Source organism: Bombus vosnesenskii, unplaced genomic scaffold (assembly GCF_011952255.1).
Source record: "Bombus vosnesenskii isolate JDL3184/JDL3185 unplaced genomic scaffold, Bvos_JDL3184-5_v1.1 scf7180000013263, whole genome shotgun sequence".
In the NCBI taxonomy this organism is placed as follows: Eukaryota; Metazoa; Arthropoda; class Insecta; order Hymenoptera; family Apidae; genus Bombus; species Bombus vosnesenskii.
The window spans coordinates 3,427,544-3,966,089 of record NW_022882923.1 but is presented as its reverse complement, the minus strand read 5'-3'; the positions used below and the strand labels follow the sequence as shown (position 1 = coordinate 3,966,089).

General features: G+C 34.5%; 8 protein-coding genes, 1 long non-coding RNA gene and 1 other non-coding gene across 23 annotated transcripts; 3 read left to right on the top strand and 7 right to left on the bottom strand.

Annotated features, from left to right (window-relative positions):
• Positions 1-105,489: 105,489 nt before the first annotated feature.
• LOC117232415 lies at positions 105,490-106,543 on the bottom strand. Its single transcript, XM_033491765.1, has 2 exons — positions 106,004-106,543; positions 105,490-105,886 (listed from the first exon to the last, which is right to left on the bottom strand). The coding sequence occupies exons 1-2, from the start codon at positions 106,017-106,019 to the stop codon at positions 105,543-105,545; spliced, it is 360 nt and encodes a 119-aa protein (XP_033347656.1). The 5' UTR covers positions 106,020-106,543; the 3' UTR covers positions 105,490-105,542.
• A 4,162-nt stretch (positions 106,544-110,705) lies between these two features.
• On the top strand, positions 110,706-491,686 carry LOC117234373 (fasciclin-1). 7 transcript variants are annotated; one of them, XM_033495504.1, is made up of 16 exons: positions 110,706-111,301; positions 364,668-364,803; positions 399,005-399,195; positions 415,819-415,949; positions 417,775-417,871; positions 427,189-427,354; positions 428,734-428,894; positions 450,448-450,456; positions 463,558-463,563; positions 469,603-469,845; positions 471,356-471,385; positions 479,513-479,727; positions 482,895-483,057; positions 483,471-483,615; positions 483,904-483,945; positions 489,626-491,686. In XM_033495504.1, the coding sequence occupies exons 1-16, from the start codon at positions 111,182-111,184 to the stop codon at positions 489,814-489,816; spliced, it is 2,046 nt and encodes a 681-aa protein (XP_033351395.1). In that variant the 5' UTR covers positions 110,706-111,181; the 3' UTR covers positions 489,817-491,686. The 7 variants fall into 7 exon arrangements, with proteins under 7 accessions (XP_033351395.1, XP_033351415.1, XP_033351407.1 ...); XM_033495524.1 differs by lacking the exon at positions 450,448-450,456; XM_033495516.1 differs by lacking the exon at positions 463,558-463,563.
• On the top strand, positions 386,946-387,160 carry LOC117234418. The gene is made up of 2 exons (XR_004493524.1): positions 386,946-387,088; positions 387,131-387,160. It is a non-coding gene; the product is annotated as an uncharacterized LOC117234418 (long non-coding RNA).
• On the bottom strand, positions 387,133-394,385 carry LOC117234406 (origin recognition complex subunit 3). 2 transcript variants are annotated; one of them, XM_033495568.1, is made up of 14 exons: positions 394,215-394,385; positions 393,719-393,850; positions 393,512-393,632; positions 393,283-393,437; positions 393,042-393,202; positions 392,853-392,961; positions 392,583-392,747; positions 392,300-392,497; positions 391,989-392,105; positions 391,564-391,851; positions 391,240-391,473; positions 390,500-390,619; positions 387,527-387,594; positions 387,133-387,294 (listed from the first exon to the last, which is right to left on the bottom strand). In XM_033495568.1, the coding sequence occupies exons 1-14, from the start codon at positions 394,236-394,238 to the stop codon at positions 387,201-387,203; spliced, it is 1,986 nt and encodes a 661-aa protein (XP_033351459.1). In that variant the 5' UTR covers positions 394,239-394,385; the 3' UTR covers positions 387,133-387,200. The 2 variants fall into 2 exon arrangements, with proteins under 2 accessions (XP_033351459.1, XP_033351466.1); XM_033495575.1 differs by lacking the exon at positions 392,583-392,747.
• Positions 491,687-499,737: 8,051 nt separating the features above from the next.
• Trnad-guc lies at positions 499,738-499,809 on the bottom strand. Its single transcript has one exon. It is a non-coding gene; the product is annotated as a tRNA-Asp (tRNA).
• A 3,107-nt stretch (positions 499,810-502,916) lies between these two features.
• LOC117231390 (trans-Golgi network integral membrane protein 1-like) lies at positions 502,917-505,634 on the top strand. Of its 4 annotated transcripts, none has more exons than XM_033489800.1 (4): positions 502,917-504,311; positions 504,407-504,442; positions 504,525-504,673; positions 504,782-505,634. In XM_033489800.1, exons 1-4 carry the CDS (start codon positions 503,222-503,224, stop codon positions 504,926-504,928), a joined length of 1,422 nt encoding a protein of 473 aa, XP_033345691.1. In that variant the 5' UTR covers positions 502,917-503,221; the 3' UTR covers positions 504,929-505,634. The 4 variants fall into 4 exon arrangements, with proteins under 4 accessions (XP_033345691.1, XP_033345684.1, XP_033345711.1 ...); XM_033489793.1 differs by having other exon boundaries at positions 504,522-504,673; XM_033489820.1 differs by having other exon boundaries at positions 502,918-504,293.
• A 722-nt stretch (positions 505,635-506,356) lies between these two features.
• LOC117231419 (vitamin K-dependent protein C-like) lies at positions 506,357-508,922 on the bottom strand. Of its 3 annotated transcripts, XR_004492962.1 has the most exons (8): positions 508,323-508,922; positions 507,948-508,029; positions 507,700-507,868; positions 507,426-507,631; positions 507,066-507,277; positions 506,977-506,985; positions 506,769-506,826; positions 506,535-506,600 (listed from the first exon to the last, which is right to left on the bottom strand). XR_004492962.1 is itself a non-coding variant. In XM_033489857.1 (7 exons), the coding sequence occupies exons 1-7, from the start codon at positions 508,413-508,415 to the stop codon at positions 506,479-506,481; spliced, it is 942 nt and encodes a 313-aa protein (XP_033345748.1). In that variant the 5' UTR covers positions 508,416-508,914; the 3' UTR covers positions 506,357-506,478. The 3 variants fall into 3 exon arrangements, 1 of the variants encoding a protein (XP_033345748.1); XM_033489857.1 differs by lacking the exon at positions 506,977-506,985 and having other exon boundaries at positions 506,357-506,600; positions 508,323-508,914; XR_004492961.1 differs by having other exon boundaries at positions 506,523-506,600; positions 506,977-507,277; positions 508,323-508,920.
• Positions 508,923-509,201: 279 nt separating this feature from the next.
• Positions 509,202-514,314, bottom strand: LOC117231433 (trypsin-1). 2 transcript variants are annotated; one of them, XM_033489875.1, is made up of 6 exons: positions 514,083-514,314; positions 513,470-513,563; positions 512,811-512,973; positions 512,304-512,518; positions 510,395-510,597; positions 509,202-509,989 (listed from the first exon to the last, which is right to left on the bottom strand). In XM_033489875.1, the coding sequence occupies exons 1-6, from the start codon at positions 514,143-514,145 to the stop codon at positions 509,807-509,809; spliced, it is 921 nt and encodes a 306-aa protein (XP_033345766.1). In that variant the 5' UTR covers positions 514,146-514,314; the 3' UTR covers positions 509,202-509,806. The 2 variants fall into 2 exon arrangements, with proteins under 2 accessions (XP_033345766.1, XP_033345775.1); XM_033489884.1 differs by having other exon boundaries at positions 512,304-512,506.
• Positions 514,315-517,065: 2,751 nt separating this feature from the next.
• LOC117231445 (trypsin-1-like) lies at positions 517,066-520,085 on the bottom strand. The gene is made up of 4 exons (XM_033489894.1): positions 519,804-520,085; positions 518,529-518,737; positions 517,522-517,773; positions 517,066-517,431 (listed from the first exon to the last, which is right to left on the bottom strand). Exons 1-4 carry the CDS (start codon positions 519,980-519,982, stop codon positions 517,310-517,312), a joined length of 762 nt encoding a protein of 253 aa, XP_033345785.1. The 5' UTR covers positions 519,983-520,085; the 3' UTR covers positions 517,066-517,309.
• Positions 520,086-526,257: 6,172 nt separating this feature from the next.
• Positions 526,258-531,154, bottom strand: LOC117231404 (trypsin 3A1-like). Its single transcript, XM_033489833.1, has 7 exons — positions 530,619-531,154; positions 529,816-529,984; positions 528,876-529,035; positions 527,881-528,086; positions 527,210-527,415; positions 526,934-526,991; positions 526,258-526,784 (listed from the first exon to the last, which is right to left on the bottom strand). The coding sequence occupies exons 1-7, from the start codon at positions 530,721-530,723 to the stop codon at positions 526,651-526,653; spliced, it is 1,038 nt and encodes a 345-aa protein (XP_033345724.1). The 5' UTR covers positions 530,724-531,154; the 3' UTR covers positions 526,258-526,650.
• Between the last annotated feature and the right edge of the window lie 7,392 nt (positions 531,155-538,546).

Below are 538,546 nucleotides of genomic sequence, written 5' to 3'. Positions count from 1 at the left end.
TCGATTTTCTCGAAAACAAAGCCTCAAACGAAAAATTTTTATTCTATATTTTCGACTTCTTTTTTCGCGTAGAATCACCCCCTTTCCGCTTGTACCACCAGTTACCAACCACCCTGTATTTGAAAATGCCAATCGCATTTCTCAAGAAGCGGTTCCAACGAATTTTGTTATCATTATACTTGAGTTCGTTACTGATTACGTGTTCTTACAATAATTAATTATACTTACAAGCAACAAATGAGACAAAAACAGGAACGTTTATCATTTATATCGATTCGAAATAAAGGTGTGATATCAAAACCGAACGTTAAAACTACATGAAAAAATGAGAGAGAAAAAAAAAAGAAAAGATTAAGAAACACAATTCGATGCTTCCTATCGCTATCGATCGAATTCGATCTCGTCGATTACTTCTCCGGTGGTTCTCGCGATAAAGGGATTCCGCGGTTTTGGTTTCGAAAGCAGCCTAGCCGTTCCGGCTACGCTTCCGGTTTCCCTTCCCAGCGCATTCACAGCTCCCGGAAGTGTCTCGTTTTCCCAACCGGATGCCACGGAACCCGCTGAATCGCACCTGACCACTTCCTGCGTCCAATACCCTTTATCGTCCCTCTTCGCAGGTCAACGAATTTCAACGTCGTCCCCAGACTCTACGATCGTCTCCCTCTCCCCCCCCCTCTCTCTCTCTCTCTCTTCCTTCTATTTTATTTTTATTTCGCATCGTTTCGACGGAAGTTTTGTCAAATTTACTCCGTAAATTCCAATACCATCGACGGTCAACATAAATCGAGCGCACAGTCGTTTCGTTCCCGTTTTCGAATTTTATTTCACCGATTTCATCCGAACGCTCGAAAGTTGCGCGGATAGAATCGATGAAATTTTTTTCGCGTCACATGCCAGTTTTCACGAACTTTAACGGCGGAAATTTCACACGAGTTTCGTCGTTGGAAAAATTCCACTTTTACTCTCTCGGCGACGAGACTACGTAACACGTTGCTCTTACCGTTCACGTTTAACCCGGCTTATTTCTGTTTTGCTAGCGTGCAACTTCATTTTTGATCATTTGCTTAAAACAAATCAAGAAGATTTCGCACGACGCTACCTACGTTCCCTATAAAATTGATTTTTCAAGTAAGTGCTTCCGCGCGAAACGATCGCGCTCGATGTCGCGCCGTTCGAATGAAATTGAATCGTGTTCGTCCGTGAAATTCAATTGCTTTTCGTTCTATTAGATTGGTGTATATGAAATGTCGTTTCTTCGAACGCGAAACTTTAACCAGCCGAAGGTTTTTTCGAAACATCGAATATAAAGTAACGTCCCGTTGATCTTTTTCGAAAGCTTTTCTTAACCATAGATTTATAAAAATGATCACCTATTAACGAATTCTCTCGTGTAGAAAAATGTCTCTTCTTCAAACGCTAAATTTACGTTCTCAGCGACGTTCCTGACAATTCTTCAAATTTAATCTCATGAAATTATACGAATATTCCAATTATTAAGCTGATCTCGGTCCATCAAAATCGAATTGAAATCTCGTGCAGACGTTTCGTACGCGTCAACCTAGTAATTGTTCTGTTAAAAATTTTGTTAAAAATCTTCTATTCTCCCGGTTTTACAGAAACGATATTTTACATGCGTCGAGCTAATAATTTCCTTTTATTTCGCTATTTTGTAAAAAATCGTCTAACAAATGACTCTAGCGAATCTCGATTTTCTTTTACATTTTTCCTCTTAAGTGATCAACGAGAGAGACTTGTGTGCGTATAACTTGTTTTTTTTTAACGTTCCTGTTGAAACACTTGAAACGGAGCGATGTTATGTCACTTGGGCCGCGTGATCGGAAGAGCGTCGAGTGTTGCACCCTCAAACGTTCGGTGAAACGAGTCGCCTTTGACGTAACGTTCATTCGTCGACACTCGAAATCATCCTGAAAATCGTCCTCGCTCGTAAGTAGCTGTCAGAGTATCAAGAACGATCGTTTCTACGAGAAGCGAACGAAACTAATATCTCAAGAAGTTAAATGGCGTCTCCGACGTGGAAGATTAGTTCTTGGCTAGTTTCGACGGCTGCCCCGCGTTGTGATACAATTTTGAAGCGATAACATTCGGTAGAAATTTAGGCGGATTTTGCTGAAATATATGCGGTGAACTATATTTATCAAACGAAACACCTTGTTTCTTTGAGATTTTAATTTTTGAGACGATAATATGAATTGAAAAAGTTAGAATAATATATTAGTATATAAATATCGTATAGTAGATATTTTATATTGTTACATGAACTTGTCTTATTTCAATTAATACCGTGTAACAACCGAGATAAACATTCATATGCTTTCTATTTAATTTCTATTAATAAGAAACTTTACAAGTCACAAGGTATTGATAAATATTCTTGCATAACATCAACAAGTTTGATAAGGAAAAGTATGAAACTTGACAACCAAATTTTCCACATATATTCGTGAATCGATCTACTTAACGAAAAATTATAAAAATTTGTAACTTGTAAGTTTAGCGATAATATTAGTCCATAAATGATCGTGCAAGAGGATGTTGGACTAGCAAATTATTTGTTCCACATTCTTCTCTTATCCTTGCAGCGATAAAGCTTATTCTGTGTACACCAAAATTTCTACTCTGTATTTCGCGGTTCGTTATCGTCGAACCAACTCGATGGACGATTAAATTCCAAGTAAAATCGATTCTAAACCCCTGCAAAATTACACGAGAGTTAACTGAGGATCATATTAGAAGAAATTTCAAGCTGCGACTTGGACTATCCTTCTGATGCTACAGCGGTAACAGGCTGTGCCACGTAACAACCGCTTTAAACGAATCTTTCCGCCATATTAACCGGTCGGAGGTCGCCTGGATTTCCCGTGAAATATCATTTTTAGCCGGTGACCGCCGTGGGCGGGCATTCGAGGAACGGCTGACCAGGACTCTTTTCGTGCGGTCGTGTCGAATATTGTCTGTAATCGAGAGAACGTTCCTGAGAGAATGAGATCGACCGAATGGGTGGGAGTGAATGTAATATACGAGTCGTTTCTGTCGCCTCTCGTCGTTTCGAACGCGTGTAGTCCTTGCGCTCGAGACACACCGTGGTAAACCCCAGAGCGGTTTTGTCGCACCGCGAGATGTAAGAAATTTGCCAGTAATATTAATATATTACCACATTTCTCCTAATGGTAGGTCGTATGCTTCGTGGAAAGTTTCGTCGAACTTGGAAAAGGAACGGCTGGCAGAAATTCTTGGTTAGCAAAAACGGTAGTCGTGGAATAAACAGATTTTTCGATGACGACTTTGCTAAATAACTCTTGCATATCGTTGTATTTATTAGTTTGAAATTATACAAAAATTGAGAAACTGTTTGTTATAGTAGATGGAGGAATTGGTTTTTAGAAACATCAGCATTCATTGAAGATTTTTCTTTTACTTTGACCAGACGTCCTTCTTTTTCAAAAGTCTTGTAATCGATCAATCATACTGTAAACTAACAATAAGTAAATTATCTTCAGAAAATTCGACCAAGCTTTCCTCTATATGCGAGTCGAAGAACGATCGGAGATGATCGTTTCTTGGAAAAATAAAAAGAGAGAAAAAAGGTGGAGGAAAAGGGAAACTTCGCTGTCCCTTTCGTGATTTGTTATGTTTCTATTATATTCAGGTTTCCGGTCAGCGAAATAGCTTCTCATCTCCGGTCGTTGCATACGCGATTAAGGTACTAATGAAACTATTATTCTAATTAATGATTAGCATCGATACGATATCAGTCTGTACATATTGTCTTCGCTGTCATTTCTTATACTTCGTCGTGACTTGTAAATGCAATAGAGAACGAATGGTCGCGTGTATGATCGACTTTTGCAAGAAATTCGCTCGCACGAGCGAAGAATGAACGACGTATAGAAAAAAAGTTAGAATTCGACGCGTTTAACCTCTTGAGGGAAATGATGTTATTTAACATTATCTGTCTCGTTGGATATCTGAATGCAGTTGAGAAGTAAGAAATATTCATTTGTCTCTTGTCTTTTTCTTTTATTGGAATCATCCCTGAAGAGGTTAACGGATATAGAAAAATAAAAGTAAAGATGAGACATTTTAACGAGCGTAACGTATGTTTATCGCGTGTCTCGATGTTAGAAATAGAAATAATTGATTAAGAAAAATGACGGTATAGTCATTTGTCTCGCTCGCGGCCTTTCGAATACGCCTCCTTCTTTGTAATTCACGTATTTGCATACACACTGCGGCACACGATACGCATATTGCATCCATGTATGAAACTAAAATGCACGCGCACGATCGAAAAGCCTTGCTGCTAGCCTTATCTTGTAACACGAAGTATGAATAAATCATTGAAAACGTAAAAATAGTCTTTGTTTGTTCATTTTCTTGAACTGGAGGCCAACAAGGTTTGTATTCTACAACTTTTGTTACGTAAAATATAAAACACAAAGACGTGTACAGATCGAAACGAAGTATTTGAAAATCGAGTAACGTAGTCCAAGCTATTGTAGAAATTTTCCTATGCGTAGGTGTATTATACAATGCAATTAAGAAACTATGACGAGAAAGAAGGGCAGAATCTTCGTATTTCTCGGTATTAGAATTCTAATATTCAACGCAAATATCCACTTTGTACATTTACAGATGAAGATAAATGGAAATGTTTATATTTTACGTTCATCGTAGATATGCCAGCATGAAGGAAATGCGTTGAACGGGGAACACGTGAAACGCTTGCCGATTTGATGCAAATGAGGGTAATGTTTAATGCAAATTCCAAGCGATTATATTATGGAAACTTAAAAGTCATTAAAGCACAAATGTTCTAGAAAAATAGGGTAACACTGTTAATTCCTTCGTGTATGCTATTTATCGTTTAATTGCTTAACTTACTAAATGTTCATACGCAACGTGGTAAAAAGCGTGGAATAATATAGTCTCGAAAAACGTAGAAGATTAAAATATTCCATGCGAACGTTCCAGGCTAAGTATATCAAGGATAAAGAAGAACAAATTAAACTAAAACTAACTGGATCTGTGAAACACATTAAAAAGCTGACGAAAACGACGATTAAATCGATCAAACCCTATCTCTTACTTTCCATTGCACATTCTTCGACTAACACCGAAACATTATACATACGTATCCAAAACAACTGACCTTACTTTCCTATAAATACGTTCCCCTATAAATTGTTTCTTTATCCTATCGCAGCCTGAACATATCCAATTCCAACTTCTTATTCGATTCGACTATTGTAACAAGATTGTGCCGGCGAAGAAACGCGAAGGGTTCACGGACACGTGGTCCGCGACGGCACTTGTTCGTGGCAAGTTCTAGACGGCGACAAGTTCGTCTGAATCTGGCTGAATGGACGCATAGATGGCCGTTGAATGCAGTCGTTTACAGGCACGCATTGAATCGGTCCCGGAACGTGGTCCATTCATAAGCAAACCAGGGAACGGGGCCAGCTCGCAGAGGAGGAGAATACGGAGGAGGAGGATGTCTTATCGGGCGACAAAGCGTCTAATCCGCGTGCCGATTTCCGGGCCGCCGGTTCCGGACCCCGGAATGCACGCTCCGTCGAATATATCCGACTTAACGATCGCCGATTATTGAATGCAAATTGATTCCCGAGTTGCTGCCGGGATCAGGCGTCTCTCCAGTTTCGAATCCGTGCTTCAATTGCACGACCGATGCTCCTATCGCGCTACGTCGCGTCGTGTCTTTTCGAAGGTACGAAGCAGCTTCTGCGAATTACTGGCATTCGTAGAAAATGAAGACGTTATAGGAAATTTTTGGCACGAGCTTGTTAGACCTGAAAGAGAACTGTGCGCTTTAGATTATTAGTATTTTCTAGCATTTGTAACCCGGTTATTTTATTATTAATAACGCGGTTATGTGGCTCGCTGTCGGTGAGAATTTTGTTTTTGAAGAATTATTATTATCTGCTTTCAAAGTATATGGTACAGCGCGTATATCATCTTTCTTGATATTTGGTGTAGCTTATGAATTTCAAATTGTGCACATTTTTAAATAAAATTACAATACCATTCGTTCATAATCTCTTTTCTATTTTGGATACAATGTAATAACTATCCCAAGATTACTGACCTAGGATGGTATATTTTCTATATATCTAACGTTATAGTTTATTTATTTAAAATAAATATTGTAATTGATAGAAGTATATATCTTTAAATAAGAGATAATAAAAATACACAATACATTACAGTACAATACTAGCATAATGCACGTATTATATTGTAATACAAATTACTGTACGTTATACTATTAAACATTTATCTCTATTTTCCCCTTAAACTAACGCATCACCGAATAACCGTTCCTCTTCTAAAAGTGATTAAACCAAGGAAGACCGAGAGTCGTCAAACGTTTCAAGAGACTAAGAACAAGCCGAGTCCGCAAAATCACGTCGTTAATCGTATATCCCGATGTAATTAAAAATATATCTCGCCCAAGGGTGTTATTTAGCCCGCCAATTTCATCGATTATCGTTGCGCGTGTATCACCATGGAGAGCGATTGCCGCGAATTAGGTAATTTCCTTAACGATCCTCTACACCGTAACTTTCGCTGCTGCTAGTTAGCGATCCTCTTAATTATCGCTGCAACTCGTCGGATACTTTCTTTGAAAACTTCGTTCTTGAGATGTTTATTAATCAAATGCTGTGTCGTCGCAATCAATGATTGAATTCCCCTGGATGCGTTCTCCTTCAGGTATTTCTCCCCTCTGTCAGTAGCTTTCGTTTCACAAGTTATCGTTTGTTTCTTGAAAATTCGACGTCGATACAAACTTCTTAACGAGACGAACGGCGAAATAAGTAATTGTACGACCGGTCCACTGGGAAATTCTTCGACGAAACGCGCGAATTCAAAGTCTAGAGACTGGCTAGGGAGTTGGAGCTATAGCGTGTCGCTATTGTGGTCAGAGTTTAACGTTATCGAGCTAATTACCTTATCGAACGATTGCTTTGTTCAGTGAATTGGAAATGTTGTTGATCGGGTTTTCGTTGATCAAGCCTTTCAATTACCCTTGCTTCCATCATTTTCACTTCAAGTATCATATTATTCTATGTCGTTCACACGCGTGATCTACTAACAAGTTAAATAGATCAGCTGTGTGTCATTCTTAATAAATCATTCTGTGTCTATATTCTGAAACGCTCGCGTCACTTATAACGTGACTTAATACATTAAACGTGAACTGGTTATCGTTGTTTTGACATTTCACGTTTCTCTTGCAACCTTTTGATGAAACATGCGTATAGACACCGCTACGTATGTACCTGCATATACCACATGTTCATCTTATTTTCAGGCAGAGTAAAAACCTGGCGAAGTTTGCTGTATAGATACAAGTGGAGCGAATTGAGATCTCGTATGTTCACGTTAGAGATATAAAGTTTATAAATGTGTCTCACGTAAGTAGAACGTGATCCCTGAAAACAAAAATAAACTCTGGCCGCCATATTTTCCGCGCTGTTGGACATGTTTTATATTTTCCTTGATATTCTTATAGTTATGGAAATCTGCTGTGTGAAATGCAAATTAAGGAACGCGCCACGGACCCTGAATAATCGCCTAATTCGATTTTTTAGCGCGTTAAGCTTGCACGAAACTTCCACTTGCTTTACGAAATTAGATTAACATCTCGTGCAGACGTTACGAATCGTGAAGAACGCTATCAACGTATGCGAATTTTTCGTATATACATACATATGTATATCGTGTGTGTGCGTGTTTGTGTGAGCTTTCAAACAAGAGCAAACTTAGGAAAACTGTGTTAGACTTGAATGAGGTACCTATAATAATAAGAGCTGTGCATCGTTATAACTCTAGCGAAATTTAAAGAAATATAATACTCTCGTGTAACATAAACATTTTAACGAATCACACATGTATACACAAATGGGTGATTTTTCATGAAGATATTTTTATCTCGTATATGAAGATTAGAATAAAATTGTTTCTCGTAATATTTTCTTCAGACGTGGAATTTTATTTCCTTCTAGTTGATTGTGAAAATATTTCAGTAGTTTGTAGACGCTTCCCATTGTTTAGTTTAGTCTAATCGCCAATTGGTAACATGAAAAATAATAGCAAAGACAGTGGAATATAAATTTGCTGAGAAATTGATTCTGACAGTTTTTAGTTTTCGATTATCTTGGATATTTTATAGCTATGCAAAATAATTTTATTGTATATCATATAATATAGTCATTTATTTATCATAGAAAGTAACAGTCTATGAATTATCAATAAAAATGTGTAAGAAATTATAATTTACATCAGTCTTTTACATTTGCACGAACGAATTACCGTTTAATGAAATTAATTGATCGCGAGCAACGCTTCGTTTAAAGTATAAAGCATAGCGTTTGCCAGTTACCATACCAGAAAGCATATGTAATACAATGGCGCGTTAAATCATCGACGGCGTTTGCCAAAAATGATAAATGGCCAACGATTTGTTTTCCTTTTTATCGTGTGTGTTTCGAATAATTGATTCGACGTGTCAACATCAACTTCAATTTCACCGTAAAATGAATTTATTACAAACAATTCACTGACCGAGTGTGTGCGTGCGCTTTACAACAAAATTGAATATAAACGAAATTTCACCCCAAACTGGCCTATGTTACTAGCCGTGATTTATCTCGTTAAATCTTGCAAAACTATTTATCATATGAATTCGACTTATCGATCATACAAATAATATCGCCGGAGAAAACAAAAAAATTACAAACATTTAAAACATACAGTGACATCGTGCAAGTGTTTCAATTTCCCATGATAATCTTCCATGAACGTATTATGCGTGTAAAAACGGAACGTTTTCAAATTTCGTTGATACTATAGCGACGTGTAATAATCATAATTTAGTGTTAGTAAAATTTGAAACCAATCTGAAAACGTGGATCTATAGAATGTCAAAATATATGGAAAATATTTGTATGCTTTGGTCTACGGATTAAAACTATGAAACAACGTTCAGCAAAAATATGGTTAGAGGCACATTTTTCGAGTTATAAACAATTTCGTTTTACGCTAGAAACGTATCAACATCGATAAATCTGCTGACGAATTTGCGTAAATATATGCCAGTCTAATTCCCACAAACATTTTCAATATATCACGTTTCAACGGAAATTTCCAAAATTCCTAATTTCCATTCTAAAACGAACTGATCGTAGGAGAAAAGGAGTTACTCGTTTGATCGCAAGGAATATTTTCTTGCAAACTCTATACAGGATGTCCCGGAGTTTAATAGTCAATCTTTGTCAGTACGTTCTACGAGTATAATCGAATAAAAAATATAGATAAACGCAAAACATAGGTCACTTAAAGCCTTACTGAAAGTTATGATATAAAAGAATTATCTGCTACGTCGCGAGGAATATACTCTTGCAAGCTCTATACCGTATATTCGCCATGTCTCACTGTTTGTATGTCCATAAACAACACAGACATTTACGTGGTCGTATTAAACCGTATACTCGTATCTGCTCGGCGTGGCCTGATCGTATTGGGAAATGAACGACTTTCGACCCTCGCCGCGGATATCTGAAAGTATTCGAGCTACGATAACCCCCAGGCCGATCGACATTTTGCAACGTGCAACGCTGACGTAACTTCCCGTAACACGAAGGACTTCTTCCGCAACGCCTCTAATGGAGTCTTAATGGAGCTCTTTGAACCACGACAGCGAACGCAGCCTCCTTCTATAACACGAAAATAAATACTTTACGCATTGTCTCGAGAGAAATAACGTTCCTTTTTTTCAACACCCATTTCGTCGATCAACCATTGCTTTAAAGCTTTAATTTCGTCCTCGATGAGAGGTTTCTCTCGCTAGCTAATAAAATAGCTAAGAGCTTTGTGATTTAATGTCTGGGTGTTCGTTTGACGAGATATTAGAAGATAGATACATATTGGTATAAGTGGTAATTTAAAGAGAATAGAAAATCTTAGAAAACGTTTATATGTTTTAACCTATAAGTTTACATAAAAGAAGATTAATATTTGTCAGAAGAAATTAATTTTTAATATACACATTTATAATATACAATTATATAATATATAATTATATATGTCGGAGATGTAAGGACAGCGGGATTTTCCGTCGGGTGTAACGAACGTCGTATACTCCGTCGAATTAGGATGAATGGAAATTTAATGAAACCCGCTGGCCATGTCTAGGCTAATGAAGTATCTCGCCTTTTGCAATCTCGCGATTTGATCCGCGATGAGGGGTAGGGGATAGCGATCAGCGACCGTGTTTTTATTTAACGCCCGGAAGTCTACACACAGTCTATCTGTGCCGTCCTTTTTCTTCACGAGTAACATAGGGCTCGCGAATGGTGAATTACCAGGCCTTATGATCTTCGCATTAATTAGCTCGCGGATTCTTTCTCGCAATATTGTCCGCTCTTCCTCACTGAGTCTATAAGGACTTCTTCCGCTGACCGGAACTTGCGTAAACCACTGTGCTGCCGTACCCTCTAGAGCGCGACTTATAGTGAGATACAGCTCGTCGTCTTGTAGGGGCCTTTTCTTCAGAAACACGCTGGCAATTGCGCACCACGCAGCTGAGTCGGCGCCCGCGATTTCGGGGTTAAAGCGTGGTAGCTGTAGATTTATAGGTTCCGCACTCGGTCTTTGCTCCTTCGGCTGAGTTAACCGGTCCACGACTTTCATGAGTTGTTCCATGGTTATACATGGGCCTGATCCCACTTCTGATGTCGGATTGACAGTAGGAATAAGGTTGAGGGCGTCGGATGTGTCTTCACGGGCATTAGCCATTGCGATGGTACAGCATAGATGTATTTTATTCCAACAGAAGGGGTACTTACAATCTTGACAGTTGATCACGGCAAGTAGGCAGTGACGATGACTCCAGGTTAGTTGACGAATCCACAACCCACGGGATGACCAGTATCAGCATAATTTCTCGATAACTCACTAGGCAATTCGTTCAACGACTAACTAACAAAAAACTCTCTCAATCCAAATGAAACTGCCCTTATATACTCCTGTCCCCACTTCTCGGGTCAATCCTTGTTTTTAAGGAGTCATAAAATCATTCCGTACCTCTGTCAGATACGCGTCCCTCCCATGACCGTGGCTACGTCTAGTGACCCGTTATGTCACCTTAAACCTGAACCCATCGTCGTAAAGCCAGGTTGGAACATTAAAAGTTATTTTCTTTATTTTTATTGCTTAAACATAAAAATCTTGACTATGGTAATGGGGGGTTTTCCCAGCATTCCTGACAGAAAATTCCGCTGTCCTTCCATCTCCGACATATAATTATAATTATATATTATAATTTTTAATTATATTTTAATTATACTAATTATAATTATAATTATACAGGGTGATTGGTAACTGGTGGTACAAGTGGAAAGGGGGTGATTCTACGCGAAAAAAGAAGTCGAAAATGTAGAATAAAAAATTTTTTTTTTAATTTTTCCATCGAGACAACGATCTACAGTGAGATCCGTTATAACGAGACGTGATAAAGTGCACGCGTACCGAGCGAAAATTCAAAGTCGATTTTCTCGAAAACAAAGCCTCAAACGAAAAATTTTTATTCTATATTTTAGACTTCTTTTTTCGCGTAGAATCACCCGCTTTCTGTTTGTACCGCCAGTTATCAACCACCCTGTATAATATACATACATTTATAATATACAAACGAATTCCTCCTAAATATGTTGTATAATTAGATTTCTAACGGTGTTAAGAACTTAAAAAGGATTTGATCTTATGATATCTTAGACGCTGGAATATTTCAGAAATTATTCGTTCGACATTCGAATGTAAGAAAATGATTTCTCTCCTTTAAAATATTTTCTTCCATATAAGTTTCGTTTTTGAAAAAGTTTATTTCCCATATAAATCTCATGAGAAAGATCAAAGTTTCGAAATTTCTCTTTCGCTATCACTGCCACAAATATACATCTAACGATAAATAATTATTTCGTAATTTTCCAACAATCAACGTATCTGTTTTTAAACCGGCGACTTACCCTGTCCCTTACTTGAGTATCAATTTGAATTTCGGAACAGTCGAGGTTCGAGGAAACGGTGAAAATAAGAGGTGGAATAAGTAATGAATGGAAAGTGGACGGCGGAGTGCGAACGTCGGAAAATTGACGAGTCGGGCAACGAACTTGCGCGAAAAATACGGAAAACGAAGGAAAATAGAATACGTAAGTGAGATGCATAAAGAATGTGCACTAATTATTCACACTACTCGAATTACTGTGTCAAAGGCAAGGGGCTCGTTGCATCGGATTTATCGTCACCCCTTCCCCTAAAAATGCAAACTAGTCAAGATTCAGCGATGTAATTAATATTTTGCAGTAACGTGATATTGCCGGTCGAAAGACAGATGCCTGGAACTATTTACGATGCTGCGACTAAAAGCATATTGGATTTTTTATAGCAACTCAAATTATTTATTACATGTAACTTAAAAATCGAAAAACCGGTAAAAAGTTTTATTAATTTGCAACAGTTTAAAAAATTCAGTACATCAGATTTAATAAATTGTCGATATAAGTGGCAGACTGAGTAGAATATTTGAGAATACGAGGGTTGAATAAAAGATTTTCAATTTTGTGATTGTTCAATTATGTACGTGCCGCGTATTCTGTTTTGACAATTTGGGTACTTTGTCCGCTTGAGTAAAATCGATATTTTTTAGAAAATTATCGTTAAATTGAAAACACGAGAATTATATTTGAAGTACAACATCTTGCAAACGTCTTCCTGGCTTTTCTTGCAAATATCCACTCTGCCGATGATATTGGCATTTGCGATTCAATTTTGTCGATAATTTAATAGAATGCCATTTTCTACTGACTCGAGGCAAATTAAAGAAACACCTTTGAAATTAAAGAAGTAATCGCCAAACTGATTTCATAGAAGCTGCGTGTTTAAGATTTTTCTATCAAACGCTTCATTGGAAAGTTAAATTTTCCATTAAACGATCCAACTCAAACAACGAAGAAATCAACTCTGAAAACTTTGAGAACTAATCTCCGCCTCGCACGCTCTACAGAATTTTATAATACTTGCACACATCTTAAATGTTTAACGCTAAATGAGTCTAAAGCTTTAAACAAATATATCTAACACCTTTGCGTTGGAATATTCTTCATCTTTGTCAATAACCCGTAAATTGTCTGTGTTGAAAAGCAATGCTGTTTCACGATCGCGTTGTAAACTCGGCTAGACAGCGAAGCATCGCATTGGTTGGATGGTTTCTTCTTTCCTGAAAGATAAAATCACGGAACGGAAGGGGTCAGCTGAAAAACGGATATCGATCGAAAGTCGTTCGGCTGTGTTCCGTATTGCCGCGGAAACGAACAAAAAGCACGATGTCAGGAACTCGTAAAACCGATTATCACCTTTAAGTAATTATCCAAGCAGCATACTCGCGGCAAGTATCCGGTCGCCTCTTGCACCCACGTAATTACTCTAAGTTGAACAGTGCGAGAGGTAAAAAGCAGAAAATGACAAGGAAACTCGGGCAATCGGATTAAAGGTGATGCGAACGTGAAAGTTATTATCGATCGATGGACAATAAGTTGCACGAAGATTCATGAGGAAACGAAATTGAGTCGTCATAGAAGTAATCATAATTCTGATGTGAATTCTAAGACAATGTTGAGTTTCCTTCAAAAAATATTCTGAAATATTGAATGTCAGGGATAATTAAATTAGACATTTGTCTACAAATTCTACGATGGAAGTTAGGAAGTGTACTATTGAATATTGTAGAAGTTTAAAGCATTAGCTTTACAATTTGTTCGGGGTTTCCGATTATTTTTTTCAAACTTCAAATAATTATCGCAAATAATTCTAAGTACTTTTAGCTGTATATTAAAACTAAAAAAAGTTAAAAACAGTTAAGAAAGAAGTTTAATGTAATGTTTACGAATAATAAATTGAAATAACGAAAAGTAAAAAATAAAGGATGAATAAGAAAGATGGAACTTTGTAGTCATCTGGGTTGCTATCAGTATATCTAGTTCGTTGCTTGTACTCGATAATTTTTCAATTTCCGTTTCACAGTTTCATATATTTTAATATTTTTATATATTTTAATCCTTTTCAATACATGGAAGTTTTGTAGAAAATCGGAGACGTTCCGAAGCATTACCGAGTTTAATATAATTCTAGTGGATATTTTATGATATTAAAGAAATTCAGTTTGTTAACTAGAAATAATCAAAGACTATAATATAAGTGATTGAAAATGTGTACAATTTTCTACAGATATTTAGTAACATTAAATCTGTAATAGTAAAAGTAATTAAATCTCATGAAAACGTGATAGGAAATCGCTGAGTTTTGCAGGAAAAAGAATTCTAGAAGTTTGAGAATCTTCTATTGCATGCAATAGTACTTTAGAGGTAGAAATTTAAGATTCTGTAGAAATCCGAAGATGCATATTTGAATTCAACGCAACTCGAGAATGTCTCCTTCTATAATACGAGAGTATGAAAATAGGCTAAATTTTTTTAAAATGGCAAAGAATAAAATATTTTACGCTGACTATAATATGATTTTATATAATAATTTGTTTGATTTCGAGATTACTTAATAATCTTCCATCTGCTGTAATACCACGGTGAAATTATCAAACCTTGACTATTACTTGGCAACCTGTTTATCTTCAGACTCGTCTATTTCTAAATTATAAATGAGATTAAGTAGGTTTTCCTAAATGAACAGATTCGCTTGCAACGTTAGTGCAAGCAGTAACATTTAAATAGTTAATGCACACTGTATCATACATATGTGATAAATACTAGAATAAATTATCGCTATGCTTTCAAATACGTAATTTAATTTTCACAAAATAATAACGAGAGTTTCTCATTATTAATTTGCAATTGGTTCGTACATTTTCATAAAATTCGCCAATGTTGCCACAAATTGACCGAAGTGTCCGAATCTTTATAAACAGTGATATATAACTAAAAACACAAAATGATGCTGCTTCCTTATTGCTTCAGTGCGCAATTTCAAACAAATTTGCTTTCCGAAGGTTCCTCCAGAATAAACCTGATCTATAATATTACCCAAAGCTCTCATACACGAAATTCTATTCTAAAGCCTTTATACACGGACAAATTCATAGTAGCTGTAATAGACGATTATATACACGTGTGCATGTACATATGTACGTACATAATTTCTATTAGTCTGTAACTGAGAGAAACTGTAACCTGGAACGTGCAATGAATTCAATTTCACGCAGGAAAAATAAAGGCAAAGGGACGGGAGGAGGGCGGGCAGACGTTACGTTTTACATCGAAAAGAAAGCACAAGAACAGCTTGCAACTTGTTAAGAAAGGTACGCGATCGGAGCAATAACAGTAAATGACAAAGCAACGAACGCAGTGGCTCTCGTTTCAAATGCAGATCAGTAGGGGAAACGGTAGCGCGGCTTCATTTCCGGTTCCTACGAGCGATTCCGCGTGAACGCTAAAACCAACATCGTTGGTGGCGTTCGTCGCGTTTGCGTTTATCGGCGCCATTTTAAAGGGAAATGCGACCGAACCGCGCGACGACCGATGCCTTTACTGAAAAAGCTTGCACCAGTGAAAAGTCCCGCTAGCTTCAGCCACGAAGTGAATCGCAAATTGCGTGGAAATAACGCTCGCCTTTTTCATCGTCATTCATTGTTAACCAGCTATATAACTAGAACTGCGTTTGCTTATGCGAGAAAGAATAATGATCGACTAGAGTTTCCCGCTTTAATCTGGGAATTACGAATGATTGATATAAATAGACTGGTTGGACCGTGATATTCTGATCGGGTGTAAGAGTACGATAGGTTGGAATATCGATCGGAACTCTTCATTTTCAATCTGAAACGTGGAAAGATATTGTTACGAAGAGCGAAATAAATTTAAAGAATAACGATACGTTGATATATGTGATTAGAGTTAGTTAATCTTTTAAAGAGAGGCAAATATTATTAATATAATATATTTTATGATGTTGTGTCGATTATCATTTGTGTCATTTAATGGTATGTTTTGTATTGATTTATAATTTGTTCGATGAAGCATCAATGTCAGATTGTCATGCTGAAAGATTTCGATTCTGAATCTGTCGAGTAATTAAGTGACTGGATTTTTTAATCTAAGATCAGGAATATTTTATAAATATCGAAGAAGGCGGTAAACATAAGTTGATATATCGGAAATGGAAAGTTTAGTATCAGCGGAAGTTTAATTTCTATTTGTAATATCAACTGTTGTAAGGATAATTAAAAAGCGCTAGAAAGCTATTATTATTTGGACCAAGAGGAAACAAAGCTACCTTATTTTTCCGAGTTGTGAATTTTAGAGATTTAAAGAGATTTTTCTTTGTCAGAAGTATTTTAAAAGCCACGACACAACTTTCATCATAGTTTACCTTAGCCTCTGGCATTGCTTTATGTCAAGAAAAATTCTTTGAAGCAAGATAAACTGTTACAGCTGAATCTGGAGAAAATCAGAGTTTCGAGACAGTCCTCGATCTTCACCTTTTGTCTCAGATTTTCTTAAAAATCCTACTCTCGTCCCTGAAATGATAATCTAATTATAAATATATAACAAAATATGTAGGTTTATCTATCGCTATATATCATAATAAATTCCATAATTAAATGATTTAATCCCAATACTTAATGCTTTGTGATCTTCAGGATTCTGAAAAAAATCAGGATTACTCACTCAAGTAAACTTATTCTGTAATAATTTCCTAAGCCAATTGTTAAACAATCGAACCCCATACAGAATCGCGGAACAGAATTACGAGGCTGTGAATGTTTTTGCGACTGCCACACACCAGAGAAATAAAAAATGACAATCATCTGTAATTAGAGGATGAATCTGCAATTAGAAGAAGAATTCATCGACAAAGATCAAGTAATTAATCGAAATAGATATAAAACACCAGCATTTTAAAAAATCGTTTAACTGGGTTTTCGTTTGGAACAAAGATAGAATTTCCAACAATTTCTAAAATGGCTCCAAACATACCTTTTATACTACGTATCTACTGTAAAATGACGTTTTCGTCATTTACATTGTGTATATATTACGCTGTGTATAATATTGACGTGATTGTAAAATCAACATATCGTTGAAGATACTCTGTTATAAGATATCAAATATTCGTTCAAGATTTAACACATGGTACAAAAATAAACTCACCAGTAACTCATCGATATGCAAATTTAGATCCTAATAAAAGTGACAATAAGAGATAAAATTAGAAACATAACAGAGAATCATTTAAAATTAAACTTCCTTGATTTACTATCATTTAATGTTTTATTTATGTAAAATTTTCCCGAGCGAAATTGGATCACGGCTGGATAAAGTTTAAGAAGCGTTGCATTATACCCATACAAGTCAACCAGCTTTAATATCCAACAATTAAACACAATTTAAAAAATTACAACGGCACGGTATTATGATACAAATAGCCATTAAATATATGGCAAGAAAATACAATCGTTCCTCTGTTATCATATAAAATCGCGGACTAAATGAAATGCAGATACATCGCAATTGCATTACAAACAATATATTCGTCATTTTACACGCAAGCTCGCCCAAAGCGATTCGCTTTTCGAAGGAAAACGCGATCTGCCCTGATTTGTCTCCATTCGAGAAACATCCTCATTGGTAGTACACCACTACCGGACTAGGATCGTTACATTTATTCAATTATGCGCTCGTTTTATTTGGTTCCGGCCGGTGCACGTACCTTTCAAAGGGTACAACAGCGAACATTTCCATTTTCCGTGTCGTTCTATCTCGTAGCAAGCGTTCCCCGGACCACGGCATAGAACTTTGTTTCAACTTTAAACGTCGTGTTTCCAGCCCGCCCGCATCCATTCTTGTTACAAAGTGTCGCGCGACGAGGAAGTACGCTTCGCCATGCTTTAATCGCTCCTTTTTCTTCCGAAACCGTCTACCATTATCGTCACAGCACCGCCGCCCCTAATCTGTTCAGCTTTTCGTACCTCGGCTTAGATCTTCTTGCTTTTTCGTGGTTTTACTTATGGACATTTTCTTCCCACTACATTCTCCCTTGTCAATTCGTATTAGATAAGCTGTTCTTTCGCCTTTCGAATACTAGAAACGTTGACACTTTACCGTTGTGTTGTTGAATAAGTCTGGAGACGATTGCGGAGTTGAAATGGTGAATGGTACGCAGCGACTACGAAAGGTATTTGCACATACCTTTAGTTCCGAATGAAGTGGTTCTCTTTTTATTACGTTTAGTATATTACTGGTTTCCACAGTATCAAATTTTCGTAGTCGTATGAAAGTACACACTGTGGTAGAAATGGTATCAAATTTGAGATATATGAAATACTTGTACAAATAGAAGCGAATATAACGGTGCGTAAATACTTTCGCAGCCACCGTATGTGTCACAAATTATAATTCGTCACGTTTTTCTTACGGAGCAAGATTTAAATTTCATTTCAGAATTCAGTGAAAGAATGATGGATGTTAGAATAATGTATTTTAACTTTTAGGATTACGGTAAGATGTAATTGCCAAAAATTATGTTACAAAAAGGTGAAAGTATAGTACGAAAATAAATAAATTTGTCAAACTGTTTACGTGTTTTTCACGCGAAATGTGATTTTTCTTTCAAAGCTGATGTCGTTTGATAAGGTAGAGAGTTGTTTCACTCGAACAAAAGCAAGGACGAAAATTTCGTTCAAAATCAGACATTCGCCACAGCACGAAGAAGAAACTGTCGAACCAATCGATAGCTTCTGGCTAAGACGTAGTTCGGCTCGACCAAGTTGAAGATTCGATTAAGAGACTAGGTATGCAGATTCTCTAAGAATGTTCTAGAATTTGAAACTGTTCGACGCAAGACGAAAAGTTTCTGGCTAGTTTTCTACGTCTCGCTAAGAAGATTGTCCATCCGAAATTATAGTTCGCTTTAGCGGAAGTAACCAAAGTTCGTGTTCATAATATGCAAAAGTCCGGTAGATATAACGGTCGAGCGGTTTTTAACCAATGGAATTGAAAATAGAGAGATCAACTTCTTCGGAATACTGACGCAATAATAATTATATAGACAGAATAGTAGTTACTCTTAATTTTTCGATTTTAGACTTTTCCTACTCGTTATAGGATTAGGTTAAAGAAACTATTAAAATTGTTCAGAAAAACTTAATCTTGAAATTACTTGAGATAGGTTATCGACCAATCCTATTCTTCGTATTATAGAAAATAATCTTTGTGAATCATCGTTCAGAGATACCTGTAGAATTAATATACGTTTACTAAAAAGAAAGAACATGAAGGTAAGTAGATTGTTGTCGGAAGTAGCATGGTTGTTACACTCGAAAACAAGCGGGGATACAACCTCAAAAGGATATAATCTCCATTGTCCAAGATTGGCGACAAAGCACGCGTTTCCGGCTTGTGGGAAACTTGTAATCCCGACACGAGAAAGTTGTCAACACTATGCGCTAATTATAAGTTCGTTAATTGGCAAGTGGACCCACTCGTGATGTGCTCTCCATCAGTTCGAGGCGCCAGGAAAATGACGATGACGGATAGACTGAGATCACCTGTTCTACACGATCGATATCGTTAAATCGGATACCGTTTGATCGAGAAAATTGGCGTTATACATTTTCTCAGATATTCTACCTTATTAAACAATTTTACAAAATTCCATAAAATCAACCCCTGCAGTGCTCGAAAATGACAAAGTTTCGAATAATCAAAAATATGCAGTACACTATAAAAATTTACAGAATCCTCTAATTTCGAATCACTGTGCAAAATCACGAAGATTCGAACTACTTTTAACAAGCATCTAGTGCAAAAACATCTCCAAACACGTTTTAACAAATTTTGTCAAACACGCTGCTTCATATTAGGCAATGCAAAAGATCCTGCCATTTCGTTTAGCAACAAAATCATCCCGAGTAATCACGAGGACGAAGCAGAATACTGAACAATTTATCCGCCAAGATGTGAAGCAAGCAGATCGTTAAAAAATGTAGACACGACGTAGCCGGTGTGCCAAGAAAATGCACCGTTGGCCTTACAGCATTTTTTCTCGTTGCAGTCGTTTCAACCTTATAATAATCAGATATAAGGGCGTAAGACACAAGACATCCTAAACAAAGTGCACCACACGGGGGGTGGGTCGTTATTTCAGGGGCAGTTAAGTTCTAACGACTCGGCGGCGCTTCCGTTGCCGCCTCAAAGAATCGCTGGCTCTCGCAGCGGGAAACTCAGCATCCCGCGAAACATCGCGAGAGCGTAACTCGCAGGGAATTCCTGCGGCGCGCGTGCCAACTGTTTCCGCCAGTGAATTTCGCGAATTCCAAGACGCTGGCTGGCGTCGAATTCGTAAAATGCGCGCACTCTTCGCGAGCATGTGGCGAAAGCAAATTGCGTGTATTCCGTGGCGAACGTGAATGGAATTTGCCACGCACTCATTTCGTGATAAGATTTTACAAACCTTCTTTCTTAATTGTTTTTAACGTTGCTGCCACGTATAGCATCGTTACCAATACCGTATAGTTTAGTTGGTTTAGCTTGTTAATTATATTAATTATATTAATAATATGGCGATCTACAATCTTTGTTTCGCTAATCAAAAAAGTTTTGCGATTTACAATATTTGATACAGTGCTGGCGTGAGTAGAATAGGAATTGTATGAGATTTATCAAGTTTTCTTATATTTATATATATTTTCTTAATTAAGGTCTTGAGTATTCGAATTAATTCTTTCCAATCGTTGAGGTGAAAGATTTAGGAGATTGAGTGTACGATTGATTCGTACTATTTTTGTTCGTAAGCACTGAAACATCCGGTATCGCAAAATACATTAAATAAGATATTTTATTATCTACTTTCTGTATATTTAATGTACCTACGGAAACATCTGCAGGATATTAATAACTAATGACGTATCGGTTCAAAGATTAAACTCGAGACTGACAATAAATCTGTACGACTTCTGAAAATTTTCATTGCCGTGAATTTTTCATTCAATCTCTACTATCAATTATTTAAACTATTTGATATCTTCGATAATACGATAGACACTAATTGTAACTCTACGTGAATTTGAAAATCCACAAATCTACTGCATCGTGAAATGCATTTACAAGCAGGTCAAATTATGTTTGGTAGTTAAAAATACGAGGCAACATTCGAAGACGACGATTCTAAAGGGCAGAGACTGCTAAGGGCATCGTCTTTGTTATTCGAGCGCGCATTAATACACGGCCATTTTGCACTGTACTGACAAAAGACAATATAATGACACGCGCAGCCGCGATGAGCCGTGCTGCTTGTCCGTAGCAGCTGCCGGATGCTAATTGCTGCCTGTCCCCGGAAATTATAATTAGACCGCGCAATCAACGCCAACACGAAATTCCTTGTTCGGTCGTCTTAACGAACGCCACCCACTACCGAACGAGAAAGAACGAACAAGCCTGATGCATTTTTCACTTCCCAATCCTTTTATTTCGCCGTTTGCCGCGATGTTTCAGGCGTCCACGGGAATGAAAGCGTAGGCGGAAGATATATTCGCGCACGGCTTCTGCCGTGTATACGTTTCGCTTTGTATTTTTAGCAAACATAGAGGAAAGTGAGAAAAACATCCTTTTTGGAGCTTGCTACGTGTATTTTTATCAGTTTCGTTATTCGTGATTTAACTCGTTAAAGGAGCGTTCTTAACAGCGAAATATGTTGCTCGCAAATTGTTTTATAGCGACCGTGGAATTTTCTGATTTACTTATGAAGATAACGTGAAAAATATTGCGGATGTTAATATTAAGAGAAGTTTTGCTTAGAAGTTGATGGAGAGTGTTGGATGATAAACGTGATTTTTTTTTTCTGTGAAAGAGACTGGATATTAGACATCGTAGTATTATTAGATTTTTCGATTTAGCAAAAGTATACATACCAATGTGAATATTATTGTTTGTTTGATAATCCTTCTAGCTATGATTTCAATCATTTTGATTGATACTTTGATTGATCTCGATAAAAGAAATGGACAAGTGCCAGGTTTTTTAGATTATTGAAAATGGTAGAAATGTTATTGTACCTTGTTTATTAAAGAGAAAAAGAAGATATTTCCTTCGTCAGAAAGAAATGCAACAGGAAAATGATTGAAAGGTCGATAAATCTATCCAATCTAAAATTGCTAACGAAGCATATTTTGTTTCTAGAAATAGTTACAAGCTAAATTAAAACGAACTTGGTATACGTTTATACGCTCGTCACTCTACAGACTGGTCAGTTTTTTTATACTATCATATAATAATTGTAAGATGCAAAAGTTACAAAAATTATACCGCCACACTAAAAAGGGTTAACCACTTCAACTACCAATGAAATGGTTATAATATTATTCGTTACAAGCTCGCTTGTCGAGGTAATTTCTTGTAGCTCGCACGAAGAACTTACGCAAAATTCCTTTATCTTTACATGAAACAAGTTTACGAGTTGGAACGGACGGTAGATATTCAGCGAACTTACCAAAAGTTAATCTACTTATCTGCTCCAGTTGCTGGGTGCTTTCAGCGTTTTCCTCAGACCCGGCGATTTTGCGTAATTGAATGCATAATTCCTTCAAAGAAAACGATCCGGCGCGGCTTACCACTCGAATTGGAATACTTATGACGTTTCACGGGAGACGCCACTTGACAATTTGCTTCCTCGATTTCACTTCCACCCGTTCGTTGCCATTTTCAGCTCCATTTCTCTGCTCGTTGCGAGCGAACCGCGAAAGAAACGGTGAAAATAAGAGAAAGAGAAAGAGAGAAAGAAAGGAGAGAACAGAAGAAGAAAGTAGAAGGAAATGAAAGAAAGGCCGCGAACTCCCCGGAGCAGTCGCTTTCTTAAGCCTCGTGAAATTTTAAAAACACAAACCCTGTGGTTGCTCTCAGGACGAACTTTCGGCTGAGATTTTTCGATAAGAATTCTTCGAGACAGGTTAAACGTATTTGGCGTTTGAATAAGTAAGTGGACTGAAAAATCCAACGAAAGCCAGTTTCCGCTATGTTTGCTCTAATGAAAGTACAGTATGTGGAAAGTGATTCGTTTAAACAATCACGGTTCGAAATGTATGTTCGTTAAAAAAATATCAACGTGTATTTTGATGTACGCACTGTTCAAACCGTTTAACATTATTATTGATTGCGTTTTACGACCCGTTAAAAATTTTTTAAATAACTTAGTTTTCTGCCTGTATATTTGGTTTTTTCACGAGGATCAGCTAAAACGTTTTGTACCATTTGACCATTGATCGACGATGCAGGATATTTTGTTCCTATTACTCATACACAAATTATTGGTTTTCTATAATTTGTTCTCTGTGAAAATTGGATGATAGTAGCTATTTGGAAATAAAAGAAAACTTTTGTATTAACAAATTTCCATTTAATTACTAATTTCACCAAAAAAATTAACACAAAAATTATTCTTCAATCATTGTTTTAATATTGCAAACAGCAATTTGCGATAAATATCTGCTCGTATAGCTTGATTTTATTACAATAATTCCTTAAGTGATCATCATTAACCTCTTCTATTTGCAGCATCTAATATCCAGAATATCACATATAACTAAAATTCCACAGTTTGTGTGGAATGGATGTAGCATCAAAGTTTTACTTCGTTTTCACATCGTAGAAAATTTTTCTCTAAGATAGATAAAAATAGGTTGAAAGAAGGAAGAAAAAGTTCGTGGATTAAAAGCTCTCCGCACACTTAGCAATATTATACTTTTCGTATCGGTTATCGTATATCAAGATCAAGTTTGCGCGTATCGCGCAAAGCGCGCTCGGTTTCCGGCGGAGGGGAAATCGAAGTCGTAGCTAGAATTTTTCGCTGTGGCGAACGGGAACTAAAAGCGGAGAAAAGTTTCCTCTAACCGTGTCAAACTTTCTTCGCGACCTTTCCGCGCTGTCGCCGCGCGAACCCGCTGTTTCCGATATTCCACGCACCAATGAGCTTTCTTCGGACGATTTTTCCCGACTCAACGAATTCGACGCCCCGTGAAATACGCGTCTCTAACTTCCGGACGAACTGCTGCCCCAACCAAATACACGCCTGTCGGAATACGCCGATTCAAAACTATAAACTTCTTGTTAGCGAATTCATTATTATTGCCTTTTATAGGATTATTGTCGCGTACGGTACTGTAAAATGAGTTTGCTGTGAATTTTAAATAATTTTTGTGATATCAGAAAATTGAAATCTTATCAAATTGCAAATTGCAGTATTATCAAACTGTGGATGTTTCTTCAATTTCCTATTTTTCTGAACGTGATTGAAAGATAGAATCTAAATAAAAATTTGTCCCGTGCTAAGTAATTACAGTAGAGTTTTGATTAACCGAGTCTCGTTTAACCGAAGTTCCGTATTATCCGAAGTGCTTTCAACTTTACCATAATTTCGTATTTTTCGAAAGTTTAACACGAAGAGTAGCAAAGTGTAAATAGTCAGATATCGTTAAAGCAACTAATCTTTCCATCAATTAAATATTTGGATAAACTTAGATACATGTGCTATATTATATTATCAAAATGTTTTTTACGATTATATTGCACGATTTATTATCAATTATGGACTCTTCTGTCCTATAGGAGTTTTTGATTATCAGTTCGATCTATATTACATAGAAGTGTGACATTTAAGAGCTCATGGTTACTTTGATATTTCAGAGAGTATAAGATATAAGAAGATAAAATTGTATTTATCTTATGCATTTGTCCTAATTCATTTAAAACTTTTTCAATGAAACCAATATGTAAGGAGCTATTTTAGATATCACTTCTCACTGACTCACCCTGTATATATTAAATTTACAAAATTTGCTAACGCAACGTGCTTTATTAATTTGCCTGTAATTACGAAACCCTATCACAAAGGATTATCTATATTCCAATTCCTCGTTTTTCGATTCGCTCTGCTCTTAGGAAATTAAAGATAATTTCGTTCAGGATCAATGATTCATCGATTCTGCGGATGTTTTAAATCAGTGAGAATCTACAAGCTAGTCAACCGATTTAATCTACTTTTCACTACCTAGAATCTCTAAGATATTACAGAATTTGCGCTCTACTAGTTTGCTTTAGAGTTTTATGCATGCATAATTCATCTAGGCATACGTATCCGCTTCATGCGCAAAATTTTCTACCGACCAACGATTACCTTCGTCGAGTCGGTTGATATCTGAGAAATTTTCGATTTATTTATTCATAAGCTAAAATAAATATTTCGGATACTATTAAATAAGAAATTTGTATCCCTGTTGATCTTATTCACTCCCTTGAGAAAATTTCTCCTTTTACTTTCTCAGGACTCTTTCAGCTGCTGCAGAGCAAACACGTGAGCCACTGTGCACACATGTCAACAGAAATGCATCTATATTGAGATGAGACAGAATATATATCCCAGTTCACAAATGATGGAACGCTTATAGGTTTCATATACATGAAACGTGATAATTAACTCAATTGATTAGAATTTTATGTTCACGTAAAATAATAATCCAAAACGTGCAACGAAAGTTTGTAGGAACTTTCCAGAGTTACACAGAGAAATAGTGATCCACTGATTTGATAATATCCTTGAAACAACAATATTCTACTTCTTTCTGCGAGGAAATAGTGAATTAATAATTATACACGTTTTATATCTGTCTCTTATTTTGTGGTATAATTATCATTATTGTATAACTATTAATATAACCAATGTTTTAATACTGTGACGGATAACATTTTGAAACTTTGCAAGCGTATGAAAATCCACATATTTAGCTCCAAAACCAAATGAAAAGACAATTTTGATAATACGAGATCGATCGACAACCTATCGAATCCTAAACCTGTTTGCCAATACGAGCGAAAAATAGGAAATTTATCTTATGATGATCCTTTTCCTTGTTTCTTATGCAACGAGCTAATAAAAAATCCACACCATCCTTTTAAAACTCCATAAATATACTTCGAACAATCGTATTCTTTTCCCCGTCTATTCATTCGAGAAAGTCGATCTGTCCCCCCAAAAATGTGTCTTGGCCACCAAGAAAATGGTTCACAAGTGAAAGGGAAAACCGATCGGGAAAGTGGAACGATTATCAGCGACTTTTACAGGGCCCTTTGCGAGCATGAATGTTGCCGATCGTGTTGATCGGATCGCCCTATAAATAAAGCCGAAATCAGATTGAATCCCATTTCGGGGTCGTACAATATTGGCGACCTTCCAATATCAGCGACGCGGGGTTTGTGAGTACAATTCGCCTTGCCGGCTGAAATCCAATCCATTTCGCCTGACCTAGAATCTTGGAATGTTCGCTGCAGCGCCCCAAGTTCATCGTCTTTCGGAAGACTTCAAATATTTATGTAAAACAATGGCGTTATCGTTTCGTCTCTGACTCGATAATGGCGCGACCCTCTTCCGCTTCGCGTTTTAATGAAAAAGGGTTATTTATTCATAAAGCTTCCGGCATCTAATTTCGTATTGATGAGCCGATTTATTCAATCACTTTGTCGATTATATACGGTATTTAACTTTGGAATCGTCGTTGGCATTTGATGAAAATTAGACATAAGGATTTAATGTGATCGACGACAAGGAGCAAATCACTAATTGCTGATATTTACAGATACTTTTACATAACCGAAACAAATTTCATAATAGGTCGAGTGGAATTTTACAGGGAAATAAATTTTACAAATTACGAATCATCTCGCTCATGATACAAAATTGTAAAATTATTCAAGAGAATTCTATGATTTACAATTTGCCACTTGTCGGTTTATTAACGCTATTAATTGGTAAATTATTGTTAATCTTTGACGTATTAATGAATAAATAGACATTTTGTAATGACACACGCTCTACCTACCTACCTAAGAACGAATCTTTATCTTGAAAGATTCTCGTAAACGTCTAAAGAGCCGAACCTTGCTGTAAAAATGTTTGATTCCAGGGGGGGAAGAAACGTGAAACTAGCGAGGAAAACGAATATTTTTTACCGCAATGATACAAATATATTCGTTATATGATACGGAAACATTAAAAGAAAATACGAAAACATTTCTCTAATTTATTAAATCTCGGATAATTTAGAAAAGAGAACGTTCATCTAATCTATTCATCGAAGAGAATTGGTAGGACATTATCTGAAAAAACGCGCAATAAAATTATGAAGCGCGGAAGATTCTGTGGGATAAGAGTTTTACCGTGATTAAAAGATATCAAGGAATGATTGCCTGGACTGGGAAGAAAGTTTGCCCTAAAAAGATACTTCCAGTTATAACGGTTGATACCAGTTTGATTGAGGAAATAAAAAGCCTGCGTCTAGTTAAGACAGATCAGCAGAAAAATCTCGGCAATCGTAAGAATACCAGGGCAAATTTATAGAACCGTTGTTTTTATCTAATAACGAACGTGCTGGTATTTTCTGTACAAGATATCGAAAAAGGAAGGACATGAGACTTTAAGCGCGTATTCTTTTTGCCAAGAGGAATAAAATATGTTTAATCGATACACAATCACCTACAAAAGTTATCTGTATAAAATAACAATAAAGTAGTTCTTAATAGGATAGAAATTAATTTTTAATGGCATTTTACTTTAATACAAATATCTTTATTTAAGGGATATAGTTTGACGAGTGGGAAGAAGCTTCCATTCAGGAATTAGTTACTGAATATCTGAAGCATTACGTTCGTGATCCTCGTTCGCCACTTGAAAACGTAGATTTGTTTGAAGTTTCATTTACAGGATAACCAAGGATTGAGGTTATCCTAGCCAAATACCCTAATATGTAATATAAAGTGCCCTAATTGGGTCAGGCTATATATTTGAAATGGTTGAGAGATAGAGGGAAAAGCAAGATTAATCGGCATTTGATGCTCCATATTCTTGTGCCATTATTATACGCTCATATACGAACATGTAAAATGCAAATGTGCTTCATCGCTGGAAATTTACATTGGTTGATACAGTTTTACGATCTCTGCAAAAAGATTATGGCATATTTATTCAAATAGATTGTTATTCTTGCTCTTAGTATTAAACCCATAAATTAAATATAAAATGCTGAAAAACATGCTTAAAATTACCGAACTATTCGTTATTACGATTCTTTCCCCCAATAAAAATGATTTTCGTCTTTAAACATTTGCTTCCACTAAACTGTATTACATCTTCTACTTCAAGAGTATTGTTAAAGAGTGTTAAAATAATCTAAATGTTAAACGACGTGAATGTTAAAACCGACGATTTTTATCACCTATAACCGAGCCGGCTGTGCGAATTTTTAGCTTCACAACCATTTAACAAATTTATAGACAAGATGTACATCATGTAATAGCCTTAAAAAGGGGAAATAAATGAATAGAACATCTACAGCGTTTGCCACCGCGTTTATCACGAAAAATATACCATTTTCTTTCCCATTTAACAAATATTTTCTGATTTATCATTTACGTCGTTTATCGTCTAAAAGCTTACAAGCTTTCAAGCTTCACTGCCACAAACATAGCACATTACTATTGTAATATAATTTACAGCACTTACCATAACACTACAATTAAATGCACTGATACTCGTATGTTAATACCCGCTTACAAATTGTTTTCCGTAATTTTTTCCACAAACATTTTACAAGAGGATTTCTTTTATAAAATACCAAAGCAACCCTCGTCGCAAATTTTCATGGTTCTATTTTGAGAATAAATCCAGAGGAAATGAAACACAGGCGCTTCGAGTGCTTTCGTACAACCACCAGTACATTTACTACGAAGCCACGCTCCTGGATGTGAATGGAATCAATTATCCCGAAAGGGAATAGGTAATGACATCATTGTAATGCACTTCTAGAGATGAAACACCTGGTTCATTAACGTCTAACGCTCAAACGATGAGCGCCACGATTCGAATATTCTGCTGGTTTTATGGCGGACCGTATCTAGTCGTAAAATAATTAAGCGTCATAAAACTTTCAATGGGTAGATAAACGTATTCCTGAAATTTGATCGTTAAATCGTAAAGGCGTGGAATTACGCGAAGGGGAAATAATCCTGAAAGGAGGAGGAAAATATCGGATGAAATATTATATTTTCATTCCTGACTTATAGATTCAGCATGGTATTAACAGCGCTTCACGCGATTTTGTATGCAGATTGAGAAATATTTGCTTTAATAATATTGCAATTTCGGTTCTTTGTTAAATCGTTGTTTGGCGTTTTATGTAATTTCATTTAATTGGTGACAATAATAATTCTCGGTGTAAATTTTTCACAATTATAAATAACTTTATAACACGAGAGAGAATCACGCTCGCAAAAGAAATATTGGATGAAATATTAGGTGAAATATGGTTTCTAATTTTCACAAATCCTTGTTTAAATTTTATACCATTTACAATTCCAATTAGAAAATCTTTTTCGTAGTCTTGTTACTCAAATGCGTATATTTTTGATATAACGCCTTTTACTTTCAATGCCGTGGAAGAAAATTCGCAAAATATTTAATAATTCACAAAAATGGTAAAAGTAACAGAAACAAGTATATTTCTTTATCATTCTACAAGTATTATACATTTGTAATTTCTGAAACTCATTATACGCTCTACCACTTTGGAATTTAATAAAATATTTATTAAAAAACAGTTTGCAGTATTTTCTCGCTTTCTTTGATAACAGACTTAAAATACTTTCAGTTGCGATAGTAGAATAGCAAAAGAGTTCAAATGTTTGATGCTTACGCTATCGATCAGGAAAAAAGACTGAGAAACATTTAAGCAAAAAATTGTTAAAATTAAAAATCTTCGTACACTTTTTAGTCAGAAGTACAGAAGGAGGCAATTCTCGATGAAACCACAAAAGCTTTACCGCAAACGAAATGCAAGAAGGATGCTGTTGATTTTTCATTATCTTAAAATAATGCACGTTTAAATATTTTCATTGCACTTGAACATGCGAAAAAGCGAAAAGCGAAAACGAAAGTTGCTTAATCTAAAGGAGAAAATACAAGGGTCTTTCTCAAAGCTTCTGAGGTTTCAGAACTATTGTTTTCCTTCCTACTGTAATAAAACCAACATACTTTCTACATATTCAAATTAGAATGTACTCTACCTCGCCTACATCTTAAATATCATTTTTGAAACAATAGAAGCCTATTTAACAGCGTGTGATAATTTAATAATTTAATATTTTTAAATAGCGTTATTAGATTTATTCTAAAAGCTCTGATCGTGTAAAGGATATTACTATTAGTTATGGAATATAGTTTATGATCATGGTCGAAGTATGAAGTTCCACGTGTCTCTGCTGCGTTAATTAATCACAAAACATTCGATAATTCAATGTACAGAATTTTGATATAATCGAATTTTGATAGAACAAACCAACGGTGGACGTATATTATGAGAGATTAATTGAATAGATTAGAACTTGGAATTCGCGCAATTATACAGTGTGTCAACTAATTTTCCCTGCTGATATAATGAATTAGAAACAATTACGTTTCTGTCTATCACGAATTGTCATCTTTTTCAATACTCAGGCTTAGGATTAAATTAAAAGAAATTTTCCACCTAACTATTATTCGACTTCGTCTTCAAATTTGCATACGAAATTCGACTATTTTATAAAATGAATACATTTGTAATCTATTAATGTCAGATGATGTTTCGCATATCTATTACTTATCAGTTTCACATATAACTTTAGATTTTTGAATGAGAAATGTATGGCAAATTACGTTAGACCATCGAAGGAAATTGTCAAAGCACACAGTTCTCATTAAAATTCGATTGTATTTCTTGATTAAAACGCGGATGAAATTATGTTGTTTCATTAGTAGTTTAAAATAAGGAAACGTTTATATTTCCTTATTTTCATGCCTTATATTGTTAGTTGAAAGCTACGCATCGTACTACTGAGAATTCGCGGCCAGTTAGCAAAACAAAGATTAGTGGCAAACGAGCCAAGGGTTATGGAAGGGATGATAACGGTCGTCAGTTGAGGAAACAGCTCGAGAATATTTATACAGATTCATTAAAATATCTATGAAACTAATCTGCGAATACAAAGTACAAAAGCTTGTTTTTGTACTGAAGATCAAAGTAGCACTTGGTGTAACAGAACAATTAGATTATTCAGAGAAGATAGTACATCTTGAAAGAACGATAATAAAAAGCAAAATAAATTGCTTGGAACAAATTCCTACTTTCATTGCTTTCCTGCTTTCTCCTGCTTTAATATCGAATTCGCGCCTGAAATTATTCTCACATTTTATAGAACGCCGTGTTCAATCTTTAGTGATTAAGAATACTTTGGAAACTTCAGCGCGAAACGTTTGAAATATGTCCTTGGACTTTTTAGAAATTCGAAGATGGGTTATTGAATTTCGTAGAAATCTAAAGCGCCTCATGCAAATTGGACAGATGTGTCCGAACTTGGTTGAAACTGAAAAACAGGCTTATAATAAAATCGCAAATGAAAAATATTACACTAAAATCCTTAGGAAGCCTAGCGAAACTTTATTTTGCGATAGTAACTCTGAATTATAAGAAATTATAAGAAGTTGGACAGGTGTCGTGATTACGTCAATTTTTCGTCTACTCCAATATACGCCTTTTAAGTAGCATTAAAAATAGCTAAAACTTGGGAATTTTTTCATAAATAATTCATAAAATGAAAGATTCAGGAGGTTCCGTGTGATATTAACGTAGCTTTCTACGTTGATTCAATCCTTTTCAAAGAAAAATGTTACGAAATGGAGAGTTTATTCGATTGCCACGTTCGAAATAAGAAATTAGTTTTGATTCAAAAACCAGAATCCATTATACAGGGTGTTTCACCGAACTAGACTATCTTAAATACCTTGCTTATTTTTTATGATAGGAAAAAATATCAGATGAAGAGAATATTCGGTTTGAAGGGGCAAATGTGGTGATAGACAAACCAATTTTCTCAAAGCAAATAGACGTTTTAAAAATTAAATGTTTGTAATACTGTCAATAGTTTACCCTCCATGATCTACGAAAAGATTCTTACGTTTCTCTCGCTTTTTATAATTTTTCTTTATTTATTTCATTTAGTTGTTCTACGTGGAATCAACTTTTAAATCTATTAAAATTTTCTGCGATAAGAATTAAACTATATATGTATGAAAGCTAATAAAATGTCGCTTTATTGGAAAATAAAAGTATATCGTAGTGTATACCGATACTTTTATCGTTATTAATTAAATTCTATTTACGTATGAAAGTTCCCCGTAAATTCACTATCGTCGCTTTAATTATGAGGATGTTATTCGTCAAGAATGAATTTTTCGAACGACGTGTTTCAGGCGTCAGCGACGTTTCACGTGGCGCCAAAGACGTCACAGCTAGGGCATTATCCGTGAATAAGGGCTGGTGAATGTGCTCGTACCACAGATCCTCGCTGCGATTATCGGAAAAACGATCTCCGTCTGACGTGTGATGGCTTTATGAGCTCTGCTTTCATCTCTCTCTTTCTCTCTTTCTTTGGCTCTACCCTACCTCTTTCCCTTCGTATACCGCCAGCCTCATCTTCTTGCTTTCTTTGATAAGATGGAACAAGGATCCTCCGACGCTCGAGGAAAATTGCGGAGATTACAAATAACGTCCGAACGTAAATACCATCCCGACGAAGAGGATGATCGAAAGTTTCAGCGCTGGCGGATTAATAGATCGGTTTTGCGGGGGAATTCCTTTGAATCAGCCAGGCGATCTATTGCTCGCGAGACTCTCGAAAAATTTCAGTTTACTTGGCGAAGAGAAGTAAGTAGTTTAAGCTGTTCCGTACGCGGCGTAAGTTTCAGGCAAGTTATGCAGATCGATCGGTTATTATCATTTTCGTGGTTGGTAGAATGTAAAATATCAAAGGAATTATTTAATCCATTAAGAGCCAACATTTCGTCAACCTAACATTCTATTAACAATCGAATTTCATTACAAGTTTAAGCTATTCGAACAGCTATGTATCGACGTTTCCTTTTCTAACTTGCATACACTCGCATTCATCACACAAAAATACATCGTGAAAAATCACTGTTTAATCGTGATTTTTCCCAGTTTTAATGTTATTATGTCTATCATAGACATCTTAATATGGAAAGCTACAAAATCTCTATTATATCTGGTCCTATTACATCTCCAATATCTGCCTGCATTATGAACGAGCGTGGATCGTGTTTCTTTGGTGGTCAGAATATTTTAAATATCATTATATGCTCATCCGATTTTCCGTTTTTCTCGAAACTTTGGTAAAACGTTTACGTAGCTAATTACTCGAGGACAAATTCACAGGCAACGAAGTAAGAAGTTCTAATTTCATGTATTTAGGCTACACAACCACGGGACACTTTCTCGGAGTTGTTTAAAACGGAATTAACCATTCCCAAATATTCATGCATATTCACGCCATTGGGGAGTTCGTTAACGCAGCAGTTTAATCATGTCGGTATTATACCGCAAAATTTGATATTGCAAATTCGTGTGGCGTAACGAATGTACTTTCGTAATGTGCGGATCATGAGTTTCATAGTTGAAACTATACTTTGAACGGAAGAAAGCTTAAGAACGCTTACAGTCCAAAAGCTTCTTTAATCGTGTTACAAGTAACTGATGTAACGCCAGCATTAACATCTCCTTAAGTGTTCGCTAAAGATACAAAAAAGAAAAAAGAGAAAAAAGCCAAGGATGCCAGACCAATAATTAAATTTAACTAGAACTCAGTAACTTTTTTCTTAACTTTTAAGTAAGTCGAGTTTCTTAACTTTTAATTTCGTCGTGTAATTTTGTTGATCGCGAAGAAATTATCGTTTCTATCGCTTTCTATTGATTAATTCTCGATTCTTGATTTAAGAGGTGCGTCATTATAGAAGTTTCAAAGGGTTGAATTTCTCTTGCTTTTTAATTTTCTCAAACCTTTAGATACGTAAAATATCGCGTCGAAGGAATTTGAGGAAATTTAAATCCCTGACGAAATTGCGGGAATGAATGCGTGGATAATTCATCTGGAAAACGCGTTATCCTGAAATTTCTTGTAGGTTTTTCTCGAAACTGTGTTTTCTGGTCTGGCCCAAGTGAAAAATGCACAAGTACAAGTCTGTTTTCTTCGAACTTCGAAAAATATACTCCACGATATGTTCTACAATGCACCTTACGATCTTTTCATTGAGAAAGTTTCAAAAAATCTGTTTTTCCTCCGCTGCAAATTTTTTTCCTCCAAATTATGGCCATTTCTACGTTCGTTGAAAATTTTTTACAAATTCCACGCTACACTTTGCGGTAATCTGAATGATTTAAGAAACTATTAACGGGGTGTATGCACGTTTACCGTGTTCCGTCTAAACTTCTTTTACGGCGTCCTGTAATATACTTAGCCCCACGTGAAACATTCGCAACGAGAATTTCGTGCTTGTATACGAACACGCGGCTGAATTCTACTATCTTTATTTCTGCGAATACTTCTGGTCGATGTGAAAGATCCTTTATAGCTCAGCTTGATATTTTCATCGCGAAACTTCATCCCTTTTCATCCTCCGATACTCGATGGTCCGCGTTTTCAGCTCGCTAATAATAGCCCGGGTATCGCGATATAATTATTATCGACGAAGAAATGGGATCTTTCTCGCGACTGAATATACAAAACACTGCCGGAGGAACGGTCCGTTTGGCATAATAATTAAGTCATAGGAAAGTGGCGATGCGACGCCGAGGGTCGAATTAATTCGTCCACAATGGAGCGGCACCGTTAGACAAAGAGAGAATACTGTTAGCACAGGACCTGAAATAATAATTCCTGTCGACTGTTTGCTAACGAGGTTACGGAGGCCAAGATTATTCCTCGGGAGCAGAGGATGAAGTCTCGATGCGATGCTAAGACGGCTAAAGTTGAAGCTTTAGTTCAGCGAAGAAAGAACAGGATGGGCTCGAAACTACGTTTGAAAAGAGAAGGTGAACAAGAGGAAGGGATCGTTTACTTGTCTTGAAAACGCACTGCGTACGCTTCTGCCGCGGATTCGTTAAAACAAAAATGTTTGCGTTGGGTAGGAAAATAACCGGCACGATTTTCCGCTTACAGTTAAGCTAGTCGAGTATCCATATTTTAAAAAAGTGGCGATTGGGTTATCCTGGTTGGATGAGGAGTTTGTTAGACGTTTACTCGTCGCTGTTTTCGAGTTGGCTGTAACTTGATTAACTCTTTAGATACGACTTTTAGATACGAGCAACGTAATACGTCGATAATTGCGTAGTATTTAGCCTTGTTATTTTTTTGCGTTTCAAAGAACATTCTATGGAAATGTACGAGTACTTAAAGGGTTAATTAATTGAATGCGTGGGCAAGGGTATTAAGCGTCATCTTTGAGAGAAAGATATTTTTGTTACTGTAAGAACGAACGTGTCCGAATCAATATTAATTAGAAAATATAGCAGCGTCACTGGAATTCTCTCGATTATTCTATCAAAAATATTTCCATTGAACTAAAATATGAATATATTAAGATTGACATAAGGATGAAGAGGTGAATATATTGTATTAAGACAATTACCATCTTACATGTTTTTTATAAAACGGATATTAACCCGTTGACCTACAACTACGGGTATAGCCCGTAGTAGATGATCGAGCCAAACGTAAATCGGCCCAAAATTCTCGAACGTAAATCGTAGGTTAAGGGGTTAAGTCGATACTCTCTGAATAAATATTATTCCAGACCGATTCGATTAATAATTATTATCCTGCTCGTGGTTCTTGAATTTCCGTATCCCCGTTTCGCCGCTATTTCAACAAACAAACAGGCCTTTGCTCTTTTAAGAAAATTGCAACGGAACATTGCGGTAGAAAAACGTGCGTGCCTACAACGATTTTTCCACATTTCTCTCTGAAACCAAGAAACATTTTCGACGAATAGAAAAACAAACGATGAACTCGAAAGACGATTCACAAAAGCAGTGTTTATATCAAGCGCAGAAATATTTCGCATCATTTTCCTTCAACGAGGCAATACCTACTCACAATATCAGCATCGTTAATCCACTGAAAAGAAAAACTCGTTTTGGGCGAAAGAGGGAAGCGGCGGTACACCATTTGGGATCCCTCGCCCTAACGTTCTCATTGTTTCGAGTCACGTAAAACGAAGAACGTCTGGTCTGAGCGGTAACGCGAGCGACCAAAAGCAGAAGAGTAACCCGTTGAAATTGACGTGGTGAATGAGTCGTAAAAACGCGAGGAATCTTGGATCGCGGATTATAACCGAGGCATAGCCAGCCCGAAACTTTGTAAGCAGAAACGACGCGATTTACGAGGGTCCAGGTTGTGAGCTGCTCGTCTGGCGCCTTTTTCCTCGTGACGTTTAAAATCCTGCCGCTGTGTATCTTCACGTAACGGATGGAACTAACGCCACGGTGCGCGTATCGAAGGAGCTTCTTTGTTTTATTAGTCACCAAGGAGTTCGCGAAAGCTTCGAGACGGAAAGAACTTTGGCCCTTAAACTGACGACTTATGAAGGATCGATGGGAATCGATCGCCTTGCACTTTTCTAAGCGAGAACAAACGGGTTGAACGAAAATTGATGGGCTCAACAATTCTACGATTCAGTAATAGCAGGATCAGAAATTCTCCTTAGGAAATCTTGGATAATTTAAGAATTTCGAGATCACGGTTTCTTTTCAAAACATTGTTTGTGCGTTGGGTCGTAAGTTCGTTTGAATTTTTTTAAGAAAAAAGGGGTTAGGGATTGTTATATATGAGACCTGCACAATCAACGATTTTATTTTGTTTTAAGATATTTCGTAATATAAGTTCACCATATTTCACTAATTCATCCTATAATTTATTCATCCTATCGTTCGAAAGTATTCGTCCTTTTATCAAAAAGGTTTCATCCGTGTATTTTTATATTCTTTAAATTATTTAATGATATATATACGAAGAAAATTTTCAAACTATTGAAACGCTTAATATAATATATTACTATTGATAATGTAGCGAATATTCCGATGCGAAAATGTACGGGGTGTATGCAAAAATAAGATCAGAATAAAAAGAAATCTGTGTTGCGATTTTATTTCTTTGGTCGTGCTTGTTAACGCACGATAAACAGCAGCGATCTAATTATAAGTTGAAAATAAAGTTTAAAGAATTCCGAATTTATCATCAAATACATCTTATTTTAAGTTCCCATTTTCCAATGCAAAGCTACATCCGAAGCGTAATTGAAAGCGGCGGAAAATATGAAGATTAAACCCTGTTCCATTTTATTCCAAGTGATTTCGACGCATAAACGCATTTAAATTGAACAACAGGCGCACAGGAGTGTTCAATCGAATTTGAAAACGTGTATATACGGAAATATCTGCATCTAATACCGACGCGTTCAATTTCACCAGCGAATAACTCGTGAAATCGGTAACGCAGAGGAATTGAAGTAGATCGAGAGATAATTCGATCATTAATTTACAAACGCGTGATTTTATTTATTTATTGCTCATGACGCGTGCCACAAGGCGGCTACGCCCCTTCAATTAACCTCATTAATTTCACGTTCGGCAACGATGCAATTTTCATTTATCCTTTTGTTTTAATTCCGCTCACGCAAACTTGCCTCGTTTGCAATTCGCATTATATAAAACATCGTTTCGTCCTGTATGTGTATACAGAGCATTCCGATGACCAATGATAACACCAGACAGACACTGATTTTGCATTTTAAAAAAAGAAAATGCAACATGGGGGAGAATTATTTTCAACGAGGCTTTATCTCCGGGAAAATTGATTTTAAATATTTGTTTGGTCAATGTCCACGGATTTTGATGTAGATTAATATATCTACGCGTGTTTGCGTAAGTTCTATTAAGTCATAAGAACATACGATGAAACAGAGTGTTCATGAACGATAAATTTGATTACTTTAGAAATTGTACAAAATGTTTGTCATTTTGTTTCGTATGCACAATATTGCTTTTCCTGTTAAATCTCGATATTTCTCTTAGTATGTGTGAATTTGTGTTTTTCATTACTTTAACGTAGATATTTTACAGTCCTATTATGTCTTCTCAAAATAATGTCATTCCTTATCTGAGATTCGAATTATTACATTAATATGAGGCTGTATTATGTATACTTTTCTTACAATCGCTTTAATTATCCAAATAGAGATCAAGGTCTGGATATTAAAATCTATCAAGTAAATATTTGAAATCAATTTTATCGAATTTTATCGAAAATAAAGCTGTATGTGATAAAATTATATTGCACGCTTTCAGCATATTCTTTCTATATTTAACTAGGCAGGGTATCTAACATACATATAAGCATATGGTAATATCGATAAATGTTTAATGATACTAATTCTTCCGGGAAAAGGGAAATAGCAAAAGAAGGCCAGATCGGTTCAAGCGTTTGGGCAGAACTGTGAACTAACTTCAATTTGCATAGACATCAAAGAGAATTTTAGAACACAGTTGATCCTTTCGAACCTTAAAACTGCACTGTCAGCCAAAAGTTTCTAAAGGTCGCAAGGGAATCCAGAAAAGGGAAGTCTACTGTTTTAACTCGATATAAAATATCTTTTGATATTGCTAAATAGAAAAGAGCATTTTTAAATCGAATGGATAAATATTAAATTAGATTATACTAGTTAATCCTTCTAGTTCTTCCCAGGTAGCCCATACTCTGTGTTTTATTGTATTGTGTACATTTTATTCTTGACAAAATAACTTCGCTATAGAGAAAGTATCAAAAACTCGGAGGAAAACGTTCGTACGGTATTTGGAGGCACAAAATTGGATAGGAAAATTAACAGAAAAATTGGAACCTTCTGGACTACATTATCGGAGAATTTCTGCTTTAGTTACAGGGATAAGGATTTGTTGAAAGATAGCTTAACCGTGTCACGAACGAGAAGAGAAACAGGCGCGTTGGTAAAAGCGACAAAAGTCTCCTACATGTATCCGAGAATTCTTATTTTGTGAAACTCTGACAGTAGTTTTGAGCGAGAAAGATACCGAAACACGGAGAACAAAGTTCAGAATCGCGAGCTACAAGATTGGCCAACTTTTATTTGAAACCAGAAGCCTATACATGTGGCTTCTGTTGCCGTTACCTTAAGGAGATTCGGTGAAACACGTACTTTTACGATGTCTCAAACAATACACGATTCATCGCGAAATGCTAGCGAAATTCACGAATGTTTCAAATTTGCGTAGGAATTTATTAATTTACTTCTAAGGAATTTATTATCGCCACAAATTATGTAACAATTATACAATTAGTTTGTTAGTAATTCGATCCGACTTTATAATATTTCTTAATGTATTCGTTAGACTAAGCGACTTTAATTTTAGTCGTCTGGATCTCTCGATGAATAACGTTTGAATAAAATTTTTTTTTTTTTTAATTTTTCCATCGAGACAACGATCTACAGTGAGATCCGTTATAACGAGACGTGATAAATTTCCTTCCCGCTTGTACCACCAGTTACCAACCACCCTGTATATTTCGCCGATCATATAAGACAACCTGTCTGCGACATTGTAGTACCAGGAGCGACGGTCTATGGTAAGCCTCGTAGCGTAACAATATGTAATATTTGAATATTACTTTCATGTCTTTCGAAGTCGATAAATAAATTCCTTGAAATTGACACTACTTTGAAATTAACGAAATTTACATGGCAAATTATACATTGGCTATAAAAATAGGTTTCGCAACTTTAACATTTTCAAATACTTCATTAGTGAACAGTATAAAATACACAAAAAGCACACGATAGAAATATACTAGAAGCAAATATTTAAACACTATCTATATCATCAATAATATTTATTCGATTACAATTTTCATTTTGGGTTAGATCCAAAAGCAGCGTATTTAACCAATATCCTACCTTTCCTCCTCACTGAGATTTCCAATAAATGAACAAATGGAATTAAATTAACAAAATGAGTAAACCACTAAACATACAGCCATGGCGTCATCGTACATACAATAACTGCGATCATACTAGGAGGAGAACTATTTTCTATTCTCAGCGACATTGTCGGGACTGGCCGACACTTTTATCGTCAAGGTGCTTCAACCGCGGTTTAAGGCCCGTCTGTCTCCTGAGTTACGTTTACACAGTCAGCGTGGCGGGTTTTATCGTCGACCTAACCACCGGCTCCACTAAACGATGACACCCTTTATTACCTTGCCACGTTACGAGGTCGAGCCGACAGACTGGCAAGCAGGTTGGCCAGTGAGGAGAAGAAGGTCCGACCAGAGCGTGACCTACACTACTGCGAGCATCCACTGGGATGGGCCAGTGACAAAAGTCGGACAGGAATAAATCAGTCGGGTCGTTTTGATGCCGCGAAACGGCCACTCGTTCGGCCAAGGAAGCTTCCCGCGATATTTTCTCAATTGATTTATACTGAACCGGCTTGCGTCCAAGTTTTTATCTAGCGCGTTTTCCGCTCAAACCGGCGCGATGAAAAATTGATCACGGAAATGTGAGCAGCCTGGAATACTGCTTCTTTCGGTGACATGTTGCTCGACGTGATGGATATTGAATAATAATAGCATGGCGTAAAATTTTTTTTTAATACAAGTAGGATATATTTCGTGGGAAGAATAGATGAAACGTTGAAAATACTAATTTCTCTAAGGGGAGCAATGAAAGTTTCGTAATCCAAGAAGAAATAGGAATTTTTAAGAAATTGTTTCTTTTATAGTAGTTGAAGACATTTTACCATTTAAGAGAATTTTCAATGGTTAGAAAATTCTTTGACAGGGAAACGATTCAGGTGCGAGAGTAAAACATAAATTCCATAACGATAAGAGCAGGAATTTCAGTTAAAATAATTAATTATTATTATTAGATTAATTATATTGTATTAATTGTTAATTAATTTTTAAATAAATAAAAAAGTAATTAATTGGTTTCTCTCGAAGAAAAAAGGAATTTTTCTAGTCTTAGATTAAGCTAATGAAGTCCTTTTATGCCTCGTGACTTTCGTACGCTGCCGTTGATTCTTTTAAATAGATTACCTGTTCTGGCGCGCTTAAACGGCAAGTCTGTTAAATAGACTTCTTGGAAAATTTACTGGTTGGCTCAGAAACAAACGCGATTCTCCATTTCCTTTGCGTACGCTGCCATATCATCCTTAGATCCTGTCGTCTATTCTTTCGGACTTCCTCCACACTCTTCTCTTTTTCTCTAGACAATTCTCCTTCTCTTCTCCAGATCCATTAGAATAATACCATGTTTAATTGTCCTTTTGACATATTTATGAGTGTCTTTTTCCAAACATAAAAGAGGAAATTTATTTAATTGTCTTCGTTTCGTTATCTGTAACTTTTGCTTCGCTTCTTAACGCATTCATCGCTACAATAGACACTGTTAAATGGTACAAAATTTTTCATCTATGTCTCATTATTCACTAGTGCGCGTGATGAAATGAGTAACTTAAGATTGTGCAACGCATCATTACCGATAGGATTTGTTAAGTACGCTCAATAGTGCGAAAGTTGAAGATAAAGATAATCGAACGACTAAAATTATTTCGTACGTAAGAATACTTCGTTTTCTACTCTGTTACTGTAATCCGTCTGCGCTTCCAAATTACAATCATTTTCAAAATTAATATGAATATTTTTCAAATAAATTGATACATAAAATATTAATGTTGTTATTTCTTTTAATTTATCCACGTGGCTGAAAAAATGATCTAAGTGATCGGACATATTTTCACTACCGGACATTTTCGCGAATAATAATTGCTTTAGGAGCGTAGCTTTTCTTGCGGGTCCTTTGGATTCGTAAACCTCCTTTAATTTATTCCATACTTCATGTGAAGTTTTGCAATGCTTCACATGACACAGCTCGCTCGAACTTATGGTAAGAATAATATCGGCTCTGGCTTTACTATCCCTTTTATTCCATAAAGAGGCTTCATCCGCTGCTTCAGGTTTAATTATTGAACTATTTGCATATTCCCACAAGTCATCTTTAATGATTTGCAATTTCCATGTGTCGTAATTTTCTTTCTTTAGCTTTTCAATACTTAAACTCGCTCCGTTCGACATTTTTTTCTCTTTTTCTTCTTTTGATAACTGTATTATCACGTAAACAATTATTGTATACTCGATAAAGCGCCCTTATGATATTCAACACTGAATCATCGATCACACACCCCCTTTTTTTTTGTTTTTAGGTTATCTTCTGCGCTCCTCAATATTATTACTATTAATAACATTTTCAATAAAAATAATAACTAATTATTGCACCTGGGCCCATAACCTGTGAGTATAGAAATAACAACAATTAACAATATACTTGTTATTCGATATTGTTCAAATAATTTATTACACATATATATTCTCATATGTTATACACATAAATGTATACATATTTCATATCATTATCTGCATTTTTATATATCTTGGCCCTTTTTTAAGCTTCCCATAAATAAATTATATACCCTATTCTGTGCAGTTCGATACTGTACCCATATACACTTAGTTATGTATTTCATCATTTAATTTCATTCAGAAACTAATTGGTGTAAATGGAGAGACAGTTTATACACGACTGGTTCTGAAGCTGCTAATGAATTAACAATTTACTAACGATATAAAATGTTTTTAATTGACAGAAACGTTGAGAATTGTGTACGAAAATTGTATTACTTTTCATTAATATATATATGTATAATATAATAGCTGCAAAGTTATGGATCCGAAAGCAGTTTTATCTGGAAATATTGAAGTAATAAAATTCCACATCCCGTTCCATGTCGATTAAAGTACTTCAAGATTCATTGATTTGAAACTAAAACGATATTGGCAAGGATTTGATGGAATCGTCAAAGGACTAAAGTTGCAGATCGAAATTACAAAAACCTTCTAACGAGATATAGACTTAATATCGTTTTCATATCATATTAAAAATCAAACGATTTGAAACGAAAGAATCTTTACCATCGGAAAGAGCGAAAATTTTCATACGTGAAACATATACATTTTTTAAATGTTATTTTCATTTCATTCTCTTTTAAAATGTAGACTCGATACACATTGGCTCTGTGATTCAGTCGATAACAAGAGAAAATTATACTTATTTTTTGATACTACCAAAAAATCTAATTGTATACGATTTTTCCATCGATAAGAAGAAAAAAACCCTTGGTTCCCATAAACGGTGGCTGAAGCACGTCTGCGCGTTTGGTGTAAACGTTCGCCGACAAATTGAACAAGCGCCGGCGCTGAAGATCGTAGGAAAGCGGCTTCCCTCCCGACGACAGACAAAGCGATCTCTGTTAATTGAAATGCAGTTTGTGCGCAATCAACACTTCATCTCTTGAATTCCATTTCCCATTGTGATTCCCCTGTTTGAGCTACAACGCCACCGTGACACTGTCTGCGTGAAACGTGGAACGGTTAGTATAGATCGTCGGGCTCGCGTTAAGATTAATTAAAATCTTGCTTCGGGATTTAGTTTGGTACGTGACTATAATTTCCCGTAGCTGCTCGAGCTTATTTTCCAACGAATTCGTCCCTCGATTTTACGATTTCGGAATGTACCCATTGTTTCAGTTCCGAATTTTGGGATCGGCCAATGTTTCGCGCACAGGAATGCCGTATTCTCTCCGGTTAGGGTGAGGAACGAGGATTGAGAATAGTCTTTTGCTACGTTTCAGGAGATATAAATTTCTCGTAGATATAATTAGAAGTGGAATGATCTTATTGGGAAAATTATACCAAAATTACGAAATAAATAGTTCTTACTATCGTGGATTTGTTAGAGGAATGGCGCGATTAAGAAAAGCAAATTTTTCGGAAAATTGAGATAGAAAGTTTGCGGTTGAACGTTGTTAAAGTAATAATGTATAACGTTTTTTTAAATACAAAATTTATATATAACAGAATAAATTGAAGTATTTACGTACACCGTTCTATTCTCTGATACATCTCAAACAGTAATGAATTTGTTTTATTACACATTCATTCATTCAATACATACTCGATGCGCTCGTCTCATGGGTTTTTCCTTTTGTCTTCCTCTCTCGCATTTCTCGCTCGTACAACACAGATGTACACACATCTATTTTCTAACAAGAATTATTAATTACATTCGACTATTTAGCAATGGAGGAAATTGTTGTCTTTTATAATTCAGGTGATAGATAAACAATAAACACAATAAAAACTTCGCAAATCCATTAATTGTTCAAATATTTACCAATGGGATCTATCAACAAACGTCGTAAATCATGTCAGAATTTAGAGTTAAGGACAGAGAGGCGAACAAGAGAAAATCTCTCTCTAGGAAATGGAGAAAAGGATGAACAGTAGAGATTCGTATTTAAATTTGTCATTGTAGAAAACGATAAATTGAACTGTCGGGGAATTTAAAAATGAATAACCGTCCGAATAACAGAATTTAGAATTGTGGTCAGTGGGATGAATAAAAGAGAATCATGCCTGGATTGGTAAAAAGGAACGGATAGTAGAAATCATTTAAATTTATCATTTCAGAAAGTGAAAAATTGAATTCCTCTAAGTCAACCGGTCATTTGTTTAAAGTAAAAAGTTCATGTATTTGTTACGCAGATTTTAAGGGAACCAATTTCTAAGATTTAATATTTGACAGAACATTAAAACTTTAATGAGAGGACTTTGGTCTATTTGAAGATTCGAGCAAAACTATGAGCCAAATTCAATTTGCGTGTACATCTAAGAGAATTTTAAAACGCATGCGATCTTCTTCAACTTCCGAACTGTCGATTAGAAGTTCCTAAGGAACTAAACTGTTTCCAGGCAGGAGATTAATTATTTCAACTTAATTAGAAGCAAGTAAATTGGGAGACACGCGGTGTTCTATTGCAAATCGATAAGAGAATTAACATTCGATGCTGATGCAACAATTAAACTATTCTAAAGGATACCGTTCGGGGACTGCATGAAACTGTCTCGAATTGATTTTTCCAAACTTTACATATTTATGATTTCATATGTAGGTTATCGATTCCCTGCGTTAGTTCTTTTGCCAGATTTCAGTTATGTTAGTTCTTTTGCCAGCTGTGTCAAGGGAAGGGACCCGGTAGTAGCTTTTGATTAAAACAAGGAATCCTTTCATTTAAATGAAACTTCAATCGCACGTATTATATTTTTTCAAGATATCGTATATTTGATTAAATTAATTTCCGCGTGATTCAATGTAACTTCCTTAGAATTATTAGTTTTTAAATCATTAAACGTTTTAGACTGCAGTTACATATTTGTAATAAAATCGATTGACAATACAATTGAATATTACAATTATTACTCTGTAAGAAATTTATCAGAATTTCTAACAAAAAAATTCTATAATACACGTATCATATTTATAAAAATTATCGGTTTAAAGATTCAGAACGTTTTAGAATGGAACTATATATTCTTGATAGAACTGATCGACGATGTATTGGATTGAAAAATTACTCTTCTGCCAGAAACGTGGTGGTCTTTGTATTTAAAAGAATTCCTTTATTTGCCATATACAGAGCAGTAGCAGAAACGGGTCAACAACGGAGAAACGCGATCAATATAATACACTGTATAATCCAAAACATGGGGTTAATCGTAATATAGCGATTGATCGTCGCGGACTGGCTCCCTTAGACGACCAGATTAACGGTATATAAACTTTTTACAATGGAAAGTTACGGCATAAAGCATCAACGACCGCAGGCACCGGCTTCTCTAACCTACGCCCGCGTTTATTTATGCTCGCAACTAAATCACTCGGGTCATTATATTGTACGAGGTTAGACCACGAAGCGAAGCGACGCCCATCGTTCGAAAATTTCAAATTTTTGAAATTTTATTCCGCGCTACCAGTGCCCAGCGATTGATCATATCGGAATTTCGTTTGTTCATGTTTTTAATAGCCGGCCCTTTGTCTTCGTAAACGTACACTTTTCGCGGGCACGCGATTCCTATGAGCTGCTTCGAATATTTCCTGCAGTTTTCCAGTCTAATTTTTCGTTTTAGATTTGAGAGAATTTTCATTGTCGCCACAGTTGTAATTTATAAGGAACAATTGAAATATGTGTACTATGAAAATTATTTCATTTTAATGACTGTAGTTCTTTGTATAAGATACCGGTATAAGTACAAATTAAGTCAAATACTTCTTTCTTTGAGTATTCTTAGCTATAAATACAGTTTACGTAGTCTCGTTATATTTGATTTTTGTCTCTAGATTTTTTCAAATTTTTCAATATTTTGCATTCTGATTTTCGCTTTCCTGACTTTTCTAATTTTATTCGCGTCTCACTTCTACAATGTATTATTCGATAGGTAAATTAACATATCTTGACGTATCTATATAACATATCTATTTAATTATAAATTAATTTGTTTTGTGATAAACAATAATTCAAGGAAGAAGATAAATATTTAATCTTGCACAGATCTACCGAAACTACTGAAATTTTATATTACAACTTCATTTTTATCAATTCTGACTACAATTAAATCATCGTAAATCTTTCGAAGTCGTCGAATTTCCATAAATCTTTCGCAAACCTACTTCGTACAGTCCTATCTTTTATCGTTACACGAACAATAAATTCGTTTGACAAGGATTATGAAAAGTTAATAAATTCCCAATGGTTTCAGCGCTTCTGAGACTATTAATAAATCCTTGAAGTATTTTGAATTTCGTTGCCCTCGAGTATCTTTACAGCAAACGAGACCCTTGAGGAAAGCTTCATAAATAAAAATCTAAAGGATTCAAGAACGTCTTCTCGTAGAAGAAGTGTGTGCCTATGCACTCATGTTTACATAACTTTTCATCATTATTTCCTAATATTATCTGAAACGTACGCTTTTCGAGACGAATTTATTAGTGGAAAAATTAATATAAATACACAGTATAATTAATTATTTATGCAAGTATTTCGCTTCAGACAAATGAATAAAGATCAATATAGATGGACATTTATTCACATCGTTTATTAGACGTGTTTATTAGACACGTCTTTTGAAATCCTGAATTAGAAAAGTTCGTATGAAACGCTAAAACGAAGCTAACTGCACGGAAAAGTAATCAAAAAATCGGGACAAATATTTCCAGGGCGATGAATAAAGAATACTAGAAAGAACGTGATAAATTCGTTTCGGTTAATTTTTGTAATTTCAATTACAGTTAGTTGCTAGATAGAATTTTAACGTGACACAGTTAACCAACCTTTTACGTTCGCGTCCACACATAAAGCACTTAAAAATAGGTGATGAATCTTTCGTATCTTAAAAAAAAAAAAAAAAAAACAACCAAATACAGAGCTGATGTTACGACGATCGATATTTTTTAAATATATATGAAAGTGGTAGAAATGCATATTCAATCTCAAAATAGAATAAAAGACAATTTTGGCCAAATATATGACTGCTTGAAAATATATCGAAGTTTAAACTGCTATTTTGCAAAAGAGAGAAAATAGGTTATCACATTCCTTTTTTGTATTTTTGAGTGTTAGAAAAAGATTTGAAAATAGAATTTATTGTTATATCGGTTTGGCTTTTACAGTTATTTAGTAAACTATTAATATAGCCGAAGATTGTCCTTCACTGTGTCTATAATCCTGACAATAAATATTCCACTATTTTAAAATCAACAATTTTTCCAAAGTGCAACGTTTCGTTAATGCATAGAATATTAATGACCCATGCGAGGTGCACGAAAGGCTATTGTATAAATTAAACCGAAGCAAGACGCTGACGAGATAATCTATTCGCTTTAATTCCATTATTAAGCAGATTTTAAGTGAAGAAGCTCGATCGATTCTGAGGGTTCACCGCAGCCGAATACTAATCGATTAATAAACATATTTAACATGGAACTGCGCGAACGTATAGATTGACTTTCTACTGTCATCCGAACATTTTGCATTTAAATGTAAGACACTGCACCATATTCTCAATGTATAATTAAGTCCATATGTTTTGTATAATATTTCAGTCATTCCAGTCTCATGAATTATTAATAAGCGTAGGCTTTTATTATTAATAGGTAATTGATTATTAATAGGTTTTAAATTTTTATCGACTTTTTCCGAGTTACAGGTTTCAGCAAATTTTCTGCAACTATGCGTTTAAGTATGGATTTTAATTCATAGAATATCACTCAAAAATATCAAAGTATGTTTATTCTTGATAGAATATATTAGGTTTATACATCACGTAATTTCATTAAACATATTTATTAATATGTATTTGATAACTCATATGCTTGACATTGATAGATGTATCTTAAAATATAAATAAAGAGAACTGTGCGTAATAATTTTATTCTGTGTTCTTATTACAACCGCCCACATATTGTGAAATATTATACGATACAATTAATATATATATATATATATATATATATATATATATATTTAAAATAGGGAAAAATACTTTTTTATATTAACTGGATCGTATAGGGTCAAACCTAATCCCTTTCTCCGTTTCAGACTTTCTAAAAATCTGATAAAGTTTTAGGATACTTATTAATATCTCTATTGCATCATATAATCACATAGAATCATTGATTAAATCAAATATTCGAAATTTTCGTCAATGAAAGTAAACATTTGTAAACAAGAAATAAGAAAGTCGATGGAGTGGTAAAAATTGATATATAATAATAAAATCGGCGTTTATCGAATCAAATCCACATAATATCATGTACTTATTTTCAAACTGTTCAATCTCTAAGCTACAAAAACGATATAACGAAGCAATATTATTAATTAGTGCAAAGCCAGTGGTTCATCAAACACAAATCACGTATATATAGCTTCAATGCACTATTAGTGCGTTTTTAAATATATAATTTGAATTTATAATTTATTGATCCCATTAAAATGTCATTAATTTACTAGCGCATTAATATATTAATAATATCCATTTATCTATAATGAATCAACCAAAACGTTCGACTACTTATAAATGTTAATGTGCATATATCTATGTACCCTATAGCAGTGTTACATTGTTAAATATTTGTTGTGATTTTGAATATAATATTGTTTAATCTTCGAACGTTATCGCACGTACTGAAATTGAGAAACATATGTTTAACTGCAATTTCTGTCGCAGAAAATATTTAAGGTTGATACATAGAATCAGCGTTTAAATAGATTGAAATTATTTTTGCTTCTAATAGGCAATGCTAGATCGCGAATTTACGAGAATACTGAATTTAGCTGTTATGGGGGAATTATGAGGGAATTTATAACAGAGGCTTTTTGTTTTAAATATTTTAAGAATATCATGGAGAATGGTGTTCGTAACAAAACTACACCCGCAAAGTCCTTTAATTAACTTCAGAATAATTACAGCGTACCAAAAGGTAATTGCTATATTTTAAGCTGAAAATTAAAGGTCTAGAAATAATAGGGTGAAAATTAGCAACTTTCATTAACACGAATCTCATTAACCACTAAATTTTCAGAATGTGTGTTTATGTGACATTTTACATTCAGAATTATGCTTCAAATAGATTGATGAATCTGCAAACAAATTATTTTAGACTCTCTTCATGTGCATTATATTTTTTCGGATCTCGATGCCTTCTAGCCATTAAATTGCTGAATGTAATAATAATTAACATCATAATTAATACTCTTAAACAGAAAATATTGTTTAATCCAAACAATATGTGTTATGCAATCCGACTTCGTACAATTTACGTGTGCAATGAAATTTTCGTATATTTCTTTCAGTATTATACAACCTGCAAATTTTTAATCACCTGTCTGTAGTAATAAATCCTTTTCTCCCTTGATTACTGTCACGAGCCACAAAAGAGTGAATTTATAATTTCAACAGTACAAGATTACACCAACAGTTCTGTACACCACTGGCAGAAACTTTTCGATGTACTAAACTTTTGGGTATCTAGTCCCTCAAGATCTCCCACGTTTCTTTTTTGTAATATAAATTACGTGACCATAAAAATTTAAATAATTAAAAGTTTACGAATTATTAATTAATTTGACTTTACTAGACTTTTATTGATATCAAAAATTATTTCATTTTTCTTAACACGATAATTGATATTTGAGCAAACCATCGAAAAAATAGTAGTCTTGAAACTAACAATATCGTAAAAGCGAAAACTACATTTTGTTAACAGCAGCATAGAATTCTTTTCCACGCCTCACAGCAATAACGATGATAAATAAATATGTCTTTGAATAAAATCTTTAAGCATCTACCTATCCAATTTCAACGATATAAAAATATGTCAAGCAATAAAATTCCAATGTATGAATAGAAAACAACGTGATTATCGTTATCTGTGGTCCATGTTAGCGAAAGGTGAACAACCTTACAACCTCCAAAATTTCTGTCAATACCGTACGTTCCCTTCTTCCTCGTCTGATGAAAATTGAACTTGAAACTTCGCTGTAGTTGGATTAGTGTTATCGACAGTGTACGTCGAGAAAGAGAAATTCGCCGTGGAAATTCGTCAGTTTTTCTTGCGATGACGCGCCTTTGATGTCGCGGGTCAAGAGACACGATGCCCGCGACAGGAAATGCTCGGTAGCTCTCCTCTCAACGGGATAATACATGTAAATATAATCTGGCGGGCTTTCACGGTGCATTTAATGTTTCACGAGCGTGCGGAATGGATGCTGCACGTTCGCGCAATAGCTATGTGCGCTTGAACAAAATTTTCGGGGTCGAATGCTGACACGAAAAAGCAAGGCCGACTGCCTGTGACCCTAATCGATCTGAATTATTGCGTAACCGCTTCATCCGCGAATGTTGTCTTTGGCTTTATGGGATTACCATCAAACAATTGATTTCGGGGCGAGCTTTCCTTTACACATCCGCGCGCGTCTGCTGTGTCAATCCACGTGAAAATACGGGTTTGGTAGAGTAGACTGCTCTCGTGAACTGTTGCGTAACAATGAAAATATTTGTATGTGTCTTTATGGGGTATTTATAGTTCGGTGGAAAACATTGAATTTATAGCGTTGAGTTTATTTGGTGGTTTTTAAAAGCAAGTTCAAATTTGTTAAATTAGAAATTTTTAATCCTTCGACTGTACGTATTTCGATGGGATCAGGTTGTTTCGACCGGGTTGAATTTCTCGCAAGATAAATAGAAAACCTCTTTTTCCTTCTGCTTAAAAAGAATTATTTGGCGACAGTTTTATGATAAACTGAATTCAGAACGTTTGGAAATGTTATATGAATTTTTTTAATTTTTTTGACAATTATTATCTACTGATAAATGCATCGAATATGAGAGACTCTTATTTGCACTTCAAGGGTTAGTTATTAACCCTGTAACATGCAGATATTTCACGTTTATTATTTTATAAGTTACATGTACGTATTATTATTTCGTTGAATTATATAAGTAATTACATCTTTTAAGTGAATTTTCTGACTTTCTGCGATATAAAATACTCGTAATCATAGAGATACAGAGTTAGAGTGTGTGGGTGAGCTGAGAAAGCGTTATAGGAATAGAAACTGTTGTATACTTGTCTAATAACTAATAAGTAAATATGTAAATATTTATATATTTTAATATTTCATATATTTATAATATATGAAAATATGCGATCCTATCCTTATATTTCTATACTCGTAACGGCAATAATCTACTAAATAGTGGTAAATTGGTAAAATTGAAAAATTGATAAGAGCATCGAGCAAAATCATATAGATATCTGAAAGTAGATTGAAATGAATTGATCAATCTATTTATTACTTGCTCCAAACCAGATATGGTTCATAGAGCAAATAGAGTATGAATTGATTAATTCGTTTAAAACTAACGATAGAGCACGATAATAATGAACGTAATATTTTGTGAGATATTTATGGAGTCATGTTTGAAAGTTATGTAGCGATAAAAATGAAGCAAATGATTGTTTCATACTGTTAAATATAAAAATAATACCTGCCTTTTAATTTATGATTTAATCTATCATCCTGTTTCGAAAAACTTCAATTTTGTTTAATTTTCAAACTGATAAAGACGTGATATGATTCTTTGTATTTTGGTCCATTGCATATCGTCAAGGCAACTGATATAAAACAATGCAACGTAGCCGCAATACGCGGCATAATTCATAGAAATTACACTATTTACTCGAATAAGCATCGAACTAACAAACTTCATTTAAATTTTTATCTTTGTTGGCTCTTTTCCAGTAAGTCTCGAACGATTTGAAACGAGAAAATTCGTGGGACATAAACGAAATGAGATACGAGATTCACTTCTGAAACAATATTTGTGCATTTTATGAGACAACTTTCGTGCCTACCTATCTCTGTTGACCCTGATACGTAAAATTTCAATCTCGCGTGTTATTCCGTAAAAGGATGATTTCGTGATAAACAATTTATAACCAATTTATAACCAAACAATGACAAAATTCGTCACTTAATGACTACTGCACTCGTTATCTTCATAATGCTATTATAAACCAACATTGATCCATCAAACTCTTTTAATGAAAAACGAAATTATGGGAAAATAACATTTCTGTTTCTTCATATATTTTTGTAGCTTCTGAAATAACACAGTATTTCACGAAATTGTATGCATTTTATAAAAACTGTATGATATTTATATTTTCTATAAAAAAATAAGCTAATATAAATATCACTACTAAATTTCTGTGTTTTATGAGAACCACAATCTTTTTCTCAAATTGTCGATATGAGAGAAATTATTATCATTACCCTTGTTGTCATTTTTCATGCATAAATTATGATTTTTATCTATATCTATTGTACTAATTGAACGGTATTACTATTGTTCAATACGTAATTGCTTTAAAATGAATTACACACAGGCGCTCTTCATCAATTTTCAGTGCTCTATGTAACATACATAACATACACAATAATACTCATTCACATCACACAACAATTCATAGATAATGTGCTCCTGATTCTATTTATCATTCTTTATTAATCAATGAATCACATGTTTGTAGCAATTAGCAACTACATCTACTTAATTATTACACGACTAAACTGTGGCTCACGGGCAGTTAGTCGTTCATCGTATTAATTTCTTCGCTTATTAACCTTTTTCTTTTCGATAACAACGTCATAATAATTGAAACTAATCTTAACGTTATATCAGAGGACAACGGTTTTAATATCGTATTTTCGCTAAAAGAATAATACCTCATAGCGTGAATTTTTCAATCGCTACGTTTCATTTACAGTCAGAAATAAAAGGAACAACTCAGAACACCATAACTTCCTATCAGAGAGCCATAGCCAGCTTCCGAACGGTTCATAAACTCACGGAATAGTTCTGATACGATGAACGACAAATTCAACGCGAGACCTCGGATTCGAACCGTAAACAGGAGACCATAAAAACGCCCCGCAAGTGAATTCCAAGTCATCGCCATGTGTACGCTGTCGGCCATTTGCGAGACGTTGCCACGGGAAAATGTTTTACCGTGTTTTCCTTGACTGGATGGTTCGTGGGGGAGAAATTGTCAAGGCAACTTCGTGCACCCGTAGAAAAATAATTTCGCGAGAAGAAAAAGTTTGAGAACTCAGGGACGTTGTCTGTCAGGTGCATCCACGAGCGCCATTTTCGACATATCAGTGAGTACAGAAGAGGATACAAATGTCTTTTGTACCTTTGTAATAATTAATGCGAGTATTCTACTATCGGATACATTTCGTATAATTATTCTTCTTTTGAAACGCGTATACTGTATAATGTAATTCTTTACATTTGTTACATTACATAATAATATAATTCTACGACTGATTTCTTGTGATTGTTGTTCGTTTGAAGAGTACATCGTATAATGTACATTGAAAATTGTATGACGATGATAGATACCATACCCATCAGAAAGAAAAATACAGTTTTGTTTCAATCGCAACATTGTTCTTGTGAGAAAGAAAATTTCTTTTGTAGAATACTTTTTACTTGGTAGAATTAAATTGTTTATGTAGAAATAAATAAAACGTATGCAGAATAAAATTTCGTTTAATTTCGCTGAAAAGGTTTCGTTGTAAATAAGAAGTTGGATTTGGAAATTCGTCGAGCATAATGACATTGTTTAAAATGGATCGAAATCATGCTCTTAATTGTTGAATAAGGCAAAGTTTTAAGTTTGAGAACTAATAAATTTATTTTTAAAGACAGGTCTTATTGTATCGATAAAAGTATCGAAGAACTTTTTGAAATACTAATACGAGGATGCTCCAAAGTAAAACAAAAAAGGGCATACCGATGTTAAGAACAGGTTCTTTTCTTAAGCAAGTATAAAACTTTAAGCTCTACTTCTAAGGAAAGCAATTTGCTATAGCTCACCGGCAGAACCGACAGCCCATCGCTAAACAAAGTCCTCTATTTCGTACGTGAGTGGCCACGTTACTTCCGGTTATAAAACTATCGTCAATTTTATGACTGACGATTATCTATTTATGATTTTTATCAATAATATTGTTATTGGGTAAATTCTGAAGCTTACAACTACTGAATTGTACATTGAACACCAGAACAATTATTCAATTTATATTTCAGATTTTAGAGCATTGCTTGAATAAAATAATTCATTTTTTTAAATTGCAGAGTTAATTCATATAATATGGTAATTATCAGAAGTTAATCAATTGAATAAACCTTAGATTATCCACATAAATAATATCAGCTTCGTGGAATAAGTTTCTTCTAAATAACTTCGTTAGGATTAGGATTATTTAGGTTAGGCAAAGGAATAAAATTAATATAAAGTTGCTATAATTTAGTAAAAGTGAATTGAAATGTCAAAGCTCAGAAAACTCTCCTTTTTCTTGATGCAAGACTGAAACCAAAATTCATGATAAACGTATAAACAATTAAATTCCAAATTCCATCTTCAACATTCCACGTAACAAATTAATAATATGAAAAGATAAATTTACAAATTCCCGCTAATTTGTCGTGTTTTACTTCTGTCACGAGATCTTACGTTTCTCTCGCGATCCTCAGATGTAAAAAGAAAATGTAACAGGAAAATTCAAAAGCGTGTGATACAGTAACTCGATGGTCGCGTATTTTGCTTTGGCGAATATATTCGTTGGTGTCGAACGCATCGGACGCACTTAATATCCAGGCTACGTATGCGAGGAAAATTCGAATTGTCTTTGCATACTTAAATCAACCGGGTTATAATGTATCGTTGCGCATTGAACCCTTGGCCATGTATAATTCGCTGGACTACGGAAATCCCGGTTATCCGGTGTGTGCGTGCCGCTGTTGGATATCGGTTATTAATTATCCAAGTAATAGCCGCGTAATTGGAGGTCCCGGGAGGACCCGATGCCAGCCACAGGGGCGAGAAACGCTGGACATTTGCCTAGGCCACCGATCAGAACCTCTGTTGCACCCATATTTGCATTTTTATACCTTGTATGCATGCATAAAACGTGTCATGTTTTATTATTTGCTATATCGCTGGCTCAGGATACCATAGGGTCCTTTGAGATGTGAAAGAGCTCGTTTTTTTTTTTTCGTTCTTATATCCAAAGATAAAAAGTCGTATTTGGTACGACGAAAGTATGACAATTTGAAAGTAGAAAATGTTTGATGATTACTATCGAAGAAATTTGTAATATTGACACTGGTAAAACCGTAGTTTGAGGTTTGCGATGAAAAGCAAATGGAACACTATTCTCTCTGAATCTTTTCATTTATTTCTCCGGAAATGGCTATAATTTTTATTTAAAATATTTTTCAAAATGTGACTCGCGTAAAAAAAGTAGCTTTTCTCTTGGGACAAAGAAGTAGTACACAAATAAAATATGACAAAGATCTTGGATTAATACAATGAGTAACTGTATAAAGCTTCATACAAATGGGCATAGCAATCGTTGATATAATATCATTTTATTGGAACATAAGAAACGTATTTAACACAGAAATCCAATATATATTTACAATAGAGATACGAAAACGACATGTGTGATTTATATATAAAATGCTTTATCGTAGACTCGGTGGACAAGGAAAAGGAAAGATATAAATTTGTGTTAAGTTAAATCGTAAAATTTAAGGCATAAATAAAAAATAATTCTGTTCATGAAGCTTCAGTGCTATTAAATGAACATTCATCATTTGGTGATATTCATAGATATGGTGTTATATAAATTTACTATGCATCGATTGAATAAGTATTGATTCTGTCGAAAACGGAATAAACCGCAATGTATTCGATGTATATATTATACGTACATATATCCCTGAAATCCCTGACCAATCGTTACCAATACATATTAATGACGAACTTAATACATTCGCGTTATATAAAACACCATATAAATTTATACATTCCTTTAGAAATTGGGATTAGATAAAATCGATACATTTGTGTGATGTGTGTATATAAATAGAATCTAATAAAATTAGAATATTTGCATAAATTAATAAATTCTACTTTGTTGTTGGAAATAGTTGACTGGTTATTAGGTTGCGGTAATATTACCTACAGGGAGTGGATGTTGAAGTTAAATGGAGTTAAATGGATTTCAAATAATTAAGGATGAATAATTAATCATTCGTAATGATAATTTCCAATACATCATCGTTGGGCAAATGGAAATGGTTACTAGCGCCGGAGCTAATATTATTTTGTTCATAAATTGTTCATGTGGCCCATTCCCAATGAAAAAAGTTGCGAGAACTGGATACAATATACGATCCTGGGAAATAAATTGGAAATTTGATGTTTAAACAATTTTAATATCTACAAGTATTAAAAATATTTCGTTTTAATTTTAACTTGAAATTATAAGAGTGGGATAAGTACGAAAACGAATATAACACTATCAATAAGGATACAAGCGATTGATTAAATTTTAATGAATTTTACTTATAATTACTATACGTAACATCTGAATTTCTACGCGAGATATCAACTATGAGGAACAAAACAAGAGAGGAGTTTAATAACAAACTCGAGGGAAGTTTCCAAGAAATTTCTATAAAATCCAAAATTATATATCAAATCATAACGAATGTCTCAAAACTCGGAAAATTCCCGAAAATAACGAGACGCTTCTAATACCTTTTTACGTTCGAGGTATTTCAACGTGCCTTAAAATTCGTGTTACGTTTCATTAACTCAACCACTTTTCGTGTAAAAATTCACCGCTATAAATCAGCCGGTAATCAGAGGTCGAGAAAGTTCGTCCACAAATCAAACCAAATGCACGGGAGTAAATTCAATTTCATAAACATCCCTTCTTCGAGCAACACGGGCTAAGGGTTGGAAGAATAAAAACTGGAATAACCCGTTTCTTCTGGTAAAGGGGTAGCAGCTCTATATTCGCGCAATTTCGTGTCCCAAGATCGGGAGTGGCTGGCGAAAAACACAATCGAGTGGTTGAGCCATTTCCACGCCATTACGCGGTCGAACAGAAGGGTCGGTGGTTGGTTTTTCCGTGGCAATAAGGGCACGGCGACAATGAAGATGAGTGAAAAGCGCAAGAAACATCGCTAGGAAAACACCGGATGGAACAGCATGGATAGGAAAGCTGCAGAGAGAGAGAGAGTCGTGGAAACGTAATAAAGCCAATATCGGCGAGCAGATTGGAAAATAACCGCTTAACGCGGTAAGAGGACAACGGCTTCCTCCTCTTTATATCGAACGGTCATGGAAGAAACGTTGGTGCACGGTGATCCGGAAAAACAGCACGGAAAAATGGCCCAGGGAACCAAGAGAGGACCACAACTACGCCCGTTCTTTCTCTCTATATATGATGAAAGCATTTTTTCTCCCTCATCTCGTTATATCCTCTCTCTCTCTCTCTCTCTCCCTCAAACATACGCACGCACATGCACATACACTCTGTATGAAGATGCTTATCGCGTCGAAGTCCATCAGAATTCCGCGATATGAAGGAATATTCATGGAATATGACGGTGCTTACGTTTTTTGCAACCGACCATGCTTGGTACGAAACGAATAAACAAGAACATGGTGACGATCCTTCGTCATAGCACGCTGGGATGACACGTGTTAGCTGTAATCTCGACGAAATTTTGTCTTCCTTCCTTTCTTTTTCAGGAACTTTTTCCATTTTATTATTAAATCTACGTTAGGATGCTGGTCTTCTGCTTTATTCTAACCCATTAACGCACGAATTTTTGTTTGATTTACTAATAAACGAACTGTGGAATTTTAAGCATTTATGACAAATAGAAATGTACATGATAATATATAAAATTTTTTAAGTCGAAATAGATGAACTAATATCTATGACATATGCGTTAAATTTTAATGCTTGGATATTTCCAATGGAAATTCCGAGGAGTTGGACGGAATTTTTCAATTTTTGATGCGGTTATGCTTTTTGCTTGTTATGCAAATGCTTTCCGATGGTTCCTTCCTTCCTTTGAAACAGATATTAGTTCTGCACTGTACTTTTTCCTATGTGTTCTTCTAAATGAACTGGTTGGTACTTCTAGCTTGTATAACAAGACAATATCTTTATGCAATCTTCGCGTTTTCTTCCTTCAGATACCAACTTCGTTCTTATCACACGAATACACACGTACAGGGTATCCCGCTTGAACGCAGGAACGCAATTATACTCCATACTACTGATTATTTCAAAAGAGTACTTCAAGTAAAATTTACTCTATTTATAGGATGAATTTGATTTCGATACGAGATAATATCTACGAATAGGATGTGACGGACACAAACCTCATCTAGATAGACACCTCTCCGAGATTTTGATGTGAAACTTGTTTCAGTGATAGAATTAAACGTTTTCATTGAACTAGACGTGTAGTTTATCCGATGACAAATTCACTGACAATATATTTTGGTTTTTCACAGCCACTCAAAGTCGGCTATTCTTGTTTGAAAAGCGTGTCAAACAAAATAGAAGGAAGCGAGGGCTGAAGTTCTCTATATAAAAAATCAGAAATTCTTCGTTACGTCGTAATCAAAGAAATGTCTTCAATATCTTTGAACGAACTCCAAACAAAAGCGAGTTTAAACGAACTCGCGAGGAACTGTGTTGTAAAACGATGGAACTAATAAACTTTCTTTTGATTTCGTACCGGGTCGTTTCCCTACGCACGAGGTCTCCGCTTTTAAACATGGGAACGCGGCGCAATTCCGCTCACGCGATACAGAACATTCAAACAGAAAACCCACTTCACCGGATAGAAGCTTTTTACGGGGCCGATTCCATACGTATCCGTAAATATTGATTTATTTCTTCGGAAATGTCGCTACATCCACGGTTACTGCTTACAAACGTTTCGGTATAAAGCTGAATTTATAAATAACCAGATATGTATGTATGAGTATATACGGCGTGTTCCATACGATTGAAACGAACCATAGCGTTAGAGCGGTAGAAAATAGAAAAAAAATACCACTAGGCAAGTTATATGTAAATGGTTTCGAGTGATAATGTGTCTTCTCCGCAAGTGAAGACGTTTCGAAGATTTCAAACTCACCTCTATTTCTTCAAATAGAGCTATACATTATTTTATACATCATTCAATGTATTTTTCGATTCTCTATAGAAAAGTATCGAGGCACTTGAGTCGAAAAGTGATTAGTTAAAAAAGATACTTTAACTTTAACGTTGCAAAACTTGTGTGAAAAACATGGAAAGATGATACAGTACTTTTTTGTTTATGATGATGTTTTATTCCATGAATTTACATATTTCCAATGTTTGGGTACATTTTCACGGAGATAAACATTTATTTCAGTGTTTAAATTCTATATCTTTTTTTCGATTGTAGTTATTGTATATTCTTTGTATATTTGGAATCGTAAGGCTCCATTAGCTTAATGCTGATATTAATTAAAATTATTTATTATTTTATTATCAATCGTTAAATGGAAAGTAAATATCCTCTTCTGGAAAAACGAAATTGTTTCGGTCGGTTAAATTGGGATTTGATTGGGATTTAACGTTTAAATGTATCCATTCGTTTTATTTTGTAACCGAAGGGACATCTTTTAAAATATCCATTGATTATTCCACGTCTCCATTAGCTTGTGTTCGAAAGGAAAATGCATAATACGAATTGAGTTTAGTCGATAATTCATCAACAACATCCAGAGTGTTAAACACAATGCCACTTTAGAAGTTTACGTAATTATACACTCTGTACTACTATTAATAATTTCAGCATTAAACATAAACACGCAAATTAACACATAAACATTTTAGACTTATAATTGCCACACGTACAAAACATTGGGAAAATAATCCATAAATCTTGCAGTTTTCCCTTACGTGTACTATATTTGTTATAAAAATATTTACGATTTCTATGCTATTTATTGTTTAGAGAATATTAAAGATTCTTTTAATCGAAGGAGAACACATCTTTAAACAATCATCGTGTAATACTGCTTTGATTAATAATTTTCGAAATAACCTTATATTTCTGTCTCTCATAATTATATTAATCAAAGGTATTATATATATAACAATTCTTCTATAAATAAATATTTTCCAAAAAGGTTTGAGCAAGGTGAAATGAGATTACGAATTTTTTAAAATATCTGTTCTCGTTGCCAGCGCATTCTCCACAGCGCAATCATTGAGCCAATTTCCTATAGACTTGATACGTGACCTTCCATAAACCGTTCATGGGATTCCTTGAAAATTTTATCAAAGATCGAAAAACGTTAAAGGTGGCACAAGCGTGGCAGTCAAGCGAACCTCTGTGAAAGCTTAATAAACGATACATAGATTCCGACCGCAGTCAAAGGACAGCATTGACGAAATAAATGGGAAAGAAGATTATTTCAAAAGATAAAAGCACTTGAAAGCATAAACGTAGTAGGATTAATTGAGTGGTTTACAATTTTACCTCTGTGTCAATGCGTGAAGAATGGAACCAAACCGGTTATCGGCATTCCTAACAGAATATTTTGCTCGACATGGTTTAAATTAAAAATTAATAATCGATTGGGAGATTAAACTCCTTTAACAATCCCTTCCACTTGAACTGCGCAGCGTTAAATTGCAGGGGAAATTAAATTGCGGACGGATTAAATCGATATGATTCGAAATTGTCGTAAAGAGTTAAACTCGATGGAGATGTGTTGCCAACTGTTCTATCGGAAACTCCACATGAAGCGATGAAAAATGTACGTTCTGTTAACATTTTGTAAGTTGTAAATAGAGAGACATGGAAACAAAATGCACATATACGCATTTAGATATGGTAAAACGATACTAAAACACAACTTTTCTTCGTATGATGTATTATTTTTTAAATTTCATCGTACAAATTTTCAGTAATAAATGTTCCAGTACTGTCGTGAACTATTGCGGATACGGCTGAAAAATGATTGCAAATTTTTAACCAACGGTTTATAGTCATAGAGTCATAAAATGAAGTTGTTTTTTATTGTTCCTTTCATTTACTTCGATTAAAATAAAATTTTTATTGTGCAGGCGTTTGAATACTTCCGTCGTCCATTGTAGATAAAATTGTCAAAGTGAATCCAAATTTTTTGCTAGTAAATTGTGCAATCATAACAGTATTATAAACTAACTTTACTTTATTATATTATATTAAGATTAATTAATGAATTCCAGAGGCAACGCTATCACGAGATTTTTTACATTTATCGATTAAGAAGCAGATTGAATTGACGGAAGAGCTTTAAGTAGCTTGTCTGGACGTTCAACGCGGCAAGATCGGAACTGCGTTTTGCCAGGTTTGCACGCGAAATCCAAAAGGCGAGACGCACTTCCCCGTCTGCTTTTCAGCAACTATCCTCGTCACTCGGGTTTCAAAAGAGTCGGATACGTATTACCGGAAGCGTACTTTGTAGCTGCAGCTGCTGGATCAAAAGGGGATGATGGTCAAAGTAAAAAGGGGGTGAATTCGTAATCACGATCGGGAAAAGACGCGACACGGACGTGCACAATGACTGAATGTAAACTGAGATTGGAAAAAGAGTGACCCTCTCCGAATACGATGTAATTAACAGGTTGCATCGGAGGACACCCAAGCCTATAGCTGAATCTTTCTGATTTTTGCAGCTTCTCCCTTTGTTTAATTCTTCAAATGTTCTTTCCATTTCTTAATGTTAAAGAAAAGAAACAAGTAGAAATATTTTTTAAGTTTTTAAAAACAAAGGAGATTACGAATAAATAAATATAGATATTTAGTCATTCTCTTGTTTTGATAAAATTGAAAATTAATTTTGTTGAAAATTCTTATGTCTATATATTTTAATCGCTGAGAATAAATCTATATTATTTAAAATATAAAGCCGGTTATTTTGACTTACAGTGTGCCGACTGACAGTTTGATTGATAATCGTGCAGTAGAATAAATCGATCAAAGGACACGATAACGTTTCTTCCCGAAGGGGCAATCCGATGTATTTACGCATTAACGTTCAAGATATAGGCACATATCTGCACGTGATATTGGTTCTCGTTCTCCAACCAGTTCGTAATTGCTTCGCTCTGGACAATTCCAGGCAATTCTCCCTTTTATCTTGTGTACGCATGCCACCTCTTATACGTTTCGCAGCATTGAAAGCAAAACCAACTCGATTTGCGTTTTCGATTGCGGTGAAAAGGTTCTACGACCCTTGCCTCAAACTGCGATCAAGGTTATCACGACTAAGAATGTTATTACTGCACTAGTTTCGTGTAAAAGGGATGTTATTTAACGAGCGCATTATTGAATGGCTAACTCTGTCCTTCTTAGTAAAAATGTCCTATGTAATATCACGAAACATTCGAGAGAAGCAAATTTTTATTATTTAAAATATCTATTATTTATTTATCAATAGAAAACACTGGCCCATTGTTCTGTAACAGTCTGTATAATATTTAAGAACTTAAAAAAATATCATTTAACTTGATGCATTATAATAACTGTTGAAAAATGAAGAAGGTTCTACATGGATTATTTTAACTAACTGCAAGAAGGACAGAACTAAAAGCTTTCGTATTTCTGATTTAGTTTATTCTTTGCACGTTGATATCACAGAGTCAGCTACTCGGTATTTTTTTAAATATTCATGGTTAAAATTTCGCTACCGCTAAAATTTTCAAATTTCATACGTACGTGTATCAGTGATTGTTACTACAACCAGAGAGGTGAATGTATCACGAGGAAAAATTATTTACATGTTTCATTACTCCGTTTCGCTATGTCACGTTCGCGATTTTATTGCTCTAGAACTACTGCCTTTTCAGATATGCATTTACATATGTCGTATAAATGTAGACTTTATATAGATGAAGATAATTAATATTCGTGTAATGGGTAGAATACATTATTGGCATATGTAATTATTTTTCATTTAAAAAATTTAACCACTGGTATTTTATATCTATTATTAATACACTTTTTCCTCGTTTTTAAACGTGACATGATACAGTAAATCTCAGTAATTTGATACATCCCAGTAATATGATATATCGAAACCAAATGTATTACTTTTTTTATTTAAATTTTCCTGTTACGTCAACTCATTCTGATAATTTCTGTAATAATTGTATTAATGTCCTGTTACCATACAAATGCAATATAATATGTAACGAGAAATAATTTCTTTATTGTGTATGTAGGTACTAGCAACGTTTACTTTTGCTTTGTTGTTAACGTTAAATAATGTAACAATAAACGATATTGTTTGTAAAATCCTACGCTCCAAATTCCATCATTTCACCATGGATAATAATCCTATTTATTTTCCAGGGAATATCAAAAGTGTATAGAGACTACCATCTTGATCAAGGACAATGGCGTTTCTTTGAATATTCAAGAACAGGCTTTCTTTTACCTCTCGTAATTAGCTGTTACGAAAAAAACTTGCAAAAGAAAAAGAAATGCCGTCCAACAAATTTTTCTTAATTAATCCGTGTAAGAGACAGAGTAAATGCCACTTATTTATATCTTTAGTACCATTTACTTATATACTTCTTATCTAAATAATCTTATTTAAAGAAGTATCTTATTTAAATAATGCTTTTTTAAATAATGTTAATTCGTTTAAATATACAAATTGAAACTGAACTCTGACGAGGTCCTGTTCAGCTATTTCAGACAAAGAAGATTTTATAATATGCTTCAAGTTGTTCACATCAATCACAGATGAAAAGAAAATAGTTCATTCGAATACAATATCTTTAAATGTCTATCAAAGTAACTATCACGTCTAATAAATCACACCCTACGACAATACTTGTCCCTTATATAACGTCTTATTTATTTATGAATTTGTTTTAAGACGATCTTATTAACAATAAACTCATTAGCGACCACCAAAAATACATAATTAGCAATTACACCAATAACATCTTGCTAGCAGACTTAGGGTGCATTGTTTTAACGAATTAGTACTTAGACCTCAAATAATGAAGAAGAACAAAGAAAGAAACGGAAGCTAATTATACCTTTCTAGTCTAGTCAAAGATCAAACATGTACAATAAAAATCTTTTCAAATCCGAAACGCTACGTCTAATAACCGAGACACGTAGTATGCAAAACGGGTAGGTGAGGTTCTCGGCTGGCATCGATAAAAATTCCCGCGTGTAGAATCAGGGTGGCTTCCAGGGGAAGTTGTCGAGTGACTGTACGGAGAGATAGGACGAAGGGATGGCGAAGAGGGCGAAAAGCGTCGCTTAGCAAGGAAAAGGACATGGTGTGCCGGGCAAACACGGGAAATTATGCGCCGGCCGAGAATTCCAGCGAACAATGCTTGGTGACGTAAGCGGTATTTCGGCGGTGAAGAACGAGCCACAAGGCCAGAAACTAGCGGCGGTGACGTTAACCTGCGCGGGTTGCGGACGAAAGCTACTCATTCTACGGGAACGTGCAAGTACTCTTACGAACTTGCTCCCGATTAATTGCGGGGAACGTCGCCGAAGTCCTGGAACGGACTCGATCTATCTGTGCGTTTTATACTTCCATCAGAGCGATTAATATCGGTAATAGCTAGCGATGGGATCAAGTTCGATATCGAGTTCCGTATCCCCTTGCGTTGATCAATCGACTTCCTGAATATCTCGTGGATCGAACAGATGATCAATGGAATAAGTATTTGGTTGACGAATTAATTATTGCTCATTTGTGATAATAATGCATTTTCAGAGTTATGTTTCTGCATATACATAGTCGTTACGAAGATACGTCAATTAATTCTATTATAACTGGAACGTATAGAGAAACAACAACGACAAAGTCTATTTTTTTAAGTTCATATTGAAATTTGCTATTATTTATGCTGTTTCTTTGTGATAAATAAATTCATGAAAACATGACTTTTCATATGTTGAATATTAATTATACGTATATGGATAACGTGAAATTGATAACTGGATAAAAAGTGGAGTTGATCAGTCTGGCATTTCAGAGAGCTATATTGCAATTTATCTGTAACGTAAAAGATATTAAGTAATTTTAACCGTAAATTAAAATGTGAAATTTTTATTCTACAAGCATTTTTTGAACACTTTTCTAATACTTCGTTCATATTTCCCTATAAAAATCCTATAGGTATAATTATGTTCATCTTTGGTGCTTGCAATGTGTTTTGTCCCATCACTAGTAATGAGTTTGTCGAAATCCTTGGCTCTAAGGCACCGCTTCCTGCGTTGTACGACCTTACAGACACGCGTTCCAGGCATTTTTCCAATGAAACACGACTGCTACGTGCCGACCGTCTTACTCGATACTTTGGTCGACTTCTCGATTGATAACGAATGGAGAAATTATACGAATAATGCGCAAACTTACAAAATTCTTCAATGGAATTCCCAACGGAAATACTGTATCTTCTCTTCTCTTCTTTACTTCAATTTCTTAACCACCTGCCAATATTTTTTATACAGAAGGATGAAATTTTAAAGGTGAATAACTTCCAAAGAAGAGGTAAAAAATTTGGCAGAAGAACCAAATTAATAGCAGAAATCTATCGCGAATAAATAGAGAAACTGTTCATGGAATTAGTAAAAATACGATGTAGGTTAATCGACAAACTAGGAAAGCTAATCTTCATGCGTGATAGTTCAGAACGTCGCGTGTCGAAAATGATTGTGACCTACCTTTTTAAAAAATATAACACCTTTTTTAAACACATAAATAATATTTTGACACGATAACATAATTGAAATTTCATTGCAGAAAACGAAAGAGATAATGCACGAACTTGAAGAAACACTAATTAAAATTCGGAGCTTAAACTTTAACAGAAACTTAATCCATTCCTAACAGTTTCCTTGAATTCCAAATTGGCAAATCCACTTTGCGTTTAAAAAATACATTCGAAGCGTCTCGTTTGAAATTCCGTACGCGACGATCGTCTTTAAAGCGGCGAGATCGATGCGGCGGCTCCAGCGCGAGGGTAAACTAGAATCGCGAAATGAGTGGCATACACCTTGAAAAGGTGTCTGGAGGGCGAAGAATCTCGAGACACCACGTGAATCCTATCTCGTGCAGCTCAAATGGATGAAATCCGCGCCCATAGTCGCACATTTACGCGTGTGTGCTTTTTATATCGAGTGCGATCTCAGGTTTTAGACGGACTTTCAACTTGTTTCCAGACTCGTTCGCGCTGACGGAAGACGATTAAGCGTGTAGTAACGTTTCATTTATTAGCAGCCTCGAATCATTCCTTGTTCCTTGTGGAATTGTCACGATATTCTTTTTCTTTAACACTAGAACTACCGATACCTTACACGAAGTTATTTCTACTAAAACCAGTGAAAATGACTGGTCTTTAAAAAATACATAATAATAGAATATTTGTATATTTAGTGATTTATTACTTTCTTACAGAAGGAATTCCATGTTATGTAGTATATTTTTGGTATTATTGATCCATCTGGGACCATGATCCTCAAACGAGAGTCGACATATTTATAAAATTGTAGAACCAGTCATTTTGATTGCTGTGGTATTTCTAGTGTTAAAGTGAAATGGTTTATGGTGAATGGCGAACCGTGTATATTATTGGTCAAGACGATCTATAGATGAAATTTTTTGTCAACCAATTTATTAATTTTGTTATTATTACTATTAGCTTTGTTTATTTTATTTTTTACCGTATAATTAAGATGTATATCAGCGAATGAATATGAGAATACATTGTACAAAATTGACTTTTCCCAGAATCAGCAGTAAGATCGAAAAGCTTAATATGTGGGTTTAAAGATGGTTCAAAGTTAGTATCAGGAAAAATATATATAAAAATATATATAAAAATGTATAGAATTTGAATATACTATATTGTAGTAAAAATAAATTATAGAGTCAATCTTTTATAATAATTTAGACATAAATATATGTGTATATATATATATATATATATATATATATATATAAAAGATATACATATATATACATATGTATATAAGTACGAATACATATGCACGCATTTTGATTGGTCGTGCAATAAAATGCGCAATAGCAATTTAAACGTGACCAGTAAATTTCGTTTGCAATTAGGTTAATCCAATTCAATGATGCTAAATTAAACGTTAACGACGGATCATGGTGTTCCATTTGCAGCTCGATCAGTTAAGTGTCCTGTACACGCGTTTTGAGCAAATGTAAGCGGTAGCACGGTTGCGATATCATTAAATGAATGAAAAGACAAATTAGTTTTGAAATATATTGGTATCGCCGCAAGCGAAAATTCAATTTCTTCGGTATTATGGTCGCGTATTCACATTCATGAATATTTTCGAGAATTTTCAAACCTTCCTTTTAATTTTGTGGACATACAATTTTTAATGGCTTTAGTATAAATTGATACATCGTAGAAAGGATAGTTCGAATATAACAATACCGTGATTTGAATAATTGCTAAAGAGAATGTTGGAAGACATTTAGAGATGGAATTTACAAAAGTTGGTTTTGACGACTTTTAGTCGATCGAAAGAAACGAAATATCTTAGACCAATGAGGTAATAATAATAATGACGATACAAATGATAATGGAGTAAGATTCAAAACTACAACGGGATTGTTCAGATTGATGTAATATTCAATTGTATTTTTCATATTTTGCAGTGCGGTTTATTATTATTCTGTATGTAACGTACGTATATCTAATAACCGTTCGTGATTAAAATACACGTACAATACTCGATGACAATAAAATTCCACGATATACCAAAATAGATTCTAAATTCTGTATTCTAGAAGCTCGAAAACATACAAAGGAAGAGTATCCAATAAGAATATTTATGTTCTATCAGTGTATTATATTTGGAGTACAACATTAAAAGCAGCAAAGTGTCTACATCACATTCGCGCAAATTGTTTGGCGTGGAACTTACCAAAAGTACCCTCTGGAGGACCAATGAGCAAACTTTCGGTTTGTCTTCGCATAACTGTTGCGATTCGGCGAACATTATGTGTATTCTGTAGAATCGAATTTGGGAAATTCGATCCTTGCCGTGCATCCCAGTTACGCATATTTGGATAACAGTGTAATATTCTTGAAACTACGAAAGTTCGGAAAATTCATGGAAATTCCTCGACGGAATTCTACTGAGATTTCGACGATTCAAAAGTGTGATCATGTTGATTTTTATTATAAAAATACTCTCTACACATGATCACTGGTATTAATTTAATCTCCTCATGTTAAATGACACCGATCACATTTCGTTCATTTATAATGAAAGCTGATAACCTAAAAAAAACTAGGTATGATACGTATATATGCTATAATAAATTTATGAAAAAATCCAACGATCGTGATTTATATGTTACTATGAAAATGTCAAATACTTGTATTACATCATTTTTGGTTTTTGTTCTATATTTCGTTGGGAAACGAAAAAGTTAAATAAATTAATATGGTATTGTCCTGTATTATTTATATATTATCTGTGTTAATACCAGTATACTGAATTTACTTCATATTGTGGACTTAGAATGGATTACACCTAATATATATACAAATTTCAATGTATATTTGAACGAATATATCTATTATGACAAACGAGGTTCTAGAACCAATTATGTCCGTTCTAGTATATTATCCATTAAATATAGTGAATATCATAAATGTTTGCGAATGAATCACGAAATGAAGCGCGTAGATCTTATGTGCACTGCCTGACAATTTCACTTCGCTAGCCTGGATCCTTCCATTTTCCATGAAACACGAAGGTTTCATATATCATAAAGCAACAAATTGGATTGTATTCTACATATCATAGTATTTCTTATGTTTATTGTGTCACATATCTTTTATCGTAAACTATATAGTGACGAGCCACAAATATAATAAATACAAAATATAATAATAAAACAGAAGCGTTGGTAAAAATATGATAGATCAATCGAATTTATATATTTTACAGCCATCGTGGTATAGTGATAACCATGATATACGCGAAGATTAAACGCTGCAAATATACAGAATTATTTTCTTCTTGAATGATATGTCAAGATATTAATTTCGTTTCGCAATTTCACAGATTTCAACATCAAACAGCCACATTAACAACTCCTCTATGTAACTCATACTCACTACTACAATTTTCGAAAGTTGAGTCTCCAAAAAAAAAAAAAAAAAAAAAAAACCGTATCTTGTTATCTTCTGGGAAATTCCATCGTTTTATATAATAGATGCATCGACGAGATGAAAGAGATGTGATAACGTCAAGCGCGTTGTCAAATATTCGATGCATTTTCACAGCTTTTAGCGCAAATAAATGCGTCCGTCCATCCCACGAGTCATGAAATCTCCGTACAGTTCGGGAAAATTTACGAAATATCCGTTAGTTTGGAAGCGTTGCACGGTCGCAGCATTTATTTTATACCGACGAAACCGAGACATATATCGAAAAGCATTTGGAAAAGATATCAAACGCATCTCGCAGCTACCCTTTATCCGTGTCACAGGCAACAGTCAGCTTTTGTCCTGAACAGGCCTGGCACAATCGTTGGGACGAAGCGCAAGTTCGTGTCTCTCTGTTTCAACAGCCGGCACCCGAAAACTATCTGTCGCGTTGTACACGTAACAGCCGTGGAAAGCTTGGCCAGGGAGAAACAGCAATTCAAACGGATGGGAGACGGAAGTGCACCAGTGCAATCGTCTCTCCTTATTAAACCTAGCCACAAATGGATCAAGCTAGGCGTCAATTGACCGTGAAGCTTTCCATGACCGAGAAAATGAGGAAATTTGCTTTGATAAGAGCGTACTTGAAATTAAAATCTGTGAAGCAGGTTAAAGATTTCTACGAAGCTTCGTGAGATGGACAAAACATGGTACGATAAAGCGTAATGATTTTAGTAATGTAATAATATTATCTTCCTAATAAAAATTAGTGATAAGTAGTAGTAGCTCATGAAAGTGCTTAAACACTTGTAGAATTCCATAAATTATTATGCGTGTTGTATAAAACATTTTGAAACTTTATTAAAATTGTTAGGAGACAAGACTAATATGATCACATTGGTAACATTTGAAACTAATTCGAAGATGTAATTGGAAGTTTTCTTTTTCGTGGAGGAAACCTTCATAGGCGCCCCGCACCCTCCCCGGAGAGGGCGCCGGATAGTGCCGGATTCATAGTGGCTAAAACCTTCACGATTGGTAGGAGAGCCCCGAGGCCATTTTTTCGTATTGCTGCTAGGGTACTCCTTCGGCTTCTCTCTGATGGAAGATGTAATAGAAGTTACAAGAAATTTATTTCAAACATAACGCGATTAAGAAATGAATATCCAACATGAATAGCGCTTTTCATTAACTGTTTCATTACTAATTTTGATATCGATATTAATAACATTATTTGCGATGTTGTTATTAATTTACAATAGACGAAATACAATCGGAAAATGAATGTTGTCCAAATTAAATCTTTAAAAAAGATCTAAAAATCCGTTGCAATTTAATTAAGTTCCATTAGATTCATAAATTCTATTGAATTGACAAAGGGAAACCGACCCCATCAAATTACACAACCGAGTGCACTTTACAATCCGTGAAGTTCCTACCATTCAAGCGAAGCGACGACAACGTACACACGTGAACGTGAAACTTGGCGGTTGATTTTGTCGATTTGTAGTCAAGGTCGCAAACTTTTACGAATCCTTTTCTAAATCCTGTAAGCTGAGACTAGTTGTTCGTCGAGGATGTGCTCGATCGCATCTTAAAGGAAGTTGAGACACACGGTGCATCGGAGAATCCTCCTTCTCATGCAACTGGAGTCTGAACTTGTGTTTAGGTCGGCTCCTGGCTCTCTTACTTCCGGTCGATCGCCTTTAAATCCCACAAAGAGAAGCCTGCACGCTTTGGTATCGTACATGCGAGGCTCTAAATTGGATGTAACGTCATCACTTCAGGGGATTCGACGCTTGTTATTAGCTGCATTATTGATTTTAGACCCATTTCGTGACAGAACCTTTTCTCGTCTTGCGTATCGAGCCGAGTAAAGGTTATCGTCGTCCTTCCATAACGTTAACTTGCAACCAGCCGGCCTGCACTTTTATTTTCACGTTTAATGCTGGCACACCGCGATCTATCCTTTATTATGGATACAATATCCCGTCTAGAAGCCGATTTGATATAATTTCCAGCTGCCCCATTTAACATTATACAGGTTTCATACTATGGTAAGTGGGAACTTTATATTTATTGACAAGAGAGGTTTCCATTTTATGTCGAAAGCTAGAAGTGAAGGAATATTGCTCGTTTACGCGTGCAGCGGTATATTTTACAGGCTAACAAGCGCAGTCGCGGAATCGATTACGGGTCTACGGATCCGAATAAAAAATTGTTATGAGCTGTAAAGCTTGATTAATACAGGCGAGTCGCGGTTTAAACTCGACAAACGAGATTTTCGCCGCGAAGAAGTTTCGCTTTAATTTTAACTTGGAATTAAGGATAGGATATTACGCTTTAATTTATGAACATTTATTGGAACAAATATCACGTTATGAAGTATATTCGATTTTTTGATATCCTCTATTATGGTACAGGCTATATAAACTAGCTCTCTCTTCAGCATAATATTATAATATCGTATTATCATGGATCCAAATATTGAACAGCGAGGGATGGTCAAATTTCAATTTAATATGTGTCTAGTAAATTTAATTAAATTCTTAAAACACCCAATTATTCGCTGAATTTAGTGACCATTTCCTATTTCGAAAGCTGAAATTCTACTTAAAGAGATATCGCTTTAAATTCATTGAAAACATTCAGATTAGTATATCATGTGCACGAGATAAATCGTATTTTAACAAGAAGTAATTTCAGCACAGAAATTCGCAAACTTCATGACCCTGTCGCTGAATATATGGAATTAGCGCACTGTGTTCGAACCCAAGCACAAATAAAACTCTTGAGAGACTGCATTTCTATTAACCTAATCCCTGTGGAACTTAAGAAACACACCATATAGATCGGGTATCAGAGAATCAGGAAAACCAAACAATGTATAACATTCGTGGAAGATGCTCGCTATTCGTCAAATTAAATTAAAGATTCCCGAACTTGCTCGCATTGTAATTTCACCCTGGAAGCTGTTAAAACACGAACCCTCGATCAAGAACTCTGACAAACTTCAATTACGGGACCACTAAAAATTACAGTCGGCCCTAGAAAGTCGTGCACTCATCCAGTCAACTCGTTCAATTAAAAAACTTCCGTAAATAGCAAGTTGTCGCGGTGGCGGAAAACCAGAACCAGCAGAAATTGCAAGCTGCAGAGGCCCTGCAGCCGGTTGGAAGCTACAATTTCAATTAAGAAGCCGCGAGAGAAGGTTGTGGCGCAAACCGGAAGGGGAAAGAGAGACGCGCGTGAGAGGCGTCCCTTTAACGACGCCTGATACGAGGAATGACGCGGCCGGTTACAATCAAAGCAAATCGACGCCATCTAATTGCCTTCATTAATCTGATTTGGTTTTACTTTAATTGCGTTAGCACAAACCCTGCACCGAATAACGAATTTGCATCGAGCGAAGTCGACTTGCCGAAGAAAAATTACTTGAGGATTTTCGCGCTAACGAGGTAGATAAGCTTGTCGGAGGTTAGTGTCGGATTTTCCGATACTATGCTGGATTATCGTTGAGCCACCCCTTCCACCCACCACCGTTTTACGTTTCTCTTTCCACAGTTCATAGACTTCGCTGCGTAGTTTATTATGTATTGCTCGTCTATTTTCGAACTTGGTCGTTTCACGTCAAGTAGCCAAGTTTCGTTTTATCCTGGCGATAAGCGAAATTGAGTACCCGTGATTCATGATAACTTTTTCTTCCATAATTTAAATAATAAAACGCTCTGAGATGTAAAAGGAAGTACAAAGTGTAGAAAGAAATTAAAGATAATGCGTGATGAAGCGAGGATGGATGTTTTATGTATTTTATGAGGACGATCCTACGTACAGGGTGATTTATACATTCTATAATACAATGGAGATTATTAGGTGTGATTTTCTTTGTAAAAGAAATTGGGTTAACGAGAACACAGTGATACGTTTAAGAAGATAGATCATCGTTGATATCTATTTCTGTTGAATGAGATCTAAATATTTAAACTTATATAGTTAACTGTGCAAAAGATAATAAAAATTTAAACATACCATTATCGTGTAAAATCTCGGTAATAATAATATTAATTCTATTATGCAGAGAACTCCTTTTATAAAATTTCTTTATATAAGAAAAGTGTACAAGTATATAATTTAAATTAGTAGAAATATAATGCCTATGAATAAATGTAAAACGTAATATGTATTTCTGTTTCTACATGACAGTTCCTACTCTTGTAGGTACATTTAAAAAATATTTCGTTTCGATACATGTCGAAAAATTTTTACGGGAAATCTCGCAAATACGAAGTAACATATTCCGTGGATGCAATAACTCGGAAAACGAGGGGATAACAACTTTCGGAATATGTTACGAACCACATATATACGTGTCTCTTGTAAAGCTATAAAATAAAATTGTATCAGTGACCCCCTTCGATGAATATTCAGTGTATTTGAAATACCTTAATTACCTAGACCCAAGTAGGAAAACAACGGTAAAAGTTTGTTTTACGTAGAAAAAATTCTGGAAAAGCCAAACAATGTTCAAAAAAACATTTTTATCCTGTTGCTGCAGCACAGTTTTCATTGTATAACATTTCAACTGTTGGATTCCCACTAAATGTTGGCTAATAACTTCGTGAAACAAAAATGTTTCAAAAGAATTACCAATTGAAAATAACATAATACTCAATTAACGGAATATTCGAATAATGGAACCTTGGACAATATTATTATTGAAGCCTTTGAATTCTATCGCCATCAATTTATAGGACAAAGAATGCTTGAAAATGTCAGATCATTTTATTAGCTTTTATGTCTCATCTGTCTTGAATTCGTTGAAAATTTAACATAATATAACTAAAACTAATTAAATAGGCGTAGAGTGAGGACAAATGTAATTTTCACAAAATCCTCTTCAAATATATAATTTAATAGTAATACTAATTAAGAACTCGTATATACAAATTCAAACATATATACCATAATACCAATGAGGGAATAAGAAATTAGAAAAAAATGTAGCATAAAATGACGTAGAAACTGCTAGGAAATATATTATTGATTAACGAGCACATAGTTGTTTATTTTTAGTCGACTGATTTTTATGCATTTATTTAAATTTGAAGGCGAAGAATTCTGTGAAATTCACATAATATGAAAAAACGTGCAAAATATTCACAGTACAGTTAATTAACTTTCTATAATACTTGATAGGTAGAAAAATTTACTGCCGGGGTTCCACTTTTTTTAATTATATTCTGAAAAATATGAATTTGCATAAAAATCAACAATCTAGTGACGTGAATAATTTGAATCTGCTTCGATAATGTTAGTTTTGAGATATAAAATACCGAAATATTTTCACCAAATATACATATATTGCATTCATGAAGATATACGACAGTTTCATCAAAGATATTTAAAAAAGTGTTCGAATATCTCCATGAGCTCCAAATATCTACAGAAATATTATCTCTAAATATGCTACAACATATTTTTGTCTCTCGAATAATCAGTCTCAATCATTAGATGTTTGCAACATCGTTTGATATTTCACAGTCGAACAATTTTTTCATACCAGCTTTCAAATATATAGTTCGAAACGAGGCACATCGAGAATTTTACAGATGACGAACAAAAGTAACTCGAACAAGGATTGAAAATCAAAGCGAAACAGCAACGTTTAATCGCGGACGAACAGTAACGTTGAGGATGGCGGCGAAAGTCGTCACGACGCGACACGCGTCCATTCTCTAAATCCATTCGCGACCGTCCCGCTCGTTCTATTTGTTCAATTGTGAACATCCAAACAAATTTCGAATTGCTCGACGCAACGGAGTCGAGTTTCGAGCCGGATATAATCGCGGCTACGAGTCGGGGAGTTAATACAAACATATGCACGCGTCGAAATTGCACACGAGTTAAAGTACCTACAGCTGCTAGCTGCATGTATTTCCCTGTTGACGCAATCTCTGATTCATTCAACCTTTCCAAACTTCTCCTACGCGAAACAACCAGAAATTCTGATAAGAAAATACCGATCTCCTACTGTTCTACCTGAAGTACTCAAATTAAACCTAATAATTATCGACTTCCAATATATCTTGATAAATTTTTCAAAATTTATAATATGGATAGCTGGTGTGGTGTAAAATGAAACAAAACAAACAGTGGTGACCAAAAATATGTAAAGAAGTCCTTATAATTCTTTGTTGTTTTATTATTTTTACCAAGACAAATAAAAATAAAAAAGAAACAAATAAAAATTGGAAAGTGAAAGATCACGTCCTGAAGAAGAGAGGGCGTTCTCCTGTCCATCAGTTTGATGGATGAGAAGAAGAAGTCTTTTTAAAATGAATTGCTTGAGAGATTTTTCCAAATTTCGATGAACGTAACATAGTTACGGGAATTCTAAAATATCTCCCAAGAGGAGACAGTTTATGACAATATTACTGTGCGAGTCGGTAGTCGTTAATGGTAGGTACGATTGGTGTAATAGCAGTTAACTACGAAACAATCCGAAATTTCTCTTAATTATAGAATACTATATAGAGATTATATTATTTAGTATGTCGAAACAACGCATACACAACAGGTGTTGCTATTTGAATATCATATCATATAGAGTAGCATTAAATTCTTTAATACGATCCACATAAAAAGCCCGTAAAACTGTGTCAAGCTCCCCTTTTCTTAAGTAATGTTACGATCTAATATATGGTAGCTCCAAGCTACCCGCCCGATCCAGAATTCATAAATTTAGTAGGTTGCGATAGGGTGACCATTCCATTAAAAATGAAGCCTCTTAAAAGCCTGTGTTAACATTTCGCCTCTTTACAGGATTTCCTTATCGATCAATGATCGTAAACGTTTTAAACAAACGAAAACGTAAAACGTTGCACAAATCTCGCAATTACTTTCTATATCGTTTGGAAAATCTACTTGACCATCCTATACGTAATTAAGTACGGCGCTATACGAATTGCAAGACTGAAATTTATTTCTATCAAATCAATTATTTGCTATATAGATTCTACTCTAAGAAACTTAAATTTCGAACTTATCATACGAGATCTTATGACAAACTTGTTTTACGAGACTTTCTGTAAACCCCGAGCAACAGGAACCAATTTCAACAAAAATTTCTGTTGCATTAAAGAGTAACGGAGGCGATGAGTCAATAGGAAGAATTTACAACTTACAACGCGTTATCATGACACGCAACATGTTACACCATCGTTGGTACGTTTCCAGAAACTCTAATCGATTTGTAGCAATAACGAATTTTACCACAGCGTAGAAATAAATGACAAATAGAATATTAGATAAACGAGAAAGATATCTAAAAACACGTCAATAAAACATTTCACCTGTTTCAAGAATGATTTATTTCATTAATATCAGTGGTGAGATTATCCAGAAATATAACGAATGGTCTTAAGAGATCTGTGAGGGCGATCCTAGATGGATTGAGGAAGAATTAAATGAATTCGTATGCACACCACGTCTGAGGAATATCACCTAGCTTTATTCCTAGCAATATCACTGGCCCAATTCTCTCATCCGAATAGTGAATCGTTTTATAAACCTTTAAAACTACTTCCACTGCTTCTATGCACGATGGTCTGAAAGGTTTAGGAAAAATTGTCCATTTCTTATTCAGGATATCCTTCTGCTAGATTTTAAAGAGACAAATCTCATTGCTGTACCTCTCTACCTATTCTTTTTCAAGACAAGACGGACGCATCAAGTTTCAAAGTTAAAACAACGCAAGAAAGTAACAGGGGAACGTCCTCTAAACGTACAAAGAGGAAATAACTTTTAGAAGACGCGTAAAGGCAATTTTTCTGGCACAAATTTCTTTTGTCCTTACTTAACGATTAAACTACAAGGCACTTTAGGCGGGGACACTTTCATCCACGCAAATAAGATTGAACGAAGAAGCGAAGTGTCGTTCGAAGCCGAGGATCGTTCAAGTGTTTGATATTATCTTAAACAAATTCTCTTTGTCTAAATTATCGTCGATGAGATTTTGAACCCTGATTATTCTCTCGACACGAGAATTGATACTTTCATTTTCACGGTATTTAATTTTTTTGGTCGTATAAAATCTGATAATAAAAATCCATTGAATGCTGTAAATCAGTCTGTCAAAAGGTAAAAAAATATAGGGTTCTACTATATTTAAGCCGCTAAGAGATCAAATTTATTAGCTCAGTTTTCTGAAAATTTGTTAATTTTAATTTCACAATACATGACTATTTTTTGCAGTCTAAGCAATATTCATTCTCAATAAACTTCTTTAAACATTTATTCTCAAGCCAAATGTGTTTTTATATTTTAGAAGACACTATATCTCAGTTGATATCTTTTTACTAAATTAAGTAGTAAAACAAAATATACTTTAGAACATGTTTCGTATATTAGAACTGGGAAGAATTACTACAATTACAAGTTCCAATTAGTAGTATTCAAATTAAAGCGATAGAAATTCTAACTGGTTTCAGTTTTCATCCTTCCAATCGTAGCAAATAAAATTCCACTTATAACGAGTTATTTTATTGATGACACATTCAATGACATGTCTTTACGAATAATACGAATTTGCAAGTGACTAAACTACCCTAACAATTGTTTTATTTTCAATATCATGAAACATCTTGTGCATTATTTAATTTCAGCTATGACTAAATGAAATTAATTTTCCTTGATTTCTGACAGACGTTATAGTTTTTCATTATTCTCTCCAGGCTCATGTTAAATTTAACTCGACAGTAGATATCGGTAAATGAACAGAAATATCAACGCAACGAAAAAGTTTGCGATTGGCTTAATTATCGAAATTGGAAAATAGAGAACTGTCTAACGAGAATTATCAAACAACACGTGCAACTGCTCTGATCCCGTTGTCAGATTCGTCCAATTAAGGAATCCCATATGAGTAAATTTCGAATTACTTCGCCCAGCATTCCAGAGTTTCGCCCCGAAACATACTAGTCGACCCTCCATCGAAATTAATACAAACAAACGCACCTGTACGCGATAAATGATATTTAACGAGCAACCATATGATTTTACAGGTTGTATAAAAAATTGATAATGGAAATTGAGGAATATTATCCGTTTACGGTGAAGATGATATTTTTCAAATCATTATGGAAATATCTTGCACGCGTTTATTATGTTATTTTAGAAAAAAAATTATCTTCTTTTGAAATAAAAGACTTTCCCAAAAAAAGTTTGATCTAGCTGTTTAGCTAAAAATGATCGCTTTCAAAAAAAAGCTTATCTTCTCTACCTTTTAGATTCACCATTTTTGTCAGTTTCCTTTTGAAAAAGTTACCATTTTTAATAAAGGTATTTTCTTAAAATAATATTTAACTCTCTACTAATATGTGCTTCCATATAAATAAAACGCATGTTAAATATATCGCTAATGTCTTTCTTGTTATATATCGATACATAAATATAAAAAATTTCATTTAATTTTATGCATTTCTGCAATTAATTAAAATATTAATTTTCATTAATATTCTCCTGTAAGTAACTTTGATTTATTTTCTACAAATAAATACGATTTATTAAATAAAACGAGTTTGCAGATTTTACGCAGTTTCATTTACCGTTACAGATAATTAACGATATATTCTTCAATATTAATTAAAAATATTGAATATATTTCAATTACTATAAATATTCAAATTAAATAACATTCGACTGCGAAATTTGTTAAACTTTTAGATAATGAATAATTCTTAATAGATGGAAGTATAGAACCATTATTCTTTAATTTAATATTCTAACTATTATGTAATTTAATCTTTAAAAAGCTAATTTATATCCTAAACAATTTCTCATTTCACGTTCGTTTCTCTCGCGCAAACATCTGATTTAATCTTTCGGCTTGTTTTCAAAAGAAATAGGCAAATAACTGGCATTTATGCTGGCACGTGTACTATTCAGATTGAATTCGAAGGTAGTCGTTCGTGGTTTCATTTTAGGTTGTTTATCACTAGCCGAAGCCTTTACGAGCAATTTTGCGAGCATTTCATTATCCACTTTTCATCGCCGGTAATAAGCTGACGAAGAAAATGAGACTGTATGAAAAAAATCGTTTTACCATTAATTGAAATTTGGTTTCATTATCCTGATTTAAAAAGTTGCCCTCGTTTCACATAAAATCGTGAACAATAAATTTTCTGCCAGGATTGAATGTTCCTGCACAGTTATAACATTTGTTATTGTATACTTGACGATTTTCTTAAATTTTAGCGATCTGATTGCATAACTTGCATAATCGTTAAATCGGAGTGATATATGTATAAATCGAAATTTATCGTGTTTTTGAATTTTACTTTCTTATGCAAGAATAATTTTCTTTATCATTAGAATTACCAGACACAACATTGTTCTAAATATAACATTACTAAAGTAAAAAATTTAAGAAGAATCTCGTGTCAATATTCACAAAATATAAATTAATTACACGACAGCATTAAACGAATAAGCACATAAATGTATTTTTTGAGTTTACATTGAGCAAGGAATATATTAATGTTTTATAGCGGTTATGAATATTATCAGACCACAAAATATGTCGGATGTAGCATAATTATATAATGGTATTTAATTCAACGAATTTAGCAACAATTCAACTGTGCATTTTCGTTAAATATACAACAACAAATTATCAATTGTATAACTAAATATATTTCATACTTAAACGACAAACCACATCAATTGGCGACCTATGTATAAATCTATGTATAAATATATATATATATATATATATACACAGTATGTATTTATATTGTAATGCGTTAATATGAAATACAAGCATGTCAAATAATATATGATTTGAACATTAAATAAATGACATAAAAAGAAGTAATTCAAAGACACTTTCTGCTAATACCTTGATAAATTTAAAAGATACGATATGAATTATCAACAATCATTGTTCACATTTGTCAAATAATTGTCAGCAATCGTTCTAACCTGATTATCTGCCATGACATACTCCAGGTTTGCGAAGAAATGCTGTAACGTGTTGAGACGGGAAGAAAACTTCATTTTTCTGCGTCTATTGCAAATATAATACTTAATATGTTAGAACACGCCGAGATCTGCGTATCGAATGCTCAATTCATATTTCGTCTTTCTTACCTTGCTTCGAAACATTCTCCGCAACTGAACGTTGAGAAGTAAACACCGCTGCTACGTAGATACAATACACGCGCATACACACACACATTGATTCATTCTCTATTAATTCTTATACAATATTTAATTATACAATGAATATAATGTTCTCCTATTGAATAAATACTACGTAACTAATTAAAATAATAATGAAATTAAACTAATACAATGAGCAATTACACACACCACGCATCCTCACATACGCTCTTTACTTGCTACATGTGCGCTCTCTGGCGGCTGATACGTGTAAATACTGGCGCCAATATTTATTTTAAATTTCGATAATCGATTCTTTAATTTTTCAATAATCAACTAAAATGCTTACTTTTATTGCAAAGAAGAAGTCGCAAATGTTTCTTAGGAAGCCAAAGCGATCTTTTGTTATAGCAAAATTACGCCATAAATATTTTCAACATATATTTATTGCAATATGATCACATTGTAAATTCTGTTAGAAACTTTAATTCTTAATAAATTAAAGGAAGCAATTTAAGGTATCTAATATTGCAGATATTAATCTACATGTTTCAGAATCAACTTTTTTACCATACAAAAATTTGTTTATTAATTATTAATAATAGAATCATATCTTATCAGATGGTTTTGTACAGAAGACATAATGTACCCAGCAATATTGGAGGCCAATTTTACCAAAAATAGATAGCATTTACCATTTAATTAATTAATAACTCGTAAAACTCTAATATTACATACGTATACACGCCATTCTATGCTTTTTATAGACCGATATTATCCCAACAACATACTCGTAACCTCCCATAACGTTCCGTAAACTCGCCCATCAAATTAATCGGACAATCGACAACCCTCTGGCCCTCTAAATTAATTCTTCCACTGACACGCGACATCAAACGTCGAAACGCCGAAGAAGGGAGCCATCAATTTCGGAATCAACCTGTACAGGGGTTTCCGTGCACGCACGTAATTCGAGACACACGTGCGTTGCATAGAAACAAAGCCGGAAACGACAGAGACAGCGAGAGGGTTCCGAGAGTGCGGAAACTCGATGGAAGGATTTGTTATAATGGTTACCGTTACCAAAAGTCAGATCTAGGATTAGTACGTAGGTGGTTGAGGGTAATGGATTATCAGACGACGAGATTAGTAAGTGGCTTTGTCGTAATTGCAGAAGAGAAACGGTCGCGTTCGTTTGTCAGCAAGAGATGTCTTTAATATCGGCTGCAACCCTTTCCACCCTCCGATCCCTTTCTCTCTTTTTCGTTCCTCTCTATCTCAAGCAGACTTGGTCGCACGTAATACTGCACATACCGCGACGTCGCCAGTAGCAATGAAAAATTACCTGCCCTTTGTCGAAAAGGAGCGACACCAAAGCCTTCGGATGATGAAAAGGAACGAGGATCATCGTCCCTCCGTCCTCTGCTTCCTCGTGTCGCGTCAGCATTCCCGCCGAGACATTCGAATTTTCTTCCTTGTTCTCACCACTTTCCTCAGCCAGATTCAAACTCTCCAAGTGGTTGGTTCACAATTTGCTAAAACGAATCGTACACTCGATTGTTTCCCTGACGTTGAATATCGTTCGATGTTTGAATAATTGTTTAATCGTGAAATCGTTGTTGACGACAATCTGTATAATACGAATGTAAAATTTAAATACTCTCAAATTTTCAAACTTTCGTTTAATTGATTTAAATTTAAGTTTAATTATAAATCATTTAATATCGGCGAATGTGTTTTCTGGTTCGCTAAGTAGAGTAACTGTTTAGACACTGGCATTTGTGTCAGGTAAGTCAGTGTCAGTCAAAGTATTTGAAACTAGAAGTTTATTGCTTAAATTCAATTGAAAATCAAAAATATTCTTTAAACAAATAAATAAAATTGAGGATTAGAATATTCAGTAAAAATAGAGGGTTATGAAAAACCTAGTAATACGCGATAAAGAAGTTGACATTGTAAACTATGTTATTAAATTATATCATTATAATTTCTATAATATTTCAATTAAAATATACAATGTTTCTAATTCCAAACATATATAAGATATAATGTACGTTTCCGTTAATCTTCTTTTTCGTGCACGTTGCTCAAATCTCCATATTGTACTATACCAACAGATCGTCCAACGATCCCAAAATTTTTGTATATTTTTTTTCGAACGATGCAGTCACGATCCACACAATGTCGCGAAAGATTCATCGTAAAGCCTTTCACCTAATAAATATTAATAATGCATAACGACATTTATCGTATCGGATCAGTGCATGATGCGCCACTGCAATGGCGTTTACTTTGTATCACCTCGTCGATATCGACGTTACGACGACGGTTAATTTTCGTTTCGTACTCCCGTTCGGTGAAGTTTTAACGAGAAAATGGAGGCAGCAGGATTCGAAGGCGAACTGATTTCGAATTAACTTTCAAATTACCTGTTAATGAATGGACAAACTTCAAATTAAAAATAAGCAACTCCGCCGCCCATTGAATTAGTACATCATTGTACATCCGTAAATTAAACATTATCCTAGTGAAAAATGAACTTTATGATTGAATTGAAATCTAAATAAATGTACTCCTTTAATCGTACTTCTTTAACAAGCCGACATTAATTTGTTTTATTTTAGAAAAATCGTGAAATTAGAATTTATATAATTGTTAAGTAACTAAAGTTTCTAGTGTGTTTAACGTTATTTGACTAAAGTAGATTATTAGAAAAATAAATAAATAAAACAGAAATTATTAGATACGTTTAAATTATTTCTACATTTTAGTATGATGAATGATTTGTAAATATTCCTTGTTTTTTGCTCATCTTTTTATTCTTTCCATGCCAATGAAAATTATAGAGATTTGAAATAGTTTTTCATACTGAAATTCTCGAAATTCTCGAATTCTATCATCCGTGCCATGAATTATTATTTATTATTATTACTTCGCATTATTGCTGCTTTAGTTCTATTTATGTGAAGAAAATACGCGTAGAAATTCTATTAATATTTGATTACGCGCACGGCTTTTCACAAACGCAGCAACTTTCACAAGGCGAGGAACGATAAAAGTAGAAAAAGATTAATCCCAAAGGGAAGAATTGAACGATCTCAGAGAGCGCCTTTCAAACTTCTTACTCACAATCAGTCGAGTAATTCATCGATTTGATCGTTTCCCGATATTTCTCCCTAATAAGCGCAATTTCCTTAATAAGATCCTACATAACAAGTGAGTGAGTGACATAATAAGGGTCTAAGAGTCATTGAACCTCCTTTTTAGGACAGATATCACGGATCTTTTTCTAAATTAATAGACCATCGAAACTGACAAATAAGACATTATTTATTAAGGGAAAAAGATGACTATCATTTTCCTACATTATTTTTATTAGAAATATCCCTATCTCAATAATATTTATTTCAATACATTGAGCATAAATCTTTACTTAAATTACTTAAATTCTTCTATCGGAACGCAAAAATTTAAATATAACCAAGGATATAAAACATTATAGCAACACTTTGGATATTTTGTGTATTGTAAAATATTATGTGCATTCTGTGTAATTTAAAAATTTCTGTGTAAAATAATCTATTATAATGATTGATGCGAGTATAAACAAGCAATTAAATAAAATACTGTGCACTTGTTTACATTGAAATAACGAGAACGAAATCCAAAGTGTGTAATTAAATGTTCCAACAGCGTGGTACCGGAATGAGCTGTGTGTGGTTAAGAATCTTTTGCATTAAACGACCACCGAAATCGCCAAATCAAACATCATTCACGGGACTCCTACTTCGAGTTGACCAGTTAATAACCGACCTATATTTCGATTAATGAATTTGTAAGTCGTTGCCGGCGAACGCGATGAACATTCAGTTTGATGAAGAAGGAACGCGCTATGAATTTCACGCGAACGAGGCTCGTGTGAAAAATTAAATTTCGCTTGAAAATTGCGTTAAAATTCAGCCCTGAATTCGGCCAGGCGACATTTCGTTATTAACGGATCAGGAAGCACGTTCATGAAATGTGAAATCGAAATTGTTGTTTATCGAAGCTAAAATTGAAAGCTCAATTGCGACGAGGACGTGCCACTGATGAAAGCACTGCCGGACGGTTTAAATTAGCTGGGGCTTCGTTAACGTTGAAAAGTACATGATCGTAGTTAATCGAACACTAAACGATATTACAAAATACATAATCAAATACCAATTGTCGTCTCTATTTGTAATTACTTTCGGTAAAAGTTCAACGTATATTATAAGATCGGCCTTCCCATACACAAAATCGATTTTTATTGATTTGTTGGAAAAGTTCGTGGCGAAACTTAAACAAAATTTCAAATATCAATTTATACAACGAATTCTGCGCGTGATTTATTATCGCGTAGCTTGTGCTTTACCGGAAAATGTTCTTTTACCAATAAGTTTCTTCAAGCAGTTAATGGGACGAGGTACTTAAAGAATCAACAAGGAGAATCTTCCGTGATATGGAAGAAATAAAATGAAAAAAGGGAAGGAATCTACGTTTACTTGAAATTCTAGTCACGGTAAAAAATGAACCTGTGTAGCTGCATCTCGATTAGAAGAGGAAATTAGAGCCGAGTGTGTCTGTTTGTTGGCACTTCTCTTCATCACCGAGTCATTTGCGATTTCAAACCTTTCCTGGGCCTGACAAGAAACGCCGGCGCCGAGGAGCAGGGTACAAATGAAACAGCGCGTGTTTAAATGCAGTTTGAATAAAGTAGGGAAAAGCATGATAAATCGTTTATACACTGACTATCGCATGGTGCATCTACTGTCCGCCATGACGCGGCCCTACCAGCAACAGCGGTAGGAGGATCGTGTGCGCTGTTTTTTTTTTTCTCCCTTCGTTTTCGCTTCTTTTCCCTCCCCTAACACGTTCCTTTTTCCACCGACCACTTTATCTCTATTTATTTCGCTCGTCTCTCGTAATCGCAACATTTTCTTATCGCTGAAAATTACACACGACGCGAATGCACCTGGGATAATTGGTCGCATTTGTTCGCGCAGATAACGCGCGCTTCGCGGCTATTTCTCGCTATGGCGTAGACCACTCACGATCCAACCCACGGTCCCCAACTGTGGTTCCCCGTCGATAGATATCGTGGATATTCCATTTCTGGCAGGAGTTTCGTGCTAATAATTGTTTCATGCAGATCGATTCCGCTTGGATAGATTGTCGGCTCTGAATTCGAGTGTCCACGCGATCCGCGAAATACGATCGAGGTGGCTGATGAAGAGACACTTTCGATAGGTTTTATTGACTTTGAGAAATATTATTACACCACGGGTGTTTCTATATTTATGGGAAGTTTAATCGTGCCAAAATGCATGTTGCGTCTCATAAAACATGTTTATTATCATTACATGTTCATGTACATCGTATGCATTACAGGTTTTGCAGAGTTTAGTACAAGAACATAAGTAGAGGTACTTGACTATAGCGAAATTTATTAAGCTGAAACATATTTAAATACGCACAGAGCCTCGTATATAAGAATACAAATTTTATTCCGCGTATTTTATTTATATTTCTACGTAGAATCAGTCCCTTTCCGGTTGCGTCACTACTTACACGACGTTATGATTCAAAAGACGAACTGATCGATTCCACTTCTTGCCAATTTCTTAATCCAACTACATAAGCAGACGAGTAATGTCCAATTGTGGAGAAAGGAAGGACTGTCCTGTAACATAGCCAAGTCCTAGTACCCTGGTTTCTTATTCTTAGAAAGTAACAATTCAAGATCTTTACGAGCTAGAAGATTCTATCGACTTATGCAAGTATTGCATGCATGAGAAACTTAAATCATTGCAATATTATTAAATACGACAGACTAATGGTTAAGATAAGGTAACTAACAATTTCTTTGTGCAAAAACATGGGTGAAAAAGTTAGTTTTATTCTGTTTAATAAGTGCCCTACTTTTTCAAGCGATTTATCAAGAACTCCTTTTAGTTGGCTTTTTCTTGAAATATTGTGTCGTGCTGCACAATGGTCCTTCGAAAATCCGAATGCAAGAATTTTAATGAGTATTTCGGAAGGTCTTCCGAATGTTGCGTGTAACTCGTGCAAACTCGCTTGTGTAGGAAATGCAAATATGCAATGCAAGGACTTGGCAAACCAACTTGCAATCCTATAATCTCTGTTTAAAGTCTTGAATTCTCGTGGCTTTACAACATTAAACTATTTGAGTCTTAGCTGTTTCGTGGCTTGCTTGGTACATACCGATTAGTGTTCAATCTCATCTACCGAAAGACAAAATATGACTGTTTCGTATTTTTGCAAAAAGTCCAATCGTTTGAACAATACATTGTTAATCATTGTGATACTTAGCATCATTGAAATATATTAAATATCGTTTGCTTATTTCCGTGAAAATTTCAACACTCAAATTGCGAATAAAAAAAGGATACATTAGAATTAGTACGTTAAGACTAAACGATATCAATTGTAGGACAATTTTCATTATTAGACGTGCTGAAAATCCAACAAACCCCTAATGGATTCGGCAATACAAGCTTCAATGAAATTCAAACAGAGCAATGAGTTTAATATCATGAGAGAATCGAGTTCATATTTTTGATCTAACTGCCCCCGATTTCCCTTGACGTTTTCCGTCGACGCAACGATCCGAGGATATGCTGCCAAGCGTTGTTGAACTCGCGTCGCGTGCGCGATTATACGAGCAAATACATCACGAAAATGATTTTTCTCGACCATTCTACGCTCCATAATACCATGTCATATCGTTAGAATTGCGTTATCGAACGAGTTAACGCCACCTTTTAATCATTCCAAATATCTCAAGTGTCCCAGAAAAACAAAGCATTTACATTCGTGTCGACATTATAGTGGCGATAAAAATTAATTCTAAGATAATCATTTAAACCCTATATGTATAGACACAAGTCGGAATACCGTAGGAAATAAACTTTTAATTGCTTTATTTAAAAAAGACCATGTAATATCTTATCAAAAAGCTTCTATGAAAAACTTCTAATTTTTTATCAAAATTCCGTTACCAAAACACGAGCTGTAGCAAAGGATGTAGAATTTGTTAAATTCATCGAATAGAACATGCTTCTTTCTTTACCAAACTAACTATGATAAGCCTTTAACCAACACTCTCCTTGAATTGCAAATTTCAACATCATATTTTGAAATCTTATACTCTCGATCTTACACTGTCAATCAAATTTGATTCGATTTCTAACATGCCTTTTTAACCTGTCAATAACGATACAACCTGTCGATAACTTCGATCTTTATAAGCCATTTTCATTTTTTATTAGGAAGTATCTTACGAGAGGTTCTAAAATTGAACTCGCTTGTACTCTTTATTCCCGATAACAGTTACACCCGCGCGGAAAGATCTTTGAACGCTTTCTATGTTTAATATAGAAACATCAATATTCGATGCGAATTACAAACTTTTATTTCAAATTTTTCGTATAAACTTTGCATAAACTCACACTTACATTCTGTACATCGGTTACTTTCTCTGTCATATATAAAGTATCAAATTAAATGATAATCTATCATATAATTTTACAATCCTTTACATTTGTCCATCTTTGAAACGTATATAATAATATAATATAATAATAATAATATAATGTCATGAGATTTTCGAACGTCATTATATATATATATCTAATATAAAATAAAAATACTTGTAGTTGAATCTCGCGAATGTTGCCTCTCTGTAAAGAGAAGTAGCGATTCATTCGCCTTTTACACGTAAACATCGCGAAAGTTCTCTGAGAATCGGAAGAGGAACTCGAACAATCGTTTTGCTCATTTTCCTCGCCGTTATTTTTAGAATCCTTTTACTCAGGAAAAGGTCAAGGAATTCGCTGAGCGTTGGGCGTTGGGCGTTTCTAGCTTCGCCATTCTTGAATAACGTTCTCTCTTGGGGAGGAAGAGCAAAGGAATTGGTTTTCTTGTCCATTTCCTCCATCGACACCCAACGGTATCCTTGCACACTTGGGAAAAAAAGACTAAGGACTATTCAATTACGGGGCCACGGGTCAATTGACGCCGTCTCGCGAAACGGATGCGATTCCTGAGTTGCTAATGGAACAACATTGAACCTTCCCTTGAGATAAGTTCCAGCTTAAGATCACGGTACTATAATTTTTCGTACGATTACTTTCGTACCCACCTATCCTACTAAGCTATATACTCAAAAGTTTGAAGAAAAAAGAAAGAAATTAAAAATTCACGTAGTTCACTATCTTTTATTTTTAATAACTTTATTAGGGAATTGTTTCCATAGTCTAATTAAGTCCGCTTCGTAAAAGAGATAATATTTGATTGCTTTTTTCTCCATCTGTTTCACAACTTCATCTTTCCATTACTTTCATTAGATAATTAATTTCCATTAATTTTCCAAATTTTATGTTGGTCGTAATGTTAATTAATGTACAAATATATTAATATAGCAATAAATCGTTGATCTATTGTATATTAATCTTCGATATTTTTCTTCCTGAGATATTTTTCTTCAACGATTCTTGAATTTTCTACTGTGAGATCTGATGAATAACAATATAAAAAAAAAATGTTTTATTTCACTTAAGAGAGACAATTCAGCTCAGGAGTGATTAAACGACACGATTAATAAGGATGTCTAACAAATCTACAGTGGAACATTAAAAGCGCAAAGATAAATCATCAACGACCAGGCAAAGGGCTCGTTGCCACGTTCCACCAGCCTAAATAAACTACGGTAGCACGAAACAAAATTGAAAAACTCTGCACATAATCCTGCGGCTTTTTACTGTCACAGCGGCGAAACAAGCTGTCCCGATTGCCTTAAAATTCCTAGCCTGTCCGTACGGCTTGACACCGACTAGAATATCCTTTTAACCTGGAACGAGGCAAATAATTGACCGTGAGAAGAAATCTCGAAGGAAAGATGCTTGTTTCGAGAAACCCTCTTTTGTTTAACGTATCACCGGGCCAGAATATAAATCGCCCTCGTCGATTCTGCGACAGCCTCTCGACGGGAAGCCCTTAAGAGAGAAAAATCTACAGCGAAAGTGGAGAACACCGGTATCGATCAACGACGATCACTTAGCGTCAATTTCATCTTGCACCGTGATTTATCGTATCGCGGGATATTACGAAAACCGTGTCCAGCTCTGTACAACATAATACCCTATAAATTCTCGCGAGAGTTTGTGTTGCGTGATCACCAGCCGCCGTGATGTCGAGTAATCGATCCTTCGCCAGAAAATTCAACCGAGGAACGGAAAATGAAAACGAATCGTGCCATTATTGTCTTGGTCCTTTTATTTCGTTTCTTCGCGTTGATTCGACGAGCAAAATATTGGTGTAGGTTTAACTGGTTAAGTGCATTGGTAACTTGTTGGTGATGGATTGACGAGCACCTACTTGTGCTTCTTTGAAAGTGTTGTAAAATATAAACCGCTCAGACGTCATATGGGTTGGATTAGTCTCATAAATCAAAAAGTAAAGAAAATGTTACAGTCGAATGTTACAGTTTCTTTTTTCTTCAGAATTTCCTTGGAATTTCCTTGGAACTTGTGAATTTTTTTGCGATAAATAAACTTATGGAAATAAATTATTTGTTTCTTTGACAGCTCGATATTAATCAGATACTTGAAGAACCTATAAAAACTAATGGTTTCTTTAATCAGATGAAATGAAGTTAAAATGAAGTTTGTATTAACAGGAAGGTTAAATATTTTTAAAGAATCCGAAAAGAAAAAATGGGTAAATAAACTTTTGTTGGATTCAGGAGAAAAGATTAAATTGTTAGATTTTTGAAAATCAGAAAACTATGCATTTGTATGTTACGCGGACGACGTTATAAGAGAAAATTTTCTTCCGTTCTTCGGGATATATTAAAGATACGAAACGATTTTTGTGCGGAATATCCATAAATCTTTATTCTTATGAATGTTTTACCACAAGTTTAGTCGCGTCTTCTGTTATGAAGTTGAACGATGGAACGAGTGTCTGGATAAAGCAATACGCTCTCTCGCCCCTTATTTCAAAATTCCAGGAATTCCATTGAAATTCTTCGTCGAATTCCCGAATTTTAGCGTTAACAACTTGCGCGAGTTAAAGACCACAAGTTTTCCCCACCTTTCCGTTTTTCGCCTTGCGGAGATTAATAAAATGGCACAAGAATTTCCGCAAGATCCTTTAAAGTATGCCTCCGTGGATTTTTTACCTTCATAGAAGAATTTACGATAAAATAAATTTGCGCATCCAACCATAAGAATTGTTCGAGATATCTGGAAGGAATGCAATACGTACATTTTACGAGAATGATTAACGATTAAAAATAGTTTTCTATGCATTTATTTTTATTTTAAAAAATATAATACTTTAATTTCATCAAAACAATTCAATTGCCGCTCATTGTCAATCATCGAAAACTGTAAACTCTAATTGGATATTAAGTATTTATTGAACAGTAATTGCCAATGACAAACGGAACGAACTATTGCACTAATTATTTTTCAATTATTAATGAGAATGAACAATAATCATAAACTATTGCATTTGTGGTTGCTCTTCTAATCCTTCTATATCGATTACTCATAAAATTTCTCAACTCGTCTATTTAAATACCACTTTATTTAATTATACCTTAACAGGTTTTTAATTTTTGATTCTGATAGGGTGAGGTTTTTAACTTGTGAGTTAAATCGAAGTTTCGTCGTTCGATATCTTTTTCATGAACATAATCGTTAAGCACATGATATAAACATAACGATTATTTGAGCTCAAATTTTCGGAAAAAAAAACGCACATAGCAATCGAATACGGAAGAATAATAAATCATAATTTCGTTGACAGCAAAAAGAAAGAAAAAAGAAAAAGAAATTCAAACGCGAATCTCCATTTCGAGTTAAAACAACAGGAGGAAAAGGTTCTGACATGCTACGAAGTTGGTTAAAAGTCTCTCTTCTTTCTGCAGTCTTTGCAGATTGTAAAAGACATTTGTCAAATTCATCCAGTTGATGGAGCGAACAAATATAGAAAGAGGAGAAGAAGGAGGAGGATTTTCTGCCGCTGCATTTGAAGTCCGATTCAATTCTTTAGGATCAAAGACAGTTGAAATGAATTTACGGGACACGGGGAATATTTTCCCAAGAATCCTCCAGCTAGTGCACATTTTTGCAAATATTGTAGCATCGCATAAGACGAAATTTCTTTGTATTACATCATTCTTGAACGTAGTTCGCGCGCGAAAGATTAAATAATGAAAATGCTCCTGCAATGATAAAGAGTTGTATTCCATGCGATGGTTTCTTTGTCTAAATTAATGTATCGCTTAGGAAACATTATTATATAGCAACTTTTTTGTTTCCATTCTAATTGCTTTTTAATATGTATAAAAATACAGTCGAAGCTATGTTTTGGCAGCCTGTCTCAACAAAAGTTAAAAAAGGTAAATTTCCATATTTTTATGCATGTATATATATAATCATATTTCGTTAAATTGAACTTCCATTCTGGTTTCAAATGCTTACTAAATGAGAAATATTACAGAGAATAATTTTCGATAGATAAAAATATTTTAATGGGAAAAATATTTCACACTGCACGAAAATACGTGTAGAATTTTATTATTTAAAAATTACATCGATACAGTTTCGAGGCATAAAAGCTCACGGTGAACTAATTAACAAAACTCGAAGGACAGTTTCTTCTGTTGTCTATGAATTCGTGACGTCGCAATTGTATAAAATGATATCAGCATTCACAGTATCGATTCTCTTGAGATAACAATTACGACGTGTCCCATAGTGAACGTTAAAAGTTCCTAATTAAATGATGGCGTAGCTATCGTTCGTTATTCCCGTTTCAATAGAGTGCAGCGAGCACGTTGAATATTTATATCTCGATCGCTAATTAACATTTTAAGTTTGTAACCTGCGAACAACGGCGAAGTTCAATTATCTCGATGGTGTTTCCACGGTGATTTCTCGTTTACAATAAATTTCCGAACAAAAACACTCTCTCGCTTGCAAATTCCCCGATTGATTATTTTTCATCGCGCATTTTCAAACTATAGCTTGAAAGATGTCTATAAAATATATTATAAAACATCGTGACACATAAACATTTCGGAATAAATTGGGAAACTGGAAATTTTGCTTGCGAGAGAGAATAGATTAATACAGTGTGCATTTTTCATTTTAATTTGAAATGCTTAATATAAGCGTCAATAAGACTCGTTCAAAATATTAATCGTCAACCAACAATTGTACATTTTTAATCAAAATTCAATTAGAGTTCTGTTTCACGTATGCAAATATGTATTGACGTATATGTATCAAGTGCCGATTAGACAACCGAATAATCGTTAATCCAATTAATGACTAAATACCTGTTCTAGTCGTCAATTACGATTACACAACGGTGCAATAAAAATTTCATTGCTAATCGCAACTAATAATCAAATAATCAATTGCAATCGTCAATTGCATTGCATACTGTCCAATATTCATATAGAAAGTTACATGTAGATAATTAAAGAGGGTTAAATATTTCTACTTTAAGAAATCTGAAGATCTCTTTATCATTAAAAATAGAGTGAAACATTCAAAAAATATATATCTACTCGGTGTAATTGATATAACAATAAGCATGATATGATTAGTAATAGACTCCATAAACTGTAGACTGTGAAAAATCCTGCACAGCGATCTAATAAAGAAGATTTACCAATGTTGTTACTTTCAGTAATATTAAATTCAGAAGCTTGTCACAAGTTTCATCTCGTTTGGAATCGTTGGATGTAACGACGGCAACTTCTGGAATGCACGATATTCTCCAACGCGCGCGTCACGATACCCGAAACGAAGATGAACTACGTAAAATACGATAATCCACTTGTCCGTGCACTCTATCTTTCCCTTTATGCATTCGTATTTACGCATATTACGTTGTTGCTTTCGAACAATGGCATCAAACGACGAGTGGAAACTTGAAGATGATACACCTGGCATATATACCCTGGCCTTGTGGAAGTGTCTCTTTGTGACCTCCTATGCGTCTTCTTCACTTCACATCCTTGTTATTACCATGAAGCGATAACTATCGCACAATGTAATTTATGTTTGTTAGTTGAACTTTGCTGGAATGTTTATTAGTTTTAACATACGTTCCGTAGAGTATAACGGGAGATTGAGAGAAGTTTGAGAAAGTAAGATGGACAAATGTACATATATTTGCACATACTTCTATATCTCATTTTATTACCAAAGTACTTCACAGTACTATCAAATGACCTGAAACTTAATAGACTTGGACTTAATTAGTATTGAGATATGTATAATTTTATGTGCTAGACTAGGTTAGCTGCGTAGTAGTGATACTTGTATGTGAATATCAGTATGTGGAAGTATGTGTGTGCGCAGCGTCTCGAAAACAAAGGAATGTAAACTGTTCAGTCGGTTAACAGTCTGGTACGGAAGAAAGTGAGACGCGTGCAAGTGTGTATCGATGAATATCTTTGAAATCGCTTATCAAATAAATATATAACTATTCTAATATAAATTCTAAGTGTATATTTAGTGTTCCTATACCATTATTTCGGCTATTAAGATCCAAAATTCTCAACAATTAGTACATAAATTCTATGATAAATACAAGTGCTCTCCAATAAATACTCTTTGTAGCATGTATATTAACAATTAGTTGTGTGTTTGCTTAATATATATAGCGAATAAGCTTTGCGTGAACATTCTCTCACGAACAGACAACAATTTTAAGAAGTAAAAAGGATAGCTGAAGGAGAAAATTTCGAGATCTACCGAAGCATTTCTTACAATGCCCGCCGGGCCTGAACGAATTTAAGCCGAACTTACGGTTGGTATTTGAACTGCAGGAGTAAAATGCGACACCTGCGGTTCTCGTAAGTCAGCAATCAGGACAGAAGGAAGAACCGAGGGAGCAACTGCGAAAGAGAAACCGACCGGACGTGAAAGCCAGAGAGGAGGAAGCTGGAATGAATGCCACCTCTTTGAGTACTAACCTGTAGTACTAACTAACGAACTTTCACGGTCCAACGCCCACTAGCAGAGTAATTAGCCTGGCTAACGAGCGATCGTTATGCGAAACCGCGGTGCCGCAGAAAAGTCAACGATCTACACTTTACAATGATCGACGAAGATCCATTGTTCTTGATACAATAAAGTCTTTACGAATCGAGATCTGGCTATCCCAATCGGTAAAATATTGAACTTCCAACGAGCAAAGTAACTAACGAATTCTCCAGAGGATTTGATGGAAATCCTTCCGACGATGTCGATGATGGAAATACTTCTGTCATTCTTACAAAGCACTTGTTCGTACAAATAACCGATTTTAGATATGATTGCAAGCAATTTCTTTCACGTTTTACCAGTCCTGGAGATTGTCATTGATTTTAGTCATTTATTTGATTGTTGGTTACACTTTTTCCTCTGCAATGAAGTTAATAGGACAGCGTGAAAGAATCTAACCCTTACCGCACTACGGGACCATTGACATTTTTCATATTAATACAATATACGGTACCGTTGTATTCTTGTTACGACAAAGCTTTCATTGAATTTTATGAGCAGACTATTTTATGAGTAGATATTTGTCCACTTATGAGACATTTGAATGCAAAAGTACGGAAAATGCATAACACGTGAGAATACAAAATGTTTTAAATTGAAGCGTGCACTATAATTTGGAAAATTTACTTTGCAGAACTGTAACTACTTTTGTTGTCAAACCCGGTATTCTTACACAACAAAACCTTTTATTACGGATAACTTACAGCTTGTACAGTTTTAGTAATAATGTCAATTTAGTTGTACAAGAAGTTTGCGTTAGAGACATCTTAAAATTTCATTTGACTTTTAATCTCAGGCAACTACAGGAGATGCTCGTGAAACATTTCAACTCCGTCGATGCAATTGGAGTGATTTCTTGATGATAAAGTAGGTATATCAGTTCAAACAAGAGCGAAGTATACGATTAGTTGGCAATTCAGCTAACAAGTACGCGTAACAGGTGTATGATACGACACAATGGCACGTTTCAATAATTACACCGCCATAATCAAACCTAGTGTTCTGAATAATTCATTTATTTACGTTTCCTCGCCGCTAGACGGGGGAGCGCTCAGTCTTCTTGCTATGAAACTGAGCAAAACTTTCAAATTGAAACCGTAGACCGGCATTCAAGAATACAATAACTATTTCCGCTTACGTATTCTTACGCGCATAAACTCAGCCGCTGGCAAAAGGAGACATCCCGCGACAAAATTCTCTCCTTTGAAATATGCGCCTAATCCAACTAAGGAACCAATAAATGCTTGAAGTTTGAAGAGATGGCAAATATTTGTACGTGCCAAGAAGATATAAGTGCAATAAAGAAGGACAAAGAGATAGAATCTCACACATTCCATTATAATTCTATTTCTTTCAAAAATATACGTTGTAATCTTTAACAATTGTAAATCAGTTTTTACCAATGTGGTAATAATTGAACCTTTCAAATGCCAGATCGATCAACCGCATTTTTTATTATTCTCTTAATTTCATTACATAAGTACACGATTAATATTCAATTAAGAAACTTATTATAAGATTAGTGTTCAATATTGGAACACACTTTCTTAAAACGTTTCTTTGTCTCAGCATATTTTCGATTATGCATTTTCAAGTACACATTCCAGAAGTCGTGGCCTCGGAAAGAACTTGCGTGAACAGCGTAATGCGAAAAGAATATCAATGTCAACGAATCTGATAATCTGTTCAATTTTCACATGCCGCATACGATAAAATTGCGGACGAAAGCTTCCAATAAACTGGTTTAAGGCTCGAATCCTGATTAACTTTTCTCGTCGCACATTCGCCTTCGTCGAAATTTATTGGATTTTTATAGATTCTTTTCAAAAACTTCCAAATTGTTATTTTGTACATATTAGAGCTTAATGCAAACTACGATAGATAACGATATATAATCCTCAACAAATTTTTGAATTTCCAATTAATTAACTATAAATGGGATAAGGAAATGCAATTACTAATTGCGATTTAATGTACGTTGTAAGTTTAGCGTAAGCGTAAGTTTTCTATTGATGTTTCTGTATTTATATAATCGTTATTAATATAATTTTAACTTCCTACAACTCTATATTATCGTAGAACGTAAGTACCGCTTTCAATATTAAAGTACGATATAATCGTTAATAATCGTGCTACGAACACCGCTGTAAAATTCAAAATCGCAAATAACTTAAACGATGATATTCTAAAACTAAAGCCAGGCGTGTAATAAAGATGAAGCAAAATTTGCTGCAGTTTCATCGCGATATCCATGAAAATACTTTCCTTGCGATTTAGATAGGTTGAAGGATCTCGTTTGCTTTTTGTCCGCTTAACAGCCAGATACATTACGCCGGAGCGTACAAAAGAAAAATTCCGTGATGTCGCGGAGTAGGTAGGGAACTGGCCGACAAAAAGAAGCGGACGACTTAATCGCATGGTAAGAATCGGGGGGGAAAATGAGAATGGAGCGGCCACGGATCGAGGTTGTCGGGTACACCAGAAGAGCGTTTGCCCGTGATACGCGATTTCCGCGCCACTTGTGCCTTTCTTGCACCAAGACTTCGATTTACGCGGGCGCCGCACGCGATTTCCACATTTGTCAAATGCTAACCCCCATTTCTGACGACTAACCCTGTTTCCAATCCCCGTGTCATCTTAATAAGAGAAACAATATATCGGCGTGGGCGAAGGGTCGGCGAAAGGAGACGCGGTTCTTGTCCTTACTTTTTCAGATAATTGAGTCAAGAAAGGGACACGTATATGCTTTCAAAGGGGCACTCGTTTCTTAACAATCATATTAATTTCCTTTATCCAGATTGTTTGTATAAAAAAATGTTCGTATCAGGGGATTGGAAAGTGTTTTGCATAGTTTTGCCGTGTTAAAGGGTTACTATACTCTGACGGTCGTGAAAGAGAAAGAAGCATCGAGGTCACTTTAGCTTTTTCAACTCATTGTCAACGGGTCACGGAATTCATCTTATTTTATGGCCTACTTGCGGTACAAAGAAATTGTACTTTAGCTTAGTTCTTTTTTATGGATACAATGTTTGGGGGATAAGGCTTCATCAAAAGTGAATATACTGGAAACTATGAATTTCAGAGGGGAGCATATACTTGAAATTTTTAAGTGCAATTGTAAAAGAATATTCTTCTAACTTTGCGTATAATAAAATTCAACGATATTATGGTTAAGTAAAATGTTGCTGTATATCGAAAAACAAATTTAAAGATATATGAAACGATACATAGAATGAAACGAGGTATTTTGAATATTCGTTTAAATAAATAATTACACTCTAATAAATAATTTATTATACATTCATTAACTTGCGCATATATTATATTGTACAAATGTGTACTAACAAAGATTTCATGAAATTATTCATTTAAGTATTATAACGTTATATCTCCTTCAAATCTGTAAATTTAATTCCACTTTAAAAGATTATCTCTCAACTTTTAAAGATTAGCAAGGAAATCATTTAGTGGAACATTATAACTTGAAAGGTTCTTTTAAATTTGTAAATTTAGTTTCATCTCCAACTCCAATTTCATTCAACTTTTGAAGATTAGATGAACCAACAGCTGGATAAACTCGAGAAATTCATACTTTATACGACAGAGTTTATTGAATTATCCTCGCTGTCTAAGTTATTGTTAAATTATTAACAATGTGATCGGAGCACAGTATTAGCTTGTGTTCTTTAACGAAACACCAAGTTTCTGCGACGGATATTGATTTACGACGGGACTATAATTCGCAGGCTGCCACGTCAAAATATCGATCTGCTGCTTGTGAAAGTTTGCTCGCGGTTTGCACCGCTCCCTTTCTGGGTTATGACACATCGAGTACAATTGGCTATCACAGCGATCGGCTAATTAATAACCGACTGAAAACCAATTAATTTCATTGTTCGTATAGCCTGTTATAACCGACCGATAATAGTAGAAAACCTCGTATGAAAATTTCATAGTTTTACGCTTTTTCTTTCTCTGTTTTTCTTATAATTTGGCAATTTAGAATTAGCGCTAAAATCACTACAGAAGTCAAAATGATCAGATCATAATTTTTCATAGAAACTCTACGATAGCGTATTTTAAATTGTTGTAAAATATATACAGGGTGGTTGGTAACTGATGGTACAAGCGGAAAGGGGGTGATTCTACGAGAAAAAAGAGGTCGAAAATATAGAATGAAATTTTTTCGTTTGAGGCTTTGTTTTCGAGAAAATCGACGTTGAATTTTCACTCGGTACGCGTGCACTTTATCACGTCTCGTTATAACGGATCTCACTGTAGATTGTTGTCTCGATGGAAAAATTAAAAAAAAAATTAAAAAAAAATTTTTATTCTATATTTTCGACTTCTTTTTTCGCGTAGAATCACCCCCTTTCCGCTTGTACCACCAGTTACCAACCACCCTGTATATATATGAAATATTGTAAATATGTCGCATATCTTTTTACATATCCTTCATTTTGATTCCTTTGGTATAGTAGTATCATATCTTAGTTGCCCATAGTTCTGATAGTAAGTATGTATCATACTGAAATTTTAATGTGTTTTATACTTTATAATGTATCCATTCTAATAAATGTTATATTATAAGTTCATAGTCTATGTGTTTGAATTGTAACGAATATAGATAAATAACTTTCAACAGCTAATGGTTTCGACATTCTATTGGTAATGATTTATGATATAACATTATTTAAGCAAAATTTGAAAATCATTTCATCTTAAGTTTCTTGATAAAGCTCTTACACATCAACAGTTCTGACACCGATAAAAGTTTCATAAGCAAATATGGACCATTTCAAATGCACAAACGATTTTATCGTTATTCGATTATCAATTCAATGTTGAAGTACATTAAATGGCAACTGATTCAAAGCAACGATTCGAAACTATGAGGTGATTTGGGAAACTACTTTTAGTGTACCGACTTCTGGAGAACGCATACGCTCGATGATATATGACTTTCGCATTTCGCGAAAAAGTTTCAAGCTACCTCGATAAAACAAGCGTGCGCTCGGCGCGATGTAACGCGCGGTTTATTAGACGCAAAGTCCGTAAATCATCTTACGGGTTATTAATTACGATACTGGCGTCCGTTATTTTACAAGCGGAAAATTAGCTTGCAGTATTACGCGGTTGCAGCATCACTCTGCGCCAAGATTTCTAATACGATTACCTTGCTCGGGACTGTTCGGATGAAGTCACGCGTAAATGATTGGTTATGGGACAAATAATATTGAACTTTCATTATTTTCTTTATTCTATGATCGAGTTTCTTTAATTCATCGCAACAATATAGCAGTTGCACCAATATAATCTAAGCGAAGAAAAAAGGTTATAGTGTAGGATGAGATGGCCTATAAGCATCTTTGTTACATTGTATCGCGTTTCAAAATTGAAATAAACTGAAATTCTTTGAACTTGAGAAATCATAGGAGAATACGTGATTTTATTCGCTAGATTTATTTTATTGTCGGAGGTGTCCGAATGTTTGTCGTGAAAAGAGATTTTTATCCTTCCGTGTTCTAACAATGCCTGTTAATCAACGCTCTTCTGTGAGAGTACCTTAATTACATTAACAACCAAGCAGTAAAATTACATATACAAGTTGTTTAAACGTAAATAATAATATATATAAGGCAAGAAATGCCCGGTATAAAATATTTATTATAGTAATAGATAATTTATACGAACTCACTGTAGAAATGTCCACGATTCAAAAGATTCTCTTCAGTTTCTCTTAATCTTCTCTTAATCTTTTCTCTTTAATGCTGTAAATACTTCAATTTTTTTAAACATCATAAAATTATGTATAGAATCTACACTACTGTAAAATTGATAATAATACAAATATTTCTAATGAATAACTTTATACTTGATAAACAGAATTCAATAAATTGTCTGAAAAAAGTATTGCAAGCGTTAAAGTTGTATTTCGTATGCACACATTCTTTTATGTGAGATATTACGTAAAAAAAGACAGGCGAATTATTAAAAATAATTGAAAAATTGTCCACAAATGATTCTCGTTTATTTCATATCTTCGCGCAGAGAATAATAACGAGGATCGATTTATCCAATAAAATATTTCATTCTATTTAAAAAGGAGCTATTTTGTTGCTCCAGAGGAGATTTATATTTCAGTTAGATAATCCTCGACGAGCCATTCAATATCCTCTTCCACTATCTTTTCGTATTTCATGGCTTGTTCCCGTTTTCCAAAGTATCCTATGTTGATTTTATATTATATTAATTGAATTACTATCAAAGCATGTTCGTTACATCTATATCTATTTTATACTCCAGCATATATCTTTATTATCCTGGTCAAAAATTTATACGAAAGTAAATATCAAAACATTGCTTTAACTTTCAATTATTCTACATTTACAAGATATAATGTGTGCTTAATAAATCATTTCAAATATTAAAAGTGAATATTTAATAGAGTAGCAAAAAATTTCTGAGCTCTAATAAGAAATAATTAAATAAAAGATTCTCTTGTGATAACAGTAATGTATATTAGCTTAATGGAACTTTTTCACGTTATTAGTATTTAATTATAATATACTGCATAAAATTAATTAATCTCACGAGATAACAAGTTTTTTTAAACTGATTATACATTTCAGCGCGTTAAACAATCGAAGATTGTATTTTCTGACAGAATCTCGCTTGGATGTCCTAGTTATAAATGACATCATAATCGCGGTTATTTAATATGAAGCAATAGCATGCTCAACAGCTTTAAATTTACTTGCGTACAATTATTGCGATAATATTTCGAGCTCTCTCTCATCATAACAAGTCATAATAAGTTACTCTTGAAATTAAAATTTCTTAGAAGTGAAGGAGGTGATTTTAAATTGTTCATTATAAAATTCATCATTGTTATACACATTCTTGTATTGATGAAGAAAATTAGAATGTTATTTTCAAATTAACTTAATATCAAATAATTTCACAATCGCATAAGCAAATACAAAGTTTTTCAGGAGACTCAATATCGCGCAAGACTTAAATTTAACTGATACCGTAAGACCACAACGATTCGAAATAGATTTGACTTTTAGCTTACTTAACTATTGTTGAAGTGGTCACCACTTCTAAGAAAATTCTACATCTGGTTTTTTTAGTTTTCTCAAGCATTGAAACCATCGACAGCGTATAGACAAAAAACTACGACGAAAGCAGGACATAAACAGTAGACAGGCAACGTTGGCTTTGGAGTTTTCAGTTATTGGGTAACACAGCTAGCGTGTGGATCTGGACCAGCTCAAATTGTATTCTTACTTATAATTACACTTCTATTTAAATATATTTTCTATCTTACAATTTATCCACGAGTTTCTCTGTTTATACATCAAATAACCTCAACAATTACATTAAAAAATTCAATTATAATTTTTATTCTATTACACAATAAATCCAACAAATACCATTAATGGTCTTTATTATACAAAATACAAAGTAAGATTTAATCTTATTAAACATTTTTACATAACACATGAAAAGAATGCGCAAACTAATAAAAATTCTTCTAATTTAACTCTCAATTCACTTCAATTTTATCTATTACCCCTGAAATTTACATTTCTTCTAGACTAATGTCAAAGACGATTCACGTTTTATGAAGAAGTACAAGTATCAAACTTGCGCGAGGTAACTTTCCATTGCATCGATCGTCGTCGAAGAAACATTATTTCGCCATCATCGTTGATACAACGTCATTTTGATGAGCATGTAATGGGTATACCCCTCGCTTTGTACCTTCAGAAATTTCTCAATGTCTAATAGTCACAGGGGCTTATGAAACGCCTCGTGTATACGATACGTCTTGCTGTCAACGGTGCGCACGAATATTCGCTTGGCAGTGCGCTTTACGATAGGCAATCTTTACGTGTACGATGAATGCGCGTTAAACGCGGTCTCCAGCCATCGTAGAACCTACCAAACGTTAATTTGATGAGACGTTACGTCCAATATATTAATTCTCGACATGGCAATATATCGTATACCAGGATGTCGAGACGTTCTTAACACTAGGACAAGGAACGGAGTGGCAGTTCAGAAAACGGGAGGCTTAACCAGAGAGTCTAAACTAATCCAAACATTCCTTACGTGGCTTACGGCATTCGGCCTGCGGATGGTAGTTCTGCTAGCAATAATTGTGATAACATCTTGTTGCTACAGTCTCGCCGTCCCTCCCTGATACTGAAATTCTGTTTCTACGTGGCAGTTTGCCTGGCATAACGAGCCATCCTGAAGGAACCTCAGTCCTAACGTCGAACATCGTGTCGTTACCCACATATGCCCATACATACACCTACTAGCGAATGTGGCTCGCACATGTAATCACGCTCTGCGAACTGGATATGGTTAGACCTCTTAATAACGTGCTACCTACGTAGAAGCGTACGTGTTAGAACGATGTATCTACCTCTTTCGCACTGGCACACGGTACAACACGGTGAATGCTGGATCTTGATACGATATTGATCGGCTCTGTGTATCATGGGAATCTCTACACGAAACCTAGCAACACGCTGGACTTTTAACATGGTCGATTATTACGCCACATTGAGTGTTCCAGCACCTATGTGATAGCCACTCTACGCTGTTGATTTATCCGTTTTAATGTCTCCGAAGATGGATTAGTTGAATGTTAGAGCACCTTCATAGATGGACATATGTGGACGTGTAGCTATCTATGCGTATGATAGACAATTGGATATCGATGATATCTGTATTATACAGGAATGTGCATATTGTGATTCTTAAGAGATACAGTATCGCGATGGATTTGTATGAAGATTTTTGTCGAATACAGGCCACAAACGTAATGTAGTATCGAATTTTTCCATTCACGTGAGAGATACATCCTGTGAAAGATGAACTAGATTTGGAAAAACCATTAAGAAATTATCGAAACGTTTTAGGAATTATCCCATTTGAAATCGTGAGCTAATATCAATATTACAATAATAGTCCCATCAATTTGGAATCGGATCGTGGTCTTACACAAATATAACATTCTGTTCGATTAATCATTTTCTTTTTTCTTTTTTTTTTTCAAGCAACTTATAGTCAATTTAACAAATTATAAATCAGATGATTTGCCTATTTGGCATAAGATTGTAAAATTACAGAAAAGAAGTTCATATCTTATAATTTGTAAAATTATATATTCACCAATATGATTTTGTAAAAGATCTGTGGACTCGTATCTTATAGGTGTATCTCAGTATGAAAGAAGGCTAACAGCTCAAGACGTTAGAGGAAAGTACACATTGGTACAAGTATTGGTAAACTTATGTCTATATAAATTTGGAATAATATTTGACTTGATAAAACGAGATTACCGTGACGATGTATACTGAAAGGATTGTTCCAAAATGGAGTTTCCAAGACAGGAATACTAGACGTAAGATGTTGAGATGTGGTACTGGTTCACACGCCATTGGGCGTGATCATTATTTTCCCGAGTCAAGGGGAAACGTGTCGTGGAACGGCATCACGATGGTCCATGTTCCATCGAGAAACGTACGAAGAAACATTGAGAAATATTGGAATTTTATGTGTCGAAAAATGTGAGCATTCTATGTTGGAAAATTGCTAGTTGTTGATAAAAAGGGATAAATGAATGTTCGCGCATGAAAATGCTTCTTAATGCTCGGAAAATATTGGGAAATAAAATGAAGTAATTTAATGAAATACCACATTTGTACAAAGCATTTAAATTCATTTCCAAGAAGATTGAGATGAAATATTTGGGTATTGATAATTGGGAATTTTATGAGAAATGTTCACAAATGTTCAAATAAAGTAGATTCTTTTTATTTCCAATAATTCTGCTACTACAATTTCTTTTCACTCAGTCATCCAACCTGTATAATTGTTCTGCTTTCCTAACTGACGCAAATGCGGTATTTTTACTATTCCACAGGATTCTATTATCGCACGTCACCTTTCACTCTTCCTTGATTCAACAATGGCCCCGGCCTTTTCATCAAACTCTCTTGTAATGTGCCAACATAAAGGCAGAAAGGGAACATTTGTCATTAATGACCAATGTTGATCGTTTCTTTTCGTATGTATTTTTATTACACATTTCTGCGTTGATCGTATATTTTCAGACATATTTCTAACCAGTTAAATTTTTAAAAAGCTAAGCTTGGCTCTCCGAAGCATGATTTTGATAGTTTTTAAAACTGCTGAAAAGATGAAGTATATTCATAAAACATGAATGCTGCAAATATTCCTTTGAAAAAGTTTTTTCAAGTGTGTAATTTCAACAGGTTGAAATGGATCCAAAGTACAGAAATAAAATATAGCGAAATAGAGCACGTTTCATCTATGTTACAAACAAAAGGGATTAAAAGATTCATCAAAGACTTCAAAACTACCACGAATCTAAAGAACTAATTACACGTGCATATCATTTCTTTTATTACTCGCTTCAAAGACACAAAAATTCCAAAACACTTTTGAACGAGACCGCGAAGAATCAGCGTGACAAACGTGAATAAAAAACTAAGCTGATTTTCCCGGAGTGAGAGGCGTAACACCCGAGACTGCGAGATGAAAGCGAGACAGACGGAACGCAGATATTGTGAGGAGGTTCAGGTTCCGTACACGGTTGGTGCTGTAAACTCTGTTGAACTCTCATGCTTTCTGCGATGTGGAGAACCAGCTGAGTAGAAGGCACGAGTGTGTTGTACATGCCGAAGACGCATTAATATTAATGTACCGGGATTTACTGCGACACGGGCTGCTCGAGCCTCATGGGTAGGATGTATGTTTACAAATACGTTTCTCAATGTAGCCCCGCCCGACGGTTTGCCTTCAAGCCCGCAGTTCCATAGTCCAGGCGCGTTCTTCCTTACCGGAAGTAGCAAGTAACGTTGGCAAACTTGGACTCCCTGCATCTTGCAAGGGAGTTCCCTAAGGGGGCTTCCGGTACGGTCTGTTCTCGCCACAGAAATGGTTACGTTAAAGTGTGTCAAGGCATATCTTACCTTTTCTTCTCAAAGTACGTTCAGTCTGAAAATCGAGGGAATACTGTTCCCGTTGAGAAACGTACCAGCATGTCCTTGCATTCCCTAGATTCCTTGTCACATACGAAACTGGTGAACTGTTTCTCGTCTCTCCTTCTACTTTAGCTACAATGGCGACAGCTTCTTCAAATAATGTGCCCCGGGATGTTTCAATTCCTTATGAACGTTTTTGGTAGATCTCTTCTCACAGAAATTACTGCATAAGGTTCAGTTAAACTGCGAGTTGGAGATTTTTGGTCTCCTACGTGAAAAAAAAAAAAAAAATGAATAAATTCTTCTCGTGGGAAATTCAGAGGTTTCAATATTGTTATGATAGAGATATAAGAATCGTTATCTATAAAACGATATTCTTTGTTCATATCTCATATTGAAAGTTGCCTGTGATTTAATTTGCTGGAAATATGGTATCTGCGCCTTTCATTTTAAACAAGTTTCAATCCTCTTTTTAATGGCTTTACGCATTCGCATTTTCAAAGTTCTGTATGATTCCACGTAGAAGGTAACTTGATTATATTAAACGTATTATGCAATATTGATCCTTTTAAAACAGAATTTTTAAAAAGGGAACTCCTGAAAGAAGATTAATATTAATAGCTTGTATTGACTTATAAATATTAAATTATCTATATATGTACATTTAAAAATTATTCCGAACGATATTTGAATAAAGCTTTTAAAAAAAAGAGATAGATAATTCATGAATTATCTATCCATTTCAAAGAATATTCAATTCGTTATTTTTTATCTATTTATTTGAAAGAATATTAATAGGATAAATCATATTGACGTGTAGACAATGAATTTTTAATATATATTTAAAGATGAATATACATGCTGTATTCAGCTTGCAAAAAAAAAAAGAGAAAATGAATGAAAAATTTAATTTATACCAAAGACGATAAAATCATGTTTAGCTGTACAGATTACCCTTTGACATTTAGAGATAACGCTGAATGCACGTTAAAATGAAAGTTCTATAAAAAAAAATTAGATTTCACAAGGCGACGAAAAGACTAATCTCCAACTGGCGAGTTAAGAGCAAGTTAAAGTTACAAGGCTCGATAGAACGTTTCATTAAACCGTCCACGTGGTCCGATTATTCTCACGCGATATAAAGTTTCTACCGTAATTCTCGCGGAATCGTGCGGTTCGATAATTTCAACGCGACGCCACACGGAGTACCTTTTTCCGTTTTTACAACATTTTAATGTGTCGCATCAGGAGATTCATTGGGATGAAACGTGTCGATCATTTTTGCATCCGTTGAATCCGCGGCTCCGTCCAAAAATCCCAACGGAATTCAAAGTATTAACTTAAATTAACGTCACACGCGAATGCTTTATGGCCAATATAGACTATCGTGTTCGAAGAAGGCTACACAGTGTTGCCACGCTGTTCAATCGAGTGTGGAATATCGCATGATCGATGGTTCCCGTTCGATCACGACCGCGGATTATCTATTTTTGTTTTAGAATGTCTGTGGTGAGATATCAAACTGGCTCATAGAAATCGTTGGTACGGAACATCAAATTCATAGAATGCCAAACATCAGTCTAGGAGATTATGATGCTTCGATACACGTTTAATAGAATTTTCTAATCTGTTATCGTCTAATATACGAAACATCAAGATTGTTGTCCCGTAGATTCATGGCACACTAAGCATTACTCTAGCGATTTATGATCTTCTCTCGTTCGATATATATCTGATTAATAGAATTTTTGAATCTGTTATCGTCGAATAGGTATATGAAGGGCCGAGATTTTCGTACCATGGTAGATCGCTATGAAAGCTCGTGAGAGTACTTGCTTAAGTAAGCCGAAATTGGTTCGTCGGTGAGGTCAAACAGGCGTATCTAGACTACTAATTACCTAAGGGATTGGGACAAACTTAGCAGGACTCTCGGTGGAACAGGCGAACGATAGGGAAGTTCCACAAGCCCATTGCGTTTATATTCGCGATCGGGATCTTTCCTTAATCCTCATTGCCCTGGGAGGTTTCGAGAATCGTCCTAAGTCCACCAAGGCTGCTGGGAAATGGTCGGTGAACTTGCCATCGAATTTACAATTATATCGGCTGCGAGCCCTATCCTCCAAACCTGATACAACCGATAACGAGAATTTTGCCACTCGCATGACCCACGCACAGCAATGTTTTAAATTTGACCAGGAAATTACTTACTCCCTTGGGTTACTCTTTGGCTGACTTTCCGCGAGCATTTTATATTAAAGAGCAATTTTCCAGACTGCTACGGTTCCGCTTGTTCGCCAGATTATTAATGACGGAAGTCACGACTATGAGTGCACGTATTAAGGGCGTGCTAAGACGGAAGAAGGTCGGAGGCTGTAAAGCCGGAATTAATTAATGGCAATCAGTAAGGGTATTTAACCGTACATCCACGAACTACGTGTGGTTAATCGTCTCGATGTTCTTTGCCCGATAATTCATGGTTTCTCGTTGTAAGTATCAGACGGACGTGTCTGTTGGCAGAGGACCTAGGTAAATTGGCCACTGTGAATGATATTATTGTTCTTGGCCGACGAGAAACAGATTTCCAAGCTGATATAAACCCCTGGTAAAAACGCAGGATGGAATAACAGCGTTAAGAGTGCACGACCTTTTCATGTAGCATGACTTTGTGCTTTTTGGTTAACAGCTTCAAGTGGCATAGATTCGCCGACCAAGCAGAAGGAGGAAGGCAGAAGCGACGCGCGCGGCTTCTTGAAAGAGCTCTCGTAGTCTCGTACAGAACGAGAAAAGCCTGTAGACGTGACGTCACTCTTTGTGCAGACGCAGTTGGGGATTTCGTCGTTCGTAGTGGTTGGTCAAGGAGAGGGTGAATGACGTCACGTGCGCGACGCGACGATCGTCGTTCTGAATACCGCTGGCTTCCAGAAGATCTCTGTTCTTTCCAACATCCTTAACATTTTACGTGTGGAATATAAATTATAACAATTGATACCAAAATTCGTACTAATATCGTTTCCAATTATACTTACAACAAATATAAGCTGATCTTGTAAGATTAACAGATTAAGGACCAACGTTGCAATATTTCATCAACAATTTTTTTAGTTAGTTTACGTTATTAAATTTTATCTTTTATCTGTGCTTATGGAAAGGGGTTCCAAGGATTTACTTAATAATCTTTCTCATTATTATCTTTTTCATCTAGTTTATATAGTCTGAAGAAGTTGATGTATAACGCTATGATAACATCTTCTTATATCTAATCCTTGTAATGGCTTGCGTATAGTAATTCAAAACGATGAGAAATCACGATACCAGATTTGATGCCGTTTTTTAAAATAATGAAACATTTTTTTTTTTGTATGATTTCTGTAATGAATTTTTTTTTAAAATGTGAAAATCATGTGTACGTTACTTTATTTTCGTTTTTCAATAAATTTGCTTTGTCCCCAATGGATTGATAGTTCCATAATTTCATTTGATTTATATTCTATAAATTGAGATATAGTCAACGAACAAAAATGTGAATTATGATAGGTCATGATAACCACAGAAAAATTGTGAGTGTCTCGAAGCTGTTTTATTAACAGGAATTCAACAAAAGCAGAAAAATGTTAATAAAATCGCAATGTTGAAATGAAATTGAGCATACAGTTGCAATTTCCAAGTTAAATTGAATTCTTACATTTCTTTTTAATCTTACAGTTTTCTGTTACCATCTCACTGTTAGTACAACGATGTTTCTGGTACAATTATTAAATACGTTTTAATATTATCTACTTGTTGTGAAAGAGTAACATTGTTTAATAAATTCTGAGAGAGATATATAATTTAATGAGTATATTTACAATATCAGTCAAGTTCAATTATTTTCGTAGGAAAATGTTGCGAATAAAGAAAAAAATAATATTTCGTCAATGTCCTCAACGATTTATAACTTATATTCTCATGAATGTATTTTATTTTACATGTTTCATTATTTCCTTTCAATTAATAGTAACAATTAAATCATCGGAATTTTGTAGTATTCATTACAAATATAATTACGAACATTCATTACAATTTGGTACGAAATAGTAGTACGTACTGGCTCGAGAAATTCCAGCTTAACTTCTACAACCATAACAAGGGATATATAACATATATACACATAACAATTAAAACAACTATAACGCGGGACAAGTTTTTATTTAAAAAAAAAGTGTCACTACATTTTACAATTTACCTGATACAATTATCTAGTCAAATTCACAAAATTGTAGCAAACGTAAAATGTTTTTCACAAAGTCTCAATAAAACTTACAACAGAAACGAAATTTTTATAAACCCTTGTAATTGCTCATTGACCGTTCGAATCTCATTCCGCGGAAACATACATTCAATATCTGAGCATCGAATCGTTCTTTCGAATAAATCACTTTGTCCCGCTGTTCGCTCGTTCGTTTCAATCAATCTCATCGGAACACGTTATTTATCAAACGTCGAATCCATATTATTTCCAATATTTATACGGAAAATATGACTTGGAATAAATCGTGGCCAGAAACTACTTGCGAAAGAGAGAATTGAATGACCGTTGCCTACTCACGAGTTCGGATCGCGATGCGGGTGTGTTTTAATGTGTGTCGCGGCGAACTGTACGGGCAACGCGAATGGCGCTGGGGAGGGGGAAAGTCGGCCGCGACGGAGGGGAGACGACAGTACGGTATACCGAAGACTCGTTTCGGTGGTGTGGTGGGGGTTACGGGGGTCCAGGCATGGAGAGGGCGCAGTTCCGCGCCATCCTCCGTATCGTTGACACGTCCTACGAAAAGAGTGTAGAGAGTCAGTCGGTACGTTCGCTTCTCTCGTGACTCATCTTGTGCGTTGATCCTTGATTTCTCGTGACACCGAGCGATCTCGTCGTTCGGTTTCCACGAGCCTGTCGTTTCGTGGTCGACGGAGCACGTAAGCATCTTCTTTATTTCAAATAACGCGCGTGCATCGGACAGTGCGCGTGCCGTGCGACCGTTGGGTCGCTGACTTTCAAAACAGTCTCGATCGCGCTCTCGACCTATCGACGACGTCGTTGTGCCGGAGGAGCGCGTATATCGACCCGTGATCCTCTTCAATCGTTCTTGCGTTCGTTTATTTTCACTGTGTCGTCAGTACGAAATTACCGTCTCGTATAGTGGATTGGTGAATTTCGGGTGTGACATTCTTTGTTCGGTTCAGTGAACATTTCACGGGGAACTATGTCGTCAACTGGCAACTATCTGTTCACCGCGGTGATTATCCTGATCGTCTCTGCGACTGGAATCATCGCCACTGTAACCATGGATGCCAAGATTCGCGACGACTCCGACTTGTCCCAGGTAAGAATTTTTTACGTTTTGTCCGTCTCTCTCACGCGTACTACGCATTCGTTTGGAATTAAATGTGTTTCGTTGCGCGTTGTTTCTCTATTCGAACGTGTTATGTGTCCTTCGACATTCGTGTTTTGGCGAAACATATATTTACTTCAACACATAGAGTCGTTTCACGCGTAAACGAAGTAAATAAATATACCACAGATGGGTACTTTTTGTTCATTAGTTCGTAACGATTGAAAGACTTGCGACCTTGCGTAGTGTCAAGTATTGTCTACTGTAACAAGATAACACAGTATATTCTGTATTCGTGAGAATCCCGAATGAAATTAAATACGACGAAATAAAATATGTTGCACGTTTCTGACGCATTCAATCGGTCCATGAAGGTTACTTTTAATTTGCATGGTTAACCTTGTTAGCAGAGGTTATGATCGAGTCTTTCATGATATCGTGTTTTCTTCCGTGAAGTAGTTTTAAAATGTATAATGATGGACGAAAAACTTCGAATGGTGAAACAGTTTAATTTTGAACTCTAAATATATTTGAATTAGCGAAGAATTTTCATAAAAGCTATATTAATATAACTGTTATTAATTTATATAATAACTAACATATTAATATATATTAATATATTATTTGGATTAATTTATCTGCTTAGTATTATGTAAAATTGAGTTACGTTTCATAACAAAATCGTATGAGACTCTACGTGGATTTTAGTGTTAAGTGGTATTATCACGTTCGGAACTTATTTTTATGTCACCGTCAAATTACCAATAGAAACTCTAATAGGTTTTTTGTCGACACGAGTGAATCATTTAATTTTAGGGCCTTCTCCGTGTGCTAACCTTTATGGCGAGGTTTACGCACCATCTCACATCATTCTGTTAATTAATGACGCAATAAAAGAGGCTGGCTGACATAAAATCGAGAGTCACTCGACTCTTTTCTTTGCGTCCATCGACTCGATTCTTTTTTTCTTGCAGCGTTCCCACACCTTAGATTACACAAGGGAAGTATAATTAACCGATAAAAGAGAAAATTTGCTATTACAAAAGTTTTTTTGTGTGAATAAATTGTCAATCTTTTCTCGTTTAAGATAGCGAGAGATTAATTCCGCGAGATTATTCACTTTTTAGTGGAGCAATTGTTCGCGTACTTTATTAGATGAATATTTCCGTAGAAGGGTTTCGGTGTTTCCGGATGTTTTTTTTAGATATTAAATAAATTTGTTAAATTGCCCAATTTTTTGCGTTAGATACTTCTGTACTAGTTCATATATTTGTTTAACATTTTTATTATCTTTATTTCATTGTTCTTCATGTTCCGTGTAGATTGACAACATAAATTCGTTCTGTTCTTATTTATATCGATATACTATGCAGTATGCAGATATAAAAACAAGATAAGTCTATGTTACAACCATATGTTTTATTATTTTCAATGCAAATAGTAGGAGCATTATTTTAAGGATTGAAAATTAGTGAAACATGAGGTTCTTCAAACTATATAAAGAATTTGAAAAATTTTTATGAATTTAGGGGAAATGTAACGACTACGTAAAACAATTATTGCATCAGTGGACAAACCTTTTCTGCAAATCTTCATCAAAAGCGAATATTTTACTAAAATATTTAATTTTCCGCGAATAATGTAGATTTTGAGAGATACAGGCAAAGTTTTATATATTATTTCTAAATTATATTAAAAAATCATCATACGTACCTCCTTCTATTACTGCATAATATTTTTCTTGCTTTTCTGCAAAAACCCTCTGAATTTCTTTAAAATATTCAATCTTCAGTCGACTGTGGAAGTTTGACAATACCCTTATACTGTTGTTAAATTTTATCAAAAAATCACACAAATTGAAAATCACACTATACACACAAAGTTGTCCCATTTCCAATTAAATTTATTAATAAATTTTACAAAAAACAATGCATCATATTTTTCTCGCTTTTCGTCTAAAATATCTTTAAAAATCGGAAGAAATTTTCTCGAAATTTTATTTCACGAATCGTTCGATATTATTCGCTCGACGATCGAGTCAATTTTTCACGCGATCTCGTTTAAAAAGGTGAGTTCTATAACCGGAGGCGCCCAGTCTTCCACGGATCGCGTTTCACGTTTAGTTAAATGGACTGATCTACATTAAATCCCCCGGAGATTCCTTTGGCGGCTTTGAATTCATCTCGCTGAATATTACAATAATGCGTATCCAGCTTCGAAGGCAGGCCGAATGGATCCCACCCACCAACTTGTTGCTGCGACAAAAATCGTCAGGACGTTTTCGCTTGGGGCTAGTTTTCACTTCGATCGATTCAACAAACTACTTGCTGCCGCTGGTCCCCGAACTCGATTTTCACAGCTTTTATTTCATTCCATGCTCGGCACCGAACTTCCACGATTCTTTTTATCACCGAGAAATATGATTCGGTCCGGCTTTTAACCTTTTCGCGGTCGTGGAACGTACAGCTTTTAATTTTGTCCCACGACGCTTGTTTGCTCGAATCTAGAGGTTTCTGACATTGATTTGCGGCTCTAAAATCGAGTTTATTCGTGTAAAGTACAATAAATACACTTTATTCGATCTTTTCATAAAAATTTGTAGAAAAATTATAAATTGGAATTATAAATTTAGATTTCGTAAAATGAATTTATACGTGAACTGAGGGAATTGAATGATATTTTGGAAAACATTTAGTGTAAAAATATATTTCATTACTGAAATATATTAAATTATGAGTATAAATGTGAGTTCATCGTTTTCTGTGATCCCGAGGTATAATAAATTTTCGAGGTAATATTACACGATATGCTTTAAGCTATATCAGCAAATATAGTTTAAAGTCAATGAAGAAACTTTCAAGAGAAAATGGATCAATTTTGAATAATTTATGCAGACACTAAAGATATTAATAAGAATGTTAACTAGAGGACTAATATTATGTTATTAGTTTGTATAATTGCTGTCCAATACATTATTTATATAACACATATATAACATAGTAACACGATATACATTACTTTTGGTGATATATTTCCTAATATTCATTCACAGATTACGTTATACCTATTAATAGAAGATGCAATTAATTCGATTCTACGTCTTTTAAACATGAAGGATAATGGCCTTCTTTACACGTACAAACCTTTCATTCACTACTTTCCACAAGAATATTTTATTCGACTATCTCGATCACGTCTGCAACGAAAGCTAACTCGGGATCAATTTCTATTTCCCTTCAACTTCTCGTATTTTCAGAAAGATCTTATACGTATGTGCCGTATTTGCCCAGTAGACTGTAACTCCTATGAGCGAGAAAACAAGCTTTGGATAAAATACAAGGGATATTTTTATTAAAGTTATTATACTCTTTCGTATATGTTGAAAATTACATTTTATAAAATTTCACATATTCTCAATTTTTCGTACGAGATTGTCCTATAAATTACAAATTATCGTATAAATTGCAAATTATCCTATTACATCGCGGTTCATTGTTTAAAGCAATACGAAATCGTAAGCCGTACAAAATCACATTTAGCTATGATACATACGTACATATATATTGTATATATTTACATTTGCGTTCGTAGCTGCAAAATAGAGTGCCATGTAATAGAGAATATAGCATGTGAAATTAGATTACACATGTCGATATAATGTACAATGGTTTTGATGTGACACGGATTAACAATAGTCTCCATCGCTGTCATAAGCGTCTAATTCGTCTATTGTTTCGTTCGTTTGGAGTATCGGGAACGCATGAATTCCTCGCGCTGCGCTGTTCCATTTCACCTGTTCTTCCCTGGAAAGTCGTGGTGCTACACGGTCAACCGCGTAACTGAAACGGTCATTGCCAATGTCAAAGCCGTTCTCAGTTTCCGTCCTCCACTCTCTCATTCTCTTTTCATCACCAAGGCTCAGCTTCTGCCAGCAAGTGGCCTTGCCTTTCACTTTTTTTCGTACAATGCCTACGTTAAGTCCCGCTAAGTTCCATTCATGTCGATGGCAGCCAGGTGCAAACAGGTAGATTGGTTACGCTTGTGTGTACAATACACGTTCGTTCATGATAACGACCATGTTGGCCTTCGAAGATTCTGTTTGATATTAACGCCATTACGCTCCAATGACTTCCTCGTTTCTCTATAGGTATACCGGTGTTGCACAAATATGCATACGTAATAGGGTATTTGAATACTTGTAGAAACTTTTTATCAACATATTACAACATATAACAAACATATTACGCAAACATATATGTTTAACATGTAACAAAACATTTTGAAATTTCATTAGCGCCGTAACGAGACACAATTACCGCACTTATCTCGCTCGTATTATTAAAATTTGAAACGCATTTGAAAATGTGTATAAAAGTTATAAAATATTTATTGAAAGTATATACATCGCAGTATTTGAACAGTTTATTATTCGCTGTATTAATAAATCTCAATATTCAGTGAGATTATCTCTTTAACGCTTGGGTATTATTATACTTGAGCAAACTATTCTAGCTGTATGCTGATTTTTTAGTGTAAATACATGTTTGTGGTAAATATCTTGTAACTCCTATATACATTTTCCGAGTTGTTTCAAATTTTACCAACGTCACGAGAATCGAGTCTTGTAATGCAGACAAACACAAACAGGGATCATTTTTCTTATGAGAGTTTTCATTGTAACTGTTGTGTTTCAACGAAATTACATTTTTGCCAAATTCCATTCTTATTAGGTCGTCCGAAAAGTTTCTTTCGTTTTATAAGAAAATAATGGATGCACAACATTTTCCGTTTTATATTATTTTATCGAATTACGTATGATCCATTTTGTTCTATCAAAATAAAGATCACAACGTGTGACAGATTAGGTTTCATGTTTGTATAAAGATGCGTTGTTGTAAAGATGTGTCTGTAAAAGAAAGACACTTTTCGGACAACCTAATATAAGTAAGAAGAAGATACTGTTTTCTTTGAAACTTGTTTAACGTGAAACTAATTCAAATAATTAATTCAGAATGATAAAGTAATTTCTGTTGCTGTTGGCCTTTGAAGATTCTGTTTAACATTAACGCCATTACGCGCCAATGATTCCCCTGTTTTTCCTGTTGGGAAGCAGTTGAGCCCTCTTCTTGTCGGTTATGAGTGTATGTGCATATGATAAATTCCGGAGGAACGAACAGGAAATGTGAATAAATATTATCTTTCGGAATTAAAAAAGAAAAACGCGTGGGAAGTAATTATTCCGGATATGAGATTTCGGACGAGGGAATTTGAATCTGTAACCTGTATCGAAAATTTTCTGCCGATTTTTTTTTTCTTCATGTCGGTTATTTATGGGGTAAACGTGATAAGTATATGTACAATCAAAATATTTTATGAAATATTATTTTATTTATATGCGTGTGTAATATTTGGTGAACAGGTTTTCTTTTTTCATGAGCAATTTCATTTTGCGTATAGACAGTTATTATTGTTATTTATAGCAAGTACAATATTGATAATATTACAAGTCGAGGAATGAATTGAATTGAATTTTAATTTGAATGAAATGTTTCAAACAAATCCAGGTTCAAAATTTTCAATCCTTGATAACGTTAAACAAACATTCGGATTCGTTTTTTGAATTTAAATGGTACTTTGAAACATCAGGAAGTTAGATAATTTAATATTTGTTTTTGGTTTGATATTAATCATACTGATATTTGCTTCGTATCATCAATGATACACTCGGTATATGGTGTCATTACTGTAATATGATCGTTTCAGCAACCACGAACAATAAATTTTTTCCAATGACACGCGTGTCTCAATGAAATGAAAGCTGCAAAATTAGCATAAAACATAATTTTTGACTGCAAGGTGACTCCAAATAACAGATACAAACCAATTCACAAAATTTGTTCTGCAATCAATTAAATGACTTAATTAGTCACAGTTGTCAGATTATCTTCTGTAGCAATATTTTAAAGTTCATTGAAAACTGTATATTTGTGTTATAAAAATCTGAAAATTACATTTCTATTTCCAATATTTCTCAATGTATTACTTTTTCAAATTATTGTAATGACACATAGAATACAAAATCATCGCAGTTCATTTCCGTTAATATTCATTTTTCTGTTATTGCAATTCTTTCTCTTGTTTGATCAATGCGATATCAAAAACAATTTTAAACATTTAATATTTATCACAAACAGATTTTCCTGTCTTTGGTATCATATAGTCAATGACCTAAATAATTCGATGGCGAAGTGTTATTACAATTGGTAGAATGAGGGAATAGCTGGGGAAGGAATCATGGCACCGGATGTCATTTTTAAGTTGAGCAACAGATGGTCCTCAGAGTTCTGAAACGTAAGAAACTTATCCATAGCTAGAAGTCGTTTCGTCCCGGAGGCGGACCGTATGTTCGTCTATGGGATTCCTGGAATTTTATTTTTTTTCTCTTCTACCAATGGAACACGTTGTATGCTTCTAACTAGAGATTAGATTTTCAGTGTCTCTAAAAAATACAGATACGTTTACCGGATTAGGTATTGAAAATTCATTGATCAGTATTGAGAGAAATATTAATCCGTTCGTTAAACAATATCATTTTTCTTTTGATATACTTTAAAACATTTTATGGTTAAAAATAGAGATTTGTTCTACTCAACTCCATTAAATATCTAAATGCTTTGAATATTCCGTACATTTTTCCATGTTATGTGCATCCTGTACGTTTTTTAAAATCCCCATAAATATCTATATGAATATCCACGATCTACCTATAATAAATAATATGCAAAAATACTTTTTGCAGCCACGGCACATACGTTTTACCGTTCATTTAAATCTCCTTTGAACACATTAAAATCCGCAGCCTGATCGTGTCATAAGAATCACAATATAGGACTAAAAGTTTCCAAAATTACTTAATAAACTCGAAAGACAAGAATAACTTAATTAGCCAGATCTTCACCCATTTGCTCGAGAACGCGTCAGACCATAAACTCGCAGCAGCTCATAAGGTTCTCGATTTGTAGTATCTCCGTGAGAAGCGTACCGCGCATCAGGTGTTCCTTCATCTGTTTGCACGTCGACTTGGCGCAGCATTTGCGTGCACCCAAGACCTGTAACTGGGTTCGATTCGTTTCTCCAGAGCGCCGCCGACGCTCGAAATTAAGGCAAATATTTTACCAAGGGAAGTAGCGGAATTCGCATGAACGGCCTTCGGCTGGAGCGAATCGAGAGTGGTCGAACGATGACTTGAGGTGAACGAACACTGCCAGTCGGTATGGTCTCTCATTCTCTCCTCCGGACGATCCTCTCTTCGGTTCTCTTCTCGTTGCGCGCCTCCGCCGGATATTTTTAACTTTAACAAGCGGTTCGTGCTGAGACGAAACAATGCGCTACGTCCCGCTGTGTACTAGGCGTGCTTTTATGCGCACGATACAAGCATTACGCCGCGATATATCGTTTGAGAAAGAAGTCTTTCTCATGAGGTCGCTTCGTAACGAGAAAACGTGTTTCCACTTTGACTATATTCACGCCAAATACCTCGTACGTGTGCTATTGCGTCGTCAGTGTTGGTAGACCGATAGATACAATAAGCTCCGCAGCTTGCAAACATTGAACCCCCTCCTGCCCTCTGTTTAAATGGAATTTGCAGCCGTTCCCTTATTGCGAACGCAGTGCATTCGCGCGTGTTCATCGCCACGAATACTTTGTGCTCTCCCACGCTAAAAGGTTGCAACCCTTTTGCAGCTAAACATTTGTCCACGATACGTCGTGTCGAATGAGGCAAGATATCACGGACAATATCACTGACAATGAGATGTATGAAAGATTATAAACGCAGGTTGGTAAATTGATGGTACAGGATTTTTCTACTTGTACCTTTGTACTGTGTGCACTTTATGATTGGAATTTTTTTAATTTAAATATTTGTTGTTCGTTCCTTCGTAATATAGGGTAAATGTGTCGGAAATGAAATGAGTAAAAAAACAATTTTTCGATTAAGTATCGCTATCTTTGCTTGCTAAATGAGATGCTTACTGGAATTTTTCTTTTTTTACGGTTGTACACATATTCGAAGTTATAATCTTTATTGGTAGATTTTAACGAAATCTTCCATTCATTTGTCTTTAATTAACCATTCGCATTCTGAAAGGATTCTACAAAATTTGTTTGGATATCTTCGCTACTCTTACAGTTACTAGAATTATAATCCTATTTACATTATTCTGTGTATTCCTTCACACGATTCTATTAACATTTCTACAAATCTTTGTCCTGTGTTCCATATAATTATTTTGCACGAATACAACATTTTCACCTAATAAATCAGGCTAATTATCGCATTTCATGCGAGACCAGCAAGTATCTTAACACTTCTTGACGAAAGTGTGCTTTACGTACGTTCGAGGATCTGTATACCAATTATTCAGTGACAAAGACTCCATCGTCTCGATTATCTGTTACAAACGGAAACTTCTCCCTTCGATCATCCTGTCGAGAAGTTTGACTTTCACGTTTGTGTAAAACAAACTCCGTATATCGCCTTATATACCGTAGCAAGAATCGTCCATTACAAACGGATAGTCAAAGAAGTGGATCCTATCGATCCGTCGAGCATCCGGATTGAGTGGTTCGAAGTATCATAAACGCGTCTCTTCCACGATCCATCCCTTGTATGTTCGGAATCGAGCCGATAGCGTAGCGACGTTTCATAGAAACCGGAACAATACGTCGCGTAGGCGCCTCGGGCCACCCGAAGAAACTACGCTTGTATTTCTCGTAAAATATGGAAACCCATAAAGATCAGTGCCTTGTGCCGCGTTAGCGAAAAGGCGTCGGAGAATTTTCCGAGTCTGTTCTCCCTTTTCTTCCTTTTCTCCCTTTCTTTCTTCTTACCATTTCTTCTCCACCTTCGTCTTTCAATTTTTTCTATTTTATTCACCCCTTTCTGTGCGCCATATCGAGTACAGTAACTCGCGAAAGTATACCAACACCTGTGTAGAAACGTTTTATGAATACATTGCGAAACATTTCGAAATCCCATTAGCATTCTAATGAGATTCGACTATCACGATTGGTTAAGCACGAGGCAAATCTGTAAATATATACGTAGAGGCTAGGAAATATTTAGCATAAACGATTTTTGGAAAAGTACCATGCAAAGATACAACGTATATGGCATTTAACAGAATGTTAAATTTATTTGTAATTTCCTTACGAACTTTTCGAATAAGCTAATGCAACATTTGTGCAAATATGCAAATATGTTTGAAATAGTCAAACCTAGGTAGACGATTATTTTATTTGTTAAATACTATAACAAGCACTATATTTTAGATATTTTACGCATCTTCGAAAATTATATGCATTCTGCGTATTTTTTTCACAATTAAATTTCTCATAAATAAAAAATCCACAATCTAGTGATGTGTTGCTGTTAGTTTTTCATTAATTGATATATTTTACTGACTTTCCTGTATTGGTGCTACGAATCGACCGAAATATTCGGATATTTACGAACGATAGTGTACACACAGGTCGAATTCGTTTCTTTATTTCGTTCCATCGAGAAATTTTCCTGGTGACAACTTCTGCTGCGTCCTTCCCTCGTTTTCACCACTTCGTGTCCCCAAGGCCTCGGGGGATTTCCCTTTTAGCTGAGAGAAAAGTCGCCGTGTGTACGAAAGCGTTGCTTTTACGGCGCGAACAGGGAATTAACAATGAGAGAAGAAGACCAGACAATTTCCAGTTGCGGGAGTAGTATCGCTTGCCGGAACTTAGCATGGCGCGGTCAGGTTGGGTACAAGTGGAAGCCGCCTTTGTCGATTTCCTTCTTGCTATTCTTTGTAAAACACGTCCTTTGACGCGATTTCAATCAGGTGTTTCGTTGAATTTTATATTGCTTCTTCTTTTTTTTTTTTTTTTTAGACGCTTGAGGTTTGTATGTCGCATACGGTTCGTTTGTTTCTTAGAAGAAGGTATTTGCAGTTCGTGGATTTAGCAAGGACTAATAAAATGAGTCAAGAAATACGCTAGGTGATATAAGTGAAAAGTTTCTGAGACAAACTTAAGTTTGGAAATTTTAACTTAAAATTAGTTTAATGAGAACAAACATTCGCTATTTCTATGCCTTAATATTAATAAACTTGTATTTTAGAATAGAATTATATCATACGTAATCTATCTTACTGCAGAGAACTTACTACAATAATTGTCGGAAAGTATTTGTGTCTTCAAATATTATAGTAACGGATTTACGCCTTGATTTAATGTAAAATGTAATGCTGTAGTAAGGTGCTGTAAGCCGTAGAAGTCACTTGCTACGAATTGATTGCTTGTTTCTTAGGTTATTTGTGTAATGTTGTTGATACAGATTCGTTTCGTTATTCTAAATTTCGAAACCGATATACAATTTAATATAAAATATATAATAATGTTAAACGGGTTGAAGAAGCTGTAATAAAAGAAGTAATGAATGCCACAAGTTAACAAGATACAAATTTTCTCTTAGATTATACTTATTATTATTTGATTTTATATATGTGCTATGATATTAGAAGAAAATCCGATAGAAAATTATACGAAATCCATTTCTGTAAGGTATTTGAGTAATCTTTCTGATTTTTGCAATTTCCACAGTATGCTGATGTTGCGCAAGTGTACGTAATAGGGTATATGTTAAGAACTATACTTTTGAGACTCGAGTTTATTGAATACTCGCAATAGTGTAGGATTGTACAATACAGGAGCTGACTAGAAGGAGTTTTCTAGTATATAGGTACATTTATTTTATTTATACCTCAAAATTTTATGTTACTTTTTTTATATCTATATAATCTAGATCTTGAAACGTGTATGGTTTTAGAAATTAGATTTGTAGACGAATGAGTATTACCAGTGCGTAAATAACATTCCGTATGTAATAAGAATAATAAGAATAGAGTCAGAAAGTAATTGTAACTGTTACGTTTAAACGAAATTACACTTTTGTCAAATTCAATTCCACGAATAAGAGGACGGTCTTCTAGCGTTTGATAACAAAAGTTATATATAATATTTTTGAATGATGTAATATTCATTTTTTCTTCTACTATAGTAACATCCAATTTTTTTCATTCCTATCAATTATCTCAGATTTCATTCCTAATTTATTTCAGTAATAAAGGCTATGTTCCATACAGATCAGGTCGACTAAGAAAAAAAAATGATTATCATTAATATAAACAGATTAAATTACGCGAAAAGAATTTTTCTAAATTTTCGGTGCAAAGGTTCGTAAATAATTAAGTTAACTTTCGTAGGAATTTCATGTTACATCGTACATAATAACTTTAAGAAATTATCATTGCCCTATGAATCTGTTAATATGATCGATGGATAAAGGTAGAAATCGTTCCATGAAATTGCAATGAGAATAACGTTCCACAGGGAGTAATAACGTTCCACAAGTCAATTCTTAAATATTGTTCAGGTTCTGCGGTTCATCATCTCAGGAATATGTTTCCCTCGTCCAATCACGATGCGTAGAATATGTGTAGCGATACATACTAGTGATAGCTAGTAATGTGTATCGATCTTAGACGCATCAAAGGTCGTGGTAATAGGTTGGTTATGTTGTGTATGCCAACATTAATAGTATTGGTACGTTTCAGTAGATCGTGGTGTTCAATTATGCTCAGTGCATCGATATCAATATTCCATCGAACATATATTTCACTTGCATTAATTTTTAAATAACCAAAGTGATTTATCGTAATTCCTTTGCTTCAAATATCTGGCAAGTTTCTGACAATTATTGATTGCAATCTCAAACATACTTTCATCGTTGTTATTATACCGTTCGAATCAATGTTAAATTGAAATAATGGAAAATGACATTACAGCGAGGAAAAGATATAAGGAAAAAATGCTAGATAGAATATTTGAGCTAAAGAGGACAGAACAAATGTTCGGATATTTTTGAGCAACGGTTTTTCTCCGGAATTGGTCGATAGGTCCCTCACGGACCAGACTAGGACGTTGATAAAGGTCGGCACAGATTCACCGACCATGAATATTCCAGCGCCAAAAAGCGAGCCACAAACTTTGGTGTTCCAGAAATCGCACGGTATGCCCATTATATCACGGCAACGCATTGTGACGGTGTTCCAGGAGACGGTAAACCCGGCCGTATCGCGCGTTTCACTTATATAATTTACATCGACGCGTATTATAACCTGGTTGGTGCTGGGCACGTAACGGAGTGTACCGAGCGCATACCGGATGAGCGGCATACACAGACTATGCCACTAGTTCTGAATGGAATTCATGTAACTTCGTCACACGAACCCAATTTCTTCCTTTCTCATGAATAATTAGCGATTACGTTCTGTTTCTATCCTTTGTCTGTAATCGAAAGCGGAATTTTCTACTAGGTTGTGTCATAAGTACATTCATATTTTCTTAAAATGGCAGGTTATTATTTCTGCATAAAATCTATCTAAGGAGCAATTCTCATAACATCTTTGAAACGTAGGTACACATAAATGAAAAACGAGCAAATTTATTGCTCGATCAAATATGAATATCAGACGCGAGCCTATGGATGCAGTAGGTACTTACATACTTACATAGGTTCACGAAACTATTCAAACTACATAAGTAGGTAGACATAGCTACTTTTTATGAATGTATTGTGCGTGTTGTACGAAACATCTTGAAATACCATAAACACCGTTTTGAGACTCGACTATCGTGATTAACCCATCGGGAACGACGTCTGTACACCGTACGAATTCTCGTTTCGTTCTCATCGGTGTTGTACGGATTCTTGATACGTCGCGTCACTTACGTATCTCTGTTATGGTCTTATCTCTATGTACGAGATTTCACATCTTTCAAGGATGACTGACCGTAGTAATAATATTTGCACTATGCAGAGACTAAATCTTTTGAATCCTTTTCTAGAGTCGTAGTCCAGTTCTGGCAGTCGTTTTACGATAAGGTATGGCTTCAACAAGTCAGGGAATCGTAGTAGGAACTTCGTAGAAAGTGAGAAAGCAGTAATTGCAGTGTAAATGAGAATCGAGTAGTCGCAGAGACCACCACTGAAGCAGTGGATCCCAGTTTCGGTTGACGAAATATACGTATAATTGTCGAGTAAATCCACTACCAAGTTATATCTTCCCACTGAAGAAATTTTCCATGCTCCAGAATATTTCCCGAAAGTTATCAGCAGTGATCGGTTTCAACTTATATTTAAATTTCTATACTTCACAGACGTGAAGAAAATCACTATCAATGGTCGTTAAGTAGCTTCGCAAGCTATGTATATTTGAATGATATACAAAAATATGATACATTCTTAATTCGATAAAAATATCGTAGGCTTCACAGAAAGAACTCGCGAATTGTATATCGTCTTTTGACATGGGTTAATTAGCAAGTGTTTAATTAGTTTCGTGAGCTAGTATACATATTTATCCCTTTTTACTTGCTTGATATTATTTATTTATTACCTATTAGAAGGTTTCCATTTTTATCGATTCCATCCAAAAATCGATGAAGTAATTCCCTTTGGCGTTGACAAAATAAAAATGATAGACGAACCTATCAAGAGATACTGAGCGCTTCGTATTTCTTTTTTTTTCTCTACCATGAAACATGAATCTCTACCATGTCTGTATAAATGCGTCTGACGCATATAGGGAATCCCACTTTAAGGCGTGTTTATAAACGTGCGACCCTGAAGCGACGTCTTTTGAAGCGACACCCATCCTTCGAGGTTCGAGAATCGTTAGAAGTTCACGAGTGTGAATAAATCGTGGAATATCGAGGATAGGTACTTTATCCGAGATTTCTGTAAAAAGCGAGATTAATTATGACTTGGTTTTGTCCTTGAAGATACGCCGGTGGCTGGAATATACTCTCGAGAATACCAATGAGAGTGATTCAATGCTTAAATGCGTGTAGCATAAAGATTCAATCCTTTGATCCTTTTTCCTCTCGACTTGGCTTTAATCGCGCCATTCGTGATTTCATAGAACGAGGTTGCAACTTAAAGTCTTTGCATTTTTATTGAAATTCTCGATGCTGGTTTAATTTTACGCAGTTTAAACCTGGTTTTAAATTATCCAAATCGTAATTAACGAATAGTAAAGAAAAAAGGAGGTTTAAAGGAGATGAAAGATCGGGGGAAATAAGTTTGATCTGCTAGCTGACACGATTCTTGATAAGAAACTCTTTCAATTATAGAGCTATAAAAAAAAAAGGTAACGAGGACGAATTAATTTTAGTTATGTGTGCAATCACGACTTTGAACATTGTGAAAACTCTTTCTCTCGCCGTATTTCCAAAATCATCGTAATCATTTGGTTTATTTAGGATTGTAGTTACAGTTCGATAAAGGGAAGATGTACGAAGTTTAATTTACATTTTAACTTTAATTTCAATTCTTCAGACGGTGGATTATTAAATAACAGTAGCTACTAACATAATAGTATGGTAAACGGTTAAACATGATGTTTTAAACATATTCAGTTGCAACGTAATTTGTATTCTCGTCGTTTATTTTAAAGTTTAAACTCGTAATCTTTTCTTTTTTCTTTCGAAAGAAATTAATTCGAAACTTATGTCCATTTCTCTGAGACAGATGTAATTGGTAAAATTTGTGGGCTCGCGTACACGAGCCTCGCCAGCTTAGAGCTCGGAATTAAGGAGCGACTTACTCCTTGAATGTTCGTACGGTCGTAAAGTTTCGCGACACAGAAGCAGAATTCGTAAATTCGCGTGACAGAGGCGCGGCTAGCCGCGCACCGTTCCACTCTGGCGAATTGAGTTTTCTTACGAATACTTGCGAACCCCAGCCTCTCCCTTTTGTATTCTGTAGACACATTTCAATTTAAACCCGCTTTCGGGGAGTGAAGACAGTGCACCGCTCGTATAATTAACCGCTTCAATTCCATGATTTTATTTCGAAGGACGTAAGACTGCAGCCGAAGCGTGCTTTCAACGACGTCAGCACTCCTTGCGTTTCGATTGTACCCGGGTATAACGAGCACGTTCGAACGAAGACAATTTCGCCGTAGAGCGATGTCAAGGAAATTCGGAATGTCAAAAGTAGGAGTTAAAGACTCGGGTCGTAAAACATCCTGAATGCACAATGTGAAATTGGCAGCGAGAGATACGCTGCAAGAATGTCGTTACTATGGTAACAGAAACCCGTACAAAATCGTACAGCAGAATAAAGATGTTTGCTATGCTTATTTTCATAATTAGTCTAAAAAGAAAAAGCGCCGGCAATTATTTTTTCGCCCTATCGAAGTATCTGTTAATGGAAGTTTATCACGAAACAGTATTTTCAATTGTTCCGATTTGACTTTCGTTGATTCTCAGAAGCGTATTGCGTTTTGATAATCAGTAGATAAATTATACGAAGAGATAGATTAAAGGCATATCTCTTTACATTATATTACAAAAATTAATGCCGATCATTTGTGTCTTCGTGTTTAATTGTAAATAGAAGATTATATTCCAAACTCCGCTATTCATAAATTGCTCTTTATTCTTTCGGCAGTAACAGTTGGAAAACATAAATGAAACAATTAAAGACAATTTGCTAGGTGGTAACTACCCGCATGTGATGCTAATTTACCATCAATCTGTATAAATCAACCGAAATACCTGAATACTTACGAGTGGTAGTATAACAAGGACGACTTTTTGTCTTCTATTTTTCCAATTCTACTTTTCCCACTTTTTTTTTGTACCCTCTGTTGAGTGATAAACGTTGCGAACCGAAGATGTAAATGCAATAGAGCAAACCGTTGCGTCGAGAACGATTTGGAAGCATCAATTTTTCAGTCGTTTGACTGTAGAGATCCTCGTGTATGAATCGAATTCAAAAACGCGACCAGTTTATTTAAATATCCGGCTTCATCTCATGACAATGAAAAAACAAATTGACACATCGGTCAGTTAACCTTGCGTTGCTCTGAAGTCGGGGGTGGACAAACTTGAAACCATTGTCCGCGGTTTGAAATTCTGTTCTCACCTCGCGATATCCAATCGTCGTTTTGTATATACCGTTGTTATGGATAGTCGTTACAAAGTGAGATTACATGGTGTAGCTGGATTACGATCTGTGTTCGTATTATATCCAGCCACTTCGAGACGTTGAGTACTGTTCTTAGGTTCGTCTTAGGAATAACGTTCAATTAGAGGATTCTGCGGAGTACAAGAGATCAAATAAAATCGCGTTTCAGCGTTTTATTATCGTTCTCTTGCTAATCAAACATTTTTCTTATTTCAAACACGTGTGATTTTATTGCACTTGGTCAGCTATATCAAGTATTATGCTAAGCTGTGAAAAATTCTGAGTCGCGGAAGCAGTGGCTTGAACGTAAAATATTTCACGCAGAGTATGCCATATTTTCGAACGTAAACTTTACTATTTATGCGTATGCGTAAAAAGTGAAATTAAATGTCGGCAGTAAAAAAGTTGTTTGGTAAGAAAATTGTTTGCTTTTGCAAGCAGAACATTCACGAGATATGTACTGTTCTGTGTGAATATATAGAATAAGACGAGGAATCAACGTTAACGAGTCTGAATCTTCCAAAATTGACATCATTTCAACGTAAATATTTTTATCACTACCGAATCTTCCTTTTGTAATACTTTTTAGCCAACAACGAAGGACCTCAGCGCGCTGGAATTAAGATTTAATTTCCGAGATTAGCTCCTGTACGTTATTACACAGAGATAAGTTTTAGACGCATTATTATGTTATTACGGGTGCTTAAATCGTAACATGCAAAAGCTCATAATAATATACCGGTAAAAAATAAATTTTCCTCCTTGTTCCTTCCTTTTTTGTCTAACGTGTTTGATCGATAGAAAATTGCTGTTGATTCGTATCATCATGGTGTGTTACAGAGATCGTATCGATATTAGATGAAATTAATAAATAATGTACTCCCTCGTTCATATCGTCACCAGACTGGTGGATGTTTATAAAAATTCATATTTTTACGGATAATGACAAGAAAGTGATACTTGAGTAAAAATACGTTTTATTACGTTTATAGTTTTGATATTTTGCACTTGTACTCATTTTTCTCAATTTTCTGATGTAAGTATATAAATATTCATAATCTGATTATCACGAATAACGATCAAAATTCGAAGAAGTTCGAATTGCTTCCTTTCGTTAACAAAATTCTAACAAATAAAAATCACAGAAATTTGCAAATTGTCTCGATGAAACTGGTAAGAAATTTCGATAACAAATGAAAAATTAACACACTTCGTTCCAGTCTTCGCAATTTTTTTCTTTAAAAACATCCTTGTTCCCCTTTTTTATCGGCGATTTAATTTCCAAGTTCCACAATATTTCTCGTTAACGATGCCATAGGTATGCGAATCCGAAAAATAAATTCCACGAAATTCAAAGTGTTTTTGACTCCCTGGCTGACGTAACTTTTATCAAAGAACTTTTCTGTTGTCATCTCTTCCGACACTTTCAACTGCATTCACGGTCGCCAGTCTAGCTAGTCTACTCGGTCGACAGTTTAAGATAGTTAGAGTAGCGTGCAGAAAGTAGCGGTAGTTTGGAATAGTTAGTGACCACGATGAATTTCCACGTCAAGCCAAGCCAATGGATATATAGATGCCGGAGAATGTCCTGGGAGAAGGAAAGTTAACCACATCGGAGACAGACTGTGGTTTATTAAATGTTCAGCTCCGCGGTTGTCCCTTTCTCGAGGATCTGCTTGATCCTTCTTCACGCTTCTTTTCCAATCCCAATAATCCACCTGCTTGCATGCTAAAAATTTCAAATTATCCTGTTTAATTCAATTTTTTTATTCTGTTCCTTGTCTTGTCCTTTTTGTTTCTTTGATCAGATTTAACAATCGAACGTTCTTTTAGCACAGTTTTCGTACTGCTTTGTATATATTTACCAGACTATATTTTAGAAGATTAACTTTAGAAGAAATTAGTGAAGTTCGGATAGAAATTCAATAGAAATTTCGAGAAAAGTCGAGAATGTTTTATTTTTTGACGATTTTACCGAAATTTTGTACCTTTTCTTTTGTTTTTTGCAAGCGGTGAAATTTTATGCAAATTTTTTTTTATGATTTGTATTCTGGTGTCTCGTGTGTATAAATTTCCTTATGAAGCATGCAAGGTCCGTAATTCATGGATCTTTGTACGGACATTTTACGTATATCGCGGAAATTACCCATCTGTGCTGCTTTAAAATTTCCCAAAGGTTTTCCCAAGGCTATGAATTAAGGTTATGAAAGGTTATGAATTGTCAATAGGAATTACGCGCAACTACGATGTTACCAAAAAGTAAAAAATTCGAAGACACGATATTAATTCTTTAAAGGCTCTTTTTATTTAAACCAAATAATTCTAACAATAACGAGAACTAGAATTACAATATATAAAGTGAATAACAAATTACAATTTATCTTCGACTTTTACTCACTCTTCACACGAATCACCTCGAGTTATTAACTACATAACATGAGAGCTACCTCGTTATCGAGATTATCCATACTTAGGACGTAATAATTTCTCAAACAGACCTTCAAGGACCTTTCAGCCTTTGATACATCATTACATTTGCATGAAAAACTTCACACCATCTTATTAAATATATATATTTACAGAACCTATAATAAATGATATTTTTCAGCTATTTAAAAATATGATAATTGTTGGATTAAAACAGCCATTTGCGCCAATTCCTTATAAAATGTAATTCTTTTTCGTTTTTTTCCGCCCACGTATGTACATAATTTTCAATTCATGATACATCACGATGACTCGATCGAGACGAGAAAACGAAATTACTTCGAGGAATTACTCTTTGTTTCACGATTGTGAACTCGCCTTGACTAGTTCGTTCACAGTGGCAGACTTCACGTGGCTGTACGATGACTCAATCTCGCGGTATTCGCTGCAGCAGGATAGTTTAAGTGCTATAATTACTTGATACACAGAACGCTGCCTGCGAGGAGCAAGTATATATGTCTTGTCTGGTCGTTTCGCGAATGATCGATTTCAGGAACGATAACGTTGCCGGCAATTTGTGATTAATTTGAACTGTTCTGAAGGGATTTGCTACGTTTCTTGCTATACGGTCTCCCCTCTGTTTTGATTTATGATTGTTTTCGCGTTATTCAGTGAAACTAACGTATTCTAGGGTTTTGAGGAGCATTGTGAAGAAAATAATCGGACAGTTGTTTTCGTACGAAACGAGAATCCTAACGAGTTATAATTAATTGCTACATATTTGAAATATTTTGATTTCAATAGTATCATTATTATAATTATACAGATGAATTGATCGTCGATTAAGGTGTATAAAGTGAAACTGTCTCCGTTATAGTTGGGAAGAAAATTGGCAAGGCGAGTCTATTTCTTCGCACATCTTGGATTCCGGCGGCAAGAACAAACTCGAGCGAACAATTTAGATAATTAACTCTGTTTTACTTTAATGAGCACCGGTCTTCCTGATTCTCTAAACTCTGCTACACCTCTTTAAAAACAGTCGCGTTCGCTTCATTACATTACATTACGAACTATAACTGTTCCACACTGTTCTACGTTCTGGTATAAATATTTAGAAAACTACCGTTCTACATTTGAGAAATTCAGCATTTCAGAATATGTATTCTCCTGTAATATATATTTATTCCGTTTTTTTTTCGTTTGTATGAAAAATATCAGAAACAAAAGATTTCTATTATTATAAGATCAATGTAAATCAACTTTAGAATACAGAAACAAAAATGAATCTAGATAATTAATTTAAGAAACTTTAGTTTGTTGTAGCAGTTATTCAGAGTACAGATTTCACATAATCGTTTTAGGAACTGGAATCGATCCGATACAATTACTCTCAATCCTTGAAACTTCGGGGAATCGTGTGTTTTAGAAATTTGGAAAGAAATTTACAAAAGGAAACTGATCTCCACCAATATCTTTCTTCGTCATTGCAGGAAGTTAGAGACGAACAGTATCCATTTAAGACAATCCCAAGGGCGCGAAAATTTAAATTGACTAATTCAGAATTGCATACAGTATTGACGCAATTTCTAGTATAAAGTTTGTCTTATCAAACAGAACAAACATACCTTCACAAAATTCACTCAATTCGGGTATAATATCATGCCACGTATATCGAGCTCGCATAACATCAAGACTTTTATTAAAATTCATTACTGTTTTAATATCACCGTACACACACATTTCCGCCCGGGTTGTGTACCGAATTCATTCAACTTTTTCACAGCGATGCGACGCGACGGACGTTATCGCGAAATTTCTACGAGAGTCACAGAATATGTTTGGGAATCGTTAGCCGCGGCCAGTTTCCTGACCTGACTGCCTTAACGTTGGTCAAAATATCTTCCGCGAACGTTAATTGGCAGGAACGAAGTGTGAACTATGCATAGGGTTATCGTTGTACGGTGTCAGAGTACTGGCGAGGTGTGGGTGAGGATGAGACATGATTACCTCCTCAATTACCGCTCAATGCTATCCTCTTCGCATAATTCATAACGTCATATATACCCTGAACGAGATTTATTCGCCTCTTTGCAGCCCGCAAAAGTGAAACTTCGCGGATATTTTTTGGCAATTTCGGAAATAACCACTAACTCGGCTTTTACTTTTGCGCGAAAAATCTAGTTTGACAGTGCTGTTAACGTCATTGCCTGCTCCCGAATGACATTAATATTCTGTATGTGGGAATTATGGGAAGCCTGATGCAATAGTATGACTGGTTTGTTCCGGTGAAAGGCTCCCAGCCACTGGTAGCATAACCTACGTATACTAAGGTTTTCTTTGACTTTTCTTTCATTGAATTTTTCGCTTCTTTGGTTGCTGCAGTCAAATCGAAGAGTTCAAGTAGTACAAATTTGTTAAGTTCATACAAAATTGGCTAATTTTCAGATACAAATTATAACGTTACAAATACGAATCACAGATAATGATTCGGTGGAAATTTTTATATTTTCGTTGATTTTTATATATTAATTTCATTTTTTTTGTCGTATTATACCACTTTTAATAGATTTTGCCTAACATTCGAAATAAAAAGCAAACATTTTGACAAGATAATTTTTTTATGAATGAAACGATGAAACATTATATGCAATCTTTCAAAAGACACAAAACTGTACCATACTCTGCTTACTCCTCTGACACACTAGAAGCTCCATAATATACGAATGCTTTTACATTCCATTTTTCCGGAATTATGAGCTAACGAGAATTACACTGATTATCGTAGACAAGACTGTGACGTGGATTAATGATATTGAGTTGTTTAGCTGAGGAAAGTATGATAGTTCGAGACACCCGTTATATGGTTATCGTAAAACAGAGCAAAGCGAAGCGACGACGAGGGTGGGATGTTCACGCAATAGGAAGTGGTGGTGATTTCTAAATTATTTAGTCTAGACTAAAGTGTGTCATGATACGGGTGTAATCTACTGCATAACTTGTCTTCAATTTACATAGCGAATATTATGTACACCGCGTTGACGAACGCGGCGACGTCAGAAAAAATCTTACGTTTAGCAAGGAATTTTCTAAGATTATTTAATGGACACACTTGATTAATGATTTTGGTCGTAATTATATCAACCCTCAAGAGTTATCGTTGTTACAAATCACGTTAATTTCTTCGTGCGCGAAACTTCACCTCGGTATATTGTTCTTCTTATTTTAAAACACTAATGGAATTAACAATATCTGTTATTATCCAGCATAAAATGAAAATCGCACGACCAGCAAAGATTGCTAGTTACGAATAACGTTTTGGTGATTATTATATTTTATATTTTGCATCTTGATATAGTAACGTTTAACGATTCAATTATTAATAATAATTATTAGATATGAAATATATAAGTAAAAATTAATACCAGAGGTTTCAGCATCAGTGATTTCAAAATATGATAATAATTCAATATGAATTAAAAAATTTAAAACGCAATTTCCGACTCGTATCAGTAGTCGTTCTCCTTCATTGCAAATACAAAGATCATTTTAGAACGATATAAGAATGTAGTATTTAAAATGTACGTATATATATAATTTTGCTGTAATTCATCGAGTAGATTTGGATTAAGAATTTTACGTTACAACGACGAAGTTTTACCTACAAATTACGCTATCTTTTCACGAAATTTTTAACCTTCTCACGATTATGAATTCGTGATTCGGACCAGAAGAAACGTATCATATTTACGGAGGAGAGGCTTCATCGAATGATTTCCAAATGCACTTTCCACAGAAATAAAATTTCTCCAACTCAATCTTGTTATCGATTTCCTTACTTCGAGCAACTTACTCATAAAACATTTCTCATCCGGCTTGTATCCTGAATAAACTGCGGGTAAAAGTTATTATATTATACTATTTTATGTTTTACATATCTTTTCAATTATCAATTCTTGCGTCTTCCAGTCCAATCGTGAATTATATAAATTCTGTATATAAACGTACCGATAGCAACTGAACAAATTCAATTGCCGCAGCATTCAGTTGTTAAAAACGAATGAACCAAACGAATCTTCCGCCTCGATGACGTGTCGGATTCGCGAGTCAATTCCTGAAATAATTTTATAATAGCGTCGATCGCGCTCGAGGTTGACTGCCGGTGGAAGCACGCACTCGTTCCTTCTCGACGAGCGAGACAATTGACCCGAACAAAGTAAAGTTAATTAAAGAGCCCGTCTGGGATGGCCAAGAGAGAAGACAAAGGCGAGCGTGACGCGCGCGAGAGTAGAAGAGAGAAGGGAAAAGACAGGGCGCGCGTATTTCTCGCCCGGATCGCAGGGAAACGGAACCCGTGGGATGAGGGAAATAACTACGATCAAACGAAACGTTCAGAACGCGCGTATTATCGTTTTTTCCTTTCGAGTTAACCCTTGATTATTGTCACGCGACACGTCATGCGAGATAGAGGCGCGCGAGGGCGGAGCGAAGTGATCGATATGCAACGAACCTCACGAGGAAAAACCAACGTGAAATCGCGTGCGTACATTGTACACAGGGCGCCACGTCGCTGTTGTCTGGAGTCGAAAAAGGAGGGGAAAAAGAAAGAAGAAGAATGGAGAATGAACATATACGAAGAATGTATCGTGATGCATGAAGGTGCGTTTGGACCAAACGGCGGAGTGATAATAATCAAACAAGTTGCTGGACCTATCTGGTTCCTGTTTGGTTCAATGACAGCGAGTGGGTTAAATCTGCTTGCCAAATAGAATTTCTTTCCAATTCTATGGTTAATAAGGCATCGTATTGATTTTATCGTCTCCCCTTAGTGATATCGTACAAACGATGTCAACTGTGCTTACCTACTTTATGTCGAGTACTTACGAAGAGAGGGGTCACAGCTATTCGGGCCACTGATTCCAATCAACTTTCTTTCAACAAATGTAGGGAGAGAATGAACGTACACGTGGCAAATAATTCTACTTGTTTTATAGCATTTTTAAAGGTACATTTGTAAGGTTGGGATTGCAATCTGGTAAAGAAAGGCAACGTGAGCGAAAGTGTTGCGTCAATAGAATTTTTTCCACATTAATCATCTCTGTTTGAGTTTCTCTGTATATTTGTACTTCCTCCATCTTTTTTTTAAATATATATATATATATATATATATATATATATAAAAATATCACAAAGTGGTCAAACTGAAGTAGTTAGTTACAATTAAGTTCGAATAGTGTATATCATGGAATTATAATTTCTCGTATATCACAGATTTGTATATATCTGTTATTTGTTATGTTGTATATTTATGAGTTAATGACCCTATCGATAACAATACGTAGTTGAAGGAATATTAAGAGATTAATGAGACAAAAGTACGTGAAAGGCTTATTATAATATAAAATAGATAGGTTAGACTTATTTGCGATTTAATCTCACTTCTTATCATTGTAGATTATCGTCAATTTATAATTTTAGTACCGTGTTAATCACACAAAACAAACTTCATTTATCCAGACACAGAACAGTTCATATTTCTTTTAAGTACATTAATGTGGTTTCACATTTCGTCTCTAAATGAACGCAAAATTAATATTACATGGATCCTTTCCATTGAAGTCAAAACGCGAACGAACCGTACATGCTCGTTTAACTGGCCACTGCTATCGCGATTAAACTTGTTAGCCGAGGTTTATGGAGAATATCAAAACTAAAAAAAAAAAAGATAAAAAAATAGAAACAAACAATATGCATGTTTCGTCGATATAAACTATACTGCACGGGATCGACATTGAATTTTCTATACGCTTTCTGACGTTTTGGATAAAATATACCAGCCGATCGATATCGGGATGCCAAATGGTTTTTCCTCGACAGCTGTTTTTCACGTTATCGAAATACCGCGGAATCCGTTCACGTTAATCCCCGATTGAAAAATTTTTTCAACTTGTCCGCGCTACGTTCTGTTTTGCGCTCTGATCCCTATTTCTCTCCATTCGAAACTCCACGCGATAGTTATCAAAGCTAGTCGTAACGTATGACATCGGTATTCAAACTTCCCCTTTGTAATCTCTGTGTAAAATTGAAATGTCAGTATTATGAGTTTCAAAGACGCCATATCGATGGAAAGTGATTTATCCGGCAGGTCGCGTTTTGATTGTTTTCCGGTTAGATACAGTTTGCAAGATTAATGAGTATTATATCGTGCTAGGTATAAACTTACACAGCTTTCATTACAACGTAGATTAGATTGGATGTCCATGTAGAGTTCTTATTTTATTCGTTAATTTTGCATGTTTCAAAAAGCGTAATTTAGAAGGTAGAAAAGTAGAAAATATTTTGAATGATTAACGATAATTATACTCTGCGTTACCTTATCAATTTGCATAAAAATCTTTAAATACTTTCTACATGTTTGGTTCTATGCTCTTTAGCGTAGTCCAACGGGTTCTTACATCGGTATAAATTAAATTTATCTTAATATAAGGAGGAGAATATTTTGACAGATTAATGACAATTATGTTCTGCATTACCTTTTTTATTTCAATTAAGGACCTTAAATACTGTACACTGACAAACATATAAATAGGTATACGTTTCGTGTATTTTGCAGTACTATAAGTAAGTACTTGGTTAGTTTTAGTTAGTTAGTTTTCGTATAGTAATCTCGAACTAAGTCGTGTTAAATTTAGTATAAGAACTTTTTCTATTTATACGTTTGCCATTGTATATGTTCGATTCTATTAATTTTCGTATTATAAATTTTTATAATATTACCATAACTTAAATTTAACTTAAAGCAGAAAAGACTAATAAAGACGTGTTATCTGTTTAATTTTAATTATAATTATTACACAGTGGTTTTATTTCACCAATTTGTATGTAATGCCAGGAAATCTTCGAAGTTCCTAATCCAAGAATACTTTAAAATAGATTTTTATATTTATATTATACTATTATATTTAAAATTAATTTATACGTAATATTATTTTGTATAATTATAATATTCTCAAGTATATAACTAATTCTTATCAATTTTAATATTTTATGTCATGTACTGTGTTAGCAAAATACTGTGTTACTATGTTCGTAGTGTTAAAGAGGTACAAGCGGATGCATAATTTGCATATTTAATCGATCAAATTAAGGAGAAGTGTTTGTTAGGACAGAAATTTCATCGTGGAGCAAGGCGAAGAGGCCCGCATAATTGTAGCTACAATTATCCATTCTAATCGTATTTGTCAACGGGATACGACGATTAATAGATTATTAAATAAAGAGCTGCTATTCTGCAACATAAGTCATGCTAAGTCCCTAATCAAGTTGCCGTGTAGTCCGATTACAGGTTACTTCGGGCCATGCTAAATTTCTAAGCTTTGTACACTAAATACCTTACGCTATTATGATACTATATTATTTAAACCATGTTGCTAGCTCTTTCCCACGACAAAGTACGCAGACATTTTTTTTTACCAATATTCGAAATCTTCAAAATTTTATGAATATTATTGATACAAGCTTGTCGTTAAAAGCGATTCCCATCAACTTATATTTAAAAAGAAAATAAAATATAGATACACATGTTAATGCAATTGATGTAGGTGTACATTACACAGTGGTTCAACTAAGTGAAATTCTAAGTAAAAATTTGCAAAAGAAAATTATCAACTCTATCATTTGATGATAGAAAAATTATTTTTCTCTTACAATTTCGATAATAGTCTTTAGATTTTCAGGGTTTCTAATAAAATACTGTTGATATCTATTTGTTTCTATTAAAAAAGGGTTGAAACAGTTCTTGGATTTTGTACCTATAATAAAAGAACGAGATATCCAAACCAAATTTATGCCGATTTTTATGTTACATGCCAAATTATTACTACTAGGCACGACTACTAGCGAAAATATCAAATGCACGATGCATGAAATAAAATTCTCTTCCAACAATCGAAATAGAAAAATAGAATAGCAAATTACTCGAATGAAATTCGAACAGAACATCATTAACTCCACTCGTATCGCGACAGACAAATTACCGGTGTAAGGAACTGAACATCCTTGACGGGAAATTAAACGACACGTGCGCTGTACCGGAACCAAACAAATTTTCCGGCACTTACGATCTTTTCAGTGGGACACAAGCAATTCATCTTGCTCGTCTGACGCGAGATTATAAGCGGCGTAAATGGAATGGCACCTTTACATTGTTACGAAAACCGTGGTGCACGTAGTTGGTAGTATCGTAGTAGCGCGAGAGTAATTCATTAGCATTAGTTGAAGTTCACGGATATTGTGCATAAATTAAGGGAGAAATGCGCCTGACCGCCAACCAAGAGATACATATTCGGCGTCATATTTCATCAGTGGATTCGAAGGAACAAGGGAAACATGTCCAGGAGAACGTGCAAGAAATAACAGAGAAGTTACCTCTGCTGTCGCGGCTTCACCGGTTGAAAACCAGCGTTTTATGCAGTTTCTCGACCATTCAGCTGCATTACATCGCACAGGTATTCATGTAACGGCCTGGTAAATACGTACTCGTTACACGAGCGAGTATGTGCTTTGTAGATGCTTCCTGAATGCACTCGTGCAGTCGATGATACCTCGGCTATACGCGAAACACGAACGTTGTGTCCGAGTGCAGCTTCAACGCATCGATCAGCGGTTTCAACGCTTTTGCTATCCTCGCGCAGTTACGCTTACGAGAGAAATAATTCTTTATCAATCGAAATAACTCTTACGCTTTGAAGCGTCTTCTATCGTGAAAACTGGCGTTTGCAATTTTGTTGGATGGATCATTTACACGTTATTTTCCTAAAGATTGGACGCAGGAAATATTTCGGCAGGATGCTTCATTCTTGTTAAAATTGTGTTATACTAAAATACTCCAAAATATTAGAGTTTGATTTATTTTATACTATGAAGTATAAAGAAGATATAGGAGGATATGATAGTTAATAAAATAAAGTGAAAGAGATTTATAGATTTCATCGATCATTTGGTTGTTATTGGCATTTCCAGTTTTCTGACACTAATGACTCTTGTATGTTATGGGTAACAGTGTATTCTGGGTAGGTGCTGTTGCTATGCTTTTCTTTTAAGAAACATGATAGTACTTAATGTTATTTAGTTTATAAACGTAGAATTTGCGTGAAGTATATAACGTGTAACCAGAGAGAAATATAAAGAGAAATATAAGTTTCTAAGAGTTGAAAGGTTCAAGGTACATCTCAAAATCAAGCGGTAGTGCGATGAGTTGTTCTACGATATACAAGTAAAAAATCATGAAACTTTCGAAAGACTTTTATTACTAGCGGAGAACTTATGCGTAAGATCACTATCTATAGATAGATTTTACAGGAAAATTATTCATCAGCACGTAATTAAATATTGAAATTCAGTCAGCAATAAACGTATTAAATTTAATTGTAACTTTCAATTTAATTTAAATCAATAATACACGTGCTTGTATATATGTGTAACACGATAGAATATTAAAGCTGCAAATACGTGTTGTATTCTATTTACTACTATACTTAATTATCATTTAGTTATCCCAATTTAGTTTGAATTCATATAATTCACAACTGGAATTGTTACTCATGGCTGACTGAAATAATTCATGCCACATTTGAAGTTGTGTATTTAATTTTAATTTGTATTTTATACTTTACAAAACATATGCTACCACTCATGATGTATAGACGTAAAATATGAATCAAAACCAAATGTATTACAATTAAGTAATTTATTCGCACTTGAGGAATCAGGAAACTTTGTAAGCTCTTGGAAAAGAGTCAGATTTTTTTTAACACTCTGCATAACATAAAACAATAATAACAGTTAGTAATAAACAAGATATTGTAACAACGTGAAACGTTATAATTTAACATTACATATAATTTACTTTATTCTTGTCATTGCAAAATTCACCATATCCATGGCGAGTTTTCTTCTGTCTCGTAACAGCTGTAGCACTTTACTTTTTACTAAGTGCTCCAATTTTTCCAGTCTTGTACCTGACGGTCCGCTCTATTCTGTGAGGTAATTCCGCGAGATTTTGGCGCAAACTGGCGTACAAATGAAATAACATTGTGTTTCCACTAGGTAGCTAAGAGGGTGATTGTAGTTTCGAGATTGCTAGTTATTTCAGTGAGATTAAACCGGCGAATTCTGTTGTTCTCAATTGATGAAACGTGCCGTTGTTTTCACCTGGATTTAATAATTCAATAGCCATTGTAATCGAATATTTTCTTATTCGAGTCGTATTTGCGTAACGAGATAAAACACGGGAAATTTATAGCAATCAAATTCCCAACAGCCTTTTGATAATTTGACTTTAATTCACACGATGAAATTACCTTTGTTTTTAATTGTACAATGTACCAGCACACGCGTGTACTGTTTCGAAAAATAATCGTGTCTAATAACGTAACTGAAGTAATCATTTTACGTAATATACGTACGTTTGCAAAGAGCAGAAAATCTTGAACTAGAAATTTCAACGTAAAAGATTAATTTTGTTGGAAATATTACAATTTACTACAACGTTAGATGATCTACTCCCCTTAAGCTCGAAATGGTACATCTGAAATGTAGAAAGACATTTTAAACAGAATTTTCGGTATAATCGATATGTAACAGTATCGTCTCTCATTTTAAAATATCTTATCGGTTAGCTGCATATCGAAAAGAATCTTACATCGGTCTTCTTAATTTTTCTGAGACGCGGGTGTGCATTAATGCGAAGGAACAGCCAGGAAACAGGAAAAAAGAACATTTGGTTCTTGAGAAATCCGTTAATTTATGACCGACGAGGTCCTTAGGATCTTAATCTGAAGAACCACTCGAGATAATCTGGTAGTCTTCTGTCTATCACGCGTCTGATAGGTCCCAGACGTTTCAGAACTCGTAAAAACCGTTTAAGATCGGTTTTTTTTTCAACAGATGGTAAAGACACGCCTTTTGTACCATTCACCACATTTCACGATTGAATCAAGCTTATTCCCATGGTTTTGTTATCTTAATTGACGATTAATCTTCATCAAGTTTCTGATGTAACAAAACTGGCTATTTGAGAGTTTGCTATAACGGTTACTGCTCTGAGAACAATTGAAGCCGAAACTGTTTACGCGATATGGATGAGCACATAAATTACTGTCCTTTATTATTAATTAATCCTCCGCCATGCAAATTAAGTCATTGACGATTAATAGAAATTTTACCCTCAAAACTCTTTTCCCTTCGAACATTCACTTTTATTGGGAAAATCTTCGAATTATGGATTTTTAACGAATGGTTATACGATGCAGTAGAGATATTGATAAGTGTACTTCGGATTTTTATGCAAACTTCTGACACAAGTAGAGAAATATTACGGGAACTTTATTGGAATATTTTACAAGTTTTTCAATAACATTTTGCATATTATTTCAGTTTAGCGTATTGCTATTTTTGGCTAGATTTCATTATACGCAAAGTGATGAATAGGTAAAAAGAAATTTCGGTAAACTTATGAAAGTTCCACTTTCTGTCCGATTTCAATGATGTCGAAGTATCTTGTAAAAGCTCAACGCATTTCGAACAACTTTTCCCTGTACATACAACTTACGGTCGACCTTAGTTGTTCAGTATCTGCTTAATTACTTTAAAGAATAATTGAGTAAATTCGTTAAATCGCAATTATTTGATAAAAGATAAAGACACGTAGGAAAGAAGAAATTCTAATGTTTGGACGGAGCTCGAGAAATAAAGAAACAGCAGCTTTGGAACCTTAGGGACCACATGGCACGGGAAATGTTCATGATAAACACTTTAAAGTATCGTAAAAAATTCCTTCTCAACAGGCAACGAACTTGGCTGTATTGCGACTGCGACAATGCAATGCTGGCTGGCCATCTCACAGAGATTTGTGCCTGTAAAAAACTAAGGCCGACCACCGGTTATGCGTATAAGAGGAAGTTGTTCAAAATGTTGAGCTTCACAGCATATTCCAAGATCATCGAAGTCAGAGAGAAAGTAAAGTAGTCTTTCGACAAGCTGATTAAAATTTGTTTTCAAAATTCTTGCGGTTTCCGCACAGAATCACTAATGTCGTTACATTTCTCGATCGATACTCTAATGAATGACACCTTTCTCATGGTGATCCATCATTTTTGCATACAATAAAACCTAGTCTTATTTTTGTACATTTAAATTACCCAAACATGTATAAAAACCTACACGATCCCACGCGATTTGTAGATTATAGATTTTTTTAATATCTCGAACAGTAAAAAAATTAGATTACAATTAGGAGGCAATATCCAGTTTGTCTACATATTGTTAACGAATACATATATTGACCAACGAAAGGTTCAATAAATAACAATGAAATTAAGATTGTTTCATTTGCAATTTTCCTTTTCTCGAGTTGTTGGAAGTTATTGGTCGATTAAGACAGACGTTACTGTATGATAAAGAAATTGGGAACTTACTAAATTATTTTGCATTCAGGCGTCCAAAATGTCTACTACCGATTCTTCGTGAAACTTTTAAAATTTATAAGCCAGCCAGAAGCGAGAGAGACACGTATTTTTTTTTTACTCGCACTAACTCAAGTTTAAAGGATAAAACTATCCTCGGAAGTTTCGTGTCTCTGATGCTACTTTGAGAACCCAGCCGGACGCAAAAGTTTTTTTAGACGAATGTTTTATAGTTTTTCGGAAAGAAGAATATTTGATGCATCAATGGAAATGAGAAATCGAAGAAGAACCATTCTTGTAATTATTTTCGAAGCTATCGATATTTTTACGTTCGTGAGGAAGCTACGTGTACTCTCAATTATTTACAATCAATTGCTGTTATTCTTATTTTAATACCGATACTGCATACGAATCGATAATTAATAATACGCTCATACGTTACGCATATAAAATCGACGATTTCCCATGTGAAAAAGGATAATACGCAGCAGTCGATATTGTAAATTAACGATTCTTTACTATTAATCAACTATAGATGCGTGCATATATATATGCTATAAATATAAAAACAAACTGGTGTAACTATAATAAATTGGAATGTAAAAAAAATGATGAAAGTTATTTGTTAAAATTCTTGTTTATTTTATATCATTTTGATGTTTAGCATTTAATTCTTCCAGAACAGACGCAACTCTTTCATTCCTAATTTACAGTCGTACAGTATTTTCGTGAAAAGGTAGTAAATTTAATTGTTAGACACAACGAAGAGACATTCAGTTTGAATATTTTATAGTACCAGTACTGTAAAAATGTTCTTCGCTCTTTATACATCAAAGACTTTTAGTAAGATTATTATATGGCCGAAGAATTTACCTTTTTGTGTTCTTTTTTATGTTATTTAATTGTAATATTCTCTTTGTCGAGCAACTAAAGTGATAATATGAGGTACAGTACTATTTTTATTTTTATTTCTTTTTTCGTTTATTCGAATGAGTGGCTATTTAAACCAGAATAATATTTGGTAAGCTAGCGAATTTTCTGAAATTCTGCAATTCAATTTTAACATTAATTTTTCAATAATAGATGTTCCAAATCCTATTGAGAACTTTAAAGAGATCTTAGCTGAAAGCAAAGCAGAAGTAGAATTTAAAAAATTGTAATAATCTTAACCCGAAGAAGTTTGGAGTTTCTCACGTAATTATAAGATATTGTACAATTTTTCGAAATTTTCTATGATTAATATCTCGAGAAGAAAAGACACGAAAGGGTCGAAAGATGGAATTGTTTCACTTCTAACACCTTCGTATCCCATTAAAACCTTCCCGAGTGTAGCTAACAGTTTCCAAGATCGCATCAAAGGGATCAAACTCGAGAGGGTAGTTTTATCCCTCAAACTCGGAAGGAGAAGAAACAGCCCACCCCTCTACTTTTGATTGCTCGACAAATCTCCGCAAACTTTCCTCGAAATTGATACCAGACATTTGGCAAGCGCCAAAACCTCGTTCCACTGGCACAAACGTGTTTCTCTTGGTGGAATCGCCAAGATCTTATCGCAGCTACCGCATTCATTACGTGTTCACGACAAAAGCACTCTTTCGCGACTGCATACTCCATTACGGTCGACTATGTAACCTGTGAAGGCAGATTTTTCTTTTCGTGCGTATCATTTTTAGTCGTATGATATTCCAAGTTTCCTCTTCTCTTCCACGTTCTTGCGCGCTCTTGTGCAGCTTTTTTACGTCGCCGCTTATTTTAGCTCTTGCCAGCTTTTCCTAAGGTGCCATGTCAGTTCAACGCGAAGCTTCCATTCGATCGTCCAGAGACTAAGAGCTTTCTCTCAATCTCTCAATCAGCGTGCGCAAGCTCTTCCTTTTCGATTCTCCTTTTGTATAGCCTGGCTTTTCAGGATTTTAATTTTTGTCACGTTGGTGATTTTTCTCGTGATGGAAAATCACACAGGATGATGGTAAGCTTCGATAATAGGTCGATGATAATTTAACATTTGTTCGTGTGAATCAGGTATTCTTTGTGTTTATGGATTGTCAATAACTCGTTAAATTATCTTAAACATTGATAACTCGTTGGGATATCGTTAAAATTCGATAGATAATTGACTTGATAATTTGACTGTGTTTTCTTTATTTGATCGGGATGATGATGTATTTGTACTAGATTACGAACAGGGAATATTTATCTGTAATATATTTTTTCATTCTTCTTCCTCTCGTTTTGTAAGCATTATTCTATCCATAGAAAGGTAAATAGCAGAGCAAAACTTGAACTAAAAAGCCCACTGCAGTCGAACATACAGTTTAATATATATATATAATATATATTATATAATATTAAACAGAACACTTGAGTTATTATTAAATTCGAGATTAATAAAATATATATATATTTCTTTCTCGATCTGGATAATAATAATATAATAATAATAATAAATATATATTTTTAAATCTCAAATTTAATAATATCTCATATGTGCTGTTTAATATTTCGCGTGTATATTTACCATGTTAGAATGCAGATCATCTTAATGAAATATGACATAATTTTTTACGTGACCCTATAATTTCTCTCGTTAATATATGCAAAGCACAACAAATTGCGAGTCTTTTAATGTTTCACTTCAGTAAAATTCATTTTCTTTTACCGAGAGAATAAAACCAGTGTACAATGGTCGGAGATTCGCATTGCAACGATCCGTGTAATTTATTTGCCAATTAATACTTCATGGTACGCGTCAAAAGTTCAGCCAACGTGTTCTTTCATTGTAATAAAATATTATTTCCTGTGCAGCAAGCACGCTGGCGTCGCATCGCTCGTTTCCAATTATTGTAAACGTAATACGATTATTTTCAGCCCCTTATCAAAAGCTTTATGAGGATTATTAACGTACCTTTCGTCATTTTATTTAACAATGGTCGATTACGTAACGTTATCAATAAAATTAACGGAACGTTAAGCACACCTTCAATTCCGCTTCCAATCGTGGTCATACCCTTTTATCCTCTTAAATGCTTTCGAGTAAATTGTGAATCGACCCTATTTACCATCTGTTTACGGGCCACGGCTTTTCGTTTCGAATAAACGTTTTTATCGTTTCTACTCTTGAAATAGGTCGGCTTTAATCACTCGAAGGAAATGAGATTGTTAGGATGAACGCGATGCATCTTCGTCAGTAATTCAACCGGCACGATTTTTCGCTTATTTTAATCGCCAACTATCTCTCGCTTTTATTTCCAATTTGGTATCCCGGAATTTTAGCATTGATGCAATGCTTGTAAGTGATTGATTATGTTACGAGTGACAAAAGCTTGAATACCGAAAGCTGCGATTTTTAAGAGAAACATAGCTCTGAATAAAGCGAACTATATCAATATTTATTGTTAGAATAAATTTTCTTTGGTCATGTTATAATATTCTATGTAATAATTTGTGTTTCAAGAGATCTTAATTTCCATTCTTCTTTTTATATGTGTTTTACGTCTATTTTCTTTTGATGTGATATCTTCTTTGTATGTTTATGGTCTAATTTTGCACTCATTTTATCCAACAGGGGGTATTTTAGTGTTTTAAGGAAAATTTAATATGTAATTGAAGTGAAAGATCACGTATATTAAGAACGATTAGAATGATCGATGATTTTCTTTGTTACGTGTTTTTGGAAGCGTATTCAAGAAGTCAACGGCGCTTTTAAGGGTTTGAATATATACCTTTACTTAGGGACAACTTGTCGAGATTCTATGCTTTGCGAGTAAATCTCACAAATCGATCGTCGGGTAGAGAAACCAAACAACGAAGCCAAAGTTTCACGCCCTGACCTGTGTTATCTGGTTAAATTATTATTACCACTGTTTCTATAGCGGTTAATTTACTTAAATATTTAACTTCGTTTATGGAAAGCTTACAATTATTGACTCTCAACACAAATGGATTAATTTATTTGTTAATTCCATAGTAATGCAAGAGAAGAGGGACAATAGAGAAATAAAAGAGAAAGAAAGCTATTAGATACACAAATACATATTATAGCTGCGATATGTGTACTGTGTATATCTGTTGAGTTGAGATTTTCTTGATTCGATCAATTTTATGTGATTTGCATTTATTATCTTAATTATTATTAATTATCTTAACTTGTAAAAAATGAGCGGATTATTAGAAAATTAAAAATATATAGAAATTATATAGAAAAATAAATAAAAAAATAAATTATAAATATATAGAATTATTTTAAGAATCATTCGAATGTCCCTTGAACACGAAAATGTTTCCACTAGCTTAACTCTAAAAAAGATATCGATTATCTCTATACGACGTCACAATTATTTCTAGTTAATTGTTTGCGTTTAATTCTAATAAATAACAAGCTTTATACATTTCAGACTTTAATTCCTCCTTAGTTTCGCCTTTCTGTGCTCTGACGCCCAACTTCAAAGCGTTATAGTTTATGTAAACTACTCCTCTTCCACTGGTAACACTTCATTAAAACGCCGTTAATAAGTTTGATAGGTTTGCCAACCGAACCTGTGTAATATAACCGGAGCGCGATAATTTGCCCTGTTTCCGAATCATCATCGAGAATGGGTTTTGGCTTTGTTCTCGTTCAAAAGTACAAGATATTGCGCTAATCAAGAATGCACAGCGGAAATTGGCGAGATTATATGAAACACGGTACTCCGATTGGACCAGACCAGACTAAAGCCATTTATATCTATTGCCCCGTCCTTAAGAAACATAATTGAACTAATAACCAGAAATTTTACGTTAATCGTTATTTATTGCCATGAAAAATAAGAAATGCGAGAAACAGATAGACCCCGGCATGCACTTGCACGTATACGCAATGAATAGAAGCAAGTCTCGGGTGAAAAAGATTTATTCTACGCTTTTGATCCGATTTTAGAACATTTATCTTTGAAACAGTCACGAGTGCTCGAATAATTTATCTCGGCCTTAGTTTTAGTTTTCACCGTACACTTTGCCTGCAGGTTTTAAAAACCTGGTAAACGTTGAAAGTTGATAGCATTTAACAAATAACGGAACAGGTATTGCTTTCCCATTTCTATCGGAAACTCATCTTTAATTCTATTCATTTTTGAAAATGCTAAACCCTATTTCTATGAATCTGAAATTTAAGATAATTTATTTCTGGAATCTAAGTAATTGGAAATTTACATTTCTTGAATTTAAATCAACGGAAATCTTAATTTCGCGGTTTTACGTTAATCGTGTTATTTAATTCCTACTTCCTTTAACGCGTTCTCCAAAGTGTCCTCTCAATGGTTTAAATGAAGAAATTTAGGAATAATCATAAAAGCGTCAAGAATTGTTGAATCAAACCGGCCAAAGACTAAAATGAGAGGAAACAGAACAAGCAAATTTGTTTAATCCTATTTTATACCACGTTGCTTCGTATAATTTCCTTACCATAAATTATTTCCTTACGTAACCAAACTATGTATGAGTTACAAAGTCGGTCGCATGTACCATGCGCATAGCTCGTTCCATAATCGATGGATTCGAAGCCCGCTTTATCCCTGACGGTCAAGAAACATAACTCTGGCCATCGAATACAAAGCGCCTATAAAGCCTTCGTGTGATGCTCGTACGAAGGTGAGGTAACCGCGAAAAATTCCCGTCAGTTGGATGTGGGTCGTGTGCAGCGAATCGATGAGCATTATACCACGGCTAGTCCGAACTAGTTTGACTAGTCTAACGTTCGTTGGTCCCTGTTTTACGTATAACCCACTTTTACGAGACCATTGAGACACGACGTGTCGATCGTCCGAAAAGTCTAACGTTCGATATTCGAGTCTGAACCAGTCGAAAGCTGGAGAGTTACCCAGTAGCCGTAGTTTTGTTTACGGCTGTCGGCTCTTTTTTACTCGTTGAAAAAGGATTGCCGAAAGGGGCCAGGAGTCGAATAACGATCGAAAAACCCGAACCAGAAACGAATAAAAGGAAATTCGAGAAGGATCGTGACCGCAGAAATCAGGTGTGGTTTGGAGTCAGGTAGAGACACACACGTGAAGAGAAGGTTTGCTATGTTGGGAGAGTATCCCTGTCGAAAATCATCCAGAAGACGCCCTCATCCGTGTTCCCGGGTTGGATGTTCCTTCCTGCTAAGCTAGACGGTTGCCAAGTGATTCTGGACAAAAGTAGGTCGATCGTTATAGGGTTATACTCTTTCGAAAAACGACATTGGCAAGATGTATTAGCTGAGTGGGTTCCGGGTAAACGATGCTTTCAATGGTCCAGCTTAATGTTTTTCGTAACGGAATGTAGGCTTTTACTGGTAATTTCATATATATTTTATTATTACGTCGTTTATTTGGCTTATTGATTTTGTCTTTTCTTTTGGTTCTAAGGGTGTCGTTGAATTTATTGTGGGAAAATGGTACATTTGCGGCACGTGGAGTGTGCGAGTTCCTTTCCTTCTCGTTAACCAGAACATATAGAAATTGGAAGAAACATTGTACTTTCCTTTTTCTACGCCTGACAATTTACATGCCATCGTGCTGTCTATTTGTGTAACAAGTTTGAAAATCATATATTCTGTAATTATCTTATAGAAGGGTTGTTAACGCTCGGTTGACAGCAAAAGAATATGTGTCTATCGCTCGATTTATGTAGTGTCTGAAATATTGAAACACGTAGTATCTGAAATATCGTAGAGTCTACGTGTTATTAAGCTATCAAAGCTATCGAGTGTACTTTCTGCATTTTGTACGTAACTGGTATTTAAAGTACCCTCGATTGCCCCGTAACAGATTGGATAGTTAAAAGAATCACCGTCTCTGCAAGTACGTATAATCATTTTATAATTTTGCAGAAGTGTGGAATTTGATGATTTTTGAGAAAATTGGAATTTTATAACTTTGGGGTACATTGGAATCCTATAATTTTCAAGAACTTCAGAATTGTATAATTTCGCAGAACTCTGACATTTTGTAATTTTATAATTTTTGGATATTTCAGATAATTCTGTCACTTAGTCTGATCGTATTAAACCTATGGTTTTATAAATCTCTCCAAATTTCTCTGTTAGATGAATATATTTTAAGTGAGATGAGAATTGTTTAAGTTCTGTATATTGTACAATTCCGAATGTTATATTATTATTATGTTGATATTATTACAAGAATATATAGAATCACGAATTTTCATGCTTCAGGTGTGGCAACAATTGTATCTGAATAATGGAACAGGCATAATATTAGAAATTTATCGGACCAAGTCATATGCGTGTACGCTTGTCCCTTTCTCTAGTTTGAACATTCGTTGTTCTACTGTACCATAGGAATTTTAGTTTATAGTGAGATTCATGAAGCTGGGGATTTATAGGCAGACGACATAATATCCGAGCCATTGATTTATCTCGGATTTTGTGCATTGTGTAAACTTTGTTATATCCGTATACAACTGTGTAAAGCGGCTTACTTATAAGAAAATTATTTGTTACCAGCTATTGCTAATTGTAAGTATTATCGAAGCTTGGTTATAATTCATATTTTTTTTTTTTTTTTGGAAAATTATTTTCCGTCAAAATTTATTATTCTATCTAATATCATATTAGCGTCACGTTTAGGTGTACATATATATTTAAAAGTTATATTTAATTCCAATATATAAAATTGAAGTATAAATAATTGACATAGCTAATAATGACTAAAAATTAATTAAGTCCGGAGCGATAAAGTTAAACGCAGTTAAGTTAATAAACGGCTTATTTGTATAACATCATTAAATAAAACGATACACAGAGAATGTATGTGAGAGTAAATTTTGGGTACGATTTTCTAGCATAATTTCAGATCGTATACTCTATTGCAGTGCTATATATTATTGTACAGAGTATACAGGTAATTTGAGCGATATCGATAACACGATTGTACCGCTTCTTTGTTTGCCACGTGCATACATAGCCGCTGAATTATTAAATCGATTTTCTCGAATATGAAATTCTGCATCAGAAAATTCTGTTCAATATTCTACGCTTGTTTTGTTATGCAAAATCATGTTCTTCTTGATTGAACTGTCTGTTATGATTCATAGGCATAATCTCCTAATTTTGTAATTCTTTAATAAAAAGAAAAAAAGGGAAAAAGGAATGACCCGTACATTTTCTAAAGGGATAATTTTGTTGAGTAAAAAACCATTGAATGAAATAAGATGTATTAAAGATAAAAAGAAGATTAAATTCCCTAGATTCTTTGGCCGAATAAAATAGACATTCATCCATTCTATGTTTCATTTGAAAGCATTACAAACATTCGTAATATACATGGTACACAAAAGTGCATTGGATTTATTTAATTCCCTCGATGGTTAATGCTGAGTGCATCATTTAAAGCATTACAAGTTGGGTTCTTGTAAACAACAAACAATTTGTGCAAGACAGAAGTATAAAATGGGAATTATAATGATTAAGAAAACGGCAACGCCAATGTTAATGTATTTATAAAACATCCGTAAAACAAATTCCTATTATTTGAGCATTTATTTAAATTACTTATTACAGATTAGATTAATAGCATTATTTTTTCATTCGCAAATGTTTCATATATTCTTATGGTAAATATAAATCACGTAATTCTACGCGATTTATTGCGTCTAGAAACATAGTTTTGAAAGTCTGTCAAATCTTTAAAAAATATATGTACATATATCATCCATAAAATAAATCATGAAAAAATGTGTATATCTTCCAAGGCTATATTTCATACATTCTTGTGATAAACGTACACCATATACATAACTAGCAAGTTATTATACATACATCCATGAGATGAATCATTCAAAAATTTCTAAATTCCTTGAAGTTATCCTTCATTATCTTTCTTCTATCTTCTTATCTCCTGTGATAAACGTGCGTCATATACTGAGTGGTCCGTAACTGGCAGAACAATTGTGTACTTGAATAATATTTTCTCATAGGAAGAGTCACGAAGAAGAGTAAATAATGGACAGAAGTTACGCTACACATGAAAAGAAATAAAAAATGTAGAATGAAACTTTTTCACAAGATACTTTGTTCTCGAGAAATATAAATTTGAAAATGTATCACGCGCCTGTATCAGTCCAATTCTTACCTAAACATATTCGAACTTGATTTGCTTGAAAACGAGGGATTAAACGGAAACATCTTATTTCACATTTTTTTACCTACTTTCGTGTGTATAATAATCCCCTGCTAGTTGTTTACTCGTACTTAGTCGATATTTGACCAAGTTTAAGTATACTCGATAAATTTTCAAACTTGATTTCCTCAGAAACAAAGCGTCGTATGAGAACATTTTGTTCCATATCTTCGACTTATTTTCTCAGCCTGTACTCAGTGAATTCACCCTGTATCCAATTATACTACCAGTTACCATTAGACCACCGTGTAAGTTTCCAAATTACAGTTTTGAAACTTTATCAATTCCCTTGCAAAGCATTGGAAGTGGCAACGATAGTTTATTATGTTATATCAGATAACGTTTACGCAGCTCGTGAACATATGTACACCACTCTTCTCCCAGGTTCTTCCGCAAGTTCGTTTTAATAATATTTACCATGGATCTGTCGTCGATGGAAATCAGTGTAAACACCATAAAGCGGCGGCAGCGTATCTATATCGTGGAAACACGTGTTTCCTTACGTTTATCAAAGTATAGTCAATAAGGAACATCAAAAATATCGTAAAGAAACGTTATTCTAGCTATATGGTACGTGGATTTTATATAGAGCCGACATGTCGGTGGTGCAAGTGCCTCGAATCTTACATTTTACGGGACGCACTTTTGAGCGTTGAGGGAGAGGATGTTGAGAGTACGTCTATGATTCATGAATATAGTTGGTTACTCTTGACGTAGGAAGCCGGATATTCAACAGAGCACGAGGCAAATATTTACTACGTTTTTCGGTGTTGATCAGTGTTCAGTTGTGCAAATTAATCTCCAACTCAAACGTTTGAAACTTTGAAACGCCATTCAAGGTACTAGCAAGTACTGGCGAATCGTCCACGTATGAGTCTCGATTGCTTCAAACTTTAAACATTGTTAATAAATTCAACGTTTCACAGAATTTATGTCTAGTGATTGATAATATCAAGCAACGCTCCAATGTAATTAATCGTGTTAGCTTGATACATATAAAATATTGTTTTTTCTTAAATACAATTTTAATCAAAGTGATTTCCACGTAATTCAATGGCTCTTTGCCAATCCATTAAGGGAATGCTGACATTGTGTTGACACAACGTTTCATCTGTAATTTTTCTCCGTCAATTTATATCATGGAAATCCTATTTTTAATATTGCGACTACGAGAGAGCATCCCAAGGATTTGCTTAATATTTTTGTAGTATTTCCTTTACCTCGATTCTACAATTTTTAGAAATTTAATGAAATCAAAATATCTGTAACATCGTGACAGATCATTGTTTGATTCTTAATGGGTTTATGAATAACTAGTTTCGTTATCCCAGATTTATGCAAATTATCAGTTGCAGAATTTAAAAATTCTTAGAATGGCCCTGTTACAGTTTCTTCTCAAATAGTTTATGCACTAAAAGATTGTTTAAATAAAATGTATGTCTTGAAACTACATTTAAAATGCACTAATACTCTAGTGTATTTATGTTATCAATGATTTCCTTCAACATTTTAGTTGTACAAGAAAATCGTACAATATTGAAGTTTTGATGCTTTTACTATAATTTTTCTCAATATTTAGCTCGTTTTAGAATCAACGTTCTATATCTTTGGGCGTATCTCTTTGCTTTTTATAACATCAAAACAACACAAGTAACGTGTAATGTTGCAGAGAATTTATTTATTTTATTTAAAAAATGGGTGAATATATTCACCATGTTTCACCATGTTTTGTAAATGAACATTTTTTACGGCAGGGGAAACATGCATTTTACGACTACAATTCTTTAAAAAACGCAGATGGCAGATACACAGTGTACGCACGATATGAGGCGCGTATCTTGAAACCTATAAAAAAGAACCGATAAGTACGTTGAAATTTAAAACAACTGAACTTCAACTCCATCATCTTGACAAAGATTGTTAATTCATAAATAGCAAACTGCTGATCCTTATATTTATATATTATGTGTACGCAAAGATTCATAATATAAATATTAGAATTTTTAGCAAATAGCAGCGAATAACGAAAACGTTCGAACATGGAATCAGTTTTATCCAAGGCTAGAACTCACCGAGTAACAAATTCTTGAAATTATTTAAAGGGTCAATTCTACAATTCTGTTGTCTCTTGCAAGACAAATAATTTCGTTGAGAATTTGAATATAATAGTTTCAAAAAACCAGCTAAACAACGCGAAGGAAAAAGAACAAAGCAACCAGACGTTTCAGAAAACTAATTTCCAGAAACATTTTTCATGAAATACTTTTCCTGTTTGTGGGAACATCGCCTACCAGCAGAAAACGAAACACGAGTTGCGTTGTTAGACGGACAGATAACAAGCGACTGGCAAAATATATCACGGATAATTACAAGCGCACAATATTCAGAGGCGTTTCGTTTCCTTGCTTCAGGCTCGATACAATGTTCATTTGCAAATGAAACATGCAACACGCTAAGAGTGTGTGCGATGAATTGTGTCAGATCTTCGCAGGCGCCTATTGCGATACAGAATTTATGTCCGCGTGCTTGTTAAAATATATATCAGCGTAGCTGCAATGCTTTTTATCTCGTTTTTATTCAAATGAACACGGCCAAGCATTTTCCTTACGTTACATCGACTTTAACGTATTTTAATACGATATTTTATTAAAGAGGAGATTTCAAGTTCTCGTGTTTATCCTTTGTGTATTCTAATACTTGTCATTTGCTATTTTATTTTATTATTTTAATCCTTTCATCCCAAATTTACTTGCCTGTTTATTACATGACACGGCCACTCACAAATATTTTATGTGTAAATATAAATATACATATTTTAGCATACGATTGTTTACAAGTGGAACGAGATTTATTTGCCAGTGTATTGTTAGCTTCTGACGAGGGTAATACTTCACTTGGTAATTCCAAACACATATGTAGATAGGCGATTAACTTAAATCGAGTTTAATGTATATATAAAACTTTTATCGTAAAATAAAATTATTATACGTTACTGCATCATCCTATAATACCTCAAATACTAAATTCATTATTCATTTTTCCCACTTTTAAACTTGTGTTGTATAAGAAAATCACATAAATATTCTGACTATTCAGCCAATAATCAATTTCTCATATTTTATAATATTATTTCAAACATTTAGTACCCAAAATTTATAGGAAATTTCTTCTACTTTAGTTCGTCTAATTGATAACCAATGGCAGGGAAAAATTTAATTGTTAACATCGAATTGAAACTTCGAAGAAACAATATTTCTTTCCAATGCAAGTGCATTATCAAGCTTCGTCTAACAAATTTCGTTCAAATCCAGAGTGTTCAGATTTTTTCAAAACCGTGAATTGATTTGTAATTCAACGATATCATCTATGAAATATGCTCTGGCAATTTCCCGCAATTCTACCAAAGCTCCTAACGTAACTTCAGGAAAAAAAGGTGTTTTCAGTGAGCTTCACCTCCGCGATGCATAATGAATAAATTTTATCCACCGTGTAAATCTCCGGAACGTTTGGGAATATTATGTATATAGTCGGTGCGGGCGAAATCCCGTTTCATTCTTCCTTCTTCGATTTATGTTGACATTTTCGAAATAGCTGCCGCAAACCACCAACCACGCTGTTGCTACCGTTGGCCTCTTAAACAACATAAAGATGGCGAGTTTTGGCGAAACGATCTACTTCTCTTTATCCCATAGAAGGTTCAGAAAATTTATGTGTTATGAGAGTTTTCATACTGATATTTACCTTACAAGTTAAGTTATAAGGGTCATGGATGATCGGTGGAAGTATTTTAACATATGTCCATATGTAGTCCTCCATTGGTATCGTTAAATCGTAGATGGTTTAAAGGATTTAGATTAAGTTACTCAAATTTAGAACGCTTATTATACTTCACCGGAAATTTATAATTTATATATCTTCCGGCTGCTGCTTCTATAGAGTACAGTATTAATATTTCAGAATAGAATGTTTCAATTGTTATATTGCTTATTATTATTAGAATGATTCGAATTCTATGAAATGTAATTAACGTTACTGTTCAGGCTGTTTGAAGACGTTAGAATTACGAAAGTACTCGTTCAATTCGCTACTTCATTATCAATAGAAAAATTCTCTCTATACAAGACATGGTATCGTTAGATTGACCTGGCACGATCACGTGCCTCTCAAGAACACCGAGAACAATTAACGATCACGCGCTTCTCGATAGTCAATTAATTATGAACTTTTTAATGACCCCTCAATAGTAAGAATAACGACGTTAAAATACCAAACTCAATATGCTCCGCATAGTCGTTCTAGGAAAAAATACCTTGAAAAGTATCAATGAATCTCGCGTGACCTTCCATAATTTCTTTTTTTCTTGATCTGCGTACTGTTACGAATTTATACAACAACCATAAATTCACCATAGTACATGATTATTTCTCTTCTGCATCTTCTATATCTTCACCGAAACATCACTTCGATCGTAACATCGAGAGCAATTTTCAGTTGCACGCGGTGTTGAAACTAATTGCAAGGACAATACGCGAGACTGGAAAAGCGTGAATAATTCAGCAGTGAAGCTTTCGCCAGCAGCGTCATGGAATGCTCAAGCAAGTCCATTCTTTAACGAACGATACGTTATACACATCCGTATCTAATAACGCGAAACACTACAGTGAAACAAGGAAAACCACTTCGCTGGCTCCGCAGATAAGACGAACGAAATTCTCGTTGTGGCGAACACGTTAAGAATGAAAGAAAGAAGATCGCCAATGATCGCCGCGAAGAAGGCCAGAAATCCTATTAAGCGATCCTAGTTTCTGTCTTCATTGTGCACGTATCGCGGCTGACGTTTCGAAACGGAGAGCGGCCGGAAATGGAACGAAGGTAGAGAGAAAGTAGAGGGTAGCGAAACAGCGAAGGTTGTGAAAAGGCGGAAAGGGAAGAGGAGAGGAGCGACGAATGAGAGAAGCGTTTGAAAACGGGCGGCACGTCGGGGGTTGGCAATGGCGGTGGCGAGTAACGGGGTCTTGCGAAGCTCGCCGGGAATAGCAGGATCATCGTTACTGGAACCCTTCGACCGGAAATCTTGCCGACAACATGGCAGAGCAATGTCCCTCCGCCTCCGTTTCCACCGTGCTTTTTGCCATGGCGCCATTCAATTTGCACTTTTTTGCGTTTACGTGCTCACCGATGTCATGCTATTCGCCAGTTAACTAGCGACGAGACGTTTGGCCTGTAGCTTCTCTCGTGGGTCCTTTGGATCGAATATGAAACGTCCGGCCAAGGAGAAGGCTACATGGCAACATTGCACCGTGTACTTCATGGGGTTTAAATAGATAGGTTTGTCGAACGGCCCTTTTCGAGACTCGACAAGTCTCGATTTTACGAGATGGATGTTTGATTGCGTTATTTTGTTGGGCAAACGGAATTGGGCGTTCGTAGAATTCTATTCGGCTGGGCATTAGGGTAATTGGAAGAATTTGTGTAGGAGAGGTTTATTCGTCGTCTCGTTCATTGTCTTTGGTTATGTTTATATTATAGGTACATACGAATTTTTGTTCAAACAATCGAAGTTATTATTTGGACGAAAAGTCGTATCGATCAAGTCAGTGAATTAAAGAATATCGAAAAGTTGTTGCAAAAACATTTTTTAAATTCCTTGTAGAGTTTACCATTACCTGTGTTATCTTGTGACGAATAAACTTATGGAAGTAGGTTATTTGTTCCTTGAAAATTTAGTATCGTCTATGTACTCTTGTAATGAAATTGAGATACGAATAAAAATCCGTTTGGCTTACGAGAGGGGAATACGTAACAAAATCATGTTTGCAGCTTGATCATAGCAAAGTGTCCAATGATTTTCGTTACTATGATTCATCGAAACAAATAACTCAGCCAATATCTTCTCTCTTCCTGCTTCTGAACGTGCTTGCTCAATGCTCGACCGATCTTAAGAAATATTCCGCATAGTTCCGGCGCGAAGCAGCGACCGGAATTAAAATTTATTGCCATGGGTACATCAGACCACCGTTTTCTTCGTGTTCCTGTAAATAAATGTAGCCCAGAATTAAGTTCAGCCGTGGTCATGTTCGCGATGCAATAAAGTACAACGAGTACAGCGTCGAACACGGAGGGTAAGGGCAGCGGGTTAACAAGCTTTACAATTTTACAAGTGCATTCGAGGAAGTCCTTGTGCCAAGCGAAACGAGAAAAGAGAGTCGGAAGAAATTTCATTACGGTAGATCACGCACTTAACCATCATCCACTTTTTCTCTCCTCTTCTCTTTCTCTTTCTCTTTTTCTCTCGTACGTAGCCGTCAGTGTGTGTTCGTTGGTCATACAGATTCAACACTTTCAACTCTGTCGGGGCGTCTAACGCTATTCGTCGTTGGCACAATCTTAATTACGTTTATTCGCGACCTAGCAACATGTTCCTAGTGTGAAAGTCGCGTGTTGCAACCCGAAATCCTGTCAGAAGTTGAGAAACGGTTTTGATGCTCTTTGTAAGCCCCCGTCTTACGCGAGAATATAATATTTTCTCCTTTTGCCAGAAGGAACATGATTTTCTTGGTTGGTCGTTATAAAGGAGATTTTTAATCTCGTGCAACGAAACCTCATTTCTGGGCTTGCTCATAGAATTAACTCTCGTGTCTTCGTTTATATCCAGTTTGCGGAAACATGTAGTGAAGTGTGATTCGTGTGAGTGGCAGTTTGTTAAGATGTATCATGCCAAAAGGAAATATAAATTACTGTAATAAATTCGGTTTTTATTTCCTACAATTATCATCTTCCAGTTATTCTTTTTCTTCCTTGCGTTTCTGTAACTTCAATTACTTATTGTATCAGAATCTTCGTACAGAGTAATAGCTAATATTCGGAATTTTCTAACGAAGTAATAATAGGTGTCCTAATAGCATGCTTTCTTGAATTTCACTTTCTACTATCTATCTGAAACTTTTGTTTCTTTAAGGAATTATGTATATCCAGCCGGTAATAAAAAGTGGATTGTCCAAAAATGAAATAATATGTTCCATTAAAATTCCTCAAGGTGATAAAATACCAACGTTTTAGATCCAGCCAGTTATAAAAGTGTAAACCGCGGTTGAAGTCTCTAAAGCACGAGGATTTTCTTGCGATAGGAACTTCTAAAAAGCTAGATTAATTTGACTCTAATTTCGCACCAATTTTCTCGTACTGATCGTAAGTTTAATATTTCTATATATAAAAACACGATATAACTTTGGTGAAAGATCAATTACGTTACAAAGTAGATAGATTCGTCTTCTTAGAAATGATCAACCTTTTCTGTTAAAATTACGCATGAATTAACACAATGTCATATGATTCTGTATCCAATAATTGTTTTTCGCTTTCATGCAATTCATGCGATAGTTAAATTCAAATACACAAATATTAATGGTATATATAATTGTTTAATACCACTCTTCGTTTTTAACTCGACCATCAAAACGTAATCGTTCCCAGACGCGGAAATTTTATTTCGAATATTCCACGTTGAATCTGTTGGTAAAATGAATTTGATCAATAAGCAACTGATCTACATGTTAGACGAAATATGTATATAATTGTTCATTTTCTAACGTAAATCTCGTTAGAATAACAATCAAAGTTCCGAGAGGCTAAATATTTTGCCTCGGCTGCATCTCCTCTTCTCCAATTAACTTTGAAGCTATTCCCTCGTAATTAATCTGGGCATCAATTCTCGTTACAAATCCTTTTCATCCTGTCTAATTTTGAAGAGAGGCTGGTAAAAAAAAAAAGAAAGGAAGAAAGAACGAGGAAGGAAGGAAAAAAGAGGGAAAAACAGGGCGAAAATGAGCCTGCACGCGTATAAGCCCCTTTGTATTTAACTACATAATCTGTTCCTTTAAGCTCTCAGAGAAACGTAAACCGCTCGAAAAAAGCTTTCGTTCAGAGAACAGAGCGAAAGCAAGAATCTCCAATCTTCCGTGCAAAGGAATGAAATTCTCAGCGGCGCAGAGATAGCATCCTCCAAGGTAAAGTGGATGATTTTCTATTTCGAAATTCATCGTCCAACCTTTTACGACTACAGCTCATTTAAATTGTGTACGTCAGACCTAATCCAGATCTTTGTTTCCGAGAGAGAGAGAAAGAGAGTGAGAGAGAGAGAGGGAATTCTCTTGAAGTAATTAATTTTACCAACTTGGAAACTGAACGAACGAAAGTGCTTCAACTTATTCCATTTGATATTATCTGCGAAATACACGTATATTGGATTGGATAGCATATTTCTGGCATAAAGATGAATTGTTTGCAGTTTGGAAAACTTCATTTTCATCTATAAATATGTTCCATATATTTTGTGACACTCTGTACAACGTGCACTTTGTACATTTCGTGCACCTAAATTTTTCCATGAACTTGTATTAAATAGAAAGAATGGTTTAATTCAACTACAAACATTATTCTCGGGTGAATCAATTATGAGTGGAAATTAAAAAGAAACATCTGGAGTTGATTAATTTTTTACAACATTACAGCTGTGTGAGACCTTGATATATCAATGAAAATTCAGCTACACTTATGTTAGATCGTATAGAATATGATACGATTCCATATAATATCAATCACGTTTCTATCTCAAAAAAAAAAAAAAAAAAAAAAGAAAAAAGAAAAGAAAGAGAAAAGGAAGAAACTTCTCTAACGACAAGAAGTGGAATAAATTCGAACTGCGGAAAAATTATTCGCAGAAATTCATTTGGCAAAGAAAGATGAAAAGTTTCGCAATAAAGAGATCACGACGATACTCGATGGATGGCAAAAAGGTGACCGAAACGAACGGCGCATACATTACCCAGTAAAATGCTAATTCTGTGCAAACACGTTGGCTTTGAATTTCCCTGGAATTTCGCTAAAAACTTTTTAAATAATTCAATACGTAACGATCGATTTTCGCGCAGCGAGTAAAAAAGAAAGTGCGACTGAAGGAAAGAGCCGAAGGCGAGACGAATTTAACAGCGAAAAAGATAGAAATGGGACACAAGGACGAAAGGATACGCGGGAGCTTCTTACTGGATTCTCTCGTCTATCTTCGCGGTTTGGTTGCGGTAAGAACCCTCGAGTCACGTCTCTCGTCCAAGAACGCGAACCTCCGCGGGCATTAGGCACGTACAACATGTGTAACCTACATTTGGGAAGCTCAGCTCGGATCTTTGAAAGCTACGAATCCTGAAGGAGGATCTTCGTGTAACCAAACGTCGATCGTTCTCCTTTTGCCGTTCTCGAATGCATGAAGCTCGTCGCTGTCGTGTTCCAGACAGGATCCGTCTTTTCAAAGTTCCAACTGCTTCCGAACTTCTTTCTGCGAAGTATTCACTGTCAGAGGAATTTTGTATATTAGATTTGTTAGCATCGCTCGATGCAAGTAATTTATTCCATCTGCTGTAAATTTGACAATTTCGTTATTTGGATAGATTTCAGTGAGACACTCACCGTCAAATATAGTCTCTGTACAATTAGACTTATTAATATCGTAAAGTCAGATAATTCTACTTTTCATAAATTTCATAATTTTATTACTAGAATGAATGATTAGTAGATGAAATTTTAAGTATGAAATACGACCTAACTTCATAAGACTATTTGCCTTAAAAATGTAATACAAATAATCCAAGGTAAAATTCATAAAACTGCAACACACAATATTTTGACATCATCGCTTTTCCATAGTTTTAACGATACCACTTGCATCTCCTTGTTCCTTGAAACATTTGTATTCTTTCCGTATCTCTTTCAATTTTTCTTTAAGTACGATAAGAAACGATGTAACAGTTGAACAAGATATAATTCTTTCGGTTAGAAAATAAACTGTCAGTACCTTGTTCCACACGCTTTCTCATTTCGCGGGCTGCTCTGGTCGGCAGCTACGGAATTCTGCACCCCCTTGAGAATTTCGGAGCGATACGTTATCTGTTCAGGCAGGAGTATTTAATATCCTGGATATTAGAGACGTGAACTTAGCACGAACCACAGCAGACCGAGGTGAAATCAGGATCATAAACGATCATTCTGCTTTCCGTGGCAGCGATTTCGGGTCGAAATTACAACCTCTGATAATATTTCTTTCCTTGATATATAACACTCGAATTCTCCGATTTCCAAGGAATGTGTACGGTTGTTCCTTGTAATATAAATCAGGAAAATTATTTCAATTTTTCTCGCTCATATCCTTCGGATTTATGCAGGATTTTTTTATTCAAGTATGTTTATTTATTTTCGTATGTTTAAAGTGTGTAATGTATTACGAATAGTGTAGATCAATTTTAATTCAATAATGTCGATAAAAGAAATAAAAAAAAAATTGTTTCGGGTCTCTCGTAAAATTTTTCATTTATTTTTTCCTTCTGTCAATGTCGGATTTTTTATTTGATTAAATATTTGTAATTAACTGTATTTAACGTGTTTAGTGTATGACTAATTTTAATTCAACAATCTTCTCCATGAAATAAATAAACGAATTCCAACATCAAAGCTAGCTCGATCGTTTACTCTCAGCATACGAAAATGTAGAATTTTAATCGGTAGTACGATGGAAAAGCAAAACAAACATCAGTTGGAACAAAATTAATTTAACCAAACAAGCTTCGTTTTCAATTCACCTTTCGGCAATCGAAACTTCGTCCGTCGAAATTATTCCGGCGAATTCAATTTCGCTACACATCTGAGAAACCGTTCGCATAAATAAAAATATAGTAAAACCTCTAAATTCTCTTACAAAATACCTCCATGCAAAGAATAGTCTCGTCAGTTATTTTACAAACAACAGGAATCTTCATATTTTATTTAACAAATATATTTTGTAAGATTATAGGAACAAGACATATCCTTCTTTTTGATTTTAGATAAATAAATTTCCACATATGAAAACTAGTTATTAATCGATAAAATGGCACCATACCGTGTCCATGCCTTTTTAATGTCCCGTTTAATTTTACTTATTTATTACTTATTAGGTTTCCGGTTTGACTGATTCTATCAGAAAACTGATGAAGCAACCCTCTCTGGCGTTGACAAAATAAATATAGCGACGAAAAGACCAATGAGAAATATCTAGGACTTGTTGACTTCGTACTTCTTCTGTTTGGCTAACTGAATACGTGGCTGTATCGGTACTGACACTCACGAGTTCAGTTCGATATATTTAATGTTGCCGGCAACAACAACGATCCGGTAGATATATCGACGATACACAATGCATGGCCGTCTCATACGGGTAGTACCTGAGTTTCGGATGGCCCTTTCAGCTTTTATGTGGTCCGGTTCATCCTGTCGTTCAACCCCTATATCGTTAAAACTCTTCCGTTGTTCCTCTGTCTGGCTAAATAAAGCTACAGCCAGCTGCACTAATTGTGAGCATCCAAGCCAGAAACTCAGATTGAAATGTTTGTCGAATCATTTCGAATATCGTTTTCTGCTTTCGATGTTATCAGTCGCTCTTTTAACGATTTAAAGCGATGGCTTTCGACTGGTTTGGCTACGAGCACGATTTCTCGTAGGTCTTCGACTTTTAATTCGGCTTTGCTCTTTACAAATCGTGGTTTTATATCTGCTTTATGTCGTAAATTTTTATATTTTATATTTTTATATTAGAAAATTTTGTAACTCGAAGGAAAATACGTAGGCATCGTTATTGGTACGTGTGATTTTTCATTTGAATTTTATACTAAACGTTCGCAAAATATCAAAAACTTACGGTTCTTCAAAATGAAGTTGAGATCGTGATATAACAATTCGAAATTCTTAATGGGATCAAGTATTAACGCTGAATATAAGAATATGTGGTTTATATGATACGTTCATGTAGTTGAAGAAACGCGTGATCTTATTTTTATAGTTTCTTAAATACCTTTTAATTGTGAAATATCTTTCAACAAAAATTCATAATACATATTGTGTCTCATATTGTAAATGTTTCGATCATTCGCGGAGAGACGCGATCGCGAGATATCACGTCAACGAGAGTTGTAAGTTCTCGTTACGATTGAACAATCGACGCCACGAACTGATCGATTCCCTTATTTCGATTATGATAATAAGGGTAGTTCAATGAAATCTCACAGAATCAACACAACTAAATTAATGTTTATTGCACAACTTATTAACTAGAAAATCTAAATGGAATAACAAAAAGAAATGTGACTATGGAATGCGCGATACAAAAGATGTGTAGACTGTTTGGCTTCTCGAAACGTTCTGATTCTTTCTGGAAGGCGACCCCCACTACCTTCGGATCACGCCACCGTCTTTTACGCCAGATCAAATAACGGCCACGAATCGACGTTTCTGGAGGTCGCTCTGCTTAATGAACCATGCGCTTGCCACTACAATGTTTATTTTGCCGGGCAGCCGCGACGATCCGTCTGTGACATTATAGTGCCGCGACCGACAGTGAAGAATATGATCTATGGCAAGCCGCATGGCGTAACATCCTCCCCCCGTTGAGAGGGTACCGATCAAATTAGCGAGATGTGGTTGAAGTTCCCATCTTAGTTCGTCTCGGTGGCTAGTTGTTCGGGTTTCTCGAGATCGGGTTGAATTGGCAGTGGGACAAGCCTTTTGACGGCCCGATCCAAAACGCTCTTTGCCGTCTGAACTGTAGCTGTCCGGATGACACCATCGGCGCCTGGATGAACCTTGATAACTCGGCCCAGAGGCCAATGCATGGAGGGAACGTTGTCCTCTCTGAGGATGACGATTGTGCCTTTTTGGATGCCGTGTCCACCCTTGCTCCACTTATTGCGGTTGGTTAGCTCGTTCAAATACTCCTTATGCCAGCGGTTCCAAAAATGCTGTTTAAGCTGTTGGATATGCTGCCATCTGGAGAGTCGGTTCGATGGAATGTCTCTGAAATCTCGATCACGTAAGCACATTAGTGAATCGCCAATGAGAAAATGTCCGGGAGTGAGGACTAGGAGATCGTTTGGATCGGTGGAGATAGGAGTTAGCGGGCGGGAATTGAGGACTGCTTCTATTTCTATGATAAGAGTATTCAATTGTTCAGAGGTGAGTAACTCGTTGCCGGCTACACGCCTGAGGTGGCGTTTAAATGACTTCACCGCTGCTTCCCATAGCCCACCGAAATGCGGCGAATGAGGGGGAATGAAGCGCCATTCGATTTGTTTGTCGGCTAAAAATGCGGTTACTTTTTCCTTGTGATCGTCCGATTGTAATAAATCGTGAAGCTCTCGTAATTCGTTGCTTGCTCCTCTGAAGTTGGTGCCGTTATCAGAATGGATGGTGGAGCAATAGCCTCGTCGAGCGATAAATCTGCGAAGAGCGGCGATGAAGGCTTCGCTAGTGAGATCGTCAACGAGCTCGATGTGTACCGCTTTAATTGCTAGGCATACGAAAATGGCTACGTATACTTTTATCTGACGACGGTTACGATCTCGTTTTTCCTTGATGTGGAACGGCCCGCAGTAATCGACGCCGACGTTTGTAAATGGGCGAGATTCCGTTACTCGCGCCTCCGGCAGATTACCCATCACGTATTCTACCGGCGGTGGTTGAGCGCGGCAGCAGCGGACGCAGCCTTTGATCGCCCGCCATACTTGACTTCGACCGTCAACGGGCCAGTATCTTTGTCTTACTGCGTATAACGTAGCCTGCGTTCCGGAATGCATGTGGATCTTGTGCTCGTGGTCTATGATGCGTGTTGTAACGGATGACTTAGGTAATACTATGGGATGTTTCTGGGCGAAGGTCATCGACGAATGACTGAGTCGACCCCCGACTCGCAATATTCCTTCCTGGTCTATGAACGGATTGAGTCGCGTGAGCTTACCCTTTATCGCCGCGTTCCGGTCTTTTTGGAGTGTGCGAATTTCCTCGGAGAAATGGATGTTTTGCAACAATTTTATCAGTTTATTGTGCGTTATGCGTAATTCAGTAACGGTTAGGGGTGCCGCTCGGTTCCTTTTCTGTTTCCAACGGAGGCAACGAGCTATGATTCGTATCAACTTGGGCCAGGATGAATACCTTTGCAACAAACAGTAATCGGGGGGGTTTGTGGACAGACAAATCGCCCCCTTCTGCTCCGGTACTTCAATTTGCGGTGTTAGCGCCCATGTCGGCCAATAGCCTTCCGACTGGTAGAGCCATGCAGGACCGTGCTGCCAGATGGTTGGGCGCAGAAACTCTTCGGGTGTTTGGCCGCGTGATATTAAGTCCGCGGGATTGTCGTCGGTAGGAACGTGGCGCCAATCGCGGATGCTGGTTTTTGTTTGAATTTCGGAGACTCTGTTAGCGACGAATGTTTTAAGGGTGTGAGGTGATGTATTGAGCCAATGGAGGACGATAGTGGAATCGGTCCAATAGATAGTTCGAGTAATTTTGTGGGATAGGGCTTGTTGTATTGTCGACATCAGGGACGTAAGAAGGAGTGCTCCGCTCAGCTCGAGCCGAGGAATGGTCTGGCACTTGAGTGGGGCGACTTTCGATTTTGCGGTTAAAAGTTGGGTCCAAACACGGCCGTTGGTGTTAAGGGTTCGAAGATAAATACAGGCTCCGTAAGCCTTTTCGCTGGCATCGCAGAAACCATGCAGTTCAATTTCCATTGCGGACTCGATTATTGCCTTGCGTGGGAACCTGACGTTGTTTAATAAGGGTAATTGGGCATAGTACCTTTCCCACTCTGTATGTAACTCGATCGGAAGTGATTCATCCCAATCGATTTTCGACGACCATATTCGTTGAAGTAGCATCTTGGCCCGAACAATCACCGGTGCGAGCAGACCGAGCGGATCGTAAATTTTTGCAATCTCCGAGCTGATGATTCGTTTCGTGACTCGAGACGGCGTGGGTTTGACTTCGACCGAGTAAAGAATAGAGTCGTCGGATGAATTCCATAACACTCCCAGCGTCTTCAAGGTTTGCGAGTCGCCCAAAAAATGTTGGTGATTTGTTTCTTCTAAGGAGAGTCCGTGTAATAAGTCATTATCGTTTGACGCCCATTTTCGTATGTTTAAGCCGGCCAGTTGAAGTAAATTGGTGAGTTCTGTTCTGAGCGTGAGGGCTTCGTCCTTCGTTTCAGCTCCGGTGAGAGCGTCGTCGACGTAGAAATCCCGCTGCAGTACCTGTGCTGCACGTGGAAATCGATGTCCTTCGTCCTCTGCCAGTTGCTTGAGGCACCGAATAGCTAGATACGGGGCTGCGGATAAACCGAACGTTACAGTGTTAAGCTCATATGTTTCTGTTTCTCCACTCGCGCTGCGCCATAATATCCTTTGATATTTCCGATCCTCTGGTCGTACGAGGAATTGCCGATACATTTTCTCGATGTCGCCGGTGAGTACGTATTGATGAGCGCGGAATCTAATTAATATATAAAATAAATCTTCCTGTAACTTGGGTCCTGTGTGAAGTGTATCGTTTAAGGAGGTTCCGGTAGTGCTTGGTGCCGATCCGTCGAAAACTACACGGAGTTTGGTGGTTTGACTCGATGCTTTGGTCACGCCATGATGGGGTAAATAGTATCCGTTGTCGTCGGAGTGGTTGTCATTGACCTTCGTCATGTGTCCCAACGCCAGGTATTCCTGTATTACCGTTCGATATTCTGATTCGAAGCGTTTGTCGCGCTGGAATCGGCGATTGAGTGAGGCGAGTCGTTTACTCGCCAGCGTTTTAGAGGATCCGAGTGACTGAAGCTGATCGTTGAAAGGTAGAGCGACGATGTATCGTCCTTCGCTGGTGCGTCGGGTGTGGGCTTGGAAGTGTTCTTCGCATCGTCGATCTGCGTCTGAGATATGTTTAATTGAGGGTCCTTCATCGATTTCCCAAAACCGCGCGAGGTCTGCTTGTAAAGTCGTCGTGGATGTGTGAAATATGTTTGTAGCGGTTTGGGAAGTTGGACTCCCCCCGATTACCCATCCGAATCGCGTCTTTTGCAAACGCAGTCCAGGCTCGTCTGGCTGCGTGAGGTTGACTTGTCCCACACACATCGACGCGAGTGTTGAACCTGAGCTTAATAGTACATCTATCGGAGCTGGTAAATGAAATCGTGGATCGGCCAATTTGAGATTTTTTGGTATCTCAAGTGTCGAACGATCGATGGGTTCGCTGGGAATTAAGGTTGATATGATTGGAATGATAAGGAACGTTAATGTCCGCGTGTATGTACCGTCAGTGGAAGTGATCGTGGCCGTGATGTGTCGCTTAGAGGTCGTTGTCAAGGTATCTAGAGCTCCGATCGGGACCGAACATTTGTTTTGCCTTATCCTTAACGATTTTGCTAATTCCTCGGTAATGAAGTTCATACTGGATCCGGTGTCGAGCAACGCTCGACAACGGATTGGTTGCTGTTTATCATTCAAAATATTAATCTGCGCTGTGATGACTAGATCATTGGACAGTAATTCGGATGCTATTGGTTTGATATGTTCGGTCATGAACGGAGTCGTCGATCGTCGGCGTCATTGGTTGTGTGTTCGTTTGTCACTGGGCGGTGGACTTGCAGACGCGGCTGTTCGTGGTGTTTCCGATCTGTGGTCTGTTGTGTGCCTTTTGCGACGAGTGGGTGATACGTAGGGTGGCGAAGAAGGTGTTGTGGATCGGCTATTTGATGGGGAAGATTTCGGGCTGGACGTGCTGGAACGAGACCCTGAATGGCGTTTTGTCCTATGCAGCATTGTATGATGTCGTTCTCCGCATACGCGACATGATCCTGCGAAACAATGCTTCGTTGTGTGCCCTTTCCCGAGGCAGTTGAGGCATAGTGATGCCCTTTTGACCTCCCGAATGCGTTCGCGAAGGGATTTGGTTTTGAAGGTGTCACATCTCCAAATGGGGTGTGGTCCTTGACAGGTGGGGCATGCTGGAGTAACCTGTGTCGCCGTAAGTGCATGCCCTCGTGATGCGCGTTGACGGACAGGAGTAGTTTGTTCCGGTGATTCTCTTGTTTGTCTGACTGTGGTGATCGGTTTGGAGCTTCGTGCTAATCTCTCTAGGAAGTTTAGTAAATGAATGTACGGAGGCACCTCGTTATTGGGCAGCGTCATTTCCCATTGCTTTTGGATACTTAGTGGTATTTTCGAGAGGATGAGGCTGTTGAGCATAGCACTGGTATCGGGGTAGGATTCTCCTAATTTGTTCAATGCATATATGTGTTGTTTAAATGTGTGGACTAAGCGCCTTAATTCCGTTGGAGATTCCTTGGTTATCCTTGGATAATCAATTATTGCCATGCAGTGACTGAACGCTGTGTATCGTGGACATTCGAAACTTTCCTTGAGAACGGCAATAGCCTGACTGTAGTTTACATTACTAAGGGGTAACGCGTTTAAACAATCGGCTGCTTCTCCTTGCAGGGCGGACTGCAGGTAATGGAATTTCTGTATGTCAGTGAGACTAGGATTTTTATCGATTATGGAGGAAAAGGTATCATAAAACGTGTTCCATTTTTCTAAGCTTCCGTCAAAGGTAGGGAGCCGAAGATCTGGTAATTTAATGGATATCGGATTTAAACTTGCGGATGATGCACAGGTTGGAGGGTTTATGGATGTCGACGGCGAAGCTGTTTGCGCGTTCCTCAGAAGATTTTGTAGCCTTGTGTCTACCGCGACGTACTGATCCCTTATTTCGAAGCCGCGCGCTTGTTCCTCCTCGTCCAATACTTCTAATTCGAGTTGAATCGCTTCGAATTGACTCGCAACTTCGGTCAGTTGTTTCTCGTAATTCTTTAATAAGGAATTTTGCTGACTCTCAGATTGCTCGTACTCGTCCAGTCGATTCGATAAATATGTGAATCGGCCGCTACAATAGCCTCGTCTCCGACGCAGAGAGATGAGTTGGTCTTCGCTCGTCATCGTTGCCGAGGATAGGAGATGGTTGAAATAAGGAACGAGCTTACCTTACTGTCGTGCGGCGTGAGGTCGCGTGTATGTTAAGTTGTGAAATTCGTTGCGTTGATGATTGTCCAGCTGCGACGGAAGGCTGCGTGGTTGCGTTCCCTTGCCAATGGGATGTGCTTCTTCGAAGATGACGCGCCTGACGTCACTGGTTTTGATAAAGTCACGTGGCACTGTGTGGTCACTGGTAAGTGCACTCTTCACTGGCACGTGATCCGGCTCGAAGGACCAAAATGTTTCGATCATTCGCGGAGAGACGCGATCGCGAGATATCACGTCAACGAGAGTTGTAAGTTCTCGTTACGATTGAACAATCGACGCCACGAACTGATCGATTCCCTTATTTCGATTATGATAATAAGGGTAGTTCAATGAAATCTCACAGAATCAACACAACTAAATTAATGTTTATTGCACAACTTATTAACTATAAAATATAAATGGAATAACAAAAGAAATGTGACTATGGAATGCGCGATACAAAAGAGGTGTAGACTGTTTGGCTTCTCGAAACGTTCTGATTCTTTCTGGAAGGCGACCCCCACTACCTTCGGATCACGCCACCGTCTTTTACGCCAGATCAAATAACGGCCACGAATCGACGTTTCTGGAGGTCGCTCTGCTTAATGAACCATGCGCTTGCCACTACAATGTTTATTTTGCCGGGCAGCCGCGACGATCCGTCTGTGACATTATAGTGCCGCGACCGACAGTGAAGAATATGATCTATAGCAAGCCGCATGGCGTAACAGTAATATGTAGTAAAAATACATCTCTGGTCAGGATTTGTATTTTTATTAATGTCTTAAAATTCAATATCGCTAATTAAAATCTAATATTGTCATGTGCTTTCACATATACAGAACAAAATTTCCCTATTTCAACGGATGAATTTATTATTTGAGTAAGGAGGTAAAATATGAGGAAACAGAGGTGCGGAAGAACTATTAATGAATAGTTTTAATTATAACAGTTTTTCATGCAAGTAAAATATTTATTTTTTGTTTATTTTCTCGTTATATAATTTTCATATTATCTGCTATTATTATATTATATTATTATACATTATCGTTAATGATTACTTGGTTCCTCGAAATCACGAAAACGAATGTCGTTGGCTTCCCTTGGTAAAGTTTTTCTATGGTTTCTAATAGATATAGTTCAGGAGTTGTGAATTTTAAGGACAATGTCAACCCTTTTACTAAAAAAGAGCTGTTATTCATTTTCCATTGAAGTATGGTATTCTCTTTTTTCCTAAACTATGTCTACAAATAAATTTCACTAATAAAAACGTGAGATAGATCGAATCATAAAATTTCTAGTGATACGACTTTCTTTATATCATTTTGATTACTCCGATAGTTCTAGTGACAAGAGAATGAGTAACCTAAAGCACAAATACTCATCGTATTGAAATATTTTACTATGTACAAAATTAAAACATAAAGAGCTCGTTTCATTGAACCAGTACATCGTAACACCGGCGTTACGCTCGTAATATCCTGGTTAATGTTTCAAACCCAAAATTTAGCTTTTTCATCTCTGATAACGTTTTCATTTTTTTTAATAATAGAAATACGTTGTCTCCCAGGCTGGATGTCAATTTCTACGCTTTAACTCTAGCTTGCATGCAACGCGAAATTTAAATTACTAAAACGAGAACGTTCTTTCAATTTTTTACGGCACGCTTAATATGACATTATACGTTGGTACTGGTTCGTTTGAATTTTTTATATCGTCGCTGAAATTGAAACAGAATTTGTTCCAACAGTTTCTCGTTTCGCTATGACCAACTATCTCTTTCCCTTTCGTCCAACCAATAGCTCGATTCTATTGAAAATTGTCTCCCTCTTATTACATTGTTACAGTTTCTCTTCGTCTTTCGCGTAATCAGCAAATCACGCAAGAATATCCTGAAACAAACCGCAGGATTTTTATCCAACTGTTTGGTAGTCATCGAACTGTTGAATAAAATTTAAGTACATTTTTATGTTTTTCCAATAATTATTAACACAGTAACGTTTCTAAATGGAAACGTTTTTGTAAGTATCTCGTATGTTAAGTATTAACACATCTATATTGGAATTATGTGACGTTTTGAATGTTTAACATGAAGCATAAATTTCCAATCTATGTGCAAATTTTTCCGTTTTCTCTGCTCTTGTTAGAAAGAGCTTCCCGTGAAAGATGATATTTCGTTATATCTTCTCGATTATGCAGAATATGGAAAAATCGTCGAGATGGAAGATATTTATTTTCAATAAGTCTTTGCAAACGTACGATAATTTTTATATCGACCAATTTAATAAAAATTGGGAGAACAGAATATAATCACAGTTTGCGAGAAACCAGCTTATAACTCTTTTAATGGAAAACCTTGCAGTTATGTTCATGAGAAGATTATTCTTTAGCTGCATAATGTAGTTAGATGTCATGCAAGGCAAGAAGTGATACATATCAAATTTTCAAGGTAATTTCACCTTTTTTACCGAGATAACTTTAAATAGTACATTTAAACGTAATATATAATAAATTATATAAAATTAATTCGATGATAACAGAAACTTTAGACATTAAGTTACAAAGTATACATTATATAAGAAAAGGGTAGTTGACGAGGGTGAAGAGTACATTCGAAATATAAGTCAAAACAGCATTAGTCTTTGAAAGAGTTTCTGAGTCGTTGGTATTTAAATTTTGTTCTCGCGCCGCAACGAGATAAATTATGGGGCAATTATCGCGCTTTTGTTCGTTTTCCTACGGAGAAAGCTTCACGTTGTAAAAGTGCTTCTGAATTTCTAGCTGCAAGCATACCGTGGTGAATTTATTGTTTAACGAATCCAATGCTAAATGCCTCCAAAAAAGAAATATGTAAACACTCGTAACAAATAAACCGAGATATATTGTTGGCCTAACGAATGATACTGAATAAAGTTAGAAAGTTAATGGAAAGACGGCAAAAATATAATATCGCCAGTGTAAGTGTCAGGTAATTGTCTACTGATATATACATTCAAGGATAGCGAAAACTATTAATTCTGCTAACACAATTGTACTTTCCGTGTGTTAAAAAATATTAAGAGTTCGAGTAAAATGTAATTATAAATTCCGTATATATTGAACATTTCCCCGAAGTATTGAAAATCTGACGAGATTGAATTGTAAAATTTCTAGAATCACAGCAAAGTTAATTTATACAGCTTGCTCAATTCCCGATGTTATTACTAGAAATCGAGCAAAATGTCCAGATATTTATGAACGATAGTGTACTTTTCCGATTAACCATCCCAAACTAATACTCTTGGGCTTGAAGACGCTGGAAAATAAGAGTAAACTGCAGGTTCCTTAATAACGCATCCCCTTTAATCCAGCAGTGGAGCCAGTGGAAACGCAATACCCCTGGGCGTCACACCATATGACACCAGAACGACGAAATATTGCGGTCGACTTGGCCTTCGCCGGGCATCAAACACTTTCGTATATCGCATTAATGCAATATCGAGTTACAGGGTGGAGGAAAGTTGAAGTGCTTCCACGAGCTATGAACGAAGACCACACACGCGTCGCGACGTAGCGTCGACTTTTCTCCTCTTAATCTCGACTCTTGGTGCGCGTAAAGTCAGCTTCGTACGTTCCTCTAAATCTGCACAGACACGCCTGCGCTGTACGTGTCTTAATAGTTTTATCGGCTGACGACATTTCGATCATAACAGGTTTCCTATTGATCCTTACTTTGACGATCATTTTTACTTTTCCTTTATCAATTTTTTACATTCTTCTCGACACATCGCGGAACTGTTGCAAGTTTTCTGGATATCTTTACGTCGATTTGTGTTCTCAAAATAAACAAAGTTTTTGGTATTGAAGCATTAAACTTGGTTGGCAACCGAGTATCCATGTGAGACATGTAATAATTAGATACTTTATGTCCATGGTCTTTAATAACAGTCATTTGTTTATTAACTGAATTACAATAACTATTGTATATACTTACAATACCACTATAGCAATAGCTAATATACAGAGTATAATCTTTACAGAGTAGAGAATCGAAAACTTAAAGGCTTCGTAGACGAGCACTTACACATATATACAGGGTGGTTGGTAACTGGTGGTACAAGCGGAAAGGGGGTGATTCTACGCGAAAAAAGAAGTCGAAAATATAGAATACAAATTTTTCGTTTGAGGCTTTGTTTTCGAGAAAATCGACTTTGAATTTTCGCTCGGTACGCGTGCACTTTATCACGTCTCGTTATAACGGATCTCACTGTAGATCGTTGTCTCGATGGAAAAATTAAAAAAAAATTAAAAAAATTTTTTATTCCATATTTTCGACTTCTTTCTTCGCATAGAATCACCCCCTTTCTGCTTGTACCACCAGTTACCAACCACCCTGTATATACGACGTATAGTGAGAATTGACTGTAGTATTGGACTATCGTAGCCTTGCATAATTTTTTAATAAATACTGTTTATAACTACATTTGGCGGAAGTGATAACTATATCACAGAGATGAGAAACCAACAGTACGAAAGTGATTTCTATATTTCTATGTATATTCTATGTACAGAAGAATATCATGAATGTATTACAAATATTATAAGTGTATAGTATATAGATGTCACATATATGCTGCAAACGTTTGGCTATACAGCTTGTACATTCTATTTCAAGCGTATCGAATAATTCTTCGTATATTTTTCAACCGAAATCGCGCAAACCGAAACAACTGCACAATTTTATCACATACACAATCCAGTAGATCTGAGGATGCACTATGCACTGTGCAGCTATATTTCACAGGTCAACAGGTCACAGTTCTAACGTGTGTGTATAGCTAGCTTAAGTTGCGACGAGGCGCCAACCATGGTCGCAATTTCCAGAGAAATAATGTTGAGCTTAATTTGCCGACGGTTCTGCGGATAACGTGCTTTCCTATTAATGTCCCCCCTTTTATCTCGCACTTGATAACACCACGCCAACCAGTTGAAAATATTCCACCCTTTTATTGAGTTTGAACGTTCGTTCTGTATGTGGCACACCTTTGTTGTTCGCGCAGAGATAAAGCTTGATTTTAGGTCTCTGCTGTTTCAAGTTGCTGTTAAGATTGATGTTGGAATAATAGTGGTAAGGCGCGTTTTTATTACACGATAATAAAATGTATAGAGGCAGAGATATAATGTATAGTGCTGTTGTAAAATGTAGGACTGGTATTAGGTTAGCCCTTTGAGGACCAACGATGTTGATAGTAGGTGTATGGCACGCAAATCGATAGCTTTTTGCATGTTTTCATCAGAGTTAGTTTCTTCTTCATAAATATTGCAACTGGTTATTTGGCTTTGTGATAGATTAAGTATAAAATAATGGGAACGTGAAAGAAACGAAAAATTATACTTTTAGTGGAATAAAATGTAAATTGTCCGTTGGATAATATGTTAATTATTGGAAGAGGTGTTTCAATGATTTATCTTAGTCTTTCTATTATTTTCAGAATTTAGATAGTTTTGCTTCGATAGGAGGTAATTTACTTTATTCCACCTCGAAATAAAAATCATGGTATATCTAAATTAATAAACACATGCTTTTTACTTATAATGAAAATCTTCGCCTCTACCACTTGAATCCTATTTAAGATTTCAATTTCTCGATTAATTTTGCAGTTATTAAATAAAGTTGACACTTATTAGGTAGGTAGGTAGGTAGGTAGGTTTGCATTATACTAAAAACTACCTTATATCGTATTATAAATTCTCATTAAAACTTTAATAGGAAGCTACTTTATCCTGTTAATATAACACGTGGATATATATATTTCCATATGGGTTTTCCTGCATAAGATCTCGATGTATTTTTCGATTTTTCCGGGATCTATGCAATAACACATCCCCTGTAAAGCAGATTCAATCTCGAAACTTGGCATTCGCCGAAGCTATCTCGAATTTAATCTTTCTTAAGAAAAGTTATTTCATATTTATATAACGGTATAATTATTTAAGAAGACAAGATTGTATCTACTAAGACAGTTTTAAGAAAAACTACTTTAGCTACATCCTCTTACCCAGCACAAATTTTTTTAAAATTTCATCTTACTTCACTGAATGAACTTCATTAAATTTAATTTTCACTTCATTGGTTTTCGTTCAGGTTATTTAATGATTCGTTAGATGAATGAAACTAAAAAACTAAACTTGCTTCGGCTTATCGGAATATATCACTTTTTTAAAAAGTCGATAACTCAACCACGTAGTTAGTAAAAAGTAAACTCTGCTGGCTTTAAATAAACATCAGATTGACTGGAAATCGATCGAGCTGAGTCTAGTGAATGAAAATACTTGCATTCATTCATGGAGCGTTCATAAATATTCATTTGAAGGTTCGTTACCTTAGTCTCTTAGGATTATCTAATCGGAATTCTTTTTTAATTCAGGCTTAGGCAAACGGAGGAAAAAAAGAAAGGTTTCACAAAATTGCAAAGGAAACTTTCCAATCTCTTAAAGAAGGTTTCGCAAAATTCCAAATAATATCTCATAAAATTTTCCAACAAGGCTTCTCGACATTACCAGGATCTAACCCTACCCCTGTCCCATTTTACGTAATATTCAGTGCACACACGAACAACATATCGAATATCCTCGTTGCACGCCTGGTTCTGTAATTCGGCCGAACTTGCGTCCAGCAGGCGAATGGTGCAGTGGGTATCCCCATTTTCTCTGCAGAGGTTCGTCTATATAACGGGTGAGCTTAAAATAGTTCAAGGCCGTTCAGTATCGATTCACGAAGACGAAGTTCACGGGGTCGGGTACCGGCTTGCGTCACTCGTGTCCTATAGCGTGTTTCAGCCTCGACACGGATACGTTCCAAGTCCTCAAAGGATCGTGTCCTCCGGAATGCAGGTTAATTTCCTGTTTCCTACATAATCACTCGTGTTCGATGGCTTAGTGCAGATGGAACTAGGACGAGATCCAATTTTAAACTAGACTTTCACGATAGAAAGGGGCGAACCAGACGTTCTGGCGTCGTACAGGTCACGTTTTCTAGCACGAAGACTTACTATAAAAAAATCTTTTATGTGCATACTACATATAGTATGCTGACCACATGGTCAGGGCCGCATTTACCATAAGGTGCATTAAGCGTGCATTAAGGTGCAGCCTCGCTTCCTATGGCGCCACGCTGTAAAACTCAACTTTGAAAATTAATTAAACTCTGAAACGATGGTGCGCCTAGGACCTCCAAAAGTATAAACGCAGTCGTTCTTGTGGTATATGAGACATTTTAAGGTGAAAATGTAGGTAAAAATTAGTTATACAGAACGAATAGTATTAGTATTAGTTATACATAGAATAGTACTAGTATGGGATAGTGTTACGCAATTAATAGCATTACAGTAATAAATAAAATGCAATAGTACTAGTTATACAGCAAGGACAAATATCTCATGCCAAATATCTCATAGTTTCTATATGTATTTTCAGATTGGTTAGGGTTAGGTTTTTTCAATTTCAAACTCTATCAACATCATCGTGTAGTCGAATCTCATAACGATGTCAATGAGATTTAAAAATCTTTCGTGTAATACACATAATGTATTCATAAAAGGTGACTGCAAGTGTTCGGAAGCTTTTGTGAATCTGTGTACAAAGTATTCTTGAAGAGCGACCCGGGAATTGGCGCAAAATTTGCGAATCAAACAGCGCCTGGTTCGACCGAGTTTGAGGCTTAGTCGACCTTGCGAGGCTTCCTCGAGCACGTAACAGCCTCTGCAGGATTCCATGTTGCAATTTAAAGCTACGTCGTTACAAATTCGGAACACGTTCCTGCTCGATGCCGATGATTACGTTCGCTGGTCCCGTGTTCCGCGAAAGCATTCGGAAACGGGTCACTGCGACGCGGTGCAACGCGACGCTTGATTTACAGTAACGCTCCGGTGACACGACTATTTGAACGATGATCCTGTTTTAGAAGGATAATTCGTTTAGTGATTTGAAATGAGAGTGAAGTTTAGGAATCGCTTCAGTTATGATAAGTAGAATTTTAAGAAATTCTCAATGGTCCTCGATCTTTGTCGAGCACATTTGCTCAGAAAAATAGTGAAGTATTACCTCTTGTTTTATTTGAACGTTCACTTTACTCAATCCAGGCAAACTATGCAGATATCGTAACATTTGTCTATGTCCACGTAAAACCTTGGATGACCATATATTCTTCTTCCACCCTAACGTCACTCGGTTCTTCCGACCTCCTTCCATCTCGAAATTGAAAATTCAAATTCCTAATCCTACATATTTATTTATAAATCCATCAACTAAATCGATGACCCGCACAGAATACGTCATGCAATTTCCTTATTTCTCGCGTAGCATTATTTCACATACATAGGATTTCACTTCCTAGAATTTATCAGAGTGGTTGAAACGACCAATTCGTATTTTTCATAGAAATTTTGGTGGATTTTTACGTGCGAATTGGTCTTTATAAAAGATACGAAGAACATGTTTGTTGGTTTTTCCTTTTTGAGTTATATATTTTTTCCACATATTTTTCATTTTGATTTTCTTCGTATGACATTAGGATTAACACTAAAACTATTGATCTTCGACATATACCTAAGGGAATATAACAAAAGTAGATAAGTTTAGAACATGGAAATATCTGATACAGCAAAGCCAAAGTAAATAGTACCGATCTTATCGATATTGTACATTCTATGAACATAGTTTCGGTTAAAATGTCACATTGCTAGAGATAGTAGCAGAAACCAAGATTTATGCATCGTGGTATGTGTTACACGAGGAAAGATAGTGGAACACGTAACCGAGAAGCCCGATGATGCTGAAATAACGAACACCATGCTGTTTGAACGCTGGGCGTCGGTTAGTTAATTATCAACGCGTTTAAGCGGATGCCCTCTGTAAATATGATTTCACATCCTGTTTGCGGAGATTGTACGATGACGCCTGGCCGCTTGAACCGCGCCAATAAATTGTCGGTGAATGAAGCGGTTGCTTGTGTTAATTGCAAGCGATTTGCCTAACATAACCGAGATGCAACCGGGTAAAAACATCGAATCATAGATGTAATACAGGGTGGATCAAATGATTTGTCCATTCCGAATACCATGTACAACCTGTATCTTATATAATTCTATCCTAAATAGTACTTTTAATTTATGGGAACGTTAAAAGTTAATAAAAATAAATCCAGTACGAATAGATTGATTTTAATATTCGGAAATATAAATTTGTAAACGGCGGATCAAACAATACATTTGATCTTTCAGATATCTCAGTAATTGTTAGGTTTTAGAGAAATAAAGTTCTATATATTTTTACAGAAAATTCACTGGCTTGTTAAGTTTCGATAGGACATGGTACGCATTCTGTTTACAACATTTAAAGTTATCTCGATAGCTTACAGAAGATAAATAAATAAATATGTTTATTTTAGAATGAAAATTCTTAATCAAAAAGTAAAAGCCACAAGAATCGATATACTTTACGGCTATATAAAAACAAATAATCGTTTTAACATGATGTTTTTTTAAGTCGCGAAATTTTTATACAAAACACTTTTTTTTTAGATATTATATTCTCTATTTTATATTCAGATGATATATTCTCTAAATTACCCAGAATGGATAATCTGTACGATCCACCCTGTATATTGTACATGCACATTAGCTACTAGTTCAGTTCCATTAAAGGGCAGTGCACTTCATCGACGAAGTATCAAAATATATGAATTTCTCATTGATGAGACAGATGATATTGGAACATTAACGACATGATTTCACACTGAAACATTTCCTTGTTATGCACACGTTTTAATACAAATATCCCAGATATCGAAGTTTGAACGAATTGAGATTCGACTTGGTATTTAATGATATCTCGTATTCTGTTTCGTGTTTTAACAACGCCCGCGATATTCCGCGTATCGATGTGTTAAACTTGAATATTGAAACGGTAATCGCGAAGATCGTATATACTTCTTCGTGTGTTTGTACTCCACTTCGTTGCTCTTCGTGAAACCTATCCATGATTTAATTAACGTCGCACGCGATACCAATTCAATTAGTAGAACGAGCTTTATAATTATCAAGTAATTCATTCTAATAAAGTTGCGACACGGAGCTTCCAAATATGGACTATTTACACTTAGACTTACGAAACATGCAAAACCTTCTTTCAGGTATTATTAAACTGTTGGAGAAGGCAAATAAAATGTTGAAAGGAACATATTTTACGGTTTAGGACCTTTCCGACATTTCAAAATATTAGATGATGCTTTTAGAAATACTTTAATTACATGGCACATTTCTGTACAATGTATTCAATAATTCCATCGTTTCTCTCTTAAAACAAGTACGTCGATTTAATATTCATTCGCCTCGCGGCTTAAAATTAGATCTAAATTAATCTCAAAGTGTCACGAACACGTGACAAACAGTAACAAACGCGACAAGTGAAACGACGCGACTTAATGTATGGGTCAGTAACACTAAATGAATGGCTTGAAACTTATAGTGATATAGCTAAATCAGATTACGCTATTTTTTATAAGATAGCGTTCTATAATATGTGTCGTTAAAGATTACATTCACTGTATTTCTTCATGCCACGGAAGTTTATCATATCATAAATTAAAGTAAAGTTGTAGATTAATAAACCACGAGGCTAAAGGGATGATACTTGTAAGAACTGAAGTACGTGACTAAATTCCTCAAAATTTTGACTTACGTCGCTATGAACTGCAGTTTATAGTGGTGCTCTGGTAATCCTTCGTTTATAGGGTCGATTCGAGGCATCGAAAAATGTTCATGCAGAAAAATATCGTTCGAGGCTTGTTTTTCAAATTATAAACTACTTCGTTTCAGTCGAGGAATATACTACTACCGATCGATCTACTGAGCAAGCTATCTCGCCATCTTACTCACACTCGATATATACATTTCTCACTCTAATGTCCGCCAAAGTATGTTAATAGTTCCAACCCGTATATCCGGAAAACGTAGCTTATTCTTGCCGCTTCAGTTCATCCGTCCATTTGTCGGGTCACTTTAGATTCACATTCAACGAACAGAGCAACGCGAATATACGTTTTACGATGATTTAGAGAGGGTCAAAAAAAAAAAAAGAAGACAAATGAACCTTCAAAAATTCCTCCCTCGCACGAATTCGCGCCATAAACGGCGGATCGTGCGACGTTCCGAGTCTCGATGTCACGAAATTATACGCTTTACCGGGTCTACGGAAGTTCGGGAAATAATGGCGCCGTTTCGCATTCAGCCGGGGGTTCCATCCACCGCTGCGACGCCGCTGGGATTCTGCAGGATGGCCAGAGCCCGAAAACGTCTTCTTGGCCCTTCGGCCATTTGTTTTCGCTCTCTTTTGGGATCATACGCAATATGTCGCGCAGGCTGGCACGTTTTGTCGGTGCTCTCAAGGGGTGGAGTCGCCCGCAGGGGGCGAGAAAGGGGTAAGCCACGGATGAAGGACTGCAGCATTGGCATAACCGATGAACTGTCTCTCCGCCCAATGAATCATGGAGCCCCACAACGACCGAGTCCGCCATACTGCGTCATTCTACGATCTATCGACGTATCCACTACCCCTTTACGCGATACACTTATCTCGTTTCGCCCTTTCTTCGAGATTCTAGATCGAACGATCATCGTCTTGAGTTTGGTCGGAAAATTCTCAAGCTATATTGAACACATTTGTCTACGTATGGAAAGCAGAATTCGTATTTGTCACGGGTTTCTTGGGATTTGATAGTTACCATGTGATTGGAAGTTTGCACTGGATTGCAGTGTAAGGGATGGTTGATCGATGAGTTGTACGATGAATATGTATGACTGTTTCTAGATAGTAGGTGTTATTACTCGCGTTTTGATAGTTTGTATAATGGAACGTTGGTTACGCAAATTGGTTATAGCGTGTGGATATGTGCGAATGCATTAGTGTAACGAGTGTTTAAATATCTCGGATGATCGGTGGTAACAATGTGCGAATTTTATCAGATCGTCTTATCTTTTAAAAGTTCGTTTTATCTTTCAAAAATCAATTACTAAACTTCAAAAATCGAGTACTAAACTTTCGATAAAACGTAGATTACACGGAAATTTTTGAAGCGGAAGTTTCAAACTTTCATTGAAAGTCTACTTAGAATTTAAAGTCTTGTCGAATATTTCTATTTCCTCTTTCAGTTGTCCAGTAATTAATATTCGCATTTCTAAGAAAAAAATATAACATCACGTGCTATTTACTGTTTCATTCTCTTTTCGAAAACCTCTGTAGCTAATGGAAGTGGATGTGGATGTATTGATCAAATGATTCCCAGGTCCGAAAGGATCCTGCGCCTTTCGCCAATTTCAGGACTAAGTATTGACGCAAAACCACGTCTTACAGCGTTGGTTACCTTGAACTAGTTTTTCATCCCTACACGAGCAACTAGCGGAATCGATGGCCCAGTGCATTCAAACGCTAGACAATACGAGGCCAATACTGCGACGAAATCGAAGGCCTTTCAGTCAGAACTGAATGGTGTAAACTGTTACGTAATATCGAACTAGTTTTCCGTATGCAGCCAATTTTTCTTTCTTTTTCTTTTTTTTTTTTTTTTGTTACTTTTCCGATAATCGTTAATCCTACACTCTAAAAATGTTTCGTGAAATATTTATCGAACGTACTTGATACTTAGAACGATAATTAAAATGTACTTTCATTCCACTTTGCTATTTTTGTTTATACGATCCGATATTCTTTGAAATGAAGGGTGAATTTGTAAAAATTAGCTGCGAATTATTAATACACTTAGGCGTCGAATAAAAAGATAATAATATAAATAGTAATAAATATAAAATGATATAATATAAAAGATAAAAAATGTAAAACAGAAGGAATTTCTTCTTTAATGTTTACGTTTATATTCGCAACATTTATTCAATGCCGAGTAAATTGACAAAATTGATGGTACGAATATGTGAAGAATTAAACGGAAAATTTTACGAGTTGTCTATTTTTATTTCTAATATGATATCGATGTTCATTTTGGTCAAATCATTTGATAGCTCCCGGTAATTTTATTTCGGAAGTACATCGAATGTACATTTGCTGGGATTTAATTGAAATCGTAAACAAAAGTTATTTGCATTTAAATAGTACTTTGTAAATATGCGTTCAATTTCGTTGTTTCATTTAGCAGGGATGATTTTTATATTGCGTATAAGTAAACGAAAACTGTTTTAGGCCAAATAAAATCGGGGTAAAATGGCAGGGCGAAAGTAACCCGCCCATACGATAGGAATCTAAATGTACAGAATACGTTAGGATGGCTAGTTTAATTAAGTGTAAATTTCCTTCGTGTTGGCGTGTTGGCGTGTTGGAAAATTTACGAAATCCCTGCGCACCGATTCACCAGAAATAAATTGAAAAAGCATGTTATAAAATGTTCGAAAGCAATATTACGATCCTGCACATTTGGAAGATGGATTTTCATTATATATTTGTTTAGGTTTTTCTCCTGACATAACTTTATTCGAAATAAAAAATAAACACAGGAAAAATTAACGACTAACTTGATGCATTTTATCAATATTTTATTCCCTATTGTTTGCATTCTCCAACCAAGTGAATAGAAACTGAAATGGAAAAGCTTTTTTAACGTTATTTGCAGAAGTAACGGGGAATGATGGAATTGTGGTAAATTGTCGCTTTGTTTGACAAACTTTACGTCTCTCAGTGATTTTATTGACTACGTTACGTCACGCTACGCTGTTTCGCGAATTCATCTTAGAAAAGAGAGGGTTGGGAAAAGAGAAGGGACATTTTTAAGCGAATTCAGAGTGAATGAAATATTTGTACGCGTTGCAATAATGCGACCGCGCCGGGAAATTTAATTAACGGGGAACCCCTGACATTGCCTTCCTTCTTCCAACCCCTTACCATAAAAAATTTTTGGAATTTATCACTAATGCAACTTCGTTCGTTTTTCTTCCTTTCTCTTGGGACAATGATTCTTTCACGATTAACTTGTAGTTCTTGCGAAAACATTAAAATAATAAACAACCAAAGAAAATTAATCCGGTCCATAATAATATAAATTCATCGATGTAACATAATTTACTTGTCGTCATATAAAATTCACACGTAAAATTAATATCAACATAAATTATTATTAGTTTTACAAATAGCAATTTTTACAAATTTACAACTAAACGTATAAAACGAGCAATATCGCCTGATAGCTTAATCAATTTCCTTTCGCTAATTCCTGAAAAGGTTGAAACAGCCGAATTACAGAAAATTAACCTGACAGCACAAATTCTCACGACCGGTGCAACATAATTTGGTCGCAGATCAAACGTTCACCGAATAAACTACAGCGGGTACCGAATGTCGAGTAGGATCTCCAGAACGCGAAATTGAGGTTTTTGGTTCGCCGAGGGCGAAACTCGGCCTCACACGAACAAATTAGCGGATTTGCAAGTTGTCAATGCGTTTTAAAGCCCCGGCTTATTCAGTCGGCGACCAGTCGAATGCACTATTTCGATGATACCAGGCCACGTTATATGTAACCATTCGGCGTATCGGTCTCAATGATCCCAGAAAATTGACATCAGGTATTATGCCAATGAATGCGTTTACTCTAGCGTGCGCCGAGGTTTGAACAGGTAACCTCCGAGGCCTTTCCAACTCGTCCACGTGTTCCAATGATTTCGTCCCCCTCGACTTGTCTTTTTTTTTTTTCGTTTCCGCATTTAAGTCCGACATCATTTTTGCGATAGCATACTATTCACGTTCCGATCTCACGTGTTATTCACTTTTAATCGGGTTTCAATGGTGCACGAGGTTGGATTACGTCGAGTACCGACGACATTGTAACGTGCATGTACATTTTCTATGGTTTGGAATCGTGCACGGAAGGTCTGTGCTCTTTGAAATTGAAATTTATGTTTCTTTGTGTATAGAGGCGAGATTAAGAGTTGGTCTGTTGGTATTTAATGGGGAGGATTAGGAGTTAGCGTTTCATACAGGGGGTTAACTAATTTGATGTTCGAGTTGTTAATATTGTGGATTGAGCAATCAGTTTGTATAGAGATTTTCAAGTTTGCGAGGACGTAATTGTTTGTGTTTGAAATATATTCTTTCTTTTACATTTAGGAAGATTAACTCGATTTCAATTATCTTCTTCTTCTTCTTTGTAGATTTGTATTCCTTCGTTACCAGTTTTGGCTGAAAGTCCTCCTATTCTTTCTTATCTTATCTTCTTGTATAGTTTAAACGGCACTTTATCTTATCGTCGTGTATAACTGCTTCATTATTTTTTGATTGGGTAAGTTACAAAGTTTGTTAACGAAAATATTTATGTTCGGAAAACAAGCATTGAATTATGTAAATGTTGCAACGAGCTGTTTAAAGTATCTAAGTCATTTAACTAGCTCTATTAGTTAATTTATTAAAATGTCGCACAATTAATCCCTTGATCCTCGTAAACATCTCTCATACGAGTGAGTCTAACGTACAGATTTATGCGTCTAGTGTGGACGCACGATGCGCTCCTTCAATTACCGCGTAAAACAGCGATTTATTTCATGACCCTGTTGTGCAGAGGAATCACTATACTTACATTGCGTGATAAATAGTCATTATATTTTATCACTACCCCTTCAAGATACAATATGCTAGTTCAATTTTATTCAACTATTCAAGTAGTAGAAACGATGAAATAATCTTTAGACTTATAAAAATTAGCATAAATTTGTATCTATTTGATTATTGAAGAAAATATTTATTATGACTTCAATAATGATTCGTTTCGTTTAATTCTACACGACTTGCATTTCAGATGGAAAATCTCGATTTTTTAACAGTTATTCAAGAAATTAGTAGACATCCTAATACACCCTAACCTATGAGAGACAATGAAATATCTGTGGAGCTAGGTAACTGTAAATTCACTTCTTGAATTTTCAGAACATTCACTAATGATATGCATGATTTATGACTCAGTCGAGTTTGTCATTCTCCTAAACAATGGATCGTCTCTAGAAAAATTGCATTATACGGAAAGGAATCAGTTTACAAAAATTAGAAACTCGATATAGGGCTAAATAGAAAAGCAATACATTTACTAAAATTACTCCCTTCTACTTCACTCGACAGTTTTCCCTTAAAATTATGTTTATAATATTTCTATATCCTGCTATTTGGCACGGTACTAATACCAGTGAGAATTTGCCAAAGAAATCGTAGAAGAGAATTTTTTAAGATTACAAAATTATAGTCCGAAATAACTTTCCTCGATTTAATTCCTAAATGGACCACTTCTATTCCGTATGATTTGGCTCAATTGTTCCATCGTATCACAAAGACGCGACACGTAGAGAGGAGAATTTCATCCGTGACGCAGATGACCTAACTACAGCCGCGTGACGTAGCCGCAATTCGTCGAGACGCAATGCAGTTTTCGATACCGCCTGGTTGGCATGGCGGTTCGGCGTCAACTTGAAAATCGATACGTTACTCCCCCCTATCCCGTCGACCGGTTGAGATGTTACGTGAAAATTCGTAATTGCGGCCATTGATTCGATTAGCTGCGACGCTATTAAATTCGTCGAATCGTTTCACTGTTTCACTCCGACCGGGTGCGAGTTTAAACGTTCGGCGGCGTAACATCGCCGCAGTGATTAATGACGGGCCAGGGATTTGTGAGTTACTTAATAGCGATGAAATCGAAGAAATATCATGCAATCGCGGAAATATTGCGTGGCATCGATGCGACTGAAATTTAAACCGAGTCCGTCTTTTATTTCCAATGACCATTCGGTTTTTGCTTTCCCTATAACAAATTTCCGGATTTTTCATCAATGCGATTTTTCGATTGTTCTCGCGATAAATGGCTCGTGACACGATTTCAGTGTCCCCGTAACGGAGAACAACGACGGAAGGTTTCGTATTATTCTTTATATGGATTTTATAAACCGGATTTCATTTACTACGCTCAAGTGTGTCGGGCCTCTCTATTTTTTCCATCTCTTATTTTCTTTGTTTTCGCTGTCGGTCCTTTCAGTTTTGAAACGGACGTCAAATTTTTATAGAATTCGTTCCTCCATGGTTCTCTATTTTTGAAAGTTTTGACCTTTTGTAGTTTATAAATCCATTATACGGTTTGCAATATTCCTGCTTATTCGGTGTCCTTTCGTCTTTTGTATTTTCATCGGTCGATGCCTGCTGAATGATGATGCTTGAAAATCGGACGCCCTTGGATAGAAAATCTGTTCCCGTTGCGATTATGAATTATTTAACCTAACTATCGCACATAACTCTTTCATTGGCAGAGAAACTTGTAGGATGGATATTTCTTTCGGAATGGAGATCCACGGCGCGTAGTGAAACTTTGGTTTTATGGATCAGTCGTGAAAGTTTACTGCCTCTTAGGTTTTTTACATGGTTTAAAATCTCGTGCTTTCCTCTTAGTCAACCATAAAATCTAGGGACTTAATTCCCTTAAATAGCAGTTCCGTTGAATGTACACGAGCTGAGATTAATCTATATTTTTATGGTCAATTGTTAGATCGTTATGTAATTAATTAACTGCCAATCGTTGTGCTAGTTGTATAAAGAATTACTTTGTAAAGTTCTGACCGTATAATAAGATCTTTTACGAAGTATAAAAATAATCTACGTTATTAGAAATAAGTATAGAATTTTATATTGTTCTAAAAATGATACTTGAGAAGATATCACTCAACGTTACTGATAGAAATAAAACTTGTAAATAGATAAACTGTAGAAAATGGAAAGATATTTCTGTCATGGAAATAAATCGATTTGATGAAGGAAACTTGATATAATATCCGAATTTATCCTCGAGTTTCTATTGAAAACTTCTCAATTAGTATCGTTATTGAATGGAATTGTTTAAGTTTCTATTATTGCGAAACATTCGTTCCAAGTTAGAACTTTTAAGCTAGAAGTCCACGTGTTCGATAACGTTTAATTAAACTCGAAACCTTTCACGGAAGCCACGATTCTCGCTAGTTTCATACCCTCGCGACACGTCAGTGTTAATGAACACCTCTCTGTCGAGCCTTGAGCGATAAATCCCTACATCAGAATGCGATGGACCAGGAATTGTACCTAGAAACTGTATTGTACGTGGTCCGGTAACATGATAATAAGATCGTTCCCCTTGAGAAATGTCGAAACTTGTCTTTCTGCGAATACAAGATAGATCTTGTTATTCGACGAACAATGCCGACATTTACAGTGACGAATAAAAATATCAGCATACATTAGATTCTCTAGAATCAGATAAAATTTAACTCGATCTTTTTGTAAAATATAATTAGATTAAATTATGACTGTAAACGATTTCGTATCTTTATGCAGAAAACTAATGAAAGAAAGAATTTGACATACTCATTAAAAATTATCATAATAATTTGCTGTACTTGGGATACTTTGTAAATTTTTGTATATTCCGCGCATTCTGTGCATTTTTGCATCTTTAAATTTTATAAATATCCGTGGTCTAAATATGACTGTCAGGACTAAAGTTTATTGTTCGTCATAATTCATTATTATGGAGCAAATATACAATAGAAATACTTAATAAAGAATATATAGATAATAAACTATTATCACTGGTAAAATTGTAAAATTATAAAATTGATACAAGATTTCGATGCACAGGACGATCGTTGAACCGATGTTTCCTTCATCACAGAGACGATCCTTAATTTCCTAGGACAAATCGAGGAGAGATAGGAGGCAAGACAAATATACAATGGAATATAAGCCGGGACAACTGTGTAGTGCCTTGGTCTTGTTCTGTTAATACCAAAACGTGCTTCTTCGTGTATTAATATTGGTAGTTTGCACACGAGAAGACAGCTTTCTTTTATACAAATTTCTTTATTATACCACGCGTAAGTAATGTGTTTGTGTAACGTTTAAGCAGGACGCGATTTCCATCTTTACTCGACAGCTGTTAACGCTAAGTGGGGCCACGATGAGATACTCAAAAGTAAAGTAAAGTAAAAGAAAGGGATTCTCACGATTCCCTTTTTTTCTACAAGATTTATATAAAAAGGCACAAATATCTTACATTTTTTTAAGTTTCTATTTCTCCATATTTAAATATTTTATTCTAAACTATTGACTTTCTGTCAAAGTTCTGTGGTTATTCGTTAATTTGTCATATTTTATTTATTAATAGAATACTCGTATATTAACCGTGAAGAGATTATTACGATGCAAATTAGAGTGTACTGCTAGGGAGTACATAGTGTGAGAACAGAATGGTTAGAGTATAATAGTTGGTTGCTTCATCTGTAAACACAGATAATTGGTAACTATAGGAATTTGAGGAATCGTGGAGAAATGCCAGTAGAGAATTAGAGGACCGTGAGAGTGGAATGATAATTGGAAATCGTGTTACTCTGTCTGAATGACAAACAGCCAAGTAGACGGGTATTACAATGTAAAATCGATCAGATATCCAGGTTTTCTTGATTTATATAAACATTTAAAGTGCTCGAATCTGTAATAAGAATCTTTGAAACCTATCAAAATTTTAAAGAACTATCGTAACTTGAAATACTGAAGACTTATGAAAATTCCAGATTCGAGATTAATCAAAATCTACAAGAGTTTTACGTACTGAATCATGTTTAAGATAATATGAATTTCTACAATTCGTATACTAATATTGCTTCATTTAGTTGAATCAATAGAGGAAGAAAGAGTTCACGAATTCATTGATTCTTCCTACAGATCTATGATTTTATTATATTCATACGTATAATAGAAGTTTATGTTGAAATGATTTATTTTATTTCATTATAACTGGATTTAATTGCTTGTTGACGAACAGCTCTGTTTAAAATTCTACCGTAATCAACATAATACAAAAAGCCAAATTACAAGACATTGGAAATGAAAGTAACTCTATATAAAAATGAAGATACAGCACAAAAGAACTGAAATGAAAGGTTCAATTGACATTTTCCAACTATGATCCTCCTCTTCTTGCTCTCCTTACAAACTCTTATTGGATCCTCAGATCAGAAAGCCTGTAATTTCTATATAACTCCAACATACCCTATTGGAAATCTTCGAACTGCTGCAAAATTGTCATTCAAACGTAAATTATTACATGAAAGCTAGATTACAGCTATATATAAAGTGTTCCTTATGGTTCCTTTGGTTCAGTTTACACCAAAGATAGAGTCGTGATGTTCCAACGTAGATATCACACATCAATCAATGTCGTTTATGGACGTCTTAATTTACGACCGCCCTATACGTAATACAAAGTCGATTTTAATTCATCAAAGCGTCGATCATCCAAGAAATCAGTCTATTAACGAGCACAGGCTAATATCTATACCGATATAGCACATCCAGGAATAACCGACGGCGAAGCATCTGTGGCCACAATTTGCGAAATTATTACGCTAATTGCGTTATCTTACATCGGTTGTCTATCGTGGTTGCTGCCTCGATTGGCGTGACTCTCTATCAAGAATTTCGGTGGATGTGTAGGGTAACCGCGCGATACAGGGCCGCTTTGAGACCTGGAAAATTATCTGGGGAAAGTTCACTGCCGTCTGATGAACTTGCTATAACCGAGCCTGATTAATTCGCCTTCGATTATGGAGACAATTTCGCCGAAAATGCGAAAAATACAAAAGTCTCGTGGATCGTTTCTGCGGAGAGTGACGTCGCAATTGTAATCAAGTTCTCGGTGGTTACGTTGATTTTTCGAAGTAAACGTGTTCATTTGACAGTGAATTGTTGATTTGTAACTGGTTGCCGAAGGTTTCGAAATTTTAAAGCAGGAACATTGGATTTTAGTGAAAATAGTTAGTTGCGCATCGTACAAAGAAGGATTTAAGTATTTAGAACTTAGAGCCAAAAGATAATTAGGGGTATGGATGAAACTGTCGTTTTCTGCGATTTAGCGATGCAACTTATGAATTTTCTAAAACTAATATGAATATGAGATAGTAATAATAATAGTAATATTAATAATAAAAATAGTAATAATAAATATGGAATATTTTAAACGTTAGTTCGTGTAATTCTGACAGATGATATTAAAAATTATCTGCTGCTTGCAGGTTACATAACAGTTAACTCTGTAACTTCACGTCTTTTGAAACGGGATATTCACATTATTCTCGCGATTAACTCTGTTGTATAAGTAGCGTTATCGTTAGAAGATGAATCTACGCTGTGAGTTGAACCTAAAAATGAAAATTCTCAAAAAATAGACATAAAATGATAAAATTGTAAACAGATCTGAACCAGTCAGTTACAGGACTCTACATAAATGCTACAGAAGAAAGTTGATAAAGTAACATTTAAAGTATCAACTTAAATGTTAGATGAGTTTACCAAACGTTCTTTCGAATAAATGATAAAATGCACAATGAATTATACAAACGAAATACCAATATACTAATTCTCGTGGAAGATCGGAGGTTTTCTCTGACTAAAAAGGTAACTGTTAAGCAGTGGATTAAGGAGGAACGTTTTCCAATGAGACGGAAGATCTGTGACGTTGGTTGGAGGTGTGTAACGGTCCACGGGAATCTCTTGGTGGAAAAATACGGAAGAAATTGACGGTGAAACCTCGTAACGCACGTAGAGATGCGAATTGCCTGAATTTTTCAACCGCGAGTCCACAAATTGAATTACTAAGTTTCGAAAAGCCGTACGCTTGTTTTAAATTCACAGTGCTCAGGAAGTTTCCCAAACTCTCTCTCTGTCCCTCCTTCTCTCTCCCTTCCCCCTTTTTCCCCTTTGACTTCCACTTTTCCTTTGAATGTCGGCGATTAACATTCACTGCAGTCCTTTCATCCCCTGATCGTCTACGTAACAGTGTGCCAGTTTCTGCGTTCACATGCCATACTTTATTTGTCGAGTAAACGTCGATGGTTCGTGACATTCTGATATTGGACAAATAAGCTGTAGAATTTATACAGAGGGCTGAATAATTGGTCGACCGAATAACTGATAATAATTTGAATAAATATTACTTCTTGTTTTTTTATTTGATACTTTTACCGTATTTCTCGTTTCTCGCAGATTATTTGTTGTTTAATTCATTATGCGTTATTCTGAAGAATGATTGGAATACTTGAATATTAAAGCAAGCGATCGTTGTATCATTAATTCGTTCATCTCGTACAAACGTGTTATTATCTCATTTTGAAGACCATTTAAGAAACGGGGAGATATTGATGTTTTATTTTATACAAAATTTCAAAGTTCAGAAGTGACTTCGTTCTTAATCAGTAGCGTTTCTTCCGACGCACAGGATATTGCCGTGTGTCTTTAAAAATTACGAAACAATAATCAACAAAACAGAACCGACATTATTCGAAGAACGAGATGGAAACTTATCAATTTCTCGCATATCACACATACAATGTCTTCGACTATCGTATTAAAAACTGATGAACAGCTGCAATTACCACTTCATCCGAGTATCATATCGATCGATTTCACGCCAGTATAACATGATGAGATCAGTGCAGCCTCGAATCCGTCAGTGTTCCTCGTTTTTCACATCCCGGGGCGTTCTCATAAATTTCGGAAGGTCTCGATTTCGACGAACAAGGATTGATTTACAACAGGACAATGCGCCGGCAGTGAGAACTAGGGCCGGAAACTTAACCGTTTCCGTCGACGAGCTGCACATTTCTCTTCCCGGTTTTCGTGTTGACGAACGACCAACCGACCGAATGAACGATCGTTTCGTCAACGAGTGAGAAACAAACAAAAAAAAAGCCGAAAAAAAAGAGAAAAGGTAGGAAAAGGAAAGAATTCGGTAATTTTCACGGAAGACATCCAACGGTGTGTCGTTTGTAATTTTATTGTCAACGTCTGCTAGCCGGCTTCTCGTCGCTGTTCTCTCTTTGTCCACGCTTCCGGCGCCTCCTCTTCACAACCGGGATTTGTTGCGGGGCACATTATTATTGCAGCCTTTCCCGCCACCATCCAGACACCTTTTACATCGGCGCCATCCCGTCACGTAGCAGCCAGAAGATGTTTTATTGTTTCTCGCGACTTCCTTTCTCTCCTTGGGGCTCGCTAGTTTGTTCAATTTTCCATAAAATTTCCTCCTCCGCAGTAGGAAAACCGGCCAGCCGCGTGAAAAATGCTCGCATTTTGCATCCCTGAATTACCGACGACAGCCACCGGTATTACGTAATCAACTATTTTCTCGATGGTTATCCGTTCTGACTACGACGTTACGTGACGTTGGTAATTGTTCGCGCTGACGATAAAAGGATTTCTTTTCGTTGTGTTCGTTTTGTTCATATTTATGGGACGTTGGTTTATTTCTCCTTTTTCTTTGTCTCCCCCACCGCCACTTCTTTTCTTTATGAAGCGGCGGAACGATGAGAAATATTGTATATTAAAATAAAGTGGCAGTTGTTTTTATCATTTCCTTATTATTTTTATTATTTTCTCATTCACACATCGTTTCATTAGTTTATTTTCATTTTACGCTCTTCATTTGCATCTTATCCTTTTATGTAAATTTCATATTATCGTAGGACAATATAATCATATTTTGTGGAGTCTGTCTGTATCCTTCATACGTATCTTCTATTTTCCTTCCTCTTTCTCTTGTATTTTTTACACATTGGATTAGTTGTTATCGTCAAATTAATTGTAACATGCAAGTTATTTGTAGAAATCGTCATACATTATTCTTCGTTATTCATTTATTTATTTGAGACAGATAGAAACCAAGCTGGTTGATTCTATTTACATTTGATCTGGCCCCTACGAAATTAGATACATTGACCATACGCTCGTCTCTATTATTCTAGTCTATTATTATAGTTCGGAAATTTGCAAAAGGCCGAGATGTGATTAGTCTGACTTCTGATTAATTGTTCAAAGCAATTTGATTTTGTATTGAAGCTATGATCAACATAGAAATGATAGACTAATATTTGAATCATGAATCAAAATATTTAGAAAAATCGTATCAACTATTAAGTATGGAGACAATCAGGATTAAAATGTATAAATCATGTACAAAGAATACAACGTGTAATAATTTGTAGAAATATCAGAGTCAGTTCCTTCATAGATCAAAGGACTAAATCCGTTTTTCCTTTTCAAAGATCACGAATCTAGCTACTTCACAAATCTCCACCTAGAAACAGTGTAAAAGATCTTCTCTCTGTATATCAGACGCAACAATCGCTGCCTGAAATTCCACCTTTCGCACGAAGAGACAATCCTTTTGCCTATTAATGTCTGCAAGCAATCCACGTGATCTCAACTCTAAAAGTTTCAAGTTATAAAGCGACACCTACTCCTATACACCAACTGCGACTCATCTATGATTTCATTAAATATCATTACAGAGAAGCAGAGAAGATAATTGAGAATTCCAGAGGCTTGCAAAGAGCCTGGCTTGAAGAAATTGGGTCGCTTGATGCGAACGAAGGCGGATACACAAGGGCTTCGACGTGCGCCATGTTCGCTCGCGAGGATGTTTACACCTGTGTCTGTTCAAAAGGCACGTTTTCACGATGGAAATGAGTATTTTAATGGGATATGCTTCACGGAGCTCTTTTCGTCGGCCCTTTTCGATACTCCTGGACAAAGTAATTTTAATTATCACATTAACCTCGACGCCTGGCCCCATAGGCATCTGAGAAGCGAGACACCAGTGGCATCGAGGGATTTTTATCCTTAACTAACGGCTCTCGGTGAAAAATTTAATTAAACGACCCGAGCACAAGGAAATGCGTCATCTCCTCCTCGATTCGCAGTCTTCCTTCGGGTACTCTTCTTCTTCTTCTTCTTCGTCTTCTTTTTTTTCTTCATCTCCCTGAGCGTACTTACAGAGACGACGAGACTTTCGATCAAAGTTGACTGTTCTGTGGACAAAAGAGGCGACGATAATTGGAGTTACAGCCGCCAAAGAGCGCTTACAATTACCTGGACACACGCTATAGAGAATCTTTGTACCCGCCTGGGGTCGTTCTCGACTTTTTTTTCTTTCGTCTTTCTTCGATGTCGCGACGTCCGCGAACCAGCCAACTTCCTCCAAGATTAAGACCTCTCTGACTGCTTTATCGCAATAATCGCACGAAACTTTTTTCAATTTCACTTGGTATCCCGGTCCCTGCAGTGGAACTGCACCGCTTTGATGAACTCTTTCTAACTCTCATTCTTTCTCTCTCGCTGCAGCTCGTTAGCCAGACACGGAGATATTCTTTCCACGGCATTTCGTACTTTCGCGTTGAGATCAACTCCTGCCGTAATACTTTAATCAGTCCACTTTTCCGTGAAGCATCGCGTAGAATTTTTAATACCATTGTTATGTAGCTTCCACCGTGGAAAAATGTAGCCTTCTAACCGGCTTAAATTGAAGATTAAGCAGTACTTTTAGGAGACTGGACAATTGGTGTTCCGAGGAAGAAACAAGCGAGAAAATGGGAAATACAATCCGTCTTGCTTTAAGTATGTTATCTTTGTTTGGGTAATGGATTCGCGGCAAAGCTATCTAACAAGTATATTCTAGGTTCGGAAGGTTGATCTGTTTGAATAGATCGACGGTTAGTTTCGAACTTGCGGTAGACCGGGATTTTGCGATAGAAGTTTGATGAAGGTGCCGCCATGCTCTGTCTGAGCTATAATACCAATCCTTTGCGGTCCAAAGCAAGTTCTGCCACGTGCATCTCGTTTGTATCGCAATCTCAAGTTATTTTTATTATACAAATAGTAAATAGTTATCTGTCAGATATACAAATTAGAAAGGAACAAAGGATAACAAAGAAAATGTGAATTAAACGACCGCTATTTGTGCTTTCCTCTTTTTACTTCATAATAATTCCTCCCAGTTCGTGAAAACTGTTCGATCGCATATGCCGAATTTTTACCGAAATTTCGAGTTATTTTTGTATAATTTTGCATAAAATGAACGTCGCAGATATTTGGTAAATATTGGGCAAAAGTAAAAATAGTCAACTTACCACAATATAGATACACGATTCTATTATGCTCTTCAGTTTGTTTTGCATAATCTGTACGCGATAAACAGAGAAATAAAAACTGAGCAAAAATATAACTAAGTAAAGGTAACAGTGTGAAGCTTGTTAGATTAAACTGTCCATTCAACTTCTTTTTTTACATTTCATTAAGTGGTCAAAGAAAAAAGGAAGAAAGAAGGAAATTAAACGGCGTATTCTTGCGAGAATCTGAAATTACTTTTATTTAATTGCCAGATAAAAGATACTCAATGGATACAAAAATAGAAAAAGGGACAGAAAGATAGCCAAGTAAAAATAAGAGGCGAAAGATTCTTTTTTTATACTATTGATTATTTTGCGAGGAATAGCGTAGGAGGTGTCACAGGGGGCAGCGTACCTGACGCATGACGTTTTAAATAATTTCAAGCCCTTCGCGAAGTCCTGCACGACTCTTCCCCTGATACAACTGGACAACCAACCTGGTTGGTAGCAAGCGTCGCGTCTCCTCGCCCGATATTTTTAGATTGTATCATCGTCTCTCTGTGTTCATTGCATTACTGCTGCATGCAGCGGTGTGCCAGTGTATTTTATACCAACGAAATATGCGTCAGAGTCGATGAAACAAACATGAGAACTTTCGTGAATTTTCTTTTTCTTATTGAGACTTGCTTCAGTTATAATTCTTCGACTATAACTTTTTGGCTATTTTGGTTTGTCTACTTTTTCTATAGTTCGTACAGGGTTCACAGAAATTCACCTATTTGAGATTGAACCCTTCGTAAATCTTTCAAACTACGTTTGAATAAAGTTCGACAAATTTAAAAACATTTTAAGATTCTTCTCAACGTTTTTGCTAAGTTATTTCATACAATCGTTCGTTAAGTTAAATTTTTGAAACTTTGTCCAATAAAAATAGTAATAATTTTTTAAATACTTCATGGATGAAGATAAATGGAAATAGATATATCTCATGTTTAAAATAATGACAATTTCTGAGTTAATTCAAATGTTACTTAATATCAGATATTAAAGAAAATATTTATTATACATAGTATGTATGTATGTACGTCGATAATGTATCTAAAAAAGAAAAAATGGATGTACTTAGGTATATAATTCTCACTTGTACTGAAAAATGCAAAAAGTAAGATAATGAATATTTGACTGAGAATTTCTGAATATATGAGCGTGAAACGAGAAGGCTATAACTTGAGGAAGTTATTTTTAAAAACCAACGCGTAGCATGGCATTCTACCAATTTAAAATGAGAAAAGGCGGAAAAACAATTTCTCGGTGCATTTGAAATCGTTTCCTTTCTGCACAGTGAAAAGTTCCTTCCGTTTTTAACAGCCCAGAGCTAATGGAGATGTAATATCCTGTAATATTGACGTTCTAAATAGCTAGCAGAATTTTCTGACCCACAAAGTTTCCTTAGTTATTTCAACGATATTCTACGAGCAATTAGCTCAAACTAATTGAAAGAAACTGAACATTCAATTAATTAAATATGCACGATAAGATTATATGGCAGATATTTTTTAATCTATTTTCGTCGAAGGTACGCACATGATATTATTCACTGTACCACGACACGAGGTTATTGCATGAGTATTGCTGTCTTCTATTTTACATTTTATATTTTCAAGATAAAATTAAACGGCAGCTACTACATTTAGTAATTAAAGAGATTACGCACACGTACAAATGAAGTTAATTTATAAACAATCTATAAAACGATATATATATATATTAGTAAATCGAAAAGAAATTTTCTTGCATCCAAAACAAATTCTTCGTCAAAAACAATATTAGATGAAATTGAAAGAGAATAATTAGAAATTATTACGTAGACTATATGTATCTTGTAAACTTTTCAGTCACCATAACGGAAATTAATTTTCCAAGTTGTGAAACGAGTACTTCCCATCAACATCTGAATAACCTGTCGATATAAATAACTACAATAATCTATCACATTCAAAAATTACTAAAAAATTGGCACGAACATAGTTATAAAGATAGCAGCAGACAATAAATTATTCGTTAATGAGCACGATAAGATTTTTAGACTGCAGAATTCTTCCTTAAAAATTGCGACTAGACATGGACGTTGTCAATGGAACTATTGAATATTTAGTGTGAAATGAGTGTGTGCACGGAATTTTTCTCAGTGGAATCCGAACGATTTTGCTCATTCTCGATTCAAATAAAGTTTCAATTCCGGCAACATCTGCAACAATGCATCTTTTGGCGTTCGCTTGATCGATCAAATGCAAGGAAGGGAATTTCGAGCTCTCGGACGAATTGTTTCTATTGGGAGTTGGTCGATGTTCTGCTAAGGCTTGCAACATAATTCATTGGTTCGAAGATCAGCGACTCTCCGAATGCATCATTCAGAGGCGCATTCATCGAGTTCATTGTCCACCACGCTCTGCGTCACTCATTCATGTCGTTCGATGTATACTACGTGACTGGCGAAATTTCTAGAACTCGATTCAAAAATTTCTTCGATTCTATGTCCCTTTCGTGACTGCTCTTACATAAACCAAGATTATTTACTTGACGAATCAGGATGTGTTTCCCTGAATTTTCGAAGAATTTGTGATACGTATTGCACTAGCATATTATTCTACTCGTTGAGATAGATTCATCATTTTCCTGTTATTCATATTAAATGACATTTTAACTTCGCGTAGATATGTATATTTATGAGATGATAGTGACATGAAGATTTTGTTTGGTAAAAATTTATATGCGTCACTCTATAAAAATGATTAGATAGCAACTGTATCACTTTTTACAATTTCTTACAGGGCTATTTATATTACTCGATATTTTTCAGCGCGGATTTGGAAATTAATTGACAGTGTTGTCAATTGATAAAAATTGAATGGATACAATTTTGAGAAGCAGATTCGGGTATATTTGGATTAATAACAAAATATTTATAAAATTGTTACAACAATTCGAGGCTCGTGGAATTACTTTTATTGCTACTTTTATATAGAAATCCTAGAAACGTTTGTGGAGGTGTGATTCAGATTACTTGGTTTCTTTTATACTTATATTTATGAGAAACAAAAAATTAAATTTAGAAGCAAATTATGAGCTTTCCTGGTAAAAACAATGATTACAATTTTAAATGATCTTTATTTCGTGGTAATATATTTTTAGAATCGGCCGCGTCAGAGGCTGAGACTGCCACAAAGATTCTTTTCATCTACTTTAAAAATGCCTACGTCCCTTTGCATCAAAGGAAGAAAAAAAAAACGAATCATTAAAACAATTAAAATAATGGAAGTACTTGTACTATTGTACAAATCACAAACAAATTTTCCTTCAAAATCTACATCCATCCATCAAAAATATATTTCTACGAGAAATTCTTCACTGAGGAACAATTTCCTATTATCCCTGACAAAACGCTTATCCCTCCCTTGAAACTTGCCAATAATTATACTCACCGAAAATACTTATTTTTCTTAATTCTTTGACGTATCGAAGATATATCCGCGTACTTATAAATTTAAGGAATCTTTGTAGAATTTCTAAGAATAAATTTAAAAACCTGGTTAACTAGTAACCTGTCGAATGTTTCATTTGACGTAGAAGAAATCAGTGCAAGTAGAATCGGTATTTATTTCAGCGGGAGATATCACAGCTTCCTCCGGAAGTTTAATTCCGTCCTGGTGACAGCAAGATCGTCGAATGTCTTTCATTTTTCATTTTGCAGAAGTTTTAGAGGTTAAAAAAGTCCGTCTGTGCGCTGATCTCAGTCGACTTCCCGCTTCACTGTCACTTATCGTTTCTGCTCTTTCGCGCGGCAAGGAGGTCGGCCGTGTCACGCCATCGTCAACGCTCTAGAAAACGTTCGACCTCCGCAGAATGATATCGATGTAAACTCCACTCTTTATCATGATAAAGCGTCGTGTCCATCATCGATAAGCATCCACGCCAACAAGATCAAACCCTTCCGATTAACGTGCACGTGCACTATCATCGTTTTCCAATTGATGAAACTTGCGCTGTTTCCGTTCTCTAGCTTGGTAACTAGATTTTGCTTATGCATTTCTTCCAAGACTCTACGAAAGGCGACCAATCAAAGTTTTGAAATTGCGAGCGCCGAGGGTTCGACCGTTTGAAGTTTGGGAATTTTTCCTCGAATAATTTTCAAAGTTTTGATTTAAGAGGGTAGAGGGATTTGAAGAATCGCGTGATGTTTGAAGTATGTTTGAAAAGATTGCGAGCGGGGATTGGTAAGGATTTCTCATGCTTTTCCCGATCTCTGTTATACCAACACCAATACTTTCAGTTGTACGATTGTTGTAATAGTTACGTGTAAGTAGTGAAATTGCAAGGAGTCACGAAATGTGATTATTGTAATATTTAAAAATAAATAATCATTATATGTTTTCGTAAGTATACGTAGATTATGATACATACGTAGAAATCTATTTGAAAGTACTATAATTTCTGAGTATTAGCGATTCCAGACTTTGTTTGTCTTTGCTCAAAAGATTGAAATCTTTATTCCAGAAAGCTGTGGTTATTCTAAACAATTTGAGAAAGCTACGAAGTAACGATGATAGTTAATCATTCATGAAAACGAAAAGTTTCGTTAAAAGAGACGTTAATCTTTGTTTCACAGCATTTCGCATACCAGAAACATTTATTTTCAATTTCAGTTCAAACTATATATACAATTCAAAAACTGGCATCTTTTGGTTTAGAAATTATCTTGCTATATGGAAATAGTACGCTAAATGGAGCAAACATTAACAGTCGCATTCAGTTTAAACATTGGTACACTATTTCGATGCATGTAGACGTGGCACCCAAATTTCGCGTAATTTGTAATTGGCAAATTACGGTAATAATGGAGCAACTCATGAAGAACGGAGTGATTTCATCGTGAATATTCATGACTTACGAGGCCAGGTACAAATTTGCTGGATTTCTGTGTGTCCCGACTAATTGCACACAGCGATAACTAATAATAGCTGCGACAGGGAGCAGCCCAACATCTGGCGGCCAACCGTTTCGACCAACCAAGGCCGCTGTTTCACTATTTGAAAGAATTCCATTCTGTTTCCTGGAATAGACATGTAAAACCTTGATTTATTCGAAACAACGATCTCTCATTTGCGTTTTTGGTTTTTTCTTTTGGTAGAGACGGGAAAACAAACATTCCTCTCGCTTTGTATATACACTGTATAAAGCAATTAAACAATTTATCTCAAGATCTATAAATTCAATTGATGTCAAATATTTTAGTTAGAATTGTTCATTAGGTTTAAATTATTCTTTAACTAATTGGTAGAGGTTAATACTTTCTGTTACGAGTATAATTATTTGCAATCTTTTAGTTTAATGAAATAGAATGTTTTATTATCAGCAGATTAATTCTTCTCTATTTCATAAATGATAAGAAGATAGTACATACAATACTAAGTTTCAATTTTAGAAACTACATTAAATTATTCGAAGTGTAATAATATTTGGACGAAATAAATAAATCCAAAACTAATATTTTTTCTAGGAAAATACATCAAGGTCCAAAGTTAGAGAATATATTTTTCATCTTTTCGTTTCTTAAAAAAAAAAAAAAAAAATAAAAAGAAAAAAGTTACAGAGTATTAATTTGTTGAAAAAGCTCATATTAATTCAACATATATCATATTCAGGTAATTGCTTGTAATCCTTTTTCTAAATGACGGTCTCTTTGTTCGAACATCGAATTATGACACTTTATAAAATGAGATCTATAACAGTCGACGGTAATAGAGCGAACAGACGACAAATCGAGTGACGGCAATCGATCGACAAGATTAAGATCGATGCTCGAGAAGAGAGAACACTGGGGACGTGGCTGCAGTTTCCAATAAAATCTCGAAACATCGACGAGCTTACTCGTTTCGTTCAGCCTCGACTATATATCGTTCTTAAGCGAATGAAACGCGACACCTTCGGAAATCGTGATAAATGATAAGAAACGGAAACGAAACTGTGATCGAACCAAAGACAACTAAAGGAGGAAAGCGAAGCATCGTTAATGGATCCGATATCTAAAGCCCTTGGAGAACAGGTTTCAACGATTGGAAATTAGTAGTAGCAGTACATTCAGATCAGATACGATGGTAATCCTCTCGCTATTTTTTTAATTAAAATCTTGATACGAGTCTTTTACTTTACCTTCTTTATTTCTCGAACAACTTAACATCTTTTTACTATTTTTTAAATTAAAATTTCGACACGCGTGTCTTACAATATTTCATTTAGTTTCATTTGTTGGTAGAGGGGTTCTACGTTTCTTTGCTGTTTCGTAAATTAAAAGTAATACAATTTCGCTACGTATCTCGAACTCTATTTTATTCAGTTCTATTTATTAGAAGAATAATTTTAGATTTCTTTCCTATTGTTAGAATTAAAAGTTTAATACAGAGTATTTTATTTTAGTTTTCGTTGGAAGCAAATTTTATTTATTTCTAAAAGGACGAATTCTTGTGTTGTTTTCTGAATAAAAATTTGAATACTCGTGCTTTGCGTTACTTCTAAAATTAAATCAGAGGAAAAATGTGTCTATACAAAGTGGCAGTAAACCGAAGAATATCCTCTTGTCGTTAAAATTTTCACTACTTCAGACGATGAAAGGAGAACTAGAAAGGAGAGATTAAAGGAGAATTGAAATGCTTTTAGTACAGAAAATAAAACGACATCTACTTTGTATCTATGTAAAATTTAGAAAAGACCAGTTTATCCATTATTATCGAAAAATCATATTAGCCATTTCATCAACAAGCCAGAAGCAATTGCCAGATTAGTTCAACTCCTCGTCATACTGAAATTAACAACGATCAAGCTTCACTTTTTCTGGTCGTAAAGATACGATGCAGGTATTACCAGTCGTAATTTCAACCGTGGACCAAGTAGAATTTGGTCACACTGGCTGCAGAATGTGAATCACCGTGCAAACTTATATTAACGATATTTTACGATGCGGGCCTTAGGGTTTCAAGCTCCGCTCTTCCTATTTGCGGACGGGAAAAGCGGGCTGAGACAAGGCCAGAGAACCATCCCAAACCATACGCGATACGCTATGCAAGAGATGGGGTTGCAGCGGAGATTGCTATGGCAATATCGCCTTACGACTTTGTCTTCCTTTTACCTGCATGACTACATTCTCAGAGACGCAACATCTTTATGTCACATTTTTCGAAGATTGAAACGAATTGTTCTTCCATTGAATATTATTTTTTATATTTAACACTTCAACATTCCCCTTTTTTCTTATTTTCGTTCAATGAAATTGCGATATTTAGAAATAGATTTGCCAATATTTATGCATTCAGAAGTTTGGAAAAACGATCGAGCTTTTGGTCTTTTTCTACTTTTAGAGTGTAAAGGAGTGACATTGAAGAATTTGGAAAATTAACGACATTGTGGAATTTTGAATAAAGTAACAGAGAAGCGAAAACGTTCCAAATATAGTGAAATTTAAAGCACATTGAATTATTCATTTACTTCTGTGTTGTTCCCATTTATGAAAAACGGGGTTTCTATTTTTTGCATTTTTTGAGTATAAATAAGCAATGCTTGAGAATTTAGGTTGTAAAAATTTCAGCTTAATACTCTGTATTGAGCTTTTAATTCGAAAAATAGGAAAGAAATCCAAAATTATTCTTCTAATAAATAGAACTGAATGAAATGGAGTTCGAGATACGATATACTTGAATCCTCGCTTCATTTTTATATTTTTATACCGAATCCAACAGACGTAACGTTTCACTCGCTATTTCCAAATTCCAAATACTGCAATCAATTATAAAATATCACATACAATTCTTAATTATCGAGAGATCATATACTTTTACTCAACGCAATTCCAATATTATATCACGCCTCGGAATAGCGATACGAATAAAAAAGTTACTTTAATTGAATTAAATTTATATTTAACAAATACGAAACTAGAAAATACAAAATATTCCGATTAGAAAGCGTTACGGAAGCTGAGCAATTTTTCACGAAGGTTCCTTCGCCATTTCTTGGTTTCGTCTTGTCCACATTTTATCAGTCCAACGCCTCGCGTCGTGTTCCGGAGATATTTTCTTCGTTCGCAGGATTGCGGAATGGTTTACCGTCCCCGATTCCGTGTGTAATTTAGCTTCTTGCATTCCGCGATGAACGAAGCCAGACGAAGGACAGCGACGACGAAGGATGCGCAAGTGACGCCTGCATTCAGCTCGAGAAAAATAAGAAACAGGAGACGAGCTGTGGCTGTTACACGGGCGGATGACAAATTACCACGGATTACGTTACTCCTTTACTGTGTTTCTCCCTTCGAGCCCGAAGTTCAGAGCCAGTAGCCACCCTTTCTCGCGACGTTTTACCCTAGGCACGTCGCGGCTACTGAAAATATTACCAAGCGTATCCCGTTTCGTGGTCGACGGTGCCTAAGGGGCGCAGTCCTCTGCGAAGAACCCAGAAAGTGGATCTTTGCCAGCAGCGGTCACCTCTTACACTCCGGTTCATAAGTAGACCAGGGATTTACATGCATTTTTGTGCAATTTAAATTCTTCGAAAATCTACAAAATACATAAACGTGTAAGAACATATAAAATATCCAAAGTAGAGCAACAAGGGTATCGTAATATTTAGCAGACGAAGGAAATTTTTATTTAGAATATATTTCTTCAGTCATATTTATAAAGATATGAAATTCCATAAACGTTTCTAGTCTATTTGTGAGTTTAGCCTAATCTCGGTAACTAGAATTCTTCTTTAAAGAAGGACTGAGATCTTCGTATTATGAAGGTTTTCTCTTATCGAGTTTTTCGGGACAAGAAACGACGTAAAGAGTAATAGATAACAGTTTATGTTGTATGAGGGTTAGGAGCGTGCTGGATATAAGTTGAAATATGAATCTGGACGAGAAAAAGGAGATTAATTCGGTAGATTCATTTGAGAAAGGAATTTAATAATTGTAAGAATTTTTATTAATATCATGAGTATTGAATATATAAATTTCTTCTGATGTAGGGTTTCAAATTAGATAGGAATTCCTGATGATTTTAACGGTTTCTTCATGGTCATTTTACATTAGAATTTTAAATTAAGCAGGCATGTGTTTTGACTTTATCGCGTTACTTATGAACAAGAGAGTGTATGTGCTTATGCTATAGTAAGTACGCTGAATTAGTACCGCCGTAAGCTCCCCCTTTTTTTCTTTATTTCTCTTATTATTTCTTTCTGCTGTTATCTTTCTTTTTTTACTTTGCTTCAACGCCGTTTTTAAATTAATTTTGTTTTAATACTCAGAGAGACTCGCATTACAAGAGATGACGAGGCCTCACATTTTTCACGTTCGCCTTGCATCGTCGACTGAATTAAGAGGAATTTTTCAAATTACACGCGTTGCTTTTCTTTTCTCCCCTTTCTTTGCGAGATTCTTCCGCGAAAGAAGAAATTCGCGAGACAAATTTTTGCATGTCTCGCGTTTAACAGCGGCTCTTTGTTGTTGTAAGACAGATCTTGCGAAAAACTTCGAAGAGAGTTGCAGCACACGCGGTTATTTAAATTGACAATAGTCTGGTCTAGGAATGTTTGAATTTTATTTATATGGAATTCTTTGATTCGCTTTCACTTTTCGATGAATTCCGTTCGCGTTTATTAATTGGAAAACACTATACATATATATACGTTTTATGGCCGAACAGTTTTGTTCATAAATACGATTAAAATTTATTGTCAATTTTTATTCACATATAAAAATATTTAAAATTTACTCGTGATATTTACCGTCATTAAAAGCATTAATAACATTACATCCACATTTTTATTACGCAGTATTTTAAATATTAACTAGTATTAAAACGCTCGCAATAGCGTTCAGAATACGTTTATTACCAAAATGTGGGATCCAACATATTATTAGTATAATTTGCTGTATCATTGTAATTCTTGCAAGTAATTTGAACGAACTCTTGTCACGTAATACGAAATTTCGATCGATTAATTTCTTTCTTCAACCTCAGATTAATTGCCACGCTTCGTACGAAATTAGTTCTGTCAAAATCTACGAATAAAAGTGTTTAAGAAAAGTGAAGTCCTATGAAAATATACACCACGGAACAATTCGATCTTTACTCCGCCATTCTCTAACGTTACGATCCATTTAAGAGATTATCTATAGCCAGTATCAACCGTATATGAGTCAGTCTCTATTTCTACGAGCTGCAGTAAACCCATAGCGATCATTTGAAATCGATAGTTGCATCGTAACGCATCATGTCCCAGGAATCTAGTCCCTTTTTACGACGTTCCCGCCACATGCGTTCGATCGTGACAAGAGGTTGGCGAAATGGATGCAGGGATTTGTTAGCAGTCGCGGGATTACCTCGTTCCCCAACTTCGTTCCCTGTCGCACGTGTTTTATAGAGGAAGCAGCTATTTCCAGGCCGCCGACGCGGCACACGGAAAACGTGTAGAAATGCACCGAGCGTCTCGAGAGGTTCCTTCTGCTTGATTTCCTAGCGGTACCACGTCTGTGTCTATGTATTTGTTGATGCTTTATGGGAGAAGTTTCTATCACGGGCTAGCTACCACCTACATAGTCGTATCAATTGCATAACGTGTTGCCAGGTCTCGTGGTTCTAGAAATGTTTTAGCTGGCACAAACTCTTCGAGTTTGTTTTGCTTTTGTTTCATCAATGTTCAAGTCTCTAGCCACTGATGTTACGATGGCTGGCTGATGCTACACTAGCGCCACGAGACTGTTAACTCCGTCGCGTCGTGGTGTTCATTGTCAGCGTGTACATATCTATTTATCTGTTCACGCATTCCCTTAATTTATTACTTTTAGCTCTCTGCTTTTCAAACATTTGAAGTCACTGAATGTTCTTGTGAGCGTAAGGAATATATTTTATTAAATTTTGACGTGAAAATCGTCATTGTGATTCGAGGCAACATTCGTTTGGATAATTTCCATTGTAGAGCCATTGCGGTCTCGGATTTCGACGATAAATACGAGACGTTCGCATTAAGAAGGCTTATGAAATGTTGTTAATAGAAAATGTATTTGGATAGTCGACTCGTATTTGTGGTGAATAAAATTTCAAATAAAGTCTGTCTTTAGATTCGAGGAGATATTTGAATGACAAAGAACAACAATACGATGGCGGTAAAGCTCGTAATACTTTGTTGTAATTTAATAAAAGAAATTCGGGCGAAGCAACGACAAAACTTATGAAACGGGTTAATATTTAGCAGGATTGTGGAATAACCAGTGGCTGTAAAGGGGATTGAAATTTTAATTTGGACAAATCTCGAGAGTGAAGAAAGTTGGGAAATCGTCTTCGAGATGCTCCTGAATTCTACATCAGTTCTAACGGGATATTCCATGCAGATATTAAATAAATTTTCTATTATTCTGGTTTCTTGGGATTAGGAAAATGTTGGAATTGGTCAGCGGTTTTTCCGCATTCTCATCAACTTTATACACCTGAAAAGTAGAAAATCTGGAACGCTCCACCATAAAATTGCATTACGTAAGAATGTTTAAAGGCTCGACAATTTTCAGCGAATACAACTTCCTGACACAACAAACTGAGAAACAATCGAATCGACGCCTAATTAAGTTTTATCTAAACATCAAAATTCATCCATATCGGCATATGTGTTCAAGCTAATATCGTCAAATACCAATATGAACGTCTCGAGACTCTTCTCCCAACCGGAGGAAATAATATCCTCGTACGATCTTACGAAACAAGAAAATTGTCATCGAACGCTAGACGAACAGCGCGAGCAATTTTCAAAATGAAATTTCATGGGATCTCGACGGCGACAATCATCCATTTCCTTTCTGTTACTCGATGAACGCGATGGAATTCGCATTTCCCCTTTGGAACTTCGTTTCGCAGTAACATGGCTGCGTTTCCACATAGATTCGTCCATTGAGTACAGGAGCCTCATTCTCGATGGAATTCATCAGCTTCGAAACATGTTCCGCGAGTCACATATTCGTCGGTTCTCAGATCGCGAATTCTACAGCTTACGCCGATTATACCGCGCTCCTTCCAAATGGTTGATTCGATCCTTTTGACGGCAGTTCACCAGGCATCCTACGCTTGGTCCGACGCGACGTCGCGCCGCAACGCTCCCATTCTATCGAAATTGTACGGAGCTAAGATGTCTGAGAAGTAAAGAGAGTACTCTCGCACGGACGATTAGATTGAAATCCATTTGCGATAGATAAGAAAGAAGATGTTGAACTTATAACTGATATAGTGTAAGTGAATGGCATAACTGAGAGATAATTGTTAGACGTTGAAATTAATTTGGTGTCTTTATATATGGAATCACGTTTCGAAGAAGACCTATGAACAATTTCCGAACTTGGAATTGTATTTTTAATAAATTAAAAGTGAGGTGTTTTTTTTAACGCAATTCTATTTTTTTCTTTTGTTATTAATTGACCAGGCGAAGGAAATTCTCGTCTCACTGAACAATTTGGTACCGTCGAAACTGATTACGATATTTCGATAATCGAAAAATCACAGAACATAAAAATCGCAATGCTAATTTAGTTACGTGTAATTAAATATCTGACGAATAAAATAGCTAGTGTTATATAGCGAAGTTCGGATTGTCTTTCGAAGAAATAAATTGCAATTTCTTTGTGAAAGGCTTCTGTATCGTACGTATTTCGTGAATATATCTTTATCAGGTTGTAAAATTGACAAGAACTTGAATACTGATTCAATGCATATATGAATATTTTATATGGGATAAGTTTTATAATGAAAATTCAGGCTGAAAAATTAGCATAGTTGGAATTTTAATACGTGACTCTCCCTTATCTTTATGACTACAGTGTACTGTGTATTGTACAATGGTGCACGAATATATGGAAAATATGAAACTTCAAAATTTTGTCATGAAACTTTTAATAATGTACTTCGCGTGCAGTATAGACCGCGTGAAAAATTTCGATTAAATTATTGTTTCGAATAGAGTTCGAGCTTTATCAGTCTCTATTGGTTTTCGCATAACATCGCGATGTCCATACACGAATTTTAGTAGCACGATTTACGTGTATCAGTACTTTTTAAATTATTGACCTCTATATGACCAGGATGATTGCCTATTTTAATGTATGAACGCATAAAAATTCTTTAAAGAGAATGTTTTATCTTTGCCTGGTTCGACGAAGACGTATATTTTAAAAGGTTTGCGCAATTTATATACCGGGTGTCTCAGGTTTTTTTCGTATAATAGTGCTAGAAAATTCTATGAATAAATATAAGATAGTACAAGAAAGTAAGAAAGAGTAAATGGAAGGATAACGGAGGAGTAGAGAAATTATGAAAACTGAGAAAAATTGTCACATAAATCATTTTTATACACGATAAAACACAATTTCGTTATCAGTTCTTAACAACATAATATATAACACTCGTTTATTCTAACAGGTCTTCGACCTGCTTATCATTCATGTTAATGTTTTAACTTTGCAATTTCTGACTATTACATCGAACACGAATCATATCTATACTGTTATTTGTTATTTTTATTGCGGCTTTCTAATAAATCATATATCAACTCGTATTTGTGTTTCACTTTTATATTTACTCATCAAATATACTGGAACACATTTTGCGGAAGAAATCTGTGATACATAGTTCGTACAATATTTGCAATTTATAACAGAAATACGCGTTTTAATAAAAGTTACGTAACTATATTTGAATAACAACGTAGAGTATAAATGTGTCTCAATAACAAAAAGTCTATTAACAACATTTTGTTTAAATTCGTTCGGAATTTACAGGTGGAATATGTATTGGACTTGCGTTGATAAAATTAAATAATGTTGTTAAAATTTCTTTTCCCATTAGATTCGTGAATAACGTCGATATTATACCTTGACAAATGAAAATAGAAACGTTCCAGCACGTAATCAGAAATTGAAGAAGTGTAAATTGCACTAACCTCTAGGGTTTGCCTCTTCATTCGTTGAATCGCGATTGAAATCGATTTCCCGGCAATATCTACCGAAACGACCCCGTAGTACTTCAGAAAAATTGCGGTCCTCGAGGTAATGGCCACGCTTGACGAAAATTTATAAACTCTTCTCGTTTTTGTTCCAGGTAAGCCGCATGGGTTTCCCGTGTTTTCATAAATCATGTCGTGAACGTGCTATATCGCCAGGACACGAGTGCTTTTCCTCTCTTCTTTCACGTAAGCAACGCATCCTGAATATTATTGATATCGTCTTTATACTTTCAACTCGAGTTTCCAGCGTTTCACTTCGAATGTGCGTCGGGTGTTTATTAAAGTGACTCCTATTTTTCTTTTAATTTTTTCTTTTTTTTTAATTGAACCGCAAGAAGAACCGTTCAGAATGATACGTAATTTTTCATAGAAATTTCTTTTTGCAAAACTGAGGAACGATAGAGTGAAATATTTTTAAAATGGTTATATTGACCGAGAAACCGAGAAGTCGACGAATTTAGAAAAGAAAGATTGATAATCGTATATTTATAGAATATTTCTACATAGATCGTAGAAGTGTCGCGAAAGCATTGAAAATTTATGTACAAGTTTAGCAATAATTCTACGTTGCGTTAATGTTACGATATATTGAGATACGTTGATCGGAGACTGAAATTACTTGAGCATCCCCGCACAATTACTATCAAATTATATACGTTACTATCATGTAACGAATTCAATCGAAAAGATGTCTTCTTAGAAACGAAAATCACCCTATATTTAATGAAACATGTACCAAAACGTAGAAAAGAACAAGAAAGAAACGTTCATACCTCATTTCGCAATAAGACATAAAAGAAGACTAATGACGCTTCTAAAAGTTGCCACGAAGTTTCTCAGACACCTAACCCGTGAAAAACAACAATTACAGGCTGATATACCATAAACAACTAGAATCACTATTGTCTTTGTAATAGCTCCGAACTAAATATGTATAATTACGTTCTACGTGGAAATGTATCTGCGTTAAAAAATTTGCCGCTATCGGATAACGACAAGTAGGCGCAGTTTCCCGACAAGGAACGAAACAATAGCTGCTCATTAACCGAACCTCGTTATAAACAGCGCCTGGTTATCTTTAATTACACGGTGCCCGTTTCTTTTGTGCTCGCGCGATGCGGAAGGCGATTTTCCTTTCTTAGCTGGCATGTCAATCGAAAAACTGTTTACGGTCGATTGGTTGGTATAATGGAGGTGCGAAGGGTCGAACGTGAAACCAGAAATTATAGGAAGTTGGTCAATCGGTTCCATCGATGGACGCGTCACCTGCTCTTCGTTCCTCCGATGAATCCGCATTATTCATTCGCGGTCCAGTGAATGAGGTAATACGAGTATACACTGCGTACCCTTGTGTTTTACCTTTCCAAGGTCGTCTTTTTTAGAGTTACTTGATGCCATTTAATTGTCACTACGCCGTCCAAGCATTTTAGTTTTCATTCGTATCGAAAGAATCCGACGAAAAGATGAATGAAAAGATGGTGAATATGTTGGAAAATGTATTCTGTTTTGAGTAATTAGTAGCTATTGGAATACTAACTGTTAACTAAATTGGTAATTTGGAGAAGTCTCATGGGGATGTGATAAACCTTTGTGGTCGTTGATCTCCAAACGACGTAACTAGAGAAGTTAGTATTAATTTAATTGAAATATTACATTAGAACGGTTCTTTAGTTGTGACATTCGTTAAATGGCATAATTTAATTAGCTAAACTGATCATACTTCCATCCTGAAAATATAGTTCATTTTTAGAGTTCAATCTTGCATATACTTAAAAATTAACGACTTTATTTTCGCTGATTAGTTATCAATTGTGGAAAATATGGATATATCAGTTTATGAACAGATTTAGAGAGAATCTAATCAACGATAAATATAAATGAATGGAGATAGAATATCTTGAAAACACTTTTATTATTACTGATGTATTCGTCGTTTTAATTGTTTCAGTAATGTACAGTTGATGCAATTATTGTGTCATTGTCTTTTGAATTAATCAAAATTATACATTTTGATATGCAATCACGGTAGCAACAAAATTGTGAGATAAACTTTATTATTTTTGCTTCCTCATTTGTACACGAACATTTAAAATATTCACAATTATAAGGAAAAGGTAAATTTTTCTCAGTAATTCTCATAAAAGCTATTCTCATGGTATTAATACGAAATATAGAATCAGAGAGCTGTTTGATTAAATGATATGAATGCAGAACAGAATGGTTTGAAAGGTATGGAACGGAGCAAAATGACGTGAGATGAAGTAACATGGAAACGAATGCTAATTACGCTTATGAATAAATGGGAAATTAACGCGACGCGTGTCAAAGAATATATCTGAAATATTGAAAGCTCGTTTCTTTCCAGCAACGTTTCCTGTATGTTCTGTAACCAACTTTACTGATAAATAAACTCTAAAAATGTCTATACATGAACACGAATGAAACGATGAGAAACTGAATGATTTAAAAATAAGTTTACAAATATCAGCATACACTGAACATTCAAAACTAGGTGACTGAATAAAATAAAATACATAAATATATAAGTATACTTTCTACTTTCCATAAATATTAAAGTATGAAATGAAGAGATTTTATGTTACGAGATATGAAATTACATCCTGTAACACGGTTCTACATTAAATTTATTTTTAACGTACCTGTAATATCATAACATTTAAAAACATTTTTAAACATCCCCCTTTTATTGTTCGCGACAGTTTATAGATGACTGTGTTTATGAAATGCTCTTTTTTGTTTCAAACGTGTTGCACGTTCTTTGTCGTAGAAGTGTGATTACAGAAAGAAGAAAGAAGACATGATTATAGTAGAGTTTTATTTGTTTGAATTCATTGAAGATTAAACTGTTCGTACAATTCATACAATTGAAGTTCATACATTGGGTTATTCAGTATTTTATAGTGAATTTAGCGGAGATAGAAGAGAATTATTTATTATGAACTACCAGATAATGGAACATTGGCTTCGAATAAATATTGAAAAGAATCAATGAGAAACGTACAAAATTGGAACTAACGACAAGAATTTCGTTTTTTAATAATATATCACTGGTCCTGATTTATCGATAAAAAACATATAGGGAATTTTAGAATATCCATTACGATATTCACTCTATTAATCGTATTCACAAAATACGCCATAATCTAATGATAAGTAATAATTTATTACAATTCTTATGAGACTTGTTCGCTATAGAGATCTATAAAAGTTAAAAGAATTTATTTTAGCGAAAAGAAAAAATAATTTTTCAAAAAGGGGGCTACTTTTGAAAAGCTCTTATCAAAAGAAATAGTTGTATTCGGTAAAATACTAATTGTATAAAAATACTATGCTATCATTATTATTAGGACACCTAAAATTTATTAGGAAGCTTTATCAAATAACACTTCATCTAGTTATCTATAGAAATATTAGGAAAATTCTACTTTATAAAATTACAATTAATAATTTATATTAAATATCAATAGGTGGCATAATAATTATGCACATTAATACCGTTTGAAATTACGCTATGAAACATTGAAGCAGTCGAATTTTCTAGTTTCCTCGTTGTAAATAGTGCTTCGTTTGTATAATAGGAATTTACGTTCAAATAAATTGATTCAATCAACAGTTCATTTAAGCCATTAATTAATGCACCAACTAGAAATTCGTTGATAACACGATAATAAACACGAGAAATCCAGCGCTGGAAGGAAGTTAGTTTTACGCGATGCAAAGTGAAATAAAAGAGGATATCTGCTGGGAAAAAATTAGATACACGCGTTGAGATGCACCGACGAAAAATTGTTTCCTCTTCGTCAGGAAAACAAGACAATAGTTTGTTCCGTTTGCAAACGTATACAATGGTAGAAATTCTTAAATTACGCGGGCCGCCGGCGAACAAAGCGAAACGAGATCCGTGAGTAAATTTAAATAACGACAGGTGGCTGAGCAATTAGCGGCAGGCTGCGCCCAGGAAAACGCCCTTCCGACGCAAAGAACCGGAACACGCTACGTTTACCTTCAATTCGTTCGGTATTATTCGTTCGTGCCATCGGAACTTCGATCTTCCAACGACTGTCATCGTCCAATTAAAAAGTGTCTTCAAAATTCAGGCCACTTTTAATTAACAGGAAATCCTATGAGTAGCAGAGTCAGGTTTGTTTTGAGATGAGAAAAATGGCCACCGTGTGAAATGTTCAGCTGTGATGAAGAGGTTTTTAAGTAGATGGGAAGATCTATTTATCTGATATAATTGGTGAAACTGATGTAGCGAAGTTGTAAATTAAAGGATTAGATTAAATGGTTAAATCAATAGATTTCAACAAACGTAAAAAGTGTTCGAATTGTAACTTTTAACTTTTACCAGACTAATAGGGTAATGGCAATGTAACTTGCAGGAAATTCATTGGATTGCTATAATTTTTCTGTGACTTATCTTTTTACGTGACCCACTAGGATTCCATTATGAAGTTAAATTAATAAATGAATCTTTTCTCAAAATTCTTTTAGATATTGGTTTACCATATTGTCGCATTCGTTGTCGAAAGAAAAATTCAATAATTTCCATGATGTGAAAAGTATAAATATAGGTATTGTACTACACACATACATACGCATGAAAAAGTGAGTTAATGAATTAATTTCTTGGAAAAATTCAAATCTAATATATATTGTTTCATGCGCGAGAATTTGGTTGCAAATTTTTGTGTATCATTTTTCTCGCAAAAGATGGTTTCCAGTATTCATCAATATGTTAAAGCATCCGTTGCGAACATCGTTATTTCCGCATGTTTGATTCGTGAAATCGAATTTGAAAAAAGATGTATTGAGATATCCAGGGAAATTTGTATGACACTTGGAAACGGTTGCCTACGTAAACGTATACATTCTCTATGTAAGCGTTTTAGAAGGTTCAAGCTAGGAAATACGACACTTGAAAACGAACGATGCTCGAGAACGATACTTTGATTTTATCGATGACGATAATTTATGAAACGTCTTTGGAGTATTTGCATTATACACAATGTATTTGTCCAGATTGCATCTTTCAATTTAACCAAGATATTCATATGAAAATTTAAGGATATGTTAAAGCAACTTTCATTGTTATTTGTATCTATTATTCATTCGGCCACAAACCAATTGTTCAAAGCTCTAGTAAAGTAGTTCATTTTTTTCTGATTAGAAATTTTATTTCAATCAGAAGTTATATATCAAAACGCTGTGGTATCAACCGCTTATCAAACAATTGTACGGAAGATAGTCGTTTAGGGAGCAAGATAAATCATCTTTACGAGAGATTTTGTTGGAAGCGTGTGTTTGGTAGATAACGAAGCTACACTGTACCTTTTTCGAGGTTTCCAGTCCAACTCGTTACTCGTTGCCCGGAAGTTATCAGCGTAACTTCTGGTTGTGGACGACGAAGTCGAGTCAGTATAGCTGCCGCGGTTGGTAGCCAGCGACATGGCTCGTAGGTGAATATATGCTAATGCTATGGCACGTTGTCCTGATGAACTCGAACCATGGAGAACACTGTAGCGATGCATATTTCTCGCGGTGGTCTGAATTTGCTGTCTATCTGCCTTTGATAAAAACTCTACACCGCCATGAAACCAAGTTTCCAACTAATTTAACCTTTCTGCGTAGTTGCTTGACCGATGACTGATAAATTGCGTGAAAGTTGCTTCTTCCCCACATTGGTCAGAACAAATTGGAAGCCAAATAGCAAGACCATTAATACAAACGATTCTGTGTTATTAAAACAGCCGAATGAATGTGGCTGAGCAACTTTTCATCAATTTCTCAATTTTATTACATAATTGATATTTTCAAAAAACAAACTACTTACTTCCATAATTTCATTTATTACAAGACAACGTCACATAAATAATGAGAAATTCCAAGATAAATTCAAACAGTATTTGTAATATCACTTTCCCTTGCTTTTCAATTTATGGACTTGATCGATGCCGGCTTCTGAGCTCGATTCGTATTAGTCGAACGATACTACGATCAAGATTAATTAAAAAGAAAGAGAAAAGAACGAATGGACACAAATTCGTGTCTCTGCTCTTTATCTTCTCTTCATTTACTCAGCTTTTCTTGTTCCCAGCCTTCGAATACACCGTACAATTTACTACACCTTGTTACCTTTTAAAACACAGGAAGAGCATGTTTGTGTTTAACCGGAACACTTAATTAGCGCCAGTTGCGACACTTCAGAGCCGTGTCGTCACCTATCGATCCATATTATTGTCCTCAATTCCCCAAACAACATCAGAGTTTCCCCGGAAGTGTACGATAGCAGAGCCACTGTACAATGGAGAACGGTGTTTACCGAACACAGACAGCCATATCAGAGCTGATTAAGAGGCATTCTCGTGGGCAACCTTCACGAGCTGGAAGGGATGAACGTCTGTAAGGGATAGCTACGTCTCCAGAAGACGCGGGTCACACTGGGAACGGTGATAAATTAAGGCAGCATCCTTGTTGCCCCGCACGCGATTGCTCCTTTGCTTTTGAACGAGACACACCCTCCTACTGCCTGTGGCTGTCTCGACACTCTGCTTCAAGCAATTCCCTTCTGGATATGGCGCCACGTGTTACGGAGGATGATATACGAGAAATCGAGCGGCAAGTGAAATATCTATGGTCCAACCAAATGCCGGAGTTCCTGACAAAACCAGCGAAATCTTCACTCCAGTGCCAAGCTATCGTTCACTGCGAGCTTTCGGCTTCTCGCAGTTTATTACCGCTTCGTTTGCGTAGCTTTATTGCACGATCCAAACGAACATGTTTTCAAATTGAAAAGCACCGGGACATCGAAGGATATTTTGAATGGTACAACGAGATAGGGTGACTTGTCTGCATAGGTCAATTTTCGTGATCTTTTTAACCTTTGGAATAAATCTTGATCCATTGGAGATCGAAGTTTCGTTGTGTGTTCGTTTATAATTTCTTTTTTTGGTCGATTTGGATTATTAGATTCTATTCACATGGCAATTGCGAGTAGGAGTTTCAAGAATTAGCTTTCTTTTTCTTCACTGTTCCTCCTTCTATTTGGATGCTAGGAGTTTGTGAAATTTAAAGAAATTGAAGTATTTTATGATACTATGTTAAGGTATCTGTTCCAAAGTATAGAAATTGATTTTGTATCTCCAGTTTATATAATAGGCTCCCACGATGTGTCTATTATTTTATACAATTCATTGCATGCAATTTGATAAAACGAAACCTTTCTTGATTTACATATTATGATAAAGTTGCGTTTGTGCAACTTTTACGTATTATTTCACTGCCTGGACCGTAATGAGTTAACGAGGAAATTAAATTGAGATATGTTTTCAAATTTCATAAACACTGTAACGAGATACGCCAATTATTCAATGTATTTATTCATTTTTTTTTTTTTTTACATGAATACCATACATTTTACATATCAAATATCACGTACGATGGTATTGAAAATTTTGTAGCAAATGAATAAAGATGTAGGATTTGCAAATGAATGTTAATCAGAGCATTGTTTGGCTGATGTCCACGAATTTGTGATGATATGAGAATTAGCAGCGAAAATCTGAGCGACAAATATGAATATGTCATGTTGAGCAAAGTTTGAACTTTCCGGCACAGCTGCGACTGACGACTTATTTGTACTTGCTAGACGATCATGGTTTCCGCCGCTTTTGCGCCGTGAGTAGTTTTACAAAATGATACCGGGTTCGTTATCAAAGCACTTCATTCGAGAAGTAGAACAAATTAGCTTTGTCATGCGAATTGGACAAGTTGAAGTTACTTAAAAGACATTTTTGTTATCATTACTGTCTTGCAAAGTATGTCCTTTCGGATAGAACAGAAAGTTAATTAAGAGGAACAAATCTTTACACGTCGAATACTTTTCATACTATTAATGATATAGAAATATCTTTGTGAATAAAGTAAACAATTAAGCGAAATGAATAATGTTTTTCTATTAAGACAAAGGAAGAAGCAAAATTCGTATGTTTAATATTTGCGAACATGATAAATAGTTACTTTGTGAAAAATTCCTATCATAAAAATCAGTACAAAGCTAGCAATTGCGTATCTTTTTTTGTGAGAATGATTCTTTATTTATTTTGGAAACCTGTAAAATAAAGTCTTAAACCTATTCTCCTTATTTCTAGAAATAACATGCTGTATAGTTACTGTCAATTAATTCCGCCAATTTATCGTACTTCATCTCGCTTTCGAGTTAGCATGTTCGATATCAATTTCAACTATTTTGTTTGAGATGTCAGGTTTATATCAAATCAAATTAGATCCATTTTATTATAAATGCGAAGATAAATGCGGAGGTATATTTTCGCGTTTCCTTGACAAACATCTCGATATTTACGGAGTCAATAATGTATGTATTCGTGTGTTTTCGGGTTGTGAATACACATTACGTAATGAAGGAAATAGCAGGGAAATATTTAATCGATAACTGCATAAATATACACGTAATAATGTATATATTAGAGCAAGCTCGATATTTCATTCTAAATTTCAAATTATCTGAGAACAAGATCGTCCAGAGCTGTGCTAGTTTTTCACCGATCATCTGAAACGAATAGTCGTGGCTAATCAGTGAATGAATTTTTCCAAAATCGATCCTGACGACTTCCTGACTTGGAATGTTTTTGCGGATTTCTTTCCGGTTCACAACTACTTCCGTGTTCATCTTGAATCAGAGGTAGGATCTAATTTATCATTTCTACGAGCTTTCTTTCGGCGATTTCCTTGTGTATGCTCCATCGTGATGAAATTGAGACTCGAACAATTTTTACATTCGAAGAAGCAGTTCCACTATGCTGAAGTTCTAGAAGGAATTCTAAGGAAAAGAAAACCCAACTCTTTCAAAGAAACTGTAGTAGTGAACGCAATGGTGCTGAGGAAAGAGTTTGTAGACATAAAGAAAGCAATGCACGCTTGCAAAAAAAGGGAATTACTATAGTAGAAAAATAGCGCCAAACGAAAGAGTTGTGGTAATAAAAAAGACGATGTACGGAAGACTGTGCACATGCTGGCAATCGAAATAACAAGCAGTGCTGTGGAGGGAAAAATAGAAAAACGAAAAAGGAAACAACGAGGAAAAGTATAAAAAATAAGTTTAGAATAGAAGACATAAGGAAAAAATGAAGTTCCTAGGACAAACATAATATAACTTTTCGAAGAAAATTTTCCACAGGCAAATCACAGGGAAGCCTTTTTCTTATGGAGTGTAAGGAAATTTCGACTATCCAATACCTTCAAAGATGATTTAATTTAAATTTCAAAAGCTGGTGAATTATATTTTTTGAAATATTCGAATTCTCACAGAAAGAACAAATTAACTAAACAGCCAGTTCCGCCAGGCCATTAAGTCATTTATGTCTCATTAAGTTTGAACGAGTAAAACATCGACGACTGCGTGTGTTGTTCGCCTCGCTGCTTATGGCAACAACAGAAACGCGTGTAACTTAGGTTTACGATTCAGTATGAACTATGGATTTTGAAACGTATGTAATTTTGCTTCAGCAACCATGATCAACTATGAGAAACTAGGAATCTCTGCCCTGTTGTTTCCGAAGGGAGAAAGCAAGTACAATGCAGATTAAATATGTTCAGTATTAGACAAATACAAAGTCTGGAAATCTTGCAAATTTAATTCTATTGTGTTGATGAGAAATAAATGATCATTTTTATTGTTTATTTATATTTCAGTTAAGAAGCATCCATTAGAATCTAATTGCTTAAATGATCCCAGTACATTTGAGTTATTAAATTCGTTTTCACTTCCATCGTCATTACTTTCATGTCAAAGCTTGTCCTATTTCAAAAAATGTGCGATTACAGAAACGTTGAAAATATAATAACGCGTAGGAATATAATATGTACGCGGAAGACTAAAGAATAAATGGGAATAAATGATAGCACTTCTTAAAAATATGGAATTACTTAATCGTTATTGCTTACATCGAAGAATTTGTCTTACACAAAGATAACAATAATTATTCGAGAAAAATTATTATGCAAAATTACTGTGGACAACACACAATTCACATCGACATATATTTCACTCGATCGTTTATTTTGTATCAACTTAATGATGTAACACGTATGAAAAAAATGTAAAGATATACCAAATTCAATCGCTCTTGAAAAAGAATTAATTATCTAAATTCACTGACTGTATTATCTTTTAAAGTAATGTGAGAAAAGACGACGACGAACGAAGCTAAAATACAATTGACACAAATTGGCGAGTTTCCTTCGTCACACTCGGGCGGACTTCCTTCAGAATGACTAGTGCTCAAGTATTTTTTAATTAAGCTCTTGCGTCTCAGGTTGGTATTCTGCAAAAATTATCGGTATCTAGAATGGAAAGGAGAGAAAAGTCCTTTCGATATTTCCGATATCTCGCTGGTATGGCCATTGGTAGACGACATTCCATGGTCCACTTTTGCCTCGTTCTTGTCTTTCCGTTTTGACACGCAACGTTATTAAAAGTTCGTCGATAACGAGAGATATCAAGAAGTCTTGAAGAAGCGGTCGCTTCGATTAAATTGTCATTTCTAGAGCTTCTTTGAATTCTTTCGTTGCCGTAGAAATTACAAATTGTAGCTGCTAGTCTTTTAGTTAATTTTTTAACTAACTCATTAAAATTGAAGCAAAATAATAACGTGCGAAAAGTGTTCAAGTGTAGAATTATTAGGGAACGCGAATAAAGTAACTTATTTCGCATGGTCATTAATTTCATTACTGAGTTTTGATTATTGTTGACAATAGAATTGTAATAATTATCGAGCTAGAATATAACAGAATACTCACTTGATCGTTTAAGTGTTGAGATTAGTGCAAATTAGAAAGCAAATGACAAATGTGAGGAAACAAAATGGTCAGAAATTGCAACATAGAATTAAATACTGATAAAGTTCCCGCGTATAATGTGAATTTATTCTCTGAAGTAGTGTTACAACACGGGGGCAATTGTCTGGAAAATTATGTACATATTTTTAAAAGAAATGCGTTTTTTTGTCTACCTTAATTAACTTTTACGATAGTTTTGAAGTTCCATACTTTTAATGGTATTCTCTATGCAAAAACGTTCAACAACTGTTGCAAGTTGGCCGTGCTGTAACAAAATTTGCGTTTAAAACTCCAATGAAGCTATCGCGATTATAAAAACATTTTTTCCAAATGTAAGAAGAAAATATTCGATTTGAATGTTAGGTTTATTCATTTTCATAAAATCATATTGCTATTTGTTATTGATTTTACTGACAGTGCAAGTTAGAAAATTAATAACGATAATGTTATCTTCAACGTATATGATAAAATAGACAGAACGAAGAAAGCATGTAGGAAGACGATAAAATAACAACATGAAGAAAAATCTTGGAATCATTGATTATTAAGAGATCATGCAATTAATTTTAAGTTTCTTCAAATATAATTCACTTTTTGACAGGTATAGATCAAAATCTTCGAAGCAATAACTTTAAAAACAACAAAGAACATAATTTTTAGATATTTATAAAAAAAGGAAAAATATTAATAATGTATTAAAAAAAAAAGATTGAAACAAAGAAATTTAAGAAATGTATAGCTACTAAAGAACATTCTAAATATTAACCAATTAAATCGATTATAACTGACAACTGCAGAGAACGCATTGATTGATCTCCCTAAATATTTTAAATAAACATGCTCACAGTACGATTTTCCAATAAAGAATGATTATTACATAATAAATGGTCAAATTAAAATTTCAACTGTTTTCAACTACTGATAGTACCTACATATTTATATTCTGTAATTGCAGAATAACTAAGATCGAATCAATTCTGCATACCCGGTAGAATTTTCATTGAAACCCTCTATTGCAGAACGTTGTCAGGAAAATCTGTACCACTGATCCACGTAGCTCGAAGGTGAAACATAGTAAATTGCTAGTGACAAGCGAACGTTCCGGATTAACGTTCTATTGGCAACGTTTCAATGGTCTTTGCAGGTTCATGTTCAGGCATCCAGGTTCGAGGGAGCGCTCCTCATTCGCTCGTAAAACGCGGGAGCACCAGGGTCTGGAACAAGCTCGACTAGTGCGTGTCCCGTGCTTCGTTTTGCGGGTCACATGTGTCGCGAAACGGTGATTTCCCAAGCGCCATCGTGATACACGCTTCCCTACGTTGACGATTATCCAATTATGACATTCCCAACTACTTCTCTTTTTTGTCTATCCACGATTTTTTTTCTCTCTGTTTCTCGTTTTCCCTCTTCCACTTCTTTTTTATCGTTACATCGTTCTTTATCCAGCCTGTCGACTGAAAGCGTAGCTAGCCGACCGGTTATGCGTGGAATTTTTGATCGTAGTTTTTTGTATGGATTTTGCAGCGGCAGTCGATTTTACAACGGACTGAATAACAGAAACGAGCGATGTATGCATTTTTCATAACGTCGTTTTCATGTTCGTCAGAAAAATGATGGACGCGAGTAGTGTCACGGCCAATAGAATAATCTTATAACGAATAATCAGTCACGCAATTAAATGTAGTTATAAAGATGAAATGTCATCGTCGATTATTTCATGGAAGTATATTTGATAAAAAGTGATTGGCTTTTTTTTCTTGGAGATGGAAGAGACGATAGAAAAGCGTAGGTAGAAATGGGAAATTTGGAGAAATGGTCTCCAAATGGATTTGTTTCATGAATACACGTAAGCGTGACTGTCTGTAAAGAATTCGAAACAATGTTATAATCAAGGGTTTTTGTACAATCAGTCAATACTCTTATCTATCTCGACATTCTAACAAGAACCATTCACCCAACGAAGAACCATTTCGATAATTATTATTTGTCTTAATCGTAGAATATAATACTCAACGAAAAATCCACTTATATCTCATTATTCTCGAACATCGATACTCGCTGTAACTATCCGACATCCCAACAGCAGAAACATGATCACCCTCGAAATCGATAATCCGTGCAAATCCTATCAAATTTTATCCGTAAATGCCAACTCGTTTCCAATTACAATGCATTATAATTAATCGCGATTGGCGTTGAGCAATCGTTGGACGCAGACGGGAGCAAGTGTGCCAATTTATAATTAATAGTTTGACCGTGTCATCGAAAAGAGCGCGCACGGTAGGAGTCGCAATTGGACCAGTGGCAGCTGGCTGCCAACGAAAAGTTTCCAATTTAGTCAAATTTTACGCCGTACTGTCTATCTATTTACTTTTCCATACGCCAGCTGGTGCACCAGGTATAACGGGTTTACGTACCGTTTCCTCCTCTCGCTGCCGTAATACCGGCGAGTGTACCAAATTAGAACGGGCACGATCGTCCACGCCGAAACGTTCGAAACTAACCCCTCATTTCCGTAAGCGGATTTTCTGTTGCTCGTGTGCCCCTCGACCGTTTTCCCTTGTGTGCGCACGTCGCCTGATACACATTCGGGGGCGTATTCGGAGAACACGCGTGTACACGCTAGAGGACCGAAGCTGGAAGGACGATAGACTCTGGCAGAGATATTCGTTAGCGTGGCAAGGGTTGTAAAGAGAGGTATTAAACGCCTGGGGATCAGGTGATCCTAACGAGCCGAGCGATTTATTCGTCGATCGAACAGTCAGGTGAATTGCTATATCGTAAAGCGGCCAAGCACGTTAACCACCCTTAATTATTATCTAAAATCTGATTTTGCGATAAGGGTGTAATAAGATAGACTGAAGGGTGGAGAATGCTCGTGAATCATGTAAGAATCTTGTTGGATAGGATATGATCTTTTTTGCCAGCTATCGATTTGGGGGAAAATTGTACAGTTTCGTGAAAGGGAATAAGAAAAATCGGAAGATGCATCGATAAATTTTAAAAATTGAGAACTGGAGGAACGCGATGATGTTGGAAACGTTTGCTTGAATTTATTTTAGGATCGAGAATCTTTTTATGGATATAGTACCCTTGCTATGGGAGTGACTCAATTCGACAAGCTTTTTTTACAGTGTAAAAGTAAGTTGTTAAGTTTTGTAAGTAAGTTAAGTACGTAAGTTTTGTAAGTACAGTAAGTATGTTATTCATATGATTTATTGTAGTAATATTTTCATACGAGGATAAAAATTTGATATGAAAATAAGACGAAGCACCTGACACAACAAATTTAAAGTGTATCGTTTGATAGAAAAGTTTATTGGAAAATAAGGGTGTGTACAAATAATTTTGGTAGCCACTGTGTGAAAATGACAAGAACGTACTTGATTCTGTTTCATGAATACTTGCTAGCTTTCTTGCTGGTTAATCTGATTGATAAAACATTGCGTTACGTGTTACGTTCGAAGTTTTGAATTGAGTTTGTTCGCGTCTTTCGCTATAAATCAGCTTTTCCTATTTCATTACTAATTCGCTTTACGCGTAAAATTATCATTTATTGCTGCATATGAGGTACATTGGAAACAGTAGCATTCACACGTAGATTCGAAAGGTATAGTAGAACATATGTGAGATACATTTCATTTACTATGTAACCAGAGCAAGCAGGTGTACGCTATGAGGTAATTTATGTGCTAAACATCGGCGTACCTGCGTGTCGGCTCGTTACCTGTATGGTCCAGAATTAACTGAGAAATCAGTTGATTGGCTAATTTACCAAAGCCGCAAAATCAATTGAACAACCATATTGGTGTACCTAACGAAACACACTCATCCCAAACCTTTACATTTCGCTTCACGATAAATGCTACCTTTGATGCATGTATTTGACTAAAACACGTTAATTCAAACGAAATCATGAATCTTTTCAAATTATTGAGAAATTTTTTGAAATTAACACAGATTTGTAATCTTCCGTAAAAGATATTTTTTAAATATTTTGTATCATTGGTCGAAGTATTTGAATTTTTTGTGATGATATTAGTTTCTGAATCAATGGGAAAGATTATAATTTGTAATATGTTGCTGTGTTCAAAAACTTTATTTGATAGATACGTCTTAATGTTTTTAAATATTCATTTTTTTATTTAATATCTAACGATACGGTTTCCAATATTTCCAATGTATTTCATAGGTATTTTTTCGTTTTACTTTTGCAAATTAGAGCATGTACAATTTCGATACTATAAATTTCGTTCCATTTTATATAATCGATATGAAGGAAAAGTTAATTATACTATAACAATAAATCAGAACTCACAGCAAGAGACATGCTGATTATTAGGAATTTTTCCAATTTTACTTATTTTACCTACAATCGAAAAAAACTATTTTTAGCTAAAAGTTGCTTATCCACAGGAACATTGAAATAACAGTAACAAAACATCGACTGAAGCGAGGCAAAAAGAAAAGAATCTTTCAGTAGAAAAGACAAAATTCCGGATGGTCTTTTATTCTGGCACGAGGAAAACCGACGTCTCGACAATTGTTTTCTATCGTCCGTGTTCACACGGTCGTTCGTGACAAATGCACGTTCGAGAGCTTTTGGTGGTGGCGCCACACACAAAGAGGCAGCGAACACGGTCTCGTGCACCTGCCACGGCAAAGTTGATTTCCATGGAGGAAATTTCGCGTCACCTTGCTCCTTGGTTCGCACAGCTTGTCCGAAGTGTCAAAGATATCTCAGCAGAAGGATCGTACGGAATCGTCAACGCGACGAATCGATGGAAATTTCTGCACGCTACGGAATATTTCTCACGATCTTCAATCAGCTCATACATTTATGTAAGCTCAGGTATCTCACGCTCATACACTAGATATTCGTCACTATCTACTTTTTCCGCCATGATTTCTGCTCCATAACGAGATGTAAATGGCAAAAGGATTTTTCATGAGATAGAAGAAACTATCAGGTTATATAGTTTCTTCTTAGTTAAGATCCTTGCTGACTGTTGGTCTATTATAGGTCTATGATAATATCTATTATAGATTTTCGTTAATTATTTTACATAAATTGTTGGCAAGTCTATTTTCAAAATTATTGTTATTTATAGCTACGCGATATGTATGAAATCGATTGTTTGAAAATTTCTATAAATAGGTATTGTCTATATTTTATGAAAGTTTTTGCCCATATATTTGTTGTATCAAAGGCTCCATAAATATTCTCAGTGATATAACGTCATACGAATATTAGACGTAGAAAGCTGATATAATGATCTGAGTGTTTTGCAAAATATTGTACATAGCATAATATTCGATGTTTTTGCATTTATAGTCCCATTCATAAATATTTTTATATACCCACTTCTCCCGCGATTTCGTTTTCACTTGATATCGTTTTATATTCTCTTTGAGCTACTATCGACGACTCGGATTTCCTTGCTTCGCCCGTTATTCGTTTCGTTTTTCTCAAACAGCTCGCAAAAGCGTACTTATCGTAGTTGATGCTGTTGCAATAAGCCAGGTTTAGAAGGGTCTTTCTGGTGAAAATAATTCGTGTTTCTGTTTTCGTCGTTTCGCATAAACAGCTCGACATCGCGACCAAAGCCACCCTCGAGATATAACACGATACCTGTTCAGTCGGACCGATTTTACGCGACCGGATATCGAGACGGGGAATTGTCGAGAACTCGTTATGAAAACGCGTTGAAGAGGGTATTTGATTAACGACACTCAACATTTACCATGCTGCTCTGCCGTGCTATTCGATCGGATTTTAATTTACTCGTGAAATCCTAAATCACGTCGGCAAACGTCGACTTTTAATGATATTTAAGATTAATTAGCGATGTAGTCGATGCGATAGTTATTACGCTTCTACTTCTGTTTCTTGCTCGTTAAAAGTATTATTTACTCTATTTGAAAGTGCTTGAAGGGGTTCTAGTATTTTTACCTCGTTAATTTCTTTATTGTAATATATCTACATCTACCATGGACGTAAAAAGCGTCGAACTTCTTGAACTCTTCATATCATTTCTTCGTTAGTCGATGTCTCTGCTACGTTATACGAGTATTCGTTTTTCATTTCAAATGCTTGAAATCTTCATCGATAAGGATAAAAACCGGGAAAGAATTATCTGCGAAATTGAAACGTCGCTTGTTTTACAATTCACTTACGATTTGGTTACTTAAACAAAATGCAGTAAGAATCGAGGCCTCGCTAAATTCGCAATCCCAAAAAACTGTCGGCGAACAAAAAGCATTGATAAATTACAATCGATCAAACGTTCACGTTACCTTTCGTTACTTTTAGAAATAACCATCGTTCAAAGTACGTAACTTTCTTTGCGCCTCTTCTTTTACACGAACGAAGAAAAGAGAAAGAAGCCTGCGATGGATGAAACGCAGCGATATTTCACGTTTCACTGACGCGACCTAACTTTCCTGCCTGAGCATATTTCCCGTGCAAGCATACGTTAAACGACGCCATGTCGGAGCTTGTAAAGTCTTGAGCCGAGAATTCATCGATTCGTCAAACGAGAAAAAGAGGTGGTCAGGGGTTGCTAGCTCGAAAAAATTGTCGACGCCTGTCCCCAAAGGGGCAAACCGTCTAGCTCGTGATAGGACACGAGCAGCAGATCGGAAGGGAGCTCAGCTCCACTGATTCGTGGGAGGGGAGGGGAGGGGGAGGGTGGATGCGGTCGTAAGGGTGGCGACCATTTACGAACAGAGAGTCGAATGCAAAGCATACACGACGTTGCATGAAAAGAGTATACCGATTGCCGTTCAAAAGCATTCGTCGTCGCATTCTGCCGATAGAAACTACGCGTGCACTCGGTCGGCTGGCTTTCACCCCCCAAAGAGCCTTCGAGTACCACGGAAGAAAGTGTCGAGGGCTGCCACTTCTAATCGGGCCCTGAATTTCACCGCCACGATACACCCTCCCTGTGCGTTTGCCTGTTATGGGTGCACAGAATATATTCGTAACGTTATTCACCCTCGAGTGGCATTTTTGAACTTTGTTCGTTTCAAGTGCGTTGTATTCGTCTCCCTGTGAATCTGTCGTTCGAACAGTTATCGCCTTTGCCAAGTCGTTTCTGTTTGATTTCGTTTGACGGTTCAACTGCTGGTCACGAGCTCTTGTCTGGTATTGTTTGCTTTCACGTGTCGAATTTCTGAAACGATCTTAAATTCATCCCGAGTCTCTCGCCGGTTGAGTTATTTCGTTTTGAAGGAACGTTTTATCCATTGATTTGCCGGCGTGTTTCTTTCGTTGTTTAACTTCTCGCGAACAAACTGGTTTCTTTATGATGTCGCAGATCTTCGAAATAATGGAAAAGCTTAGAATCGAGAAAGATTATCGACGTCTTTGCTAGATGTTATGTTATTTTTCAGTAAAGATTATATAACAGTTACATAAAACTATAAAAATTACATAAAAGTGAATCGTCGACAGCTTACATAATTTAGATAACGGGCTTCGTAATCATTAATTACTTATGTAATACTATTGAGAATTTAATTAAATGTTGAGTCGATCAATTTGGCTTCTGAGAGGCTCGTATCACCGAACACTTTATTATCGTAGAATTGCAATGAAAAATTGAATGATATTGAAAGTATAAAAGACTATGAAATATAAAAATTACTCAAACATAAAGCAATCACGTTATCCACTATTAAATGAAAACTTCATGTCGGTATATCATATCGAATCGATATTTGTCTTCGTCTCGATTGTTTCGGAAACCACTTGAGAGGAATTCAGTGGAGTGTGCTGAATATCGCCCTCCGTGGTGCAATTGTACATCTCGAATGTTTTTGTCGAGGATAGAACACCCGCTATAACTGGGTAGCCTCTTCTGTATCGAGGAAAAGCATAATGGCGAATGCTCGCAAAAGTCACCCCTGTGACAGGCACTCGTTAGCCTTCTTTCCTACGCTTATCGGTTGTGTACGGTGCAGAAAATGTGTTGCACGGTGAGCATCATTTTCGTTACAAAAATGGACGACTGTTTAAAGAGGAGCGTAGGGTTAACTTAAAAATGTAGTTAGTAAAGCTTCATTATCTTGATAACATTATCCATATAGTGTGCAACAAAGGACAGCTGATATTTTGTGTCAAAGATAATGTTATTTTTTTCTCGATTTGGCACTCGATTTTTATATCAAAGTAATTGTTGGATATAGAGAGGCTACAAAAAGTAGTAGCACATATCCTTGTTTGCTAATGCAATATTCTCTCGTTATCTTATTATTAGATTTTTATAGTATGAAATTTTCGTAATTATATAAAATTTCTACTAAATGATACAAAATTTAATATTATCATTAATTGGCGTATAAATGATACAGTAAATACATTGGTGTGCGAATATTGTACATCTTGTAACCGCTGTGTATAAAGAAAAGAGGAAAATATTCGATTGAAATCTTAAGTTAGATGTAGTCGTACATTTTCTTAATGTATAATAGATACGTAAATACTAAATCAATATACATATTGTAGAGAATATCATATATAATAAAAAATTAAAGCAAACAGTTTCTTGTTTTCAAGGAGAGAATTATACTTATCTCACACTATGGAATTCAGTAGACAAATATTCTACAGGGCAATCAAAACCATAACGATTTCTCATGTAACTGACTGTTCACTAGTAGAATGTTTTACTAGCAGATATTCAGGAATTCTCAAAATGCACGTTAGTGCATATGCTTCACATACAATCCTTCAACATCAATTTATCTTATGAGGAGGATTCCGTGTGAAAGGTACCTGACCGTATGATAAATTATGCAGTCCAGAAATGTCGGTGAATACGTTGATACCATAACGTTTGCGAACCCTTTAGAATGCATTTTCGTCTCCCAGATGCAGATTTTTGGATTAATTCGCACAGATTAGGAATCAAGGCCTCCGTTGTTAGGTGTCATATTTATATTTTGAGGAACCATGCTGCTTATTATTATTATGTATCTATATTTAAACAGATGAAATTTATATAAGGATTATCAAGAAAGAAGAAGCAATTTTAAACTCCAATAATCAGTTCCATGGCACCAAAACGGCTTTTTTATTTGATTGCGAATATTTTGTAATATCTTTGTTGGAACAAAACCATCTTATCGGTTCACATCTTCCCAAGATTTACCCCTAAATATAAAACGAGTATGGAATTATGGCACAAGCTTATATTGCTGTAAAATTTGACAGTCAGAGAAAATGACCAGATTTTTGTAATAAAACCATCCTTTTATTGTTTCATATCTTGACAAAATATTTTTATTAAATACGAAGCGATAACATGGAAATTTATATTGGTGCAAAATGTGACAATCTAAGGGAAGACTAGTTTCTTGCAACAAGAAGGGTTGGACATCCAACAGTTCCATTCATCTTCTAGCGTTCACGTATTCCGAACCGTAGTTTCGTTCCGTGAAAGGACCAACGACGCGACTGTAAAGCTTTTCCGGTTACGTGGTGGTTGGCTTTGTCGTTGACGTGGCCGACCCCTCTGCTTTCCTCGCGCACGGCTCGTCGACGTCCTCGTTGTCGTCGATTCTCTCAGTCTCTCCGTATTTCTGTCCCTGGAGTGCACTCACGCCTACTTAGTGAAACAAAGTTACCCGTCACGCGAAATCCCAAAGTCCCCGTCCCGTTGCGTCGCAAGCGAAACACTGATCTGCACCATTCTACATCTTGATTGATCGTGGTTTCATCGAACGTGTACCGACGTATTCAGAGTCGGCGATCATGCGAGTCGCCCGGCACATTGCTCGAGATGTTTACTCAGTTCACGTTTTCCAGTGTGTTGGTCCATTGTACTGCGAAATTGAATATACTACTGTGTACGCTCGTAAATACGTTCCTAATGGTTCAATTTCGTGGCTTGCTTGTCTAAAAGAAGACAAACATTTCTCGTTTCTAATGTAAATGATTTGTTGTTTAACAAACTGTTAACTGTCACATGAGTTTCATATATCTTTCTCTGGCAGCCGCCATAAATCGAGACGTATTACACCACGACATTTAACTTTTGCAAAATCTTACTCCGCATTTGTGCATTCTTTCTTTCGAGAATGTTATTTAAGTGGCTTATATTGCTGAAAATCTTTTGGTCCATGAACTTTGTGTTATTTCAATCACTTTAATAATTGTAGTAAAACGTGAATCACTGATGACCATTCAACGCTTTAATTAATGTGCACTGCTTTTATTATAATTATATCTGCTTAAAATCCTTTGTTTATAATTTTTAGTTTCGAAGATAACTCGAGATCTCGAGAAATTTGACCTACAATGTATAACATTCGTTCATGTCCATTTTTACTTATTTAGTTATCGAATTATTGAAATCATTACCATAAATGTGTTACTGATCGAAAAGACTAATTTGAAAAAGTCGGATGGATATATTGCAGCAACAAAAAACATAATTTCTTTCAAGAGGTTAATTCGGCTATATAAGATAAAAATACGTGGTAACTGGACATGACTGGTTTCATTAATCAACAACGATGCTTCGCGAACGATAAGGAAGAGAAAGTGGTTTCGTGAATTTCGTAGACTTATCGGAACGAGATAATGGTAGTTCGTGACACAGAACTGTCTAGGAGGAAGGCAATTTCGCAGTTCCTTCCGTAGTACATACCTGAAAAGCGTTTTACCGTTGAATTGACCATGTCGTTACAAGAGTAATGCAATGATTGTTTGCGTGTGTCTTCTTACAACCTCTTTCTCTTCTTCTTTTTCTTCTTCCTCTTTATCCAAATGATCAAGTATCATGTAATCGACGATAGGATTAAGTTCAATGTGTGCTTGTACATGCAAACCAATCAGGCCATTTACGATAAACAGTGATTTCTTTTTTGCAATTTTATAAGAATTTCGATATTATTGACGAAACTCCCGAGAAGCAATGATCGAAGTATACTAAGACCCAAAAAGGCACTATTATTTTACTGGGTTTCAATATTTAGGAAGATTATAGAAGGCAAATAATGAATTAATTTATATTTCTATCTTGATTCTTGCATTTCTAGTTATTTAAAGGGAACACTTAATTTTCGATATTTCTTCTGTTGTTTATAGCACATCCCGATTTTGATCGTACATTTTTAAGCAAATAAGGATATAGATACAATGTTTGTGAGAGAATTGAGAAAAGGATAATAACGATATCCAATAGATAAAACAAATCACCATCTATATTCCATTTGATATGTCCATAATAACATGATTTTGTATTATGAATAATGATATTGATGGAAAGTCAATAAATTTCTCTCGGATTTATTCAACTACCACATCTTCCATTATCCAATATTACTAACATGTATATTTCTCGCGTTTTATCGAGGAACGAGACTGGCGCTCGAAATATACGTAATTGGCACAGTAATGCAAACATAATGTACGAATACGATGATATCTCGCGCCATCAATCATCCGGAATTCCCATCCACTTACATCCTCTTCATACTTTTTTCACGATATATCGAGAATATACATGAAAGCATCGAACACTTAGCATAGAAAACTTTCATCTCCGTATTGCATGTATTACATAAAACATTGTGAAATTTCATTAGCCCTGTAACAATGCACGACTGTCATAATTGCACTGGAAACCAATTTGAAAATGTATGTAGAAGTTGCAATATATTTATCGTAACCATATATTTACTTAATAATTAATATACGGCATAGATAGCCATCTTCAGCGTAAATAAGCGTTAAATATGGTTTCACTGAATATCGGATTTATTAATATAATACGTTATTGATTGTTTAAAATACATTTGTGGTCGCTGCGAGATATCATACGCATACGTATATTTGCAGTACATATCTTGTACCTTCTATACTTTAAACTTTATTGATAGAATCATCATAGTCAGGTTTTATAAAAGTGTTAACGAAATCTCGAAATATTTCGTATAACACACGTCATATATTCATAAGAGATATTTACAAGTATTCGAATACTTTCGCGAGCCTTTATAGTTTCACTCTTATACTATAGGCAAGGGATTCGGCTTTCTGCGCGTTTATACCGATTTCCATACCGATACCTCCGTGTAATCCGAGGAATACTATTTTCGGTCTCTGGCGTGGCTCCTTTACTTCGGGCATAAACACAGAAGCCGATCGCAAAGGAGAAGTCTGCGCCTTTGTCGATTCTACCGTGATTCGTTTTCTGCCAAACAGCCAGTCGTTTTGGAAGCTTTATCGAAAAATCCATCGAGCAACGGAAGGCTTTCTTTGCGATTCGCGTCCTTTGGGACGTTTCCTGGACCGAAAACATTCCTCGAAAGAAGCGTCCGACAAAACGGCGTTGACGAAGGAGGATCGTTCGTGTGGCGATTCCGTCCACTATAGAATACGTACTTCACGTTTATTCTATTCCCAAGAGTTCGGGTAACCGATGCTCCAGATTCTAGAACATCGTTGCAACGGTGAAACCGTTCGTTCGTCGTTTTTATCGTCATTACGTACAGCGTCTCACGAAAGTATTCCAGCACTTAACGTAGACCATTTTTACGAATACGTATTATACGAAACTCTCTGAAATTTCATTAACAGTATAATCAGATAACATTTAAAACCATTTCGAAGATATCAATCCCCGTTCATAAGCGTAAGGACGCTTATGAAAAGTTAGACAAACATGAACGATCATTAGGAAATTATTAAAACCTTTAAGAATTGTCTGAATTGAAATCCTATACGATAAAGAACTCATATATTCAATGTTACAACAACATCGTCGATAACGTGTAATCAAATGAAATTTCCGCTTTCTATATATTTCAATATATCACTTTCAGTTTTTTTCTTTATCACATTTATCACTGTTTGGTTTCAATGATTTTATAAACCAGATTCGAGGGTTCAAATTATTACTATTCTATCAACTACAGTTTTTCTCATCTAATATTTAGATATTAATATTTCGAATATTTTGAAGAGAATTTAGGGTCCAGGATATTACGAATTATCAGCTCAACTTTCGTGAGCTACTGTAGTTTTCAAGGTTAGCGATCATTCACGATTTTAGATAGCCTCGTCACGCTATCCAATTTATGAATTGTTATCGTCGATAACGAATTCGACGCTGTATGGCTGTATCACGTTTTATAGGGAGGAAAGCGAGGCAAGTCTGAATTGGATTTCGTGCCGGATTCGATATCTCGTGACACCTTGTCAGGACTCGGTATGACGAGCCAGATAAACGCACCTCCTCCCTGTTGATCACCGAACGTTCGCTTTATGTAAAATTTTATGACGTAACGGGCGTCGCGTCACTGGGTCTTGTACCAGTGACCATAAATTTCCCCCAATGCAATACCGATATCGAAACGAATGGTTAACGGAAGGGTTCGATTTATTTTTCTTCGTAACGCGACTCATATGTTGGCTATCGTCGGGAATACGAGACGAGACCGTATTTCCGAGAGAAATGTACATTTTTTAGATACCTTCGATTGGATGGATGATCCAAATTATAATTGGTAATTTCTTATCAGAATATGAGGTATACATTCTAAGTGTGAAGTAATTAAATTGTGAAGTCTAGGAGAAATATTTATTGTCGATTGAATACGATTTGAAGTTCAAATTTCGGACATTATAATGAAGTGAAATATTTTGTCGAGAGAGATGGAAGAGTTCGTAAATATAATATTGGCAAACGAAGAATCGTATAAGAATGGACAAATTAATAAATGATTACAATGATACTTGATATAATAATGCTAGATATAAGATATAAAATACAACATATAATAAGTACTAATATTTATTGTTATCGTAGAAATCGTATTTACATGGTATATGGTAGGAATTATAGATATCAGATAGATCACGTAGATTCGTATTATAGTTTCATCCATAAATTAAAATATATTGGATATTCTTTTACAAAGAAACTTACGGTAAATATGTACAACTATCACAACGCGAGGCTTCATCAGCGTCGTATTTAATTTTTTCAAATCAGTCAAACGATAAGCTGAAATTGTCGTATTCAAACGATCAGATGTTCGTGTACCGATAAGGATCACTTTTCAATCTCTAAGCAATAAAAAAAAGGAAAAAAAAGCGAAAGAGGAATCTTTTAAATAACTCATACTTATATACATTCTATCCGTGAAAGTCTTAAAATTTTATTAATACCTATAGATACACAATCCATCCCATAAATTATAGGTTCAACCTCCTCATGTAAATGTATACTTTTACTCGCCTATATTCAAATTCATTGATATGCACTGGTTTAATATACACGTCCCCTTTTGGGGTTAAATTATGCCTTGTGGGAAGGAGAACAGTGACGTGCGGCCATCGGTATCGAGGGGAAGACGGTGTTCTGTAAAAGAAGGCGTTACCAGTGTTTTGCCATCGGAGGTATTGACAACCCTTAGTCGGGTTTAGGGGCGGTGCCTCTGGAATTTCGTGCGGTTGATATGTGGGGTAAAGCAGTCACATCAAAAGAACCGAATACTCCAGCTGGTTGACGCGAGCCTTCTATTGACGAAATACGCGACAGCTGCATCTCTAATTTACTGAATGAAAACCAAGAACCCTGTACACATTGTACGGATAACAAGGAATTCGAAATTTGCACAGTGACTGCATTTTTCTTTCTTTGCTGCTCCTCTTTGATCCCTGCGACAGGGTAACTTTTTTTCTAAACGTAGCTTAGCTAACGAACAGATTCGGTTGATTAGAGTATTGCGAAAACCGTCACAATACATAAGACGATGCATACGTTTCTCTCCATTAAAATGTACAGATCGTTTTGTATGAGAATCTTACGGAGATCGTTGTAATTCGATGGGCAATTCGGATCGTGGTTCAATTTTTCAGAGCACGAATAGCAATAATGAATACGAGTTAACAAACACATACAATTTACCGAGTACAATAGTCGATCCTCAAGATAGAAATCGGAGCAACGGTTATGTGTTTCCAATTACGTCCCACGCTTTGGTTCGATTCCTCGGTGCGCCTATACGTGCTTGACCGTTTCAACCGAAATAACATTGAATCCGTGTACCGTGCTCTGGCACAGGTGCCAGAAAGATACGATTTCTATGAGAATGAGAAAGATGGATAATAATTTTCCCTTCTGTGGTATCCTACTTAAGAAACAATTGAAATTATCTACTTATTACATCTCTTTGTGCAAGGAAGATGGTTTCACGTCGAGACACGACAATACCTACGGCAAACGCGAAACGATTTTTGCTTGAGAAAATTAAGCGATACTCTCAACTACTACGTCATTGTGAGTAAGGAAGATCGGTGGACAGATTTGAAAATGGCCGCCTCCCTAACCCGTTACATGATCGATCACCTTAATAGAATAATCTAGAAACCGTTGAAGCTCCCGTGGCCAGTATTGAACTCGCCAGTGTGTCGCAAGCTTTTGTAAACAGTGGGCTTCCTTCGTCGATGACACACGACACGACCAAGAGCAACGGTATCCTGCTTTACACGCAACCGTTATCTACACCCTATAACAGTGCACGGTGACCACGCAGAATACGTCCAATGTACACAGCCTGGCCAATCTAAAGTCTCCGCTCGTTTCCTTGTATACAAACGACCTGGTACATTGTACTTTACCGGCATGATCTTCGGGATCGACCACGCTACGTTTCATTACTACGCGCTTTTTATGCTTCGACGTCATTGTGCCCCGATAATGTTCCGAACTGACCACACCCCTTCTTGATGCAGCGAAAGCTGACAAACGTGACGTACTATATCGGGTGTATGGAACTATAGCTACGCTCGTAGCAGTATTCAACGTTAAACTGGAAAATCATAGCGAAATTGAACACTAGGGCTGTTATATTGGCAAAAGCGATCGACTTATTGTCAGTTGGTTATTTCTCAGAGCTATTCTAGTAGTTCGTGAGAATTTGGATGGCTTGAAAATTATTTTATCGATTTAGAACTATGTATTTTTGGAAATTCGAATCACAGTTTAAAGTTATTTGTTCACAATCATGGATTGGTCACAAATTATTAACTCGTGATTATTCATAGTACTTTTATCGGTTTCTAAAGATATACTTTCGAAAATTTCTATGATTGGCCAAAATTGTTAATATTTAATTATTCATAGTGATTTTATCAATTCACGACGACATCGTTTTTTAACAATCGAGTGTTTCTATTGTTAGAAAGTTTCCTATGTCTGAAGACAGCATAAAAGAATATGTGTGGTTCTTCGTTTTAATGTTGCGTGAATAATCCTTCTGAGATATTAAAAGTTTTCAATTGAAAGGGAAGCGAGATTAAAACGTAAAGAATTCAAGGATCGCGATAGAACTGTTTCTTTTGGTGACATTTCGCTATTTGTTGGATAATTTCAAGATTGCTTTTGCAATGAAATTTTTACCCTTTTCAACAATGAGTAGTACTCACTCATAAATAATTTGTAAAGAACACTATTCTTGTCGTGTTCATGAATAAGACGGTGCAATTTCGTGAATATAATTTTACATAGTTGTTTTCTAAAAAAGAAACTTTCTTACGTAATATGGCAGACCTATTTCCCCGACATGAAGAACAACCGCGGTAAGGCTTTCTAAGTTCAGACGCATGTAGCGCAGCACGTTCAACATTTTGTTTTCCCGGCTTAAGCTAGGAGGATTTCTTTTCTGATTATCCAGGACACACACTATTCTATTTTGTTACCCAGGAAGATTTAAGGCGATAAATAAATTTAAGTCTCTGGAAATAAAAATAATGGTTGAGGTTTCTTTGAACTTAAAATGAAACTTTAATAATAATCACTTTATTATAGCTAAGAATTAATCACCTGCGATCTATTACAAGCTCGCCAGTTAATAAAAATACCTGAATTAATGAAAGATATATACTTATTTAGAGAATCTATATCATTGTATAATTTCCAATTCGCAAGAATCATATTCGTCGAAAATTTAAGTAAAAGACCAATCAACTGTTCACCTGGCGACCTATTGGACGTCAATAATGTTTATTACTATCGTATTTGTAACAAAATATAACACAGTTTAAGAGGATGTATACTATCCAATTATGCAACATACAAAAAATTGTAAATCGAGTCTCTTTATGTTTATAAATAATCATGAATATTTCGTCTCTTGATTTCTGTAAAATAATAAAATATAATGTTCCATTAAAAACGTGAGCGCTATATTCGTCGCCTTTACGTAAAACGTGAAAAACAAACAAAGAAAACAGTAGCTATATCGCAAAATATTATCGTTTGAGATATCAATGACTAAACACGATATTATGGACGAAATATTAATAACGAAGATATAGAAGTTTACAACAATTCACTTGTTTCTTTAACAAACGCAAATGCATCCTTTCTTCATAATCATTGGTCAATCAAAATTCTCTACAATTTCGCAAATCTCTATAAACTTTTTTATGCCTGCAATATCTGTAAACATCAATGCAATCCACATTAGCCAGAAAACGTTGAAATTTCATTTTTCATCTTTAGTTAGGTGGAATAGAAAGGACAAGTAGCAGTTTCAAACAACGAAGAAGCAGCCTGCCCATAGAGCGGAAATTAATCGATGCCACGGTGGTTTCACGCAGGTAACCGAGCCGTGACTGAATTTCATTAATGCATCGACCGATTTCTATCCTGACAAGCCAGAAAGTTGTGTTCAGGTCCCTGAAAACGATCGTCGGCCTTGTTCGTTCGCTTCTTCATCCTACGCTTCGAAACGCTTCTTCGTAGAGCTCTTCTCGCTTCTAAGCAGCCAGCGTGGACAAACTTTCGCGAAATTAACTTCACTCAATTAAGCCTTCGTTTCTTAAATCGAAGTTCCAAGCGCGCGCTCGGCTCTCGTGAGACGCGTTCGCCCTGGGAACAGCTCGAAGGACAGAAAAGAACGAAAATGAATCTCCTCTTTTGCCTTCTTACGTTCGCTTCTTTTACTCGGTTTCTCGTCTCTTAGACGCTTGATCCTTTTTTATGGGAAACGCGATCAACGAACGCGCACGTTTAATCTACTCGGCTGCAGCGATCGAGAAACTTTCCAAAATAATTGATCGTTCACTGTTTTTCTTTTAAGCTGAAAAATGTTGATCTCGTTGCTAGGGGTAGACGAAGGGGAAATAATGAAGAGCGACGTTGTCTGAAGAAACATTGATTTGTTTCACGTTGCAATTTGCCCGGTGTCGACACGAACATTGTATATTTCAAGTCATTAAGTAAAGTCTGAATTGTTGTTATCGGCTCGTTATTTTTGTGTTCGAGATTGCACCCGATTTTAAAGAAGATCGAATTCTTAATCATAAGATGAACAATAATCTTTGGTAATAAAACGAATGAAATTTTAGATGAGAAATTGTAAAATGGGAAAAGACAAACGTAATTTACGTACGTATAACGCGTAGCTTGTCAATTTTCTGATATTGTTAAATGAATTATTACGCAAGAAAGTGTAAGAGTAGCGAGCATCTTAATAAACGTGTTTGTACATAAATATTCCTCAGAAACTACTGTATTATATAAACATTGATAATTTGCATCTCTAACGAGTATATAGATCATAGACGATTGATTAATTTCAACCACGTACGCGGCCACTAACACTTCTCTCTTGGATCGCTGAATTCTGATGCTCGCTTAACCGAGTAATTATACGGTTAATCGCTATTGTCATCGAACTGTTTATCGGTTGGCGCGATATGGTCAAACCACTAGGACGAAACGTCGAAGATTATTATTTGATAGGAATGTTGTTTACGACGTACATAGTGTTGTGGGAGGCTTTTAGTCATTGCTATTTAAGCACATTCGTCCATCGATAAATAATATAGATAGCCAGCAAATGGCCGGATGTAATGGACATTCAAAACATTATCAGCTATATAGTGTACGCAACTTTATACAAAATATTATTTCGCTTCAATTTAAGTTGAATATCATATGGTAAAGCTCATTTATGCTCATTTTCATTTTACTTTTATGCTATCTGCTGGTTGAAAGATTAGAAAGAGGAAATAGAAGAGGGAATAAGCTTCTCAGAAGTGTCGTAAATTCACGAAGTTTTGTAAAGTACCACGGACATGCCTAATGTTGGAACAGTAAATATTCGATACCAATGATAATATAGCCTGTCAAAGCCAAATAAAATTGCAGAAGACAGTTTTAATTATATCAAGTTGCTTAATACATTTAAGACTATTTTAAAACTGTTGAAACTGCTGTGCTGTGAAAGGCAGATAATGTTACAAATCCGGTAATTACCTTGCGTTCTTCGTTTTATATAAATGTTCATCGGTCACAATAATAAATAAGTATATTAGTCAAAAATATGTACTGTGATCGTACTTTATATTTGAAATCAGGAAATGTCTCGTGACTTACGGACAGAATTTTGTTACAGACACATTATACGAAAATCTGCGTTTAAAATTAGAAGATGTCCCTTGACTCATAGATCGAAACGTACATTAAGAAATGAAAAATCTTACTACGCGATAATCAAGTTTCTGTTAATAATAACACAGGAGTAAAAAATATATTCCCATAAATACGCGTATCAATCCAGCAAATATAAAAGCGTAGTAACGATCGTGTAATAAAGAAGAGCAAAAACGCAACGCGGCGTTGATTCTGACCGACCTGTTACCTGGCAAACGACGTGGCGTACAGCGTAGTAAATCACGGTGATTCGAATAAATCACGTATTATTTCGAGTAACCGTGGGTTATGGGTACGCGAATGGTGGAGATATACAGCTGTGCGCTAACTCGCCGCAAAACCTAGCCTGTGTGTTACATGGTCAGCCACTGACGCGTGTTTCAACGACGAGAGAGATGATCGCGCAAAGCACCCGATCAGATATGGGCTCGCACATGCGTGCACACGGCGGTTTACCATAGCGGTTGCAGCACCAAGGGAGAAAGAGGCAGAAGCCACGATGTACCCCTTGATGCGTCTGCTTCTCTACTACCCCCGAATTCCATGAATTGATCCACGATCCATAGGGATTTCCCTATTAGCTATGGTAACGCTAACCTGACCGCAACGATGTTGACCTTTGTACAGCATTGATACCAGTGATCTTGCTTTTGGATATTTGATTTACAACCATTTGACGTTGTTCCACCGTAAGAGGATCTTATACTGATTCTAATGACTTTTTTTGAAATCTGTATTATATTGGCGTCGATTTGACGACGTGAATGTGAAAATTGAGATACTTGCTAAATTGTATTTATTAGAAAAAATAATGACATTTATACTTAAAAATAAAAATAAAATTAAAAATAAAAAGTTTATTATTATTAACATTAATTTATTATTTCAAAAAGCCAGTCGTTTTAATGACTAAGGGAAAATGGCTATCGTGGCGAGTATTAGTATTGCCAGTGCAAGGAATTATTCTATATTTAACATATGAATGAATGAAATGTGTTAAATCGTGTGTTTTACATACACACAATTGGTTGTGATCTCGTAGAAAAAGTTTTAGATACGAAATCGTTAAAAGTGCCAAGAACGTGGCAGTCCTTCTAGTTGGTGCAACGCTTAGTACTATATCTATAAAAACAAAGTGTGTAAGTAATTTGAAAAAAGTTCTCTCGACGAAAACCGTGGATCGGATTCGAGTCACGCGAAGAATCGATGCAGAACCTCGAGTCAAGCCCTGTCACGGAACACGTTCTGCCGTGGACAGAAGAGAGAATCCCTTTAGGAGCGACCTAATTTGTCAAGATCATTCGTATTCGGTGTAGACTTTGGGTTGGCGGCTGTCCCAGCTCGTGATAGCCAGCCAGGGAAGAGAGAAAAGAGAGGAAGCTCATGGAAGCCGAGGTCTTACCGCATCTTGTGAAAAGCGAGAGCTCGAAAGGAAGGAAGCATGTTGGTTACGAGGTCTTCTATGTAACTCTCTGGCATCGTTCGCTGGCATGGTCTTGGCTACTTTGTATGCCAGGAAGAAAATCCCTTCTTGCGACACTGACGTGTTCATTTCTCGACAGTCTGTTTGGACAATTGCACTCGACGCAGGCTCTTCCATTTTTCGAGGTTTTCTTGGACGCGAGACATCCACAAAGGTGCTAAGATTCGGAATTATAATGGATTTTTCCGTGACTTTTTGGACATTCTGATTCCACACACCTCTATTCGATTCATGTTGTATTCATCTGTGTAAGAATCGAAAGAATTGTCAGATATCTTGATAGTATTCTGTTAATGTGATATTGTCCTGTTGCTTTCGTTGAGTTGAAATTTAATTTTGTTTGTAATCTACATTTAATCTATAATCTTAATCTATATATTAATAGAAATATACAATAGAAAAACATAACTAGATTAGAGTACTAAAATTCAGGAACAATTTTGAAGAAAATAAGTACATTTGAGTTGTTGGGATGCTATACCACACTAATCAACTACTTAAATTAGAAAGTAAAAGAATCGGGATAACGTTAATTGTAAAAAATTTGAAAAAATTCTATTGTATCTACTGATCCGCATCTATATCATATTATATAATTATGCGTTGAGTCCAATATCTAAATCTTTTTCAATAAAAGTAAAAGTCCGAAGGAAAGAAATGAATTTTGCTCACCTATAAAGAGTTCAGTAGCATCATTTATGTCATTTTTTATTATTATTATTAAAATATGTAGATCAAACGAGTCACTTATTTTCTGGAAAATGTTATATCGGTCACTAGGTGCACGTGCAACGAAACTGAGAAATTTAATACGGCTTAATAGCGAATCTGTTTGGTTTCTGAGAACCTTATTTGTCATATACCTAATGATTACCGTGTTAAAGAAATTAATTATCCTGAATTAACTGTCTTATAATTTATTACACTCCTGAAATTCTTCTTTAACATTTCTGGTCGTTGCCACTTGTTTAGTTTCCTAATTGGTTCTGCAGAGGTGTTGCGGAACAAGAATTTCAATCTTATCGCGGCTACTTTTCAACGATGTTCCAGTTAATTGGTACCTGTTCCTCTCGTACCAAATATAATTTATCCGTAACGTCACGATAACATTATCGAATTCTAGGGCAAGAAAGCCACGTTCGCGTGCTCGTCCTGCGCGTGAGAAATGGATAAAGGCGAATATTTATAGTTTGAGTTCTCGGTACGGTACGAGGAACGTACATATATCAGGTGCGTGGATGTACCTTATGCCGAGTTCTCACGTTATCGCGTGGCGGACAATCGAATCGTCTTCTCCAGCTTAATATAGTTTTCACTAAAATGCTTTCACAAGGCATACATTGAATAATTTATCATTTGCCTACGTGTGGTTGGAATATCTCCAGCTTTATGAGAGACATATTACAGATTTATTTTTCGAGATAGCCCGTTATTCTTTCAGATATTCTTAATCTCTTTTTAGGCAAATAAAAACGCGAGATTTTACCCCTGAGTTGCTGCGCGAAAGGAATTTTTATTTTTATTGGACAGACTTTCAAACATTTGTCTCGATACTTCGAAGTTCGAATATTTGATATTCTATTTTAGTTGTTTTATATTCAACAAGATATTTATCTGTTCATAATTTGAATAAACTCTTTCTCTTTTTTCGTAATTCTCACGAATTTCCATATTTTCCTTCCTTTTTTTTTTCTTTTTTACTCTTTTAGTTTCTCGACCGCGTTTGTGATTTTGTAAAGTAAATCCCATAAACTTAAAAAATATTAAAAACATTTCTGTGCTTATTTGGGAAATGTGTAACCATGAAAATATATTTAAATCAAATAAAAGAAAAATTACATTTATTATAATAGAAATAAAACTGTTAAACATTAACGGGAATTGTATTGTATTTTCTTATCATTTAGTTTATTTCAATTCATTTTAATTTTAATTCGTTTTAAAATAATCTCTATGGGGAAAAGTTTGGCCGATATGCACGCGTTCCTACATAGGTACACGCATGATTGCGTTTCATAGCAGTGCACAGTTGTGAACCGGAAAAGACATACGCTGTGCCACATGACACCCAACAGTGCGTTGTAAAACGGGCGTGAATTTCGTTGGTTCAATATATTCCACGAGCACTGTTGGTTGTATGTAGTCATTCATCGAACCAATATGTGAGCCTCAAATTCTTTCTGCAGAAATATAAGAATTAAAGATCGATTGTAATATCTAAAATCTAAACGTCTTCGTTCGAAGCAATGTAGATATTGATTTTCTGTTGGTAATTATTTTCAAATTAGTTTCGAACTTTACCAACATAATCATAACAATCTAGTTGGAGGGAAGAATTTAAGAAGTTGAAATTTTGCTCACCTATAGAGAGTTAAATAGCATCGTGTATTATATATTTTTATTATTATTAAAATGTATCCTAAAATTTATAATTATTTTCAAAAATCTAAATTGCAATCGAGGAGAGCAAGTCATTATCTACTTTTTGAGAATTTTAAAATTTCGAAATATTGTAAAATGTGTCTAGAGAAGTGTTTAAATTTTAACAATAGTTAACTATTACGTCATTAATAATTTTCTGTTACATTCTTCAGTTTGCTACTAACAAAAATCTCTTGCTCGTTTCTCTCGACAATTGGAAAACAGTTTGACAATCCTGTATCTAATCTCACACCTCTCGATACAATACGATATCTTGTTACGTGAAATGAAAACAGTACGTGAAACACGTGTAAATCAAAGCAATTGTAGAGAACATAATTATAATTAAGTAAACGTGCACAACTGTAAACTAACGAACGAGTAGTAAGGACAAACCGCGTACAATGCGGACCCCTACTTGTTTGCAAGTTCAAGTGGACGTGCTTTCTGCACAGTTAGTTAGAAAAGTATGGAGGCAATTAGAATTATGCATATGTCTGTGTGCTCGTTTGTCTTCGCTCCTTTCTTCCAACGAGTTTTCGTTGCTGTACTAACGCTGCGAATTTTTATATACCTCAGCGATTCTCCTAAGAATTCCTTCTTATCTTTCTATTTTACGTAACTTTATCCATTTCTTTTTCTTCATTTTTAAATGCACCAATGTGGATTATTTGTAATTGTATATTTGTCACCACTTTATTCTTCTATACATACAATATTTATGCTCCTACTGAGAAACCAAAGTTGGTTTCTTTATATTTAGTCTTTTAGTTTAATTTATACTTATATTTATCGTTTGATTATACTATAAACAGTAGTAAACGTTGCTTGTAATTATCAATTCATCATTAATCTGTGCATTTCGATAAGATTCACTTATTATTCGTATAAATCGACCAAGGTTTCCGGATGCTTATGAACGATAATGTCGCAACTGATAGAAATATTTTATTACAGTTTCTTTACATTCGCACTCTGTAATTTTAGAATTGCAAAGTCTTCTAAACTCATAGAAATACTTTTGACGTTAATATAATCAATGATATTTAAATATCAAATGTATGTAATTCGTCACTAATTTGTACATTTTGATAAAATTCACATATCGTTGAAATTAACGGGATACTCACCAGCAATAGCGTGTATGTAAAGTCTTTTCATTACATATCACAATTGGCAAGAGAAGGCAATTTCATAGACTCGCCACCGTAAATCAGAATTTCGTTGAGCGAATTCACGATAGATCAGTCACGTCCAAAGGAAGGGAAAACTTTTCAGTAATTCAATTTGCCACCAGGGAATTTCTGTCCTGTCTGGCCCCCGGTTGGTACCCATGTTCTTTCAGCACCTTTTTTCGCTCCTTAGTCTTTTCGTCTGTGTCGGTGCTACGTGATTGCGCCATAAAGCTCGCCTAGGAAGGCTAAAAGAATTTACGAAGAAGTTTTCACGGGCGTGACATCACGTTCACGAGGTGCACGCCACTCAACAGGAGCCATAAAAACATTGCAAGCCAATGCTCACCGGTTTCTTTGGAAGGCTCACGTAGGAGACCGAGCTCTCGTCGTTTTCGAGGCTTCGTTGTTAACTTACTTGTGTCCCTTTATGGCTCTTGTACTTGTTTCTATGGTCTCCTCCGAGGCGAATTATAATGCTGCGTGAATGTTAGCAGCGATTAGTGGTCGAATGCAAGCAGATGATTTGTATCAAAATGTAGTGGGATTAGATTCGAAGTACAAATGGTTTTGCGGTAGCGGTAATGGGAGAAACGTGAAAACCACGGGGGAAAATATAAGTCACGCTTCTTGGTATGTGATAGGAAAATAATTTTGGACTTGAACGTGGCTAAATTGCCGTTTTATTTAGATTTTGGATTAAATATATAATAAGTTACATGATAGATTTATTAATAATTTAGATTTGAAATATTAGCAAAATTGTTTTTTAATTTAATTTGGACATTAGGTAAATATTTGATATTTTTAACACTTTCTTAAAATTTAAAACACTCTTGGATTTATTGTTTATTTAGTTTTGTTTCTTTACTCAACCACGTTAGTAGAGTATCTCGAATATTTATTTTTGGCCATCGAAAAATGAAATTTCGACAAGAAATCGAAATTGAAAATTGAACAAACGTAGACTCATCCTGTTTCTACGAAATTGTCGTTATACAGCTTGTTCCATTTTACGAAATCTCAATCGTATCGGAGGATGATAGAGTTTATGAAACTCAACGAGCAATGAAGGAACTCAATGTTCCTTTACTACTTTTTCTAACTTTCTTCTGACTCGTTTTAAAATAGAAATACATATAGCTCGATCGAGTAACATAAATATATACTCAAATAGACTGTAGCGCCTGACAAAATGTACGTATCGTAAAAAGAGCATTGGAGGATCAAATTCAAACATCAAATTAATCTCTACATACAACATCATTCTCCAAGCTACATTTCCGCCCAAAAGCCGTCGAAACTGGGTAAAATTACTTCACATTTTATACGATCGAAGAAGTACCTAATATATAAGCTGCTGCTGTATATAATTTAAAGTTGATAATCTACGTTACATATTGAAACGTAAAAAAGACAAAAGATATTTTAAAATTTTTGAAGGAGAATATACAACGTTCCAAAATGCTTTGTGCAATACATCAAAAATTCATCCCAACACCAATACATTAGCGAAACATGTTACAATCACAGCGTAATAGAACGAAAATCCGTAGTAAGACCAAAGCAGAGCAGCATGAAAAATTGAAGCGATTTAAAGAGCCCTGGGCGCGCAGCTTGTTGCAAGCGCGTAACGTCTGCGTTGCAGAGGAAGTCGCAATTGTCTCCGCAATCCATATACCATGCGGAACTCCGTCCTACAGATCTGTTTGTCTCTGTTGGCCTCTGCGTCTGTTTTTCTCCTCTTTCGCTGCTCTCTTTTGCACACCCTTTGCGACCATTCGATCTAGCGATTTCCCTTCTTTCTCTTCTTAACTAGCACCCTCGCCAGAGCACGCTTTGCAACGAGCTCGTGAGCCTTGTCGCCCGTTGCCAGAGGCTGTGCCAGCTAATTTCGGCAATCAGCACCATTGTGCGGTGCTCGATGTCATTTAAATCTAAGCGATTCGTGCCTCCAGCCTCGCTCTAGTCTTTGCTTTCTCTTTCTCTAGCCTCTCTGCTTCATCTCTTCGCATTGTTATCCGTCGACCCACCTACTTTGCCCATGCTCTTCCTACTCGGTCTATTCGTTCGTTCGTTCCGCTATGGATTGCGTCCTTTCTCACCGATTTCGAATTACCAGAAATTCGTCGTAGCTATGCCTGAATTAGGCCACACGTGAATTGTAAAATACGAGGCGAGAGCCCATTCGTGGGCTTAAGCTTTTCTGCAAATCACTGTAAGGTTTATGCGAATTTACATTTTTGTATATGGAACTAAAAAAATAACACTTAAGCAGATATTCATTTCACCTGATAAATATTGTAAAGGAATATTATACTTTGAATATTTTATATATTTTTTGTTATGTTCTCATAAATACATATACATCCTCGGTCTACTAATTAGTATCACTGTAGCCTCGTTATATTAGAGTTTTATATTATGGCGTTTTTCCGTTTTATATCATTTCTTTCTCCAGACGTGTTTAGATATTTTTTTGCAATAAATAATAATTTTTGGTTGCGACTGTAACCATTTTAGTTGAGAACTTTAGCGGTTAAAATAAAATATTGCAAACTACCATGGAACGAAAAAACGTAACAGTCTGCATAAACCAGTCAAAGTAGTAAAAATTAGCAGTATTCTGTGACACGGTTCGTTTAGGGATTCCAATTAACCGTTTCCTAAAAATGTACACGTTGCAAGAGCCAACTATCTGTACAAAAATTCGGCTGTGTAATTGTTACGGTAGGTTAACCTTTTGCAGTTGCGTTTCAGTCGATGCGACGCGGCAATCCGAATGCACAAACTACTGTTACTTTATAATACGTTTAATCGGCTGCAATTTTAATCGTACAATGTGGTTAACCAGTAAACGCGTTGGTTATCGCCCTGGGCAGACGCAACACGTCAAAATATGCGGAATAACCATTGTGTCTATAGCCTAAACATTTTATCTGGTTTAACGAGTATATACCCACCAGCTGGAGTTTAATGATAAGATAAACAGCGGAAAATTAGCATTCCGAATATTGCACTGAATATTATGCATTTACGAATGTACTGGAGAATGTTTAACGTACTATTGTTGTATGTACTTGTAAATCGAGCATCTTCGTGCTCTTTTAAAATAAATTTAGGAAATTAAAGGATCTATGAATCTGATAAATCGACTTATATGTAAAAGATTGTCCAAATTTTTTTTTTTTTTTAATTGAATCGAAAAGTTTGAAAAGTTTACTTTCTGATCAACTAGAATAATTTAGTTGTTTTATTAATTTCTGCCTGTCGGCTACAAAATAAGATTAATTTACATCGATTTCTCATTCACATTCTCGTGTGAGATTCTTTGTATGTATATTCAACATCTGGAAGCTGTTTGTAGGAAAGCGCGTGTGCTTTTGGAAAGCTAGAACAAAGACGAAATTATTTGTGAAAATTATTTGTTAAATTATTCGTTAAAACACGATCTTCTATCGGGTTTTGTATTCAATTATTTTCTTAAATATCTTCCAGTATCGTCAAAGAAGAGAGAAAGTATTTAGGCATCCGAATTCTAGTGCGGCAGTAAATCCTGTAAACAACGAAATAAACAGGATATTCGTACATAAAATAATAACTCGCGTATTCATAAAACGTACAACAGCTTCATTTGAATAATTACTACAATAAATACTAGCGCCTAGACTTTAGTGCCTAAAGTTTTCGCATAAGAACTGAACTCAACTAGAGTTGGCAGGTACCAAAAACGTTAAACCGTTAGTCCAAGTATATCAAGGTCTCTTTTTATTCTGATTGAACTTTATTTGATGTCACTAGCCGTGGAAGAAAGTACGATGTGTTTCTCATATGTATATATCGAGACGATTGTCGTCTACAAAGTCTGTCGTCGGCCAGTGAAACAGTTTCGCGTCATTACTAGCACGTGTGCCCCGATTCGCAGCTGTCGGCTGTGTAAAAATAAAAAGAAAAAAAGAGAAGAAGAAGAAAAAAGGAACTATATGCCATGTAAAGATATTCTCGAGCCCTGGCCCAACATTGGCTGGTTTATTCGCAGACTTTTGTCTCGACGTAGACGCACACGAAGCCAAGGAGACCCGTTGAATGCATTACTATCCCAAGATGTCACGCAAGGACACAAGTCAGACGTCTTCTGGATCGCTTGCTCAGAGATGCTTCGAGGTACAAAGAGGGCAACATGTTATCGATTGGTTTCGTGATGAAGCCAGATCAAAAATTTGGCTTTTAACGCGTTAAAAAGCTTACACACAGATGGAATAGAAAATTATATATACAATATCTGCTGTTTAACCGTGAAAGCTGAAATATCTGGAAAAATACGAATGATACGTGAAAAAGTTTCAGACGACAATTGTGTGGCTTCGAGGTTACGTATGCTGCTTTTATCTATGTGATACTGCGATGACCTTGAAACGTTCTGTGCATTTTTTATCACATATTCTTGTAGCTGACATTTAGAAGTTTGGAGATAGGAGATATAAACTACCAAATTCAACAGGGCAATACAAGGAGCTTCGCGATAAACCGATTGTTTGGAATTGACTCATCGTTTTGGAAACATCGAAAAACTTGGATTTCGTGTTCAAGGAATACCATATCAGTACGTAATAAGATTATCAGAAATTTCTTTATGTGTCTTTGGAGTGTGCATCGAGTAATGCTGATGCCGGCAGCATGTCGAATTTATGGTAAATGTTCAGATCTTGATAGCGGATGGTGCGAAAGATACGAGTTATTAGTGTTTTGAAAACGTCTGAACGCCAGCTACAAGAATATGTAATAAGAAATGCAGGTTTCTACTTGAAAAATTTAATCTAACTTTCAGAAGATGTTTCGAGGACATCGCAGTATCAAATAGGCAAGTACAGTATATCTCTTCCTCGATATCGTGCAAATTTGCCTGAAACATATTTCCCTATCATTTTTCCAGATATTTCAGCGTTTCCAGTTAAACAGGATATACTGTATAATCGATTAAATAAAATAATAACACAATATATAATGTATAAATTATTCTTGTATCTATAAAATCCACATATTTTTTTCCATTAATTACTACAACATTACTAATTCAGAGTGTTTACATTATTTCGTTTAATTTTGTTAATTTTGTAGACATCATGTGTATTCGATAGAAAATTGATGTTTCCTTTCGAAGGGTGAGTACGAAATGAAATGTTTATCGTCAGCTTATTTGAGATAAATGTTGTTTGTGTCGTTTAAATTAATGATACGCAATCTGCAACCCGTTTGCTGATATAATTATTTATTTATAGATATTTCCATTCGTTCGTCTTACGTATACATTTCATTTGCATGTTAAATTTATGCGTGTCCTAAACGAGAAAGAAAATTTGCGAAGTTATTTGAAATTATTCGAAGATCTGGAGCTCTAACGTTTTCAAGAAAGATACGATTGACAGAGTTGAATCTCACCTCATAGGGTAGCCGCTTTGACTAGGAGGAAGTAGAAACTAGTTAAACTTTCAAACAACCCCCATGGAAACCTCAATGGAGCGCTATTAACAAGCTGGACCGTAGAGACGAAGTTTGTTGTTTCAGCGTCTGCGAAACCTATGCCACGTTCTCGTGACATTTTCGTACCTACTAGACACCCCTATCTAAACCCTTATCACTTTGATTTTCTCATATTTCACTAGTTTCTCCTTGGTAATTTCAAATTTTCTTCATATCAGCTAACTCTTGATAAATATAGAAGAAAGATGAATAGAAAAAATGAGTAGTTCAGGATACACCTGAAAAAAAATTAAGTGATTCATCCAAAATTGTTATGTGTATGGAACATTGTAATAGATACACACAATAAAAATATCCTATAGAGTTTCATCAGTGAGAAACGCGAAGGAAAGATTTTTGGAAATACTGCATATGCAATCTGATTGCAACGAACTTAAAGTAGCTTCTTTTAGAATGATTTATAAAATGGTTATTAAGTTTTTACGTAACTTTAAATAATTCATTGATGTCGTAATTTGAAAAGTTGAAGCCCTCTGCTGATCGTAAGCAAAGATGATATTGTTAGAGAACAAGATGGGTTTTATGCTTGGTAAAGAAGAACTACGGGTTAACTCGATAAGAAATAGCTATCGTTTTTCGTATGAAACACTTCGTCGAATGCAAGCTTCCAAGTTGCAGCCTTGCGCCGCCTCGTTGGTAACTTTTTTACTTGATCGATCCATCTTCTTGATCGAGTGTCTGGGACTACTAATCTTTTCGTATCACCTGTTTCCGTTCGAAAAACGTATACAAGCTCCAAAGGAATGAACTGCTAGGTAAATGGAGAAGAAGTTGACTCTGGAGGCACTGAATTTCAAAGAGATGAAATATCGATTAGTAGATTAACAGTTGCCTTAGTTAATATGATAAGCGAGAATTTTTTCTACATACATATTATAATTATAGCATAGAATTTCTTTCAAATTAATTATAAAAATACGAGAAATAATTTTGTAACCATTAGTAATAAATAAATGTTCCACTAAATATCTATTTGCTTTCAATCTAAAAATCAATCAACTTGCGAAAGAAATTTTAACGTACCCTGCTTCGTGAAAACCAGGCACATAATACTATCGCCAAGTCGGTTTTTCCCTCATCGCTGTTTTTTATCGACAATATCAGTATATGATATGCTCTCGAATAATTTTATAGAGAAGAGACAATATACTACAATTCGAAACCGGTATACTCAAAACGAATACGTTTATGTTTAGCTTGTAAAAGTACAATATTTTGCGTATTACGCTATATCGAGCGAAAAACGATTAATCTTTGCTGCGATATATCTTGATTTTAACGTTTTTCACTGCTATCAAATGTATGACATTTGCGACGATTACTACGTGTGAGGGATGAAAAGAACATTAAATTGTATTCCAATAGATATCAGAACGAATTAATAGCAGAAATAATAAACGATACCTGATATCTAATCATCGGATAACGCTATTATTTTTATTCACGGAGGTTCGTTGGAAGTTAGCCATATAGAAAGTTTATCCAACCTAAGATAAACTGCGTGAAAGCCACATAAGCACTCGTGTTGCTTATACGTATGCAGAATGCAGATGCACGCTGCTAAGTATCAGGGGAGCATTTGTGCGTAAATCTGTCAAGACGAACCAGTGGCGCGCATCACGCGCATACACGCACTCCATCGTAGCCTTAAACTTGCCCTCTATTCATAGTCATGTCAGCCAAGACCCCACCCACGCGGCAATAATGCACGAGATGAATGCACATCCGCAGCCGGGTGCAACGTATGCCCCCGACGTGGAAGGCGCACGCCACGCGCTTCTCAACGCGTGCATCGTTGCGGATGAAGTTACACGATCACTCTTGATTGACCCATTGACTCGTGTGTCGCTTGAAGCGAACGGAAGAATATGACGTCGATAGTTAGTTTCGTTGTGTCCGAGTTCACGTAAAATCGCTGCTTTTTTCTGAAAAACTTTTATTCGACGAATCTACTATGATCATCGTTGCTAGGTTTCTACCCCTGCGTGTGATACAATATGCTGAAAACGGTAAATCGTACGACACGATAGTACAAATAGAAACATAATTTTGAAAATTATTTTGTTTCTCTTTGTATCTTTTTACTTGGAAAAAGGATTAATTGTCAGATGGTTAGGAATACGTGTATTGTAGTCCTTTTTATTCGGTGAGTTCATTGCAATGGTCTGTGTTAGATGTGTATAGTTAACCCTTAAATCTGTCAGAGGTAATAAAATAATTTGGAAATGCTAAATTATTTGACACGATAGTGTGGATATATAATTTCGATATTTTTTTACTTAGGAACAGGTTTAGTTGTCGGAGGATTAGATGTGAAGTGTATAATAAATTGCAAAGTATGATTCGTTTGTTATTCGTTTATTAATCCGCTCTACGTTGCTTACTGTACAATATAATATCAAAAGGCTTCCGGTAAATAAAACATTTTAGAAGTCTGTAAAAGCTACTTTTATTTAAAGTTTAACGAAGGAATTTGTTAATAAAAAGGACGAAAAATTTATCAAGGAAAGACTCGTGAAGTTACAGATGGCAGAAAATCATTGAAATCGACGATTTACACATCATTGAATAGAATGTAAATTCTCTAAATATATATTTGCCTTAAATTACTCGTAACTTTTGTCACGTATCTTTTAAATAATTTAATAATTGAACATTGATTACCTCCGTATGTTTTGAACTATCTTTCATTAGCCAATGCTTTTCAGTCATTTCCATTAAAATTTTCACTAATAAGAAAGTTATAAAAATTGGTGACTACAAATGTGCGAAAATAGAATATAACGGGATAAATTTTAGATTTAGTCCTCAGAAGTTCTCGCTGGTCGAAAGCTGGTGCAAAAATATTAATTGTAAAACACTTTAACCGCAGATGTGCATATTCATACTGGGCGAGTTGCCCCGTCGAAATACCTCTTGCAGTATATTCAAATTTTCTCGGAGGTTGTCGGTTTTTGTTGGTACGCGTCCACTGTTAGTAACCTCGCGTCCACTGTTAGTAACCTCGCGTCCACTGTTAGTGACCTCTTTGCATAAATTCTTGCAGTTTTTCCTAATAATTCCGGCAAAGGGCGTCATCTAATGAATAATAAAATTTTCTTTCGTACTCGTAAATGATAATAGAGTAATGTTGAAAACTTCAATGCTTTAATAACGAGGTACGCGAATTAATGTTCTATATGAAACAATCACATTATAACGTTTAAGTAAATGTAAATGAGATGTAAATATTTAAAATAATATGGAATTGGAATAATGTTTCACGTGCAATGCGGAAATTCGTCGAAAATAATAAAAAGCAAATCGGTGTATGTTAACAAAACGTTAACAATTAATCATATTAATTGCGATGCAACAAAAATTGTTAGATTGAAAGAAATAATTTTTGTCGAAATATCGTATTTCATTGTTTCAAAGGATTTTACGTGTGAGAAAATTAAATTGATCATTAAAAGAAATATTTTCAATAAACAGTAAAAAATCGTTTACAGTCTACATGAATATGTTATTCCTGTGTTGGTGTTAAATTTTGTTATCAATTTCTCAACCAACTGAATAAATGCTCCTTTATCCTGAAACAGTGATAACATTTAGCGTTGAACTTCCTGCCAAGATATTTGTCACAATACAAAAAAAAAAAAAAAGAAATAAATAAACAATGTATATTGGAACTTCAGACCTACGTTTCAATCCGCGTTCGATATTTGTTTTTAGCTCTGAGATAATGTATTTAATTATAAAATTACAGAATAAAGGAAAAATCGTACTAGGCCAAAGTCTGGAAAAATTCAAAGATGCAAAGTTGTACAAAACGCTCATAAGGTGTACAAATACATAAAATATCCGTAATAAGGAAATGCTCATAATACTCAATACTCAAACAAGTTTGCAATCAATATCTCTGGTTATATCTGTAAAAATGTAAAATTGCACCAAACACGTCCAAGTAATAACTAATAACGCTAATTAATACAATGAATAATTCCTACCATTACTACTGCTATTATTTCAACTTCTAAAATATAAGTTATACGATTATGCGCAATAATAGCTGGTGACGAGTAAGATCCTAGAAACAGGCCGAAGAATCGCGTCATTAGTAATGATAATTTGCTCGTTAATAGCATCGCATTTAACAGTCGCGCCACGTTACGTTTCCTGGAGGATTGCACGTCAGAAGAGGGTCTAAAGTGTGCTCAATTACCATATCGTTCTGCTCGATTTGCTGTGCAATTACAACTCGCTTACAAAATCCTGACAGCGATCGTTGAAGAAGGGGGAACAGAAAATCCCGGCGGGATTTCAGAATGCTCGCAGGATGCGTTCGAGGAGGCGTCTCTCTCCTCGCCGGCTTCGCATTCAATTTCCTTCTTTGGCAGGAGTTTACAGAGCCGTTCGCGTTATGTCGAGCATATTAATAGGCTATCCTGTGCACATGCTAACCACGTAGAAGCACGAGGACGTACCTTCGCTGCTAAATACTCTCGTGTACATGAATGGTCGACGCCGGCGCCCGACGACGCTCTACCGCTAACACTTTGCTACGCCATTTAATTACGCAGCCCAGGAACTCAGTATAATTGAAGCAATAACAACTTTTTCTCTGCGATGATTATTCGGTCAGGTTGGAACGAAGAAACGGAATTATTAGATTGCATTTTGATGAATACTGTGGCTCACGAAACTTTTTATGTACGTAGTATACGTGTTAATACGAAACATTTTGAAATTTTTATGATCGCTGCAACGAAATACGGCCGCTACGATTATGGTAGTCAGGTTTGAAACCGATCCGAAAATGTATATAGAGATTACAAGACATTTATTGCGTGTATTTGGTAAAAGATTCGTATATGTATATGTAGACGGTATAAAAATTAGTGAAATGTCTGTTGAATTGAGTCTTATTTTTTTTTTTAACAAATCCTATTTTATTATTGCGAAGTAAACGCCTGAAGAGCTTCCCGTGATCTATTTGTTCCTGTATTTCGTAGAATATAGTGGATCGATACAATTATGTTGAAAATACATTACTATCATACATTATATTTAGAAATTTTTTTTAGAAAATACTACAGCATGTGAAATGTGTAAATTTTTTCTGTTTCAGGTAAAATTCTACTTATCCATAGTAACATACACTCGTATCGAAACCGGTTAAGTGAGTAATAATTTTAACTGATTTGAAAGAATCTTACAGTTGTTTGTAGGCTGCGGATTTTTATGAATTTACAAGAAGTACTTTTTGTAATACTTGGGTAGGAAAAATAATTTTCCACCGAGATTCTATCTTTTTAGATACGTTCTCAAAAATATAAGTTTGCATGGGAATCCGTAGTCTGGTTATTTGCATATACTAATAATATTACAACGAGAAGAATATTGTAAAAAGTATTTTATTTTTTGTTTTGATAGTAGAGAATTCACGTACGAACAATATTTTATAATTGCCAATATGTAAAGGCTCTTAGTTAAATTGTTAAAGAACAGAAATAGTTTCATCACCGAATTGATAATTCACAAAGTTAACAATTTTTCTATCTGAAATCAATTTAATTTTCTGAATTATATCACTCCTCTAGCAAATCGCTAATTTATATTGCAGTTATATTACATTTACTGTTACAATGAACACCGATTTGAATCCATTTACAGATTTTAAAATTATACCCTACATATTCAACCACTTACTGGGAAATTTGCTGCTATCGCGATTCCACTCTGCTCCCTTCCTTTCTCGCTAAATAGTAAACTACTTTGCATGAATAAAATTCAATGCATTTTCACTGTGGGTGTAACTTGCGGCTTCGTGTTTCGCACAATGTGTAAAACAGCTTCTGTTTCCAGATATATTTGAGTTCGAGTTGTTCACAATTCTAGCCGAGCGTGTCCGGGTCGCTCGGTTGAAATTTGCATTTCTCCTGGGGCGCTTTTGCCAAAAGAATTCAAGATCAGCTGTGCTATATCTGAGCGCGCTACAGATTTTACAGCTTTTCCTCGTGTGGTTATAAATATTAACACATTCGGCAGTTTTTCGTCCTGAAAATGTACATTGCAAAGAAGAATCACTTTTCAAAAATGGATACATTCCCCTACTATATTATTTCTGTCTTTCTTCGAAGACAAATTTCCTTCGAATCGAGTTTACTTTGAAACTTAATGTTATAGAAAAAATATCTTTGGAAGGCTTGTGTATTATTTAGTGGTAATTTAGTGGCAACGAAGCAAGTCGATATATTGGTATTTACGAGATTGTCGAGAGAAAAAGATTTAATCCTTCTAAATATGACAATTATTATTAGCTGACATTTTTCTCGCTAAAATGGGAAATTGTTGATCGTAGTTGAATTAAATATTTAAATAGTATTTTGACAAGTTAGAATCAGGGAAAGGATATGAAAGAATTTCCCATTCAATTTATTCTGACCATAATCGACTCTCTACACATTGTGGACAACAATCCTACTACAATTTCTTTATTTTCAATTACAAATTCATTGAAGTTGTTTGCAGGCAGTGGTACTTTCTAGTAATTTCTATCAATTTATCTTCTATTAATTCATTTCGAATAATTCAGCTGCGTATATTCAACAAAATTTCACATCGATTTCGACGACACAGAGGGTGAATTCATCAGAGATGATTTTACGCTATAAACTTCCAATATTATTATTTTTAAATACATTAACCGTAATAACATAACGATCATGATAAAATATAATCTCTTTATACATTCCTGTAGTATGTACTTGCCACATTGTTTCTATTTTGGGCACGAAAAGGAAGCAGCTCCGACATTAAAAATTATATTTATTGAACAATAAGAAACGAATAGATTTCATATTTACTGTGAAAAGTCATTAACACGAATATAAATTGACCAGAAATTTATAGTACATTCTTTTTACTTGGCTTTTTGTTGATTTACTCATATTAACCGAACGTGGACTTATATCTCCTTATTACAGCAGCCCCTTCAATTCTCTACGATTTCAAATTGTCTGTGATTGATTTTTTTTAAAAAACCGTAAATCTACATTATCTTTATCCTCGAATCGATAAATCCTCTTATAACGCTTAGTCATTCAATTTAGATATGCAGCGGAATAGGTTGCATCACGCTACCTACCATCGTACCTTTACTTCGTGAAATTGCCTCGTTCTCACCTAAATTTCCACCATTTTATTTTATATCTTTCTGCCGGATGGTGGCAACGACTGTAGCCGTTCCACGTTCTGCGTGCTATTAATTACACGACAATTCGCAATACACGAGGCGTGAGTAACTGGTGGGCCAGAGATAAGCTGTATCCCGACCAAACAGAAACGATGTAGAAACGAGGCGGCCTGGAAATTCGCAACGAGAGCGGCACGTACCGCGTAACGTAACGTTTGCAGGATATCTGCATGAGTATCGGAATACCTGGCACACCAAAAGCTACACAAGAGGGCTGTAAACGATCCGTGTAAACGTTGTCAGTAGATGGAACTGATTGCTTCTCTCGTCCTCGACAAGGCAAACACATATGAACGGAAGCGTAACGCGTGACACGCAACAACGTTTCACGCTGTCTCTGTTCCCTAAAGAGTTTTACACTCGTAAATTAGGTTAGGCTCGGTGCGTCACCGGGCACCTGTTTGCTAGGTGAAAACTGTTTTTTTTTTTTTTCGATTGATTGTTTGCAAACGGTTTGCCATCGACGCGAAAGAAATTTTCAATCGATCGAAAGGTAATCGATTTAACGGTAGAATCTCCCAAAATGATGGCTTTCAGATCGTTTGGATTCGTAGTTGATAGAAATATACAAGTGTTTTTCGCCAAAATTAATACGATTCCCATCAATAGTAATATAGAAGCTTTTTAGAAATTCATCAACTTCATTTCTTATATTTTTCTCGATCTTAACATTATCTCTTAGTCTTGTTATGGATAGGCGTTTGGAAGTTTGTCAGATCAATTCCGCTTTTTGTAAATTTCTCAATTATGTCATCTAGCTATGTGACTAACGATCGATTCTCAGGGAACAAACGATTTGCTTATTTGTTAATATGTAATTGTGACTCTGTTTTCTAATCTTGTACTAATCTTGTACGTATACCTATTTATTTATATATTTATTTGTATATATTTAATCTTGGTCGTACTTTAATTCAAGCTCTGATTATCTATATATTGGTCGGTATTTATTTATTTATTTTTTTTTAGTTCGGTACACGTTATAGTTGAGTAGTTATACTGTGCAGTGAATCTTCAATGATCTTTAGTGTCATTTATTAAATTGCGAGAGATGCTTCGTTTCTAGCAGCGTAAATCCTAAATTAACTATACTGCTACACGATCCCATTCACGAATGTTGTAAACCAAACTAATATTTGGCAACTGTTTGATTACGAAGAGCAAGTGGCGTTTGAGAATGTTTAAATGTGTATGCGTGATTAATTTGAACGACAGATTGTATGGGTTGTTGACCTGTATATTGGACTGTTGACGCTTTGGTGGCTGTTGCATGATTGTTCTAAGATTATTAATGAAAGGCTGCATCGTATAACTAATGTTCAAAGTTTATTCGGAATTTCGAATGTGACAAATCACGGAATTTGATTCGCCGTTGACGAAATATATTCAAGCAACAAACAGATATACGTAAGTATAAACGAAATCGTGAAAAGCGGAAGGCACGAACTATTCTGAAAATAACGTTCTCGGGATTCAATTACTTATAACTAGTAGAAGAAAATGTAGATGTCGATATATTCATGGTTAGTAGTTCTAGTGAAATTAATTTATGATACTTTACGTGACTCACTAGCTACTCTACTGATTTAAGATTTATTCGAATATATGTACCCCTGATACCTATATACGTGACTCAGTAAAAGTCGAAGAGAAATAAATTTAATGGAGCAAGAAGCTTTATGACTACCTTTCTTGGTTTTCTACGTTGCCTTTCCAGATAGCTTCGTGTGTACGAAAAAATTTAAAAAATGTGCAGAACGAGACTTTTGCCAGTATCAGTAATACGAGGTTCCTAGAAACTGTAACATAAGTTATAAAAGGTATATCAAGTAAAATATACAAAATATAGTAAAATATATCCAAAGTATACAAACTAGAACATAGTAAAATTTTATTTGCATAAAAACAGTCTTGTTAGGGAACGTATTGTACAAAGACTTTTGTGACTGACTATATACACGAGCGCGTCATTTCATTGTCCTTTTGATGTTTCGTTGTCGCGTCCGCTTCATCGCGAATTTCCTAAAACGTGTTGGGAAAGTAAACAAACCGTTTGTCGTCAGCTTCGTCATTATTTCCACCCGCGCACAGCCATTCACTTTGCAAGACAAATTCATCAAAGTCAAGAGAAGAATTTCTCCCTCCAGTATTTCTCGTTCTCGCTGTCATTTCTCATAGCCTTGAAGCCAGGCCTCCAACTTAATAAACTCTCGACGTAGGTTCAACTTTAATCGTCTGGTTAATCGCTGCGAAACTTTTGCCAGTGCCACTGAGGATCGTCTTCGTAACTAACTGGAAATTGTTAAATACATATATATATATTTATATTTTGTAATATATATATATATATATATATATATATATATATTAGATATTATATTGGGTATTAGATATTACTATTAGATTCTATTAAATCTATATATATATATATCACTACGCTTTTATGTCAAATTAAATAGCTTCAATGTACCGCGTTCACTCATTGATCTTTTAGCTACAGCTGGTTTTAAAGTGAAACACGAATTGCTATTTTTAGATCAATCGATGATATATGTACGTGTATCGTTGTATTATGAACAGCCATCACGACAAATTGATCTATTGATTAATAAACATACGCTAATTGATAAATACGCACGTTTATTATATTACACTGGTGATTAATCGTTTCACGAAGATTTCAAGATAAAGAAGATAAAGATAAAAATATAAATCATTGACTCTAAGTCAGTGTGACTTATTGTGACTAATTAAAATAAATACAAGAAATTCTTTTATCCTCAGAGATCTTGATAGTTCAACTACATCTGTTCACCTAATTGTATTTGAAATATAAAATTTGAATAAATGTGATATCTAGAACATAGTATTTATAGATATTAAACATTGAAGTGTCTAGACGATGCATATCTATCTCGCATGAATGAAATACGAACAAATTAGAACACATGAAAGTTAATGAATTCTAGTAATAAGTTTTATCGAATATGCAATTCACATTTAAAAAGGAAGACCAATATTTATTACCTGCAAAAAAGGCACTAAACTACAGAAGTATTAATAGATTCGTTCAGGATTATGAACACCTCCATCGACGGTTTTTATCCGTCAGCGTAACCCCTTTTTACGTCTGGTTATCTGCCAGTTAAAAAAGCAGGAAATATATTGGTCACGCGTAATTCAGTGAAAGCTCGACTTTTCTACGCTACAAACGTGCAAACAAGATTGTCATTGTCGATAAATATCCGACGTTAAACGGTTCGCAAGCAGCAAAACGATAAATTATCCCCGTGGTGGCATGTGAAACTCCCGTCGTGCCATCGGAAAAGAAACATAATGTACGGGTCCGATGGGAAACTTCGTAGGGTCGAACGAACAAAACAAGAGGAGAGAAAGGTAACGATGGTCCTTTGTAAGAATCGTTTTCTGGCTTCTCGTTCTTTTTTCCGCGGAAAAATCGAACGTTCGTATGAAAAACGGGGCGACAGATGGCGAATCGTTGCTACTCGTATCGGTAGACCACAGCTCAGGAAAAAGAAAAGGGTTGTAAATAATGTTACACGCTTATACGTTTTCTTCCACTGGTTATTATAGGTTTCGTTTTCCTGGACGCTTTGAATTATGTGCTGCAAACTGTATCGTTTTACTTTGTACGACGTTCGTGATCGCTCTAAAGCCTCTTTCGTGCTCGCGTCCTCGAAAAAAGGGGCAATGGCAACTCGAGACTCGAGAAAAATCGATCCCAGTCGAGCCGCAAGGGCTTCGTAGTCTCGCGCGAGTTCTGGAGAATTCATTTCTAAGTAAATTGTATATAAGCTAAAACATTTGCATTGAAGCGAGAGATTGAGTCCCGGTATAGTTGACTTAGCACACGAGGAATTTATTTTTCAGTAAGCTATTGTTACTAAATTAATGTTTATTATAGTAAATTATAAATTTAAGTTATACTTTATTTAGATCGTTAAAAGAATTTATTTCTTGATTGGAGAATTTATTTGCTGATTGTATAAAAATTACAACATCTAAATTAAATATAACATATTGAATAATAAAGCGATAAGAATATGTTTCTTAGGATTTAAGATTGTTACATGCAGAATTGGTATAGTAAAGCAGAGAAAAATCTTATCTCTTGAAATATTCTTTGGTCGTCTAATCGTGACTATGCTATTAGAGTATGTTTCGCAGATGATAAATGATTTTTGAATATACATATACTGATCGTTTTGGATGAAGATAAGGAATATAATAGTATAATAGAGTCTCGATGACTTGCTTTTTTAATTGTATATGGGATTATTGTTTTACTCCCCTTAAATTTATATTAAATGTTTTGATATTATCACTATTTATCGTTAATTCGAATAAGTTCAAAAGTTAAAGGATGTTACTTGAATGATAAAAGTAGATGTAAAATATGTACGATTGCAAATAATTTAATTAGTTTACAATAAAAGTACTCTTTGCTACATGTGTGTGTCCTATTACAGAATCATGTACACAAACATTAAAATATTTATTGAAATCTTGCAAAAAAATTAAAGTATGTAACACGGAGAGTTCATTGGTCGTAAAGCATGTTAAATTTATAAAGTTTTGGTCACATTAAACAAGTAACAAACTTAATAAAACGAATTGTGCGCATTGTTATTAGTGAATAACTTTAATCAAATTTTTATTTCAAGTTAGCTTACCGGCGTAGTCTTTAGTCCTCGAGGGTAACTTAAAATAGCGACATAATCCGGGAAAGTTGATCTCTTAAGAGCATAACGAACGAGCTAAGAGACTTTTCCATTGAATTCGTTTTTTAGCAATTCCCATAAGGACTAACCAATGCTATCCTCCAAGAAAGAACGAGCTCAGGTCTTAGCGAGCTTCCTTCAAGTAACAAAATTTAAATTCGATCGATAGAATGATAGATTTCCTTTGAAATTTTATTTCTTAAGGGAAAAGGCAGTCATTTATACAATTTTGTTTATTTTATTATGTCTCTTTAGATGTACTTTAGATGTAGAAATAATATACGAAGAGTAAAGAAGCAAATCTGATGTTAGTGAAGTTACCATGAAATTTTGGATTATTGAGATATGACAATTATTAAATTATGTAAAGTGTTATTAAATTACATAGCGAATTAAAGTAGTAACTATTGCAAAAATTACTATGTGGGAACATCTTTATACATAAATATGGTAAAACTTTATCAATCGTTTAAATTAATTTATTAAAAAGAATACGCGTCTTTTTAAAAAATTGTATATTATATAATTAGATACTATTAATTAAAGATTCATATCTGAGCTCAATATGATATATATATACAGTATATTATATTCATAATACTATACATTCTCGCTAGTCATTATAATCAACCATGACATGCACCGAGCGCCTGGCTAATTATAATAACTCATACCAGGCAACAATGTTGACAACGAATAGGTAGTTATAATCACCCATACTATCCAGCGAGGGCTCAACGAATATACTACGGGTGATTATAGTTACATGTAATGTACGCTGATAATGAGTGTTAGTGCTTAATGTAAACTGACAACGTCATCCGTGGTATAGCGCCTGTGGTTAACAATATATCTGACTATATATAATTATATATATATATATATATATATAGTCATCTATAGTATACAATAAATACTTATCAATAAAAGGTAACAGTCACCTGTGATATTCAATGAACATGTACTGTCGTACATTGTAATCACGAGTGTAATTATCTCAATTATTCATAATATTTGACAAATATTCAATATTGGCTGATTACAATCATATATAATATATATTAAGTTATAACATGTATCTTCCAATTTCTCCTTTTATATTCGTTAATTATATTCGTACATATAAAAACAGACAGTCATCTATAAGCTACAGTATAGTATTCGTCCTTAGTTCATGACAATCATATCTAATATGCTATTAGCGTTTGGAACTGGATGGAGTTATGGTGCGTAGTGTGTAGCAAACGCTGTGGACGAATGAAGTCACTGCTGGCATAATAGAGCGCCCGCAGTGAGTGATTATAATCAACCATGGTATCTGGTAAAAGCTCGATATTAGAAGATTATGATCACCCATACATCACAACGTACATCAAACTCTCCGCGCAACGTCATCTGCGCTATTCTTCAAACACTGGGTAACCATAATTATTCGCGGTGTACCGCGAATACTCAGCGCTCAGTGTAATAAGTATAGTTACCCATGGCAATCAAACAGGGGAAAGGGAAAAAAAGAAGTATTTTTCAAATACGCCGCGAATGGTTTTCGACTTTTCAGCAGTCTCTATATTCAATGTCGGACGTTCGGTTGACAAAGGCGGACAAAAATTGCACTTTGATGAATGCCGTTGGGGGATTTTGCTACCTTTCCGCGACAAGCATAGAGCGATTCACAGCCGCGCCAACCACCAACTACAATAGGCCCCGTTGTACGAAAAAATTATACGGTCATCTCGGTTTCACTTAATGTAATATGGCGGCTGGCACGCTGTCGCGACACCGTCAATTTCCTGTCGGTCACCCTTAAGCTCGTTCCACGGTAGCGAACACGAGATTGCAGTATTCTATTATACGGCCAGCCTACCAGATGTCACGGGAATATCTAGAGAGAGTGACACTGTGACCAAAGTCGTTAATGTGTGAAATACATCTGCCCGGAAGGACGTAGCTTAACACCCCTTCCGTTGCTATTCCTCTCGTCAGTTTCTTTTCTACGCTTCATTGTATGCCTCTGTTCTGTATTCTAGTTCTTTTCTATTTGTCGTTTCTGAAGCTTGCTCGTATGAGTAACACTTGAACGTCCGGGCACGTCTTTCTTACGCATCAAGGCATAGAGGATGTTGTTTTTCCTGAATCGATGATTAGAAGCAATGGGAAATGAGCAATTCTGGTTTCTCTTTAAGTTGCGAATTACTCATTGCGCTCTATTTTTATCCAATGTGTTTTGTTTAGAATTGGAATTAGCTTATTCCTGCTTCTTCTTATTCCGGAGTTTATCACAGACTACGAGAAGATATCGATGCGATTTACTGATGTGCGACTTTACAAATTTACCACTTTACTGATAATTCACAATTTCACTTACGCGATTACAGTTCTACAAGACTTCCATAGGAAATTTCTATTACGAAATCTCGTTCCCCCGATATCTCGTGCGAAACGCGTCCCAGCATGCGTTGTCTCGATATCGCGATCGAATTTGTATCGAATAGTAGGGAGAGACAATGAAAATGAAACAGGCCGATGGCAGTAGAGAGCTTTTATACTTCCTTTGAGTTAACAATTATCCGAGCATGAAGAGCAGGATTGTGCCAAAAATGGTGGGTCTTTTTTTCCCGGAGTCGCGTGTCCCATGCCCCCGGACCAACGTCGCTCAGATGAATGGGGAGAGACAAGAAGATAGAGAGCGGAGTCTCTTTCATCAGATTCTTCTTTGCCTGTCTTTCCCTCTCCTCTCTGTCTAACCACCAGGCCATTTCACAATAGGAATCACGAGATTCGGATGGGAATATACGGTTCATTAGATACGAACGTTCGAGAAGAACTGTGTTCGTTTTCTGTCCTTCCTCTCTGGACAATTCTTTCGCGGTCTTTATCTTTTACAGCGGGATTCCTTTCTACTAAATAGGTCCGGATCTCTTCTCTCTCATTGGCTGATTAGCTTGCCCTAGCAAGCGTAATCTTGGTAACCGAGAATCGTTGCCGCTACGTACAGCTAACAGTACTTATTCTCTTTTCCTAACCGCAATTACGCGGTCTCCGGTCTCCTCTGCCTGTCTTACAGCTCTTTTGCCTTCTCCGCATTCTTGCTGCATTAATCCCCTCTAGCTTCCTCTCTCTTTCTCTCTCTCATTTTCACCGGTTTTCTCGGACAATTTTCTTCGCCAGTTAGTTCCATATTTTTTGTTATCAATGACAAAGTCGAGTATATACAGATTTATTGTAACTGAAACGATGATTTAGAAGTACATTTCGTTGTACATTACATTGTGAGATTTTTGGTAAAGATTTCATATTAGGAGAGTTAAGCGCGAGATATTACAGACGAAGGTTCTGAACCTGAAGGTAATTTCATAGGAAAGTTCACTAGGTATATGAATGTATCATAGAGTGGATCATACTAATATTTATTGAATTAAGAGATGTGAAAGTGAACGTGATGGTAGTTGTTGTATTATGTGTATTTTTTATTTTGTATATTTTGTAATACAATATATTTTGATTGCATCGTGCATATATACACGCATATAGAGAAACGTAGAACGTGATTCATTATACGTCATTCAACAATTTCTACAACAATAAATCATAAACTTTTAGGTACTTTACTCATAATTAATTATTCCCAGAAAAAGATTGTTTAAAAGGTCTCTGTTTATTGTCAAATGCAAACTCGTGTACGCGTGTGGAATGATGGATTCAGAAATTTTTGACAATCAGTCCTATATTTTTAGCATTTGAAAGCATTCAATCATTTTTTGTTGGAAATATTTTCAATGTCTTCTGACGTACTGTTGATATCATATGACTTCATAGCTAAAAATTAATGACAGCCCTCGATCAATGTACGCAGATATTTTTCAATATTGATTCAGTCTGAAATAAAGTCACAAATGATGAATCTTCATTGCACATTGTTGATTTATTTTATCTGTTATTACGTTTATCGTGCATCAAGAAGTCTCCTCAATGGATTTGGCGAAGTTAATTTTCCAAATAAAAGAAGCTAATAAAGAAAAGTAATCTACATACGTTGAATATATATCGATTGTAACTTTGACTTTAACTACTTAACGTCTCAAATTATGCATTATTTTTTTTTAATTGTTATAACTTTACATAATTTCATTGAATAGAAGTATAGAAATTTAAGATGTTACTTTCACAGTATGACATTTTCGAGTGAAAATATCGCCTCAAATAAATTAATATCAGTTACAGAATGATCTAGTATTCAACACCATATTCCTAAATAACGTATATAAATTATGTACAAACATTCTCGAACAAGTGTATCTTCGGTGGTACGAATGATACATTCCCCGTTCCAGTGTGACTCACAATTGATAAGGATTAATAGCATAGTCTCCTTTGTACACCAGCGCATAGATCTTGTGCCTTTCTGCTTAAGTTTAAACTGAGCCTGTAACTTTTCTGCAAGATAAATCAACGTTAACCTGATTTATAACGATAGCCGAATGTTTCGGGCCGCCCTTTCGTTACTATCGATCTCCTCTTCTCTAACCTTTTCGATGCACTGCCTTCCTCCTTTGTCTGCCTAGTGCATATGTACATACACCAAATCTATGTGTGTGCGGGTAATCCGAAGATATTGAAATTGTGATATTTGTCCACGGTTCAAGGGTTTTAAAACGCTGCAGGATTTTATATTTGTAATTTGCTTAAAATATCAAACATATCATAACATGCATCTTAGATTTTGTGTTAAGTAATTTAATCAATTTTATTGAGTATTGAATGAAAAATTGAAGAGAAATAACAATAGTATCTTTGGCGCATATGTCACATCTTAAATTAAGTTTATACTTGTTGTACGATTGATTGTGCAGACACTGGAAATCAGAAAAACGACAGGATCTCGCGCCGCGGGATATTCCTTGTCTTCGCGTATAACAAAATTTCTATCCAAAACCTACCAAGACATCTAATGAAGCTACTTAATCGCAGTAAAATCCCAAATAAAACGACACTTCAATTAAACAGTACATGAATCTCATCAGGTAAAAAAATATTCTGTAGAAAATGAATCGAAATTAGATAGAATATGTGGAAGATGGCGTGAAGGCCGAATACACGTGAAATGCAACTGTGATGTTTGCTATCTGAAACCTCTATAAAACATTCAGTATAGATTTTATGTAATAAGCCCAAAATCCAAAATTGAACGACGTATAATAATTCGATCGAAAAAATGTTCGATAAAAACTATAAAAGATATTCGATGGAAATCATATAGAATATCCGAAAGAAGGCGTTAGATTTGAGAACGCATGGAATGCGTCCGGAATGTCTCGACGATATTTCAAGCAAATAAATCCAGACTCTCATATCCAGAGGTGGCGATAGGTTAGTGGTTTCGTTGCTCGTGCTCCTAAATTTCCTTAACGCGACGCCCGTATATTGTTCGTTCCTGAAGACGCGTGAAACTTTTGTGCGGGTCGCCACCGTTAAAAATACCACACTACGACGACAACGACGACGACGACGACTAAGAAGAAGGGGGCAGTATCTGTGGCTTGAAAGGTAGCTCCCGGCGTAAAGGCATAGGCAGCACATACCGAATATCCTTTGCGAAATCGCGTCTGCCTTTGTAACGGCGTTTGCAGCGTGCTGGCTTGCTAGTCCAATCGTAGAAAAGAGAGATATTGAATCGATAAAATCCTCCTCCGTCGAGTTTTACGGCACGATCCTTTTCCGGGACAATTTACGACTTCCGCTTTTTCCGTTCGCTATCCGTCGTTCGTGCCGATTTCGTCTGCAGCCATGTCTCCTTTATTAAATCCGCACACCGGCCGTCTTCCTCGCACCGATTCGATTTCTGTTGGAAACGAAATCGCGTAGAGAATCCTGGTTACACGTGTGTATCCTATGGATAGATTCGAGATAGTGTGCCGGCTTATATGGCATCGTGTGTTTTGTGGTATCGCTTCAGGAAGCGATTTCATATCGCAAAATAGGTTGAAAATGTGGAATGAATTTATTTCTGTTGAATTCATCGGTTTTGGGAGGAAGTTTTTTGGGGGCGGTTGGAAATGTATGGCCTTAGCGGTGCAACATGTTTCTTTTTGTACGATGTATCGCGTGTAGTTTGTGAAAGTATGGTGATACGGATGTTGCGATAGGAAATACAGATTTCCATGAATTTTATTATATATAATCATTTCTATCGCTTATAATAATCTTCCAGGGTATTTCATTAGTCGAGACAAATCGTCCTAATAATCTTCTAACAGTTCTAGTAATTGCTGCTAGTGATTTTCTATAGAATTCTATAGTGTAGTGTAAGGTGATCTAAGGGTATTCTCTCAGTTAAAGAGAAAAATAGCATAAGTAAATTTTTTTTTAAATAAGATAAACAGAGGGGACGATACGTGGAACTTATATTTATTCAGAAAAGTGTATTATTAATACTTTTCGAACGTTCATTTCAAACCACGTATTTAATCAAAACCAAAATCAAACATACAGAATGTTTCGGTATAGAACTGATTGACAAGGTATTGAATTTGGAAATTGCTGTTATTACAAAAGGCGAGAGAAACGTTAAATCATTTTTTACCCTATTCTTCATTGGCTTAGTCAGTCTAGCCTAAACATCCATAGTTTTAACAGGAGAAAAAGAGTTAGATCTTGATGATTTACTGATACAGTAGTCAGCCTAGCCTAAACATCCATAGTTTTAACAGGAGAGAAAGAGTTAGATCTTGATGATTTAATGATACATTAGTAACAATCCTATAAATCCAAACACTTAGTTGTACTTTGATCTCAAGAGAGCAGTCTCATCAGACATCGACGAGGAAAGCAGTTATCCTTATCAACGTTGTATATTTCCGCGAGGAAGAATGGCAGAATGTGTATGGCGAATGGATTTTACATTGTCGCAGAATTGCCCCCGATTCAAATCTTCTTAGGAATGTTAGCAAGCGGACGATGCGTCTTAAACGAGGAGCTCGCGTGGCTGTCCCTCGTATAGCCGAGCTATTACGGTCTACGCCCACTTCAATTAGATTTCCACATTGCTATCGTTGCCGCATCAACGTTGTCTTCTCCTTTGGAAGTGTAGGGTCGAGTATAATCGACCTTACGACTGGGCATTTCCGTCCCTAGTTAACATGAATACCGAATAACGGCTCTGTCAGCCGCGGCTGATAATCTTGGTTAAATATTGTTATGCGTTTGAACGGTGAACGAGATCGAAAAGGTATGTTACTTACCCGCGAGATCCTTATCTGCAATCTTACTTGCAACGCGGTTAAAGGTTGTAAAAGCTTGTCGAAGTAATTTGATAGTATATTAAGTGAATCGTATGAGTTTAATAGTATGTTCATTTAATAGGACAATGAAAGTTAACAGTGTATTCGTGTAGCATGGCGTAGTAATTTATATGGTACATTTGGTACTTGAGAAGAGAGATACAAGGGAGTATTCCACGGTATGGGTCTTGGAAAAAATTAATTTTTCATTTTTTTTTTGTTTGCTCAGAGAATATAGATGCAGAAATATGCGTGCAGAATCCTATAGTTGAATTGAATTTTTGTATCCTCCGTGTACGTAATGGATTATTAAAGAGATATGACAAATTGGAAATCATTAAAAAAATTAACTAATCGATTTTAGTTTTATATTCTATTACACATACATGTATATAGTTAAACGGGAGTGCAATTTGCTATTTGTTAAGCAACAGCCTTGCTAATTGTCATATTGAAGTATTCGCTGGAAAACACAGTTGTAGTTCTACGGAGGAAAGTGAGAAACACAACTTGATATTATTACTCTTCCCCAGCGTGTTTACGTATAAACGTGGATTACTTGTAACTTCTCATGCTAATTAAGTTATCCAGTGAAGTCGAGACTTGTAATGATGATGATGCACTTAACGAAGATGTAAACCTCAATGGAATAGCAACCATCTTGGCTTCCACGTAATGATATCCCAAGCAATATGCATGTAATTAATTATGTCTCAATTAATAATTTCCTTATAGAGAATAATAAAATTACAGAAATATTAAATCCCTTAAATTACAGTTTTAATTTTTAAATACTACATGGTATCAGTGTCTTTCTAAACGAAACATTATGGTTGCTATCCTAATATTCAAATGTATGAATAACAAGTTAATTTGAAAATGGTTCTTAATAATTCTTAATAATGGCTTGAAAATACGGCAAATGTAATTTATCATTTCTTTTTCTTTTTCATTTTCAAAAGATAAATCTTCGAAGAAGTCAACATAAAAGGTAGACATTAAAAACACTTATTTGATGAAATAAACTATTTCTCTCGTTATACCTCCTTACCCTATGAAACCCTCAAAGAATTAGTATTAAACATTCACGACAGTTCTAAAATTATCGTTCTATTTCACTTACCAATTAATTTCCTGAACCAACCACAATTCCTCGAAATTAATCTACGTTTAGAAGATCCTCTAATCGCCTGGCAGGCGAGTGACGTCGAGCAAATTATGCAAAACGTTTTCTAGCGATACATTTAAGCCCCACGTCTTTCGAATCTCTGTTCTGCTCCCGGGCCGATGTGTTCAGGCTATGAATTCCGTTTTAACTATGTACGTCAGTGGTTGCATGTGGGCAGGCTGTAATGTAATTGGAAGTTCGTAGTCTCGACGACACAGGCGCGCGTGTCTCTATTGCGCTTAGGGCGCCTATCCCTTTCGCCAGCGTGTAGCAATTTCGTTTAATGCTCGCATACGCGCAGCCTTCCCGCGCGGAAACCCGATATCGCCTGGCCATGAAAGAATCACGAAATTTATGGCCGCACTTGCACGCGGTTGCATACATATCGTCGTTTGCCGCGGGTATCGACCGGCCACCGAGAAAAAAGCTCGATTGTCGAAGGGAAGAGAGCATTATACCGTCGGATGATCTGAAGTAAGTACAGTAAAACTCGATTTATCTGATCTCGTCGGGGGACAAACTGTTTCAATAATTGCGAGTTTATATAATAGGAACTCGCCGGTTTTTTCCCCTGTCTACTATTTTTCATTCAAATAACAGGAGCTCGTGTTCGAATACAGTAGAAACATCAAATATAAGCGATACAGAAAATAGTGTAATTTTACAAGACAGATTGTACTTGACAAGGACGATGAATAAATATAATGTGTAACTGTACACTGTCAGCAACATAGCGAAGAGTATTTACTATAAAAGTTAATAATATTTACATACACACGATAGAACGATAACTTAGCGAACCTTACTCTTTCTTTTGTCCGCTACGGGTAAACGAATTGAGCAAGCAGAAATTGAGTTAATCGGGAATTAACAATTTCATTCCAATCAAATGGAGTTCTGCTGTAAGTGGATCATTGCATATAGGCGTTGACGTCGCCAACGATTTTATTACCTCTGTTGTGAATTTGGTTGGATGGATGCATTGGCTCGTAAAGGGATAAAAAGGGTTCAGAAGAGCTTCTTGCGGCTGGAAGAGACGAGACTGGGTCGTGTGGTAGCTTTTACGATGCAGCAACGTTCTAAATTAAGAGTTTAATGATGGCCTTTCATGAATGGATACATTGTAATGAACAGAGAAGAGATGGAAGAGTTTTAAAAATGAAAATTATTTACACTTGAAATAGTTTAGGATCCAGAAGAATTTAAAGGAAAATAATATTGTTAGGAAGCTTGGTTGCTATATTTTACTTTGAAATATAAATATTTTATGTTTAGGAAATATTTTCGATATCGCTTATAATATTCCTAAATTTTCAATAAGAACTGAATCAAAGCTTTAGTATGTTTCGTATAGTCTTATTTCGATATTGGAGACCGCTGTATTTTCAAGTTTTAGTCAATTGGTTCATCGAAATGTTGCGAACGTGCGAACGAAATGTTCATCGCAAGCGATATAAACTTCTACGCCTGGTCGATGTTACGAGCTCGTTATATCGAAGGGGTTACTACCTACATCCCTATTGAATGATCCATTAAAAAACAAAGTTGCAATTTATTCGGTCTCGTCATCCTCTTTGGGATATAGAGCTGGTGCGTTGGTTTTTGAAGTACAGTAAAAGTCCATTTATTGGAACATGTCGAGAGAAAAAACAGCTTAAACAACTTGTTCAGTCATATAATGGGAGGTTATCCTGATTTTCTCCGTAATATAACGTTTAGGTATATATTTTTCGTTTTTTGGAATTTTTGTTTGGATAACATTCTTTTCAATGTACATTTGCGAGTGAAATTTTAGTCATTTATACTAAATAGAAATTCGTTTCAATAAATAAAACTGTATTATTTAAAAACAACGGTACAATCTGAACAAACAGTTAAGCAGAATTTTATCATCGTATTGTACGGATGAAATATTTATTAATTTGAAGCAATAAATTAGTAGCTGCAGTAAGAAATGGAAAAATTTTACAGAATAAATGATGGATGATATTTATCTACTAAAAGCTACTCATTAAAGTCGAATCGTGTGAATTCATTATAAAAATTTACTATTTGACGCGTTCTATCGATCAAATCACAGAATTTGAAACTATATTATGCTAATAAAAAAAAATAAATATAGGATAGAAGATCTAAGATCTACAGTAAAAAGTTATCGTGACCATTAAATATTCTAAGAAACAACGACACCAGAGAAAAATTGGTGGAATTTCTAATAAAGAAAGGAAAGGAGTTATAATCGCGACATATTTCCACAATCGTACTAAAATACACGTATCTCACTTCACATTAAATTCATTTTATCGAATTTTACACATTCTACCATTACCACATTGCTCCCGATACGTAAGTATGTTATGTTTAAACGTGGTAACGAATAGCTCTAGCAGGGAGTAGCCATAAATCGTGGCAAGAACTATGCAGTTCTAGAGTAATCAAGTAACTAGAGTAACAAACTACCATCTTGAGCAATGGAGAGGCAAGCACAGAACGCATCTGGTGGTTTCACGAAAGACCAAACGGCATTTCACCGAGAATCTTACCAACGAATTGTGTTGCAGTGAGTTTAACATACCCGCCTTTGTTCAGCGACTGCTTCGAATGACTTTGAAGCTAATGAAGTCAGCAAAAAGAATTAACCAGATTAATTCTAATAAAAGTTGATCACTGCGGGTTCACGCTGAGTGACACATTCACGGCCGATGAATGCCGATGACGAAGGGCAACTACAATACAGTTCGAACGATGATTCAACCTGCACGACAATTTAGTCGCTTCTCGTGTGGCTAACGTGATTGGACGAATTAAACGTGGCCACGACGAGCCTGCAACGTATATAAGGTCGCCGATGCACAAGCCACAAACGCCTGAACGTGCCTTCATTAGCTTCGACGTACGTAACTCTGGGCCACGCCAAAGGACATTAGTCGAGTACGTGATAGGCCAGCACTGGGTGCATCAATGATTATGTGTGTAATAGTGTACATTTGTGCCAACGCGTTGTTGTCGCGTGTATAGGTACTTATTGAGTAGATGTTTTGAAAAAGAGTAACCGAGTCAAATGAGAAAAATATAGCCTTGGTTATATCAGCTATATTTAGAAAAAATATATACAGCGACTGAGGAAAATATTCAAACACACTTACCACGGAAAATTTCTATGAATATGTTGTATGTATCGTACGAAACTTTTAGAAATTTCGTTAGCACTATTAATAAGACATACTTATCGTGATTATAATAATCAAACTTGAAACCAATTTGAAAATCTATATAGAAGCTACAAGATACTCGTTGCAAATATACATTCAGTAAAAAATTAATGTACGATACGAATAGTAGTCTTGAACATACCATTGGACAGAAAAATCATACTCCAAAATCTGCTAATAAATTCACTGCTGATCGGATAATGCGAAAAATAACGAGGCCTTGTTCCCTTAAAAGTCAAAGATTAAATTAATTATTATCGTGGAAATTTGAAAACGTTTCAATAACAGAGGTACCCTATCGTCAAGCAAATAATTAGAATAAAATTATCCGGGCATGTTCATAGATCATAATTGCAGTCTAAACGAACGCAACACAACAATCTTCGTGCCGGGGTGTGCTTATTATGTATTGAGAGACGCGTAACGAATCGATCGACATTCACTCTCGTCAGACACGTGTTCAACATCATTAGCCTCGACAAGCGACGACATTAATTACACGGAGATCGAGTAAAGTAGAGAAGCATCGGTGTATCGGTGCAGGGGCACCCTGGCTGTTATCGACTCGTTCGAAGCCGAAAGGATGGCTTGTGACCTGATTGGCATATCAACACTTTCCATTATCGTACAGGATCGCTTTCAGGACCGTCCTCTCTTTCTCGCGCTCTCTATCTATCTATCTTTCTCCAGGCAGAAATTCAATTAATATTCTTTGAAACGTACTAAAACTTAATCAAGTGTAGCATAATAATATAATAATGAAGGTAGAATAGTTTTATGACAGGATGAAGTATGAGAAAGACAGCCCTACGTGATCAATATGAACAATTTGTGTGCAAAGATGAAATTGACGAGTAGGACTTTCATGCATTTATGCAAAATTGAAAGGTGTAAAAATGCATAGAATGCACGTCGAATAAAAAAGAATATATAAAATAAATAAAATAGAGTAACCGTTATATTTTTTAATCGGTGAACAAGATTACTCTATTTAGATTCTAAGGTTGAATTGAAATTAAGATAGTAAATTATAAAATTGAATTGGCAAAATTTTAAAATTATATGCTATAAATTGTAAACACATAATTATACGTAACATTTGTATAAAAAAATGCGTTAAAATTAATCACTACATCTCAAATTCTGTGTCATTATTATGTCATATAATAAAATTAAAATCCCTGATATAAGACACAATTTTATATCAACGAAAATTATACGAGATTACTCGTATGAAGCTAAAAATTTGACACGTACGGTCGTCATAAGAAGGAACGAAAAAAAAAAAAAAAAAACAGTTGCAGAGCTTATTAACGCAAATATTCCAGTAAATGAAGCTGTGTAGAAAGTATGACAAACACGACAGCGGCGCCAGAACTCGTTAAATATTAATTCCAGTCGGCATGAGAGTTAGATAGTCTGTTTGACTTTTAGAAGCGCTTTTCGTATTCCGCCAGCGCAGCGTTACGAAAAATTATAATTATTGTAACGAAGTTCGTATGAAAACAATTTTGCGGAAATTAAGAAAGTTGCAGGAACTGCTACTAAATTTGTATTAATTATTATGATAATAGCCTAAAATAGTTCTCACATGTGAATTTCGTTGCTTTGGTTCGACATGAAAATGTATCTTGTCAATGAAAAATTTTTGTACGGTAGCTTTTAATGAAGATATTCCAAGCTACATACTGCAAATGAATAGTTAAAAAAAAATTTAACCGAGCAATCTTTTTCTAGTATTAAATACGTCAGTAAGTGAACGTAAATCATTACACGATAATTAAAAAATTACAAATTAAATAAGTAAGACGTAACTTAAATTAAACACGCACTTAAGTATTTGTAAAACATAATTATGAATTGGGAACTAAAATGAAAACTGACACACAAAGAAACATAAAAATACATCTTTCCTATGCTATTATTGAACATGTAGAAGTATGTAATATGTTAATATGTAAAAGGAATAAAAAATGAGAAAATATTTCCTCGGAAAAATAAGAAAATATCTCCTCGAAAAAATAAGAAAATATTTCCTTGAAAAATAAGAAAATATTACTTTAGGTCAAGGATTTAATCTCGTATATGATTACCTTGTTTTTCCTGGTCGCATAAACGGTAACACCTACTTTCGAGAAATTTCCGGCACGTTGCCAGGTACCTTCCTGTAGACACGAGAGTCTGGCGTCAATGGAAGGTATACGGTACCGTTTCTATTGGTTCATCCATCAATCTATCGCACCGAATCTACAAGGTCGTCGGGTGTTCATGGTTATCGATCAAATCCCTTCAAACCTTGCTGTAAAATAGCTAATAAATTTTACTCGCGCTTAAAATCATGTTCTCGTAGAAGTGACGAACATGGCCATTTTTAGACAATACTTTTATTTATTAACTCGTTCAGAGATGACTTTCAGCTTAGCTAGCGAGGCAAATTATTTTTTATAAATTATTAAAAGTTATATATTCAAATATGAGTAATATATATATATATATATATATATATATATTTATATATATTACATAAACAATACATAGAACACATTTTTTTATAGAGAAAATATAATGCATCAAAATTTGAGTCTAGTTCTACTGAATATAAATACAATGTTGTACATTGAGCGCGAAAGAATAAAATTAGAATGTCAGCTTAGCGGCATTTGTCAAAATTCATCGATGGTGCAAGAGTCTGTTTGACAGCCCTTTTAATTATAATTTACATACGTCTAAAAAGATAATAACAATTAAATTACATATAAAGCTTCAGTTAATGATAAGTAATGCGGGTGTATCCTGTGGAAACGAGGACGTTCCAGGCTGGACCAAAGAAGAGAATTAAGAGAAAACGACATCAGTGGTGGGCGTCGCGTCGTAATGATAACGACGCGACGCCAGCAAAACGACGTCCTGGGACTAACGAGCCACTTTAAGTCTAACTGCACTCTAGAAACATAACTTTTTTCTTTCTATCGTCAGCGAAGATCAGAACTTAAATTACTCGTCAAAATCAAGGGATACATATCTCGTAGGAAATTATGATGTAAATGAGAATAAGAAATACCATTTAATTGCTACTAAATCACATTATGTATAGTTATGTGTCTCATGTTTAAAGGATGTAGGCTGGTGCTGGTGATACTACAATGATCTTCCCTATGGAGTTTTAGTGAGCTTGGTAATATTGCAGTCATATTTCTTAGGGAAAGAAAGCAGTATTTATTCGCTAAAGAAATTGCTAAATTAGTACTTAGAAATATACATACAATGTCGTTCATAAATCGCTAGATTTCTGTGAAAATTTCACAATTTTAAAACTTTAAACTTTTACTAAATGTTTTACTCTCAAAACTTTTTCCGTTCGTTCAGAGATATTCTCCGTTAAGATATGCGAAGGACTTTTATTTACAACGATTAGATGAAGCAAACAGTCACGGAAATAGACGATTCGTCCGGGGTGCATGCTTCCACGATTTTTCTCTGTCGGATGAATCATATCCGTGTCGAATAGAGATACGAAACGAATCGGTTGCGTCACGATCAATTCGTGTGTCTGTACCATACACCACTGACGGACGACGGATCGCAACAACGCTTCGTCCCGGCCCTTTTTTTGCTACCAACTGTTTCGTCATACGCGATTAATCATCGCTCGGTTTTCGATACCTTCGCTACTTTAGTCCCCTCGCTTGCATATAGATTCGATATGACGAAACTACACATAGAAAATATTTTAGCGCTCCAAGGAAATAGGTGATAAATGTTCCATGCTGCCATTAATGTTTATAAAAGTAGATATAACATTGAACATAAATAAAATTCTATACAAAAATATGCAAAAATTGGGATTGTATAAATAAAGTTTAAAATATAAAATGCAAGTAAATTTGGTATAATAATTATTGTTTATGACTTTTGCTTCATGATGTTCATAGATCGATTAAAAATTTTGAATTTGTAATACCTTTCTTTTTATTGTTATTAATACGTTATCTTATACTTTGGCTTAAGTAGAACGATTTTAGTGTATCATCCAGTAATTTTAATTAATATCCATAGTAATTTTTATCCCGTTTTTACCCCTTCAGAGTCCTTATTTCCAAAAAGCCTCTCTTATCCCGCGTCTATGTCGTAAAAGAAGTACACTGTCCAAATTTCATCTTTGTAGATACAGTTTAGATTAGAGTAGATTACAACGTGACCATACTAATCCAGCGCAATTGCTGTTGCGTTAGATTGGGTTACGTAGGAGGTCATTGACGAGGCTACGGAAAAAATGCTTGTAGCTGATACGGCGTAGGTGAAGGTACGTGAAGAGGCTGTCGAATAGGAAATTCGTGGGTGTCGAGGACTTTGATTATATATATATGATTTACAATACTATTTGGACAGTTGTAGAACTCGTAACTCCTTTCTCCAGAAAAGTAAGAGAATATTCTAACATCTTTGATGGCTGTTCAATTTATCCCAATTTTCTTCAACCAAGACATTCGTTAAATTACATAATTCTTGTAAATGTCTAATTATTTGGTCTATTTGCATAAGAGAAAACCTATCTGTTTCTCTTTCAAAGGTAAATTACAACGAGGATCTAGTAAAAGAGAGAACACGATTGGCACGCATAGTTTCAATGCAGTTTCTGACACCATCTTCAAATGCAGTCTTGAAGTAGAAGTCAAGCTTCTAAAGTAATTTTTGTTGACGAGTGAATCAGTCACTTTCGCATTTTATGTATGGATAAGAAAATATATATAGATAGGGAATTAGTCATTCAATTGTAAAATTGATTTTATACAAGAAACACAAAGTGTGTCATTAATTTACTATACATATATTTACACAGGGCATATGTATTCATTCAGTGTCATTTCTAAATAAAATACGAGCATCGTGCCCCAGCTTTAGTTAACAAATTGCCATCGTATAATACAACTTTTATAGCGTATAGGATCGAACCATAGAAAATTATTAATGCAGTATTCGTCATTCGCAATTGGATTTGGAATCAACTATTCGGGTGTATTTACTCTTGAAATATGTATGTACATAGGCATGTATACAACAGTAGTATAGTACTATAGACAGTACATATATAACAGCATCTCCTTAGAGAACCAAAGGGAACACCATTCCCCTGCGACTTCCTTATTGACGTTCCACGAGAGTGGCCAAGTATAGGTATGTTGGTACAGGCTGCGCAGCCTGCGAAACTTTTTCCCCAAGACGTCGCTGGCTTATTACATTTTCATAACTGGTGGAGAACGGTTCGAAGGAAGTAACGGGCCAACTTAGGGAATGAAGTTCCATTTCGTCGCTTTTTCGTTACCGTAAATGGACGGCTAAAACATTGTGTCATATGACAACTCGGCGACAATAACGGCAATGGTATATGGGCCTGGAAGAAAGTGATATCGGGTTGACGTAGAGGTAAAACTACGCCACTTCTAAACGGTGCTTCCTTTTTTTTTTCTTCCTATAAATCCTTCTTCTATGTTTCTTTGTAACGACTTGGTTCGGTGTCGAAGCAGTTCTTTGTTTTTTTTATTCTAGACATGTTTTCTTTTATGCGTAGAATGGATTACGAGTTAGGTCAGCACATTTAGTAGAATGAAGAGTTGACTTTATTTTGTTTTATTGGTAAATTAAGATCCATTAATTTATGAAATAAATATTTACAGAAGATTAGAAGAACGAAGGTTCTAATTTATTTTATTGCAGATTAACACATTCGCTGCAACTGCTGTATTTTATTTATTATGTATATTTTGACAATGTAGCTTTGAAAAAAGGATGGCACAACGTCAAAATTGTTGGCATTTCTTATGAAAGAAATACAACGTTTATATGTAATAACTTAGCTATATCTTGTTTATTTCAAATTTATTATTAACAAGACAACGTCTCATCAAGGATTCAAAGCAAAACTGTATATTCTGAAAATACATATAGGAATAATACTCTGAAAATTTCAAATATCAACTTTTTATGCTCTTTGGCAAAACAATCTTTCATCACATCTTCGAAGAGTTGCATGATATTTCGCTCGTCTAATAAACTTTTCCAAGTTAATTTATTTAGAGTTCTGATTCTATAGTGGGGGAAACTATGTCATAAGGAAGCTCTTCGTGAAAGAGGTTGGCAAGAAACCCTCGTCGCGTTTCGTTCAACTCGTCTACTATCTCAAGCTACGGTTTTAGTACACGTGTCTTATGACAAACTGTCGTCCTCGTGAATACGCGCAAACTGCTTTTCACAATGATGTGACAATATTAAATGTCGATGAATTCTTCTATTTTAATGACACAGCCATGAATCACGAGATATTTATTCAAAACTTTGTTCGTAATAAAATATATAAATTATATTACAAGGTCTTACTATACAGTTTCAACAAGAATTGAATGACATATTGATAGTCCAAAAAGGCATAGCTTTGATAATTGTGTGATACCAAAGTCACTTAATTAGTCCAATTAATAATACCAGTGTATTCATAAGTCACAAATTATATTTGTAAATGAATTGCAATTTCCATTTGTTCCATTTGTTTTATTACTAAACTTGTTGCTTTTACACAACAAAAATTTATGAACTAGTGACTAGTAAAATCTTACTCTGAAGCACATGATTATCAATTGTTTGTGTAAACAAAGTATTAACTTGAAAAGAAAGAAATAGGGAGTCTACAAATATTATCAAAAATATTCTGCTGTATTCTTAATCAAAAAATATATCTGTAAATATATAGTTCAAGTGAATTGATCACTTTTTCAATATCCATTACATCAATTGGCGTCAACTCTGGTGAAAAATCAAATTTGTTCAGGCGTATTGATCAATATGCTCTCGCGAATTTGTATCGTATCTGACGAATAATACACATTCAATACATTCATGTCCATAAAAGTTCATTTATTTGATTGTTTTGGAACATTTGCGAAAATGCTTTCAAGAATTGTACACTTAATTTTTAGTTTCCACATTGGTGATTTTATTTTATTTTTGATATATAAAAACAAACTACTTAACTCGTTATTGGTGACGTGATAAACAATAAAATATATCGTATTTTCTTAAATTTTCTTTATTAAAGAATGAGATCTTCGTATACCAGATATAAGAGCGTGTTCTTGTGTTTTCTCCGTTTTGTTAAAAGACGTAATTTCCAAATTGAGGTTTTCTATAAATTGCGTTTAAAATCTCATACACCCCCAGAAATAGTAAATTTACAATACACGAACGTTATGCGTGTAAAATTTAACGTAAAACCATGTAATTCTTTGGAATTTTTGGGGAAGCTTAATAAATAAAAAATATGTTGTGATTACAAAATATATTTCACACGAACGTAAAATTCTAAACGATCGATCATTGTCCTGACAATTGAATATCGCATTTCATACTATGCAATTGCAAGTCTATATTTTTATCGTGCAATTTTATGCAATTACGTAAAACCATACAAGTCTATATTTTTATAAACATAATTTAAAAAATGGAACCTACACGTACTAAAAGTGCTTTACTTAAAAAATAAATATCTAACTACACTTTTGTATATCATATTCTTCCTGTAGTCTTTTTTAAAATTCAAAACTTACTAGAATTCAAAATTCTGAAAACTCCATAAACATCTACAGTCTACTTATGAACGAGGACGTGCTTCCATCTACTCGCATTTCCTTATTTCGTATCTCGACGACAAGATACTCGAGCCTTAACGACGTCGACTGTTTTGTCTTCATAGGAAAACGTCGAAGTCGTAACCCGGTAAACCGATTGGCAAGAAGTTTTCACGGTGGTGACTCCGGGTTCATCCCGCAAGAAAGTTCGTTCCGCCTTCAAAGGCCGGATACGAGGGAATACCAGATCTTCTTTGCTCTTTTCATCACCGCAAGAACAACTGTAATCGACTGCTGGGCAAATAAAACGTGGCAGAGGAAGTCGCGGCGCCGTGATTCTTTTCCTTGTTTTGAACAATGCCCAACGACTGGCATTCGGACCAGGGACCTTCCATCTGGAAATGGAACAGTCGCATCCGTTTTTTGCACGGAAATCATTGAGGGACCACCACGGCCGACCTTTGAAAAGAGAGAAATCTCGCCGATAAAGCATGGACCACGGGTTTGCTCTTATTTCTTACTTCCACTTCTTTTCCTTTGCCCGGAGATCGGAGATCTTCACGGTCTAGGATCTTAAATTTATTGACACGCCCTTCACCCATGGTTTAACAATGTTAGAAATTGTTCCGTACTTCAGAAAAATTATATGAGCAATATGACGTTGGAATAGAATCCTTTCGATTTGCGTAATTATTTAATAGTAAATGTTGGGTTGAGTATTATTTAATGTTATTATGTATTAACTTTAGTATTTTTAATTTTTTCATTTTTTATTGGTAAATGCTATTTATCAGTTTTGTACTTATTTAAATAAAATTGCGGTTGATAATTGACAACAGTCAGTTTGTTTGTCTATCAAATCGAGATTTAAAAACAACATTTTAGGAAAGTATTAAGTAAATACTATTAGTATAGGTAAATTTTCATCATTCAATGGAAAACAGTGAATTCAGTTAAATTTCCATCGAAAATACAGTCTTATCCCTCTTTTGTTCGTGTTACACGATCCACCGGAAAACAAAGTTGATCACCTCAACTTTCTGTCAGTTTTCCAATTTTGGTACCAAGCGCGTGATTGATGTTTAACTTTTCGGGAAGCAAATGGTTACCTATCGTCGATATACTTGATCAATTTAATTTCGGTGTAATTTAAATTTAGTTCGATTTATCTCAAAGTCGGCGGTTGTTTTGCATTGGGAAAATATTTTATTTTTATGATAGACGGACAAATGTATTGAATTTCCACATTTAAAAGTAGAATTTTTTTATTAGAAGAGCGTATTTAAAACCTATATCTTCTTTTTTATTATTTTTTTGAATTCGTATTATTTTATTGATAACTCAGAAACATAGCAACTTTGTAGAAAATATATAACAAATTTTTTGTTAACATAATATAAAATATAATACACAAACATGTATTTCATCTATCTCTTCGTAAATTAATCTCCCATTCCTTCTTCTTTATTAATCGACAGTAAATATTCTGACAATCCATACAAAGTTCTTCATAAGTTCACAAAGAATATGCATGAGAATATATCACACATAATACAAACCTAATAACACAGTCTCGATACACTTTCATTTCCTTGTTTCATAAAAATTTACTTTATGATCGTTTTCAGTCTTCATTTGTGAAATATCTTGTATCGCTAATTTGTTCTTACGATAATGTTCTATCGATAATTTGACTTTTGAAATTATTTTTTCTTATATATCTCAGATATATTTTTACCTCAAGCACCACAGTATTCTTTGAATATTTACTATAACTTTGCAAATATTTAATTCCATATTTCACGCGAGTTACGAAAATCAAAACAAGAATATAAACAATATAAACAAGAATTATAAAGAAGAAAATATAAACAAGAATTTTAATCTACATGATATCTAATCGTCCCTTATCATTCTTTACGTGGCTAATTAGACATGCGATCGATCGATATCACCACAAATAATGAAATTTAAAAAATGTTCTTATTTTACACGCTCTCCGCTGTACAAGCAATAATTGGTTAAATAGCGCTGTATTACCGATTAATCACCGTGCAAAATCATTGCATAACGATCTTTTCTTGCCATTCATCCCCAATCCCTATTTCATACAAGACGAAGTAACCGTTGTAGTTAATTGAATCCGGGCACAGAGACGAGGTTATCGCTTCCTTCGAAGGAAATACATGTAAGTTCATCTCAAGATCCATGTACTTCCTAATTTACTTTGGTTGGCCACTTGAACCAGTTTCAGCGCGGCGTAGCGTCGTGTCGCTACTATCTCTGCTATTCCATTAGCCCTCAACCCAGAAACACGAGCGTCGATGTTTCCATTGTTGGTCGGGATTAATCTCGATGATCTTCCCATCGGCGATGCAAATGATACGAAATCCGCACCTATTGTTAACAAAAATATACGGTTCGTGAGAGAAGGGTGGAAAAAAGAAACTCTAGCCTCGTCCCATTTTTTCCCCGAGATACGTACGCGGTCCACGTAGAGGGGAACAACGCCGTCACCCTCCGAAAAACCGCAAACCCCGACCGGATGTGCACACGCAATGTTTAGATTCTTCATCGCGGTCCACCGCATACACGCGTTGCATGTGCACACGAGCGCGTGCACAAAGGCTTGCGGTAAGTATGCGAGGATCAAATTTAATCCCTGGTAAACGCCCCTTACCCCTCCCCTTACCCCTTTATCATCCAGTTCCCTTTTTCCACCTCTCTGTTTGCCCAGGGTCTAACTTCCTTCTCTTACACTGATTTCTTCCATTGTGCTCGCCTTTTTGCGTATGTTTGTATGCCTACGGATGGGATGTTTAGAAACGAAGGCTAAAACAACAAGTTTTCGGTATAAATATCGGAAACATAAATATTAGAAACATTTTTCAAGTTATTAAACCTGATCTTTTCTTCGGATCTACCTAACCGGAAATACACGCACTATTTCGATAGTAATTATCAGACTTGAAATAGCTTTTAAATGTTTCATTTTTCTACTTAATATAGTGTTACTGACTTTTGTACATTTTACGTATTTTTCCCTTTTTTTTTTACGAATGAAGTATTCCAACAAAAATGGTTGCGTGAAGAAAAAGCGCGAGACGTGAAGAGAAAGCGAAGAGAAGAGCAGGATTAAAGCGAACTCCGATGAAAAATTCGAAAACCTAGCAACCACTCTCAATAAAAGACGAGGATTCTTATGTAAATATGAAAAGTGTAGTATCTCTGGTATTATGCACATTTCCAAATGTACTCAACCTGACGCTAACAAAGAACACCAAACTCCATCATTTCGCAGCGAGAGTTTCAAACAGACCCGACAACAAAGTAGAACATCACGTACGGTCAAGCTGTCAACGATCCAGGCGTGAATTTTTTCACTCGTGTCACTTTAAAAGAGCCAACCCTTATTCTCACCACGCGTTCTTTCCCTGTCCTATATATACGGATTTGCATTAGATGGACGATGTTTGGCCAGGGTCCCCGTAACCCGAACAATCGAAGTTGTCGTGTGTCAAGATTGCATGGGCAACCCGCAAATCTCGTTACCACTGTTTACCCTTCTGTCATGCAAATAAGTGTGACAATCGCACCTTTTCCACCCCACGTTGTCCACAGAAAACGATGACAAGGTTGTAAATGCGCGAGGTAGCCGTGTTGCACGACTGGTTTTATAGGCCGCAAAAGAGGGTCTGAGACAGTGGTTCTTCACTGACGTACTTTGGAACACTAGCTTCCCGCGATCTCGTTTCGAGTGTCTCGCGAAATTAACACACCCGCTGTGGATCTGATTTTCATTCCCTACAATGCTAATGCTATATTTTGACAAGTAATTTTCATACGATATTTTTCTTTGCATTGACAACTTTACATGTGCGTTTGATACGAAATACACTGCTCGCTGAAAACATCGCGCCACCTTTGAGCGATTTGAGTATTTAAGGCGTTGCAATTTTTTGGCAAGCGGTGTATTATCAATTCTTCTTATACTTTTTCGTAATTTCGTATATATTTCTTTGCTTTGCCAGTTAAAACGTCTGCATCGAGCCTGAAAGTATGTGTATGTGCTGTTACCTGATCGTGCGTTGTACGCAGTGAATGTGTTAAATGTTCTAACTTTATAAAAGAATTATTTTAGTTAATTTTTTTTCCTAACCAACGTTTCCTCTTTTTGCTATATTTATACGATAAAAACTGTTCATTGCAGTATTATATTTAATATTTTAGTATTATATTTCTCTTGCTAGTTTTATGACCTTAATGAGTTTGCTGTTTCGCAAATTTGCCGTATAATGGGGAAAGTGGTCTGTCGCTTCGAAAACGTTAAGAACCACTGGTTTAAGGTAATATAGGACCCATGGAATGGAATAGTTCCAACGTATTAACGGTGACATTTGGTGACACGGGGGTATTTACACAGCGGAGTCGTATTTGGCACGTCGGTAAAAATTTCGCCGTAATGTTAACACCCCGTTGGCTGTCTGGATTAACGACGACGTATACAACAGTGTTTGTTGAGTGTTTCTGTCCATAATGTTAGCGACAGATGAATTACTCCGCGTTGCACATTTTCTTTGAAAGTAACGGTCGTGTTGCGCTACATAGAAAATTAGTGAAAGACATTGCTTCTCTTTTTGCAAAAATTTTTGCACTTTTAGCTTCTCTGTACAGCAGAGACGAGGAGAGAATTTTGTGCATAATAATCCTTTTGGATGTGATTCTAGTTTGAGGAACCCTTTAGCAAGTACGGTAAAGGTCTGAGAGGGTTGAATTACTGGAACTATGGTTATTTCTTTTTATATTTTGTTATTTTGTGGTTACTTTTAAAGAAGTTTATCATAGGAAGAATGACGCGTACTTGACCAATGGCGAGAAGACTAAATGTATTGTGTGACGCAATTTTTCATGAATAAAATACAGAAATAGAAGAGAACAAGCAATTTGGTTGAAAATATTCCTTTCAATTTTACAAATATTAATTAAATTGCACTGCAGAAATGGATACGATCGATCAAAAGTTTCTTGGTGAAACTCAGAACTTTCGGAAAATTTTCGCTTAGAATTCCATTAATTTGCAACACTCTCTAATCGTATTATAAAGATTTGCATGTACGACAGACAACGTCACAAAATTACAAATAACAAAATTTCTATTAACATTTATAGTATTAATCTGAAGTTAGTGGCAAAATTACCCCGTTTTTTCTTTCCACTATTTAGAAACTACATATATCATGACCAACTTGCGTGGGAGACTGTACACATGGCGTCGTCAACGCGGAACACGTTAAACAGTTAAATCTCTCTGATAGAAAAGAACGTAATATACATAAATTAAGTTGCGCGGAATCCTTAAATTAAAATTTCATAATCCAGACGCTGTAAAACCCGGGGATAATTCCGTCGCCGCAAAACTATGGTGGTGGTAGGGCCAGACGCAACCATAATCTTCTTCTTAGCGCGAATCATGCCCATATGCCGCACTGCGCCACGGATAATGTTTAACAAAACGGTCTCAGCCTTGGGCTGAGGGGATGAAATGCAAATTTATCGCCTCGGGGTAAGATAAAAAATGGTCGGAGAGGTTGGCAACGGGCGGAGAGAGCGCAACGAAGAGGAAAGTGCAGCTACAGAGGGGACGAGTAGGCCGAGGAAAGCAGAGAAAGACCGGGTTAATGCCCGAATATTAATTATGGCGACCAGACCCGGCTTGCGGATTGGCCAGTGTTTTGTTTCTAGCTACATGTTTTGTTCGGTTTCGCGAAGCTTTGCGGTAGCATGCTCGTTTCGCTGCCACCACCTACTCCAAAGCGCTCAACTTCCGGCATTGTTCTATCCACGGACAACCAGCAAATTTGACTTGACCCATTAGAAGCTTGTTACGCGTTCTGTTATTAGGATATTATAATTTCATGATGTGGAAACAGGGATATTAGCGAAGAAACGTTGAGGGAAATAGCTAATAGACAAAATGGAGCAGTGGGATGTAATATAGAAGAGCGCATAACTGAAACTACCCCAGTCCACGTTTGGCTTTCTTCAGAAAAGCTTCTTTAATCTTTCTCAATTTTTTTTTTTTTTTTTTTTTTTTTTTTTGTAGAAAATAATCATCATGTTATGGAACTTTTACGTTACAGAAAGGTTATGTTTAGTGAAATCATAACATTGTGGACCATATGGGTTCTTTTATACAATCGGTTAATTTTTATCCAACAGTATATGAAAACGTGGATCATTTTTTACAATATCGATTGTATCATGACGTGAATTCAGTTCTGACTACTGAAAAGTATTACTATCTAAAAGGTAGGAAACTTGACAATAGTTACTTTTGTCATGAGCAAGTCTACTCGTTCATTTGCTTGTTTAAGGATACGAGCTCATTGTAATATGCAAGTTTGTACATAAATACGAACTTACGTAATATTATATTTCATTTATTGGATATTATAATGAGTGTTATGGCTATTTCACACATCTTTGGGTATTATGCGTATTTTTACACGTTTAAAGATATGCTACATAAAATTAATAATTAAAATAATAAAATATCTAATTGAATTAGTTACGTAAAATTAATTTTCTAATGGAATCTGATGGTAAAATTCTTGAAGAGGATATACAATCGATGGAAGATGAATGCCAAAACAAACTCTGATAACGAAGAATCGGGACACGCATACGAAGTTGCACGCGTGGCCATACATTCTGATAGCAACATTTTCTTGAGCATATGTGTATTCCTGTCACCCTCTTCTGTTTGAGCACGTTACAAGTAAATAGAAGCTGCGACGTGTCCAGAATCACAATCAGTAGCCTGTCAAATTGAAATAGCCCCGATCAGAAAATTTATTTTACGGCTGGACACGTTGATCAGCATTCACATATGCCATAAATCCCAAGGGTTTCTTCTCTATTTCGATATTTCCTCGTGTTTACCTCGAACAAACTTATTTAGTCTAATTTATTAAAACAAGGAAATAATTTTCATCCCTTAAATTTGCTATGGACAAAGTAAAGGATTATCGATAAGCATAACAATGTATCGCAGATTATCAACGTATTAAAAGTAAACTATTTTTAAGAAATGTTGACACATTTATTTACTAACACATTCTTTATAAATTATGAATTTTGCTTATTTTTGATAGAATATTCGTTTACGTAGTGTACATCTCATTTACATAATTAAATGCTTGGGTTTACATACTTCATGCGTGTAATATCACAAAATTACTTTACATGTACGTAGCATGTTCTTATAAAAAATCCTTGAACTAAATAGCAGAGTTAAATATGCAGAGAAATAGCACATGTAATTAAATAAACTATACAATAAACTTACATTATCACTATCATTGTCAGGTTTATGATTCTGCTTTTCTCAGGCAAAAACAAACACTTAAAATCTTATATCCTTTATCATCTTTTATCTCTTTGTGAGACGATAAATTTTCATTTCATCTCTCATTATTCAGTTGTGGCTGTTTAGTTAAACATGCCCAAGTAAATAAATAATTAAATTCAAAAGATTTAGCAAATGTAGTTGCAGGCTAATTGGTCTTCCCTATAATATTTAGCGGGTTAATCGTTCATTAAGTTTTGTCAAATTGACGAATACGATTAACAGAGTGAAACCAGTCGCAGAGGGTGTGCAGACGCATCCGGATTAAACCGTTGCTGGCAAAGTTGAGAACGTACAGGTTGAACAAACGCGGGCTGGAGCAATTATGAATTCCCTCTTTTGGCGTGGTGCGCAATAGTCGTGGACGCTATTTCAGTAGCTAACCCCTTTTCCTGCCCACTATCCAGTTAACTTCACCCCTTGGTCGTCGTTTCACTCGAGGCCTCCCTGTCCGAATAGTTAATTAGCACCGGGAAATTTGCATTTGGGGCAAGTAGCCATATCTCGTCCACAGGAAATTGGCGAAAACCCCCACTGGTTTCTCTGTTCTTTCCTTCTGTGAGCTACGAGAACAGGTCCGTTTTGATATCGAGCATTTTCCTCGCCCGAGTTCAGAACATTGTTTCGTACTTTTGCTTGAAAGTGTTGGAATTAAATTTGCTTTTGTTCATAAAGCGCAATACGCTCCTCCTTTGCTGCCACGTTTAATAGTTTCCTTCAAGCAGATTCTTTTTTAACCGTTCTTTTTAATTAATTAAGATACTGCGTGTACTGTCGTCAGAACGTTTGTGTTCTTAGAAAATTGAGATATTAAGAAGTGCACAGGGCGTACAGGTATATATGGTGTAAAAAAATTGTACAGAAGGTTCACTCAACAATATTATATATTGATAACAAAATATTTCTTACAATATTAAGAGAAGGATTTTTATTTATATTCTATATTTTTTAATTGTACTTATACATTCATGCAATATGAATTTACGCGAAAGTTTGTAATCACCTAATTATTATTAATGGTATTCAAGTATTTTCTTATTCTTGGTTTAGTCTAAATTACAAATAATAGCAATTATATATTATTTAATTGTAAATACTTTATAGCTGTGTGTGAAATCGATTTAACGTCCGGTCATTTAAAAAGTTCCATATATTTACGTTACTTTATTTCTAAATTGTGAATCAGATATAAATATATAGACAAAAAGAATTGTTTATATATTGGAACAATATTATAATTAATTGAAACAGCGATATCCGAACGCCCATGTATCTTGCATTTAATTTTAGTGAATTAATAGCTGTTGTGTACTACCATGTTTGCCTAGCTATAGTTAAAGTGCAAAGCCACTAACCAATGTTTATTGTCACAGTTATTTTATAATATATTGAAACCATGAAATAATAACGATCAATAACGACGACCAAGTTATCTACAAGATATATAATATACTCGACCAACCATCTAGAATCACTTGCCCAGTTGTAACTATGTATATCTTGTGTATTTTCCACGTTTTCTGCTATCAAAATTTATTTATCAGCAACCGAGTTACTTAACGAGGAATACTCCAATTTCCTTTCTCCTAATGAACCTTCGGAATCAACAAATTTTTACCAAGGTTCGTCGATTTTCTAGTTATAAGAAACTGGTTTCGTTTTTCACGTGGAGATCGACGTACCAGGCGAAATTGCACCTCTTAAGAATTGCGAAACTCAACGCGGGAAGGTATCAAAACAAGTTATTGGCTTTGCCCTCGGTGTCGATTTATTGACGTGCCAACTTATTGCGGTGCACCGAGTCCATAAATCACCATTGATCGACGGTCCGATCACGAGCAGAAGCTGTGAACCAAAGCTCTTCATCAAAGAATTATTGTTACGTTGGAAACGATTGTTAATTCCTCGTGTGAACTTGTAACCTAATTTCTTCCACCTTTTCAACTTCAATTTCACTAGTCAGGTAGCTGCCTACATTATTGGCGTTTAAAGAACACGTTATTAGTGTTTAGAAAGAACATTTGCTTCTATAGGTTTATTTATCACAAGGAGCTGATATAAATAATCGCGATTACATTAATTTTAATAAATAGTGTCTCTGGTATCATCACATTTCTGTATTTCTCAACTTATCAAGTTGATCAATATGTCTTTTGAACAATCCAATTATCGGTATGTATTATATATTAATGAAATATTTCCATATCTTTTGCAGGTACGTGAAACAGTTTTAATTAATAAAAAAAGTGGAAGAATGAGCTTGAAACTAAAGGCCAGTCGAAGTAAGTACGTTGTATGGTATAATGGAATTAATCAATTAGTTACTCGTGCATCAATTGTTCTTAAATAAACTTTTATCTTTAAAATGCAAATCTCTATGCGCCAGGTCGTTCTTGTTTTCACTATTTCCTATTTTTATTTTTTCACGTTTCATTTTCCTTTTGTTTCGACCTGTTGTGTATACTATTTACTGTTTTGTCTACAAACTTGTCATCTAGCGCAAAAAATAGTATGACCATAGATTGACCATAGATTTATTTACTTTTTGTAGATTCCAACGAATAACAATTTAAGAGAACTGTGCTTGAACAATATTTCAGTAGCCACTGATTTTCGCATTCTCCGTTCAACGACAACATTGTTAATGTTAGGATTTCGAACATAAAGCGTCGCATGTATATTTTTCAAACTATATTCTCCGACAAAATATAAAGAAAGATCGATTTTTTCCAAAATCTACAGTGGAAATACCCTTTAACATTTTCCTTGTTATCGCAGCATATATTGTGACGCTTCAATTATCTAGCAATATCACTGTATAAAAGGATAATAGCCAACAGACAGTGTGTTGCAACATTACAGCGATCATTATTACTCAAAATAAGTGAATGTAAAAATTGTGTAATTATAGAGATGAGATAGCCGTACTGTTGTAATACAGCAAAGAACGTGTTTGTCAAAATGCTGTGTCTTAATACTACATTTCATTGTTCTATTCAAAAAAATCCGTTCAATAACTTTCTAAAACGCGAAAATTCACCAGTGGAAAAGTAGGATTACTTACGTAACGATCTGGCATTAAATTTCATCGTTGTACGAACAACGAAGCAAATTATGCTTCATTCAACAACTTTCTAATTTACAAAACATCAACAGTGGAAAAATAGGATTACTTGCATGACGATGTGATATTTGCTTCAATTTCGTTAATTGCGCTCTGTATTCGATTGACAAACTTCCAACATAACTATCATTGTTGACCATTCAAAGAACGTCCGACAGTCGTACCATTCAATGTAAAGGGGGCAGAGATGGAAAAAAACGGTCCCAGAGGTATTATCGAGCGTAAACAGCTATCTAGATGCAGAAGACAACTCGCCGGAAGCGATTCTCATTTGTTTCCCGCTTTTTAATCTAGTGCCTTGTAAGCATCGGGTCTCTTTATGAGTGGCCGTGTCTGCTGTCCGCGATGCTTTCTTCCCGTGAACGAACACGGAAACGCAAAGCTTGGTTTATTAAAATCTCAACGTTATCCCAATTCTTCGTAACGAACACACACACCTTCTTCTTATTATCAAGTTGGTGGCCTTGGCTGATCTTGCGCTTCTGTGCGTTTTGTATTCCACTGCCGCCCACGACCGACGTTATTCAGATTCATTGTGTTGAAGGCATATTTGAGTCAGTGGAAAACATTTCGAGACAGATTTGTTTGGGTATGTCTAATTGTTATTGCAGAAATGTAAAATTATATGTGTTGGAATGTTACTGTGGAATAATATATTTCATCTTGCATTAGGATATGCATTAGGTATGTAAATAATGCAGAAATAAGAGGATAATGGAATTCATACGACAATTATTTCTTAACTCTGTTCTTTTCATGTGAGGAAATTACTAGATGTAGTAAATATATGTGTATATATATGATGTGTCTGTCTATAGCATTCCAAAGTATTCTGAGCATTAAAATTTTTTGTATTTCTTTTTCTTTGTTACTTTGTCATTAACAAATTTTGCAGTTATTAAAAAATGATGACCGAATTCTATATGAATTCCAATTTGTCGGATATGGTAGAATATGAATAAAAGAAAACACACATCTATACATTCTATTACATTTCATTAACTGTAAGATAAGTTTCCTTAATAGTCATGTAAAATTATTCCGTACTTTCAATCAAACACGTTAATTATTTGAGCATGTGAAGATCATATTCTGTATGATAGATTCTTCCTTCTTTATCTTTCAATGTATAATATGCTATAATGAATAAAAACTCAATGAAAACCTATTTAAAGCATGCATCGAATCAATGAACTTACATGCGTTTCAAATTATCGCTGGTGTGGTTCTAAGCGAAATCCTCTAGAATTTGTGTTAAGAATAACCGCCATATGGTGTGGTAAATTTTTGTACACGAGTTATAAAACACTATGTAACAGTGCCTCGTAATCCCACCTAATAAATCATGTAAAAGAATGCTCATGCGGAAAATATCAGGCTTACAGCTCCGCTTAGCGGTCTTAGGGAGTTTTTTATATTTGCACCACCTCTGAAAAGAATTAAGTAGGTGTTAAAATATATGAAGAAATGTTAGTTCACTTAATACTCTATATTAGCTTACGTGAAGCTAAATGTTTAAAACAATTGCAGATATAATAAAACATAATTTCATAGAATAGAATTAAATAGTGCCATAGATTTCACATTTTTCTATTATCTTTTCTATTATCTTTTAGGTACATTTTATACCGTAGTTACACATTCTTCTTCTAAATCGAATTATGTTATTTTTCTTACACAAATCATACACTTCTTCTTATTATTCTATTCATAAAATGTGTAAATTTAACGACTACACGATAAAAGATAGTTCACGCGTGATACTCGTGAAATATGGAATATTCCAACTTTCTTATTGAACTTTTACTTTTTCGCAAATTAAAATAGATATACCTATTTGTACATTACAAATTTGACTAAAAGTTAAGCATAACTCAGAGTACACAAAAATTTAATTAAGAACACCAACCTTCCAAAGTCTTTTAAAACAGACTCGTCCAAGTCACATAAGTTCAAACAAGATTTCGTACGTCTCTCTTTCGTAACCTTCTAACCAAACTTCCTTCTCATTCCACTAATCTGGTTCTTCTAAACTTCCGTGGAAAGAACCATCTCCATTTACAAACAGCGCGTTTAATGACATTCCATTTTCGAGTAAAAATATCCTTTGCCAGGTGAAAGCCGTGCAAGGAGCGAGACTCGATTTTTTGACCCAGTCGTCTCCATACCAGTACAGCCCCGGGACAGGAACTCGTCGCCGGATAAAAGTACTCGGCATAAGATTTTCCGCTTCTCGAACTGTGCGGCAAAGCCGGTTCATCGATGTCGTCAGGGGTTACCCTGGTATCTCTGTTCTCCCTCGAGGCTCCGCCAAAAAGTAACGTCGTAAAGATCGAGATAATCCAGGCCACTACGTTTTCACGGTAACCCGGTTGAACCCTCGATATCTGACCCGGACAATCCTCAACGTCCGCAGCCGGTAAATATCTTCCAGCGTCGTTTAGAGCCAGCCGTGGGCCGGAGGGTTGTATGCAGAGGGTGGTAGCAGTCCCGGGCCGAGTTAAGTCGCTCTTACGGTTCCTTTCGACTACCTTTTCTGCATCCTTTTTCAGCTTCATTGCTATCTCGCCGAAACGCGGTTTCGATCTTGCTGCTTCTTTGCGTACATACATAGGATTCTAGGTCATGTCGATGAAGTTTCTTCCGTGGACTTCCGCGAACGAATTTCTTTCTATCGAAATGGTCAATAGCGTCGAAATGGTTTTCCGTTGTTACAGCGAACGGGGACGTAGGTTCTTCAGGATTTTGGCTATTGGTGTGATAGGTTAGCTCAAGCTTATGAGATTTTGATTACCGCTTGGTAGGTAAATAGATTGTGGATGTTTTGAGGTTCATGGGAAATTTAAATGTGTAAAAATGTGTGGAGTGCAATTAATATGCAAAATTAATAGAAAATATCTACCATGAAGTTTCCTTGGTTCAATATTTAATAAATGGGACAAGTTTCTACTAGAAGTTTCTATTTCTTTAGTTGTATGTAATTGTCAAGATATATATCTATATTAACATATTGTGTGTGTGTGTATATATATTACTTTCTGTGAGTTTCTTTCATTTACATTTTAATAAAGAAGATTATAGTAACAAGTTCCATCAAATCGTCAATATTATATAAACAATGCATATAATAGTATTTTAAATATTTATAAGTGTAATTTTAATAACCCATTTTGATTTAGGTCAATGTCTCAATTGGTTCCGAAGATATAGCACTAGAAAGTACAATATAATAGATTTGTCCAAAGCTATAGAACTATGAATGGTAGCTTGCAGCTGTCTGACCCATATTTTTTTCTAGGAAATGCGTACGCTTAGTAGTGGTAATAGTAAAAAAAAAATGCACACGCTATCTGTCATTGAACGGTATACTGTTAACGAGGTTGTGGTTGGTCACTATTGGTCTGCGGCACGGTGCGAGCGTAAGATTCAAGCGTGCGGAAGGGAGAGAGTGAGAGAGAGCGATAGAAAATTATTGAAAATTCGGTTCTCTTCAAACAATGATATCTCTGTGGCGGAAAGTCGTATCGCGAAGGAACGAAAAGCATTTTGCAGGAGAAAGTTTACTCTTTTTGGTGACTTCATCTAGATTTAAAAATTTCCATTAATTTTGCAACAGTAAACGTTTAAACTTTTAGTAAGTTTGATAGTTACTGTTTAAGGTTTATTGGAATAAACGAGTATACTTTTTGAAGAATGTTGTTTGTAATGGTATTACTGATAGTTTTTGTACTAACTACAACGTTAAACTACCTAAGTTTTGAACAATTTCGAACAGAAAAATTTGCTAAAAAAGAATAACGTTTGATTCATACATTTTTATGAATTAGATAATTAGAAAGGAGCAAAATGTTCAACTTTATGTAGCTTCACAACGACAAATTATTCTTCACGATTTAAATAATAGCAACAAGAAATGACAAACACACCGATTAGTTAACAAATATCGATAAAAGTGTTCGATTTTACATGATCGTCGAGTTGTAGATTATTAATCAAACTGCAAGTAACAACGACAATCAAGGATGACATATACGAATATATATATTCCTTTATATGATTCCATGCTACATACAACAGAATCCACGTACAATTTGCTTGAATGGGAATGCAAACTCAGCGATGGACGCGTAGAGTATACAGGAGGAAAATGCGAAGGATAACCAAGTTGGTCTAGTAAAACGGACAAGGAGGAAGATAGCATGAGAGGGGAGTAAATCGCACAATCGCCGGACCTAGAAGCATCCATCAACAAGATATATGGGTTTCTAGAGGATTTGGCCCCATCTCAGATTGTCAATGTGTAAGAGACGTTACCCCATAAGTGACGTTTTCGTTGGATCTTGTCTAACAGAGAAGGTAAACGAGAGAGTGAAAGAGAAAGGAAGAACGGGAATACCGAAGGAAATTGCTTGCCTTCCAGATATTCGTTTTTATACTTGTTAGCTGCACTCCGAGTATAGACAAAGAAATACATTAAGGTAACTGAAGTAGACTCGTTTCTTTCGGTTTATGTGTAACTAGTATTTACGGTCTGTTTAATCAGAGGGAACATTCTGTTAGATGACGTTTTATCACATTTACTTTGCACGGTAAACTCAGTTTTCAAGCTCGGTACGTGTTGGATTAAGAACGAAGAGAATTAAGGAGGTTTGAAATTCGAGCCGAAAGTTGCGATATTATGCGAAACATTAAACTGTTTGAAATATCAAATAGATTTAATCATTCGATTTTCGGTTATTACCAATAATAATTTATTAGACATGGAAATTTCTGGGAAGGATACTTTCTAAACTCTTTACCTACGAAGATCATAATATATGAAACGACGTAACATACAACCAGTTTTATTTTCATCCTATTTATTACACTAGGCTGAATTAACCAAAATATTCAAATGTTCATACCTATACATTTTTCTTGCTAACAAACTCTGTTTCAATCTATATATAAAAAGTGCTTTTGCTTCTTGAAATATCGTAATAAAGAGTTAACAAGGTATAGTAAGCGAACGAAACGCATAAATTGTACTCTGGCAAACTGGTAAATTAACAGTCATTGGTATTGAGTTAGCGCGAAAAGACGACAACCCGGGCAAGAGGATCGCGTTGAATACCTCTTTGTGCCTTGAATACCTGAAGTTACTGGTTAAAAAGCGAGATCGGCTTGAACGTTCAGTGTCAAGACCTTTTAACAGACAATTCAGCCGAGTTAATTGTTCCATCCTGCGGAATGAGTCAGAGCTTCGTGGATCTTTCTGTGCAAGAGAAGGGGCAATTCACATTGCTCACTTGTTAATGAGAGACAAAATCGCGGCTAAAAGACGACTACAGTGGAACGGGATAGAGGGAGACGCTTGTACTTTCTATTCATTCGTCTAATGGACACACCGTCTAATCTCATTTTCTGCGATTTAATTTCGTATGACGGAAGTTATTTTCCTCTTCAATACCCAGATACCAGGACAGATCCAAACTCCTTGATTTAACTGTACAACATTCCGTTGCTACTTAACCACCCGTCAAACTATTCTCGTTAATTTCCACCTAACGAGGCGTGTTCCTGTAATCTTGGTACAAAGTGAGTTTAACGTTAATTCCGATTAGACAATTTGTCGATAAAATGTTTCCATTACTGGTTCAAAAGTGAAAAAAGTCAGGTCAGCTAATTTTATTGAATTTCTACTGTAAATTTATTTGCAGGCTTTTAGGCTATAAAGAATTTCATATATTCGAGAAATACATTTCTAATACATAATTATTCTATATTTTTAATAGAAATATTGTATAGTGATATGATACATATGTAAGAATTTTATCGCATGAAACTTACGAAGTTTGGACATATCTAAAGATTTATAACCTAGTGTAGATCAATTTTAATTAATTTAAATCTAACATAAATTTGGAAACACTCGTAATTTGTTTTTCTTTCCCTTTTCAAAACGTTTGGTATTATCATTATCATAATGAAATGAATGAATTGAATGAATATGAATTTCTAAAAATATACAATGAGCCGAGCAAAATGAACGAGGTATGGAATAAATAATTTAGTTCTCATTACTGAGACAAGTTCGATCGACACGACGTGTGGGATATGCAACAGGTTCTTTGTAGTCAAGTATTACAAAGCATGAATTTTAAAGTTAACACGTTCAAGGCTGGCGGTAGCACATATACATTTTAAAACAGTGATATTGCACTGATAACAACCAATGACACTATGAAAGCATCGTAAAAAGGAATTAATGTAACGTCATATTTGTTAATCAAAGTAATTAATTCAATTAATATTGAAGTCATTATACAGGAAGCTGTGAGCAAAATAATATCATGCAAAAATAGACTAATAAAGAAAGTAAACAGTAAAAAAATATGAAAGAAATTACTACGTGTAAAAAATAAAATGAAGTTAATATTTATCTAAACATTATTTCATTCAAAATAAAATATTTGGCAGATTTATGGAAAATTAAGAAGATTAGATTTTATACATCATTTATACGGAGGCCAATCCTCCTCTATCAGTCCCATAGGTCTGATAAAACAGTTCATCGTGTGACACTTGATACAAAGACCAATTTTCATTCACCCCTATTTTACACTCTGTCGCATACTCTAACTACTTCTGCGTCTTATCGTATTACTAAATTTCATTTTATTTCGTTTTGCATCGTTCATAAATATCCGATTTTACACTCGCGAATTTTCTAACACGTTAGTGAATTTGTGATAATAATATACATACGAAGTAAATGTAGTTAGCGTAATTATAAATTTAGATTATCCATGAAAAACTTGGCATCAAGCAAGCAAGTGAAGTAATTCAAAAAGAAAGTTTTAAAACAACAAAATAATTTCACGATCCTTTGCGACTACGTACTAATTGCTCTATCGTATTAAAGTTAACAGTTCATTTTATCGTTATGATGCTTTATGCACAGCTACGATAAAGTTAGAAAAGATAAAGTCATCGCAGATACCTTTATCCCCAAATTTGTTACTAAATCGCATACTGCCCCAAACAAACAATTTTCCAAATACTTCCGAATAATACGATAGCTAAGCAAATTGCGAATTTCTCAAATCCAATCTAATCAGAGAAAATAATCGTTCCTTCCTCAAAGAAGTTACTTCGAAAAAAACACGTATCCGTTTTGAAACTAGTCATCGAATAAAATTAAATACGAAAATAGATTACGGCTCGAAGCATCGGTTCATTCATAATTTCACACCGCAACGAAAGAGGGAGAGAGAGAGAGAAAGAGAGACAACTCACTGGAAAGTTTTCCCTAGTCCTGACAGTGAGTTTATAAACGTAGCCGCCCGTTTATCATTCCGTCACCCCTGGGACTTCGACGTAAAAAAATAAAGGCTCTGAAGGGTAGAAGGGTGGAGGAAGAAGAGTTTGGGGCGTGGTTAATCGCAAAGCTAGGGGTGCGAAGAAGACGACAATCTCTCGGCTATGAATAAATTTCATCGAGAAGTCTTCCACGAGGGCTGCTCTTTCACTTTATACTTGTTCCCTTGCCTGCGTACCCCTTTTACCCCTTCTGCTTCCTCCGCCTTGAAGATTATCGCGTGTAAGGAACTCTCGCACAATATCTGCCCTCTCGTTCTCGTATTACCTTCTGTTTACTATACGCCACTGTATGGAATTTTTGTCTTTTTCCATTTTTGCACTTTGCCTGCAAGCTTCCATCGCGTTAGGATGTTACGAACTTTATCCGATAGTAAATGACAGGAGAGATAGAATGAAATAGTGCAGTGTCCCAGGAGGTAACCAATATTTTTCTCAAGTTGAGGTTATTGGAATGAACGAACGAAACTGTGAAGTTAGAAACGATGGAGTATAATATAGGTATTATTGCAATTAGCGTGGTTTTCGTTCTGTGGATTCGGATGATTTATCGATACAAAGTTTGATTTGAGAGGTGGGTTTAAAATTACATGATGTGTTTTGAGATACATGTCAACAATGTTAATAATGGGGAATTAATGGTAATTTATAATCAATATTAGTATACGATAATAATAAGAGAAATTTCGGGTAAAGATAAACATTTATGGTTTAACGATAATGGAAACAATACAAATTATAAATATTACATAAAAATAATGGAAAAATAATAATTTCTTTTTCATCATACTGTCATTGGACACTTCAATTTCCTAAAGTCCATAATACAAATACTCTATCGCGTTAAGATTTAGTAAAATATTTGTTTAAACAATTTTCAGTTTTAACGGTGATAAGATGATCTATTAAGGTGAAAGGGAAAGGTAGATTAGAAAGTAAATGAATTGAAGCAAACATGAGTTTAAAGTAAAGATATGTTACAACATTATTCTAAAAAGTTCAAGGGAAAGGAGACATTGATCTCAGAATATTCAAAATGCAAAAGAAATTCAAGAGAAGCAGAAAACAATTCATTGAATTAAATTTAATTAACAAACAGTTTTTCATTATTCCCTGTCGTATTAGTCAAGTCCACATACATAAGAGAGTAATTAATCTACGTATTGACATGAATCGCTTTCCGTATCTTTGCATTTCCCGCTCATTTATTTTCCACTCATTTTTCATTCTCATTCTACCCCTTGACCTTTCTCGAATAAAACTTTTCTGGACGTATTTCACGATGCATTTTTCTCCATACGAATGGATTTGTTACAAAATGTTCTCTTTTATGATTAAACAATTGAACTAATTAATATTTTTTAATTCTTTTAGCTTATCATAATTTTCAATTGTTATAATTTTATTTTATTCCAATACCGAAGTGAATTTAATGATTTTTATCGTTACCACATTGTGGTGGAGCTTAAGAGATTACTGCCGCACATTATACAGCACGATTTTAGCTCACTGGGTTATTATCTGTTTGTAACAAGCACATGCGAGAATTTAAGCGCACAAAAGCCATGGTCGACAGTGGGAAAACTTTTTCGCTTACCTTTAACGTACGGCTTGTCCCGTAAAACGGTTTTCCTTCGCCCTTAATTTCACGTGCTTGTGACCTCCGAAAAACTTTTTCTCCCTCCGCGCTAGTTAAAACACCGTTACCTGTCAGGAGTGGACGCTCAAAATATCTCAAGAAAAATTAAAATAGATAATTCATGTCCATATCCAACTCGAAAAGTTTCTCTTACGACGATATCACAATGATATTTTGTATAGCATTGATATATGATAATTGTAGCTTTAATTTTGAGTACAACTATCTCTTCCATTCCTACTTGTTCATTAAAATGGTAGATAAATAATGTACAAATAAAATTGCTAAATCCAATGAAAGGAATCATGTTCTTTATGTCTGAAGATGTATTTGATCCCAATAGGAATATAATAGCATGATTTTCGCTAAACATTTTGACAACTAGATGCTTCCTTTCACTGTACATAAAAACAACACTTTGTACTGTTTCCTTCCAGCCGGTAACAGAAATACGGCGTCTGATGTACCGCGAACAACTACGAATCGTCCCGACGACGTCTTCATCTTTCCTCGTTTGCTTCTTTTTTCGTCGCTTCACTCCTCTACCTGTCCGCGTCTGCTTCAATTTTCTCAAGAGAGTATCTATATAGTTGGTGAAACGACCGACGAGGATATTCCTTAAGCACGTCGTCTATTTTGTGCTCTAGTACTTCTTTTTCCTGTCTCAGCGAGAAAAAAACTTTTTACGTAATTGCAAGTCCTTGCTGGCTTCGTACGACCAGGGAATTCCGAAAATTTCTCTTTTTTCCTTGCTCTATCGTTGTATTTCCGGAAAATGTAGGGTATTAAAATGATATCGAAACTTAGTTTCGTCGTGAGAACTAAGACGAACGATATAAATGTACAGAATAGCCGGAAATATACAGTTTATGTTTCTATTTATATTCTAACGGTAAAATAAAATTAATGCCTCATCGTTTTCATAAAACAATCCATAAGATAATCTAAAATCGAGGAAAATTCATTAATTCTCTAAAGCAATTTACAAGCTAATCGAAAATTTACGATGATTCATTAATTATGCAAAGTAATTCACGACGTAATGGAAAATTTATTAAAATTCGATAATTTTGTAAAGCAGTTCACAAGGTACCTAGAATTCATCGAAATTCAATAATTTTGTGAATCTATCTACGAAATAATCTAAAATTTCCCGTATTGTATATGAAACAGTATCGTATTTTTTTAAAATAATCTAGAATTTACTATTTTTTAACTTCAAGAAATAATCTATTAAAAAATCGTAAAATTATCTCTAACTTTGTAAGACAGCATCTAAAGTAATAAGAAGATTATCAAACTTTTCTTTAACAAAATAAAATTGGAATTCAATTTTATAATCTCCAAACTCACGAACCAGAATGCAAGAAATTCTTTCGTGTTGTACTTTGTATTCAGTTTATAGTGGAATCGTAAAACATTGCAATGTTTCACAAGATAATGCAATCGGTTACGTATAATTCATTCACAATTAGATGGTTCTTAAACCACGCGCGATAGCATTAAATAGACGAAACAAAACATGCTAAAGGTAAGAGGTAAAAGTATAACTGGCACTTTAAGAATAAAAAGTTGTTGCAAGTTTTAAAGTGAACGTCCCTGAATACGACGCTGTGAAGTGTACATCTCGTGTCGAGCGAGTACCACCTGTACCACATAAGATCACTGTAGTCTACTTGGCAGTGATGAATAGAAAAGGAGCGAAATAAAAAATTACTCGAGCAACATGCCTGGGAAAATATGAAAGAACTCTGCTACTTTCTAACTTGTTGGTGTTCGGAGATACCTTTTCGTAAACGGAAATATGCGAGTCTTGTATTTTTATTCCAACCAAAAAAAAAGAAAGAAAAAAAGATAAAAAGTTCAGTATAGAAATATAATTACATTTTCATCGTTACGATATTCTTTATATTTTCTTGTTTGCGATACACTGCCACTCAGAAAAGCATTCTTTTTATTCAAAATAAGTATTTGCTTACTTTTGACGGACATTAATTAAATTAGTGGCATCATAATTCAGCAATTCATTCGATTATATTTTTCTTAAGACACTGAATGTCAGATGTGTCACGAATTTTTACAATCAATCCAATATATTCATAACCCGATTAAATTGATTTTCAATAGTTAACATGCGATTATAAAACTGACGTTTGTAATTGTCAAGTCTCATATAATTATTTTCTTATTTAATAAACACATGTTCATTCTTTAATTTTTTAACTAAAACCGACTGAGGAGCATTTACTAAATTAATAGGAACCAGTATATGTTCAGTGAATCTTAATTAATATAGATAACGTATACGAATAACAAATTTACATACTGGTATATGTGGTAGATAATAAAATATATCATTTCTATGCTTTTAATCAATATTTTTTACTTATATTCTAATGATTCCATTCTTATTACTAATCCATCATTAATTTGTACGCTCTGATAAAAGTTATATATTATTGCTAGAAATCGATTAATGGATTTTATGATACTATTACATGATATATGATATACTATTTATCCTGTCCGCATACATGGACAAGGTATCTCGTGACTCGTCGTATAATGTCATTTATGCAATGCTTCGTCACGGCGTTATGTTGTTCACGTGACGCTTTAGGCGAGATATCTCGCGTGTCAGCTTCCTAATATTTACAACTGAACGTCGTTGCATGTAAAAAAATTGTTGTTTCAAGGTATAACGTGTCGTACACTTAACATTGTTAGCCTTTTCACATCTACAAACAAGATATCTCACGACGTTATGTTGCTCACGTGACGCTTTAGACAAGATATCTTACGTGTTCATTTTCCTATGTTTGAATTAAAAGTCGCTTTATGGGGGAGAAAAAAGAAAAAAGACAGAGAAAGGTCGTTTCTTTCATAGCGTAACGTGTCCTATAAGTTAAATACCTCGTGAACTTACTTTTACTGTGAGATTCCTTCTAGGATCTTTTGTAATTGAAATGAAAAATGTGGAATTATTTTCTGAGTTACTTCTATATTTAATCTTGAATATATTTCAATTGACTTTCACAAGAAAAAAGAGGAAAATCACATTTGACTATCCCCTAAATACGGGAATTAGGAATTACAATAAATAAGTTATCTAACGGCAGTGATAAAATCAAATAATACAATAGGAAGTATAAATACATAAATATATATATAATCTCGTGCATAAATCACCGGATATTTAGTAGACGTAGAATAATGATTAATTAACTTTAGGTATCCTTACAAAATGAAGTTGTCACTTGTCAACTGTTTACATTATAAAGGAAGATAAATTACATGACTGTACTGAAATCATTAGATAGTTGCCTTCATGACTGTTTCATTTAATCTGAAAATTTAAATCGCAATTTGCTGATACATAATTATTGTTAGTACGTATTACGTAACAGAGTTGAAAAAGAATACGAGATGAAAGCAATTATCGTATGAACGATAATTCCGGCAAACGAACCGGTACAAAGGAAACAGATGGAGGATAGTGACGTGAGAGCATATAATTGAGGATTCGGCAATAGATTGCGACAGGAGTAAACTATGAACATGGCGGGAAGCTTGTCTACTCGGTTAATAGCTTTGCAGTGTCGAAGCACACGTTGTATAACCACCACATGGATAATTGCATTCTCTGCTCGAGCTTTTCTTTCCATGTCCTTCATGTTCTTCTCGCGTATTGATTTCAGTAAACAGCATTGCAACATAATAAACGATAAATGATATTAATGCATGGAAATGGATACAAACGCGTGATCTCTTAATTTCATTTCATTTCCCTTGAAATATAACCTAATTATTCTATGAAAATACATTTCAAATGTTTCTCAAGTTTCTGTCCTTAAGCTTTGCTATGAATTTTTCAAGCGACCCAATATGAAAGATTTCCAAATGACTTGATAATAGTCGCTTATTGTTAGCAACATGATGGAGTGATATGGGCTATGGTAAAAGAAAATACTTTCTTATTTTAATTAAGTATCTTGATACATTGTAGAACTACAAAGAATAAGAAGTAATAATGTAAAGAAACTAGAATCAAAGTACCATAAAACACGTCAGTGTCTCAGTGATTAACATCCATTGATTAATCTTAGTGAAACATAGATCATGGAACACATTAATAATAAACAACATTAACATAATAACAACATAACATAATAAATAACAACATTACAAAATAGTAAATAAAAAATTAATTTTACCATAGAATAATTATCTTGCAGCAAAGAAATTACAAACTTAAGAAATTCTTGTGTTATCAATAACTAAATACATTTTAAGGAGACTTAAACACAGAAACTCGAAATTTGTTTATAAATTCTGATAGAAAATTTAATTTAAATGTCTGTGATGCCTATTGAGAGAAGCGAAATCACATGTGATTAAAGGAAGAGTGTGTAATTGGAGATGATATAGGATCATTTGTGTGATGCACGGTTGGAGCACAATAAACGTGGACAATACAGTATGCCGGATATGGTGTAGAACAGTGACGTAGGCACAATCGAGGATCAGACGATAGATCGCGATGAAATTGGACTATGGACACGGTTTCTGACGCGTCTCTTGGAGTATCTGTCGAGGTTAATAACCACAGCAATAACGCATGCGTGATGTTTGCAACTGTTTGACCAACATCTCCTCGATACTAGCTGAATAACCACCATATGTTATCTGTGGCAATCTCTTGACGTATATCGACCATTCGCTGCATATTTTCAATATAGAGTGTATAACAATACACAGATTGTTCAACATAACAGATTTATCGAAATGACTTTACGTTAAAGTGCATTTACGTTGTAATTAATGGAAGTATATTAATAAGTATTGTAAGGATAGAGAAAAATAAAGAAAGTATATAATATACTTGTTAGTATCATAGTTATATCATATAGTTATAGACTTATTGGCATACTCATATAAATAGTAGAAACTTGATTGCATGGAAGTGGTATAAAAGAAACTAAAAAAAAACGAAAATTCAGCGATTGAGAAGCGTTAGAGAACGCAATGTAGATTAAAGATACAAAGTTAAACCAATCATGTGATCGCTTACTATGCCACAAATAAAAAATATTCAAAAATGCTTGTTTGAAACGAATACGGTGAAACAATCATTCAACTTAGCCCAAATGTTTGAAGAGGTCTTTAAGATGATCTTTAAGATGAGGAATCATTATCAAGAAAACATCAGTGAGTCTAAAATAATTCAGAGAACGTATTAGCGTCAAAGCAAACACAGATGTGATCAAATCATCTACGATTAAAAAGTTCCTCCATGAATAACAAATTCAGATTTGTCTGGCACGAGTACGATGAAACAATTATTCAACATATCCGAGAACTCTGAAGAGGTGCTCAGTGATGTTATTGAAAGGAGATACGAAATACCGGAAATAACAAGAACGAAGGGGAGGTAGGTTCCATAATTGAGGGCCAAGCAATAGATCGCGTCGGAATTGGACAATGGAGAGTTGGTGGTGCCGTTAGTCCTGTCTCTTCGAGAGGCCAGTCCGAGGTTAATAGCTTTGCAGCAGCAACGTGGCCAGGGAACGTTTGCAACTGGTGCTGTGTCCTTTCTGTCTCTCTATCTTTCTCTCTCTCTCTCGCTCTCACGCTATCGAGCATAATCCTGTACAATTTCGTAGGGGATATTTGGCATTAAGGCCTGTTCCAGAGACTATATTACTACACAATGGCAGTCCATACGCGCAGCCACGTGTACGATGTTTCATACTGACAAATTGACAGGCTATGTGTAACTTTGTTACCGGTTGTCTTTTCCAGTTGTCCGACGCTGTTTGTATTGTGCATTAATATGTTCAAAATTTTGACTGTAATCCTTTTAATCCGTTTACAGAAACGTCACGTATCACAGTCTGTTAGTATAATTTTGTCGTTTCAATTAATTTTCCAATGAAGATAATGTGCAGTGTGTAGTGCAGAGCAGTGATTTGGATGTTTGGTATGTCATTCGAAATGAAAAATGTTACATACATTAAAGATTTTGCTCCTTTCTCTTATCATCGTGACGAACTATATTCATGATGAGATTAGAGATAAATGATTTCCGTTCGTAAAGGCAAACATTTCTGAGGTGTACGACAAATTTTTTCTAAACGTTCGGTTTCTTTTCCAGCAGAAATAATAATTTCTGAATTGCAGAGTACATTAGTCCCTATTAAGCTTTTAACGTACATACTGTATGAACATCTGTAGTAGAGTAACGAGTAGAGGATCATTCTACTCAACAGACATCCTCTTCCATCCAAAATTTTTCTATAACTTCGCATAAATTAAGAATAAATTATCCAAAAAGATAATGCCTCTCAGCGCATGTAGAACGTAATTTTCATACGGATCCGAGGAAAATGCTGCGCTAATTAAGTTACAGCAAGTACTTGTAATCTAGTGTTGCACATCGTGCTCTGAAATAATCAGCGAGCCCTTGTTCTGGTCCTTAGTTCGAGATCCAGCGATATAAGCGAGGAATTTCATTTTCCACATAAAGGTAACTAGGTAGACAAGAATGAGAGACAGAGAGAAAGGGAGAGAGAGAGAGAGCTGTTACGAACCACGGAAACCTGTTTTCCGATTACATTTTCAAGTAATTAAGTTGGTGGCTCCGTTTGCCGGTTTGATATTGTTCTCATTGTCTAATCACATTGGGTTTATTGGCTACCGCGACTAAGTTTTGAGAAGTGGTTCGTTCCACCTCGTTTAAGGTCAGTCGAGACTCCTCGTCGTAAAGTAACCTAACTTAGTCTGCGAGAAAATTATGTTGACGAATGTTACTGCTTCAGCAACGGGCTATTCATTTTACCGACTCGTTAGTCCGTTTTGAAGATAATATATTTTAGTAATCTGCAGTTAGATTGGTCTTGTTTATAAGCTGTTACTTAATTAATCAAACTTATTATCAAATGGAAATTTTGATTGCTTATTTAATATTTTTGAAGATTAAAATAGGACTTTAGATTGATTTTAAATGTTTAATACAAAATCAAACTACAGTGTGGGTTTATTATTGTAATAGGTTGAAAATTAGTATATTATGTTATGATTAGTTAGTTCCTAATTCAGCTTGAATTCCGAACCTGCTAACCTCCTTAATTTTCTCTTAGCTCTATGCTCGTAACAATAACCGTAACATTTAATAAGCACAAGCATTACGTAAAGACATAACCGTAACAAAGAGGAGCAATTACGATGGAAATAGCACGGGATATTTACAACAAACAATGTGAAAATACATTTTATGATCGAGAAAATGAGAACAGTTTACGTGACTTCGAAAAAAGTGTCATAATCGAAATTTTAATTAATATGGTACCTTGCAATTCGAGATAATTACTATGCTCTTTGTTTGGTTGGTGTTTCAACATTTATAATTACATTGAACAATTATGCGATTATGAAATAAATATTCAGATTTCTTCCTTTAAAATTTTATAAATATTTTATCAATTATTCGTATAATAGAATATTTGAATGGAAATATTACATAAAGTATTCGAGTTTTATTATATTTATTATATTCTGTTGCACTCGTTAAAAAAGTGTGTAACCAATTAAGAAGCTGTGTTATTCGCTTGACGTATCTTACGAAACCATTCCCTTTGACTACTCTAGCGTGCGTGAAATTTAATTTAGCTATGCTATCCATAGATATTACTGCAAGATGACTGAGCAGCAAGCTAAGTTTATCGTAATTTATATCAGCGGACTTTGCTAGATAACTGATGGTTGCTACCAATAAGGTATTAGCCATGATGGATAATTACTAATTATGTACAGAACGATAGAAATTATTTCTTAGAAAAGAATTATTAGTCCCTTAAATTTTTCAGCCATTTTTTTGATAATATTTTGAAACGCAGATGAACGTATTGAAATTATTATATGTAGGAGTATGAATTTTTTTAGTATAATCATAACATTTCATATAAAACTTCGTTAAAGGCAAACTTATGAAACTCCATAAAACTTTCCTTTTCGTTTCTTTTTATCCAGCATTTTATCCATTTATCCTCACCTTTATCCATTTTTATATAACATAATCGTTCTTATAATAATCCCTTTTCAAAATTTTCAAGACTTCATAAATTTCGTTACTTTGTTTTACGTGTATTTTAACAAATGTATCACACACTATTAAAAAAATAGAGAGAAAAGGAAACATAAGTGACATTATTCAACTAACAACTTTCTATTTGCCTCTTCTCTCCGAGCTTATCCATCCTCTTAACGATGTCTATTTCTACCTGCCTCACTTTTCGAAACTCGTGCATTAATAGCTTAAAATGAGGACACCACGTGTACTTTTCATATATCGTCACGCATTGAATATTTACTTGGATAGACCTTACATTTCAGCTGGCGAGGGGTGAATCTTGGTAGATTCCCTGCTGGATTAACCGTAGACAGCTATGGCTTCGGAATCTTAACTTTGGCCCGTAAAGCCGAGATTGAGTGGCGGGAAGGTGGCGAAATAGCAAGGGAAGTAGAAGGGGCAGAATTGGCTGCGCTTTATCTGCAGTTTACTGATGTTCGAAAGGAGGCTATGCTGAAAGGGTGAAACGCCATGCGGAGATTACCATGAAAGGAAAGCTGTATTGCTCCAAGTATACAGGGTTGAAGGATCTCGTGGTTAGAGGGTGAAACACAAAGCGACACGGCTTAATAAGGGTATTTAGTATCGCCTCAACTTTATAAATTTTCCATAATCCTTACCGACAAATCTCTCGATCTTCCTTTTGCAATTCCTCTCGATTTTATCTCGAGGATATTTCTACGTATATTGTGAGAAATATAATATAATAAAATGAAGAAATTGAATCTACGTCTATGAAACAGTTTTAACTGGCAAAATATGGAAATCGAATCTGCGTTTGTGAAGCAGTTACAACGATTAATCCTCTGTCTCTACAGGGTGTTCACGCTATTAGTTGTAAACTTTTTTTTTTTGTAAATGTTACGTATTAGAGAAGAATGGAAGAGGAAAAAGTTTTACAATTTTCTATGACCAATATAACAATATTTTTATTATAGCGCAAATTCTATTAAAACGTTACGCGTTGATGTTGCATTGCATTGCAGGCAAAAACTGAAGTTGTATGAGTATTTCAATATTCTCTCCTCTGTCTTCCATTATTTTTCCCATCATTTATGAATGGCAATAATACATATGAAAACATATGGTCGTGCATGTGCATAGCATAGAAATCAGCGAGGGAATCGATGGCTCGACGATTGACTTGATAAGCCGACGCTTTTGAGGACCAACCGCAGCAACGGCGCAACACGATGCACATTATGCGATTGAATCAGCACGGTAATCTCGATTGAACGTGGCCGGTGTCTGTAACATGCATACGTAGTCGAATATTGCAGTTGCGCTGCATCGTTCCGCAGCGGGTACGAGGCTTCTCCAATATCGAGCTTCCAGCTTCCAGCTTTCAGCTAATATAAGCCGATTCCTGTTCTAATGATAACCTTGCCAAAATCAGATAATTTGCACATAAAAGATTTACTATGTAATATATGAATACATCAACGTTATATTTTCTAATATTCTCTGTCAGAACAGAATAGTAGTTTTATAATTTTATAATTCATTTATTTTATAATTGTAAAATAATTTATAATTCGTCGTATATATATATAAATTTTATTGTTCTATAGTTGAAGATCTATAGTTGATATTTTTAAGTGAACTTTTTAATTAGGCAAAATGCAAACAAACTTTTTATATAAATGCTACTGCATTGGATGAAATGTACAAAAACGTACATTTTTATTCTATAATATATTTTGTATATTTATTGTATAATATACATTAAATCATTACATATCATTTAATTTAAAGGAATGAGGAAAGTATTCTTCTGATAATTAATCTTCAGATGTTAGTCATAATGCGCTATCCAAGTTAAGAAGGCTTTACTAGATTAAGATGAAATCTGCAGCTTTAATTTTGTGGTAAAATTTGTTTGACAAAGCAGAGGAAGAGAGAATGTGAAAATGCTAGGATATATCAAGCGAAGGATAATTGTCTGCGAGTTGCTGAATATTTGTTTTTGAATTTAGATTGGATTGTCTCACATCGTACTATATCGTAGTATTAGTTTTACTTCGTATTATATTGTATTGCATGTTTGGGAATAATACTCTATTTACTCAACCATAGTCTTATTTGATGTCGAAACTACCTGCATATTTTACCCTTTGGAAGGCAGCATATAAAAATTCCAAGATTGTAAAAGCAACTTGAGGAAAAGATGTAATAGAATTCTTTGACAAAACGAAAGAATTTTTCTATTATTTACATTTGTCCATCGTATAATGAAATGAACGAAGTACATAGTACTTCGTCAGACTACCGCTAAAGCCTACTGCATAAACGACACGATAAAACAACAATACATTTAAAAGGAGAGGATACGATTACTATTGTGTTCTTTCTAGTCTCACAACGATCGAAGAACCTTTGACGAAGGAATGATCGAAGTATATACCGTAGTACGTACTTCGAGGAAGCGTGTTGTATTGGCTTACTTCGAGTATATAGGTCAGTACATCGCGTGTGAAATTGCGATTCCTGCGACTAATCAACCCTAGTCGAGTTCCCGTCCTCGTAGATTTGATTTCTTAACTTTAATGTGAATCTTTTGGGGCGCGTTTAACTGGCCGTTTTCGTCGCACAACTTTAATACCGTGACAGCGATCTATGAACCAAGTCAGCAAGTACAAAAATTTCGAGTAAGACCGTTACGATACAGTTGGCACGCGATTAAACAATCCCGTTGCTCGTGCTATGCAGCTGTTTTACTGTATTTTGTTGTATCGTTCGGGAATGACATAGCTTCTGCATTTCCCAGGGAAATGCCCGTGAAGAATCGACCATGTTCTTCTTCCATAAACGACATATCACGGAATCCGATTTTTGATACCTTATCCTCGATCCTTAATTCGTAAAATTTTATTTATTTAGTTACTCGATTACTTATTTATTTAAAGTTACATCCAGTTTATGGTTATTAGTAACTACATTATAATATAAAATCATATCACGTTGCAACGTAATAAATACATTGTTTAATTTGGATTATAATATACGTAATTATGATTATAATAATTACAATGTATTAGATTGTTCGAATAATTTGCAGTATCCGTAACTGTTTGTATATTCTGTCATAGTCTGTATATTATACATCTGATGGAACTGGAAGGATATTATTTATCATAAATTGAAGAGAGAATCGGAAGGATACTGTGTGTCAGGAATTTTTGAAAAATTATTTTACAAGATTATTTACGAAACATTTCTATACATTGCATAATTAAAGTGAAATATTCAGAATCGGTGAAGAAAAAAGGTATCGTTTCCAATGAAAACATTAGACCATTTCCAATAAGGAAACAAGTAAAGAACGTTGCAGACATCCAATAAGTCAACTTAATCAATAAGTCTACCTGTTCATCAAGAATTTAGCACATTTTCCAATCATATTATTCTGATCTTTAAAAAACTTTTTTTTTACCAAAGACTAATAAAGGGAGGGATGTTCTTCACAAATATAGATTGAAAAGAAATAGCTCTTGAAGAATATCAAAATCTATCAGTCAAGTAAAATTGTGTCCTTCTAAACATTAGATTTTCATTTCCCAAAATCTGTTGTTATTTATTTACTTACATTTTCTTGTTTGCATCAGTCCATCTGAACCATTGGAAGCTACATTATTTACGTAACAGTAATTACAGGTGAGAATACGTGTTATGTTAAATTAAACGAAAAACGCTGATATGTTTCAAAAACTTGGATATATTTGAGAATGACTTCACAGTTCGAGTCAGTCGATTAGGATTTTCGCTGATTCTGTACGATCTTCTTTCACGATGATATTTCGGGCAAGATGCGATGATACCAGTTTATATGGTAGCCAAAACTCCATAAAAGCTTTATAAGAACGTCTGCCTTTCTCCGAGGAAAATAGTGCTTTTAAATTCATCTGAAGGAACTCGCTAATGAGATCTTGAACAAGAGGCATGCGAATAACATGACCTAGAATTGAAAGTTCAGTGTAAGTAGTACGAAGCATGTAGACGAGTTTGTTGGAAGATTAGATCGAGAGATTGTAGAGGATAGGTAAATTTGCATCCAGCGCGTTGCCCTTTAATTTCGCGAGTTTAGAGTGAAAAATAAGTGGCGGTGGAACGTCTCGATCATCAGTAATTTTCTAGCAATGTTTGCGGAATACAGGAACAAGCGAACTATGACCCGCGTCAAAAGTGGGTTAGAGCAATTGTGACGTCACTCTGCGGCAACCTAGTTACATCCACCTCCTCTTTCACGTGGTATCACAGAGGCTACCTATAGACAACACTGCGGTAGAGTAACGAGCTATCATGTCAGCTATTGTTTAAACCTTCCTTCGTTTAACTAGAACCTGAATATCTTCTTGGAGAGAATGCTTTGCGCGCAGTTCGGTTCCTTAAGACCGTAATTTATTGGGTCTTTTGTATTTAGGATCAGAAATCGATTATTTGAGTAGGATATTAGAAGTAGATTTAGATATTATTTTAATAAAATGTTTGAGAAATACTGTTTAAATTATATATAACGATTATTTAAATAATATATTATATTACATTTTGTTTGATATCAGTTTTGGAATATTTATGTATTAATTTATACGAATAGAAGAAAACAAATGATAATAATATATGAAATAATTCTTGTTTCTATTATCAAGATATTTATAACGAGAAGGAAATTACATTACGCGTTACGCGAAGATAAGAATGGCATACATGGGTACACGTATAATGAAGGTATCGTGATCACGTTTTGACTTCAACACATTCATGTATGCTTTAACGTAGTCTTCTTTCTCTATTTCTCGATCTACTCGTAAATCATAATTGAGCAAACGAACGAGTAAAAGAAAGTTTCATTCATTGTCCGATTTCAATTCTTTTTTCATTTATTCGTTCATTCGTTCTTTCCTCATTTGATTCCAATTCCTTATTCGCTCATTCGTTTCTCTAAGGAGATCAATTTTACGTTTTCTGATAGGTTCTAGTAAAATATTTCAAAATGTCAAATAATGAATAACAGGTGACAAATAAATTCCCCATTTATTTATTATTCACCGGTAACAACTAATTATAGAATATGCATTATTTGTGAATAATCTTTTCCTAGCTTTACATTTCTAAACACCTATCCTACGTACAATGTATCATTAATTTGTACGAAATTTCAATATTTTCTCAAGTTTCTAGTTTGTTTATCTGTATGATTCGTATTATTATAAATAAACACGATATTGTAAAGCATTGCTATAAGAAGTTCAATTAATTATCCTTCTGGCAACTAGGGGATCAAAGTTGCTTGTTATAGGATTAAGCGTAGTAGGAGAAACGCGTTACGTGTTCCACAACCGGTTTGATTGCTAAAATACTGCAATCTTCTCCGTGATATAACGATACTGTATAATTGTTGGCATTACGGAACTGGATATTCGGGTTATTCCGTAAATCACTGAACTAACCAGAAACATAAGCTGTTGGTGGGTTAGGTCAGTGAAGCAGGTTAACTACCACCTATCACAGCATTCAAGACGTGATAAATTCGTGTTCTGATGGTAATCTTGTGTCTAAAATTAGAATGAATTAGGAAATGTCCATAACAGTAATACACGCTATGTCATAATAAACGAACATTATTTAGACCATTATCGTACATTAATGGTATAAATGTACTATGTGATCCTCATCTGTACGCATGGGAAAAATTTTTTGCAATCTTCAGAGTCAGTTCATTATATTACTCAGTTCATGAGGATTTACATGAACTCCGCGGAATTCAAGAGCTGAAATGAGATGTTATCTTGGAAAACTTTTCAGACAAAAATCTATCACAAATACAGACAATTACCATTGTTGTCTGTAGTATTAGTCTGGATATTTAATATAATAATAGATTAATTGAAATTAAATTGAAAGTGAAGACTAAAAGCATACGATGACAATTAACCATAAACGTATATGTATAAATAATTCTACTAATTTTTAATATTGATATTTTCTGCTTTAATATTCCACCACGCCATAGATATCAATTTAGAAATATTATCAAACATAAAGAAAAATCACTAATATGAGTAATAATAATAGTAAAAAAATGAAATACGCAAATATCGAAATAAGTTCAGATAAGTATATACCGTGTTTATAAAAAATTCACAGATAATAACTGTGGAATCATTAGAAATGCTCGCTATCACATCATGTAATCTACTTTATAATAACCTGTAAACCTTGCGCTGCCCTTTCCCTTGCAGGAAAGCTCTGTCAGTTAGAAATCTCATTTTCCACACAAACGAAACTGGGTTAACTATATCTGCCACGAAGCGTGACCTGCTTTCCGATTACATTTTCAAGTCATTACATTTTCTATTCCGTCCGTCGTTAACATATTCTGTTTAATTACCGGCTTTATTGACCATAGCAACTAATCTTATCAAGGTAATTCGTTTCGGCTCATTGACGATCTGTTTAATCAGCATTCTTAGCTTTATCTGCATGGAGATTGCATTCGAGATTGTTCTGTGTTCAAATACAAGTTTAGGCTGTCTTGTAAAGTATCTTCTCAGCTATACTGACAAATTGTTTACAAATTCATTGCAATAATCGAATAGTATTAAAGCGTCCTGCTTTATTAAGTATATCCCATGCTGGTTGTTACATCTTCTTGTGCCAAGTTTTAAATAACAATACCAACAAAACAACATCCTCCCTCTTACAGACTATCAAAAGATCCCCAAATAGCAATAAACTCTCATGACCCGATAACAAAGCGAATCGTCCCACGACGATTGTTGATCCAATCCGATTAGACCAGCTCTCTTCTATCTCTAAATAAGAAAAAAAAATCACATTTTACAGGGATTAAATTAGCGATTGGCTCGCTACATTAAACACTTCCTTACAGAAAACCAGCAATCTCGCGATCAAGATAAGCTGGCATCGCGGGTAATCTTTCGCGCGATTTGAAAACGGTTTCCCAGGTATCGGTGGTTCATTTCTCTTCCAACGAACGCTTACGAATCTACGATGAAATTGCAGACGTTGTCTGACTGCTTAAGCCCACCGAAATTGCTCCCTGTTTCCCGCACGACACGTACTTATTTCGCAGAACGGACAACCGTACGATAACTGCACCGATGCGATGGCTCGAGAGGGTTGGTTGATTCTAAAAGAAGAGACGAAATGCGGGAGGATAAAGTGATGCAACGGTTGGCGTTTGGGAGAAGCGGTGTGTCTCTGAGGAAGAAGAGAGGAAAGGCAAGAGATAGACGCGTACGTGGCACGGAAGAGAGAAAGGTGGCCGAAGAGCCGTCTGCAAATGGCATGGATTAGGTAGTCTTCCCTTGGAGAATCCGCGTTTCCTTCCGGGAACCTGCGAAGAATGCCTTTTCGCCGTATTACGTTCCTCGTAGAATATGAAGACGTCTCTACCCGCATGTGCTACGTTAGCTCTCCTCCCTTGATGCAACCCATCAGAGCGTTGTCTTTTGTGTCACGTGTACACGCGTTACATCATGCACACCTGTTCGATACAGTTTGCCGAGATGAATGTAACGCTTGGGTCGTATCTGCTGACTTCTGTAATTTCATTAGCAGGTTTGCGAACGTCTAGGTTAATCTATGTCTTTATAGAATGGGATTTAAATACAGATATTTTACGTGTTAAATACTATAACGGGTAACCCGTAGATATTTATGTATTTCGGATTTGAATGCGAAAACTACAGAATGTATGTAATATACGAGAATATGTAACATATTTGAAATAAAATACCCAGTAAAATAATTAAATAAATAAATAAATAATAATACGTGAAGTTATATTTATAATACTTATATTTTCATTAGTGCTCTTAAAATAATTTAGAAATCAATAGAAAAGTAAATAATGTTAAATTTTACATCGTACATTCAGCAAAAAGAAGTTCCGTAAGTATTCTCCAAATACTATAGAATTTTACATTTCCTGACAATGATCGTTTTTCTCTTCGCCCCTGCAGTTCATAAAGCTCGTGTGATCTACGCTATCTCGTAAGCAGCAGCTTTTCAGGTCAAATCTGACCCATAGCAGGGCTTCCAACACATCCAATCCAAACCCGTTGAATCAAGTTTCCATTTCGATCAACGGTTATCGGTTTCGCCCCCGTGTTTCTTTCGAGAAAGCGTTCCAGAGTCTGGACCAGGGAACTGCGGGTAAAATGTATTCGCGACAGGCAATTTTGGAACGTCCGCCATTCGACTGGACGTAGCCGAAGCTATGGTTATTCCGTTCGGGCGAATTGTTGCTAGCAGCTCGATTTCCATTCGCAGCAAATCGGCCGGAAGGTCGCGAGGGTAAAATTAGCCACGCGGAATGAAGCACAACGGAAACCCAGGAATTCGGCTGCCTGTATCACGTTCGAATAGTAGTTTGTTAAGATGTGGCAGAATGGTAGAAGTTAGAAGAGAGTACAAAGTGCGATCTAAAAGTTCAGACATCTTTCATACCTAGACTGTGCTAAGGATAAATCATACTTAATGATATTGTTTTTTAGAGATTACATTTATTCTTCGATAAGGTACCATAATTACGAAAAGGGGGGCATATCTATTCAGAAGGTTATTGCTTTAATTAAAAGCCGGCATTTTAATAAAAATTATATTTATTGATGTATGAATAAGAATTTTTATTTTAACATAAATTGTGCATTTATTGATACTACTCATCTCAAAACAACGTTCATTAAGCAACAACCTAATATATATGGTGTACATATAGATACGTATAAATTGTTTTTGATTTAGCAAGAACTTTCCGGTCCTCCTCCGTTATTAAAAAAAAGAAAAAAATAAAATACCTAGAAGACGAAGAAGGTAGAGAATAGAAAAGTAGAAGCTAAGAGGACAGGCCGTTGAGGAAAGCGAACACAGAGAAAAACCGATGTGCGAGGGACCGTCGAGGGTTGGTTGACTCGGGTAGCGCGGGGTTCCTGGTAATTTCCCGAGGGTAAAGGTGGAGAAACGTGCTGGTTTCCTCGTTCTTTTCGTTCTCGTAAGCCACGCCGACTTCGTCGTAGTGGACGAAGCCGCTAATCTCTCGAGTTGTACCGCGAGAAATCCAGACAGAGAAATAGGAAATGGAAAGTCCTTACAATGGACTGTGCTCTATAGCAATGGTAGCTGGCTGATGGCAATGGTTGTTCCCATTGCCAGCGTCCAAAGAAGGAAAAATCCTCTCGTATGTTCGATTCTCGATAACCCTGACTACTCTATCAACTCTGTGCTCCGGTACTTTTCGTTTTACATTCGCACCTGCTGTGTTACGTAGACTAGTATCTTTGATCGTGCATTGAACGATCACTGGTTATAAAAGTGTGAATACGAGGGTAATAGAAAAGCCAGTTGCGAGAAGATCGAAGGAAATCTTTTGTGAATTTTGTAGCTTCTCAACGTGGTTTCCCCGGTTTCTTGAGTTTGGAGATTAGAATGGAAATCGATACAGTTGGAGCAGTTTAAACGAACGTGTTTCGTGGTTATTTGAGAATTATACATACGTAGTGTCCATTACATGTCACAAAATTATTTATAAATATGCGTGTGTGTGAATATTTCATGTTTAGTTTCTTAAATATAATTGTCCATTATATCGTCTGTCTCATTTATAACAGTTTATTCCACTACAATTTAATAGAATAGTAAATGTTTGTTGAAGTTAAATTTTGAGCCATTTTGTCTCATTTCCGTTTCCTTTTATTGTATTTAATTTTATGTACGTGATATGACAGAATATTTTTGTGACAAATCCAGGATTGAATTTTTATGCATAAGCTTAGAGTAACCTATTATATTATCACGTCATTCACTTGTTTCTTCTGATTGGAATTAGTAATGAAAATTCCATTATATTTTTCTTCAAACGTCTCATATTATTCGTTATATTTGATAAAACATTACTCAAAGCAAAATGTAATCCAATAGATACTTATTCAAGAAGCATCCAACTCTGTCCTTGAATAGCACATATATCTACCCAACCTATTCTTTTTATCCTCATATGAGGGTAAAATACATTCAAAAAATAAAACGGTATATTTACATAAATTGGTAGAATATTAACACATAAACGTATCATAGAAAGCGTTAAACTTGAATGAAATAGGTCCGTCTATCAGAATTTATCCAGTCTTCGTTATTCGAACATTAAAATTTACCTTAATCTATTTTAAATCACTCTACAATTTTTGTGACCAAAACATGATGCTAGTCAAATAGGCCAAGGCGCATGATCTCCGAAATTCCGTGTATACTGAAGAGATCGAACAATGGTAATGTTTCACGCAGCGTGGAATTTGTTTGTCCCGCCTGTGCCAACAGATTTCTACGTTGTGTCTTAATTTGCTGGAATTTGACAGTGTTGGAACGGACGTGAGCAATAAAAACGTCCCTCGAGAGATCGGCGGGACATAAATTTAAATTTCGTGGGGTCGAGAAAGGAATCGAAGGTCGATCGGTCTGCCACAGGAAAAGGGGAGCAAAGCCAGGGGTGGAGCCGCGGGGCGAAGAGTTTTTCCAATTTTGTAAATCTGTCATAAATAAAGGCGAGCATGCGACGCACTCGGCCAAGAGTTTTCACCCTGGATTTCGATGGGGTCGCTTTCATGTGTCGGTGACGTTTTCGAGCAGTATCGTGATCTCTAGGTGGATTGGCCGTTATTTATCACGCCCAGGTTACTCGCTACCCCAGGAACGTCAAAGGGACGACGATTATAGCCGTCCGTTCGGATCTACGTATCGCGTAATGCTCCGGCTAAATGTGACTTTTAATGCGGCCTAACTTTATCGATAATCACTGGCAAATCTGTTGAATAAGGACACCTTTGCCGTCATTATCTGGAAAAATGAGATGGAGCTTTGGATTTATTTATTCAAGGTCACGTGAATCTTCTGACTATTATGGAGCACAGTAACTTAACAATATAATAATGCAGCAGTAACATTTTAAGAAGATATAATTTGTAGAATTATAGCGATTACAGTAATTTCAGAACTAAATGAGACTTGGGTGAGAGATAAAATTTGCTTCTTTTGTGAAAGACATTTCTGTAGCTTAATGGATGGCCCATTGAAAAGATATAATTGCAGTAGCTCCACTTTTTTGGTTAATTGTGGGTAGTATGTGTGCATGTGTGTTAGGTTGGCGTGGCTAATTCTCAGTTTCGTAAGAACTACCTGTTCTCTTCTGCTGAAATCAAGTGTTGCACTTTTATCAAAGTATTCGAAGTAATCTTTGAAATTAAGCTTCGTCGATACAGTATCATTTGTATAGCGTACAATCTCCTATTCATCTTCAGATTTGTAACGCACAATTGATCGCGAAAGCATCCAGTCGTATCAGACATTCAGAAAGATTAAACGTAAATGGATCGTCGACCTTTGAACAAAAATGTTCACGTTACATCGATCTAAAATTAAAATACTTCTTTCTTAAAAAGTGTTTCTATTGAAGAATCACAACCTATGCCATAAAGTTAACATAAATCCTTTATTATCTTTCAAATATCATCCACTTGTTCTACCGTTAATTTTTTACGAAGCGCGGACACGGTGGCGTTGGTACAAAGATAAGAAGCAATAACGACATTACCATGAAAAAACGGTCTGCAACGACGTTAAGATCTTCCTGGCAATATCGCCGGAAGTCGAACACTCGGGGTGCAGTGATAGCGATTTTCGAGGACTTTATCCATGCCGAAGAGGCATCGAGAGAGAAAGACAGGAAAGAGTTGCTCGATGATAAAACGAAGAGTAACATGCAAAAGAGGTGGCTGGAGCGAAATGAGGTTGTGAAAGCGAATAAAGAAAGAAAAGGAAGGTCTCGACAGATGTTTCAGCTCTTGGCAATTACTCGTCGCGGTGTGCCCGACGTCAAGAGAGCGAAAGGCAAAAGAGACGACAAGTAGAGGTCGTTTGTCGATTGTCGACGCTCTCTGTTGCCTAGATAAGGCGACTATTGCTATGCGCGCCACCTACCTACCAGATACTAATTTGCTTTTCCCTCTGCGCCTTCCGGTTGCATTAAAGTTCAATCGTTCGTTGAACGACGGCTAATAATCCTGGGAAGCGATTCGATTTCTCTTCCAGTCGCTTTCCTTTCTGTCTTTCCATCTATCTCCTTTCCCTGTTGGATTTATTACGCGAGTTTCGCGTCTATCCCGTGGTTTCGGTGAATCCCGTGGTATTCCACAAAATCGAATCTTCGGCAATTTTAGAAGTTCCTACGCGATGTGGTGAAATTTAACGAGTTGATAAGATTAGTCGGAAGTGTATGGTAATTGTGTTATTCATATCGGGATAATTAGAAGGGTAGACGGTATGTAAATATGTTTAACGTATGTTGAACACGGATATGGCAGTTTGAAGGTCTTGGGGCCTATATAGTGCTTCCGATAAAACTCTGTGTTTGATGTGGACTCTAGAAACTTTGGATTATGATTAGTACTAGTTTCTATTATTATTAACTTCTGTGCTTCTAAAATTGTATACTTGTAATTGTATAACTGTATAATTGTAAACTATCACATGTATCTCCTAAGAGTTTTTCTCATATTTTTAAGATTGTTGATACATAAAAACATATTATACTTTCTTTATTGTATATTTCTTATATTTTTCTTTATATTTTTCAACAATTAGGTACGGTCGAGAAATATCTGAAGCCCTTATAAGTATTATCAAAATGAAGGTAGTATGATTTTAATATCAAACATATACGCAAGCTTGATAACGAAATCGTATTGCAAAGTCAAGTATCACAGTCTACACCATAATCTTGTAAATCCCGAGAGGGCTAAATGATTTTCTGAATTTCACCCAAAATTTCGATACTATCTGTTGAATATATAGTACATTTGTATAGTACGTATGAGAGTGAGGGAACGTAGAGTGAAAACACACACAAGTATGTATTCCCTCTCTGGTATGTATGTGAGCGTCGCATGATGGCCTAGGACTCTGTTGAGACAAAAAAGAGAAACGTAGTGTGAAATCTCGTACCCTAGGCCTCCGGCGACTAGTCCACGTGACGAGCAAAGTTATGTGAATATTAAAATAAAGTTCTTTCTAAGACCTCTGCAAATTCTTTCCATACTTTAACACTATCGAATATATATGTAAACTTGAAGTGTACGTGTAAGTGATTCTTTCGTAGTTCTAATAATTTCCACATAGTGGTATTTCAAAGAAATATTCTTTCTTTCGATTCAGATTTGAAACGTTGTGAAGCTTCGGAAGGGCTAAGCAAATTCCAAAATTTCTTCAACTATTCTCTTGTACTTGGTATCTCTCCTTTTATCGCATTATCTGAGAGGTCCTTTAATCTCTCGTCGCAGACAACGGCTGTTACGTGCTGTGCGCCGTACTCCATTCTCCGCAGTGGCTTATCCTTTCTGATAATTAACGTGGCGCCCGATACTATTTATATGTGATAGCAAACTCTCGGTTCACGCGTTCGGCTAAGCCTGTAGCCCGGCTGCTACAGTAGCATACAACCATGGTGTAATTTCGTCGGGCACCCGCTCGTGCTTCCAATTACCGCGAAATCGTATTAATCCCCGCGAAAATCCCGTGTCGAGGTGATAAACGCGCCTCGACGCGGTTGCACCGGGATTACGCGGCCATGCCACCTGCGGCGAAGATATGCTGTTTACATGGGACCGACACCTTTGAGAAAAATTTCCTCAAAGTGGAAATACAGTAACGTACAACAGTCTTACATTGTCTTCATGACGAACGAAAGTGTTGCGATTTTACTGATACGGATGATACGGATTGTAGATCGTGGATCCTTGTGCATTTATGAGAAATTTTATGAGAAGTTGAAAAATGCACCGAATGTACGTAATACGTAAAGATATATAAAATATCCTGAGTGTAGTATTTGCTATGATATCTAGTAGATAAAATAGATTTCTGTCAAGATTCCACTTTTTAAATTATAGTCATAAAAGTATGAATAATTTTTTAATAAACTTCAGAACTTTAAGAAGTTTATTTTCGTTGTTGGCTTTCTTTTCTGCTTTCGTACAGTTTATATAATTTCATATGTATTCTATAATCATTAGATCCAGGCCTTTATATAGCGTGGTATTTTCAAAGAAATTTTGGGCCATAAATGTCCTAGGTAAAAAAATAAAATATATATCTGAAAATTGTATTTCTATTTGTTCATCGTTATAATAATATGTGAAAATATAAATACGCTAATTATCTAAAAAAATTGGTCTGTGATATTACGATGGTAGAATGAAGATTGTCAAACTCGAAGGTAGGGAGTGAATATAAGAAATTGGCAACTTGGCTGCAAAATCGGCTCTACAGGTGGGCGGTTATAACCGAGGTTTGCCTGAATGTTTCCTGAAATCTCTGGCCACTGCAACCATTAAATAGATCTTAATCATTAGATTCGCAATTTTGTAGTTACTTTTCATTGATAGAAGTGAAACAATTTCAATGATACGTTTAATACATAAGTACTTATCCTTTGCCCTAAGGGAAAAAAGGCAACGAACTTGGAATTTCATGACTGGTCGAACAGGCTGACTGCAAAAATTATAGGCTTGCAACCATCTTGATTGAGAATCTAGAATGAAGAAGGGCGAATGTTCGTTCTACTGGACATCTGTTTCGTTTCACCGCCCTTTTCTGTCGATTAGCACCGAAATTATCGTGGAAACAAATGTCATAGTCACTACAGGCGCTGCCCTAATTCATGGTCACTCGAAAATCTTATTTCTAGTTAGTAAATCCTTCATGATTGGTGTCCATTTAATATATATCATTCTAGAATAAATTTTTCTTTTATTTTGTAATGAATTGCTTAATGAAAAATTTTGGATAAAAAGGATATATTTGTTACCTTACAGAATTGAATAAAAAAAAATCGATATATATGTTACATAAAAGATATTGTTAAGTTTCAGAAGAATTTGGAAAAATCAATGTGTAGTACATGTTACACATGTATAAATGATAAAATCTTTCGAGAAAATGTTCCTTAAACGGCAGTTGAAACTGAGGAAATTTTGTGGTGTTAAATGCACACGTCACGAGTGAATTTTATAGCGAAGTTCTCTCGGGGGGAGGAAGGCTTAATAAATACTTCATGCATTTCGCGGGAATTTCGATCGGTCGTTTGAATGTTTTATTAGAGCGTTTAACTCTATCGAATCGAGCGCCAAACTGGACACGGTATTAATCGAACAACCGATTCGTAATCAAACAGTGGTCACACGTTGCCTATGAACGTTAACAATTTACCCAATTAACAGTTCATTTAGGGGCCGCGAATCAATCATGCAGGTGAATTGGTGTTGCAAACGCATTTGTGATACAAGCGTCTGACGCTTCTGACAGATGAAAAATCATTCACAAGATTGAAATATATTCCACATTTTTTTATATAAATGAAAGAAATTCGTTATGTCGAATCTGTAATTATAATTAGGTTGGTACATAATTATGAAGTGTTACTTTCTCAAGTAAGATGTTAGATCCTTTAATATATGCATAGTTCCTTTAAAATATCGTATATATTTAATCAACGGATTGTAGATCTTTATGCATTTTTAGTTTTATTTATTTTGGATTTATTTTCATTTATTTTTAATATGCAAAAATGCACATAATATGAAAAAATATGTGAAACATCCAAAGTATACTTCTTATACTTTGTATAATACTTCTTATAATATTAAACGGATGAAATAAATCTATAGTTATATTATCGACAGTTTATTAATACAAAAGTTTTAGGTTATAACATATGAAGTGTAGGATTTTTAACGATTCATGGTCCACTGAACTCTATAAAGAGTGCCTTTAAAATCAAGAGACTTTTGTGAAATACATCAAAAATTCTGTTGGAAATTCAGATTAATTTCTGAATTTCCGTAACACACCGTATTCAATTTCAAGCTTTCATTTCTATTTGTCCGTTTCATTTCTGAACAGATTTAATCTCGTAAGCGGAAAAGTGATCGCAATGTACAGTACACTGTATTGATTTGTATTCTTGTTACGCATCTACGTCGTTAACATATATTTGCATATGTTGTGTGACGAGGTTCTTTGCAAACCGCACGAATATATATACATACACGTGCAACTGCGTTGTATATATGTATAATATATCACAATTGCAAAAAGTTTACGATCTCTGCAATATAAAGTATAAAAATATAAAAATCCTAATACATACATATATTATATTTCTTTTCTAGGTGCATATGTATTTTGAATCCTACTGTGACGATTTGAACACACTAGTAAAGAGATAATATTATTAGTTCAATAATTAGTTGAATATAATAATTACAGTCGTAACAATGATTTGCGATAAAATATCCTTAAATACATACTTCTTGTAACTAAACCAACAAACCAACGATCAATCCAAAATAATATTTCTTGCCCCGGCCATTATATTCAAGCATACTCCTATGACCTAATAACAAGCATTATTTTTTATTCAAAGAGAAATAGGATACACGATACAAATACAAGAATGAGATACGTAAAATACAAGAAATATCCGAGGAACGATAACGATAATGATAAGAATAGAAACATGTACTGTTCTGAGTTCCTTTTAAACTAATAAACATACAACGAGACTGCGTGGAAATGGGAACAATGGAAGTCAGTGGCGAGATATTTCTCTGGTTCGATGTGGTAGGTCTGCACGTAACAAATGGCAGGCAGCCAAAGGGATCGGAAGGTAATAATCGTAAGACATCACGATAGAAAATAGTTGGTTAATGGTAAAAGTTGAAATCGGTTGGTTCCAGTAGAAAAACAAACGCAGTTGCAACTGTAACTCGCATAATCGCGAGAACGAGCACTAGGGAAAAGATATCGACGAGATGTAACGTTGCATACCGTACGTAAGGTAACGGATTTTCGATATCCTACTTACGAACGGTTACGTGATCGCTGGTGATCGAAGACTGACACTATTACATCGTTGCAACCAGCAGGGATCTTCAAGGAATGTAGTCCGATTTATCTTATCCCGTAGTAACGACCAGATCGTACGTGCGCGCAGACTACTGTTCGCATAAAACATTACCATAGAAGATCTAGCAACTTCAAGGAATTCTGTAATACAGTTTAACGTTGAAAATGTAATAAGTACTAAAATATGTTTAAATACGCACGGGATGCTGTTCATGTTAGACACTATGAGAATAAAATATGATACGAGAATAAAAATAGGATTAGGAACTGGGAGGAATTATATTAGAGAGTATACCTTGTATTTTAAAAGAGCTGGAAAGGTGAGTGGCTTTAAAGGATCTTCATATATACCTACATACATGAAGAATACCGTTCGCATAAAATTCAACGAGTAAAATCTAGGAATTAGAAGGGATTTTATAATTTACCCTAGTTTTGCAAACGTGATTAACGTCTGTATCTAACATTTAAAAACTCGCAGGAATTTTACAGTACATTTTTAAACGATTAGGTGATTTGCGGTGATTTAACATCGAAGGATATTTAAAAGTGCGAAGAATATTGTTCATATGAGATTTTACGAGTTAAGTGTAGAGTCTTAAAAGGATTTCGTGATATATTTTAATGTTAAAAAAGTGATTAGCAGTGAGAAATCTTCAAATATATGCGAATTGCCGTTTTAGAAAGTTGGAGGGATTCAGTAACACGTTTTACCATTTAAAAGGCGATTAGCACTGAAGTATCTTCAAACATGCGCAGCCCACTATTAGCATGAGATGTGATAAATGAGATTTAGAGACTGAAAGGTATTTCCTAACATGTTTTAGCAATGAAAGGATGATTAGTTTCAACGTATATATTTATATATTGTCATATAATTGATCCTGGTACTATCAAACTCATAATCAACAAATTCATTAATTTATTCACTATACCTGGATCCTTCTCTACCTACAACTAAACCAATGTTATTAACAAGATTTCGCAAGTGCCGCATTACTCGTGTGCATAATAGAACTCGGCTAGCTTTCTTAATAAATTTACTATTACCGTGCAAGGCTGAAAAACCCAAATTTAAATCCAATATAATATACTTTATCGCTCAAGGTAAAAAAATGACGAAAGCCTTATTGCTATATTAAACATTCTTTTAAAACATTACAAATTGCTTTTCGTTTTTTTCCTAAGATGAAACCAAGATTGTGGAAGAAAAATTCAAGGATCGTTGCAGCGTTAATATCCACATTGGCTAAGCTGATATCAGTTACCCGACGAACGAACCGCGGGGTAATCAATTCCCGACCTCGATGCTTGATCAAGGGAAGTATGTATAAGGAAGTAAGAAAGGAAGGGGTTTGCCGTTTACCAAGCGTGTTCGTGCACCGGATGATTGCAATGAAGTTTCAGCGCACTTGCAACTCACTCGACGATAACGCTTCAGAGTCCATCCAACGTAGGTTACAGTGGCAAGTAACGCGGCTTTGTAAGATCCATTTGTTCCCTTAGCATCGTTCCCCACCATTGCTTGCCTCGATCCTTCCCCTCTTTCTATTCTATGTCCAACGTTATCGCAAGGAATTCCTAACCTGGTCTTCTTGAGGGGTTGGTTCGGTGCCTATGAACGTCGGCTGCTCGTAAGTGCAGCTGCAATATTGCCGTGAAGCACGCCGACGCTCCGTTTTTGCGGTTTCGCGCTCCTCGAGTGAACGTAAACCGGCTGGTACCTTCGGTTCTCTCGTGTTCTTCCGAACAAACGCCAGCGGTGATCAATCTTTTTGAGAAACAGCACCTTTTTTTCGAGCCTAGAAGAAAGCTTGTTTCTGATAGCTCGGAAAATCCTTCGGGTCTAATCGACAAGGAGGAATTAAGCTACGTCATGTTTCACCTAGTTTGGTTGTGTTGCTGTTTGTAAAGGTATTCGGAGGCATGTCTTCTGTCGAATTAAGAGGCAGTAAGAGGAAAATCTGCGGCAGCTTGGACTTGCATAATAGAAAGCTGAAAGGGTAATTAAAGGGAGGAATATAAATTTTAATAGGTACTCATAGACTGAACGGTTTTTTCATGTATTTATAGTGAAAATTTGAAAGTGCAACATTCCAGAGAGTGTACATAATATAAAAAAATATATAACACATCTGAAATACCAGAGCTTTCTATGATACTCGATTGGTAAAACAATTTTTTATCGAAGTTCTACGTTTTTAATTATATTTTTAAAAGTAGGAATTTGTAAAATGATCTGTAGCCTGATTGTTTCCGATAGACTCAACACGATCATACAGATAAACAGTAGTTGCTCGAACGTGTCACATATACGAATAGTATTGCGCTAACATCTCAGTAATTATGTTTCTAGCTCTGTACTCGGTTAGGTACGAATGAAGAGTAGAGATGAAAATTTAATTTCTGAGTAAAAATTCTTAAATTGTATGTCAATATATAAATTGCTTCTACATGAAAGCTAGTATATAGACCCTCGTAAAGTTGGAAAAGAAAATTTTAAAGCACTCTTACGATCTCAAGAGTCGTATATAGATATATCGTTTCGTAAATCATTTATTAGACATAAACGTAAGCTGGATGGTTATCGTGACCCGTCGAGTAACCAAAGATAAATAAGGCCATAATGATATCTCGGAAACTGTGAAACGTGGCAGTCGTATCGCGTTCATGGTCGCGTTTCACGGTCGATCGATTTACCGAATTTAACCGCTGCAACATGAATAGGAAACGACATGAAAGCAAAGAGGAGGAACGCAGAACTATCGAGTAAACCGAAGATTTCCTCCGATAGTGTTCCTCTACTGAACTTTCTGGTCGTTCTTCAACTTCCAATTAATTAGGAAGCTAATTAAACTGAACCAAAGCGAGCGCAACCGCCCGTCCCCATTATGTTCAGTAAAGCGTAGTTCATGAGTGTTCAAAGGGGGATTCGAACGAAAAATTCACACGGAAGAAGGAATTTACTTTTCATGAATTGCTGAAAGTAATCGACCGTGCCAGATATCTTCGAACGATTTTAGTCTCTTTTAAAATAAGCTTTGACTTTCTTCGTCGAATGTAACACAAATTTTAATAGCCACGTGTATTTGATTTTAATAGATTATGAATGTTTATGCAAATTAATTTTTTTATGAATACGACATACATGAAGAAATAAAGCATAATTTAAAGATCATGCCCTCTAAATATTGTAACAAATACTCAACTTTGAATAGTTAACATGTTTACGCGTTACACGTTAACTTTAATATTATATATTATTAGTAACTCGTATCGTTAGTTAAATTTTTAATGATACAACATTTTTTATATTTTAGTACATTAATATATACAATTTAATATATTACATAATTTCGTACATATTTCCTAGCCTTACGTACATTTAAATTTTTTATAAATGCACAAACGTTCGCAATATGAATATTAATGATTCTGTTAAATTAACTAAAGAATATTCAATCTAAATTCGTGTACGAATTCCACGTTCTCCGAGGAATTTAGAAAATTCGTTAATCGAAAAATTTGCTAGAATAAAACGGTAATAAAACGAGAAAGCAATTGCAGTAGCTGCTGCTGGAGTAGTATACGAGACTTGAAATGAAATATCGAAGTTTTCCAATTAAAGTATTTCAGTGAAAATATCGTATAGGTCATTTTGTTCCCAATTATTTTTAAAACTTTTATCAAAACAGAGTATTCGAGGAGATAACACGAGAGGCCCCTTATTTACGCTTGCCTTCCAGTTATATACAGTTTTGCACTAAAATTACATACAACTACTTTACTATTTCCAACTAAATAAAATAGATGAAGTGATTGTTTTCAACTAAAATTCAAACCTTCAGCTATAATATTATTACACTGTATTACAATATTATTACACTGAATCACGTAATTAGAATTAAAAAAAAAACATGAGAAATTATTTGTCCCAAATCTAGTTTATAATGTTGAACGAGTCTTCCGATATGTATTGCTTATTTTCCAGTTATAAAAATATCAACATGAAAGCTGACGAAGTGTGAAATATATGTGTAGCTTTGCATACCATACAATATAGTCTTCTAATCAATTCTCACCAGTACTTTTAAAACTTTCTAAACCATATAGAAAACCACAAAAACCGCCATACATTGTTAACCATTCGAACAAAGCTCGAATATTCTATTGAAACGTTTTCACAAAGAAAATAAATGGATCCTTTGTTTTATTTTAGAAATTTGTACCGTGCTATCCCTTTTATGCTCACATCAAAAAAGAGAGTTACAGGGCGACCCAGTTCCTAGAATCAGACTGTACGATAGAGCCCAGATTTAATTATGCACCCACTGCAAAACACAGAGGGTGACTCGCATTGGGACCAAATCCCACTTCTGCGAAGCTTCCAGCTTCCATTGTCATTATCTTTCCGTTTGATCATCGGACGATTAAACATTTCGTTCGTCTAATCCGCTTACCACGCCAGCGTGGCAGTATGTAATTGCATCGGCTCGTAAACGAACCTCTCTGCCATTCTCGTATGCATCTCTTGCTGCATGGTCACGTCTCTTTATCTTGATTTACGATTACACGTTTCAGGCCGAGTACATACTTGAAACTTCCTTTCTTTTAGCAACGAGAGACACTAGGGACAGAGGGAATAAACGAACACAGCAAAGAATTAATTAAATGAAATAAACAGTCGTACTCATACAATTTTCAATGCTTTTAATTGTTATAATAACCTTATGCAACGCCTCCGCAATCTGGTTCTATAATATGTAGCTTTATCTATTTTATTTCTGCAACTATCGAATAAATACGAATTACCGAACTAAATATTGAAATTCTCCTTTTTACGCCATCAATAATAATAGAAGGTTATAGGGAAAAAACACGATCTACGCGTAAGTCACATTTTTGTCTATTTTATAGGAGAATAATTTAAAAATGGTAAACAAATTTTATACACATGTCTAAAATAAAACAACAATCTGAAAATAAACAGAACACTTTTTATTTTCGTTCGTTTTCGCATTAAATCTGTATTTTTAATCCCCTTAAACAGTGCTAAAATATTGTTTATTGTATACTAGAGATACCTGGCATAAAATCGAAAGAACAAGCTTGCCATGTTTGTCTTCAATTGTAATGTTTATTATAGTGGAATTTTGTTATCGACGTACACTACCTAAGGACAGAGTTTGAATATAATGTCGCTGTTATCTAGTTAACAAGAACTATGCACTTGAATTGACAAATTTCGTTATTTAATAACGACACTAGTAACTTTCGAAGGTATCTTGATAAACTTTACACCAAAGGAAATCTCCTTACGAACCTTCTTACATGAGAGTACTTGCATATATTCCTTTACGTCCTCATAACATGCCCTAATTCGTGATTTATGATCGGAGATGAGCCAACTAGCGAAGTGCGCCGTTGTCTTGCCAACGATTAAGAGGGTGTCTTTCGTAAATGTCAAAGAGTATACCGTACTTCAAGTTGCCGACACTTTGAAACTTCCAGACACTTTGGTGATCTAACTTTCCCCTTCTCGTCTTCCTTTTCTCCATCCTTCTGCTTCGATCTAACCATCTTCCTCCTTATCACTTCTCTCCTCTTTCTTTCTCCGTCTCCTTACGTACACGTTTGTCTGCCTTTCCAACGTGCCGTTCACCGTGTTCGAGATAATTGTGGGTCACATTATTCTTTTGAAGTGTAAACGAAGGTGTTGACGTTAATAAGGTTTCAGATAATGGAATAGCTTAAAGATGGAAAGGTGACGAAGAGAGAAGTATATATTGTGAAATTGAAAGAACTTTTTCTTTTAGAATACATATCTCAGAGGTATCTTTCTTTTTTAAAAGACATAACGTTCTATGATAGAATCTAATTCTCATAGTATCTTTTCCTTCCATCGCCGTAGTTAATAATTACATTATGATCTATTTAAAAGTACAAAGTAGGAAAGAATCAGTAAAATTTTTAAACACCAAACATTAAACTCTATGTTCAATCAGGAATCAACACGACACGCGTATTTATTCAAGAATTCATCCGATACGTTTACTCGACAAATCTTCAAGTTTAGTTTTGCCGAAAACGATGCTTCAAATGAAAATATTGTATTATGCATTTTCTGTATTATATAGAATAATTAATTGTTGATTGAACTTCCGCAGATATCTACATCTGTACCGTAGACAGTTGTGAAGCTGGCACGTACGAGACAAGCTTCTAAACTCGATTTCTTTCATGTAAAATCACCCTATACCCAAGTTGTGCACCAGTTATAAAACTTTCTGTGTGAATTCTGGTATTTTTACGAAGTTAACAATTGTTTTATATTAGTGTCAGAAAATACAAACTTTATGAGAATTTATATGAAAGATACGTGGAATTCTCGATAAAGTAAACGAAACAGGAGACACGAGTACGGAGCTAACGTCAAATATATTGCACATGTTTCCAACAACACTAAACGAATACTAGCGACTGATAATCTCGTCGGACATTCCCGCCATCCTCGTAAACAAATGCCACGTAAACCAGTGCCTAAATTTAATTTTGTTCTACCGAGCTGGAAAATCAATTGAACGTCCGCGTGGATTCTAAATGCACACCGTTCTCTATGTAAATTAACTGGTCGAACCGTTTGTTCGTTTCGTGTAAATTGAGCACGGTCACTGTTAACCTTTCTTTCCATCCCTACTTTTTGTTTTGCTTCGCAAATGATAACGCTGTGAATTATTCACTCTCATAATCACTTTTAAACGGTAACGAGATAGCTAAACCGTAGGGAGTAAATGAAACTTTTTTGCCATCGCGTGATTAACGAGTGACGATTTGTAGGGTATGGAGGTGCTATTTTTTTCTGAATTTTCCGTAAATTTTGGAACTGTGCATCACACAGTAAAAGAGAATCACTTTGAAAAATTAATTGTCTTTCGATTCTAGTGCTTGTTGGTTCTTCTATTCGGCACTTAAAAAATGTATTGGAAATAAAAATTATTAATGCAAAACTATCGAGATAAATGGATATCGTAAGTTCACGTTTAGAAATTAAAATTAACATCTGTTTTTAAAGTTGTAGCGCAGGTGGGATAATCTAAAACCAGAAATATCGGAAGTTCTAATTGGATTTGCTTCCCGTAGATCATCGTAGAATAGAACTCCTGTCTGCAATGAGTTGAAGTACTAAACTTAACACACTTCGCCAGCTTCGAACTAGTAAATTGTAGCAACGTGGTAATTTAGTTGACTGATTTGACTTCACGAAATCTCAGTCGCGTGCATTACGTTTAAAAGGGAAACTTCCTGACTAACATTTGTCACAACAAATATCACATTACTTAAATTTGTTCGTGCTCCTTGTCTTTAAAAGATGAAAAAATTATGTTTTTAAATCGGATTTTAAGAGAATGCACATAGTTACGCTAAGATTAATGTAACATGAGTGAAGAAATCTTCGAGAGGTCGGTCGATTTATGGTGATATCAAAGCCAAACATGTCGAGGTTGTTCCAAGAAGCAGTTTTCAAGGGTTCAGTCACGTGTTATGGTTGAAAAAGCTTCATGGCTGAGAGAGAAGTTTGTCGTGTCGACAATTGCATTACATGGCGTCATGAAAAAATTGAAAAGTAAAATTTTAAAGCTACACCATTTTGATGAAGAATAATCAGGAAAGCCGATATTGTTATATAAATTAGTGAAATTCATGTTAACAATTGTAACATAAATTTTACAACATTGATTATATATATTTTTTGATCGTACAATCAAAATCTCTCCAAATGGATACAATTCATCAGTTATACCGTGTATTTTTCCTAAAAATTTTATATTAAATTTTAAACAATCTCTACTATTTCTGTCTTTGCGATACTAAAATTGAGATATGACTATAAGAACGTGTATCGATCTTGAAAACAGTTAAATACAATAGCATAGTAAAACAACTTTATGGAGATTTTTAGATTTAGGAATTTACACCAACTTAATCGACTTAAATATTAAATTTACTACGACGTCCCCTGATCACTTGTTCAAAGAACCTATCCTTTGTTATTTAAAGGTAATTATAACTGATAGTCTTCCATAGCATAGAATTTTCATTTCTGTCAAAATATTCCTTCCCTACTTCTACATTTGAATGACCAATATTGAATTTCGCTCTGTCAAAAGCTTTCGTTGAAATTCAAACAAACAATAATCGTTCAAAGCAGAGCTAACAGCATATAAAAAACACCTTATTGTTCTCCACTCTAGTTCACCTGTCTCAATGCAGCCATCCAAACGAGCGCTAGAAGATTCTGTACGCCCGTAAAATGGCTGCCAATGCGTTTCCAATGCGCCTTAGGATCGTAACCCTGTTGAACAGGTTATACATGTAGATCTCGATTATTGAATCGTGCGTCGATATCCGCCCCAATCGCTAGGAGACAACGACGAAACGAGTTTATTTTTGACTAGATAGTGGATTCACGGCTGAATTTGATTTTTATGGAAGACGAAGGAGGCCTCTGGTTAGGATAGTAGCATGGAATGAAAATTGGCGCGAGGGTTGCAAAGGTGCAGAAACGCAATATAGCCGATATGATTGGGCCATCCTATTGGTGGAGGAGGACAGATTGGAAAGTAACTCGAAGGACCAAAAAGGAATCGAACGCTTGAAAAGATGAAAAGAAACGCGAGAGAAGGCAAGACGACAAGGTGAAAGAGGATAGTGTACGAGAACTGACAAATTGAAGCCAGCGTAAGTGGAAAACCAATTTGGAGTTCCTTGTTGCGAAAATAAGATCACAGGAAATTATTGGATATCGTAATAGGCGTAACACGGAGCGTTTCCTCTACGCTAAGTACTTATGTACTTGGTTAAACTACTAGAAGTATATCAGGAAAATGAAATAAACACTCTGTTAGATATTTTGGCGTTAGAATCGAAAGGATTCAGTTGGAAATTCTAGTTAATCTTTTCTCGAAGTTAATCGACGTTTGCTTTTTTAATCTTGATAAAAAAATCGTGATAAAAAATCACGATATATCACATTTCTCATTCATCTTTTATAGAAGCGTATTTATTAAGATTTAGCATGTCAACCAATTCCGCATAGGAATTATCTTCTTATTTGATTTTCAGATCGAATACGTGTTTTTGTCATTCTCTTGAATATTTATAAAACATTAGCAACATTCGTTATGTATACAAATTTAATGAAGTTGGACTAATATAGCAGTGGAAGTAATAGCATTCTGATATTGGCTTTTTGGGATAAACAATCGTATTGCGATTTTGCGTTTGCACTTGGTATTTGCATTTTGAGCCGATGTTTCGTATACGTTGCAGTATACTTCTTCAGTGGAGACCTGAAACTGAGAGTTTCAGACACCACTGTCTCCATTTACATTGCGCGACGTTTCAGATGGCTGATCAAACTGATGACTCAACTCGGAACTTCTAACTAACTGGATACTCAACATGAAAGATCTTACCAGAAATCGTTTAATTTGATTGGCCAATCCAATTAAGCATTAATAGTATGTCTTTCTTAGGAAGCGTGGGTGTATCATTTATTTTTCAAACGTTTATATCTTCCAATCTAATTGGTTATTAATTAATTTATTCTGAATGAATCAACCGAAATAGAAATCCTTTAATATAATTGTATATCATAAAGCTAATGTCCTAGGAAGTTCACTCAGTGATATCAATATGTTCCATCAATATGTTCTAAAATAATAGATAATATATAATAAAATAAACAATATCCACACGATATTTGAATATCCAGCTATATGTCCTTGGAGACTTACTTAGCAAAAAATGGAATTACGGACAGACAAATATCCGTACGACCACGCCGTTAGCGATCAAAGGAAATGATTCCTTTTCTTTTTCGTGAGATTCCTGCACGTCGGTTGAATACGTGGAAGGAGGATAAGAGAGGCTGTAGCCTGTTTATATCGTGTTTCAAAGGGCCAGCAGACGGGATCGTGAGCCTTTCGTTTGTGTGCACAGCCCGGCGAATCAAGCAACAGTGGAAAAATGTATAATAATCCAGCCGACTGACTTTCTTTGAAATTTACTACTGGTGCAGTTGCAGCCGTTGACTCAAGCTACTGCCGTTATCGGCAAGGCTAGCACAACTGCGCTGTTTATGACAATCGTCGTAGAAACATATCGCTGAGGGCCACCACGTTTCTTCAGAAACTTTCTCTTAAAGCTCCAGAGTTCTTATTTTCTCCGGCTTTTTAATATTGCACAATTGTATGATCTCTAAGGGTCGAGAAAGTTATCTTGGAAAATGGAGCGTGAGTTTGGATTTATAAGCATAATTGCTTCGGTGATATTTCTGCAAACTAAGTGTTGATTATTTGAATATTTTATTATCGATAGATATATAAATCTATGACTCTGAATGATGTTCGATATGTACATGTACGTAACATTTGTATCTTTTAGTAATTGTTTTGGTACAATAGAACCGAAATTTTAATCTATTGTATATTTTTTCTATCGAGAAGATCATTATATTTATGGGATAAATTTTCTAGAACTTAAATACAGAAGAGAATGGAAAAGATACGCAGAGAAATACAAATGGGCAAATTTTATGTTCCCACGCTCGCCTACATAAATCAATTTTTAAAAGGTTCGTTTATATAAACGAAATAGTTTCCGGACCATCAATGTTCATTACTTTTTAAACTTCAATTTCTAGGCCATTTGGCGAAACAATCCGCAGTTATCGTACTGAGAAACCGTCTCTGTGAACGTAATTTGCCATTCGTTTAAAAGAAACGTAACAGTGGAGTATTCGCCGAGCTGTTCGCCGTTTTACAAACCGCAAACCGATTGTCGTAATCGTTTCTGCTGCAGGTCCACGAGTAAAACAATCCCACCGAATGAAACATGTCGCCAGCGGGCAATCCGTTGCGTGCAGGACGATAGTTCAGACGAGTAAAAATTACCGTGCCGCGTAAACTGTGCGCGGTATTTCGGCGAAATTCTCGATTTCGATTCGAACTAGCTTGAAGGGGATATGCAAATAGAAGAGATAGCGGATCCAATAACACGGCGCGTTGGCTGGCAGGGTGCGAAAACATTTTAACGCGTAATTATCGTGGCGGAATGTAATCAGCTATTCGTTTCACGGCGTTGCACGTAATTAAATTATAACACACATTGATCTAGAGACTCTTATCTCGGCTAATTATTTAATTACGTTCGTGTGCAATTCGCGAATGATTGAAAATGCTGCTATATTCTACGCGTCCTGTCATTAATAAAATATTTCGCGCTTTAATGCAGCCCTGTTTGTGGAAATATAAAGAGAAAAGAGAGAAAGGGGATGGTGGATATTGAAAATTAAATTCGTAGTCAATGATCGAGGAATTTTATAAGTATCGTGGAGTGATTTGAAAATTTGGACTTACATTCGCTCAGATTAAAAACGATTTAATTCATTTTTATTTTTTTCTACAGATTTTCGTATTCGCTGTTGAAACAAATTCCTATATATATATATATATTATTTAATTTAACGAGATTTAATTCCTTTTTACAAATTTTTGAATTTTCTGTTTAAATGAATTTATGATTAATTCTGAAATGTTATCCAATTAACGAGTTAAGAATTTTTTAAATAAAAAAAAATATAAATAGTTTATTAAAAAGGAAGATGACAGATAATGAAAGAAGAAATATTTTCGCTGCTACCAATAATGTAAAAAGAGTAAAGCGTCGCAAGTAGGTACTTTTGAAAGTTCTGATCGCTGTACTCGTTTGATATGGTTGCTATTAGTTTTACTTTCCCCCTTTCCATTCGGGAAAAACGAACGAAGTAGTGGAGCTCGAAGAAAATTTCATGATATTAAGTGCTGAATTGTTTAGTTATAAAGGAGAAACTTAATAAGTGAACTTTGTTATATGCTTCAGGGAAGTTAAAAGTTATGATATGTACGAGAAATAAACGTTATAATATAATAACCGCTAAATTAAAATATCTTAGAAACTAAACATTTGTCGAGCATATCGTGTAACTAGCTTAATACTTTTCTATATAATATTACGAAGTGAACCTACATATAATTCTATTTAACAGAAATACTAACTTTTAAACTGTGCTTAACGATGAAAATAAATAAATTTCATAAATGTACCTTTTCTAAGATTTTCAAAAACAAAATCTTTTTTTCAAATTCTACAAAATACATAGAAAAGTTTCAATCATCTGATTCGTGAACGAATGGATCGCGTCTATCGTTGTATCACACATCTGTTAACGGCCAGTTGTCCACGTGCACAATCAGTGAACAAAAAAAGTGACCAACGCTATTCTATTTACATGCCTTCGGGCGTAATTCATCATTTTTAGTATTAGTCTCGTAGTAGGGGGTCGCCTGGCTACAGGCGATTTACGGTTCAGTGGCAGCTGTCAACCGAAGAAATCTTCGACGGTTGCACTGTGACACCAAAGCCGAACATGTTGTTCCAGAAAGTTGTCTTCAAGAAATCAGCCACGCGTTCCAATAAAAAGGAAACTTTCTGAACGGGAGAAAAGTTGATTCGTCATCCCAAAAATCGTGTTATTGAAATCCTTGAAGAGGTTAAAGGATAGGAATTTCGAGTTGAAGAATATTGAAAAAGAAAAATAAAAAAATGTGAATATTGCGAATATACTGTGACTTTTTGGATAGGTAAAATTTGTACCAATATAATGTAATATATCGATGTAATAATATAATTATTTTGGATTAGCCCATTCGTTGTAATTAATAACCTCTAACTACGTTAACACGATTTTCTCATAAATTATGTGTCTATTACACCCCACTCGTATGAATCGTGAATTATTTCGAAATGAAATAAATTTGCACGTGCTAGGAAATACAAATTACATTTTAATATCTAAATATCACTGGAGGAACAATTAGTAGCGTATTAAACTGCGTCATTAACCCGCTTGTTAAGGTTTGTGAATGATTTATATACTTTCGGAAATTTACAATAATTTCATAAATTAACGGTCACAATAATTTCATTAAATCTTTAAAATGATGACTGAGTTAAATGTACATATTTAAGGCTAATATTCCTTTACAGATTAATATAGATTACACAAAACCAATCTGTTGTATACCAATCCAACAATCATAATCTGCAGACTAATGGATCTTATGCGTCACATCGTGAATTTTTTCAGTGACTCTATGTCAAACATCAAGTAATCTCTGACGCAAATGCTTTGGTTTTATGACACTTCAATACTAGTTATTTTTTATTTTACCACTGCTTCATTTTTTTGTATTATTTTAAAGCATAGTCCAATGGTATGTTTTGTGCCTCTTCTCTTCAAACAATAATCGAAGCTTTTCTATATACATAAGTGAATAAGTACATGCATAAAATAAAAAATTCACGATAAAAAATAAGCATCGAAGTAGATGTGCTTCGAGTGAATACTTCATTGTTGAATAGCGAGTTTCAAATTTATTCAACGTTTATTATGAAATTATTTTCGTTATAGCAAATGTTGTCTTTCTTAGAAACTCTTTCGTTACAAATTACATTTATTTCACTAAAGAATTAATTTTGGTAGAAATTAATTTTTAATTTTAATAATTAATTTTAACCAAAAGGGAACACAATAAAATCTTTCTATACGAAGAAGATTATAACAGTTCCATTTCTAAGACAAAGAAAATTATGATTAATTTTTTATTTGCGATAAACTTATGACGAGCGGCACCCTTTTATTTTAATAAGATAAATGATAACTGCTAATTACTATGATTAAATTTATCATAGTGGTAATGCAATATAATCTTTCAACGAAAAGCAAATAAAAGAAATCACAAAGTATATTTCCCAAATCATATTGGACGTAACAATGACAACAACAAATTTTTGACAAGAACTTTGTGTCCTCGGTTCTTTTACCGGATATCAAGCTTTTGTGCACTTGGTTCTAGAAGTACACCTGCAGTCTTCTATCTGTTTTCACTGCTTCCAATCCAATCTCTTTCCTCTGTCACCTTTTTTTGGCTTGGATATTCCTCTTGCCGATCCGTCGAAGCTTCGACGACGAGAAAAAGGACGAACGGATGAGCAGAATGGACGGATTATGATCGGATAACCCAGACCAGACTTGGATTTTCTATGAGCGCGGATTTGCTGACCTCGTTTAAATCTTTCCAACCCTTATTATTTTGTCCCTATGGGCGTCAGCACTTCGCAAATTACTTTACGCGTGACCCGAGAGTAAGATGTTTGTGAGAATGTACGATTATGTGCTATGAAGACGCGTAGCAAATGTAACAACCTTATATCATCTCAGATACAGAAACCTTGCAATTCTAGAATTTCGTGCAAGACTCGTTTTCTGGCAGAGATTAGAAAATTTTTTAACCACAAAGAGGTACAACTGAATCCTCTCATTCGAGAATAAAAAATTGTGATTGCTTCTTTCTTTATAAGAAAAAAGAAAATTCTGATTAATTGTGAGGATTAATTTACCAATTAAGGAAAATGAATTCACTTAAGCAAACAATTTTTGTCATACAGTGTTATTTCTATAACCATACCATTATAATACACATTACAATAAAAAACCTGTTACTTTGTAATTCAATTGTTGTTTATATATTGTCATTATATACCATATATCACAGTCGTCATTATCAGATACGAAATTTCCACTAGATGAGCAAAAATGTTTTCTATTATATTATATAAACGATCTAAGCGCAAGAGAACAACCGATGTCTCTTGAATTTATAGATACTATTTTTCTCTGTTAAAATATTTTTAAATGTACCTTTTTCATCCAGATTTAAAGCACTACCAAGACACTTAATCCCCCCTCCCCCAGTATGGAACGTGTTAAACACAAACCAGAGCGTTCCTGGAATAATTACGTTTAGCAAGTTAAATCGTACAGTTCTTCATCAACCCCTCTGCAAATTTATACGCAACTCTCGGCATAACAAAATTTTCCCCAGTGGAACAGTGGTCAGGATGGTGTACCACGAATACAAGACAACTAGGAGCACATACGACCAACAGAAAGAAAAAACATATGTACAATGAAATTCTCGTATCTGCTATTTGAATTACCAGAGTTTCATATAATCTTCATTGATTCAATTACGAAAGGTTTAAGTGTTATATTACGACTGATTGGTTTTATTATCATATAAAAGAGGTGTTTTTCAACAAGACAATATTCGATCTGGGTTGGATGTGTAGTACAATAAAAATGTCAGACCTCAATTGAAACGCTGAATCCCATCCGCTTACTGTAATGCATATTATTTGTTATTAATTTGTAGAAAATCGTCTAACAATCAACTTTATACAAAAAAACGAGATAGTTTCAAATTTTGCAAAAACCATTTGATATAATTAATCTTCAAGAAGGATAGAAGATTCTTCGAAAAATAATTGTAAAATTAGCCAACAAATGGCAAATTGTCAGCAGAAAGAAAGTGTGTAGATTTTCGAATAAAATTGTAATTCTGTGGAAATTAAATTGACACTAAATTTTTCTTCAAATTTCGTTGTGAATTCTTCCAACAATCTAATACAAATAGCTCAAAATTTCTGAATACTTATAACCAGTTATATAATTCATAGCACATTTAATATAATTAAGATAGACAAAAACCTGTCCTGTAATTACAAAATGAAGTTGAAGATTAAATTATATTATGTTTCGAAGATTTTATTACGAACGTACTTTATTGAAGCTAATACTGAAAATTAGCGAATGTTCTAATGCTTAGAGGAATATATATCATATTTGTGTAACTCGAAAATGACGAACACGTGGATGCTTGTAAGACTGTCTAATGGGAGAAGTCTCTGCGCCATTAAAACTATGGTGTAGAGTTCGTCGACCCTCGGTTTCGGAAACAACAGCGGCGCGGAAATGAAAGAAGGCCAATGGGAGGAATGAAGGAAAAGAAGAAAGCAGGATTTCGCCGAGGCGTGCGCGGAATATCGCGGAGCTGTACGGCTGGCGCAAAAAGGAAAACAAATTAGCTCGCTCAAAGAAACGTGCTCCACGGTATATTAGACTCCAGGAGAATTCCATACAGTTGGAACCATGGAGACGGTGGAATGTTGCTGGTTTCAACCGGATGTTACATTATATAGATGATATCGGATACAGAGGAATTAGATTGGCCAAGTTGGAAACAAAATAAATCCGCGGTCTCGTTTTTCTCATCCCCCGGGAAAAGCCCGAAAGGACAGGAAAGATATTCTGATTGCTTTGTCACTTTAAAACCTGGGAAACTTGTCTCAGAATTATTTAACTCCTTGATACTGAAATTTTCTTTGTTTTTTGTTGCGAGAATAAGGGAGACGATCAATTGTCGTTCTTTTATTTTTATAGAAGAACTGGAAATTATTAATATTCGGATTCATTCCAAAACCTCAACAACGGACAATATAATTTACCTGATCTTCATGAAACATAACTTTAAAAAGAATGTTATAATTATAATTCTTGTAACCTACAATTAACCTACAATTCTTTTACTAATTCAGGAGAGAAATCGATTACGTAGTCGTAATCCATAAACCGTAGACTCGTCACGGAATAAAAGAGGCAAGGCCACTAAACTCACATAAATCGGCATTAGAATGCATAATCACCTCTTGGCCGCTGATTAATTCTTCGTAGCTTGGTCTAAGAGCAGCTCGGCTTGATTTATAGTCCCGTTTACCTCCAATGGAAATCTCGGTCCGTCTAGCACCCTTCGCAGCGAGACTTTAACGGCAAAAGGGCAACGGATCTTTCGCTGAAAGGTTGCGCTACCCTTTTCAACAGAGGGTGGAAGGGAGGTTCTGCAATACACAGACTTCGGTAACAATGCCCTCTCGCTTCTCGAGCCACGAATCCCTCGTTCTTCTTCTATTTTTGAGGGTAAGAGCGATGGCTTTCACCCTTTTTCACGAAAGGCCTGGCGCGTGTACAAAGTGACGCATTTCTCTTCCTTTTGCTTCCTTCCATTGATTTTCTTCCTTTTTTTCTCTTTCTTTTCCTTTTTCTTTGCGCCCATGGCATTTCGTCTTCGCTAAAACGTCTGTTTACTCGTTCATTATTCCGTTGAACACCTTTTAGATGACTGTCATAGCTAAGTTCTAATTTCCCGATCGAACATCTAGACTTTTTCACTTCGTTGCAATGTAGATATAGTTAATAGAAGTAAAAATTAGAAGTAAAAAACAATTTTGCATTTCTTATAAAACTGTAGGAATTCAATTAATGATTAATTAATTATTAAGTACTAGGTCTACTTCCACGTAGCTAGCTTTTAAGATCAAAATATCTTGCCGTATCATATTTTTGCATACACTATGTGTTACACCATTCTTCCTACTCTTCTTTCGTATACATTTCATCGATTTGACAAATTCATTTCTCCTCTCTTAAGATTAAATTCTATTACTAATATCAGAATCAATAATTTTTTCTTTCATTACTAATCTCTATCAAACACTTTATTATCGATTTGCAGACTTTTGAAATTCTCATTGAGGGTCAATGACATTAATCTCTTAACTTTAATATTCCTAAATGTTCTTCGTTAATACCCCTTCATGAGTCGTTCCTTCAGTTTCTATCTTTAAAACGACATTTCGTTACGAATATTAGATTCAGTACGCCTACATCAACATAAGCAGACAAGTTCCGAGTGAACTGGGAACTAACCCAATCGCGGGAACGGAAAATTACATCGACGCGACGCCCGCTGGATTATTTAGTTGGAAGAAAGTTCCCGCGTCCTAATATCAGAGCGCTGTTGAATTGACAGGTCTCGTACACTCGACAATGCGACGACGGATTTATTTTCAACTTCATCAAAATTTCCCTCGATACCAACGAATTCCGACAACTACACCGTGCTATCCAAGTACGACGAGAAATTGACAGAAGACACGTAAAAAGAAGGTCATTTTCTCCCTGTGATCGTTCTTCGAGGATTTTTGAAGCTTGCTTCCGGTTTCACGATGGCGTAAGCTGGCCGACGATTCGTTCTTCCGATATATTTATGCCGTGACGATCAAATTGATTTAGAACCCTCGCGGCAAATTCGACCAATACGCGGTGCAAGCTGCTTAAAAGCCGAGTAAATAAACGCATCCCTCGTGCCAATAACGTGCCACGAATCCCGGACCCAATGTTGAGGGGAAAATGTGGTAGGGTGAAACCTCTTACGGGGATGAAACTCGATTTGCGTCGAACCCTTCGTCTCTCGATCGGTTCAAGGGGATACCTGGCAACGGTAAACAAGAGAGCATGCGTCGCCAGAGATTCCTTTAAATTGCTCGGAATAACTCTTAAGCGATTCTCTCCTACGTTCTTTAATAAATCATGATGTTTAGTATCGAGTATTATGATATTTATAATTCTATTATTATAATTGTAATATGGTGATATGAACATGGTATTTTATAAAATTATAATTATATTAGTATGGTTATAATGTAGTAATATAAATATGTATGTCCTTGATTTGGAGAAGTAGTATGAGAATATTATCGAAAGATGTGAATCGATATCTTGATAAAAGATGAATTTTTATTTTAGATAAACTCGTAACTTTATGAGCACCATTAAGGAAATGGAATTTAAACGAAGATCAATAGAATCTAAAGATTTATGTATTTCATCTCTTAGATATTGTAATGACTTCGGATTATTTTCGATAATTGTTAATTAAATAATTTGTGTATTTTTGTGTGTTATGAGTCTTCTGTCATTTTATTTTTACAGCTTCATAAACGTATGAATATTCATTATCTGGTAAGAATTTTAATGAAAAGTTGATATAAATGGTCGGTAAAGGTTTAGATGAATGTGATAATATTCCATTTTTTCTGTCATTCATATTTTATGCAAAAATATTTACAGTCTGACAATAACACATACAGTTGATTAACAAGATCATTGTACCTTCTGAAGAGTCACAAACATGTAATTTATGTGATCGTAATAGTCTGTAAAATTTTTCTTTGTGGATCTCGTGATGCGCGTGCTCAATTTAAAAGATTAAAGGGGCGTTTTTACACGGTGTTTAATGTGTACTGCTGCTGTCATCTCTGTAAAAGTTTCTTTTATGAATTAATGGTACTATATTCAAAGCATGTTTTAAGGTATGTTTAAATTTAAATAGTTTTATCTTAAGAATAAATTACTATAAATCAATTACAATAGTACCACATGGAGAAGCAATTAGCAATAAACGTAATTCAGTGTTATGTCACAGTCTAGGAAAGTACGAATTGAGTTAACTCACAGTAATGAGTGCAATATCATTGGCAGTAGTTTGGTTTTCATTAACGTTATTAAGCAACTTCGACGACTGGTATTTCAGTTTTTATTTAAATGAGAAGTAATTTACCTACGAGAATAATTAAAATAATGTAATTGTAGCTAATGAAGATAGCCTTTGATGTTCCACTAATAATGTGAAATTGTTGTTCCATAAAGTCGATATTGTAATTGTATTACCTTGTCTCAGTAAAGAACGTCTGTAATTGTTCTTATACATTTGAGCAATTGTTAGATAATGTTTCCCCTTTTATAGATATTAAAAAAGAAGTCAATAATTTCTGTTGAGAAAATGAGCAAAGAATTTCATAAGAGTTTTGTATTAAACGTCATTTAATTAATAATTTGATAATTTTAGACTTAGAATTCATGAGTAATTAACATCAAACAAAATATTATATAGAAGTTGTAAATGAAATTATGAATATTTCTATTAAATTCTTCTATGTTTTAAAAAATTAAAAAAATCTAAAGATTACATAAAAAATTGAAGATTTATTTTTGGGAACAGATTATTTTTGTTTGAATCAATAGTTTAGATGATAAAATTAATAATAATGAAATAAGAAAAAATCAAATCTCCTATTAATGAAACAATAGTTTTTTAATTATTGAAATATTTTATGTAATTAATAAAATTAGATTAACAAATTTATTTAAGAAGGCGTATGTGTAATGAGCTATTGAAAATTTTGGTAAATGGATCGATATTAGCAGACAACCGAGAGATACCATACTTAAGTTTATGCAACTATTTACGTAACCATAGACCTAAATTAATGAACACAAAGGATCATAATATTTCTCCAATATTATCAAACATACCTAAATTTCAGTACATGTACAATCTAATCACCTATCTAAACCTACGCCCTCCTCATTTAAGGTTTCTAATTTGATTACTTCCATACATTCATATTCTTATGAAGATAATTAAAAAAAAAAAGATAGAACCTAGATAAAAAATTGTTTCATCTACTAAATGTTATAGCGAATATTATGCTTTAAACGCATACGTCGTATATAATATTTTTACCTATTATATATGCATTTCGTATATTTTTGCATCCTCAAGCTTCCCATGGATGCATGAAAATCCACAATCCACTTATAACAGTAAACGTAGAACGTTATTTTATAAAAACTAAAAGTTACCATTACGATCCTCAACCATATTTCTGTGTTTCCAACAGAGACCTAAATATGTTACGTCGAGAAAAATTCACAAAGTCCAATGCATGAAGACAGGTTTCCACACAGTAGATTTACATCGAACCGATCTGCAAACGTTCTCGACAAAGTGCTGGGTAAATAAGAGGTATACGTGGTTACCAACAAGAACGTGGGCTCTCGAATTGATGGTAAGCAATCGGAAAGGCGCAGCTTTCGATGTTCGAAGTCAAAGCTTTCTGGTAACCGAGCCGACGAAACGACGAAGAAGAAATCGAACGGGTGGAAACTAGTCTTTTCAGCGAAGCCACAATCAGTTCAAATCGTTCAATAAATCAAACTCAGCGAAGTTTTAATTGATCGAGACCGGTTCGAAAGTAGTTGGTGTCTGTCTCTTTCTTGTTCCCAGCTGTTCTCCAAGGCATTTTTCGTACTACTTTTCTTTGCTACTCTTTCGGCTATCGGTGCCCCGAGAAATGGATGGGTTACAGTAACTCGGTAGTAGCCGGTGACCCTCTCGATTAAAGTTGCCAACCGGTAACGACTTTCCGCATTTTCAAAGCTTTCGATGCTGCCCCAATTAACTTTATAACGATTCGACGAAAGGGCTCTTTAAATTCACGTTCGCGTAGTTTTCAAGATTCTTTGCCCGTAATCAGGAAGAAGTATGGTACGGATAGCTTTGTTTAAGAACTGTGCCACGTATATGGGTAAACAATAAGCGAAATTATGCTTATTAGCTTCTTCTTCTGGATCGTGATTTATTATTGGAGCTATGGATGATTTGATTATTTGTATGGTAATTGGCTTATATATAGGTTGATATACAATAAGGTATTCTAGGCTTTTTTTGACAATGTTAATGTTTTAAAAGCAGCAGTATAATAGATATTTTATAAGTTAAGGTTATTTGGATCAAGTTGAACAATTTGTTTGCAATTCGTCAAATCTGATTGCCAGCAACTTCTTAACTATCTACATATATCTGAAAACAGACTCGTTGTTAGTTGCATCTCTGCAATTGACACGGGCGGTTTCAAAAAGTAATGGAGTCTATTACAGTGGAATTATATTATGCACGTTTACATCTTGTCAAGACTAACAAGTTCAACTAATGTTAATATTTTGTGTTGTAATTATCATAATTCAGTAACGTGTGTATATTGTTTTATGTTTGAAAGTTACTTTGTTATGCATATTATTAGTTTTCACATAGTTAAACATTTACATAAGAATGATCCTCGGACTATTTGAGTGGCAGTTAAATTAGAAAGTCGTAAAAAGAAGTAAAATAACGATGAAATAGCAAGGACTGACTTTCTTATTCGTTTATTCACGTATCTACCATTTTAAAATCTTGTACAGATAAAATCTACCAGCCTCTCTTTTTTAATGAAGGTACAATATTTTTCCCCTACACTTGTTAAGCGAAAGAAACATTTGATCCCGAAAGTCGCGGGAAAAGCCGATTATTTCTTTCGAACAGAGCTGATTCGCTTGACTTCGTATCAAGTGGAAAATTTTCAGGAATATCGGAAGCGGAAAGGGGGAACGGGATTCGGCGTGGTCAAATGAAAGCTGAGAAAACAAGGAAGGGGGTGTTCGAGAACTCAGAAAAAAACATAAGGGACAGACTGTAAAAAGTAGAAAACGAGTAAACAAGAGAGAGGGCAAGAAAAGAAACTCAGTTGAACAAATAGAAACAGTCGCGATGCGTGGAGCGCGCGCGATGTAAACAGCGAATGTAAATGGAAAAGCATTGTTCGAAGCTGAAATAAAAAAAAAGAAGAGGGTGTGGAAAAGAGAGACGCAGAGGAACGCGGCCGACACAACATTTGCCGCAAGCCTGAATCGTGATCGCGATCGATCGCATTGGAACAACACGCGTCGGTCATTGGCACCGATCAACTGCGATCGTCGAATAACGACGACTGATCGTCGATGCATCTTTCATAAATATTCAAATGTTTGTACAAACCACAGAAGCGTATTTAGTGCATGTACCGCTGCCTTCAATGGTGCGGGACAGGTACGTCGATAATGAAGATAAACGAGGAGTGAAATTCCTCGTGGGAACAACAGATCGTTCTCGATGGGGTGGTACTCACACTGCAATAATATAGGTCACTGCTACTAGGATAAATTACAGAACGCTTTTGATAGGATCTCCTTTTATTTGGTATAATTGCGCAACTGTTTATCGCACGTAAATTTTTTGAAGGCATAGTAACAGGAATAAGATCGTTTCCAATATTTTCTTATTCGTCCATTATTTATCGTGAATCATCGAACGAGTTCGAATTTTAGATTTCATTTTGAAATTGATCAAGTTAACTTAGATACGCCTAAACGTGATTTAAAGACAATGGCAAGTTATTTATCATTTGTTAAGAAAAAAGAAAAAAAGGAAGCTGATATTTCGACAAAAAGACGTAATCATTCGTTGAATATATTAAACTATCCTGCGTTAATTGTAATATATTATTACAACTTTACATGAATTATCATTATGGATTGATTATATATAAATTATTACATTTAAGTATTATATTTAGTTAATTATGCGAATCATGCTGTTAAATATGCGAATTATGGATGAATTGTACGAATTCTATAAATTATAATTATAATGTTCTCTGTTAAACGTTACAACATTATAAATCGCTAGATTATATACATTTTACATTTTCTTCTTGTTACTTATCGTTGCAATTGCCATACAGCGAACAGACGATATTCTGAGAACACAGTATATAGTGAACTAAAATGGACTGAAATATGAGGCGTCACGTTCGTGATTGCTATTTTATAGCACAAGTTTTTTTTCCTGTGACCGCAAAAATGGCTGCAGGGTGACAACACCAGTTCTGTGTTTTGATTCGAAACGCCGACAAAAATACTGTTGCCTACATTCAAAGTTCTCGTTATACAAACTTGCACCTTTGAAACTGTCCAATAGGCACAACAAGAACGCGTTTGGACAATCGAATAAACAGTTTCGTTGCGTACGTGAACGCTAAAAGAAACTAAATACGCATAATGAAACGCGTGTTAAATTATTAAACAAAAATTGGATGTTTCCCAGTTAATTCGTCTATTTGAGGAATATATTTATTTTAAAGCTGTAAATATGATGTGCTGTTGAGCTTTTGAGTGAAAAATTATGTGCTTACGTTGAATTTGTTGTGCGCTTTCTCGTTTTTCGGTCTATTAATTTGGGCAGTTTAATCAATTATGACGTTCTTCATAAAGTGATAAAAGTTACCAGAAACATTATTTTATAAAATCTCTCAAAAACACATTTTTGTGTTGCTTGATACTGTGTATTTTAAAATCAAAATATTTATCATTGACATAAAAATATGTTATGGTAAAGTTTAAATGTATCCAGTTGTGTTAGGTAATTATTGGATTTGTTTGTAGTATTATGTATCACTGAAGGGACGAAGAATTCGAAATTTATTTCCCACAAACGTTTCTTATTGCATTCTACAGCGATGATTTAACAATTTGCAATTACAAAACCATTTTTATGTAAACAACAAATTATATTAATTGTAAGCAATTGTACTACTATAATTTCGTTATAATTTACGTCTTGAATTAATTCTTCAAATAAATTCCTAATTTTAGAGAGTAAAGTACTATAAAATACTCATCCATTTAGTACTACAATGCTATGATATACTGTACTATATCAGCTGAACAATAAAATATATGTTACAGTATAAATTCAGAACGAAGAAATTTACAATACAAAGTATATGATAGCTTTATGTTTCTACTATATTTTGGGAAAATTAAAAAGCTGCTGGTGCATACAACAAAAAAAAAAAAAAACACACACCCCGTACGTTTCTTTCAGTTGTTTGCAGTATGTAACATAAAGTAAGTAACATACGAGAACATTGGATACTTTTGAAAATTCAGGCAATGTTTTAAGTTACAAAACAATACATGTAAAATTTCGTGGCTCCGATTTCCACGCGCCCACAAGATGGAAAGACCAACTTTGCGTTTCGAAGCATAACAAAACTGCCACTGATTCCGCAGGGAGGAAATTATTCTAACTACGACTATATCCATAACCATACGCCGTAAACGGTGGAAATTATTGGACAGTTTCGAATAAAAGTTTGAAATGTGAAATTTCTCGAAACTGGTACACATTGGACTTGGATATTGCTATAAATTTGTAAAACGGAGTTAGTTCAAGTGAGATGTAACCGCGAGGAAAATGAAAATAGCTGAAAAGGGAATATTTGTGACTCGTGAATTCAGTTATTCTAGAACTCTGAAAATAAATTAAGAAAATTGATCGATGATTTGGTAATCGTAATTCTATGCTAACTTCTACGATTAATTTACAGATATATATATTGATTCTTGAAAAATATGAAAGATATCGCTATGTAATTTTCTGCTTGTCTTGTAATTATTTTATATTTTAGAAGGAATAACATTGTTACGTGATTTCTCTGACTTCTGTTTAAATTTTGCTGATTTTCCATCTCTAACATATCTTTTATTTACAGTTTCATCATATAGTATTGATAGACAATTTTATACAGTGTACGATATTCTTGGAATATTCATTTCAGTGTGGTCTCAGTGTGTAAAGTTCCGGAATCAACTGATTGTTTTTGTATTTAATCAATATTTCGGATGGTGGTGAAAATCGATCACCGTTTTAATTGTCTGCCACGATATACACTGGTATTTATACATACGCTGACGTTCCAAATTGTCGTCGTCGAATATTCGTAACAATATTTTAATAATTACAAGTATTTATGCATTTATGAAATAAATTTGAATGCGCAAAAATAAAAAATATACATATATATATATATATACATATAAATATACATATATATATATATATATATATATATATATATATATATATATATATATTTATAAGGGAAACAATTATGACAAAATCGTTTTTAAATCACATAGACTTTTTAATATCTCATGCTATGTTGAATTATATCCTGTTTGTCCCTCAAAACACCTAAAAGTTCTTTTGTTTGATATCATAAATGTTTTCAAGTGAAAATGCTTTGTATGTTTGCCGTGGATGTTTGCGGTACTCCTGCCATTTTCCAAGTTTTTAAAGCAGCTCTTGTTTCATTTTAATAGTTAATATCAAAAGTCTCCTCTTTGATGTTGTTATACACGAGGTGTTAACGAATGTAATAATAATGAAAAAGTAAAGTAATGAAAGAAAAATACTGTTCCAGTAATACAACGTCTGGGTAGTGGATGTTTGAATACTAAATGTCCTGCTGGATAAAGTGTTTTAATTATGAAGAAATATTTTTTTTATAAGGTATACCATAATTATGTATAAATAATGTGACGAATAAAAGAATCACCAATCCTAACTCAATGAAAAATGAAAGAAGGAAGGTAAGAATATTATATCTCCTAAAATATAAAATAATGTTCGTTAAAAAAGAAAGTGAATATTTCATTAATCGAAAATTTCTTGGTTTCTTGATTCGGAAGCTTATGGCTCTCTATTAATTCAGATACTAGAGACTGTAGCATGGCTTCTAGCAGTGAACATCTCAGCCACTTGGTGCGGCTGTGTCAACACTAGGATAGAGAGAACCATTACCGCTAAAAGCTTTGAATTCAAATGCTTTATGTTTCAAACGCAGCATGATTCGTGACATTGGTTATTCACGAGGCTAATGAAGGAAAAATAAATATCTGGCGGAGCGATGGTAATTAAAACGAATCGTAAAACAAAGCTAGCGTGAACAACTGAAAAAATAATTTACGCGGAGAGCGTTGTATCCTAGAGATAAAAAAAGTACGAATTTTCCGCGGAGACTAGAATGTGGATAAAATGTTGAAAAACAAATCCTAAGGATTGTAAAATTTGCTGAAAAAAAATGTCAAATCTTCCTTTTTCATATTTAACAGAATAGTGGCGGTAATCTTATTGTATCAAATTTTAAACTCTTATTAACACATATTGTACTGTTCTTTTGTTAGCAAAGCTTTTTAGTCTCTGTAAAAGTTCTTGTAATTCAATTTTGAAGTTCACTTTACAAGGATTTTAGCTGAAAATGTACTCGATATTTCGATGTAAAATTCTTATTGAAAATTATTTCAGATTTTTATTTTCCATTTTTGAATTTTATTCTTTGGTGAAATAGTATGAAACGAACCGATAAAATGATTTGATGAAATGATACGGATTATAGGTAGTTTCTCCCAATTTATAGAAAGATTGCAGGAATATATGTTTGAACTTCTACTTTCCATTTGGCCAGATTATACGTGATCGGATTTTTCACGCGAGCAAAGCTGCGCGACGCATTGTCTACTTGAATAGTGGTTTTACCAGAATGAACGCGATATTGATCTACACTTGTTAAATCAGTGCAATTCGTCAAGCGAAACGTTCCAGAAAACGTAAATCTTATATTCAATAACGATTCCTATGATTCCACCTGTAGTATACCAAAAAAGTGTCACGAATGTTTTAGGATTACCGAGAAAAATTCGATGTATCGGTATCCTCACATCTAATGAAAGATATTACAAATTTTTAAAAACGGATTACATTAAATAATATCGCAATTTGTTAAATATTTTTTAAATCTCCTATTAAAAATTAGTAAATGAAACGGGGAAACGAATGAAAAATCGTTATTGTGAAATTTGGACGGTATTATGAATCTAAATATTATCGATCGTCTGACAGAAGCATCCGGCATTCGAAAAATTAATGGCCGCTTAAAAAGTTTGTTGTTTTCTCGGCGGCTAGATTCACATGGGCCTAAAGAAAAACAATAAAATGATTGTTAATGGTCGCAGGCTGCCCTGGTTCGGCAATTTCGGACGGACACTTAACCCCGTCGCTCATTAACTATTTGGATCGCGCTGATTATGCCACTAATTAGTAATCAATATTCAGTATGACCATTAAAGCCACGGAATATCGATACCAGTAATGCTCCTCCGCTTCCGAAGCCTGCTAATGCGACCGTTAAGCGAAGGAAGCCTTCCGAAATAATCGTAATAGCGCTTCCGCATTCAGATTCGCAACACGCGTTCGACGCGGATGACATTTAATGTTGTGTAGTGGTACGCGTGTCGAATGATCGAAATTCCTGTGAATAGTCCCGTAGGAGTTATATGATTCCGATAGATTCCATCTTTTTTTTTCATAAATTAATTCGTAGATCTTTTGTAGGTCACATCACAAATATTTTTTTAACGCGAGAACTACACGTATGCTATTTGCAGTTCAATATTTAAGAAATTATATGAGATAAATAAACAAATAGAATATTAATGATGATTAAAGATTGCAATCTAACACAACCTAAAATATCTTTTTGATTAGTCTTATATTTACTTAAAATAGTTAAGAATATTAAGACTTTAGACTACGAATGTTAATACTAGAAATTTCTATAAAGGAAATTCACCGCAGAAAAACACGACTGGATGATTTTATTGTTTTTCTGATTCTAATCTCGGTGTATGATCTCACAGGACAATTAAAAAGAACTATTAATCTTCCTCCTTCTAAAAAATAAGTTATTATTCATAACGAAACTACACCGTGAATGAAATATTAATCTGTTAAATTGAATTGTGACTTCAAACGAAGCAGACTGATTCCGAACAATTCCATTTATACGAGACAGCGAGCAATCAATCCGAATACAGTTTTGGCAGTGTTAAGCTGTGCGACGATCATTTTCAAATTATCCATGCGTCATAGGCACAGTTTGAAACAGCCATCGGTCATCTCTCTTTTAAGGGTATTCCATCACGATGGCTGGCAAACAGGGAGAGAGGATTCATGAGATGTCACGCGAAACCTGGAGGATCTAGGGGAAACAGTGATGATGGTAGAGGGGTCGAATTTAAGGGGTCGTTTCGTTGGCGGCAGTCTGCGATTTTCCTTCACCCAGAATTCATTTCTTCAAGTTGTTTAGAAGGGGATGCGTCCTGTCGATGACTCACGAACGCGTTACGTGAATTTCCTGCCTTCGTATCTCGTGTCTGCCAGAAATTGCGAGCACAGATTATGAAATGTTATGGAAATCAAGGGTATCCCCTTGTCTGTTGATACATGAAATCGTAAGTAAGATCGATCGTGCAGACCGAATCTTGATTGCTTTGCTAGATAAATGTTACGTTCATGGCGTTGGGGCATCGGTGAATAGGAAATTTTGTTACTGATAGAAATTTTAGGGTGAAGCAAATTGATTATGTTCTATGATTATGTATATAGCTTGATCATGTACGATGTTAAATGGAAAGTAGTTCGTCCAATCATCCTTCAATGCATTCGTTAAATCACTCTTCAAGCTGCGATTTATGTAAAATTCTATGTACAATTGGATAATAGTAGTTTTGCTCTAAGAGACGATTTCGTTTTTTATATAATAATACTGGATATTACACGTGTTTATAGGTATATGTTCAGAATATAATCAAACATAAGAATTTGTTTGCAGATTGATTTAATAAACGTAATATGTAATGCAAAATCTACGATTCATATCTACGAATCAGAAAATATAAGAATATTTAAACAAAACATATTAACAATATAGCTAGTGTTATATAGTAAAAACATGAAAATTTGTCTAACCACTCATTAAGAAGATATTAATGATTTTGTTGCAAGGAATTTTTGCATTAAATGCATCAATATATCGTGTCTGCGATTATAAAAATGGTGTAAGACATAGCTAGAATTAAAAATATAAATAAAGAAACCTCAGAAAAATTGCATTCATGCTGCATACGTTCTTAACCAGACCCAAATCCAGCTGTTAACAAGCTGCAGAACTTTAGGACTCTCACATTCTACTAAAAGTAGTACACAGAAATTCTCTAACTCTATCAAACATCGTATTTAATCACTTTGCCTTTGAACTATCCAAGTAGTAACGCAGTAAAATGCAACGTAGACACTGATGAAAGACTATATTATCTTGTTTGAACAACTTTATCCACAACGCGACGACAGAGCCTGCGAAAACAGAAAATGGCCACTGCTCTGTGCAAACTATGTCTCTGCGCGTGTAATGCGGACTTCGCAGCATTCGCCATACCCGCATTACCCTTCACGATGAAAAAATAAATGGGGGCGTGTTAGAGGATGGGGACGCGTCTCATTTCCGTCCTTGTGAAAATACTGGCTCGTTCTATCGCAGCAACTCAGAAGCACGAGTCTGCTATATAGACTTGACCCTTTGCTAACTTACCGACTCTATTTCATCGTTCTCCCCCTTTTCTCATACTCGGTCTTGTGTATCACGAAATGGTGCGACTTTCTTCTCGTTTCACTTTCACTCTCTATGCTCCGTTGAATTGTTCTTGCTGGCCACCTTGGTATTAATGTTCCCGAAGAACGAATGAGCGAACCTGTGATAAGGCACACGCAATGGCGGTCTTTAGCTGCAAACGATTTAGGGATGATAAGAATCCGGCTTTGCAGTTGTACAATGTAAACTTAGATGTATCGTTGACACGAACTTAAGTTGGAGGTTCGGTGGAATAAGAAGACTGTAGGAAATATTGGCTGCGTGAATTAATAAATTATTCGATGAGCTTGTAAGTACAATTGTAATTTACAATGAAAAATTCTTGCTGCAATGCGTCTCTTTGGAAGCATACACGCAAATGTAGCTTGGTCCTTTTTTTCTTTAATTCGTCAGCAAATTTTATTTCATCTCTTCAGCAAGAAAAACAGAAAAGAAACAAAAACAAAGAATCTGGCAAAATTCTAATTAAAAGGAACAAACAAACATAACCATCTATTTTTAGACTATAATTGTATGCAAGATTTGATATTACAATGAACTAGAATACTCTTCAAAATTTTCATTATTGCTTCAAGGCCTGTTTGCACGATCTATATTAATACAAAAATGCAGAACAACCAATCAACACTGTCATCGAGTTATAGTGGAAAATTACAGATCAATTGAAATTCAAAAATATTTGAAATTCCATCTGACTGATTCAATTCAAGTCGACAACAGGAAGTTGTTTGCCCTCGTATTTCGTCTCTGTTGGCCATGCGCTTGCGGTACGATACCGCGCATATATATCGAAAACGCACCGGGAATGTATTATTTGCCACGTTATTGCATACTCCGTTGAGTCTCCTTTATTGTAGGTCGGTCAAGTGTACATTTGTTGGATATACATATAGACCGACAGGCAAAGATTCAAGGAGCCGGAACATTCGCCCTATTAATTTGCATACTACGTTATTGTCACGCGTGGATAGTCTAACAGCGTTTCGTGAAATTACGCTAATAAAATGTTTCACGTATACTTTCCCTTATAATCTTCGACGCAATTTGTTAAATTGAATTTAAGGTAAATAAGTCAGCTCACAGATGAGTTTTACTAACGCATGCAAATAATATATGTAACCCTTATATTTCCATCAGATTATATTTTGCTTGATAGCAATGAACATTCAAGCACTATTTTACAGAATGATTCTATATAATGTTTGAAATTATATGTACGAAGAAGTCCAAATAAGTAGTGCAAATAAATATTTGTCCATCCATTAATCGTCTGTTTCTTTTTTTTTTTTTTTAATTTAATTATGGTAATTATGGTAATTTTTAATTTAAGTATGGTAATTTGAAAATACTATTTTATAAAATGCTTCCATATAATGATTCAAATTACATATATTTACATGTGTATAATGTACTATTCCAAAAATATCAAGTAAGTAGTACAGATCAATATTTGTGTATGTTTGAAATACATATCTTGTGCACCTCATTTTTGTTTCTAACTTTACCAACATAATTATGACAGTCGTGTCTCATTACGGTACTAATTAAATTTCAAAAAATATTTTATAGAACCCACGTAATATATTTATGAAAGCTTTTCATAGTAAATGTCCAAATAAATGTACAAATAGCATTTTGTATACACAATTTTATACTTACAAGTTTGTTTCTCAAATTTTTATTAGTGGAATTGTTTCAATGCTTCCTCAATTGATTTCACGAGTCAACATTTGTGACTCGTAACAGGTTCAATGCGAAATATGACTGCGTAGTTTGCGAACAGACCACATCCGAGCAAATACTTAAAATTCTTCTCCCTTGTAGCTATATTTCAGTTCGGTAAACACAAAAATTCGGGATATTGCACGAACGATACCATTCTCGTTGAATTTGTTGAGGGTTGCGCACCATTTGCGGTTCAATGTCGTCTCCGACGTTGCGACGCGATGCACATCTCGAGCGTGGCACGGATGCATTATTCGCCAGGTTACTGCACGCGTCGTTGAACCGACTCCATTGTAAATTGGTCTGGACGCGTTTGTTGGAATGGTTGCCTAAGGGCGAGAGGACACGGGGCTTACCGCGAAAAGTCCAGGCAAAGGGTGAACCCGCTGAAACGCGATAAAAGCCCTTATATTGAATACGTGGTTCACATTTCAATATCTCGATGCACGTACTCAATGCGTTATCGATACGTCTAGCCGCTGGCTCGAAGAAAGAGTGATGGACACATAGCAGACCATCTATACATAATCTTCTATCGTTACCGATATTTGCATATAATGTTACAAAGAGCAAGTGATCTCTTTTTACAAATATTTTTTTAATGATTGAACAAATAGAATTGGAAAATAGAACATAGGTAATTGTACAGTGACTATGAAATACTTCTTTAAGAATTAGACAAATGAAATTAGTAAATAGAACTTGAGTGTAGAGTGACTATGGTATGTTTCCTGATAAGTCACACTTTTATTTTGGTGAAATTATATTTAATTCAAAAAATTCTAATTTATCTATCGATGGCTTATGTTTGTATATGTAACTGCTAAACGATTAAGACGAGGGAAAGGATATATAGACATTTTTCTATTTTGTTTCTCACGTAGAACACAACAAGGTAAGGTAAGCATTTTTCTGTCAAATTTTTCAATGTAATTTGAAAGACACCGTATTTTTCAAATGGAAATTCATATTTTTCCCCCACAGAATCTAAAGATATTGAATATTTACTTTATACATTTTCTAAAATATTGTTCCTTATGTAAAAAAATACTAAAAGCTATAATAACGTGGAAAATTCAAAATATAAATGAGAGAAATTGAAAAATTTAAGAGAAAGATATAGCGTAACCCAATTAAAGAATAAATTACTTAAAAAAGGGAGAAGGAGAAAAACAATCAAATATTATGTAATGTGATAAAAATTTGAAAGGTATTAATCAAACTGTGATTAAACTACCAACGAATATTTTCATTTTATGAAAAGAATTCTTGTAAAAATTGCACTTTCATTAGTGTCCTATGTGATCCAATTTTCAGCTTGTCGTTGTTGATGTCGCATCCATGAGCTCAGATTACTTCGATTTCGTAAACAACCCCGTGCCACAATTTCAGGTCGTAAGCTTTGCCTGGTCCTTGTCTAGTTTACCAAAGGTTCAAGCGGATCGAAAATTTGACGTAATTTATCTCGGCTGATGAGATTCGTTGGATCCTCTAGTTGGTAACGTTAACGACCAATCGATCACTGTACCCAGTTTCCGTCAGAACGAATGACTTCTCTTTTCGTGACCAATAAATCGTTAACGCTAGAAATACCAGAGTTTATTTATACTACCCCTTTTAATATTTCTCTCAATTTTATAATTTCTTACTTTTGTGTCAGAGAATTTAATATTGGTAATTTGTAATTTGTTATAAATAATAATAACTCGTTGTAAATAATATCAGTTAGATTGTACACGAAAGTCTATCCTAACTTTTTTCACAAGAATGTTGATCTTGCGCTGTTTTTTAAAGTGAAGATATTTAAATGCTACTTTATTTCCTAATTCGATATGATTGTATACTCTGATGTGATTTCATTATGAAATTAATTCCACAATATGACCATAATTTGCATGGCTATGATGTTTTATGTTCTCTTATTGAAGTTTGCTTGTTCTCGCGCACCTGATGAATGAACCCGTATTAATTGCCCGAAGTCACGACATGTCTCCATTACTCTGGAACTCTTTGTAAAAGAACAAGTGAACGGTACATATAAGAGAGAGACCAGAACAGAGCAGGGTAAAACAGTGTTTCATCGTTATTTTTCACAAATTGGCCACGCAACGCTTTGACCTGTAGCGAAAATTGAATCAGACCGTGTGTTCTGTTACAAAACGAGAAGGAAAATATCCATCGTACCGTGTTATCCGATTATTCGTTGCTGAATATTTTCCAATTTGCGATTTCCCATGTATGAATTAATTTTTTGTCTTCCAAAATCTAGGTAAAAAAATATTCTCTCTATATTTATGATTGACCAGATATATTTTGTAAACGTTGAAAAAAGTGAACAAGTCATAGAAAGCGACGTTATTTCGGTATAACTTGATGAAATTGTTGGAAACATCATAATGTTTGATTTAAAGGAATGTTTTATAATTACAAATACAAATATTAGATAATATTTTAATAACGATTACCATTTCCAGAATATAATATTTTACAGTCTGATAATATCAGTGATAAATATCGCTATCGATATAATTTTTTCTCTTAAGAGTTCTTAATACGTATAATTTGAAAAAAATATGATCAGCTTTCGATATCAAATTTGCGATTAATAACCGAGTAACTTTCTGTTCATGCTCATGCGTGGTAATTAGTACACGACGAGATAATTGGGAAGGCGAATTCATACCGAGCTCTATTAGCTGTGCATCCAGGTCGACGAAGCTGGCAGGAAATTTCTGATTAATTAGTGGAAGTTGAACTAGGATGCGGTCGATCCACGTGGTTCGGTATTCTGTAATGATTGGTTCATCTTTCAGTTATATTGTTAACTATTGCGAGTAGTCATACTATTTATTTGCAAATAGCAATTTACAGATGCATTAACATCATTTTCACATAAAATAAATTTCATATATCTTTGAATTTTGTAATAGTGCAATTCAATTCAGTATCTTTGATATCCAAATCCTTTGATTCAATCGTTCCTTCAAAAACTTGTATTTTAAATAATTTATAATATACAAATACTTCATTAAATTAACACAAGTAACAATTTGTCTGGTATCATAATACCTTTTCATTAAAAAAATAGTAATTATGAATACTAATGAAACTTTATTCCTCTCTAATGAATAAAAAATGTTACACGTCATTTTATACAAGGCACACCGCTAGCTGCTATTATGTTAATAACATCGTGCTCAGTCGTTAATTCCTAATTTTGCACAAAGCTCGTTGCTAATAACACGAGGATCGTTCATTATAAAATTCATTTAACAATCGCGACAAAGAATATAAAAAAGGGTTCTTCTTTTATGATGTTACACGTAATATAATGTCATAATTGATGTTTCAGAAAGGTTTTTTTAAGTCGTTCGTTAACTGCTTGAAATAAACGTGTAGGTTCAGGCGACGAACGAGCACGATGACGCCCGTAAACGTCGTTACGGCTGCCCTATTTCCGGACCCCTGGGACTTGCTAATTAAACTGGCTAATAGACGGTCCAGCCTTGGCTGGCCATCAATCGATTTAACTACAAATTCAATTGAACCTTACTTATTGGACGGGAAAAATAATTACTTGTTCCAAAGGTCCTCCTCGTTAGATCGATTCAGATTTTTACGTTGTCTGTGAAATTATGGTTTAACGAAAGTAATTGCGCGCCACATTCGTATTTGTAATTAAAATATATTAATATGTTCCGTGCAATATATGTATAGGCACTGGTATGAATGTACGCATAAGAATATGAATTCCAATAAAAATTTGTTATTTACATATCTTATCATATGTTTGCGAATATCGAACATTCTTTATTTTCAAATATCACATATATTTCTACAGTAATTACTAAAAACTTGTATAATCGGATTTACAAGATGATTTGTAAAAAATATTACTGTGAACAAATACCTATCGAAACAGTGAATAAAAATCCTGAATCTATAAAAGCTTTTTTTTGGTATTTATATATGTGGAATATAACACATTGAAATTTAGTAGTATCCTTTAAATGGTCTTGTGAAATAAAAGGGTTAAATTTAATTGTTTATAAATTAAATTTACCACATATAAATGTGACTAGTATAATTCGTAATAACAATTACGACCAGAAACAACTATTTCCTCAAGGAAATATTTATCAAGAGTTATGTGTAAGATAAACAAATCTGGTAGAGGAACAGATTATTTTTAATATGTTTCTCAATGTAACAATGATATTACATAGAAGTGATATGTAAAATATGTGATGCGTTTCGTAATATTCGAAAGGAATTCTTGGAGGAATATGTTAAACTCGACTTCCATGAAACGACTAAAACGTATATAAAATATAAACTGGAATCGTATAGAAGATTTCCACAAGTCGAAGATTCCACGAGTATTCAATTTGTACAAAAGAAGATCGTAGGTATCTCAAAGCAAACTAAGTTGAATAAATCAAAGACTGTTTCAGAAGCAACAATTTGATACGGCGACATGAAAGCCAGACAGACGCTGTCTGGCTTTTGTTTTTCTGCTCTTGCTCTTTTATTACGACAGAAGGCACTTTTAAAAGAGAGAAATGTCAAACGCGAACCGAATGAAATTCTGAGGAGCGATGAAATTCCATGAAATACGAATCGCCTATAAAAACTCTTTTAATCTTATACATCGTTTCAATGTATAAAATAGAAAACTAAAAGACATGTTTATGAGATGCAATATTGCGTCCAACTGAAAGGACTCGTTTTATTATCAAACATCCTAGATATTTTGAAAATATAAAATTTCTTTTAATATTATAGTGAATAGGAAATAGTCTTTGTTTTTGTTCTTTCTTCAAGGAAAGAAATCAATTATTTGAACTAGAATTTCTATTAATTAACCTTTGATTTTTTTTTATATTCTTATATATGGTGATATTCTTATAGAATATTCCATTTCTGTCATCCAAATGTTCTTCAAGTGCCACTATGACTCGATTCTCACTATTAGATTGTTTCTCGTTAAAAAATTTTATAGAAATGTTATTTATATAATGTTATAATGTTTGTAATGCAAAGAAGGTTATGAGAACTATTTTTATCACACAAATTTTATATAAATAACTTTGCTACAAGTTATACATAAAATAGGACCAAAATCATAATAAACATACGTATTAAAATTACTCCTATCATACTACTCAAATCACTTTCGTAACACTATTTCGTTCAATAAAAAGTTTCTAATCTGTGAATACTATAATTTCACATAATAGCGTGATCTTAACAACGTCTTAACAAAAACTTGATGGTATAGGGCAGTAACGCAGCGAAGGTACATTTGACGGTCTCTGAAAATAAAGCAAATGATAACCTGTAGAATTACGTTATTATCTTTAGGAAAGGATACACTTTCATCGGGGTTTTTCTGACACGTAATTCACCATGTTTTTCCATCTGCGGAGAAGAAAACGTGACTCACGACGCACGGGTATAATATTTTCCCCGCTTTGACTTGGCACAGGGTTAATTGCGCATTGATAACTAACGAGCTTCCTTTGTGCAAATTTTCGGAGGAGACGAAAGATCCCAGCAAATTTCATTCGACGCGCCGGATTAAGCGCTTTTGCCCCAGCCTCTGGAACGCGAATCGCTAATTCGCTATGCACAATCGTAAGTTTAATCCAGCGTGACTCGACTTACATATTCCACATATTACTTCTTGCGCTATGATACCTGTACGCTCGCAATCTGACAGAAAATCAATAAATGCTTCTTTCGTTTCCTCTTTCATAATGCCACTAATGCGATAACGTCTACATGACTGTACATCAGTGAAAAGTTGAAATGATAGTTTTTCATTTTTGTTAATCATTTCGAACGTCATATAGGGTTTACTTCAGATGTACAAGTATCTATAATATTTCTATTCTTTTTTAATGGATACGTTTTAACATCGCATTAAGTACACCTATCTGTGTGATTATTAGTGACGATGATAAAAACTGAGAATACTCTGGAAATTATATTTTATTATAGAACATCGTATCCTTCAGAAAAGAAAAAACTTTTGAAACTTAATTACTTTCGCAGAGATCTTCATTTAGAGTTTCCTTAATCTGGAATTTAGAATGACACTGTATATTTAGAACGGTTTAAAAGAATATCTATGATATTTCTGTAAAATTCTACAAAATCTACCATTTTTGTGATCATGCATTATAAACTGAATTTTATTCCCTTACAACAAAAATTAGTTGAAAAATTCAAGTAATAAACGATGTGAGGATGAAATAGCTTTTTAACGATTTTTTATTATTAACGGTTTGACGTTTAATATATTTGATAATTATATTATATTTTCTATATTTTACAAATTGAAACATTATATAAAATATGTAGTATTGCATATATTGATATTGCATAAATTCATATTGATCGCGTCAACTTCCCAATTTAACTTGCACACTAATTTGGCTGCTTATTGTTAACATTAAGTTTGTGCATACGAAATATCACTTTTCCAAAATATGGATAAAACTTGAAGCTTTGCTCGGTGAGAATAACGCACATAGCGAGTAATATTGACCGGTTAAATTTAAATTTCGAAAAAATATTGTATATGCGCCAACCTGATATATATGCTCATACGTATATATGCATTAAGAAGTTTTGAAACATTCCCGCTTTTCACAGAATTTGAATATTTAGTGTAAATTTACCTCCATTCAGCTACATGCACTTTCTGGTAGAAGTTGTAATATATCGAATAAAACATTCTTTGGTGTGTTTTAATGATTATCGAATTTGTTACAAATATGGAAAAAATACAATAATGTAATATAACATACAAATATATCTATTAGAATAGACAAAATAGATGAAAATATAATATAAATAAATATAATAATTCTCTCAAGATTTTTTCAAGTAATAATCTGTATACTCTTTTTGTTGCAGTTTTATCAGTTATTGGAAGCAAGTCAGGTAGCTAACACCACGCTCACGTATCGTCACGTGACGGTTTTCGCGCCAACAAATCGAGCTTTCCAAAAGTACAGCGGAACTACGAAAAACTTGGTTCTCTACCATATGTGTAAGTACCTTGCGTGTTCTTGTCACGTTCATCCGAAGGTTTTTAAAAAGACTCGGGAAGTGTTTGCCTCGTTTTCACCGAAAGAAAAAGAAAAATGAGACATTAGCTCGTTTGCGCATTTAAAAAGTATTTGGCTTGGATAGTCCATACTTTTTCTTTGCTGTTGTTGTACTTAAAAGTTTAGGAACATAGTGGATGTAAGATATATTCTATTTGAAATGTTCTGTATATTCTTTTATATTTTTTATGTACAAAATTAGCTACAAGCATTACATAGTTTTACTCTAAAGTCACTGAAGTGGTGGAAATATTCGATTCCTTTTACTTCAAACCATATTTCCTAAAATTACATGTAATTCGAGATTCTAATATTGATACTTTCTTGGTGTTGAATTACAAAACCGTTCCATCACTCGCAAACGTGCTCACAAATACGATGATCATGTTCATTTTAGAAGCTTCTCCAATCGTCTTTTGTTCTGTCTGTATAGTAATTAATACGTTGTACATCTTAATAATAGATGATATACACAATAGATTGGGAAATTTACGAAAATTTTATTAAACGGAAGACTCAGAATTATCCTTTAACACATTCGCTATTAAAAAAATATCTAAATTAATTAGATTTAATTAGAATTAATTAGATATCAATCTAATCACGAATATAAAATTACTCTTTGTCAAGGTATTCTACACTTATACATTAAAGAATCAAATCTTATCCTTAAACATCGAATTCATTTTTGGAATAATTTAAATACGTTGTCGGTATTCAAACACATTTATCTTTTCTTTCTGTTTTCTTACAACCCTCAAATTCCAAATTGTTCTTTGATCTTCCCAAAGATCTGTATACGTATAGAATTTGACTAACAACAACCAAATTCTTATCTACCACTAGTAATATCATTTATCGTGTGATTTATTCAAACACGTTTAACCCATTTCTTGGGTTCTTATAGTTACACGTCAGACTAATCAATACATTAATCCCATGAATTTCGGAATAGCTCTTTGATCTTCGAAGATACGCTACATACGTGTACATGCGGGCTTATATACGCGTATTCGGTGCTCATCGACGTGTCTACATGTAAAATGACGATAGACTTAGCCGCAAAGGGAGATTCGATTGAAAATACATCAAATATGCACAGGAGTTGCAACGCGTGTAACCGTAATTCAAGGTCCTTCGACGAGGCACACGAGGATACCGCACGTTCCGACGCATTTGCGATTCTACAATACACCCTACATACACATTTAGATCGATGGCCATTCGATTCCGACCATCTTCGAAAATGTAAGAGCGTGTATACGTCGTGGTTCAACATGATGCATTATATTCGTAACTCCAGTATCTCATATCGTTTTGCTTTGCCATATACTAAGCATCCTTTAATAGTTTTCGCATAGACTGATCCATGAAAGTGTTTGGACACATACCATAAGAAACTTTTATGGATGTATTGTGTGTGTTTTATGAAACATTTTGACATTTTATTAGCACTGTAATGAGACACGACTATCGCGATTATATTGATAAAATGTTGAGATGAACCTGAAAATGTGCACCACCCGTTCTATGTTTATACATATACATAGAAATTATTACGCAGAAGTAACTCCCGTATTAGTTGCGTTTCGTTACAATATGAACGAAATTTCAAAATGTTATGTATAATACACGTAATATATTTGCATAAAGCTTCTGTAAGTTTTAAAATGGGTACATTCGCGAGCTACTGTATACGCTGTCGTTTAAAAGTAGGATTTAAAATACAATACATTTCACGTCAATTGTAAAAATTCTGTTAATTTTAAATAACTTAAATAATAATATGAATGTTCCCCCCCCCCCCCTCCTCGCAAAAAAATATCATCTATCCTACGAAAATATTCATCGAGTAAAATTGATAACCGAGAACCAAAACCAGTTATTCTATTATGCATTATACATACGTTCATCTGCTAAGTTTTGGATTCAATGCACGCGTATTACTTATGTATAACAACTTCACAATGTCAACAGTCTGCGGCTCGTCTCCGGTGACTTCTCAATTCTGAACTGATCGATCCCTGACAATCTGAGTTGCGCGCTATCCTTCACGGTGGTTGACTACCATAGCAGCCGTATTCAAAGCTTGAATGGAATCGAGACCGCACACGATTAAATTCTCCCCAACCCGTGTTATCCAATCGTCTAAGAGGAAATCGCTTCATCTCTGTCTCTACTAGGAAATGTTCCTTTTGTTGATGCAGATAACGCAAACCTATAGAGTATTATCGAGAATCATAGGTGTAAGACAATCATTTGTTCCTAATTGGAATTTGGTACGATGCAAATTTCAATAATTCGGTGGAACCGTCAACAACGCTTGTTATTAGTAGACTGCTAATCTTCATGATGTAACATAATGTACTTATGATCTTACATGATCTTATATAATGTAAAAATATATAAATATCCACGGTATACTGCTTTTCATAATACTTGATAAGTGAAATAATTCCTTACCATGGTCCTACTTTTTTAATTATATTTTCAAAAATATGATTTAGCATAAAAATCCACAGTCCACTTGTTGTATATTTAAGACAATTATTCATACTGTATATTAAGTTTTTACCAACTTTATGTTTGCGATAAATGTCTCGTAACTTTCATATACATTTTCGGATTGGTTTCAAATTCTACCAGTATAACCACGATAGTCGTGTCTCTTCGCGGTATCGATGATATTTCAAAAGATTTTATAGAATATAAGCAATATGTTTATAAAAATTTTCCATGGTAAATGTTCAAATACTTTCATAAGCTACTCTATGTATTTTCAGAAACAAACGTTATTACCAACAATCCTATCATAATTCGAATCGTATCGTAATTTCAGAAATCTCGATCGTAATGAACATGTAATAATTGAGAAATATGAAGTAAAATTGTTTGGCTTAAGAGATTTCAACGTGTCTGGTCGATAGGTCAAGCTGCCAACGAGGTATCCAAGCGAGTCGTTGGTAATAATTGACAGAGCAGCGTGATAGCATCATATATTCTGACACAGTGGGGCTACTATGAGGGATTGGTCGACTGCTGTAAATCGCTATAATGCGCCGTCGTCGACGCACCGGCGCGAGATTGCAGAGGTAACGCTGCATTAACTAAGGAAGAACGGCTTTAGGGAACGAACAGAGACCTCCGATGGGATTAATGTCACTGACAGGGTCACAATGCGATTGATAAGGCTTCCAATTACTACACATAGATAACGGAAGACTCCGGGAATTTCGAATATTAATCTTAATTTAATTCGGTAGGAATTATCGAAATTATTAAAATTCCAAGTGTTAATTATAGTACTGTGGTAAATTAAAAGTATATGTATAATGCGCAAGCAACTTCATGGAAAGTTTAAATTCGGAGAATTTATTTTTAATTAGTCGAAAATGACGTAGTATTAAATTATTCTAATTTTATCATAGAAGCATTAGAATTTCTAAAAAGATAATTCAATGTTTACGCTTAGCTCAGATTTCTTCCTTTCCTAAATTAAAACATTCAAGTGAATTTAAATTCTCTTCTCTAATCATGCACTATCATTTCATTATATTATTTATTATATTCTTTATATTATATTCCTTATTAATAATAATTCTATCCAAATCGAAATTACGAATAAAATCTATTACACATCATTCAAAGAATTTCCTCAAAATTCTTAGCACATCATTCTTTTTGACAAATAAGTTCGTAATTGTGAAAACAGAGATTGGATAAAGAAGAAATGCACATCTGGCATATAGATATACTAAATCCTTGATTTTATAGTGATATCCGGTTTTATACGGCGATTTCCTATGTTCAGCGGCCCCTTCGTGTCCCGAGGCATTTTCACGATTGCTGGCGAAGAAAGTGCGCGCGCGAAGGAAACAAGGAATTAAGAAGGGCGTTGCCGTTTTATGAAGAAACTTCCTTTGCGCGTTTAAGATGCCTCGAGCGACAAGAGAAGGGAAAGATGTCCGGGTTCTTGAAGTTACCCTTTGAACGACAAAAATTTCATTCCCAGTTCAATTTCGCTGCCAAATGAAAAACTTGGTTCTTACAATTAAGGGCGATTTTATTCAAACTGTTATTCTTCGAACGTGATGAATTTATTAAATCGGTATACGTGGAATACTTAATTTCGCATACGTGCAAAATCATTTAGAATTTTGTATGAATTCTATCAACGTAGAATTCTACTAATTTAGAATTTACTAAATTGAATACTCATTATAACACAGATTATATAACAGTCGCAGTTACGATAAACATTCAGAGTCACGGATAAAAATAGTAATAATAAATAAATATTGACTATTTTAGAAACCATATAAATTTTCCGAAGTAATTTTCGATTTAAAGATTCATGATATTCATATGAAGTTTTATTCGCTTCGATTAAACGTTTTATTTTTATGCTGTCATTATTCGAGCACAATTTTTTCGTTTCGTCGATTTAAATTCAATGGGCATGCGAAATTATAAATTCTATCGATTTTATTTCAAGCGCCGTTCGTAGTCATTTTATTTCTATGTCATACTATACAAAATAGCGAAGTATTTAACATGAAATTTCAAATTATTTTCAAAATTCGTTAATAGTTTGAAAATACTCTGTTTTACATAAAATTAAGTATTACAGTCTATCGGAATATCTCGATAAATATCGCAGAGTTAAATATCGTGAAACTAAGGGCGTTAATAGTGAAACATTGAAATTCCAATATTATATTACTGTACATAATAAATATAAAAATTTAAGAAGAATAAATAAGTGTAAGTATATCCACAAACAAAACGAGAAGATTTTAAAAGCAATCTCAGCAACCCAGTCAGAGAAGTAGCATAGTGACATCTCAGACCTGACAAATGGAATAAAACGGTATAAAGTCATGCAAGTAGAACAGATCAGCGCTTTACGAGACAAGTGAAACAGTTTGATATACAAAATACTTCGACTGAAAAATATAAGTACAATATTTTTAAACTTACGCAAACTGAATGGAATCTTTCAGTTTATATGACACGGGTAAAAATTGTGCAAAAATATGTGTATACGGACAGCATAAAAATATATAAAAATTGTTCAAAAATTGTTCTCTACTGAGAAAAGAGAATATCTACCACCGGAGTCGGAGAATGTTCAAGGGGAATAGGTAGCGACCTTCATTACGTCTTCTTCGCGTTTAATCCACGATGAATACCGGCGTCGAGGGGTGAAACAAGGAGTGCGTTCCCCGTGTGAAGATGGGTACCTCTGGGTATTTGTAACTTTCGTCGCCGACAGCCAGGCTGAGCCACTGACGAATAATCGTCATTCACGAGGTATATTTCTTTTTAGACTCCCCTCTGACTGGCCCCGCGCTTAGACACCAACCAACCCTTCGAATACTTGAAATACTCGAGGGTTCTCTTCGCGGGAGGTAACGAGAAACGCAGCTCGATTAAGATGTGAAAAAACTTCCTCGCATTAAGAAGAATCTGCGAACGACAGTCCGATTTTTTTCGATAAGAAATTGGTTCGAGTTCTAATTTGTAATTTGTGAAATAAATAACGCGCTGCGTGGTACTGTTGGTCGAATTAAATTCACCGAAGGAAATAAATTCGCTTCTGTGGGATGCTGGAGTTTTGTTATCGACATGAACTAGGAAAAATATGAGGTAATTGGGAATTATTTTTGAAAGACCATGATTTATCTTATTAATAGACTCCTACTATTTAAGCAATTTCATATTTTTATGAATGAACTTAAGGAAATGGAATCTAGATGAAAATTTATTTTAGTCACTTAATATTGTAAGAAATATTTTATGTCGGTTAAAACTTTATTAGGTGGAATATTTTATTTCAATAAAGAATATATCCTTGTATGTGATTGTATGTGAATTTTTTATAATTTTCAAGTTTTCTAAAAATGTACGACAATTGATGTAATAGTATGATACAAAGTATAATAACATACTACATATAATTCATATAATAACAGTCTATTTATTGATTATTGATAATGTGGTATATAATTGTTAGATATCTACAGTATGCTTGTATTATAAAAAATATATAAAATATACAAAAGGCTCGCTGATTCGTCTGGTAATGCCTTTGAAAAACTGAAATTCGTTCTAACTCGACCATCACCCTACATCGCGAGTTTATGTTAAACGAAAGACAAGATTTCATCGCTAAAGATCTATAATTTTCTCTTATCAAAAACATAGTACTATTTAGTTTACTATATCCATGCGTAAACACGCATAAGACCATCGCTCAGAAAAATAGACGTGCGCCAGCCACTTCAAAATAAGTGTCCGGAACTGTGAAGAGATTCGGGTGACTATATGCCGACAGGCGTCCGCAATGGTAAAATGACTTGGGCGGCTGTTTGCCGACACTCGTCCGCAGAGGGTTAAGTATTTGATATTCGTTCTGTACCGAGAGCAAAGTATCGATTTATATGGCCTTAGAAATGAAGGTTCTTCAGGGTCTGGCAATCGCGGTGCCTATTGTTCCAGCGTAGACTATTTAACATCGATATTGCTCATTGAAGAAACATTTTACTTCCTGAATGTAATGTAAAGAATACATTTCTCCTTATTTCGAAGAAATAAGAAAGTTATTTCGAAAGGAATTTTGTAGTAATTTAGTTGAAAGTTAATACTCATTATGGTTTATGGAGAAAATATATCCAAAAAGTTATGAAAGTTATTTTTTAAATAACCGAATTGTGAGATAGATTGAGAAATTAGAGAATCTGGGAATTAAAACCCCAAAAAATCCATGAATCATAGAATTAATGAACTAAACAATTGCACAATAAAAAAAATTGGAGAATAATTTCATTGTTTACTCTAGTATTTTACATTTTTGAAAGATGTTTATTTCATACTGAAAAATGTTACACGTTAAAAACATTTCCAATCTTCAAAAGCTTTATAAACTTCACTGTCATTATCAATGTTACACTCTGCATTGTCGACGTACTTTTTACTCGTTTTCCAGAAGAGAAATATTAAAAAAAAAAGATGTAAAATAATAACTGAAACACCACTGCACATGATATATACCCAAATAAAAAAAATTCATACAATACGTTTCAGCTTATCTATTTTTTAAAAAGCCTGAAAATTGTTAGATTTAGAAGATTGCTACTTTAACACAATAACTCTTATATTAAAATCAGAAAAAAAATATAAAAAATGTTTGTCTAATCCATAATGCTGTCATTATATCAATTAACTTTTCAAGAGTTGATAAACTACATCTAATATTATCTCGAAGTCATCTGAGAGTTGAGTCATAAATATTCCTCAGAGGCGGAGTAGAATACCACTTGTTATCGATGAAAAATTATCCTACCCTCTTCTAGTGACTCACCCAATATAGAAGTGAAATACACGTAAGCGAAGAAGTAACAAGAGCCGCGTTCTTTCTATGCAGTCACGAATAGAAAGGGAAGGAACAGTTGGTCGGTATAACGTATCCCTTGAAAAAGTTTCACGACAAGTTAATAGAAGACTGCGAGCAACTAGCAGTATCGAAGAAATAGTACGCTTGGTTAGAAGAAATAAGATTGATCATAATATTCCTAACGACCACTGTCTCTAACTTTAACTAAACGAAGGATATTAGTTTGACAAAGCTGTTGTTACGAGTAAAATACAGTGTCTAAATCTCCCTAATATCCGGAAGTTTTATTAACCAAAGAGAATGTCTGTTAGTAAGAGACGTATTTTCCTGTCGCAAATACTATTACTACTAGCGTATGAATATTATGGGAGAAAAACACGATAACGAAATTTTTGTTGACTTTTTTAATTTTAATATTTTTATATGATTAAACAGAAGATGATGATGGCAAGATGATTTTGGTATGAAATAGTTGAAATTGAAAGCAGCTTGTTTGTAAAGCAGATTACCGAGACAAACAATATATTAATACCTCCTATATTTTAATATTACAACGAGCAATATTTCGATTAATTTGACATTTGCGCTCTTGGATTTGAAATTTAATATCACAAAAAGCAGTATATTTTAAGATCCCTAACAAGTCGATTACAAAAAGCTTTACTACGATACTCTTCGCTGGATAAAGAGACACACGCAAAAATATTTGCCAATGTTATTCCACCAACAACTATCTAAATAAGTTAGCTTGAACGAAAGCCAAATCTTCCATCTTGCTAAAGCAGAGAGAACTGTGTCTTCCGTAATATTAAACGCTCCGCGTGTCGGTAAATTTACTCGTACAAAGTTAAAGAGTTGGAAAGCGCACGAGCCGGGGTAAAAGGAGGAAAGGGAAAATCAGGCCAGGTTTGGAATAGGAGAAACGAAAAGAGGAGAAGGTACACGTTCGTCAGGCGACGAAGAGAAACGCGAACTTTAGCCTTAAGGGGTAACTTAACTGTTCGGGCGTTCGCGTGAAACTTAAGAACAGTGTATAGACGAGGCTAGACGAGACGAGAGAAGACTTTGGAGAACCTCCAACTAAGAAGGAGAACCTGGTTACATGGTGCTCGACGTAGCAGAGAACAAGCCGGTTAGGGCTGCGACACATCTTGCGGCTCTTAGCCACAGGCCAAGCTCCTTGCTTCCTTGCCATTGTTTGTCTTGTTACTGACTGGAGAATTTCAAACTCGTTCGACCGGGCGAAATCACATTGTAATCAGAGCTATTGTACTAGAAAATCTTCTACTCACAGCGCTGTTAGTTAACCAACCTCAACACTGCGACATACGCAACTGTGCCTCATATTAAACTATATATTGGAATTGATGAGGGTCGCCTGCTATGAAGTTTACGCTTTGGACAATTGTTTGATGTGAAGAAAGATGGAGGTTTGATGTTGTAGTAATAAGTTGAACGATAGAGCAATGTATCAGGATGTAGGTTATTGGTTTCCTAGGTATTTTGAGTTAAGAATATTCTTGAGGATTATTCAAAATTCTATGTGATGGAATGATACATAAATTACATCATATGACACATTCCAGCTTATACAATGGCTACAGGAAGTATTTACATAAAATTTTTATTATAGCACTTACATACAAATTAATTAGATTTAAATACCAGTAGTAGTTTTTTCATATGATTAGAAAAAAGCTCCATATAAAAAGAAATGTAAAGCCTGATAAAAAGACGTATTCTTCCTCTGTATCTATTTCTGAATATTGTACAAATGTTGATTATTATCAAATTAGTCGTTCCATTTGTTTTATACAAAATTTCTTGGATCTATCACTTTGTATTGTTGAAAGGTAATACATCACTCCACACAGATCTTTTTGCCTTCTCAATTAGTTGTAAAGCACGTTACAGTATTCTCTTGTAGCTATCAAATCATATAAAAATCGCAAAATTAGCAAATATAGACTTATTATCCTCTTTTCTCTCATCTGGTCTTCAATTGACTATTATTAAACATTAAACGTGCTTATGAGTTCTCTCCCTGTGATCTTCAAATTTAATAAACACAATTCTACGATATTACGCGTGTTTATTTCGTTTTCATCGAAGCATCGTAAATTATTTCACGATTGTCGAGCGAATTGCTTGACTGAATTTTTCTAGAGACTGCCCAGTGGGTGCTTTGCGTAAATAATTGAAAGCAGGTCCACAAAGTTCGACGAAATAAAACGGTTGAATCGATATTATTCGGGTCGGGGGCAATTTCTCAAAGTAACTTACCGTAAGAACGGTTAGCCACTTATTGACGACTGATTCCGCGAACTCGATGCTGGCCGAGGTAAAACAATAAACAAAAAACTTCCGGCAAAAGTTACCGCGGAAAGGAACTTTGCGATCTCGACTTTTGATTAAATAACAAACCGTACCGCCTGGAAAATCGAGTCGTTTTAAGTGATACCACTCTATTCAGTAACCTTCGAGGAACTTGCGAGAGTTACAACTTCCCGAAACTATTGAATCCTGTACCATTTCAATTCAACTTGGTGATTGTACAATTTTGTAATCGAATTAATAGAAATCACACAAAATACTCGTAGACATTTTCAAGTCTGGACTAATTATCCAATAAATGGCAAAAAGTTAGTTTTATGTAGAATCCACAAATGTTCGGAGACAACATTTTCAAATCTAGGCGAATCGTTTAACGAAGGGAAACTAATTTCGTTTAGAATCATTTTTTAATTCCATTTTTAGGATCAATGAAAAATCAATCTTTTCTACTTCAGGCTGCTAGTAAAGGAGAATTCAATGAATTTAAATGCATTTTTCTAAGTAAGCGTTAGAAACAGAAACTGCTTCGTATTTTTATGATACGTATGAGAATATTTTATATAAAGATGATATAGAAAAGTATAAATGATAAAATCTCTCGAAGAATCTGTTACAAAATATCTCTTGAAGATGAAGGAAAGATATATATTCACGAAAAAGATGAAACAAGTCTCCATTGAAGTTCCAAATATTCAATAAAAAAAAACCAGACATTATTTCGTTTTCAAGTTAAAGATTTCATTTTCCAATTTAATAATAATTTTCAATCTTCCACGAAGCCTGACATCGAATTGTCAGAAACAATTTTTAAAGCTGGATATTAAATGATTATTCGATTTGATGAAGAAGGCCGAGTCGAGCTTAACCACTCCGCCAAGTTTACAGAAATTTTGTACATCGCGAAAAGTTTCACAATTAGTCTTGGAAGTTTCATAATTTTGCAACTTTGGCCGTCTTGTTTTGCTGCAGCACATTAGTGTGCTCGGTTTAATTTATCATTTCACCTCCACTCGGAACTCAACTTTCTCTTCTCCGCCTCATTCTTTCCGTCTTTGCTTCTTTCTACTTGTTCACTTAGCGATTCTCTTTCTTTTTCTTTACGTTATTTTCTTTTCAGTTTGCCTGTCTCAATCTCGCATGCTGCGCAGTGTTTATAAAAACAAATTAAATCTCAATCTTGGTGAAACCACGCTTGAAAAATAATGGAAATTAAAAAACGATGCTTAAATAAACTTTATAACTGTGGTGTTATTACAAACGGGAAAAGATAAATTTTAAAGTCAGTTTTCCTATAACGTAAATTGTGTACAACAATTTAATTTTTGATTCTTACGAATTTTTTATAAGAAAACATGATGAAATCTGTGAACGACGAGCTTTTATTAATGATAGTTTCATAACGACCTAACTTGTTATATACAGTATGTAAACCAGTAAATTGGACGAATTAATCATTCTTTTATTATCGTTCGCTAGTTTATCTTTTTGTTTAATCAGTCTCCTATGTCATGTTTTTTAATTAAGAAAATTACACAATTTTAATTTGTACGTATCTTCTGTTGTGATCTTACATATGCTCTGCTCTTTCGTCTTCTCTTCAGATTCATTTCTTTGTACAATAAAGATCGTCTATCGTTATTATAATATCGGGCAGTTTCAAGAATGACACGGCTAAGAAAAATGAGTTTTTCAAGAAATGAGATTTTAATGTAGAAAATGATTACTGGTTCAATGATTTAGTAATGAAAAATTTGCTTTCCGTTGTGATTTAAATAATATTCTTAGATTTTATTATAAATAATACAATTCATTAAATAATTATTATATTGCTATCCTAGGAAATAGCTCATTTTTCGAGTTAATTTATTAGATTTAATTAAAAATGCGTCATAAATTTCTTCAGAAATTCAACTTTAATTTTATAACTTCACTTTTTCTTGAATTTATTCTTTCCTCCTTTTAAAAAATTTATTTGAAGAAAACAATTACAAAATAATTCCTCACGCACTCGTATGTTTCAATTCTACCAAATGTCCAAACTGCACAAATTGTGAATGTAAAGAATTAAATAAAAAAAAACTCGTATGTTTCTTGTTATCTTGCATGAAAGATGCAGGAACGTCTTTCTTAACATAATTACACATTTAGTGTTACTTCAGAACTGAAACGTGGAGTGCACGTCAGATGTTAGGCTTCTTCGAACGTTCTTCGATAGATGTTTGCCGACGACACGTAATTTCAGCTTGTAGTGTTTATGTTCTTGCGATGGCTGATGTTTCACGCGATGCTTACGCTTAAATACACTAACATTATCGATTTCTGTCAACGCTCTGAAACTATGAATGTGCAATGTCTATTTAGTCGCATACAACGAGTAAATATTGTATTTTATTATCGTAAATTCTAAAATGTCCCATTTTCCTGGCAAGGAAAAGCATCGTTATAGAGATATAAATTCTTATTATGTTAGAATCGTGTTTGCGGGTAACTTGTCTAGCTATCTACCAACAAAAAAACATAATATTTTCCAATGGTTTACTCACAGAACTTCAATAGTCCAATTACAAGTGAAATTCCTATACGTATTACCGTGTAGATGATGAATAAAAAGTTTCACTATTGTTTACATTGTCATTTATCATTAGCAATAACTAGTCGGATATAATGTAAAGATATAAATATAAACACTACGCCAAGCATACACCGCGATGTGATGAAGGTATTGATAATGATTTTGATATTCCCTCAAATTTTGCCAACTAGATTTAATAATATTATAATTTTTAACGTATCTTTAATTAATGTACGAAAAATCACGGAGGTACATTTCGGTACCTTTTTTAAAACTCAGTTCAAAGTTGATGGACGTTTAAACATAAAAAATTAGGATGTTAAGTTTGTAAAAAAAAATTACTTGCCAGTATGAAAGCTAACCATAACTTACAATGATACTAACCATAACTTATCAGTAAATTTCTAACATTATTTCTGACAACAAACTAGCGAATTTAATAAAAATTATGAGTAGTATTAAAATCTACGCCCACTTCTTTGTATTTTAAGATATAAAAAATTATCATTCATAGGCTTCAGTGTTTGGACTTTCATCCATTGCCCGACATACTGTGAAAAAGAAACATTGTTTACGCCGACAATTTATAATAGTCACATAGAAAATGATCTTACCTACCAGGTATTATAAGGACACTATATTTCATATATTTTATACATTTTTTCATATTACGTGCATTTTGTGAAATGCTACATTCTCGAATGTCACTAAATTATAATATTAAATACGTAAAAATCCGCAGCTTAATAATAGCAAATGTGGAACATTTGCATGTATTATATGAAAATTGACCCATCTTCCATTATATTCCATTCAAAGGTTGATAGACACAGAAATTCGAACACTATTTCCTCGATTCGTATTCCGTAGCCATTTCGCGGCCAATGCTACAGAAGAAGAAGGCCTGTCTCGAAGATTCATAAAACGAGGAACAAGCAGGTTACATTTCCCACGGGAGACGGTATTCTCCTTTCATTTTCAGACTTATTTCCATCCCGGATGGAAAGAACCGGGAGTGGAGGTGTACCACTCTAAGACAGTCCCGAGTAAGTTAGTAGGAGCCCACAGGGATTGCGGGCTTACTCTGCCATCATTCGTTCTGCGACGCGGAAATCAATCTCAACAGCTTCTTCGTATCAATCTCGCATCACACCCGAAGCATACCCGGTCGTATCTTCGGAGTCACCGTTCGTCTCTAGGCTTTATCCTTTTTCCAAGAGGGAAAGAGATTACGTTGAAAATATCGTGGAACTAAACTAAAGAGAGAAGCCAGCTGGTCGATTCGATAGCGAAAGCCTGTCGAAAGCTGAGGATGCTTGTCTGGAAAAACGATGGGCATATTGGCCGGTGTGCCGTGGCGAATCAGTTTCCGCCAGGAAACTCTGCTGAGAGAAACATCAATTCCGGCTGAACGCCGTGAATACAAATTGCACCATCTGACGCTCGTTAAGAAGCCGTGAAACCAGTAGATCGTATTTCTTTTCGCTCCTGATTTAGACAGCATTTCACGGCTGTTCTAGAGTTTTAAGCTGGGTCAGTGGGACGTGATGTTAAACGAAATCGTGATACGAGGAAATTTGAAGAGCGATTAATAGCTTTTTTATTTGTCTTTTGATAGATAGCTGAATTTATATGTGCAACTGCTTTATAGCGTTATGTAAATTCTGCTGTAATCGTATTTTTCTGTTATCAAAAAAATACAGGAAATTCGAATAGAAATTAGTAGATTATTTATTTGTCTTTCGTGTTTTTAGACAGATATATGTAGATAGTATAGCAAACAATGAAATAGGTAGCTAAATTTGTAGTACGGGCAACTATTTCATAGTGTGATGTAAATTCTGCTATAGTCGTATTTTTCTATTACAGCAAAATATAGTCATAAGATATGTATGGACTTACAGACATCGTCGACAGGCGTTCTGCATACGAGATTTGTAGATGTCCACAAAGTTCTGTAAAATATGGACACAACATAATATACGACATGTACGATATAATACTCCGCATACAATATCCATAGACAATGAATGCGGAATGTCTGCAGATGACGTCTGTAAGACTGTACATCTTTATAGTCTTGCAAGTAAGTAGATACATGCTGCATAATTTTAAAGATTCATCTTGTGACATTAGTCAGCAGTGAGTAATAAGGGGTTTAGATGGAAATTGTATACTTATCGCGTATCTAATTTAAAAAATTCTTGGAAGGAAGAAGAACAAAAATTATTTTCAACCACTATCAAACTGCAAATTTGAACTTTCGTTCCTAACTTCCTAAACGTTTGAGAAAAATTATAAGAATCGAAGAAATATTCACTGATTAAAATAGAAGTTAAATTATTGGTATAGTAAATACAACGCGAAATTTAATACGGAATACAATACGCTTCTATAGTATCTTTCTCGTTCAAAGTTGTATTCTATACTCCTTTACAGTTTCAGTTTCAATTAACGGAAGTCAAGCTTCTTCAATCTTATATCATTCAATTGCTGTATCCCAGACTTGTCCGATAAAAAAGAGAACTGATAAAAACTTCAAACGTAACTATTCCGCACTAGTATGACTTAAGCATATACGACACATCATTCAAAATATAAAAATCATGTATCATTCATACAAAAATTTACGAGCACCTTTGATATTTGTGCCAACCACCACGAAGGAGCATAATATACAACATTGTCCAATATTGAAAGAATATACAAAGCGCCCTAAGGTTTTACAGACAATCTTCGTCAATATATTGTTGTATTTATAATAAAATTGCGAAATCCGAAGAGAACAATACCGTGGCTCCTAATATCGCTTCTATTTACACGCCATTGGACTTTCATTTGTGGATCATTTAGAAAAACATAAAACACACTGTAATTTTACAAAATTAGATTATAATTAACAAGAGCATTGAACGTATAACATTTCTATTACCAATGTGTTTGGTAAATAAAAATTGTTGATGGGAAAGTTACTAATATACTAAGTTACATATTAATATAGTATATAATACACGCTATGTGTTCATATTATTAATTAATTTATTAAATAATAATATTATTGATATTATTAATATATTATAAATAGGTTACTAGATTACTAATATATAATATCAAACTAAAAGCTACATTCATATACCTACACAGATACAAATTGTAAACTTTCTTCTATCTGCTACTATATGACAAAGTTTAGCTATTAAATCCAGAAACATGCTGTATATTCGCGCAGACTTCATGCTCGCCGACTAAAAGAATAAAGGATCGATTTGGACCTATCGCAAAGTATTAGTTCGCTCGATGATATGGACAAGTTAAGGAAGATAGTAAAAGAATATCGGGGTCATGACGATTGAGCGGAACACGAATACTTGGACGGTTTAGTCGGTCTTCAGGCGAAAAACTGATTCCTTTCAGCGCCGCTGTTCCACGTTAACTCCGAAAAGTGAACCTTTCATAGATTTTTCTTGCCAATGGATACTCGCTCGAACGTACAAACGTAAGGAGATCGATTGCCGCACCGAAAGTGGACGGAGATTGAATCAGCCAGCAAAACGAACAAATCGTTTGTAGCACTTTTTGCATGACCGACTCTTGTGACTTGTCGCGTTCTGAATCACGAAAGAGAAGACCGGCAAGGAGAGCTCCTTTTGCCAGTATTAAAGGGCTAACAGGTTTGCGACAGATCTACAATGGAACGGTTTTGCTTCTCTTTAAAGATTTATGCTGAGTGCTGGCCTTTTGTCGTCGTTGCTTTTTAACGTTTTGAAAGACAAATTTGTTAAAGGCAGAAGGAGAATATTAGAGTTCTTGTTTTTCTAAGAAAAATAACATATATATATTATGCGATCATTACGAGGTGATTAATAATGATCATATAAATTTTATATTAGGAATATAGGAATTTTTGCTATTTCATCGAGGATTTCATACGCTCTAAAATAATTTTATTCCATGAAGATAATCGCATAAAATATAATATAATATCACGTAATATTATATAATAATTGTGCATAACTAATGATAATATAATTGCATGAAAAATTCGAATTTCTTAATGTAACTAACTAAATCTAACCGAAGCATCGAAGTAATTACTGATACACCAATAAATTTTAAATACTAGGCTATTTAAATGTTAACAAATTGCTATTACGTCTGAGAAATACGCAGAGCTAATTGAAAAAGCAGTACTACTGAAAATAGATGAGTCCTCTTGCAAATTGATACTAAAGAAGTAACGACCAGCAGACGTCTCGTCATAGACGCGGACGTTTTAATTACGAAGAAGAATAAGATACTCGGCTTCTTCTTTCTTGTTCCAACAACGGAATCAACGTCAATCAAGGAACTTCGTAACACGTTCAACGAACACGGCCCCTTCGTTTAATTAAACCGTGCTAGTACGGTCAGTAGCATCAGTGATTACATGAAAACTAAATGTAGAAGCTAACCCATACTTCATTTTCTATGTATTTTCAGTCTTTCTACTCTTCATAATTCTGTTTAAAGAATTTTCACTTGCATATTTTATAAAATTTAAAATAACGGAAGTTGTAAACAATATTATTAAATTTTTGTTATTAAAGTTTTATTGAAACTGTTAATCAATTTAATTAAATATAAATTCTACATATTTATTTTTGCACTTTTTATACTCTAACAAATATTTTCTTCCGTACTATTCACTATAAAGTTTATTTACGAAACACGTGTAATACACGTATCAAAAGATTAAAAATATACGACTAATTATTTGTTTTCATATTTGCGTACACGGATATAAAAAATCTTCATTTTGCCTATAAATACATAATTAAAGGGAAATATAAAATTGTTTGTGAAAAAGAAAGCAAAATAGAGAAAGAGAATATTGTTATCCCAGAAAGATGGTGTCTATTAGAACACACATTAGTATTCTTTTTTTATTAAATCAACTTTTCTAAAATATGCTATAAATATAAAAATAAAATATATATAAAGAAAATAATCAGAAATTATCATTTCTCACCACTAACGTGCTTAAAATAATAATTTTCAAGTTTCAAACTTAAAATAATAATTTCTACGTTTCATAGTAATTTTCAACAATACAAAGCGATGCCAATCAACAGCAATTTTATTATTATATCGTCATTAATCGTCGTTACTGTACCAAAAAAATATTTTCTAATTCTGAAGAATATACTACACCCAAGAACACGTTCATTTTTATAAACGCTATCAACATGAGAAACCGAAAAATGCGAACGGAAAGCTATTCCGCGATTATTCTTATCTTAGAGAAGTTAAAATTTGCTAAAACAGCAGTGGTAACTTGTCTGCAACACGTCAGACGAAGGAAATCCAACCGTGGGAATTCAATTAATTCTCCCCGATATTCGTTCACTTTCGTCTTCGCCCGTTAAAATACACGAACGATTGCAATCGCTTGTAAAAGTTCTTTTTCCGCCGTCGCCTTTTCTTTATCTCCTTTTTTTTCCCAATCTAGAAGTAACCAGTGAGTTCGTTCCTTTATTTAAGGTCCATTGGTATTCTGAATTTAAAAGAAAAGCGGAGAAAGAAGAGAGAGGAAGAATGAAAGAACGATGAGGAAAGAACGGTTCGCGAGGATCAAGGATAGCGTGGATCAGAAATCGGAACGAAATCTGGATAATAGCGAATCGTTGAAACTCGTGGCATGGTCGGTACAGTTGTATGCAAATGAACGACATACGTCATCAATATGCACCTAGGAAGTTGAATTATTACGTGGATGAAACGTTTCTCATGGTGATTTCCAATGAAGTTGAATTGGGTCATTGATTTGACGCATTACAAAGTTATGGTATTTCGTATCCATTATGCTTAATAATACTCAAATGGAAAATTATGTTGTTTGTATAAACGTAAATAATAGAATTATGTCGTTTATTAGTGTTTCGAATCGCTATTCTATCCAATTTATCGTGCTTTGGAAATGTGAATATTTTACGTTTTCCCGAGTAACAGTGTTTGGAAACTAAATTCGTGATTTTTTTAGTTTTATCGGTTTTATAATGCCCTTTTTCTGTATTATAACTATTCCTTGAAAAACCGTGCTGTTTTGTAGCTTTCCAGCATAACAAAGGTAAGCTAAACACCGTACTACAATTGGAAACTACAGAAACTCTTGATGTAATATTAGATTAGTGCTAAAGTGGAAGGATGTTGATCTTTGGTAAGGAAATAGGTGGAACCAACTATGTTGTTCAACTAAACATTCAACTGTACTTATGCTCCAATGTTCGATTGACTAACTATAAACTTAAAGTTATAAAATATCGACGTTTCAAACTCTGTATGAAACTACCTTACTTTTTAAAATAGACAGTGAACGATCGCAAGAGTAGCACAGATAAAATAAAAATCTTCTAATTAATACATAAATATCTTAAATATATATTTGATCAACTTATCTACGTTAAAATTTACTTAAAAATATATATCATATATATACTATGTTTGTCGGAGTACTCATAAAGAGTTTGAAACTTTCCAGTCGGATTCGAAAACATTTGCACTACGCTCAATCCCATTTCTAATATTGGATCTTGAACAATGGACTATAACTTTATCATTTCAACTTTATCATTTGCTGTACTATTTCAGCAGTACGTTTGTCGAACAACTAACTTGGACTAATTGTTATCGAAGGACGTTTCATCCTGTTTCACATGGCATTTAAATCCTTCGCAAGAATAGAAAAAATTCGTGTCTTATTTCCTCGCTGCTTGCATCGTCTACGATTTCAATTTATCAACCGAGACCAACCACACGTAGAAACCAATCTTTCCTTTTGTCAACACGAAACCTCATTACCGACGTTTCGCATGTGGAATGCGTGGTGTGCAACGCGTCTAGACAAACCGAGTAGTATAGATGACAGGTGTCTGATGCGGATAGACCGCGGAAGAGTAAATTTGTGAAGCAAGCAAAATTTAATTCGCTATTCAATGCATGGGCATAACGTGTGTCATCTATCATATACGTTTACGAAGGGAGAAGCCGCTTAACTGTGCCGCCCGCAGCTTTTGACACATTCCTTACTGATCCACATGCCTTTGTACCATATACGAACCCCTGAAAGCCTGCTTCGCGATACCGGCATGATCGATGTTGAAGATTTCCGCCAACGTGTAGTCACACAATACCTAACCATTGCTGTACATGTTGCTTCTATTCCAGTCTGATGCTAGGTGAATTAATTTCCGGTTGTCTTGCACAATCTTAATCATTCAGTTCTGCTCAAATTATTTTACTCCGAAGAAATTTGACTTTAAAGATTATCCTGTCCTGTAACTTCAACCGATAGAATTAGAATTTGGGTGCTGTGAATATTTTTCGAGTGTTAGAGATGGGCTCTATTCGAGTTTGAGGACGCGAAACGTTGCTTTGCTTCGGAGCAATTTTACTTTAGAAATTACTCTATTTTTTAATCTCAAATGGAGAAATCGGAATTTAGTGTGGATCTTTAGTTATAAATGACTGACTGCAGTTTCAGATGTTGGAAATGCGAAAATCAGCTGAGTGTCTGTCAAATGTTGTTTGAGAAGTGCAGGACTAATATTTTCTGATATATAATGATTTTCTCTCATTGGATCACTTAAAGAATATGTCTCAGTGAAAATACCGCGTAGATATATGTGACTTGTCATCAGGAATCAATATTGATCTGTGTTAGGGCAGATACTATAATCTGTACAAAACTGGATAATATATTACAATGCAATATGTAAAATGAAAACGTGAGTGCGATTTCAGCACTGCCTTAGGCCAACCAGCAGGAGATTCACTTTGTAGAACTACTTTCAAGTAGAAGACCCTGGTTTTAGATAAACGTGACTGACTATTTCCGTCTGAATAATACTGGAGATCTCTATAGTTTGCTTAGACGAGTGAAAGACTGTGAAAATAAAAAAAAGTTAGAGTTTATCAAATAAAATTGAGATATTAAAAGACTGAATTTGATGCACTTTAACATCTGACAATGACTAACACAATGACGTCGAAGTAACTTTGATAACTTACACGTGAAATTGAAATTCCTTGCTACCAAATGAACTAAATATTTATATCGTACTAAGTGGATTTTCATAGTTCGTCGATTAAACTAGATGACATTGCGTGTTACATATTGCTTGAATAATTTAGTTGAAGTACAATTATATGATAAAAAGATTTTATTATCAAGAAACATGGAGATAATAGTACTTTTGACAAAAATTGTCGGATACACGTATACATTATGCATACTATATACATCCATGTAAATGTGTTATACTTTTATATAGGAAATATTAGTAAACCTGAGTTTATTTTCAAAAATGTAGCTATAACATATAAATTTCTTTTTCGTATCGTATCTCTCGTTTAGTACCGTGTACGATTAAAAGAAAATTTTTTTTTTAATATAGAAATTCCCTTTCAAAAATAAAAATGATTAAAATAACAGATGCACGCGCAGTATGGAGAAAAAAAGACAAAAGGAAGGATCGAAATACATACATATTCTATCATAAAAATTTATTGTTAGTGATACGTATCGGAAAAAATATCTGCAGGTTTACAATTTTATTTAACATCTAAACAGAAAAACCAATAATGTCATGTTCCATAAATTTTTAACTGTATCACGCTTGCAATCAATTCATGAACAATATTTCATAAACAAATTTCCTCCGCACTTTAGTAACAGAACGCATTCGTAGTAAGCTATTGAAAATACAGACAATAGAGCCTGAAATGTCTTCAAATTTTAAAACGCAAGAAATGTAGAACCATTGAAACTCTAATATAAAAAGCATCTTTACCCAAGAATCTGATTGTTCCCAAAATTATTAAATACTCGTATCTTATTTTCTTCTTACCGCATATAATAGAATTAGCAAAACGAAAAAGAAAAATTAAAATTTTATTTTTATATTTTATTTGTATTATTATTTTTTTATTATAGGGTAAGAATGATTAATGATTTCGAATACTTACATGTCAAGTTTTTTCATCGTCATTTCAAATTTCTCCGAAAGCTGTATTCTCGTGAAATATACGATTTTTATAAAATATCAATTTTCGAAGCGATAAAAGTTGTAGTTTGCAAATAATTGTCAGCCTTTCAAATTGACTATTATCCTTTGAAACTACCCCTCGAATGATTAAAAAGTTCTTCAGAACGTAGTACACCGATCGTAAACGTGTATTATCAGACATTAGTCTATCTAATGATAGTTAGAACGTGGAAAAGGTAACGCAGTTATCCCTAATCATTATAATTATACTCATAAATAAGAACGTTTCTCGATCGTACTTTCTGTTTTTCTTTCCCACCATACTATTCTTCCGTGTTATCTAAATTTCATCTTAGCTTTCCCCTTTCGAAGCTACGGAAGTGCTTGTCCGGAAACTTCTGCACGCTACGCGATGTTAAAGAATATTTCTTGGAAAAAAATAAAAAATAAAAGTTACATGATATCGTCTTCCACTTCTCTCCTTTTTTTCTTAAGGAGGAAGAAAAATATATAATAAACCTTATCTATAATAAGCTAATGTGGACTTAAGGTAAATTTAAAAATTAAAAAAAGTTGAGAAACATTTCTGTGAGAAAAAATGAAAGTTACGCGATATCTTTCTTTTTTGTCCTAGAATTCACGCTAGGAAAGTATAATACATGGAACACATAGAACAACACATAGAAAAAAGATTTATAAACGAAAAAGATTGAAAAATATTTCTTGGAAGAAAATAAAAATGACGGAATACCATTCCCTGTTTCTTTTTTTTTTTTTATTATTATTAAAACGCAGGTTACAAGAGTACAAAATAAATCTCACGTGTACTAATCCAAATGTGTGTATAAGCTACATTTGTAAAAAAATTGAGAAATATTTCTCTGCACAAAAATAAAACATAAGTTTAGAAAATTAAAAATATACCTTACATATAATAAATCAAGCAATAAGTGAAATTTATAAATAAAAAAAAACAAAAACATAAGAAAATCGACTAAGAAATAAATGAAATAATTATGTGAGTCGCTTAACGTGGTCCGTTTTCTGTCGTGAACTCTTGATGAAACCAAGGAACTCCAATTCGGCGACTGCTTGAGTAAAACGAGCTCTAAATCTCCGTTAAGGATACCGTGAACCATCATAAAATTCACACGTGTTCCCGTGTGAATTATTCAAACAAGAGGCATACGATCCCGGCGAGTAACCACTACGAGCTTACGATTTCACCATTACGAGCTATGATATGAATTTCAAACGTACCGCGGTTAGACAAATCTTCGTACGTTCCATTACTCCTGAATCGTACGGACGTGAGAAAACCTCTAAATGAAAAAGGATACTGTAATTTTGGGTCCACGTCCCGTTGTTCCTTTGTACCGCCCACTGGATCCACGATAATTAAAAATGCCTGCAAGAGTATTATAACTATTTGTGGTAGCTACAAGAGTATCTGTTTTAGAGCTAGAATGATATAGCTTTCTGCCCGATGCAAGGATGTTTGAATTAAAGCAGTAGATGCAAGAATCAAAGATAATGTTTAATCTAAAGCCTGCATTTCTAATGTGCAAAGAACGACATTCTAATTTAAGAGATTACAAAGTCTTTTTCCAGAAGATAGTCGCATTTTGGATGCAATTATTTTCATAATATTCAATTTATTCAATTTATTTTATGATACTTTAATGATTTTACAATATTCTACCAACTATAGTAAAGAGCACATTTTTATTTTTATTCGATTCATGCTCGAAAAGAAATGCGATGAAGAGATGGATAATATAGTCGTACAGTATCAAATAAAAATGACAGAGTCTTAGGAAATTATAGTAGAAGTGTCATTCATTTAAGGGGCTTAAATCAAAAGAGGTTTCATAGAAAAGCTTATTCATCCTTAAGAATATAAATTTCATAAGCATAAACAATATTCAATAAACAGAATTGTCCTGCACATTTGAATTTTTTTAATTACCATCGATACATAATAATAATCGATATGTAATACATATTGTATGTAAGTCAGCGAATAAACGAAGAAAATTACCAAACAAAATAGTGTTCGTGCATATTATTGTTTAAAATAGTTCATAGTCAATTAACAATTAATTAAATTATTCTTTCGTTAAATACGAATTTCAAACAAAGGAATATTTAGTAAAAAGAATTGTATGAAGTAGCCGAGTATTTTTAGCGTAATAAGCTGTATCTTAAAAGCAAACAGGAGCCTGTTACACCATTAAAAGCCTGCCTTTCTATGCGAATGTGGCTTAACACCTTACGGACCGTGGTCGACGACCGTGAAAATGGAATTCTCGGAAAATGCTCCTGTCTCCAGTCATTTCGCTATTTCGTGGCGTAATTTTTTCGTATTCGTATAAAGGAACATAAATGTCAGGGATTAGGCGACGCAAAAGTGCTTGGATTTATGATTTCACACGTAACAAGATAAAATGTACTTTGCAACAAATGAAACAAAATAATTAGAATATTAATTTTATCTGGAATATTTTATACAAAATATCATGAAACTTTTCATATAAAAACATGTACTGAATTTTTATTGCAAAATTGAATATTATTTTTTGCTGGTAATTCTAATATTGTCTATGTTTACTGTATAATATTATTGAAGTTTCCACAAATATTTCTTTTTTTTTTTAAATTTTATATCACGAGAGCAGAAATAAATCAATATACAAACTAAACAAAAATTACGATACATTCGTTTTTTCTACCCCGATGAGATAGAATAAAATGCGTCGCTACATATATGTATATTTGTAAATAAACAAGCACGTGAACTTATACTATAACATTGAGTTAAAACTTTATGCTAACGTAACATCGAATCATCGTATTATATTTGCATTAACGTAAAATAGATTTATGAAATAGATATAAAATTAACAAAATTCTTTAAAAACTTGACATATGTCATCAATATCCGTAAAAATATTCTGAAATATATAATACGTTGGAAATAATAGAAATATCGGGTTCTACCAAAAAACGGACATTCATATTAAAATATCAATAAATAACAACTAAACAAGTCTAATATTCTAATTATTTTCCATCACAAAATCAAATAACTTTCATCTGAGAAACTTTTCCTTGATCTTTACTTATATATATATATATATATATATATATATATATATATATATATATATATATATATATACACACGTATATATATATATATATATATATATATATATATATATATATATATATATACGTTTTCTATTCCATTCAGGAATGTATCAACAATCTCCATATATTTCTAAATGTAAAAATACTTGCAGAAATCACTTATATTCATCAAGCAAAGTAATTACAGACAAATATGTAGGGATATTAAATCATTTGAAGGAAAGAGTTTAATCTCAATTACACGAAGCAATAATTTATAAAAGTATATTATCGTGTACTATCTCTTCCATCTTACTATTTCTTTAACAGCTCCACGTAATTTAGAGATCACTTACGTATGCATATACTTTGACTTTAATTTCCTTTGTCCAATGCTTACACCAGGTGAATTTCCAAGCTCTTAATGACCGCGAAAAAATAAAACAACCCTCAGCCCCTTTCCAGTTCGACCCCATTTATAACACAGCGCTCGCGTGAATCACTCGTTCGCTAGTCCGATTAAAATCACAAAACGAACGCATACAGTTACTCACGAAAGTATTCGAACACTTCTAGAAACCTTTTATGTACATACTGTCTTACATAATATGTATTATGTTATACAAAACACTTTGAAATTTCATTAGATTTCATTCATCGAGTAATGAAACACAAATAATGAGACACAATTTTCATGAATATATGATAAAATTTGCAACAAATCTGAAAATGCACCTAGAAGCTACAATATATTTATTGCAAGTATACCTATATCTCGCAGAGATCACAAACATTTTTAAACACTCAATTATCCATTATATTAATAAGCCTTAACATTGTAATTTCCTACTAAGTATATGTTTGCAATAAGTATCTTTTATCTTCTATATACATTTTCAAATTGATTTCAAGTTTGATCAATATAATCAGTACTGTCGTGTCTCATTACTGTGCTTATGAATATTTTAATTTTCCATCATAGAATCAAACAACTTTCATTTGAAAATTTAATGATATTATTATTTAAAACAAAAAAATGTAAGAAAATATTATTTTTAAATGTTTCATAAAACGTATACGATATATAAGTGCACAGAAATTTTTCATGGTAATTGTGCAAATACTTTCGTGAGTTACTCTATGTATTAATCTGTAAACACAAACACGGAACAGATTGTTACCTGTAACCAGTCGTACATATTGATCAGCTTCCTGGATTCTAAGTGCAACTTGTAAATTATACTGAGGTCAGGCAGCGTGGATGGGATGGCGTCGTCGTTCTCCAATTTGCAGCACTCGCACTGAAATATGTATTTCCAATTAACTTCAACTTGCAAGACAGAGACCTCGGCATCGTTTCCCATTACGAAAAATCTATAATCGATATCCAACCACTGATAGAGGGTGAGGACGATAGCATCGGAAGAATCGTAAGCCACAATGAACACACGAACAGAGGGGAACGAACGTTCGTTCAAGTTGCGAGTCTTCCAGACGAAACCAATTGAATGAGGATCACGAACACTTCTTAACGAATTATATTTCGAATGGTATGCAGAAATGATCTACACAGACAATTCATGGAAGAGGAGAAGATATTTCTCTCGTAAAATATATGAGGAGATGATTTTTATGATTTCTTGAGTTTATTGAAGTACCGTGTTTCTGATTCCTCATGAAAATAATTTCATACTCTCAATTAATTACTTTGAAGATAGTACGGAATTCTGGATAATGGTATTATGAAATATAATTATGAATCTAGTACTATAGAATTTTAGTATAGAATTTTCGACATTCTAATGTTAATAAATTCACCCAGATAACATCGTGTTTTCAAAGCTTAATTTTATTTACTTTAATTAAACTCATGCAACATGCACACCACAAACATCACAAAAATTATTTCTGTTTCACTTACATTTAAGTACACATGTGGATCGTTCAATCCTGTGTGTATCGCTGCTCTCAAAGATCCACGAACATGTTGTTTCGCTAAATTGCCATCATTGAAGCAAAATATCTCGTTCCCAGGTACGTAATGAGGATTGATAAGGTATACAGAAAACACTTCTTGATCTAAATAATCGATCAAATCCTGTTGAGCTATCTTATAGGGCGATCGAGATTGTGTTTGGGACATTTTCAATAATTTCTACAGCGGAACAGAAAGCAAAATATTATAATTTTCTTGTTTTTTCAGAATACACGCGTCAGCTGAAAAACGTTGAATTTTATTCCAAACCTCTTTCAATTGAAGTCGACTGAGTTTTTCACCGGTAGAAACGATATCGACAGGTTTCGAAGCTACTTCTAAACTAGCTTCCTCGATTGTTTTTATACGGTCCTGTAGATCTACTTTAACTTTCTTCATAATTGAGTCCTTCGAACTTTCCATAATTGTTGTAAAAGAGTTCAATTTTTCAAGAAATTCCTTCTTGGATAAAAAACTTAGCAATTGCAGGCATTCTTTGTACTCTTGAGATTCTCTCAAATCACTCATATAAACTGCTTTTGTGTAATATTCACGTAGCTAAAATGGTATTAAACTAAATCTAAAAAGGAGATTCTTTAAATCTTCCAAACTTTGTCGAAACGTATTGAAATTTTATTGCATATAGATTAGGTACACTATTCTGAGAAAAATATTAATTTTTTATTAGGTTGTACCTGTTTACCCATTGGTGCATTTGGTAATGTCGACATGAGATCATGCAGGCACTTGAGTACTAACAAAAATCGGTGCATATATTGGTGGAAATTATTTAAGAGCTGCATTAGCATTTCCTATAACAAGATCTAGGTATAAATCTGTGTTAACTTTATATATGTATGATTTTTATCAATATCATGACTTTTTTTATATATTTTATAAATTTCTCAATAATTCTTACTTTCTATTATATTAGGATATACATATAATTTTGCCAAATAGCGATACAATGCATGTAAGAATTAAATATGTAAGTATAAAGCCGCACCTTAAACCTGTTATTATTAAGCAATTCATCTTTGTTTTTATCATTCGTAAGTTGTCTAATATATTTTTCTATAGAAGGCAATTTTTTAATTTCCTCCCAATCCTCATCTGTTAAAGAAGAAATCCTGCTTTTTATCTTTTGCGGTTGACAACAAAGAGAATTTATATTGTTTGCGTAAAAATGTTGTATCATACATATCTAAAAACGTAACGATAACTTAAACGAAAAATCGGATATAGGAAATAAAAAAAAATTGTAAACAAAGAATGAAGTAAACCAATACCTTGTAACTGTGTAAAAAATTCTCTACCGAAAAATCATAAAACAAAAAAATATCCGTTAAAAATTGAAACGCGCGTCCAGTCAATTTAAATGGGATATTTGTACAAAAAACAGTCTTTTCTAACACGTCTGACAAAATATTAATTTGTTTTTGCATATGGAATACCTGAACAAAAATTATGATTTTAAAAAGTGACTGTATTTTAGAAATTTCTATATTTTATTATCTTCTTTATTATATTTATAATTCTATGATGCATTTATTGCTTACTTGAACATTCAATTTTGATGTAACATCATATGTTAAAGATCTATGGATGGCATGTAAAGTAGTTGCAACACCAAAAATAAGAATAAATTTCATTGAATTGACATATGAACTGAAAGATATAGAATATTAATTAAATAAGCCACCGATGAGTCTGTAACATTCCAATATACAATCAAGAGATTCTAATACCTCAGTATTAAAATAAAATCATGCAGTACTGCAGGAGAAGAACTTTCAAAATCAGTTATCATTATAACCAGAGGATCATTTCGATCACAATTTTCTTGGTGCCATAATTTTAGATTCCTCATATGACAGTGAGTTTTCTTAATTTGTATATCTTCATCATCCTACAGATAAATATACTACATGTAACATCTAATACTGCATATTTCTAATAGTTTGGTAACTGCGCTAACTGAAGTAGTACCTTTTCATTATTCATCAACTGATAAATTGATTCTTCTGTGAGGTTCTTTATATTATTCGAGTCTCTACCCCATATAACAGCGATATGATTTGTTATTGGTTCTAGCTTAGAAACTACTCTTTGAAACATTACCTTGTGATCAGAAACATTAACTCCTGCAATGCCAATAGTTTCATAAATCTGGTCATTAAATTTAAAAAAATGATACATATATATTCAATTATATTACCAGTTAATAGAATAGCTGTCTGTATCTCATTCTGAAATTCCTCTATTGGTTTATCTTTAACCTTGGAAACAAAAGATTGTAAGTCATCTAAAGCTTGTTGAAACATATTGGACCTTATAGCCTATAATTTTAAAAGATCTTATTGATGCAATAAATGATGATAATGAAATGACTCTTGTGTATTAGCATTTAATATAGAAGAAATACCTCTATAGCATTTTGAATGCTTTCCCATGTTTCTTTATAAGTAAGATACCATGATGCATTTAAATAATCTGGTGGTTCAAATTTTGTTTGTTTATTCCCGATCTTATAAGCACCTTTGTGTACAAAGACACCCTAGAAGTATTTTAATATTCTTTAATAAAGTGTAAAGATTTTATAAGAAGGTTATAACTTAAAAAATAAATAACATATATAATAAACAATGACTTTGTCCACAGGTTTAAATTTATGAAATGTTAAAAGAACAAAATAATCACTATGCCTAAAAATTATCACAACAAAATTAAACTTATTAAATTATAATGTTTTAAATCAATGTTAGGAAAAGAAGAGCAGTACATAGATAAAACTTATAATTATTTAAAATTACAATATTAAATTGTCTTGTACAAGTATCAGCTAACTCAACCATATGATGTACAAAGTACCGCGTCTGCACGTTGAGGTTATGTAAGTAGAAGCAACAGGTGTACTGTACCTTTGATACTGATACGTTGTCCATATTATCCAAGAAATGTTCATAAAACCATATATTTTAATAAAATGACCAAAAACTATTCCAATCAGTAAAAATCATGTCATTAATATGGAAAGCACAGAAACACTTCACACGTACCCACTAGCTGATCACAACTGTCGCACTGACTAGTTTCAGAGACGATCCTAGAGTGCGCTAATCATCAGCGCGCTTGTCTTCATAAATTTAAATCACCCAGTTTCTTTAATTCATTGATTACTAATTGTAGATCACTGAAATTCTTTTAACTATTTTTCCGTATTAAATCAATGTAATTTTTTCAAGCTACATTTAATCCAGATTAAAAATTAATTATTAACTATCTAAAATTTCTCTGATAAATGATTTTGCTAATTTAAAAAAACAAAATCTCGTATTATATTACATATCCTATTTTCTAGGAGGATTTCTTAGAAATTTCCGAAGATTTATTCTGGAATAGGCAAGACAATAAATAAAAGAAAGTCTACCGCTTCAAGTAATTTCGAAACATTTCTTAACAATAATAACTATCCTCATTAAGCGCAACATTACTCTGAATATTCAGTTGCACGCGGTGCTTCATGCAGTACCATATTGCATTTCGCATCATACACGTATTAAAGATAATTTGAATCAACGTGTTCGCCCTGCAAATGACCAGCACACTTACAACCAACGCAACGCGAGTAGTGTAACCAGAGGCGAGGGTGGAATTTTGAAAATTTGGCCCTACCAGGGGCCTAAGGCTGGGTAATTGTGATATTCGAATTTCACGAGCGTAAGCTGCCCCGATCATCATCTGAATCGCAAATGCGCCGATTGAATTCGCCGAGCAAACAATCCGGAAACCGAGAGTTTGATGCCACGTTTCCGTGCGGAGGGCAATGGAGAGGAGGGCGTTCGCCGAACTTTCGTTAAACTGGTAGGGGTGGAAGTGTGCTACTTGCTCGCCGAACTTGCCTGCCAGGAACTCGTAATTGATTTAAAGAAGTGTCCAAACAAGATGCCATGCCCCGTGCCTCACAGTGTACTGAAATATCCTCGCTGGTATGCGCCCGTGTAAACGATCGTGCAACGACCACTGAAATCGAAATTATTCCGAGCTCGCCAAGTACATTTCAGCATTTCTATGAGCTCCGCCGGAAGTCTGTTTGCTCATCCATCTTTCCTCAAAATTTCATCCACGAATACATATTGCGAATCGGCCTGCACTGAATCCACACGCACGGTTGCATTGGCGGGAATTTGGTCTTGAAATGTATGGTTTTAATACCATCAAAGTTCAATTGTTTGATATTTCTGCTAAATGATATATTTATAGGAGGACAACAACAGGTAGAAAATTTTTAACATTGGGAAAATATTTATATTTAATCTAGTTTTTGTTTTAGTTCGTAAATTATTTGTGCGTTTAGAGGCTTTGGATGAGAGATATTAATTTTGCTGACTTGTAGGTTTTTATGTTGTCAATATAAGTACTGTTAGCTCAAAAGAAATTTAGTCCTAAAAAGTATTTGAATATGTTAAAACAAAGACACAGCGAAGAAATTCATCGATTTTATCGGAGATAATTTCGTTTTTAAAAAGTAAAATTAACTTCAACTGATGACGCGGTAGCATAAAAAGGATTTATATAGTAACATCTAAATATATCTGCTTTCAGCCCATAACACAACTTTTCAAAAAACATTCTCCAAAAAGCTATCAAACGAGAGGAGGAAAGCAAGCAAAATCTCTCGATAAAAACTACACAGATTTTCCAACTTACATAGATATCCTCTTCTACTAGGAAAACATTTACCGACGATCCAATCAGTATCGAAAGAGAATCCCGATTTCGCCTAGCTCCCAACGTTTTCGACTACGTAGGTTTATCGTGTCACCGCTAAGCCAAGCCACTTCTGACACTTTTCCCGCGTGGCATGCAAACGGTAGCTTGTTTTATTTCTTTTTTTTTTTTTTTGTTTCATGGTTAATCCAGCAATGCGTTATTTTCTTTGTTAACCGATGCTTCGAAGCAGATTTCGAAAAGCAGGCTTTCAGCTACAAGCTGGCCGACGCGCAACGAAAGCATAGAAAAATAGGTTTTTTGGCGAGAGAATATAAATCGATTGCGCAAGCAGCTTTGTACGAATGTTCTCGTTTTGTGGTCGGCCATCGCACCTGTGCCCCAAGGGGTTTCTTGCCGGAAAATAAATGGGATTCGATCGAGGACTTAATCATCCGCCTTCGTTGAAAGGGATGTCTGGGACAAAACGATGCAGAGATCGGGGAGGGAGAGACCTATTGATCGTTCAATGGAACATATTTGTCTAGATTTTTCGATCGTCGTACGTACAATTCGATGCCCACGATGAATAATGTCTCTGCTTTTATTTCATTCTACCCCCTTGTTCACGGTGTAATTCAACGGTATCAAAGATTTCCTTGTTCCTACTAGCTGCAGATAAATGTGGAAATGTATCAGTTACGTGCCTAAATTTCTTTTACCTCCTGTACTTTTCTGTCTCAACATCGTCTGGAGTTTTAATTAGGCTATAATTCTAATAGAATATCGATGAAATTTACACCCTTTGAAATTTTATTAAACGCTTTGATAAGTATGAATCTTGATAACCATCTTAATGAAAGTTTAATAGAAATTTTAATAAACTTGAGGAATTCGATTTTACATTAAATTTTACATCTTTATGTCATTGTCATAGAGGTATAGAAGTTACTTATAATTAGTAATTTTATTTATCGAATAAATTATCTTATAAAAATTAACGAATATTGCAATTTTGGATTTCCATGTTCAAATTCATGGTTATCCTTCATAAATTTTTGTTCATTTAAATGTTCCGCAAACGTATAAAAATTCGCTGCCCGGCCGTAACTAATCAATTCAAAGCAGCAAACCAATTTCTAAACACCTGAACTCATCGATCTGTCTTTTACACGGAAAATTTATACACCACATCATAGCCCGATTTTACAACCAAATCACACCACCCATCCACCCAACAAGTTACACTCACTATTCCGTTCTCCACGTTCGAACCACGCTTACACCTCGTCTATCACCGATGTATTTGCATGTGATCTCGTGCAAATCGATCTCTTTCCCCGAAAACGAAGGAGTCATTTTCAGATAAGTCCTCGATCGAGGTCTGTAAAAGGCGTTGATATCCTTTGAAAGAGCGTCGATTCGAGGATCTAGAAGCAAAAACGATCGCACTCACGCGAACTCGAAGAGAGTGGGGACATTTTCGCTGATGCGACGATAAAATGGTTGGCCAGCTCGCCCATCAAACGGAAAGAAACACGAGAAGCTTTTGGTCTAGGACTTGTCGAAACTGCTGTCAGCCTCTCGAACGCAGAAGGGAAAATGACACACACACACACACACAAACACATATCTCGTTCACAACTGATAGTTCAAGGAAATGATTCCCTCGGAACCAAGAATTTTTCTCACTAAAAAGAAGGATGAGATAAAGAAAGAATCAAGAGGAAGAAACGTTATCCAAGAGGATCACGACGTTTCTCGATTCTTCTGGAGAAGAAAACGGCAAGGCAGTTTAACGAAACACAGGACCCAATTCCTGACGTCGGTAATGAGCGCCATTGTTGTTGCTCCCATCGCGCGAATTCTCCTCTCCTTTTATGCCTGAGATTGAACTTTTCTCCGCAGGATGCAGAAACGGTATCTATGTTATTGCGGTAGACAGGCGGCTGAAAAAATCTCGGGATTACGAGGACATTCTAGCCGGTAACGAGATAATAAAGAGAACAGCTTTGTAGCTTCGCGGCGAACTCTTTACCATCCCCTCTTGGTAGTCGGTTTTTCTTCCTCTTTGTTGCACCTTTTCCCTATTTTTTCTTTCGGTGCGTTTCTTTTCTTCTTTTTTTTTTTTTTTTTTCTTTTTCAAATCCCGTTTCCGTGCTCTTGTAACTCGTGTGCTCGTTGCGCTGGAAATAAAATTCTTGTGCTCCGCTCGGTGACGAGCTCGGATTCGAGAACGATCTTTTTACGGTTTGGCTCTGGCGATGATGGAAAGAGGAAGCGACGCGTTTGATGGATTGCACCTTGCGGAAATTTGGCCTTCTACTTAGCTCCGTTGTTCACGGTTTACAGCTTTTTCTTAGTGCCGAGGTTTATTCGGGGTTTAATTGAAATTGTTAAAATTTGACGCGAAAATTGGAATTTGAATTTAATCATGTAATTATGTACTCTGACGAATGTCTTCTATATTTCATTGCTCTTTCAATCATCTTGCGTTTAATTGATATCGTTCGTAGGTATTTAAAAAGAAATTGTAAAGTACAGGTCTTAGTGACTTAATTTATTAATAAATAATATTGACGATATTCATTGAACCAAAAGTTTATGTCATAAACAATAGTTAAGAAGATTCTAAATTAATTTCCAATCAAGTTCCAATATTTTACTATTTCTTTTCGGAAATGAGTTTTCTTCGCATTCTATTCTATTCCAAATTATTAATGTAGTAGTGCACGAATATTTGTGTATTATATTCACCTCATAGTCAATGATTCAGATAATATGTATTTTTGCAATTTTTGCAAAATTTCCCAATTAATTAATCCATGGAGGAGGCTATTCTTATTGTAACTTTATTATAGAAAATATAAAGAAATCAAATAACAAAGAAATTTTCCATTGAGAGAAATAACTGTGTAATTCTATTTCCATCTAACTATACATAAATTTTCTGTCAAAGAGAATAATAATACAATAAGAAGTATTCGTTTCTTTGTTTCAGCGAACTCTCCAAAAACGATTGAGAACCTAGGGGATTCAATCTCGTCGGAGTTGGAAGGTAATCCGCCCTTGTGGGTCACCAAGAAAACTGGCACGCATGGTCAGGAAGTCTACATAAATAATGCGAAGATCCTTATGGAACGTAGCAATTTCCAATCGAAGGTTACCGTTGCTGGCGACGTAATGACTCAGGTTAGCGTTTTATAACAGTTGTTCAATTTTTTTCGAGTCAGAGATTTTCAAATCATAACCCTAAGCCTCATTTAAGTCAAATTAATCAATCAACTAGTCAAATTAATAATAAATTGTAAAAGGTCAACGAATACAAACACAATACAATTTTGTATAAAGGAGAAGAATGAAAAAATTGTATTTAATATTTTATGACAATTTTGCATTAAATTGTATCTGAATGTCAAGCAACCAATTATTAGATCAAATTTGTTTCAACTAGTCGAAGTTTGTCAACGTTTTGTGTTGATTTTGTGAATATAGTCGTACCTCTGTAATTGTTTTGTTTGGCCAATATAATAGACAATGTTTTCATTCATTTAACAAAAACTTCACTTTCGTCAAGAATTGTAGTCACGTCGCAAAACATTCTAAAGAAGGAAAAAACACATTCGTGTCGAGAATTGTTCTACGTTTCACGGTAGATTTCTGTGGCGGTTAATTTAATCGCAAATTACTTTTTTGCGAGCGTAATCTCGCGAGTAATTAAGTTAGTTTACGCGGTGCTCCGCGTGAACATGACTTCCGGCGTTCTCGTCGCGATACTCGCGAAACTGCACCTAAGAAGTTGGCATGACGCACTTTCTCTTCTAACGAGCTTTTAATGAGCTGTACAATTCTGTCGGGGTACCAAGCCTCGTTAAATCGATGAATATCGACTCGTCTCGTCGATAAGCTCGTCGAATATTCTTCCCATCCCCAGGCGATGCTTCTTATCGACAAAGGTTTCGCTCTCTGTGAAACAGAAACGCAGCCATCCAATAAAAATTCAACGAATAGAAAGTGGAAAGCGTGAAGGAAGCGTTTTGCAAATGCGGCTGGAAACTTGGATTACTTTGAATCTACTCATAGAATAGAGTTTCAGGTAGAATTATCAGAGGAATTGAACAGTTGAAATTTGATAAATGAATGATAAATGAATTGAAGGTCACAGATTTTTTTTAATTTCAATGTCACTTTACATCGAATAAAAGAATTGATATCTGAAATGATTTATCTTTTAAAATGTTTCTGTAAAGATCCTGAAAAGTTTTTATGTTTTAAGCATAGTGATATTACTTTCTATAGTCATCCTACCTAACTAAGATGCAAACTAGTTTATGTTGAAAATAGGAGTTAATATGTTTATTATTATTATTATTTTTTTGTTTAGATATTAGATACTAACAATATTTTAGATTTAATTAATTGTATGTAGCATACAGAAAGATTATATTTCAAACATAATTGCTTCGTGTGATAATTGATTTCAAATTCAATTACCACTCGGCAACTCCAAAGTTTCAGTACTTCTTACTTCAGAATTGAGGTGTAATTGCTTCTTGTAGCAAAGGTGTCCTTGTATGATTAGAAACTACTTAGCCTAAGTTCTGTTATACGGTCAATTAAGTCACTAACCAAATTTGCTAATTACGCTTTAATCGCAACTTAGACTCGTAATCAATTTTAACTCCGTAACACACAGATTTATCAATTTCAAATTAATAAATGGAAAAGTTCACTTTATAACTATCTGTTATATTCCTTTCGATCTCCGTTCTGAAACATTTGATACTCCCAGCGTCCACCGTTCTTCGAATCAGTTCCCGAGAAATTTCCTTTAATCTACATCCAGTATTATCGGACCGATGAAAATCATGGAGGGACCAGTCTTCGACTAATCTCTTCAACGCGCTCGACCGTAGATCAAGTCTCTCTTCCGTTCATCTCCCTCTGACCCCTCGCGCTCTTTTTTTCTCCGGTTCACTTTTCTCTCTCCCGCTGGTATTAGAGAAACTTTTCTCATCCACTTAACGCAGAAGTTCTATCGCGGCCGATACTTCCTGGCCGTTCGTAGAGCACGAAAGTATCGGATCATAATTAATGTAGACAAAAGTGGGCTAATCGAATAACTTTTTACATTCCGATTCGATGAACTTCGCCGTCTACTGCCGGCTACCTCGATGAAGCTCGAGCCGGAACTTTCTTTTACGCTCTGATGATTAACTCATCGGCAACACGGTTGCATCTTCGCAACCAACTACGCTCGAATTCTGTTAATGCAGAAACAATCAAATTACTCTTTCATGCACCGTCAACATCTAATTATTAAGAACGGTGGATATATTTTAGAGACGTTGTAGTCCTTTTGTGACGGAGCATCCTCATTTGTAGGAATCAATTAAATAGAAAGAATTTTCTTATAAAGGTATTTTTTAAAAATATTGTATTTTAAAAATATGTTCTTAAGTTTCTGAAATAAGAGGATGAAGCGATTTGTAATTTTTATTTAATCTGTTAGCAACAAATTATTTTTATATGTTTTATATGTATATATTATTTTTAGATTATATTCTTATATGTAGTTATTGTACTTAGATAATATTTCATAAAATTAAAAATAATAATGATTTTATACGTAAATATAGAATACGAATGATTTTTTATTCAAATATATATTTACACCAATTTTTTAAAAAGTGTTTAATAAAACGAGAACAAAAAATTCTAGAAGTTTAGACACGAAAATCTCTTCTAAAATCGTTTTGAAGAAAAAATTTGCGAACATGGAATTAAATCTAAATCCAGCTAGTGTTCAAGTAAAATTTTAATGTGGGTCAAAATTAATCCGATCCTCGTTGTACGCAATCCGCTGTCCGAAGATTAAAATGTAATGCAGCAATAAAAATTTTCCGTAGAAATACATTGTCAGGAGCATCACAATTTCTGCTTGCTAAATTCCCCTGTATTGTTCGATTTCCAGATATGAAAGAACAAGCTCAAAGAATTTCGCTACGTAATATACTTCGATTTCATATCTTATTTTCATTCCTGTGAAAAAATGTATCGAATTTACCTTTTAATATTTCCAATTTTCTACAATATTTACTTCAAAATAAAATGTCTACATTCTAGCATATCTGTACTAGATTTCTAATATATTGTTTACATAAGAATCTATGTAAACAAAAAGATTCCAAAAATGTAAAATTCACGATTAAATTTAAACGAATTTACAGAATATTAATAAAATCGCGCGCCTCAAAGTCACCGACACGAATAGGTAACTGGAACAAGAATTCGTTAGGCAAATCTCACCTCCATTGTGTCTCTGTCATTTCCAATATCACGTAGAATTTTCGAAATTTCTCTATTATTTTCAATATCATTCGCGTATCCCAATTATTTTCAATTTTTACCATTTACGTGTCTGTACAATTTCCAATATCCCAAAAGCCAAACTTCAGCCCTTAAAAAAATAAACAAAGCACACCCCTATTCCACTCGATACCCATTCGATTAACTTTCGAAGCATAAACCACCCTTATCCCGCGTTGTCCTAACAAACTCACACCTTTATAACTCAGAAAACAGATTCACACCCTTCGAAGATGGCTCGAACAAAGGGCGTGCTGTTCCCCATTGACTAAACACAGCCTATCGAATATTCTCACGCAGCTTCACCCTGTTCAACGACGAAACTATCCGCCAAGTATTCGACCAGCCCTCTGACTGATTTTCAATTTGCTCCTCATCCTGGATACGTTGCTTTGAAACGACTCTGCTGCTCTCTTTCAACCCGTTTTTTTTCGCTTGCTCCAGCTCGTGGCCTCACCCTGACGCGCGCCATTTTCCCCCCCATTAAACGTAACTCTTTAGCCGATCCGGCTGATGGGTCGACGGAGTTATTCGGCCTGGAATTTCTTTAAATTGTTAAGAAACAGGGACGGGAGCAGGGGACGCCTCGGGCGACGCGTCAACGAGGCGCGTTCCAACAGCGTCTAATGAGATCAAAAGCCCGCGAGCTTTCCAGATTAAAAACGTCCCCGCCTTCTTGACCCGACAGACCTCCGCTGCTCTTTCTACGGACTTTCTATAGACGTGTGTAGTATATCGGGGAATTCTTCTATTTGCTTGGTATTCCGAGGGTGGATGGAGAAGTCGTTAAGTCTCCTGGTTATTGAAATTTTTAAGGAGAGTTGCAGTGGTCGGAAAGTTAAAGTAGTTTGTCGAAGGATGTAGTTAACTCTATGCATTCTAGTGTTTTGAATGTTGGATTTGTAAGATATATTTAATATATTCTGGTACAAGACGTAATATATTTTTGTTGTAATGCATAATATTTTATGGCATGTATGTGTGTATAGTATCTCGCCTTGAAGAATAAATAAAACACAGGCGATAATCGAGACAGCGTGATGTGTGCGGGAAAATTGGTTTCTTTTTTATGTATAAATATGTATCCGCGAGCGTGATCTCTGTACGTGTATATTTGTTCGTTTCTTCTTGTATGCATTTCAAAGAAACATAATAGTTGAAATAAAACTAAACTGTACCAGTCTTACAAATACAATGTCGATTCGAGTTGTCCGTTAAATATGGACTTCAATACTATTTAGTGATTAATTCCCTACTTGATTAATAAAATATAGATTGATTTCAAATTCTATCGACATAATCGAAACAATCGTGACTCATTAAAATGCTAATGAAATTTCAAAATGCTTTATGTAACGCACGCAATATATACGTGAAACGCTTCTTGAAGTAGATTCTTTCAAAGCAGGTTGATATATTGAATTCCAAAATCACTATCTTCAGAAAAAGTTCGATTATATCATGTTTTACACCTAGCACATAGATTTGTTTTCAGATTATCGATAAAATGATTTTTCCTTTACATTTCGACTTCTCGAGATCTCTTAACTCTTCCCAGCCTTTTTTGTTGTCTCTTTCGATCGTTAGTGAAACGTTTTCGTGTTAGCGTACATTTTTTAACAAGCCGTAACGCTGCGCTGTTTTGTCCTCTTGGCTCACAGAGAGATTCGGTCGCATTTACACCGGCGAAATCTCGGCTTTATTTCGTTCCAAATCGAGTTACCGCGTAGAACCAACTTCTCTGATACTTTTCCCTTCTTCTTGTCCCATCGCATTCCCGGCCCTCCCGAGGGAAGTTTCTCTACAGACTGCTGGAGTGTCTCGTAAAAGGAAATTGCATCGTGAAGGAGACGAGCCGACGCAACCGCGAAAACTGCCTTGAGACGCGGAATTCGTTTTCTAGATTGAGCACGAGACGTAATCGTTAATTCGTCGTTGATCTCGGCATAAACGATTCTGTCTCTAGTCTTTACGGATTCTTTTCACTTTGTCACGATCTTCACTTGGTAAAGGAATAAGAGATGATTTCTCCAGTTCGTAAAGGAGTTACTTGTATAGTTTCTTTAATCAATACTAAATCAACTAGCCTGTAACGTCTAACGAAAAATTTTCTAATCCACGTGAAAGCCAATCACGTGTTTTATTTTTCATATGAGAATGATTTTAAAATCCAATACCTCGTCAAATAGCTATGTATTACCAAGATTGTCTTTTTATTTGGTGTAGCTATAGAGTTTTCTTGAAAAATATTACATTAAAATGATTGATTTCTCAACTTTCTTGAAAAATATTGATTTCGAAAATGGTTCTATTAATTTATAGTCATATCTATATAGTGGTTATAATTTATCTATTAGTATCATATTTATAATTTTTTCACTAAACTTTATGGATTTGTTACCTTTTCGACTTTATTACTATCACAAGTATCTAGATGGCAATATCTCTTGAATATCTTTCGAATCATTAATCTACTTGTAAAATTCATATCTACAATTACAAGAAAAATGAAGATTATTAATGAAGCACCTACCAATTATAAACTTCTGTTAAAAACATTAATTTTTGTTATTTCACCATTATTCATTTAGACTATAACAATAAATCCACTTATATTCTTTTATAAAGAAAAATCAGGATATATTTTTCACTCCAGAGAGTATTGATTCCGAATACTATTTCATCTGTAATGTAGTTAACTTAAAATAAACATAATCATAAAATAAACGAAATATAATTCCTGTATTTTTTAACCGACTTACAGAGCACGTTTCGATAAAACGAATTGAAATATCATTACTAGCATATTTTAACATTGCAAAACAATGTGATCGCTTTGATTTTTTGTCGACAATAACAAGGAAGCTTTAAATTGTCTCATACCGTAACTCGTAATAATACCCAATCGATTTAACGATGAAATATTCCAGCGTTCCATATCCATTTTGCCGCGAGTGCGGCATATATTTTACATATCTATGGAATTGAAAGCGGATATGCGCGTATTATTCCCATGCATGTATTTCAACCAGAGGCACATACACACACGTACACGCGCTCTCGATATACATACGCATATGTATACGCACATTCTATATTCCGTTCTACGGTATCAAGATGAAAGTCGAATTTGTCTTCCAACGGAAATATCCTTTTAAAAGCAAACGCTGTGTATCTTTGATGTTGCCTTCGTCTCCTGATTTTATGACATTTGTCCTGTTCAAACGGTGTAATGAATACAAATTGATCATAAATTTAAATTGAAACACCGTAGACGCGTCGCATCTTCTAGTTAACCGCCGAAACAGATTCGCGTTAATAAGCTTCTTTCTCCATTTTTATTCCTTTCGAATTGCACTTCTTTCGATTTTCCATCAATATTCTTTTGTTTTTGTTGAATTTCTACCAGGAATTTATATGGCATCTAATTCCTTTCTTTCTAGAATGAATTGAAACTATGATTGAAGAAAATCCAGAAATTTATTTTTTCAATCAATGAAATATGTATATTTTATTTAGTATCGGATCGCTTTTAGCTAGTTGTTCATTTTGTTCATATGCGTTTTTAGTTTAGATTCTATTATTCATAAATAGCAGTTTTACTTCACGATTGCTCCATTCACTTTTACCGCCATTTCAATTCAATTTCAATCTTGCTGCTATTTAATTATAAATCAAGCATGACCGATTCAATTCTGGTTCAGTCATTACGTGTATTTTTAATTAAATTTGTTATTTCTCCGTGTGCCGTGTATTTCGTTTATTTTGCAGTTAAAATTCTATAAAATTTTAGTTTAATTTCAGTACCAATCCGACTTCATACTTCATTTTCTTCCGATTTAAATTCAATTCCTATTCCATTTTCAAACAACGCGTCTCTATTCCTACTGTTCAAGTTCGATTTAATCGATTCCAAATTAATGTCCATTTCATTCCTATTTAGTTGCATTTAATTGAAATATTAGTACAATTTAATTCTGTTAGCTTTAGCCAACCGAATCAGTATAGTAATCAATACATACTGCAGTTCTACAAAATGCAATATGTAATTGTAAATCATTCCATTGAAGTATACAATTTTTATCACCTTTAATGGAAGGTCTCATAAAAATGGTAGAAATCTTTATCAAAAATAAAGTATGTTCAGGTAATTTATACATAAAATTTGTATTTATTTAAAAGATTTTGTTATGGATGTCCACTTATACTCTTTACCTATGAATCCTTTTATTAAAGTTCTTCTACACGCTGTCTATTAAGTTCTTTATTAAGTTACTGTTCTACTCTTCGTGTATTGATTCCTTCTACTCGTTCGTTTATTAAATTATATACCATTCTGCTCTTCTCCTGTTAAATTAGTACCAAATTTTATTATTCAATTTCTCCTATTAAATTCTTTCCTACTAAATTAACATGATACATAACGTCTAATAAATTCTAACTTTACTCACAATTTTCTCAAACTGAATAGTTTGTATCATTTTTCATCCGAACCTCATGCCAATGGACTTGTATTCAAAATTAATACATTTTACACTGCGTAAAAGTAACAGATAGCTTATTCGCCAACTCTACGCTCTATACACTGATGCGTATCAAAGTTCCTCAACTTTTGTTACATCACTTGGTGGGATTAGCGGCCTGCTTTTCTCCATAGAATTTTAGATTCATGGATAATCTCGCCTCGGTGGCGCAAGGCGTCGCGCCGTTCCTTCGTTCTAACTACGGCTTTTCTGGCCTTCACGCGGCATCGTTCTTCGAGCTGTGAATAACAGAGGCTTTAGGAATTTCCTCGGAGTATTTTTTCGCTGGGGCATCCAACATGCGATATAGTCCGCGGAGCGAGATCGTAAACGTTAATGGTGCCGGGACTTTGTCAGTTATTACGGTACTTCCGAGTTGATCTCGTGTTCCACCGAGAATATACTTCCGGGCAGAAAAGCGAAAACGGAACGGCGTAGCGGCTTAAATAAGCTAGGAAATATAATATTTTTATACGATTTCAAGCTGTCCAGCGCTCCGCGTTAACCATTGCGTTCTTTTAACGTCCTTGTTACGATGTCGCAGTGTTAGAGCAATTTCAGCCGAATTCAGTTTTAGTTCTCTCCTATCGTTTCTAGTTTTTCCTTTTTCCCATACTGATAATAATACGTATAATTGACATAATAATCTACCACCTTACAATTAGAAAATTCTTCGCCGACTGTCGCGATTATATCGGTACAATTTACAACCAATATGAAGATGCATGAAACGTAGAAGATATAAGATATCTGGCGAAAATGACTATACAATGAGTAGACAACATGGGAATAGCCACCATAAACACATAAATAAGTATTAAATTTGAGTTTATTAACACGTGAATCGCTAACTGGTTTAAATACTTCTGTAACCTTTGACAAGTTTTCAGATTCGTTTCAAATTTCGTCGACGTAATCACAATAGTCGAGCCTCATTATAGTGTTAATGAAATTTCAAAATGTTTTGTATAACGCAGGTGTGATAATATATTCGTAAACAGTTTCTACGAATACTTTCGTAAGCCACTGTTGCTGTGTTCGTAAAAGCCCGCAAATCTGCCGCAGGAAATACGCGTCCATGATAAACTTTTAATGGGTGTTAACAGGGCGAGAACGTTGCGATCCGATTTTGCACGAAGATTAGCGGAGGTCAGTTGGCGTGGTTTTAATCTCGCGTAGCGTTCCTGTTCGTCGAACGAGGGGGAGGCAAAAGGGGAAACGAGTAGAGGAAATCGGCGCCATGGTGTCTGGACGCCACACCCTGATAAACCCGGAACCGTCCGCTGTTCTCGGCACACAAGACGAAGAAGAGCGTTATAGTAATCGAACGGAATGGAACCGGCAGTTTATGTTCTCAATTCGCGCTTTCTCGTATCTTAGGCAAGTTTTGCACGTATACTCGCCAACAGGCAAGCAAATGGGAACGCGAAACGGACGTGTTTTTACGCTCGTCTATCACTTACGAGCCATGATTTTCCGAATTCGGTAATGGTTTTCGGAAATGGGTCGCCGAACGAATTGTCTGCCTCGACCTAAAATAGAATCCTTATTTATTCGCTCGAGACAATCGAAAATCCTGTTGCCTTCGTACGACGAATGTTTTAATGCTTCCGGCAGGAAATGGCTTGTTTTATTTCATGGAAGCAGATTCATGCCAGTAGATTAGTAGTGAAGGGATGTTATTTGAATTTTTAGGGGCAATTTGTTTCTGATTCATTTGGATTCGTAGTTTCGTTGTTATAAAACTGATAGTATGGAAGAAGACATTTTATTACGTTTGTCTTTTGTAGCAGACACCGAAGATATTAGGAATCTAGCGATTCTTTATATTTATTTTTTTTTGTGTATTTGATAAATTTGATTGCAACAAAGATATGAAAAGTGCAAAACTAAATTTTATTATATTAAATATTTACTGTAACTTTTAACATTTATATTTATTTCTTTCGATTGAATAAACTTCAAGTTTGGAACATTTCTGTCATTAGCTTAGTTTTATTACCACTGTTTCTAATTTTTAATTTTCATTGCTGATGGCTCGTAAATAATCTGTGTTTAAAACACCATACAAGTTCGCAAACATATAACAAAGATACTCGCGGAACCGTCGTAAAATTCCACTCCATTAACTAAGCATTTGTTAATTTACGTGTCCGCTGGGGTACCATGAAGAAACAATTAATTACGAATAGCCATAACGAACCATTCGCCTGTTTTTATTAATGGTCGCATTCGAGGGTGTAAATGTGACTTCGGCCCCAAGACGGTGGCTAGGACGGGCTGAACTTCGAATTAACGACCTCTTGGAGAAATGTTATAGTATTCCCCCCTGTGCTCTATCATCTGTGATAAAAACAACGGCAAACTAAACCAGAAGTAAATTGAAAACGTTGAAATATCGCTAATGCATGGGTTGCAATTAAGGAAATTTTACGGTACTGAATTTCGAACTAATTCCATGAAGAAAAGATTTCCAATGAAAGTTTGAAAGAAAACATATTAATAAGAGAGGTACTAAGTAACTTCATAACGGATTTTACTTTTCCAGATTTTTGACGAAAGGTGGAATCACACATCACAGGTTAAAATATAAGAATTGAAAGCGCAGAAATGATGAAATTTGTCGAAAAATGAGAAAATGATGTGATACGTGTGAGAAATACACCTACGTAAAATTTGAACGATAAACGATACATAAACTTTTTGTTCGAAGTTTTGTAAAATGCACATAGTTTTGTACTATAATTAAAAATATGTATTATTATAATGATACCATTATGAACAACATTGTTCGAAAAATATATACAGTTGTTGCAATAAACCTTAAATACACGAGTAACGCCTATTAAAACTATTACAAGTTTAAACAATTACTGTTACAAAACTAATGGAAATTTGTAAAATCTATTGCACTCAGCAGAGAGAGTAAACCTTCCTTTGTAATATGCTTTTTGTTTCATTTCTATCCGACTTTCCATTGTCGAGATATCGTCGTTCGAAGAGTACCGAATTTTTCAATAACTTTCTATCGTTGTTTCTCTCGCACGCTCGGACCTCTCACTCGCACAGCGTCACTAACCAATCACAACCTAGTCAATAGTGCGCTGGTCAGTGACAGACAGTGTCTGCGTTTTTTTTACTATTTCTACTATTAAACGTACGCATTTCCTGAAAAAGATATAGGTCAGACCGCTGCAGGCTGTCATTCATAATTTTATAGGCTTAGATACATTGCTATTATACTTTCTAGTGCTGTATCTTCAGAACCAATTGAGATATCGACGTAAATCAAAATGCATTATTAAGGGTACTCTTTTGACTATCTTCTAGGCAGATAATACTAAAATATTTCGTGATTGTTTTATGTGTATTATTTATAAAATGTTAATGCAATACTTAATAAAACTTGTTGGTAAGTTATTTTAAAAAAGTCTAAAAGAAAAAAGACTATTCAAAGAGAATTAGATGGTTTTACATTAGTTTTTGTATACGAAATTTTTACGCTATAAATTTCCTATTTCTCAAAGTAATAGAAGTTTCAAGGCTCAATTACAGAAAATTTAAACTTAGAAATTATATCTTTTAAGAAAAAGATATATTGCACAGAGGAACATGATTCAATGTTTTGTATGTTCTTTTATTTCAATTTTCAGATCTTCGTTGTACAGGAAATTATAACGGAATTGCACTTCTGCTATAAATGCATGTTTGTATTTAAGATCGAAAATTACTTTCGCGACTGTTTTACTGCCATACAATTTCATAGTGTTGAAAACAACGGATTTCGATAGAGACAGATAATAATGCGATAAATGTTCGCTATATTAATTCTAAATGGGTACTGTTATATCGCAGTTAACATCTAATTATTCAAAATTGTAATTCAGTCTCATCATATTATTGTTCTAATTCACAAATTGTACCCGTACGAAACGAGCTTTTTTCGTTCTGTTAATTTTATTCTATCGTTTTATTAAGTTGTTGTTATATCTAAAATATCTATTTGCTTGAAAAATACATATCATTTCAATTTTCTTACTGTTATCATACACTGATAGCTATTTCAAATTCTCGTCAAATTTCTCATCATTCACAAAAATTATTTCCATAAGTTGCCATTATTGTTATTTATCGATATAATATTATCACTAATTAATATTAAATTTGTTATCATTTTTCTTCTCAATTCTCAAAGATTCACTCTCTTACGTATTCTCACTCGATAGCTTTCTGCCAATAAATACGACATCGACGCAGCTAAGTTAAAAACCTGGAAACACAGCGACACATTTCTATCGTGTCTTTAATTTCACAGCAGTTGTTTCAGGACAGAAGTATTCCTTTAACCGCGCCAAGAGAAATGGCAACGTCTCCCTGAAAGATGTACGCCCGTTGTCCCAGAAAGTTCGCCCCCAAGAAATGTCGTGTTCCAGGAACAGGTACTCGCCACACGTAACAGCCTCTGTGTAAAATTCATCCGGAGGAGAATATAACCCGTTCTGGGTGAACCAGCACAGAGAAGGATTGTCTGTCCCGAGGAATCGAATCTGAAAGTTGCCTGGTTCAGTTGTCTTCCATTCTACGAAACATATACAGGGTGTTTCTTAAACATTTCTCAGTATTTCACAAGTTCAACAAATATAAGAAAACTGAAAAGTAAATGTCATACTTGCATAAGCTGAGCCTGGATTTTCTATTTGGATTATGATGAATTGAGAAAGTATCGGTTACTAAATTTATAGTTCTACATTTAACGCGAGTAGTGTAACCAAAATGATGCACCTAATCGTTTGGCAGATGAGTAGTAAAAATAGTAAAAATAAATTACGGTTAATGACAATCTTTCCCTTTCGTGAACAATCGAAATTCTAATCACAGAAAGTTAAATTTCCACAAATTTTTATAATTCACGAAGTTCAAGCACGATCTATCTTTATTCACACGATATCTTTTCTTATTCACCTTTCATATATTCACAGTCTGAATCACTGAATTTATAAATGAAAGTTATTCTATACACAGAAACATATATAGATATGAAATCATATAAGAAATTAAAGTTTCGCTGGGACACTTTGATCTTCCCTCTCTAATGATTCGCGTCTGGCAAGCAAGATAAATGGACATCAAAGGAATACAGGAAGTTTGCTCATCCTCGTCGTCGTTGCAGAGAAACGAGACGATTCATTTCTAGGTAGCCACTCTGGCATACAAACACGAACGCGTATCATTGTTTTTTTCCTTGGTAGCTCCGTGACAGAATCCTTTGCAGCCGAGTCCTCATGCCGGATAAATGGAACAAGCTCTTCCACCCACTCTTTTCTATTTTCTTTGTTATCATACAATCTCTCTGGCCTCTGTTTTTCTTTATTGAGCATCGAGAGGAACGTAGCTTTTAACATGGCTCTCTTACCAGTGAAGAAACGTTTCGACATAGCAGCGGTTTATAAACTGGAATCGACAGATCCTCGTTTTACTCTCGCGTTCACGATTTACTGGCTACAATGCTCAACCGCCTATACGCGTATGTACTTCGCGTACGTGAGTAATTTAGTGTATAACATACAAGGAAGGTAATAAGTAATATGTCGGGGAATAAAGAGAAAATTTTGCTAGAATGTGGTGTGTTTAATTCATTTCGAAGACAAAATGCAATGATATGTTAGGTTGAGTAACGAAGTATATGTTAGCGCTTTCTTCTTTTTTTAAAGCAGTACGTCAAGCGTTATTAATAATTAAGAAGTATCTTACGTATCAAATTATTTTATAAATATATCTTTCATCGAAAAATTCAAATATGTCTATTTTTATATTATTTAAAGACTTGTGCAACATTCTTCGAAATAATATACATTAATATGACCATGCATTACACGAATGATGATACAATAATGAAAAATGGAAATAATGTTTCTTTTGCTCATTAGCAAAAAGCGATGAAATATCATTTGTATTTGTATGAAGCTATTATCATCATGACATACTATAGCTGTAAATAATTTATAAATATGTGTCCGTATTTTATGAAAGAATTCAAGGATACCTTTTATTTAATTATAAAAAGTCGATTGTATTACTCACATTCCGAATTTGAGAAAACAATTTTTATTATAACAAAAACGATCTAATTATTCCTAAAGTGTCTAAAAGCATGCTTCAAGAAATTGCCTTTCTAAGAGAGACGAGTTTCTTGTAAAAACCATTTCAAAGCTACCCCAAAAATATCAGAAATCTATCGAGAAGAAAAAAAGAACAAAATGCACTAACTTTACAAAGACACGATACTTCCAAATTTCCAATATTCCTCAATTTCTTTCCGAACTTTCCATGCAATCCAATACATCCAATATCTAAAATAATTCACTTTGCAAAAAAGCTTCACTTCTCTAAAATCATTTCAACTTAACGCTCCCGGTATCTATCATCTAGGAAGCGTATTCCATCATGGTGTACGTCGATCCAGTAAAGGGACAGAATAGCGTTGTCGAGTAGAAGAGGAATACTCTTTCCAAGAGATAAAAGAATCACAGTGATCGCGGAGAAAAGCGGATAAATAGTGGTTCGGGACGTTGGAGTCGCGAACTCTCGGATAGTAAATGGCGATGTGCCTTTTCCAATGAGGCTGGATGGCTGAGAGAAGAAGGGTAGTTGCATCCTACCGCTGCTGTACCAACGGCATCCGAGCCGACACCCATGAAATAGTTGCGTTCCTCGCCGCAGAATAAATACCCCATCCCCATTCTCCAGCTTTCCTTCGTGTCCGTTTTTCCTCTTGTTCTCACTTTATCTTCTTCTTCCATCGTTCTGTGTCCCCGTTTCCTCTGGTTGGACCGCGATGTCGTTTGTCTTACTATATCTTCGCCTCGAACACCATCAGCAACGCTGGTATCGCTTCGGCTCTCGCGACTTCACGAGATTAACTGTATACTTTCACGTTTACAAGCAAGCTGGATCTCTAGTAGCAATTTACTTCGAAACTCGTTGAACTTGTCGATTCCAACTAGCATCGCGGAAAGGACGACAATCCTTTCGTTTGTTCGCCGTTTTCTCTTTTTATGTATCGCCTGCAACGATTAGGAATGAACCTGGACGATGGATTAGTTTCGTTGTTTTGTAAATTGTTGCGGAAGTAACGGGACGTTGAATGATGAGAATTCTTTTTGGAAATTCGATATGTCTTTGATGGTAATGGTAACGGTGATAAGTAGTAGACGATATAGTGTCGATATGTTTGACCGAATAAGAATTGATCGAGGTTGCTGTAATGACGAGACAGTTCCACATTCCAGTAATTTGAGTGAAACAACAGAAATCAACTAAAAATCTATTTATATTTCTAAAAATTCTATGCAGATTAAAATTGTTCGATGCTTTGAACAGTTTCAATAATAATATATCTCGTTGAATTTTGTTAGAGAAAATTAAAGCGAGACAGTTGAAGGGATGCAAAAGTATAGCAAACTAATATATTTGCGTCGATTCAGCCGATTTCATCCGCAATGATTTATCGTTCCTAATGGTTTCCAGATTTGCGATCGAAAATTGTATAGTTCAGATAATTTCATCGATACAGTGATAATACTATTATAATATTATACCAATAGAGGGTATTTAGAAATTTAATGTTATTGAACCTTGTGATGAGCACCAGTTACAAATACGTATGCATTTTTTAAATTACATGTTTATATTATATATGATTTCATTCATATACATTTTATTCACAATACAATCTCATTTATTCATATTTTCATCTTGTGATCAGACAGGCAAACATTAAAATATTTTTTTTAAACAGGAGGAGGATATAAATTCTTATATTAAGTTTTGAAGAATTTGTTAAAATAATTAAGTTTATTTTAACAAATTCTTTTTTTTTTAACAACTTAGTTAAGCTAAGTATACAAGAATATTCGTTACGATATCTAAAGAAATGATATCCATCTGAAAGAGAACTAACGACTTTTAAAATAATAAATTTGTTAAAAACGATACCGCTTATATGATATAACATTCACGATATTCTTATTTTATTATTCATATTTTAATTTCATTAAGTGAATTCAAATAGACGCAAAAAAGCATCAAAATTTACTTTATGAAGGAGACTGAGTAGGACGTTCTTAATTAGACAAACTTAAAATTATCTCGCGACAATGAATTCATTTATCAATTCATGTATCCAAACGTCGTCAGCGAGATTAACAATCGGGTGAATTTTTGAAAGGATGTCTGACCTGAATACCGGTAACACGAGTAAACGATATGATGTTTCAAAGCTTTATCGGAAAATTCGTGTGACAATCCCTGACTTACGCGAGAAAATGCGGCAGAAATTTAAACGTGGTGCACACGCCAAATCGATTCGGCAAAAATTCGATCAATTCAATCAATATAAATTATATCAAGTCATTCGAAAGTGTACGACTCATCTTCTGATAGACATCGATAGAATGGTCATTTGAATGGAACATATTTCAGTGGTATGATATCAGAATATTGCAAAATCCAAATTTATGATCGGAAATCTCTGACATTACGAAGTATGTCTAATGGTTTTAACATTCTAATATGTTTCATGTTGGAAATTAATAATTAATATTAAAAAAAAGATCTACAATACAATGTATATATATATGTTAGGTTGACTAAAAGCAAAAATTATGATTTGTATATAAATGGTATATGTAGGTGGTTTATTAATCTATTTGATATAAATGTTATGATAATAAGCGTTTTATTTTGTACATAACATGATGTTACATAAAATTCTTTAATAAAATAACAATTTCAGATTGAAATTATACAGAACGAAGTATAATATAAGTAATATTTGTAGGCAATAATATAAAATAACGTTACCACAAAGAAATCTGATAAACAATATACAGTATACATAAAATATTACTTTAATATGTTTCAGGTTTTACACATAATAAACGAAGTATTGGAGCCAGTACGCTCGAATTCCGCGGAAATGCCAATCTATAGCCCGAACGCCTTCGAATTTCTAAATCAAAGTGAAAATCTCGACTTGGGTGTTCATCGTGTTCGGTAAGCAATAATTCTTTTGTTTTTCTTCGATAACTGTGTTTCTCTTCCGAATTCTAACGGAAGTTATTCAAGTAACAAATTAACTTGAATTCCCCGGTAAGATATTTCCTCTCAAAATATTCATCGATCGAAGCATAACACACTTATGATTCTTCCATAAAATCTTTTCTGAGAAAATATTTTAATATTAATAGGAAAACGCAAAATACAATTATTATTCGCGCCTGTTCAAATTTTTATTAAATATTATTTCTTGTCAAATATAAAATAAATGATTTAATTTCTAAATAAGTATAAAATACAGAATATCAAGAATATATTCAAAACATTAATATAGAAATATAATATACTTTAAATTATTATTCATCCTTACATTCTGTTAAATATTATTTCTAATTAAAATTATATAATTGGACTCTTTCTATAATAAAAACATAAAGATCAAATTTCATTATTTTCATCAATTCTTATTATCGTTCTTAAAACAATGATAATCCTATTCGTTTTCTTTATTATTCAATATCATTTATTGCTTTCTACCACTCATCGGGTGTAGTTTCTTTTCCGCGAGTGAAATATATCGACGAAGCCTGCTCACGTTGGCCAAAAGATGAAGATGCAACCAACTTTCGTAGTTGTTTCCTAAGTAACTTCGATGCTCACTTTGTCAAGTCTTTATCGATATTTAAAGTCTCGGTGCCGTGGTGCTTGCCATCTGAGTAAGTAAAACTCGAGTGAATTAGCTTCACCCTTTCTAAAGTTCTTTAAGCTTCGCTGCATTTCATTTACCGTTCGTACGCTGAACAACGTTTCCGCTTGTTCTTGCAACGTAAAGCAGAGCCCAACTTTTTCCATATATACCTGCGCGAAAAACTTTGTTAATAAATCATTTCGAAAGGATTCATCACCTCTCGCGCGTAAATTTTCACATTTTAATTCAATCCCCTTTAATTTCACCTACGAATTCGACGCAATTAAGGACACAATGCATTCCTGTGTTCAGCTTCAGTCGATAAGAGATTATCGAGCGCCATGAATTTATAAATGATTTTATTCATTGAAAATGTATTGAACGGTCTACTGGAATATAAAATGAATAAAGAAGAGTCAATTTGAAACGCAATTACGTTTAATAATATATATAAAATGATTTTTATATAATAACAAGCGCAACATTTAGAATTATATTTATAAATCTTCAATAATTATGACGAAGTTTTATAAATGAAACTGTACGAAATGGCTTATTTTAGCTTTAACGCGATTCCTCTGTAAAATTATGTCAACAAAGGAAGAGAAATCCTTTATACATTTTATCTGTCATGTCATTCTTAGTTTCACTTAATTTCTAACATGTTCTATAAAAATGAAAATAAAATTACTTGCTCTATGGATTTTACTTGAAACGACAGTCTTGTTACATCTATAGACCTTTATTCTTATTTGCTTTCAGTATTTTTCTCAAGTGGAGAATAAAATAATTGTCAAATAATTTTTATTTATTTTCTACTATGTTCTTCATGAAGAATAAGATTAGTTTTTCCACAATTTTATCTGCGATCATCATCTTGTTACGTGTATGAACCTTTATTGTTATTCATTTTTTTTCAATTTCTCTCAAAATAGCTGTTATGTTACACAACAATGTACTTTACTTTAATTAATTTCTTACTATTTCCTTCAAATAGAAAAGTAGACTCATTTTTTCTATAAACGTTATAACCTTCACTTTCATAAAACAATAAATCTTGTTTCGTCTATATAAAAAAACATGAGGAAAAAATAGTAGAACTATATTCAATTAACGAGCCCGACTTTCTTGCAGCATCTTCCGAAAGCGGATCTTGACGGAGAAGAAGGAGGAAGTCTTCAAGGCGGACGGACGTTACACCTTTCTTATCCCCGTTGAGGAGGGTTTCCGGGTAAGCTGCTTAGCAACCTTCCCATATCGATCATCCCGAAAGGACCTTAATATCCTCTGTTGCGAAACCTTTGAAAGGATTCAGTACATACCAACTGGTTCTACTCGTCCCCGGAAGTGACAGATTCTGATCGATTACATTCCCGATGAAGCGGAAATCCATACAAAACTAATTCAGTTACCATTACAAAAATTTCTACGCGACTATCGATCTCAATAGTCGTTTGCTGGTGAGAACTGGCATTAAAATAAAACAGCAGAGTACGTTTTGCGTTTATTTCGAATTCTCGAACAGATCGCAATCTGTCACGTATCAAATGATCTTTGGATAGATTATTTTCTTTCTTAATTAATCTAAAAATCAATCAACAATTTAATTAATCGATTAACAATTGAAAAATAGTATTGTTTTTAGATTTGTTTGGGTATATTGTTTGGAGTTATTAATTGAACGAAATGAAAGAAAAAGATTTTTGTATATACGAGAATTTACAAATATCAATAAACGATGAATGAAATATTTCATCCGGATTTTATTGAAAATCAAATTCAGACTTAAAAATGTTTCCATTGTAATAGAAATTTTTCTCTATGGATCAAAACGTTACAAACTTCTCCCTTTGTTAAATCCATAAGTAAATTACATCGCACACAATTCTCTATCAATTTAACACTTTTAGAATCTGAACTATACAATATTTTATTCAAACTTCAGCGAGAATTATATACGTATCAGCAATTTCTCTCTATAAACCAAAACATTACAACCTTCTCTAGTTATTAAGATTTAAATGAATTAGACGATCCGAGATCAGACACAATAGAAATTACTTATCTTGTTATTTCAAAACATACCTTTATCCGAGAAATACGTCAGTGAAACAGAAATGTCTCTCCATAAACCAAACCTGTACAAACTTCTGCTCAATTGAAATGTAAGTGAATTAGAGCGTTCATAATCAGACACAATACTCTACCGTTCTAATACTCTTACTCAAGCATATCTAGCAATAAATGAACAAGGTTCGTACGATCAAGCGTATCTCTATTTATACAATTTTTCTTTATTTCCACGAACTCTTATCGGAAAATTTTCCTGAGAAAAGAACAGCAGATCGACTGAAGCAGAAAATTACCGGTTGCTAAGTGGGCGGTCAATTAAATTTGATCGCGGAGCGTTCCTCTTATCCCTAGGAAAATCTACGAGGAAAGGTGAAACGTTAAACGAGAGCGTCAAGATTACAAAAAAATCGATGGCGCGCCGCGAACAAGTCCGTTGAATTATAATAGGCAAAGTTAATAACACAAGGGTAACCAACGACAATGCAACGAGCAGATACGATCGGTAATTTACCAGCTCCGGTTTTTCGTAATTCCGCGATTAAAGTCGCGTGCGTTCGATCAATTTCTACGGGTCATGCAATCAATCTTCGGGTGTGAAATCTAGAACAGAATTTTCTGTAACTTGCTGTAGCTCCGCGTAACGATCAGGAGAATGGCATATAACGTGTAAAAAATGTTGAGCGTCGAAAGATATCTCTTGAATAAGGAAATGGAAACTTGGAAGTAAGTTTGGGTTATTTCCGAAAGTTCCTTCTAGAACGAGGTTAAAGGAACTATAGGAGTGAAGAGTCGATTTTCAGAAACCACATATGCACCTCGTTTTCTCGTTTCGTTGATTCTTGTTCAACTTTTATTCTGTTCTTGCGGCAAATGCGTTGGATATTCGAGTTTGTTAAGAGATTCAATGTTGTAGGAGTATGTTATGTAATGTCGGTGCGGAATTTTTGTATGTTGTTTCATAAGCAGACCCTTTTCTGGGTGCTAATTTACAGTAATTTGAAAGAAATATTATTATTCGTGACATATTTAAGGAAATACTTACGTATGATAAGTTTTTTTTTAGAAAAATGGCACATTTAAGAATTCGTTAGTTTTGAAAATGAACTCTGCAAATGAATTATTTGCATTATTTTATCTAATAAAATTGTACTGTCTGATAAGAAGAATTTCATAATTTACGAAAACTATTTTACCCTCTTTCTGTTTACTAATAAAGGACAGACATAAACAATATCTTATTAAAGCGGCTTAAAACCCCAGGAATAAACTTTGGACTAAATTATAAAAATATTCAAACTGATTTTCTGAAAATGTTTCTTAAAATAATTTTTACATCTCTCGTTAACGTACCACCACGGGATTATTTATCATTATTCAAATAACCTTCGCAAACACATAAAAATCCGAAATCGCAACATGCTAAATAATAAAATCCTGCAACAAACATCCCGATACATGTTCCAATAAAACCGAATAATTTTTCCCGGATGTAAAAATCCGAAAAATCAGCAGCTAAAATTGAAACAAACAGATTCCACCATCGGCGATCAGCGTTCCCGAAAATCAATAAACGCAGCAAAAAAAGAATGGGTACATATTCTGTGATGGTAAAGCGGAAATTACTACATGAAAAATCGTGCTGCGCTTCCCCAAAAATTTCCAACAACGTGTGTTCGGTAGCGTTCGCGATATCGGATACGTATTCGTAGCTTGATTGCACAATGTACATCAGCTGTTGGCTATGTGTGGGTGTGTGATCTCGATATAAAGGAAAGAAGAGGGCGTGTAGGAATCAAGTTTCGGCCCTCAAAAGCCTCGTTCCGTTCACGGAGAGCGATCGAGCCGTATCGAAAAGCACTCGACGCGACACGTCGTCGACGCAGCTTTCCCAATCGAACGACGTCGATGGTTCGATGCGAACGAAAGGAGCCACAGCTTCCTTTGCTGCAGTTTGGAACATGGGATCGTCGATACGATCGTTACCAATCGAAGAGACTGCAGAAGGAAGAAGGGTTGAATTAATAATGGCGAGCGTTGAATGGTCCTCATGTTTTTGGAAAACGAATCCTTCACCTCCGACGGATGTTTGGGAAATCGAAGAAAAGACAGTTGCTTTGAAAACGTAAAATTGTTTGAGAAAGGTTCAGGGGAAAGGAGAAGATTAATGGAAAGTTTCACTGCTGGCGGAAGTGATAGTTATAAAATATGAAACTAATATAATTCGTTATCATTGAATTTAGATTTTTAAATATTTGTGAGAAAAGAAACAAACATTAGAACAAAATGTAGGTACGCATATGATAAACTGCGTCTCATAATTATAAAATAACCTTGCAATTTTCAATTTTTATATGTTAACATGATAAACAATGAGGATTTTTTAATTGAACCACGTCGATGCTATTTTCTCCGATCGAATGTAGGATCATCAACGCAGCCATTACCAACCAAAGAATACGGAGAGAAAGAGAGGTTGAATTAATAACAGAGAAACGTGAACACTTGGTCGAATGGTCTTCGTGTTTTTAGAAAACGAATCTCCGCCAGAAAATGTCCGCTAAGTAATCGACGAGAAAACGTTCTGTGTGAGAACGAGAAAGTATCTGAGAAACGTTTAACAGAAAGAAGAAGTTTAATGTAATTTTGCTGGGAATGGAAATAATTAAATTTTTCCACATTCTGACAGGTATATCATTGCAACACGATAAACAGGATCATAAGTTTGTTGAAAACTTCACTCGCAACTTCTCGGAACTTTTTACAGTCCTTTTAATTCTTTCTAACGACTACAGGCTAAGTAGATCTACGAGTTTATGTTAAATCATAAATATTACTATTACAATTTTTTTAAAAATACATTTCTAAAGGAAAAAGTTTTCATTATTTCACATAACCGAGTATAATTAATAATTCTCTACTTCAAACTTTTTATTTCAAACTGATTTTCTGAAAAAATTTGTTTTTTAAGTTATGCAACTATTCTAACAAATTTCTAAAAAAAGATTAAATAAATTCATGAAACGCATGAACACATTGCCAAAAATCCACAACTTTTATCTATTATATGTTCTACGCGTACTTCTCTGTTGTTCTTGTAAAAATCTACAGGAAAAGCAAACTATGGGGCGGACAGATAAGGAAAGAAAGAAGTTTATTTCTTGAGGTAGCGGTGCGAGCAATTTTCTCTCGTGCGGGCGACGGGGCACGAGAAAAACAGAAGGAACGAAATCGTTTCGTCGGTAGCTGCGTTGCGTGATTACATCTTACATGATATCGTGAATAATTCCGCGAAACTCTGAGGCACGTACAGCTTTGCTGGCTGCATCCAGAATTAGCTGAAACGGAAGAAGAATCCGCGTAGTGAGTGGTAGAAATAAAGTCTTGAAACGATTCTAAGAAATACCGGAGAAGCACGAACAACCTTCCGAACCCTAAAAAGAAGGAAAGAAAGATAGAAGAATTTTCATAGAACGGTGAACGTTCGACGTTTGGAATAATTATTAACTTATTAAAGACCAACGTTACAGTAACGCGACATCTTATTTTCAAATATTTTAAATTTCAAGTTTTCACATTTCCAAGTAGTCAGATTTCTACATCTTAAAATTTTTGGATATTTCGCGAGGAACTATTTGGTAACATTCGAACAAAAATTATTTGCTAAAAATGTAAAGTCAGCAAAACAATAGACATTAGGATACAATGTACAAGTATTATGTTTACAATTTTTCACCCTTAATCCTTGAAATTACACATTTAACACAGAACTGTATCATCTTCAATCGTGGCAATTTTGAAATACTGCGATGTACATTCTCAACGTTATTTAATAAAGTAGAAAATTACTAAATCAGATATTCACTATCTGTGATTTCATCGTGAAACGAAAGAACGAACAACGTGGCGAGATTTAATACGAAGGTGATTTTGCACCGCAACTTGGAGAATTCCATTGCTTCGGGTTATATCTTGAAAAACTGGATGTAAAGTAGAAAGGAAAAAGAACAAAGAAGATAGAGAAAAGAATCCGAGAGTGGAACGTAAAACAAGTTGACGAGTGAACAGCTTGAAAGTGGCTTTGATTGTGGTTTTGAGCGCGCTTTTGTATCTCAGTGAAAGAAATCCGAACAAGGGTGAGGAGAATTATTTTTCTTTATTAAGAATATTTATAGCTGATAGTTGTTACTTAACTTGTAATATTTTCACCCCATCGCGTGGAACATGAAATAATCGAAATGTATGTATTACATATCGAAATGGTTGTTATTTAATGCAAGTAAAATATATCTAAATTTCGTAAAATATTGGTATATAAAAGTTTCGTCTTTCGTGTCTCATGAGTAAAGCTATAAATCTCCATCAGATTAAGATAAATAGTAAACTAAAATAAACTCCCATTTACGTGATTTCAAAGACAGATTTAAATATTCTTGAATATGTAATGTAAAGTTTAAAAAGTTTTATCTTCCAGCTTTGACCGCTTTCGCGCATTAAAAATTATCCATTTTTCTCATTGTCCTGTGAATTACGTTGCACGTAAACATTTTAGTACGCTCGTTATTGGTGAATTAACTTTCGTTGAAACTTTTACGGTATCTTTTTATGAGATTTGTTGCTTTTACTGTCCGAATAAATATCTTGCAATGCTTAAAGTTTAAACGATGGATGTATACGAGTTTCCTACGAGCGACTATGGTCGCCTGGTACACAACGCTTGCATTTTCTGAGATTGTTTCTACGAAAAGCAATAAAAAACAAGCGAATCACGTACATAACAACATTGCATTCGTAATATTGACCTTTTTATGTGTTCTCCCTCTGAATGACACATATAGTTTTATTACTTAAAAATTTTATTGTCAAGATATTGACATGATCTATTTCGTTAAAAAGAAATGATAGAATGGTTTTAAAAAAGGTATATATAAAAAAAATTATTTTGCGATAATAGTCCATTTATATCGTAATTGGTTCATTTATATAATATAGGTACATTCTCTCCATTGCTAATGATTTGCAAACAATACATAAGCCAATTTTCCACTCGTGGCAAAAGCTTGTATAGCGTGTAATAACGTTATTAGATAAAATAAATGGAATACCAACAAAAAGTAATTGTACTACATACACTTACTTTGCATGAAGTTTCTTCCATCGAGCTCTATATTTTATTTTCACAGTATCAAATTATTGTAGCCATATGAAAGTGCTACTAAATAATGCGAAATTTAATATACTTGCTTGATAATATAATAAATACAATGGTATACAAATAATTTTTATAGCCACTGTACCCTTCCATATTGAAAAAGATAACTCGTTTTGAGAATCAATCTTTGCTGATATTTTAAGATTGACAATTTCTAAAATATATTAATCTCATAACCGTCAACGAAGTCATGCCTAATACGAGACAAGGAAACTTCAAAGAAGAATCGCGCAAACATCAAACGACACACTCTAAAAATCATCCCTTACCTACCACTTTCCGACTTCTAAAACTCGTATACTCCGACTCATCCTTCTTCGCATTCTAGAACGCCCCTTAAGTGGAGCGACGCGCGTTAACGAGCAGCCTGCAGCCACCCTCGAAATCTCGATCGTGGAAAACAGAGTGACACGTTTTGTCCTTGTCACGTGAGGAACAACACGGTCGTAACAAGATAGTCAGCGTTTAATACGACTCTGATGGACCGTATAACGTAGCCGTGCCTTATCACGAATCGGAAATCAATCGTTCATAGCGACCTCATCCTTTACACTCGAATGACCTTTTACACGCGCGCAATCGATAATGAGGGACGTGTATAATCATCGGTCCGGTGAGTCGATGCTTTATTTTCGCGTCCTTACTCGGCTCGTTGCCCCGTGTTATCCCTTGAATAGGTACACGTACAGTAGCTCACGAAAGTATTTCAATATTTACCATGGAACACTATTGTGCGTATATTGTGCGTGTTGTGTAAAACATTTCGAAATTTGATTAACACTAACGAGACACGATCGTCATGGTTATAATGGTAAAACTCGAAAGCAATCTGAAAATTATGTGGACAAAGTTACAAGATATTTGGTACTAACATAGCTACTCAATAGAAAAAATTGGTGTATTAGAACAATCGTTTTAAGGATATATGTAGCGAGTGTTAGAAACGGCAGTACTGAATATTTAGGCTTATTGATATAATGAATAATTAACTGTTTCAGCACTCTCTGTGATCTTCGCGGAATATATTTTTGCGTTAAATACTTTGTAGCTTCTATGTGTATTGTTAGATTTGTATGAAACTTTATCGACATGGTCGTAATTAGATTTTCATGTATTTATAGAAAATTTGATTGCGCAGAATTTCATAATATGTACATAATATGAAATATGCAAAACATAATGCTTCCTATAATACTTGGTAGATAAAACAATTTTCTACTGAATTTGAATAAAACTCCGCGGTCTAGTCATGATAGTTTGTGATGTGTGTCATGATGATCTTGTTACAGTGTTTATGAAATTTTCGAATATTTCGTGTAACGTAGATGATATATTCGGAAAAGAGGTCCACAAGCGTTCCAATACTTTTGCGAACAACTGTAACAATGCCGCACCCTTGTGCGTCTTTGACGTCGTCGTTGTTCGCCTCCGCGGTTTTACGCGATTACACCGCATTAGGGGCCGTTTACATGGACCCTGTGAACTAGAGCCAGCCAGAATCCCTGTGGGACAGACGCCGTCAGAGACGAAACCAAGGGAGGGACAGGGGTTGAAATGTTTCAGCATGAAAGTGCAAGTAATTAATGAGACGCAATGTCTTATCGACCGGTTAATTAAATGTTTTCGCTGCTTTTAGGGGAAGTAGCGAGAATTCTTGGGTATTGTTTTGTGATGCTAACATGCTGCATTATCTTGTTAGGCCATGGTTTCATCATGGCTGGGATACGTTCGAAGTTAATGAATTTTCGGATGCTAGAAAACTTGTAATGATATAATTAAGAATTACTTCTAGCAAAGAGTGGTGGAAATAACTTGAACTATTTATGAAGTATAAATAGAGATCATATTGTGCTAGGTGATTTACTATACATGATATATTTTTGTAACAATGGTAATGGAATTTTATTTTCTCGAAAAAACTAATCGTTCGAAGATAGTATATCTATAATCGCTCTATAATCTTTATAATGTAAACTTGGAAAGTGAATGGATAATTTTTCGTTACTTTTACCCAACCATTTTATCTTTTAGTAATAATTTAACTAATTAACTTTACTTTCTACGGTATACTAACACTAATTATGGCAATACTGTATCAATATGATAAAATAATATTTATGTATTAATATAGTGAAATAATTTATATTTGAATTAACGTTTAATCATATCAACATTGATGAAACATTAACAGGAGCACAATTAAATTCATGTTAATTACAAGTTAAACGAAAACGCAGTTAGAACAAAGTGCGCGTTCAATTCAAAGCTCCTGCCTTATCCCAAATTTCGTTAATCGTGAATTCATATGGGACAGGACTTGTATACGTGGCAATCTGTATCATCGAGGATCCTGTCAATCAAGAACCGGTGCAATCAGAGAATCGAGCAGTGCAGAATCTGCACTAGGAGGCAGCTCGTACAATCAGAAAGCTGAATAATTTGGAACATGCGCAATCGAAAATCCGAGTAACCGAAAACCTTTCCAATTCAATATGTTTTCACGACGAATTTGAAAAGTCAGGAAATCTACACGTTTCGGGAAATTGAGCAGTCCAAAACATGTTCAATCGGAAATCCGATCAATAGGTAGTCAAGATTTATGTAACTCGAACAGTTTCGAGGGACACTTTTGAACGTAAATATGTATATATAATTGTTGGATGGTTCAGTTGAAAATCTACATAACCAAAAATTCATCGAGCCTCGATATTGAGAATTGATGCGTAGAATTTGTTGTGATCGAATAGTTATGCATGTAGTTCGCTCTTTGACAGTAAAACAACTTCATGTAAAGAATAGAGAAGATTCTGAATGATTAACTACACATATGAAAATAGCAATTTTTCCAAGAAATAGTTGATTTCTAAACGAAATTCAAATTTCATTTATGGGTTATGCGATCTGAATTTAATTGTTAAAATAATCTCGATTATTTTCTATAACTGGTCCATTTTCCGAGCAAATGAAAAATAAAACATGAAATACAACTCGCTTTAAAAAAAATATTCGAGCTTCAATTTTAAATAAAATTCATTTATAATCTAAAATAGAATTTCTATACATTTTTTTACTAATTATTTATAATTTATTATATATATAATAATATTTTAATTATTTAATACAAATCTATTTAAAATTCATGATATAAAATTTATTAAAAATTTTATATTATAATCAAATGTTTATGGAGAGAGATTTATAGAGCACGTTCAAAAAAGTTATAGCAGCATTCTTTTTTTCCATAAACTCGTTTTGTTCTTTCACAGCCGACGCCCAGGCCGGAGAAGGTTGACCGCGTGGTAATTGATGGTCACGTGATACCCAACAACGTCCTCTTCACAACACCGACACCTCACAATGTACCTTATGAAACCCTTGCGTTCACTGACAACGTCAAGGTCACCGTTAGCTTCCTCAAGGAACACGATAAAGGTAGGTGATCACATTTTATAGGAAATTTGATAAACTTACAATGAACCATAGTATTAGTGAAATTAATAAAATGCGTATTAAAATTTAAGTAGAGGAGGAAAGTTTTAAACGACGTTTTCATCCATTTTAGAGGACACAGTGAAGGCATTAGTGATATAAATGAAGACTGATGTGGAAAGGCAATTTGCCGAAATTAAATTATATAAACTCTTCACAGCACGTTTCCATTTATCTTCTTAACGAATACTAAAACTCCAATAACTGTTATCTTTGCCGCTTAAAAAGAGTCTAGTATATGGGGTATCTCATTTAAAAGTTACACATGAAATTTATTATTTGAGACGACGATAAAAAGATATATTATAAACTGCAACATCTCATGATAATACAAAAAAACAAACATTGATATGCGGAAAATATTAGTGATGTTAGAGGAATCTTCAAGACGATCTTGAGAGAAATCTTTTTATCGTTAAATATACTTTTTAAACGTCATAAAATAACGTCATAAGAACATCAAATAGATGAAATAATTTAAGTGTTGAATTTAAGTGATACACTCTATATATATTAGGAAGTTTTGTTGCAACTTAATGTCCTCAAATTATCTTCACTGCCATTAAGTTCTTAAACTATGTTATATATAGAAGGAATATTTGATTTTAGCTTAAATTTTGATAAATCGAGTTAAAAGTTTTCAGAGATATAATGATATCTGATTGAGTATACTCTGAAAGTAAATTTGAGAGCTGCGACTATATTTTAAAGTTTCATGACACAGACCCTTATATCATATTATTGTCCGTCAGAAGCTATAAAATATTTGTTTGAAAAACTTTTTCCCTATCTCCGGTAGTGCCTAGGATAACATCAGAGAAGTGGAACTTTGGATAGTAGTTTTATCCCCTAAACTTGAATTACAGCGGTTAAAAAATACGTGTCTTTCTATTTTTTTATTGCTTTATGAATGTCTCAAGTTTTATGAAAACTATGCATTAGAAGTTATCTAGTAAGTAGTAGTTATCTAGTCTAGTAATTATTACCGATTGCATCATTAACTAATAATTACTGCCTTATTAACTAGAAATTATCACTGATTTCTAGGTGTGTAAATATCAAACACATATAATATAAACTTACCAATTTTTCATCGTAATTCAAAATAATTGAATTCTCTTTTCAAATCACCATCTACTCAACGATAAGCAAATACATAACAAGAAAAACATTGCGATACAACCAAAAACGACTTTAATCGAACATAAAATCAGTCGTTTATCGTTTCGTTTCGTAATCAATTCCACAGCAGCGTTACCTAGTCGTACTTCGTGCAAGCATAATGCATCGTTCGGTTTAATAATTGTTAATATTATTTTCAGTTTACGTGCAATCGAATACCATAGTTGGCGACGTGAGACATCCAACAGGAGTCGTGTTAGCAGAAATAATTAAACCGAACATTCCAGTGCGCAACGGTGTAGTCCACTTGATTCAACGACCTCTTATGGTCGTCGATACCACGGTGAAGGACTTCCTCGAGGTCAGTGCTTGATCCATCTTCTGTTATTTATTCTACGTACTACCTTGTCTTTTTCTTTTTTTTTTTCTTTTTTTTCATTAGTGGTAGATACACAAAGCGGTAATCGATCTTTATCGAGGATCGAAACGACTGTGTCAATCGTACGACGATAACGTGTCTTACTACCGCATCATCATCATCTATTCATCTCGTCCTATTGTCTGCCGCAAATAATGACACCCTCGAATATGAATTTGTCTAACGTCTCGTCGCGCAAATTAAGCAGAATTAATGCAGGAACAAGCTCGAAAGGTGATCTTTTGTTTCACACATTCGACCCAACCAAATCGAAATGCACGAGTTTAGACCATTTGTCTGCGAAATTGAAATAAATCGATTTTCTGGTAATACTTGTTAATAAGGAGTTGAACTATTTTTACAGGCAATATCTTTTTCAAAAGATTAATTCTTTGTTCCAATGGAATATATCAAATTATAGAATTTTGCTCATGATAATTGTTCATGATAATGCGAATTTTATTAAAGCTATTTATTAATTTGTACTTGTGCTGCAAGTAATACAATTTTATGAAGCGAAGCTGTTGATTCATTCATTTAATATATAGGAAGTTATTTTAATTTGATTCAGAGAGATGATAAACATAGTATACTTTCTGTGGTTATCGTATAATTATGCAAAGTGAAACTCTGTGTTGATCATTCTTTCAGTGGGCGAGTATTTTAATGAATGTTATATATATTTAGATATTTCCAAAATTGATCACACCGTCGTATTATCACACATTGCAAATAAGGTTATATAAAATTATACAGTTTTGTACAACCTATCATTATGAATTTCTTTCGTTTATTTTCGACTCTATCAATTTCATAGTAGAATCTTCTTTTTCAATCATTAACTCATTAAGGATCAGCATCGCGTTAACGCAACATATTACTAATTTTTATTTCCAACATTTTCCATTGATTTCCTCTTAATAAATTCATATTATTGCATTCTATCGAACCTATATAGTGATTATGAAAAAGAATTCCAAGAATCTGTTTCATACTATTCTACTATTTCTTCTTAGACGCTATAATTTTATGAAACTTGAAGAAACTGAAGTATCTCACAGCAATATGATAAACTGTGTCTTTTTTCAAATCATAGTCCTTCTTTTTATTTAATACACTTTTTATATTTTGATAATATTTAATATTGCGATCTACCACCTTTAAAACATTACTTCACTGCTTGATCCTTGATGGATTTAAGAGCTTCTTTTCTGTTGAATCAGGTATAAGACTAGAACATAAAAATTCGAAGAAAACAATTTTCTAAATTCTCTAAAACAATTTAAAAAATTGTCTAAATCTTAGAAATGATAAAATATTAACCTCTGCATATTCGAAGCGAAGAAAGGATATTTCTTTTTCAACTCTGTCTCGAAATTGTAAACGTAGAAGTTGTTTAAGGTGCTAGTTTATAAGTGACTCGCAATGTATTTACCGCATTGTGGCTTCAGAGCCTGGTAGACTGGCGAAAGAATGACGGTGAGTTTCCCTATTGTCGTGAACGTTATTTCGCGAGTTCCTTTTGATATCTGTATGAAAGCTCTCTGGAACTACCTCTGGTCGAAACGTTGGTATTCTTCGTTCCCTCTTCTTCGCGTTTCAAAAGCCTTCGATCTCAATGGATTCGGCTTTGTTCGAGACAGCCTGTGGCGTTCTGGCCGTGTTCAGACGTTAAAAGTTTAATCACCTATCAATAATTTAGATTTCTCGACGATACGATTCATCTCATTCAAACGTGTATCGATACGACCAGTGTTATGGAATATTATAGAGAGTCAACTCTTTCGAGACAAGATAGAAACTTAACGATGCGATTGAAATTTTAATAATCGTGCAGAAATCTTTTATATACTTGAATCAATTATAGCTTTGCAAACAGTCGGATCTTATAATATTATCTTAATACGTACAATAATTCGATTATTATAATTTACTGATTGATGTGAATTATATAATTTATAATTTATGATGAAATAAATTGAACCATGTAGGATTTCTTGCAGATTTATATTTTCCATTTGAATAGTTAGCTGTACCATAATAAAAAATTTTATTAGATCGAAGTTATACAAATAATTAATTTCAATGAGTATGGTCACAATATCGAATCATAAGACTAGATGTTTAAAGGAGTCGAATAAAATAATTTCATCTTTTTATTTACTTACTTAATGTGACGAACTTGTTATGATATCTAAAATCATACTGGTTGTATGTACATACATATAGATAGCACAACTTTCTCTGGATGACTAAGTGTAATAGATATTATTTTGACTCGTTAATTGAATTAAAGTATCTACGAATAAAAAATTAAATAGTATAATATTCTAATGTGATCAACCAGGTTCTTCGCGGAGGAAAATAAATATCGATCAATAATGGTAGAATGAATGGGTTAAATCCCCATTAACAAGAATTCCCATGACAAATACAGGGGAGGCAGACCTGGATTTCAGAGTAACAGTCCATCAAATTTCGCGCAATAACGATTACCCCATTCGGTTTGAGTGATGTGGCTTTCGTGGCTACGTAACATGTGTCAAAATATATGTACACAACCGTCGCAACTGGCAGTGATTACACGTTCGCGTTGTATTACATCGTATCTATAGAGCCAAGCGAGATCCTTTGACATTGCACTATGCCCTGTGCATCGTGCGCCACGCGCCATATCACGTTCAGAGTGTACGAACGCATCGGGACCACGAATACTAATGCTCCTCTAATGCATCACGCAGTTAGAATTCACAATAAACGTCACCCCGAAAACGAAATAACTTCTCGCGTCGATTTTAATCCTCCTACGATTTTGCTAACTTTCCAGCCTAATTAACAGACAACGAATATTTATGCAAATTTAAATTTCTATGGAGACAATCAGAGAGGTAGAACCCGAACAGAACATCGTTTCGCGCATATTTAAAATCATCAGTTGCAGATTTCAAATCGTTATGTTCCATAAATTACCATTTCGCCCTCTCTTTTCTCGCTAGAATTTTGTAATTTATGATTAGAACGTGATGAAAAGTTTCTGTTTCACTATGAGCTATCGTCAAATATATATATATATATATATATATATATATATATATATATATAACATTCATGTAAAATTAAAAATTGCATTATGCTAGGGTATAAACGTTCCGTAATTTTTCGCTTAAAGTTCTATTACATCTTTTATAAATGAAATTTTAGTTGATCCAATAAATTTTCTCACTACTTTCGTAGCCGTAATATCAAATCCTTTACATGGCATTTTAAATTACAATGTTATTTGCGTTTGGAAACTTTGTTATGATTTTTGTCGTGTGCCGCTGCGACAAGTTTGTGTACCTAGCTGTTGGAGTAGCTTGAGAGGAACTCTTCGAGCCAGGTCGAAGAAAAATTAGCTTAACCCATTTCAAGATAAATTCGGTTACGGTATTTTTACCTACCTAGATTAAGATAAGGAAAAAAGTAAATTCCAAACTGAATCTGATTGAATACTAAAATTTACTGAATCTTCTGTTACATAAAGATGAAACCATCTATAAATAATAGAAAAGCGTAGAATACTGAGCCAAAGTACATCTCTCAATATCAAAATCAAGGAACAATACACGACTTAAAAAGTTACATAAATCAACCATTTTATTGTCCTCTTTATACTTGAAGTTTTATTTTACAGTAATATTTTATCTTACAATTTTACGCCATACCTTTTATTTACGCCATAAAATAGAGATTTTCGGGAAGGATAATTTTTTGTGATCTATTTTTATGATGTTAGATGAGTGACGTCTGACAAAGTGATTCAATTTTTACTGTACGCTTGATCCCGAGCATTGCAAGATATAAATTTCAATTATTACTAAACTAACAGGAATTGAAATGTTAAATTAACAAAAAAATGATAGTCTGATTTCATACTAATATAAATTAAATAATATTTGGAATTTTCTGACATTTCAATTTTAGATGGCAATGAGAGAAGCTGGTCTTTCAATTTCAATATAGAAGTTTGAACAATAATAACATTCTATTATTTGTAACGTGATTGACGTCTATGTTTTTTTTTTTTTTTTACTACAGATAGTTATCGTACGATAAAACGAATTCTGGCAGTTTATACAACGTAATCTGAATCCAATTAAAAACGTTTTTAATAAATGGCTTCGATAAATACAAACAATAGCCTTTTGTATAATTTAACTACATATCATTGTTAGTGAAATTTTATAAGTTATAAGTTACCAATATTAATAAATATCCTTACATACATAGCAGTAATAAACTTGATAATGAAACACATGAGATCCGACGAGTAAATTTCTCGAAATATATATTATTCGATTTACATGTATATATTTTTTTTTTCTGAACCAAGTCGCTTGAAGATATTACTCTACAAGTGACTTCATTTAATTTTGTACAGGTGCTTTAAACTACTTCGATAGTTTACCAAAGCATCACGCTACACACGTTCCTGTTATTCGATTACGAACAGCTATCGATAGGAACGACCATGGTATTTCAAACTTCTATGCGACAGGTTTTTCGATCGAAAAATAGAGTACTGGAAAGGTAACCACGATGAATTTTTCACATATTACTAATGTCATATTTCTAACCTGCGAACAAACCTTTTTTTCATTCGTATTTTATATGAAGATTTATTTTACTAAAGCACCTTTCCCCTCTTTTTAATTCCTTTGAAGTCTATTTCAGTTCTGAGATTTGCTCTTTCTACAAAGACTTTACTGTTTACTTCGTAGAAGTCAGTTTTAAAGAGTTAAAGTTGGGAAATTGATCTTTACAAAGTGAAGCTTCTTTACGCAAGAAAGAGAAACCGGATATTTTCTAATTGTCAGTCAAACACTTCGAATTAAATACACTTCGAAGAATTCGTAAGATTTCGTTTTGACGAAGAAATTTCTTTACAGTAGATATAGTTGGAATAATGAACAAACAGAGGAGGCTCTTCTTCTATTGTATCGCTTGTAAATTAATAATACTCGTAGATACTCAACGATAAATATAAAAAAATAAAAATGTAATAAGAATAGAATATTTATTGTATAATCGAGTACTATATACATAATTCTAAACTTCCTTTCTTTTTTAATTTTTTTCAACAAACAGTTACGTATTATTCGTTTCCTATCTTTTCACATTTTTTTCAACCCGACTAATTTATGGCAAAAAAAGAGAAACAAGTACTTGTTCAACAAATCGTATTGGTCACGCAAGTAGTTAAACCATCTGTTTCGCGACTCTACCATTTTTCGTTACCGAAATGCGGTTATTTTACATGGAACATAAACTTGAATCTTTCATCCTGTGCTTCCCATTTGCATCTTTACTGACCTACCGCACGTATCTACACGATAGCCGGTGAAAGCTGAATCAGCATTTTTTTTCGTACTGCTCATCGTACATACGACGTACGTATTTCCGCAGACGGAAGCAGGTCACCGTGTTTTGCGGTTTTGCCAGTCACCATTCTACTGATTATATATATCTCCTACCCTTTAAAGCCACGTATATTCAGGAGCCCCCATTGTAATATCACTTTAAAGTGAAGTAATTTCTCGAAAACATGTCTTATCTTACATGTTTGAAGTGAATTTGGAAAATTTCGCTTGATTTTGATCTTATACATATTCATATATGTACCAATAACACATACAGTGGTCTATCTATGTTACGTCATAGTTATCGCTATATTTATAGTCTGTACAATTTATTATTATTCATATTATTCGTATAACAGTATAAAAGATTATTTTTATTAATGTAAATGAGAAAATAAAATCAAAACAGAAAGTGTCACCTAGTAGATATTATATAACAAATATACTTTTACTGCAAGTATGCTTACTTTTGGATATTTTTGCTCCCATAAGATTTTCATGAGTACATAAACATCCACAGTCTATATATAGCTAGTATTATAATCACGAATTTTTAAAAATGGACTAATAACATTCATAAAAAAAAGGATGGGAAAGGAACATTGTTATATTGCAAAAATGACAACGTTGAGCCATGTGTATCCTTTATTCTAAAATATATAATTTACTATTAAATTTTTTAATAAGTCTGTTATAACCGAATATTATTTATACATTTTTGCACACATATTTTGCATAATTTTAAACTCGCTGTTTAAAATTATATCTTTCAAGAAAAGGTTATCGTTAGTTCCTCGTGATTGCTTTCCTATCCAAGTAAATGACGGCAGAAAATCCATCGATTCGCATGCAAATTTAACAAATTCATTTCTAAAGGAGACTCTCTCACACATACACATACAGATGCAATCCCTTGACGACAAGGATTCTCCTATCAATTCGAATTGAACCGCCCTCGTACATCTCTCTAGAACGTTCAGAGATATCGAGCTAACGTTATCAATTCGCGACGAAGCGAAGGCAAGAGCATCGTTGTAGCCCGTTTACAAGATAAGCTAACGGTAGGCGTGTTCTCGAAGAAGCACGAGCGGAGATGAGAGGAAAAGGGTCATGCTTTACGAAACTCGTAAAGATTCTATCCATGACAGAGTGATGCCAGCTATCGTATCGTAACGATTCTAATCTCGACCTTTGTCATTATGTCACTCGATCGATGGACTATTGAAGAACGCGAATAATAATATATCGAACGATGGTAACTACAGGATCAGAGAGAATAATTTTATTTCGAAGTTAACTGTAAAAGGCAGATCTGTATAGTGCATTCAAGAAAAATATTATTATCTATATCATTTTCTTGAGCCATTCGAAAAATTAATAAGCAGTATGTTATTGTGTCCTAATTGTCATTATGAAATATTATTCGCATTGTCGTGTTTCCTGAATACAATCAATAGACATTGCAGAACAGTATTATAGAATATCGAAATAATGAAACGATTTTACACATGCTCTCGTTGTAGAAGTATTTAATTGAACTGGGAAAACAATTTCAGTCTCTCCACTCTCAATTCTTTTAAATATTCTCGTTCGTGCTTTAATCAGAAACATTGTATCTTGCTAACGTGAAATAGAACGAATGGTTTTTCTGTGATTATGGATGAACTGTCATTTTATATATTATTTGATTACTTTGATATACGAAGTTCGCCAGACTTATCTTCTTTAACCATAATCTAATAGAAAACGGTATATTTCATGGGTCCATAACACACTCTTCACTCTCAGAGTATTTATGATGCCTCTACTCTATTTATTTCGAAAAATTGCAATATTATATTTACCAGAGTCTGTATATCGATACATCGGTTAGCTAACTTCATTAATGTTAACAGTTTATTCCTCAGGTAATCCCTCTATTTCCTTCCTTCCTTTCGCTTCCTATTTCTCTGGCAAAGTACGTGCGCACTGCTCTCGACGAGAGATGGTGTGTACCTTTGTACTTCCTTGCTAAATCGGATTACACTCTCGTGTCGCGCCTCGTGTACACTGTAAAAACGAGTTAATAGCAAAGGCGAGCTAGCATCCCTTCCTAGAGAATACGTCTAAATCCTGCGTTCGCGCTCTTGATCTCCGGATTCTGCTGCAACAGCGTTATTGGACGCTGTTGCGAACCGTGCACGCCACGTGCTCTATCGTTAAATATCATCTTTTACCCTTTGACTGCATCGCGGCGCCGTTTGGAAGTTATTAAACTGAAGTTACTCGTTAGGCCAATTAGAAACGAGGGACTCTCTGTGGCGATCGTCGCGAGGATACGCGCTTAAATCAGCTCGTTGTCGCTTTTACGGTTTCTTCGTTGTTTTGAGGCGTCTCTCAATTTAAGAGAGATTTAAGAGAGAATATAGTCGTTCGTGTTGGACTACGTTTCTTGTCTCTCGTTGCTCGTTGCAAGATTAAGGGAACAAATTTCGAGACAAAATTGATCTGACAGTTAATCGTTTAATTAAGGTAGAGGATAGTTAATAATTTTTGGAATTGTCAATGGGTGAAAAAATAAAATGAGAGGGGTTCGTATTAATACAGAGTTAAATTTGTTCTTATTTTAGAAGAAGCTTTATAGTATACCTATTGTTAATTCATCAGCGTAGACATAGGCTCTGGCTGATATACATAGATTCATTAATTAATTATAAACCTAGACTCTGACTTGGTTCCTAATTTATAGCAAGATATATCTTACAGACATTGATAGACAGACAGGCATAAATTGACAGCATCATGGCATTAGCATGAACTTGAACTAAATTATACATATATTGAAAAATCAAATCAAAATTATACGTAGTTCAGGTTTAGACAAAATAAATTGCCATTTTCTTCAAAGGATTAATTATGTAATTCATTGCAACTGTGTCAACTAATTTGAATTTATAATCTCTGCTAATTCTATAAAAATATGATAAATATGTTTATGAAATATAAAATTCTATTACGAGAATTGAACACAGAATATAACAAGAATAAAATTGTAAAATACAGGTGGAAGAAATGAACTTATACGATATACAATGCGTTATTCGACATTATTACATTCGGATCATATTTTTTTTTTTTTTGGTTTCAGTAATCCTCGTTTTAATTTTGTAGACCAAAGGACAAGTTGAATTAGCTTACTTTATGAATACCAAAGATTACAAGTTAAATGAATCTCGTGGCTCTTAATTATGTAGCCATTGTAATTACATCGGAAGCAAGTTTTTGCTTTGATTTTCTTGCTGGATCCGGTGTTACAGAACCTGTTCACAGTCTTTTGAATTTAAATTACACAGCACTTGTCGCAGTATCTCTGACGAGTGCCAAAGATCCAACTGCTAAAGCGATAATTGACGTTTCAGCTTAACTTGTTATTTCCATCGTAATACCATCGATTTCTGCGTTTTCCTTAATAGAGGAATTACGTTAATCTTCCTGTTTACGTTTTACAAGTCCAGCGAGAGAAATAAATGTTTTTATACGGCAGCTTTTTTCGTTTCATTCTTACAATGTTGCATTTATATCGCGATATAATGCAGTTTATTCCATTGGAAATATAATTTTCGATCTGCGCAGATAAATAAAAGATACGAAAGTAAATACGTATTAAACGGACTCTCGAGGATACTTTAAAAAATACTCATGGCGAAACCCTTTCGAGCTTAAGCCTGCTAAAATTCCCGATGCATTCGATGTGTTCACTTCTACGTGATCGATGCATCGAGTATCGAACAATATTAAATTGTACCGGCAGCGTATTTCACTAATTCGTTTATTCACTCTTTTGCTGTATTGGAAATGGATCATCGTAAGGAACGATAACGTTCTCCGTTCGAAAAGACATAAAAGGTACGCGGAATTCTATTCCCGTATCCCAATCAGGACGTTGTGCCGGTTTGCTACCATTTTTAAATCCATTATAATCTACGCGTACGTTGTGACAAATTACCATCGACAAAAGGTGAAATGAAAAAATTCCTTTCGTACGAAAACGATGACACCAGAAATTCCTTTATTTTTCCGATATTTTTCCGTCTATCGATACTCTCTATGTATAATACATAAAAGTTGAACGCATAAAAGTCGGATATGTACACGCGGGATAAAGAAAACATTGATCCAGTTCCATTTTCACAGTTTCGAAACCAATACGAATCACTTGTCACACGATCGTTCATCTCGCGTATTTTATCGATAGAAATCAACACGATCCTCATCGTCATCTCTATCCGAAAAAAAAAAACTGTCACCCGTGATCGTAACGCACGTCATGTACGATATCATCATATATATACATATATGAATGTGTTTATATAATTGTCTGTGTATGTATAGATATATATATGTATATGTATATATATGTATATATATGTGTGTGTATATATATATATATATCTGTATACACAAACGTTTTACACAGGACAGCAAAATGGAATGTTCACGAGACAGCTGTCATCACATGCGATATATCGATTGTTCTTCAGCAATGATCCTCGGCACGTCTCGCCTACTGTCTGCACCAGATCCTCCCTGGACCGGACGTTGGATCAAAGGAGTTCTCTCGTCGAGACCTCGAAGGCTTTTTCTACGACACACATATGTCCATATATTTCACGATTTTTCTTTGATCCAATTACGGTCCACTCTTTGTGTTGTGTATTTGTGCCCTTGTGTCCTTCTGAAACGACGCCGCGGATTCTTACGTAGGAACATAAAGGAAGAATTTCTTTCTAACGAAGAAATCAAGAGAAAACAAAAAGATAGAAGGATCCGTAAACACAAATTCTTCCTTTTTCAAGAGAAACATTTCTTTTGACGTGACAAATATATTTTTCGAGTTCGCGTTCGTTTCAGGAGGTGACGTACTAATCACTTACTTTCAGGTTCGCTCGAAAATCAGCATTAAGACAAGCAGAAATACTTTCGAACGAGAAAGTATAAGTAAAATATGAAAGACAACCAAAACACACAGTAACGATTTGGTGTGTAGGGGAGCACAGAAAACCCGTGTTCTGCCGTCACTGCACCGCCTCGTGTGTTTCACTTGCAGATCTCTCTCGCCTCTGCTCGCAGTATTCACCCTGTTTCTGTTAGATTTTTCACGTCCCCCTTCAAATCACCCCTTTTTCTCTATACTCTACAATATCTTGGAATGTGCTCTCTCGCCTTTCGTTCACGCATCTTTGAACGAGAGACACGTTTCGACATATGTGCGCCGACACGATTATACATTTACGAGGGTGACTGCAGAATGTACGGAAACACGAATGGAAAGTCGTCCGTAGCTCATAGGAAGTTTCAAGAATAATCTCACGTCAAATTACTCGGTGGGATTTATACGAAATTATTCGAGACACATATGTGGTGTTGGATTCACAAGTATGGGTTGCGACCACCAAGGGAATCGTATGAAAATAATTTTCTTGGCTGTTTTTGGTTGGAATTATTTTGGTAGAAAATTTCATCACGATAGCTCGAACATTTGTTTGTTTCACTGCAGTTACAATAGTGTTTTGTTTTATTAGTGGTTACGAAATTGAAATTTAATGAATGGGAGGATATAGCTCAATCTATATAACATAAAAGTAAAAAATAATAGAAACTCATCGTGTTTTTAAGTTCTACATTAAATGTTTCAAATAATTTTAATTGTTTAAATTGCACAAAATTGGTACAAAAGTCTGATAGAACAAACGTGTATGATTAAGAATATTTTGCAAAATATTTTTTAACTATCTCCGTTTTTCATGTATATTGAGGCATAATAGACTTATCGTACAGATACGCAAAATATTTTTTATATTATTGCATTGTTGTTTTCTTTTTTCAATTTTCCGAATTTTGAATTTTTGTTTATTATTCCGCTCAAATGGAAATATAATCGATTTTAATTTTCAAGATTCACCATATACTAAATACTGTTTCTCGTTTAACAACAACAGTTATTTATAGTGAACGAAGCTTTTTATTGTTCTTTTAAGCATGACAAACTTCGATCAGTCAACAATGTTCTCTACTTCGATAAATAAATATGCAGTTACGTAACAAAGCCGAAAAATCGATTACTCCTTGATTCTTTTCAAACTGATATTGCGCAGTTTTTGACAAAATTAATTTTTGTACCAAGGGAAAATTGCAACACCACACGTTTTTTGCATTATTCGTTGCAAAGTTAACAGGATCCTCACTTTTTGAAATATTTAATACGATGTGGTTATTTTCCGTTCGTTTATTAATTTCCAATTTATTAAATTCCTCAAATATTGAAACTTTTAATTCTCAACAGTGTTGGGAATTATTCGAATTTTCTATTTTTCTTTTTTTCTTGTTTTCAAAGTTACAACACATACTATAAATCAAAAGTATATTTGTCCAAAATAATTCTAACATTCTCTATGTTCAATCAATTTTCTATTTGTATATGAAAAATAATATTGGAAATCTAATCTTTTCAATTTTCATAAATTTCTTATTTTAATTCTCAAATTATTGAAATACTTTATAAAAGTACGATTTTGTTTTACCAGAAACAAAAACCTTTATCATTAATTAAATTAATAAGTTATTAAAGCACAATGTTCCATATACACAACATGGAGCATGAAAATGTTAATTATCTACCAAACTAAATTTTGATTACAATTTAATAAGATGGCATAATAGGTAACGCGGACAACATTCCTTCGTGTATCCGTGCATAGAACGAGAACTCTACCTTAGATAACTAATAACACAATTACATTACACTTGTATATAGATACATACTAATTTCCCATACACATACTCACCGACTCGAGTCCATTCTCCACAGTCAGAAAATAAGTCGCCAAAGAAAACGAAAAAAGAGAAAGAACTACTTTTCCTTCAACTAGCTTTCCATTTTGAAGAGTTCACTTGTATCTTAACGAGTATCCCCTATTTAAGCAGCTTTTAGAATTTCCGAAACCGTTGAAATACCAAGGCTCTTTTTTAATTAAGAGACAGGAATCGAATGCCATCAATCGCTAAATTTTAAACACGCGAACCAAAATCGAAGAGCATATGTCAAAAAATGGGTCAAAGTGATGACTACTTTTTATTAATTTCTTAATTTCATTGCAAAAATATGATTAATATTCAATTCTCAAAAACCAAATGATTTACTTCCATAATTTTATTTGTCGCAAGAAGAGGGCACAAATGATGGAATATTCTAAGGTAAATCTAAAAGACAGTGTTTGCCATCAACGTAGTGTCTTGAACAGCTCAAATGTCATCAAAAACTCAAAATCCTTAAAAATATGAAAAGAACCAAAAAATGTTATCAATCGGTAAATTTCGAATAAAGTGGTGCATTGCAATGATCTAACCGCTCTGGCACAAGTTAGGTAAATGGTTGCAGAAACGTTTGCAGGGAATATGATTTCGTCTGTGGCTACGTATAAAATGCTGCATTATTAATTTCACGCTGACCAAAATTTACAGTCGACGATAAATTATTAATCGACCTGGAAGAGGAGTGGCAAGCACAGCCCTCGCACATTGTGATTCACACAAAGCCGCCGCGGAATTTCGACTGATTTATTGCGGAAAAGTTCGCGACTGCGAATTCACGTCCTTCTAGGTTCGGTAAAAAATTAGATAGATTGGCAAGTGATTTGTTATAATTTCTTTTCAACCATTTCGTTTCTTCTAAGCGGCAAATGTTAAGTTTGAGTTCAAAAGAACGTGCTAGGGATTTTAACGGCAACGAAATTGTATTTGGGAAGAAAAATTAATATTCGGACTACTTACTAAGATTAGAATAAAATATTTTTGTCATAGAGATTGAAATAGACAGTATAGGAAAACATAAAAAATGCAAGAACAATGAGCTATTATCCAATTCGCTTCCAACTTTATCCAAGATTTTCATGATGATTAATATTTAAAATATCGATTTACTTTTATTCTTCGCGATATTAATTCACGGAATAGATAACTTTTTCTACAATGGAAGAACTATAAATGGCAAGCCAACATGGCATAAATTTTATCTAACAAGCCTAAATAGAAATATAGTAAGTATGATAAAAGATTAATTAATTTGTGTATTTCGTTTTTTTATACTCTTAATTACTATATAAATATAATGAATAATAATAATCGACGTCAAAATTTATAAAATGCAAACACTATTAAATATACGGATGTTTAACAAAATTCCAACATCTTTTTCTAAAACATTTTCTGCAAAAAAGGAACGTCTAACAGAGATATTCCACTTATTATATTCCATTATATTATAAATATTTCAATTACTATCCTCACAATGGATCACCACTTTATATAAATAATTACCAGAGATTTAAAGATCAATTTATACGTCTACTGGGAGTTTTCAATAATGCAAGCGAAATCAAGAAAGTCACTTCGGTTTCTAACGATCGGAAGTAAATTCCGATCCGATCTGGATTTCACGTTTATTTTCTTTTCATATTAAAATTATTTTCATGCAAAATTCAAGGTTCAAAAAGTCCCGTCGACCAACGACGATCGTTCTCGTTCACGAACCTTACACAAACAATTCTGTGAGGTGTAAAAATAAAGCTTCGCGGCGGAATTTTTATCGAAACGGGAATAAACGGTCGATGAGCCGAGCTGAGGATACCTTTATCAAGATTGGAACTGTATAAATTAATTTTAGAGAAATAGGATTTTCCGCGTGGAAGAGAATCGGTAAACTTCCTTCAACTCAAAGAGTAATTCATGTATTTGCCTGTGGAAACAAATCGTTTAAAAAGTTTTACGCGAAACTTGATTAAAATTTATAAACGTAATTCTTTAAAGTCGATATAAATCATAATTCTTATGAAATGTAATCCAATAATAAGTAGCTAATCTTTTCGTTTATTAATTTCCTATATGACTATAAATAAATTATATTTTGTCAAAAAAAAAAAAAAATAGACAGTCATCTATTATAGATGCTTTTAAGTAATAACAAATATTTTATAGAATATAACAAACAGTTTATTAAATGTGGAATTAATATTCGTTATATTGATTCTTCGAAATAAAGGTACTAGCCAATAAACGAAGAGAAATTATTCCTTTTGTCACGGCGACTTAAATAAATTTCAAAAATTGGAAAAGGAGGTCTTAATGTTCTAGCGATATAAATTTAGTCATTCAATAATTTATAAGAATTAAGATTTTTAAATAAGTCACTTTAATTGGAAGTAAATTTTTTTCGAGGTAAAAAGAAGTTGACACCATCCGGGGAAGAAGAAAAAATTAATCTATTTAAAAAAAGATGAACAATTGATTTTTCTCAAGGAAGAAAACTATTATCTTTCATTTTATTTGGAACACGTTCCAACCGTATCTCTGTAAACGTTCCTACCATTCGAATAATATATTCAAAGTCTTCCGTGTCTATCGTTGACCATGATCAAATAACTTCGCCGGAGTCGATGACAGGCCTTCGACGAAATAAAATCTTTAAGCTTCTCGTCCCCAACGCGACAAAGCGTAAGTCGAAGAAAAAAACCGTGGCTTGGTAGGATGAACAAAGTTTCACGAGGTCATGAAAAGTTTCTTATTTCTGAACGTGCAAAGACTACTGGCCTACGTGTGGTGCACCTTCGAGCTTTCCCACGTGAATTTTCTTGAGAGAAAGACAATTTTTCTTGCACGACTTCGAGGCTCGCTGGCTTGTGAACCGATCGACAGGTTCTCGTAAGAGGAAAAGTTTAATGTTTGTAGTTTCCCCGAGACAAGACGCTAATCGAAAATTATGCAGAAGAATCGAGAGTTCTGCATTCGCAATCAATTCCTTCAGCTACTTTCATGACCAGCTGGTATTGTTATAGGAAGTTAGAAGCTTCCTGCACTAGATTTCGATAATAAAATGATTCGAGTTGTTGGCAGGATTTTTGTTGATTATTGGTTAACTGTTTTGAGGCTGAGTATTTGTTTTTCGTTATATTAATTCGTTGCAATATAAGGGTATCACCTAATAAGGCGATGGACGAAGGAAAATTGTTGCTTAAGTAATTTATTAGAACTGAAAGTTTGTATGTCTTTGTAACATGACTGTACTCGATAGCTCGTGAGAATTAATACATTTAATTTATTACAATTGAAAGTTTGAGTATTTTCAACTTCAGGAAATGATACTACCTACAATGATACTAATGATACTACTACTACCCATTATGACAGAAAATCCTGCAGTACCTACGAATCTCTATTCACAGTTCTTGTATTTTTATTTTCTGTCTGTTACTGCCCATTCTTACATATAATTCCATAATATTTCATTAGAGTGGAAAAAGACAAAATTAGACGAGAAGGAATTCTAGTTATATCACAGCGCATATAGAATTCTATCGTAATCGTTAGAGAAGGTTCGAAAACTCGATTAGAATTAAAGAGGAAATACTTCGTCCTTATCCTCTGTGGTGAACTTCCATTGAAGTCCCACTATTCTCGCATTAATGGATTAATTTATTTGGATAGATGGATTCTTAGCTGGCGTTACGAGCGTCGGAAGCAGGCGTTCGCGTGTTTCTGCCAGAAAGAGAGATGAACCGATATAAATGGCGTCGGCGGAAAAAGCAATAACGCGTTTCGACCTTTCAATTAAAAGACGGAGGCAGAACGCAAATTGCCGACCTTGCGGTCCGACGGCCTTTTAAATTTCCCCACTGCCATTTAAAACCCTGCTTAAACCGTTACCTTATCCCAGTGGAACCATCTGGCGAAATAATTAAAGGAGGATCGCATAAACCGCGCATTATGCTGCGACTTCGTTGCCTCTGTGCTTCGGTTTCTTGCTCGTTCATTCGTTTCTGTCGGTTGCAACGCGTGCATTCGACTATCTAATAAAAACAATTTCACGGAACCATGCGATTCTGTTATTACGACTTGTAATTTTTCAAACGTTTATTCCTGTCCCCACGACTGAAACCAGACCTCTCCGACATTTTTTCGCGAAATTTAGGTTACGGAGCATGAAATTACTGTTTCTTGCAAAATTCTAGAACGAAAATGGAATTAACAGTATAAAGATGGAAGATAATAAATAATTCAATGTTAAACGAAACGTGCAGTAAGATGAATAGCTATTTTAATTATAAAATGTGGATTATTTTTAAATAGCTTTTTGAAACCAGCAAAAATGAATTATTGAGTCAATCTGTAAGTAACACTGAGTTAAAAATTATATAATTAATAATGAAAGTCAAAAGTCATTAAGCTCTCGCCGATAATTAATTGGATTAAACAACAATTTTCATATGAACTTTCCAAAGCTCCATTTAGTTATTAATTGCAATCAGAATAGATCCGACTTTCATCTAAATACTCACTCAGTGTTAAAAACAATTTACCCACAAATCAAAAATCTCGCCTATATCGTGTTGATTATTTTTTAGTTATTTAGTAATCAAGTACCTATTTCTGATTTTCAGAGCCATTAACATTTACAAACGTTGCGATCCTTATTCAATCTTAAAAAAAAATAATTGTAAAATTTCCAAAAATTGTTAAAGTTAGAAATCATTTCTCCCAAAGAAATATTGCTACATAAAAAAATTTAGGATAAAAACCTGTACGTACTTGCATAAAATAAACACGTAAAAATTATTTTTTGCATGAAAGTATTTCTCTGTACAAAGATAAAAAAAAGCATTCTTCTACAGAAAAATAAATCACCCGTAGAGAGGTGTATATGTAAGTATATACATATATAACGTAAGAGTCGAATGAATATATTTCCTCGCGCGAGGAGAATAATTCCAAGTTATCGACAACCATCCAAAGTTCTCGATCGAAAGCAAACTCGCTCGATCGGTTCGCAAACTTGCCAAGATATTCTTTAATGGCGCGAAAGGAGATTTTCTTCGTAGAACGGCAGCCAGCAGTCGCTGTCTTCGACACCTCACGTGCATGAATTTGCAATCGCGTGTGCACTGATAACGTGCGATTCACTGAATCGTCCGTGATTACGAAGAAACTGGGACGCACACCTGACGCTGTTCCCCGATTACTCGACGAACGACTTTTACCCCGTGAATAATAACGATTCGACTCGAGACCACGAACGTGCTCGAAATGTAATCTCTCCTTTGACCCGAGCAGACGGAACACGTTTCATGCTTCCTGTCCCTTCCAAATGGATAACGCCATTCCCTTCAAACGCATTTTCACGAAATATTTGAAAACTATTCGTACAAGTAATTCATTGACTGATTCTTTTCACATGTGATGCTAATTATCAATTGTAATTAAATCGACTTATATAATTTCGACACTATAATGTATCATCGTTTGTGTAATTAATGGATAACGACGGTAGTAAATAAATTTCCTTCCGTAAGCTTTCTTGTCAGTTGGATTTTGAAGTAATTATTCATTGGAGATCGTGCATTGTATCAGGTAATTGAAGAAGTTCTTTTTCAGTGGAAGCTTCATTTTTATGACGCGTAATAAAAGAATACTTAATGATAAGATGGAATAATGCAATAGAATAGAAGTAGAATGGAATAATATTAAAATAATAATACGATAATAATAATAGTATTTTGTTTATAATAGTAATAATAGTAATTTAATTCGTGATTGTTAAGTCATGATTTCGGGAGATGAGTAATCTCTTCGATATTACTTCAACATTGCTTCTGAATTTTTAACTCGGCGGGTAATCGAATCACACAGAAGCCAAATGACAACATCAGATGGACAACACTATTTTCTGAAAATGTTATTATTCTGCAAGTAGAAAAATACATGACTAGTATTTAATTTTTCAAAAATCAAATGATTAACCTCGATGGATTTGTTTAGTTTGATTTTTAAATGGCTCAATTATCTAGACTTAAAAGAGACAATAACTAAATAGAGATTAACATCAGAAGAATAACGACGATATATGAGAAGTTTCCATCTAAAAGCTTGAATTTCGTCACGGATTATACATTTAATAAGTAAGAAAAGCACTTATGCGTAAATGTAACTACTTTCGTAAGCAAAGTGATTTTTTGCTACATTTTTTTTTTATATCCTTCTTTCTTCTCATAAAAAGAATAACAGAATTTTCTTAGTTACCTGATGCGTACATTATTAGCTTTGTTATATATTTTGCTGATTCTTGAAGTTCGCAAATAATCGGATTTTTAGGTATCCAGAACGATGTCACATAGTAGAGAAAATGTTTTTGTTTTGTTATGGAAACAAGATGTTGGTTCGTTGAGAAAATGTAGAAAAGGGATTTGCTTCGCTAGGTAGGAAAGTCGTATTCGATGAAATCACGTACGAAATCGAATTACATCGACACACAATGAAATGTGTATCTTGCTTGCAACTGCATTCTCACATCTCCTTCATTTTCGACGGAAACGACTGAATTGCATTATCAAAGAAATGGTAATACTACCGAAGAAGATCGACGTTTCGTGATTCACATTTCCAGCTTGTAAAAAACCGTCGTTCCAGCGGACATTTGTATTTCGAACATTGAACTGAAAATATGAAGAATAAAAGGACGAGAAAAATTCCATCCTAACTCCACATTTCATTGTTATTACTTCATTGGAATATCGACGAATTTTATATTAATTCATAATATTGATGATACTATGAAGAATAAATTTCATTGGAAAATCAGTTTCAAGTTTGAAGTGGAATATCATTAATCGTTCAACCATTTGGCAGCGAACAAAATTTTTCTTCAAACCTGCTTTGAATTTTGACATTGTTTTGACAACACAATATAATTTTATTCGATAAAATTTTGACGCTTACATAATATTCTTCGAATATGAAATACCCAAATTTTAGACATTGTAAAAAATTTAATAAATTGTTGCAATACAGTCCTTATGCATCTTAGCTTCTGTATTTATACTTTTTGCTATGTAAAATAAAAGTACCATTTTATCTCGTTCTCTATTAAACATGTAAAAAGATATTATTTCGATGATGACATGAAATTGTTCTTTTGATTGATTCCTATTGTCTCACGTTACAACCTGGAACGCTGAGTAATCTCATTAAATCTCAACAAAGTCATTGTACATGATATAGATATAGCTATTTATGACGAATATTGCATATTTCCACGGATGAAAATACAGAAATATATTTTTCCGAAATCGAATTCTCCCCGTGATAAAGAATATCATCACAAAATTGGCAAGTACCGTTCGTCAGTCGATTTTACGTTTTTTCACTCCTGCATTACTTTCGTTCGCATAATGAGTGGATTCCATAGGTCACACACATTCTAATAAATATTCATCGATACTACAACTTTTTCGCCAGAAATTTTACATTTTGCACAGAGGTCCATCATATTTCCATATACTTCATTGTTACAGAATGATTATTCTACTAAAATATGTGAATTTGGAATTTTCAAACATCGAGGTAGTAGCTTCGCAATTAGTATGTAGAATTTATCAAACGAAAAATTATTTGCAAATTGCTCCGATGTGATTTGACGTGTTTTATAAAATATTAGGAGAAGATAATACATATCGTATAATTAATTATGATATGACATATATAAGTATATAAATAGACTTAAATAATCTCATATTATAAAAATTATAATTCAATTATATGTATATATATACGCATACATATGTTCCCTTCATAGCAAAAGAATAAAATGTTTTCTGTTTTCATCAAATTACCATGGTAATCAAGCGAGCTCGATTATCGTGCGCAATTTATTCACTTACGCTTCTACACAGGTGCATCAGTATTTGTTTATGGCGTGTACGCCCGTGCAATTGACACATCAAATACATCCGTATGTCGTGTTCAGTAGGTGGAACCGTCGCCGGATATGACCGACACGTTGACATTTGCAAAATCATAGACGGTAATTAATTGTCAGTCCATCAGGCGAAACGAAAACGAGTCACCTGAACGTTTTGGTACATCAGATCCGTGAGAGAATGTTATGTTTGTCAAGCCCGACATGAACATGGCACCAGACGAGGTGAAATAACGATCGTCAAGAAGACAAAACATTTTAAACGAGCAGCCACGTTTTGCCGTAGCCACGGACGAAAAGAAAATATAATTAATTCATACAGCGTTCAACGGAGGGAAAGTTTGGAACTAAATAATTGCGATTGATAATTCGGCTTCTGTCTTTTCGCTCGCTATAATTCTTACGATGCCAGCATTCTCCCTTATTCTCGAATCCTTCGATTATAATAAATTTATAATAAATTAAAACTCATAAATATCACATTGAAATCTTTATTAACGGCAATAAAATTTTAGATAAAGTGATATTTATGAATATTTCATTCTCATCGGTATAATTTTTTTATTTTTGATATCGTATTTAAACTATCAATTTATTCGCAATAAATTTTGGAATTTTAATCGGCGAGTCGGATATCAAAGTACGGAGAGAAATTATTTTTATAATCATCACTATTTAGCCGTAGATTATTATTTTGATCTACACACCGCCCATCACTGACTTATGTAAAATATCGTAAACAAGAAGACAGTAGAAATAATTTCTCTCGCTTCGTCATCACAGACATATATGGCCAATGCGTCACGATGTTATGATATGGCAAGAATTTTTGCAGCACCTCGTAGCACACATTGGATCCATCGTGCGACAGAAAAAAAAAGGACACGAAGAGACTCTGCACCCCTGCCCCTGTTTGCTCCACGCAGAACCAACTTACTCTTGCAAACGCTTGAACCTATGCAGACAACGTTTTTCTGGCGTTCGCGCGTTCCTAGAGTTCGTTTATCCTGTTCTTTTTTCTACGCAAAAAGATAAATCAAACGAAAAAACGGAGTGAAAAAAGAGTGGAATAAAAAGGACAGGCGAACGCATAACAGAGCAGCAAAAACGCGTGAACGTGAGAGAAACGTAATTCGAAGGAATTAAAACTGTCGAAGCGTCCAAGTTCTCCCTATCAGATGAACGAGCCGATCTTTTCTCATATCACAGCAGTGTCTCTTACAGCGAACAACCTAATTACAAGTTTACCTTTTTTCTGTTTTCTGTTCGCTTCTTATGTTACGGACCAACCATGGTTTCTGGTTTCTCTGTGCAGTCCTTCAAGGTAATTCGCCGCCAGCTTTTTCTCTAGTTTTTCTTCTTCCATTTCTTCTATCTCTTTCGCACTATCTTCACTTTCTTTCATTCACATATATTACATGTACATACGTTTATATATATATATCTGTATATTTCATTCATTACACTACAATATATTATATCGCTGTACATGTGTCATATTCGCAGACATAATCAAACAACCTTCTTTCTATCTCTTCTTTCATTTTCACTGTTCTATTTCATTCTGTCTGCTCTTTCTTCATACCCTGTTCTACTATTTCATGCGCTTCCTACTAGCGAGTCGCAACATTTTTTCGCTCACCCTCGATCTATTCCATTTAGTGCATCCGCTTGCGTATGTGTACACTAAAACATCACGCCTCGCGATCGAGCGTGATTCATCGTCCGAGACAAAGAAATGGTTCCGTGGAATATCCTGATTCTATTGAAATTATTTTATCTCCCTATTTTTTAATATGACAACTTTGAACGAGAGATAAGGAAGGTTAGGTAAATAATAGATACCGTGGAATTAAAGATCTTTTTCCTATGAAAAACATGCATTTATGTACCTCCTTAAAATACCAAAATTACAATTGCGAATATATGGCTGTAATTTTTTGATACAATTTAATTCAGTTTGAACGATAATTTGTGATTTATAATTTTGTAGAGTTAAGGTAATAAATGGTAGAAGACGATATCTGTAGCGACTTTATTCAGTAACAAATTTCTTCTTAAGGCAAAAATATTCTAGCATAGATTTTTTTATGATGAAATAGGACAGTAAAGCTTCGATAAGAGAAATATATTTGCATAGTATAAGTAAAATATAGCTTTATTAATAATAATTAAGGTATTTTCTCAGAGCTATTACAGAAGACATTGATTATATTCTTGCATATTATTTTGATTTTTTTATCTTCTACCAAAGATATTGCAAATTTTTCATCACTTTTTTTATTACAAAATACCCATTACGATATCTCGTATACTTACAATTAGTAAACATTTTTTCACTATCTCTGAGATATTTATATAAATTTTTTTCTCCTATGAAAACATCTCCTTAGAAATTCAACAAGCCGGCCATATTTCTAGTGTGAACCACAAGTTTGCCATAGTTTGAAGTTGTTATATTAGTAAAATTCCATCATTCACTCGTTAAAACTTCCTTTTTATATCTCTCGTGATTAACATATCTAAGTCTCCAACTTAGACACAGAATTGCAGAATAAAAGACAACAGGATTCACCATGCCCATTATAGAACAGGTCAAACTCGACCAAACTTTATCGTATCTTTCCTATTCCCATCAATAGAGAAAGAATCATTTCTACATCTCGACGACGAACGTTCCATTAAAGGTGCTACAAATGGACATACGCGCCACGCCACAAAATACACAGAGAATCGATACGTTGGTCCTGTCTGATTTTTTTTTTTTTTTTTAATGAAGTTCAGTATCATCACGCGACTCTTTAGCAGATAGCAAACGAGCCAAGAGGGATGGTCGAACGTCAAAGGACGAAAAGAATGGAATCGAATCGGACAGGACCCCTATGTGGTCGATCGTATCGATTTCCAGGCGCGTACGCGAAACACGGGCTACGCACGAGCGTGTGCTTATTTTGCATTTCATAGTCAGTGTTTTTATGCAAGCCATTGCCTGTCTTTTTCGCTTTCCGCAGCGCCACCATCGGCCTCGTTCTACACAATACACGGTGTGTCGTTCTTTTTTGCTCGCCACGCCCGCTAGAATCGCGCTTTTTTCGCTCCCTTTTTTTCCGCGTCGCCAGCGCCGATGCGATTTTTCCGGTCGCGTTTCTTTTTTCCTCCCTGGCCGCGTTCACCGTGCAAATCGGACCGTTCATAGTGTATTTCCCTTTTTTTTTCCTTCTTCTTTTGATTTACTTCGTTCTCTTATTTATTCGTTTGTCAATGGATCGTACTCTTGCATCAGTCAGTCCAGTTTCTTTGACTCGAATGATCCTTTTTGCTATCTCTTTTCTTTTTTTTTTTTTTTAATTTGAGAAGTCGTTTGTTTTTTTCGTACAATGAGGAGTAAAAGTAAATTCGCTGAGTAAAAGATCGTATTGTGTGCAGATTCTAATTAAGTTTGTTTGTGTATACACAATTTAGGGAAAGGAGGATACTATATTTGTATTTTAAATGTCAAATTTTCGTTTTCGCTTGATATCGGTAATTGCATTCTCCCGTGCGTTAGTATTCCAATTTAATTTTCATTTGAGTTTACTTATTTAACATTTCTATTAAAAGATACTCGAAGAATACTTTCAAAGAAATAATTTCTGTTCAAAAATTCACATGTCGACGATCGATCATAGGGATATCCGGTATATCGAAAACTCGCGAAAGAAATATTCGCGGAAGAAAAAGTCTGTCGTGACGGAAGCAATTGGAGAGTGTACGGCATAGGTCACGAGCCACGAGAAACTTCTCGCGGGAACTTTCGTCTCGTTTCGATCGCCTAGCGAAACTAGTTCGCAGACCGGAAGGACTCTGCCATTCGCTGGAATTGCTCTCGGTTTCCCGCGGTCGTGCATCATTCGTTTCGGTAAAGAGTATCGCACGGCGGGCGTTGAAACGTGGAAAATCGTGGAAGCGAGTCGCGTGCACGTCCTCTATGCACCCCATGCACCGTTGCACACAAGCCTGCCTGATCCCTATCGCTCGAATCCGCTTCCGGAGCAATGTTTTCTCTTTCTTTTCGTCCCTTCACGCTTGTCCCTCTCGCATGATCGTTCTGCACGAGTTGTATGGTAGAATGCTTGCCATATTCGACGTTTGAAAAACAACCGTCGTTTACACCGATGTGTTGAAGTCAATGTATGGATGGTTCGTGTCTTACGTATAATATGTCTTGAAGCGAACGAAAATTTCCGGAAGCGTATGAATGGTCAAATGTTCGCGTGCAAGATGATGTTGTCCGAGGAATATTGAAGTCTAATAATGTTTGAAGATATTTGCGTTTTGACTTTTATTCTTACATTGAAGATGAAAAGAGGGATTCAGTTTTGGAAGAAGTGAAACATAGAACACGAGCGAACAAATGTTTGCGAATGTTTGAAGATGTAAAACATCTGCGATAAATGTTTATTCATTCATTGGTTTAATACGTTTCCGGAAGATTTCGTAGAAATAAAAAATTTCGAGTGGAGGAACAGACGTCGAATAGTATAAAGCTGCTTTGCAGATACATTCGAGCGTGCTTTTTCTCGTTAATATTCGCTAACGCGACGGCTAATCCACCATGGCAAAAAGGAGAGCGGTTAATGCGGCCGTAAATGCGTAACGATGGCTTGTGGATTTTTATGGAACAGTTTTGCTCGATTTATTCGTTGTTTCGTGCTTGTTCCGATGCATGACTGCCCGCTGCTCTGTGCTGGTGCACACGTACGTACATACAATACATGCACACGATTGATGTTTTTGGCGAACTAGAGAACACAAAGTTGAGATTGTTACCTCGTCGGTGGATGAAGGAGGTCCACCTGTTATCTGCATCTTGCAAACTACTTTTAATGCAAAAAATCGTCAATTAATAAGTTATTTAATTACGTTTAGGATGAAGTCGAAGTGTTAGATTTGTTAAAGTATTTATATTGAAGCAGATAGAGCTGACGCTCTAATGAGTGTGTGTGTGTGAGTGTTTTTTTTTTTAATGTATAAAAGGAATATCTATTCTAAATTATATAAGAATTCCTTGCAGCTTTCACTTCGTTGTAACTTTATAAAAATGAAAGAATGTTTCGTTTATAAAAGCACAGAGCTTTATCGGACATCTAGTAACTTTTCATTTATGTCGTCGTGGATATTTAGAAACAAGAAGAAGAACAGTGAAAAGGCAATAAATTTGATAAAATTGTATATCGAATGTACAGACGAAGTCCATATTACGCAATTCAAGCGTGTTACAGTTACATGTGACAAATACATTGAATGGTCTGACACGCGACTGCAACATCCTTCGATAACCAACAGACGCGGATACACGTGATCCTACAGTCAATAAATTTCCATTTTTCTCTTCGTATTCGATATTGAATGAAAAGCTACCACTGATAGTGATTGTCTTCATCGATAGATATTGATATAACAAATAAAAGATATCGTTGACATATGATAAGATTTGTTGTTTTGAAACAATTTTATGCGCAAAATAAAAAAGAAGACATTAATTGAAATCTGGTTACCTTAGAGGAAGGAATAGGATAAGTAGGATAAAAATTTGTGAGTGCGCTTGCAAATACGATTTACAAGTACGATTTGTAAGTATTCATTCATTTAAATAATTTTTCCTCTTTGCAGGATAAAGCAAAATTTATCTATGAAAATGCTTACGATTAATTATTCATGATTGGATTGAAATAATTATGAGTAGAAATTGTTCTCAGCAACTTTATTATATTTTTCTGGACTTTTCTATATCGTTCTTAAAACATCATAATTTAGGTAAATCTAAGATTGTATTACCCTTTTTCAAATTGCCGTACTAGGTAATTAGCACCTGGTAAATTAATATTCTTTTACTCAATATTCATTGTTATTCCTTGTTACAATTTTGTAAACGTGTTTTATCTGCGATTAATCTGAAGTATAACGAGATGCATTGAAACGATATATCTCATAAAATGAAATAAAGCAAAGAAACAGAAAATTAATCAAAAGATCTCCACTCAAAAGTAATTCAAAAAAGTAATTGCAGCCATTTGAATGAAAATAAAGCTTACAATTAGTGGACGAATACTTACAGATATGGATACTTTCTCCTCTTACAATAAATTCTGGTAAACCTAGAAATTAATTAAGCCGTAAGAAGAAAAATAGCACTTTATTTATCTTGAAACTAATCCATTCGTAATCTAAATTAATTTTAACGCACGTATAGTTAAACAAATCGTTAAACAGAATAAAACTAGCGCAACCATCGTCGATAACACTCGATATTTCTCCAGGAAATCGTTGTAAGTAGTAGTAAAGCTTCGAATTTATCAATTTCAACAAAGGTAGGGAGTTTTCCCTCACGCGATAAACGCGCCAGGAAATGAAATGTAACGCGTTCACGGTTCGAATCTAGGGGAAAAGAGATCGTCGTGAATATCGCCCTAAAATAGAGACAACGTTGCACAAACAAGACTCATAAATTTCAAGCTTCTTCAAGGAGAGAAAAGTACTTCATCAGGTGTAAATGCGGCCGTATTTCTTTTCGTAAAAATCTCACGCGGTCGGTGCTCTTTCGGAGAAAAGAAGACGAAAGTCGACGAGATACTATCTTGCCCGTGAAACATTTCAATATCGCGAGAATTCACGCGACACTGATGAAGCGTTATTTTTCACGAATTAAAATACAAATAGCTATGCGCGTGGTAACTGTAAGATAAGTTCAACGATAAAACATAACGTTTTTGCGCCAGTCGAGTGAAAGTGTTGTCTTTTTGTTTCGCTGTTTTGATGCATAGAAAACTGTGAAAACATATTTCGCATTTATTGACAGTCTGTAGCATGAATAATGTCCTTACATATCCGATGAATGATACAGTTGATAACATATTTGATTTAACTGAAAAAAGAAACGAGATAAAAGTATCGACTCCTTAGATAAAATGTGGATGATTTCATAAAAAGTAATTTTCTTTCTATTGAAACAGATTATTTTTTTCATGGAAAGATTATTATGTGGTAGTTACATTACTTTCATTTCCCCCGTTTTGCAGAAGTGAGTTTTATATCGATTAAGGTCATCGATAATTTTTTACACTAAATTGTGTATTGTTTGATGTCACAGATAACATGTGATGCTAGATTTATTTCAGAAGATATTTAATTGCAGTAATGTGTATGCATTCTGCTACTAAATTAATTACGGATTAATTAAAATTCCGATTTTCAATATTCAGTTTCAATATGATTACTCGTGAGAAATCAATATTATAATGAATAACAGTAATGGATTATTGTATCTGATTATTCTGATAAAAAGAGGACATTGAAACATTTATTTGATTTATGATTTGGAAAATTTTTTATAGTTACTGTAGTAAAAATACTAATTATACAGATTTTTGGTAAATATATATTAAACAATTATTTAAAAGCTCCATCCAAGTAGTAGATAAAATCATTCAACGAAGTATTTCTTGTTGATCTATTAACAAAATTACAACACAAATAAATGAAAATAAAATGAACAATAAATACAAGAGATAAAAGACAATTAAAATATAATATCTATGTAATTCCTAAATTAAACCAAATAAAGGATACATAAAATAAATAAATTTATAGAATACAAATAAACTTAACATATAGCATAAAAACTATAATATGATACTCAGACAATTAATTGCTTCATTAAAAAAAAGAAAGAAAGCAGGCAATAATATCTCGCGATTCGTCCTGTATATCGAGCAAAGTGAAGAATCCCAATAACCGTATACGAAACATGGAGAGCTTCATTTAAAAGTTGTCCCGCGGCAATGGAAATTAATTCTGCAACGAATAGACCGATAAAACAACCGGTCGACGATCGTGTGTTGAAATTCACTATCCGCCAAATATTTCGCTGTTTGGACACGGTCCACGTTTACAATTAACAAGTGGAGTTCCGTATTTTCTGTTCTCGTTTACGTTTTACCTAACAGGTTTCACTGAATGGCAAAAGAAACACGAAAGAAAGTTGGCAAAAGAAAGACAAGTGTTCGGTGTTCTGTAATTCATACAATGAAAACGAAATTTGATCTAAAATAAATTCTACTTAGTTTTGTTGATAAAAAACGACTTTAATTTTAATTTAGCTTAATTAAGATAAAATAAAAGAAATTTGTAGAAAGAAAATGAATATTTTCATTAAAGTAAAAAGAAATTGGTAAAATCTGCAAACATATTATTCCATCGAGTTCGATATATCAATATACATAGGCGTTTCTATGTAGTACGACAAAGCGCGTATCTTTGAACGATGCAATCTGGACTCAAGCTGACAACGTCAAAGGTGAATCTAAGTACGTTGTCCGGTCAATGTACGCGACGAGCGTGTATTAAATGAAGCAAAGCTAAACAAAAGAGCGCATGCACACACGCTAGACGGGAAAAGGAAGAAACGGGGCACGGAGGAAAATCGTTCGCGGCAGAAGATAGAGAAGCGTTTTCAACGTGACGAAGCGGCAGGCTTTATTGCTTGCCGCGAAAAAGGGTAGCTTAAAAGCCTCGGGGAAAAAATCTCATTTCGATGCAGCCGTTCATTCTGCGGCCGTTAGCCGCTTCCTCGATACACCGAAAAAAAGTTCGTAGAAAAAAAAGGGAAGTATTTGGTAATCGTGCCGGACCCCGTGTATTCCCCACTTTATTCTTCTCTCTTTCTCTCTTTTACTCTCTGCAAAGACGGATTTCCGTTCGATATGTTAATGATGAAAGAAAACAATTTGTCGGCTGAATTTTCTACTGAAAAGCTATTCATTCCGTATATCTCGTCGCTTTAATTGAAACGTTTTTGTAGCGAGAATTGAGGAAATTGAAAAGACTTTATCGGATTCTGTGTTGCAAGATACTAAATACTTGGAGATTATTTTACGAATTGATTGGTATGTCAAGCGTGAGGAATACATGGGTCTATGTTTACGCGGATAGAATGTAAATTTTGCTTTCGAAAGATTGAAGAAATTTTAATTCGTATGCACATTAGAAATTCTGAAGACATATTCTATGCATCATAATCGAAAACAAAAACAAACTGCAACTCCACCTATACTTCGACCGTAGCTTCTTTTCTTTGAAGATATTATAAGCGTCGAAAACATTAAAGAGAAACGGTAAAACGAATAGAAGAAGTTTCAGGTGCCAAGAAGTATATAAAATATTAATGAAGTGCAAATTTTATAGAATATAAAAAAGAAAAGATAAATATTACTGGAAGATGAAGGAAGAGTGAGATTTTAGAAACATTGCTTCATGATTCTAGTTTAGAACGAGTGTGTTAGATAGCGATGATGAGAATGTTGACAATTGGCCATTTTGTTCGATATTACTTTTTTGGTGATTTGGAAACAGCGCTCGAATGAATTATTAGCTATTGCCTGAAAAATGCACCGTGGTTCCTTGCAAGGAAGATTTGCTGGTGAAGGGAAACCTTTTAACACAAACCAGCCATAAATAAGAGAATAAGTTTCGATCTGGCGATCGGTATAGTTCTGCTTCGCTGAAAGAGACTTTTCTCACATTATTCTCTTCCCTTTCTTTTTTACTCACGCGCTTTGTACATTGCCTTCTACTATCTACCTACATATGATCGCAATTTTGACAACCTTTTTCTGTCTAAGAGATAACACTTAATTGTCAACTACAAGTTACTTTTTTTTCTGTAAAACATATAACCCGTTTTTATATAATAAATATTATAGTTTATGGTAGATCCGAACTGTAGCAGCAATTATGACGCTTTAAACTACATTCCCCTTGTCGAATAATAATTTCAATATAATTTCCTATATTCCATTTTGTGTATATACGTACTGTGCAAGATTACCTGCAACGTTGCAAGTCGAGCTTGTCGATACTAATAAAACAGAGATATAATTTTGGGTATGAAAACTTTGCTAAACAAAAAAACACACTATCAATCTTCAAATTTTTAAAATTTCTAGATTAGTTTTGAATTTACTTATATCTATATTAATTAGTTCTTCTTTTTCCTAGAGCAGTTTTAACAAAAATGACAGTGGTCGAATCATATAATACATAAAAACAAAATTCTAGCTCTGTTTAAAAAAGATTACAAAGAAAAGTGACTTGCAACAGGGCCAATTTTACACTCACGGTACCAATACCTTATATGCAGAATATTTGATTAAGGAACGATCCAACACAACATCCAAGTGCCCTTAGGATCTCGAATCTGTTGCTGCTTGCAACGCGAATAGAAAGGGTTAAAAATCGAGTTTCAATCTGAAGAAATGATACGAATAATATGACTTGTTGAGTGAATGAAATCTTCCTTGTAAATCGCCAGTGTCTAGCGAGAATACGCACTGCACGTTGCACTGCTAGCTACTGACTGTTAGCTCCCTTTGAATGTCGCATGTTGCCAAGGACGAGAGCACCGGTACACTGATGTGTTTGGTCGACGAATCGCGGAGATCGTACGTCGACACAGTCATGAATAGAGAAGCATAGCCCTCGTGACATTCACAGAACGGCATTAGCCACGATATATCATGAGACATGAATCAGTGCATTCGATATCATGAACGCTGTTGCCATTCATACCTTTTTGAATCATCTCATCACGCCTGATCTATCGCTAAATATAGACTACGTAAGACTATTATCATAAAGTACGTTAGATAATTCATAACTTAATTTTATTACTTTACAAGATATAAAAAAAAAAAAAAAGAAAAGAGAAAAGAAGAAAGAAAGAATCAACAATTCAGCGAAGATTTATATATATCGTTTCGAGATCACATTCGTGACGTTTTCGATGAAAGAAGTGCGATCGATCTATATACGAATAACACGAAATGTCGGGACGAGAAAATGTCGGTCGATCGACGCACCATCTTCTTGCAACTGAATGCTTGCAACCATTTTCTCGTGAATTTATTTCTCGTGCACTCGTCGGTTTCCGGTTTTCGACACTGTGTCGAAATGGCGTTGAAAAGACGCAAAGATCGAGAAAAGGAAAACTCAATCATGACGCGATTTCATCGAGTTAAAACGTTTTTCCGGTCCCCGAGAGGCCGATTCCGCATCTGAGATTCGTTTTCCGGCTACGGGTTGCTCGTTTTAAATCCATGCCGGATATTATACGTCCGAACGAATCTCTATCTACGCATGAGTACGTGTAACGCGAAAAATTTTTCGAGAGTAACGATGTTATCGAGAAGATTGATCGTCACTCGGCCGATCTCGTCCGCGGGGTTACGATGTGATCTTCGAGAGTAATCATATTTTTATGTAGTATACAACTGTTTACAGGATTTTTCGTCGGGTTGACAAACCTCCGACCGCAACAGTTAATATAAAATATGATAGAACAGTTACAGACTGAGAAGACATCTTACGCCGATCGAACAAATAGCGTTTAATCTGATTCAGTTTCTAGGGTTTCTTGCAGAGATTAAATGTTTAACGAGAGTGTATTTAAGGCCATTTGGCCACTGTTGATCAAACGTTGTTTTTTGTTTTTTGACAATCTTGAACACGGGATTTAGGAATTGAGATGAGTTTTGGTTCCTTTCCTTTTTTAATACTTTATTTTTTGTAATTTGTACTGAACGAAGTGTAAGGGGTTACATCGATGAGTTCTCGAAGAACACGAATGAAGAAAGTTATTTTTCCAGATATTAAATACAAGATTTTTTTCATTAATGAAATACAATTATCTATAGAGAAAAATGATTCATAAATGAAATAATAACAAAAATTTGTATGTGTATTTAGCAACTAAAATATTAAAAAAGCATTTGAATTTCCTATATAGTCGGTAGAGGTGGTATGGTAACTTTAATGGATTTTTGCGAAATAGATTATTTGTGTTATTTTTACTATTTTAATTCTCATAACTTCACAATTATTATATTTTACTGATTACAAGAAGGAACATTTTTAATACGTATATTGTTAGCAACTTTCTAAAATTTTTTTATTTATAGTTCTAGAATTATTTGTGCTTTTCTCCTTTTGGAACAATTTTTCATATATCTATTTCTCTTCCAATAGAAATTGATTTTACCCCTTGCGTGACTAGGCCGTGAATGTCACGACTTGATATAGTTCGCGAACGACACGTTCACACTCAAAAAGAAAAAAAAAATCTGAAAATAGTAAACGAATTTAATAAAGAAAAAAATTTCCATGTTGGATTGTGCGTTCCCTGAATTACGACATATCAAACGTAGTTCAATTTACAAATATCTTGTCATCGAACGTTACGTACCTAATTCTAAACTTAGTGTCTTTTTTCAATTTCTTAAGTAAAAAATTATCATTAACTTTTTATCAGTATTTCTCTCCATTCTAGTATGAACTACATTCAGTTAATTTGTCGAACAAATTAAACAAATATTCTTTAGACAATTTAAATAAATGTTTGCTCGCGCAATATTATTTTTCAATTCAGTTCCAAATGAAATATTATTTCCATATTCGAAATTATTCCATTTACCACTGTTTTAATTCCCAACACGATATAAACAAGGTCTGATCACAACATTCGACGGATCCCAAACAATACAAGAAACTGCCATATAATTTCTATATTTCCATTGTCTTCTTTCTTTTTTTTTTTTTTTTTTTGTTTCTTTTTTTATTTCAATTTATCTGAACCACTTAAGCGTATCTTTGTTCACGCCTCGCTTAATTTACGACAACGCCATATCTCTTCCACCGACTGTACGTTGCAGAACGCGACAGAATCGTGGCCGTGAGTAATCGTCGTTCGATAAGCGGTTTCGCGCGCGCGCGTTATTCGAAACGACGCGGGAGAAAAAATTTTCAGCTGGACGTCCAGTTTCTGTAATTTTCGTGCGACGACGATATTAGCGCCGTGTCGTTGCTACTACTAAGCACAAGGCGAGTAATCTATTTAATCGTGCTGGTTATTATCGCGATAACGATTTTCATCGGCACGATTACCGGCAGCCGAGCGTTTAATTGCACGCCGATATTAAATTACTATCGGCCATGTGTCCGATCTCTATTACACCAACATTAACGCGCGGTGTTCTCCTGTAGCGAAGCAAGACAAAAGAAACGGGAGCAATTACACTGTAACCCCTGTCGTTCGCTATCATTCTATAATCGTTTCTTTTCCTTTTTTAGTTTCATTTTCTCCCTTTTTCCTTTCTTTTCGTTCGCGTTGCGAACACGCTCGAAACCGACACAACGAACGATTCGATTAAAATTTCAATTATTCGCCGGACATCGCTGATAATTCAACGACCCTCTCCTTTGAGAGACGAGGGGTCGATCGATTTTGATCAGATCTACAATAGCTCGCGAAAGTATTCGAGCACCTGGTGACCTGGTAACCATGGTAATGGTCATGCAGTTCGATGATTTTTTATAATTTTGAATATTTGATTCTAGTTCTTTTTTTTTTGCAAAATAAGAGAATATTTGGAAAATTTAATGAAAGCACTTTCGTTTACTCAAACATGTTTACTTAAATCTACTTCAAATTTCGTAATTTCGTTATTCAAATCGTTTTTTCGAAAATTTCAATCTGAAGAAGCTCAAGAACTTTTGCAAGCCATTGTACGTCTTTCCTAATTTGTTTATTCGGTTTCTTCTTTCCTAATTCGACTTAATTGATAGTCTGTATGTTTGTTAATAAAATTTTACTTCCTTCTTTGTTTTGTTTCTAACGCGTTCAAGCCGGCGTGTGAATGTGACATGAGTTAATTGTGCCCCAATTTTAATCCAGATTTCGTTCTTTGTTCGAATTCTTCTGTTTACGTGCGAAAATATTTAGTTATATCTAACTGAAGTTGTCGATGGTCTACAAGGTACAGTATTTTTTACAGATTACGAATGAACGAAACTTAAAGTTTTAGAAGCTGTTAGAACTGCAAGATACTTGAAGCGATACAGAATGTTTAGTTCGCGTCTGCTTATCAAATTTCAATTATAAGATTGTATTGAGTTTCTAATGCAATTTTGATAGTGTGTTTCAAGTCTTAATCAGACTTACGCCGCTTCCTAACTTAGAAACACCCTAGAACTAAAAATACGTGAACAATGTTCAACTCGCGGTTGAACCACGCCAGATTGAACGCGTTAACGTTCACAGATCTCTGTCCAAATAAAATGGACACAACGTATATATAGCCACTATCGCTGTTCGAAGGAAGAAACACAAGGTAGATTAGTATTTCCTTTCCAGACCAACTGGAAAATGCGGAAATTCCCATTTACTCTCACTCGACTCAATGAAAAAAGAAAAGAGTGAAAAGAAAAAGTTTTAAATAGCTGATTCGAATTTTCTCTATCAATTGTGTACATGTGTTTATTACTCTTATATTGACTCAATGATGTTATTCTGTGGTGCTTTGCATGTCTCTATTGGACTCTGCATGTCATATAGGGCATCGTAAGTACTTATTAAATGAACTCATCAACGACTACCGAATACACACGACACCCGCAAAATAACTCTTTGTTTCAAAATAAAAAAATATATATATACTTGGAACGCGTACAAACTGCGTTGCGACAAGTTGAATGAGCGATTCTAGATCGTTATACATATATATACGTATATATTAACTCTGGTCGTGTATACCGAAAGCTTCTGTTGGTTTTTCTAAAGAAAACGTGGAGAAGGTAGCGAGTGCTTGTAAGAACAGTCGGATGGAAAATCGAGCAACCTCAAGACATCTCCCTGTGTTCCCACTATTGCCTGTTATATTGAGAATCCAGGCTCTTACAGACCGAATTATTACGGTTCAGACTGTTCCAAGCTTTCAGGTGTAAAATCTACTGTATTTTCGAAAACGTTCCGCCAACCTCGGTAATATACTACATATACTACATCACAGGGTTGGTGCAACGTTAGACACTTCTCCAAGACAATTTCGTGGATTTCCACCTGCAAATCTTGAATAATCTGAACTGCTGTTTTGTTCAAGGCAGATTTATTATGCGATTTCTAATAGTTGAAAGTTGTTTTAAATTTATGGATATAAAAGACAAATCGAATAATAGATTTTAATCATTGTTACTGATCGACGAAAGTAGTTGATTTTCTGAAAACCGACTGTACTTACTGCAATTGAACTTTTTGAATTTATTTTTCAAGTAGAACAACTACGATCAAAGCGTAATCGCCTACGAGAGAAATGAGGATAGGATGTTTCGTTCTGCTCGAAGGTATACTTAATTTATACCTTTGAGTAATTGACTGGAATAATTTAGGTTAAGTTGCTTAATTTAATTTTTTTCTCTATATCTAAACAATAGAGTCTTATTCATAATTTTTATTGCATAAGATATAGAATAAAAAAATTAAATGTACAAAAATGAAGTAACCTAACTTATTCTGATTATCTATGAATTAATAGTATCTATTAATTAATTATTAGTTAGAAATTAATATAATATTATGACAAATATATGGCACTATGATGAGCTAAAACGATTAGAAAGATATAAACAATTGAAAATTTATTGGCTTGTTTGAATGTTAATTTTTAACGCTTTGGAACATTGAAACGAATGGAACTCGGTTTCATTGAATTTAGCTCTGTGCGACTAGTATGAAAAGCTGCCTACAGATATCAAAATCGAAGCACAAAAAATAACAAAGGAAACTGGCTTTCAAACATTTCTCGATTTTCATGGCTGTTAATTAAATGAAGCAAATGAGCGAAACATTCCAGGAAGATTTCCGCTCCTTTATTCGAATTAATTCACTTTGTAATTAGATCAAACTTGTAATTAAAATCTTCTCGTGTATGACTTAAAGTCACCGCTGAATGTATTTGTACACTTATACAAAATTTTTAGATATTCGTTAGTTATTCTTTTCTAAACTGAAAATTGATATCTTTTTGGCTCAATTGATGAAATAACCTAAATTACTAAATATAAAAATAATATATAATAATTCCAGCAGAACGAACATCCTTTCAACAATTGGTAAAAGTTTTAATTTCGAAGAGCCAATTTCTCAATTTTCCTTGCCCCGATTTGACATTTTTGTTTCAAGTCAAAGGCTCGAGGTTGTTTGTAACAGGTTCTCTAGTTTATTTATCTTTTTGTAGATACCTTAGACGTAGAATCGTATTATTATTAAAATCATGCTGCTCGCCGATGTTGATTTGACGAATTTCCTGTCTGGCCAAGTAAAGTCAGTTGAGCATCTTTTGTTATTCCCCGGGTCCTCTGTCAATATCGTTTGTCCGTTACGCTGTGAATGTTTGATTTGAGACTCCCTTTCGCTGTTTCCTGTTAGCTGAAACGTCCGCAAACCTGCAGAGGATGTAATAACTGAAGAAAGTACAGACCAGCTAAATGAGTCCCCCTCGATTAAGAAGGAAATTGAGAAAAGTATAGTGTTAAGTTTCGTTTCACGCTTCGTAGGCTAAGCGAAAGAAATGTTAAAAAGCCTACATCAAATTTCAAAAAGCAATGCTTTAATATAGATGTAGTTTGTAATTGGAGATTCTGAGAAATAATTTAGTGTAGTAGAAGTATAAACCTCTGTAGATCAGAATTTGTAACAGAAGTATATAAAACGATTCTCCATTTAAATGTAAAAAAGTATCGAAGTAAATTCTTTTCTTTTCTTTTTTGAATATTCATTGTTGCATTAATAACTTTTTGTGGTAATAGTTATTTTGTATGGATAAAGTATATAAATTATAATTATATGTGCGTCGGTAGCAGAAGTCGTAATCTCTTCAAATAAACACAATTTATTCACAAAGAATGCCCGAGTGTTGCATTGTACTACGAATTACATTGCTGCATATGAAGTAATGTTAATCTATTCCACTATATGCATTGACTAATGAAATTTTCCCTCTAGAAGGATTAAATACTTGACCAAATCTCTAAATTACTAAGCATTTAAGCGAGCCCAGTATAAGAACCATATCGAGTGGGATAATCCTCTCTAACTCCTTCCTTAAGTAGCATGATTCATTTATCTAAAGGGTATTTGAAATTAAGCTCCTCCACGAATTTTATATCCCAGCTACAAAATCAGTTACTCAAACTAACACTTTTCCAGTTTCACACCGCCTTTTTGACAACCATAAATTGCATGTTAAATTATAATATCGATGTTCTGATCTTAAATATTTTTTCTCAGCTGGTCTGTACTAAAAGAAAATTGAAAATCAACAGCAGTGGCGTGCAAAAGCCTCTGGTTTGGCAAATTTTACACTTTTTCTTGAAAGAATAAAATTACAGATGTTTCGACTAGCGTTAGATATAAAAATGTATCATAAAAGTAGTCTTTATTTGAAAAACATGACAAGTTATTTTTACTAAAATTTTTTGCATAGGATCAATGTTTTAATTTTAATATATATCTCAATCAGTATCATATTTCGAAAATTATCTTGGATTTCGAATTATATGTCTGTTTCTATCGGCTGTCTTGAAACAATTTTTGGATATTGCGTTATTTGTATCCCTTTTTTCAAAACTTTGTAGATAATACCTCTTTTTTTATATATATCAACTTTCTAAGCTAAAGAATGTGGTTTCCACCTAGGTCATATTAAAGTGCTATCGAGTACCTTATCTATTATTAAGATAGATTATGCATCAAATTTGTAGGAAATTTTGCAAAAAATAATCAGCTACTTTTTCACGCCAATGTATCTCCCTGTCTTTTCTTACTTTTTTCCTTCTAAAACACTCACGCCCAATGCAAAAGAACGATGCAACGTCATTGGAATTTAGCATTAGTGGACACTGACAATGTATGATACGACAATTTTATATATATCTAGATATTTATAACAGTACAATGCACAGAGATGTGAGACCCCGCTATTATAAATGTAAATCAGTTAAATCTGACAAGTATCTCTAATTTTACATCAAATGGTATTATGTAATTTAACATGTTTATATTTCCAGTAATACAACGCGCACGAGACTGTTACAATAACAAGATTTTATCCTCATGTGTATTGCAGTACAGTAGAATTCCATTTTAATAAAAACTCTCTAATTTTCCCTATTACCTATAATTTTTCGTCTATATAACAGAAATCCACATTCACAGATGTTTACATTCCACATTTCACGCCAGGTTATGCATTCCACTTGGCACTCACGAAAATTTCGTCACAATAAATGAAATTTGAATATATCCGCTGCGTTAAGATTATAAATCTGTTAAATAGCACAGTGTCGTTGATGCAAAATTCCATGAAAGTCTCATCGCTCGTTTAGCGTCAGGCCTAATTCGATCGATGGATACCGAGAAACGAGGAACGAAAGCGGAATCGGTAACAACGTGCAGCCAATTAACGGCTCGTTAATTACCAGACTGGTGCACGTTTCCTCTTTTGGTCGAAATTAAACGGCCACGCACAGACAAAGCAACAAGAAGAGAGAAACGTCGACGTCGCTATTGCGATGCGACGCGATGCCTCGAACAACGTTCGCGCAGCGTTCGTTTCCGTTCCGCGGGCTTCCCGTGCCGCGAATCGACGATCAATTAGCGGAATCTTTGATCCACGCCGAAAGGAATATCCACGTCCTCGTGGAGAATTAACGATCCATCGGCACGACGAGTCGCGTGCATCCGCGTACGCACACGCACACGCCGTTTCGGCTTCGTTTGTTCGCCAGACTGAAAGACGCGTTGCGATACGTAAACGCCACCTTCTCTGGATCGTGCCGGCTGATTTACGCGCGACAGGTCGTAACTCTTTGCCCGTTGAAAGCCAGGAAAAATCGGTGTTCCGGTGAGAGCGATCGAATCAGGAGGAACGATATAGTTCTGGTAATGATTTAGACGGGGGAAAATGGAATTCGTGAAGAAGCTAGAGAAAATAACTTGGAGATGTAAAGTATATTTTATGTTAACTGTTAACTTTTACGATGTAAAACGGAAATATTTATCGGTGCGGTTCCGAGATATCTCGATAAAGAATTTGAATCTATTTGAACTTGTAAGTTATCATTTTGAGGTCGGTAGGAGAGAAACTTTGATTTTCTACTGCGCTTGTGATAAACGATTTTAGATGGGACATACTTTTATGATGATACTATTATTGATAACGATATTATTTATGTTGATCTTTTATTTTGACACCTTTTTTAATCTTTGTTAAATTATTTAAGCGAGAAACTACTATCTTTGATCTAAATTTGTGATTTAGATATGTAGCCAAATAGAAACGAGTGTTGTATCCTATTTCCTAATTGAATTCAATAAATTGTTAGAGTAGGATGTAATGAATGATATTGTTGGGAAGGACGTGATCCTATGATGAAATATTACATTGAAAATATCGGTGAGAATTTTCAATTGGGATTATAATATTCGAAGAATTTGGATACTTGAATTTAAAATTAAATCCAATTCTTCATTCGTCAAGAAAGAATTACAATTACACGAACATAGATCTTTTTTCCACATTTTTTGATGTTTTCCTTCATCGCAAAATTCCTTTTTCTTTGTCCATTTACAAACAATCTATCACCGAAGCAAGAAGCTTCTCAATTGTATGAGATATATCACGTACATATGTATATCAGAAAAAATAAAATCAGCTCTTTTCCGCCGTTTCTCCTGGCTTGCATAAGGGAAGAGATATGACCTGATCTGATCATTCGTCTGCGTGAATCATTTTACGCAGCGTTTATTAATTTTATATCGAATCCGTTCAATAAATCCGATTGAAATCGTATTTTTGTAACGCTGCCTCGTATCTCGGGATATCTCATCGGCAGTGATCTCCTCAATCAATTTTAGTACCTCAGCAAACATACCTTTAACTTTTGTTGGATCCTGTCTGTTTTATTTTTACCCCTTTCCTAATGTTTTATCCTTTTTTCATAACCTTTAAAGAGAAACCCGGGTTATTAAACATTCCACAAAAGCTTGAAGCTTCGTATCTGCGTTTCAAAATCTCCCCTCGTGCCCCAGCGAGTAAATTTTATTTATCATTCTCGTACAGCGAAGTATGCGAAGTTAATTATATTCGATTCGCTTTGCATGCAATTAAGAACGGTGGAGAAGAAGTAAAAAGATTACTTTTTTATTTATTATAGAACAAAAGAATGTTTTTAACAACAAGGCCTTTTGTATTTATTACAAAAATATAGTCCTTCCCTTTCGTACACCGTTTTAATCAAGAATTAATCAAGAATCGATGAATCAAGACTTGTAAACTTTCTCATAGAACAAGTACTCAAATTCTAAAACTTGAAAGTGACAAAGTAAAAACTTGAAAAAAGACCAAAACATGAGGGCAACTCTCTTCGCAAATTTCGCCACTAAAACATCGAAATTTTCTATGTTCTTTGATTAAGTGTTCTAATTAATTATTCCTCGTTTCTGCCCAATTTTATTTCTTTCTCTTTGTTAACGATTCCACCTAGAATGAATTCGCGATTCTCGTCGATTATCGATAAACAGAAATATTTTCTCTAAATCCAGGAAAAGAAGGATGGACCAGTGTATAAGTTTTACGAGACCATCCGAGATTTCGGCGGCGAGATCATGAGCACCATCAGTCATCTTCGTGATGTCACCCTGTTCGCGCCTAGCAACGCTGCTCTTGAGGAACCTGGTGTACAGAAGATTCTGCAGAACAAGGAACGTGTGAAAGAGATCCTGAATCTTCACTATGTGAAGGAACGGTTGCCACTCGATAAAATCAAGAACAAGAGCGTCAGCCAGGTGAGTGATCTAATTTAACGAATTTCTAAGAAAAGTCTAGGGCCCGTCCTCAAAGATATGAGTGAAAGTTTCGAATCGCTTCGAGTGTCTGGGAATATTTCGAATATTTTCAGATATATACTACAAAGATATATACTGAGAAATATATAGAAGCTGAAAAATATTGGAAATTACATAGAGCTAAGAACTTTTAGAAATTTAAAGAAGTTTTATAGATTTCTAGAGAAATGATAATAGGTTAGAAAATAATAATTTTATGATGCAGATTTTGTTGGATGGTTTTATCGAAAATAGAGAAAACATGAGAGTCATTTTACATTAGAAATTATTATTCTATTTAATGATTGATACATTCGCTCCTATTAAAATATAATCTTTAACCATGTTTATTTTTCATTGCAGTTTTCAGCGAATGTGTTAATTGATAAGCATTCTTTTGTAAATACAAATATTTCACTGATTAAAATGATTGCATGCCAAAGTTTTACAGCTTATAATAAGATGTTTATCGTTTCATTGTTAAATGTTACCTTTAGTTTCGAATTATTAATTATGTTTTAAATGAATTTTAAGGAACAAATCAGTATTATGGAAAATTATCGTTGCATACTCAAGTTTCCTTATAATTCAGAAATAACTAATACTCAAAATTCATAAATTATACGATTCACTGAATCCTGTGAACTGGGATTTAGTTTAAATATTTTTTATTTCGTAGCATTAATTAAAAGAACTATGAAATATAGTACAGGCCTAAAGGTATCGCAGATAAAGACCATTAATTTCTCTAAATCGATAAAAATGTTATTCTGAACATAAATCAATAATTTTTTCAATTTTATTTCATAACAATTGTATCAATTTTCATATATAATGTTACTTTATTACAAATGTTACTTTATTACATCTCTCCTTCTACTTAGAATTATCGAATTGCTTCCCTCTCTACTAATGTCTATTGATTTTAGATCAAATGACAGAATCAAATATCTTTTTAATGTTCAGTATCCATACTCACTCTAGCTTTGTTAACAAAGATCAATCTTCACATTATTTATCATTCAAACTTCTCGAATATTTATTTTATTAAAAAATATTCTGAATCTTATTTCTTGATATTTGGAATTCGATTTTAATATTATAAAAATTCTAAGATTTCTAAGAATTTGAGTAGATTTCTTAAAGATTATAATTAATAATAAAATAATAATTTCTTTAAAATTATAATTAGTAGTAAATTTTTATAAAATTTTACTATTAGAAGCGAATCGAAACTTCCTGCAACCAAGTTACAACTGCTAATCATTGTCATATTGTTCTAAAATATTGGCAAGGAGCTTATTTGTTAATTTTCCCCCAATAACACAACAATAGCAATTTTGATGCAAAGATTTTGTTTGTAAACGACGATATTATAATCTTTTTCATTGAAATTATGATTCTACACACGTGTGCGGTGGTTACAAATTGATTAACTCAATATTTCTCGGTTTTCTGTTTTCGTTTGAAGAAATCCTCGATCGGGAAGCCACACTTTGCGGTAATTACACATTTATTCTCTTTCAATGTTTTTGTTAGACTGTTCGTGAATTTTCTCTGCATCTTTTTCTCCTTTTGCAATTGTCTTGATTTACTTCTCAATGTTGACCTCAACTTGAAATCACATTCTGTGAAATATCGCTGTACACACTGTATTTATAGTCTGTGGGAACATTTGTTATTCGAAACGAAATTTTACTCCATAGCACGTAGTCGTAGTTACGTTATATTGAATTTCGATTATTCGTATTTGCTTTCCTACTGGACTTACTCGTTTACACCTTTGAAGCTATGCAAAAATTCCTTTTTCAAACTGAATTGACTACCCGAGATTATTGAAGGATAAATTGTGATGTATTATTCAATAATATAATTTTTATTCTTTGATTTCTCTTCGTCTATGACTCATTTTATAATAATTTCATATTTCAGTTTTTTTCAACATAATATAATTGAAATATTATCGTCTACTAAATTTTATATTGAGTTTGTTTGGAATTATGTTATTTGCGATTAGAAAAAATACTTTAAGCAGACAATTCATTTTGAATATGGAATGGATACTAATCAGTGATAATTTCATCAAGTACTATCAAATATTGCTATATTATTGCGTGACGATAAAGACAAGTAGTATTTTAAATGAACTTTAAACCGTTCAAAAATTACTATACATTCTTGTAATATGCAAGATATCTTCAAATTTATTTGCTTATATTTTTAATTTAGCTTTTTCTCATTTTCTTCTTGTTATTTAACTTCTTTGTCATTGTTATAGCCATTATTTTCAAATTTATTTTCATCCCTAATTGATACACAACAGACACGCTGAAGAATAGAAACGTTTTGTTATCCGACGAAAAATCTTTTTCATAGTCATTGCTTCATAATGAACAGCTGAGAAACTAACAGGTGTTCTTGGTCAACTTTGAGGAAACTCGGAGAAGACTAACCTAAAGTGCGTTGTTATGATGTTAGGAGTCTCTTGGTCAAACTTTTACCTTTCAATCCACTTACAATTAATCCAGGCAAACCGGGAATCTTCTTATCGGATTCGACTAAGAAAGTTCGTTTTCATTTAACGTCATTTCTCAAAACTTCTGGTTAACGTGCGATCAGCACTCGCTCTATCATCGTTCAGAAGATTACGCGAATGATCATTAATATTCTCTTGGAACAATTCATATTGTAACGAAATACAGAGTTATAGTATATATTACTCGCAGAAATTGCAAGGTTCTATATATTACTGACCGAATATTTTCCTGAGTTCTATTGCGAGTGAAATAAGTAAAGAATAACGGAGAAACGGATTTCTCGGACATGCACTTATGAAGCAAGTTTTCTAAGACCTTACGAAAAAGAAAAGTTTTTCTAGAAGAAACAACTCGAATAATGTCGTTACGAAATAACCTTTTAGGATAATTCTTAAGAAAATCTGTAAAGAAAATATTCGCTACTTAATAATGACTTTACTACCTTAATCCTATATCTAAGCTGTAAAAGTAAATTTTACTTCCATAAAATTTATCAGTCTATGAATTTTCATAGAATTTATAAAATTTATTAATTTATGCACTATATTAGATTTCCCCTTAAAAGGCATGAAAAAGGTATTAAATTTTGGAACATAAATATTGGAAAAGATGGCAAATTTTATTTTTCTACTTCTTGCATTTCAATGATCGTTTCCCCCTGAAAACGTATCTCCGTTTCATATTACACGTGTTCTTGATATACAATATTTTAATTAAGAATTTTTGTAATCGAAAAAACGTGCGCATGTATTAAGTGCTTTTTAAAAAAAACTACTAGACTTCGATCTATAATTAAACGATTTTTTATTTCGCGCGATTGAGTTACGACAGTTCCTTCTGAAAACGTGAAAAAATATGTTTTACAATGTAGCAAGAAAAATGAACGAGGAAAACGAAGAAACAGGAAACAAAAATCGTTTAATTAAAACGATACATCCTCAACGGAGTTGTATAAAAGAATAATTCCCGCGTAAATTCATACGTTTCACTTCTCTCTCTTTGAATAAATTTAAGCGACTTTATTTCTTTCATCGCGCATCGTTCGCGAATTCGCAGTTTGTTTACGCGTTTGTTTACAGGATGAATTTATAGGGCAATACAGAAGCGTTTTGCAAATCCGGGATGAAAAATCGCACCTTCGTTGGTACAATAAACGACTAAAAATACCGCGAAAAATACGATTCGAACTATAGTTCTGTTCATGGGAGTGCTCTCATAAGTGAAATATATATATATTTCGGGAATTTTACGTTTCTCCCGATCGCCATACTAATTACCATGATAATCCTGAATAGCGCTCTTGTAAAGCTATGCTTTCGATGTTATTTTTTAGTTTTTATCCATACAAAGTATTATTATTTGAATAATAATAGCATGAAAGAATTTTCAAAGAATATTTCGATAATATTAGTATTAAAATGTACAAGATAAATATTGAAACCGGAACATTTCCCAAAGTTACTTTTAAAGTTTTTATTATAGTTTTATTACTTATCTAGCCTTCTCAAATATTTAAAACAACACGTGTTATAGCTAAAACAATTGTGTAGTTACTTTTTAATGTCTTAAAACATCAATCGTCCGTAGGTTAAACCTGCTTGTAGTGTTTTGAGGTCATATGAGTGATAGGAGTTCACACGTCGATGTAATATTTCATTTGCAATATCTTTTCCATCAATTTACATTATTCGATTTCATTTTTAGCAGAGTAATTATAAAAAACCATTCCAAGTATTTGTCCTACAGTTCGTCGTTATTTCTGCTTTCATCTACATTTATCTCTTCGAAAATGGTCACATCGAAATAACCAGAATTGGGTGGAAAATTTTCTGGAATTAAAACGTCCGTACCATACGCTACTTCGATATTGAAATATTTGAAGTTTAACAATTTATCGGTCATGCGGGATTTTATTCGTCGAACAACCGATATGTATCACGGCAGACGTGAAGTTTTAACGCTACACAGGGAAATCTCGTTACTCTCGATTAGAACAATTTACTCATTGTTTACAATAATTAATACAAGCACCGTAGGCAGTAAACGAGAACTGGCGGGGTCAATATCGGGAGAGACAGCTCGCTCGGTGCGTTGCTGATAAATATCGCGCGCATTACTGCGTCGATGCTGTTTAATAACCGGCAATTAGTGACTCGGCATTAGTACGCCTGTTTCGGCTTTTATCATAATCCCATTCGGACATTAATCCATGTGTCCGCCGAGACCTTCATTCTGCACAGCCTTTCTTATCAGTCTCTGTGAATTGATGGATTAATCTCTGACTCTATCTAGGTCATCCTATAAGTACAGTGTAACACCCCCCTTTTACATGAACAAAATTTTAGTAGTATCTGATTTAATAGAACTTTAGCTGAGCTCCTGTTACCTGAAATATCGTCCAGCGTCGATCCACTTATACGAACGTCTAACAATAAGATGTAAACAATAGCGGCGCGTATAATATGACACTTTCATGCTTCGTAATCGATACGAGCTTGCAACGTTATTATGTATTTCAGAGCACGTGTTACGTGGAATTCTCTTATATGAACACCAATTTCTATTAACTGAACGAAAAATCATACATGGTAGGAAGAAATAAGTGGATTCGTATTATATGAAGGACCTGGTTATATAAACCAACTTGTCTTCCGACGAATTCATATGAACGAAGTTCTACCGTGATACTTCTACATTCTTAATCATTATACATTTAACAAAATGATGAGTATATCACTTTATCGCTTAGCTTCACAACTACGTAGACGCAGATATATTATACGTAGGAATAGGTCAAAATTTTTTTAATTGCTTCCTCATTTGTATTTACAACGTATTTATATACTAAATCGTCTGCCAATTTTCTTATCAATTGTAATTTCTTTCGTTTTGATAGATCTTCGGCTAAGCTACTGTGGCTCTCAGCTACGGAGTTATAATAATCTTTAACTTTTTATCTTTAATTATATATTCCGAAGATTTTCTAGATGATTGCAATCGTTATTCAACGCAATTGTTGTCAAACGTGTACTATTATTCGATTGATGAAGAGACGAAAATCAAACCTTTGTACGCGTCAATAGAATGTTAATTTACGAACAGGCAGAGGGATATAATTAAAGGCAGCGTTCCGTATCAGCGTACTGAATGATTCAGGCATGGATATTCAAACGTAATTAGCTATATCGGTGATTTCGTGTAATTGCATTCACAGATCAAATTCGACAGTCGCTAGCCAAGCTACAGATATCGCGACTTACGGAATATGCGAATTCGGAATAATACCCTGGATCATCCCGTTCAAATGTCATCCTGTACAAATTTTGTTATATCACGTATTATTTACAGTTTGATCTGTTTATTGTTAAAGCAAATTATAATATTCGATCGATAAGGTAATTGTCATCAATATGGAGAATTTTACATTTTTCCCTTGTATGAAGACATTCATTGTATATGTAACTTGTGTTTTCAATATTTCTTATTTCTTATAAATTTCTTTACGAGTCAAATGTATATTATTTCCCATACAGTAATCTACGAAAGAAACTTTTTATGACTATATTATATGTGTTATTCAAAACATTTTGAAATTTCGTTAGCATCAGATTCCTTTCAAATTTTGGTATCTTACATAGTCGTGTCTTATTATTATAATATATCTAATCATTATAATTATTAAAATGTTTTGTATAATACATCTATAAAATTACTTTGTGTCCTGAACCTAAAGGAACGATTGAAAAAAGACATCAGAAAATCCCTAATTTTGCCATTACACGGAGCCACAAGCCTGCGGTCTGACGCTACAAGTGCCATTTATTGCTTCGAAACAAACGCAGATTCAGCGGAATTACATTTCGCGGAACGACGACGAATAAATTAATTTGCGACAACGCACACGTGGTCGTGCTGCGAAAAAAAGAAGTCGTTTTATCTCGAACGCGTCGCGTTACCAAAGTTTGGTGTGTTTCTCTTCCGTGGTTGTTTTATCGTCTCATTGGGGTCTGGGACCGCGCGTCATAAAGCAGAAGAGCGACATAAAACATATCCGCGATAAATTGGCGTGAAAGCAGCGCCGTTTAATGCAAATCGGCCAACCTCCGTGAATAAAAACCCGGGGACATTTTGGCTGAGCGTCCACGGCAACGATTAAAGGCGAAACAACGCTGCATCCGTAGGCTGTTTTATTGGCTTGTTCATTCCACTATTCTGTTGGTTATTTCCTTTTTTGGGGGGAATTTTTTGGGTAATGGCCTTTCGCAGATGAGATTCTTCAAGATATGAAAAGCTTTATTCAGTTCGATTCAGAAGCCACATTGAACAGTTTCATAAATTGTAAAGCAGAAGAATACGATGATGTTGCAGATGCTTAAATTTAACTTGGAATTTACTATTATTCGTGTCACTTTTTTGTAATAAATGAACTATGGAAGATTCTTTTTTGAGAATTGAACATTGAATCCGCTTACTTGTGTAACGAAATTGAGGAATCGAAAAAGTGGAGTTGGTCGGTTTAAGATTTATCGAATTTAACGTCTATCGAAATTGTGTTAAATCTTCTTAAACTTTAAATTAGATACGTTAAATTAGATATGTTAAATAAAGAAATTTTATTAAATATACCTGCTATCGAATATACGCTAACTTCTCTCAGGGAAATGTTACAAGAGGAAGAATTTTGTCTTCGTATTTATTACTAAATTTTTGAAGAAAATAACACTTCATCCTCGATCGATCAATAACGCCCATGTCGTCGTTACTTAGCTAATTGCCAATTAAGAAGAACTGATGCTTCCTAAAGACAGATTGTATCTAACAGGAAGAAAATGACGAACTGGATTGCATGCTGCAAAAGACAGAGTATGAAACCTATTCTCACGTAAAGCTATTCTATCTGACGTCTATCAAAAACACTTTCTCGTTCTGATTTTCTCAATCATATTGTTTTTCATTATCTTTTTTTTTATTATCTATGCAAATGAGTAACGTATGTGCAATAAATGAATCAATAAATTAATACAAATTTTAACGTAAAATCGGCGAACATGTTGCAAATTTTAATTGAGTTTCTAATTGGTGAACTACGATTAAAAGGCAAGTTACGTCCGCTTCGAATGGATATAACTCGATTAAAAAAAGCAGAATTGCGCTTAAGCGTACTAAATATCGAAGAGAGATAGAGTAAAATGAAGAATTGAAATCGGATGAAACGCGAGATGAAGAACGTGGAAAGTGCATGGATCCTGGCGGAATAAAAAGTAAAAGGCGGCCGAGTGATCTCGCGTAGAAAAAGGCTTATAGGAAAATTCTTTGCCAAAGAGGGGCGTGGATTTTCATGGAATTTATTCGATCTGATCTTTGAAGCCGCTAGTCTCGATAGTAGATGCATCTATATACGGATGCAGTAGCAGCAACTCAAGATCAGAAAAGTAACCGGAAGTGGTGCGGGGAGTACAAGTAGGAAAATTCATGAGAAAGGGATCAATCGGAAAAGGAATCACTACCCTTAAGCTCTCTCTTGCTCTTCGCCTCTCTCTTTCTTTCTTTTTATCCCTCTCCTATCTTGGAGTCTTTTTGCTTCTTTTTCTTCGTCGCTACCACTCTCATTAAACTTTCTACGAAAATGCCAGGACTCCAATGAGGAAACAAATTTTCAACTTTAAACGGTTATTCGCGGAAGCGTGAATTAAGACTGTCAAATGGTTTATAGACGGCGCCATTCCTTTTACAATAGCTTTCTGATTATACCTTATAGTTTGTAATAATTTGTATGTTTATCATATGATTATTATTTTATCTATCGCTGACATTCTCGTCTGTTTTTCATTGTCACAGTGAGTATAATAGAAATAACTAGTTTCGTTTATGTGTGTACAGCAATTTTATTATTTATTTTCAATAAAACAATCTCCAGATTTGTACATGTATACGTGTAAACTTTTTTATTATATATATTATAAGTTTGACTGATTGTAAGAACTAGATTCTGTTAGATTCTATTAGACATTTAAAATAGATTTCTGTGAATTATCAGACGTAGGATTTCATGCATTGTTTACAAACAATAAAGCAATTTCACATTTATCGCAACATGCCAAATTGACTCAAGGAACAAAATGTGCATACAAATGTGAATTTGATCATATGGATTTTCACACACTTAAGTTCTAAATATTCGACTGAAAGAAAATTATTCCTTATTTGTTACTCGTATATTGTAGAAATCGTACAATATACTCTTAAAAAAGAAATCAAAATCTATAAAAGTATCAAGACCTATTAATTTAAATATTAAAAGACATTACATACTTTAGATCACTAATCTCTGCTTGAAACTATACATTCTTCCTCTTAACTGTCGTAAGTATACTAATAAATGCACACGCAACAAAGGAGACTTATTGCTAAGTGCCTAACAACGTTCCTTCTAATTCTCTTCTTTCTGGTCTGTGAAAAAGCTGCAAGTATGAAAGCGTACATGAATTTAAACTCGGCCCTCGTCTTCCGCTGTAACTTGCAGTTAGATACGTACGAGTTCTTGTTTGCACGCGGCTGACTTTCAACCGTTCTTCGAATAAAATCGCCCCATCCACCTCACGGCTCTCTCGTTAATTATTAATTATTTGTCAAGTTCCTTTGACTTTGTTACCGTATTTAGATAATTCACGTATAGTACTCAAAAAAAGAAGAAAGAAACAGAACCTTGGTTATTTTTGACGAGATATAATTTAATTACGGATAAATCGATCTATAATGGCCTTTAAAAATGTTAGACCCTTTTCTAGTTTTTAGTCGATATTTATGTAAATTCATATTTAGAAATAAGTCTGCATTAAATGAAATTTTAATGAAGTGAAGTTAAACGTTTCGTTCTAGTATAACACAATGTAACTATGTATTGAAGCTCAATAAATAATTGAGTAGTGACATTATCAATATACTATAGTAAATAGCGAATTATTCGAAGAAACGGATTATTTATTTTCTCTTTCTATATTAATAGCTATATATAATATCGATGTTTCGATGTGTAGAGCATGCTGAGTATATTTTTGAGATTTTCTTTAAGATTCATCGTTCTTTTATAGGTTGCCACAGCAGCAGACAGGAAGAAGCTGTACTTCAATGTGGCTCAGGAACCAAGCGGAAACCAGATAGTGACCGTCGAAGGTGGTGGCGTGAACGCAACAGTGGTCACTGCAAATATCGCTGCTACCAATGGACTGATTCATATCATCGACAGAGTTCTTGGTGTGCCCTATACCAATGTGCTGGAAAAACTTAGAACCGACCCTATGCTCAAGTATGTTAATATCTTTGTAACACTCAATATACCTTCGAATTAAAATTGAAATATCTAGTAGAGTGAAATTTTAAATTTCTTCAATGTGAACTTAGATGTCTTTTAATAGTTTAATTAATTTTTATTTATTATATATCCTCTATTTTACGTGATAAATGCCATCGATGGTCTATCTCATGAAATATGAGATATAAATCAAAATGGACTGGTTTACATTAAGTAATTCATGTAACGCAAGTTACTGTGGATCATTTAGGACCTACCGATACTAATTAAGAGCTAAATAATGTTTTTTTGACATCATTGATGATTGAGTGATTTCCTGCTACAACTTATTAGAATTGAATTTTTAGAATTAATAGAATCCCAATTCTATTTATGCAATTGTTTTGAACAGATATTTATATTAGGATATATATTAGAATTAATATTAGAGGATATGTAGCACAGAGAATTTTTTACAACAAAATTGATACAGTGAAATAATCTATGAACTAATTTTATCTTCTCTGTCATCGTTTACTACACTGGTATAGGACTGTAATTATACTAATTATATTCTTGTATATTTCATTAGAGGACCCATTTTGTAAATTAAATCGATTCTATCAATTATATCAGAAAGTACTTAAACGTGTATTCTAGAAAAGATCTTGTTTGTTCCGTGATACAAATAATTTTCATTGCAAAATAATTGATTTTAATTATTCTACTGTGTACTTCGAACTTCTTTTTGTCCTTAAATCTAATTAAAGCACATGAGAAATTTTCAGTCCAATTACCATTAACGTGTTTCGTTTAACTGATACAGTAAATGGAGCTCTTATGTAAAGAATTGGGTGATTTTACCAATTACACGTCGATCTATTAAATTCGTACCGAATGCAATTGCATTCGATTTTCTATTGAAATCGCTTCTGCATTCAACCAGAATTGAATTATTCCCCAAAAAATGTTCAATTTATGCGTGTCAGTTCAAACGACGAATATACTCGTCATGCATCTCTCCTGTGACTTTCACGCATTTAAAACTGATTTTTTTTCATAAAAAATTTGTTAAGTAAACTAAGACTTTCGTACAGTGTTGTACTTCAACTACGAAAGAGAAACAATTTGTATGGAAATTTGTATGTGTCCAACTATCGTGTGCATTACATGAAGAAACATTCTTTTCATGCACGAAACATGTATATTTCCATTTCCGGTAGATTGCTCTAATGAAACTGATTCCAAGTACATGTTCGAACCGTATGAATATTGCGCAACCAGATCCACCGTGATTTAATTCCCCTCTCGTTATTTCAATTATCGATGCATCGATAATGGAAAATCCAATTAAATGATATTCCAATAACCGATAAATAAACTTTCGCGACGCTAAAACCCCGTTAAATGAGTAAGCTTCCATAACTAAACATTTATGCGTTTGATGCTATTCGTATATGAAGCTGATCCGAACGATTTTCCACCGATCTAAAACTCTATGAATATCTGGTAAAACGTTTGTCACGCATCGAAGAAAGGGAAAATAGAAATCGTAGAAAAAGATCGTCGTTATCAACAAGCGTTTGCTAATTGTCAACGCGTATCACGTCTTTTATGGGCTATCAAAAATTTATGATAGTTGATGAATAAAAAATAGATGTATTTACATCGATATGCTACAAATTTTGAAACACTTGTAGTATCAGATATTGTGAAACACAAAATTGAAACAATTGAGCAATGTTATTAAATTTCAAATGAAATATAAATTACGTATAAAGCGTCAAATAATCAAACCTCCACTGCACCACGTTTCTCGAATCCGATAATTCAACGTAAAATTTCCGTCAAGTAAATAAGTAAATATAATTAATATAATACTTCAGCAGAGGAGTCGCTCTTCTTCTCTAACAATGAAAGTGTTAACTCAAACGTAGCATCTGGAAACATCTGGCGAGACGAATTTATTAGTGTACGATATATTCGCTGGAAACGATGCAACATTATGAAGGGTAGGATGGCCACCAAGTATCCCATCTTGTTACGTGGAAACGTTGAACAACCATTGCCCAGGAAACGATCGGTTATACGGTGCCTTTAATGCCATTAGCCCCTTTATACGATGGCTATCGTTATTCGATGCGGTGGATGGATGGTGATGTCAGCATTCCATCACCCCACACCATGATATCTAAACTGTAGACGAGAGAAGCCATTGATAGTAGTAGTTCTCCCTGGCTGTGCCTATACGTCACGTCTATACGTTTACGAATATCAAGATCCACTACATCGATTTGTTTGCCTCAACGTTCTACCCTTTTGCCACTCTCTGACTATCAGCTCTTGATTTACAAACTGTTTCAAAACGAATGATGCCATTCATGAGAACATGGAAGATTTCTCGATCTCTTCGATCGATCGTATTGTATGAACGCTTAGGTTGGCTTCTAAGAGGATCGTATGCCCCAGGCTACAGTTAACTGCTCTATTACTGTATGTGACTTGAGGAAACGGATATGGTGGATCGAGTTCGAGACCCACTCGTTTCCTTTATGGACTGTTTGGACGGGTAAGAGTGAAGACTCTAGGAGTTAAGGTCAAGAAGGGAGACACTTGCAGAGATGGGGATGTGTGAGATATCCTTAACTGTTGGCTGAAAGATTGTAATGTGAGATTCCCGTGATGATAGTTAATTAACCCCTTCAGGATCAAATTTTTGGGGAGTGAACGGAAATTTGTTCGATCAAAGAAGATCGATACATTTTTGAGATATTTTTATGTAGAGAGTATTATTCATGTGAAAATTATTACATATTATATATTATATATTATATTAATTAACTCCTCCAAAAAGGAACTCTTTGGGAGCATAAGAAAAATTTTGTTTTATCAATTATCAATAATAAAAATATATTCTTTCTGGTTATCCTATGTAGGACGATAAATTTATTTTCATTACTACATTTATCGTTTACTTACGTATAACGTAAAGGCTCAGCCAAAATCATGGATATAGAAGAATAATCCTTTCTTCTTCCCTTTCTTAAAAATACCGTTTTATAAAATGTTTCTTAAAATGCTAGGAAGTAGAAGTATTTGTATCTTACATTGGTTTTCTTCCAATGTTGATTCATTTGTGTAAATCATAAATTTCTTCAATTTATTTCTTTATCTTTTTCAAGTTCCACCTACTTCCTTGGACAACGCATCGGATTCAACAGTCAGCTGAACGAAACGAGGACGCGTTTTACATACTTTGCCCCACGCGATTATGCCTGGAGTGTGTCTGCTATCAGTTACCCATCTACTACGAAAAAGATCTTCATGCCTGAATACAGCTATCATGTAAGTATTCTTATATGAAAATAAAATATTCTTATATTTAATAATTTAAAACAACTGCTACATTACGATAGATGAAAATAACTTTTATTATCATTCAAATACTTAAAACGTTATACAAATACTATAAATTAAAGGAATAATAGAAGATTTACGAAGATTTCAAAATCACCTCTATTTTTTACATAATGCTACATAATATTTTATACTTAATGCATTTTCTTATTCCATATGAACCAGTATTGTGATATTTATATATCTCAATTTCAATTTCCCAAAGAAACATCCTTCTACCGAATTCTTATGTTATCGACGTATTAACGGTAGCAATCACTTCACAAAAATAATTCTCCAACTTCAATTTCCTATCAAGAAAAATCTACACTACAATATCTAACATGTAAATCTGCTTATAGGCGAGACAAATCTTAGAACGACACCTCGTGATAGCAGATGAGGCGTACACGATGGCGAAGCTAAGAGAGATGAAACACAACGAAACCTTCGTTCTTCCTGCAGCCAGAGACAGTCTGAAGCTTCGTGTCCGTGAAGCTGGCGAAAGTGAGTAAAGATAATCACTTCGTCTCAAAAAATAATCGTTTTGCATAAGCACTTTTGCAATTGCTCAGATATTCTTCAACTCAACGGTACACTCGACGTTTGTTTCGATTTATCCTTCTGTCAGTATTAAACGTAAACGTGTCCAGGTATCGTATATGTATCGTATTTTTTGTTCTTGCTCTTCTCGAAACGGATAAAACAAGAAAATAACGCTTTGTACTCACACGCTCCATGTTATGGGGCTTTTTCTGTTCATTTTCAAACCTGGTGCTATTTGGTTACATTTAGATGACACGTACGACGAAAACATGATCCGACCAAAAACTTTCGGTGAGTGAGTTCAGTCTTTAGACGTCGCCGATGAGCGACGACACGTGCTTTCACCAGTACGAGCTCTGCGCACATTTGTCAATTTTGTGAAGGGTTCCTCGCACTTTCACGCACTATGTTTAACGCGCGCACATTTTGATACGTATAATTTTAAAGAGAAAAATCTACTGGGTAGTAAATATAATGTATTTTCGATGTACGATAAATGTATAAACGTAAAGATCAAGCGATGACAGTCTGCCAAAAGTTTCTGGCGATCGCTTCCTACAAACGCGTCGATTTCATTGTCCAAATTTTATAATTCGATTCTATATTCTAATAAGTTGGGCTTATTGTGTGAATCGTTCTAAAACGAAGAATATATCGATAGTAGGAGTTTTGAAATTTTTTCATTTTGTTCATTTTCATTAACAACCATAACTTTAATCAATTACAAACATTTATAGATCAGCTCCAATTCCATTCAGTTGAGACAGATCAGGCTTTTAATGATAGAAAAATTATCATCCACAAGATATAATGAATTAGTGTGCAGTTTATTGCTACATCTATCTCATTCGTTAGACCTACAGTGACTTACTTGTGCTAAGCTTACCTAGAAATCTTTTGTGAATATATCATGTGTGTTATACAAAACAATTTGAAATTGCGTTATAATGAGACACAACTATTATGATTATATTAGTAAAGCTTGAAGGAAATCTGAAAAAGAACACAAGAGATGCCAGATATTTACTGCAATTTATTGTCATTTTATTATACTTGAGTCAGTTATTCATTATATTCAACGAAAACATCTTTGACAGTAATTATACTTTTAAAACAATTATTCACATGTTGTACTAAATATTTTTGTGATTTCTGTAAAATATATACTTATACTAAACGTCTTGCATTTCCCATATATATTCTCGAATTTGTTTCAACCTTTGAAAATGCTCCAAAATATTTTGTGTGACATATATTATATATTCATAAAAGATTTTATAGTAATCTAGCGTAAGTTGAATAAATTTTTTACTAAAAAAGAATTCTTATTAAATGTGGTAGTAATGTTATGAAAGATAAAAATTGAAGAATAAAAGTCGACGAATAAAGATAGTTTCAAACGTTGACGTAACTTGTATCTGCATTCTATTCTGAAAATTTTTCGAGTCACCTGCGTATTTGGAGCCGCAGATTTCGAAATGCACACATTTATCGTTTACACTGTTACAAAATACACGAACATTTGACAAAGAAAGACACAAAACGATTTTTTCAATATGACAAATTTGAACACGAGCCCACTATGTACGAGAGTCGTTTGATCACGTGTCCTCGTTCACATAATTACTAACACGTATTATAATCACATTTCATTTGCGTTAAAATCTGATCAAGTACGCGCGTTTCACGCAGTCTCAGTGCTTGAAAGGAATGCTTCCTTATGCTCAGCATATGTAGAACGCGCTTCTCTATTTCACAACTGTTCACGTTGTTAATGCTTCTGAATCGTACGCGTGCACGATGAGCGAAATACGTATCTGTACTTTTCAGCCATATTCGAATAAATCTAACTATCATCAACGTAAATAGACGCAGCCCTTATCTTTCTCTTGATGAACTTCTTACATTGTCTCTTTGGTTTTACTAAGGTAACAGGATGACTAAACTCGTTGTTGTGACAATTGTTAACGTTGTCGTGCTCGCTGTATGTAAAACAATTCATTGATAGATTGCTAATACGGTACATGCTTGTGTCTGTCGTGATTCTTGTTGGTGAACCTCTTTTCAATTCAATTTTTAATTCTTCCTTTAAGTGAGAAATTGTAGAATTGGTTTTTAAATATAGTGAATTTTTCGAATTTCGAAGATAGGCAATCGGAAACTAGTACATTTAATTTTGAAATATAAATGTTGTATTACGTTAAATATAGTAGAAACATTAACAATATGAGAGTTTTTATTATTTCTTGTTCTAATATTTGAAGTAAAGAAAATTAGATACGGATATGAAAGTTCACTCCCATGCGGTAGAATATTTTATGATGAGAAATAAGCGAAAATGACCGTAAAGACAATAAGAAAACGGGATGCCTGAGCTCGAGCTCACTCAAATTTTTCCAGCATTCATCGTTGTATTCTCGTCGTGTAATCATTCACCAGTAGCAAAATAGTCGATTGAGTCAACGCCAAAATTAATAACAATAGGCGTATTGAATTTTATAAATCGTGCTGGGTATTGTAACATTTAATTGTTTGAACAATTTGCACAGTGAGTATTTTTATGATTTTACAGGAAAACGACTGACACACGCCATACATATTGCTTGTTATTCGCTTGAACAAGTCGATTAAGCTTGTTACAGTAAAAACGCAGGACTAGCTTCCGGCGTGAACACGATTAACCCATACAATCGTGTTCATCGTCACCGTCGTCGCTTTTTCTGTGAAAATATCGCTGATCGTACGAAAGCGTTCCTGCACATGTTAATATCGAATTTCTTGTTTTATGTTCTCCGATTAAATATTCCGTCGAACAATTAGTACTTGATGTTTTTCTTTGAATTTTGTGGAAGTATAAGCCTGACAAGAATGAACAGGAATGAAAAATTATCATTAGATTTACGAAAAAGGATAAGAAAACATAAGTAGAGAGGAACTAATTGGACAGCTAAGAAAGTTATTATCGCTGGATTTTATACTTCCATGCACGTAACCAAAGAAATCTAATCTATTTACTAAATATTGAAATGAGTATTTTACTTTGGATATTTCATATAATTTTGCATATTATATAGGTATATTCTGCACAAATGTCCAATTAATCCACAGATATTCACAGTTTAATTACCACGAGTCATAATTCTTCGATTCTAATGATGAAAGTTGGGATTTTAATGAATATTTGTCTTCCCCTTTTCAAGGATATATCATTTCCATTTTCCGTGGAAAATTATTTTCTCGTTATCTGGAATTTCGTGTTTGGAAGAGATTACACTTTTTCTTCGTTATTGTTTAATCTTCATTATTCAATAAATGCATAATTTTGAAATGCATAATGATAGAATATAATAGGAGAGTATAGAGTATTAATGTTATACCGCGGAAAAAATTAATGAATAAGAAAAGAGAAACGCAGGAGGTAATAAAACAACTCTGAAAATATCGCAACTTGGTCGTTACCCCGCTACTACGTATTCATTGTACTATGCATGCGAACAGGATATCAGTTTCGACGTAAATTTGTATTATGTCTATTTCGTACGAGAAAATACGAGAAGATGAGAAAAAGTTGCGGATCCGGGATAGATGGCGAACGGTTTTGCGCGAAATATATTGGCTGCCATTTCCTTTCGCGACGATAAATGGACGTGACGAACGCGGAATAGAACGATATGGACACCTGTAAATTGTCCTCAACTGTAGTTATCTATCGTCTGTTTTAATTTACAAGCTTTTTGCGGCGAGCTTTCTGTGTCACATCCCGTTCTAAAGCAAACAGTTTGTTTGCCACAGATTCGCTTCAAAGGATTCCTATGTACGCTATTATACGAGTATAAAAACCTTTCATTTGCGAAAAGATATTAGAAATGGAGAGATAGAAGCCACGCTTTTGATAAAAATTTCGTTATTTAATAATTACATTCGTTGATTAAGTAATCAGCTACTAAATTGAAGACACGTACTAATAAAATAGCTTGAGATACTTGACAATATTATTCACGTTTCTAAAATTGAATATGTAAAATAATTTATAAGTAACAGATAACAAAACGATTTATTTTGATGTAGAATTTATCTTTAAATAACTTATTATGAAATTAAAAATACATTATGATATTATTTCAAATATTTGGAAATATTCTTTCATGGCCAGAGTCAACTAAATATCGAATTTAGACAAATTAGTAAAAATTGAAAATAAGTATAAATTTTCTCTATGTTAGATTAAGAAATACCTTTTTCAAAACTATTATCTAATTTTACAACGCGATCGTTGGATATCTTCCAAATAAATAGTCTTATATAGATATAGACACGTCGTCTAAATAAATATTGAAGTTATTAAAAATTCCAAACAATTATCTATTCCTTCGCTAATAGTTTAGATAACAAAGACATCTTCCATAATAAAATTGATAAATTCTATATTCGATAAATGGTCGTGAAATCACAAAAAAGAAAGAAAGAATAGATTCATCATAGCGCGATTCGATTTCGATACACGGTAATTTGGTGGCTTCCGGGGCACTCTCGGCGAGCTGAGGTCGACGAAGAACGTGCACAATTATGGGTCGAGACCGCAAGACGATTTATTATGCACCTTTCGACCACCATTTAAATGCAAATTCCTTGATTACCGCTGGTGCTAATTGCTACGTGCTTTGCTCGGTCATTCGCTTGGCCACGAATCGCGCGAATCACGAGAACGTTTTCTATTTGCAACGAATGTTACCGATGCAACGAATGGACGCGCAGAAAGAACACGAAAGGGGAGCGAAACACGTGGTAATATCGAAAGAAATAATGAAGCAAAGAGAGAAACAACAGAATAATTGAATCGGATAGAGGAACCATGAGCATAAAATTGCAGACGAAAGATACCTAATCGTATCTGGAAAAGGATGAAAATTGCTAACTTGAAAATGAAAGGAGCAAACGAGAGTCATCAGCCTGTTTATCGTATTTCTTTGAGCGCTTCTCTTCTATTTTTTCTTTTTTTTTTTTTTTACTGTCTTAAATTAATTTCTTTGCTTCTATGTTGATAACTTCATGATATTGCCGTGTTTTAATCATACAATTATAGATTTGCTGGAAGTTTCATCTTCGTTTATAAATATCAAGATACATACTGGTCTCTTATAAAACACACCTCTCAGTTAGAATATGAAATGAAGTTTGTAAAAATTTGTATCTCATTTGTGAAATCATTTGTGGAATTTATTGCATGGAACCAGGAAGATAACAAATACCTTGGAAGATCTAATAATTCATGTACCAAAATTAATTAATTAAAACAGCGATTGAATAAAAAATACATACAAGAAAAAAATTAATGCTTTCAGATTTACTTCATTTTCTATAAGCGTTCTAGTACGTATGAACACGGCTGAATATCTTATTTGAAAAAATGTTACAAATGATTCTCGATCTTCTTAATTGTATCGTTGAAATAACCATTTATTATTTAACAACCTCAATATAAAATTTACAAAACGTCTGCATCGAATGATATTCACAACATTACGCATATATATATGATAATCACATTTCTCAAGCTTTTTCAGATCGACTGCTATTCGTAACACACACGATTTTCCAACAAACGATAGATTAATTTAACTTCCAGTCAGTTAATCACCAAACGAAATGCTACACACTTTGAAACGCGAAAGATATCTTAATTTAAACAAAAAATAAAAAAAGAAAAAATACAACAGTTAACGAAATACCAAGTGTATAACTTTCTGAATATTTGCTACATGCATTTTGCGTCTTCGTGTTCCATAGATTGAAAACTTGACGTTCAAATGTAATTTAGTGACGCCGGACTTCATGCTCGACAAGTGAACGCTCACTGGAAATTTTCTATCGCTGCAAACATCACAACTCGCTTCGTTCATCTAATCTATCTTTCCAGCTTTGTAAGTGAATATCGACACAACTTATCGATGGAAATCGTTTCTCTTTGCAGGTTACCAGATCGAGTGGGAGGGTACATGGATTCGAGTGTTTCGTCCGGACGTCGAGTGCACCAACGGTATCATCCACGTAATCGACGCAGTCTTACTGAAGGACAGCGACATCAGGGTGACCGGAACCGCGTCGATCAGTAGCCTCGCATCACACTTGATCATGATCCTGGTAGCCAAGTGGCTGCTTTAAGGACGAATCTCCTCTAAGTCTGTCATAGGTGCACCTAGGAATTTATTTCGGGACCGTCTCCGATCGTCCTCGTCCAAGAAAACGCAATGCACGAGATCCGGATTCGAACTTCGAACTTGAACTCTGAACTCTTTGAAGGAAGTTGTTTTGAACGCGTGTTCGTTAGAGTCGATGATATCGGTCCTCGAACGACTCTGTTCTCGGATATTCATAGAGATGGTCCGCGATCTCTCAAGTGTTGCTGCGTAAACTGTGTTCGAGGGGTTTTGGCTTTCGCCTCGCTTTTAATGGAAAAAGAATAAAGGCCCCCTTATATGTGTTCCCCGTGAAGAAACCGAGGCACGATCGATGGATCGGGGACGATCCTGAATGCGAAGCGACTCCAGGTCGAGACTCTTGACCTGATCTACAAGAGAAGATGCCATGGTTTCTGTCTCGATCAGACAAGAACCTAACCGATCGATAAGCAACGTGGGCGAAGCTTAAACAGGAACCATACTATTTAGCAGTTTCAAAGTTGAATTATTGTCGTCAGTAATGGTTCGCTACGAACGTGCAGGTGTTATTACGTAACTATAGAGATTTTTTTGATTTGAAGTTTTATCGTATCGATAGGAACCGTCAGGTGTCTCGTGCGCGCGCTCGTATGCCCCAGGAAGTCTAACACGAGAGTCTTCGAGGACCTCGCACGAATAAAATACAGAAGAGAAAATATTTCAACGGCGACGATCGCGCGGCGAGGCAATTTCGCGAGTTAGAGGCGCCATTGATCGTACCAAATGATAAATTAACCGTACCAACCAAGTAAGTAATTTAGAGAAAACTTTACGAACGAGAAAGAACGAACGTGAAGATAGAGCAGACATTTCGGGGAACTTTCTTCGAGTACAAGGGCAACGAGGGTTGGCCTTTTCTAGAGCAATTCTATTCAATTTCTCGTTATGCTGGCAGAGAAGAGCACGTTTCTTCTTGTTTTATTTTACTCGATTCAAGTTACCATGCTGGCGTTCCTCTTTTCTGAACGACCTAGGATTACGACCATACGAAAGTTCAACCAAACTGTGGAGGATCCAATTGTTCTTTCTATACCGATATTTTAGAAGAAACGCAGGTATAAGGATAATATATTCCTAGCGCGTCACGCGTTTAACGTCGGTTTAGATCGAACGCCGTTGATCATTCAGGCCATAAAACTTTTTCGTACAACATACGACTCGCCTAATTATGGTACTTCGATTTCATTAACGATGATACGCTATAGTTCTGTGTGTATGTATATATGAACGTCATTTCTCATGGCGCATGAATCATGCGGCGAGGTACACGAGTCGCCACCTTGTCGACATCGTCGAAGAATTAAATGAAAATTGGTTCTATGAGAACTCTGTCGATGTACATAACATAGGTAAAGCTAAGCTTGTCCTAAACTCTGCAATACTATCTATACGCAGATCTTAATTAATCAATACTACATTGAGAAATTGTCTGCTCCAACCATTAACAGAAGAAAATCAAAAACAGAAGAAAGTGTGGTAGGATTTCATTTTTCTGAATCCGTGTGGTTCAAACAGTTCATATAATAGGACTTCGATGATTTTTTAATAATTATGACCTTTCATTCATGTAAAAGAATTTTACACTCTCAAATAAATAGGTTCAAACGGCAGTTAATTTAGTTCAGGTATATCGATCAAAGAAAGAGTGATTGGACGATTGATATTATATTTTACTTCAAAATGAGTGACCATTTTTTTGGAAAGTAGATAACAACAAGTACAAAAATTTAATCCGCGTATTTAATTTATACCTCGAGTTTGAAAAATTATATTATATATCGATACTACGTATTAATATCATTAATTGTGTACTAATTAAAATTTTTTCTAATAAATATAACAAGAATTCCATTATAGATACAAATGTACTAATAAAATAATTTTCGTCTCTCCAAATCAAAAAATTATTCGAAAACATGAACAAGTCATCGTGTTATAAAAATAGTTAAAAAAAAAAATAAACTGAGCGAAGAATGCAGTATCCCACTATAGTACTCCAGAGTTAGAAATCCTCTTGACCCAAAAAACGAAACTTTGAAACGATAATTGGGCATCGTTAACTTTCGACGCGTGGTTTTGCGCCTTAGTTGTGATTTTCAATTACACTTGCTCTCTGTATCATATCGTATTACACTGTTTACTTACTAATAATACTGCCACGTCTTATTGCAAGCCGAATTATACTTGCAAACGAGTTTTTGTACAATTATCCTTAAAAGAAACGGGAGCTTTGCCCATTAGAAGTGACTCGATCACATTCCGACATTCTGCAGGTTATTTGAACGAATCTTTGCATTTAAAGAGAAATTTTCAAGGCGAATTTGTTTCTTGCTTAACGCATTCGCTGCTACCGATGCATATTTATATTGCGCCACTTATTGAATTAGATTTTAATTGTAAATAATTTTGCTGACAAAGCTATTCGGTTTTTAAATTTGTGCCTTTTCATAAATGGACAGACTGTAAGAGACAGTGAATTAAAGAAAATGTAACTATTTGAAATAATTATAGTAGCAGTGAATGTATTAATATGTTACTTGTGCTTGGACTGGGTAATTAATTATTACCATGCAAGTTCAAGTGGAACCAAAGTTCTTTTTGTTACCATACTCAATGCTTGGCATCAATTAAGAGTTAAACGTGCGATTTTATTCGAAGCATTATTCGAGAAATATTACAAATATTTTCAAAACATTAATTGTATGGAAACAAATGCAGTGATTGTACAAGCATAGGAATCATATGGCAGACGAAGCCTTTGTCTTGTTACTTTTCTGATTTATGCGAAAATTCGTTTAAGCAGACTGCATAACACGTAAAATACTCATTCAGAAACTTTTTTTTTATCGACTGTACAGTGCTATATATAATATATCTATACATATATATTATATAGAATCATCTGTGTCATTGCACCGTGTCACAATAATGTCGTAACCGAGATTATTCCCGGATTTGTATTTTGTTTCGACTAACGTATCTCAGTTTAATCTTCTGCTACTTTATACCTTTCTTTTTACTTTATACTAATATTATATATAATAACAATTCCTACTATACGTAACTGTATAATAATTATATGTAATTAATTAATTTGAATCTAGTGAGTAGTTTAATTTTTAAACTCCGTAATCTCACTTGAACTGATATACACATATGATATAGCGAAAGGTTAAACTGTAGACTCGTAATCAAAAATCAAGAAACAAAGCCGAAAGATTATTAGCAAATGACACATCACAGTTTCATTCCACGATTAGTAAGAGCTTAGCTATGTGTGTACAACTAATTACAAAAATCGCGCGTGTCTGTTAAAAACAGAGAATAGATACAATCTATGAGAATCATTAGAGGTCAGTCAGATAAAAGACGAGAGAACCTGAGTATTCGAAGGTGAAGAAAGAAACGCCTCGGAATTTCGTTTCTTCATAGAGAATAAAATATTGCGACGAAAATAGGGCAGGGGGATAAACAAATAAAATAGCGAAAAGTGTCGTTCAGTAATCGAAACGCCGAAACTAAAAATGGATGAAAAACAATGAACGATCGGATCGGACTCTGTCGGGATTCCGGTCGTTTCACGCGTGTTAGTTAGAAAGAAGGAAAAGAGAACACAACAGAAAAAGAAATAAGAGAAGGCAGAAGACTTGTAATTAAGAAATCATTCAGCTACCGCAATTCTCTTCGCGAAAATGAAATAAAGAAAAAAAACGGATTAATAGAAGAATTCGATGTTATACGTGTTGATATCAGTCTATACATATATATGAAAAAAGTAAATAAATATATAAATATAAATATATAATAAACAGAGAGATATATTGACGAGGAAAGAAAGTACGATTGATAAAAGACGAGAAGAAACTGAGAGAAAAAAGAGAAAATAACAGAAATACTATCAAACGATACCTTAAAACTTGTTGTTGGGATGAATTGATATTATGAATTATTAATTATTATTATTATTATTATTACATATATAAATATACATAAACTCTAAATAAACACTGTTTGTTCGTTAGACGAGAACTTAAGATTGAAAAGTAAAAAAAAATGGATAAAAAAAATAGTAAAACTATTTCTTCGTGTAGATGCGTCTTTAATATTCAGCTTGTTCAAGCGTAACGCCGAACCGAAAATCGCATATTCGCAGCTGTGTCTGGGTTGTGAATGGTGTGAATGGAAATGCGAGAGACGGAATTTCGAAAGGAAATGTCGTCACACGGAACTCCGAAAAAGTATCACATACAGGAGAAAAACAGCATATCCGACGTACCCTTCTATTGTTTCTCCCGACGTACTTTTCTTTTCCTCTTAACGGAACTCGGCGAACCCGTTTTCGTATCGTTTTCACGATTCGTACATTATCGTCCGTATATTTTTTGGCAGTTGATACAATTTAGTCGAAAAATATTATGATATTTTAAAGTTATAATTGAAGAACATTTGTCTTCTATTAATTCCTTACGTCGTGCCACAACTGAAATTTTAATTTGTCAATTGAGCAGACGAGTTAGCTCGTTACTCGGATTCCTAATCTGTTGAAGTAAAAATTAAGACATTCGTCGCTTATTCAATAAGATACTGAATTATTTTATTTTATAATTTGAAAGTATCCGAATACTTATGGACAGTAATGTATGTCATTTAAACGCGAAAATGTGACGAATATCCTGGCTAACTCTGAACATATACGATAAATCTTGCGAATCGAAATAATGAGAAATCGTGGATCGTTAAACAGAAAGAAGTCGAACCGAGCGAATACACTCGAGATTTGTAGACTCAGTTGCATATCCAAACACACAGCACACACGCCTCTCAGCTCGCTTTTGTCAGTTTTGCTATAAAAAAGATCGAAGAATTCCGAAATGGATTGAAACACGTATGTCAAAAGTAGCGGTATATCGGTACAATTGTACAGTTCGACGAGGATGTTTCTCGTGGTTTAAAAAATCTCGAGGATATCTCGTTTGAAGCATTGTTGCTATTTGAAAGGGATCTTTTAATTTTAGACAGGACGAAATTTTTGGTACTAAATAATTGTACAATCGTCATAAAGCACGTGATACGAGTAATAATACATATTAGGAAAGACAGTTATACAAAGTAATAACTGTTTTGTTATTTAAAAAGAATCATGTCTTGATCATAAGGATCATCAAATTAAAATTTAATGTAACATAATGATTGGTAAATGTGGTAAATTATAGGCATTTAAATCAAATTTAACTCATATCAGAGTTTCGTTGGAAATCTCTTTGTCCTTACATAGACGTCTTTCTTCTCATTAGTCCTCATTTTGTTAGTTTTTCATCGTATCTTTTATAACACGTTTAATACCTAAATTTCGATACTTGAAAATCGTATCCGAATATGAAAGATTGAATTACTCATTAAAGCAATAAAGTGATAAAAAAAAGTATATATCAATTACGAATAATTAAAAATACTCGACTCATCAAAATCATACTTCGATTCCAAAAAACTTGGAAAAGGAAGAAGAATTTAGAAACTTCTTTAATATCCTCAAAGTGCCATTTATATCACATTAACAACAGACGACTTTTTTCACAGTACAGCGTACTGAAAGAACGTCGTTATATTCTGTTCTACGTTCATAAAATCTCAGAGCTTGAGCAAAAATTGATAAAACTTGAAATCATCGCGTTTCAAATACACGATATATATGAATGAATTTCTTCAATTAATAGATAAGTACGAGAAAGTTTAATTGTTCGCAATTAGTTAAACACTCATCGAGAATCTCGTATATATATATACTTTAGTCCTTGACCAAAGAAGTAGGCGTGTAAAGCGATCGACGATTCATTTTTCTCGCGTACCTCGATTAATTAATTAGATTCATTCCTTGTGTGATAATTAATCGTTAAATTCTTTGAAAAAAAACATCGTTTTGCGTGACTATTGGTACATTTTGTAGATATATCTACTATGTACACTTCAGTAACAGGGAAAAATACCATTGCACCATTGCGTTTGGTGGTCGAATTATGTCGCATTTCTAACACGATACGTTCCCAAAGATTCGTTTCCATCGGCTCTTATCTTCTCGTTTATTTCAGATTCGTTCGTGATCTGATTCTTCCGATGAGTCGAAAATCAACATCTGTTCGAGCTTAATCGTAGAGTGTGTGTTCATAAAGGGGATTCAGTCGTGGCGAGGAAAAAAGATTCGAAAGCATGTTAAAATATTTTTCGTCGAGAACATTTAAGAAAATTAACTTTTTTCTGAAATTATTACTTCGTTTGTAAATGTTCGGAAATTATCTACAGTCCTCTGTGAATTAATAATATAAAGAATATCAGATAATTGTAAAAAAAGGTAAATTATTATTATTCGATATTGCTTCCTACGTATAAAATTTTCTTCGTAATAAATCTAATTTTTCCTATCCTCGTAACGAGCTTCTGCTTATCTAGTATTTTGCTAATACTCATCTAGTATTTTGTTATTCAAGTGAATCAAATTTACGTAAACATAATGTATATAATTACACATAATTACGTAAAAGAAGTTCTCCCTCGAATATATATTTGCGTTCTGTTCTTAAGTAACGGGTAAGGGAAAAGAGATTCATACCAATCGTTCCTCGAAGCAATCATTCTGTCACCGTCACTCTGTTATTACCATTATCGATTCTATGATGTAAGAAGTTATTGTCTGAATTTTAGGAACTAGCACTAAGGCATCGTTCGCAGGAACACAAGCGAAAATCATCGCGAAATTCAACTTCATATGCACGTTTCCTACGTAGCTACCTATACATCACACGTGTCTATAGAGGATACTGTTTAAGCAGGTTGCTGAACTTTGAGAAAGTATATTGCTGACGCTGAGGGTGAATTAAAATTTTGTTCAACTAATGTTGAGGTTAAGCTATTCTTCGTATATATTATATACGACACTAAAAAACTGAAAATTTAAACGTTAAACTGCTACATATGACTTCTTTTCGAACGAACATTCCAGAATAATTTTACGATGATTTTACTCGCAATTCTTTTTGTATGAAAAATTATTGATGAAGCATTTTAGATCAATGTGCCTAAGACATTGTTAAATTTCGCTTTTCAAAAATCATATTTGATTAATAACAAAAATAACAAATATTATTGCTAAAAAGCGTTATTTTAAATCGCACCGATATTTACAAGTCTGTTAATTAAAAGATGACGATAACGATAAGATTAAATTTGCATTCGTAAGCTTTCACTACAGAACACGCGAAACTCTAAACCAAAGTTTAGCCCTGCATGGAGATGTTTCTTGCAGCGAACGAACGTCGAACAACGTTTTCTCTATACTCGTCGTCGTAGATCCTTCCGAATCGCGCGTTTTCTTCAGCCACGTGTTGCCATTTGCATTTATGTCACTACGAAACCACGAAACATCACTCAATCCTCATAATCGCCCTTGTGATTAGCGATCGTTAGAACATTACGAGAATTTTTTTCTCAATTATTCGCAAATACACAACTGGTGATTTAAATGCAACTAGTAATTAACGTATATGGCACCTTTACGTAACGTAAAATCATTACTAAATAAGGGTATAATAGTCGATAACGAGATAACGTATAAGAGAGGAGGACGAGTTTGTTCATTTTGAAAAATCGCGGACGAAACAAGAAAACGTAAGGTATAATAAGTGATTTAATATTTTAAGAGTTGGATATAGGTACCGTCAAGATTAAAACGGGATTTAACTAATTGAATTTAAATAATTAAATTTAACTAAGAATTATTTATTAGCTATTATATATATATATTATATAATATATAAATATATATATGTATATTATATAACTATATTATAGTAGGGGAATCAAATTTTACGTACCACAGAGCTATTTGTACAAAAGCCGATTTTATTTCGATCATTCATCCATGGATTAAAGCGTCGCTCGATATTTAAATTGCCAAGCAGAGCAACACTCGATTTAAGTAACATACACATATATACATAATTATATTTTAGATAATTAACCAGCAGAGGATTCTAGTTTTCTTCTTAGGGCTTAGATGTACATGTATTACATTTGTCTGTATTTTCAGAGTTAATCATTAAGTTTCTTTCTTTCTCGAAATCACGCGATTATCGCGAGGGACGACAGAAACTTCTTGTGTAAAATTTTTATGAGAGAATTCGCGCATTTCGAGCCACCTGAATTTACAAATGTGTGTGTGTCTGTATTCGTAGGGCGAACGACGTGACATCAGTGCCCAATAATAGTAAAATTGCCTCCCAACAATAATAAATAAATAAAAATAAATAGATAAAAAAAAAGAAAAAAAGGTAAAAATAAGGAATAACAAGTTAAAAGGAATTTTTTTCTGGTTTGGGAAGATCGTACGAATGCAACGGTACTTTGATCGTCGTTTGCCCAATCGTTGAACGATCATGTCACTTGTATCTCGCTTGACTACACTGTGTAGACTGTGGTCGCTTATGCTGTATGATTTTACAAAGAATAAAGAACACCTATAAGATAGTTTAAGTGGGTTTCGTTGATTGAAACGTGTCGTTCTCGCGGGAACGGAAGCGTATCGTGTTTCGATAATTTCCAGACTTCACGTCGCGAAATCACACCAATATTGAACAAGCAAAATATACCCATAAAGTTATTTTAGCATGATATACATCTATTTAGTAACGAAACGAAATGTCCACGAGTCGTTCAAGAAAGAAACGCGAATATCTATGTTCTTAAATTTTGCATCGTAAATTATGATATTATTTTGGCTGTATAATTTTACAAAAAATAAAGAATACTTACGAAACAAGTTTAAACAACGTTTGTTAATCCTTTCAATGAAAACTTCCTGTTTCAAGTCCTTTTAGAAAATGCAAGAATTCGAATTTCCTAAGTTATGGAAGAAATTTTAAATAATTTTTTAACTTATACATTACTATAATTTTACAATGATAGTACGAACTAAATAATCCTGGAAGTTGTAATAGAAAAGATACTTTGGCTATTGTGCAAAGCAAACGACAAAACGAGAATAATCAAATCATTGCAGCTTTTTTCGATTACATAAGATGATGCAAGAGCTGGAACATATTTGCAAAAGAATTTAAGCTCTAATATGTTTGTATCTAATATGTTTTTACACGAATAATTCTATTTTACTTCCTAATACACGATTATGTTTAATATCAATCCATTAAACGGAGCATTATATCCATTGAATTCAAATTTAATGATGTGTACTTTGTATACTTTGGTAAAGACGAATATAACACGCTTCTGCACACTAGTTTTCATAGATTTTCAAATTTAATTTCTACAATTGAAACTTCACTGACCCATTGATTGACCCATTTAAATATATACCCATTTAACCTTTTTAACAAATCATTCTTTATTAATAGTGAAATACTATGTTGGCTGATAAATTAGAACGATTTTATGTATGTATATATTCGTTTTTTCTTTTGATCGCTTATAAAATAAAACTAAAATAAAATAAAACTGAAATCATTATATTTATATAATCAATATTTCATACAGTACACTGTGTATGAGTAGAAAAAGGAAATGAAGAAAATAGTCTTCATTGGAGAATCAAATCCTGGTCTCCCGTATGACAGTTAAAAACATTAACCACTTTTTTTAACGAATGTTTATTATATCAAAAAAAGAACGATATTTACATGGGTACAATAAGTATAACGAACACAAATTAACGACAAAGATTGAAAAATTATTATATGATAAAATTATACGAGGTTGGAGATGTAATAACAATTATATACAGGACTGTGTGATATACAAACTGTATAGAATTTTTATGTAAATGTAAAAAATATACAAAATATAAAAATAAAATTTAATTCTCCCCGACGGGGAGTCGAACCCCGGTCTCCCGCGTGACAGGCGGGGATACTGACCGCTATACTATCGAGGAATTGGTTTCGTGTTCCTTTTATTCCATATCTCAGTTACATTACTTTCTTTATAATTGTTTTAATTTTTTGTAACTACAAATATTTTTTAATATATTTTTTATGTTTATCCCTTAAATTATATCTTATCAATGTATATTTGAATCTAGTTGCGAAGTCATTGAAGTTTATGTCTGGACTATATATTATTCTTTTGTCCTAGCTTTTTCTGTTGCGAATTGTCCGCAAATGCGATAGCTCCTTTGTTGTCGCTATTTAGTCCGTACATCTGATGTAGATCGTTTGTATATATGTTGAACAAGATGAGGCAATTTACAGCTCTTTGTTGTAGTCCGTCTTTCATTTTGAATAGTTCTTGTAATGGTGTTCTGTCCGTCTATTATGTAAAACTGTTTGTCGTGTAGTATATTCCATAGTATTTTTATTGAAAATGGCTTGCATTTTTTTTTCAAGTTTGGAGAAATGTAGCCAGCCAGATTGTATTAAATGCTTTTTCCAGGTCGACGCAGTCGCCTGTGTTTCTTTCTCCTTGCGATTCTCGATCTCTTTTCAATCGTCTGCGTGACCTATACATGTCATCTGCGAATACGTCAGCTGCGAATTTTGTTATGTTATGTATCGTGTATTTGCTTATTATAGACACAATTTGTATTACTGCCCTTATTTATTGTTTCAAATGTTAATGTTGGGCAAGAGGCTAACTGGTTGGTAGTTAGCTGAATTATTGCTGTCTTCGTCTTTCTTTTTTAGCGCTTCTCCTTATCTTGTAGAAGTATGCTGAGTTTAAACAATTATTAGATACAATTGTGTAGTAGTACATATATATAGAGGTGGAAGATTCTTTGCAGAGTTATGTTTGCAATGTTGTCAAAGCTGGATGATCTATTTCTTCTTTGACCTTTTGATTCCTTTGAGTTTCGGGCATCCTCCGTAAGAGACTGGACGTTCTAAGCTTTTACAATTTACGTAAGAAGATGTTATGTTTTCCTCGCTATCGTAATCTATGTTGGAGTGGGATCACTCGTCTGGATCGTGTGGGATATTACATTTAACCTTTAATTAAAGTTGCAGTTAAATGTAAGATGACTTATTCTTAGACATCGCTTGCACAGGATACGATTCCTTTTTATGATCTTTTCCCATGCTGCACATGCAGCAATTTATTTTTATCTCTTTAAATTTGTTAATGTCATATCCGCAGAGATTTAAACTAGAAGCATTTGGCAGCATTCCAATCTTCTCTCACAAATTTCATAGATTAGTATTCTGTTTTGTTTACAAATCTCCTTGTATGATGGTTGACTTCATATGTTGACGCTGCTTTTGCTTTTGCTATTGGGTTTTGCGCTTGGTGCAATGTCTTTTTTTTTATGTTGAAGCGAGATTTAAAGTTTATTGAGTCCAAGAATACAGTTTTAGGTACATTGTTCACAATAAACGGTGAAAACTTGGTGCAATGTCTTCCATGGCTATTGTGACCATCCCTTGTATTGTTATTTTCTTTCTTAGTAGTATATACGTACAAAGTTTAGTCTCTTTATGTATTTCTTTTATCCGTTTTGCAAGCAGTTTGAGGCACTGTGATAGTTTTCTTTCATTTATGTAGGAATATCATATTATAATTTAACAGAAAAAACAGTATGATGAAAAAACAATATCGTTGCATTCTCACAAAATCGAATATAATATCGCGTTTTGCGTATTCGTTTCTCACTAATTCTACGTCACAACAACACGACGAACTTCCCTCGACCACGATTAATTCAACTCTGACAGCATTTACCACGCTTATTTTTCCCTTAACAAACCTTGGCAACGCTCGCTCTTTGACAACATTAACATATCTTGACAACGTTTATAAACAATCAGCCACGTCCTTCCCTGACGTCATACCATCCCACATTTATTTCTTTAGTTATAATTTCTACGCTCACCATTTCGTTTTTGTGATTTCATTGGTGCTGTATTTCGAGGCCGTATATTCGTTATTCCTGTTATCCGTTATATTTCCTGTTGGAAGAAAGACCCCCTTTTTTTGGTTTTTCCCTTCTTCATGGTGGTGCACTTTTTTCGGACTTACACGATTTACTTTAGAATATATCAACTCTTAATTATTGTCCGCACTCATTCCTATCACTTTACTGTTCGCTCGCTCGTGATATATGTCTAACTCCTACGGGGGTCGAAGAGCGAATGAGATATTAGCCACTATACATGTGGACTGTCGTGATTCGTTTGCTTACTTTTTCGGAATCTATGTATCTGCAACTGTAATTGACTATGAATATATATTTACTTAGTTGTTTATTAATTGTACATAGCGTGGTTTTATTTTTAATAATCATTCGTAGAGTCACTTTGATGTGAGTCACTTGAATGTACTTTGGATAGTTTACAATTAATTTCAGATTACTGTTAATCTGGGGGGATGGGAAGCTTTATGTTTTGTCATTTTTAAAAACATTTATCATTATGCTAATAATGTGAAGAGGTTTTATCATTTATACAAATTTTAATAAATAAGTTACTGGGGTAATTTAAATCCTGGAAAACTGTCCTTTAATCTATTATCACAGGAATTACTTATTTTCTATTAAATACATTCTATATTATATTATTCTATCAATTTGATATTAATTTTATACGTCTGTTAGCAATTTTGTCACTAAATTATGATGGAAGAGATGTACATACATATATAAATATTTATTTCAATTATCTATTGGCTTCCCTCCTATTATTAGATTATTTTTATAGATTATGTTTCCTTCTTATTATTAGATTAGATATTAATAATAATTAATAGGATCTATTAATTATTATTATCATTTATAAAATGAATTATATATACATTGTTGCCATTATTCGTGATTAATATAATGAATAAAATAAATAATTTTGGAAACGAAATAAATGGTATTGTACCATAAACAGTAATGTTATTTCAAATAAATATGAAATTTTCTAATGTCTTCTTCGCAGCCATTAACATTGAATCTTGTAGATTACTCATCGCGAAAAATAGCAACTACAAGAATAATCGCATATTTATATGTAAAATATATTGCGAATCAAAACTTTACTTATTATATATATACATATATATTAATATAAGAAGAAAGAAAACGTTATATTATTGTTCAATTGTAAACCTTTTATACATTACGCAAAATGATTTAATTACTTAAACGACCTTTTAGGTTACGTATGCTTAATCCAGAAGAAAGATGGCGCATATGTAAAATTCTATGATATTAAATGCGTTGTTGGGGTTAGTATCAAATTAAATTGTGAAAGGTTATGTTCATTATAATCGCAAAAAGTAATACAGTACTCGCAGTAATAGATGTGTTGGAGTGATTACTAAGGAAATTAAAAGTGATATAGAATATTGACTTTGTAGATAAAGGAATTATGGAAAACTACGCAAGTCGTTCACTTTTCGGTTTTACTATATTCGTTTTTTTTCTTTACTGTATGAAAGTGTCAGATGTACTAAGTGCACCAACAACCCTACGTATTATAGATGTAATAAAAGCTAAGAATTACTTAAATTGTAATGTACAACCGTTTTTTTACGAAAATAATATTACATCAGTTTGTAATAATTTAACATATTCTGTGGATGAGCATGATTTAAAGTCAACGAATATCCTTTTATGTTTTGCATTCCTTGATGGATTGTATAAAGTTTGTCACTCTAATGAATTTCCCAAGGAATATAATAATACGACTACATTTTATTCATATATTCAAAGTTTGGTCCCTGGTGAAAAAGAAAGAGATAAAGATGAGTTTTGTGGCAATATTAGTGACATTAATATTGCATATAAACAATTGGAACGTCAGTTATCATATATAAAGTCGTTACGTTTCTGCTATCAGGAATGCTTTGATAAATCAGGTAAATTTACTCCACTTTGTGCGATATTAGCATGGAACAAACATATTAGTGATACAAAACAAGTAAATACAAATAATAAGTCTCAAGGTGACACGAATGAGAAAGAAGATGATAAAGATGTAAAACCAGATCCACAAGTACTGCATCCTAGTCCAGGAATAGACAAACCTTCCAGTGAAGCATTAAAAGGAAATGATGATAATAAAAATAAAACACAGATAGATAGACATATTGATGTTAAAGCTGTTGTAACTATGCCACTAGTACAAGGAAAACAGAATAGTACTAAATCCTCTATAATATCTAGTGAAAGTAACATCGATGGTATCAATACATCTCCAACAGGCTATAAAAGAAAGGAGTCACAAAATGGAAAAGATGAGGTTCTTGAAAATATAGAACCACCGCCTAAAAGTAATGACAAAGTAGGGATAGGAAAAGAAGAGATAACTAATACAAATTCTGTAAATAATGAAGATGGAGGAAATAAGAATGATGGTAGTGAGGATGTCACAACAAGTACATTATCAGAAAACACTCAGGAACAAGGTTTTAGTCATGAATGGAATTCCAACGTGCAAGGTGATGAATTATCTATTGGTACTTATCAAATCTATTATTACCTAAAATTTTGTATTTTTACTTTTACGTATGATCCATAAAAGATTTAAATTCTATGTATATTTTTTTTTTAGATCCAAATAATAGACCTGAGCAGCCTGAGGATACAGGTAAAAAGTTTTATAATAAAATCTTTTATACTGCTTAATATTTTAATGTATTTATATTGAATATATATTTTCATAATAGCAGATCAAGGTCTGGGTATGACTGAACAGAAAAATGTGATGTCTAGTTACAATAATATCAGGCCAGATGAAGAATCCCACTTTTTTACTTACTTCAGTATAATTTCCTTAATCTCAATAGCTGCATACATTGGTTATCATAATAAACAGAAGGTGTGTAATAATTTTATGATATATTTATATATATTTTATATTATATTTATCTTTATATTTTATTTTATTCACTTCTGTTATTGATATCTTGGTATTTTAATATCGCAGATATTAGCTATTGTATTGGAAGGACGAAGATCACGTAATCGCGGTAGACGACGATCGAGTACAGTTAATTATACTAAATTAGATTGTACACTTGAAGAAGCAGTTACATCACAGTGTAATGCAAATGTGACCCATGTCATATATTAATGCATGTATCAAATATTTTAAAGCTACTGTATAATAGTACTTGTGTAACATATTTTGTACTGAAGTATATTTCCATTGTAATATGACTTCACTTTTGACAAATTGATTCTTTGTCAATGTTCCACTAATTGTTATTATTTTAAAGTTTGTTGTTGCTAAATAATGCAATATTCCATTGTATATCGTAATAGCTAAATAGTTCGTTTACTTTCAATTTACGTTCAATAACCTTTTCTTTTCAGTAAATTTTTATTATGTATTTTAATCAGTTGTTTACACATTTCAGCACATACATACACATATATATTCTTATTGGTTACAAGTACATTAAAATATAAGTTTTTTGCAGTATATTATCGATACTATACGAAGTAAATAAATATTAGCCTTATTAATTTTTGAATATTTAAGTAATTTTAAACTTAAACATTATCGTCATCTTGTACAATTAGGAATATGTAGATTTAAATTTATACTTTCGAACTCATTAGAAGATTTATTATATTATTTTACATTATTATTTTTGCTTTTTTCGCTTAAAAACTACAAATCATTTTACAAAATTAGTTTGGCACGTATTGTATTTCAAATTTTTTTGTATATTAGAGTACGATTTTTAATATTTTACCAATAAGATACATTTTTCTTTTAACTGGACTAAATTGTTACACCAAATTGCAAGCAATGATGTAAATATTAATATAAATCGGTGAAATAAAAACACTGATAAGAAAAAATGTCACTTACGTAGTATATTTAGGCTTCTATATTAACTTTTTAAGGTTTAATACTTCACTTTTTAAATTTCATTTTTTTACCTTCCTACCGTTTATTATATTTATTCACAGATTAAAGTTGTATAGGTGTAGAATCAGCAGTAGCTCTAGAATTATATGGTACACTTTTGCAAACAGTTCCTTCAATGATATATGTATATTATATATTGCAGTATTAATATATTATAATCATAATTTTTATTTTCGATATAGCATGCGGCTAAATGTTGTATTATAATGAAAATTTTATAATCTTATGTTACATTCGTTAATCCGAAAATTCGAATGCATTATCATTAATGTTCGAAATATCTAAGCAATGCAATTACTGTATGTATGTTTAAGCGAATTCGGTGCACAAAGTATTCTGGTGTTTATACGTATGTATCTATATATTTGTATCAAACTTAGGTCATTTCAATGAGTTATTGTACATTAACATTTATCAAGAATTATACCAAACTAATTTGTCATGATTGGAAATACCGTCCACTTATACACGCATATGCTATAAAAATATTATTGCAAGTGCCGACATCGAGCATGTAATAAATTTCATGCAACAAAGTGAACGTACATTGTAGGTACATACATTATATAATTTTCATAAGTATATTCTTCGTTATAAAATCGTTGTTAGAAACAATTAACCTTTTCTTATTTAGAAGTTTATTTACTAATGGATTTACATATTCTTTCTAAAGGTTTAGAATACTATACAGTAGAATTATATTTACAAGAGAGAAATGATCGTAGTTCAATAACTATGATCTATTATTTTGGACAATAGCACGCATCTTTGGTTTGTTGTAATATCCAATTTAGATGTGGACCAACTCTTGTGAATATCGAAATGGCAGGGGTGCTACCACATTTATTTACATCCGAAATTATACCTGTTATGAAGTAGAATGTCTCTTATTAATTTACTATTTTAGTATATACAATTTCAGTCGTGAATGATTTATATAATCATAGTCAGATAGCTGTAATAAAATTATCAACTATGGTTATTTGAGTGACTCATACAATTTTAGAACTAATATCATAAATGATATACGTACCGACTAGATCATATACTCCAGCATATGAACGATATTGCACTGAAGAACCTACATCGTTCTGAAAAATATATTTTCATATTTTATTGATACAAATTATTGCAAAGTTGTATAAAATAAAACATAAATCAAAAAGAAAGATAAATTCTTCTCGATTGAAATTTAGTAATTTAATGGTATTCTTATTATCTAATGGTTTGTTAATACGTACCTTTTATATCTGTACTTAATTAGAGAGTTTCGATATTAATAGAACTTGTAAACAATTAGTAAGATAATACTGACGATAAGTTAACATACCTCGCATACAATAGAACTTCCACCTAATATTCCAGCACAGCCGGAATCGTTGTGAAAATTTGTAAGATTTATGCCAGATCTAATACACTCGTCGCGTCCCAAAATTGGAAGACCCAATTTTCGCGGTCGACAAGTCTGATTGTTGTTCGTATCTTCCTCTGTGCTCACTATCCACCCAACCAAAGTTCCAACTTGTCCAAGATAAGTCGAACCTGGAACATGTAGATCATAGTATACGTTGTATTAATAATAATACTTATTCCTAAACATAAATCTATGTATTATAAATTGAGTTTAAAATTGGTCAATTTCGTTTAATATTAACAGTAATTGTGTAAACTTGTTATATGAGTTATATACCTGGGTTTGGCAAACAAATGGGAGAGATTCTTCTCTCGAATTTAATCGGCTGACTTAACTTCATCAGTGCCAAGTTATGAGCATGTGATTCTACGTTATACTCCGGATATAGAACCAAAGATTCAACGCTAACCGTGGTCGATGATACATCCAAGTTACATCGATCGTATTCTCCAAAAGATATTTTTACTTCCGGCGCGGTTACACTATAAACAAGATCGATAAGTTACCATATAATATTTTTAACAACGTCACCTTTATTTTATTTACTAACCGAATGAGTTGGCTAGCAGAGGATAAAACATAACGATCGTTTATTAGAACTCCGCTGAGAAGTAATTTTGATTTCACGTGAACATTTGCAAGCCAGGGAAATTCATGAGTCTTCGTGTATTCCCCGCCAAGGAACCGTGTCTCAACAAATCGATTTGGTCTTCCGCAAACTGTAAATAAACTATATCGATAATCAACGAAAAAATTTCTCGTAATTTATATCGTAAAAAAATTGAAGTGTTTCCTTACGACAGTTGCCACATGTTTTAAATCTCCCAAGCAGGTAGTCCAGAACGCCTCGTGTTTGCCGTAGTTCGTCATCTCCTATGTCCTAATGAAATCAACACGAAAATCTTTAGAAAATATATTTGTATATGAATACATAAATTTATTTACATATTTTATTTCCTTGTTGTGTCATTCTTTAGAAATGACTAGACTTAAAATTACATCTTAAGGCTTAATTAAATTAAATTATCCATAGACTGCAGACTTTTATGTATTTGTGGGATATTTAAAGGTACAAAAATGCACAGAATGCGCGTAATATATCAAAATATATAAAATATCAAAAGTATAGTACTCGTAATAATTTTCTATCTAAATTATTGTAAGATTGCTTACGGATGAATTAAATTTATTGCAGTGAATGAACCTCGAAGTGAGCACCAACAGCAAACCACAAAGGATATATTTGAGGAAGTTTTGCAGCTTCATGACTTTTCTCTCGGCTGTCGAAACGATACTGGTCCCGGTTAAACGGTTGGTTTGTCTTGTATAGCGGGATTATCGTTGCCCGCATCTTGAAAAATATACAACGCTTTTTCCTCAATGTCGAACGTACTAACGAGTGGTTCCTCGGTATCGACCAAAGGATGCCGATCTTGTTTTTGTTTGTTTCGTTTTCGTTTGAATTATAACCGGTTTATAACCGGTTAGTACAGTACCGTTAGGCTATTTCAGGCATCGTATGATGGACCAATCCATGGAAATGGTACATGTACGTTTGACACATATAGTATCCCGATCGTAAGCTTTGATTTGTATTTGCTTCGACTTGAAGGCTCAATACGCGTCGACTTATCCTTCTATGCAGAGATTTGTCGAGAGAGCGTAATCGTTTCTATTGATTTGAAATAGGCTATGGTTGAGTCGTATTGATTGATTATACTGATCAACTCTGCTTTTTGTGGATTTCGGAAGTTTAAGAGTACAGTAGAATTATCTTTACATGAATCTAATGGAGGCAGTACATATAATAGAAATTGATTCGTACGATTTCTTATTCGAACAATAGAAATTCTCGTTCCGATTGGTGGGCTCAATCGACAGGAAGTTAACTCATTTGTATTGTAAATTACAATCTTCGCATTATTTGTTGTCTCGATCCTTTTAATTGCCTACATATGCTTTATCATGTTTGTTGAATTATTTGTATATTTAAAGTGTTATAGATTTTAAATTGTTATTAGGATGAAATAAAGTGTATTGATAATTGTTGTATAATTTGTATAATAGAAACGTTTATTGACTATCTTGTCATTGAGCATATTACTTCATTTTTAAAATGATTATAATTTTCTTTATATTTGAGCAGATCGTGTGACACTCAAATGATCTTTTAATTCGTAATAATTGTAATTAGCCCTCTTTTTTAGATGAAAGATCATGTACAGGGAATGTTTGAGTATTTTATGAATACTATTTAAATAATTCCTAGCGAAGTAATTCGTACCTTACTTACATTTGAGCATATTCTCTTAGAAAAAGATTTGTCAAAAAGCAGAATAAACATTTGCTTGTGTAGAAGTTAGTCTCTACATGAATATTAATACAAGTAGCAATATCCAAAAAAAATTATATAATTTACTTGTTGCAATGTTGAAAATATGTTAAGAAAATACATTTTCAATGACTTTGGAAACTAAATATTAATTAATATCCGAAGAAAATCGACTTGATGTCCCTATGTATCTCAAAGTCCATCATCGATAATGGCGTCACCATGAAACTTGTATTTATCCCCATTCAATGTTGTTTCATAATAATAATTAATATAATACAGAAAAATCTATTGCTTTCCACGTTGTTACACATAACAATTGATCTTAATTTTGTTCACAGAAACATCCCTCTCGCGAGTGGTAAACTATCCAGTTTATGTATCGTGTGACTCTTGTGTAAACGCCAGGGTATCCTGGTCGAGCACATCCGTTTCCCCAGGATACTATACCTATGAGTTCGTATTTCTTGTCTTCGCGTTCGGCTATGAGTGGTCCTCCGCTATCACCCTTGAAGAAAGGAAAAATGTATAATTTCATCTATAATTTCTTTGAAGGCATAATTGAGAAGAAATAGTTTAACGATTATTTTCTGCATAGTTGCACTGTCGATTTAGAATCTATGACGATAGGTCTAAGGTGTTCATAGTACAAATCGTCCAACAGGATTCGTAATATTTAATTATTTATAATCCTTAATTGATATTGCACGTGATCAATTTTAATTCAAATGTATCCTAATCTACTGCGGTGGGATAAATGAAGATAAATGGAGATAATTATAACCCCGTAAAAGAATTTTTTTTTGTATCTAAGTAATTTTCTGCTAAAGTTTTATCTACTGCGCGTATATGTCAAGATACTTCCGCACAGAATGAGAGATATTTGAATATTGATAAGAAATTCAGATCTTACCTGACAAGAATCCTTTTTCCCATCAGGATATCCAGCGCACATCATGTTATCAGAGATCATACGTGGACTGTAGCTTGTGTTACGGCAATCCTGAAGGCTCATAACCGGTACCTCGACTTCCTGCAGCAGGCAAGATGGCTTCCCATCCTCGTACAAGGTACCCCAGCCGGACGCGATTGCTTTCGTTCCAACGTATTGCTTATCTGGAAACATTAACGTGGCCCGTATATGCAACGATGGAAACAATTATCAAACAGAAAGAGTAAGAGCGGGATTACGATGCAATGCGAACAAACACGCAAACGACCTATACCTGTGTCATAGCTGGCTAGAACGTTTCGTATTTGAGCCATTCGATTTGATCCACTTGCACTTTTCACCTAGTCGCTTGACACGAATTATGCAATTTCGGATAACGATTGCCACTGCGTTTTTTCATTGAGTTATGATTCGAAATGGCCCGTTATCACGCGGTTGCATTCGCGAAAGCTACCCGTATGTTGACTAATTTCTGCCTGCAATTCAGCCCCTTCATGAATCAGCCAGTAAATAATGCGATTATCGAATGAAACATGCAACGATATGTGTTCGATCGATGTAATTATTTTATTTTTTTCTTTGAACTTGCCATACTAGGTTTTAAATTAAAATATTATCGACAGTCATTGACGTAGATGCATTCAGGATGTATGCGTTTTGTAGGAGTACTTTAACCGTTTCCACAATTTTACAGCGGGGAAAGTACATTTTCCATCTACATATTTCTGTTTTAGATGTTTTTAAGAAACGATGACCCTCTGTTACTCGTATTCTTATATGGATACTACTCAGTAATAACATTGAATTTATTTGAAGTGAAGACCATATAATGGTATGTGTTGGATATTTTTAATCGTTAGTTGTTTTTGTTTTGATGACCGTGGAGAAGGAAAATATGGTTATGGGATAATTCCAGAGGACGCATTAAATCATTTGTGAGGTCGTGTATTTTTCTGTTGTGAAAGCTTAAGTTTGTAGTTAGAAGATTAATGTAGCAATATCTCATAGATTTGAGTTATGCTGGCTTTATTAAGCAGCGCATTGCTAAAGCCGAGATGTCTGTGGTTGACGTGTGAATTTATTATCTCTGTAAGTACTTGGTAGAGTTTAACGATAGGAATTCGTTCACACTTTTTTTGATAGAATTAAAAAAAACATGTTGATCGATAGGAGAAATGACACGCCCTCGACTAAACAGATGAAGATCGATACAAGAAGAATTTGCGTTAAAGTTTTTAACATAGAAGTAGGTCAATTTTTTGTCATTCGTATGCTAATTCTGATCCTCCAAAATCTTGTTAAGTTTCTAGTTAAAATACATGCGATAGGTGTGTTTCGAAATTGACAAGAGTTTTTAAGAATTACGGAATTCAAATGATGAACGTTCTCAAAAGTTTATATTAATAATGCTGTCTTACACAATAATTTAGCAACTAATTTACTAATTAGTTGACAAATTATAAGTTGTAGACTATAGGCTTTTGTTATAAAACAAGTTTGAAAATTTTATCATTACTGATTAATATCAGTTATAATTTATCACAGCGCATTTTACACGTGTGTATCGCGATATTATGAGTCATAGAAATTTCTTGGAAAACTACGATTTTTGGAAGAAAAATAATTATTTCGTATTTTCAAAAGATTATGCACTAGTTATTGGCACACTAATAATCTATACCTTATTGTTTATTATTAGCAATATTAATATAAATATAGTATTTTAATGTCAATAATAAAAATAATAATATACTAATAACATTAGCAATTATATATATAACATTTTAACACACAAATTTAATTAGTCAAAAGGAAGTACAAATGTTAGCAATATTTGTGTTTAATGTAATAAGAAAAGTAAAAGTCGCACCTTTTTCTGTTGGCAAACATATGGGCCTTATAGTGTCGCTGAGAGGCACTCTTTCGTTCAGCCGTAAAAGCGCGATGTCATTGTCGAAATTGAGGAAGCTGAAATCACCGGTTAACACTCTGACCACGTATCTGGTCTCAGCTCCTCTCTCGGTACACCTGTCGTGTTCACCGAACGTGACCTTGATCATGAACCACATGAACCTGAAAATGGGACTAGCAAAGCTGATCATGCTTCTCTGGAGAACTGAATCATCGCTGGTAACTTAAATCAGAGATTCGAAACGTTTTGTTCTATGAATTATTTTTCTGGAGATTTTAACACCCCAAGTTATAGAAATCCTGTAGCAACTAGAATTTTGTTTTATTTTCGAAAATTTGGAAATATAGATATATGAGTATTTTGTTTTATTTTCGAAAATTTGGAAATATAGATATATGAGTACGTAACGTGCAAGTCACGTGGATATTATAGAGAGTTATTGCTTATTTTTCAGTGAATGCTTACCCTTTGACACAGTGAGCCGCGGTCAGGACGTAGCGATCATTAATCAACGTTCCACCACAGTAGAATTTGTTCAAATACGAAAGCCTGGCCATCCATGGGAATTCATTCATACGAGTAGTCTGACCACCGACTATTCGGCTTTCTTCGTTCCGCAGACCGCAACCTAATACATAGTTTGAACAGGTAAAGGTGCTAACAACCTAGTTTTCTTAAATGGAAAACGCAGTTCATAACGGTAACGAAAGATAAGATAATAATCACGGTAAGTTGACAATATCGATTGGAATTTAATACTAAGATGGAATTTAGAATTTGATGTAATGTTGGAGTTTATAACGGTGTTGGGATTAAGTAATAGCGTTGAATAGAAATTTAGTGCCTTTTGTGTGACTGCTTTTTGTTTTAGTGAGTGTGGTTATGTATTCATTATGTAAACAGTACCGATAAGTAACATTTAATAGAATTTTAGTTTCTCAGTTAGCAATAGTAATTTTATTTTGTACTAGATGATATTGTATTTATTATATACATTGAATGTATTGAATATTATAATTAAGTAAATATTTCTAATATTCTCAATACTGTGTAACCGAGTTTTATATTGTCATTTGTAACTCGTTATTTTTTATATTGTTAGCGAAGATAGAAGCTGTACTTACTACAGTAACAAGGTGCAGGTTCTTCCATGGCGTACGGTGGTTTGTTACCAAAAATACCAAAAAAGTTTTTCACCCTCTCACCGAAAGTACTTGCCTAAAAATTTTATGTAACTCTAACTCAATATCTGTTTATTATCATCTAATAGAATTAATATTTCTTTTTTAAAAACAGCATTTGATTCATATTATACCACGTTATCATGATTTCAATTAATTAATCATCGTGTATCATTTTTGTACGAAATCGTTCAACTATGTAATCTGCTTACATTAGGTATATAAATTTCAATAATTGTAAACCATAGCAGATCGTCGCCCATTTACGTTGTACCTAAACCTAGATGAACCAACAAACCTACCAGACCACTAAATCTACACGGTTATCATGAATCATAAAAAATATTAAAACAATTTCATCATTTTATAATATTCTATAATTGTCTAATTTCAAGCGAATTCACAAGTAAAATCAATCGATGAAAAAGTAAGTAAGTTAACAAATTTTTACTATTTTATAGTATTCCATATTTCGAAAATTACCACTTCTATTAATATTAATGATATATTACTAATATCACAGTTCAAGGAAATTTTATCAGGAAGAAGATCTTACTTGACAAGTTTCTGAGGCCAGATACAGAGCGACCAATAATACAACGCACTGGGAAAACTTCATTTTCCGTGATTAAATTTAGTCCGTGTTATTATCCGTGTGAAGTTTCACGCGTCACGTTCCACAGGAAGGATTCTTTATTGATGAAGGATCCTCCGCGCGGGCGCTGTCAGGAACGAGTTACGGACATGTCCCTAGCTGGGAGTTACTATCGCCAGCGTCCCACGGCGACTGAGGACGACTCAGGTCGAAGAGGTAATTGCTATTCCAGAAGAGAAGGAGGGCACGACCGACTGGTCGGCGACTGGACAGTACCTGACCAGTTCGGGTTCACGTTCAGGGTCGAATTACGGATGACTGTTATTGACCGTCATCAGGGTCACTCTAACTTTTCAATGGTTTCCATCGATAACTGCAATCTTGTTTTTTCTCTTTCCACGGGTATGGACTTATCCACAGTTTCTAAATATAATCTAATACTTTTTGGTATGATTATAGATGTTACGGAAGAATATGAGGAGTAATTTGATTTTAATGCTCGTCTTTTGTGTGTATCATTTACAGAAATTGATGTATATGTTATAATTACTATACTGATCAGACAGTGTGTTTATTAGTCAGTCATTTTTATGTTTTTGGTAAAGATATTAACTAAGTGTAAAGGTGTCTATCGTTCCTTGTAAATGTGTTTATTACCTATACTTATTGTTAGATATTAATATATGTACGTATATATTGATTGGTAAGTCACTATTACATTTATTGAATTAATTAATCCAGTATGTTATATACGTGTGATTAAATTGGAGTTTATTTGAATTTTAAATAGACAACGATTAATAAGAAAAAAATTATATTTGATTTCTCGCATTTGAATGTATCTCTTAGAATGAATAAAAAGTACATTTTTAAAAAAATTTCATGATTTAATGCTGACGATATTTTAATACTGTAAACGTCTTTCTAATAAATACTTAAGATAAATCTGACAGTAGAGTAATTTAAAAATTCTGTTGATTATATTATTTGGTCTTTAAAACAACTACGTACTATTTCATTCTTATTTGTTTAAATATGACATTGCGACATTCAAGAAAGAAAATGTTTTTCTTTCACTTATTCATGTCATGTAAGTAATCGAGACGCGCCCAAAAATTAATGCCTCGAATGTATTATGCAGATTTAAAGGGAGAAGACGTTTATGAATACCTATCTGTATCTTATTATATGCAAAACTTTTATTATACATACTGGCGCGTCAACTGGTACCGTTGAACCGCAAGCGTTTTGTATTAATAATGTGCCATTGGTTCAAGATAGACATGAGACTATTCGATATGCCGATTAAAGTCTGGTTTTTCCACTTTCGACCAAGTTACGATATATTTAATATCGTTTGGCATTTATCTGCGATCTCGAATGTGTGGCAGAAACAAGAGCTCTTCGATTTTACGGTATCATCGACGAGAATTCACTTTTAACGATTCTGTTTTCCTCAACGACATTACAAGAATAGTTGTTGAATAACGTCATATTTACGAGCGGACGAGAAAAGAATTTTTATTTTGTATGAACAAAATGAGTAACAATTATTGTACGTATATCATGATTGAGAAGAGGTAATTTTTATACCGAAAAAAATAAGAGATTCTTAGTTTTTATTGGTGCATTAGGAGAATGTTTGCTTTAAACATTTGTATAATTTTAATTAAATTAAAATAATTTTAAGAAATCACAACATTTAGGAAATTGAAACTTTGAAATTGCATTAAAATAATTAAATTCCTGAGTAAAAATTCTCTCACCTAAAGAGTAATTTTTATGCAAAAAGAGATGGTCGCGGATATAAATTTCAAGGACCATTTTTTCGTTTAGGAATTCCAATTAATACAAACTTCTTTACTTAGATTGTTACTATCCTAAAACAATAATTTCGAAACTAGAAATAATTGGAATTTTAATTAGAATTAATGAATTATTACTACTATCAATTAATATTATTACCTGAAAATACTAATACTTGAGGGAAAAATTGAAATTAAAAGAAATATAAGAAAGAAGATTGAATATCATTTGAATTTTCAATTACAATATTTGAACTGTTGAAACTCATTTAAATTACATCTCAAAATTAATTGTATTAGTATACATTTTAAGCGTTACGTGAGACTTTGTAAGTGAAATTTATCTCTCGCAAGCAGTTCCAATATCAATGTTAAGCTATTGTGTTACCTTGGATATAGATATATATACATTTACATAGCAAACGTTATATCATTGAGTACTAAATTGAAAGATACATACACGGTGCATCAATGCACACGCTGTCGTCCTGATTTCAGTAGAATGTTAGCTTCATTAATTTAATCGTGGTTCGACAGAAAACCGTTACTGATAATTATTCTAGCAACGTTCAGCTGCCATTCACGCAACAAAAGGTGTGACACCAGCATACTTCGAATTATACAATATTCATATATATTACATTTTGAAAATATATATATAAAATCGAAATAAAATATATATATATAAACGAAAAACAGATATTTATTATAGAATTAAACAAAAAAATCTCCATTACAGATTACTAATTTAATTAAAACGTATAACAACTTACTAAACGAAGTTCAATGTTGTTTTCTTATTTTCTACATTTCTTTAAGAACGATTGGTTTTTTTTTAAATAAATACTTTTATTTAGCGCGGTAAATTAAAATATCTCTTCTTTGTTACTATTAAATGATTATTCTAACGTCACAGTTCATTAATGCATTACGTACATGATATAAAAAGTATAAAAAAGTAGTAACATCTATCGTTCACGTATAAAATAACTTTATATGATAATAACAATTAACTGAATCACTAAGTCGCTAGTTTGTAACAATTTCTTATAGTTTTGTGACTTTAGTCTTGCTACGAATGGAACATGAGCAACGATTCTTTTATATTAGAAAATGTTTTTTAAAGATAAGAATCACGATTACATCGAAGATGATTCAAAAGACGTGGCAGGCTTATAACTATATACATTTTAAAGTAATTTTCTATTTTATACCTAATCAATTAGTAAAACCATACTAGTAAAAAAATACAACGATTCTCAACAGACACGCTTGAAAATTAATAAATAATTACATAGAACAATAAAATATTATTGCTTCCTATGAAGATAGTCTCACAAATTCTTTGTACAATTATGGTTGTTGATGGTCGTTCGATCATTTTTAATTTGTACATATACATCCTTCTTTCATATTCGTATTGATCCAATTCAGGTACCTAGTTACCCTGGTGTATACTCCAGGATATCCTGGTCTTCCGCAACCAACACCCCAGGACACTATTCCTGTATTGAAAAGTATATTGACAGATACATCTTGATAATTCGAAAGTGAGCGCGTTAAAAGATAAACAGGATGCTGTAGTAATTTCTTACCAACTATTTCAAGCCTGTCGCCTTCGTGCACAAGTAAAGGTCCGCCACTATCTCCTTGACAAGAATCTTGACTGCCTCGACCAGCACAGATCATGTTTTCCGTGATTCGATTAGCGCGATATTTCATTTTACGGCACTGTATTAAACTTAATATCGGCACTTGTACTTCATGGACTTGTCCAGCAAGCGCACCTCCTTCAGATGTCCGCCCCCAGCCTACCACGGTGCCTTCTTTACCAGCCGGATCGCTACCTGAAATTATTTCAATGAATTTTTGTGTTTTATAAGAGAAAGGTCTAGGCAATCCTTAACATTAATTAAGTTATTTTATTGCAATTATTTTGTAAATTTTTTTTGTAAATTTTTGTTTTTAACTATCAAATGCTAAATTTAATCACGAATAAACTAAGTTACTTTCCAAGTTCTTATTTCAATTATTAAATCAATTCACTTCCCAAATTTGGGTATTTTAGAAAAAGAACGATGATTTAATTTAACAAAGTTAAATATTTATTATTATTTTCTAGTCTTTTTTATATTAAGAAACGTGTTGTTGCATCAGTTGAATTTTTGGGTTTGGCTTCCAAAAAAATTTAACTAACACTATACACTTGACGAAAACGCGTAGCAAACATCATCGGTTGCAAAAGTGCTAATCTCTTATGTTAACATGGCCCATTGTAACAAAAGGTGAATGCACTTGTATATATTTTTGGAACATCGCTCAAAACGTTGTTAAAATTTCGATCTGGCAACGTAGAATACTTAATGGAAGAAATATAAAAAAATTGTATGTTCCGGATATTTTGTGTTTAATTTTATATTCTATTTAAAAATAGTACCGAGAGGAAATCCTGTTTTTTGTGCAACATTTTTCTGGACATATCGTAATTTTCATTCAAAATACTCTCTAATATCAGTAATAATTTTATTAAAGAGAATTAAATATTCTCAAACATTAACAAACGTACAATTGCTCATCTCTTTTTACCTTTTCTTTTTATTACCTTTTTGAGGTAAACATACTGGTTTGACAGTTTTAGAAAATTTCACAGATTTGCGAAGTTTCAATAAGGCAACGTCGTGATTGTACGAATTCATGTCGAAGTTCCTGTGACGAATTATAGCGCTCACTGCTCTCATTATGGCTTTTCCGTCGGTATTCACATGTTGGTCGTAATCACCAAGTATCACGCGGATCCTCGACCGTTTTAATCTGAAAAACAAGTGACATTTCATATATTATGGCGAGAAAAAAAATTTTATACATTCTTCAATGCTTTTTTATTAAGCGGAGACCAAAATATCGGAAACCTATTGATGAAATATCGAAAACCAGAGAACGAATTAATCTCTTTTTAATCTATTATTGATGACTAATTTATTTTTTATGATTTTTCGTTCATCATTGGATATATAATAAATTTAGTTTTTGGATAGATTTTATTCTTAAAAAGAAATTATAATTTGTTGTAGTACTAAATATAATTTCAAATAAATAGGAGTCAAGAATAAAAGTGAAGTAAGTTAAAATACTAAAACTTCTGGACAGTTAACGATCTCATTTCAAATAATCCAACAGAGTTCAACAAAATAACAAAGTTCAGAAAAAGAAAAGGACTGCTCATTCAGCATGTTTTTATTTCAATAACGGTCATACTTTACTTTATCCTACATAAAGACTTACACAAGAAAAATTATAGAAACTTTAAAACGCTATCGTTGAAACAATATTCCCGTATTACATAATATATTCCATTCCAATTTTAGCAAACTATCCTACGTAATAATAAAAGTTTCATAGAAAGGAAAGAGCTGACAATAATTTTTAACATGTTCTCTCTTGCAACAACATTCCGTACGTGGGAAGTTGGAAAAGCTCAATAAAGGTATCTACACAATTGCGTAGCAGTTATAGAAACCTTTCATGAACATACTATGTGTATTATAACATAGAAACATTTTGAAATTTTATTGGCAGTATGAAATACTGATCGCGTCATAAGATAGGATTGAATAACAGACGAACGAAACAAAAGATTTATAATGAGATAATTACAAAATAAAAATATCCAATAAAATGTATCCAATTCGTATTAACCATTGGCGCTCGTTCTAATGCTTTTAATTACTAGCAGTATACATAAAATAAAATACACAGTATACGTAAAAACTTTTATACGATAAATGTTCAAACATTTTTAAGAGGCACTGTAATAATAAAGTTTCAAAGGGAGGAAAATAAGAACATAACAAAATTCTATGGAGTCCAAGAAACTTACCTACGTACACAGTGAGCAGCGGTAAGAACGTAATCATTGTTAACGAGGCTGGCTCCGCAATGAAAGCGACCCTCGTATACGAGTCTCGCCACCCATGGATATTTGTTTGGGGTTGTTGGTTGCCCACCAACGATTCGGTCCTCCTGATTGGATATACCGCATTCTGAAAAGCAATTCATCGTTCATTATTGCTTGTTACGTGTCACCGTCAATCGCTGCAGGAGCCGGAAATAGTGAGGAACGCTTTCTACCGTAAACTGTTACATCGGTAGTCTAGCACGCAATCATATGTAGGTACCGACTGACGTTATTACACTGGATATGGTCAAGTGTAAATTCCGTCACGTGATGTAATAAGTTTGCAAAGTCGCGTGGGGGAAAGTGATTTTTCGATCGCACTTTCGTTCCTTGCCGATGAGGAAGAGGCAAGACAGATAGAACGCTGTGAAAACTAGTTCGTAGATTTCTTTCTTCCCCCTACCCACTTTTTTCTTTGCTTGTCAAGATCCACGGAAGTGAAACTAGTTTCTAGATATGTTTTATCTTCAGGTGAATCGATTTGAGATTTTACTCACGTAATTTAGATTTTTAATATTATTATTCTCTTTCTATTATAATGAAGATTTTAATAAGAAACAAGATATACGGTTTTGTTTAAGTTAGATATATTTTACCTGTTCATTAAATCCTCTTTCTGTATCTATTTGTTCCGGACTTGATCCCTTCCTTCCATTATTCATCTTAATTTCATATTGTTAAAGTTACTATTTTATTTATTAATTCCTATTATTAGTATTTTCTGTTAATTTTGTTATTTCTAATTACTAAAATATTGAATTTAAATTAACTGCTCTCTCCCTCTCTCTACATCTTTTATCCGTGTAAAATCCATACATTTCTAATGTATAGAATATCAATAAATCTAATGTTTGTTAGAATAATTTATATTTTTAACAAAATTATTATTATCGTAAAATAAATAGGTTTAAGAAATTTTGTTTCGTAACGTTATCATATATTTTTAAAATGATTATATCAAACTGATATATTTAATATAATTTATTTTACAACTTTCTACTGTGCTTTTACCGTTTCTTGATTGATGTACAGCTATAATTCAAAGAACGTTGCCGAGAATATTTTCATCATTAATAATCTTTTCTGCAAAATCACGAACAATTTCTAAAAATGCGTAGTTTCAAGTAGAAAATAAAATACACAAAAAGGAAGAAGGAGAAAGTGTCGTATCTAGCATACAGTATAACCTTACCGCATGTACAATTCCTTGACACAGCATCATCGTCATCCAAGCTGCTACTTATGTCAAGGCCGAATAATTCATCAAACAGGAACTTGCCCTTTCGATTGCGAGTCGAATTCGTTGTCTGAAAAAAAATGCATCGATCATTCTTCGGCTGTACGTTCACTCTCCATTTCGAATAAGCAAGAAGAACGATCGGGGAAAGTGACCACGATCCGAATTATGGGTCAAGGCCTGCGTCGCTAAAATCGATTCTACACGAACAAACTAAAAATCTTGTATATTACTCATAAATATAATTGAAGTGATTGAATATAAGTGATTGAAAATTATCCTCAATTTCGTAGACATATATGTAATAATTTCTCAATTATATTCTTGGATCAGTAATGAAATATTTGAAATTGTTCATGAATGCATCGAATAATAAGTGTAAAAGAGACGCGAATTTCATAAATCTATAATTCCTCAATTACATTCCTCGTTCTACTAAAATATTTGAAATTATTCATGAGCGTCTTACACGAAGTCTTCCGAAGTACAGGAAGATTTCTAATAACTCCAACAATAAATGCAAAGGAGATGAATTTTATGAATATATAATTCGTCTATTACGTGCTTCGATCTGTATGTAGATATGTACCGAGATATTTAAAATACTTCTCTTCATTTTCATAGGCATGTTATACAAGTTCTTCTGAATTCAAAAAAATTTACGATAACTCCACCAACAGGTCTGAAACTCTAGTAACTCGCAACAGCTATTAAACGTCACTCGTAATCTTCAGTTTCACTATCAAATTTATTACTTACACTAAAATTCGACGTGGTCAACGAATTATTTTGCAGGAACTTCACATTCAAACATGTCACATGAGCGAAAAATAACAAGATTAATCCGAAAGTCCATATTTCGTGCGATATGGTTTGTCGAAACATCTTTCGGTTAGCGACTGTGAAGAAATGTCACGGTAGAAGGTCTTCCCATTCGTCGACGAACCTTCCTAGACACTCCATGTATTCACTGAATTTTCCATGATAGTGCATTCTATCGCGTACCGGCACACCTTCCACTGTTCCTTCGATTTCTTTCTCCTCCTTCTTCTTCGTCTTCTTCACATTTGCCCCTAGATTTAATCGAGAGGCTGCTGGAGATCGGGCGGACGTGGTGCAGACGCTTTCACCGCGCTTCCACGAAGACGTCAGACTGGCCGAGACCAAGACCAACACCGAGTGTCCGACTCACTCTCGAAGAAAGTTCTTTCACTATGTCCTGTTGCTCTTCCCATTCAGTATGCGATGCCGATCGCACATGATCCTCTCGTTTCGAAATTGGCAAGATGGACGTGAATTCGTGTCACGCGACTGCCCAGATTTGTTATATGGCACCGTGTCTTCCGACTATTCGATGCTGTATAACATTTGCACTTGATTCATTAAAAATATTGATAGTTAATTAAGATTTAGACTTAGAAAATATCTAGGTTAATTTTAATTAACGTGCGATTATCAAACTGCGGATCTTTATGTCTGCAATCTAAATAGAAATTTATTTCAAAATCTACCTAATTACGAGGCTGTAGGTAGTTATTTTAATTCATATTTTCACGAGGATGACTAAAAATGTGGGATGTAGACATGTTGTTTTACCTGCTAATCTTGTAACGAGTAATTTACTCTTGATGATTTATATTTTTATATTTTTGCATATTACGTGAGAATTGTGCGCATTCTTGCACCTTCGAATTTTCTATGTATAGGTTGTGAATGTTCATATATTTATGGAAATTTTAAAAAATTTGAGAACGTGGAATAACATGCAACAGTATATAAAATATCCAAATATGTATAATAAAAAATATATATAAAATATCCAAAGTAGGAGAAGTGTTCATTTTGTTAATTAATTTATGATGTAATTAATTTTAAAACTTTCTATTTAAAGTCCCTTTTTTCGGTTATATTCATGGAAATTTGCATAAAAATTTGCTGTTTACTAATTACTATATCAATTAAAATTAAAATTGTATCGATCGTTCGATTTAATACACAGAGGAACTTTTTTAAAATAGAAATCGAGAATTTGAAACTGTTTGATATTCCAATGGCAATTACTTTCGACAGGCCATGGAATTGTTTAACATTTCAGTTGTAAATGTTAGAAATTCGAGACTTGAAACATTTTCAGCGATCTCTCGAGGTTAGAATTTTAAAAATTCTGGAAATAAATTCTGCGAATGAAAGATATGCAAGTATCTAACTATCAACGATACTTTGACACCGATGTATTGAATTGTTGAAAAATTTTGTAACATTTTCGATAGTAAATATATTGTATATCGTATACGATATTGAAGGAGGATGATTTGTCAAAAATTTCTATTAAATACTAAAACGTTAAGTTGAAACTTATGCTACTCTTGGAAAGAGAAATCGGAATCGATTAATTAATAAGATTTCGTTTTTCAACGAGAAAACGTTGAACATTAGATGAATGTTTCACTCACTTCATGGAATATATCACAGGATCACGATTATTTATTTTCGTTTCTATGCAATTTTTCCAGTGACGAAAAATTGCTGAAGAAGATAAATATAGTTCGTTGGAAAAGTGTAACTAAAGTCATAAAAAAAAATAAAACAGACCTTATATTATTCCATAAAAGATTAATTCTATAACAATATATTGGCTTGAGAGTTTCTTTTAATTCTGCTACGAATTTTTCAAATACTCTAATAAAGTTAGTGATTTTTTATATTTACGTGAATAAGACGTTCGTGATGAAGAACGACGATCGTGATAGGTATACTTAAGAGAGATATAATGAGGTCGAATATTAATTCCTGATATGAATCGAGCAATCTAGCTATAGCTACAGTCGTATATATCTTATATAAGCACTTTGATTTTTCCTAACTCCAATCTTTCATGAACCGCTATTGCAAAACTCATTCGTGAATCGATATGTCTAATTTCGTTGGAATATATATATACGTGAAAAATTCTTATTGAAGAATATGCTTTCCCGATTATGCATATGTTATATACAAATTTTTATATTTTCATATAATTTAATAATACGTAATAATTTATACTGATATAATATATTACGCAGAAAGAAAACAATTCTGAAGTATAATCTTCACCTAAATCTCGAATTTTATCTCCCGACATATATTCGAAATTATTGTTTTGCCTCTTAAAATACAGGAATCTTAATATCCACTCGATTTTATTATTTTACAACTCTTCCATCGACGGTACACTGAAAGCAACTATCTGCAGATATACTTTTGAGATGATCGCATTGTGGAAATCGGTTACTTTTGTTCGTACGATTCGATTTGACCATTCGGTGAAATATAAAAGAGACACGTTTCCGGTGCCCTTTCAAAAAATTTCTCTTCTAGTGGCTGACTAGACGGATGGCGACGTAAATGTGTTTCTATCCTTGACAAATGAAATCACGCGGTGAATATGAGTTCTGTCATGGGAAGATGTTATTAAAAAAGTTCCTTGCTGCTGGAGCACTCAGGGCTTTGCGTTTACTTTATATCTGCCCTCTGACCGTCATGTGCTTTCTACGACGTATAATAAGAGTTCCTGTTCCCAAGAATTTCTACCAGGGTTGTTTTTCAATCGGTATTTTGTGATTTCGTTGACAACGACTCGGTTTAGTAGAACATTTTGTAGAACTTTTATTTGAAAATTATATTGTATTTCCTTTAAGTATCTTTTTTATTATAAATTAGGAGTATCTGTAAATAGTATAGCGTTTCTTAAGGCTTCTTAAATTGTTTTCTGAAGGTATATTGGTGTAAAAATTGTAAAATACATAAATTTTCTTACCAACCTTATTATATAGGTATTCTTCTTTATGATTTGTCTAATAAAAATCGGTATTTTTTATTCATCAGGTTAATATTCGTGTATTTTTTATAATGTTATATCTTTATCCTTCGTATAATAAGCAGTTAAAGTTCTGAAAGAAGAATTGCATCAAAATACAGTAATTCAAAGAATAAAGAATTTCTTATAAATTAAAGGTTATTGTGTGACCCGGAGTAAAAGCATTGTATGAATTTCACTTTATGAATTACCCAACAGTTCCAAATATTTTACGTGGTACCAAGTTCCTAGTTCTTGCTGTAATAAATTATTGAAAATCCGAAGAAGAGACGCGTTAAAATTTAATAATTCACAGAATGAAAAATTTCTCACGAACTAAAGAGAAATTTTCCTTGTCATCGTTAATAAATATAAAACAATTACCAAAGATAATTCTACTTTTTACAATATTCTATCTTCATCGTGATACGTGATTAAAACTTTAGGAACTTCTCATAAGGAAGCTTTAAATTATATAAAAGAACAATCTGTATAAATGACAATAATTAGTAATTATCAACTAATAATACAGATTAACTTTACTTTTTACAAACATTTTATCATTCGTATGAAATGTTCAATGTAACAGAATGTTTTGAAAGTTATTTTTATTTAATAAGCCCGAAGAGTTGGGATTCCTTGTTTCATTTCGGGAAGAATTAAGAGTCGTTGGTAACGACTGGAGGTTTCACTAACCCACATTCACCGTTGAAAGCAAAACGTTACTGTCTACTGACCCGGTTTCTGTTATTGCCTGTTCATCTCGATCGAGGACTGTCGTTTATCTGACATCTCGTTGCGATGTCCAGCCTTTTTTTTCGAGCCATTCTTTCAGCAATCGTTAGGTTTTACCGGTTTGTTCCTGACGGAGCTTTTGTTCTCATAATTAGTCCGCAAGTACGATCGATGCGTTCACCGTGATCAAACTTCGGATGAAAATTACGCGAAGCTTAAGAATTTCTAATTATGATCATAATGTTTCAATTATTTATGAATTTCTAGAAGAATTATTTTCTCAATTCCATAGATTCGGATTGATTACATCAATGACAACACGGTCAATAGTAAAATATGTTATCATTCTAAAGTTATTGCTCAAAGATATTAAAGTGGTATAAGAGCAGGAGAAATATTATGTTTACGAAATTATTCAGTTTTGTTCTTCTGTAATTTCATTATAATTTTATTTATTTTATGTAATAGTTTGAAGCATTAAATGTATAATAATTTAAATTCTTCGTACTACGGTTTACACTGGAAGGCTTCACAAACAATATTCAACTATTGATAAACATGTTCTTTATTTAACAACTGTTTCATACAGAAAATGCGACATCACAGAAAATCGGAACTTCTTCATGTATATATGTATACACTGGACTAGATCACCTCAGCTACATGCAATTGAACAAACAATTGCAATAAATTAATAATAGGCTACGATGGCTCGATTGTACATATTCTATAACTATTTGCAGTCAGGTCGCGAGCAACAGACAAATATGCAAATATTCGTGAACTTGTCAGAAGAAAATTAATTACCGAATGTTCTTCTACTTCGTCTTAATACTGACCGTACTGTTTGAATGTCTTAATGCGATTAAAAGCGTCGTATTAATAGTGTTCGAAAGGCATGTGTATCCCTAAGATAATATGTATATACTTATCATATTAGTAACTATGTTTAAAGAAGGAAATTAATGTCGACGAGGTGGTGGGCATACGCATTCGTCATCTAAATGATCTTTAAGCCACCCGAGGTAATTTGTTAACTTTGTGTAAATTCCTGGGAAGTTTGGTCTTGCGCATCCACGACCCCATGAGATGATACCTGAGCAACAAAAATAATTTATATATGCGATACAATGTGTATTAATGTATTATAAATTATAGATTAATATAAATACGAATAACAACAGAGATAGTGGATAAGTAGCAAATAATTTTGAAATTATAATAAATGATGAATAATAATATTACCAATTATTTCTAAATGTCCAAATGTTCCTTTTACATGCAGAGGACCACCGCTATCACCCTATGACATAACGTTATAGTAGCAGGATAATTCAGATTATAAAATATTGTTTCGTATGTTCTTTTTATATATATTACTTCGCAATAATTATGATAAATATAATATTATTTTGCAAAAAATATAAACATTTATTTGAAATATGCAACACATATGCCATATTTATGAAATTTGCAAAGCATTTAACATGCGGTACGATTTTTGTCTAATCGGATACTTACAAAGCAAGCATCGAGATCACCCGCTAAATATCCTGCACAAAACATATTTTCACTGATTCGATTCTTCTGGTAACCTGCTTGATCGCATTCTTCCTGCGATAAAATTGGGAGATTGACTCTTCTTAATTCATTGCTCACTGGTTCGCTCTCTCCCGTTCGACCCCAACCAATCACCGTGGCAGTTGCACCAGTGTAGTCGATAGCTTCTACAAGATATACGAATCTTACGTTTATTCAGTACATGATACCGTGTATTTTCGCGAAATCATGTTTTCGCAAGTCGACAAATTTAATAAAAAAATTATTAAGCAGAACCATGCAATAGTAAAAGTAAATAAAACTAAAATAGGACAATATTCGAGATTAAAAATGAAAACTAACGTAATGAGCTAACTTTTGTCTTATCAATTTTTTTTACGCTTAATACAATTTTATATTTATGAAATATTTACGCAGAATTTGTCTTGTTTCATATTAAAATGCGAATTATTCAGAAAAAATAGTTCGATTCTCTATTTCCTATTTTACGTTCTTGTAGTTATCAGTAACTCACAGAAATGTTATTTTAATTTGTATGTTATATTTCATTTTAGTATATTTTTCAATTCAATATAAATCGTTCGTCTGGCTATTGCATGATTTGTTGAATCCAACGACAGAAGTATACTTACTGTCTTCAGGCAAACAGGCAGTACGCACGATACCATTTACATTCACTGCTCGATCCATTTCGATAATAGCAATATCGTTATTGTACGTGTATGTATGAAAATTTTCATGTATAACGACAGACTTGATGCGGCGAATTATGGCATTTTTGTCTAATTTCGTCCGATCATTGTCTACCAGGACGAGTTTGATACTTCTTCTGTCGAATCTGGAATTTATTAACACAGTTACGGAAACATTGAAAATACAAATTTTCCAATGACGTTTCATTAGAAAAAAAGAAGAGCATTTTAATCTTATCGCTGTCAGTTAGCATTTAGTACATATACTTTTAAAATTAAATGCACCGATGAAAGTTGAAATGAAAGTATCATTTCAACAAACGAAGTTAAATTAGTATCATCGTAACGAACTTGAAGCATCGTTACTGCAAACAGAGAGAGAGAGAGAGAGAACTGACGAAGAACTTTCAGCATTTCTTCATATTTTGTATTAACGAGATAGACAAGAAAAGGAAGGAAAAGTTAAAATTTCATTTCCAAATCGTATTAGCTTGACAAAGAAACTTTTACACGTTTTCAGAAACAGATGGATTTGCGAAAAGCAATCTACTTTATGTAATTTAAGATCTAATGGAATTGACGAAATTTTATCGAATTTCACACATTTCCGTGCCATATATATCACCAATAAACTCACGATAATTATCACAAGCATCATTTTCACTACACGGTGAACAACGTTCTTCAATTCAGCATCTAAGTAAAATAAAAGCAAAGTGGGTAAAACGTATGCAGGAGCACGTACTGCTAAAATTTAACAATCCGTTTAGTTTTGTTTAATTTAACAAACCGATTTACTCCGTGCAATTTCTTTAACTTCTTTCTTTTGTTTAAATTAATTTGATAAATTGACTAAAGGAATTAAAGCGAATTAACGAATACATGTATGCAGGCATATTATAAAATATTTCGCGTGAGAGAGAGATGATACTCACCCAGATAAGCAGTGAGCCGCTGTGAGTACGTGTTTCCGCGTGATTAAACTACCGGCACAGTAAAATGTGCCTTGTTTGCTCAGGCTAACAATCCATGGATATTCGTAAACGCTCGTCACGTTCCCACCGACGATCCTTGTTTTCCGACCCACGCCACAAACTGCAACAGGTACGTAGAAATCGGTCCACAGGCGAAATGTGGTTGCTTATTTTTTTACGCCATTCCAAATACATATGTTTGTATCTTACTTAATCTAATATAATATTTCCGCAATTGTTATATTCATCGTAATTATTGTTTTACATCTATGAAGATGTTACAGTAACTGTTATAATGATTTTGATCGATACTGGCTGGATTAATATGTTGAGAGAATTTAAGAAATATGATATAAAATGTAATGATGTAATATGATATAAAAATAAATTCTACAGCATGCATCGAATGAAAGTTGTAAGATATGTAAAATAAATGTGAATTTATATTCGTTATTATTGTTGCTATTTTAATATTGACATTTGACTAATTCTCATAGTAATCGATATTGATCCTGTTTTGATCCTGAGTTGTATTTCATGTGATTTAAAAACTAATTCTGCGATATATGTAAATTATAAAATTCTCAGGATACAAGTAAATCCATAATAGTTATAGCACAATTTTTATATAATAATAATCATCCTACGTGTTTAAGTAAAAATTGAAAAACGAATTTAGCGTGAATTGCAACTAATTACGATGGTTTTTTAATTATTTAGTCGCTGACATCAAACATTTATACGTTTTTTAATTGTTCTTTTTTAGGAAATTTCTTGTTTATTTCCATCAATGGTCTTATTGAAAGTAGTCGCAGGCATTTTCTCCTTTTGAAAAATGTGGGATAAATCGTGCCATGGCACTCATACAGTCTATCGCTCTTATTACAGCGTTCTTAATTACCACAGTCGTTGCAGATGTTCGGCCTCTTTGATGGAATCGAAGAAGTTGAATTGAAATCGATGTAAGACACCTCGTCTATCGCCGATAGATCGTCGACCTCGGCGCTCGTAATGTTGTAGTGTGTTTGAACGTTTGATGCTGGCAGGTTCTTCTCCTTGTTCCTTGTCACCTAAATACAAAAGTTAAATAATTATGGGATTTCATAATTGACATGCCACGACATCAAAACAATCTATTAAACTTCAATTAAAGTAAATACATCATAGACGACCTATAAGTGTTTAGCAGAAACTAATTAATTTGATGTTTCATTTAAGACAGACTATCAATCGTATTTATCGTGTAAGACATAGAACACCATTTAAATGACCCAATTCAAATCTATGGTCAATTTAAACTGGTCACCTAGAACTAAACTACAAATGTTTATGCAATTTCATATTTCATATTTTTACCAATATAATTAAAAAGCCAGGGTCTATATAAATATTTACCTAGCGTATATTTTCTCATATTTAAATTTCCTCTACACGCATAATCGTCCTCATTCTACTTATGATTCAACCTACTTATGACCCAACAGAGTAGCGTATCGACTTATGATCCAATACGTTAGTAGTATGCACCGATTGAAGATTAATGTGAGGAAAGCAAAAATCCCAAATAGGAAATCATTTCAAACTCATTATGAACAGGTAGGTTACTTTGTTATAACTAATTATAACTAATATATAATCCATTTCGTCGCGGATAAGGATAACTAATTAAAAGAAAAAAGAACAGAATACAAGAACGTAACTCACCACTCGCGGGAACGCATGGCTGCAGCAACTTATCCAGAGGAGGATCACGACGAGTGTTCGTTGCATTGTCGCGTGGTTCGACATATCGCGTGTCCCGAATGGCATATGCAGCGTGCGTTCGGTTTGCTGGTAGTCGACGAGCGGACACACACAGGCGGGATTTCGATCTCTCGTGTGCTGTACGATATCGGTGTAAGGTACTTACTGCTCGTGCACGTGCCTATGCCAGGCGTGAAAAGTCTAAAGGTACCGTGGCCGTTTTGCCGTTTTATAGTAAATTATAACTATTGAAGAAACCGACCTACGCTGGTCGGTGGGGATCGTCAACCTTGAGTGGTGCGTTTGCATTGGCAGATGTTGCATGTGACAGCGTTTAAATCAACCGTAGTATTCGTGTACGCGGCGTTGTCTCACCTGCACACTCGCTTATCACTGATACACACGCAAAAATAACAATGTCCCATGAGTAAACGAATAAGTAGAATTTATGTGTGCGAGAGACCGAGTAACGACCAATGTCAATCCGCACCACCACCACCGCAACAGTTTTTGTCTCCTCCTACGTTTCAGACCCTTTCGTACCCGTCCTTCTTTCCTTCCTTTCGAAGATCCGGTAGACTGGATCAATGTCACTTTCGTCAGACGAAATTCTTCACGACCCGCCGTCGCTATTGTTTTCCAACGACCGAACACTGTCAGACGCATGTGTAGTTGAGACACACTAATTGGAAGGGTTTCGCTTATCAAGTGGAGCAGGTCTTTTCATTGATCGTGGGTTTGTGAAGATCTTCATGCTGTAGGTTTTTCATGGCAATATCGATAGGCAGAGATTGAGTGTTACTGAAATTTTGTGTTTAACGGTAGAACAACTGTTGGTGTAGTTGAAATGACTAATTTAATAATTAATAATTTATAAGTTCAATTTATTTTTACAACGATAGGAATTTTAGAGATATTATGCATTTTGGAGGATTTGAACGATCTGTCGTAAAATGTATGAATAAAAACTTATTTTTCACCTTACACTATATATTCTTTTATGCAGCTTTCGTTTTAATTTTTGACATACGTTTTATGATTCAATCTAATAACTACAACTATAATTTTTAATACATTCAATTCACCATCTTGTTCCACGAGTTCCTTTTCCAGGCAGCTCCTCAATTGTGAAAGGAAACAGTGTACCATCATATCCAAAAGATATTAAAACTATCTAACCTTTCATTCACGCAACATTTACATGTTATTCAACATTTTCATTTTTAATGAAGGGTGTTTTATGAATAACGTTATACGTTAACCGTTAATGTAAGAATTAAAATGTAACGCTAGAAACGAATCTGCATTAGAAAACTATATTTATTAAATGAATTATGCATGAATTATACATTAAAATTATTCATTTTGACAGGAAGTCAGAGTTCATGTAGAACTTTGAGGCGGCGACAGAAATTATTGTAGGTCCATGAAACAGTTTTGCCCTATGCATAAGTAGTAAAGATTTTACTAGGCGAGATTCTAAGAAGTTTGTGAGAACATTACGTGGGTTGCCGTTGCGGTCTGAAACCGGGTCAATGTAACCAGTCTTTTGCCCTTGTCTTCAGATTCGTAAGGCTAACGCAAATGTTTAACGAGTTGCGACTTAGTCGGAAACACATCGTATCTTTCTTCACGCGGAATCTTAGTATTCCGGAAAGAGTGTAGTAACTTCATTGAAACAATTATTGCAGTCGTGTTTGGTTAATTATACAACATGTGTTAGACTGGAACCTAAACATTATTCACATAATTGCTCGAGTAAAATCATTCTTGTTATCTTATGTAAATTCCAGGCACTATGCCGGTTTATTCGTTGCCTTTTAACGGGGTTATCACTTAAGTTTCGTATAATAGCTTTTGGGCTATTATCTCTAAATAGGCTTTGATTATCTGTCTGTTTCGAGTGGATAGTGTGAACGTAATAGATGAAGGAATTTAAAAAAATTTCTTTTTGATGTTTAGGCAAATTGATATTTTCGTGAAAATAACTAAAGAAATGGGAGCTTGTTTCACGTATTAAGTATTATAACAAATAATTTTGTAATTTGCATATTTTGTATATATATTTCACCAATTTTATATATTTAAACGGATAAATATTTAACCTATTAATTGTTAATAGTAATATATATTGTTTAAAGAATTTCTAAACGTGTAACGTTTTAAAAATACAACGAGATATACTATAGAAAAAGAAAATACTACTTATACTCTACTTGGGGGAAGCATGTTTCCCTAGGGCTTATCAACTCGAATCGTAATTTTCACGTGGCTATTGATCGCATGTGGTCCAATAATTATTGTCTCTTGCTGATTTCGCCGCGATTCGTCCATGTCGATTGGCGTACCGTTACGTTCAATACCGAACAAGTTTCGCTGGTAATGAGGTTCCACCATTTCGACATTGGAATTCAATTATTCAGGGTAAGAAACTGCGCACTCCCTTGCCACTTGGTGTTGGTAACACACAACGATGCACACGTACTTTACAGTGAATGGACTTATACGAAGGAACGAGCGCAATTTACAGGATGATTGTGTCGTTTATGGAGCAAGAAGTGGAGAAACGTTGATTAAACAGAGAAGCAAAACTGCAAGATCGTTCGCATGCAAGAAAGTGTTCGATAATTTATGAATGCTCCTGGTTACTTTTAATGGCCCTAGCATGTTTTTTAATCAGAAAATTAATCGATCACGTTCAGAAGATCGGTAAAGGATGTGCCTTCCGAATGTAATTTAAATTCAAAACGTAGCAAAAATTTTCATATTTTCGCGACGGTATTTGTATTTTTTATTAATTTTGTCCAAGTCCTCTGAGCACTTCCTTTTTTAAATAGGGCTTAGGTGTAGGAATGATCTTATTCAGTCTTGACAGTAATGAAATATCCTGTCAAATATTGAATGTACATTGCATCGCTTAAGTGAATTTTAGTAAGAATTTGGTAAGGAATCTGGTCATTTTTTCGTAAGATAAGTAGAATGTAATTGAAAAAAAAAGAGCGATAAAAATATCTAATCTTCGATTACTGGTAAGTGCAAGACGTGGAGAAAAAATTGGAGTTAGTGGAAGTAGTTACTGAAAGCTATTTATTTGAATCTTCGTAAAAATCTACATTGTCACCTTCGAAGTAGTCCCCAGGGAATCCATACACTTAACCCAACGTCACTTCCATTATGCAAAACATTGTTGTATGGTTTTTAAGACTAGGAGATCTCGTTGTGCGATCCCCTTTTGGGATATATCAAGAACTGTATTATTAAAATGTGACAGAAACTCGCGGATGGAGAACGAAATGTGGGATTGAAGTCTCTGTGGTGGAGAATCGTTCATATTCATTTTAAAATTAAATTATCATCGTCAGAAAAAAAATAAAATCAACATCAGAATTACCATGTTCATTGGAATGATGGATTTCAGAATACAAAGATTTAATTTTTTCTAATATATTCTCTCCATATCATCTTTCCTTCCAGAAGAAGATTACATAATATTTTCGCTACCCATAGAACTATATAATTCTAGAACTCGAATGTTCATAAAATTTACAATTCTTCTCGGAATTTTATACTTATGCTATAACACATTTATCTCTCTATTTAAGTATTATCTATTTATGTAATTATCCATAATAAGAAGGTATTCTTTACGGATGAAGATATTATCATTCGTAGAAGCTACAAAAGTTAGCGTTCTGCGATTAATCAATACAATGGTATTCTTTTTGCATCGGAAATATTTTTATTTGAGGAACTAATATTTTAAATAATATGTACCTCGTATCAGTAACAGGTGCTTCACGCAACAACTGTACCATTAGCAGTAAACATCTTAATTTAAATATATCGTAAAAACATAAAAAAATGAAATGAGATTAGTAATTTAATTACATCATGTCCTGACCTAGAACATGCCCATTATTACCACACAAAGATATGCGATAAGAACTACAGCGATCTATCACAACCTTATCTCATATGCCACGCAATTAAATTCATCATGAGTATGACCCAATACTAACCGGTCGTAATTTTCCTAGAAAATTTATTATTACTACTAATATGTACATAGTTGCTTGATAAGCCGAAATTAGCCAATCTTAAACGTGTCCGTGAAAAAGTTGAAATCAGGGTGACAATCTGACCTTGACGATAAGTATAAATAAGGCAAGGCTGTTGATTACTTTAGTCATCGAAGCAAACAATAAAGCGATGTCTCACCCGCATGAGGGTGCTGTGACCCATATACCTTGACCCACTGTCACGGGCTACAGGTGAAATACAATCCTATGTCCTACATCATCTTATCGTATTTTTCTTGGAATGTTAACTAGACTCTTGATAAGACAGTCATACACAGTAAATCGCCCACGAATAAATAAACTGCAGTTCACGATGAAACTCTGTCGTTCTTTCAACTAGTTAATTAATATTTTTGTATTGTGAAAATAATTTTATAAATCGGATAACAATCGAAGGACATCATTTGATTCGAGGGCAAGATGAGGCCTACTCGTCTTCCAAAAACAGATAATATTTTAAATGCTGCAATATACGATAACTACGATAAATAAATTTTCAAAACATAACAATTCTATTTGTAGATGACAATTTTGCTGAAAAATATGAGACAATGACTGGTTTGGGACATGGATAGTGATATTAGAAGAAGCCAGCAGCAAGTGACTGTTCAGAAGAACACTCATTTTATATTCTGCATTAACAAGATCAAAGGAAACAAGAGCTGAAACTTTCTTTCCAAGACGTGAAAAGCTTAATAAAGAAACTTTAGAGCTCTCCACGGAACAAGTGAACTTGTAAAAAACAAAATTGCTTTATATACAGTGACTCGTGAATGTATTCGAATGTCTTACAAAACGAAATAACTTTTTCAGAATTGAACCAAACAGCTTGAATTTTGTTTAGAAGGGTAAAAGTATTAGTTGATTAGATGACGTGGAAACAAAATTTATTTTCAATTAATTTGATTAAAGTGACTAAAGGCATTAAAGCGAATTAAGGAATCTCTGTTATGAAACTATTTCGACTGAGGATAATCATCCTTCCATGTATTGTCTTATGTGTTTCCGCATGATTAAACTGCCAACGCGGTAGAATGCGCCTTGTTTGCTCGTGCGAACAATCCAGGGATGTTTGTAAACGTTTGTCTCGTTTCCACCAATGATCGTCATTTCCCAACGCACGCTACAGACGGCAAAAGGCATATAGAGATAGGTCCATAGACAAGCTGAAACGGCTACAGAAATTATTGTAGGTCCATGAAACAGTTTCGTTTGATGTGTAATTAGTAAAGATTAGACTAGGTGAAATTCCAAGCGGTATTGTGAGAGTGTTACGTGGGTTATCGTTGCGGTTTGAAATCGGGTTAATGTAACAGTCGTTTGCACTTGTCCCCAGATTCGTAAAGCCAAGGCAAATATTTAACGACTTACGACTTAGTCGGAAACACACCGTATCGTCTTTCTTCATACGGAATTTCAGCGTCCCGGAAAAAGTGTAGCAACGCTACAATGTTACGATAAATATATTTCTAAAACAATCTCTTATTTGTTTGTTGTAATATTAGCAAAATTGAAATATAAAAATTTGGAAATCGTAACAAGGAAAGAACTCTATTTACTATATACCATAGACAAATATTTATCTACTAATCACGTTTCAAGGAAAGAATAAAGCACGTAGGAAGGGAAAATTCTATATCTACTTGGGAAAATCATGTTTTCCACGGATTTATCGACTCGACCCATAATTTTCTCATGGCAATTGATCGTGTAGGGTCCAATAATTATTGTTCCTTTCTGATTTCGCCGTAATCCGCCCACGTCGATTGGCGTCCCGTTATGTTCATTATCGAACAAGTATCGTAACGAGGTTCCGTCACCTCTACATTGGAATTCAGTCATTTATTTTACAGTGAATGGGTTTGTACGAAAGGACAATTGTAATTTGTAGGACGAATGTGTGGCTTACGGTAGAAATCACGGACAAAGGTGAGTGTTGATTGGACAGAGAAGATCGTTCGGATGCAGGAAAGTGATCGATATTTTATTCATGTTCCTGACTTCTTTTAGTGGTTTTGCCTCGTCCTCTGATTCGGAGATCAATTCGATCACGTTCTGTAGAATGACAAAGAACATGATCTATCTTCAGAATACAAACAAACTTAATATTAGAATTACCCAATTTATCAAAAAGACGGATTTCAGGATATAAGGTAGATTAATCTTTCTTCTGATATATTACTTCCACGATACCATTCTTTATAGTAAAATGTTGTGCAATATAAAAAATTACGCGAGATTCAGTTAATAAATGCCTTGTTCTACCTATTCTTGGAATTACGTAATTCTAGTGTTCGTAAAATTTACGATTCTCTCGAGATTTTTATCTTTATACTATACATTATGTTTTCATTTCATTTAATAATTGGATTATTATGTATTTAATTATGGAAAATAAGTATTCTTTACAAACGAAGGCTATAAATGAATTACCAGTGGTAGAAGTTACAAACGTTAGTGTTCTGCGATTAATGAATACGATGGCTATCTATGTAGTGGCATTCTCTTTGCATCGGGAATATCTTTATTTGAAGCTTTATTTGATATCTTTATATCTTTATTTTTAATGATATTTGCCTCATTACGTTATTTTGCTGAAGTATACAAAAACTGGAATGCAACAGGTGCTTCACGTTACATTTGTATCATTAGCAATAAACATCTCAATTTAAACATATCGTAAAAACATAAAAGAATTAAATCAGATTAGTAATTTAATTATACCATGTCCTGACCTAGGACATACTCATTATTACCATACAAAGATATACTATAAGAACTATAGTGATTTGTCACAACTTTTTCTTGTACACCATGCAATTAAATAAATTCATCGTAAGTACGACCTGACACTAATCGGTTTTATTTTTTCTAACAAATATATTGTTACTACTGATATGTACATGGGCGCACGATAAATCGAAACTGACATACAGAACTTAATCTTGCTCGTGAAAAAATTGAAATCAAGGTATCAATCTCGTCTTGGAGATAAGTGTAAATGAGGCAAGGCTGTTGATTATGTTAGTTGTCAAAACAGACAATAAAGTGATGCCTCACCCGCATAAGGGTGCTATGACCCATATACCTTGATTCACTGTCATATATATATTATATATATATATATATTATATATATATTATATATATTATATATATATATTATATATGTGACATATATAAATTTTTATATATATATATATATATATATATATATATATATATATATGGTATATATATATAATATATATATAATATATATAATATATATATACCCATTGATATCTTGATCTACTGTAACATAAATTTAATCCATAAATTATTGGGACAACTAGGAGCTAAATCTTTCGTCGATTTGAATATTGAACGACAGGGATTCCATAAACATAAAGCGCCGAGAATTTAATGCGGTGCAAATTATTATACATAAGGGTTATTCACCGTCCAATAATGACAATGACATCGCACGCCTGAAACTGAATGGCACCATTAAATTCAATACAGACATGAGGTTTGCTTGTCTGCCACAACCAGGTAACGTTCTAAATGTTGTATTATACAATGGTACGATAGCTTTATGCATGGCATAATCCAGAAATAACTTCTCATTCCTTGCGATATTTGTTTAAGATACGCATCCGAATGAGAAGTTTGATCTAATTCAAATTCGATTCATTTCAATACAAAAATACCTATTTTGTCTAGTTAAAATTTTATATTCCTTTTTTTGATAGACATGTTTAAATTAATTTGCTATACAATTTTTAAGGGAAATTTCACTTGTTATGAAATTGCTATAAATATTTTTTTT

Excerpts from the sequence above, each read along its gene's own strand:
- LOC117231390 (XM_033489793.1), top strand. The coding sequence starts at position 503,222 with ATGGAAAACTACGCAAGTCGTTCACTTTTCGGTTTTACTATATTCGTT. Across the intron at positions 504,312-504,406 it reads AGGTGATGAATTATCTATTG|ATCCAAATAATAGACCTGAG; the intron begins GTACTTATCAAA and ends TTTTTTTTTTAG. Across the intron at positions 504,443-504,521 it reads TGAGCAGCCTGAGGATACAG|CAGATCAAGGTCTGGGTATG; the intron begins GTAAAAAGTTTT and ends TTTTCATAATAG.
- LOC117231404 (XM_033489833.1), bottom strand. The coding sequence starts at position 530,723 with ATGCCATTCGGGACACGCGATATGTCGAACCACGCGACAATGCAACGA. Across the intron at positions 529,036-529,815 it reads GAACATCTGCAACGACTGTG|TTTGTGGCGTGGGTCGGAAA; the intron begins GTAATTAAGAAC and ends TACCTGTTGCAG. Across the intron at positions 526,992-527,209 it reads GTGATCTCGATGCTTGCTTT|GGTGATAGCGGTGGTCCTCT; the intron begins GTAAGTATCCGA and ends GTTATGTCATAG.
- LOC117234373 (XM_033495504.1), top strand. The coding sequence starts at position 111,182 with ATGTCGTCAACTGGCAACTATCTGTTCACCGCGGTGATTATCCTGATC. Across the intron at positions 111,302-364,667 it reads ACGACTCCGACTTGTCCCAG|TTTTATCAGTTATTGGAAGC; the intron begins GTAAGAATTTTT and ends TTTTTGTTGCAG. Across the intron at positions 417,872-427,188 it reads CCGTTGAGGAGGGTTTCCGG|CCGACGCCCAGGCCGGAGAA; the intron begins GTAAGCTGCTTA and ends GTTCTTTCACAG.
- LOC117231445 (XM_033489894.1), bottom strand. The coding sequence starts at position 519,982 with ATGAATTGCTTTTCAGAATGCGGTATATCCAATCAGGAGGACCGAATC. Across the intron at positions 517,774-518,528 it reads AGTATGTTTACCTCAAAAAG|GTAGCGATCCGGCTGGTAAA; the intron begins GTAATAAAAAGA and ends AAATAATTTCAG. Across the intron at positions 517,432-517,521 it reads CGACAGGCTTGAAATAGTTG|GAATAGTGTCCTGGGGTGTT; the intron begins GTAAGAAATTAC and ends TTTTCAATACAG.
- LOC117231433 (XM_033489875.1), bottom strand. The coding sequence starts at position 514,145 with ATGAAGTTTTCCCAGTGCGTTGTATTATTGGTCGCTCTGTATCTGGCC. Across the intron at positions 510,598-512,303 it reads ATGTTTGCCAACAGAAAAAG|ATAAGCAATACGTTGGAACG; the intron begins GTGCGACTTTTA and ends TAATGTTTCCAG. Across the intron at positions 509,990-510,394 it reads GGAAAAAGGATTCTTGTCAG|GGTGATAGCGGAGGACCACT; the intron begins GTAAGATCTGAA and ends CCTTTCTTCAAG.
- LOC117234406 (XM_033495568.1), bottom strand. The coding sequence starts at position 394,238 with ATGGACAACGTATCAGTATCAAAG. Across the intron at positions 392,498-392,582 it reads ATTTTTTACACAGTTACAAG|ATATGTATGATACAACATTT; the intron begins GTATTGGTTTAC and ends TTACGTTTTTAG. Across the intron at positions 387,595-390,499 it reads ATATGTACGACTGGTTACAG|GCATTTTTAATTATCGTGGA; the intron begins GTAACAATCTGT and ends ATACTCTTGCAG.
- LOC117231419 (XM_033489857.1), bottom strand. The coding sequence starts at position 508,415 with ATGAAGCTGCAAAACTTCCTCAAATATATCCTTTGTGGTTTGCTGTTG. Across the intron at positions 508,030-508,322 it reads GCAATAAATTTAATTCATCC|GACATAGGAGATGACGAACT; the intron begins GTAAGCAATCTT and ends TGATTTCATTAG. Across the intron at positions 507,869-507,947 it reads TAAAACATGTGGCAACTGTC|TTTGCGGAAGACCAAATCGA; the intron begins GTAAGGAAACAC and ends GTTTATTTACAG.